Genomic DNA, 527776 nt, shown 5'->3' with positions numbered 1-527776 from the left:
AAGAACATCTGGCATGAAACAAGATAAAACAAAAAAGAAAAATAGCAGTGTTCAAATGCTAGTATGGAAAAAGATGCAGTAAAGTACTCCTCTATTTCACCCAACGTATTTAATAATTGATTTAGGTGGGAACACTTCCTAACTACTTTGGAAACTTGTTCAAAAGTTTTAATCAGTTGCTGCCTCTCCTTCATTTTTGCTTTTGATGTATAAGCTTCAATATTTCATAAATACATTTCCTGAACTTTTAGACAGATATTTCCTTCCACTTTCAAAATTTAGAATTAATATAACTGGAATAGAAATCAAAGGATTTGAGAACGCAAAATTGCCGAGTTGGATCAGTTCATCTGTCCAATACCTTGGTTCAACACCAAACAGGTAGTAATCAGATTTTCTGTTTATAATTTGCCATCTCTAAACTGCCCAGTCTATTAGACTCAGTTTCTGTGAAAGACTTTATGTATTCCTCATGGCTATGAACCTTCCTCACTTGCAATTTCCCTTTCATCAGCTGAAACCAATAAATTCATTCCAGGGAAACATATTCTACTGGTTTATCTAACTCGTAATGTAATTCCTACCAGAGATTTCACTTCTTTTCTCTGCCTTAGTAGACATTAAAGAAGGAGGAGTACCATTCACATTTTAAAAACAATACAGGCATCCTCCCCTCACACCCCTCTGCCCCCACTTCCTCAAAGACATCCAGAATTTTTTTCCCAAAGATTTCTAAATACCTTTACAAATCTAGGCTCTCATTATATAAACAACAAATAATTGCTTTTTATTTGTTTTGGAAACAATAACACTGGTAATAACACATGCAAATTAATTAATTTGGACTATCATCATTTCTTCCTTGTGCTTCTTGGTCACTTACTGCTCTGATGTAAGCCCTGTCCTGAGGGGTCTGTGGTTCAGGCATTAGAAGAAAACCTCTTGTCTACAAAAGCTTGAGTGTTTTTTTTTCCCTTATCTAAACAAGTCAAACATCTATTTTTTTCTACTTTTAATGCTTAACAACTATAAATATACTAACAAGAACTAGTACAGCAAAACCTGCAGAAGCATGTTAAATGATTTGGCTTTTTTACTCCATTCCTGCTTTTGCTTTCTCTTATGCTACTTAGCTTCTACTTTGTGGCAGTATTTTACCTCTTACATAATTATTATGTATTCCCAAAAGGCTTTCAAAAGCACAAATAATTTCAGTCCAACTGAAGATACACAGTAAGAATTGAGGCACAGTTTGAGAGAATTATTGCAGTAGAATAATACCTTGATGGGTATTTTAACTGACTAGAACTGACAAACTTAAGCCTTGATTTCAACTGGAGTACTTTTATCTTCCAACCTCACTGAAAAACTCTTTTCCTGCTAAAATCTGCCAGAAATTAACATAATGCAGGAGTAATATAAAGCTACAATGGACCAAATCTATAAGGGAACTGTAGAATTAGTGTAATGTTCTGAAACATTCCCTTTCCTTCCTTCTCTGTAAACCTGCCTGGCAGATCCCAGACACTTCCATTACAACTAATGACAAATCACCAGAAGTGATTACTCTGCAAATTGTGTTGCAAAACCAAGTCATCAACACAGCTAGGCTTATAAGAGAGTCAAATTAAAGACCAATCTTCATTTCTTAATTAGATACTAGAAGCTTATAATATGTTTAGTCATGTTAAGTACTTTATTTCCTAGAAGTTTTCATACAGCACATCCTGATGAGTCAGTTTTTATTAAAAAAACCCCACATAATGTATAGTCACAGTTTTTTCAAAATTTAAATATATTATAATTTAAAAATGTTACTATTTTGGAGTATGTTTATTTTCAGTCAGCTTTTAGCTTCTAGAGAAAAACATGTTATCAAAAGTCGGCAAGAAACCATTTTGGCATCACTATCAGCTACATTTTAAAAGCTGACATGTATTTAATATTTTACACCAAAAAAAGAGAGACTTTCAACGGACACTAAATGGAGAAAGGGATTTAGGTGTTCAAGAAAGATATTTCATTTTAAAGATAAATAATAACTCACTCTGAGTTACCACAACTTATTCTTAGCTTGCTATAAATTGTCAACAAACTGCTGAGGCTAGTCAGAGAACCTGCCTGCTCATTCAATATTTGCCAGTGCTCAACCAAAACCACTGGGGGGTGAGACTATAAGCATAGACCTGAGATCCTCTTCATGTCTCGCTCTCCTCCTAAGCTCCAGAGATGCAAATAGCAACACACAGAGGAGAGTCAAAACTTACAACTTAAGACATGTTATCCATGCTCTCCCAGAGACCTTCACATTAACACATTCCTGTTAAAACCACAAAACCCTGTTACAGGACTGTGATTATTTTCGGGATAGTTACCATGCCCTGGAGCCTCACTGGAAAGGCGAGCAGCTCCCCCAGCAGTGCCTGCCCAGCCCTTGATCAGCTGGGAGGGGAAGGGCAGCCCTGATTGCCCACACCTGGGCTCAGGTCTCAGCCTCCTGGAGCACAGCCAAGACAGAGTGCTGCCCTCCTCTCGGGTCTGCAGTTCTTCCTCCAATTCCTTACAAAAAGGCTGGGTGACCAGTTGGCATCCTGTTAGTTCAGACCTATGGCGAATATGGGTTGCCTGGAGGAAAAGAGGGGTGCCTAGGGGAAACCTGCTCAGTGGAGACACAGCTTTCTTGGGGTGGATGAGTGTTCACCATGCTTTACTGACTATGGTGTTTCATTCTGCTCTCAACAGCAGCTGTTGAACAAGTTCCAGGAAAGTGAAGACAACACCCTGTTACTGCCTCAGGCTGTGCCTGCTGGAGTCCAAGCCTTTCGGCAGGGTTAGGCTTCACCTACAGGACCCCTGGAAAGGGTTTAATGCACAGGAGTAAGAACTTCTGTGCAGGACGTTTGGTGACTGAACAAAGAGGCCTAATAACTTTTTCTACTGGTCCTACATGAATAATTTTGAAGAACTTGTCAAGACCTACCAGGAGTATCAAGAAGAGTGCGAGGCTAAACAAAACAGGTTTTGCTCGATCCATAAGCAAGTATAGGTCTCAGCTTGCTAGTGAAAAACATGACAGAGATCATAACATAGCTGAATAGGCCAAGGAGTCTCAACAGCAATGAAATGTGGCAGCCACCTGAGGAAAACTGAGTATTCAATGTCTCTACAGTGAAAAAATTATTTCAAAGAAATAATTTAAAGGCACAAAGAACCCAAAGCAGCATCCCAGCAGTGATGCTGCACCAGCACCACTGCAGCAAAGATGTGGAGGGCAAAAAATGACCTGTGGCATGTGCCCCCATAGCACCCTGCAGAGTTACTGAGGGACAGGCTCTGTACTTAGAGCCAGCCCTTCCAGGAGCCCACAGTGGCTGGTCAGGCTACACACATGTGTAGGTGGGCTCTGTGCCCTGTCACTTCCCTGCTGGGACACTCAGGGGGAAAATGAGGCTGCTGCAGCCCAGGGCAGGTGCTCTCCTGGTTGAGCCACAACATGGCAGGCAAGGGTAGAGGCTGACTGGAGGGGGCTGAATCTCAATCTCCAAGGACTCAGCCTCCACACAGAGCTGGGCTGAGACTGGGGCAGCAGCAGTGTGAGAGCCTCAGCACTGTATTGCAGGCCTTGGGAGCTGGGCTCTGCTCCCCCAGCACTCTCTGCTCTCCAGCCTCTTCTGATACTGCTCCCAGAGAAGACATGGCTGCAGGGGATCCTCACATATGCCATACACACCCTGCAGAGATTAATTTTAATGAGTGGCTCAATGTGTGTGGGTTTGGTTTGGAGATAAAGGCACATAGAGTAACAGGAGGGTTTTAAACTACTCCGGTGTCACATTACTGACTGGGATATGGTAATGCAGAGTGTATGAAAAAGGTTTGTTTAAGTAGATGAAAATATTCCACCCATCTATGTTACTAAAGCTTGAATTTTCATACTCATTCTCATTCAGCTCAGTGCTGGAAACTGGTCCCTGTTCCTGCTGTCCTGTGGCAGAAAAAAACCTTCCCTGGCTGCTGTTTTGAGCGTGATGCAAATTTATCTTCCCAGAAGGCATCAACTACCATTAAATATTCCCCTACATTACCGAAGTCAGGCTTCAAGCAGTTGAAAACTTTTTTTCTGCCCCTACACTCCCATCTCTTTCAGCTATAGGGAGAATTGCCTTTTAAAACTTCACAAGGTGTGAATGGCAAGGGACAAGTCAGGAGATCAGAAAAGAGACCATAGTGGCTGGGATTAAAGCCAATCCTGCCCTTGCTTCATTTAGCTTCTGGTGGATATGGGATTCTGCTCTTTCTTTTATTACTTGTTTAAGCAGTATGAAACTTATGCATTGTACTTATATTACATAGAGGTGATCCAGCTACTGGGAAGGCTGGTTTACCTACTAAAAGACTTCCTTTGGAAAGGTTCAAGGAGCTTGAACCCAGCAAGCAATGATCCTAGGTGAGATTTGACTTGCTTAGGAACTTTTATTTAGTGCATAAAAACTATTGACTAGGATTTTCAAATGCCTGCTACATAGTGCTGTACTTTCTTTCCCATAATTTCTATCTAGTGAGAACTATCATTTAAAATTAATGTGTCTGAAGAAGCAGTGTCTCCAGCAAAGCACTGTGTGCCAGCTACATGCTGCAGAAGGGCACTGGGTGGGAGCCAAAATCTCTATGAAGCATTTAACCTTCTGAATTTTTCACCTAAATGCAATAATACATTTATGCATTGTGAAATAGAGCAGTTTTTGTTTAAAAATACAATCAGCTTGACATAGCAAAACTCATACATATTGCAGTAAGTCGTTTTATTGTTTTCCCTTTGCATTTCCATATTCTTACTTCTTCTTTATTGTAAAATATATTTTCATCATAAAAGCTATGCAGAACCTATCACAGTTACTTATACAGGAGGAGTTGGCTGAACAGCTGCACTGAAACTCTTGCCAGCATTCCCGAGATTTATGCATTGCATTTCAGGGTTAGGTCACAGAAACAGACTCCAAAAGTCCAGGCCTCTGCAAATACTACAGCCAAAGACTCCTGTATTCGGAGCACAGTGTACTGCACTGCTACTGGATCCAAACCCAAGCAATGAGGAAGGCTGAAAATCTGGTTTATTTCCTAGCACAGACTAAAATGTGAGGTATCTTGTGGCATAGCTTCCCCTATTCCTGGCACAAAGTTTATTTCAGACAAATTGTCTGTTGAATGCAGATTGACAGTGCTTGTTTGCTGGTATATGCTGAACAAATTCAATGCAACTCAGTTTAGGCTACACCAAGAAATAGCAAAATATCAGATGACTGGACTGTAAATGTAAATAAAAACCAATTTCTACCATTTAAGCTACTGTAAAATACTATCAAAAAATTGGAGTAACAGTCAAAGTTATAATTTTTTTTTCTAAAGAAATGAAATTTAAGCAAGAAGGTTATTTCCTCAGATCTCATAATAGCTTTTGAACACAGTAGGAACATCAAGCAAACTTTTAAGATGGAAATCATTAAACCCCTGCAAAATTCACACATGTGCAGAATCACTGTTTGCATAGAGGGGGGAAAGATAAGCAGAACTGACTGTGTCAGTCGATCAAACAGGATTAACATAGTTTAGAACTACCCACCACAAGCAAGCATTTCATAGGAAAAAAAACAAGAGCGGACAAGATTTATTGTACTAGAGGATAGAGAAAGGAACAAAGAACACAAAACTGTAGGAAACTGGGCCTCCTCATTTTCATTCCTCAGAAAAGAACATATTCTGTTAAATCGAGTGGAAAATTACATATTGTCTTGTCGGTTTTCTTGGACAACTCCCAGAGTACTTAATGACAGGTTTGAAAAATGTAGACTTTGATCGTATCAGTGAACCTTTCTGCCTGCAGAGAGCCCAAAACTCCATGAAACAATGGTGTATTTTTGAGCCTACTCCTTTTCTGCTGGAGACAAGAAATTAACTAAAGTACTTAGTACTCTAATTTTATCTTTTCTACTGGAGAAATTATCTATTAGTCTGAAGGAAAAATCGACAAACGTCAGTTTTTCCTGAAATTCCTTTTGAAGTTTTTAAAAATCTCAACTGATTACATTGATTATTTTTGAAACCAGGTGAAGAGAAGAAATTAATATTAATTTTTACCTTCTTATTTTAGGCTTCAGTTATTGTTCTGTTGCATACAGATATGTGGATGTTTAAAATTTGGGTTAAAGAAAAAAAGAGAGCATTTGATCAGCTTTCATTACTTGTAGAAACACCAAATGTTCTCCCGTCAATTGCTGTATGTTCTCCCTAGAGGGAACAAACCTGGGGCAAACTCTGCAAAACACTTGGACAAGTTCTCAGAATGTGAGAATTTTTATTTTGTACTAATTTGTTGCATTGTTTCAAATACTTTTGGCGATTAGAAAGCAGGACAATGGACATAAGCTGGTCTACAAGTCTACCTACATGCTCTACTTGCTAGCACCCAAGCAGTCCTGGCTGCCTCACTAGGCTGAACTAGCTGTGGTAGGAATTACTGCACTGAGACAGCTTCAATTAAATAAAGTGGGCTTAATCTATAATTTATGTTTTATGTCCTCAGCTAGACCTTAGCATGAGGGACCTAAAATCTAGTTAGTACAGTGATTTCCTACTGGTTTTGTAGTTAAAATGGCTTTCCTTTTGTCTGCTGAATGGTTATCATAATAAGCTAAGGTCCTGATTTCCAATAATGATTGTACAGGAGGAAAACCATTTAACTACAGTAAGACAGAAGAAATATAGTCCAGATAAATAATCCAGATGCTTAGATAAAGGTCATGAAATTCAATTAGGATGATGATGTTTTTATATCAAAAGTATTATGATGATATGCATAGAAGCTATCATTGAACTACAGTTTTTTTAGGGCTGAATATGTAGAGCAAGTAGTGTGATCCAGTTAGGGGACTGGGTGTTCATTCCATGATCAACAGAAAGCTAAATTTTCCAGATCACTGTTCTACTCACTGTACGCATTCCCAATCTTTCATAGCCTTCTTCCTCAAATTCAACATCTTAATCTGACTAAGTATCTAATATCAACCTTCTTGTTGAATTTTTTGTCCTGAGCAACTTTCCTTTGACTTAGCCTCCACCACTGCTGTATAGGAGAGTTTTTCATGTGGTGTCTCCTATTTCATGATTTATCCAAGGTCATTAAAAAATCATTTCATGATTTATCCACAAATATCCTCAATATGATGGGTGACCTGCTTCTAGATACAAAATGGCACCTCTTTTTCTATATTGGTTTATCTTCATTAATTCCTTTTTCTAAAGTTGTTGATCATGTCAAACATATACATTCATTTGCCAGTTTCTACTGCACCTCCACTTGCAGTGCCATTTCTCCCTTCTGCTAAGTAACCCCGTTCTCCTCTATACATGATACCTGTCATGTCCTTAAGCAGTGTATCATCACTCATTTTTTATCTTTCAATCCAAAATCTTGTTAACTGTACCTAGAGGCACGTCTGTAGCTATGATGGAAAGAGTCACTTCCAGCTCTTAATAGTCAGTAGTAGTCAGTAATGAGCGGAAGCATGTAGGACACTTTCTTTCACCTATTATTTTGGGTAAGGAATGCAATGAAATTATCTCACCAATTTACAGTTCAGGCATTTTAATTTTTTTAATTTTGCCTTTCATATCTTGGCTCTTGGATAACATTAGTAAATGTTAACGCCCATGTCTTTCAAATATTGTCAAGACATGACTGCCAATGTAAAGGATATTCTGTATTCATCATCTATTTTATGTATAATTTTAATGCAATTTACTTTAGCTTTGTGCAGCTGATTCATTTCCCCTTTGTGAAAACACTGAGTTAGATTCCAGTCTTCTACAATGTCACAGTCCAAACAGAGAGAAAGGAAAGAATTAAATGTTTGCCTCCCTATCTTTTTAAAGAGAGTTTATGCTATGAAAACATGTTGAAAAGAGATTTAAGGAAAATTATGTTTAGTTAATAAAAACGTGAGTTCTGGGAGACAATTGTAAAGAGTGTAGGGAGTAATAATTCAGAGAATGCTTGCTTGCTCAAGGTCTTAATTTCTCCTAAAATGGTAACATGGTCTCCAGGGAAGCAGTCATAACACCAAGGCTCTCAGAGTTCAGGAAGCATTTGAGCAATGCTCTCAGGCACATGGTGTGATTCTTAGGGTATTCTGCTTAGGGCCAGGAGCTGGACTCAATGATCCTGATGGGTCCCTTCCAACTCAGCAAATTCTATGATTCTATGAAAATGTTGCAGCCTAGAGTACTTTGAGAAGTTGATTATAGAACCTGAAGTCCTATGAAAGCATTAATTTATGCAACAATTGGCAAGAAAAAATTCAAGAAAATGTTTTACTGTGATCTGTCCCCAACGTTTTCAATATCCTTATACTAAGAGCTTACATAAAATTATTTAGAAAGTAGAGTTCTTCCCAATGTCCAAGTTTCACACATTAAATGGTCAGTTTCACATATTAAATGACGTGATATTTCCATTTCATTTATGTTCAGGAAAGATGTTCAAATAACAAAATTTAAACACTCAGCAAGAGTCCTAAATTAAACTTAGAGACTTTGTGTGAACTGCCCATAGAACAGCTCATCTTTTTCTATGTGTTTACAATAAGAAAAATTATACCCTAAGGGGTCTTACTTGTTAATTTCTTTAAATAATGTACACCACCTGGGGAAAAAAAGATTAAATGTTCAATTAACAAAATTCTGATGGATTTCCCTGAGCCAGCTCACCTGGGGTGATATTACAGGAGGTTTCTGCTTTACTAAAGTAGTGTCAGGCTACTGTAGCATAGTGTAAAGAAAGAGGAAAAAAAAGTCATAAAGGGACTTTTAAATAGGGTGCTCCCATTATCATCTGGCAGTTTAGTTGCTTCTGTGCCAGAAATCTTCCCAATATCCACAGATACCAAAATATTTCAGGATATATTACCTGAAAGAGTAAATAAAACCCAGGATTTGGACTGGAGATACATCTGGTTCAACATCAAGCTTCTAGCAGTTGTTAGTCTGGCAGACTGCAGACAATGATTTAGGCAACGCTCTAAGTGTAAGCAATGGGAAATTTAATTCCCCAAGTCTGTCACTCAGGTTAATGGATGTCCTTAGATAAGGGGGTTGGTTTGTTTGTTTTAATTGAGTCTCACAGCTCCAAACAGTCTTGTACTGGACACCTTGTTCAGGGTGTGCTATCATGTTAGCTGTGGTTTGTGCACACAGACACGTCAGTCACAGGTGGGACCAGCTGCACCAAACACACAGCCAAGTGCTACAAGAGCCCTGTTCCTGCACCAGAGAGCTGATAATCTAAGCAGACTCACATGGATAACCTCATTAACTCAATTACATTTATTCTCTTCCCCCTGCCTTTCACGCTTTCGCTTTTGCATCACAGTGCAGTGAAGAGGTATTTGATGGACAAATATCAGTAACCTTCCAGAAAAAAAGAACTAGAAATAGATTCTTAATGTGGAAAGGATAGACATCCTGGCCTAGTAAAATTAGATGGTTGTTTCGTGTTTATAGCAAATATGTGTAAAGTGGGAAAAGAGAGCTCTAAATCTGTCAGTATTTTCAAATCAAAGGACAATAAGCTACACAAGAGCTCAGGCAGCACAGATCATAGGTGTCACTGACATGGGATGAATATGACATGAATTCTCAATCACAATATAGCATTATAAGGAAGTGTAGAAAAGTAAAGGAAAAATCGGAAAAGGAAAACTCAACAGATGGAAGATCTGTCTTTTCTGTAATACATCATAAGGAAGTATTGCTTTGACCTGCCCTCAAGTCTCTGATTCCTAGGTGGTTTAACTATGGGTGTAGACATGAGCTTCATATTCCCATTCCGTCCAAATACATGAAATCTCAAATTCTGAAAAAGCAAAGACAACCTTTGCTGTCTCACAGATACCAAAGTGCTGGATTTCTCCTGCACAATTGCAGGAACACATAGTTATTCATGTGAATGTACTAAGCATTATTTTCAACCATTACTGTTACCAGTGTTACTTTTGTGGTAAGATACTGTAGCTCAATGTGAGTACACAAAAGAGATGGAAACTCATGACATGACTAATATTGACATTAGGCTTTAACATAGACCAAGGTCTCACTGTGCACTAAGCATCCTGTAAACAGGGCAGAAGACAAGGTGTGGGGTTTTGGGGAGTCTGGTTGGTGATTTTCACTGGTCATGGGTTTGGTTTATTTTACTTTTATATGTTTTTAAATTTAACTTGGGGCACAAGACAATTACCAATAAGGCAAAAATATGCAATGCTCAAAAATACACCTTATTTTAATCTTTTCAGATAAATATCTTATACCAGTCAGAAAAGCAAGAAGAAAAGAATTTGACAGGATATTTACAGATCCTGCTTTCTTTCTATTCCACTCCACTGACCTTACTGTTATTCACTCCATTAGGGACTATTCATGACACAATTGTTTTTCTTCCATCATCATGTCAATATCTGATTAGACACAAATGGGCTTCTTCTGTTCCTTTTAGTTTGGTGCTAATAAAAATACATATCATATATATAAGTGCCATAACGGGCTTCTAAGCAGTCCAAAGTTTGAAATTCAGTCTGACATCTCTCCCTCTGATGTAGAAATCCAGCTGTATCCCAGAGAAAAAAATCAGATGGCTTTCCATTAAACCACAGCTCTCAAGATTGTCTGCACAGGCAGGAGTAAGTCAATTGGAAATAGCTGTGAATAAACATCTGTTTAGCAGTATGCTGGATATATGATTTTTCTGATAATAGAAGTTGAACAATTTCCATATATATTATAATTCCTTTTAAAGATAAAAAAAGCGTAATATATATATATATATATATATATTTTAAATTCAACTCCTATAGTTCTCAGAACAGTTACAGTTCCATAAACTGGCATTAGCCCAAATCATGTATTTATAGGGCTGCTTATGTTGCCAATTAAAGCCCTAACTGCATGGAAGATTTCAGGGAGACCTTAAGGCAAACCCACACCAAAGCCATCTTTATTTATAAATATACATGTATCTTGACACAGCTGCCTTGATCCCTCAATTAGGTCTGCTCCAGCTGTGTTGTAGAACTCTTGGTACTCCTGTTGTTGTAGTTTGGATGAATAGATTCTACCCACTGTTCTCTGGGGGAGGCATGCATATAAAAGACAGAAATACCTTGTTCATGACCTAGAAAACCATTTCTTACTCAAATATTAACATGCAGTATAACTTATATTTCAAAGAGATAGAATGCCATGTTACTTAAAAATTCCTCTAATAATAGTGGTTGCTGTGAGTTATTCTGTTTTGATTATGTTTCATTCCACATTCTCTTCTGATTCTATCCTAAAAATTAGTGCAGAGAAGAGAGTATTGAAATATTTATAATGAGCATATGTAAAGGCAGCTTTAGAGAACACAAATTTAAACTTTCATTGAAATGTAGCCTGTATATAAACTGTAACTACTCTGTGTTACAGAGTATAACATTTAAGAAAGTCATGAAGTTCGGACAGAAAAGATCCTAAAGGCTCAGGCTGTTGCGTGAAGCAGAGAAACCTCCAGATTGGAATGTAATGATTAAAGCATTGGAAAGAAACTGAGTTTTCTTATGTACAATTGTGAAGACATCATAAGGAACTTAGCATTGGTAAGGATTACAATTTTGAACACGTAAATATTTTTTACTTCAGATATTCATATGGAATAAAAAATTATTTTCTTATGCTGAAAAATTAATTTAATAAATAAAAAGAAGTTTGATCCAGGTCAGGGATGTATGTACACATAAATAACAAAAATCATGTATGTTCAGTATGATGATAAACTTGGAAAACTGCTGGGTTTTGGGGGATTTTTAGTTGTTTTCATCTGATGACTCAGACTGATGAAGAGAAATCTTACAGATATTTTGTAAACACCAAGAATTTCAGTAACTGGAATTGATTACAAGACTGTTTCAGATCTATCTAAAATAAGTTTTCACTACTTAAATGTCCTTTTACCTGGCACATCTAGATTTTTCTGTTATAGAACCATTTGTATAAAAACTACATGAAAGACCATTGTCTCACTTTTTTCTGTTAAAAAAATTCTCAATAAAACTTCAAAATGAGATGCTTTTCAATTCTTCTGTACTCTTGAATGCAACTGGTTTCTACAGGCACACAGATGTAACTTTGATTATGTGGTATTAGTTACTTCAGCAGTTTGTGGCTTTTTGCACATATTTTACACTGTTTCTTCTTCTAAAGAAATATCCACAGAAACTGGGTTTGTACTGCCACCTCATTTATCATCTCAAACCAGATAAAACAGTTCTGATGTACTAAGCCACCTACTCGGTTGGTTATTTTTAAGCACTGGGGGTATAGTTTTTGTCTGTGGTAAGATTTCCCCCTGCTTCTCCCTCAGCATCTCTAGACAGCTCATAACTTTCTATCAGTTAAAAATGGTAAGATAATGATGACAATACAGCTTAGGGAAAACACTTGCAGATCTTGGAAGATTGAACATGAGCTGCTCTAAAGCATCATTATCTGCTAGTTATTTATTTAACACACTCATCATGTTTATCTTTGAGGATTTATTTTTAAATCAAAATCCACATCCAGCATAGATAGGATGAAGGATGAGCACAAACAGTCTGACACTACACCAAGGCTATTTTAGAAATATTATTCTCCTTTGTCGAAGTAATTGACACCTATTTTTCCTAGTTTACTCCATCATACCTCCTTTGGAGGCATGTAGCAAAGAACTTTTTTCATTAAAGAAAATGATAAAAAAACCCCCAAGAAATCCATTCATTCAATCAGGTAGCCTGGGTCACATAAATGTAAGTTAGTGCAGTCTTATGTGGGCAGGCTGAAGACCCTGTCATGAAGTTACACAGGAAAAGAAGTGCTGTCCTGCCAAAGCAGCAAACCTCCTCTGCAGTGCAGCTGCTTCTCTCTCATCTCCTACTTGTGCACATGCTGTAAGCAGGATGCAGAGCAAAGAGAAAAGAAACAAAGCACAAAGGACTACAGCTGTTATGGTGTGAAGCTACTGCTTGCTTCCATGCAGCCAGGTACAGGCAAACAGTATGGGGTAACAACAGGAGAAGGTAGGTGGAGACTGGGGAGAAAGAATTAATTACTCTTCCCTGTTTCTCCTTTCAGTAAAGTATTATCTCAACATACACTCTAATGATCTGCATTGGCCATCCAGTGTTTAGTCTTATAAAAGGCTTATTGCTAAATGACAGATCAAGTTTAGAGAACTCATCTGAGCCTGTAGTTATGATCAACCTTTTTACAACAACTAAAAAACATTTTCTCTTTTGGACTGTGAACTTCATAGGCAGTCAGGAGTTCAGTTACAGATCTTCTGCTATGCTTTTAGACCTTCCAATTCTCTGAAACTGTGTGCATATGTCAAGTCTTATGTCCTAAATATATTTAGTGACACCAACACCTCTGGAGGGAAAAACAAGTGCAATTCTGTAGCTGCTCCTAGTCCAGCCATCTTTGACTGGTTCAGTTTTCTGTCTTTGATATTGTCACCCATGTGACACTCCAAATAAATCTCATTCACATGTGCACAGATTTCAGTTTCTATCTCCCAGTCTTTAGGTCTAAAAATGCCCTTTACCCTTATGCACAGCTGGTTGCTGCGTGGCATTCCTTCTACTTAAAAGGTGGAAAACCTCTTAAGAGCCTAAGGCTGTTCTGAACTGGTCCCTGAAGTGGCTATAAGCTAAAACCCCAAATTCAGCCTTCTATCCTGTGAGATAATTCCAATATAATCCCAGAAGAGTTTCAGATACTGCCAGCAACATGTGAGCCACTTAGCCTTGTGTCCAGCCAGAATCCTTATTTAGATCGTTGTGCTTTTCTTCAGCTCTTAGACCATTTATTTCCCAAACACACCTTAATTAAAGGTAATAATGGTAATAAAGTGTTCATAATGAAGCCTTACCTTGTTTTCTGTCAAAATGTATTCTGATGTGAACTCAGCAACCTCTACTTCTGCTCAGAGAAACATTTCCACACAGACTATACTTATACGAGAGTCAGAACGTCTGGCTTTTTTGCTCTGGGCACCATTTCCAGTCACATGAACTGGGAACAGTTTGATTCAGATGTTAACAGCCACTGACATTTGCAGGAATGTTAAAAAAATAATAAATCATAAACGCCTTAAGAAATTTCACTGCTTAAAAGACTTAGCACAAAAGTTATTGAAAATGTGGTATGTGTTTTTTTTGGAGGAACATAGGTGTTCATAGTAATATGCCACATAACTATCTGTTATGTTATGGAGAAAATCATATTGAATAAAGTTTTCTTCCCAACTTTTATATCTTTAAGTCTCACTGAAGTACAACTTGTGTGTAAAAAAGGGAAGGATCTGACATTTAATTTTAAATGGATATTGGAGTTTGAGAAATTAACATACTGACAAAAGTAGTGGATTTGAATAAACCTGTGATTGGCACCTAAGCTTCCAGTAAGCTCCCTTCCCTCCCTTTATTTATTTTAAGCACAGTTTTTAATTCTGCAAAGTGATTTATTTTTATTGTTGTAATTTTAAGGAGCTCTGCATCAGGGGGAGGGGGAAGATGACAGATTTGTGGTTTACATTTCATAGGACTGTGGTAAGGGAGACACTCAGAATACAGCTCTCTGTTCCAATTCATTTCATGCTCTGAGGAAGTCTCATGCTCAGAAGGTGACCTTCAAGGGGCATTGCTCTGTCCCTGAATCACTGTATTACAGGATAAGTCTTAGCTGACAGACTCTCATTCCTCTCAGAGTAAATGAAGTTACATGGATTATTTTAAGCCTTCCTCCCACCTGAGATACTTTCTTCCTGCACTCTCTGGCTTTTTAATGTGACCAAAAAAAAAAAAAAAAAAGAGCAAAGAACCTCATGAAGCCTACAAGGAGTGTTCAGAAATTTTGAAAACTTTTCTCTTTAAGGTCAGTGAGAGAGGAAGAAATAACTCCAAGGCAGCTAAATGCCACATGTTTCTGGGAGCAGAATATTGGTATTTTTCTAAGAAGAACAAATGGAAAATAAGTACTATATTTCCTCTTTCTCCATGGTTCCCACAGCTCTTGCATCTTCATTAAAGAGGTAACCAAATGGTTGGCAAACCAAGATCCTGTGCTGTGTACAGGAGGAAAAAATAAATTGGTAAATGTGCAGTGACAAATTGTTCTAACTGGTAAACTCCTGCTGTCCAGTGCAAGTTTTGCAGGAAAAGCCTATACATATTTTGTGGCCATCAGACTTCCTAAATAGGCCCAGATCACCTGAATCATACTCGGATGGACATGGAGTCCATCCAACATTTGTCAGAAAGGGGATTTTTTTGTCAGATTTTTTGTGTTTGTATTAGCAAAAGACAGAAGCAAAGAGTATCCCTTTGTAAATGACATTTTTTCGTCGTTCAGAAGCTAATGGTAATCTAAATGATCACATCCCTCAAAGATGAAGTACTGACAGGAAACTGCCTCTTCCATAAGAATTTGGGAGATGAGCAGCCTGTTGTACTGAATAAGAATGAGCTACACAGCCAGTGCTGCTGTTCCACAGAAATGGCTGGGGTGTGGTGTTTCAGTAAGAGCTACTGTCATTTTGGTGTGGCATGCACCCTGGAAAATCCATTTGATGTCTGCAAGTAACTGAGAATAGATATGATAATGTAATTTTTTGAAAGTTCTCCTGAAAGATATACAATTCCTGAGAATCACCCTGCATGTACATGTCAAAAGTTAAATGTAATGAGGCAGTGAGTAGAACAGTTGTTCAATTTAGTTTGAAAGCATAAGGTGTTACTATTCATTTGCCATATTTTCAGTCTAGATTACAGCTAAAGTGTTACTTTAAAACAATATAGACTTTAATTAAAAAGTGGGAAATTTCCATACTCTAGAATAAAGAATCCCAGCAACCTTCAAACACAGCCATGTGAACATCACAGTATTCCTGCTTCACAAGATTTCTTCCCCAATCTGAGATTTAAAGGACTAGATCTAAAGGATATTAATGAGCTCACTATTTTCTCCACCCTCACATTGACTGCATCATCATTATTAAGACACAGAATTAGACCAATAAGACATCATGACCATCAGAAAACTCCACAATTCAAAACAGGGGTAATTATCCTGCCAGAGTGGGTTATCCAGAGTAAACTAGCAAGATTATCATGAAGATATCATTTGAGACTATTTCATGAAGATAGCTTATGAAGCAAAGAAATTGAGAAGAAGGAGGATAGCATAAACAATATAAGATGCTACAGGACAGTCAGAAAAATAATAAAATATATTTTGTTTAAAAAAACCTGAACACCTTCCACCGCCCCAAAAAAACTGCAAACCAAAACAGCAAAATGACACCCACAAATCATGGCAAGATTGCTTTAGAAATTGAATGGGAGCATTTCCTTTTGACTTCATTTTTTCTATAGAGCTGTCACAACAAATTAAGCAGATACTGAATATGCTCCATCTCACCAGCCTACAGAGCTCCCTCCACTTCAATTCTAAGACTTTGTGTGGGATCCCCTGAACTTATAATCCTGGTTTCAACTCTCCATGGAGGGCTGTGTGCTGATCATTTACTGAGTCACATGTGGGTGGTTTCTGTATCTTTGGCACTACATGAAGTAATTTTACTTCAGGTGCAAGTCAAAGAAATTGCTCCTGAACCTATTTTCCTCTAATTATGAAATGATTCTATCTTAATGTTTAGACAAATATGATGAGAACTAATGCCCTACAAGAAAAGCACCTGTATGGAGGTGTTGTGTTTTGTCTCACAGTGTTAAAGTCAAGAGAAGAAAGTGGATTTTGGTTTTTCCTATCTGTCAGGAAAAAAAAATAATAGAGTGAAGTTGCCATATTTAGTAACATTGTCTAGAAAATCACAGCAGTGGGAGACAGAGAACATAGGATATAGGACTTTGGTTTTTTGATTTAGTTTTTTTCTTGGTTGGTTGGTTGGTTATGAGTTTTTGTTTGTTTTTTGTTGGGGTTTTTTTGGTCCCTTTCTTGTTTGTTTGTTTTGGGGTTTTTTTGTAACCTTGGTGAAATATAAGTAGAAGGCAGTATGCATTAATATTGTTGCCCTGCCAAAAGTCATGCCTAGGATAGCAGTACTGGAATGATTTTCCACTGCCCAAAGCAGGACTTAGAGCGAGATGAAATGGGAATAGTTGCCCTTTCCCTCCATAGGCTGTTGAAGACAAGCTACAAATGTTATTTCTTGGAAATTGAGTCACTAAGCACCATAGCTTTTTTGAAGAAGAATCTTGCAGAGGTTTTCAGTATTAAGAAATCAGAACTCAGATTTTTATATGTAATACAATCTTCCCAGAGGAGAAGATCCCATGTGCTGGAAATGAAATGTTACATTAGATTTTGAAGGATCACAGGGGACTTTACTGTGACAAGTTCTAATCCTACACCCATTATCAAAATGGAGCTTTAAGACTGAAAGCCACACATGTGACTTAAGAACTGTAACTGGGAACACATCACTCCAATGTTTTAGAAGTGCAAAACAGCAAACAGATGAGTTTTAATATAAGGAAATATGTTCAGTAAGAACACTTCCCTTTATTTGAAAGTTCAGCACTGGGCAAGACCTTTCACTGCTCTCAAATCCTGTGATAGCATATTTGATTTGATTTCTTGCTTCTGTTAGATGTGTGATGTACCAGTACTTGTGAAGGTCTAGGCACTGAAATTCTTGCATACAGAAGTACTCAGCATTTTAAATTGAGTTGTTGATCAAGATAGAAGAGGCTCACACCTCAGTGAAGGCACGCCAAGGACACAAGAAAAAAACAGATTATGGAGAAACATAAAGGTCTGCACTGTCATTAAAACTGCCCAGAAGTATATCTTTACACATACAGGGGAAGAAAGAGAAAATCTCCTAATATCCTTTTTTTGTTTGTTTGTTTTTCTGGCTATTTTGCCAGATGAACATCTTCTCTAACACAGAAACCCATAAAAGATTATGTGATAAATCACTATAAATTTGTCTTTAATTTTCAGTCTTTATTTTACTTTCTGGTCATTATTTCAAACCCATTTATGTAAATACTGCTGAATATACTGTTTTGTCAGAGCTGCTGCAGAGTAACTTAAGGCAGTTATTTCGAATAAGCAGTTTTTCATGTGATATAAAACATCCTCAGAACACCAGATGGATATTATTAAATTTTATGATAGCCCATACAGAGATAACACTCATTTTATGGAGACAGAAAGAGTCATAAACCAATTACAGTATCAGCTCAGTCTTTACATTATGTTCTGCATTTTGAAGGCAGAGGCAGAATTCCCAGTAAAGTCCCATCAGAGAGCACAAATGGCCAGAAATAGTACAGAATATGTCTACAATAACTGAACTATTGAAAAACACGTAACTCTTGCCCTCAGCCAGAAACAGCAACTTCATTGCTCTACTAGCTGCAGTCAGCTGCAGGGCAAAGCACCAGGCAGGGGGTTCTGAGGAGAATCATAATCCCACTATATGGGATAATACCCTATTACCTCAGAAATTAGGTTCATGCCAGTGAATATGCTCCAAATTTTAACACTGTGCCTACTGGGTCTTTCATGCATCTTCTAAAGAAGAATTTGTGTAATGGGAGAGAAAGACAGCAAGAAGATAAAGAGAAGATGAAAGCTGATAATTAAGAAAATAAAGCTGTTGACTTTGTTTATAGGAAACCAGAGAGTTTCTTTCTGAAAATTCCAAGGATTGGGAAAAGGTTTCACAGTTGAAACTGAAACTTAATTCTAGTGACTGTCATTGTTTTCTTGGCAGATCCTGGGTAATTCACACAGCTGAACTTGTATGTAATGCTCTACACACTTGGCAAACAAATCAGGAGAGACCCAGCAACAGCAATCTCACTGACACCTCAGCATTGTCTTGGTCCTTTTACAAGCATGGACAGACAATGCACCTTGCCAAAACCTGTTGAACAATTAAGCAACAGAACTGCCTTGAGCTCAAGGCCTGTGTCCTAGTCACTGAAGACCACAGTCCTTACAAAAAGCCTTAACTGAAGCTGTATCCCTGTTTTGGGTCTCCAGCTGGGCCCTCAGACTCAGAAAGGTCTAAAGCTGTACCTGCAAGGTAGTGCCAGTTGCACCAGACAAGAGAGACACAGTTTAGGGACAGAGGAAGACTGGGCTGCAGATGCATCTCCTTTTGAGTGTTTCTCAGGAAAGAGATGGCAATGCCATGTGCCAGTGGCCACACAGATTTATGTTCTCTAATGTTTGTTACAAAAGCAGATCCTGCCTAAAACTGATGTGACAAGTGCTGTGATGGATTTTCTCACATTACTTTCCAAACTCACCCACCAGCCCGAAGTTTTCACTGAGAAAAGCACATCATTTTGATGTACAGGTTGTATATCTTATATGCCACTTCCTCACTCTTCAATTATTTTTCCTTCATTTAGTGCTCAGTTCCTTGTTTAAAAAAAAACCCAACCAGATTCACTTATAAACACTTCCTCCCTCCATAGCAAGCTCTGAATATTTTAAGATATTTGCATCAATGAAGTTTTCCATAAGATTCCTGAACTTGATGACCTTCCTGTGTTTTAGCTTGAAATAAAGCAAGTTATGTTTTGCTACCAGTTAAAAGGTTCCTACCCTTAAGATGTAAAGCATGGGCTGTATACACATTTTTAAAAAGTCATAATTATTTCTGTTTGCAAAAGGCTTCTTACAAGACATCTTCATGGGGTAAATATAACTTTTACAGACATGATATTGCCTAAAAATTATAAAAGATGTAAAAGTACCTCCAGCAAACATTAAAAAAATCTGATTTTAATAAATATATAAAGGTACATTTCCTGAGATAGTATCTTAAGACCCAGTAAAAATCCAAGGAATTCACTGAAATGACAGCAAATCTTACCTTAAGAAGGATCAGCAGAGGCTCTAGTTTTTCTCCTACCTCACATTCAATCAAATGCTTATGGCAAGACTTAATGTTGGCTCCTTCCACCTCTCTAGTGGTCAAAGAACAGATAGCCAGAATCTAAGCTCTCCTATAGGTTTGTCAAACTGAATGGGAGTAACATCTGGCTTTCTGCCTGAAATTAATTGGAGAAAAGTATTACAGGCTGTGTACTTATCATCAGCTGCCAAGAAGCATTTAGATAATGCTTCTTTACAGGAGGAGAAAGGAAGATTTTTCATTTCATTTCCAGAGAGATGCATGCACACTGTCAGGCAGATAGCAATTAAGGACTGACTGGTGAATATCAGAGAAAAAAAAAAAAGTGGCATAATTTAGTTTTTCCTTTAAAAAAATGCAATAGCAAGTGTGGAATAGGGCACTTACATTTTCCTACTGATTTCAGGATGAAGAGCCCAGCTGATAAACTTTCAGTTTTAAGGTGCTTTGCCTATGTGCCTTGTTTAAGCGCTGAAAGTCAGGCTTACTTCTCCCTCTTTTGATAAATCATCAGAAATGACCATTTCTTCAGGGCTGTGAAATTGCACGTGTGACTCTTTACCACCTCTCCTGACTCTGCCACAGGTGTCACAGTGCCCGGGTCAGGGCTGCATTACTGTTTCAGCAAAGGATATTCCAGCAGCTTTCTCTGTGGGCTCTATTAAGATCCTACAGGGAGGAACCAGAAAACGATAAAAGCTGAAAAATATGGGCAAAGGGGAAAAGCAGAGCTCCCTGAAGAGCATAAGTTGAAAGACTTTCCTGCTAATAGGCCATTAGCATTACAATGTGTATGGTACACAAACATCATAGTAATCTCTGTTTATTATTAGTACTATTTATTATTATATCTTATTTTTATTATTATTGCTCTTAAGTGAGCAACTTAAATGAGGCATACATTTGGATGAAGATGGATGAATATTGTGGCAGAGAATAGAGTTGGAAAAAGGAGAAAATAACAGAAATTAAACAGCATAAAAAATTAAGCAGGAAAGAAAGCAATGAGAATAGGACATAGAAAGAGTTTGGGTAGAAAAAATATGGCACAAATTTTTTTTATTCCCTTTGCTTCGTGGATCACAGCACATGTTAGGAAAGGCCTGGAATGGTAGGCATTCCTTAAGAGCTTACCCATCAGCCTGGCTGCCTTGCAAGGAGGGTCCCAGCAGGATGCTTTGGACTATGGCTGCAGGAGGGTCTCCCCAGCCCAGGATCAGCTGTGTGCCCACTGTGACTGGTGGGGGATCAGGGCTTAGCCAGGCACACAAGGAGACTCAGCATTGCTAAATGAAGTGCCGTGGGCTGCACAAACCACCAGACTCTTTCAGGCAGGAGGGAGAATGTTGAATATCTTCCATAAGATTGGCAGTCCTGCTGGCAGAGCAGGAGGGTTTTCTGCTTCCTCACTGGTAGCAGATCCTCTCTGCTCTGCCTGCATGGTGAAATGCAAAAATGTGAGGGCTGGCACTGAATTCTCCTGGATCTGTTTTAGGCAGAACAGATGCAGCATGGCTTTACAGTGCAGAGCCATTCACTGTAGGCTGGCAAGGCAATTGGAATGGTAGCTGTATGATTCCCAGTCCTTTGGCATTAACATCAATGAGCAACACCAGCTTTCCCCACATATAAAAAATCTTTTAAATCAACCCTGCAAATTTACCTTTAGCTAGTCTAAAAAAATAGAGAAAAGTTTGTTTTGTGCAAGTAACAGTGCAAGTTCTGAAGCACGAGAGTTCTGCTTGGTGAGGCTCAGTAAATTCACAGCTATGAAACAGGGAAGGTGCTGCTCACACAGGGAGCTGGATGCAGGTAGAATAATAAAGAGAGGAGATAGCTGTGGTACAGCACAGTAATTGGAATATAAATCAAGATTAATCTCCATGAAAATATTTTTATTTGGGTCCTGACAAATACTTAATTTCTAATCCTAATTAAAAAAGTCCTACAGATTATCAAATTATTCCCAAATTAATTTCTGCAAAGGTTGCACTGTACTACCGATTTAATAATTCCATATATTTGTTCCAAAACATGTTATAAATGAGCACACACGTAGCAGAAATTTACGCCTGCATAAAGCTGACTTTCCTATCACTTAACCAGAAACATTAACTCAGCCATGAGAGTAAAGATGATGGCCCCAGTATGAGAATATATATATCAGCTCTTATACTTAACTTTTAATCAAATAAGGTCTATATATTGGTATAAAGGCAGGCATGTGGATGTTTGAACAGAAAAATGATGTAGGTTCATATCTCTGATTATGCTTCTACCAGCTACACTTTCATCAGGAAGTCATTATAATACTAAGCATGCCTGTTTCATTTGCTTTCATATGCATTTTTTAGGCTTTTCTGCATAGTTTGATTAGCAGAATAGCATAATGGAAAAATAAACAGTCCACAGGCATGTGTTGTCTTTTACATTTATTGATACAGCAAAGTAATTAAGTGGAGCTAGGCTTAGCCACCAAATTAAAAATCTAATGCTGAAATTGGGAATCAATCTCCCTGTTAGTATTGCCAGTGATGTCAGCAGACAGCACTTAGGAAAGGTTATATTGGTCTTATTAATGTTAACATTATGTTCTTTTTTTCTGCATCTAAATAAATAAATACAGCTAAGCTAGCAATCTATTTGAAGAATTGCTATTATTCAAATATAGCTTATAGATTTTGAATCACTTTTCTCTCCCCTAAACCACACAAATAGGAAATTTCATGTAACTATCCAACTCCAGACAGTGCAGCATTAGGAAAACACTGCAGCATAACACGAAACTGATGGAAGGTTCAGTTCTGCAGCTTTTAGAAATCCCTGTATTTCTCTGTCCCCCAGTTTTCCCTTTCCTAGATTCCTTTTCTGATGCTTTTTTTTATACCCTAAAGATGCTCTCTTTTCCTAGGCCCTAGATCTTTGTTCTTCCACTTTGGCTCTTACTAAAAGAGTTATCTTTTTCTGTTAAAATTATATGAAAAAATTCATACCTGGAAATAAATGTGAGAAACTCCAGATATGATGGTGGAGCTGTTATGAAGTTACAGTGTCTTTCTTTGTCGTTGGGGTTTAACAGGGAAAGCAGGCTGAAAAACTGACAGTCGTTTACTGGCAGGGCAGAAGGAAAGATTATATATAGTCTAGAGGCTATTAGTTCTTGGGTTAGTTAATCTTGAAGGAAGCAATATACTAAGTTAAACACTTTTAAAATTAAAGTATTTTTACTAGCAGGAAAAAAAAAATCTTTCTTGATGTCAGTGGCCCACATAAATATGCAAAGCTTTAGAGCTTGTTGTGAGGTGAAGGCTGCTGAAAATCATAATTTATTATCCTATAATATTAAAAAAAAGCTGCCTAAACCAAACAAGCAGAAAACCCAGAGCCTGAGAAAATATCTCAACAGTTCTTCATTTTTGAGATAGATGTATCCATGTGCATGGTGTTCAGAATTTCACGTCCCCCCCAAAGAACAGCTTTCTAACCAAAGTGGGCATGCCCTTGTGTACAGACGTGAGTTAGCAGTGGTACAGTGCTTTTGCAGAGCAGGAATTGGCTAAGCAGGTAGGAAACATGGTAAAGGTCAGGCTCCCAGTCAATATGGCCAGGGAAACTCACTGGCCACCAGCCAGAGAAGGGCAGGAGCTGGGAGAGGTAGGAGACAGCTCCTGCCCACCTGCTGAGCCTGGGGCACAGCCAGTCTGGCCTGGGAGGGAAGGAAGTCCAGCACAGGGGACTCTGGCTTGCCCCAGCATGGCTAAAGGTGACCCTCTCCTTCCAGTCCTTTCTTCGATGAGTCTGCTTGTGCATTGGTTTACGCGGCCTCTAGAAAGAGACATTCTTGGAAGAGGTGTGCAGATCACCCTGCTCAGGCCCATGGCTCAGATACTCTCTTTCATTGGCACCTGGAGAGCTGGCAATAGGGTGTAGGATGCAGCAGTAAGATTCATGTATTTTGCTTAGAGTGAAAAGATGGCACTGACCCCTCATGATTAACTCTTGGTTTTTCTGCCTTTGAAGAAAACACCAGAGGAACAATATTAAGTAGTTCTGTTACAAGTTTTCTTTTCCTTTGTGGCATGTAATATTCACTTTTGAATCAAGAACTACAATCAAGGACTGTTTTACCAGAGAGATACCTTCTTGGTTTTTATTTGTCCAAAAGATAGAACTTAGGAATAAATACATTCAACATTGCATACTCTGTTATTTGGAGAGTGTATATAGTATAGGTGTGTACAGATATATAGATACACATACTCATATAGCTATAGATTTTATGTTAGAGACTTCAAGTGAATTTAATAGAACATATATAATCAATTTTTAACATGCTAAATTAAAAAAAAATCAGATATTAACTATCTTGATATATTTTCATGTTTTCTATCCTTTCTTACAATATGTTTTTTCTCTCAAATGATCATGCAGTGCCACCTAGTCATTGCTGCTGAGGTTTGCAGCACTTAACTGAAAACTACTGCTTCTCTAAAGGGTTATTAAAGAACTGATTTTCTTCAACTCTTGGGAGGAAGGGTGGTTATGTTGCTCTCTCCTACCCTCCCTGAACAGTATTCTAACATCATTTTTTTATAGAATATTTTAAAATGTTACTTTTATGTCATTTTTTACATTTTAGAATGCTCATGTTTGTTACTATGGCATACAAAACATGTTTGTCTGAACATACAAAGTTACCAAACTTCCAAAAGACAATTAAGAATTGATGCTTGAGAGGAGCAGTTACAACAAACATGAATGACCACAGAATAATGATTTCCCTCTACATGCTACATGTGGAGGTAGGAGCAAGAGGTAGCTGACATTGCAGCTACAGGAAAATGTGAGTGTTGGCATGAACACCTGGCAGTAACACAGCTAATCCTTAGGGCTGATCCTGCACTTAATAGAAGGACACCCCTCAGCCCAAGCATCAGCAGCAATATGGTCAGCCTCAACTTAAATGTGCAGGTATAATGCAATCACAAGAGGAGCTTGAATGGTTGCTTTTCAGGTCTTGAAATGAGGGTGTGTCTTGTCATAGTTGTATGAAAGCTTTTCTGGTTTTCTGTGGAACTGCATCTCAAATACTTATGTGGCAGTCAGCATCTTCCTGTAAGCAATCAAAAGGCAAACCAAACGAAAATTAGTAGGATTCCAGCATGTAACAGCTACAGAACACAATTTGGAAACACAGACATCAAAGGCTTAAACCTGAAGTGTAAAAAAAAAATAATTTTGCTTCCTTTAAATATAAATATACATAGCTATTTTTAAAAGTCCCTAACTCTGGGAGTACTAATGCATGACTTTTCCATTTGTAGTGTGGAAACTGGTTGTATATCCTGGATCAAAATATTTTTCCTTCAGAGAGATGGTGAATTAACAGATTTTTGCAGAGTCATTTTGTACAGGTTTTTGGGTGCCCTCTAGAGTATGTAACAGATTGAAAGAGTAATGCATGATACTAGTTCAAATTCAGGTCCTTTGATAAATGAATAAGGGCTAATATTTCATAACCAGTATTGTCCATTCCATCTGACTTTTAGACTTTTTCTTGATATCGGATTTTTGAAAGGTGAGTATAAGCGAGTGTCTAACTAACACAGAACAGCTTCCTGCAAAAGCTGAGGAACTCCATGCAGATATAAGAAACTAATCCATTAAAAATATAACCACACCACAAAATAGTCTTTTTTCTTTATTATTTGTTGATCTGCTCAAGAGGATCCTCTTCTTTTAAGCAAAAATCCTTAAAATGCTTTCAGTATCAGCTGTTGGTTTAGAACATCTTGAAGAATATCTGTGTGAAAACATACAAAAAATCAGTGGATGGCACTGTTGGCTTGCATGTAGAGAATCATCTCCTAAATTATAAAACTTATATGGATTTTAAGGTTAGCTGTATATATATGGATTTCTGTTTGCCTAGTACTTTACAGATTTTGATTATTTGAGCAAATCCATTTTTTACAAAGTTTATTATCATTCTAAATCCTTCAAAACTAATAGTTATTTAATTCTGAAATTTGTGGCTAACTTTAATCAGAAAGTATTTGGACTAAGTATTGGAGTGAACAAATCCTCCCTTACAATCACTGCAAGGAACATACTAGGTCTTGCAACACTGAAAAATGACTGATTTTACCTCTTTAGTCTATAAGCACAAAGCATGAAAATTCAGTTTATTGAAATCTTGTACAAAACTCCACTTTTTCTGACTTATAGAGTACCTTAGGAACTTACTCATTCAGGCTCTGCTCACTTCATCTTCACTGATCACAAGTTCCCTTAGAGCCCTCGAGCACTTTGAAACAAGGAAAGACAGAGAAAATGATATTGCTGGAAAAGCATCACGTGGTTGGTGTGGAGAGGCAGCACAAACCTGGTGACAAAGCAATTGCCTTCCCCAGAGCACAGGGCTCTGAGGTCATTTGATGCTTGGCAGCATTTATTCTGTGCTGCAGCTCAAGCCTTGCATGTCATAGGGAGGGGGAAATCTGCAAATCTTTCTGCTGTGGATCATATGGGTAGGCAAAGGGAAAAGGAACTGCCAGGCTCCTCTGCTGTGGATATAGAGGCTCAGGCTTCCATCATTCACAATGGAGTTTATTCCACTGAAAATAAGCACACCTGAAAATTGCACCTTGGCTTTGAATGCAAACCAAACCACAGCCTCAGTGTCAGCCTTAGTTTGAACCTACACCATGGATGCAGTGTTGTACGCTCTGTTTGAGAGCCTGCTCACAGGGGAGGGATAAAAATGCTCCTCTCTGTGTGATGGATGGACCAGGAAAATGAGGTGTATTGTGTCTGTGCTTTGGCTTTACAGCAGGATTTACAATCAGGTCAGCCAAGTGTTCTCCTGCTGGGTGAGACCCACATAATATGGAAATGGCACCAAAAGTTTGGAAGTAGCCCAAAACTTACCTCCTTGTTCTGTTGGTGTGGCACTTACCTGCAGGGGTCCTAACCTAAGATGCGCATGAGGCTACACGGAACCAAATCAGGAAACCTGCTAAGGGTCCCAGAAGCTTGGAACACTTCAGAATGCCTGCATGATGATTCCAGCTTTAAGGGAATACAGCTTAAGGGCCTGAACCAGTAAGAACTGAACACAAGAGAAAGATTCCCACTGAAATTAAAGTGGTCCCTTTGTCCTCAGTCCTAAAGTCCAGCTGGATGGATATCTAGTTAGGAGCAGAGGGAACAGACCTTCCTTCCCTCCTTCCTATTAGGGTTTTTGCAAAGATATTTGTGTTGTTACATTTTATTGAAACTGAGATTTTAAAACTATTTGTTATTTTAAGATGGAAAGAAACATTTTCCTTTTATTTTTTAAACTGAGTGCTGTAACTCTAATGTACCAGTAAAGGCCCTAGAAAGTGGAAAGCAGATAGGGATTGAGTAAAGGTTTGGGGATTATTTTCCATTCACTTGCTGTGGAGCTTACCCTGCCTCTCTTACATAGAAAATAATATGAGTTAAAACACCCTCTAAGGGACTTTTGTTTTGTGACTCAAAGGTCTCGAAGGAGTCTTTTATCATGTCAGATAACGCATTTCTGGCATGTCTGTTGCATCGCCACACTTTTCATCTAGGCACCCACGGTTGTCATGGCTACAGTATCCCTACTCTGAAAAATAATAAATAAATAAAATCCCCTTGATCAGAGTAGAGGAAAAGAATATTTTTTTCTGAGTACATGAAAAACAGTTTTCTGCACTGCACTTATTTTAAGATTACAATTTCAAATTATCAGAATTGTGTTGCAAATTCAGTTTTATGCCCCCAGTTGTGAAGATGGAATGTACATGGGTGCATCTAGTCAACAACTGAGCTCACAGCTGGGCACTGCTGGAATAACAAGAAACACTGAACCTTGAAATAGATCATGAACAGTATCTGTTTGCATTATCCCATGAAGAGAATTCTCCCCCAGAAATTTGGTAGGGTTTTTTATGCAGATGGGACCAAGATTCCTTAATCACAAAGATCAAATATTTCAAGATGCAGGTAGGCAGCAAAAGATTTCTTCAATGTCAGTAACATGGGAAGTGGGGCAGAGTCTGTGGTGCAACCCCATTAAAAATGGAGGGATTCAGCTTCAGGAGTACAATTCAAATGACATGTTTCCAAAAGTAACCTCAGAATAATTCTGCTAACCAGTAGATGACTCTACTTTTAGCCAAATCTTCTAGCCTCAGGGATTGAAAAAAATGTCACAGAGATTTAATTTACTATGGAGTTTTGTAAAGCTATAACTACTACAGACTGACAAGAGCATTATTTTGATCTAAGTTTACATAAGGCATTGTGCCTTATCAGACAAGGCAGACAGTCCCTGCTGCCTCTCTCACTCAGGGCTGTTGGGAGGCTTTTGTGAAACTCAGCACACTCTCTTTGTCACGCCATCCTTTCCCTGTGGCTGCTTGCAGAGGTCTCCACTTGAGTCCCACAGCCAAATTCTAACCTCAGTTGTGTTGTTAACAAGCAAATGCCTTCACTGTGGTGCATAAGATTAGCTGCAGATAGGGTGTGCAAATTGCACAGCTTGCCCTTGCTTGGTGCCATTCTTCCCAAAATGTTCAGAGGAAGCCTGTTTACATTACTGGCTGTCAGAATGTTTCTGTAAGGTCAGACCCTGGCTGCCATGACGCTTGTGTAGATTTCTTCCTTATTGAAATGGAATGGCTTCTCTGCCCTGTCAAATATAAACAATTCTGCCCTGGATATTGTCATAGGTGTCTGATTCTGAAAGATTTCATTTCTTGTTGGCAATAGCAAACCTACTTGCTAATACAATTTAGTGGAGTTTTAATCAGCACCAGGCTGCTCACAGAGCAGCTCCCAGACATCTGCCATACATTTCCCATATCTGACAGGACTTTTCCCAAGGCACATGCCATTTATCAAGGAAGGCATGTGATGCTGTCTCTTACCAAAACCTGCTCTCCTAATGCATGTGTAATGAGGTGGCTAATGCTTTGTCAGTAGGAGTGCCCAGCCTTAATAAATACTGACATGCACTAAATGATGTCTTAGACTTAGGAGTTATCCTGCAAAAAAACCAAACCAAAGCAAAACATCCCTCACATATGTATTTGCATGCAAAAAGAAGTTTTCAAATATGATTAAAAAACTGAATATTTTTTGTTTAAATTTTTTTGCTGCTCTCTGTTAATCATATGAAAACAAAACAGCAATTACAGTCTCTTGCTGTTGTAGTAATATTAACAGAAAGAAGTCCACAACACCTATGCCCAAAGAATGCATTATAACTAAACATTGTAAAGCTAAAAGTAAACATTTACACAAAGGAAGGAATATTTAAACACAATGTATAAGTTTAGGGGGAAGGACATGCATGCTTATCTGGCCAACAGCCTTCTTCAGCTCTATACTGCAGACAGCAATTTCTGATGGACTTCTGATTTTTGTGTGTTCTGAGAGAACTACAAGTTCTTGCCTTCTGCTATAAGCAAGAGTCTAATACCAAAAATGTTTTTAAAGGTAGTCTTTCATCTTCTCTCTGATAATCAGTACACATTTCCTTTGCTTTCTTTCTGTTAGAAGGTCATACCACTGACTCTCCACCTTTACTGTGCAACATTTCTGCAAGCTAAAGCTGCCCCAAGTCCAAAAGCCCATTATACCAAGCACTGCCTTCTCCAGTTCCATGGCTAAAAGCTCTGCATTTCTCCAGAACCACATCCTGTGATTTCCTATTTTGTTCTGGGGTTTTTCTACAGCTATTGACCACAGGCTGCTTGGTATGGACAGCTACAGACCCCCTCAGTGATTTTAACAGTAGGAAGTCCAACATCGTTTTGGCCAGAAAGTTTCTTCCTGGGAAAAACTACTCCACCCCCACACAATTTTGTCCAGCTAGGGCTAGGGTCTCTTATTCCCTTCTTCACACAACACTTATTGTACAAAACCCCAAGAGCCACAGCATGTGCCTTATGGGGCTCTCCCTGAGACGGCATGCAGGGCTACAGCCACCAGCTTGGTTTAGGACCCTGGACAAGCTGCTTCCCTTCTGTGAGTTGTTATCTGTAAAACTGGAACAGTCTTTGAGATTTCATAGCTGTCTAACACTCCCTCCACAAATACAACCATGTTAGCAATTAACTGATCTGTATGTTTATGGGATTAAGGGATCAGGTTTCTCTTACTAGGTCAGTTTACTCTGCTGTAATTAGCCTTATCCTCTTCTTACAATTAGTGTCACACCAAAGCCTCAGAGCTTAACATGGGCCAAACTTTGGGAGTGATCAAATTCGTATCTCAGAGGTGTAATTGAAAAGAGAGTTTGTAATCTTGTATAACTCTGTATGTTCTACCTGAGCACATAAAAGACACTTTTTAAAATGGTAATTTAGGGTTGACTGTAAGAGAATTACCCAACACAGGGATGCTGAAAATTTCCAGAGAAACCTGTGTGAAGCATTACAACAGGGAAGCACACAACCCACTGCTGATGACCTACCTTCACTTCACCAAAGCAAGCTGGCTAGATGTGAGCAAGATCTGATTTGAAAGCAAGTAAGTATACCACCAGCAGGGCTTATGGATGTGCTGGAGAAATCAATGCTTCTAATGCCAATTTCTACTGATGCTATCTTCAACACTGTCTGGAGCTTCACAACCTTTGCTCTGTGATTGTCTTGAATGATTTATCACTTACCTCCTCTCTTTGGCTAATTCTTGACTCCAGTATTACATGTCCCACAAAATCTAGACCACAAGTAGCAAACTGCTTAGCAGTGATATTCATTCTAAAGCATCTAAGAAGAGTTGCAACTGTTGTGCTCTCTGAGTAAGAAGGTGCCAACAGAGTGTGGTCTATCACCAGGTGTTGGACACATTTATCAGTCATGACATTATCTGTGTTCCTCCTTATGACAGAATAATAGGTCTGTCCTGTCTTTATACACAATCAGGGATGATGCCCATGTATGGCATATAATCCTCCTCCCACCTGATACACTTGTGGCTGATGGCAAAAAGTGCCAACATAACCCAGTCCCTTCCTTGCAAGGGCATGGGCTCAGCAGAGGAGCCAGACCTCTTGGTGCTTCGTGTGACACCTGAGCTGGCAGGCATTCCCTCTGTAGCAAAGCATCACGGCTTCTGATTCTTGGGCTTTAATTTTACCTTGCCCATTTGGAGTCACTGTCCTAGCTTGAAAGCAGCTTCAGAATCTAATCTCTCAAGGATCTCCCTCATGTATCAGGAAAGAAGTCAAAACTTTTCAGTATTGGACCATTCCAGTAAACTTTAATTTCTCTCACCTCTCTCAACTTTTGGCTATCCTGTCTTCAGCTCAGTTAGCTCAAAATATTCCAAGTTTTTTGCCCTGTTTCTGTAACTTTATAAAAATAGTAGATGAACTGATGGCAAATTTAACTTACCCCAAATTTGTCTAATCCATTGCTTTAAACATTCTATGGTGAAGTACTAGGTTGTTGTTAATAGATAACAATAGATAACAACCTGGAAGCCAGCTTGTACAATTCAATATTATGTTGTTAAAATGGTGAATATCTGCAATATGAAGGAATTCTTGAAGAAAACGATCACATGTAGATTAGATGATCTGCCAGTCAGGTAGCTCTAAATAAGTCCTCTGACAAAAAACTACCAGCAACTGGTAATCAGCCATTGTCAGACCACTCACTGAGCCTCATGGGTACATGCACTGCTCTGCAGCAGCTGAGAGACTGACCTATGGATGAAGGATGCTCTTCACAGCAGGGAAGGTTTATCTGTCTGATGCTTTTGCAGCTCCTTTCCTTTTTGGTCTCCTCTGAAAAAGGCATTCAAAACAAGGTTAGCAACACCCCATATTGACAGACAGAGAATTCAAACCACTCAAAAAATTATGAGAATGATCAGAAGACTGAAGATATTTTCTCTTGCTTTCTATAACAGAACCAGTCTGTAGCATCATAGACTTGGTCTCCATATACACTTTCTATATTTTTGCAGTTAATTTTTATTACAATTAAAAAGTTCTTACCATTGGAGATATTCCATCTCAACTAACCATCTGCTATCTATTCATTCTACTAATTTTCCTAAACAGACTAGATGTGAAAGGCTGGGCATTTTATATGTTCTATTACTGTTGCAAATCACTCAAGCAAAATATATTCCTATTCAGGAGGGATCAGACTTTGGCTTGAAAATTAGGAAAAATTAATTTCATTATATTTTAAGTCAAAAGATAGCTGCTGAATCTGATACTATTTTTTAAAATGAAACCCATGAAAGTCCCAGATTATTTTCTTCCATACACCATCCTTTCTTCTTTTCCTCCTTCCCTCCAGTTCAACAAAATACTGGTGTTTATTCTCACAAGGAAAGATGCTGGCAGAGAGTGCAGAGCTTCAAAAGCAAGGCAGTGGGCTCAGACGCATTTTTGTACTATACAGATACAACAATTCTGAATAATAAAAAACATAATAAAATCATAAGTATACATACAACTGCAGTTGCTCCATATCATCCTTCTCTCTGCACTCAGTAGATCTCTCTTGTTAACAGTTATTGCCACTTTTCATTTTTCCATGTTTTCCACTAAGTTTCCACAGGGAACACTGCTATGGTCAAAGCAATGCACAGAACTTTTGCCTGTATGGATTGGATCTGTTTTTGGGGAGTCCTGTCCTGCCCTCAGTCCTCATGCATATCAAGAGGAAAAGATATTTGGCAAAATCTTCACAGCTTGGTACATGCAGTGAAGAAAAAATACATGCTGTTTCCACAGCATCTGTAGACTTTTATTAATATAGACAGGGGAAGCAAGAGGCAATTATTTCCCCATTTTTAAAATCTTTTGATCACATAATTAATAAATCCAAGGGACTCTTGCAATTGTTCTCATATTCTGTTCAAATAATCCAAAAGCAAGGCACATTCATACTGTGCAAAATCCCTTCTAGCTTGTTTTGTGTAGAACTGCCATTAAGGTAATTATCTTGCAGACTTGCTACAATTGAGATGACAAATCTTTAAAACTGCAAAAGAGCACAGAAAATAAAATGGAGGGCTTTTTATCTGCATCATATTAACTGGAGATTTTTGTGCTGCTCTTTCTTTGTATCCCCAGTGGATATTTTTTTGGGGGAAAAAATCCCATCTTTTCTTCAAGTTAAGCACATTTTAATTTAAGCCATGTAAACATCCACTTAGTAGCCATAATTCATAGCTACAAAAAGATACCTATCCAACATATTTCAGAGCAGCAAGTCTATTTAATTAATGATAATGCAAATCCTTTCTGAAGGAACTGCAAAAAATTGTGTGGTAACTTTGGGAAACAGACTAATGTACTCTCAGGATCTGTTTGAGCAGCATTAGGAACTGTATTACTTTTTTTTTTACTTCAGCTGAATGGAAGTAATAAAATATTGCTGTTAAACATTTTCAATAAATCAACTTCCCATGCTTCCCTGCTGACTTACTACTTCATGGCAGGATAAACAGCTTCAGAGAAGATACAAACAACTCACTAGAATTCACATCTAGTTGCATTAAGTAGCACAGCCAAAAATCTGTGAAGAGTTGCATCAGCTGTCTGACATAAGTACTGAAAAAGCACAGCATATGGATATTTGCACAATGAAGCAGAAGTAAATTTCCATTTTGAAAGCATCATCAGGAAACAGCTTGCTGGCTAGAGGAAAGTGAAATGTGATTTTACATTTTCTTATTGCAGCGACCAGATGTATTTAGCTGCAATAATGGCAGCTATAACTGGTTACAGGACATATTTTACTGTTTTATTTGACAAAGCACCCTGAATGATACTTAAAATGAGAACAGCACAGAGTTCTTTGCATTAAGGAGAAGATTGAGGATGTACAGAGAATTAGGAATGAATAACTTCATAAGGGCTATTATCTGGGCTTCTGGACAGGAGTTGGACTTTGCAACTTCAAGCTACCTGCATCAGGAGCTTACTTTGATCCAAATCCAGTTTCTTTAGAAATGCTTAAAAGCACCTTTGAAACTTTAATCCAGGATTTTAATCTATAACTGCTTTAGGCTTACTTGAAGCAACTGACCTTTGAATACAGCAACAAGACTTTTCAAGACAGGTCTTTCCTGAGCATCCCAATAGCCAGGCCTTCCTTTAGATTGTGCCAAGAAAACTTACCAGCCCATTCCAGCCACACAGGATACTGCAAGAAAATCCCAACTCCCATTTTCCTTCTTTCCCCTCTTTATTTCATCTCTTACAACATAAATAGGTCAGATTGTATCAGCTGTTAAGGCACTCCTATTCTGGGTGCAGTGTTACCCCTTTCAGCTGTAACTGGGAGTGTGTGTTGCTGCTCATCTCCCTCCTGAGCCTGGCACAAGCAGCTCACTGTAGATCAGCTGGCTGGGTCTGGAAGAGTGGCACCCTCAGCTGCTCACTGCATCCAGCTGTGCTCCAGCTGCTTGAGTTATTCTGTGATCACAGTTCACACAATTCCTGATAGGATGACCATAAATCTACTCCATCCTGCAACAAAAGGAAGGAAAATGGACAGGTGAAATTTGATAGTGATGAAAAAGAAAGCCTCATGGCCCAAGCAGATGCCAAATGACATATAACAATAAAATAATCAACTTTTGCAGTAACTATAAAAAGCAAACAGATCCATTTTGCAACACTAATTTCCCTTTTTTATTATGTGTGGTCAATGTCCAGGGCCTTGCCTTTGTCTTTTTGTATTTTAGCTATTTCCTCTAGCACGTTATTGCAGAGAACATCATATAAAGTTACATTTATTGTTTCTATCTCCCTTTACACTTATATTCCTCAGATCAGCAAGGAGAAAAAGAGGTTGAATATCTGGAGGAAACCCCTCCAGTTAAGTTCATTCCTCCCATGCCCTTTCTATTATAGTGGCTGTTGATATGAAACTTAAATGTCTGTAGATGATTGCATTTCTAGTAACTAGATGATTGCATTTCATAGTAACTAGTGATAAATGAAACATACATTTTGCACACTGTTACACACCTGGCCTTTGGGCTGGACCAAGGAAAAAGCTGGAATTGTGCAACCATTCCAAATGGCTGTGAATTTGTAGGAACATCCCATAGTGTACAAGGTGAGGAAAGTAATTAAGACCTCTACAGGTTGTGCTTGTGGAGGAAAGTTCTAAAGCCTTTCCTTCAACGTGGAAGGAAACTGGAGAAGTACTATTTTACTGAATGAAATCTCAACAGTGGGGCTGATACTTTAAGGTGCTCTGCAGCTTTGACCCACATCCATTGTTGTAAGAGGTCTGAATGCCCCACACTTCAGAGAGCCTGAAATGACACATGGTATGATGTAGAAACCATCAGTTAAAAAGTAAAACCAAACTTTGTAGGAAAAGAGGAGGAGTTCTGACTTTTTGCTCCCCTTCACTTTCTGATGTCCTCTTGGCATGATGGACTGAAGTGGCAATCCCTTTCCAGGGCTTCTGCAAAGTGTATCCCCAAGTTCTCACAGCTGTAACAGCTCCTGTATTCACCAAGAACTGGAAGACATATAGTTAAGAACTCAGTACACACTGATTTAGTAAAGAACAGAATTAAAAGTATTAAAATAATGTACTGGACATAAATGACAGCTGTGACAGGAAAATGAGAACAACTTTCATGTTTTTATTGCTGCCTTAGAAGCAATTGATAAACAGTACACTTCATATATAAATGAGCACGTGTCAATATATGACAACAAAAATAAATTACAGTGACATAGTATTTAACTTTACAAGGTTGTACAAAATTTCCAAATATGAATAGATTTCAACTTAAAAATTTGAAATAAGTTAAAACTTCAACTATTCTGAAGACTTAAAAATATACATACAGTTTCACTCAATCACATCATTTACAGTATGATTTTTTAAGCTGTTTATTGTTATACACCCATATATTTTTGACTGTATTAGTGGAATATATCCTGCTATATGCAGCTTTGCTGCAGTGGGACAAAGGGGTTCCCTGAGGGCACAGAACAGGCTTTGAGTGTTTATATTTTAAATAATTTGATTACATATATTAGCTAGAAATATAAACCTAAAGTGTTATTTATCTGTCATATAATGAGAGACTGATTTATCTGCTCTTTCTAGAATTTCCATTGATGCTAATGAGAATTTTGAAGAGAGCTTAACAGGAGGATTGAACTAAACTAAGTCTATTTAGCCAGGATGAATTAGGTCAAATTATTTAATGAAGTATTTGAAGAATATCTGTTTAGTATTAGATGCCATTATAGACTACATAGCTAGTCCTGGCTATGCACTGGCATATTTGCTTCCACAACTAATAGGAAAATATATTTGATATGGTACTTTGAAGTAATGGGATGGATTATGGATTGGCATTTTTAACACCTCAATTGTATGCACATGATTACTTATTAAATGTTATGAAGATTAAGAGCATTTACCAAAACTTCTTGGCTGTTGAGTATGTGATAATTGAGAATTCCAAGGGTCTAATTCAATCTGTAAAATAAGGTAAGGTGGAGGAAATTCAATACTGTGGCTGGATCACTCCTGATAACTTAAACTAAGGCTGGTGCAAACAGACTCTGTGCACCAGCAAAAAGGCAAAGGCTTGTCAATTCAGAAACCATTTGTAAGAAGACAGATAAAGAAAGAAATTTGAAGAAACTGGCACGTGAGAAAATTGCTCAATTGTCAAATATACAGGAAGACACTTGTGCAGACGTGGGTCTTAAACTGCCTGCGATTAATTTGGTAAGAAATAAAAAAAAAATCCAAGATGTCTATTTGTGAGACTGAATTTTCTCTTCTCTGAATATGTTAAAATATCTATCAGAATGCTGCACCAGTAATCCACAATCTTTCCTCCAAACTAATAAATGTTCTGTGTACATCATTTAAATGAGAAAGGAAGGAGTCATAAACAGGCCAGAGCTGTGCAATTCCTCATTTCCATTTTTCTCTAATGATATTGGTAATAAAGATCACTGCAGTCTACAATTCAGCTGGAAATTATTTTAGAAGCCACTGTTTTTGTTGTGTGAATATGCTGTCATTGGGCAGCAGGAAGGAGGAAGGGAACTGGAAGGAGGTATACATACATACATACATACATATATATGTGTGTATATATATATATATATATACACACACATATGTATATATACACACATATATATATACACATATATATACACACACACACACACACACATACACACACATATATATATATATATGTAGGTATGAAAATGGCTGGGGGTGGTTTGCTCTGTTTGCTCTATGTTTTCCCTGGGTCATGCCCAGAGAGTGCAAGGTGAGGGCACAAAAGGGGAGATATGTTATGCTGGTGGGAGGCCACACAGTCCAGCGCCACACTATGGTGCAGGGGCCTGGCTGCCTCCTGCTTTTCTGGGGAAAAATGTTTATTTCTGAAGCACAGAGGGAACCTTTCCCTCTGGAAAAGCTAGCTGGAGCTGGGCTTGGATCAGCCCCCAGAAAAGGCTGTTTTTCATGGTCGCTAGGAGAGCACAGAGCAATTTCACTGAGCAACAGATTAGGTCATTAAGTGAATTAATAGCAGTCAAAGAATATTGTAGCATATGACTGGAGACAAAATTTCCTTCTACAAATCCACACCTAAGGGGAGTCCTCCCACACCGAAGGGAAGGACAGTTTCCCCAAAGGAAAACATCTACATGATGAAGACTTCAAAACACTTTCTAGATTGTTTACCCTTCTTACAACTTGTAATCTCAAGTTACTTCAATCAAAACAATTACATTTCTCTTAATTGATTGTTCTGTGTTCTGCCCCTGTTTTGGCTCCTGAGAGGAAAAAATAACATGGAAATATATCTCAAAAGTTCAAGCAACATCTAGCAGTTATGTAAACCTTACCTCACCGACTGCTTGGCACACAGTGTATTACTGTACAATCAGATATGTCTTTTATATCCCATAATTTGTTTTTATCTTAACTAGCAAGCCACTCTATGAGCAGCAACTAAAGAAATGAGTTTATCTACTTATATTAATGTAATTGTTATCAGGGGCATACAGGGTAAAAATAATTTGTAGATTAGAGTAATGTATTTACAAGGAAATTTCCACACGGGAAGGTGCCACCTGATTAGTTTTCTGTGGAGAGGAAAAAAAAAAAAAAAAAAAAAAAAGTGTTAAAGTGTTAAAGCATCTTGGCAGGAGAAAATCTCTTAAGAGCACAATGTTCCACCGTGATAGTTCAGTGGGAGCCCAGTTTTGACAGCACATTTTGGGCTGAGACCCATGTGGTGAAAGGAGAAATGTGAGCTCTTGTGGGACACTTGACCTGGACCAATGTATTGATTTTTCTACCAACACACAGCCATCCACCTCCTGCCCTCAGGACTGAAATGGTGGCAGTCATCCCAGAGGGGAGAATAACACATTTGAGTCTCTCTCAGTACATCTTCTCTTACTCTCATTTTTATCAGCTGCAAAAGGGAAGGTTCCTCTAAAACACTGAAGCCGAGGAAAATGGTTGCTCGTCATCATTATCTGCCTCTACTCCTCCAATTATTGTGCTACTGTTTTGCAAACTGCTGTCAATATGAGCTAGGGCAAATTATTCTTTCTGAGTGTTTACCAAGACATAGAATTTAATTAGATGGCAGAAAAAATATTGCACAGCAAGGTAGGTGTTAGCAAAAAAAGATCAACTTGGCCAATAATTTAAAAAATGCTAATATTCTGTCTAGGACCTGAATGAGTAGCTATGACTAGATCAATAGACACCAGATTTTGAGTGAATGCTCAAGCACTGTCTTTTTACACAACAGAAGTTGAGGGGCTCTTTCTACTGTTTCCTGTCATTTTATGAGTTTACAGTACATTCAGCTCCACTGGTTTTGATGAAGAAAATCAGTTTTATAAGGCATAAAATTCAAATTTTTTTCAGGAGATCTATTTATGAGATGCTTAATTACTGCATGAAATTTCTTCATATATTTCAAAATCAGAAAGCAACAGGCAAAAGTCAATTTATTTAAAATTTTCAAGCCTTAAAATATGTATTCAGATATTGTGTCTGGGACTTGTTTTGCTCCATAACCAGCAGAACAGAAAGCTTTCAAGTAATAGGAACACATCAGGAAACACATAAAATATGTTCATCAGATTCCTGCAATGTTATCTCTATTTCTATCACAAAAATACCCGCTATCTCCAAACAGAAGCAGGAAGCTTATGGCTCTTTCTTGTAACAGCTTGACTGGTGTGGCCCACACCCTTCCTGCTGTGGGGTGGCAGGGGCAGGAGCTCAGTTCCAGCTTCCTTTGAGGCAAAAGTCCCATGACTGCTGGTGAGCTTTGAGGCAGGAGGAGTTGGGTTAAGAGGCAACTGGGTGATGGGACACCTCCAGAAACCCAGGGATGATTCATTTAAAAAAATGACATCTTCACTGACATCTTCTAACATTTACAGCTTACAAATGGAAAACCTCACATTATATTAATAATTTTTTTACTTCTTTTGGAAAGCAATGAATTGCAATTCAGGCTTTTTAGAGCTTTAACTAAGACCTCTTGTGTGCACTTAGTACATGGACTTTGATGATCCATCCCTATGCAGCTTGCTTTTGAGAACAGCTGTCCATCCTTAGTCTTTATATTACTCTGATGATGGATTAGAGTAAGACTAAAAACCAAAATCAAACAAAACCAAAAGTGGCACCTGTGCACATTAGTTTAAGTCTCTTGGCATTTTTCATGCTGATCCTTCCTGTCTCACAGCAGGAGAAATATGCAACTACGTAATGTAGCTGCACTGTTTTGAACAGAAAGGACATGAAAGGACCTTCCATCATATTTGGTGAAGGGCAGGAGCAGAGCAGGAGATAAATACTGCTCTATCCTTCACACAGAGGATTTTGTTCAGATTACACTATGGCCAAGAAATCACATTCATTTTGAATAAAGGAACAAAACATTTACTTATATATACTTTTACAGCCTGAAACGTGGAAAATTTTGGTCCTAATATCACTTGTAAAATAAACATCATTAATGGACATATGAGGCAAGAAAATGGAATGTATTTCTGAATCAGAAAAATTCATGCCAATGGAGGATAAAAGCTGCCTAACTCCAGTTACATCTGATTTCATATAGTTTTGCAGATGCAAAGAAATGACATCTTTATATATTGATGGCAGAGGGTATTCAATAGGTATATTCAATAAATGTCTGTGATAGGTGTGTTCAATAGGAGGGGAGTGATCTGTGGGAAGGATAAAAGTAATGAGTGGAGAAAAGCACTGAGCATCAGGAAATACAGCACAGGCCTATTTCTTGTGATGTATCTGCATAAGCAGAGTGCAGCACTGTGTAGGGTTCAAAGTAAATTGGCTCATTTCTTTTGCCCCATGGTGTTAATTAGTCTGTGCCACAATGGTAATCATAATTCTTAATGTGGACACATTAAGCAGAAATTAAGGAAGGCTATTTGGCCATTTCCTCATCCCTTTGGTTTCTCTAGAGTAGGTAGTATTTCAGGAATGACTACGGTTGCTTTGTTACCCAAAGATTTTAATACAGAAGAAAAATAGGCTCAAGAAGACTGGATGTTTTGAAACTACATAAGGAATCAGATTCTTGTCCAGAGACTTTATTTCCATGATAGTGTAAAAATTTTCAGATCTTTTGAGTATTTTCAGTAAATTAACTATGCCTGTATGAATGAATTGAAAAATAAATTTAAGTTCTCTTGCCACAATAATATCCTGTGCTTCTCTGATTGTTAGGCATGGTTGAGTGATGATTACCACCAATCACTTCAAGAGTGCTTTCATTCCAGAAAGTACACTAAATAACTTTGGTCCAGGAGTGAGAAAGAATCTCCTATCAAATTCCTGGAAAATGCATATGCACCCAGACAAACAAGCCCTGCTTACATATTAAGGCCTTATTGTTTAGTCCTAGAGTGCTATAAGAAGGACCTCTTCATGGAGGCCTGAGTGGGGTGCCAGGGTGCTCTGCCAACAGCCTAGCTGATGGTGACGTGTGCTCTTGGCTTACAGAGTCATTCATACACTGAACTTTTTTGGGCACTGTTTACATGTGTTTATTCACCCTTATGCAAGGAGGATGTGCACATCTATAAAGTCTTTAAATGTCTTGGGTTTTTTTCCACACTTTCTGCCAAGTTACATAAATTTTATAGCTTCACTAGCTTGTGAAAAAAAGTTACCTCTCCTCATCACCATTAAATTGAATGGTTTTATAGTAATTTTTCATAAGACCCTCCCTTAAGCCAGAATCACACAGTCAAGGATTTATTGTTTGAAAACTCAGAAGGAGGTGAATGACCTAGATATAGTGGGTATTTCCTAGTCTTACCAGGCAAATGAGGTTTCTAAAGCCTGAAAAATTTCACCCATGAGACTGGCAAATCAAAAGCATTATACTATGCAAAAGAAAGGGTAGAGCAACAGGATGGGATGAGGGAGATGGTAATTTATTTCCCCTCTAATTTCTAATGGATGGAGTGCTGTTATTACCTCAAAGAATTTGCAGTGATGACTTGCTGTGTTTGTGACATTTGCCTCCAACTGTTTTAATAGTGACTGGATTTCTCTTTCAACTTTGAGAAACTGGCAGTGATGTTCACATGGACATAGAAGTTTCTCTTACATGAACCTAGATAGAATCTAGTCTGAGAGGCCTTTTTTTCTTATTTGAAAAAAGGCAGTGTGAGTTTGAGTAATGTAATGGAGTTAAACCTAGTGCAGCCTTGATGCAATAGCTCAGTAAGTGAAATATGTTCATGCATTTCTAAATTTTGGGTAATGTCTAAAAAGCCAGCTCAATACACTGAAAACACCATATCCAGAAATAAGGACAATGCAATTGTAAAAAATATGCACTAAGGAAAGAAAGATGTGGAAACATTTCTTGCAGATAAGCAGAGGAGACTTAAGCACAGTTCCACTGTCCAGTTACAACTGATGAGCCATCAAAGGCAATGTTTACTGTGGCTGACAATTTAGCATAAGTTTGCACATACATCTGTAAACATTGCTCTAGATGTGGTACACCTCTCTGTATGTGCATGCACAGTAGAGTCACACACACCCTTCTGAGACATACACAGTGCATGGAGATGTATAGGTACAATACACACAGCATACAATGCATGTTGGAATAGGCCATGAAATAAGTAGCACTTATATTAATGTTTTCCCATGTTACCTGAGCTCCCTCCATTATACAAGATCCTGACAGGGATTGGCTCTCTTGAGCTGTCTTGATATCTAAAATTAAGCAAAACATCCTCAAGCACATCTAGGAATGCATCTGGAAATGACTACAATGATATTTCTTGAGGGAAAAAAAGTACAATCTGTGTTATACTTCGAATGTGCAGTGTGAGTGGTGAAGAGAAGTCAAAGTCCCAAATGCCAGTACAGCATAGGTCATGAGTTTGCCAGTTAAGATTGTGAAGCACTGTCAGTGACCTCAAATACTGTAATGCTCAATCTCAGCCAAGTTGCAGCGCCATGGTGTATGAAATGAAATAAACATAGTGTAGAATTCTCATTCACACTCAATTTGTTTTCAACAAATAGCACAACTGCATTATCTCTGCCTTACTTTAAAAGCTGAAGTACAAAAATTCCCAAGTATCAGACATTAAAAATTAGCATTTTGCCCGATATCTTTCTGGCAGCTCAAAAATGTGGAAGTAGAAAAGTGCAGATGCTATAAATGATCTATGCCTGCTCGAAGGCTACAAGGAAGAATATCCTAATTAAATGAAGTTTTTAATTCCATGAAAATGTGAATGTCATGCATGCTTTAGCTAAGCTTCCAAACAGAAGTGTCTGGGTATCATGGGAGTGCAGTGCATGAGTCAGAAAAGACAGCCATCATTTGAACACCTCAGCTCCACCAGACATCTCTGCATACCCTTGGGGCTAACCAGAAGCAACCTACGAATATGTATCACTTTGACCTGCTCCCAGAAGCCAGTGCAGTGGTATTTGAATGGGCAAATACATAAAAGATATAAAGAATATATAAAATAGAAAATCGCAGAGGGTGGAACTACCACAATGAATATATTTTTTTTTAATTCCCAAATGCATTAAAATACATGATGATTCATGAACTGTGTGAAGTTCAAGCTAGTGGTGGTTTGGGAGAACATCACTAGGGACAGGTCATCCCCTGGTCAGACTTGGTGAACAGACCATTTATGGCACAGACCAAAAATTTTTGCCAATAAGGAGCTGGCAAATGTGAAGCCTTCTCCAGTTGTTTTTGATATGCTTTATACATCTTTAGAAAATAAAGTATCAGACCTCAACACTTGACAACTCCTAAAATTAGTAAAGTGTCTTTTGATAATGTAAGATCAGATAATTTTGCATAGAGGGACTGCAAAAGGAAAAGAAAAAACACCTGATAACAAGACAAACTTGTAGAGCATATTTTAGCACAAGAATCTAGGACCCACCTGGAGGAAAATGAGGGTTTACAATCTCGAATACAAATTTGAATCGTGATGCATAATCAGATGGGTAAAGGGTAGGTGAACAGGAGTTTATAAATAGTATGACACTGCTTGACCATCCCTACTGTATATAGGGTCACATGATGATAACTCTTTTTAAAATTATTGATGCTGCTGATTAGGGAAAAAAAGTTTAAAATTTCCTTTTGCTTCGATGTTTGCATTCTGTAGAGGCAAACCAAGTGTACTTTGGGATCGCTACTCGTTTTTTAGATATATAAAGTTGATAATGAACCAAGACTTTTCAGAATATTCTTGCAGAATAAGTAAAGAAATACAATAATCAAGACAGCAAAGTAAGAAAATGAAGCTGCACATAATTGAGAAAATCACCAACTCTCTCAGAATATCTGTGTGCATATTCCTACTGCCAGAACCCTGTAGGCTATTTATTGTTTAGGTTACACAAATCCACCAGTTTAGATCCTGGGAACTACTCAGGACTTTCCTATATTTGTTTAGCTTTAATCAGTACCAGGCTGATCTGCAGTTTACTTTTGTTGAAAGTGTGTTATGCAGGAGTAGGAAAAATGCTTCATGCACCATGGCCCCTGCCCTCAGATCTTCAGATCAGACATCTCTCACTGCCTATACCAGTACAGAAGTAATAAACTTCAATCACAATTTTACACTGAAAAAGCCAAACATATAATGTATTTTGCTGCCTGTTCAGAGATGGACAGTGATTGGGTCTGTTCTACAAAGCTTTCTCCAGACTACCCATTGGCTCCTGTCTGGCTATCTCTTCTGACTTTTTGGTCCTTTTCATATGGAGTCTAATCCTGTATTATTGCCATTAACGGAGACTGGTCTCTGAAAAGCCAGCTTTCAGAGCTGTGAGGAGAGTTAATGGGACTGAGCTGTTTGTCTGCCACAGAATGACGCTTTCTACTGTCTTTCTGACTTAATTTTCCTCAAAACAGATGAAATATTACACCAGTGTACTTCCTAAAAGTCATTCTGTGTCATTGGTCTTGCACTGTTCTTCTTCTGCAACCTATTATGTGCGCCTGTATTCATAAATAATATATCCACTAGTGCATACAGCTAAAATTTTTCTGTGTGCATGGGTTTAAAGCAAATACAGCAACATATAAAATACAAATTAAATTAATGCTCACTGTACTTGTAACACAGCCAAATTCTTAATATTTTATAGTGCATATTCTATTAAATAAATAATAACTAAATTGATCTATGCTACAATATGTGTATACATATACATTTTATGATACCTGTAAATAACATTTTAAAGCCTGTTCACACATCAAAAGACAGGTTGTTTATTTCTCTGTTAGAACAATCCAAGAATTTAACTCTTCCTATTATGTAAACAGTGGTGACAGACGCTTTCAAGGAAGCTTAACTTCAATAAAAATAATAGTTTCCCATTTTAAAATCAATACTAATATACCATAAATCCCCCAATGAACTCTGGCTTCCTTGCATGCTCTCACATTTTGTGTATTAGGGGCACAGCACTACTCTAGATATCAGAATATAATAATATGGCAATATATATAGATATAGATATATATTTAAATGTTAAAACATTTTTAGGTCAACTTGAGTAATGAATAAATTTCAATTATATGCTTCTTTCTATAAATAAAGGTAATTAATTTTCTTTGCAACATGGGTGCCTTTGTACGTGGGTAGCAAACCAGCAAAACAATTCCGGTATCTTTAGTTCAAAATGCAATTGTGACATAGATGAAGCTTTAACTTTTTTCTTTTTTGTACTAAAATTGTACTTGTGGTAGAGTTCAATATAATTTATGAGATTACTTTAGGGTAGACATTTTAAGCAACTCATACAAAAGAGAATTTTTTAATGACAAGAAAGCAAGGTATAGTCTATTCATTTCTCAAGCAGACCTTTATGAATCACTTTAAAAGGACACTACAGCTGAAGACTGAAGAGCAATATTTATCAACATTAAATAAAACATTCGGTGAAATATGTATAAATATTTCTTTATATGAACATAACACAAAATTAAATAGTTTAGATACACAGACACCATTTAATATATTTCCACTGTTGTCAAAATCATCTGTAAACACCATCTCACACTGAATACAAAAGCAGCTTTAACATCAGTTCTGTATTCACAACACTGATGCCCCTTTGTAAAATAAGATACTTGTTTTATTTTCAGCAAAATAAGAGTCTAAGCAACAAAAAAAAAAGTTTTGGTCAGCTCAAAGGAGAATACAAAATAATCTTTCAACATGTAACTAAATCAGATATCAGATTTAGAGCAACAGTTTTAAGTACAATCCTTTCCCCAGGGGACCTCTGACATTTATAAATCATGTTTGGTGCAGACCACCTCACAAATACCAGAAAATACTGGTCATGTCTAAACTATAAATATTAAAGCCCTTTTAAAATTGTCTTTATCAAAAATTGCCAGGTTACAAATTGGCAATATCACATTTTTCACACCACTGAATAACCTGGTATCAAACGGATTTAGGTGCACTTCTTCTGCTGATTTTTAAAACAGGTTGTGAAAAACAAACACTTTTTAGTGAGCATCCTTCACATGCAAAAATAAAGCATTTCTTTGAAACAAATCATGGGCATCTGAAGATCACCTGGGCAGACAATGCAAGCAGCAGGGCTCCACCAACTTTTATCAGAAAGTTACAACTTGAACTTTCATCGGAAGCCGTAGAGATACTGCACACAGGATCTGAGCTGGCTCTGAGAAGGGTGGTGCATCCCCACGGTGCAGCGCAGGACAAGGTGTTGCAGGAGCCATGTGTGCTTTGACAGCAGCACGGCCTCCCCAGCAGGACATGGGCCTGCTGCTGATGGTTGCACCTACCTGGCTCCTGAGCAGCTCCCTTTGAGCACTGGTACCGTGCAGCCCAGATCTGGGTTCTCATTATCCTATGCCCTGCCAAGACAGCTTCCTGCTCTTCCCTGAATGTAGCCATCAATTCCTTTCCTCTTTGTATCGTTTAATGATCACTTTGAGGAGAGACTCTGAGCTCAAGATTAAGATTTTACTGGGAAAATACCCAATTATAAAACTCTGTAAACTCACAGGCTATGTTTTGGTTTTCTCAGTTTGAAATGTGAACACTATGTTTTGGTTCCAGAGATAAACTTGAATTTCAGGTGGCAAATAATGAGCTATATACTTATAACATGATTTTCGGACTTTTAAAAAGTTTCAATCACATGTAATCACGATGGGGGGCCCTGTAAAAGCTAGAACAAATAGGTCACCTCTTTCCTGGTATGTGTGCATTTCAGAGGTGTGAATGTGTGCTATGCATACATACACACTCACACACACATATATAACATCAGCTGCACACAGAGATACTCAGAAATCAGGAATATGGGGTACAATTAACAATATATCAGAAGAGAAGTAGACAGGAAGCTGCACCAGGACAACAATTGCCTGGTGCAATTGTTTTTCAACCTATACAGCGTCTCAATTTAATAATCCTGTTTCACTAGCTTGCTACATCTGTATGTAACTTGAATTGAAAGTTGTTGGATTCCTTGGAAAAAGAAAAGTTGGGCTGGCTAGATGTGCTTACCTGAGATCCCAGAGCTGATTATAATCAAAGAGCTGGGCACATCAGTAATGAGTTTATAATTGCTATACAGCTTCTCACAAATTCATAGGAAAACTTTATTAAATCCTACACTCCTTAGTAAAAATGTTGAAGTTCCTTAGTTTTTGCTGAATGTGGATTGACTTTTATATTAAACTGGATTTATTGAAAGGATAAATAAGCCTGGCAGCTGCTTTCATGCCTAAATCATAGAATCAGCACCCTGGACCCACCTTCCCTCCCCAACCCACCCTGTCTCATCCCTTACTACCTTGCCAATCCTGCCCTGTCCCATGCCATCCTGTTCTGTCCTATCTCACCCCATCCCATCCTATCCCATCACATCCCTGCTTCGTTATTTTTCTATTTGTTTAAAAAATACTATTCTATGAAGCCTCTCTAGGGATCCGCTTATGAAAAATGACGGACTGCCTTTGCTGATACTGCTGTTTGCGTCGTTTTCGTTTGTCACACTGGCACAGCAGCAGCATCTTAAAAGTGTTTCTGAATGTTTTGTTACACAGTGCATAGCACATGGGGTTCACTGTGCTGTTGATGTAGCAAAGCCAATACCCCAGGTGCCAGAAAGTTTTGGGTATACAGCTGCAAAAGGTGTTCACCAGAACCATTATATTATATGGGGTCCAGGTAATGATGAAGGCAAACAAAATGGCACTGAGTGTCTGTGCTGCTTTCTTTTCTTTGATAAGTGACATTCGTTTTCGTTTTGTGATCTGACTTCTGGTCTTCAAGGCAAACTTTTTTGCCAGGGTTGCTTCCTTAAAGGACAAGGGCAGGGCTGTCGATGTCTTGGTGACTGATGAGATGCCATCAGAAGCTGTGGTTGTCTCTTCTGATTCTGGTTCAACTGGAAGCTTGGTAAAGCTCTTTTGGAAATTTCCACCATCCTGAACACCTTTGGGAGGGTGCAATTTTTTAGGTTTCTTTTCCTTCGATTCTGTGTCGGATTTCTGCAGTTCATCCCCTGACTCGTGCAAATCTTCTGAGGAGGGTAGTTTTGTGGAATTGAGGATAGCACTGTGACCAGGAAGCTTCAGCACAATTGAATAGATGGCTCTGGTCTCTGCAGCAATGTCTTCTTCATCAGAGGAGGCTGAATTTTCAAGGGAGGCAGCAGCATCATTGTTGTTCCAGCTGTCACTGCTGCTATGCTCTTGGTCCCCCTGATCTGTGCTCGGTTCCCAGCTCTTCATTGTCAGCCAGAAGTGGCAGCGTCTGTATTTCTTTCGGGCGGAGCGTTTCATGTTCTGCCGCTGCAGCTCGTAGCTGCTGCAGCTCCGGGAGCTGCCTGTCTGGTGCACGAAGCGCGCTGCCTCCGCTTCGCTGCCCGAAGCCTGGAGCCCTGCTAACTCTTTGGTGCGTTTCTCCGTCTCCTTGTAGATCCTCCAATACAAAATACTCATAATGGTGACTGGCAAATAAAAGGCAGCTATGGCAGTGCCAAAAGTGATGATAGGTTCACTTAGAAACTGGATGAAACATTCATCAGGAGGCACAGTCCTCTCCCCAACAAAATACTGCCAAAACAAGATGGCAGGGGCCCAAAGAACAAAAGAGACGATCCATGCTAAACCAATCATTACCCCAGCCCTTTTGGTTGTTCGTTTGGCTCTGTATGTCAGTGGCCTAGTGATGGAAAAATACCTGTCAAAACTTATCACGAGGAGGTTCATGACAGAGGCATTACTGGCGACGTAGTCAATGGAGAGCCAAAGATCACAGGCCAAGCTTCCCAAAGCCCAGTGGTCCATGATGATGTATGTGGTATAAAGATTCATGGAAAGAACACCGATGATCAAATCTGCACAAGCAAGGCTCAACAAGAAGTAGTTGTTGACTGTTTTCAGTTGTTTGTTAACCTTAAATGCAACAATCACTAAGATGTTTCCTATGATGGTCACCAGTGCAAGGATCCCAGTGAGGAAAGCAATCAAAACTACTTGCCAGATAGTGTGTCCACCCAGAGGGTCTTTGCTTGTGGCATTGAGGGTCATGTTTGTTGATTCCACAGTGGAGAAAGGAAAACTCTCTGTGGTCTGAGGGAAGTCATAGCTGCCAATGAGTGATGCTGCTTCATCAAGGAGTCCCGGTCCATGTGAATCTCTCTTCCAGAAGGAGCTCACATTCGGTAAAAGGAGCGAGGATGAACTGTTATTATGCATGATCATTGTGGCTCTCTGACATAGTCTGTAGCAGAGAAAAACCAAACAAAAATCAAGTGAACAGGTGAAGCTGTTAAATAATCATCCTCATACTTGTACATAAAATCACTTTAGCACTTTGAAAGATGTCTTTAAAAAGCCAAGCTGCCTGTGACACATTTCAAGTCAAACCTGTATGTGATATCCAGATTGTGATTAGTCTGAACTCTTTACAGTGATCACATTGTGTTTGCTTATAAACATTCAATTACAGAGGAACCAAAATCCCAGGAGAATTTGAATGTACAGTAGTATTAAAATGCCCCCAAACTCTAACTCTGAATTAAAACACACCCTGCAGGATCTGTCCTGAACTCAAAATCTCAAAAATCCTGGAGCCTTTAAAAATTAAGTTCCAATCATATGAAGCCACAAATCTTCCACGTTCCAATCAACACTGGTTCCCAGTGCTATCCTGGCTCTAACAAAACAGAGCCACAGCCTCTCTGCTGTCTCCAGCTATAGCTGATGGCAAACAAAAATATTGTTCTGTCTTTCCTGAAACTATGGTGATACAAGCCAGCAAAATTTCACTGTGCCAAGCTACTCTAATCTGTGAGGCTGCAAAACTCTTCCCGTTTTCATCTACCTTTCAGCTATCTGATAAAAGTAGTAAAAGTTCTCATTAGCATTTTTTGCACATGCCACTATTCATTTTTTTCATGCACGTTTTTATACTTGGACTAAGGATTTTGCACATCTAATGACTTCAAAATTTCTTTGGGGGCAACACATGGTAAAAGTTCCTTTGAAATTATGGTTTCTACAGTCAGAAAAAAAAACCTTTGACAGATGTATGTCAAAGCAATCACTAAACACTTTAGGAAAATAGCAGAAAAAAGCATGAAAGGAATTCATAATTAAGCTTTAATCATTTCCCCCTGTACGAACATAAAATGAAAGCATGCTCAGACTAGGAACTTGCAATCCTCTTATTTCTTAGCTTCTCTAGTCATCTGACTGGATCCCTGGTAGTAAATTAATTATATCATCAAGAAGAAAAAATTCAGATGAAAAAGTCCATCATTGACTGTAAGCATTGAGCAAAATGTGCTGTCACTGTTTGTTTGTTTTCTAAATGTGAATCCTTCCAGAGTCAATATATAATGGCATGAGAAAATAATGAGTATCACAATACACTCATTTTACATAAAAATATTTAACCAAAAGAGGAGGGTTTGGTTATGTTTTTCTAAATAATTTCTAAATTCAGCTTTCCCTTGAAATGTACTTGGTTTTGTTATGAAGCCATAAGACACTGAGGGGTTTTAAGTGGGGCAGTTTCTTTGACATATGCAGTAAATAGATCATCAATTCCCTTCCTTTGCTCATGTAGGATAACTAACACAAACCTCTCACCTATTTCGATATCTAGTGTAAATGAGGTTTTGTTAGGTTACAATGAAGATGCCATATATTATCTAATTCAGACCACTTTTAATGCATTCATCATTGTATAACTCAGAATATGAACACAATAATAATGAATAAATATTGCTCTGGTAAATCACACAGTTAAATTCCATGTCTTTTGCCTGATAGAATGATTGAAAACTCAGAGCAGCTCAACTTCTAAAAAGAAAAATGGTAAGACAGGACTGCTGGAAACCATTCTTCTTGCAATGTTTTATTTAGGAAGCAGGCATTTTTTCCAGAGCTGTCAGACAGGATGAGGTCAAAACCAGAATAGTATGAGAGAGATCTCGAATAATGATATTTGCTAAATATATGCCAGAAATTATTAATGTTATAGGGTGCAGACCTTTCTTGACTCACACTGGGGATGGAGAGCAGAGGATGAAAGCCAGAAAGCATCCGCTCTGCAGCCATAAATTTCTGAAACCTCTGTAGGGCAACAGCCAATCCAGTCCAGTATTGGTTGAGAACTCTGACAAGTACATTTAGATGGCAATGATATCATTATGCTGCTTTTTCATTAAAAAAAGACAAGTTGGTATCTTCTAGCACACGAGAAAAGATCAGGAAGAATATATCAATAAAGGAGATCAAACTTCCATTAAAAGGTAGGAAAAAAAACCACTTAGAAGTGATGTTAAAAAATAACGGTATTACAAGAAATAAAAATAATTAACAGATAGGTAGTAGTTCCCATTTTCATTGTATAACACAACCATGAACTAATCTGAGTGTTAGCCTTGGAAGTCCAAAACAAATACCATAAGAGATAAGAGATACATTAAGAGATAAATTAATATGCAAATGCCACACTATCTATCAGTAACTCCATTAACCAATTGTGAATTCTATTTAACTGTAGACTTTGAAATGGAGTTCCAATGGAAATGTAATGATAAATCCTTTCAGAAATGCCATGATTCAAAAGGCTCATGATGAGGAATCCTGAGATCATCATAATTCAGCTGCAGTCTTTCACACACTGAAGAAGTGTCAGAACCAATACTTTCTTTCTTTCTTTCTCAGGTCAGTTCTTTCACATCTGGACTTCAAAGTAGCTTCTCTAAGTCATTGTTTCAATGGAAACCTGAACAGTCCTTAGCAGTCCAGTAACTGAGGAAAAGGAGAAACTGAGAACAACCCACCATCTGTCTCCTGCTGTTCAGTGCAATCCTGCACCTGTAATTTGGCTTTTTTAAACTCCACAGGGATTAGAGGGAACCCTAAACTCACAATGGCTGCACTATTTGATAAAATGGAAGTGCCAGTGGGATGATTAGTATGGTCTTTTGTTATTCTGCCTCTTCTACAAGCTCCTGTAATTGAACCATTTAATTCAATAAAAAAATGTATTAACCATATGTCCATCTGCACAGAAAAAAGAAAATATCACTACCACCACCACCGCAACATACCAGATCAGCACAACTGGATTTTCTTGCCTTTAGGAAACCAAGGCAAGCTATATTATCCATCATTTTCCAAAGCTGCCATGCAGTTTCTGCTTTCTGTACAAGTGCTGCAGGGATAGAGTGTCCTGGGTTTGACAAGATGACAGCAGGATTCGCAGTGCAGCCACCAGCACCTGCCCAGCAAGCCAAGCTCTGACAGAATGATGTGTGACCAAGTGGGAAAGCAGCCACACATACCTCAGTAAAACAAACAGTGCAGCACTGCCCGAGTGAGGCAAACATATCAAACTGTGAAATGATTATAGGTTTACATGCCATGATAAGAATTTACAAATCATTGGTATGATACACTACATTACAATTTCAAGGCAGGGAGTAGCAAAGAAAACTTCTTTTAGCCTAAGAATATATAATGACTTACCTAAGATCATAGTAATGGCAATTCCTGTGGGTTTGAGTCTTTTTGTTCTTGTTTTTGCTTTTATGAAGGGCACAGGCCAGAGATCATCAGACACAGTGTACACTTCCCAGAATTACTCAGGATAAGTGTAGGCCCAGTACAGGCAATGGCTATATAGACTTTCATACACATCCATCCAGCACATCCCTGCTCTCTGCCCTGCCAGAGGGAGTGAGATTTTTGATATCCCACTAAGACTGACTGGAAGGGTGGGAGAAAGCATCTACAAAAATGGTCAATTATTTCAATGAATGGGTATAATCCAGATTTAAAAGCCTGAAATTTTGACTAGTTTAATTTATTGCACATTGCTGTAAATAGAATGCAAAATAGAATAAATAGTAGTAATAGTTCTGTCACATATTTTCAGTACATTTAATTTCTCTCTTCTTATTTCAGAATTAAATGCTTTTGTGAATACTCCACATTTTATCCATTTTTTTTCTTTAAACCTTCATATTCAAGAAGTCTATTTTTCATGCTGTCTTTAAAGAGCTCTAAGAAGCATTTTCTGGGAAGTGAGATGGCAATCTAAGAGCTTGGCTCAAAACTAGCAAGCCTTTATGGCTGAAGAATTTCACAATGCATCTGTTTACACAGACAAGAAAATTGCTTACCTTATTTTTCCATTTTCTTCTGCACTGCTCTTATATACACATTAGCCTAAACAGCAGAGAGCTCCATGCAGTGATTTATAAAAGTCTTTTCTAACACAGAGAAAGGAAGCCCTCAGAATGCTTAATACAGTTTTCTAAACTAGCACATATACTTTGTTCCAAAACTATTATTTGGTAAAATAAAAATATGTATTTGAATTAAAAGGTTTTCCTAAGATTATTGGCAAGATTATGTATAACAATTTTTCAAAACACACAGCGGGTTTTTTTCTGTTTGGTTTTTTTTCATCAAAATACAGTGTATTTTTTCAAAATACAATAGAGCATTTTAAAAGCTTGTAATAGAAGATGAAAGCATTCAGAGTTCTACATTTATAGTAGCTCATATCAACTGAAGCTAGTGTTGAAGCTGGCACAAAGTAAACGATTCCATATGAATGTTTATGTGGCCACAGGAAGCGCAGTGTAATTATCAGTGAACACAACCTCAGATTTACCATGACTAAATTACACTTATATTAAATACTTTACACTAAATATAGTTTGGCTTCTTTGAAGAATGAGAATACAGAACCATAGAAATCAAGCACACCAGGAAAAATCCTGGCCACTGTCATGCACATTCACAGTAGATAAAAACAGATTGTCAAATACTTATATACATATGTACATATACACATAAGTATATCTACATACAAATGTATAATCAGGTATAATGTGACGAGTATATGTATATAGAGCTGCAGATGAAAGTATATGTGTGTATATATGTATATATACAAAATATATGTATATATATGTATATATACACGTCTATACACACACATATATCTGCAGCTATATATACACATAATTTTGTCACATTATTCCAAATATTGTAAAAAGGGAAGACTATATCTTTCACTAATTAGCTATCAATTTGATAGCTATCAACTTGATACAGATAATGTTCAGTCAAACATATCCCAGTAACACTTCAACCCAAATTCCTCCATTTTGCATCCATAAATACATTTTGTTTTCTAAATTCACCCAAATGAAATGCCAGTGCTTTAAAATTAATGAATTAGATTTGCTCATTGTTTGTTTACTCTATTTGTGCTGCTAGTGTGAAGTCTAGCCTGAGCAAATTAGGAACTCATTTCTCTAATCATATGGATCCTTTTCACTACATTGAGGAGTGTATAGAGAACCCAATGCATGGCACCGAGCTACCTGATCCATCTCCCTTACAGCCCTGCAGTCAGAGGAAAGGAGCATCCCTCCTGGGGGGCAGAGGCGAGGGGATGCTACCTCAAGAGTTCCTGCTGGGACATCTAAGGATGGCAGACTGGGAGTGACTGAGTCTGTGTACCTGGCACACCCAGGAAATACACTCTAAAGCTGGGCCATGGCAAGAGCCTCTTCTGTGCCTTAATGTGCCAGTTAGCTTTGGCTAAACATCTACCATCTTCTTTACTAGGACTGAGAGACTTATGCTCATATTGCCCAGCTGTGCCTGCCACATCCTCTGGGAATGTGATTGCTTAAACTGTGTTTGCTTTTATGGAATTTGCTCTTCCAAACACCTTACTTCTTGTATTATGAACCCTTCACTGAGGGTTTTCATATCATGATAGAAATATAACCTTGAATAATTATGTATTTTAATGGCCAGTGACTTCAGTGGAAACATCTGCTTATTTACATGGTCTCAAAAATAAGTACTTTGTTGCCAGTCGGCCAGAGAAGAAAAATCTCAGATGTTGCATCTTTGCAAAAATCCAGATATGCATTTCTGATCTCTTTCATTTAAGACTTCCATCAAAGACTGAATTTATTATACAACCTGCATAATTTTCTGCATAATTTTTTTTACAGATATGCCATCTATAACAAACATACATCCTTGTTGGCATAGTCAAAGGACAGTGATTTTCACAGATTTACTGAATAAGTATTTCTGTGCTATTTATTATTTATTTACTCCATGTCCCAATACTCATTCACACCATGAATTTCAGTTTCAAAATAATCCTATCTTGAAATCCTCTAAAATGATTCCCAGAAGTTTCAGAAATGAGCTACGGATCTCACCTGTGACAAGCCTCAGGGCAGTGCAGGTTTCTCACATGTAGCAGCAGCAGACTTGCCAAAGGAAAGGCACTTGTCTTTCTTGGACAAGTGCACTTATTGGTTATTGTCTAAACAATTCATACAGAACAAGGCGAAATATTCAAAAGCCTGAGTCTGGACATGTCTAGAGTTTTCAAATGCCTGAAAACAAGAGCAAATCAAGTCTTGCCTAATTAAGATTACAGTAAATATTGACTATCAGCTCAGTTAAATCTATGAGGTACAATTCTATAAAGAGAGGAAATTATATAAATTCCGGGCAGTTTCAATGAGCTTTTTTAGAATTACACCCCATCTGTCTAATTGACATTGGAGGAAACAGACAGGCAGCCTGAAGTTAGTAAGAATTACAAATACTAAGAGTTTTACTCACTTTGAGCAAACCACTGCAAAGTGACTTTGCAGGTATGTGGGGACAGGAAAGTTTGGAAAAAGGATTTATTACTACACTGAATATAAATAAGGAGTGCATATTTTCCCTTTGAATAAAACCTTCATCTTAAAGATTTCGTTTCAGTCTTTTATTATGCATGCACTTTTTAACCCAGGATTGATTAATATTTTGTTCATTAGTATAATGTTGGATCAGAGTTGTGATCTAGATTTTCAGCTCTCTTTATGAAATACTGTCCACTGACTCCATAGATAATCCTCCCAATGAGGTATTTAAAATCAAATTAAAATTTTCACTATGCGAAATAAAGTAATGGGAACTCTTAGGCTTAATTATATCATTTTCCCAGATGTTGTTAAATGCCAGAATGCCTTGAATCAACATGGAAAAATAGTGTCTAAAGAGAAAAAAAAAAAAATCAAGCCTTGTAATGATTTCTCCTCTTTTACTGAAATGGCATCGTCCTTTATAAAAATAATCATGTTTGAGCCTATTGATATTGAGAAGAGCTTGGTATCATATCTAGATAAGGCAAAAAAAAAATGCTGTTATATTTCCAGTCCTGCCCTACTTTTAGTAATACTTGCATGCATTTAAATTCCATATTTAATGTGAATACTAGCCATTAAGAACCTTCACAGGGAACAACAAACCTCAGAGGCAAACCTCTTTACTGTCTTAAATGCTACTGCTTTAAAATGAAGTAATCAACTGATTATGCCTTAAAAAGAAAGAAACTTCTGCTTTTTGTTTGCTCAATACACAATACACCTCCAGAGAAAACAAAAACACTGTACAAACACTTTTCAAGTATCAAAAAATTCAGAGAGCCTGGAAACTGAGCACTAAAGAAGTTCACCTGACACCTGACACAATCTTTTCAATTTCATTTGTCTGCAAGAAAATGAAATGACAAAATGTCTGTCAAGCCCTGAAACTAGAAAATGGAAAATTTTTTTTCTGGAAATCTTTCTCATAGTGGGAAAAGAAATAGCCCAAACAACAACAACAGAACTATAAAAAAAGCCCCCTCAAACCACAACTTTCTGCTTTTCCAAATATGTTTTTTACCTTCAGAAAGTAATTTCATTTTCTCTCAGCTTAGAGCTGAATCTCAGACATTTTGTAACAAAAAGTGTTGAAAGAAGATGAGCTCCATTCCATTGTTCATTGAGTGAAAATTATAAAAATGTTTGTGTTTCCATCAAGGTCTGGCATAGCGCTATCCAAGTCTCTGGATACAATGTCATGTTTACCTGGTGTCAGGTCCTGTTATACAAAAGATCTCTAACATGCATCATTTAAATGTGTTAAAAAACATGAATTTGAACTTCCCTGGAGTGTCAGAGAATCTGAATGTTTCTAAATTGGACTATTGCTGACCACTGGGTTTTCTAGTGTAAGTATGGCACTGCATGCAAGTATTAAAAGAGCAAACTATCTACTTTGGCTTTTGTTGATGATGGATAGTGTGGCAACTTAACATAAGATGCAGGAAAGTGACTTGAAAAATGCTAGGAAATTCTCTATTAAGGGAATTTTACTGTTATCGGCTCTGGTGATTGAAATATTACTGCTATCTACTGTGGCAAACCCAATACTCCCACACAGGACAGATGGTTTACTTAAAAAGTGAAAGAAAAAAAAAACATCACAACCCTGTTGAGAGGTTTCAGCTAGAGAAGAGAAATCACTAAGAAAAAGCTACTGGCTAATGAAGTCTACATATCTTTTTGGACACAAACTATTTCTATGGAAAAGGAAATTTATGAGAAACTTTGTGTCAGAATGCTATGATTTTAACATAAAACACTGCTTATTATTTTGTCTAAATAATGCCTTAAAGCATACAATCATAATAACCTGCCAAGTTATCACAGTTGGTCAGAAAATAACATTTTCAGTGTATTTATTTGTTTTACAGAATGGAAATTCTTATAATCTGAAATTTGGGGATATCTTTTCACACTGATAAGCTTATGAACTGTGCTAGTAATTTATTGGAATAGATTTATTGCTGGGGAAGTAAAGAGTTCTGTATGCATCCTTTTTATGTATTAAATTTCTTTAATACACTTGCAAACAAAATGCTATTTTATGGCTGAAACATAAATAGCCATAAATGCTATTTTATGGCTGAAACAGTGAAACACCTTGGTAAAAAAATGAAGAAAAAAGGGTAGATACTTTTTGTTGCAACTTTTTCCTCAAAATATTTTAATAAATTGTTTCTTTATTCACCAGTATGTTTAAAGTCAATCTTTCCATCTATTTAAAAGTGCAGTTTAACCCTCACTAGGTGGCACAATAGTTATGCAGAAGCAAAAGTCTGGACTTAGCAACAAAATCTTAACCAGTCTCTCATAAAGCCTTTGTCTTATACATAGAAATTATAGAAATTACAAACCAAATTATATCTATTCCTTGATAAGGACAGCAGATAAAGTAAATGCATGTCATTCAAGTACTGGTCTCAATCAAACTAGGAGCCAATTTGCAGAAAACTGTGTTCCCTGATGTAGTTTAACTTAAATTATTTTTTTCTTCCCCATTGGAATAGACACATCTGCAAGTCCTAGTGGAATTCTGTAGATTAATCAAAATTGCCCATTCCAAACTTCAACCCCCTTTATGCATGCTGCCAGGAATTTGTAAAGTCTTTGGGAAATCAATAGTGGCAGGCACTGTGGATTTTAATGCATGTAAGCAATTGTTCTTTAGTGAGATACAGACAAGTAATCAAATAATGCTCCAATGCTGTGCTCCTTCTTTAGGCTTTGTTTGCAGGGCTTGTGGGTTTCTTGTGGTTGTTCATTCTTTTGAGTTAACAGAGGAAAGATGTGCCCAAGTGGGCATGTCACTAAATGGAGACATCTCCAATGAGAGTAGACTGACAGAGAGGGAGGAGGCACTAAGGAAAAAACAAATTTTAGCTATTCTACATAAATGCCTGTTGGTAGCCCTCATGACAGGGTCCTCTTCCTACTAAGATTTAACTGGGTTTGCTTGACTATCTCCTTTTCTGCTCATTTGAGATGTATCCCTATAATTTGAAGGTTTTGAACTACAGTTTTAAAAAAATCAGTGCTAGTATAGAGAATACACATTCACAAGGCAGTGATTTTATTCTGTGTGCAAAATGGATCTGCTCCAGCAATTCACTGCAGTTACACCATAGAGTATTGATTTCTTTAAGACCCTCTTGTCTGATGGTTTTAGGAGTTTTGTAGTAAAAGAGGCATAAGGCTGAGGAGGGAAAATGAAGGACTCAAGGTTAAGAAAGTTAAATGTCGAAGTCAATGTATTCCTAATTCTGTCTCAGGATCTCTATACAATATAGGAGGAGTGATGCATGCAGATCTTTAAAATAACATCACCTTCCCTTCAAGGGGTACTGCAAAGCTGAATTTAGTAAATCACAGGCATTCCTCAACTTTTGTATATGCAATTTTGTAAAATGAAGGATCTTGAACTATATCTTTGAAGGGCTTTGTCTACACAATTCTAAAATTTTAGGATCACTCCATCAACAACAACAACAAAAAATTTTAAATCCAGCAATGTTTTCATCTATTACACTACAAGTTTTCTATTCACTATCTAGCTAACACAGTCATGGTACTCTGCAGTCTCTCTTTGTTTCTGTTTCTGAGGATCTGGGCATTCTGTACATGGCAAATAGAAAGACATGGAGATATAATTACATTAGTTGTAAAGGTTGCTATCTAAGTAACAGGATTTTGCTTCTAAAATAAGAAGGTTGAGTGGACTCATGATTGTTTGCATTTTTTCTTTCAAGCCTATAAAGCCTGCATTTTGTAAACCCATTACAGTCCAGGAGAAGCAAAAAAAAAGACTTAAAATCAGGAGTCCTACATAAATTAGAAGGAAAATATTTCTCCTAGCTTTGACAGGGTTGCTCAAATGGCAAATATAATATGCTATTTTCAGAAACAAAGAAGAAAGCTAGAAGAAAGAGAATCTGTACCTGGAAAAAATATCTCCTGCTCTACAAGGTCAGAAGTATTTTCATGCTTGAACTAAGAGTAGGGATACATGCTGCACATCTTTTCACAAAGTCTCATTGCTTCAAAAAAGGAGCAATAATGAAGCATTATTTCCTTCCATTCATCTGAATCTTCCAGCTGCCCCACTTTTATGCTTTGATTTGCCAGGGAGCTCTACTTCTAGGCTGCTGTGGGTCTAGCCGACCAATTATTTTTTAGAATCAGAAAAGAATTCTCTATTTGGTTGCCACTCAGGAGGGTATTTTGTTTGTTGTTCCTTTAATCTTTCTTGGCAGTCCTACAGGGACAGATCTGGGTAAAAGCTCCTAGGACTGAGTAGTCTTAATTAGGCAAGTATCTGCAGCAATCCATGGACTGACTCCAGAGAAGATAAAATGGTTTTGGATTTCTACTGTTGGACATCAGAGAAGAGGACAAATTTAAACCTCACTTGCTGCTATTGGTACCTTCTTGCTACATTTCTTGCAGAAATAAAGATTTGCTATAAAAAGACCAGTGCAGGCTTTGTCTTTTGTTTTCCTGCACGAACTGAGTAACAGCTCTCAGAGGTGTTTCAAACTCAGTTTGCAGGACTTGTGAGCTGGATCCTTGTGTTCAGCAAGAAGCATGTACTGCAGTCTCACTATTTTCTTAAAAAACTGTCCTGTGGGCCAGGGCATGTCCTTTGGAGAGAATGAGTAGGGGCTAGGGTTTGCAACCAGGGCAGGGGTACCAGGTGAAGAGTGGAATGGTCACCACTAACTGCACATGCTTGTGAATGCTTGTGTGCTAAAAGCTCCTGCATGAAATTTCACTGCACAAGCAAAACCAGTCTAGATAAAGATAAAAGGGACACAAATTATAAAATACAATACAAAGATATGTGATAGTGCAATGTTGTAACTCCTTATGGGAACCTGAAGTCAGCAGGTAAAGCAGGGGGGGCATGCAGGCAATCCTTCCTTTGGGATAACGATTCTCGTAACTGAAAGTAGCAACAGAATTACTGGAAGGAAAAAGGCATTTCCATTAGCTGGAGCAGCAATTCTCTGTCATCAGTTCTCCTTCCTATGGTGCTCTCATGGCTATAAGAAAGGTTATTACAACCACATGTAGTCAGGAGAGGAGTCCAGGTATAATGGACTGAACAGGTTAAGGACAGCTGGGGCTTGTAACCCTCTTTCACAGAAGAAAGCCTCTTCAGCAATGAATTGCTCAAGAGAAAGAATTGCTTTAAAATGGCTGGAAAAATGCCACTTCCCTAAGAATTGAAATTTTTTGTTTGTCATGGCAGAAATACAGATTCGAAGAGTAGGAAGAGAAGATGAAAGGTTCTGTTAATATCAGAATTTTATATCAGAACAAGACAAGCGCATGGAGTTGTTTTGGCATATATTATAAACAAATCAATGTCTTATTTCTCCTATGTCTGACAACAAAAGTGCTAGTGATGATCTTAGTGAAGAGAAGGAAGAAGCCACACTGCCGCCCAGGCTTTCAGGAAACCCACGCTTATGTATTTATTTGTTAAATAAATACATAAATCCCTCACCCACTTACATCACTTCTATACCATTTCAGCTGAGACGTGAGATCTGATCGCAGATGCTTGGTATGGTAGCATGAGGAACTGAGCTAAAATGAGAATCAGGTTTCCAAAGAGACAGGCATTTTGGCAAAGCCAGTGAAGCTGTGAGCCAGAGCCAGGTGATGACAGATAAATACATGGACTTCTGAGTCAAGTCTTGCTTTCTGCCACCCAAGCTGCTGCAGACAAAGCTAATCCACCATGCTTGCTCCTGAAGAAGTCATTGCACGGGACCTCTCTGATTCAGTATCATTTTATGAGAGAAAGGAGGCAAGGAGACCTGAATCTCAATAAAGCAGTCAGACATTAAAAGTGACAGATGAGAAAAAGAACTCATTTCCCAGGCTTAAACTCACATCAGTCAATGGTGTTAGCTGGGAGCCTCAAATTCTCCTTGCTACCAGTGGTTGCTGGAGGAGGAGGAGCTTATGGTATTTCAGCAAACCCACGGGCACAAGGAAAATACACTGGATTTATCTGTGTCACCTGAAATACAGAGGCAGAGGGCATCTGGAAGGAAAAAAGCTGGCTGCTCAAGTGGCTCCATGCTGAAATACCACAAGAGACCTGGAGTCCACATCCCAGATGGCTTCTTTATATTTTTTCCTTGGAAGTGATATTGATATTTTATTGAGAACTAAAGGCAAGGGATATAGCAATATTATTAGGAAAGTGAACATGTTAATATTGTGTTAACATTTGGAAAACCTGGATCTTCAGGAGGTCAAACACTTGCAATGTAGTACTGGTAGCACTAGACGGGCAACTTTGAGCAGTGTAGGAATGCACCTGAGCTGCTATATTTATGCACATCATCAATACAGAACACAGCAGGATTTTCTAGATTTTTTTGCTGTACTGTGGATTTATCATCAAAATCGTGAAGGATTTCCCTGACATTCTCAATACTGTGTGCCAAATTTTCTAACTGAATAATTAATGAAAATTAAAGCATTGGTATACTTATCCATCACTGAAAAGTGCCTGTTGACTTTGAACAGGCATTTAGCACCCAGTGTCTCCAGCTTTTTCAAAAATCCAAAAATCCTTCCTCAGCAAATGTGGCCCAATTTCAGAGATTAAGAATATCTGCATTTCTGCTGAAGTTATGGATAAATTATAAATTAATAAAATTAATAAAGGGATTCAAAGATTTTGAAAGAAGTAATATTAACTACTGACACTTCAGAATATTAATTGTTGCCAGAATACTGGTAAGACTCAAAAGGCAAAATGTATTCATGAGGGACTGTGTTGAATCACAGTTGCTTGGATATGTATTAATGTTTGCCTGAGCTTTTGAAATAGAGAGTAACACTTAAATCTCACTGTAGCCTCTTTTGACCTGAGCTCGCTTTTCCAAATGTCTCCGTGTCCCCATCAATCCCTTTCACTAATCCTTGCTGTTGCTTCACAATTTTTCTAGCTGAAAATGTATCCATGCAGGCAGTATCCTCCAAGCTCTACATTATTGGTGAATACAAATAAGCTGTGACTCTTTAGGATTCATGTAAACCTATCAATATTCCCATGCTGGCTGTGCTTTCAACTGCAAGAGAAACACTCCACACCACCAGCTGCAGCATACTAAAAATCAAAAATGAGGGTTTTGATGGCACTTGCACATTTCTGCCCTTTCATCTATTCTCTATCACTCATTTACTCACAGGAGAAAATGACTTTTCCTGCCAAGGTAGAGGTAAAATGTGTCAGACAAGGGCAAAAAAAAAATCATTAGTGCACCAGAGGAAAAAATTTCTGAGATACAAAGTGTCAGCAGAAATGAGTTTGTACTGTTGCATTCCTGTGACCTTCTTCAAAAAGGTATACCACCTATTTTTAATTACTAGAAATAATTTTCAAATCATAGTACCTAGATGAATCAGTGTTTTCCTAGGGTATTCTACTTATCAATACTTGTCTTTTCTTTCACAAAAATGAGGAAAAGCTTTTCTGAGAAGTTGAAATAAAAATGTGTGCTTACTTGTAAAAATCTGAGAGTTGGGAAATAATAAATGCCAGTGTAATTGGAAATATCATCCCTAATTCCAATGCTGCAAGATTCCACACTGAGTTTATTTCAACATACTCTATTTGCAATATAAACTTTTTGTCTATTTGAGTTATTTAAGCACATTTGCAAAGTTTCTAATTTCTCTCAGTTGGAAGGAAGGAAGGAAGGAAGGAAGGAAGGAAGGAAGGAAGGAAGGAAGGAAGGAAGGAAGGAAGGAAGGAAGGAAGGAAGGAAGGAAGGAAGGAAGGAAGGAAGGAAGGAAGGAAGGAAGGAAGGAAGGAAGGAAGGAAGGATGGAAGGATGAAAGAAAGAAAGAAAGAAAGAAAGAAAGAAAGAAAGAAAGAAAGAAAGAAAGAAAGAAAGAAAGAAAGAAAGAAAGAAAGAAAGAAAGAAAGAAAGAAAGAAAGAAAGAAAGAAAGAAAGAAAGAAAGAAAGAAAGAAAGAAAGAAAGAAAGAAAGAAAGAAAGAAAGAAAGAAAGAAAGAAAACCAGTATAATCAAGCCTTACTATTACTTAGGACTAAAAAATTTGGCCATTAGAAGAAGGTGAACTGGAGCCATGAATATGGAGATTTGCTGGCAATGAGAAGGTCATATGGAAATGGGGGGCCCAAGAAGAAATGGAAGAAGAAAGAGAAATACTTGTATCAGAAGAGGGAAATGGAAGACATTTACAGCTCCAGCCATATTACAGTCTCCAGTACATGAGAGTTTTAAGGAATGATGGGGATGTGGCTTACAGGAGCTCACGTTCAGAGACAGCACACAAAATCTCTAGGGCTACTGCCTCATTTGCAAGCCCTCCTTACCCCAAGGAGATGAAAGGCTGGGATTTTATTCTGTGTGTGCCAAAAAAAAACCCCAGGTATGGGGAGCCAGTGCAGCAGGGTCTCAGTTTTGTGACCTGAGTGCCTGGCTCCCAAGTGCTGACGTTACTGTGCTTTCCACTGGCTGCAGTCCTTCCAGGTGCACTGCTGGGTTGGGATCCTGTGCAGGAAAATCACAATGTAACTTCCCACTGACAGCCCCCACAACACAGCAGCTCAGAGTTCACTTGAGACTGCCAGTATTTGCTAGGCTTTTTCATTTATTCACTGAAACATCTGTCCAGAAATCAAGCCAATCAGAACGAGAGATCAAATCTGGAAGCCGTGTTTACCTGACTAAATAAATCACAGATGATTACACTTACGGTGCCTTCCTCTGGCCTAGTCAAAGGCAGGGAGCACCAGTCATAACCTAAACACATAAGTGGAGAGAAAAACAACATTGCTAACAAAATATTTGGGGATAACTGAGACACAGGAACACTGGGCAGGAGTTTGGGATGCCTCATTTAGTAGCTATTCAGGAAGGAATTCACAGGGCTTTCACTTTACTATATATATACACATATATATATATTTCTCATTCATTTTGCTGGCTGCATCATGTACTTTTTCCTTCCACAGTCTGATACACATCAATATAACAGAACTCATAACTGTTTTTCAAAAAATCTACATCAGTATTAAATAGGAATGTCTTTTTGCAAAATCAGGAAGTTATAAAAGATAGAAGGTTACTTCAAGGCAGATTTTGCCATTAAATAATTTCACTGCAGTGTATACTTGAATTGATAGAAGTGAAATGCAAGCAAATTCAGAGAACTTAATTCTCTAAGAACAGTATATTAAAAGTGGATGGCAATGAGGTTTTTCTTTCTTTAGAAAGATACTTTTTTTTTCTTCTACCATATAAAGAATTTTCCAAACAGCCAACATTTTTGTTTTCTTGATGTTGTAAAAACCAGTCCATAAACAATACTTTCCAGTAAAAGGACCCATTCAAAGATCTTCCCCTGTATATACTTAAGCATAGAGTCCTTGTGCATGAATAATCACATGGTTAGAGAAGTCAACAGGTTACACTCAGCTCCATTCTCAAAAGGAGACACTGGTGTGCCACTCTGTAAATCACTTTAATCCCTTATTTTTATAAATGGGTATAAAATCCATTTATGTACCTAATCACTATGTCCAAGTCCCAGCTGAATTATTCTGCAAGACATATACATGCCTTTGGAAGAAAAGTCCTTAAAGCTAATAGGAAACAGCTAATAGCTATTTAATTTGACCTTTTCCTTAAAGCCAGGTAAATATCAAACCCTAGTTTGCATGTCTAAATGGCATTTGATTTGAGAAACCCAAGTGGAATAATGATACTTTTCCCAGGTCTTGTTATTGCACCTAATTAGGACAGCCACTCAACAGGACCCTGATTCTGCTCCCTTTGCTCATCTTCAGGAGTGGACATAGTGCAAGAAAATCTAGTAAAGAGGGGAAATTCAGATCCCTCAGCATTGCAGAGGATTGCCATGAACTGGATTAATAAATCTGCACTTTTTAAACTGGACTTTGCAGGTTTCCCTCTGTGTATTTGTCTCGTGCTAACCAATGAAGCCTGAAACTTAACCTCCAGGGGAGGTGCATGGGAGACTCACCCTGGTTCTGGAAGCAGCCTGTTCCATGCACTCAAGAGCTTCTCTGAGTGACCCTTCTGTCCTGACAAGGCTTCTGTTAGACCACTCATGTTCCTCACTTCCAGGCTGCTGTGCACTATCATGCTCTTAATAGACTTTGATATAGCCTTTTAGATAACAAACAGTCCTGATTTCTTTTTCGTTATTTTATTCTTCTGTTTGCCATAAGATCTTCACCTGAACCTGTTCTAAATATACCCAAATGTCAGAGTTTCTTTTTATCTGTGCTAATATTTCTTTTCTAAAAATTTTTATTGACTTCTTATTTTTCATTCAGTTCACTTTCATCCACACAAAATGGGAATAAAGCCCTACTGTTCTTATTTATGATGTATTTTAATAACTCATAGAGGAAAATAAGTTCAGAAAGTATAAAAGAGTGAAGAAGGATTCTTTTTCAAGTATTTGTTTTTTGAAAAAACAGTATTAAGTCTGGATGATAGTAAATGATGGACAGCATTTATGTTTTCCCTCAAAATGCTCTCAAGAGGAAGAAGCAACTTCCAAATATGTATGTCTGTAAAAAGGTCTTTGTTCCCCTACAAGTTTAGACCTGCAGCTTATAGAATGGATTCTAAAAAATTAATTACTAAACTGAATTAAAATTGCATAAAACATATAAAGTACCAAAATGGTTTTCTGTATTTTCCACATTTTTACTACACAGAAAGAAAATTATCTCTCTACTTTCTATATGCTTGGGTGATATTTGATATTATAGGTAAGCCAAGATCAGAGCAAATGTTGAAAATACACAACAAACAACTTTTTTGTTTTTCCATTAAAAGAACTGGTAGCATATATCCACTAGATTATTATTTTTTTCCGTCAGAGAATGATGAGGACAATTAATTCTGTAGCAATTCACCACTGGAAAAACAGAGATGGTTTAATTCTGAACTATGTGTCAGAGTCAGGTATTAGATGGGTGACACGAGTGTGGGGAAACACCTGGATCACAGGGAAACCTTTAGCTCCTCAGTGCTGTGCAGCTCAGCCCTACAAAAACCCCCTGTGCTGGCCTGTGTTCTTCATGCATGCATGTTCTTAAATCTGGTTAAATCTACTATGGATTTAATGTGCCTAAGTCTACTTTATCAGGAGAGAGCATGTTACCAGTAGAGACCACACACCTATTCATGACTGATAAGCCTGAAAAACAAAGCAACCTGAATATAATGCTATGCAATTTAAAAAAAAAACCCAAAATATAATCTGATTCATGTGCTGTTTTTATGCAGGTGCTTTTAAGATTCCAAGGAAATAAATTCTGCTGAAGCTATTTTCTACAAGTGACATTCATCTGAGTGTTTTATGAAATGTTGCAAATTTATTATATAAAGCTCCCAACAGTAAGTGCAACATATTGATTATTTCTCTGACTAAATTAACACTCTATCCCCCAAACTCAAACAGTAAAAAACCCCATGATGAGCTCCACTCCTAACCTAGCACATTTCCACCAGCCTGCGGCATAACTGATCCTAATCTCATTCAATAGATACTTATTTGGTTTTTAGGATTGTGTGTGGTAGGTTTTTGCTGCTATTATTTTGGGGCTTTAATCCTTTAACCTCCTGTAGTTCGTTAAGGACTAGAGAAGCATACTACAAGGAAAACATAGTTGTTAAGCAAAAAATTGAAAAAGTTAATTCTTCTTGTTGAGGACCAAACTTTGAGCATTTACCAGCCCTGACAACAAATATGGTCTGTGGATCACTTTGCCCTTTCAGCATCAGCCTCTGTGAATGTCCAGCCAACATTTACATGTTAAGGAGCCATTCCACTGTGCCACATCCTCTCCTGACAATGTGATGGCACTTTCCTTAAAACAGCAAATGGAAGGAGATCTCCTGAACCAAGCACAGCTGCTTCTTACACAAACACTGCACAAATCCTGGTGAGGGTCCCTTGATCTCCTTAGCCATTGCATGGTTAACCAGATACAGTAATTCCAGACTGAGAATTCAACAAATCATAGCAAATCAATAACTGCTTTTTCAAATTCTGTGAAAACCTCTCCTCATAATTTTAGTAGTTTATCTGAAAGGTATTGGTCCGACATCTCTAATGCAATTGATGTCTCCAATGAAATAAATGCCTTGAACTTACAGGAAGTCCAGCTGCTTCCAGATCACAGCATGGAAAACATATTTCTCTCTGACTGTGTATTACCTATTTCTACTGAAGCTTTTGAATTCTACAATCTAATTTAAATATAATTTTGTGATTGATGACAGAGCTTCAAAATAGTGCTCTATGAACTATGGAAAAATACTGGCTACATCTAAAGATAGTTGTAATTTTCTTAGTTCAGTGAAACTAAATTTGGTTTCTAGGTATTCCTGAGGCAATAATTAATGCATGCCTTCAAGCAAAGGGAGGGTAAAGTGCCCCTGGACTTCTAAAACTATAGTTTGAGAAACAGCTTTCCAAGTGCAGAGTTTTTCCTGGTATTCTTAATGAAACTGGAAAAATTATATGGATTTATCAGTGTAAAAATGGTAGAAAACCCTGTGACTTTGAGCAGAGAAACCTTTAAAAATACTAATCCAACAGAATGTTTGGAACAGCTCAGGACAAGCCATGAATAAAACTGGGCATGTGAAAATTCCTTTTTGCTCAGAAGAAATGTGCCTTTTTCTTAATTTTTTTCTTGGAATGGAAAGGCAAATTCAGACAGGTTTGAGACTTTTCAAAATTTTATTTTATTTGGAATCCAAGCAGGTTTTTGTATCGACAATGTAGTAAAACTATTTTAGTGTCAAAAGACTTTACTGTCACAATATCATCACGTGTTTTAAATATTTAAATTTAAAAATATCAGAAGTCAATTAATCATTAGTCTTCATAATGCATTTACATCCTTTTACATCCAAAAGATGTAAATAGAATTGCTAGATTCCAGAGAAAGTCTTCCATTTCCTGAATAATGCCTTTAGCAGAGGAAATTTCCTTACCTGAGGCTTTCTGGCTAGGTCTCTTTGTGAGGCTTATAAATGTGAAGTTATTTCTTCCTCTGGTGAGGTGCAGGCATGATCTTATTAGAAATTGTTCAAAGTAGAGTTTTTCTATATCTCTGTTTTAAAAGGCTTGTATCAAGCATCAGATTTTGTTTCCATCAAGCACTACTGCAGTACTGACCTAAAAGGCCCATAGGAGATTCAGGAGAACAGACTGAGTTACAAGAGAGTGTGTTTCCCTTGGTCCTCTAAAATATATCCATGCCCAAAGTGAAAAGTTGGACCAATAGCCCCCTTTTTTCATCCACCTGAAGAATCAGAAAAACTGCCACCAAAGGAATTAAAGCATCAATGCCCCAAAGATATGACATAAATCTCTGTCTTGATGTACAGAAGAAAACCACTAGAGACAATATGGGAATACTGTCCAGTGGCAGAATCAGACATGAGGTTATGCTAATTACACTGGTATGTTTTTAGAAACCTTTAACATGTGGTATATGGCATTCAAGTGTTGTCCCATAACTACATCTCATACTCACTCATATCATTCTCATTTGGAGAATTATAGTTAAAATCAAAACTTTCAAACTTCAGCAAACTCGATGGAGCTGAGGTTTTTCCAAAGTCCCAGGGTTTTGGGGGATCATTTCATCAACTTCTAAGGAAAAAGAGGGTAGGTAATAATTTTAGGGCTAAACTCCCAAATCCTCCAACACGGAGATTCTGCCACACAGCCTTTTGAGAAGGCAGTGCTCCCATCTGACGTGGGTCAGACCTGATGAGAGCTAGGTCAACCATTTTGTTTAGTAGTCAAAATTTTTTTCTAGTTCTTACAGTGACTATATGACTTTGAAGCTAAGTTTCTCATTATATAATTTCCAATGGTGCTAGCAAAGCTTTTCACCCTAAGCTATTGATTTGTGTGTATGGAAAGTACAGAAGATTAAAAATGGCTCAAGGTGAATGTCAAAATGCAGACATGTAAACTTTATGATCTTGGCTTTTAACTGCTTTGTGCCTCAGTTGCTCTATTCAAGTAGAAAAAAACCCCAACAAATGTATTTAATTGTCAAGACTATAGCTAATTATTTACAAAACCACTGAGTCTATATAATTAATTTTTCATTTCCTCAACTCTCAAAGAATTGCTAATTTGTCTTGAATTTTTTATTATCTCTAAACATCTCAAACTACTCTGTCCAAGCAAACATAAAATATAGTTTCATATGGATTGAAAATCTTAATATAGAATCCAGCAGAGTTATAACAAGTACCACAACAGAAGTCATGGATCATGTTTTTCAATAAAGCAAAGCATTAGATGGCTAACCTTTTAAAGAAAATTAATGCTGCAAATATTGCAGAAGGGATTTTTTTTCTTTCTGACAGAACACATTTCCTATCAAGGGCAATAGCCCAGGTCCTTGAATTACCAGATCATCTGTACTTGGCAACCTTGCCAGCTCTATACCTCATGGTGTTAGAGCTCTGCTTTACATCCAGGAGGAAACCTTTTCCTCAGAGTGACATATTCCTGTTACCCCACTACTGCAAGGCAGCCCTACCGTGGTATCTGGCCAAACATAATTTTTCACTTTTCCAGTCTAGCAGCAATCATGTACCAAACAGATCACTACTTTGATTTTTGCCAGGGATTAATATATTGTGCATTTTTGCATTTATACAAACACATACAGTCTAGCTTACTGAAATGAAGAGGTTTTGGAAAGTTGAAAGTACATCGTAACAGGAAGGAAGAGAGGACAGCTTCATATATTGATTATAGGAGTTATTACAACTAATATCACTAAAATGCATGTGTGTATTTACAGAGACTGCTGGCAAGATTGTCTCTTTTCTCTCAGACCACATCTTTAACTTCTTCTAACAACAATTATCAGAGACAGGTTTATCAAAGTTGTGCAATACAGTCATGAGTGAAGATATACATGTGAGAATATGTGTATTCATATGCAAACACATATACCTTTCTATTAGAATGTTTTCTCAGGGATTATGGGATATTCATGAAACAAGAACAGAATGGTTATCAACTTTTCTTATGGCTCCCCCAGTTTTCCTGTACTATTTATACACACCAGATTTTGCTTTTTTCACAGTCTATCTATCTATATCATCTATTTCTATATCTATATCATTTATATCTATATCTATATTTATTTATTTATAATCTATATCTGTATTTATGTATCTAATCTATATCTTTATCATTCATATCTATATCTACACCTATCTATATCTTTCATTGAGCTTCTACTGCAGCATTCCTTCATTTTCTGTGTGCTTAAATGAGAGGAATAAATTCTCTATAGCATGAGTGCTTGCCTGTAGCACACAGTTCGCTTTCTCTCCTCCTGAGGAGGCAGGCTGCACTGAGATTTCTTACTGGCTCTCTGGCACAAGAGGTACACTGCCTGCTAAGAAACAACAGCGTTTGCTCAACTTGCTACTCTCCAGGAGACTGGTACCTCTCTCTGCACTGGTATCACACACATCTCACTCAGGGAGAGCAGCAGCTGGAACTGTATCTCTGCACAAACAGGGAGACAGCAGCTTTTTGCAGTTTCTGTCCTTCCTGTGTTGAATGCCTGTACAAGATTAGCAATAACACAACCTTGAGTAAGATTTCAGCAACTCTGAGGAAGAAGCAATTTGCATCCCCAAATTGGTCCTTCACACTTAGGATTGCAGTTGCCCAAGGTGCCTAATTTTCTTGCATCAGCTGTAGCATACTAAGCAGAACCGGTAATCCCCAAATACCTACAATTTTGAATAAATTTAGAAATTAGGCTGGGGTAGATTTCTTTCATGGATGTTAACTGAGCTGATAAGGATTTTCTGGGTGGTAATGGAGATCCTGTACACAAAGGCTAGGAGATTCCTGTTCCTTTTAGAGAGTGCCAAATGATAAGGATGTTAACTGGAAATGAACATATAAACCAAGCTCCAACAGAAGTCCTGAGGGTGGTCAGTCCCCTTCATTTGAACACTCCTTTTGGTTTACTGCCAATTTCTCATTTACTTTTTCCTCTGCTTCTGTATTTCCCTCTGAGATCCCCAAGGGCACTTCAGCAGAATCCCTGAAGCTTCTTAGATCTTTTCCAGACATGCAGGGCTGCACATAGGATTCCCTGGCACGAAATGGAACAAGCCATATGTAGCAGGTTTGGCTGTTTTTTTCCTGATAACAACAAATGTCAGACTGCAATGTACAGGTATGTGCAATGGTTGGTTGGGAGTTAAAATGGTTACTGAAACTACAAAATTCTAGGACAAAGTTCAATCAACACATACTTTATATTTCTATTACAGCAGCTTATATGACTTATTTTTGCCTGCAAATTAATTTTGTAGCAAGCAGTATTAATTAAACAACCAGACATCAGTGAAATGTGAACTCTCTCTTCCTGAAGGAATTTCTGACATGCTGGCCCATCTTCAGTGGACTGCAATGGCTTTCAGTATGCTGCATCTGTATCACAGACAATAAAGCCATGCAGTGTTTTCTAGTTCCATTTTTGTTTTCTGGCTAGTGCAGCTGCCTCAATATTCAGAGGCAAGAAAATTCCAGGGCCTACTGAGTCCAGATGAAAATGAATCAAGTTACCACCTATAGAGTAAAATCTACCTGAAAAATTGAAAAAAATATTGTCTTCTAGGTTTCCAATGAGTCAGAATACAACCCTAGATGTTAAGTATTTGAGTTAGAAAACTCTTCATATCAAAAAAGTATTTCTGCATATTTCATATATAAAACATACATACTTGTAACAAAACTACTTTGACAGATGTTTGGAACTGAATTTCATTAGAAAAACTATTTGACTAGAAATATTAAGGTTCTTTTCTCCTATTTGTTAATGAATCAGAATCCTAAATGCCAGGCAACAAGTAAATTGTGGGCAAGGGCTAAAATAATGGAAAGAAAATGGATACTCAGTCATTGCTAATGGATACTGCATTAACTTTACTATATCAGTGCAGGAACAATGGATAGGCCCTCTGCACTACCAAAATGCTTCCCAGTAGCATCTTTTGGAAAACCCACTGGTCCTGATCAGAAAAAAATACTACACAAATATCTGTACAATTACCAATGTGAAAAAAAATTGTCTATGCTATTGACTTTGACTTCCATAATGGAATATCAGTTACAAATCTGAGACTACAGAATCAGAGTATATATAAAAAGAAAATTAGTGCGAAATGAGAGAATTAAAAACATCTTTCTTCTGAGAAATTGTTTTTTACAACTTTTCTATACTTAATAGTCATATTAATTTAAAATATTAACTATCCAAATTAACATGGTAATTCATAATATTTATCCTGGAATTTGGAATAACAAAAAAATACTTTGGGAAAACATCAACTTTTGATGTATTTATTTTTATTTAAATTATTCTTATTTTAGTAATTTTTTAACAGGTGAACTCAAAACATCTCAAGAAGGAATAGACTTCAAGGTAAGAGTTTCAAATTGATTCTGCAGAACCTGATACCCTTAACACTTTAAGCCAACATGGGAGCTATTTGCCTCACTCTACTTCAGCAGTAGTAATAAAACATATTGCAGTTAAGGGAGAAAGCTTTTTCGAGGTTCTGAAGTTTTGACATATGAACAAAAGAAAAAAAAATTACATGACTTATTTTTAATCAAAACAAGATTTTACCTTTCAGTTATACATTAATTTCAGTTTTCCTTAGACATCTTCACGACCCACAGCCTTATGTGAATTTCTATGATACTTCATACTGAGAAGACTGAAAGGTTGCAAGATACATCTGGTCTTACCACAGTGTAATAGAAAGTTTTGTTCCAGCCAACTTAATCTGTACAAGATACTTACAAAATAACTAAAGATTAAATTAAAAAAAGAAAATAGAAAAGTTTGAGGAGTAGAAGTCCTTGAGTTATGGGAAGAGAGTGATGAAACATTGTTTAAACAAAATGAGAAGAACGGGAGAAATATTTAAAGTGTAGAAGGGCACCAAGTAATTTTGGAAATTGTAACAGAATAAGTGAAACATATTCTCACAGGTTGTGTCAACGTGTTCAAAAAGAAATTATTCACAGCAATGAAGCGCAAGTGTCTCAAAAATAATGAAGAGGCTGACAGCAGGGGCAAAACCCCCAACAGTGCAGCTCCAAGGAAGGCAGGATTTTATTTAGTGTTATAAGGAGGGTACTCAATTATATCTGAGCAAAGTGAAGATTATTTTCTGGTGTCCTGGTTTCAGCTGGGGGTTATACAATGACATCTAGCTGTTGAAGAACTATCGAACTATTAGTTTTTAGGTTACATTTGAAGTTCCAGAGAAAGGTCTTAAAATGCCAAAATGGCAAACAACTCAAACAGACTAAACTGGCAAGTGAGAAGTACTATAAGAAAGAAACTCATTAGCAAAGGGATGGACTAGAGAGTCCAATGAGTTTTAGCTGTCTAAAGTATTTTCAAGTGTAGAAAAATGTATAGTTTTTAATTTTATTTTGAGAGAAAGACATATTTGTCACCTAAATATTTTGCAATGGAAGAATCCAATACTAGAGGAATTAAAGACTTGTTCTCTGCTATTATAGACTCTGAGAACATATTTACCTTGCCAGATTAAATGTTATTTGTATCAGGAACAACTTTAAGGAAATTTCTTATTTCACGACATTCACAACTGAAATTTAATAAAAATGTGATCATAGGTTTTTAAGTTTTCATCTTCTGAAGGTCTCTTACCTACAATAAAAAAGGTTTACAACAACTTTTGAGAGGAATCAATTTTTTGTGCCCTTTTGTGCTTGTAGGAGCCTGTCAGTTAATTTCTGATGAAAAATACTTTTATTCCTTTAGGGCTTTTTTTAGTCAATTATGGTTTGCTTGCATTCATGCAAAAAGTACTAATAACAGTAATTTGAATAATTGTTCCCACCAATGAACACTTAGACTATATCCAGCATTAAAAAAAAAATCCTGTGGCTTTGAAATCTACAGATGCAGCCTGTGCTATAGGACAGCCAGGCTGAGACATGAAGATCTACTGAAATAAGAGCTGAACAATGATGACAATGAGAGCTCAACCACTTCTGCACTAGGAGTAGGGACATCATTTTGGAGTATATCCACTGATGAAGATCAGTGTTTAATAATTTCTTAATCCCACACTTCCTCAAATTTTTAATTCTGAGTCTGTTCTTTTCTCTCAGCTGGAGCTGAAATTGCTGTGAAAACCTCAGGAGTGCAATCAGAGAAGATATATAATTTTATTTGACTGGTGGAAGTAAGGAGTTATTGAAAACCTGTCTCTGTCACAGCTTAATAACGAGGAGAGAGTGAGAGGTGAAGATGTCAGCTCAGAAAGGCAGAGACACTTTTCATCTTCCTCAGGTGAAGTGAAAGAGTGTGAATGGAAGTGTCACAGAGCTGTGGGGGGTGTGTCACTGCTCCCCTGCTGTTAGGGGAACACATCAGCTGACCAGTCAGCAGGAGATTCCAGAGAGCTCTGCTTTTGCATCAGCCCAGTCCAACAACAGCCCTCAAGCATCACAGTCACACATAAACAGCAGGAATCCTGGGAAATGCAGCTCTCTTGTCTCCTGGGAATAGGAGAAATCCAGATTGCATGGATAGGACCTACATCAGAGATATGAGTCAGGGTCTGGAAACAAGCTGGTGGAACAATCCAATAACACCAGGTGTTCTTACCCTGAGTTATACTTCAATTAGTCTGTGGAGACAAAGGTTTAGACCACAGACTAATTTTAATTACGAGGTTTTGAGGGTTCATATTTTGAGAGGAGTTATTTAAATAACCTTTGCAAATTCAATGAAGTAAGTAAAGGATGATCAATAAAAGAAACTAAAAGGCAATTCTGAAACTCCAGTCATATCAGTACTATTTCATACAGCTTATCTTTAAAAATAAAGCAAGGCAATACTGAAGACAGCTAGTAAAATACACTTTCATCAATAGAACTACTGCATTAATGAGAACTTTATAAACTATGCTCTGTGTTGTAAATGACTTTGGAATACAGATATTACTGAGTGCAGCAAGTCAATACAAAGTTTTATTGAGTTCATACTGGCTTCACAAAAGAAAACAGTTTATTTATAGGAATTATCTCTAACTGCTGATAGTACTCTTGTATGTAAACACTAGCACAGCTATATTTGGAAACTAAATAGGAAATGTACTGGGTGTCCAGGTAAAGCCTAGATTGTGCTTTATATGTGAAAGTTGATCGAAGTAGAATAATGCAGTAATAAATAATTTTAAGCAAAATATATTCATCCTTTAAAAATGTTATGAATAAAAGCTTTCCTTTATTAGCATGCCCACAGACAAAATGCTCAGCACCTGGTAAGTTTTGCTGCCCCTTCACTCCTACTTGCCTTCCCACCAGTACTAGAAATGTGTCATCACAGTGTATAATTGTATTTTTAACTGTGGTTCTTCATAGAAAAATAACAGATATCAACAACAAAAACATTTCATCCTAGTTTTGGCACTGCATTTCTTCTCAGTATATTTAAACCAGAAATTATGAACATATCTTTACTTTAGAGTCTGTGTACTTAGGGCTTTAGATTTATGACCAAATTTTTATAAAGATTTTCTTCACTGCAAAGAGATTTTTTTTTCATTTGTGACAAGATTTCTTGTTAGTTTTGTTAAAAACTTTGATCTCAGACATCCTTAACACATTTTCTTCACAATCTAAAAATTGATTCATTCTACTGAAAGTGGCATGCTTCTTTTATGCCAGCATATGAACAGACTGCTGGTCTAATTGGAAATATCCTTTAAAAAAGAAGTTTGAGATACAAAATCCCTGCAGGGATCAATTACAAGAACAAGCTATTCCCAAAGAGAAGAAAAATAAAACCTGAAAGACCCTGCTGCAAATAATAATGGCTGAGAACAGTAGAATAGTCACAAAATGTCCAATGACTTTACATTTGTAATGCTATCTGTTTAAGCAACTATTTCAATAATATTTTTTATTTATTTTGTGAAACAAAAAAAGAGAATGTAGCTTGTTAGCTACCAATACTCTAGGGTGTTAAACTGCAGATTAGTTATGTCCATATTTTTTAAATGGCAAAAGTGAAAAAAGTGGTAGTCTATTACTTTTAAGATATCAACTGACATTGTCATATAGTAGCCTAACCTGGAGCAGATGATGAGTAGCCTGACTAGATGATATTTATTTCCAGAGATTTACTAGGAGATGAGATGTGATGTAAACTTGATGTGAACACTGACTGACCTCTAGCTAAGGACTGTGGCTGATTCTATGTGAGTTCAAATGCAATCCATGTGATTTGGATCTGCAACATTTCCTAAAGTATGGTCAACACCTTTACTGGATTTTTTGAAAGAAAAGCTGGAAATCAGTGATCCCTCACATCAGGAGTGGCTCTCTTTCCTGTGACTGCTGCACATAACAACCGGTTTCACTGATTAGAAATGGTAAAATACTTACTGTAAAATGCTACTTATTGCTGACACAGTCATTAGAAGATTTTAAGTGTGTGAATTCTCTCAGGAAGGTTTCAGAAAGGCAAGAAGAGCCCTACAGGATATGAAATACATTAGGAAACAACTCACAACGTGAGCTGGAGGGTCTATTTCACTGCATCTCATCGTCTCATGTGAACATACTGCATGATTTTTATAGCTTTGGACATTCATGAACAATTGTCTCCCATTTTGTCCTGCAGTCCTCTGCACTCAACAAACCATGCAGAGTGTGGCAAAGCCAGGCCTGAACATCAGCTAAAAGCACTTGAAGAAAGCTCTCTGCTTTTTCCTCAGGGCTGACAGCTCTCCCTACACCTAGTCTGCTACTGTGAGCCACAGCTGGATACTGTGTGTTAGAAGCCCACAACACCTCAGAATAAGACAAATCCATGTATCCAACAGATACTCAATTACCTTTCAAATGGATGTGGTATCTGCACAAATTTTACCACACTGCACAGAGCAAATGACAATTTTCCATCTGTGAATGGGGTTGATAAAGCAGCAATCAGCCCCTCATCCAGATCCAGTGCTACATTGTGGCTACCAAAACGCAACAAAAATTGAAGAAAAGAGATGTCTCTTTAATCAGCTTCAGGAATTCTGGCCATTTACAGAGTATCCAGCCAGTCTCACACACCCACGTCCTGCACTGACCCATATTGACTTGGCCATATATAAATCCATAATATCAGAACACAAACAGCATAACAGCATAACACTCTTTGGGTGTCACTGGCATCTTATACACAAAAGTTGTCAAAAGCACAGGAGGTGCGGAATTATTGGATTCCATGACAGAATTTAATGAAAAATCTGAAATATCAGTAGACATATGTTTTATCAGTCTTTGATGGGTTTTTCAGGAAGAGAAGAAATATAAGAAGGATCGAGAGAGAGGTTTGTGAGTGAAAGCAAGCCAAGTGAAAAGTTGTTCTAGTCGTAATGAAACAGGATTTGTTTAGTAAATATATTCAAGGTATTCAGTTCTGTACATTGTACTAAGAACTATATTAAAAACTGGGCTAAAGGCTTTTCATTTGTGTAAGCAGAATGAATTTATGAGGAGAATGCTGCTGGGGATAAGAGCCAGAAAGAGTTCAATTTTAATGTGCTGTGCAAGATTTCTCTGCCTTTCTCCCTTCAAGCTAATTTCACCTCAGCAGGGACCCAGGGGTTTTTCCTATAGATTTGAGCTAATAATCATGTTGAACAAGGCTGAGACTCGACCACAAGGTATGGGCTAGCTTAAACTTTCCCCTACTTTCCCCAATAGGTAACATAGGCACCATAGTGGGGAGTTGCCAGGGGCTGCTCCCCCAGGCTGAGTGGAGGTGGGCATCTCCCTGCACAGTGCGCTATTAGGAAGTGGAGGGCGTTTGAGAAGATAAAGAAGGAAGACACTTCTGCATCAAGCCACCTTTAAATCTAAATCTGTATATTGAGAAGTCAAGGAGGAAAGGATGGCTAAGGAGACTTGTAGATATGTCTAAAATACCCCAGGCAGCAAGCAAGAATTAATTCATGACCTATGGAGAGCAGAGCTGGGGAAGGGAGTGTCTCAGTTTAAGGCAACCCAATGCCTGTGGTGCTCTTTCAGCACAGTGCCTCCTTAGGAGGCTGTAGAGCCTGAAGCAATAAGGAACAGACCTCCAGCAGACCCAGAACATATTTTTTTTGCAAAAAGTGGAAATGGATAGCAGCCAAATGATATTCCTTAAGTCTTAGTGTCGGTCCCAAAAGAGTAAATCTAATAACTGTAAAGGAAAATAATAACTGTATAAGGAAATTTTAACAGCAGCTCAGGTATTAAAAATCCTGTACTTGATACATATAAGGTTGTCCTTGCAAAGAATGCACTATAGAGGTTTTGTATACACAATGATTTTTCCACACCTCAGGGATTTCTCCACTTCTCGACTTTAAAACACAAACTAAAAACAGAAATAGAGACGTTTAATTTTAAACTCCCTCCAGTTTCAAAATCAATTTCAGAACTCAAGATCTTTATGCTATGTTTTCAAAATGGAAAATGTGCTCATGCAAAAAGGTAGCAAAAAGTTTATGCAGCCAATAAGCTCCCAGTATGACTTAAATTTTTTGCCTAAAGCTGTATTAGTCTTCTCAATAGAGTTTTATTTCTTCCTAAATGAATGCTTTAATTGACTAATGGAAGTGAATGTGTATTAACAAAAATGCAGTTTCTCTACAAAAATACTGAAAGAGTACTAAAACATTACTGGTTTTTACAAAACAGATTTTATCTCTATAAACTGCCTTCATCTTATACACTATTTAAGCAGCTTATGTATGTCTGTGAAGCATATTAAGTTTCTAAGAAAAAAACATCCAAATAAGAGTATAACATCTGTATTAGGGCTGTTACATACATGGGATGATAAAAGTACTGTTTTGCATTTATTATATTTTCTAAAGATATTCAAACTACCTATAATTATCACCTCATCAAAGATGAAATAAATTTAAAAAAAAATCAAAAATCACCAAGCCTACTCAGCCTTCAAATAATTTATCATACATTAATGAAAGGTAATTGGAAATTTATTAATAAAATTAGAAAAACAGAACTGTGATAGCTAAAATTAATTATAATTTTTAGGTGCAATTACAATTATAATTAATTATAATTTTAAAGTCATTTAAATTACAACATGAATACATCCACAAGTTCTGAATTTTGTTTCTTGAAAATGTAGTTATAAATTCCTTTAAGTGACAAGGTTGGCATATTCAGCCAGGCTTGCTTGGAACATCACAGCTTCATTTTGCTAGTCCTGAGTTTTTCTGCAGGATTTTCTTTATTTACATTAAAATATAGGCAAAATTGTGCAATGGCAATCTTAGAAACACTGGGAACAGTTGTGACTAATGGTGCTGTTACATTAGGCTTTCTGACATCGAACTGGGTGGTAGTGAGAGACCATTCCTTCATTCCCTGTTTGTACAGTAGCCCCCTGCAGTGATGGTCCACCCTCCACCCTGTGACTGCCTCTGCAATAACTCCAGGCACGGCTGTGCCTTCAGTCTACAACTGACCTAACGCTTCCAGCCAAAGGAAAAAAGCTCCCTGAATCTTCATGGTGCTTCTCTAACATGTGGAAGGTGGTAAAACCTGTCATCTCTGCTTTTGTCTCAAATGAAGAGAAGGCATAGTTACACATTTCAGAGTTCAGTTTTCAGATGTGGAATGACAAGTCTTCTGAGCTGTGATTAAAACTGATTAATCAGTTTAACCTCCTGAGAAACAATATTTCACCTCTTGCTGCCCACATCCTCCCTCCCCCTCCTCCCTTGGAGATTCCCATGCCTCTACAGAAGGAAGAGCACATTAAGAAAACCCAATCAGTTTTCTAAAAAACTTTTAAAATGCTTATGTTCTGGCTACCTTTCCTGTGATTATAATTAGTAACTGCAACTGCATTTAAGTCTTGCTCTAAATCAAAAATAGGAAGTACACATTTTGTTCTAACAGCTCTCCTGTTGTTATTTTTCTGCTATTAGCAGTAAGTGCTAAATAAGTTCTTTTACTATTATTAAACATTAAATTTTACTTTGCAAGCATAAAATGATCCTATAATACACCAACTCATTTAAAACATCACTTAAATTTAATTGCCACAATCAAAATACACAGTTCTTACTCATGACACAAAGACATTTTTCATTAAAACAAAGAACTAGTTTGTTCTCATATGGAAAAATTATGTTTTCTATATACCACCAATAAGTATGCAAGGAATACAGTGATAAAATTGAAGTTGTGCCTGATGGGAAAACCACACCAAATGATTCAACTATTTTCTGTTTTTTACCACTATCTGTTGAACTGATTGCCTGCTTTCAGAGGAATTTAGGAATAGGCTGACAAAACCACAGGTTATTTTACTACAAAGTGAAGTCTGATAAGCAGTATTTCTTAGTACCTGATTGCTGAAACTGAAATAACATGGCTGAAATGGTGACTCTAAAAACAATGTAGCAATAAAAAACTAAATAAAAAACAATTAATTTCTAAACTGAGATTAAATCACCTTCAAGGAAAGGCAAAAAGCCTTTATTTTAACATTCACATTAATTGCTCTGAATTGCATTATAAATTTCAGGGTAGTGGCAAGACAAGCTCTGGGATATTGAAAAAAAAATTTAAGACATGCAATCTTACGAGTCAATTTTTTTTCTGATTTGTATCACTGTAAATTTAGAGCAATCTTACTAGGAAGTCAGGAGTCACTCCAAGCTTAAGTTGATGTCACCTAAAGTAAAATCTAGTCTCATTAATCTTTCCTTTCCTTGATTTGTCCTATAAAAAAGCAGCAAAGACTAGAGGAAATCAAAGTTATTCAGTGTATTTCATTTCCAGAGGGCTCTGCAAATATGCCATTTTCAAAAGAAAAATGAGCTGCCATTAATTTTCTGCCCTGCTTAGAGGTAACTGGGAAGATGGGTGGTGGGAGCTGAAGAATAATCATTCTCCTATGATCAACCCTTGAAATCCCAAGATGAGCATGAATAATCACAGCTAAGGACATATGAGTAAACATACAGCTGTTGATGTATCCTCTAATATGTGACTTTGGAAGATGGGCTAAAAGACTGTAATCCATTTCAGCATTACCTGGTTTGATGTTTGTGTTGGTAAGACACCTGTTTGTATCTTCCTTACAAATATTGCAACTTAAACCAGCTCCGATTTAATTTAAATTTTCAAAACATTGCTCCCTCCAGTCTAAATTAATTTTCATCAATGTCAAGCCTTGTTTACATCATCAAAACTATATTTTACAGTTGCCATCACAAACCGATAATGTTTTGTTTCATTATCAGAATTATTCATCAGTGATTTACTAAGGTGCAACTTCTGCCTACAGATCCACCCCTCTAACCACATCCTAAACTGTATCCTGCCAGACATTATGCTAAAATTTGCTTTCCAGACTAGGAGTCATACTCCTAATTCCTACATATCTGATTGTGCAGTTTCCATTTAACTGATTTGGAAGGAAGGACACTCATATAAAACCTGCTGCCTTCTGCATATACTCTTTTCTTCCTTTCCCCTTCTCTCTCACAGTTCTATTAAATTTCCTGTGAAGACAAAATTTTAAAGCTCCATTTGGAGGTGAATATATTTTTGTCGTATGCTTATGCAAACATTTTTTAAAACATATACTTTGAACCAATACAGCATTTCTTTCCTAATTTCACTAAGTCATCCAATCACCATGGAAAAACATAAAAGAAGCACATGACTGCTGACTGTAGACAACAAGCAGGAATAAGGACTTGGACTGTGGATCTTCCTCTCATTTCTAAAACTATCCACTCCCAGCTCTGGTGATAAAGAAGAGCTGATTGGCACTAACATTTCCCTTTTCTGTCTGCAAAGAGAACCAGGCAGTGTATGCTGGATATTTCTGTGGATATACAGACCCTGTCATTGTGTAGCATTCATAACATAAACTCTGACAGCTATTACTACAGGTTGGCAGAACAAACAAGATTGGTTATAGCAACACTAATTGGGGTTTGTAAAGAAACTTTGTGGAGTGTTTTTCAAATAAAGAAAGGTCCTATGGTTATTTGCACTGACTTGTTCCAGGAATAAGTTTTATTTTTTTCCTTTTAGTTATGAATTCTCCTAGGAAACACAATAGAAAAACTGGTGGGTTTTTTCCTTATTTCCATAAGAGTTGTGCAAAATTGAGAATGACAGCCCAGACTTTTATATAATTTCCTTTCATTAAATGCAAAAGCTACACACAAAGAGCCTGCCACACAGAAAATACTAATTTCATTTTCCAAACCCTAGGCAATAGAGCTTCTGGTCACAAAAAGAGACATTACAACATACTTAAAAGTTGTACTGATATATATTGATGGCCATTAAATTACCAAAGAAGTTTCCTGGCATGACACACAGAACTCTTGTCTCCTCTGGAAATGGCACTGGAGTCTTCAGTATGCTCCTGGAAGCAAGTGACTTTCACTTTTTAGTGCAAATATGGGTTCTGTGCTTCAAAGACATTCAAAATCACCCTTTTGGATGACTCTGAAGTATTTCACTATGATGAAGAGATTCCTGCCTCCTAACCCCTATTTATCAGATTCCCATACGATGTCTAAGAATTCACACTTGTAGGTTAGACATGTAAATATTTTCCTTGGAATGACTCAGGAGGAGATCAGCTGAAAGATCTGCAGGCAGCACTCCTCCACTGCTGCTGCCTTGCTGCTTTTCCTGCCCTCTGCTTTCCCCAGAGCCTCCTAAGGGATTGGGAAGTTTATGACACCCTGGAAGCACTGCACTATCTGATGATAGCAGATGAAACCTGGATATGTGATATTGTGGGATCTGTCTGGTGACCCTAGAGGCAGATTATTATCTGCTATCTCTGATGCATTGATCTCAGTTTTAACTGTGTTGCCAGGTTTTCACAGTTGGCACAGTCAGAATAAATTCTGAGTTTGGGCAGAGCTCAGCTGCTTTTAAAATACCTAAATAGCAGCCAGATTTTGCTTCCACACAAATTGTATCCACACTGCTAGTTTTGCTTCAATGCTTAGATTATGTGGTTCACATGCAAATGTTGCAAAGCCCCTGTAAAGAGTAATGTTTATTTTCTGAATTGTCCTTCCTAAAAGGACAAAGGAGGAGGAGCATATGAAAGAAAGAGTTTCTTTCTCTGCTTAGCTGGAGCACTGTGTACAAAAATGGAAGGATCCTGAAGTTTGGAAGTGGGTGTGCTACAGCATGACCCTGGTAGACTGCACAGCAGATTGCAAGAGCTCCACCAGTCAGAGCTGGCTGCTCCTCTCCAGCTCTTGAAAGAGTACCTTGACAGGAGATTTTTGTTGTCTTTCAAAACAAGTTGAAAAATTAAAGCAGAACAAGAAGCAATGTGGAGAGGGCACGATGGATGATGAGGCTAGGGGTGGAAAAAGGGAATGAGAGCAGTAGAGGTGAGAAAGGCTTTAACAGTTCAAAGGAATTATTCTTGTCACCTTTTCTCCAGCTGCTCTTTGCAGTGAGGTTGTCAAGCATCAAGGCTATATATCAATATGCACAAGTCACCTCAGTTTTTGACACTTCCTATTTTTGCAGAGCTTTTGATACTGGAACACTAATAACAGACCTTTTAATATGGAGTTCTGCACATGATTCTGATTTACAGCTCTTTAAAGATCAAAAGTCCGAGTTGTTTGAAGAATTCTTTCATTAAGGATTCTTTCCTGATTTGTACATATAAAAGTATATTTACAATTATACACTGTATTTTCTGTGTAGTGCTAGTCTCAATATATATTTCATCCTTGTTAGACAAAAGACAGTCATACACTGTGATTTTAATTTAATGTAAACTTAATAACAAACTTAACTGACAGCAAATCAATAATAAATAAATAAGTAGTAGAAGGTCAAGGATCAAAAACCTTGATCAGAAACCAATGCGCAGAATACTGATTTCTGATAAACAGTTATAGCACTCAAATATTTGTCAGTCTGACATTTGGCTGAAAGTTGAGTGTTGATCATACTGAAAGGATTTCACAAGCCCTTGCTGAAACAGGCAGTTCTAATCAAAAAGAGAATGAAAACCTCTTATAGGAATTTAATCTTTTAGTGAATGAAGGATGAATGATTCTTTACAAGCTTTTAATTATTTCTAAATTATCAGCAGTCTTTTGACAACAAAGGTGATGGATTATAATGGTATGTATAAATGCAAAGGAAAAAATATTTACCATATGAAGGAAACATGCATTATTGCATGCCTGTATGGACCATGCAGAATGAAGATGTTGTTAGAAATGACAGAGCAAATTAGCCAGTTTGATAAAACATGTGACAGCTCCCTGGATTTGCTGACTACTTTACATAATTACAGTAGCTCTTCAACAATATCACTCTCAACAGATCATTTCAGTAATTTTCCCAAGGCCCATTATTTCTTGCTGCTTTTCCAATTCATTTATCTCATTCCTGTTTATTCAAGTTTACTCCTTTTTTTTCTTACTCTTGATTGTTACCTACTGTTAAATGTAAGCTAGTCCTATGAATTCATGGCAGTCATTTCAGGATAACAGAAACCACAGAACCAACTAGGTTGGAAAGGACCTTTGAGATCATCCAAGTCCGACCTATGACCAAACACCATCTTGTCAACTAGACCATGGCACTCAGTTAAACACCTTCACCAACACCCTGGGCAGTCCATTCTAATGCCCAATCACCCTTTCTGTGAAGAGCTTTTTCTTATGTCCCATCTAAACCTTCCTTGGCACAGCTAAAGACTTTGTCCTCTTGTCCTAAATGTGAGCCTCAACTTATGTAAATATGGTACACAAAGCAGCAGACCTGCTGCTGATGAGCTCCTGTTTCCTGAGGAAATAAAACTCTGTGTCAAAACTGCATGATAAACCCACACACTTAAATGTACGAGCACAAACTCAAGCGTCTGATTCTGAAACTCTGAGTCACTCCGTAATTGCTGGACCTGCCAGAGACCACAGACAGCATATGGACCCGAATTCTTCATCCAGCCAAACCAGAAAACTCTGCTGCCTTATCTGGGTGCCCAGACTACTCTGGACTCATCTTCTGCCTCTAGGGAAATGGAGGGCTGGCTCCATTTCATATAGCAGAAGAATACATCATGATAACAATGAAAATCCCCATGAATTCCCAGGAAACCTCAAGGGAATTCCTGGGGCTCCTTTGCCAGTATACCAACTTCCAACCTTGTGACAGTCATTTAACACCACGGAATCACAATCCAGAATGATTTCCTTTCAGGTTATAATTACCTTGCAATTGGCTTTGTTTCTATCTATCTCAAACAAAAGGTGACTTTTATAAAAGGAGTCATTGTTCACAGCAATACTGTGTGCTGAAAAGTTTATGGGCTCCTTCTGCTTTCCTGGCACAGTGTGCAAAACAAAAAGAGAAGCCGTGGCAGAACTCCACAGCTTGGAGGGTGTTATATACTTGGTACAAGCAAATACTGAAATCTTTTATGACCAAATGTAGTATTACTTCAAAAATAATCTCTGCACCACTTACACAGATTAATCGTCAATTCCATTTTCATTCAAATGCCCTCTTTTTCCAGTTCACAAACTATTGGCTAAACTCTTTTCCTAGTATGCAGCTATCCATGGGCTGGGAACTTAATAAAGTAAAATAATTGAATGGTCTAATTTGGAACTGACAAGCTAGCCCTATCATTCCATACATTAAATGACAGAAAGCATGGTGGCAGACAAGGACAAGAGGAAGAGTAAATAGAAATGGGTTTCCAAGAACCATCTCAGCATTCTTCTTGCACATTATCTTGGATATGATCTGGATTGTTTGGTGCCATCAGCAATGTCACCAGCTTTCCTGCCAGAAATCCCAGGGCTCAGGGATCCTGCCAGTTAAGAACTTATTATATAAACTGCTGTTTAAAAATTATCTTTATTAGAGAAACAAGATCAGTATGACAAGCTGAGAAACCACATTAAGAATGGTACATTGTAATTCTCGTCCCTGCACCCACATGGATTCAGAAATGACAACCAATGTGTGCTGCATTGAATAGTGGCTGCTATGGCTGTTCTTTGCAATGCCTCAATAAACACATGTGAGTAGGGCACATCATAGCAAAAGTTGCACCAAGTCCATTTTATCTCTGAAGTTACTATGGAGGGAATGGCATAAGGGGTTATAATTTAGAACATCATGCAATGACCTGAAAATTATGAGTTTCAAAATATTTTCCTGAACTGAATGAGTTTAGCTTCTACATTAAAAATCTGTGCAAAAACTGTGTAAAAATATGTGTCTGCAAGACTTATAAGCTGCTCATAACAGGCAATTTTGATAATCTAACATATCTATTAGAATCTGTTTTGCTTACTTTGCTGTGAAATTGTGATATTTTTCCCCTTTAAACTACAAATCATACTGACATATTTCATTCCTTTCTGTCATTTTTTCCCTATTGCTAGCTTACATAAATGATAAATACAATTATGACATGAATTTTGGTTGAACATTTCAAAACAATTTCCAAAGAATCATTCACTTCCTTGCAGTATTTCATTTTGGCTAAGGCAGTTAGTCAGCTTCAGTGACTCTGCTATCTTCAAACTAATCAGACCTTACTCAACTTTCTTCCATCAACAGTTAGAAAAATAATGGTGGCTTGATCAATAGGCACAACACCAAAATCTGGTAAAATTCTACCACTATCCACAAAAGGCTCTGAGAGGCTTCTGACTTTTAGTTGAAAAGGCACATACCTGTGCAGATCTAAAGTACTTCAACAAAAAAACAAAACAAAACAAAACATGAGATTCATTAAAAATAAAAAGATTTATATGTTAACATAATATGAATGTAACATATTTCACTATCCATATAATCATTATTGTCTTAACAACTAATTTAGCATTTTTTAAAAAAAATAGCAGAGGGTTGATTGGAAAAATAAAGGCCTCATTCTTGCAGGTATCTCAGTAAATAAGTTAAAGAAGCTGATTAAAAAAATATATTACTTTATAAAAAGAGAGCTGCTTTGAAATGGGCTTTCATTGTGTATCAAGGATTTGCTAAGGTGATCTAATGTCAGTGCACTTTGACTTTCAGCTATTCTCACTATGCTGTTTAAGCATTATAACCAGTTCTGGTCTCATAGCATGAACTGTAAACTTCAGATTTACAAGAAAATGAAATGTGGGAAAAATAAACAGGAAATAGTAACACAAAGATATCCATCTGCAGCAGGAAACTGCCTCTCAGAATATATTTGCTTAGAAATAAATAAATGGATATCACAGAACATGAGACTTAAGGTAACTTGCATTGCAAGCTAGTTAAAAAGGGAAGTAGACCCTGGGTGAATTGGTTTATATTCAAACCTTTCCTTGGAGACTTCAGTGGCTCTATGATCTAATGTTAATACAATTTTACTCAAGCATTACCCATTCTGCCTTTAGAGTGAGTTTGTACCACTTAGGCCTCAACGAATGGTCACTCACTACCAAACTAAGATACAGCTGCTGCCCAGAAGGGCAGACAGTCCTGATTAATTGTGACATTAGAAGCATGCTCATCTAGTGAAAAGGGGGCTGAGTAAACAGAAAAGATGGACAAGTGTCAGTACAATAAAATGACTGAAGGTTATCTGGAATTTTATGACCTAGTTGTCCTACAGAAAATGAGAACTGAAAGGCTGGAGGCAGGAAAAGGGTTCAGAAACTTTTGTGGCCTAAAACTGCATAGAAAAAACCAGGGTCATTCAAGGAAAAGAAGACAGTCAAGTTGATATACTTTAGTTTCAAACATTATCATTTCTTGATTTTTCAATGAGATTAGCCTTATATCTGCTTACTTTATACTACACCTTACTCCTTTGACATCAAACTTGAGACAACATCTCATGACACATTTAATCTTACAGGGTAGCAGTGTGTCTCAACATCATTTGCTCCTGGGCCCACTTTTTCAGCCTCTGCCTCCAAGAATAAACTAGTATGGGGACTGCCCAGTGGCTCCAGAGTGGTGACCTGGTGATTTACCCTTGGAACAACATGACACACTGAAAAACAAAAAGGGGCTCTGAACAGCATACTCATCTCTACAACACTTATCTCATACAATCACCCAAAATTATAAATCTGTATGATCAGAGTTAGCCTTTCTTAGTGGATGGGTTGTCCAAGACACTAGGTAGGACAGTAAGGGGCTCTCTTTATTTTTCAGGCCTCATTTCAGTCTCTGTTGTGCATGTGTTCTCATTTTGCATTCATAGGTACTGAAACTGTATGAAAATGTTCACTCTAAAATTTTAAACTGTTTTACCAAATGTCACCCCCAAAGTGTTGCTGGTCTTGACCTCTTGTATTTTACCACCTAATGTTTTTTACTGAGATAGGCAATACTTTCTTCAATATTGCAAGCATTGCAAAGATCAGAATAAAAATAAAACAAAACAAAACAAAAACCCTTTAAAAGTATCAAATATAAACTTTGCCTGAGATCATACTAATGTGTACTGTTAATGATTAAACTAATGTAGTATTTATAATCTCATTAAGTTCCTTATTAAAGTCCATTAACATTTTACTTTTAGCACTTCATCTTTTATTAGAATGGTAAGGTTTCTGGAAGATTTGACTGCTATTACCTGTATCTTAACATGTTTGGCTTTCTTACATTTATCATGGGCTTGGAACTTTCTTTCACTTACTGCCCTGCAGTTTAAGTTGCTGGTTTACATTGCCAGTTGCAACATCACCTCAATTTTACGTGTGTGTGTGTGTGTGTGTGTCTGGAAAGTTGCTGCTTTCAAACTTCAGTGGCACACTTGAAAGTTAACAATCTGTCTTGAATTAGAACACCTCAACCTATGTAAACAAAACTCAGTCAAATTTCAACTCACCAAGGCAAGATTTACAGTCTCATTCATAAAAATTTTTGGCCATGCCCTGGTGTGGCAGCCTTCAGATGTGGCTACATATTGTTGATTTTCTGGACTCTGAAGAGAGAATGTAGAACAGAGGCACTTGAAAGAACAAGCTTTCACAGTCAGAGCTGAAACAAATCCATATCAGAGCAGCACAGAAGTGGTTCTGAGATCCTGTCAAATGCTGATTGGCATCCTGTGGTGCCTATAAATAAATTGGTTAAGTCTCACTCAATTCCCAGAGCTGTAAGAGAAGCAAATTCTTTTTTCCTTCAGCTTGATCTATCAGACTTATGAGAAAACCTGATGATTGCAGTTTTCTTTTTTTTTTTTTTTTTCCCTGTCTCTCCTCCATCCTCTCCCTTCCCCTTTTAGAATTACTGTGTGGATGAAATTTGACCAACTTCTCCATTTATCTCAGCCAGCCACTAGCTGGGCAAAGCTAGTCTGGAAAACTGTGGTATACCTCTGTGGTGGTTGATAAGCACCAAATAAACAGGGGCCTGGCATGTCATTCTGGAGAATAGGCTGCATGCTGAGTCTCCAATGATTTGTCCCTGCAAGAGGAAATGTCCTGCAGAGGTGAGAAAGCTGGCTGCCAGCCAGGTGGCTGCAACCAGCTTGTCCTCAGTTGTGCAGCTCCAGAACAAGCCCCTTTACTTGAGTACATCTCATTCTGCAGCTGAGATGTCTTGGTTCCATTAGTAAAAGAACAAGCTGCTGGAGACCTTCCTCTTCATTTCCAGCCTTCTGACCTCCACCTTGTGTCTACCTGTGAGATGAATTTGTGGTTGGATTGGGTCAAAGAGCCACTGGTGGGGCCCCAGGGAAGGAGTGGAAGGGACAGCCAGGGCTAGCAGAGCAGTACTGCCCTTGCAGCTCCACCTGGCTCTGTGAACCTTGAATGCACCAATGCTCAGAAAGACTGGAGACCTGCAGGCTTCTCCATGCTGCTGATAGTTTTTTGTGTCCCAGGGATCATTGCAACAAAGAGCTTTGTGTCACTGATAGGAGTGCTACCCATCATCAGGGACTAATAACAGTGCAAGCAGTGCTTGACAGAAGACTATAGAACATAGTAGGGAATACTGTGCCTAAACAGCAAAAGCTCAAGGCTTTCAATGGATCAATCATTAATGTGATCTACCTCAAACCTTACATGCATGACATTTGCTTTAAAACAAACTGCCCTCAAGAAACATCCAGAGCAGAGGTTTGGTAAATAACCTGAAAGCATCCACCCTTTTAAAAGCTGAATAATAACAAAACAAATACCCTCTGTAAAACAAGAGTGATGAATATTTCTTTTCAAATTTTAGAGATGTTAGATATGCTACAGCAATATTTCAAAATTCAGCTACATTAGCAGACTTCCAGGCTCCTGATAGGTGAAAACTAGTAGCATAATAATTACATAGGTTAATGATATAGCACTTGAAATTCCAGTCAGAAATATCTAGAAGAGATGCATTCTATTATAACACTCTCTCTGTGGGTGTTCTATGGACTTCATAATCAGAGAATTTTAAAAGCTACGTGCTGGGACCTTCAGAGTCAGCTAAAAGGATAGCACAGTTCTGGAGTAATACAGGAGAAAAATAGCAGACTTAAAGCTAAGTCATCAAGCTGTGAGGTTAAGAATTAGAATTACTTTGGTTCTTACCTATATTTATCTTGCAACAGCTAAGTAAGGGCTGGATTCAGCTACAAAGGTGATATTAGCCTCTTCCCTGGGATGTGACTCTTCCCTATCCCACTACCCACCTACAACCACAGAGGGACCCCAGCAAGGAATGCACAGTGGGAGGATCAGAAGATCCTTCTGAAGCAATGTCATATCAACACCAATGACAACATCAAGGCAAAAAAAAATTCTAAGAGGCACATAAACAGCACACTTGTACAGTAGTTACCAACTGCACAAATAAGATATTTATGTCCTCTGAAAAATTCTTAATGTTTTGTATTTGAATTCACCCTACATTAATGCAAGCAGAAAAGCTTTTCAAGTGCTTTTGTAGGAAAAGTGGAAGTGTAAGAAACTACAATGTGCAGGACTGCAGGCCACTAAAGGACAATGGAAATCGATCTCCTTTGTTGATCTGGTTTGCAAGTTTGGGTCATGCTCTGTCTCCCCTTAAGTAGGCTCTCCATGCTGTCACAAAATTAATGACTGTATTTTTAACACACTTTAGTGTATATTTCTCTAGCTCTGAAGACACAGCAAAGAACTTGAGATATGGAAAGAGAAACCTAAAACTTGTTGAATTTGATTTTGCTTATTTTTTTTTCCCTCTATCTAGTTCTTGTCCGGTGCTTTAAGGGCTTTATCTTTATCCAGTTCTTTAGTGTGCCATTACTTCATTACCATTAATCATGCTACCCCTGCATCACAATCCATTAACTTTGATTTTTGTTGGGTTTTTTTTTTAGTTTCTAAACAATTTTCAGCCTATAATCTTAAAAAAGGGTATAATCTATTGAAGAGTTTCTAACTTTTTGATAATCTGATTCATCTTTTTTAGTTGTCTATGATCATATGTCTACGATCATATAGAAGGCCTGAGCTGTCTCAGAAGCTTTTCCAAAACTTTTTCAGTAAATCCCAAGGCCTTTGTGTTCCTCAGGAAATGGTTACAGGTCATTGCTTTAAAAATACCTTTTCGCAACCAATATATTCCCAACTCTTCCTTAATAATTAAATGGACTTAAAATCTGATCATACAAGAAGAATGTGTCAAATTAACTTCAGGAAAAGTTAAAGAAATCTTCAAAGAAACCACTTTGATTGGTACTCAGGTTAGTCAGGTTAGTCATTCATTAATTGCCTATTCACCCACCTAATTAAAACACTTTATTGAAATATTGATGAGGAAGCATTACAGGAAATTTTATTTTAGTCTTACATTTCCCTTTCAAAAATTGTCAGTGTTTCATCTTATGAAAGTTTAATAGGATAGATTCATAAAATAGTGTAATATAGAAAACTGAGCTGAGGCCATTTGATTTTTAACAGCTTCTTCCCTTGTCTCCAAGAGCTTAAACAGTCGTCTATTTCAGCTTTTTGATTACTACTTTTTCCTTTTGGAACTATCTAGGGGTTTATCGATTTTTTGAGAAATTATTTTCTGGTTTTCCATCAGGCTATAAGATTGTCAATGTCCTTATGATAAAATTCTTAACTGAGCTTTACAAATTGGTCTTGTTTCTCCTTCTTTCATTTCCCTTTACATACCTTGAGAACTTTTTCCAAAGGTTCTTTTCTCTCCAAATAACCTTGAAGTTCCTGCAATACCAGCCCTCAGAACTTATAGGATGTGACCCTATGGCAGGAGTGAATATGAGCAGGTTTTTCACCTGAAGCAGCTCCCACAAGTGGAGAGGAACCTGGATGATTTCCAGCTGCTTCAGTCAGCTCAGTCCACCTCTGGTTATTGCTGAGCCTGCATTTTCCCTAGAATGATTTATTTTAATAAATAAGTGTTATGACATGTAAGGAGAGGATTTTAAAAATTTATGGATCTTTTGGATGTCAGATGACAACTCTCACAGTAGGTACTCCTTATTGTTCAGTGCATATCAGTGACTCTCTCGGGTACCTCCTGTACAAGATCATTTCTAGGATGAAAGCAGGGTAAGAGTATTGATCAAAAAAATGGGAGAATAAAGTTCTGAGTCTGCTGAAATATTTACTACTTCTTTTGGAGTTTTCAAAATGTTCAGTTATAAGAAAATCTATGTAAAATTATGAAAGACTCTAAAATATGTGAGAAAATACGTCCTGTCCCAGGAAATCTGGGCGCCTAGTTTCAGCTAAATTGGAGAAAATCCACAGGTTGCCACCTGTGCTTCCTGCCCAGTGAGGATAGAGACCTGGCCAAGTAGAGTTGGCTGGGAGTGAAACACATGAAGAAAGGATTGTCTCTCCAAAAGACAGTACAGCTGCCACTCCTGTCTGCATTCATTCCAGACCCCTGAAGGGAATTCAGCCAGAACTTCTCCCATGGTCTTCACTGCAGTAATGGGAATCCCATAAATAAATGCCATAACGTTAAGCAATTATCTAATCCTAACTGCAGGTTAGGCAGATGTCTAAAGGAAATCGTTTACAACTCTACAACCAGACCAGTTTAAAAAAATGTGGGAATTTGAGTTGAAAGAAGTCAGCAAGCTTTCATTTTAACAGCAAACAATTCATTTAAGACATGAACTTAACAGATTTCTCTTGCTTTTTTTCTAGCACTTTTTTTTTATATGAATAAAATAACTTTTACAGTTCTTGGTGTTTTTATATTGTGTGTTGGAAAAAGTTAGAAGTATTCCGAGATGAGATTTCCTACAATTTTCTGAATGCTGTATATCTTCTGCTAGTTAAAAAAGCAGTTAAATATTGAAAATACTGTTTTTACAACTGAGGTTAAAAAAAGTGTCAGAAAATATTTAAGGGTTGTTCTAAATTGTTCTAAATATTTAAAAACTTGATGAAGCTGAAAAATTATTCATTTATAAATTAAATTTTCCCTATTTGTATTTTCCATTGGAAAAGTTAACAGGGGAGAATGAAATTCTCTATGAAAAAAATAGTTTAGCATATTACTTTATCTTTTATTTATTTGATTTTAGAGGAAGCTCCTCAGCTACCACAATCCATGAGGAGAAGGCTGTCTATTGCATGCATAATACTGCAGCTTACAAACCTGTTTAAGAAGCTGCATGCACTAAAAAATGCATCTTCTGACTTTGGCAGACATCATAAATGGTCTCTGTAGTGACAATACTAATACTTAAAACATGCAAACAGAAAGCCTCTGAACTATTTTTAAAAGTAAAGTTTCTACTCAAGTTTGATAATTATGTTGTTTCTTATACCATATATTAGTGGAGTATTTGGTGAAAGCACGATATTCGTCCTGCCTGGCACTATATAAATCAGATTCATACAAGTCTGATTGCTCCATGCTTCACTTGAAAGAAACAGAAGAATTTAAAATGATTTTTCCTTTAAGCCTTACTTCTAAGCACTCTAGGGACATTCCACAGATGCTGTGAAGCTCTAGGTTTTGACATTAACAGTAAATAAAGGTGCTGTTATATGCACATTTGCAAGATGAAGTGTCGAAACCACTCATGTACAGAGAAAATAAATGTGAATTTCCTTGCTCTACATTGATCCTAGCAATAGAAACATGAATTACAGACTCTGAAACAAAGCCCTGTGTGTCTTTTTATGACCGCTTTTCCCTTTTCTGTGTTCTTATTTATTAACCAATTATATAATCTGGGGTTGAATCTTGGCTTTTTATTTAACCACCTGCAAGTCACAGCACAAAGAGGAGCTGGTCTATGAATGCACTGAGAAATGTCACAAAGTTTCATCCTTGGTCTCCTGTGGCAGAGGCAAGAATCAACACAGGGCAGCAAACATCCAGCACAAAATATTTCCTCTACAGTGGAACCAGATCAAAGGCTCCAGGCAGACCTGGAAGAGATCCTCTCTGTCAATTCTCTTCTTTGACTAAGGAGGTTAGTCTTCTAGATCTGCAATATGCAATTCAAACAATAAATGTAAAAGATGTATACTTATTGCACTGTAGGGATGTATTTCTGATTCACAGTCTACTGATAAAAAAAAAAACAAACCAACTTCGTTTTCTTAATTTTGAGAGCAGCTGAGCTGGACAAAACTGGGCAACAAGTCACCTAAAAGCATGGTCTATTTAAAAAAAAAATCTAAAAATCTTCAAACACAGCTGACTTCCCTAGGAGCTATAGACTTTTGATAGCATGTTCCCTCATCACCTGCAGATGATGAGTTTCGCTACACCACCATATTTTGTTAGAACTGCAGCCAATTAGAAACTAATTTAAGAAACAAAACAGGGATCTAGTGGATTATTTAGTAGCCATCCTAAGAATTCCCAAGCAGTTAGAGTAAATGTTCTCATTCTTATTCTGATATAAAGAGAAACTTTCCCGATTAAAAAAACCACAAACCCCCATGCTAAGTCCAAGAATGAGATGATAGATCTGCAACATCTATACCACAATGCAGAATACTTCATAGCAATCCCCCCTCTAAAGGAATTTAATATTTGAGTGTTAGAATTAGGAAATCTGGTAAATTCATGCCCTTCAGGGCATAAAATCAAAATACTTCTCCAGTTTTTGAATTAGAAATATTTTCAGGTAGCAATCTCTCTTTTTTACACGTTTATATGGCAACTATGACTGTAGCCCCTGGACAACTTCCAGACTCTGTCTTTTGAGAGAGAGAAATGTTAATGCTCCCAGGTAGCTAGGAGGGGTGGGTTAAACCCTTGGTGATGGTTATACAGACAATTTCATAACAGAATAGGGACTTATGTGTTTAGGGCCTCCTATGGCAGTGCACCAATAAAGGCACAGATCTACACTTCTGACTACAGCACAGATTTATCCTTGGGGTTTGGCTATCAGTGCTTAATTCGGTGACCTGGGAGAAACTTGGGCCCAACTGGAAAGGCATTGCTATGAGCTTGGAGCCAAACAGTTTTTCATAATTGGCTTTGTACAGCTTCCTCATAAAGATATGATACAGTATAAGTTGCAGCATCATGAATTTTTTTATCCATACATACTATTTTCTCTTAAGGAAACCCAAAGGATGTGGCTAGCAGCATCTTTCATAAGAAGTGCTGAATTGATCACATAATGTAACAGAACAGAGACATCACTGGCTTTATGCAGGTGGGAAAATAATCCTTCTGATCCAACATTCTCTAAATAGAAGTAGAATACATTGTAATGTCTTATTTTTTGGAAAAGGTGAAAAACAATACAAATGGAGAAAAAAATACCATTAAGATATTTATGTGCTAAGGAAAGGAGGAATTTCCTTAATTGCTCCACTTTGAGCAGCTAGTATCTAAATTAGCAAAAAACATAGATTCCACACAGTTGAAACTAAATGTAATTATTCATTGCTCATCCATTCACTTTATTCTATAAGATGTCAGGCGTACCAGGGATTTTACATGTGCAAAACTTTCCCTTTCAGAAAAGACCAGACAGAACAGTTGCATTTTGATGTCATAAAGGGTGATGCTTTGCCCAAAGACATCTGTATTGGCACAGCTGCATAAGTGTTGTATGGTTGGGAAGAAGGGGAAATAAAAGTGTGCTGCAGCTACGTGATGACGTGTGGAAGCTGATAAATACACACTGCGTGCCAGAGATTAGAAAAGAAGTAAAATGGCAAAATATAATTTCCAAAGTAGAAATAAAGTGGAAAAGAAGTTGAGAGGATGGTCAAGAAAAGATGTGATATTAAACACAGGAAATATGTCCTAAACTGAAATATGATTATACTTATCCCATAGAAGAAATAGCTGTACTTTTTTTGCTGAGCAAAACACCTGTTGTGAGGCCACATCTTGAGTCCTGTATCCAGTCTGGGCACCTCACTACAAGAAGGGCATTGAGGTGCTGGAGTGAGTCCAGAGAAAGGCAACGGAGCTGGTGAAGGGTCTGGACCACAAGTCCTGTGAGAAGGAGCCAAGGGAGCTGGGGGTACTTAGTCTGGAGAAAAGGAGGCTCAGGGGGGACCTTTTTGTTCTCTAAAACTGCCTGAAAGGAGGCTGTAGCCAGGTGGGAGTTGGTCTCTTCTTGCTGGCACCAAGCTGCAAGAAAGCACAAGGGGAAATGTCCTCAAGGTGTACCAGGGGACGTTTAAACTGGATAATAGAAAAATGTCTTAATGGAAATGGCTATTAAGCCCAGAGAAGTGGTTGAGTCACCATCCCCAGGGATATTTAAATAATGTGTAGATGTGGCACTTAGGAACATGGTTTAGTGGCAGTATAAAGTTTATTATTAGACTCAATCTTAAAGGTGTTTTCTAACCCAAAATGTTCTATGATTCTACACAGTTAGCAAAAACTGGTTTGGAATATCTTATGTGGTTCTGGCCTCCTGTCTTCAAGGAGGACGAACCACAAAACACAGCAGTAGCAGAGACAGCCTGTGAGGAGAACAAAGTGGATTCACCCTAGGAGTGGAGTCATGTTGGAGACTAAGGAGTCTGACCTAGAATCATAGAATCATAAAAACATAAATGTTAGAAGAGACCTTAAAGAACAGGAAATCCAATCATCAGCCCAGCATTATGACTAAGGACTATTAGGTATGGATTTCTGACCATGAACATAGCAGCAGGTATCTTGTTCCCCCTCCCCTAAAGGGGAAAATGCATAGTACAATGTTATAAAAAACATGTAAAGGGAGTTACAGGAGTATTTGACTATAACCATACAAAGGTGAAAATATGTTTAAATTTCCTCTCCATTACACATCCCAAGACAGATTGAAAATGTGACTTAATATGTAGCTACCCTTTTTGCACAGTACATTTCACTTGAGTCTCTTGATACACATTTCACTAGATTTATACTCTTAGTTAAAGAGCCATAACTTCTTCAGAGTGAAGAAGCATCAACTGCCTACCATGAATCTGTGCAAGGATGTTCTCTTTCAAGATTAAAAGATGCATTAAATGCCCTGGAGTTGAAAGAAAAAAACCAAAAACTAGCTAGGCCATCTATTAAAATTACTGTTCTGTTTACAGATAATAGAGCAATGTAGGAGAATAAAAATAGGATTTTTCTTCCCAGAAAGTCAGAGATTGAAAAAGTCCTGTTAGTGCAATAGGAAAAGGAGTTGATATTCAGTCAAATTTTTGTCTGGAGATGCTTGTACAGGCAGCCATGTCCACAGCATGTGAGCATATAGGGGAACCTTCTGCATGCACAGTGCAGATGCAGGCACAGCCATGTGCTCTCATTCTGACATGGTCTCTGCTACCTTAAATTTCTGTTCTGTAAAATGAAATGTTTCTGAGGTGGAACACATCAACTGTTTAATGACATGCAATGATTCTCTTCAACAGCCAAGGACAAAATGTAGGAAGAAATACAATATTGTATTTAACATTTCCTAACATGGGTTTCCCTGTAGCTGTCTCTCTTGCTAAGTACAAGGATGACCAGAAGCTGCACCTTTCATCCTATTTTGCATGCATAATACTGCAGCTTACAAACCAAAACATGGCTTAATGTGTATGAATTCACAGGAAAACATACAAGGGCACAAATATACGTGGATATTTCTTCTCCTTAGGTCATATGACTGGCTGACTGTTTTCCCTCTGAGACAACCAATTAAATAACTATTGAAAAGAATGTTGTAAACCATTCCTTTCTCAGACCCCTTTCCTTAATCTCCAGAATTTCAGACATATAAAGGGGCTATAAAACTGATGAGTCAAACTAAAGTGGCTGTAACTTTGTCCTCTTTGCTAGTAAACAAAGATAAATCTGACAATTTGTAAAATGTCACCATCTAGTGAAATGAGAAAGGTCTAGTGAGGCTTGAAGCATTATAATCTCATACTTTAAAAAGTTTTGAAACCTTAATAGCTTGGAAATCAGTTAATTCCACAGCCACAAGGAAAGAGGTTACACTTCATTTAAAGCTGTAAATCCTTTTGAGGATATTTAACCATTTGAGATATTGGGCAATTTCCACTCAGGGTTCACAGTAAATTAAAAAACAAACAACCAGAAAAAAAAACCCCAAAAACAACCAAATCCCTAAACCAAACTAAAATGACAGAAATACCAAAAAAATTAGATACCTTTGGCTACCTTCTGGGGACATGAGCATGACCTCTATCATCTTGTCTCAATGCAGCATCAAGCACACAACATTAGGACAGGATACCAGTCACACAGAAATTTGTGCAAGTTTTGTGTAAAGGAATTCAGAGAAAAAAGGGGCAAAATGCCAAAAATGTTGCAAATACTGACACTAAATTATAAGGTAGTGAAGAGAACCAACTGAGAAAGAGAAATTCCACTATTTAGTTGAACAGTCAATAGCCTCTAGGCCTGCCTTTTTACAAATGCTGAGGTTCCTTTTAAAGAGTGCCTTTCATGAAAAGGAGAGTTGCAAATTAGTTTCCCTCTGAGATGGTTTGGTGTGAAAGCTAACAATGGAGGGGAGAACCCCTGAATCTTCTCTTAACCCAGAGTTACTCAGATGGAGGGCTCTGACTTGTATCCAGACCACAAGTAAACTTTGATGCAGCCAAGTTCACAGGGCTGTGATGCTTCTGCATATCTGCAGGAAATGCTGGCATTTTCCCAGTCTGTCTAAAACCAGCTGTGGCTTGTCATCAGACCTGCCAGCTATAAAAGTGGTTTGCTCTGCCTGGTTTACTCCATAGAGTCAGGGCCAGCATTCTACTTCATGCATAACAGCTCTTGGCAAAAATGCCCACCAGACTTTGCTAGAAACTGGCAAGGGAAATAGTAACAAGTCTGTTGGGTAACCTGACACTCTACCTTTCCCATTCCCCTTCAGCATACCAATTTATATCCATTTAAAATACAGCCAATAAAGACTATTGGTCTGCGTGCAAAACCGTGTACAAGAGTCTGAAAAATTGATATTCAAAGCTGAAATTCTATCACAGAAAAGCCCTGCACCCCCTATTTTCATTCAATCCTCAGCAAGAGAGAAAGCCCCAGTGAGAAGCATAGCTGATGGCCTGAAGCTTGGGTTTGGTGAAGAAGAGAAAATGGCTGCTTCTTCTCAGAGAACTTTTCTACCATCATGTTCCTTTTGTATTAGCTAAAGAGCTCCTACCTTGCCATTTTTTGCAGGTACAATTACTGCAAGGCATTGCAGTGACAGAGGCAACATTATATTATCCAGATCACAGTGGAGGCATCATTCATTAATTGAAGTTATCTCTCAGTAATTCTATCTCCTGGAAATCATGTGAAACAAATGTCATGCTCTCCCTACGAGAAACAATTTTTAATAGACAGAGACTGCTGGAGAAAAAATAATTGATGGAAGATTTTTCATTGGAAAATGTTATGTCAGACTTGAAATATTTTGCTGGAATATTTTGCTTTGATTACATCTTTGGGAACATTTCAAAACAATTTGGTTCCAATACTTTTTAATTTTGATCAAACTTGCATTCAGCCAAAGTATTGTATGTGATAAGGTGTATATGATATGTTAAACCTCTACTTTATATCAATAATTCTATATATTTTATTGGTCATTAAAATTCTATGTTAAAGTACAGCCACATTAATACCAAGAAAAACGGAATCAAACACAATATTGGATTTTTTGTCTAGAAGCCAAATATCAAAATATCACTTTCCCAGAAATAAAATTTGTCTACCAGTTCCTTTGAGAAAACAAGAGGACTCATGGGACCTCTGATGCCCCCTGGCTGAGAGCTTGAATTTCCAAAGAGGAGGACGAGTAAGAAAAAGGAGGTAGGCGTGAAACAGGGAACACCTCTCCTATGAGGAAAGTCTGAGAGAATTGGGATTGTTCAGCCTGGAAAAGAGACAGCTTTGGGGTGACCTAATTGTGGTGTTCCAGTAACAGAAGGGGCCTTGCAGAGAAGATGGAGAGAGACTTTTTACAAGAAATGTAGTGAGAGGACAAAGGGGGATTGCCTTCAAACTGAAAGAGAGTAGGTTTCGATGCCATCTTATAAAGAAATTCTTTATTGTAAAGGTGGTGAGGCACTGGAACTGACTACCCAGAGAATTTGTGGATGTCCCACCCTTGGAAGTGTTTAAGTTCAAGTTGGATAGAGTTCTGAACAACCTGGTCTAGTGAAAGGTGTCCCTGTCCACACCAGGGTGATGGAACTAGATGATCAAGGTCCTTTCCAACTCAAGCCATTCTATGATTCTGTGATTTTATGATTCTATGATTGCTACTTTAATATCTGAAATCTTTAAGGTTTAATAGCTGAAACTCACACATACCAGCCCTCAGGAGCTCTTAACCAGTGTGTATCTTGCACCCCTGCAAGGCAAGAAACTTCAGCCGTGTGAGAAGTGAGGACCAACGGGGCAGAAAGACTTTCTAAGGTAGGTCTTGATGATCCTTCTCAAACCCAGGTAAAGCAATCCAAAATAAACCTTTCCAGGTGGACTGTGTCCTAGGAAAACACCTAGGACATGTTCAGAGGTACTGCTGTTTGTATCTCTGGGGAACTGCAGATTAGACTAACACAGGACCTCCTAGAGACAGTTGGAAACATCATCAGTATCCACCAATGTGCATTCATGTTAGCAGGTAGCAACATGACTTCTGCATAGGACTGTCAAGGCTTATGTGAAACATCAGGCTGTCTTTACTCAAAATGATTGTCTTAATTATACAAACTCAGAATTTTTGTGGTAGAAAGCCAGCATTAAATTGAGGGAGCAAGTCTCCCTCAGTATTAACTTTGATTAAAATTGAGATGCAAATTTGCCTAATTCCTAAGCTCCTCTTTTTTTTTTTTTTGTCTTAGGAGTAACGAGAGCAAGCCAACAGAAGATTTGACTTCAAAAAATACCTCACTACCAGGCCTCTTCTGCACTGTGACAGAGATGTGTGTACACAACTGTGAGGAACACAGGTGACAAACAGATTTGATAGAATGGAGCAGAACTAATAACAGGGATCAGTGGATGTAAAGACCCTTGAATTTCCAGCTGAAGGAGGTGGCTTACTGCTCTGCATTGCATTGCAGCCACACCACACTGAGTAATGAGTGCAGGTCTGAGACCAAAGCCTGTGTGAAACAATGCTTTAATTGACTGGAGAGACAAAGGCATCATATAATTTCTATAATTATTCTTATTTCTGCACTTCACACTTAATAAAGACAACCAGTGGTTTTAGATTGAAAATAATTTCATAAAAATTGAGCTCCCTGTACTTGTTTTCTAGTTATATTTGAGCTAAATAATATATGTAACTCTGCAGTCATGGCACAATAATGCCTGCATCATTTAGGTGCTGTCTCCAGTTTCTCAAGGTGCTTTGGCCTCAGTTATAAACCCATATTACATTCATTTTTTTATTAAGTAGGATTCTTGGTTTTTTTTAGTCTCTTCATTGCCCTTCTCTAGAACAAAGGAAGAACAAATACATTAAGGACAGACCTGGATTTGGAAGGACCAAAGGCATTTAAGAACCGGTTTTGTTTTGTTTTGGTTTTCTTAAGTGCAGTTTCTAGCCTTGCTTCTTTGACAGACATGGCTTAAGCATAAAACTGTACTTATGTGTATGTATATGTGCTTTTTCTGTCCTCCTCTTACTTTCTGTCCTCCTCTCAAAATGCTAATTTAATTCACATTTGGTATGGAAGAGAAGACCTCAGAGGTAGGAAATGCCTACACATTTAATGAAAAATTATTATCTATTAAAAAGAGACACTGTTACATGGTAAGCAGGAGAAATAAGACTCTAAACTCTGATTGCAAAGAAGTATTAAAAGTGTTAAAAACCTATCCACTATAGGAAAAACATCAGAATCTGTATCTTATAGAATCTCATCTGAACACATATATTGACTCGATAAAAGCTTCACTCATTTCACTTCCTATATATTTTTTCTTTTTCCTGCTAATATGTATGCCATATTCACTATTTGTTAACTTGGATAGCATACAACTACAAATGAAGCGTGTATTTACCATGTGGCACCAGATCCAAATTCTCCAGAAATTTAAAATCAGACCCATATACGATAGCATGACTCATTTCAATTTGGTATTATTTGCTGCTATGCTGAGCATAACTTCAAGGAAGACAACAGTCAAGCATAAAACATTGCTTTGCATATTTAATATTTCTTTGTGCAGAGATAGTGTGAAAAGTGATCAAAAAGCATTAAAACCCTGAAGTCTTGAAGAATCAAAAGTGTTAATTTTAAAGATGGGGGAGGTAATGCAAAACACTGCTTAGCAACTCAAGAACAGATAGCAAATGTGATGGACCAAACATGGAGCTGTCAGAATAAATTTTCATACAGAGATCTGAAAAATCTCAGAAATCTGCTACAGTGGAAAAGCTGTCTCACTAGCTTAATATGATGTAGGAAGGCATACTTTGCCAATAAGAGCAAGTTTCCAGAGTTAATACCATAGTATTTCCTCAGGTGCAATATTAAATATATTAGAAGTGCCTACTTCTAACAAATAACGTAATCTGTAATTATTGCCTCCATTTCTTTTTCTCAGAAAACAGAAAATTGTCCAACTCTTCATTACTTCGTATCAGAGTAAGTGAGGATGGAATATAACAATCTCAAGAAATTAAAATGCTTTAGGTCTAGGTAATGAACAAGAGGTTATTAGCCCATGAGCCAGCTCTCTCAACCTCATTTTTTGTCCATCCTTGAATGGATGTACAACTGCCCTCTCTCAGAGTTCGCTTGGATTTTAACTTCAAGCATGTATGTAGACCCAGTAATATATTTCTATGGATGATGAGTGCCTGTATCTCTCCTTACACAACAGGAAGATCCAGGCTTTATTAGGTGAATGAATATAACAGCTATTCAGTTTGATTTTGCACAGTGTCCTGGTGCTGATTCAAGGACAGGAGAAACTGAGTTCTGAATCTTTCTCATGCCTGCATGATTTAGATCTGCATCTCCTTTAATCTGACTTCTCAAAACTCACAGCGCTTCTCTAGCACTTCTAGACACAGGTCATGAACTCTCATAAGGAAAATCATATTCTGATTACTTAGGAGTTACCTAATCAGAGATATAATATTATCAGAAAATCATCTCATTCCTCCTCTGGCTATATAAAATCAATCCTCTCACATCCTCTACTATTATTTAAAACTTTTATGATAAAGCTTTTATTATTTGTTTAAGTAGAAATTTAAACACCTTGAAGATCCCATAGCTAAAAGAATTCCTTTCCCTGTCAAATTCAAATCATTTTTGTCTATTCCATTGCATCTAGCCACATCCATCTGGAGTACTTTAATCAGTTATTTTAATGCTGACACCCATCAAATGCTTGCAGATCTTATCTTCCTCTCAGAAAGTACATTTGTGATTTGGTTGGCTATGCCCCTGAATTCCTGTGATTTTGATCAATAAATTCCACTAAAAAGCTTGCAAAAATCCACTCTGGACCACGGTAAAATATGGTATAACACACTAAAATAATGTCAAATTAAAGACAAGAAGAAAGTATACAATTCCCATAGACATATCACCTACAAGATGAGCTTTTAATCTTGCCTGTTGGGTGGAAAGAGACACTGTATCTCAGTGAAATTATTTTATTTAGGAAAAAAAACAGAACACTGAAGCTAGAGGAAAGACACACAGGCCCCCCTCCCACACTCGCCCCCCCATCTTTGAGCAAAAGTACAGCCAAGAATAATGTGTGACATTATCAGCAAATATTACTGCACTTCTCTGTAGGTTGCAAAAATAATACAAGCATTGGCAAGCCAGCAAATAAACCAAGGGCAATTTTCAAATGCTGCAATGGAAATGCCAGGACAATTAAAGAAAGGTCAGTAAAACATATACACAGCGGCAAGGATCCTAACACTTATAAAATAGCTTGAGAAAGAGAGGTTCTATTAATTCTCTGAATATACTGAATGACAATCATAAAATGATAAAGAAATGTATGAAAACATAGATAATAATTTATGCATATACCTAGTTATCACAGGAATGTTTCAAGGATCCGATTATTTTTTGCATTTTCAGAAAGAAAGGCTTTGGACATGAAGCCAGTTGTGACCTATTTTCATTTTGAAGCCCTTATATGGTCAGGGCTGGTCTGCAATCTGCCAAAGAGAAACTTAGACAAAGCTAAACTTAATAGATCCCCAATTCTCCTTTAACTGTGGATCTAAAGATGGTATTCCAAGATTTCATACCGTTTAAGTACACTTTTCTGTAGTTGGTTTTGAGTCAGATCTATCCCCTGTGTTCTCTCTCATACAGCTCACAATATATTTTTCTATCAGGGACCGACTCATTGGCCTCTTTTCCCAACAGGGATGAAGAAAAAAGACACTCAAAAAACATCTGAGTTCCCTTTGGGCATGCATTCTTCAAGAAGAAGCCAGAGGCATTTCTTTCTGCTCCTTTGGTCTCTGGCTGCTGTACCACTGCAGCCAGCTGAGGGACAGCTCCTGCATCCCACCTCCTGCATTGGGAGCTCCCTCCCTTTTCCTCACTTAATGGATGAAGCATGTCCCTCATCATCACACATATCCAAACAACCTGTCTTGGCTTAGCTTCTCTCCTTACTGCGGAGTTCCCCAGCATGCAGTAACACACAAACACCTCTTTTAATAAAGAATGGCTTCTCTCCGCTGTTTGTAAAGCCACAACAAAGTACCAAAACAAAAGAGCTCCCGTTCTAGTCATTTGATTCAGTGAGTCCTTTGGTTTATTGGTCTCATTAAAGACACAATAATAACATAAAAATATGAGTTCACATTTTGCAATACTTAAGAAGTACCCAATAAGACCACAGCTGTGAGAAAGTTAAACCGTTTTCTTTCTAATTGCTCCTCCTGAAGTTTCATATTTCCTGTAATATCCCTGTATAGAGTTGAGGCAATGCATACACTTGTGGGAAGGGTAACCTCACTAATTTTGCATATCTGACAGATGTGGTTTGAAAAACAGTTATGCAGAGTAAGAGAAGGCAGTATCCTGAATCTAAATCCATTGCTACATAAGGCACACGTGTACGGAGTAAATGTGGCACTGTGTGAATGTGCCATGTGGCACTGTAAATGAAGACACAAGAGGTTACAAAGCTTCGAGCAAAAATAACAGTTAGAAATGCTAAAGAAATAATTTTCATCAACTAAAAAAATTCTGTCAAATTATATAATAGAAATCTATGAAATCTAAATGAAATGCCAAATTTTTAAAATCCATTTCAATGTAACCAATAGTTCAAATATTTTTTTAAAAAAGATGCATTGAAAGTATGAAAATATTCAGCTATAACTTATCCCAAATAAAATGTAGTGATTCTCAATTTGGCATTACATCTGTTTTTTGATATTTGCATTACATGTTAAATTATAAACATTAGAGAATCTATCAAAATGTCAGATGATAATGCTGATAATTTCAAAGAAGATTTTATATTTACTGGGAAGTATGAAGAATTTAGACAGTCAATTCTGATAGAAAACCAAACTACAATTCAAAGCCCTCAGTATTCTTCAGAACAGGTTTTTCTGCCTTTTATATAGTAGCTGTTAATGTCACTGTATTTGGTCTGGTGTTGAATCACATAAAATTTTAGATATTCTAGTATATTTTAATATGAACTGTCTTACAGACAAACATTATTGTCAAATATATTTGAATATATTCAAAAGAAAGAACTATGAAACAGGAAAGGAAAAAAAGTAAAATTACTTAAGAGTAACAGCATTGGTGTAAATCACTGAGGGCAAAGTAGAAAACACCCAAACCAAAAATCCCAATAAATTTTATTGGAATTTTCAAAATTTTTCATTGCTAAAAGTACCAGCCTAATGTGGAATAACTCAGTATCTAGGCTAATTTTACAACTAACAAGAGCAATTAGAATAAGCATACATTAATTTTCATTGTTTCTTTAAAGCATTGCAATAGGAAAATTAAATTTACCTTTACATATTTTTTTAAAAGAGGGTGGTGCACTTGGAAATCACATTCAGTTTATACATATCTGCATACCAGATAACCTGCCAGACAGGGACAGCTGCAGCATGAGGGGGGAGAGGGGAAACAGCCTCGACATGGGAGCCCCAGCTGCTCCCCTCCTCACCACCTGGGTGCTGCAGACTGCCCAGCTACCACCAAACTTTTGCCCCCTCCCCAGTAAACTCAGTCCTGCTGTACTTGCTGTGCTTCTCTTTCTAAAAGAAAAAAAAAGAAAAAAAAAGCCTAAAAATCATAGGGCAGACACACAAAAATGCATCAATAGAAAAATTGAATTAGGGACTGCTGACAGAAAAACTAATTTCATATTACTAGCCTTACACTAAGAATTGAATCAATGCTAATATGAAGTAAGCTGCACGTGATGTACCCATTACTGAGATGTTCATAATATGGGATTAGAGCTCCAGCCTCCTATGATTTTATTTGAGATGAGAAATACAAGTACAGATTATGAGCAAGCACAACATGTTTTGAAATAGTTTGCAGAAGATGTTCAGTAAACTAACATGCATTTTTACATGCATATCAATAGTGGGAAAGGTACTACTGAAGGTAAGCACAACAATTTGGATCTGTGAATTTTAAGCCACTTGCAAAAAAAAAAATAGTGAAATAGTGACTGTACCTGCTATTAAATAAACAATAATTTATAAAATATCCAGCTTTTTCTTCAACAAATATGGGTCTTTTGATATTAAAATTACTATTTATCTAAAAAATTTAAATTTGAAAAAAGTTTAAATTTTTGTTAACGTAGCTTTTCTGCAGCTGTGATGGTGTAAGTATAGACAAGAAACAACCTGAAGGCACAGATAATCTCTTTATTTTCTAATTTTCTATCAGACAAGTTGAGATAATTAGGAAAAGCAGGTAGCTTTAAGATTCAGGCTTGCATGAAATATTTTCTTTGTCAGAGAAGCTAATGTGAAAAATATTCTAAGCCTTTGTTGCAACTCCTCAAACGCATCACTACTGAACTGTATATGGGCCACAAAAAGCATTTTATAATTGATGTTATCCAGGTTTAAAAATACCCCTGTTACAGAGAGATGGTTTCTTGTTTGTTAATGCTTTGGAGTTTTTTGGGTTTTTTTGGTTGTTGTTGTTGGGGTTTGTTTTGGTTTTTTTTGGTTTTTTTCTTGTTTGTTTTGGGTTGTTTGTTTTGGGTTGTTTGGTTTCGTTTTCTTAAATGATTCACTGACAGGGTTAAGCTGTTGTGTTAACCTCATACAAAATAATTAGATGAAGCAAAATCCTGGGTTAGAACAGCTCAGACAGAGTCCTTTGTTTAAATTACAATGTTCTTCAGTCACTTGGGTAAAACAGGCAGGTGGCACAATTAAAGGCCAGAAAAACTGATAGGCTAAGAGACTTTGTGACAGAGAAGGAGATTGTTTTTGGAAACAGAGAGTAAGAGATGTGGCAGCAGAAAGAATGTAAGTAGACATAAATCCAAGGTCTGTACTGGATCCATGATTTTTTGGTAACCTGAGTAGGCTTGAATTTCACTTCTCAGATTCATCTACTAAAAAACATTTATATGCATCTCATAGTGATGATGATTGGGTTTAACCTCAATGGAAGGTCTTTACTTGGGGAGAATCAGCCTCCAAAGTAGCAAAGTATTTTTATTCTTTTTATGTCAATTGTCTGTTGAAGTAGTCATAGCTGATGCTTTTCTAAAATTTCCAAGAGGGCACTGAATATGCAAGACATAACAGAACCACTTTGGGTTGAGCATACGCAGGATTCATGTATTGTAAACATTCTTTTATAGGAAACATGTCTACATAGATTTTGGGTCATGGCTTTGGTGGTTTAATTCACTACATAAACAATTAAGGCTTCACTGACTACTGGCAAGACCACCCTTGGCCATAGTAGATCACCTGCTTCATTCATATGAAGTCAACCACCCACCTAAAATTTATGTTGTCCTACTCCCATTACTTGTACATGAAGTATGCTTTTTCTTATAATTTTAAATTGCTTCTTAAAGCATGACTAGACATGGCTGTTGAAGAAGGATCACACAACTGGAGCCCATCAGATCTAATACTGAACTTCTGAGACACTATCAGAGCACCATGTAGTGGTGGAGAGACCAAGGCAGATCTGCACACACAGGCAGGGATGTATCCAGCAGGACAAAAACCCTGGAGTGGGAAGACAGGTGGGAAACAAAGACTTTGCTCAATTCTCATTCCTGTTAAATTGGCATGATGTATAGCTATCTGGGAAGAACTAACAAACAACAAAAGTACACATGAGCTTTAAAACCTCATTTTTAAACACAGACTTGCACTGCAGAGTGAGACTTTACAAGAGGAAGTTTTTCTTCTGGGTTATCTTTTGTTCTCAGTGTTTTCAGAACTTTTGTTCTGAAATCACTGAGAGATAATGGAGGCTCATTATACAATTTTTGAGTTACTTGCAGCACAAAACCTCACTGGAATTGGAATGGTGTCTTTAATTAGCTTCTTGATTTGCTATTTGGGATTTCTGTGAATTAGGAGAGAGATTAGGAGCTGCTAATACTCTTGCATGTGACCTTCACTCTCACGTTTTAGTGGCCTCTCTAAAAGACAGAACAAGGAGATGTGAAGTGGGTTATAACTGTATTTGTGCAGTTTCTATTTTATCTTCTGAAGTATGCTTACTCTTTCTACTTACAGTATTTATTTGCTAGCAGTTCCCCATTACAGCTGTTCTAATTTCTAGACATAATGCAACTTTATGTTAGGAAAACAGAACAAGAATGCATCTTCTAGATCACAAAGGTAATGTTAAGAAATCAAATAATGTAATTCCTCCCTCCTCTCCACCTTCAAAAGGAAGGCTACACTGGAGCTTTGCTGTCTCTCAATGGTCTTCCAGTCAAGTTCCAGCACTCTGAAAATCCCTCACATGCGCATCCCTGAAGCAGCTCCTGCTGGGCTCTTCCCCTCTGCAGAAGGACTATGGCAACATCACCCACAGGCTAGCGAACACTCCTGAACACAAAGGAACCACATTAACAAATCTGGTTCACTTTGAATCTAGAATTAATTTTAATAAAAAAAAAAAAAAAAAAAAAAGAAAATGACTGCTAATGCTATGAGGAGGCTCTGCTTCCCATGCTCTTTCATTCCATTCCCAAGGAGCTGTGGGCAGGAAAAATAGTTAAGATGGCTCAAGCAGGATAAAAGTGAAACTAATGTACCAGGGACAGCTCTGTCTTGCAGGCACAAAGCAAGTTGCTTTGTAAATACGTTATGAAAATAATACAAGGTTCAATTTTACTAATCTTAAGGTCAAGTAAACTTTGTTTGAACTTAACAAGAACAGTTTCCCTTTGAAATTCCTGCTCATTACTCAGTTGCCACATTTAGAAAACCTCATGGGTAATATGAAAATCTCCTTGCTGTCACAGCTTCCTCCATGAAGACAAACTGAGCATTTCACTAAAAGCATAATTCCACTTTTCTTATAGTAACTGGTTTATTTTTTGACTGTGCACCAATTTTTTAGACATCTTGAGACCAAACAGCTTAAATGTTCATTTTTTTCCCCTTCACAAAACAGTAACAGAGGCTTTACTAAACTCAAGCATGCTAAAAACTTAATACTGGTAGAGATAAAAACAAACCTTCAGTAATTCTACAAAATGACTCATTTCAAAGCTGTTGAAATAATACAGAATTAAAAATTCTACCATAGTTTATGGTAGATTTTTTTCTGGGGCAATGAATCACTTCCATTCTTCTCTAAGTGATTAATATTTTTCCTCTTGTAAAGGAAAAATATAAAAAATACGCTGCTAAAGAACCTGAAGTGAGCCAAACTGGCCAGACACCTCATGGAAAAAGTTGTACACTATAATTTTTGTCTTCTGTGGAGAAAATGCAAGCAAAATACAAATATTTAAAGATAAAATAAGAAAATGCAGGGACTTCACAGGCATACTTTTAATTAAATTTATCTATAAAAAATAGAATATTCTTTAAAGTTATAGATAAGGCTTTCACCTTCAGATCAGTCAAATGTCTGTGGCTTTCCAATTAAGAGAGGTGATCCTACTTCCTCCTCTCTCTAAGGATATATTAATGACTTTTTTTTTGTGAAGTGTCAAAAGCCCTGTAGAAGTTAAATTATTGGATCACTAATAATTTTAATTTTTTAAAAAAGATAGTATATTTCATATTTTTTATTCTAATGAAGCATTTGTTATTTCACTAGCCTTCATTTCTCTAAGATGATACATAATAGTTAATGTAAGATACACAATAGTTAAGGTAATGTTACATGTTTGTTTTTCTATCCTTGAACATTCACAATTTCCAGGGAACAACCTACTTCCTGTGAAATTTACTGTTTTCTAAAATATGACAATCATTCCACTATTACTATGGTGGTTAACTAAACTTTGTACTGAATTGAATACCCCCAGAATTAGCATGTTTATTCATCCCAAATAAAAATGAACATGTCCTTCACCACAGAGTAATTCAAAATTGCAAAAGGGCCAAATACATTTGTATTCCCTGTCTACTGTGAGGTGAAGCTTTTCAATATCCCTTGCTCTGAAGCAAGGCTCTGAAGCACAATGCTTCACATCAGTCAATTTCTACTTAGTCACAATTAGCCAAAACATGAGTATCCTTATTGTCAAAGTAGCATGAACAGTATATAAAGTAAAAATATAAGCACACATTTATTTAGAGGCAACTTCCCTGGTCACATTTATTGGAAGACTAACCAGTCCCTAGATCAAGTGGGATTCCTTTAAATCTGACTAAGTTCTTTAAACTTGTGTTTTTCTAAATATTTTCCTCTTTTTTCCCTAGAATATTACCAGCTCCCCAGGATTCTCTAAGAAACAGCTTAGCTTTGAGCCCTCTTGTTTTACCACACTAGACACTAAACCAGCATCTTGATGGGATGAATACAAATTAAACACAGACGGAGTTCAAAGTCTGCCCTAGAGGAGGAACTAATTTTTGACACTGAATCACCAACTGTGTGTTAAATTTAAACAAATATTTTGAAAGTAGAGCATGCAAATACCATATGGAAAACCAAAATAATACAATTAAGAACCTAAACCAGACAAACATTACTTAGTTATATATTCAGAACACTACTTGGACTAGAGAAAAGTTTTCTTCAAATTATTGCTTGAATGCTTATTTTATCATTTTTGTCATCTTAACTCATCTAATGATTATGTACCGGAACATTTTAGGTATTTAGAGTGATACTTTGTCTCCTCTGGAATGTGCAGGTAGGAACTAAAACTTTAGACAGGTCATTTATCTGCTAAACCAAGGTTCAGTAGGTTTTCTTTTGTCCATACTAATTCTTTGACCCAGCAATGCAGATTTCTAGTGTATTATATTTCATACATCTACCATAATGTACAGCATTGCTCCTGCTAGTACTTACTTTCAATGAATACTCTTTAGGCTGAGATTTCAGCCCTTTCAAGGCATAGAAATAGGTGTAACATACACATAATCACTTGTTAAATTCCTGTTTCAGAAATATCTTACTTTAATATTTCCATAAAACAATAGCTGCCCTTGCATAGGGATTTTCAATTTAGAAAAAAAAACCCTCTATTTTTTCATATGCTAGTATATGTGCTTTTAACCAGAAAAACACATTAAAATGTTTAAAAAAAGAAAGGGGTTTAATTTGTGAGGTAGTGCAAGAAAGTTCTCCAAGTACCTGGGACAGGAAGAAGAGACTGCTTTATTGAACACACAATGCAGAGGAGGAAGGAACTCTTTTTTGCAGAAGACTTACATGTAAATCAGCAGTAAGATGCACCACCCCTTTTCAAGTGGAGAGTAAGCAATAATTTAAAGTAAACAAAGAGGATTCCTGAGCAGAATATTTTCATCCTGTCTGTACAGTGTAATACATGAACTGTCCCACCCAGTCCTCAGCCACTCACAGTTTCAGTACAAAAATCCTTTGAAAGCAAAGCTCTGCATGGACTGTCGGGGTCTTAGATCAGAGACAGCATCTACAATACTGAGCAGAGATCATGAGGGTGATGTTTTAACATGATCTTCTTTCTTCATATGCACCTAATTGTATTTCACTACATAAATGTGGTCCTAACGAATACATTTTTTTCAAGCATAATATCTTTATAAAATTATACTGATTTTGATCCTCTAGGGCAGACTTCTAGTCATATTTACTGAATGGGAGGTTTGGGTTTTTAAGAGAATTAAAGTAATACCTTATTAAAATCCCTACACCTTGCTAGAGTTTTAGCATCAGCCCCTTTTTCCTGATCTGATGTAGATTAGTGTAATTAATTTTCATTTGATTCTCACTATGGTTCTAAAAGAGAGTTTGTTTAAAATCAATTTCATACTTGCAAATGCACAGAATATTAGGACAAAGTACAAGCCCTATGATAAGAGATGAAGGAAATGTGAAGACTCTGTCAGGAATTGTGATGCTTAGGCTGGGCTTTCCCCAAACTGCTGCTCTACATGGCGTTTGCATGGTGTGAGTGAAAGGGAGAAGGGCTGTGGGACCAAGCCTGCATGCCAGCAGAGCCCCTCGTGTGAGCTGTGGCAAAACCCAGCAGTGCTGCTCCCCCTGTTTAGTCCCCAGGGCTTTCAGTCCTCTAACTGCTCAGGTTTACTGGCAGGAGACCATGATTTACATCTCTATGGCTTTTACATCCTTGAAAGCAAACCACTGGTTAAACATGAACACAAATGTGCACATTGCCATCAGATGTACTCTCCACAGATGAATTCCATACTGCTTGCCCATCAGCAGAGGATCCCATACAGAATTGAGCTCTTTAAGTAGTTTTGAGCTCCACTGCCGCGCTGGTGACCAAAAGAGGCACTCAGCAGAGGCAATTATGGAAGGTTGGACTTGACAGCTGTATGAGGAGTTGCAGCACAATCTCAATTGTACAAACAGCAATCTCAAACACATTCCTTCTGTGATGGTAAATGAGGCTGTGTGTCCTGATTCATATGAATGAGGGGTATAAAACATCCAGAGTATTCCAGGTCATCATGTTGAAGTAAGACAACCTATAGCAACTACAAATATGGAACAGTGAGACATTGGGTTTTGATACTGCTGTTTCCAAGACTTGCTTGGAACATTTCACTGGTTCATGACTATAGCTCCTGACTCCTTTTAAGTGCAGAAAAATGAACTAGCATTTTAGTAGACATTCCACTACCAGTTGAATATCCTCCTCAAATGGACAAAACTGTAACTAAAGTAACCACAGTGATGGCAGTTCTTGTGCTCTGACCCCAGTTCCAGCTGCCCACAGGTTGGGCAGCAGCAAATCTGCAACATACAGCAGCAAAAGAAAAGTATGCTGGATCTGGTTGCCCTTTCAAGCTGTTGGGTTCACAGGCCTGCACACAATTAAGCTGTGTCACAGCATGTCACTTTTCCACAGTGTTCAGATGTAAGCAGGAAAAATTTTAGATGCTAGTCCAGACCTGTGGGGATTTTTTCACATTTTTTTGAATTGATTCAGAGAAGGAACAGTGATGCATAAAAAGAAGAAAAATCGCCTGAGTAACTGCAGTGGCTAACCCTTGCAATCCCTCCTGGTGTCATTTGCAGGGCATCTTTAGCCAATCTCATTAGAGCTCTCAGAAGAGTTTCATTCCTATTGACTGAGGAAACTTTCTAAAGACAATTGATTAGGAAAACCTGTTAAAGAACATCTCCTGTAGAAGTGGAGTTATTTCTACTGTGCATTTCTAAGCCCATTTTTCATTACTAGTAGGTAGCACTTTGATACCTATGCCCAGGTAGCTGAGATGACGAGAGGTGATACAGATGAGACTCCAGACATTATTTGTGGGCTGGATGACAGAAATCACACACTTTTTCACTACTTCTTCAGTGAGTGACTGCAGCTGCTGAAAGGCTCAGATTTTCCAGGATGGTATGGCAAGTTTAGACTGTTGTTTTTCCTTCCCTAAAGGCTGACCACACAGTCACTCAGTAACAGTCTTTCAGCAAGCTTCCTTCCTTGATTTCTTATAAATAATACTATTTATAACATATTATATAATAATTGTTTTATTGTGTTCACCTTCAGTATAACAAACAAGTTAAAATAGGCTGTACTAGAAAACAAACAATATGTCTGAAAGGCAGTATGACGCAGCCTTGACACTAGTAGACATAAATGCTGTCCTACTTCAAAGTCTTCTGCTTGCCAAGTTTCTTTTCTAATATCTCCAAGAATTCAGTCAGGCCAGCTCAGTGCCTGCGTTCAAGCCACTGCTGCTATGTGGGTACTTTCCCAGTGTGAACCACACTGACAGAAATAATGCAGAAAAAAACCTCACATTGCTTTTTCATCATTCAAACCTTTTAATATACAGACCACTAGTTCTATTGAAACCAGTGGTGTGAACAATGTTTTTTTAAAGGTCATCAATTCTACCTAATACTACTAAGTTCTCCAAAATACTCACTCAGATTTGATATCTCTCCTGATGGAGGAGAACGTAGTAAAGACACCACATTTCAATGTCACTCTAGCCAATATATTTATAAATAAATCACCCAGCAGATACTGCTTTTCTTGAAGGCTGGCAGATATTATAACCTTCTTTTGTGCCCAAATGGAAATAACAGCTTGACTCCCAGCATGGTTTGACTATTCTCAGCAACTGGAAACTCATAATTTTTCCAAAGCATCCTCCTTCCACATTGTGTAATAGTGATCAGAATACCCAAGAAATAGCAAAGTACTTAATAAAAGATTCAGAAGTTATGCTTCTCTGCCCCTCTCTTTGTGCCCAAGTCCAGATACCTGTAGGACCCCTGTGGTGCTCTTAAGGGTTATTTTCTCTCTCTTATATACATGAAAAACTGTACAAGGTTCAATTTGCCAAGGCCATGGTTACCTCCTATGTTCTGAACTCTTCTTTCTGGACTTAGGTAAACTAAATATTAAAAAGGATCTGGGGAAATGTCTACAGATCACCTCAAAACTACTTGAATTGAGAGCATTTGCCAGAGCAAGTCCCTTGTTTAAACTGCCTGAACACATGGGTGTGAGACACCAAGAGGAGTAACATTGTCTACCTGTCAGTATATGCCAGATGCTGTAACCAAGGAAAGTTGTGACCTTCCAATCAGATGGGCCTATGATTAAAAAAAACCAAACAGGTATGAAGCAGAAAACAACAGGAAACATAAGGGATCTTTCTTCATCTAATAAAGTGAAATGATGACATTCATGTGTACAGCATTGAATCATGAAGGAGACAGTGTTATAAGAGAAAAGGAAAGAATTCATATTTGGTTTCATCTTTCAGATTTTAAAAGCTCTTGTGCTACTGCTTAATGTAGGATACAGGTTTTTATCTGTGATTTCTCTTTGTCTGTGTTTGTAACATCACATAAACTATTCCACTGATGGAAAACCTTCATTTTATTACTACCAACTATCCTAGAGCTGAAAAGCAACTTTATAGATACAGTGTAGTATAGTATGATATAATGCAGTATATACAGTATAGAGACCATTGACTGTCAGTGTCTCAAATACAAACTAATAGGACAACTACAGTTATCTAACAATCAGAGAAACATAGAATGTCCTGGCTTGGAAGGGACCTTAAAGATCATCTAGTTCTAACCCCCTTGCCATGGGCAGGGACACCTTCCACTAGACCAGGTGGCTCAAAACTCCATCCAACCTGGCCTTGACAACTTCCAGGGATAGGGCATCCACAACCTCCCTGGGCAAACTCTTCCAGTGCCTCACCACCTACAATAAAAAATTTGTTTCTTATTTCTAACAGAAACCTACCCTCTTTCCATTTGAATCTCTTCCCCCTTCTTGTGTCACAACATGCCCTTGTAAGAAGTACTTTTCATCTTCATTGTAGACTCCCTTCAGATATGGGAAGGCTGCAATTAAGTCACCCTGAAGCCTTTTCTTTTCCAGGCTGAAAAATTCCAATTCTCCAACTTTCCTCATTGGAGAGGTGCTCCATCCCTCTAATCAACTTTGTAACTCTCCTCTGCACTCCAACATGTCCTTCCTGTGTTGGGCACCCCAGAGCTGGATGCAGCACTGCAGGTGAGGTCAGAGCACAGCACAGAAGAGCAGAGTAGAGCACAGCAGAGGGGCAGAATTCCCTCCCTTGTCCCTGCTGCTCACACTGCTTTGGATGCAGCCCAGGACACATTTGATTTCTGGGCTGTGAGCACACACTGCTGGGTCATGTCCAGCCTCTCATCCACCAGTCCTACCCCCAAGTCCCTCTCAGCAGGGCAGCTCTCTCTGTTCATCTCCCACTTCTGGGGGTTGCTGTGACCCAGGTGCAGCACCTTGCACTTGTTTAATCTACCTTGTTAAACCTTTCTCATGGGCCTTTTTCTCAAGCTTGTCCATGTCACTAATTCTCACAAGCAGTATCTACATCTAGGTTGTATAAGAAAAAAATGTTGAAAAATCATGGTTTTAATCTCAAATGAATGTTACCTTACCTTTTAGCACGTACAACTTAGCAAGACCTGTCAGTCCAGCTTTCCCTCCTAAATGGGCATCACCCAGACTGTTGCAGTCAGATTATTTGTGAGAGTGCCAACATGTGATGTTTGGAATGAATGGTGCACAACCAAGGCTGTCCAATTCAACGTTGGAATGAATGGTGCTGAGCAGATATTCTGGTAATTAAAGGGAGACATAACACTTTGTGGGAGGAGGCACCTGAGTGAGGCCTGGGAGTGACCTCATTGTATAGAAAGAGTAGATTTATAGTGCTGAATGTCAGACAGATTCCATTCTCACTTTAAAGTAAACCTAAGATGGCTTACGTTAAGCTAATTGTGACACAGTTAATGAAAAATGGCCTAAGAGCGGATCTGGGTAACTAAGTTTTTGAAGCTTAGGCTTTATAAAACCAATGAACTCTTTCTGACTTCAACTTTTGCAGCACTCAGAAAATGTAAGAAAAGGAATTCTGTGCTGTACAGAGATCACCTTATGAGCCATTCTCTTTAGTAGCTGCATCTGTTTGCCACTCTCTTGTTTATAACACTTGCAAGGGGAACAACAAGCAAGAATTATGCAATTAACTGTTTGCTTAGGTGTAAATTTCCATCCTTTTTGCCAAAGAGATGGTTCTATGAAATGAAGTTCATATTTCTTAATTAGAACTACTCAACTGAGGGCAATTTGAAGAAGAAAAACAGAATCAATTTTGAAAAAAAAAAAGGAAGACTGAAGTAATGGTACTCTTGGGTTAACCTGGCAGTTGGAAGTTGTGAATGTAAACTCTTAAGACATCAGGAGTTACATAAAATAAATAAAAAAAAAAACAAACCATAAAATCTCATTGAATTAAGGAACAGAAAGAGGTTGCAGAAGCCTTGTTTCTAAAACCATATATACGTGACTATGGACTGTACCTAGTAATAGAAAGAGATGCTCTAGAATGCCCAAAGGAATAAATAGTTTATGGGGGTTGTAAAAGCAGAGAGAATAAAGATAACTAGGATGATGACAGACTGAACCTGAGCTTTATTTCAATTTAAGAATACAAGACTTCCTGTTGAATTCGAGGTGAATGCAAGGCAAGATTTGTTCCATCCTTAGAATACATTCTGAGTTCTCAGTTCCTTAGGGTATATTCCCATTCCAATGATCAGTAAGGGCTGTAGCAAACAGGTATTAGTGTAATACAATAAGCTCTGGCTGCACATCCACTGCTGTTATCTGCTTACAAATATGAAAATTGATAAAAAGCCCAGAGATCCTCTATCCATATTGATTTAGCTTTGAACTTCTGGAAAGTGAAACAGCTTGCAAACCAATGTCCTGTTGCCTCTGCTCCCCAAACTGCACAGCACAGGATCAGAAATAGCTTTGTGTGTTCTTTTATGAATTTTTCCACTCTATTTAACCTTTCACATAATGCTAATGTTACTGACGATGATTCTTGTAAAGGATTTACATATGCCTCAATTTCAAACAACTATTAGAAGTAATAAAGTAAAAAATACAAGAGATTAGAAGCAATTCCTCTTACTTCAAAGCACATATTCCAAGTATGTCAGCAAAAAAAAAATTCACCTATAGCAAAGACAGAAATTGCCAAAACTGTCATGAATTTCAGCTGTGGTCAGGAAAAATATAATCCGTTGAACATAACAGAAAACAGTGTCTCTTCAGGAGATGAAACTGCAGGAACATATGAACTTTATAAAAGGAGGTGCACAGTTAGGCTTGGTCCTCTGAAGATAATGAGAATAAGAATCTCATCAAAAGTGTTATGATGGAACAGAAGGAAAATTGGACTTGATGTGGATTGCAGACAGAAGAGATGATTTGAGCTCAGAAAGAAAGAAAAGACTGCTCAGCATCAAGATGCTTTAAAAAAGGGCAAAATGAATTTATCAGTTGCATGGAGATAATCATGTAAGAGATTATTTTTATAGTAAAAACCAAGTCATTTTTTCATGTGGGAAATTAGAATGTCAGAGGGAAAATACAGCTAAATTATTTCAGTTTCTTTTCTCTTATTTTCCTCCTATATTCACTTTGAATGCATTTCTTTTGTATACCACACAGGAAAAAAACAACAGAAAAGCAAAACAAAAAATATTTCTGTTTGTAAGCATGTTGCATGCAGTGTGCCTGCTTCAGTGAGGTCAAGGTAGAACACAGGCATAAAATAACATAGAGGAAGACAGAATTTTAAACAAAATTTTTGCAAGAAAGCCCACAACACCTAAGAGAAGGGTATAAACTGTGTTATGCAAGTTTCCTGTTGTAATCACTTAGATCAGTATTATGATCTTGCTCTGCTCAGCTGGCATAAACCTCTTGCATTAGTCTTTGGTAGTCCCTTCTGTCTGCAGGTACCTTAGTCACTTGCTCTCCATAGAATCCACAAGTTAAACAAAACCCTATTCCAGTGCCTTTCAGGGATTTGTCTTTAGTAACAATAAAAACAAGGTAAACTTCAGCCTAAAAGTTCTGTTGATGCCGTTTCATTTCATTGAGCCTGTTGCTAAAATGACAAATTTGGGACTTTTAAGCCCACACCCTAGATTCTATCTTCTCAGGCAGCTACTTCCCCCTCTTACATCCAGAAGTCATGAGTCATCTGCATCACTGTGCCAACAAATGTCTCTTAGCCTTTTTCAGGCCTGAGACAATAAAAGCAGAAGGAGATCTTCACGCAGATTCTAATAACCTTTAAAATCAGAATAACTGTGTGGGACAAAATTTGGTCTTAAAGGTCTTTCAGAAAACACACGTTAGAAAGTAAATGCTAATTAATATGTCATTTCAGATAGCATGTCATACTGAAACACTATCTAATATCTACCAAGGAGAACAGTTTCCAATGTGTCTAAACCAAGCTAAACAGAGTGAGGGTTCTTAAGCACTGGTGGCAGTGATTTATTCTTGCATGCTAAAACTTCATTATAATTTTGCATTCAGAGTGTGATCTTACATTCCTCTTCCATAAATAAAGTCAAATCGCTCACCCTGCAGAAGCTGTGAAGCCAAATTAAGGCTTTTAAATTTTAAATTTCCTGAAATGCCTTTATTCTAACTTGCAGAAGTTTAGGACATTTCTCATAGCCATGTTACTGCTGCTGCAGGAAGCAAGAGATGCCTTAAGCTGTTCTGTGAGCAGCCAGCTGTGGGCTCACAAAAGCATCACAGGCAGGTCCTTTTTCAGGAGACCTGACTGTCAGGATGCCTGGACAGATGGAAAACAGTAGAATGATGGACAGATATTTACAGTCTGCACTAGAAAGAGTGCAGAAGTATGACAGAAGGCAGGGAAATTTCTATCACCCCACAATACGATACACACCTATGAGAGTAAGAGAATGTTGTCTTCCCACTGAGCATAAAACAGAGCTTAAGAAGAAAAGGATATCAAGCAAGAAAAGCAATATCAAGCAAAGGATATAAACCATGGTCTAATCAGCAAGACAGCTATGATACATTTTTTAAAGGAAGCATATTCAGCCAATAGATCTATCTGGCAGAAAGGTATATTATCCTTTTGAGAAAACATAAAAATATAACAGCAAGCATGTCAGCTGGAGAGGAATATGATAGACTAGCGTTAGGAAAGCTTAACTGCCAATTTGCTTTCTTACATAGGAATATCCTGACCACTACAGTTATCTTATGTAACTGTAAAATGCCTGTGAAGTATTTAATGCTAATTTTATCCCCTTGTTAACACAAAATATCACACCAAAACTACTGAATAATCAGAGAGGCTCTTTTTACCACAATAATTATTATGTTCTAGTGATGCCTACAGAATGTTAATCCCTCAAATTCTATAATGTGCTTGTCCTGGGTGGGACCAATTAAGTAACCTGAACACTGCAGCTGTGTCTGTGATGCTCCATAATCTTGTTTTCCTACACCTGTCACTTGGTGTGATTGATGGCATGTTTGCAAATCTGTCATGATATCCAAAGGCAGGAGTGAGAGGCTATGGGCCTCTTGCATTTCAGCTCACGGCATTTTCCATTTCAGAACACTTTCACAAGATATCAAACAATTTAATTTTTATTGCACTATTGCAATGGAAAATAACTGGGAAGAGATTTTCTACCTTGATTCCATCACAATTCTGAGAGCAAAGTTCTGACTACCTGTTTTGAAAGGGGCAACAAAGCTATCTCCTTTCTTGGTCTTTCCCCACACATTCTTTATCTTCTACCTTTTAGAGGATTTATTCCCAGAAAAGCAGAGACACAATTCCCTGCTGTCAAAGAAATCCATAGCACAAGTTTTGTACTTTTTCACAGTGCTTCACATTGTTGGTATTTTAAAGGCTAGAATACAATCTGATGTTTTACTTAATGTGTCCTGACAATCAATAAAGGTAACCACTGTCAAAAAAAATTAACTGAATGATCTGCAACATTTAAATACAAATGCAAACAATAACAGGCTGCAAGCGTGCAAATGCCTGTAAATTTCATAGCCTTTAAATTGAAGTTATTAATCTTATGTGTCAAAGTTAAGCATAGGGAGTATTTAAAAACGTACAGGATAAGGTGTTTAGACTACTGAACATTTCAAAGCATGTTTTTTTTTTTCTAACAGTTAAAGCATTAGACCAAGAGTGAAGATACACAGGTTGCTTTTTGTAAGCCAGTAGCCATCTGCATTACCTGGGGAAAATATTTGCATCTACTCTTCAGGTGCCTTATCAATGACATTAGAGCCAAGGACATTCTTCAGCCTTGCAAACAGACATAAAATAGTTAAAACCATAGATATTTATGGGTTTTTAGCTTATTTGTACAAGACAAACAAGCTTCAATAATAACTTCAGAGTGAAAAGATATTTTTTCCTAACTAAACTTATGCGAAGAATGTATTTAAGCAACTACAAATAGATTAGGATAATAGAACATACCTAAATGTTCATTAATGGGAATCCAGTGAGATTGTTTATGTCTGGCTTTCAGCCCTAGGAGGAAATGGCTCAGAGACAAAACCTTCCTTTAGAAAGTTATTCACCCCACATGCCTTCATTACCATGCCTTGCTGGATGAGCCACCCGTTCTGCAAGAACTTCTCTCTAGGATGTCCACATCTGGGACAAGATGAGACCTTTCACAAGGGAAAATACCAGGAACATAAATTCTAGACTAAACGTCTGTCAGAACAATCATGATACAAATATCTTGGGTATATCTACCATTTTTCAGGCCACCTACATTTATCTTCTTATGTGTATTAGCTATAGAACACAATTGAACTCCCTAAGGCAATTTTAAGGGAGTTCTAGATGACATTTTATAAATATTCTTTCTCCCACATAACCTGAAACAAGATTTTAACTTTTCTCCCTACATTTTAAATAAATTAAATAAGGAATAATGCAAGAATCTTAGAGCAGCTATAAAGTTAACACATAGTTTTAAGGTTTCATTTCAATTTTAAGTACCCTATTAAAAATAGCAAAGCTTAACTGTCTTTATTTACCTGTATATACTGTACACATGTTGTCAGTCTGAAAATCACTGCATCATCTTATTTTTGTCATTTATGGAAAACTTCAAAAGTCTAGATTTTTAATTGAGTTTGGAAAAGCAAATCTGTGATTTCTGCTTCAGGAGTGGGTAGCATATCCATCAGTAAGATCTTCACAACTGGTCTGGTTGGTTGGCTGAACGTCAGCAGGAAAACTGCATCAATTCTCACACATTTTAGACATGACAATTGTGCTGCAGTCCACAGGCTTTTCTTTTTAGATACGAATTGTTTTTTTCTTAGTGAAGTCATGATTTCAACTGGACCAACAACACCACAAGCAGCCCTTTGTACCAGTATTCTGAGTAGACTTGCACATGTAATACACACAACATATACAGATCTATATTAAGGACAGAAATTTATTTTCAAGCTTTCATGCTTGGTCTTTGATATTTAGAAAACACTTGTGAGGTAAGGTGAGTCATTTGCTTTGTGTGCTTAAAGAGTTGAATAAAGATGGGATTTTTGATAAATATTAACTTCAGCATTTTCATTAGAACAACATGGCAGCATAATTCAGTTTAAAGGAAATTAATAATTTCCCTACTCTTCCCAAAAAGAAACCCCAACAAACTAGTACAAGAAGTGAGTTCTGTAATGGCTTGCAGCAAGAAACTACAACCATGTTGTTTTAAAAATACAAAAAATGAACACGTGAGACTACCATGACACAAGAGGAACACTCACACAGGGAACAGCTATACCTAGGACTGTTAGTAGAGCACATCAAAGGTTACCAAGACTCAGGGCACCCCGTAGCATTCAGAGAAGTAGACAGGTGTGGGTAATATGGCAATGATGTAGCGCATAAATTCTGCTTCTTTGTTCAATAAGCAGCACATGCAGCTACTGAGCTATCTCCAAAGGGAGCCATACCAGCTCCTTTATAGTTCAGCTGTGATTAGCTGAAGCTAATTTCACCATAACTTAGAGCACAAAGATGTGCCACATCGCAGTGGGGTCTCTGTGAGCCCACAGCTCTTCAGTACCTTGCAAAGGAACATTGAAATTTTTTTTTCTAGCTAGCATTAACAGTTCTTAAGGTTCCTGGAGTCAGTTTAGTACCCTGATAGATGAGATCCTCAAGTACTTGGGATAGCATTAAAGAAATTATAAAAACACTCTGGCTTAGGCTCCTTAAAATGTCTCCCTTTAGTTTTCCACCACAATGACAACTTCCAAAAACACCAGGCAATGTACATAGATTGTGCATCTGCATAGGCATAGGGAGTAGTTTTTCATCGTTTCCCTAACACAATTCTAAGCCCATGGGACAGCTCATCTTCCTTATATTTTCAGTATTTTTACTGTGTCTTCACAAGAAAGCTCTTTGACAAGCTGTTGAGACTGCCAAAAGAGAAGGCAAGTGAAGTGAATGTGCAGAAGTGAAAGCCATCCAACCAGAACAAGAAAAGTGGCCTGTGCTCTGGGCCTGTTCTGACTCCTGGATGGTGGCTAATGCCCAATGCAGGTGGCTGCAGCAATGGCAGAATTGACAAGGCAGGGGTAGACCCACCTCGGCTGCTGCATTGTGGCCCGATACCACTGCAGGGGTAGAAAATGTGACCCTGAAGGGACATGACACAGATGCCCAAAACTTGAGCCGCTGAAGAACACTGAAATAACCAACAGGAAGGTAAGGCTGGCAAAATGGAAACAGCTCAGACAGACTTAGACTGGGAGCAGAAGTAGGAGCTGTTTGTAGCCTGATGGCTCTGTGAGACATCAGGACATCTAGAAAGAGACACAACACACACAGATGTGCTTGTGATCGAGGGGTGGGTGTTGATTTCATCCAGTGCTCTGGCTACAGTCAGAAGTGTTGGCACAGCATCAGAGCTGTCTCTCCAACATTCCACTTCCCATCTGGTGGCTGGATATGAGAAAGTCCTGGGAAGGGACACACCTTGCTGACCCAAACTGACCAAGGGGATATTCCATGGAGGGGCATTCCTTACTTACAATGTTTGCCTTCCCGAGAAACCACTACACATGCTTTCTCTTCCCAGGTAGTGGACAAATATTGTCTGATCATGGGGAAATACAGAGTATTTTTTTTTCTCTTTGCTTGTGCATGCACAACCCTTTGCTTTAGCAAACTGCCTTGTCTCAACCTATGAGTTGTCTTCCATCTTATTTTCTCTGCTCTCTTGCATTTCCCCCTGTCCAACTGAGAAAGGGGAAGGGTAGAGCAGTTTGGGGGATACTTGGCATCCAGCCAAGGTCAATCCAGCAAACATTGTAGGAATACTAATAATTAAATAACATTCCAATGGCCAGACAAGATATTCCACCTGATTCAGGGGCAATCTAATGAAATTCAGTGAGGTCAAACTAGTTGGATTCACTTGGTTTAAAATAGCTAGGATATAGATCAGTGTTAAAATTTCAGCCCAGGAAAAAATTAGAATACTAAACTATTTTGCAGAGGGATATCTACAGCTACAGTTGACAAAATACAAAGTACAATCAGTAGCTGTGTGAAGAAGTAATTTCCCTTTATGGTACAGTTATAAAGCAAGTACATTACAGTTGTTGTTAGATCATTAATCATTTTTACTACAGTAGTGCCTAAAACCATGCAAAAGATGAACCTCATAGGATTTTGTAGTACGCAGACACACAGCAAAAGACCACAGCTATCCTGAAGAATTTATAGACTAGGCAAACAATATAGGTACCTGAGGAGAAAGTGATGCAAAAAATGAGCAGTGTGAAAAATGCAATCCCAGAAAATGTTAGGTTTGCAATGGGAATGAGCACACAAGATGCTGAGAAGAGATAGGGGGAACAAGGGGGCACTAAGAAGCTCAAGCAAAAAAGACAAAGAAATGTAGGTGAGAGGACCAGGATGGATACACCTGGGACAGAAGTGAAGTAAAACTGAGGTTAAGGGTGCTGGCAGAGATTCAGAACAAACATTCACTAAATGGAGGGGCAGAAGCAAGCCTGTCAGAAGTGCAGAGATAGCTCTAGACTGTAGGTAGCCTGCAACAGCAGCTGGGTGAACTCTCTGGACTCTCTGTTTTCCCACATAGTTGCCCTAGAGCTGGTGGGAGTTCCTCAGTAGGTCAAGAGGTATTTGGAAACTCGATGTATTTGAGACAGATGATGCACTGATTTGTTCTTGTATATGCTCTTACATAATTGTGTTTATATATACCACACCAGAGAAAATAATTTATTTACCATTTTGGACCACAGAACTATAAAAATAAAGCACATATGACACCTGCCTTAAAAATTATACTAGCTGTCACTCTTTGATTGAAACAAATCAGCTTTGTAACCAAAACAAAGTGAAATTAGGATCTTTATTCTTGAACAGATATTACCAGTGTATCTCAAAGGATTAGGATAACTGTCAGTCATAATACAGTTTTGCTCTTCAATATTTACTGATATATTTTCTCTGCCCTAAGCACAGAGTGAGAAGGCAGGAAAAATCAGACTGAAATGAAATCTTTTCAGCAAATAGGAATTACAACTGACGGTGCAAAATTAACAAGAACATTGGAAATACTGTGGGTTGGTTTCTTTCCTCTCTTTGGTGTCACCAGATGTGTTACACAGCAGAGAAGCAAAAGGGCATATTAAATATAATACTGCATGCAAATTCATGGTAAAGCACACATGGATACAATTTCCTAGGAAAAAGCCTATTCCTGTGATCAGCTCCATAAAGTGAAATCTCTGATTCCACAGAAGTCTGTGGAACTCCTCTGGTGGGGCATTGGTCTGGAAGGCTCTGGTTTCATGACCTCCATGAAAAATTATTTGAAAGGTGTTCTTTATCTACTGAGCACGGACCCAGCCTAGAAATAGTGAACATAAAGACCTCTTGGTTCAAGAGATGTTCCTAGAGCAATCCTTTCATAAAGGAATATAGGATCAATAAAGTATATCAATAAGGGATGTGGTTGCACAGATGTATAGGGAGGAAATAATCTCTGTGGCTAAAATTGAGAAAACATAAGAAAAAAATCCATTCTGGTGGTAATGTTGTAAAAAGAAACAGAAAATTAAGAGTAGCTGCAGAATACAGATTTTTTTTTTAAACCCCTGAACTTTCTCTACCTTACTCAAAAGAAAACAGATCCTTAATCTATTTAGTGTATACATTCTATCAAAAAGAGAAAATACTAAAGCAATCTTCATTCTGTCAGCACTGGAGTTAGTGACCTGGAGCTGAAATAAATATCTGAAAACAAGCAAAATGCACACATTGTCACGGAGCATGGTCATCCACTACAAAATCCATCAAAATAAGCAACGAATCCTCTGTCACTTGATGTCTTATTCATAATTGAGAAGGTCAATCTTTAATTTAAAGCATTTTAGATCAACACAAGAATAACTTGGTGAAATGTATTGATTCCTGGATGTTCTGAATGTTTTCTTAACAAAAATATCTGTACTAGGTGCAAAAAAAATTAAAAAAAAAAAAAGAGACTGATGTACATCAGGAATTACTTCTCCCACAGCTGGGGAAAGTTCTGCTTTCTTGCAGCAATTTCCATGATACTTCCCAGCTTTTTACTGACCTTCCCTTTCAGTTCATCCACTACAATTTTTTCTTTTCTTTTAGCTCCTTTAAGGAAGATTCTTCTAATATGACTGGCATACAAGCATTTAACAATCTCAGCAAACTGTAGCTGAAGCTGAGGAGTCTTTTCTGATTGTGATTTCTGCCATTCCTTTGACTGTTTTGGTAAAAGACATTTCTCCTATGTACATAGCAAGAGTGTTTCTTTCTCTGCATCTTTATTCTTTGTTACCAATAGCTACATGGCCATCTTCAAATTTACTTTCCTCTATTGAGGCTGAGTGCAAAGCCAAGCTGAACAAAAAAACCACTGCAGAGTTATGAAAATATATTGTATTTTCTGATTTCAGTGCCAGCTTCTGCATGTTTGCAATCACAGCAAACTGCTAGCAAACTAAATTTTTCAGGTTTTCGGTTAGAGAAAGAAAAACAATGAAGCTACTTAGGAGCACCCAAGCAACTAAAAAATGCAATCAAGTAGCCCACCCAGGAAAAACTCTCAGGTCCTGTCCTGCCCACGACACAACTGCCAAGGCAGAGAACAGAGAGATGAGGGAATATCAAACCTTTGAGGTCTTTGGGAAAGGGGTGGAGACAGAAGTGTAATGAACAGTTCAGAGTTTCCAGGGCAATGATCACAAAAACTGTCAGCTTGACCAGGGATAATACAAGGAACCTGAAAGCAGGAAAGGTCTTTTCTGCTTATCAGATATGGAACTAACAAACATAGGGGAAATCTTCATTCTTTTTTTACCAGCTTTTATGAATAAGTCACATGCACAAAGTCCTATTGTCGTGTGACCTTCTGCTTGAGTTTGAAGGTTAAGTAATAAGTAATGAATTATGAATAATTCATAATTAATGAATAAGTAATGATCCTTTTCAGAGTGACTGGGACTGACTTGCTGATAGCAGTGTTTCAGAAAGAAAAAGCTTACAGTGAAAACAGGATCACTCTATTCAAAGAACGTGAAGAAAAGATAGCTGGATAAAGGCTCTACATAAAACTCTTAACAGAGAGGTGGAGGAAGCCAGGTTTATTTCTAGGAACTGTTTTAGAAGCATCTCTGTGGGAATAGGGGATTAGGTATAATTCCAACTTCTAAACTAAAAAGCAAGTTCTTAAGTATGAAGAGAGAGAAACTCTGTTCCTGTTTTCTTGCAGAGCCTTCAAAAAAGGGAGCTTGCTAAGAATACACGGAGGGAGTACTGAACAGAGGCAGGTCCCAGTGTGCCAGCAGTGTATAAGCCTGTGTAGGCTTAGCAACGCCTCAGGCTGGCTACACAGGAATGGTACTCAACATCACTGTTCACAGGTTTTGTGGAGATAAAATGCTTATCTCCAAAAACAACACTAGAAAGGTGATTGACTGCTTTGTATCAATGGTGTAAGGCTAAAGGAAATGCCACTAAACAAACTTCCTCTTCAAGATCAAGGAACTAGGCATTCTTAGGCCAGATAAATGAGAAATACATTATCAACATAAAATATTTCTTCTATCTACTCTGTTCTCTTCCCACTAATTTCTCCCACCCCAACAGCTCTCCTGTATCCCTAGCTCCTATATTGCGCTCCCTATTACAGCTCTGACCATGCCCACTACCCTTTTTTTGCAATAATCACCTGAATTTTTCATTTAGTTGAAAACACATGCCATTTGCTCCTCCAATGGACTGAGATACATTGCTTATCCCACAGACAGGCAGAATGCACTGATGTTCTGGGTAGAAGAGGCTTACACCTATTGGAAGGAGCGCTCTTCTATCCAGGCTTTGGAGAAGACTCGAGACAAACCCTGCAGCCACTCCCCACTGATGAACTTTACATCACACCAGTGGGCTAAGAAGCACTCTGCTCTTCACTGCAGGTGGGTAAAAACAGGCACAGGCATGAGTTTCATCTAGGGAAAAAAAAACAAAACAACAGTCTGCATTTCTGTAACAGGCATGAGGAAAAGTCCTGGGAGAGAACTTAAGCTTAAAACATGCCTGATTTCCTCCCTGTATTAGTTCTGTCAGTGTTAAAGAATTAGGATTTTGAAACACAAATTGAGGTGAGTTAGGAAAGGAATAACACTTCTGTAAACTCATGTAACTATATGCATATTTACTTATCTTACTAACAGTCTTGCCCAGTATCATGAAAACTTGTAGTTATGAAGCTTTGCCTGAACAGCAGCTCATTGAAGTTGGAGATATTTTGCTCTCCTTGCAGTTCTTCTGCTGCTGAATTCACTTCCCCTTATTTTTCCATGTGCTGAATGTCACCAGGATGTATACTGGGTAGTTTGAGAAGCAAGTCACTCTGTAATGGGCTTTAGGAAAAATCCACAACCTCACATTTGATTTGATAGACCTAAACATGAACTCATGACATATGAAAAATGACAAATAGGTCATGTAGTTAACTGTGAAACAAACTCCATTGAGTATAGTTTGAGCAAAACATCTGCCATGTATAAAAAAGGTTCTGTGATGAGTTTATTTATACTTTTCTTAGAGAAAAGCACACTTTGTCCAACTTACAAATTGTATGAATTTATTTCACACGTGATTTTAATTTTGGATTTACAGATTGCATCAATTTATCGCATTTTCTTCACATCAAACAAGGAAAATGAAATATGTATTATGCTAACATGAAAGATGTTTCCCTCAAAGCACTTTTTCCCTTCCACAGTAATTAGGGTAGCAGCACCATTATTGTTTGCTCTTCCCACCGCTTCTATTTTCATATTGAAATCTAAATTTGTTTTTGCTGTTGACTCAATTACTCAAAATAAGTTTATTTGAAACTTACTTGCAAAAGACATTCTTAAAAACAGAGCCAGAGTAATTTTCATTTCCCTGCAGGTGCTAATTCAAAGCATTTTTTCAATATATCATAATGTGGAGGCATTTTCCCAATTTCATTTTTTTGGTCAGTAAATTTTATGTACTTTAATATTTTGAGAAGAATCAAATATCAATCAAATATCACTAACTTTTCTCTAGTAACACAAACAAAAAGGTAAATTTTAATGTAATTGTCAAGTCTGGATTCCAAACTTTAATAGAAACAGCATTTTATCTTAGCCAAATACTACAAGTGCATGTAAATATTTACACATATGTATGTGCACATACACATTTATACATTCGTATATACGAATGCACACAAAACACAGAAATTGACTAATCTGCCTATTTATACTTAATTGTAACCCCAATACCAACCAGTAGCACAACCTTGCTAAGAATCTTTTTGTGATCTAAATGTACAGGCTTAGCAAGAAAAAGCAGGATCTAAAACAAGAGTAAAGGGTAAGAGAAGAGGCTCTCTTGGGATATTAAAAACTCCTTTTATTAGAAGTATAACTAAAGAGATATTAAGTATGATCTCTGTGCTGCACATAAAAATATTTCATTCCCTTTTTCAAAACAAATTCTAAAGCTATATCATTAAACATGATTATCTCAAATCACCAATTCAGAATACAACAGTGTCCATAACTTCGATATTTCATTAATCAACAATGATCAACAAAGAAATGCATAAAAGATGCAATAAATGAATCTTCAAAAAGTTATGTTCACTGTATGATAAAAACCTAGTTTTTATTTTTCATAAATTCTTATGTATAGGATTTGTCTATTTTGGCTCCAAATCCATATATTTTGGCAGTGTACCTTTACATAATCCAGGTAACACAAGGCCAGCACTCAGAATTAACCTTGTTTTTTTTTTCTATACAGATACACAAAAAAGAGTTTTCACATTATTTGATCGTTTTATTAGAGACTATGAGCACAAAATAATCTCCTCTCCCCCTACCAATAGTACTGCATGCACATCTGGCACACCAGTCCATGCCGAGAGGGAAGCAGTGATGCCTTCCCCATATCAACATCCCAGACTCCTGGAAGCACGAAGGGTGCCACACATCTATCACAGGCCTTTCACTGCACAGTTAGATATGATGGCCATCACCTCTCAGGGCTGTCATTAAGGTCTGCACGTGTTTACTGATTTCTTTTGCCATCATGTGCATAGTAAGTGCTAAAATGCCATCACTGCAGGCTTTGCCCTCTGGCACTTACTTTCTATATTTCAGATGTATTTCCTTGTCTCATGAGTGCCTTCTGTCCCTGGGTAAAAGTGCTGAGGATGTGTGTCTCATCCTCTTGCCTGACAGAGCCCAAAGACACCAATCCTTCTTTCAGAAATACATCAGTAATTCTTACACAGTAAAACTGCATTAGTCTCACAAACTGTGTTTCACAAAGTGGTGCTGAGCTCACAGGGTGGGGTACATAGGAAAGCAGAAGCTCATTTTATCAAGGAGATGTCAGCTGAAACATATGACTACAACCAAAGAAATGTGTAAAAAGGGTTTTGGAATTGATCCCACCATTTTCCTGTTTTATTACTGCTTCAATGCAATTCAGCAAGTAACAATCCAGCATAAAACCACAGTAAATATGGTTAATTGACATCTACTTCACTCTTCTAATATAGTGTGCTTCTGTATCTTAAGGAAGCTTCTCAATGATGAATGATTTTTTTGCCCTCTCTCAGACTAACAGATGTAGGGCATTTTACTTCCTGAAGCTCTAAATGATACTGCATGCCATACCATAACTGATACTACCCATGACACTCCTCACAGAAGAGATACATCTTTCTCAAAATGTCACATATATTTTGGAAGATGTTCTAAAATTATTTCCATATAGGAAGTATATTTCAGATATTGTCCTAAGTGTTTTTATCACTCTAAAGAAGGGCAAAATTGTCATACAAGCATCTCTCTTAATAACTCAGTATTTTGGGAGGGTGTTTGGTCTGCTTCACCTGGAATTACCTCATCAGTTTTATGCAGGGTGTTTAATAAAACAAGAAATAAAGTCACACATCAGTAGACAAACTTAATTCACTTGAGACACTCAATTCACTTTAGACACTGACAGAGAATTTCACACAGTAAGAGCTGAAGAGGGGGAGATAACCCACAGAGAACACCCCCACACTAAGCAAAAAGTGTACTGTGATTAGATAAAAAAATAAGGTAAAATTTCTTCACTGACTATGTCAGAGAAAAGCATCTAGTGCAATTTCCACCCTGTCCTCTTCTGAATGTGAGTCTCGCATTTTAATAGATATTGGTCTCAGGGCTGGAAGCTCCTGAATTGATCTATATGACACTAATTTAAAACATGTTTATCTTAGAAAATATATAGAAGAAATATTCGTCAATCTAAAAATTCTGAAGAGATTTTAAAAGAAGACAGAAGGAATTGAAGAACCCAAATTTCAAAAACTTTTACATTCTTGGAAAGAGCTTACACCAAGAGGGTTGTGAGCTGTGTGGGATTTTACTTCCTCCTACTTCCTCACGATAGGAGACCAGAATATCCCTAATAAGAGTGATATAATTAGCAATCTGTGCTGTTTAGTCATTCTTCCTCTGATCTGGTGACTGTCACACAGCTTACATAAAAAACCAAAAAAAATCAGATTTCTCCCATATTCCAAACTCCAGTAGATATTTCTGTACTTCTAATATGTTAACTGTAGATATTATGTGCATTCTTTTTCTTCTTAACTCTGCCTAGACATCGTGTTTTCATCTGAAGTTTCAAAAATAATTAATAGAAGCACAAATAACAGTTAAACCTACTGAAATGTAAGGTACTTCCAATCATATTGAACTGAGGAAAACAACAAAGCAATTGCCAATGACTGAAAACCCTTTTCAGAACTCCTTTGGCTACAGAATACTCATTTTTTCTTAATAATTGATTGAAAGCCCTCAAAATTGTTGCTGTTCTAATTTTGATGTTATTTAATTCTCAACTGAAGGCAATGGATAAACTGATAAATGATAAACGATAAACTGAACTGAATTTACTCTTACTTCCATAGGAGCCAAAATGGTCTATTAGAAAAGAATGATGAATCCAGAACTTAATAAAAAAAAGCTGCTTTGCTTTTTGGTGTGTTAGTATGTCCATACTTCAAAAATGATTAAAATATCTTTATTATTAGGAATTTTACATAAAGAAACCATTGAAAACTAACTTCATTTTTATTTTAGTATTTCACAAGTAAAAGAAAAGAATAATAATTAATATGTTTAAAATATTTTTCATCTGTTCTTGCATTTTTCTGCTAAAAGCTGAAAGCATTTTGCAAATACTAAGTATACCTCTAAGGTGACTCTTTCTATTATTGACATATTTAGAAGAATTGAAGCAAGAAAAGTACAAGAAACTGCTGCAAGTTAGAATGAATGGCAAAAAAGAGTATTTCAAATTCTAAAGTCCTGATTACCCACCCACACAGTCTTCATCACACAATGATGCTCCTCTTTCTCTGTGAAGACAAGATGATTTACCACTGCCTTCTCAATAATTGGAATATTCATAAGCAATTATAGCTGTGTTCATAGAATGTTCTTGGACTTAAGCTCTTGAATAAGACCATTACCAAGGAATAAAAAAAAAAATCACATTTTCACAGAAAATAGCACATGTTCACTTTACCAGGGTGTTTCAACGCTATTCATGAAATTCATGAAGTTGTACAGCAAATTTACTACATCTTCTGCACTTTTAGAGAACTGAAGTCTGGTAATACCCATGACAACTTGGATTCCAAATAAGAATTAAAGTCATTGTGACCCCGTTGATGCAGAGCCACAAACCTAATTAACTACCAAAATATATTTCCAGTTTTAACATACAAATCCTCCAATAAGCATCAGGGAAAAAAAAAACAACAAAAAACCCCCTTGAAATTTGCCAGAGGAAATGTAAACAATTCACAATACCAGAGTAAGTATAAAGAGTCATTACTTAGAAAGCTGGCAACTTTTCAACTTCAAAAGTTATACTTTTAAAAAAGCTGTATTTTGTCAGTGCCTCCTCTGGAAAAGCAAGATCTTACTTATTTTACTTCATTCTGTATGCACAGAACCTCCAAAGGGGTTTCACCAAGTTTCAAACAGGCCCCTGGATATCTATAATGGAAAACTGAAACAAGTACAGTTGCTGCCATGATATCTCTTCTCAGTGCAAACCAGGCTGCTTTGTATGGCACAGCTGATCCGAGCACCATCCTGCACGGGCACAGAGCTTGGAGCTCCCTTTGCTGCACTGAGTGCTTCATCTCAGGCAGAGAAGGAAATAGCAGGGCAGCTGTGTGCCAATTCCACACTCCAGCCCTGGAGCTGTTAAGTGAACACCCAGTCCCTGAGTGTCTGACAGCGTCTGGGTGAAAGCAGGGGCACAGGGCAGCGCTTCTGCAGCCCCCTGCCAGCACAGCTTTTCCAAGCAGCCCAGCTGCTCTGCAGCAAAGGGAAGCAGCAGCCACCAATGAACAGTTGCTTTCCATATCCAGAGATTGCAGCCTTTATACAATTAATATGCTTTAAAATTCCACCCACACAAACCTGGCTCTAAAGCAAACCTGGAAGACTTTGTGCCAGTGATCCTCAGGCTGAAAGGATTTGTTTTAAAACTCAGTTGCACACACTCAGCCTGGAAGCTGTCACAAGACATCTCCCTCCCTGCCAGGTGGCTGGGCAGTGCAGTACCCTCACAGCATTCCCTAAAACATGCTGGTGACACCCAGTGAAGTGTGGACATCAAGGTCTCCTGGGGACAGAGCCAGAGGGATGTGGGCAGCACAGTTTCTGGCAAGCCTGGAAGCAGCCACTCACTGGGATGCAGAACTCGGAAAAGGCTGATGCTAAGACCTGGGAGCACAGCAAATTCACTGAAAAGTGAAACAAAGGGTGACATTCCAGCTTCAAAGAATAAGTGTCAAAACCCATAAGGAATATCTCTAAAGTCTCCTTACTTTAAGAAAACAAGAGATGTGCTGCTTACAAGCAAATTAAATTGAGCTAAACTTTTATACTATCATAAAAGTGAACTTTTTGTGTCCTGAGGTGGACACATACTGATCAACTTTACTATGAAATAAATACCAGTAACTTTGCAGAAGGCAAAAAAAAATTACAAGACAAAAGAAAATTACAAGACAACTATATATACACACAGATTCTTAAATTTGCATGGATTCTTCCGAAGAAGTGGATGGTGTCTTTTCTCTATTGAATAAAAATGATGCATTCTTTAAAACTAACTTTAAGGACTTCTAAGTGGTAGAATCTGAAAAAAAAGGACTACTAGTAGGTTGTTTCTCCAGGTATGTTTATTCTCAGGCAGTTTTAAGAAAAATCAGATTTCCTATGTGGATTTATTTCAGATGTTTAGAATAATCTGACTTACTGAAAGTATTTCAGATGGGAAATAGAACTTCCTGGTACCTGCTTAATGAAGCAATAGAATTTCTGCTTTCAGTGTCTAAATGTAATAATGGGCTTATTTCTCAATAAGCTTGAGAACTTGCTCTTAAAAATGAAGTGGATAATGGCAGCCACTGAAAGCCATGAAATCCAAATTTAAACCTAAGTTCAATATACTTTCCATGTGAATATGCTGTATTTCACCCAGAATCACATTTAAAAATCTACAGGTAAATAAAGTGCTTATCTTAGTTTTGAAAAATCATTGTGATTTATTTCTGGCAAAGAATATAATTTTTTTTTGATCTATGTGATTTGTGTTTTCCCCTGCAAGCACTGTGTATCCATCATTCTACACATTCTGGAGCATGATGCACTGGAGTAAAGCATCTGCTGTACAAGAGCCCCTAAGCTGGCAGCTGTGTTTTGCTGACAGACCTTGGGAGTTAGATGTTTATTGAGTTCTTGCTGGTGGATGGGAGCATGGTTCACAATAATGCAGTATAATCTCTGTGGACTCAACTTTTGCAATAAAGCAAGATTGACTCTGGCTGCAAGTTGTAAGAAAAATGACAAGTATAGACCCTTCCTAAAATTTCATCATAATGAAACCATTGGAAGGGGAAGGTACTGGATGCATTATGAGATATTATATTTTACTTCACTGCATTTCAGTTTTAGGAATTTATGATCCTCAGTTTTTCCTTTAGAGCTGGATGAGAATAAATAAACACAACCAACATAAACTGAAAGGGTGTAGAGACAAATTCTTCCAATTTCAACAGAAATATGGGAAGCCCACCTTTCAACTTTTGTCTTGTAAAGTTACTGTCTCAGAAAACAAATAATCAAATGCAATCAAATAGAGAATTGCTCCAGATTTGGTGGTAATTTGTTGCTATATAAGAAGCAGTGAAGCAATAAATATAATTCAAAGGAAAAAGCTAAACTCTTAGCCCAAGAGAAGATCTCGGGCTACTGAAGAACTGAAAGAAAACTGTCTATGGGGCTACTAAAGAATTCAGCTGCTAATTTTCTCCACACATCAAGGTTTCATTTCCACAGTTAAAATTGCTAAAATCACCTTTGAAACCAATGGAAACAGTCTTTGGCACTACTCACAGCATGTACATTGTTAACCTCCAATTTCTCCATCATCAGCAGAGTCCATTTGCTGAAGAACTGGTCCAATATGTAGTTAAGTCACAGTTAAGTACAATATATGCACAGAAAGTTATGTAAGAGGATATCCAAGGCAAAGCAGAGATACAAAAGAATTCCACATGTAATAATTATAACTGCATAAGGTGATGAGTGCTTCTACAGCATTGTTCTTCCTATTTGTTCAATGCATTTGTTCTTCATTGCCTTGTATTTAAGCAATATGTAAAGTGACTCAGCCCTAAGGAGTTCAGTTTTGGGGAAATGACACACACATGCAACCCTGAGAAAAGATAATGAAGAATGAGTCCCAAGAGATTGAAAATTCAAATGCAGTTTCATTGGAAAAGTTAAAAAAACAGGGGAAAACATTTTTTTCCAATTATTTCAGCTTCTGCTATAAACAAAGATGAATGTTTCTCAAGTTTTTGCCATTAATATTGTTGCTGTAAAGCTCAAGTATGCAAAACAAAATTAAATAAACAGGACTGATTCATCATTACACTCCAGTTGTTTTGCAGTGCTCTGGTGAAGCAGTGAATGCAGAAAAAAACATATTGTTAGACAAACTTTATGGCTGTTCTGCATCACCAAAGTGGCACAGAGCAACTTATCACAGACAAGTAGCACAAAACAATTTGAAAACCCCTTTCTTATTCTTCCTGTCTCTGTCCTCTCTCACCTTTCCCTAAGAAAACAAGTTGTCCTCCTGCTCTTTTGATCCCTTCTGTACTTAAAGCCATACAGAATTACTTCCATGTTGCTACTCACCCCCTCAACACAAAGCTGGTGAGCACTGCAGATGATGGCTAACCCTGACTCTGGTTCTACAACTGTGCCTGCCTGCAGCCCAGCACAGAGCTGGGCAGGACTGGGATCACTGAATATAAGCTGTACAAACAGATGAACAATTCTAACAATGTGTCACTAAGAGCTTTAACTAAACAGCAGGGAAAAAAAAAACCCAAAACCTAAAACTGAAAGGCAAAACCACTGGAAAACAAGTGTGCCTATGATGCACACCTGCAATTTGTAAGACACTGCTCAGCAAAGCACTTACACTGCCATGGCTGAAGTTGAGCTTCCTGAAGCACTTCAACACACTTCACTTTTGGTTGAAAACTCTTACAGCCAATGACAATTCCTAGGTGGGGAGAAAGGGGCATCCACTTCTGCACTAAGCACCAAGAAGATAGGGAAAGCAGAACATGCAGCAAAGGTGGCAGGGACATAGCAAAGGTACTAAATGCACCTTAGGCCTGTCTTGTGTGAGAAAAACTGATTCACAGCTCCTCAGTTGCAGGGATGCAGTTTCCCCTGATATACCTGTCTGGCTGAGTGCCAGCCCATTTCTGAGGTAGGAAGTGAGAGTGAACCTCCTACCCATTTATTTTCTTTAGAACAGTGAAAGAACTTATCACCTGTTGTCCAGGCCAGGAGGTAACAAGGCGACCTTTCCAGCTACAACCCTGCACTCTCACTACTCTCACCTTCACATTCTCAGCCTCACTGTGGCTCTCTACTTTGGAACTTGTATCCATGGTCATACCCACAGCAGAAACACAAAGCCCACATTTCCTTACACTGGGATGATTTTTTTTTAAGTTCAAATCCAATTAAATCCATGTCACCAGCTGAATGAAAAATCATATTTTCCTGACATCTAGAGAATAGAAAAAAGTGCTTTGTATATCCTTTATCCCCTTTATTAAAAAAAACAAAACCCAGCAGGAATGTTCCATTCTTTGAAAGTCCAGGGGAGATTAAAAGCCATGGAAAAATATGTAGCTCAAGAATGTTCACCTACAGCTTCAGCAGGAATAATACACAGCAAGATTTAGATGCAAAAATGATTGTCTAGAACCTCACATAAAGAGTTTAAATCTACTGGTATACAGACAAGGGAGACATCCACAATGATCTCTCAGTGAATGACTTTCAAAACCATGTTGGATATACTTACCAGCTAACACTTAGAAGATGGCAACCCTTGACATTTACCATCTAATATTAGACTACAACACTCCAATGCTTTACACCTGCAGGATAAACTACAGGCTGGAGAACGAAGACAGGTACAGGAGGTACATAAGGAGGCTGATACTGAAAAATTTTTGAAAAAAATTTCCATCTCTCACTTACATCACCAAAGTTTGCATTACATGTGCTTGATGCTCCTGGGGATTTGTCTGAGTGTTCCCAGTCCCAGGTTGTACCCACTCAGGTAAGACTTCCATTAGATTAAATTATAGTTTGATATTGGTATAACCAAGTTATACTCTAAGATACTGATCTGTTCAGTCACTGGCAGCATTTTCAGCTCAACTGGTAGATAAATCTACAGCATTTAGAAATCTGAAAAGCATTTATTTGGTTTTCAAGAAAATTAAGCACACACATGCTGACTCATTCCCTCCTGACATCTTTTCATTGGCTGTGATCACACTCCTTTGAAATGAGAAAAAAATCACAACTGTGCATACATGATTAACTTTAATTAGCAAGCACCTACAAATCAATTATTAGATTGTCACCTAATTAGCTGGAATAGTAAACTGTAAGCATCTGACAGAAATTTCAGAGAGGAATGAGAAAACAAACAGTGCCAAGCACACATGAATTCAGAGCCAAGTTCAGCACCGCTGAAGAGCAACTGAGATGGGGTCTAGGAAGCTCTGACTTGTCTTCCAGTTCAAATAATGAGGACATTAAATAATTTCTGTAAAACTACACAGGTCCTCACTCTGAGCACAAGAACCAGCAAACAGAGCTGTACCTAGATGTTGTGTTACAGCACTTTTCTGCTCTACAGGACACAAGGTGAGGACTTAGGTGATTTTATTGCCTATGTAGTTTAAAAATGTTACATTATCTGAAATATTATTTTAGCCATATTTTACTAGGCTGCAGAAACAGGAACATGTTTTGCCATCCTGACCTCTATTTTTCCCTATTACATCTCCCATCTAAGTCTTGGCTCAGATACAGAAATATCAAGAGGATTTGGTGGGCAGGGCAGCCGGGCTATTGACACAATTGCAGTTTCTTTTGTTGAAATGGATGGGGTCCTTGAAAGAATTCCTATGATCACAATTTTGGCTGTAATAACATAATTCATAGGCAATATAATAAAGATGCTCTGAGCCACTTCATTGTGACCACAGTTTTTTAACATAGAGAATGCACATCATAAATCATTCTAGTCTAGGATGAAAAAATTGTACAGAATTTGCGTTTCCTGACAAGGTTATTGCATGAGCATATGCATCATATGCTACTCAGGGCAGAGTATAGATGCTGATTTTGGAACAGGGTAGTTGAATGCAGGTACCATTCAGGTGATTTGGTCCTGACAGCAAGTATGCTGCTCAGTTTCTGGAAGAAAAAAATCCCAGATCACCCCTTGGTGGATTGGGTAGAAAAGGAATTGAACTTACATCTTGGTTTTGAAATAGTTTACTCTAGTAAAGAACTAATGAAGAAGAAAAAAAAAAAATCAACCAAACCACTGAACCACCAAATACATTTCCTTTTCTTTCCTTTTTCCTTCCTCAAATGAAATACCTTACAGAAGGATCTTTATTAATCTTTTTTTCCAATAATGCGATTTAAAACATTTTCTTTATAAAAAATGGAAAAGCACTACTCATGTAAGTGGGAGTTCTAAAAATTCCAGAATGTGGTTGCTCTTTATATGAAAAATCATTTATTCTTTTAATATGCAGTGCATAGAACAATTCCATTAAGTATTAGTGCTTCTGACTTGATATGAATTTGGCTTTCTTCCTCTCTCCTCTGTTTTTCTCATCTAACAAAATTGTATCAGCACAAATGGCATTATGTAATGTACCTTATAATGCTCCTAATGTAAAAGCCTCTCTTAGTCTGCTTTCACTGGAGATTTCTGTCTATGCTTTAACAAAGGTAAATGAAAGAAAAATTTGGAGCATTTGAAACTATTTGTGACATGCTTAATATGGCATATCTTTATAACAGGGAAAAGCGAAAATACATTTTTAGGAAGTGAGTAGTTAAGAATGCTTTGCCTGAAGTACAAGTTTTAAACCAGACCCAAAGCCTGACAGCCATTATTATGAAAACCATCAGGCAGTGAAGACAGCCATGGAAATGGCTGGGGTTGTAGGTGGAAATTTCAGCATCACTTAGGCTTTCTCCTTGCTGAACTGTACATCAAACCTGGCTTTCAGGTAGAAGAAAACATTTTTTTTTTAATTTATGATCAAGGATTTCTGTGAAAACTACTGAAGAATTTGCCATATGATCTGCATTTCCCATGCTACAGAGAAGATAAAAAAATAGGATCTGTAAAAGGAAGTGCTCTCAGTCTTGTAGTATAAACTAGTGCCCTTTGATCTGAGAGAGGCTATCACCAGAACAGAACATTTATGCAAACTGTACGCTAAGTTCTGAAACCCATCCTTGACATAAATACATGGCAAGGTATATGATAAGAAGATCTTTAATGCAAAAGCCAGTTCATTAACTGACTGCCTCAGTCTTTAGCTGTAAAGGATTGCTCTGTGAATTTCCTGGATGATTCAATGTTTATTTAAGAGCTTATGTTTATGCTGTTTTCTACAAGTTGATTTTGCTTATGAAATGATGTTTCTTACTGAGGACAGAATTTTCTTTTTTCACAGTATGAGAATGATTCATAACAATATTTTTGCCTTGATCAGAATTTATTATTTTTCTTGATGTATCTTGCACCAGACTGATAGGTCAGCCAGACAGAATGCCTATCATGCTAGAAAAAAAAATACACCCTCCTGTTATATTGACAATACAACTGTTCATTAACAGAACTCATGAGCTAGATAAACTAAAGCAGGTGGAGAAAAGATTTTTTGCTAAAACAAGCAGCTGAAATCCCTTTAAGGCTTATCAGCTTGAATTGAGGATTATCTGCTCCTCGTGCAACACCAAATATGATAAAGGAAAACATACTGTCTGTTTCAGCATTCACAGTGAGAGAAAATGCTTCTCTTTGAGCTGAAATAAAAGCACCAAGAACATACTGCTGCTGCTAAGTACTTTGTACAGGCAAAACCCCTTGATACAAGGAATAAACAGTTTTGCCACATTAGATTATTACATTCCCAGAACTGTAACAGATTTCAAGAAGAACTTGTCACAAATTTCCTTCTGGATTTAAGAACAGTGCAGTGAGAATAGCATGTTATCTGCACAAAACTAATGTGATGCCATGACAGGCCCACACAGCTGCTCCTTCAAAGCCTTCATAAACTGAGAATGAAAACAGAGCTTATCCCCTAATTCCACATAACAGATTACATTTTTAATACACAGAAAGCATTTCCCTCTCTTACCTTTGACAGGCATGTGCTGAAAGGATGCCCCAAGATATTTTTCAGGATGCTGGTTATAGAGGAATCCCTGATTTACATAGGTCAGCTGCCATAGAACAATACTAAAAATGTCAGACAAAGCAGTCAGAATTACCCAGTGGCTTGATAAAGATAAGCTTACTTGGGATCTAATCTAGAGACTGCATACTGATGGGTATGTGTTAGAGAAATGGCAAATATGACAGGTACAAAAGGACAACTGAGGAACAAACCATGGACCTAGACTGCTATGCCTATTAACTTGAGTAGTATAGAAATGCAATCTTATTGTTCCTGAGCCTTGCAAAGGAGTACTGTGAAATTTATCACATCCAGAGTTCTTCTTTCAGCAATTCTGCATAGTATTTATGCAAATACAATTACAATTATTTTGAAAGGACTAGCATAACTTCCTAAACTGTCTCTCCAGAGAGGAATCTCCCAAATGAGCTTTAGGTTCTCAATGTGAAAATAAAATTCTATTTACAATCTCTTAAATTCACTAAAATAATGAAAACACCATCCAAGAAAACAGAATTCAAGAAACACCTCCATAATATAGCCTGTGGATCAATGAAAAATACAACATCCCTAAGGAATAAACAGTGAAATTTTTCAGAAGACTGAATAATCCAGAAAAAGTCTCAAGAAGGTTTTGAACACATAGAAGTATGTATATTATCAAGCAAGTCAGGGAGCCCTATTTTCTGCACCTTCCTGCAAAGCCATGAGGCTTCTGCTGCTGAATGTAGCCATGCCTCATTTGACCTTTTGGACAGTTCCCTTTTTAAGCTGCAGCATTTTGCACCTGCTATTTCATTTGGAAAGTGTTTGCATTTTAGGATCCATTAATACTGCTCTAGTAGAAAAAGATAGCAAATATTACCTTCATATCCTTTTGCTGCAATCAGCAACAGTGGGACAATTGTTACTTTTTTCTATTATATTAACTACATTATCTACAAGTCAGCAAAAAGTAACCCCAGGAAAAGAGATGGTTTTAGGCTTTTTTAAAAGAAGTTATGATGAACAGTACTTCACAAAATTAAAATTAAGCTTCTGGGTATACAACCATAGGATTTTAGTCTCAACACCTATGGAAATATTACACAAAAATTCTGCCATCATCTCATAAGAAATAAAGTTTAGCAAAAAAAAAAGCACACATTGCAATACAGCTAAATAATTTGTCATGTTTGCATAAATTAAAAGGAAGCAAATTATTATTGTAAGTTCTAATGTGCAGCAGTAAAATAAAGATTATCCGGGCACTGGTGTAGGCACAAGCGATTCTATGTCTGCTCTTTATTACCACTTGTAGCACTGCTAACATCAGTGATTAGGGATAAATAGATACATTTGCCTTTATTTAAGAAGTAATCCCTCTGCTAAGTATGAGGAATAAATTCAGAACACAGCAAATACCATGATAAAACGTTTCATTAAGTGGGCTCTTCCTGGAACAGCTGGAAGGTCATGAAAGATTGAACTTCTTTCTGCCAACCTGAATACAACTAAAAATCCAAACAGCATAAACTATCTAAATTCTCAGCCATATGCAAATGTGGGTACTACTGCACACAACTGTGAATTTGTGGTAAAAAGACAATCACTTCCTTGGCAGAGACAAAATGAAGGAATATCCTTCCATGGTCTCTACTGAGAAATCTGGACAATACTCAGTCTTTATAGTTTTTTATTAATAATCTTATAGCACACTGTAGTTCTGCAGATACTTACTAACCCACAAAAATATGCTGATGAAGTCCTGTTTTGGCACTAAGTCTTCTTTGAAATTGAATATGAAGACAATTTAAATCCTGCCACAGATTTTGTATATACAAGTCAGGCTCCAAATCTAATCCAGAAGACTGAAGAATTATATGCATTCACAGAAATATATAAATACTCTGAACCTAGTGACACAGCCATGTGCAATGTAGGTACCACCCCTTTTACTCTATATTCAGCTGCAAACTAATGTTTGTCTCTGGGCTCCATGCAATGATAAAATTTCTTGTGAAAGCCCAGATAAATGGTCAACCCAGAGCTTCATTCATTCATTAATTCATTCAAGCCCAGTAGTCAGGATTTATCAGAAAGGATATCAGAAAGGATCCTTTCTGGAGTGTGAAAAGAAATGGTGGCACATCAGTTCATTGCTATGATGTGCAACATGTCCTGTGCAAGGGATATCTACCTCTGCTTCTAGGAAAAAAAAGACAAGGGATAAAGGATGTCGCATAACTTTGAATCTTGGAAATCAGGAAATAGAAGTGGAACTTCTCTTTGGTGGCAGATTAGCTGGTCTGTCAGCTTTCTCCAGGTTCAGAATATAAATTTTTAGCGTAGTTTAGCAGTTACAATTCATTTAAATCAAGGATACCATGGGCTTCTGCTTCCTCAAGTCACTAACCTCTGTCACTGGAGCATCACTGACCTGTGGACCAGAGGAGTGAACTGGAAACTAATCAGTATTTGTAGGATTGCACTGTCCCTACTTGAATGTAAAAGGATTCCCAGCCTACTGTTGGATGTTGGCATTAAACATAGTGTAAGCCTTAAAGAGTTGATCTTCAATTGCATTTCAGGGAAAAAATACCAGGGCCACAGGCTCACACAGAACGGCTGAATGCAGAGGGACTGTGAAAGCAGCACCCTCCTGAAGAAGAAATGGGACATGCTCCTCAAGTTGGAAGAGTAAGACAAATCTACCAATCTACCATGAGGAATGCACCCCAAGCTCTCAACCTGACACCTCAATCATCAATTATTCATGGCAGATTTTAGGGCAGTTTAAGAAGTAGCCCTTGCCCAGTCATGAAAACACTGTGAGCAACTAAAAGTTACTTAAATGAAAGAAATAACAACTTAAACATACTGCAAAAATGTAAATTTAGATACAATCTCTAGGAAAAGGAAAGCTTCAGATTTTATAACCCAGTTTAGGGAGCACAAGAAGGTGGAAGTGTAGTGCCAACAGCACAACTGTATTCAAATTAATTCCTTGTGCAGAAAGGATCAAGAAGGGTCTTTGAGAAACACAAATGTGAGAGGAGAGGAACGGCACTTTCAGGAGGGTACCTAGAGTAGAAGTAGCCCCAAACATGGAGCAGTTTAATTGAAGCAAAGGTTGCTGCAGTCCCCCAGCCCTGAAGCAATTAATATTGAGCCTGGTCAGCCCCTTGCAGCCTCCTGTGCTCTCACACAAGGGGGGTGCAAGAGCAGGGAGACAGCACAGGGCTGAGCTGCGGCAGAGGTGCTGCTCAGCTGAAAGCTGCCAGGGCAGAGCACCTCTGGGCATGCCCTCACCACATTCACATGCCATCTATGGCAAATAACAAGGAGGCTTTGATTTTGCACAGATAATACCATTTTTGGTGAAACTTGCTGAGAGCAGTTGCAGTCTAACCTGAGAGGTTGGAGGCACATTATACCTCAAGAAGAAAGTATTTATCATAAATAGTGTGCAGGACAAAATCCTTACAACTTGGAGCAAACCTAGGTTGCTCAGAAAAAAAGATGCATCTCTAAACAAGCCATGAGTGTAAATAACTGAAAAGGTCAAGTCCCAGCATATAAAGAGATCTCTCTCAGGTGTGAGCTAAAGCCCTTCTGCCACAGGCAAGTGGATGGAGTCAGAATTAATTTCTGAAATGCTCCCTGGGGATTTGACAGGCTAAAGTATCATCAATCTTAAAAGTCTGCAGAAACAACAGACTTTTTTTAGAGAAGCCAAATAAGTGAAATATTGATCATTCCCTAAACAAAACTTCCACCCTATTTACTGAGATTTCAAGTTAAGTTTAGATATAATTTATTGAAGGAATTCAAACTCATTTATTGTGAAGCCTTAATCACAAGATTTTAGTCTACATCTTTCAGCCCTGTCTCATTTGTTATGCTGCTGTCACTCCCACTCCTCTTCCTTCTCTAGATCAACAATATTGTAGAAGAATAATCAGGTCATTTGAAAAGACCTTAATTTTTACTGAGAGCTGACAAAACCCCTTTGAGTGCATCAAAAAAGTAGAAAACACTGATATTTGAAAATGAAAAGCTTTCAAAAAGAAAAAAAATCCTCAAGGAAAAATAAAACCTATAAATTTTTCTCCTGAAGACCTCAGAGGATAAAATCCTTTAAATCCATTAATATTTTGGCATCAGTTTGCAGTTATTAAAATCATGCTCGACTTCTAAAATAACACTGAGTACAAAGACACTACACAGGGTTCAGTAACTTTGCTTGATTATGTGCTACTGAGTTCAAAATGATCCCCTAAAATAAAGGAAAACCCAAACCCACAACTCCCCTCAGAAACATAAAATTGCCCCCTAAAAATCCCGGCCTTCAAAACATGTAAAGAGGGAGAAGCACAGAGCCCTTTCTTTGGCTTTCTCTGACACCTTTCCCTGGGGTCAGGATTTCAGAGGAGTCACCAAGACAGACACAGAATAAACCAGGTGATACAAACTGCAGATCTTTTCGTTTACATGAAAATATTGAAGTTATCCAGGAAAGAGGGGAGCCCCTTGCTCTCTGAAGGCCGGGATGCTTTAGATCTGCAAGCACTGCTGAGCATTGGGGCTTTATTAATGCAGGGCTCTGCTGGCAGCACTGCTGGGGAAAACCCAACAATCATGCTTCAGACCTGTGCTGGGACACTCTTTGGGAGCAGGAACAATGTGTTGTCTTCAAGCAAAAGATTTTCCTCAAACCTGCATTGAAAAGATAGTTTTTTCCTCCAACTACAGTGAGTGCCAAAGGCTGCAGACTGAACATAGCAGGAAATGCCCGAGTGAAGATGATGTTTCCCTTTATCCTGCATGAGAGAAGCGCTACAGACCCCACCTCCCTACTCAGCATGTTCTGTGGTTCTTTCAGGGAGAATCTCACACACTGCGATGGCCTTTTAGGTGCCATTTCCCATATATTGCAGAAGGTGCTAGGTTTACAGCTTAAGCTCTCCTAAGAAAGTATAGCAGCCAAAAATGTAACTTTCCAATAGTCAGTGTCTTGCAGGAATAGCTGGTTAAGACTTGACATGTCTAGGGCTTATGGTCTTGCCAAAAGATTATAAAAGAGCCTGAATTAGAAGTCAAAAGCAACTATTTTATATAATTTTAACTTTGAGGCAGGAAGTGTTGTCTTATATATCAAGATTTCTATTTTCATTATAGTGCAAGGATTCCATATGGCCAGAGTTTCATACCTCCTCAATGTCTCTTGTAGGTAGCTCCTCTAACCACTAACTGCCCCTAGTCCTTGCAATAACCATGTGACTCCAGATCCTACCAATCCTCTCTTTTATACCACTTGTTCTTATTGGCTACAGGTGTGGCCTGTTAACATCAGGCATGCTCCTAATCTTTAGTGATTGGTCCAGCTGCAACTCGTTGGGGGATAAGATCACATTCTACACCACCTTCATTTACCTATACTGTATCCCCCTACAAGGAAATATTTTGTATACATATATTTGATATATTTTACTTAGTGGAATCATAAAACATGCAACATTATTTGATTATTATGGCCTTTAAAATTATTCAATGATTATGAAATAGTTGGTCAGACAATAATTTGGTCCTGATAATTACATCTTTTCCACCTCTGTGATTGAAACTAAAAAATACAGAACTAACTATGAATGATCCATGAATAAGTTACCATCAAAAACAGGTATCTGGAAATATATATATATATATGGATCTAAATCAGTTTATCTGTAACTGAAAGAACACCAATAGATACAGTTTGAGGGCTTTAAGATTAATTGTAGCATCTGGAACATATTAAATATAACTTGATAAGCCCTGAGATTAGGGAATTTTAAACTTTCTTATTACAGTTAATATATAAGTTCATGAGCTACATTCTGGCTTTCTCGTTGTCCATATAAAGCAATACATTTCAGTTTCAGTGAAATAAGCTTTCAATATAAGCATAAGTATTACTTGAGAAACTTACCATAGATTAGTATTATTGCTTATACTCACTTATATAATCATGTCCTGAATGTTCTAGGCAAAGGAAAAGATGAATTTTCCACACTAGGTAAGATGAATTATTTAAAAAATAGAAATTTGAGATTGTTGATTACATTGTTAATTCCTTGCCCTTTGCACTTTAAGGACCCTTCACCCACAAAAAAAAAAAAAAAAAAAAAGTAAGACTATAAAACTAATTATCATAAATAAGAGTAGTGAGAGATAATACTATTTGCAAGCTCTGCACTGATTACAAAACCAAATAAATAAAAAAGAGCTATTGTAAACAGCTCATGGAACACCCTATAAAGTAGTTTCAACATGTTTGCCATGCCATGCAAAATCTAGGAAAATATAATTTTGTGTCTTGAAACACTTTCTGATGGTGAGTTCTCCAGGCACATCACATATTTTTGTATTATCTTTTTGTAATATCTATCTTTTTAATATTTCTTTGTTTTTAATCAAGAGCAGATTATTTTGAATGATATCTAAGGAATGGAAACATGCTGGATTCTTGCACAAGTGCGGATGCAGCAAAATAATGATGTACCAGCCCCATCCTGCAGAAAAGTATGTTTTGCACAATGTGTTCATGCCCAGTGCCCTGCTGACACTCACTACTGACATCTGAGTCTGTTTCTTATTCATCCCAGAGCTGTTTGCTGCCTCCTGACGCTTGTTAGCTAAAATAACAGAATAACTTAGATGTGTTTATATAATATCAGCACACAGTAAGCCCTAACAAACAAAATCAAACAACCAAAATAAAAAATGTACTCCAAAAGCAACATTTAGGCCAAGCTTAACTTTCATCAAAGTTCGGCAAAACAATGGTTTAGTTTTGGGGGTTTTTAAGTTTTAAAATGTTGTAATTTTATATGAATACATATGGGTTACTGAATTTTTAATTTGTAATTTGAGATGAAAGAGCAAGAAAGATCAGTAGAAAGAGGATTATTTTACATATCAGTTTTGTTTTGAGATCGCAGATTTCCCTTATTTGCACCCAGGAAGAAATATACAAGGGTTTTATTCCCGTTTAATGAGAGTAAAAGAAGTAATATGTTCCTCTGAAGCGGAATTTGTAAAGCAAGAGGTTATTTGGTATCAACAAAGGCAGAAGATAGGCTGTCTTGATGACACATATGAAAAATGTGAATCTTGAGATAAGTGTGTTTGAGAATTCTTTAAGAACCCCGAAATATCTCAAAGAATAAAAACAAAAGGCCAAATAAATCCCATATAGATCCTCTTCTAATTTGAGAAGGCCCATGCAGGAGCTCTCCTTTATGCTGAAGCCAAGGTCAGCACATATTTTATTATGAATTTCTGCTTATATTGTATCATGAGATTATGAGAGGAATTCACAAAGAATTTTCCCATTTGACTGTTGTAAAGAACTGCATTTATCACAAAGGCAGAGATGCTTCCAAAGGGCACTAAGTGATGATATAAAGTTGCAACTTGTGCACACCAACCAGGTACCAAACTGCAGTCCTCATGAGCCAGAGAGAAAAGCAACCAGCATGCACACAGAGATCAAAAAGTAGGAAATGTCTCTGGAAGTGTGTAAGACCACAGAGTAACTTCCTGCTGCAACACAGTTCTGAATTGTGTCAGTGGGCAAAGCATGTCTGCCATTGCTGCTTAGCGGATTAACTGCAAAAACCTAACCTGTGAAGCTTGAAAACTCCAGAAGAGCCATATTTTATTCAGTCTGGCCTTCCTACTGAAACAACTCAGACTTTCTGTACAGAGACTACTATGTAGTCTTTTGTAGTTGAAGGTTGAAGACCCTAAATAAAGATGCATTCTGGATGTGCTCAGAATGTAGATGTATTGTATGAAAAATTAACATGAGGTTTTAGTACATTCCCTGGTCTTGGTTTTTCAGTGCCAAAGACAGCCTAAGAGATGCCTGAAAATACTCCCATGCATTGAGGCATTGCAGAGTAATCGGCATAATTCAAAATCTAATGTGACCAATGTTAGAACGGTTTGCAGAGCACACTGATTTAAATTCAAAGGAATCCAGTGTATTACCATACTAAAGACTCTTAAGGGATGTTTATTCATCTTGCACCTACCTTTAAGCATAGCTATAAAGTTTGATATTAAAGAAGAAATGCAGAAATATTTTATTATCATTCTCAGTTCTAATGTCTAAACTGTCTGATTCCATTTGGTTAAAAATCCATTGGTGTGATGGCGAGTGCACAAGCCACTTAAAATCAATGCAAAGACTGTTGCTGATGGTCCATTTCAAATTCCCTGTTCAACTGGAACACTGGAAGCTTTAACATTTCCACGGGCATAGAGGCTTTAGTATGATGCTCTGTAGGTTAATGACGCCTGCAGTGACATGAGGCCCAAGGTCAGTTAACACACTGACTGCACAGCCTGCCTGAGAAGTTTGGTAGATATGGATGTGGGCTGCTAACTTGAACTGAACACTAATTATCCCAGACCCAGCAATTCTAAGTGAGCTGTGAGGTGTTTATATGAGGCACATTATCTCGAGTGATTACACTGTAGCTATAGCCATCAGTTCATCACAGTCTGGTGGAAAAATACTCCATGGCCTATTTTGAAAACAGACCAATATACATTTTGCAGGACCTTTCACGATGCCACTGTGTTCTTTTCACCTTCCTAACGGAAAGCTAAGAAGGAAAAACTGGTAATTAAAATTTTAAATTTATCTTTGAGATGAAATACACAGAAGATAAAATATTCCTAAATTGCTAGTGTTGCATCGCAGTTTCATTTTATCAGAACTTAATCTGCAGGTTTTTTTAAAACAGCTTTTGCATTTATTATGTTGGTTTATAATGTCGTGGACTTGAAAATACCAGGTTAATGGTTGGACTTGATGATCTTAGAGGCCTTTTCCAATCTAAACAATTCTCTGATCCTATATAATGATTTTTTAAATGCTCTGGTTCTCCTTACCTTAAGTACCAATGGTGTAGAGCAAGAAGTTTAGCAAAATGGAACCAACTAATGAGAATGGAGTTTAGCAAAATGGAACCAACCAACCAAAGAGACCTAAGGATTTCCTGCTGTTTGGTTTTAGCAAACTGTCTTCTACTCACACCTTTTGTACATGGCACTTTCACAGTATCACTGTAGACACAGATGCGTGCTGAAGATTTCTCTGCAATATACAGTGCAGAAAGCAATAAAGGTATTTGTGAGCTGTAAAACTGAGAAATGTCGATGATATGGGCAAAATTTGATTGTTTGTGATTTTTTAGCCTACATAAGAGACTGGAATTTTTATCAGACTAAAATTTTTCTTTTTTGCTCTTTGCTAGGCTGACAGCCCAACCTTGTTATTATCCCTTTGAAAATATTAATCTCTAGGACAGCACCACAGTCCAAAATTACAAGTATAGAGACTTACTTTCTTTTGGAAGAAAAACCTTACCAGCTTCAGTTATTTTATAGTCCTCATTATGATGTCTTTAAAAGTCAGGAACATCTGTACCCAATTTTTTTTAGGTGTATGGTCATGTCAATAAACAAGTTGCACTCATTCCTACAATAATTTCAGTTTATTCACTGAACATGGCTGACTGTAATCATCAAAAAGTAATAGCTACTATTTACTGAGAGGGTAGCCACTTGTTTCCAGTGCTGCCGCCAAGGATCTCACAACTGCTTTCATTCCTCCAAGGAGCTTCATACAAAGAGCACCACAGGGAATGACTGATTACATGAACTCTGCTAAGAAAAGGCTAAAATCAATACTAAGTACCAGAGATTCAAAGAAGCCCTTGAAAATGCAAGCTGGCATTAGGCACTTTACCAGTAGATGCTGCCCCTTACTCTTCTCCTTCCAGACTTGACAATGCTGCAGGACTTGATGCCCCTCTTGTGATATGTTTGCATGTAGCAAAAGGGGAGAATTACTTTTCCCTCAGTGAAAGACACCAAAAAAGTATTCAGAGGCAGAACTGCAGTAAAATGATAACAGTAGCCAGTTTTCCCAGTTTCTTTACAGATAAAAATTCACAGTTTACTCTTATGAAATGTTACAGATTAGTGTAACTTTTACCTATTTTATGGATTTTAAGGAAAAAAATAAACACCACAAAATTTATAATGGTTGCTTTCTCTAAATGATAATTCAACAGGAAATGGAGCTTTACTACAGAGAACTGAACAGCCACTTACACAAAAGAATTATTAATAAGGAACACAAAATATGCTGTGCTGGTTAAGACTAGTAGGCATCAAACTGGGCCTTTTTCACTCTGGGAAAAACCCCCTAGATATCTGTAAACTATGCTACTCCAGTTTGCAGCAAGGTGTCATTTAGTTTCCTCAATGGCTTTGTAGAGTAGATCTTAAGACATCTTTTGAGTTTCACGTATAAGATACAATTAGTCCAAAAATCTCACAATAGATCTAACCAGAGTAATAAAACTTTCATCTGAAATCCCAAGCAGAAGCATCACAAACCAAGTTTTGTACTGGAATTTGGTCTATAAAATAAATCTGCTCCTGCTAGCAACAGATATCAATGCTGTCACATATTATTTCTTCCCATTCTTTCCCACTGAAAGCTACTGGTATTCAAATTTAAAAATGCTGCTGACTAACAAATTACAATAAAAGCAGTGGAACATGGGCATAAGGAAAAAATAAATAGTGACTGGCAGCAAACCAAAGAGATAGCCCAAGAAATCAAAAAGATATGGAAGAGATTGAACCTTTATTTTCCCTGATAGCATACATCACTGCCATTATAAACCAAGGACTTATTTATACTTGCCTGTTTATACTAACTGTCCCTGCTGCCCACCACATGGAGACCTAGCTCCCACTAAAGTTTTCCTTGCTGCTACATTTCAGTATAGACCCTCAAAGGTATTAAAGCAGCAAATTCCTGTAGAGGTTGGTGGCAGAAAGGAGAACCCAAGGCAATCATGTTCATGAGGCCCAAAAAGAAATGTAAATGCTCATTGCTAAGAGACAAAAAATGGTTGGAATAGTAGGTACTGGCTTTGAGAAGGAAACCTTTGTGAGGTTTGTTTGTTTTTTTCTGGAGTAAAATATGTATCAAACCTAGAATTTATGATCCAGTTTTCTTAATTTCTGCAATACCAGGAAGAGATTACATTTACCATAGTATGAGATCATTGATGCTTTTGACACCTGCTTATGCTACATAAGGAGAAATCAAGACAGTTCCCCACCTTCTTTTGTATTCTTCCAAAGTCAGTCCACCTCTGGATCAGTCCTTGGCTCAGTACTTTGATTCCATGCTGGCATAATGTATTATTTAGGGGAAAAAAAGTCTTAGTTATGAATCAGAAGGTCTGAAAACATAATTTGTTATCTAAGCCAGATTCAAATCACGCAGGAAATTAATCTGGAAATAAATCTATGTGTGATAGGCTAATCTAAACACTGGTGTAACTAGTTTAAATTGTGGTTAAATAGAGATATGGTCTTTTGGAAAATGTCCTCTTGTTCCTGGAATAGTTCTGGATGCATAGAAAAATACAGAATCTGACTTTCCAAATAGCTCTAGACGTATTGTGAAGAAAAAAGTCTGCAAGAAAAAGAGTCAGAGGCACACATCTTCACAGTCACATGGATTAGAACATTAGAAAAACAATGTTTAGAGTATTACAGTATCTCAACCTAATGACAAAAACAAAAAAAGCTAAATACCTTTTAGATTTTTCTAAAACTCATCTGCTTTTTTTGACCCCATCTCACACAGACAATGCAAATTAGGATACATTACTATATATGAGATTTAAAAAAAAAACAACTGGGTCTTTGCTTGAGAATAAGAGAGCAATTATTTAATTAACTGTATTTCTATGCAGCTGACAGAACTGAAAAGATGGAAAATAAGGCTGAAAACATGAGCTACACCAGGATATCAAGATTGCTTATAGAAACAGTGAGATGAGTTAGATTCTCAAATGAGAATTTGATTTGTAGTGAGTACACGATAATTCATTAAGCATGTCTGCATTAATGTGATAAAAGAAAAAAATTAGGAACAGGAATAGAAGAGTGAAGAAGTGCTAAAATGCTGCAACTTGGAAAGGCAGACAGTGTTTTTCTCTAGAGTAACAGGAAGAGCTGTGCTTTACATGGACATAACAATACAGTCTTAAAACTTTATCTTCTGCCCTCAGCTGAAATTTTTTGGAGAAAAATGAAGGTCGTGGTCTCAAAACCTTGCCAGTTAGGAGGGTTTGGCACATTATATATGTGCAGCACCTTTGGTCTATGAGGAAAGTCTGAAAATGGCTCACACAGGCACTTTTTAGATACTGTTTCATTCTCAAGGGATGTGAAGCCAGAATTAGCATTTTTCTTATTTAAAAGGTGACCTTGCTCCAACAGAATAGAACTGATATGCATGGAAAATATCCCTTGTTTAATAACTTGTTTTTTACAAATATTATGTATCTTCATCTCATCAAAGGTTAAAATCTAGTGGAAGATGGGCTTCTGATGGCTGAATGAATGGCAACATCATTTATAGTATATCAGAGATTTTTCCTAGACATATAAGAAATATTGAGTAGAGTGGAGTTTTCTGATCCCTCTCCATGCGTGAAAATCAAGCAATTTTCTCCTTCATTCAAGGTTTGTCCCTCCTGAATGCTTACGAGCAGCAAATGACCTCAGTGAGAGATATCTATTTGCTTACCATTTTTTCCTGAAGCTCTTCCAAGGCTTCCACTATGACAAATTTACTTGTCCCTGTTCAGACTGACTAGGAGGTGACAAAAAGCATGGCAGAAGCTTTGTTTTTGAAGGAAAGCAATTTACTGGGAAAACATCATGCAAAATAAAAATAGGATTTCGCTGTTACGTGGCATGTAATTGTGACAAGAATACTGATTAATATTTTCATCTGCACAGCAAAAATGTCGTAAACACTAATGGCAGTATCATTTAGCGGACAGGTCCCTAAATGTGATTACATTTTGGCAATGCACTGTTCAGGCTGATCCATCTGGGAGTAATATTTCAAGTTGTCCTCTAGGGACTTGGGCTTTTTACAAACATGTGACTTTACTTTGTTGGGAAAATAGAAAATTTCTATGGAGACACTGATTACATGGAAATTAGAGTAAATTTTCCTAGAAATTAGCCAGAACATGAGGAATGAATTCCCACAGAAACAAAGGACGAGCACAGTCTTGCCTCAACACTTTTTATTGTACTTATCAGTGTGACTGCTTCAGGTAACACCTTCCACAATGGAACACAATACCATGTGTGTTTCTTTGTGTATGTGATAACTAATCAATCTTCATCCAAAAGATATAACAATACTGCTGTGGGGAGGACAGCATTGAAAGAGATGGAGAACAACATCTAGGAAACAATCACTATGTCTTGTGTAAAGCAAGAGGTGGTTGTGTTTCCAAATCCTATTGCTTATTAGATAAGAGAGTGTATTTTGGTCCAAATTTTTAAAAGTTTCTAAAAAACTCTGGATTAAGAGGTTTGAGTTATGTTCTATTGTTTTACAGTTTCAGTCTCTATAACAGAAAATAGTCTATTAAAAAAAAAAAAGAAATCATACATTTAGAATGACCAATCCTGACTGTAGACATTGGGAAGAACCCTGGATACAGTATCATTACTGCATATTTTTTCCAGTGGCCTTTGGAGACCATTACACTTGAATTCACTTTTCAACTATTAAAACAGAATCATGAAATCATAGTGACATTAAACAGCTGTACTTCTGTGCAATTTTTGTGCTACAGTAACCTTAGCCCTTGTGTTACTTGTCAGTTTGTTCTATGTCACACTTTGAACAGAACACACAACATGTTGATTTTGTAGAATTGTTTTCCTCGCAATGCTGATCTGTGTTAATTCTTTAACCTCCTCTAAAATCATACTGAAGCTTAGACCATACCCACTCCAGCCCACTTGTTACAGCCCTCTGTGGAGGGCTAAGCATAGCAACAAATACAGAATCTGCACCTGTGAATAAATATGAGAGTGCTGTGGTTGCTGGCAGACAATGATGTTCTCTAGTCCTTGCTACCAAGATCCCATCGGAGCTGGCAGCCTCCAACAGTCTATCCATGTGTCCTATCCAGCCACTATCAGAAGTTGCAGATTAAAGTCTCCTGTGCTGTTTTGAGATTAGCAGTATCATAGAAATGTTCTGCTTTTTGAGATTAGCAGTATCATAGAAACATTCTGCTTCCTTGATCTAGTACATTTGTGAGAGACACATATGAGCCCATTCAGTCACTGCTGGCCAAGATGCACATGCTCTTCCAAGAGATGTGTTTACACATATACAAAGATTGATTTGGCTTGGGTTTTCTTTCTGATGAAAAATAGATACAGTGGACTATCCTAACCACCCCACTTTTCATATGTCTGCACAGGGGTGGGAAATGAAATAATGCACAGCTTTTCCCAGTGCAATACTGTTGCTGCTGCTTTTCAGCTCCCTGTAAATGGGGCAGAAAAATCCTGGGTTCATGTCCCTCCCACTAGCACAAAGCTCAGACATCACGTGCTTCTCCTCACTGACCTAATCCTCACTCACAACTGAGTTTGATATTCTGGGTCAGGAAACTGTCAAAAACATATAGTTGCTCTCAAAAAAAAAAATCTTGTTGAAAACTTCCCTTAGATGCTTTCAGATTGAAAAAATAAATAGAATTTTAAAACAGAAAATACTGATGAAAAAACATTTGAAATTTCTGATTACCTTCAACTTTAAAAAAATCACTTTTTGATTATTAAAATGAAATATTAAAATAGGTGCTATTCCATTGAACCATACATTTCAAGAAAAATTATGTTTTCATTCATGTAAGGTTCATATGATACTATTACTGCAAATCTGAATACAAAGTCCAGCTTTTTTTAATCATTAAGTTTTAATAACAGACCAAGAACAGTCACCTGCTTTTCTGTATTTCCATTATCATATGTTTATTCAAGCCCCATAAAAAATGGAACATCAGAATTCCAGAGTTTTTAGTTATGAGAGCAAATAACCAAGTGCATGTTTACATAAATAGGTAAATAAAGGAATCCCTTTTGATTAATCTTCAGGGAACTTTGTACATCTGATATAAAAGAAATATATTTCCTTACATTTTGGGATCTTTATACCACAAACTGATCTAGAAAGTAAATCCAAATAAATGTATTATTTTTTCACGTGAAAATTGTCCTAAATGAAAAAGCATTGAGAAAGAAGAAACCAACCAAGAGTAGTTCGTGTTTTTCTCAAACACCTGATTCTTGATCTTCTAGTTCCCTACACTGAAATAATGGAAGCTCTTCACTGTCTCATGGAGATACATTCAATTTGCACACAAGACTTTAAAGTAATGATTTAGAGGGATTTTTAGCCACAGAAAGCAGCTTTGAGATCTAATCACTAATGTAGCAAAACCTAGACTCCCTGGAAGCTGAGGCTCAAATTCTGGCTGGCTCATCTCAACCTTTCATCTTTCAAAGGTAGATTAAATTCCATGTAGCTTAGCATATACCTCCAAAGGACTTAAAAAAGGTGAAGTCCTATCTCCTCTAAGTGTTGTTAAATATAACATCTTTTCTCTTTTTTTCCCTCCTTAGAAATGAGTACTAACAAATCCTTGAAATCATTTTTCTAAGTACATTTCTCTTTTACAGATGGCTCCCCACCTCCTTGTCTTGAAGGTCAGCAGCTTTATTTCTTTGGTTATTTATTTTAGCATAACAGACCCTCTTCTTTAGAATTGTTCTGTTCTATGGGCAGCATTAGTAGAATCAGGGCCCAAAGAAACACAAGCATTTCTTCTCAGTTTAAGATGTCCTCTTTTAATTTCTTTAAACTGCAAAAAGCTCATCAGACACACTGAAAATATTGAAATAAAATTTAAAACTATATTTATAAAGAGGAAGAAACCTCAGCAAATATCAAAATTACTGTTGACCACCTCCTACAAATCCCTATGTATCCCTGTCCCTACTGAGAAAAAGTCATAGGAAATTAATGACAGTGGCTACTACAGCTTAAGCTGAAATTTTTAGAGCTAAAACTGTTGATACATATTACAAGAATCAGCGATTGTTCATGTGTGCACTAGGGACTTAATTTAAGCATTTAATGACAACTAATGCATTATACAACCTCATAAATTTTGGTAGATACTTGGTACAGTTTGTCCCAAAGGCTTCTTCAGCAATTACAAAGAACTGAAAAATTGCTAATAGAATCTGTGAATACATACAATATCTTGGCAAGAGAAAAAGCGGGATTTGTGAATTCTTAGTCCTTAGGTTTTTGATTTTTTCCCAATTAAATAAAAAGAGTAATAAGGAAATTAAATTATCAGTAATTTAAATCTCTTAATCTTGACTGGGGTTTAGGCATGTAATCCAGATAGTCCCCAAAAGAAAGAAGCCTAAAGAAAATAGATAATAATGATTAAACAACCTTGGCTGCTCTTTGGAAAAAAAGAATCCTAGGAGTGCATGCATGGGAGGAAAATAAAACTGCAGTTCATCAAAGAGGCATTGGCTTACACAAACAAAATCAGAAACTTGAGAGTCTATATCCTCTCCCCAAGAAGCCGTATGGAATACTTTGGTATACAATGCAACTTATTTTCTGTCAAGAGAGAAGTAAAACAATATAGTATATCACAGCCAGTCTTGGTGTTCCCAATATGAAATACCTTTTGTTTCTTTCCTCTGGGTCCTTCCAGTATACCTAGCTCTTATTAACCATGCAATGTCTGCTATTATTTCAGAAGGGAAGAATACACACTTCTTAAATTATTCAAAGCAACACAGCCTAAGGATCTGGCTCAATGCTTTTGAAGATGCATATTATTACAAGTGTTGCTGACAAATTTTGTATTAAAAAGTTGCTTCTCAAGCTTTGTTTAACAAGTTGTTCAAGCTAGTAAATGCCAGCCAATGACATGTTTATCAGCCCTCTCAAGCCTCCAGCTGTTCAAATCCCTTTGCACAATCCCACTTGGGCTGCAAGAATCTTAGATTAAGTGGTACAGCAGCGGTGCCTAAAGTGCACCTCAAAATCAGACCGCAGGATGAGAAGTTCCCACTTGCAAGCTGTGTTGACTGCAGCTCTGTCACCCAGAGTTTGCAAAGGGAATGGTCCACAATTACATGCAAGAGACCCTGGACATCAGAAGAATGTTGTAGAAGTTACAGAGCAGTGGAAAAATCACAGAACCACAGAAGTGCTAGGGTTGGAAGGGATCTCTGGAGATCACCTAGTCCCATGCCACTACCATGGCAGGGTCATCCAGAGGAGGTTACACAGGAATGCATCCAGGCTGGTTTTGAATGTCTCCAGAGGGGACACTCCACAACTTCCCTGGGATGTTCTGTGCTCTGACACCCTCAGTGTAAAGGAGCTTGAACTATGAGGCAAATGCTAAAAAGTGTGCACAGAGAAAAACTGAAACAAATCTTGAAAATGCTTTGGCAGACTGCCATTTACAAGTAAAAGCAAAGGGTATTTGGGTTACCAAGTCTGAGTTCTTGCTCCATTGCCACAGAACACCCTGCTCTCCATTGAAGAAATTCTCTATTGATCTTTCCCAAGTCCTGCAAAACCTTGTCTTGGGCATATCCTGGGCCACTGTGCGGCAACACAAAATTGATGTGGTGTTCTTGAAAATACTTTTCACTTCACTTTAAATGAATCAAATAATATAAGCATCAAAGTAATAACAACAACCCTTTCAATTAATTACATTAATAATTTAAATAATTTTGAGAAAGGTTTCAAATTCAAGAATCATCACACATCAACTATTTTACACCTAGAACACAACCATTCTTAAGTTCTGCTCCTTAGTCTCAGTCTGTCAACACAGGCAACCTGTTAATATAAATTAATACAAGGTATGGAATATTCCCAACTAAAATAAATGTAGAGGCATGCTATTAATTTCTTCTCTTCTATCAATCACTAGGGTAAGTCTTGCAAAGCTCTCCAACAAAGTAGTTACAGTGAATGAGAGTCTAAGTCTTTGCTCATGCACAGTGTACCAGTGCATGTCTAAGACAGTGTACCTGCTTAATCTCCTCTCAAACCATGAGCTTCAGTCACAGCCACCTATTCAAAACCTTCACTAAAAAGATATTTTAAAACATTTTGAACATATAGAATATTTTTTTCCTATGCAAACAATTGTATTAAGTTAACTTTAAATCAGTATAGAAACAGATGTTGAGAGTCACTTTACCTTAGGGTATGATCATTTCTGCAAGAGGGTCCAATGACATTCAGGTATTTTTTCATAAGATGTGCAATGGCATGAAAGCATAAGCTTTGTAATTCCCCCAGCACCAGGCAAATCAGCAATGACCATCTTGCTAGAGTCACCTGTGAACCTTGCTAGCTTTCATGCACAAATGATGCACTGTGCCCAGGAAGGGAGTATAGATCTCAATTTTATAATGGTGTCTACAATGGAAAAAAGCTTGAAAAATCCAAGAGAAACAGTACAAATGCAGCCTCTTTGTCTGGGCCATTTCCTTTCTTCCTGCATTCTCTGCTTCAAAGCAACATTGATTATTGACTGTAGCTGGACTGACACCTCCAATGTGATATCTGCTAATATTTATATTTTGATAGCAGCCACTAACACATCACACACAATGCATTCCCCAAAAAACTCATAGGATAAAAAAGAAACCAACAGAGAGATGGCAAGCCTCTATAATATACTACATACTACATACAAGTGTAGTGTGTTTTACATTGCATCTTTACACATTTACATTACTTAATGCACCCTGAAGTACTTCTGACTTTAATGCTGCAGTATTTCATCTTCAATTGCTCATCACAGTGTTTAAAAGGATAAAAAAAAAAAAAGGGGTATGATTTGAGGGGATATTTCAAGACAGTGCTATAAAATCATGAGAGGCAATATGAAAAGCACAAATATGAGATGAGAGCAGTCATTAAAAAAAATGTAACTAGAAAAACAGACCGGCAAGGTGTTGCCACACATACAGAGGATTGAAAATATTTTGTTCTGAAACTCTTGAACATTTTGGAATTAAAATATTTTCCATTCCACATTAATTTTCCATTTGAAATCTGACTTTAAATTACAGTGAAACAACAGATTCAGTGGACTTACAACTTTGTTTGCCTATGACTTGTTTTTGAATAAATTTTATAACAATCCATCTACTGCCTTGCTGTTATTCAGAGCATGGGTTGGTGGCTGGGTGGCAGTGCATATGAAGTCAGACTGCATAATTAAGCGCTCAACTAGTCAAGTGAACAAATTTGCAAATTCCAAAAAAGTCCTCACTTCAAAGTTCCTCATTAAAGGAATTCCACAGCTCCTCATTGCTTTGGCTATGTACCTCTATGACAACAATATAAATATTTCAGTGAAATCCTAAGGTTATATCACTATGATAATGACTGTAAGTTCCTCTCTAGGTCCTTGCACATGAAGATTTACAAGGAGATCTTGACTGTCACCTTGTGCACTGTTGGTCTGGAGAGGGGCAGGCAATGGAAGGGGAATGCAGCTACAATGAGAGCTGGGAGAAGGGACAAAAAGACTGCTGCCCTCCCACACCATGTCTTCAATCTTTACTGTCAACCTGAATTTCTCCAAGGACTTTTGTTTCTTTGTTATAGTCAAGCAATCAGCCCTTGGAGTATGGCCTGAACCATCTCAGTCTGTTGAGTTTATTGGAGATTCAAACATACATATACCTACAGAAATATGGACCCTGTTGCACAGGTTTCCAATTTTTAATGAGGAACTACCTTTTTATTTAGCCTACCACAAACCATCCCAACTAGAGAACAGAACAAAATATGTGGTGATATGTGCAACATAAATGCATCTTAAACTTACTAAAATAATAAAAATATACATTTGTTAAAAAATAAAATTATTATCTATTTACGGTAAAGTTGGTCAAAAGGGATAGGAGACAAGAAATGGGAAAAAAAAGTACGGTGAGGTTAATTGCCTAATAAAAATTATTTTTAATATCTTTCATAGAATCATAGAATAATGTGTTGAAAGGGAACTTTAAAAGTCATCTAATCCAACAGCCCCTGAAATCAGCATGCACATCTTCTGATTGATCAGGTTGCTGAAGCTCTCATCTAGTCTGGTCTTGATGACTGACTTCTAGAGATGTGTCATGTACAGCTTCTCAGGGCAATGTGTTCCAGTGTTTCACTACCCTCATCATAAAAAAAAGAAAAAATCATCCTTATATCTAAGTCTGAATCTACTCACTTTCAGTTTAAAACCATTAACCCTTGTCCTATCTCAAGGCCATGATAAAAAGTCCATCCCCATCTTTCTTGTAGGTCCCTTATAAGTAATGAAAATCTGCAATAAAGTGTCCCTGGAGTGTTCCCCAGGCTGAACAAACCCAACTCTCTCAGCTTTTCCACAGAGAAAAGGAACTCCAGCCCTTATTATTTTCAGGTTCATGTCTTCCCTGTACTGAGGTCTGCACAGCTGAATGCAACACTCCAGGTGGGGTTTTACCAGAGTGGAGGAGAGGAGCAAAATCCCCTCCGTTGCCCTGCTGGCCACGTTGCTTTGAATGCACTCCAGGATATGGTTGGCTCTCTTGGATGCAAGAGCACATGCTGGGCCATATCCAGCTTTTCATCCACCAGTATGCCCAATTTTGGAGAAAGTTAAAAAATAATAAAGAAAAACTCCCATTTTCCCCAGTACAGTAATTTCGGTATTTCATTGGGGTTCATTACCTGTATTGTTTAACCACCTGGCAACCATTTACAGTAGGAAGAAAAGCTATTTTTGAACTGCAAACAAATAGTATTGGAGGGAAAAAATTATGTAAAGCAGAAAGGAAAAAGAAATATTTCCTTAGTATATAAAACAAAACTGTAATCTTATTTAAATGTTAATGAAAAAACTTAGAAATTTACGAAAGAATTTTTTTGTTTAGATTTTTGTGACTAAGTCTCTTTACTTTTTTCATAAAACTTAAGTTCTGCATCAACAGAAAACATGTCTAAGTTTTGATATTTTGTACTACCTTTTTTCCTCAAGGTTTAGCTAGTCTACTTAAAAGTCTCAGGTCAACAAAGCTTTTATTCAATCCAGCATTAGTTTCAATTACTACTGCTTTTTAAGAGCTTTTAAAATATATATATATAAATTAGGGAAAAATATGTGCATGGCCTCTTTTTATATATTTCAATAGTCTTAATATCTAGCTGTAAACATTTATTTTCCTATGTAAAAATTGTTCTAATAACTTGAAATTAGGTGATATGAAACAAAAATCACATTTTAGACTTAAGTAGGGATTAATTTGAAGTTAATGGCTTTTTTAAAGTTGACTCTAACGTGGAAATAAGTGTTGTATATGGGATTGGCCTTCTTCTATTATACAATCTGCTTCAGCTCCTGTAAGCTTATATGTGCTTAGACTATCTCTACAGAAACCCATACTGCAAAGCTGTCAATATTAGAGACCTTGGCAGTACAGATTTACTGCCCTCCTTGCTCTTAGGAATGACAGCCTGATTTGGTTCTGCCTGTAAAGTCTCGTCATGGGGTGAAAAAGGAAGGCAGAATAAATCACTCTTACAACTAGATAGCTCACTAAGCTTTTCCAATAGTTTCCTCTCCTAGAAGACATATTATCTTCATATCCTATCAGGCTCCCTTGCCTGCAAGTTATCTTTATGGAGTAGGGAGACTAATGGATTCTGTTGCTTGTGTTGCAGTCCCTGCTCAACAGTTACCCATGCAAGCACCCTGGAAAGAGCAAGCAGCACAGTCTGGATGAGCAGACTCTAAAATATTCCTACAGAAGAAAGCTTCACCCCCTCCACTGTTTTGATACAAAACCTCAGGCTGAGCTGAGAGACTCAGTTCCAGTAGGGGTTTGATAAAGCTGAACATTTGTGACACAGCAATGGTAATCTTCTATCACAGCCTGATCCTCAGAGTGTTAGTCACTCCTAATAAAGCACTGAGAAATGAAGGAAGGCAGGCAAATAAAACTAAAATGAGCTACTGAACACAGGGGCTTGGAACACAAGATGGGAAACAAGTTGCAATGACAATACTTTTAATTATATATTGTCAATGAAAAATAAACTATTAGAGAGAGAATAAAATACTTCCAATTAATGCAAGTAATGTAATGTTCAAACTTAAATGAAGTATTTTTCTCTTGGGGGTTTTGCGGTACTATTTTATTTAGCTTAATGTAATTTAAATTATAAACAGAATGGTTTTGTAAGCCCCCAGAGAAATGTACTTTATTTATAATGTATTTCCTTTGAAGTGGTTATGGAAATCATGCTCTTCCTGAAGTCTGTATTTCACATACCACCTACAGCTGCAAGCTACACAGTCTTCACAAGTTAAATATGATCTGTCTGGTGAAGTGCATTACAAAAAAACCTGAGATTTTTCTTAAATGCCAGAGGAAATAAAAATTTGTAATTCTGCCAACTAATAGTCTTCCTTTCAAAAAAAGTTATTGGAAGATCTTTGTTGATAAAAGTTATGTTTTTTTCAGAGGGAATGGAACTCAGACATAGTCACTTGAGTTTTTAAGGCACATAATGAAAGAATTATTGTTTATACTATACCCTAGAGAGAGTTTCAGCTGGGAAAAATTATATGTTGTATACTTAAGTTTAAACACATAAATATTTCCATCTTTCATTTAAATAAAAAATCTTTATAAATTTAATTGTAGTACAAAGGGCAGGAGGAAAATTACAAATGCCTAGTTTGTGTCACCTTTTATCCCCCAAGTAATTAAAATTATCTATTTACACATAAATAAGCAGCTATGAATGAATAAACGGAGCCCCAGTCTATGTGCTCTCCTCACCATCAATAGCTACTACATCGAGTTGGTGAAATAACTAGACACAAAGAGGAAATTGTCTCTAGAAAATTAATTTTGGCTATTATTCATCTTTATAAAGCATAATAGTACCTTACCCTCATGGATGAACTGTTAGCTTAACATGCCAGCACAGATACACAACAGTCTAAGCTGTGATGCTTCTCCTGAAATAACATCATCCTAAGTCACTTCAAAGGGAATAGACAATTAAACACTGCAACTGCTTACAGTCACAGATTACATGTGCTTCGTCAAGCTACTCTTCTGCTCTAACCTACTACCAAAGTGGATAAATAAATAACTAGAGAAATAAATTAAAATACAAGTTTTCATTAGTCTTGGATTAAGAGCTTGAATAATTTTTCAAGGGGTAATATATAGGAGCAAATGTTTCTTTTTAACCACTCTGTAAAACAGACTTCAGTGCTCTGGTGTCAATTTCTGATTGAGTTGGTAGATTTTATCAATATCAAAAAGTTTCAGGCAGATATTTGAATCCATTAAAACGTTTACAATCAAATTTATGAACAAATATGAATTAATTTTCACTGTTGTGGAAATGAGTGATGCAGAGACCCCAGGCAGGTGCACAGGAGTGCTTTTTATTGCCAAAACCCCAGCCTTTTGAAGGAGTTAGCAGGTTATCAGTTCACACAGTTTGGAGGCAGAAGCCCAAGTGAGCCACGCACCATACACCATGATGTGGACATGCAGCAGTCACATAGCACATCTCTCACTCCTCCTATTCCAGCTGAGTCTCTCCTATCCCAGCCGAGTCCATCTCTCTGTATTCCTATTCCAGCTGAGTTACTCTCCCATAGCTCCCCTCTACTTAGCCTAAGTAAGAGGCTGGAGCTATGGTTCAAGGCCTTCCCTTTATAAAGCCTTACCTATTGGTGACATTTTAAAAATTGGGTTTCTTAAAATAATCTTCCTCCATATACTACTGTACAAACCTTTTAAGAGTAAACATAAAGATGAGAGCAACTAGTCCTGTGGCTCAGGTCAGGATGGTTTGTTCTATTAGGAGGGTAACACAATGGGACTCTCTCTTTTCCCCTTCTCTCATGGAAATGTATGTTTGTTCTCTCTTTGTGTAACTTCTCAATCTAAAATAAAAATCACCCCAAACAGAATTCATGTTTCCATCATTGCTTGGAGAAGACCTGGCCTTTTAGTTGGATCAGGCTTGTGCAGGCAGTGCTGCTGGATCAGGCTGTGTCACCTGAGGAAAGACTCCTTTGGAAATACCCCTGGATGAGAACTGTGCAGTTTGGTGTTTGGTTCCACTTTCCCAGACCCTGCTCTTCTTAGATCAGACATTATCTAGTTCGCTCTTGAAAGTTACACCAATTGCGTTAGAAATTGCACTTGGTTTTAGAGATCCAAGATGTACCACAACCTTTGCAAACATCCGTGCTCTGCTAAAAGCTACTCAAGCACAAGTGCTACATGCATTACATGAAAAATGCACATCAGAATGTCCATTATCCTTGCATTTGAGGTGAGATTTTAAGATTCTGCCAGCCCAGTCTATCTAATGTATCTGTGCTAAGCAAGATAATGCTGTTACTCTTGATGAATGTAACATGTTCAGCACAACTGACAAATTCTGTTTACTGCTCTGCACACTTGTGGGTAATAAAGACCATTATTTTATTATTTCTTTTTAGATATGATCCCTTAAGGGGTAAATGACAGCACAGTGTAAATCTAAAGTAAACCATTAGATTTATTAAAAGCATTAATGGCTTTGTTGCCATTAAATTATTATCAAGAAAAAACATAAAGAACAGATATCAATCCCTGGCTTTTCTGGAAATAGATTATGTGGCTTGGTACTTTTACACGTCTTGTTTGGCTCACTGTTTCCACATGGTCACATCAGAGTCTAAGTGAAAAATATTACATGTCTATACAGGAAAGGAGATGTGGACAGTAACAAAATGTACAGAAGTTAACTATATGAGTTTAGATACCTTCTTTATTACTTTCCTTTCAGACTAAACTGAGCACGCTTCCAGTTTCTTTCAGGTATCCTGAAATTTTGCATCAATTATACAATTTTTTGCAATGGAACAGTTATGCCACTGACACCTAAAAAAAAAGATATTCTCTCATTCTCTTCAGACTTGATATCCTCTCCAGCATAACAAATGTCTTTTGGGGTTGCTTCCCTACCCATCAGTTACAATTAGGAAAGATTTTGGATTCCCAAAACAGAAAATATTAATATTTTTTCTATTCTAGAGATAGCAAGACATTTATGAATTATGATCACTTAAATTTAATTTTAACCACTAAGCCAGAAAAATATGTTTTCAGTATTTATTAAAAAAATACTGCCATGCTAGGAAAATAAAAGAAAATAAAGAAGGAATCCCAAACTACAACCTTTCACTTTTTGCAAAATACCTGAAAAACATCTGATAAAATCTGGAATGCTCAATACAACATGAAAGGCAGCTGTGTATGTAACAGCATGCAATATACCGTGTCATAATTTCAGGATAAAAAAACAGGTATAAACATTGTTACATGATTCAGCTGAGGCACCTGTTGTTAAAACTGAAGCCATAAAAAATTCAGCCAGTACATTCTGAAGATGCTTTACTGAGATGACTTAAAAACTTTTTCCAGACAGAACTGAGTGACTGAAATCTCAAGATGCTCCAGAAACAATCACAATAAACTTTCAGTGTCACAATTCCAAAAGAGAATGTGAGGAGAGCTGTTTGTTATGTGCAGAGATTGTGCCAGCACGTGTAAATACAGGCTGTCTAAACCACTGCTACACACCCAAGTTTACAGCTAATTCTACAAAATTAGAAATGCAAACCAAGGTAGAGCTTTTACAGTGTAAGGAATGTAAAAGAAACACCAATTACAATGTAGACATAAACTCTGCAGCTTACCAATTCATGTGAATTATTTTAAGTACCACTGAAACTGAGACATAAAACAGCATAGCATACAAGGAAGAAAGCAGTCAAGAGACAATAAATGCTGGCAATTTAATCAGAACAATTTAGTCCTTTGCCTAGGTCTGCTAGCTCAGAGGGAGGTGACTTGTTGAAATTAAATGCAACCAGCATATCAAAACAAAAAGGAAAAATACACTTTCAAAGAAATTGAATACAAATCATCGGATTCACAGCTCTTCTATAGCAAAACTGAATTATTCATGCATGTAAACCTGTTCAGCCTAGCTCTTACCTGGCTAGCTCTTATTCTGGTAGCTGTGTGGCTGTAGCAACAAGAAGCTCAAGGTTTACTAGCTGCTCCAAAACTCATTCACTTTCTCTGCTGGGTTTTCTGTCTAAGCTGAAATTTTCACCACTGCAGCTGCTAAATTACCCTGCAGGAATGATGGGTATCACCTGTTGTCAGCACCTGCAAGTACTTAAAACAGATGTAGCAAGAAGACCAAACACATTGTGACAAATGACAGTCTATTTTTGTGCTTCTGTTGACAATAAAACTCATCAAAAAGTTGCAGGGTCGTAATGTTATAAGAGTCCATAAATTCCAAAAGACCTCGACTCCACAATGTGAGCACTGTTGCCAAAACCCAGATGTTTTCCAATATGCTGAATACTTTTACAGATATAGTGTGGATATAAATAGGGTTTATTGAATTTTACCTACATGGTCCAGTGAGGATCATCAGAGCAGCTAGTTGGATCAGACACTGTAATTCTGTGAACTCCTCTTTTGGAAACAAAACTGGTACTGTGTCAGCATGTAGGCTGTGAACAAAGCAAAAGATGGAACAATTATTAAAACAGATTATAGAAACATGGGGAAAGCACAGCCATATAAGCTAAAAGGCCTAATTTGGAGAAAGACAAGACAAAAGTATTTAATATTTTTTATTGCCAAATAATACTGGTTTTGTTTTTTTGTTTTGTTTTTGTTTTGTTTTCTTTTTCTTTCACAAACTGAGACACCTAGTTGGAAATAGAACAACTCAAGCACAAATTTATCACACAGAGATGTGGAGCAGTGGTAATAACATGGTACTGACAGGCCTTTGGGCTGCTCACTCCTATCTCCAAAGGGCTATGTATCACATTATGTTCAGATGATTTTGTTTTTCAAATCTGGTGACCAAACTGGAGTAAAGACAACAGTTTCTCCAATATAGTATGAACAGTCACAGAATCACAGAATACAAGGTTGGACCTTTCTTAGCAAAAGCACAATCTTGATAAGATAACACAACAAACTGTCCAGCTGAATCTTAAAATTATCAGTTCTGGGGGATCCACCACTTTCCTAGGGAGCTTCTTAATTTTAAGGCTGCAGCTGCAGCAGCAAGCAAACTTGTGTAGCTTGTGTCTGAAAATGGACACCTCCAGCAGGTGAAGAATGATGAGCCCATTCAGACCAAGGAACAGGTCACCCCAAAAGTAGCATTAAGAACCAGGGTCTCCTTTTCTTCCCCAAATTATGCAACCTTTCAAGCTAACCACTTTAGAAAGTTGGTCTGGAATCTAATTTTTCATGTAAAAATGTAACAGAAGAAGCAAAAATACTAATAATTAAAACCCAAATAAAACATTTTCCTCTGCAGAAGTTGTAAATTCCTGAATTCAGAAGCATAGGAGAAAGATTGACTGACCACCATTTCATTACATATAATTAGGGCCAAGTAGAACCATGTGCCATTATTATCCAATTTATTACATGCCATTGTAATCTAAGGCTTCCAGACCCCTTTGAATAACTTAAAAGAGTGAATCTAATCAAGATGTTTCACAGTTTCTTAGTGTCTCAGCCTTTACCAGAATGCCAAGGGATTTTACTCCCAAGTGTTATAAAAAGGAGGCAACAGACCAGAAACGGAATATATTCGCTATGCTGCACGTTCAGTTTCTCAGGAAAAAAACCCAAAACCACCACTAAAACTCAACAGCAACAGTAAGGGTGAGGGTACTAACAAATCTGAGACTATATTCCATCTAATTTTCCGAAGGGAAGAAAACACACGTTTACCGCCATTCTACATTGCTGTATGCCAGCCCAGCACTTGTAACACAGCTCTGATATGCTTTTAACCACAAAGGTCTCCCCCTCCTCTGGTAAAACACTCTCCTGGAAGAAAGCTGTTCCCTCCATTAACCCTGTGCTGTCAAGAAGTGCAATGAGTTGAAGTGGAAGCCAATCTGAACACCTCCTTAAACCAAATGAACACGTAGGGGCTGTATTTGAATGAATGAACAGAAAGGAAACAAATCAGATTAAATATGTCCAGAACTTCCATCGTTTGTCTTACAAGGAGTGCAAAGCAATTCCTAGCTGACATGTCAGTGTGACAACCCTTTTGTAAGAGCGGGTGTGGTGGTTTGACAGGAAATATGTTTTCTGGGATGCTGGGGTTAGGCCAATGGATGTTCAGATTTTAATATTGGCACCTAATGTGGCCATTGGGACATTGGATCCGCCTCTGGAACACGGGGTTAAAGCAGGGCTCTCCCCTGGGAGGCTCCCTTGGGTTCCGGTCTGGGAAAGGTTCAGATCTCCCCTGGTCAGTGAAAGGTTCAGAGCTCCCCTGCCCGGCTGCGGGCTGGGTGGGGCAGGGGCAGCCATGGGGCCGGGTGAGGTAGGCCGGGCCTGGACAGAAGGGAGGGGAAGGCCCCTGCAGGATGGAAGGGTGGAGGAGGAGCCCTGAGAGGCATCGGGCAGCCACCCCCGCCCCAGGAGAGACAGAGAGAGAGCCTGTGCCTGTGCTTGGCCGGCCGAGAAGGAGAAGGGGGGGAGATGCGAGAAGGTGCCCGGCAGGGCAGCCATGGGAGTTCTGGACAGACAGAGCCTCAGATTTTTAACCCTTTTCTTGGTGATGGAAATCTTACAAATGCTAATCCTCCTGGAGTTGAATGAGAAGAGAGATATAGAGGAGATAAGAGGAAATGGGTCACGAGAGAAATAGAGAGGAACTCAGGTGGAAGAGATGATGGAGTAGCTTATGCTGGACTCTTTTTGTGTAGCCATGGACAGAGCCATGTTTCCTTGTGATACAGGGACTGCATTCTAGGGGGAGGCAATGCCTCAGGACCAAGAGGGTTCAGTGTGGGTACCCCTCGGCCCCAGGGGGTGAAAAATATGGGGGGACAGATGTCCCAAAGTTGAGACTGTGCCTTTTTGGAGTGGGATGAAGCATCCTTAAAAGTCGACCCTAGAAGCAGCTCTGGTCCGTGTTCAGTGGTGAGAGCGCTGGACATGAAAGGAAGAGGTCACCATTGGCACAAGAAGGACTCCTTCTCCTCTTGATGAACTGAGGATTGAGTATTCTGAAGGGTGGTGCCGGACTGGGAGTCGATGATTTGGAGGATGTATTCTGTTGGGAATTTGGTGGGGAGGAGGAGGAGATGTATTTGTGAAGTTTTCATTTTCCTTGTGTGTTTCTTTTTCTCTCCCTTTTCCTTGTAGTTTAGTTATAATAAATTCTTTTTTTTCCTAAGTAGGAGCCTGCTTTGCTTATTCCTGGTCACATCTCACAGCAGAAACCAGGGAGAGGGTATACTCATGGGGGCACTGGCATTGTCCCAGTGTCAAACCATGACAGCAGGCTTTCAGAAGGACCCTCTCAGCCCAGGATCTATGTTTAGATGAGAGACTAGCACTCCAAACACACTTCCGGAAATGTTTCTTTCCCTAGGCATTTCTTGGCCTAGCCATTGCACCACTAAAATGCTCTGTTCCCACCACTGCTCCCAGGCTGACCATGCACAGGGAGCACAGCACAAGGAAGTGTGTCTGCACCGAGGGTCACATGGCAAAGACAGCAAAACGCTCAGACAGAGGCAAAGAGCAGCCAGGGAGATCATGTTCATCATCAACCTCCTCCCACCTGAGAGGGTTTGCACGCTGTAAAGCTCTGGAAGGATCTCATGGAGCCTTTGGTGCTAAAGCTCAATCTTTTGGCTCAGGAAGGAAGGTTCCAGACTTCTCAAGACAGCAATTCTGATTTAAGTACTTCATTCCAGCAATGCAGCTGTAATAATTCATTCATGTAGTATAACTAAAATTTGCATGGCACATGCCAAATTTTGTTTAATTGAGGTCCCTAGAGATCCTTAGTGGAATGTTTACAGTGTCAACAATGTGAAACAACAATGCGAATTGCTCTTAAAAAACCTCAATGTTTAAAAATTGATCCATTTTTTTTTAATTCACAAAGTATAAATGTTGAAAAAAACTTCTTATTTACACTATCAATGCAGAAAAATAACTTAAACTGCTACATGATGAAAGTCAGTTTTAAATAACTTGCAAACTTTTAAGACTGCAAAACAATTGAAAAGAGAAGCCTTTTTTTTATTAGCTGAGTCTCCTTTTAGTTGAGGAAATTAAGTTTCTGGCAATTAAAATCTGAATTTTGATGATCCCCCTCTTATCAATTTATTATGCTTTTAGTTAGAAAAAACTAATTTATTATTAAATTAGCTTCTCAAGCTATTTTCAGTTTTAAAAAAACCCATCCCAATATTTTTAGTTTTATGCCATTACTACCAAGATTACATTTTTACCCTCCTAATAATGCAGGCTGTGACTCAGAGCTTTGGAATTCATTGCCTTAATTTTCAATAAACTAAGTGGTCTCAAGTTAGCTTGTGCTGTTTGTATATTCAGCTACAAAGCTAATACACTCTACTCTTTGTAGAACAGTGATGAGGCCCATTGACAATCCAGCTTGTGCAGAGCATCAAGCTCCAGTTAAACAATCCTGTCAACAAAGCCCCATGCTAGATATCAGGATGAACCCTGGACTTATTGAAAACACCATCAGCCACCTCTAATTTCATGTACTATGTCTGTGCTAGAAAATTTAATTTGAGGGGTGCTTCTAGGCATTGGACCCAAACTCTGCCACAAAAGTGTGAGCAGGGCTTTAGCTTGAGGGTGGGTCTGGGAGGCAGCACTGCCAAGGAATTTGTGTTAAACTCTGCACACATGGGCAGACTATGAAGAGGACAGCACCAAAATTTGTGACACCACAAACACAGCTGCGATTTCAATACCAAAAAAAACCAAACTGTGATCAGGATCCAGAGGCACCCAGTGTTCCAGGTACAGAACTGAAAATCACATTTTACAACTTGTACAATTCCTTTCCTATATTCATGAGAATCCCTACTTAAAACAAGAAGAGATTCTGGGTGCTGCTTTTACCTTCTCATTTGTCTTTGATAAAATCTCACTTGAGACTAGAATGTCAGAAAGGCCTCTAAATAAGAGAAGTACATTTGTTAAAAGCAAAACTATGGATGTAGTGATTTCTGTCCTGTTTACTTGAGAAGACAAATTTTCATGCATTGACTCTTCACTGAGAAAACTAGTTTCAGTGTTTAACCAAGAAGGTTCCTCTCTATTAAAAATAAAATTCACAGACTGGTAAAACTTCATAGATGATAAGGTAAGTATTTCATATGAGCGTGTTTCAAGTGAGATAAAGTAATCTCACGTGTTGCAATCTTTTAAATGAATTATGTACAATTTTTGCCTTGTTGTGAGGACAAGAAAAAGTCTCAAAAACTTGAGCTTGTTACATATTTTTATTTTCTTGCTGAAATAACCTATTAAAAATCAATAAAATCAACTTTTACACATCACATTTTTTTCAAGCTCAAAAACGCCTACAGAGGTACCTAAATAGATAAAAAGCATTTTAATACTTGAATGACTATGAATAATAATGAATATGATCCTGATGCCAAAAAATAAAGTCAGAAAAAAGGCAGTTTCTGTTTCCAATGGACTTTAAAGAGCAAAAAATATTTTAATTCTTAAGCTTCAGACATAAAAATTCTGCAAGATGGAAGAAGCATCTCTGCCTTGTGCTTCTTTCAGTGGATCTCATTAGACAGAGGTTAGGATCATTCTGGACCAAGACAATATCAAAGACAAATGGTAAAAGATTGCAACTGCAATATTTGTACACTTGAAAAGTGCCTCCCCAGTGATATGACAGAAAAATGTGCAACACGTAGGTCATAACAGAATTTCTTTGCAGGGACGAATTCAATATCACAAATTCATCCAACTTGTTCTACTTTTATTTATTCAGGATGGCTAAAACCAATCATTTTATTCATTCAGTTTAACAGAGGTAAAAACTAATGATTAACAACATGATTTAGGACAATGTTACTTATGAAGGCACATCAATTCACAGTACTGTCTTAGCCAACTCTTTCAGCTGCTGAAGAACTAGAAGGCTTTATTTTAGTTTGAAATTCTGAGGAGTACGGTCAAACAAAATCCAAATATTTCAGATATTATTTTAGTTTGGTAGTCTCATAGCTCAAAAATTGTTCAATCTAGACATATCACATTTGTTTCACTCTAGAATAGTGTTTTATTGACAAAGCTGAGTGCCTATTATGGAAATAGTTAGGACTGCTCATCATAAAGATGTTCAACTCAATTCAGTTCACATACAAAGCATCTCAGAAGTGCCCTACAGTGTCTGAATAATCAGTAGAACAAGCAACTAGGAAAAAGGAAAACATCAGGAGAAATACACTAGAAGAATACTTCAACATAACTGCTCTATTACTTATATTTTCTACATAGCTGGCATATAACCCCAAAAGCTTTTTAAAATTTGCAAAGTGATTAGACTCTCTTTGATTGTTGTTCCTTCAGGTGCTTACTGATACCCGACTACTAGTGTCTCTGACAAAGTTTATAATTTTACACTGAAATCTTTTAAATGTCATGTATAATTTTATATGACACTAAGAGATAATAATAGTTAAACAGACCAAAAAAGGAAGCTCACTATTTAGTATACAGTTATCAGCATTAATAATTTAGTAAGTGATTACCCTTAACTTTAGATATCTTTGAAGTCACAGGCATCTACCCCTGAGCTGTACAGGCTGCACAGTCAACACAAGAAAAGCTACCACACCCACGAACCATTCAACAGAGTTGATGTGTCTTAGTTGCTGCCCCCAGGATGAGATGAAGTGAGCTTTAGGAGGATCTCATGCTAACCATCCATTATGCAGCACATCTAAATCTGTTTTGATTAATCCCTTCCTGAGTGTTCATTTCTCATGATCACATATTGGTATCCTTAATTGTTTTTACCAATCCCTTCCATCCACTGTTTATTCTAGAAATATTCTGATCCATCCAGCCACTTAGAGTGAGATTAGGCTCCACTACACACATGGAAAAAGAAACCCTACCCCTTCTTGTGGAAGACAGCCTTATCTGAAAAAAGATGTTCCAAGCAAACATATGGCTCCATTTCTTTCTCACAGTTTTAATTTAAGAGTTATTTAGAAGTTTCAAGATATTCATGAATCCCATATTGATGGCCTTTTCTCCACCCATCTCTGCAACTAATAAGCCCCCGCAATGTGGTTTTTACTGTAACTGATTACTCTAAACACACAAAAAAAGTCTAACAAAACAGTAGACTTTTCAATATTTTAGAAAATATTTGGGTGTTACTTATGTACACATGATACATCTGGTGTGTTAAATCAGAGAAAGTGGGAAAGCGTAAGTAAAATTTTGAATTATCATGAGGCAGCTGAATGCGCAGTGAGTAATATGCTGCTTTATCAGTTGGAAGCAGATGGACTTTCCTGAAAAGGGATTGTAAGTCTGTTAATGGAAATGTGCAGCTTGCTCACTGGAATACCCAGGTAGGAAATGTCCCATAATTTGGCTTTTCCTAACTGCGCCTGCCAGGCAGTACAGGAAAATCCAAGTAATGATGGATTTCTTTCTAAACTCCATTTTGTATCACGGATACACAAAACTACCCAAAAAAAATGTCTTAATGAAACATCTGACGAGAAATTATGGGATTAATGATGTTTATAAGCAAAAAGAAGAGACAAGCTGTTGACAAGAGTTGCATTAATCTCGGATACTCACCTACCAAAATCCCGTCTTTCACATCCACAGTGCAGCCAACACCCTGGCATGGGGTCACCTGCTCTCCTCCAGCCTCACATGGAGCTCTTGTGGAGCAGGTGCCTTACCCTACCTGGGGGCAGGACCCTGGGACACTGTGATGGAGATGTCCACACCATCTCCTGGGGCGATTCTCAGGCACCTAGAGGGTCCCTAGGAAGGGAAGGAAGACAGCCCTGCATGCCCTAGGGACAGCAGCAAACATAGCAGTGCTGACACAATCTCCAGGGTGAATGTCACTTGAAACAGTAGAACAGAATCAACTAAGAAGCCTTGGATTCACCTCTGCTCTGGGCATCCTTGTCCATACTGCAGGGCCCTCTGCCAAGGAGGCAGGGGATGCCTCATGCCAGGTGCAACCTGTTCCAGCTGGCTCCAAGGAAACCAGCCCAGGATATGGATCAGCCCCACAGCTGCACTGGCAGTGCCCTGTGGCCCATTCAATACACATCCCTGTGGCCCATGGAGAGCCCAGGCTGGAGCAGGCTCATCCTGAAGGACAGCAGCCTGTGGATGCCTCCGGCTGGAACAGGGAGCAGCATGAGAAAGGAGCAGCAGAGAGGAGCTACCATCAACTGACCACAACCCCATCCCTGTCCCCCTGTGCCACCTGAAGGAGCAAAAAATAAGAGAAAGCTTCACTGTGGGGAACAGTCCTGACCCTCTCTGAGAGAATATTGTAAGCATGTTTTGGGACTGTAACATGTTAACCTCTTAAAAACGTCTTATCCTCTTATGATCAATAGCAGAATGATTCTCTGTGCAGCTGAAGTTAAAGATCTGTTGTTAATTTTGTATTGAATTAGTATACAGAACTTCAGTACTGGAAAAAGCAGCTCAATAATTTATTTATCTCTTAATATATTGATTTGTTTGTTTGTTTTTACAGAATAAAAAGCTAAACAGCTTTTGCCTCGTGGGGAGAAGGGATGAGAAAGGAAAAAAAAAAAAAAAAGGAATTATATGTGGAAAGATAAAACCCCTGACACGAGGCTTTTGTGTCAAGCCACATTCTTTCATTAAATTCACAACTTAAACAACAAATCACAAAATATACTGTATCATCCCAATGCTTTACTAAAACTAGACAGCCCAGGGAAAATAAGCCAGTGGCTTTGCTATCACAGTTTAACTCTTCTGCTCAGATAATACAGGTTTGGCTTTGCTCAGGATTTATTTAATTCTGAGTATTAGGAAAAGCTTGGAACCGATTACTACCGAGGGCAGTAGTAATCAACATCTGTTGTTGATATACATTTATTCAGATGAGTTAATATGAGTAAAACACTGTAAACAACTCAGAAGTATATAAACTTGGTGGCACAGGAGATGAGGCTCTAATGGTATGCATCTATGAAACAGGGGAATGACCTATACCCTAACCAGGACAGAGGATCAGGGCAGACCATGTGCTCTGTGTGCTTTGACTTCCACAGGCAGTGTCACAGGAGCAGGCACTTCTGACTGATTCCCTGTAATCACTCCTGCCATGCTGCTCCACTTTGCTATCCTGGGATTTCACAGGTCATTATAGCAGTGGAAGTGCTGTCACCTAGACAAAATGTGAAAGCACACATTTCTCTTGAGAACTGATGGCAACCCCAGCAATATTTTCTACCTGGAATTAATGTGGGTTTTGCCTATACATGTTTCCTTCTACATTTCAATTTAATCACCTTCTGAATTTCAATTCAATGAAATAGAAAGTGTTGTTTTTATACATTCACAGTAGAAGTGACGCTCCCTAAAGCACAATGATTCTGTTTTCACAGTGTTGCTTTGTAATGCAAAGAAAATGATGGCCTTTTTCTGATAGATTATATGACTGGAGGTGACTTAAGTTTTCTAAATATTTCAGAAAAATTAGACGCCTTAGAAACTGGGGAGAGGGATCATACCTGTTATCTTTCTGTTGCAGGCTGAAGTATGGAAATGGAAAACCATTTTCATCTTCAAGGAAAGCTTAACCATACCAGACTAATCCCAAACTGATATGAACCAATGCTACCTACCAGCAATACTAAAATTTTCAGGTACCTAGCTAGATTCTGTAAAAAACTAAACGAAACTAGCTTGAAGCCAATAGCCAAATCTGAAGGTAAGATGAAAAGTAGTCGGGTTAGATTGGCAGGAACTGCTGTGTTTGGCTTTATTATTGCCTCTCCCTGGACTATGAAAAGCAGTGTTTTTTCCCACAAATAATGTTTTACATAACATCTTATCGACATCTACAGGCACTTAAGCTATTGGCAATAGCCTTCATTTCTTACACTCTCTCTCTGAAGTATCCTGTAATTGTGGCTTTTGACCCTTTAAGTTACATATTCAGTGGCCACAAGGAACATATCAGTAAAATGTTTTATGAACCTTTCGATCTAGAAACTTTCTGAATAATTGCAATGCTGGGGAACAATCCTTAAAACCACAGGTACTTCCATTCCTATGGTACACAATCACATTAACTTTATGTTTCTGCTGAAGTAATGCAATTCAAGGCTTAATAACAACATTAAATTGCATAATTAATTTAGAGGCATTAAAGAACACCAGGATGTATTGAGACAATTAAGATCTTTAGCAGCATTACCTTATGATATTTTCTGCCTCTGGAAGGCAACATAATACTAGCACACCATCAACCCAAGAAAAGCTCTCACTGGGATAAGATTTTAAATTACTTAATAAAGACTTTAACAGACAAAAATTCTGTGGTCATCTCATGAAGTTCATAAGTCAAGTAAGGTCCTGATTTATTACAAGCTAACAGTTGTAATTACAGAAATTAGGCATCTTGCTGACATTACAGAAAATGAGACAGAAAGCTCAGCTATTTTTCTAAGTGCAGCAAAAGGAAAGTCAAAGAGAGAGTGAAAACCCTCAAGGCTGAGCTCAGTCTTACATTAGTATAACAAAATACCAATGCAGAATAACCAACATAACTCATTGTGCTTTGTGTTCTTCTTGCCAAAAGTGTCTCAGTATGGGTAACTTTTGAATTACCTGCATTCAGGAGGAATAAAACCACTTGAATGATACAACAATGAAAAGTGCATCAAAAAAAAAAACCACTCAATTTTTTTACATCAGAACTATTCCTATGGCTAACCGTCCCAGAAATGTAAGGAATGCTCTGAAGAGGGCTGTTGATACCATGTAACTTAACTATTTTTTTCATTCTGATGTGAATCATTCTTTGCAGGAGCCTCTCCCCAGGATCACAGGAGCAAGCCCACTGACTAATTTAGATTAAACATCCAGTACCTAGACAGGCAACTTTAGGCAAGTTTGATTCTACCCAAAATGAAGCCAAAAGTCTTAATAAAAATCTATCCCTTTACTTCTTATAAAGCAGTGATACCCTCAAGGTCTGAAGATATTTCAAGCCAGAAAATATCATCCTCTTCCCCACCATCTGAAAATAGTCTGAAATCCACTGATTGCTAAGCTAAATTTCTAAGTCATCAACGTAACTAAATTCCCTCATTAATTCCTGTATTTCTACCTGATTTGTTTTGCTGTTGTTTGATTAGCAGCATTCATGAACAAAATCTAAGCATTAAGAATGTCTAATGAGGAAATGAGTCAGATGTATATAACTCTGTAACAGGTAATATTAGATAGAGAGGAAATCATACCACCAGTCTTTGTAAACCTATATCAATGGAGAAATCTGTTGGCTTCAGGATGCATAGCTAAACTGGTTTTGGACAAGAACTCTACCAAGGATGGCATGTTGTTGGACTGAGCCCTGAAGCAGGGAGGAGAGCCAGGTGTCACTCTGTATGTCTGTTCCCAATATAATGTATCCCTTAACCACATCTATCCACAGGAAAGAGACTGTCCTTGCATTGTCCGGATTATTCTGAGAACTCGAGGCTACAATATCACCCTTTAGGCACCACTCTTGCCACCCTTCTTTCAGCACAGGTTCTCTGACCTCCAGATATCTTCCTTGGTAAAGGTAGGTAGCTTCAACCAGCTTTAAGGTAGTACTTCATGCCCTCCTATTTTTTAAAACAGTGCTGGCAGCCAAGCAAATATGTTTGTTAGAGACAGGAACAGCAGCTCAGCAGCTGATTTTACTCTGAATGTTATGGTATTCTTTCTGTCTTTCTTTTTGGTTTTTTTTTTTTTAAGAAAAAAAAAATTGTATATCCTTGTTTACAGTCCAGGAATAAGGTAATAATCTTCCTCTACATTAAGTCAATGAAAGAAATCCAGTGTCAACACCCATGAAGAAAAAAAACAATGTAAAAAGAGAAGCAAGCATTCCTAATTGCTCAATATTAGTACTATTCTGGAACACTGTTTGGCAAAGCACTGCTGAAAACTGTTTCAGGACTTTAAATAGTACAGTTTACTTATGGGGAGCTAATATAATAGCAATATCAGTTCAAATCATAGAGTGGTTCTTTAGTAGCTGGTAATTTTCAAGGAGAGCCTTTAGACCTTGCAGCAAATAAACAAATTCCACCTTCAAAACTTTTTTTCCCTACTATATAACTTCAAACAAGTAAACTTTTCAAGGTTCTGCTATTTGTAAAAAATAGCCCTTTCTCAGCCCAGCAAATGAAAGGAACAATTGGCAAAATTTTAATAAGACTGTAAATCCAAAAGGCAGTATGAAATCATAAAAAGTGTGTTGATGACTCTAACACTGTCCTATATGCATAAGACGTAAAAATGCCATTTGTTTAAAAGCCTACCACTCTGAAAGAGACAAAAAAATGTAAGGAAACTGGTGATGGGTAATAGTAAGGGTCCAGCAGTGCAAGTTCCCAGGTGGGGCTTATAAAATTTCAACCAGGTGGAATAATCTTATTTCAGGCAGAGAGAGAGTAGCTGTTGGTTGTTTAGTTGCAAATATAACTGAGGTGAATTTCAAACCAAAGTTAGTTGAGACAGAGATTTTTTTACTCATGCAGAGAACAGAATTTTATAGCGGACATGACTTTGACAATTACTTTTACTTAAAAGAAGCCTTTTTTACAACAGCATTCAAATGACTTTGTAAACTCACGATACTCTCTCCAGCAAACTGATGTGCAATCACATCAATTGACACGACCTTTTCCCTAGGATTTTATACTTCAGTGAAGAAGCATGCACCTTGTTTGGGGGAAGGGGGGAAACTCCACTCAGCAGAAATCTTCCACAGCTTGTTTCTGGTTGTTTTAACAGTGCAACAGTACTTAGCAGATGATAGAGCAGACTTGCTGGGCTTTACTGTAGTTTGCTTCTCACAAGCCTAAGATTATTAAAAACCCCACAACCCACAGTAGATTACAGAAAAAAAGCTCACCATCAACATAGTCTGCTGCTCTGAAGTGGTTGATGCCCATATCCTCACCTCATAATAATCTCTCGTAGTTAATATGCTGCTGCAACCTAAATACTCAAGCCAAAGGTCACCTCAAAAGGAAGAGGTACAAGAAAAGCTCACTTTTCCACTTCTAAATGTACTGTGCTCAAGATGAAGAATGAAGGTAACTGCTTCTTAAAATATTATTTTGATGAAATTTATGCTTATTCACTCCTAGATGCAAAAGCTTTTAGTGAAAGGAAAAAATCTAAACAATTCATCCAAACCCCAAACAAATACTGCAGAAGCAGAGAGCTTAGGTGATTTGTATTATAATGTTGAAAGGAATTTTTAGGTTTTGCTACAATATTTCTGCTGCACTGAGCACCCTACAAGCCTTAATGCCAACCCATTTGTACGGCACAGTAGTTCTGGTGGGCACTTTACAAACAATTGAGTTTTAAGCCAGGATTAGCTCCAGAGTTCACAGAGTAAACACACACGTGCTCCAAAACAAAGCCTCACAGAGAAATTTCCAGCTACACTTTTCTTTATTTCCCTTTCTTTGACTTTCTTCAACATAGGACAGTTTCCCCCAGCTTACAGTGCATGATCTACCAACTCCTCAATGCACCTCTATCTCTTGATTTAGGTATTTTGCTGAATTCTCCTAAAAGAATTGGGAAGATGGCAAGATTGTTACATGTTTTGCAGTAGCATATTCCAGAACATTTTCCTGCAAGTCATATCTGAAAATAAGTTGAACTGTAACTCATTCACTACAAGGAAATTAAATTTTTCTTCTGTCAGGGAACCACTGAAGTTTCTTATGTCCAGATTAATTGTATCTACTAACTTTAATTTCCAGACACAGGATAAGAAGGTTAGCTGCTTGGCAATTCTCTATCTGTAAAGATACAAGTCAAAAACCAAAAAACCTCTTTAAGGACATATATAATATCAATACTAAAATATAGATACAAATAAAGCAATCAATAAAAAAAAAGAAAAGAAGGGAAAGAAGTTTAATCTCTACATAATATCTCAGCTGATTCTGAGGAGTGTTTTGTCTATTTGACTAGAGAAATATCCGACTGAAATATTTTAAGGGTTTTAATGATGAAAAGCCTTTTTTGTTACTAAACAGAAGTTCTACTTGTTCAGAAGTGACAAAAAAAGCAAATTCCTACCTCAGGTTTACACGCCTTTAAATGCTAACATTATAGCAAGAAAAGGAAAAAGGACAATTAGAAAATGGTCGCATTCCTCCTAATGTATTCTGGGATTTGATTTTTTTCACTTGCATCAATAAAAAACAAAAGTTCCTCTTTAAAAGAAAGCATTCTAACTCATTGTACTGTTAGTGTTTGGAAGATTAAAGTTCTTTTTATTGCTAAAGGAATTCAATGAATCCAGCCATATGAAGTCTTTTCAATTAAGGTTATTTCTTCAAATAGAACTCAAGCAGATATAAAAATATTACAATTTTAGGTGCTTATTGAAAGTGAAATTTTTTTTGAGCTTTACAGTTTTTAGCTATAATCAGGTTTGATTTATGCATAAAAATGTTTCATTTTGAAAAAAAAAGAAAATAATCTTAGAAAATAGTCATTCAATGAGATGTAGTTTGGGGTTTATCCCTATACTTTTTCAATGTTTTGTTTTAAATGTGATTGCTAAACTTCTTCAAGTCTCATCTTTATTTTTTCTTTTCTGTTTTTTTTTTTGTCAAATATTTATCAAGACAACAATCTTGATTATCTAGTACAATGATCAGTGACAAAAACCAGAAAGCAATTATTTACAAGTAACTGTCAAGTTCACTTGTGGTTAGGCAGCAACAATTTAATTTTATTGACAAAAAGAGATGCTTTCTATATTTAGGTTTCCTATTACCAAAGTTAAGACAACAGCCCCTGAGACTGGCTCGGTTTGTTAGAGTTGGGTGCTAATAACAAAAAGACTCTGAGTTCAATTCCCTTATGGACCAGTCACTTAAAAATTGGACTTGATGATCCTTGTGGGTGTTTTTAAACACAAAATATTCTGTGACCCGTGATTTAATACTAGGCTGGCACATGTTTTGCAGTCCTGAATATTAAGCATGACATTGACTTGTAGCTGAATTTCCATACCAGGAAAAAAAAAAAAGTAGTTGAGTTGTACTTACAGATAAACCGTCTCATTCAGGCTGCCTGAAATCTCACTAGGCTACAAAGCACCCCTGGTGGTGTGCTTGCAATACAGAACTACAGCCCAAGAATGCACACCAAAAAAAGAAAAATTAACGTACAGACAAAACTCACATATAAAGCAACTACTCAGTTCCAACTTAAAAGTGTCTAAGCCTTCTCTTTCTTGCTTCTACTTTGAGCCATGTTATTCCAATAATTTGTGAAATTATTTGCTACAACTCATGTGTTTGAGGTTTTCACATGCTGATGTGAAACACATCAGCCATCACAACAGTGACTCAACTGTCCATATGACTTGTCCATATGACTTGGAGCATATTCAAATTACACCAAACATTTCCACCTCCCAGCTGTAAAACAATCTGCATCTTTGGGCTCTCTGGCAATACATAGCATGCAGATCATTTCACTTCCAAAGGGCACTTGGACAGAATACATGTAAAAGGCCAAAAAGTCACTTCGTTATGAGGACAGCTCAGAAGTTCTTCCAGCAAGACAAGCCCAGCTGCCTAAGGAGTCCATCAAGAGCCAGATGTCAGAAAACATCTTTCAAGAGCTTTCCATTTGCATCCTGTGATTGCCATCCAAGAAGGAAAAAAAGGTGGACAAAGCATCTGATGGGACAGGATGGCTGGCAATCCCAGCAGAGTTGTACCCTGATCAGAAGATTTACAAGACTGAAATAAGAGATTAAAATTAATGAATAGCTAATGATGGACAGCATATTTGCACCTAAACCTAGATATTTATTAGCAAGAAAAATACATTTGTTTTGTTCTATTAATTTTTTTTAATCTTGCCAATTAGTTACGTATTTTTACAATAACATAAACCTAACTTATTGACACAGCTAAATTCTGGGGTATTTTGAATACCTGGAATGATAAATGTGATGAGAGTGCTTTCTTTATTCTTTGCATTAGTTTTGTGTTTGAATGTACAAAATTAACAAGGGGTTTTTTCTTTCACTTGAGCCTGGGGACCTAAACTGTGAACAAGATCAGTATCAGGCTTAGAAGCAGGTAATAAACAAATAGTGAAATGGACAGATTACCAACATATTTGAAAGTTCTACATAGATGTTTGTTCAGAAATAGCACCTATAAATGTGTAGATATATTTAAAAAGAGACTTAAATGATGCTGTCTTTAGCTTTTGCATACTTCATAAGATTGGTTGAAGCCTAATTAAAGTATGTATTTTTCTAGGGAACTGCAACTTAATTCTACAGTTCATAGACCCAAAATAAGCAGTTTGTGTAACCTTTAAATTTACAAACAGAAGAAGAATGTTGTCTTCGGGAATTTGTCTTGTTATAAGTTCCTAGAGATATACACAGAGTTCAGATGAAGAGACAGTCCATAACCCATGTTCTGTCCTTGAACCAGCATTTCCATCAATGCTGTACTACTTATTGCTAAAAATATCAGATAACTTTCCCTTTTAATTGTGACTTCAAAGCACTCAAAGTTTTGGATAGGAAAAAGTTTTCTGATTACATACTTAATCTAATAAAAAGTACTGTACAGGACTATTTAAAAAGTATTTTCCTACAAAGGATGACAACTTCTTTGGAATCTTTCTTGTTCCAAGCAACCCTGGGATCATCATTAAACACTGGCAGCTTAAAGATTATCTCTATGTATTTACCATATCTTTGTCCAGCTCTGAAGAGATAAGATGAAAGAATAGTGTTACTAGCCAGGATCAAGAGCTATGGCAGTCTAAAATGCAGAGCACTTTGCACAATGACAGGATTTTTTAAAAATAGAATTTCAAGTGGGTTTCTTGTTCTTTTGTTCTTTGTGGTTTTTGGTCAGCTTGGATTTTTGTTTTGGTTTTTTCCCCCCTAAAGTAGGATAAGAAGTCATAAAACAACATAAGTAAATGGAAAGGAACACCATTTTCTAAAGAGACAGCTGAAGTAGTCCAGTAGCTATATAATGTAAAGGAATATTATAAAATGCATAGGAGGGGAAAAATAAAAAAACACACTCTAATTTTTGTACAAGAGTCAAGGCAAAACATAGGTTACTTCTACATACGTTGTAATTGAGGGAATTTGATTTCAGAGCCAACATTTTCTTTGTGCAATTCTCTGGTTATGTTTTTTAGCACACTTGATCAACAGTGTTTCACCCATGACCAACCCAGCTGCTGCCTAGGCCACTGTTGTAAGGCAAAGTGGCAACAACACTCATTTTTCCCTCACAAAATTAAGTAGGATATATTTTCAAAGAACACTTTGCCTTACACCTCTGTAAACAAAATTTCAATCTCTTAACTTACTTTTTCTTGATTTGCAGCATTTTTTGTGGATGTTGCCCTTTAAGCCTCTAAATAATTTTTGTTAATTTCATGTCTTTCCCTTCTGTCTTTACCTGTTACTGAGATGTTCTCTGTTCCTCCTCATTCTTCTCACTAGATCTCAGTCCTCTGAGCCATTTCTCTCCTTTAGCAATTTCTTGATAGTCTTTTAATGGTCTTTTTTTCAGCAACAAGGAGCACCTGAACTGCTGCATCAGTGCCACAGCAGTTTTGAAACTAAACATGTTTTAAAGGGATGTTAGAAAAACTTCTTTCACAGACTATTTTATTATTTATACTTTTAACTTTTGTATTTGATTGGGACTTTTCACAGGGATTTTGAAAGAAAGGAAAGATGGAAGGAGAGGCACAAAAACATCACAAAAGTGCTGGAGACGGTTTGCAAACAGGAATCTCAAAACAAGGAAAAACTAAACATATTTATTTTATCACCAGACATTTTTCACTGTCAGGTGCCCTCAGAAGGCCAAGAAGTGCCTTGTAACCCAGTCATGCCATGAAGATCCACCCCCATTGTTCCTAACAGAACAAGAGCACAGCTAAGCCTTCATTTACCTTCAAGTAGGGAGAAGAAAGGACACAAGATTTGGACATATTTCAAAAAGTTGCCCTAACTGCCATGGAGAGAGAAATGAGCTAATGCATTACCTCTGTTCTAATTTACCTTTTCAGTATATATGCCATCTATTTACTTCTGCATGTGTCCCTTATAAAGTATGACAAGGAGGACATAAACCTGGAGATGAGGCACACTGTAAATTGTGAAATGTGAGTGTGAAACCTGTAGAGAAAAATCCTGGGAATCTGTGTTGATATAAGCATAGGAAAGAGAAAAGCAAGCCCAATAAAGTTATTCACGGATATTTACAGATTAATAATATTTTATAACACTTGAACAGATAACTAGTTACGCTATTTGCTTTCATAAACCTGTTTTAAAAAATGAAGGAAAAAACCCACAAAAACCAAAACCAACCTTTCTCAGCAGAAAATTAGTAATAAAGGCAAGAGGGTATAGTTTGAGTTATAGAGAATACATCTGCTTCCTCAGATGATAATATGATAAATCTTGACAAGATATTTAAATTTGCACAAGTTCTCATATATTCACAGAAAAATTGAGATGTAGGAATTAGTATGCCTTGCAAAGGAAAGGCTCTTGAATAAAAGCAAAGCACCAAAGTGGATCAGAAAGAACTACTAAGTGTCATTAAAATGGTTGAGGAGACTTCTACAGAAAGTTGTAAAAATCACGAGTCAGTCCGGCAAAAGAACTTGCTGAAGAATAAGAAAACAGTAGAAAGCTGTGAAAAAGCCAATCACCTAGCCAACATTTTTTTTTGAGTCTTCTCACATTTCTCTTCCTGTTTCAGTCAATTTCATTGATTGCATGCAATTGAATCCCTTACAAGAAATAAAAACATCTCTTCCCAACCACATCTAGTGTAAGCAGCAAGGCAAGTCCTGTGCAAAAATGCTTGCTGTTCACATTTATCTCCATTACTAATTTCAGGAAAAGATTGACATCCAAACACTGATATTTCTAACTAATTTTAAATTAATACACTTCAAGAATACAAGATTTATGTGTAAGAAATTTTGTTTTGATGTAAGCAAGTTCACTTCTAATATCAATGGACTGAATGTTTTGCATCTAAAGTAGATTAAAGCACTTTACAAAAAGATACTAGTAGCTAGTAAAAAGTTACTAGTATAAACTAAAAATTTATATACTGCTATTGATAATTTGATAGTCAGTTGACACTATTGCTTTGATTGATTTTATATAGATTAATTTTTAGTTCCTTGCATCAGATTTTCAATCCATTTCAAATATAAATAAAGATTTATTCCTCCTGTGCCTGAATGCCTCCTATTAAATCTGGTTTTTGTTCCACAGCACTGTGCATATCAAAGAGCATGCTAGAAATATACCATCTTCATTTTCTAAAAATTCTGTAGACCTAAAATACTTGCTCTGTTACAGACACTTACAGAATGCACCATTTGGTCTCTTATTTCAGTTCTCCAGGATGGTGAAAATAACTACAGGTAGCAGCTTCTTCATTTTTCACAGAATATCAGTATCAGTAGAATTTTGTAGGAAAAAGGCATGACTGCAACTTGCTTTCTGAAGTGGGATCAACAGGTAAATATATAGAACAGGTCATGGTAAACTATGGAAATGCCTGAGAAATACATGGGCAAGCACTGACAGAGCTTGCCTTTGCACCCAGCCTGCACTCCACAGCAGCAGCTATAAACTGCTTTTCTCTCTTACATTTCATACACCACTCTCACTCAGCACTCTCAGAGCTCCCTGTTTGATGTTGACTTTTGCTAAGCATCTGACTCTGCAAACTGTGAGATGCTCATTTCTGGGCTAGAAATGCCTTAGGCTAGTATTTTTAACCTCCTGCTTTCACTTCCATGTGTTTCTCTATTCTCCTACATGCTGGCTGTACTGTTGTGATGTATGCAATGATAAAAGGTGGTAGAAACACCTTGTAACATGGGTTGAAAATTTGAACAGAAACAAACAAAAGGGTTTTGACTCTTTGCACATATTTGTATTTATGGGTAATCCTGTAGGGTATAGATCAGTTAATATTGACTATGAAAATACAGCCTGAGATATTGAACTTAGAAAGATCTCCGTGTAATAACAGATTTTTTTTCACCTTATAAAACAAAGTGCTAATTGGTGGTACTCAGGTATTAAATTTTTTTATGAGCACTACAAAGCTTCAAAGAGTTTAATCGACTTTTACTTTTGCTGGTACTGTTCCATGTCTGAAAACAGTTTTCTGTCAGTTTTGGTTAACAGCAGCTTTAGTATCAAATGGCTGCAGCAGAGTTACTCACAATTACAGTTTTTTATCCAGAGAAATAGTTTAACAGCATTTAACCAGTTTTTAACTTCACACACTCAATTCTAGACCTAATTACAAAATGCTTCTGAATGATGTTTTAAAAATTGTAACTTACATCAGTTTGGTCAAATGGAGGTTATAACCAGCAAGCAATCTCTCTGGATGCCTACAGAAAAATTTGAAATATGGTTTGTGATAGAAAACATTAGACCATCTCTTGGTAATTTCTTCTCCTCCTTTTTCTACCTCACAAGAAAAGAAGACGAATCACTTTTCCAATCTGTTTCAGCACATAGCTGCCCAAACAGCTTTGGGATAGCACAGGGACAAAAATACCAGACTTCATGGCATGGCTTCACCTGTACTGGGAAAATCAAGACTAATACCACTTTGAAGACGTTGGCGCTGCTGAGATCACAGAGTATCTTTGCCTTTACATGGTGTTACTGGAGACAAATTAATTATTTAGAGTTCTTAAAGTTCACCTCTGCAGGAACTGAGACTGCACAATTGGGAAATAAAGCATAATCTGCTCACTGTGAAGATCTACCCCCTTTTTAGTGCAGAAGCAACTTTACTATTGGCACAGGTATTAACTATTGTTAATAACTCGTATTGACACTGCAGAGTCATCATATCCTCATAAGATGGATCTGGGAAATAGATAACAATTGCCTAATTATTGATCATGATTGAATACAACAGAGAATCCCTTTAAGAGTCATAGGCTGAGCTAGAAGCAACACCAGTTGGAAGAGAACTCTGTGTTCATAAGCTATATTTCGCCAGCATTATTAAACACCTGACCTTCTGTGGGCCTCACCAGGAATTATTTTCCCATTTATAAAATTCCACAAGAAGTATAATGAACAATTTTATAAATGGGAAAATAATTTATGAATGATGATATTTAGACCAGTCTAATGTAAATCAACTTTTCCTTGCTAACAAGATGGAAAAAGTCAATTTTCTTCTTTACATCAACAAATAACACCAACTCTGTGACTTGGCCACATGACAAAACACTTTTTGAACCAAATTGTGAAGCACTGCATTTGATACAGTGCCACTTTGAAATTTAGAAAGATAGTGTGTGAAGGCCAACGTGAACATTTATTCTGAAAATTTACATGGACTATTTATCAAGTAACCAGTGAATCTGTTTTTCATGTCTTCAGCTGAACACTCAACTTTTAGTGGTCGCTTAATGTCAGTCTTGGGTCCAGTGAATTGTAACAGCTGATTAAAATATTGAATGCCCTATGCATGCACAAAGACAAGAAACAGCCATTTTGAGAAGTTTTGAAAGCTTTTCTTTGAGTTTCATTTATATGGATGACAAGTAGGCTTGATAGCGAAAAGGGGACAAAAGTTCACCTACTCTGTTTGAAACTAATCTAAGACAAAAATCTTATTTGAAAATAACATAAACACCAATAATTATGTTAGATTGCTGTGTTAAAAGATAAATTGTTGTGTCTTGTTATTGCCAGAAGATTGGATTGCATGCATCATTTGCATGTGGAAAAACACTGGAAAAATGCTAGGAATCACATTAAAATGTACATTAAAATCTTTACATCACTTTAAATTCTATTGCCATTGTCTTTGTCTCTTACCATTTTAAAAAGATGGGAATGCAACAAAGTTACTACAGTAGTAATACCATACTATAAACTTCTTTGCCCATTCACCAGTAGAAATCTCCCAAGATGTGACTTAATGGCTGGTTGGGAAACTTCTAGTCACAGAATCATTCAGGTTGGAAAGGATCTCTAAGATCCTTGAGTCCAGCCTTTGACCCACCACCATCTTTGTCAACCACACAATGGCACTGAGTGCCACATTCAGTCATTCCTAGACTACCTCCAGGATAGTGACTCTAACTCCATGGACAGTCTGTCTCAATGTTTAACAGCCCCTTCCATGATGGAATCCCTTCTGCTGTCCAGTCTGACCCTCCCCTGGCACAGCTTGAGGCTGTGTCATCTCAGCCTGTCACTCGTCGCCTGGGAGAAAAGACCAACTCCCACCTGGCTCCACTCTCTTTACTGGTAGATGTTGAGAGGTGGTAAGGTCACCCTGAGACTCCTTTTCTCCAGGCTAAACAACCCCAGCTCCCTCAATAAAGGGACTCAAGTCCATATTTGAAACTAGCATAACTGTTACGTAAACCAGCATAAATCAGAGCAAGTCAGAAACTTGGTTTAAGATCCGACAGTTCTTGGCTGCTTCTGAGCACCGATGGAAAAGTGGATGTGCATGGAAAGTACTTCTGTACCTCCCCTCAGTGTTCCAACAAATCTTCTATATGCCTCTGAAACAGCCTTTTAAAAACATCAACTACCCGGCTTGGGCAATATTTTTGCAAGCAACATAGTTGTTATAGCAAACTTAATTTATCAAATTGTACTAGATATAGGTACTTACTAATGCAGTATTACCTTGAGAATAGCAAATATATTAGCATACACTGTCTAAGAAAGAGAATGCATTTTAAATACCTATTTCTAATACCTCGTAACAGTTACAAGAAAATTGCAGTTCAGTAAATTCCTCTTGTTCCGTTGAAGTTTTTTATATGAAAATCTAATTGAGTACTTCACTGATTATTGTTGCATTCAACAATCATTTTAACCTCTTCTTGTTCAAGCTGTGAAATGCAATATTTATTAAAGACATAACTCACACATAATCATATACTTAATAATGATGTGTTGGTAAGAAGAATGTCAGATCATAGAAATATCTTGTAACAAGAAATCTATTCTCATTTCCAATTTCCAATGCATTAAAAAAAAAAGCTAATACATGAAAACCTAACCTGCTTACATAAACTTTACTGCCTTCTATAAGGTTTTGCAAAATGAAACATATTAATTTGCACTCAGTAAATTAGCACAGGTCATTAAAACAATCTGCTAAATTCCTCAAATCCAAAAGTCATTGTTAACAGCTATTTTGCACTTGAACAAAATTAAAATTTGGGCATTCAGAGTTGCCGGCAACTTCTGTGTTGGCAAAAATATACAAGCTGAATGTGGATTGAAAACAAAGGAAAAAAGGCACTGAGAATCGCTTAGGTATTAGAGAGAGAATAACATTTAGTCACATGGCTGCATCTTGGCAAAATCCTTTGAGTCTTTTGCTGGAGTAAGACTCACATTTCTGACAAACAAAATAAAATCTACTCCATTAAACATTTGTGTGTCAGCCATGCTTAGCAAAAAATCTTTGACTGCAGCTACATTAGTGAACTTTAAGTTGTGCCATGCATCATTTCAATTAGATAAAGTTTTGAAGAATAGCTAAGCCTTTTTTGCTTTTTTCCTTGTCTATGCAATCTTGACTGGTTATTTGCTCGCTGTACCAGCAGTGGATAATAGGATTCTCTGTGAGGAAAAAAAACAAACTCTAATCTATCTGAATAGTCCAGTTTCAGTTTGCTAGCAGGAGAGTGTAGAGACAGAGAGCTCTGAGCAAGAGGTGACAGAAAATAATTCCTTAAAACTAGACCGACAATGGAATTCTCATATTTAATACAACCTGAAGGCTTAGTTTGAAAACACCTCATTATTTAGACATTCCTCTATGGGTAAAGAATTTACCAACACTATTCTTCACACTTATCTCTGACTTTCCATGTAGTGAAGCTTATATTTCAAGCTGTCACTGCTGCTCCTATATTTCTCCATGTGTAATTGTACTTCAAGGGTACATATCTCTGACAATGTGCAAATTCCCATTTGTTATGAGACCACTACAAAATATGAAGAATTTCTCAACAGTCATCTCAGCAAAGTCAGCAGAAGAAAAATCATTGCTATTCAAAATGGTCTCGAGGACAAATTCTCCATTTTGTTACAGCTGGGAAAATCCTGAAGCTGTGAAAACAAGTAAGACTTAAAAGCATCATTCTCCACCTTGATGTTATTTTGCCATGCTTCCCCAAAATCCTAAAGAAGACACCTGATTAATTACCCCATGGCTGTCAGAAGTCCCTCTGTGTCCCCCCAGTGCTCTGGTTTGGTTGCACAACAGGAAAACCAGAGAAGATCAGAAGAGCTGAGTTTGGGGAATGGCTGCAAAAGTCAATTATATATTTGAAAACACTTGAGATACACAGACAATAGCATGTGAGATTACCCTTTTGATAGGATATACACACTGTGCTCTCAGCACATCTCTGGACTGAAGTATTTCTTTGAAATGACAGCTTTTCCTATCTTTTTGAACTTTAGATGAACCAAAGCAGCAAAGTCATATATTTCATATCTCTTCTTTAAAGTACACACACAGGATGTAAGATACCATAAAAGTTGCAGTATAAATCAGTTGCCATCATCTGTCATCTTTAATATTGACATTGTTTCTCCAAAACAGAATAAACTTGAGAATAACAGGTGATTTTCCCTTATGGTATGACTTGCACGTACTTTGTCCCTTCCTCTTTTTTTCCCCAGTTTCACTCTAGTTTTATTACTATTGTCTAGAAAGTGCACTCTAACAAAACTTAGCCAACCTGTGCTTCATGCTGAGTCAAACTTTTAGCAAAGCACTGTAGGAGCCCCTGCAGTGAGCCAGTGGGTTAAAGAGGGTGCTGGGTAAGAAACAGCAAATTAGGAGCCCCTAGATGGGCTCCTAATTTCATTTCCATGCCCCATTTCCACTGCTGCCACACCAGAGCAAATGAATCACATGGTGACTTGGTACAGTTTATTTTTTGATCTCTTTACATCAGTAACACCTCATTGTCACTGCTGGCTACACTGAATTAACACGAAAGGCCCGTCAGTGCATATTGTATACTTAACAGTCAGATACTATATTTACTCTTACATATTAAAAAAATCTTCACTCAGAAGGCAAAAAAAGGGAATCCAAATTTGTATCAACTTCAGGGAAGTCAGTAAGTTTACATCACCTCCAGAGTTTAAAGGGAAGAGTATGGAGTCCTGCATGAGATCTTTTTGAAACAGAAATTTGCTCTGGCTAATATCAGACCAACATAAATTCTGTGGAAGCCCACTGAATAAATACATATATATATATATATATCAACCTAATACCCTAACACATAGTGGACCCTATTCCAGGATCTTCTGACACTGCCTATAGAGACACAAATGAAAATACTAACAGCTTTGCAACATAAATTAAGGGGTTTTGTAAATATCATCATTTATCATGTCATATCTAAATGTCACCTTTAGTTCATATAAATGTCACCTAATTAGTTCATATAAATGCTTTTTCTGAAATTACGTCAGTCTTAAAATTTCAGAAAGGTCAGAACTGATAAGCAGAAGCACATATATTCTCTCATAGAATATTCTCTCTTAATTCTCTGCTTAGAATTACTCTGCAAAATACCTGACAGAGAATTTTGTCTTTGGTAACTAATGTAAATAAGACAACCCTGAGACAATGTTTAACACAGATGTGTGTTCCAGACAGTCCTCAGTAGCAAGACACACATTATTCCAACTAAATTTTTGAAAAGTAAAGAGCACTGAGTTTATACTCTATATGAAGTCTTCTACTTACTCAGTAACCATCTCATTAGAAAACAGAAAAAATAAAAATGTTGCCACAGATTTTACATTGATCCTTCCTTTAAATATTTTGCTTTCTTTCTTTTCTAAATACATACCTTTTTTTTTCAAATAAAGCCAAATCATAGCCTGATCATAGGAGTAAATGATTTGCTGAATTTCATTTGCCTTTCAAGTCCTTTAATTTACATTTAATATGGTTAAGCACTTCAGTATTTACCTTGGTGCATTTTAAATCTGGAGCTTGAAAAGAAGCCCAGTGTGGAGTTCTATCCCAATAACACATCCTTAGGAAATGCTGATAAACAGGTCACCAAACATGGTAACAAATATTTCTAATCCTACATATATTATATCAAAACTCCAGTAAGAGGTTTTATAGTCTTTAATCCTGCATATATCAAAACTTTCCTAAGAGGGTTTTTTGTTTCCAAGTAGACATAGATGCTTCAAGACTGATTACAATTTTTATTTCTCTTACAACAAGGATTGAAACAACTGCTCCCATAATTTGTTTTCAAATTAAATAAATCTAAAACTTCAAGTCAATGATAATGAATAAAGAGAAAAACAGATCATTTAAGATTTCAAATTCTCTTTTTTTTTGTTGTTGGTTTCCAGAAAGCACTACACTGAAGTCCCAGAAATAAAGACTGAGAATCTTACAACTTTCAATAGTTTTCTATAGTTTATTTTAGAATACTTCCAAAGGGAAAGGCTTCATAATGGGACATTCTTAATATTAACATGAAATTAATTAATCAATAAAAAAATATTAAGAGCCCTTTGGTTTTTCATACCAAAATAAATTCTGAAGTCATTAACGGATGACTAGAAGGGTTGGAGACAGAAAAAAAGGCAATTCTCCTATCTGCTTCATTGGCATAAAAGAAAATATTGTGGAGCATTATTAAAAAAACCCTCAGAAACCAAAGGAACTCTAGGTTAATACTAATGCTTGTTGGGTTCAGATTTTTCTTTTGTCTCTTTTGGTTATTTTAATCTTTATTTCATATGCAGATAACCACCCACAAACGTTGCAAATGTGCTGCATATGACATTGGACATATTTCAGGCCAAAATGAAAGAATGTAGATGCAAGTGTTTTGTCCTTCATCACTCAGTGGAAAAATTCAAAGTCACAAGTGAAACGTTTTGAGAAAGATGTTACAGTGAATTAAAACACATGACATATACAGAATCTACAAAGTACTTATAATTTTTCCTTCTAAACTGCACTTTTCTTGCAATTTAGCTTCATCACATATTTCTACTTTGTATACAACAAAAAGGCTTTGCAATATCAAGAAAATTGCAGATGAGGAAATTTGCTCCAAAGGTGCACTGCTGAACTAAACTACAACTCTCAGTAGTTCAACTGCCAGTGAAAGGTCACAGATCATTTCTGTCAACCACCTTACTCCTACAATTATTCTGCATGAAAATGTAAACAAGATATTTCCATGTATAGCCACATTAGGCAGTTACTGTAATAGACTGTGACATTTAATATTTACTTTCAACTCTGCTGAACTACAAAGTCAAAATTTTTACTGTTATGTGACAAGAGTATCATTTGTATTTGTATAAACATATAGTTTATATCTGTATAAATGACCACTGAAATCTACCTTAGAAACAATGAGAAAAGACCAATACTCACTTCAACAGAAGACAGTTCAACTGAAACAGAATTTCCTTTTTTGGCAAGACAGCAATTTACATCCTAAGTCTTCTTTACTCCTTTCTAAAACTTGGAATCAAATGTGAAGAAAATATTTTAAGCTAAAAAGCCAACATCTCCATGTCTTTGTTTTAGAGGAGTGCATTCTTTGATCAAAAAATGGTCATGCGCCTAGGCAGGGACACCTTCCGCAAGACCAGGGTGCTCAAAGCTCCATCTAACCGAGCCCTGAGCATTTCCAAGGAAGATGTGTCCACAACTTCTCTGGGCAACCTGTTCCAATACCTCATCATGCTCAAGGTAAAGAGCTTCTGTCTTAAATCTTATCTAAACCCACCCTTTTCAGTCTGAAGCCATTCCCCTTTCTATTGTCATTACACCCCCTTGTTAAAAGTCTCTCTCCAGCTCTCTTGTAGGCTTCCCCCAGGTACTGGAAAATTTTGATTAGGACACCCCAAAGCCTGCTCTCTTCCAGGCTGAACAATCCCAATTCTCTCAGACTTTCCTCACAGGAGAGGTGCTTCACCTTTTAATCAGTTGAGTGGCCCTCCAGTGGCCTCGCTCCAACAGGCTGATGTCCTTCCTGTGCTGGGACCCCCAGAAGTGGACATAGCACTCCAGGTAGGATCTCTCCACAGTGCAGTAGAGGGAGGGGATCACCTCTCTTTCCATGCTGGCCATACTCCTTTCAATGCAGCCCAGGATGCGGCTGGCTCTCTGGGATGCAAGCACACATTGCTGACTTATGTCCATCAGCAGCACCGAGTTTGCAAGAGGCCAGACCCCCTGAATTTGTAAGAACAAACAAATCGTCTCTGGAGTCCAAAGAAAGCGTCTGCAAAAACAGGCCAATACCTCAGTCAGAACGCCAATGCTTAACAGGTTCCATGTAGAAAAACAAGTTGAACACGTTAACCGTACTTTTAAACAGTCTTAAATCTCTGTTCTTTTTTTTCTGTTCGTGCAGCAATTCATCCCTATTCCCTTATTTTTCTCTCCTGTCCTTCTTGTCTTCTACTTAAATTGTGTAGACAAGCTTGACAAGCTTAACAGAACTCTGAAGTGATGTAATTGCTATGATAGGCCAAAATGCAGTCAGCAGCCTTGCTTCAGGCCAGGAAGTCCAGTTACTGTAATACTGCTGACCATATTTCACTTATCTGTTAGAAAACCAAACTTTGAAGTCAGACCTCTCCATTCCAACCTTTCATCCCCTCCCATGTTCTTCCAAATGATTAGGACATTTGGGAGAATAATTTAGAAGTGCTGTTACAGACACTAAAAGGATAACAAGCTGATATGAACACTGTCTCTCTTTGAGAGACAATGCATTCTAATAAAATTAGTACAGACAAATAAGGAAAGGAAAATTTTAACTTTTGAATGTCAAGAAAATATTTTTATGGTTTTTCTATTCGATTCTCATATGCCATTAAGATAAATGGGGGCAGCTGCATATAAAGATGGAAAATTCCCATATGCAATCAAATCACCTTCATGATAAACAGTGATGTGATTTCTCATATAGAAAGATGATTCTAGTACAAAACTGAATTTTCTAGCTCCATACAATTTTCTTCTATGGGCCATGAGAGGAGCTCAGTGTGACTGATTAGCAAATGAGATAAAGAACAGGCTAGGCTTTTTGACGTAAGATAAGAGACCTAAGTCCTTACTTTTCTTTTACAGGCTTGAACCCCAATGTAAGACACGTACTTTAATTTTTCTTTCATCCTCTTTTTAATAATCTCCTGTCACAAAGTCATTCCTTAATATAAAGGTTATAAATTATATAACAATGTTACTCATATTTATTAAAAGTATGGCACTATAATATATATGCATGTTCTTAAAATATAAACCTTCTATTTGTATTTAAAGTAAAACCAGTATCTACACAAATTAAGTGAAAATTAAAAGCATATTGGAGAAAGTTAATAGTAAGATGCATGTATTAATGGTAAATTTTTGCAGTTTCAAGCATTTGCTAAAAAATTTCAGATTAAATATGGGGAGGTTTTTTGGGTTTGTTTGTTTGAAGATTTATATGGACACAAGTAATGGTTACCACTGCCTAATTAATATAATGTTATAAAAATATTTGGGGGTAAATAGTGCATTCAATAATTACTAGTATTTACTACATAGATGAATACATTTTCTATAGAATATGTAAGTGAATACACATATCTAAATATAAATTCTAATATAATTTTACAATTTAAGTTCAAGCACTACATGAATTCGCTGTGAAAAAAAAAAGAAAAAATATACCTAAAAACTTGTCTGTAAAAAGGATGTGGAAATGCTCACAACAAAAGCAAGAAGTCATATCAAGATCAAATATAAGGATTACTGAAGCAACCCCTCTGCAGTGCAGAGCAGCATTTCTGCAAATGAGAAAATGTACTACTGCAGGTCACACGGACTGATGGAAGCCAAAGGCTCTGTGACAACACTCACTACAAGCAGCAGATGCAACTTCAAAAGCACTGGGAAATGTCTAGATAAAAGCAGTTGTTCTGGTAAAGCAATTCTGCTTGTCCTTTGCCCTGGCATAAATAACTTTGCAATCGAACAGTACAATCTGCTCTTTCTTGTGCCCTTGCCATCTGTCCTGCTCTTTCATCAACACGATAGGCACCTCAGCAATAATCAGTGAGGCAGGGGAACTTTATCAGACAGACACGGAGAACAATATAACAAGCAAAACAGATTTTTAAAAGGAATCTAATGAAATGTTGGAAGAAAGAAACCCTGCACATTTTTTGTTTGTTTTTTCTCCAAAGAAGCACAAAGTCAAAATCACCAATATAACTCATGTGAATTATGCGCCAATGTGATAAAAGTGAATATCCAGAAAAAAACTAACCTCAAGAATTCTCGGGGATAATGAAGTTTGAAATACTCTGCTTTATAAAAAAGTCATCATTCTCTTTGCCTACTTTCAGACAGGTTTCTGTTATCTCATAATCATTTAATTGCATTTTTCTTTGCTTCTTTTCCAGTATCTATTTCTCTTTCAGTATTTATGCTGATTATACTGACTACTCCAGAGTTGAAAGATCCATTATTGAAAACAATCCTAATTTATTTTAAAGTAAATGTTTATGCTGACACAATAAAAGTCTTCTTCTCATTGTATGCATACCCTTGCTTTTAGTAGAAATCACTGTCTTTCTAGTGAACAGACAATTTTCCAAATAAAAACAATCAAAATAGCCTATTTTTAATAAAAATATAGGATGATTTCCTTCCAGGGAAAAATCACAATGAGAAGCATAGACTTTCAAAACACTTCAACAAAGTAATTTTCAGACGCTAAAAATATAAAGCAATTCACTCACTACATCTTATTAATAAGAATTTAACAAAATGCACTGAAAAATAATAAGCATATAGTCACATGTGATGATGTTTTAGTAAAGTGAACATTCTCTCAATATGCTTAGTTATCAGTGGCATTTCTACTGTAGAGTGCAATTTAAATACACATAATGAAAGTGGCAGCCCTTCCCTTGGCATGTACAAATTGTTACTAAGAAGCATCTTCTGGGTCATGGAGGGCAAAAGCCTTGAAGCTCACAGCAAACTTGCAGTCCTGTATTTGACTTTTCTAAGCTGCAAAATACAGAGTTGCTGACAATCATCCATTTATTTTTCCCCTAGATTTCCCTCCGGCCATTTGCTATGGGGACAGATGGATGCTGTTCAATAGCTCATTTACCCTCTGTCATTACACCCATGGAATAGATTATGGGTACACTGTGCTAATGAGACCCTCAGAACAAAATATTAAATGTCAGTCACCCTTGGAAACACATAGCAAATTTAAACTAATTTCATATGTACACCACCGAATTACAAATTGATTTTGACATGACCAGAGTAAGATAAAAAGCTTGTAACAGAAAGCAGGAGTATCTGGACTTTATAATTAAATAAAATACAGATGTACAGATGTTAGAAAAAAATAACCCAGGTTGGTGACTCAGCTACATCTCATGGGTACTATTACAATGAATGAAGGCAGCTCCTGGATCAGTACAAAGTTCTTAATCAGACTTTCTCCCAAATCAAATTACAAGTCAGAACAATCGTGAGGCACCTCAGAATAGACAGCAGCCTGATGAATACCAGTACTACGACAGTGAGGTGTTTTGATTTCAGTACATCCTTTCTTTCACTCTTTTCTGCCTACCCCAAAGAAGTCCACAGGGCAAGTGCATCCTTCCATCTCCTGCTGTCCTGCAAGACTCTTAAATTGGATGCCACTGGAAATGTTCAGTCAGGTTTGGTGGAGCCCTGAACGATCTGATCTATTGGAAGATGACCCTGCACATGCAGGGGATTGGCCTAGGTGGTCTTTAAAGATTCACTACATTCACTACATCAAAGGATTCTCTGGTTCCATGATCTGTGGGAAATGCTGAAGCAGGTTGCAAGGAAATCCCACCTATACCCATGTGTTGCCTGTGCTTACAAAGATCTGGCCTTTCATATGGAAGGAGAATTCACAGAGCCCATGAACAGAGCCAGTGAACTCTCTAATTAGCATCATCACAATACAACATACACAATACAACATACAATACAACATAGATGTTACAATACAATTTTAACAAAAGAGTAGGCAGGGGACTGCTTGACCAACCAAATGTGCTTGTAAAAAGCTACTCCACTACCCCAGAATTGCGCCGGTAGGACCCCACTTAAGTGAGACCGTGTTAAACAGAGTAGGGACAAAGACGGCTATCTTTACCACTCAACTAGCCTTGTCACCCTGTATTTCTTTTACAGAGCTACTGGTAGTTGATCCAAGATGAAAATTCTTTCTCATTAAGAGGCAGCAGAAACATCTGAGTCGCAAGACTCATTTTGATAGTTTAATGGGACTTGTGTGGCTTGCATGCCTTATCCTATCACTGTTGAAAAGAGCATTTCACTGGGAATGCACACGTATCACACTGTCAGACTGAGAGGTCTGGAAAAGCTGCTTCTCCTGAAATATTTTAAGCCATTTCCTCAGCCCTTCTAGTGAAGAGCAGATCACTTTTCCTGAAATGACAAAAGTATTCATGATCTTGACATACACAAAATGGGGGTTTCTTAAAAGAAGAGAAAGTAATAAAATATCAATTACTTCAAAGAGCATTCTTTAATGAGAGTTCTTCCACATGGCAGCTAAAGTGATAGAAATCAGCTATACTATTACACAAACACTATTCATGTATGATACTATTACATAAATGGACAATGTGAAAATGGTATAGTTTTGGTATCAAAGCAGGAATCGTAGTATTTCTTTTCCTGACAACACAGCTTGAAACAAGCAGACCTGAGATAAAATCATCACCTCTGGTAAACTCAGTTTTTCCTAAATTATCCACTACAAAATTATCTACTGAAATGTTTCCTAAGGATTTCAAAATGTTGCAATGAAGTGCACACAACTAGATTTGAAATACTATCTGTCAGAAATTATCTTTTCAGCATTCAAAACACCAATTTCAAAGGGCAGGGAAGATGGAGAGGGACCACAGCAGTAAACATCCTGTCTTTAGAAATTGCTGCAAAAATCTAGTTTTCAAGTATTTCCAACTACTCTTATTGAGTTAAACATGTTTCTAATTGAAACCTTCCCAGAAATCCAAAGATCACATATCCTTGAGTGAATTAGGACAAAAGGTAAAATGATTTGAAGGTATTGGTGCAGAAGCTCAACATGACCTGGTAACGTGCATTTGCATCCCAGAAAGCCAACTGCATCCTGGGCTGCATCAAAAGAAAGTCACCAGCAGGTCAAGAGAGGAGATTCTACTCCTCTACTCTGCTCTTGTGAGACCTCATCTTGAGTACTGTGCCCAGCTCTGGGATTCCTAACAAATGAGAGACTTTGACCTGCTGGAGCAAGTCCAAAGGAAGGTCATGAAGATGATCAGAGGGCTTCTCCCCTATGAGAAAAGGCTGAGAGAGTTAGGACTGTTCAGCTTGAAGAAGTGAAAGCTCCATCGAGACCTTGGCCTTCCAGTACCTAAAGGGAGCCTACAAGAGCTGGAGAGGAACTTTTTACAGGAGCACAGAGTGACAGAACAAGGAGAAATGGCTCTGAGAAGCAGAACAGAGTAGAGTCTGTTTCTTTCAGAACAGAAATAGAGTAAGCTAAATTAGCTATTAGGAAGGTATTCTTCACTGTAGAAGTGATGAAGCAACTGGAACAGGTTGCCCAGAAAAGTGGTGGATGCCCCATCCCTGGAAGTGTTCAAGGCCTGGCTGGGTGGAGCTCTGAGCAACCTGCAGGTGGTGTCCATGCTCACAGCAGGGGGTAGAACTAGGTGATCTTTTAAGATCCTTCCCAACCACAGATGTTCTATGATATGCAGATCAAAACATCAAACCACAGAATTATGATTTTTCAACTTATTTTCAGCAACCCATAATCTCTCTCCTGAGGCACATTTACCTTTCCTAGATCTTACAGTTTCAAGGTTTTCTTTACACAGCTTAAGATTCTAGAATGAAGTAGAACATTCCCAGCCTTTTATTTCTTGTCTACAGCACTGTCCAGAAGCCTGCACTCCCATTCAGAAAAGCACATGCTACTGGCTGTCCTGACAAAGACCTCTGAAATAGATCCTAAGAGGGAGCAGTTCTTTGAAAGCATCATATGTTTCAAGGTCTAAGAGAAACTTTTTTTAGGCCTGTGAATGGGGATGAACACTCGCTGTTATAAACAGAAAACTCAGCCATGAATATGGACAGTAAGGGATGTGCACTTAGGAGAACAGTTTGGGTTTAAGGAATTTTAAAAGGAAAAGAGACTCTTCCCTAGCCAGCACACATCATGCTGACTGGCTAAGAAGAGGCTCTGCAACCTAACCTAAACAAGGCATAAATCAGCATTTATGTCCCTGAGCACAAAGATTCCAATGCTTCAAACCCATAGCTTTGATTCCTGTTCTTCAAAGAGGCTGGTCTGTTACATATCTAAGTGAACATTCTCTACACTGACAGAATCAATTATTCCTTGCAAAACGCATGTAAATAACTCAATCTAGGGATATTATATGAAAGAGGAGGGATTCCCCCCACCCCATATTTCCATGATGCCATCAGAGAATCTCTTTGTAATGATAAACAATTTTTAAATCTCAGTTTAAATGTCTATTATAATTCAAAAGTCTGCTTATCTGCATTACAGTATCTCTGTATCATATAAAGCTTTTATCCTTTAAGCCGAAAATTAAAAAAGCAAGTTGGAGACAATAACCCTAATTTCCTAACCTCTTCAGGGAGATACAGTAAACTTCCTTCTCAAACAAACAAAAACCACTCAAATGAAAATGGTTTATATTACCTATTAAAAGGCTGGTGATGGCATGCAATGGAAGTAACAGAAAGCTTTCTCACATACTGCTTTACAAATTTAACAACATTCCATAAGCATCAATTCCCACAAGCAGATTCTATGAAAACTAATAGAGAATTTCTACTATGGTGTTAAGAAAACTACAAGGCATATTAAAAATCACTGTCCAGGAGAGAAAAAATGTCTGGATACAAACCCTGCTTTCAAATTCATCATTCATCCCTGAGATGCACAGGACCAGTCACGATTTAAAGCCCAGCCATCAGCACTTCCCTTCCTGATGCTCTGCAGCTAGCAGCCTCTGGAGCAGCCCAGCACAGCTGCTTGGTGTGAAGGATTGAGGAAAGGGTAAGGCAGCTGAGACAAAAGGAAGGTGGAGGGGTGTGTATGGGAAACAGCCAAATAAAGAGAGCAAGCTGAAACCTTGCTGTCTTTTGCATGCAGGATGGAGAGTTGCCCCAGTAATTCCCTACCAGGTCTCTGGTGAGATCTTGTAAGAAAAATGTGCCTAGAGAGCCTGTTGTCTCTTGCTGTTGTATCAAGTTCAATTCCATCCAAGAAAAACATAAGTTCAGTCTCAAGGCTTCAGCAAAGCTCGAAGAAATTAGGGCACATTTCTTCCAGTGACTGATTTTAAAACATGACACAGAACACTGGAAAACAAGAGCTGTAATGAAAATGAAAAAATGAGTGATACTAACCTACCTGCTTTTTGACCTGAAATGAGAGAGATGAGACTCAGTGATTGGGACTTGCCACTAAGCTCAATTTTGGCATTGTGGGCAATTTCCCTAGATAAAGTATTTTCACTATGTAAGCACTCAAAAAAGAACAAGCATCTAAAATTAAATAGTTAGCAAGATATCATCATCTGCCTTGGTCAACCTACTCTTCTAAGTTCAATTAAAAAAAAAAATATTAAGGGCCAACGTGGTTGGTTTGTTCAGTTTCTCCTTCTTAAACAATAAAAATAAAACCACCACCAAAACAGTCCCGTCATCTCAGAGTAAGCATTTAGCATAGACATGATGTGCAAGATGCTTTGCTTCCAAATGAGTTGGACAAAAAGATGCTTCACTAGTATTCACCACTAAGATTCACCACCACCAAGTTCAAAAATCAAAATTAGTTAGAACAAGGTGTAAGGAGAGTCTAAAATATTTTCTGATGCGGGTAGGGAAAATATCTCTCATTCAGCTGGAATCAGCTGATGATATCACTACAGCCAGAGGATTTGTATCATTTCAACCTTCCCTGTTGGCTTCAATCTATGAGTGATCTTCATGGTCACTTCAAATGCAAGGATATTTTATACACAAAACAGGACTTTTTATTGATTAATACATGGTTCTTCAGTCTGTGAGAAGACACCAGAATGAAATCTGGATCTGTGGAAGTTAGCAGAAAGCCTGTCCCACCTCGCTAGATAAAAGAATATTATTCTGTGCTCATTATTCTGATCTTCCAAAAATGATTTTTGGAATGACAAATGTACTGGTGAAAAAGTACACAAGAAGGTTGATTGCCAACATTAAACGACTTTAACAATTATTAGGGGTTCTTTTAATTGAAACTTCACTGTTCAGCCCAAGTAAAACTTTTAAAGCTGCAGTATTTCTCCCTGATGCTCAGACCTTTAATAAGCAATGGGTCTCTCAGCATTTTATGGGCTGTGTTAATAGTTCTCTAAGGTGTTCTGCACAGTTAAAAACCAATGTCTCTAAGCTGCATTAAGAACCCACATCAGACATGTAATACATCTCTTAATGTTCAGAAATTATGCAAGTAGACTATGGCCCTCTCTGTCCCTTTTATTTCCTGTATAATTATCCCCATGATAAATTATTAATATGATCCAGCATTTTTCTGACTCATCTGTACACTCATTTCAGGACCAGAAATGTAATACTTGAACAGTACAATGCTGTAATACATTGTCATTACCCAAAGAGAAATTTTTGGTGAATTATTTCTTATGCCATCCACACCTAGGATGATGGGGAGAAACCTCAGGTAAAAAGATGAGCATGCTTAGATATTTCTGAGATTCACTTTGCCACAGAATAAATCAACGCATTTTGTATTAGAAACAAATAGTATTTTTCTTAAAAAGAATCCTAGTGCCTATTACCAGTAAAAGGCAGAAAATATTACTGAGTTTCAATCATTAACTTTGCAGGGTCAGAAAGTACATCCTGAGTTGCTGAATGGGGTTCCTTGCTATTACATGAACTGTGTTACACAACATTTATAATCACAGTCAACTCAAGATGAGTAATTGTAAGGCCAAACCTTACCAATTATCTTTTGTATACTACTGTCAAAGCTTTTTACACTAACAAACCTAATTGCATATGTAATTAGTGACACCACAAAAGACCCAGTAAAATACTGTTTTAATGGAAGACAAAGTCAGCACGAAGTCTAGTACTTACCTGCCTAGAAAGCAATTTTAAAAATCCACAATAATACAACAGCCAATGTCCTAAATGTTTTGCGTTTTGTTTTGTTTTTTTAATTTTAAGAACTATGTAAAAATATTTAAAGAAATATCTAGGACCAATGTGTCTGGGTGTCCGAATAAATTGCCACAAAGATTGTTCTAGATCTATTCTACCAGTATACTCCCTTCAACACTTACGTGACAATAAAAATATTTGAGCTGTCTGGCAGAAGTCTACAACTATATGGAGAGAAAAATGAAAGTCAGGGACAGCATCCAGCTGAAAGTCAGCTTGGATGTCACAGTCTGCAGAAAAGTGCCTGGGCAGCACAGCAACAGTGACAAGGTTCATGGATCAGTTGAATAGACACCAGAAATCAATTCATGATCTCAATGACACGAAAGGCAAGGGCCCCGAGGAGGAAGGGGTATAAGCACAGGAAAAAGCCACTGCCCCTTTTCAAGGGCAGTTGTTTCTGAAAGACAGATATGGGGCTTGGATGCCTGGCATGGGTTTTCATCTCTGGGATTCCAGAGAGTGCCTGCTGAAGATCACAGCTAGGCTTGGAAGCAAAGTTGCACACATATACATACAGAAAAAAAAAAAAAGGAAAGGAAAATCTGGCATGGAAGAGAAGAGACTATTTGTTTCTAATACAATCTAAAAAATATGGAGCATGGAGACTGAAAAGGAGTTAAATGACAATTTTTTTCTGTTCATTTTAAATGCATATTTGCAAGACTTTGACTGATGAGAAGGACTGAAGCAGAGGTGAGGAATGGGAAAAAGATGAGAGAGAGCACCATTTGTACCCATCAGACCAGCTCTTCAGAGGTAGGAGAGGCAAGAAGCTATTGTTTTATGCTGTGAGCATGTAAAAAGCAGGATCCAGGGTTCCCTTTATTGTTTATAGCTCCCTTGACCTCTCCTGGATACCTTCAGCACATCACACCAAGCAGCTGTGCTGAGCTGCTCCTGAGTGAGGGCATCCCCAGGGCTTTGGGCAGAAGGGGCAGCAGACAGTCCAGGCCAGTGCAGGGGTGCCTGACCTACGTGGCTGCAGAGCCTCAGGACCCATGGATGAGCAGCAAACCATGGCTGGCCCAGCTTGTCTCTGAGTACAGTGGATTTCAAGCCAGAGTTTGTATCCAGATTTCCTCTCTGTCCTGCGATGACAATTTTGCATCACCCTGATAGTTTTTCTCTTGTTTTATATAGAAGTGGTCTAATAAGTTTCTCCAAATTTTCTTTTGAGAATTATTATGGAGTGTTTTTTAAATACCCAAATCAGTTTGCAAGGACAGGGACTTTTCATCTGTAGGCATTTCAACAAGCTGAACATTCCATCCTCTCTTCTTTTCACTTGTACCTAAGCATAGTGGCACCTCTCCTCCTCCATTTACTTTCCCAGAACAGACTGCAGAAGTGGTCCTGTAATTAGTTCCCAGATTCCCAGTGTTTCTTATACAGCTTCTTGCTATAACACTCCAAGCTGTAAGAGGCCTGAGCTGTTTTCTTCATTGCTTGTCACAAATGGAAAGTTCAGGCAGGAGGCTGGAGTCGTGCCATGCCTCTTTGCAGACTTGGACTGCCTCAGCTCTCCATTTCTCAGCTATCATTCACCAAGGCTTTGGGACATTTTTTTGTGCTGGATGCCCAAAGTTCTGCTCCACCTATTTTAAGTGTGATATATGAACTCAGCTCTGTGGAATGTGGATGTGCACACACGTCTATAACCAGCTAAAGTAACAATCACACACAGAGGTAAAAGCTTTGAATTCAAATATCTTGAGCAAATCTGGTTTCCATAATGCTTAGTCACGGACAATATATTATCCTGACCCCAGCTGCAGACTGCAAGATTCTCACTGAAGATAGAATGCCGTGAAAAGGGTTTAAAAGGATTCACCACTTCATCAATACTTCTGCAGCAAAAAATGACAAATTAGGATACAGAACATTTACAGGTAACTTATCAAAGGGTGAGAGACTTTCATTGAAGGTGTTATTAAACTCTAACTGGTATTACAGCTATCTCTGTAATAGAGATTTTGCCTCTCTTAGAAGTTATATGTTATGAGAAATATTACATAGATTAATAAAATTACTTCTTCCCCCCCCCAAATATTTGCTAGAGAACACACCCCAAGAATTCAGAAATTAGAATAATCTGCTGGTACATTGTTAGAAAACATTCATGCATGTTGTTTTCAGAGAGGAGTATCAATCAAAGATATAAAAACACAGAAGCCTGCAGAAAACACAGGAAATTTTGAATACCACTGCTTAATCTTATCTGTCCCTTTTGTGCTGCTGGAACAATATTATAAATGGTAAATTTATTTATGGGTGGCTGGGACAGAGATTACTTTTGATTTAGATTTTTAGTGCTGTTTCACTGAACAAAAGGAAAAGAAAAATAAATCTATTAAATAACCACAGCATAAGGACTTGAACAAGTAGAAAGTCACTTGCTCAAAGGCTAGCATTCAGTCTGACTCGCAAACTCCATGGAAATATCTCCTCACAATTGCATTTCTAGTATCACTCCAAAACAAACAAGATTTTTCTTTCCTGTCACATAAGGAAAAAGCAACAGGCCTGTAGTTATTGCTGGATGTACAATGACTGTAACCCACTGAAGTGCTCTCAGGCAAAGAAACCACGATGAGGCCCCTTACAAATTTCTGCAACTTTTATTGCCAAGTCAGGCTACTACAGCTGCTTTCTGCTAGCACTGATGGGTGGCTATAAGAGGAACACTTGCTCATACAATTTCAGAATCAATTGTTCTAAGTACAGGAGAAAGTTCATTGTGCAATTTGCTGAAAAGAGGAAACCAAATGCCCTTCCCAGGGCACCCAGTCATGAGCAGCCTCGGAACAATCTTTCCAGGACAGGCAAAAGGGGACTATGGCTATGAGCACATACTTAGGTGGCCACACAGCATCATAATCTCCTCCTACACAACTAGAGGCTTTGCCCAGTGACCACCAAGGAGGGATATCAACTAGCCAGCCCCCTTTCCTCCAAGGCACAGGCCTTTCCTTGTCATCAACCCCATCCCTCCCTGGGATCAGCATGCTTCCATGCTTTAGCCAGGAAAACCCCAGAAATGCTCCAAATAATTCAGCAAGATGCTTTCATAAGTGATTTGACAGAATGGATTGAGGCATATACAGAGCTATGAAAGGATTTAGCAGGACTTAACAGCAAATTTAGAAAACTGAAAAAAAGTGACATGAGCTAATCAAGTGGAAACACAAACTGCTTTCTGATATTATTATTTTGTGGATGCTAAGCTTCTTCAGAGGGAGCTCAGTAAAAACACATTTCAAGTCTGTCATTATGTTCCATAAAAAGAAGGCAATTGGCAACGTTCCTAATTAGTCTTATGTAGGATTATTTACACCACAAGCATCACCTTACTCTTTCTTAATAACACCTATTTAATGGTAAGAAATATTGACTATTCAAATATTAAACATCAATAAACCATGAAAAAGCTTATTATTTTCTTACACTATATAAAATCACTACTGCAGTATCATCTATCCTGAAATATCTTGTAGGGTAGGGTGTTTGAGGGTATTTCAGAGAGAAATAGATATATTTTAGAACCATTCCACAGCAAGTCACCAAGGCTTCTGACAGAGACCAGTTTTTGACTAGTGTCAGTGATAACCCACTTAACAGAGACACACAACTACCAAAGATTGACCTATGCTCTACATAGGCATATTTTATTGCAATCTTGAAAAACAGCCCTTATCACAATTTTTATGGTATTCTCTGAAGATTTCACCAGTTAGAAAGCTCTTGATCTTCATCATAATTACAGAAGATGCAAGATTTTTCCACTTTGTAAAATGCAAGCATTTCTTTCTAGTAAGGTATCAGTGTACTCATTCCAGATTTTAATCAAAGCAAACAGCACCTGCTGTTGGAATAAACCTGCTTATTTCATCTACTATTTTGCTTTCAAATCTTAAGGTAACATTTTTGTTCTGTCAGCTCTAAGGTGCACCATTCTTCCTCTCCATCTCACAGGTTTCACATGGCCCTCCACAGGCCGAAGCTGACTTGTCTGTCTACCTCCTGGAGATGCAACACCACACTGGGAACAGAAGGATGAGCAGAGGCACTGCCAGAAACCAGGGAGAGTGAGAGGCCCCACCCTTGGATATTTTCAAAACATGAGTGTGGCATTCACCTTCTCGGAAAAAATTTCTTCACCTGGGTTTTTTTTTTTCTCTGGGAAGCTGAAAGGCAGCGAGAGAGGCCTCAGAGAAAAGGAAAACAAGACTTATCTCATTTGCTTCTCCTGAGTTGTGCTCATGGGGAATGTGTTTGGAGATTGTTTACCCAAAGGTGATTTCACTGGACTCCAGTGTGAGTGTTTTGACTCAATGGTCAATCAGGGCCAAGATGTGTTGGGACTCTGGAAAGAGTCACGAGTTTTCATTATTATCTTTTTAGCATTGAGTAAGTATCCTTTCTGTATTCTTTAGTATAGTATTCTTTAATATAATATAGTATAATAAAGTAATAAATTAGCCTTCTGAGAACACGGAGTCAGATGCATCATTCTCTCGCCTTGTCGGCAGACTTGCATTTACAATACACGATGGCCAAGACTCAGGCTACAGCCCAGTCAAGCTATGAAGTTAATCCTGCCTAGAGCAGTGGACTGAAGAAGGTACCTCCAGAGGTCCTTTGCACCCACCATAAAGCAGCCTTTGCTTTGTTTTTCTTTACCCCTGAGAAGTGCAAAGGCCTGAGCATAACAGTATTAGCTCCTGCTGTTTTCTGTATACCTATGTGCCAACTTCTATTCACGCTGAGAGTAATATCTGCTAAGGACTACTTGAACAACATACAGGAATATCACCCTAGAGACATGAATGTGTTTATTTCTTACCTCCTAACCTTTAGATTTTGGCAAACACAAGTCATATATATCCATAAACAGCTTAATGTTTAATAAATACCTTTTTGAACTTTTTTCCTATTTTTCATTTTGACAACTCTTCTTCATCCAATATTTTTATTTGCAATCCAAGATAAAAATTTTTTCACAAGATCCCTGGAGCTCACTTACATTACTTTTTTTCCCATTCTTTCAGTGAAAATAAAAATAAGTAAAAAACTGTAGAAAGAAGGGATTTGATCTCTGCTTAAAAAGGGAGCAGGTGAAGAAAATAGTAATCAGTAGGCTTCAGAATTACTGTGGTAAATAGGCATGCTTGGAAAGTACATAATGCTACTGAGAACACAAAACACCACACAAAACCTACCTTAACAGTTGTTATTTCACTAGCTATAATATCTGAAGAGGCAAACTATATGCTCTGTTTATTTTCATTCACCATAAGCACTCTGCAGATGCCAGCATATGTTTTCACTAGAAACACACAACTAAACTCCCTTGGAAATAACCAATAGATGGGGGCATAAAGACATGTTGGTTCACTTGACACTAGCTGGAAGGTATCAGAACAATCTATCAGCCACAGTAGCCAGCAGAACTTAAGGGAACCAAAATATTTGACTGTATGAAGTTCAACTGAGGACTGAATAACTGTTGAGGCGAGGGGGGAAATAGTCCGCTACACAGAATAAAAACCAGCTGCACATCCTTTACAGGGAACCCTTTGCAAATCACTCTGAATTGCTAGTGTCTTTTTAGTATTATTTATAACTCTTCATTGCCACACAGTTGAGACTGCAGTATTTCTGGTTGGTTAGGTTTTATTTCTGAGTTTTTCTGAGAAAATATCCCAAACTTTATAGGCATTCAGCTGTGGCCCCCTCCCATGTTTCATTCTGCAACTTCCAGCCTCAAGCATGCCCCACTACCAGTGCTCTGTTTATACATTTTGGCATTCATATTTTTAAGCTTTACTAGTTCCATACGCCCCATTTTATTTTTGTCCTGTGCCCATAATATCATCTTCTGTCAACAAGCCAAAAGATTCTCCCCAAGAGACGTGAAAGCCACTTGCTCCTTTCCCATGCTTTACTGACAGTAAACACAATTCCTCAATCTTCCTTGTGTAGCATTTTAAATGTGCCCCTGGAGATTCCTGAGCTCTAGGGCTAAATTGTTCAGCCCAGTTGGATTGCTGAAACCCCTATTTCAACATGCCAGCACTGGCAAGCGTGAGGAAAGAAATATCCTCTGGAAAGCAATAGTTCAAAAGAGCTTCTTCAGTATGCTGTGTAACAATTTATGTAAAACTAGCTGACTGAAAAGAAGAAAAATAAAAGCTGACCAAGAGTCAGACTGGACAACTAAGAAACAGAATCAGCCGCCAAGAGTTCAGTGATCAGTAAAAAAAATTAACTACACTCTGCTAAACACCACCCTTCTGTCTCTTGGTATCTCACCCAAAGCAAAACAACAAAATTTTTATTTTAGTGAAAGCTATTAACAATAATTTAAAATGTTATCTTTCAACTATCCCCCAAACAAGACAAGTTCCCTCACAGATATTGAGAGAAAAACAGAATATGCATGAAATTAAATATTAAAGACTTATTTACCAAAGAATACTAGCCAAAATGCATGTTTGAAGTATTTCCCACTTTATGTCACTATTACCATGGGGAAAAAACCCACACAAACTGCTTTAGTGATAAGGATCCTGGAATGTCTCTGTGGTGTAAATGAGAAGAGAAGACAGACAATGGAGATCTCCCACCTGCTCCCTCTGATTCTTCAGCAGCATTAATGCAGATTAAACCACAAATAACATTTATTAGACATTAATGTGAAGGCATTTAAAGCTTTATAACAGGAAAGAAGGCTAAATTAATGCCATCTTCAACAACGTGTGAAAAAATAAGAGACTGTTCAGTGGCAGGAACAAGCTCAGACACGGTGATGAGAAAATTAACTGACCAATTCATTAGCCACAAAAATGCACCTCATTTGAATACAACTTTAAAAAGCATTGGCATTTCTTCTGTTGCCTGTATTTGGCATTGCTTCTGTTGCTCAGGAGTCCTAGCCACCCTCCATATAGCGAGATATTTTCTGCTTACTTCTGTGGCACTTCCTATAGAGCTAATCCTGGTTTTTCCTGGGCTAGAGAAGACTATACATTAAAGCAGGATGCACTGAGGGCTCAGCCCTGTAGCATGTTGAGTGCTCTGGCCCCTGGCCACCAGAGCACTTAGGCACATGTTTTATTTTAAACACATGAGCAGTCCTAGTGAAATTCAGAGAGAAAGTCACAGTACGGCCAGATTATGCCTTGGAAATGCAAAGCTATTTTAAAAATGGGCAAAGCTATTTAAAATGAATGCAATTATTTCCTTGACTCAGGAAAATCCAGGTAGACAAGATGTTCTACAACATATTAATAGGGTCAGAGAGACCTATCAGCCCCACTCATGGCTCAGGTATGCTCCCAAATTTGACAAGCATAAAAAAATTGTTTTGCAAAAAATACTGTGAGCATTCAAAGTTTAGCAATGTCATTCACTGACACCAAAACCAGAAAGAAAGGCACAAACTGAAACCTGAAGGATATCCTCAATTATTGTCCAGCTTGCAGGCTTCAGAGCCATGAAGGATGTGTGGACCCCTCACAAAATTATTCAAGTTGACACTACCTTTTAATAACTACCCAGGTCTGGCAAATTTCTTTCCTTTTCACCATTGACCTAAGCAATAAAAATGCATTAATTATTCCCTGAAAATGCTTTTAACATCTTGGTGTTAAAATTACCCTGTGTCAAGTTGCAGACAAAAGAAAAAAACTGAATAAACTGAAGGTACAATCTACAGAAAATTTCTGTAGACTTAGTGCTTTGAGGATAGGATAAAAAACAACAACAACAAAAAAAAAGAAATCAAGACCACTTTTACCTGTGTACCTAAATCTTTACATATCTTTCAGATGAAAAGAAGAAATATTATTGTCACTATTCTGATCATATTTTCTGAAATGTGAATGTTACATAATGTATCAATTTTATTTGAAAACAAACCTGGCTTTATTTTTGTTAGCGTATTTCATATCTCTTGCTCAAACATATCAGAAACAATTTAAATAACTTTGGTTACATATTGTAATCTGCACCTTGAGTGACAACCTCTGCATTGGTTTTCATCTTAGAGGCATGAGATAATAAACAACCCCCTGCATCAAGCAGTTTTTTATAATGCAAAATGTCACAGCTCTGTAAAGCAGTGTTAGAACATCTTAGCAAATTGTTGTATCAATGACATTTTAAAACTAGAGAATAGGCATTTTAAGCTAAGAGATCAACAACATTCTGTGCTTGATTTTGCAGCACATAAAAGCGTAATGTTTCCACCACTGCAGCTCTGAGCACCTTAGTTTCTTCAACTATTATTGTATTCAAAAAAAAAATTAAAAGAAAGGAAAAGTCTAATTAAAAAAGCTTTAAATTTTGAGTAACTGCTGGTATATACAATATCCCCACCTTTTCCCTCAATGAAATCCTCACTTGTTTTACCAGGTATGATGGGAAACAGTGATTGAGAAATTGGTTCAAGGCTTTGGGCTTCTTGATAAAAGGATGAAATGACATGCATTTGAGCCACAGGTCATACAGACCTCTGGTGTCTGTATGAAATCTTGCAGCTGAAAAGAAAAGCTGGGACAGGATGTTGAGAAGCAGGCTCTGGGTAACACTTCACACCAACCCTTGGGACACAGGATATCTCTCAGCTATCTACCTGGGCCCAGGGACACAGACCCACCCTCCCTGATTCTAAGGAACAGCCCAGTTTGGAAAAGACCTCTGTGGTCATGAACTCAGCACTGCCAAGTCCATCAATAAACCATATCCTTAAGTGCCATATCTGCACCTCTTTTAAATAACTCCAAGGGTGGTGACTCCACCACTTCCCTGGGCAGCCTGTTCCAAAATTTAACAACCCTTCAGTAAAGGTTACTGTAAGATTAAAAGCACTTAAAATCTGTAAGAAAATTTTTAAAATATATTTTAACATCTTCCTTTTTAGCATCTATAGCTGGTCCTTTTTTTGTTGTTTGTTTCAAGACACTTGAAATGCTTTTCAGGTGCTGAAAGATTGCCAGCCATTTCTGCCACCGTGGCAGCTGTGATTCTGTTCACTGTTCAGAAGACTGATTTCAATAGACTTGCCCAGTCCTGTGAAATCTGTTTATAACTCTTTTCTTGGCCCTACCCTGTAGTGCTTAACTCTATCAGTTCTCATGAACACAACAGATTAGATTACAAAATCCTGACAGCCTATAGAAAAATACTTAGTTTGGGACAGCACACTATCCATGCTGCTTTTCCTGATGCCTTCTGTAGGAGAGCTGGGAAGTTCTGTATTTGCTTGTTTAAGGGGGATCCCATATGGATAAATAATGCTGTTCTTACGCTGTGATTTGGCTTGGCTGACAATAAATCTGTCCTGTTACATTGCTTTGCCATCATGTCTCACTGAACTCTGATAAATTACTGAAGCAGGTACACTCTTAAAAGCCACCTATCAACCATTAATGGTACATATACAGATCTAGCTAGGGGAGCTTCAGATACTGAGGTGCTCAGCAGCAAAAGGCCATATGACTCATTTTAATAAATTCATTATTTATATTGAACATAACCTATATGCAGAGGTGGCTGCATAGTTCAATTGCACTAGTGATGATGAGATTCTCTTGTAACTCCTAAACTACACTTAGGTTGTCATCTTATTGCAGGAGTTCCCTACTGGTGTCACCTATCACAAACATTTCATACCTTCTTGGTGTTTCTCAGGGGCAGCTCCTCAGAGCACTGACTCTTTCTTCTTCACAAAGCAGCCAACTGACTCCAGTTCCCTTCTCACCCAGCCACCCCACTCCTTTATATCACTCTTCTTCTCATTGGTTACAGCTGTGGCCTGTTAAAGTCAGGCCTGCTCCTAATCTCTGATAATTGGCCCAGCTGCAACTCCTTAGGGGTAAGATGACTTTCTACACTATCTTTATTTTCTTATATTCTATCCCCCTACACATTTGTACATAATTTATAAAATTACTCTTTCATTTAATAAGTGTGGGTCTTCATGAAGGAAAAAAAAAGCCAAACCAAAAAACCCAACAAACTCACCCTAAATCATCACCACAATAAAAGCCAAAATAATCTGAAAAACAACTAGTCAAAATAAACAAAGCTAAAACCAGTTTAGATACATATATAAGTAAGGTAAAAATACAGCCTGCTATCTCTTTTCTGTATAAAAGCAGAAGCAAAGATGAAGCAGAGACTTGATAAGTTAGAACTAAGTAAATACTGAAGAGGTCCATTAAAATAACCAAAAAAAGAAGGATGACTTTCTATTCATATTGAAGCCCACTGTAAACCTCATTTGGTCATCAATTTAATCTTTATTTTGTCAAATCACCAAATACAAACAGGGAACAAACCCGAGCCCAATCAGACTTACAAAAAATACTTCAAGTAACTATTCTGCTGTTAGCACTGAATGAGCTCAGGAGCAATCAGGCCTTGATGGCAAACAGGGGCACAGGAGCTGCACTGGACAGCCGTGCTAAGTCTGCACAACACCCCCTCGGCACATCCCCCTTGCCAGCTGATATTAGCCCACGTACTTGAACTTTTCCTTTTCACATTAAAGTAAGTGATAAAATCTCCACAGTGAAGCACAAAGGCTTTGAGACAAATACCATCACGCTACACCAGACTAACAAAGCAGAGTTACTCAGAGCAGTTTGCACATTTGAGCAAGTAGTTATAAACCGCAGATAAATATATATACAGTAGAGTCAACTGCTTTGTTTATATTTTGCATGACCCACAAGATGTGTCTAGAAAAGACTCACAGCAGGAAAAACAACAGAGAGCTCAGACAGCTAATTAATACTGCTAATTTAACTTGTACCTTAACACACCACTCACTTATTGTTATCTGCACTCCATCAAGGAGTAGATGGTGACAGTTCTCAAGCACGGCTAATAAATTATTTTCATTTTGTCCTTTCCCTCATAAACAAAACATCACAGTGACAGAAGCTGCTTGACCTACTTTCTAAGAAAGAGATTTCCAAAGAAACATGCCCCCCTCCTCCCTTTATTCCTGATTTCTGCTCTACTTATACCTCAAGCATGCACAAGAGCACACAAACTAGCTGCTAAAGTGATTTGCATGCTTTTTCCACTGTGTCACTGATGTTTAAAATTAATCTCACCTATTCTTTTCCTGGATTATGTAGTTGAAGGTATCCATACACTCCATAAGTAGAGAGCAAGCCCCACAGCTGTAGTGAAAACATACACAGACATGTAACACATAATGCTAGTTTATCACTCATCCCAGTGAGACCCTTGTTTGCTCCAGATCTCAGAGATCTGCCAAACTTCTATGATGCTACAAAAGAGCTCTGACAAACTTATTGAGGATATCACAGAAGTGAAATAACCTCTTGAACAATTTGTCCTCTCTATCTTTTAAATAATTTTCTTCTTTTTTTTTTGTCTATGACCAGCTACAAGTCCTGAAGTCATAAAATGATGCTATGCCATGGGGCTTGCCATTGGAACCTCAATGTCAGCTTCTTCTGGACAGCTACCATTTCACAATGACTAGCCTTGTTTTATCTTTGCTTTTTGTTTCCTCAGATGCCTCTTCCTTCAATTTTCCTGCACCTTGAGACCCTCTGAAACAATGACAGCCTTTTCCTATCAAGCATGTGCCAGGGCACAGGAACTACTATCCTCTCAGTGGAGTCAGGGGAGTATAATCTTTGAAATGAGGTGGGTTACAGCCAACATAGAGGTGCTTACGTATTTGGAAGCAACATTCCTTTACCAAAATAGAGGCACTCTGAAGCTCTTACTTCTTATGCTTCAAACAGTTCCTGACATGATCTGGGTGGCACAGGAAGAGTCACACTGTATTAGTTAATCATGGATAATGGGTTCATTACACTGCAATCCCCACCAATACTAAATGGGTGGGGGTAAAAGTGATGGTTCATTGGTTTTTGACTGTTGTAACACAACAACCCTCTCTGGGAAAAACAGAATAATTTTACAGTTAATTTAATGGAAAAGCAGGGTGGATTTACTGTAGTGAAAAAAGCATTCACAGAATTTAACATTATTTTGGAACACTGCAAAAAATTAACATGGACATGGGAAACTTACAAGAACCTCAGTTTTCAAAAACTTCACAGCTCCTAAGAATGGGTAGAGATAGGCAAAATGTTGCTGGAGATAGTGATCTCTGCGGGGCTCAGAGAGAGGGGAGGAGGGAAATGGGGAGCACATTCAGATGCAGTATGGAATGAGCTTTTCTCAAGTCTAGAGATCCTGTGCTGTTCCTGGCTGGAACAGTCAATCACAAAAACATTTCTTTTAGTTCAGTTTTCACCTATCACATCAGGAAAATGAAAGCTTAAGTGTAAATTAGAGAATATGGAAAAAAAAATTGTAGCTCTATAGTTCATCAAGTTTGAGAAGTGATAATTTCTTCCAATAATTTAGTCCGGACCAAGTACAGGCAGCTTTCTAAGTGTTTTGTATCAACACATTCAAACTAAAGCATTCTTTGCTGCAGAATAACCAGATGATAAATTTGCACATGAACACTGGTGTCTTGCTTTGACTTTCTTCTTCTACAGGACAAATTTAAGTAAAGGGAGAGAAAAAGGAGAGGAAAAGTAAAAGAAGTTTATTTCAGTCCTTCAAACAGTTAGGAGCTTATCAGTAATCACACTCTGTATATTCATGAATTTAGTCCAAAATACATAGAACACTAGGAGCAAAAATGAAAGTCAAACATAATCAAACACCTCTGTAAATAATTATATGGTTCACAGAAATGTGATATAAAGGCAGCCGCATAAAACAGTTTACAAGCAAGGTTCACAGCTTTCTTGAACCAAATAGAGGGAGAAGTCAATGTTAGCAGTCTCATAATATTCACTGAGGTGATGGTAATATGACAGCATTATTGTACTCTGAAATAACAATGACTCTGAATTAGGTGTTATCTTATAAACTGCTCAGGATCACAGACATATTTGTAATAGAAGAGGATGCACACAGCCCCCCCATGGATAGCCCTACAGTTACATGCATCCTCTTTCTTCCACCTGTGTCACCCAAAAAAGCCTGGGAGCAATGGACCATGTCACCCCATGTGCAGCCCCCCTGTCCATCCTAAACACAGAAATTAAGTCACCCATTGTGAATCATGTCTCCCCTGGATGTAGTTCTTCTGGTTCAAAAAAAATCTGTATTAGGACTTTAACAAATATGGTGAAATTGTGGTTGAATCAGCTCAAGTATGTGCATTTGCCAAACAAAAGAAATTCAGTGAGTATTGCTGCTCCACAGCTGACTCACATTCAGAACAAAATCCTACACATGATTATTTTATGGCCTTGCTTGGAGTCAACATAAAGCTGACTTGCACTTAAATTACCTTCAAATCTCTTTTGGCAAGAACAACTTTCATAGTAACAAGAACTATTCTTCAGAGACCAGATTTTCTAACACCAACACCTGAATTCATTGCATCTTTTCAGAATCATTGCCGTCACCTGCTGTAGATGCTAATGTGTTGCTTCAGGCTGTCCTTGGAAAGTTTGATGCCTCAATTCTCACAGGATTTATCTCTTTGAGGCAGGTCCTTCACTTCCTCTCCTCTAAGTACAGTAACACCCACAAATCCTCTCTTCTCAAAAGCCTTCAGACACTCTTTCATAGCTATGTAGCTGGGCAGCACATCAAGAAATAAAATTATTTCCCTAACATAAAAAATTATTTCTTCTTTTTTAATGTTGCAAAGACAAAAAAACCAACAATTTTTCAGTCAGGAAAAGGTGGACCATGAGATATTTTAAATACTTGTGGAGTTACCTATTTCTAAGTAGAATAATTTTTTCCAAGCATTCGAAGCAAAGCCACCTGGAGGAGGGGACACAGCAGCTGCTCACCAGAACCAAGCAAAAGAACAGCTTAGAGGAAGAAGTAACAGAATGAGAGACTGAATAATTTTAATTCTTATAAAAAGGTTATAACACCAGATATAAGCTGAAATCTGGTTGATAACCAAAACTGACACAGTTTATTTTTTTAGTACCAATAGTTAACCCAAACTATTGTGTTTATCTCTCACTCAAAATGTTTCACCTTTAAAGTAAGGCATTGATTAATTAGAAGTACACAAGAAAGTCTTGTATAATGGAGTCAGACCATTAACTTCACTGGGCTGAAGGTGAGACTTGGGCTGTAAGTTTTAATTCCCAAAAAGAGCTATATATATTCTCCAGTGGGAACTAATTTCTGCACCACTAAAATGCCCACATTGCTCTGCTAAAACAGAGACTATTTAACAGAGCACCAAAACATCCATTTCACTGAGCAAAGGAAATGAAGACTATTACATATGAGTAAACATTTTCCAGTACAAGTAGAAAATGGTTCAAGAAGTCTTGCTTCTCATGAATTTTTTTTATTTATTTAAACAAACTCCTCGTTTTAATAAAGTTAACATTCTGTTTATAAATAAAAAATGCATCAGGTAGCATGCAAAATGGAAAGTGTGTAATTTGTGTGAATGTCAAACCATTGAGTTCCTGTCATTTTGAGACACCTCTTGTGTACCTAAAATGTACAATCCATTCAAACAAGTGTGGTTGCTGCAGAGATGCAATTACTGCAGCTCCAACAAAATAAAATGAACTATAGGAAGCATTGGGTTCTTCAGGCTTATCTTGGCCTTGCATTTTAAAAAAAGAAATAACAATATTGCATGCACAGACAATTACCCAGAGGGTAATATATCCCCTTCTATGATAAGTTTCTAAGACAGATGTAAGACAAGAATTGCCTTCTGCTGTTGCCTGCCTCTCCCCATGGACACCATGTGAATCCTTCCTTTATTATAAAGAACTGAGAAATAAGAGGTACACAGTAATGGCTTCAGATTTCAGATAAATTGAGCAATTAAAAAAAAAAACAATTTAAAATGAAGGTTATTTTCCAAATTTGCTTTTCTCCTTTTTTTCCCTCACCAAAACAACTTGTTTTTTAAAGTGCCTCTGTAAAATTTGAATTATTATTTCCTCTTCTTATGTATGTGCACATTTATATATATACATACACAGCATACCAAAAATACGATCAGGAAATGAAATTATGATATAACAGCATATATTAATTCTTAGAATAATGAATATCATGTCTCATCAAGACATTGATACCAAGTATTCTGAATCAGTATTCTGAAGCATCTAAATTGTTTCCATATTAGCATGGAAAAGAATGACTTTTAATACTAAATCTATTTACTGCCTCATTTAAGCAAATGATGTAGCAGAAAAATTAAACTTTCCCAAGAGAAATGCTTATACACAGAAATGTATAGCCCAAATTAGTAGCTAAAAACTGTTGTAAAATGCACTCAACTCACATAAAATAAAGTTAGAAGACATGTTTATGTAAAGCTCAAGAAAGCTGTATAATCCAAAGGGAAATAAAATGAGAGGAAAGCTAATAAGAGAAAGTATTACATAGTTTTACAAAAAGCAGTAAAGTATACCTAAATGCTTTTGTCAAAAGCAACACCGCAAAAGATACTCCTTAAAGTTATCAGGATTTGAGCTGGTTTACTCCAACTTTAATTGTCTGGTAAAAAAGTATATCAAAGGGCATTTAACTGAAACCAGTGAGTCTGAAAAGGTGATTATCAAAAACCATTAGTAATTCTGTCAGAAAGTATAACTGATATACTTGGGAAAATATGCACTGATATAGTTTTGTTCTCATTTAGATATTTCTATCCAAGCTAAAAAATTGCCAATATCTAGATGGTGAAAATTATTTGACAACAATAAAAGAAAAAAAAAAAACCAAAAACCCAACCCTTACATAAACTTCTGAATAAATTTGCTCAGATTTAATACAAACCTCATCTCAAAGCAATGAATGCAAAATTGAACTGTGGATGCCTGTTGTAACAACATGAATTAAACTTATGAATCTTATTCCTCCCCTTCTCAAGCACTTAGTTTTTGAATGGCTAGATTTTGTTTCCCTGAGATGAGAAATATAAATTGCTTATCAGAGAAATATAAATTGCTTATCAGAAGCTCTATGTTCTCACCAGTTTCCTCTTTCCACCATTTTTGCTATTGCTGATGCTGACTACAGGAATCATCAGTTAGAGGAGATATAGACATCATATGCATTTGATCAGTTGGAATTCAAAGAACTGCAGTGATTCTTACCTGTTTTCCACATTGTGCTTTGCAAAGGGACTTTTGAGACATAAGTATTAAGATATTATGCTTAATTTGGAAACACGTACTTACATCTATTCCCTGCTACTAGGTAAACTATACAACATCATTGATATATTGACAATAATTAAAATAAAATGAAAAATTAATTCTTACCTCATTATATAGGCAAATTTCAGCAGCCTATATTTTTCAATAACTACATTGTTGACCTGCTGATTGCACAAGAGGCAACAACTGAGAGTAAATTAGGGGGAGTGCTGACATAGCTGATAGCAGTGTCCCAAGCTGTGAAGATGTTTGTACTCTTGAGGTTTAAGCCAACAAAAACCTCCTACCCCGGGTGCCAAGGTGGGTTCATGTCACAGAATAACCCTCAGCATCAGCAGGGACCAGGTGTGGAAGGGATGGGCAGGAGCCCTGGCAAGGGCAGAAGCCACATCTGCCCTCATCCAGGTGGGCAATGGTCCTGGACAATAGTTTTTAAATAACTCATTATCATATTAGTTATTTTAGAATTATGCCAATATAAAAAACTATTTCCAGCATCTATATTTATATAATACACAGCTTCAAAATAATAAACCTTCAGAAAGGAACTCTACCTGCTATATATGAAAGAAAAAGTAAAAAAATTACTGATTTCTTTGAGCAGCATACTTCTTTTATTTTTTTTTCCAGAAGTCCTGATTGAATCTATTCTGTGACAAACCTGGGAATTATCAAACTCAAGTTTCTCAGAGATATTGGAAGCACCACCTGATTCCAACAGTCAATGTCCAGCATATAGGAGATGTGGATAGAATATTTAGTTTATCTTTAGAAGATACAAAGTTCCACTTTCTATACATATTTTTGGGTGACTAATCAAAGGTAATTAGATCCTCAACTTTAGATTTAGATTCTCAACTCTTCTTGTAAGAATTTAGCATATCTTCTCAAGCTAGGTATCCAGAATTAAAACTGTGTACTTCATTACACTGCAAACCTGGTTGCTGTGCAAGTCAGGAGTGCATGCAGGCAGGAGAGGTGACACAAAATGCCACGTGTCTCCTCCTGCCAGCCCAGCCACCCTGAGAAACAGGAAAGAACATCTGGCAGCAGATTTGCCTAGCATTTACACAGGCTGAAGTAAGCAAAATTCTTTGGTGAATCCCTAGAACTCATCTGTTGCCACCAAGAAGAACCCAAGAGAAGTGTTGAGGATGCAGCTGCTGGCATCTCCTGGCCTCCAGACTTGGACAGAAGTGATGTTGGCCAGGTCACCTGGGCACGTACTTCAGTTCTGTGAGTGTGCCAGTGTGAGACCACAAACCACTGAACTCAGCTACTGATTGACCAAAATAACCACCTCTCCCTTCCAAATGGTATCTGACTGGGTTAGCTGCACCAATTTCATGCAGTTCCACAAGGTTTAACCCTGAGGAGAGGAGGCAGCACTGCTTGGGCACCACAAGCAGCTCATCACTGATACAGCTCTGCTTGATCACACACCAGTTAAACACTTCCAGCTTTCCAGGATCCTCACTCCCCTATCAAACTGATAATGTGCTGGATAGTTCTGCAAGTTCTGTACCACATCTTGGTTATCCATTGGAAACTCTACCTTCATAGCAAGACTATTAAAAAAAACAAACCAAAACCAAACAAACCCAAACAGATCTTAAGCACTCATTATATTCTTGTATAATTTTTAATGAGAAGAAAACCCACAACAAACTAGATTAATATTCTAATTTAAAAAAAATAATCAGCTTACTAGTGTTTGCTTATGGGGGTTTTTTTCACCTTAACAAAATGGGCAAGCTCTTAGTTTTCTGCAGAAAATGGCTGCTGTTGCTTTTTTACAGTAGCACAGTAGAAAAGCTAAAAGTTAAATATTCATACATTGGATATATTTTCAAGCAAGCTTGCTCAAGCTTTAGACTCAGCTTTTTCTTTAAGAGCCTGCTGCAGTCAAAAGAGAATAGAATTTAAATACAACAGTAAGATTACCACAGAACCTCTTCTGATTCCAAGCAGTTTTACAAACTTACTGTGTTTTTTAAATGCAAAAATCTCACAGAAGTAGTTACTTGGTACAAATAATTAATGAATTCAGGAGAAAATTATGCTCAAAACTTTAGAAAGTGAAAATATTTTCTCCATTCAGATAAAGAAATTGCTTGAAGCAGTTCATTTAAAACCAATTCCTGTCACACTCACATTAGAAGGATGTTCTTTAAGAGAAAATAAAATGACACACTGATTCATTGACTAGCACGTTTATCAGGACATGCTGATAAAGAATCATTAATCAAGACTCCCTACTAATAGAAAATCATTAGAACAAAGCACATCAGCAGCAATGCCTCTTCAGTTATCAGGCCTTTTTTAACCAATACCTAACCTTGAGGCCAGTTTCTCAGTAGCTTTCAAAGCTTCTCTGACATAATTTATTCAAGACTCTTGACACAGTGCAGTCCTTCAGTATCACAACAACAGCTTGAAAATTAAGTACATAAAGGTGTAGGGAAACAAGGGCAAAGGGGAGTTCTTACTTTGAATGTATTGAAGCAACATGAGTTTAAATTCACCCAAACCAGACGTTTTCAAGACAAATGTTAGATTATTTCTTTGTTTCTATCACCTCAGTTCAGGATATATCTCAGTAGGATAGGGATTACTTTAATAAATAATATATGCTTCATTTTGATTTTTTAAGTGTACCTGCCATGCCATTTACTCTGTCATCCAAACAAAGCCCATGATGTGTTTGGACAGCCAGACTAGCAGGTGGCACAGATGGACCCAGGTTCACTGAATCCACAGTGTGAACTCTGATGGAGCAATGCTCTAAGCAAAATCAATGGCAGTCTAGAGAACTCTGAATATTGCCACTATAGGTAGAAAGCAATGGAAATAATAAAAACTGGTTTTAATACTTCTTAATGATGCTTTACAATTAAAATGGATCACTTCAGTTATAACACCATCTGTAAACTCTGAGGAGCCTCTGGCACCAAGAAGCTGAAACAAGAGTTCAGAAGCAGAAACAGACAAAACACAAGCTTCCATTATTCACTGATGGTACAGGAGGTTTCAATACATTATTTTTGACAGATGGTTTTGGGTTGAGAAACTGAGACACAGGGCTAGACTTTTTCCATGTTTTCTTCTCATTGCCTTTTTTTTTTTCTTATTCCCTTTTTTTTAAGTTAGGTAATAGAATGGTAATCTTACTTAGCAGCAGCTGTTATTGTTTCTTCAAGCAGCTATCTATTAAATATAACACTCAGAAAATACAGCTGAAAATATTAGGACTACCTGCTATATTTCGGTTTTTTTTAACTGAGCTTTCTAGAATTATTCAGTCTTCCAAGTAAATGAAGGCAATTCTATATTAAAAATTCCTTTGTTATTCTTATAACTTAACATATAGCCTGAAACAAAAATTGTTTGTAGATGTCCTGACCTTTAATGTTTTATACATTCTCTTTTCAATTATCATAAACATCTCCCAAATAGCACCTGGCTTCTGTTCTCTATGGCTTCTTTTTCATCCTGTGCTGACTTTGTGTATTGAATACCTTGAAAAGAATATTTTCAAAATTAAAATACCATATGAATTTTCTCAATATATAGCAGAAAATTAATATTTACATTTTTAAATTGTTGTTTGGCTTTGGTTTGGTTTTTTTTGTTTGGGGTTTGGTTCATTAGGATTTTTTTAAACCTCAGTGCTTTCCAGCAACCAAAAACCCCTACTAAAGTTGGTATCAGTTGGTCTAAAGCAGAATGAAAATCAGAAGGCACTCAACTACAGGATGATATACAATTTTGTATTTAAAGTTCTTCTTTCTTATAAGATATTCTATTTCCTATTCACACAAGTTCTCAAATCCCACTGTGCCCTCTAAAAGCCTCACTTAACTGTAATAGGACACCTGTAATAGGTTACCCTGGTCTATCTAATAGGGTCTATCTAATTGGGAACAAACTAGAAATATTGTTATCATTATTATTTTATGGATTTTAGATATATACTACTGCTTGAATATTGTTTTCTCTCTTGTAGGGTTTGAATTTGATGAGAAAAGCTTACTTATCCTCTAGATATCATTCTGCAAGCTACTGTGGTAAGGCTAAAAAATCCTCAAAGTTTCACATCCTGTGTGATGGCATTCAGTTTACTTCCTGAGGCCCACCTTAGCTTTCTTCTGGTTAGAAAGAAGCAGAGGAGTAACTTGCTGGCCGTTTTGAGAGCCTGTGTGAGCCCTGAATGGATACAGAAGTGAGAGGAGGATGAAGATGCCCTTACACAAGGTACATTCTCTTTGCTTGAAGATTTTGACTGCAAAGAGGATCAGTTCTAACAAGAATGCCAAAGCAGTGTTTTTTAAGTTTTCAGGACAATGTATTATGAATGTATGATGAATTACATTTCTTAAACAATTGAAGATGTCATGAAATAATTTTTTTTTTTCTTTTTGAAGTCTAGCCTCAAGGGAAACACTGTGGATTAGAATGGATTTTGTTCTCCTGCTGATGGGAACAGGGAATAAATGCAATAAAATGGCAGTAAAATGTAGTGGAGTAGACATCTGCAAAAGGAGACATAATCCTAGAGTATTTGCACATTTGGGATAGACAGTTTTCTCTGTTTAAAGAAGTTGGATCTTCCATGAGACTTGCCACAAAGCCCTGATTTCATGATGAACCAGTGTACACTCAGGATGTATAAACAGGCTAAGAAATGTATGGCACATTGCTAATAAGGAAAAAGAGAAAAGAACAGGTCAAGTCTTTGAAGCAAGTCTGCTAATATGGAAAATAAAAAGCTTAGTTAGAGAATGATCAGCACTCAATAAATACCCAGGGCAATGCTTCACAGAACCAAGAGGTGCTGGATAACCCATCAAACAATATCAGGTTCGTCCCCTCAAAACTTGCAGGTGGAAACAAGCAAGCTGATGCTCTTTTTGATATTTATCTGGCTCCCTGGTTTCAGAGTTGTATGGTTACTACCTGAGAGGTGGAAAATTTGAAACGCAAAGCCAGCTGAAACTGGTAACAGAGAAGCAGGCAGAAAATGCCGTCTACAGGATGAGAAAATGTGCTACATGGCTGTCCATTTCTCTGTGTAAACACCCATTTTACTGTTATTTTTGAAAAAATAACAGTAACCAGTTTTGCTAGTGAACATGTCTATCCACTTATATGGGATATTTAAACACATCCTTCTATTACCAAGTGCACTTCTAGAAACTGCATTGCTTCTATCTTAGTTCATTACAGCAATTAAGCATGTACTAAGAACAGCTTTGACTAAATGCCTTATGGCATTAGGCAAATTAATATTTGCTTCTTCTATTCTCTTTACTTTTTTCACTACTTCTGCATCCTTCTAAGAACTCTGGAATCTGGAGCAGAAAAGGAAAGATACCTTATTATATCATATTTTCTAACCCAAACACTAGACACAAATTTAGGGTAACAAACATTTACAGCCAAGTTTTAACAGTGGCTAAGCAATTATTCCAGACAATTCAGTATCATTCATAACCAATCTCTGGCATAAGAACCATATCTAAACCCTCAAAAAGGAGATTTAAACCTCAATTGCTCAATTTGATTTTTAGAGAGAAGACTGGGCTGCAGTTTCTGGTGGTTTAAGGAGTAGTGAGTGGAACATTCTGATACCCAAATTTAGTCTGTCAATGTGTTTAGCCAAATGAACAATGAGTGCTTTGGATCTCATTATTGCATGTCTAGACACAGAGCAATAATTCAGTTATAATATGAGGAGCCTTGCTTTCAATATTATTGATTATACAATACTTAACAGTGCTCAGAGATACTATAATCAGATTAATTGTCGGCACAAAACAGAGAAGCAGCACAAAAACCACAACTGACAAATTATTTCCAAATATTTTCTCCAATTAATTCCTTTACCTATGTTTTATAGTATATTTGTAACAGTTACAGTTATCTTGTTCCTAAATACATTGTGGTACGTGTCTGACCAAAAAGAACATTTGGTTGGAATCTAATTTGAACTAGACACATGAAATGAAGGTGAAGATTCTTTCAAGCTGAAGGGAAAGACACCATTTCAAGTTGTGTATCAGAATTTTTGCACGGCTCTAAAATCACCCAGAAAGAGAAAAGTTCTATACAGTTGTTTCTGAACTTAGTTTTCAGTTCTATACAGTAATATCTGAACTTAGGTTTCAGTTCCTTCTCTGAAGCATTTAATATAAATGTACAGAAGCAAAACTCACCACAGGCACGGAAGAGGAGAAGTATATACCATGTTTCAGACGGCTGTGTATCATCCAACTGGCAGTCCATTATACCATCGGCTGATGAAAGATTTTGCCATAACCATAAAGATCTTAAAAAAAAAAAATAGAGAAGTCAACAGATAATCACACACAGAAGAAGTTAAAACTGAGTGTTCCTTATTTAAAGTACAGTTTCACTGCTGTTTAAAGCATACTTTTAAAACAACAATAACAAAAGAGCCTGTTCTACGTCATTACCATCCAGCAAGAGATGGATACATATTCTCTTACCACTACTGCATTGATATTTGCTCAGATACTTCATTTCAATTATTTTAAAGATTTTTTTACATCCAGCTGGCTTCAGGATTCATATTTTTTTTCAATGCTGTTTAACAATGGCAGTTGCATGCATTGCCATTTTCTCAAGAGTATTTTTCAAGTGCTATTTGTCTTCTTGTTTCATTTATGTGGAACTCTACCACATATTTTCTACCAAAACACAAAATCCACATGCCAAAATTATCTACAAAGGTGGATGATGGAGAAGACCACTGCACAAGAGCAGGCAGTTGACAAAGCCAACACCTCTAAAACAAGACACACTACTCAACTTGGGTTAACAGCGCATGGAGAACAAGGGACACTCACCAACCCATCAACAGCAACTATTAATTCCTTGTCTCTCTTTTGCTAAACACAAAGGCCAGAGGGCTACAAAGCTTGCCTGAGGATCTAATCCCAGAATTGCATTTTTAAACATTGGTGATTGGCAGAATGATAAGAGGTGGGTTCTACACCAAGTGGCTGTATAGCACAGAAGCAAAAGCCAATGGAGTTTCACTGCAAAAATTCATATCAGCAATTTTCAGGAATCTTGTTTTCTCTTAATTAATCCTTAGTAGGTCTCCTTGAAAGAATTTTCATATAGAGCCATTTTTTCATGGTTCCTCAAAGTTGCCAGAAAGTGGCACAATTTAAACTGAAACACTGGCTCAGACCAAAAAACGTGACAAATCTGGGGTTCTTGAGTTTTGTGGCTTGTGTTTGTTTGTTGGGAGGCAGGGGTTTGTGTGTTGGTTATTAGTGGTTGATGTCTGGTTGGTGCTTTTTTTTATTTTGTTTCCTCAAAGCAAAAAGGGATGGGAGGCTTCCATCACTCCAGATATATCCTATTTCACTAGACTGAATTTAATCAGATTTAAATATTTCCTCTCAAAAGAGGCTTTCAATTTTAAATATATTTAATGTCAAATCTTAGGTTAAAAGAAAGGTAGGATTAAAGTGAAAATGTGACCCCAGCACAGTGGTTCCTCTCTCATGAAACTCCTTTAAAGTCAGACGTTCCAAACACACTTTTCATCAGACAGAGAATGAGATTTCATGAGATTTCAGGGATCTCTCTGAAGTGAGGTTTTATATTTTCCATAGAACTGCAAAGAACTTAAAAGCTAAGAAATTGATTCTCTCTTCACCTTTTAAGGGAACAACTTAGGTAAAATGAATATAATTTTCTGACATTTTTCCATGGACTATTTTTGTCTGCATCAATCACACTTTTCTTTTGACTCCCTCTTCTGCAATTTTATGTCTAAATTCTGTTGATAATTTAAGGACAGTAACATGACCCTTCCAAACATTTAACCCTCCTATTCTGCTCTCCTCCTCCAAAAACCCACTAAAAATGCTGAACAATGGGGTCAATTGAGTGTACATGAATAGAAAACATCATCACCAAAATAGAATAACCAACTCTTATTCATTTTTTTATACAAGGGAATTAAATTTCTAATTTTCCTAACCATGAGAGTATTTTATCATGGTGGCGACCAGCATAAAAGTCAAAACAAATATGGTTGGGAAAAGGCATTTTACTCACATATAATAGTTTTTGTTGTATGTGTTCTAAATATTTTTCTGTACTCATTTTCTAATTCTCTTTCACAGGACAAAATGATGTATTTTCAAGTATAGTAAGGCTTTTTTCAAACAATCAGCAACTTTTAGCACGTCCTACAACAGGCTACTTATTGCTGCTACATCTCACATTTCTGCTATCTTTTCAGCACAAATGAACAGGAGTGAGGAATTGGTCCAATACAAGGAAAATATGTGAAAAACTTGTTCTTTTTTTTAAAGGCAGGTCTATTTCCTCCCCTTAGAATACTACTGAACCCAAGATACTACTGTAATGGATGAAGTACACAGGCGTAGGCACAGAGAGAAGATAAAGTGCCTCACCTGCTACTGTTACTACTGAAATGCTTGTCAAAATGCACCTTTTGTTTTGAAAAAGTATTGTATTGGTAAAGACAGTATTTATATGAATATATTAGTATTTTAAAGCAGTATTTAATATTTACAGTTTTGCTATGTCAATGCATTAAGCACTAAAAGCTTTTAAAATTTTAGGCTTTGTAAAGACAAAATTAAATTCACATCAAATGTGAAAAATATATAACAGAATCAATACAGTTATTTAGGTTCTGCAAGCCTGCAAGAATCAAACCTATATCATAAGCTCTTTCCATAACTTATTTAGATAAAGTGATCTATTTGTTCTTTCATTCATCATTTTTAGCTGTGCACCTACGGCAAGGCACCAGCACAGCCCTGCCAAGACAGTAAGGTGGGAAATCAGATAATTAGTTTTTTCTTGAACAGACTTAGAATTCCCTGAAGGACTTCCTTCCAGGTGATGAAAGAACTAAAAAACAAAACTAAACTAAATAACCCCAAACAATAACATTAAAACTAGGCAAAAAACCTGTGAAGTTCAGCATTTAAGAAAACTGAGGAGACAATTTCCCACTCTCCTAGTTATTTCCTTTACAAAATATAAAATTAATGTGAGAAATCAGAGTCTTTTTTACATTAGCATATCTTTCCTTTACTATAAAACAGTATATTCCACAAAATTTTTGGGAACTTTGCAGATTCTTCTTCACAGTGTGAGAAGCTGTAGAGTGTAGAAAGCCATCAATATGCACAATGAACAGGGTCTGGTAAGGTAACTGCTGAAGTTGCATTATAATTTCTGAAGAACTACACTTTTGTTTAAGTAACTACCCCGTCTTAACTTGGAGGTAGATGCTGTTTAAAGTGAATGCACTCTCATGTCAGTGGACTAGCTACACAGAGATGATCAAGCACTGTGACTCAAATACAAGGGAATCGACTTACTGCTGTGAAGTGCAAAGTTATTAAAACATTTTAACAGAAGGCCCTGACCATCATTCAGTCATATGATTGAGGGTTTTTTTGTGCAGGACTAGATTCCTGAGCTGCACTTAAGGATGCTTTAGTGACCAATGTAAAAAGCTGGAAACGGTGTTTACACATTCTGATGACAGCCTTAATCTGTCAAGAAGATTTCTGCAGAGCCAAAACAATACAAGTTTTGGCTGTCCTGTGGTATTCTGACTGCCCATAAAATAAAAAGCCATAAAAAGACTTTGATGTTTTCAAATACTTTAAGAACATGAAGGAAAAAAATAAACTTTGCAAGGACTAATGTAGTCGCATTTTTTTGAGTATGCACAAAACCAAATAAGGTAATATTCCCTACAAAGAAGCTTTTTAAGGAAGCTACTAAATATTAACAAAAGTGACAAAACACCCAAAATACAAACAACTAAAAATCTGCCCACTGTAGCCTGAGTCTTAATCTGTTCCCAGCACTTAAGTGTTGCAGGTGGACAGTAAGAATTTATTTGTGACTTCTCTGCTAGGCACAAGACAGTTAGTTGAATTACAGTCTCAGAATTACATAAAAAGCAGTAGTCTCTGTGCACCAGCATTATATTGGGACCACCTGTCCCTTCAGCCAGCTCCTGCAAGATCAGCAGTGCTCCAGCACAGCTACAGGGACTGACACTAGTGCCCACCTCAGCACCAGGGGCAGGGCAGAGCAGTGCCCACCTCAGTGCCAAGGGCTTCAAGAGCAGAGCCTCTGCAGTCTGTAAAATACAAAAAGAATGAATCTAAGAATGAAGTAAAAATTCTCTCCTAGACTGACGTCTCAGAAACGTGGAAAGAGTTTCAGGCTGTGCACATCTCACTGTCATTGCCACAAAAGCCTTCCTAAAAAACAGCAATTTCCTGAGCGTCTTATGCAGCTACACAAGCACCCAGACGGAACGCAAACTAGCAATTGATTTCATTAATTAGAAAAGTTGCTTTGAAGGAACTGAACATTACTGACAGAAGCAGTTTGCAAGCATTGTTCTCTAATGAAATCTAAACTGTCATTTCAACAAAGGCAAAGGGTTTTTTTCCTAACAAGCAACATGCACTGAAAACTAATTAGAAGCCATAGGTACATAGCAGTATTTCATACTCTGTGAAAGGCTAATCTCAAATAGCCAACTGCAAATGGCTCAGCTTGTACAGATAAAATGAACAAGTCACTCGAGCACCCTTTATTGTCACCTTACACAAGGCTGTCCCAGTGCTGCTCATCTGAAGGGGCAGAGCAGAATGTGGCCATTCCCACACACTGCCTCTGTTGCGTTGCACGCACCCCACCAGACCACCATGCATGTTGGAGACATGCTTGGATGCTGGATGAATTTCCAATCCTTAAAAATGTAACACTGAGGAGAACATTTTTTGTACCAGCACCTCTAATTGTAAGCATAATTCTTGACTCCTGTACTTTTTTTCTTTCAATCAGTGAAACCAGTGGTTCCTACCTGGTATAACATAACAAAAGGGAAACACAAAAACCCAGCAGTGCTGCCAGCTACACACTGTGCAAAGCAGGATGGATACACCATGTAAATGAACACAGGTGCTAAAGAGCTTTCATGGCAAAAATAAGTAAGCTACATGTGGTTTTCAGTCATGGGCTTTATTCAAACTGATTGCTATTTATATAGTTTTCCTTATTTAAATGAAAACTTCTCATCAGGTTTAGTTCTACTAAAATTTGCATGAACAACATCCGAAATGGCAGTTGATTATTCTAACACACTGAAAAATAACTATATATTAATTATTTACAAAAAACCTGGATGAATTTGTCTCCTTTAAATAATCAAAACTGGATTTTATTCAAATGACCAAGAATTTTGGCCCCTAACAATAATACAACTTGTTTTAATCAAATGTTGTTTCATGTTATGAATATGAAACATTTTAAACTGTGGAATAGCACATTATTGCTTGAAACTCTCAAGTTTGTTTTAAGAGTGAGACCTCATAACCACAACATCTAATGAGTCCTGAGAAATGATAATGATAATGAATCCTTTGGTCTTTAAACAAACTGTACTAGCCACTGACCTATTTTCAAGGTTTAACCAATTCAGCTTGCATTTAAAAAAAATCTACTGCTCAGAGGGAAAAGAATATGATCTTCCATTAAAATACTATTTTCCAAAAAAGTGTAGGAAAAAAACTGAAAAAGCTGCATTTGAAGCACAGTCAATTAAAAACACATATGGCAGCCTGCATTTAAAAAAAAAAATCTGGTTATTAGCACCAGTATCCCACCTCCATCACAGAGAGCAGCCTGCTCCGAGGTCAGAGGTTCTAAGCTGAACGCAAAAACACTCAGACAGTATCAGAGGATGAAGTAAAAATTTAGTCCTGGATTCACTTCCCTGTGTACACAGTTTTAGATTGTACCTGTGTCTTACTGTCATTGCCACAAAGACCTTTCTAAAAATTGGCAATTTCCTGAGTGTCCTATGCAGCTATACAAGTATCCAGAAGGAATACAAATTAGCAATTTTCACAAAGAATTGGCTGATATTAACTTTCCAAACAACAGATTTTCACTCAAAGGAACAAAGGACTATTTACCTGTGATTTCTGAACAGTGAATTCCACTTGTAGCAGAGCAAGTGAAACTATGAAACATAATTTACATTTCTCTTGCATCTTTCTTTGCTTTTTTCTCACAGAGATCCCCCACCCTACTATATTCTCATTCTATGTTTGTAATTAATTGAAGGCTATTTGCCTCAACTCTTCAACACTGTGAGATACATAAAATTATTTATTATTATATTGTAATTTATTAAAAATGTCTAGTAACAAATTGGCAAAGCAAGTATTTGTATCCTCATATTATATTAACTAAAGAGTATTTTCAGGAACTAGAAAAATTCCCATGCAACCTGTTGTGCTATGTAACACTTAAATGGCCAGTTTTTCTGTACAATGATTTCTGTACAAAAATTAGCTCATTTTGCCTGTGTGAGATATGAATAAAGTAGAAAAACAAAGTATATAGTCAGAAGTGATGGCTTCAACATATATTCTAGCATTTAGCAATAATAGTTCAATACAATGTAAAAAGAGAAAAAAAAATTACTTCTTAACCAGAAATAATTGTTATCCAGGACTGATTGTGGATGAAGTTTGAAAGCAGAATCATCTTACGCCCACAAGGTAGCAATGAGGTTGTGCTTAGCATGTGCCCCCAAAGCCAATCCTTTAGGGAATTGGTGGTAGTTGACAATAAACCTCTACACAGACCAACCACATAATCACTTGTTTAAAAAACCAAACAAAACACAAACAAACAAACCCCAACCTTTAAATACTCTCTATGATATATTAATTACATTGTAATAAATCTTCTCTAGGAGAAATCAGCTTGCAACAGCTTCATGGCAGCTCCTCCTTAATGCAAGTCAACACCAGCACCGTGGATTTGGACTCAAAAGTCTGAGTGAGGGGATGAGATTGATTTTAACCTCTTCAGAAGTGATTCATCCTCCTCTACAGTAGTATGAAGAAAATCCAAAATGGTGCAGCAAATACCCACTATATACACTTTTTGTGATTACAAAATCTAGAAACAATCCTAGTTTCTTTGAAGCAAAGGGAAAATTTAAGATGTGGGGTAAAAGCAAGTAGTTAAAAACCCCCAAGGATCTTACAGATAGAGATTCAGGCTAGAAACAGAGGGGTGTTTCTCAAACGATGCAGCAGGCAACACTGGAGAGAAAACAAAATTAAAATAAAAATTAAAAACTGTTTGGGAGGCAGTTAAATATTGTTGGTACCTCACTTCACCTACTTTGTTCATGGATGACTTACTGGACATTTGAAATGTTGATTTACCTGGAAGCTTGCCTGTGATGTTTTAATTCACAGGCCACCTGTTCAGAGTGCATGTTCTGGGGAGAGAGAAGGTAAGAACCTCAAACCATGGAATACAGGAACCAAGAAAACTACTCTCTGTCTCTTGGGGAATGGAGGCAGCTGCCCATTTGGAAGAATTTTTTCTTTACAGGGACCAGAGACATATGGAATACCTGAAACAGGGTCATCAAATTTTCTCATTTCTAGAACAACTGTACTGGAAGTAGCATCCTGAAAGTAGGAGTAAAATCACAAAAGATGGAAAGAAAATGAGTTATAAAGTTATAAAGTTATATAAATGAGTTATAAAGTTTCATTACTTTTTTTTTTGAAAATACTATATTTCAAAACCACTAAGAACCAAGTAATTTTTTTTATAATTAACAAGAAATACAATATTCAAAAGAATTTGAGGTGGCAGAGAATATTCATCAGTTCAAAATACTCTTTAAATTGCTAAGCAAATTAGTTCAGAATATCAGAAGATGTCTTCTGTTACTAAGGCATAAGTACATATTGTACAAATTCCAGATGACCAACTTATATTACTGATTTCTATATGGGTAATAAAACACAATGTTTAAAAACCTATTTTTGTTACTGTTTTAGCATAATTCATATTTTAAACTAACTCCAAGCATAAAGAGAGAGAGAGAGAAAGAGAGAATAAGCAAGCTTTTTCCTCAAAATTCTAGTGCTTTCCTAAACAAGATGTTGTTAGCGAAATCTTAATATTCTGTTTCTGCATTACTACTGCTCTGTTACATTGTCTAGGAAGGTCATCTTTCAGGAAATAAGAAGGGACAGAGAATAGTTTTTCTGCTAATATGATCTAAACAAATAAGATAAAGAATTCAGATACTACAAGGACGTACCGTTCCCTGCCATGTGGTAGCTTTATTAGTAATAATTATGAGGCTAAGTTACACATAAAAATCATTCAAGAGAGATTAAAGGCTTATGCTAAACTTATAAAAGCTATGACCTAAAGGCTAACCTTCAGATATTAAAAAAAAATTTCAAAAGCCAAAGAAGAACATGCTATATATGGAAAGATAATCGCTCCATAAACTTTACGGAGATGTCTGAAACAGGCAACTGCTGAAGAGAGAGAGCATGAAACTGCAACACTTGCTATCACTTAAAAGCTAACTCATCAGAAAGGAGAATGATTTCAAGGCTGGGAGAGGCTTAAGACAGGCTATTGGGTTTTTCTCTACATTCTATTTCAAAATCCATGAAAAAAAACAACAAAACAATCAAAAACAAACAAACAAAAAAACCCCAGAATAATTCAAACAAACAAAAAAAAAAACCCCAGAATAATTCAAAAATGCTTCCATTAAAGCATGATGTTCTTCTTTGGTCACAGTTTATCCCTTATTATTCATAATCATTCACACTACCCACAGAACCATACAAGCTTGTAACTGCTTTATACAGAACAACAGGATAATTGTGTACTTAACAAACCCTACAAGAGAACAAAACTGTGATCCTGTGAGAGCACAAAACACTTTTGCAAATGGTATCAAAAGGGTAAGGGGGGAAATGAAAAGCAGCTATGACTGATAGAATACTAGAAACTGTATAATTAATTCCACTTAATAATTACAATCTGTTTATTGTCTCTCTTTCTTTTATTTTTTTTTAAATCAGATTACATGTAAAAAGAGATTTGAATTTCATTAAGACACATTCCAGAGCATGTGGTATTCTGGAACTATAACTTTAGGAAAACTTCAAAATTGTATTGTTTTGTTTGGTTTTTTTTCCTTTTCCTTAAGAGATAACCTTTATGCATGGAAGATGATTAACCATATTGTTTTATCAATTCAAATATTTTTTTAAAATAATAAAGCATTCTGAAAAACTAGCCTAAGTTTTGAACACACTCCAAAAAATTGCTGTGCTTCTTTCCAAAGGAAAAGTTACAGGGGTGGATGGGGGGGAAGTTTTTTTTTATTTAGGTTAGTGTTTGGTTAGTTTTGTCTTTAACAAAGAGTTGAGTTCTTGTTAAAAAAATCTGAATAACTAAAATTGTTCTAAGTGTTTCATTTGCATCAGTATTTCCCTGCTGCTGTCATTTTAAATAAAAAGATTATGCTATTTCTAGACCTTCTTCACCGAAAGCCTGTTAAACTCGGTGTCATTTTCAAATAAAATTAATAAAAATCAATACTATCTACACCTGTATCTGCAACAATACATGACAATTCTGACAGGGTGAGATCTATAACACAATGTCTTTTCTCTCCAAGTAGAATTAACCAGCAATTCCTCAGACACTCTGGTGACAGGGAACTGTGTTTATATTTTAGATAGTGACCATGATAAGCCAAACATTAATGACCTTCTCTTTCCAGGCAAAACAAACCATTTTTGTAACGGAGTTTGTTTCTCTCAATTACATTAATTGTAAATGTATGATTTTAATCTCATCTTGAGGAATTTGTGCTGAAGTTCACTTTGTACATCCAGCCAAACCAAAGATTTTCATGCCCTGTGAACTGAAAACATTTGATTCTCACAAATATGCTAACATTTTTCTTTATAAATCAGAATGTAAGCTACCAAAGTGAGACAGCTGAAGACTTCCTAATAAGAAATACATCCATAAATTGCAATATTATAGTTGTTTCTTCCCAAGTAAAACTTACGCTTGAGTGTCTAGTTTGTTTTTATTTGCTTTCATCATGTTTTTATTTGTGTTCATTTGCTTATTTTTCTTTGTTTAGCTCTTTGTCATGCTTGAAACAGTTTTACTGGCTTTTTAAACACATTTATTTCAGAAGCTTGTAGGGACATAAGAGAATTGTACTGCCTCTGAAAGGAGTCCAATGAGCTCAGACTGTCACTTCCAACAGTGGCCAAAAGCAAATGCTCAGGCAGTAATACAAATTATCCACAAGAATAACCCATCTACTCCCCAGCTTCCAGAAACTTGACAGAATCACTGAGCCACATATGGTGGGGGCTTCTGTGTATGGTATTATCTCCCTCTCCTAAAATCTCTCTGCAATTCTTCCAGCTTCCCTCACTATCCCAAATAAGTTTACTCCATCAGCAAACCTTGCCATTCAGCTGGTCTCCAATTAAATATATGTTCACCTGAATGAGCATTTTTAATGTCAAGTTAACTGATATTTGTAATATCAGATACAAGAAAATTATGATAATACAAGATGAAGAAACATCCTCATTACAAGGTAATTTGTTATTTGTTTTCTGAGTTCTCAGAAAAACCACACCAAAAATGGAATTTATATATGAGTCTAGTATCTAACTTGTGAGGTTTCTACAAGTTTCAGGATTAATAGGTAGTGGAAGCAGACAGCAGTAATGAAATAAGGCTATTAAAAGTGGGCAAGAAACACTAAGTATTAATCTGCTTTGCCTTGCATCCATTCCATCTGCTGGCATCAGCACTATCTGCAGATCTGTCCCTTCCAAATCAGTTCTACCCAGAGAGAGAATGATAGGGAAATTTATATGACATAAGACAGGAAAAAATTAACAACTAATAATGTTTAGTTATTTTCTTTGCTTATAGAACAAACTTTTGCAAATTCCAGGTCTAAGTGAACATCCCTATATTGGGGGGGGGGGAAATAGATGCTGTTTTATAGATAGAATAGATGCAGCAAAGAGTAAGAGCCATATTCTGGCAATGGTTCAACTTCCTGTGCATATGAGAAAGGAAAGAGAAAGCAATAGAGCTTAGAAAACACTTTTTTTCTTCTATAAGAAAACATGTCACAAAGGGAAAGCTCCATTGCTGTGAAAAATTGTCAGTTATTATTTTCCTAAAGACAGAGACTTTCTTGACTGGATGGTAGATACTTAGAGAGGCAAAGATGCAGGTCTACACTGAGGTCTGCCCAAAACTAAGTGCACCCGGGGTTGGAAGAATGACTTGGAATATGCTCTTCATCTTATCCATCACAGGAATCTTGTCAGTCCCCATCACCAAGTTAAACAAAGCATCCAGTAGCATGCCTGGTGAGGAGCTTGTCTATACAAAAGACTTTTCAAGCCCAATGAACTTTTGCACCTGCCTAGTGAAATCTAGAGGAGGTCTTTATTCCCAGGAAAGACAGAAAGGCTGCAAGGAAATGTCCTGCAGGAGCAGAGAAACACAGGGGAAAGAGTAAGATTCACTAGGGGTGTCAGATAGCAAAAGCCTGTATTCACACCTGGTAAGTCGCTTTCACCTTTATTCTACCTTAATATTCCAAGGTTTTCAGAGCAAGATAACTTTTTAAAAATCAGAACATTATGACAACACAAAGAAAAACACCTTAAACTTGACTCAATGGGACATTCGTTGCTTTCTTGCACTGTTGGGAAGTCCTCAAATGACATTTTCAAAGTCTTGGGTACAACCTGTATGGTGGCCAATTGTGCCAGAAATTAAGTAATATGCCATTGGCGGGGTTCAGGAAAACAATGAGGCAGTTGTGTTACTGGGACTGCTCCTTGGACCTCCCCAAATACTACTGAATACACAGCTCACTACAGCTGCTCCCTGTGTGTGCCCATAAATATGCAGGAAGTGTTAGAGAAATACAAAGAGGAAAATACCAAATCCCCAGCCAGGATTCTGTTACATAACTGAAATTCATGGACACCTCCCTAAGCTAAAGGATCTTAAAGACCCCTTAAAGCAAGCTGAGGAATGTATCTTGAGATACAGAGCAAGAATGGATTTAAAGGGCCAGGAAGCATTCTTGTGGTAAGAGGGGAAGAAACCTAACCAAGTGAAAAGCCATGAACAATAATCATATTTTAGGGGCTCATCATAACAACTCTGTAAATTAAGGAAAGTAAAAATCAGTGCACATTCCAGCTGCTGCTGAGCAGGTACCTGCACACCAACTGAATGTCCAATTTCTATACTCGATGTAGGGAAAAAATTTGTCACCTTGCCCCCCTGCTGGCAAATGTTGAGAGCAAAAAGCACAGCAGAAGGAAGGCAGAAACAACTTAATAATCTCTCAGTATCAACAGCTTGGTACTTGTATAGTACTTACAGGGGAATGCTGCCACGACATTGACCTCCAACAAAGCCTACAGTGTGTGAATCAGTGAGGTTCAGCACAATCCCCTCAAAAAATGTGGTGGTGAGTCACTGTCACAAACAGTTTCCTGCTTGTTTTGCAAATGGGAAGAGGCAGAAAAAGGATGAATGAAGAAATGAATAAATGGTTTGTGTATTTCTTTTCTCTGAAATGCTGGCTTTGAAGAGGACCCAGGTGAAGAGAAAGCAGCAGCAGCAGTTGCTCAAGGCTATCACACATGAAAAATGGTAAAGGCCCAGAGAAGATGTAAGATATGGTTCCAGATAAAAAGATTAATGTCTTCTTAAGAGAGTCTGATTCTCAGACATATCATCAGCATAAACATTGCTTAACAGTTTTGGGCCTGAATGAACAACGTCATATCTTCTCCGTTGTGGAGCTTTTAAAATCTTTCTTGCCTGAAAGACAATCATAAAATAGTTTGGGCTGGAAGGGACCTTTAGAGGTCATCTAGTCCAATCCCCCTACAATTAGAAGAGACACCTTCAACAAGCCCAGGCTGCTCAGAGTCCTGTCCAAGCTGACCTTGAATGTTTCCGGGGATGGGGCATCCATCACCTCTCTGGGCAGACTGTTCCAGTCTTTAAACACCTTCATCATAAAAAAAAAATGACTTATATCTAATCTAAATTGAACCCCTTTCCCTTTAAAACCATTACCCCTCATCCTGTTACTACAGGCCCTACTAAAATGTTCCTCTCCAGTTTTCTTTTAGACCCCCTTTGAGTACTGAAAGGCCACAGTAAGGTCTTCCCAAAGCCTCCTTGTCTCCAGGCTGAACAGCCCCACCTCTCAGTTCTTCCACAGAGGAGAAGTACTTCAGACCCATCATCCTCCTCATGGCCCTTTTCTGAACCCACTCTAAGTATGCACTCTCTTAGATCTAGTATGTCTTTCTTCAGTTACTAAAACTATTCTGGGTTTCCAGATAAATATATTTAAATAACCCTGCATATCATAAACAGTTTTATTAAGTTATGACTGGAAAAAACTCCAGTTGTACATACCCATATATCAACAAATAAAAAAATATAATCTGTGTTTCCTAAAGGCAAAGAATCAGAGGATATGTAAAATGCTTTAAATTTTCATTTTAAGGCATTGAAAGGACCTACTACATACAAAGCCACCTTCAATGTCATGAGAAAATAAGTATTTTAAAGGACTATTTTTTCCCTATGAAGAAGTAAAAGGCAGAATTTCCCTTACAGCTTGTGCCAGGTAGCAAGCTGTAATTGTACATTTTTCTATGAAATCTGCTAACATCTCACTCGTAACTTACTAATTTTTCAGTTCATTGCTTGGCTAGAGATACCTAAATTAAATTTGGACACGTCATGTCCTTGGAGTCACCTGTTTGTACTGGGAGAGTGTCAGGAAGAGATCTGCTTTCAAAGACAGCAGTGTCAGCAGATGCTGCTGTAATTAGGGTACCAGACTGACTTTCATCAGTAAGATGATCCATTCCTTGCTTCAAAATACCATTTCTGCAAGGCCTTGAGAAAGTCTCTTAACCACATACACATGCCACCTTCAAAAATGAGTCAGGTTATAGAAATGACACCAAGAACCCAGGTTAATCAGGATATACCTGGAATCAAATTAATCAAATCTCCTAAAAGGGATTCCCATTTCTTAAATGTGTATATTTGTTTCTGAAAAAGGTGAAAATTTAAATACATATTTTTAACTGCTTTAAATACATATTTTTAAACTGCTTTAAGCATGCTAAGCAACTCTGAAACACTTGAAATGCTTTGGCATCTAGTCAAATAATATGAAAAATGAAAATTAATTTCCATCATTTTCCTTTTTCTATCGTCAAAATGCAAGTTTTCTCTGGTTTGTCATCTTCCGGGAACGGCCAGTTTTACTAATCACAGAAAGCTCATTTGGCTATTTACAATCCTCTTGTGCTCCATAAAAGGCAATTAAAACAAAACTTCACGTTAAGATGTCTTTATCTCATCAGATGCATGGATGATTCAATTCTGCTTAATTACTTTGATGTCCAGCTGGAATAAATTTGGTTTAGGATAGCAGAAAAAAAATTAAGGAAACAAACCAAAAAGAATGGCCAAATGAAGGGAGTCAAGGTACCCAATACTTTTATCTCAGAAATGCAAATGCCTGTTAGAGCTACAGAAAGCCTTTACATATCAAATCATCATTAACTTTGCAATTTTTTTGTCAGAAATTCAGGGAGGAGGCCTCAACTACGGGAACAGAAAGCTAAGAAAACATAAAACAACCCCACTCCATTCCAGTGCATTAACTTATGGTGCCTCCAGGTGGCTTTTCACAACTATGCTGATTTCTATTGGAGGAGCTGAAGTCACAGTCAAGAAGTCAGAGACTAAAACTGAGAGTAAAGCACTTATTTTGCAATCAAAAGCAATTTTTTCAAAAAAGATTTTTCAGTGAATCTGTGTGTCTGTCTACCAAGGCAGAGAGGTGCTCCAAGGCATGTATATTCCTTCAGATTTGTGCCAGTGGAAGTGATGTGACATTCCAGAATTTTTTTTTAAATGCATATAAAAAAGAAGAATGGTTTCAAACAATTGAAGGAAAATAAAAACCTAAAGATATTTCTCATTTGCAACAAATCCCATATACCATATTCAATGTTGCATTATCAGACAAGTGTTTCTACTATTTCTCTGTACTCAGTTATTTGTAAAGTAGTAATCAAACATTGTGAACAAGTTTTCACTCATTCTTGAATACATCCAGAAGCAACAACATTTCATATACAGTTATTGGCAGTTCACAACACAGGGGGCTCTACCTTAAAATCACAGAATAACAGATGAAGCTTTGGAGCTTTCTGTATTTTTACTGTTTAAAGCTGCATTTCATACCTATTCCAGTTTTAATCATCTCACTTTTTAGAAAGCTTTTCTTTTATTCCTGTCAATTTCCCCTCCCCTTTTCCATTACATGCAATACAGTATGACTCATTCTGCACAGCAGACTTTTCTCCATGCTGCAGGAATGGTAGTTATAGGAAAAGAATCGAAATTTGTGACAGGTATAAATCAAATTACACCACAATCACCAACACTTGTTTTAAAATCTCTAATCAGTAATGGGACAACATCAAATTACTTGTTCCCTAGAAGTTATAGCCTGACGTCAGAAAGCAGGATTTCCCTTTAGAAGAGATCTATAAATTACATTGTACTTCCTGAAAATCTTCAGGAGTGAACGAGTGAATGAGCGATCTCAGGCAGAGAATGAGGAACTTCCAATTAACTTCCTTCAAATCACCTTACCAGCTTGTGTCTGAGGTAGGGACACAAATAATTTTTTCTCTCACTATGGTGCTTATCAGGTAGAATTCAGTGATCTGTTTTTTAAATTCTTCCACATTTTGTATTTTCTTGTCATAGCAGATGTTTTTGAGGCATGGAGTAACCACAAGACTAAAAAAAAGACACTGTCACAACACACTGTGCAGCTTACACATCAAACAGAAGCCTCAGGATTACTACAATTAATTGTTACTGTACCACTCAGAACTGGTACATTTAGTTTTTAATTCAGAAGAAGAGTGGTGTGTGGGAAGAGCATACCAGTACTGTTTGTAGTGGAGGGATTGATAGAAGGGAAAAGCCCTCTAAGTCACTCCTGCCCAAACCAAATCTTCAGACAAGAGCTCTAGGTGCATGGTCTCTCTGTGGGTAAGAGCCTGCCTTGGACTTCCAAAATGCAACTCATTCCAGGCTCACTTTGGCCTTAGGGAACATACACCATGGCACTGCAGCAGCAGATTGAGGGGTGACACCTTTCTGCAGGCAAGAGCAAGGCACACAGCACTAAAAAACACCCAAAGAGGAATCATTTGTTTTGTAGGGTCTTCCCCAGGATGACAAACTGCCCACAGCCACACAGGAAGGCATGACAGCCTTTGTCATCCCAGCTCTGTAGGACATCACCATCCTCATACCTGGCCACCCTGCCACCTCATTGCCCAGCTAAGGGACTGCTCAGAAAACTTTGTCCTTAGGCCTGATCACTTAGGGAAAAGAAAGAGAAGAGAAAGGATGCAACTAGGGCAACTCATGGACCCAAGAACAAACAACTTCTCCCAGGTTGTACAGCACAAGGCTATGTCTGTGCTACAAGCAAATACTCAGACTAGGTCTACTTGGAAAGAAAACTGGAGCAGCCATCTAACAGGGAGAAAAGAAGAAGCCTGAGTAAAGGACTGCTTTAACAATAGCCACGTGGTGCCTCTGTGACACAGGGAAGGCCAGCTGGCCATAGAGACGGGATATTGTCACAAAATACATTTAGTAAAGCACGTTGATACGGCACAGCTATAATGGGAAAAACAGAACCACCATGCTGTAGACAAAAAGGAGCCAGTCAGAAATCTCTCAGAGATGTCTGAGAGACATTAAGACATTTGTGAAGGAAAGAGAGATAAGCATGTGATCTTTATTGAAATAAAGGATGCTTCCCTTCTGGCATAAGCCACAAGAGGTAAGAGCCCTAAAAGCATAAGCTACAAAATCAGCCATTGCCCAAAGACTTACTCATGTGCTAGAAAATGCCACCACTCAGCAGAGAGCAGACTGGCTGGAACAACCCCTTGCCAGTGACATTTCACCATCACTTTACAGCAGCTGAAGCATAACAGATGCACAGAGCACTGCTACAGAGAGGCTGCCCTGGTGACAAGGTGATCCTTACATTAGATGTCCTTTCTGAAAAAACACTATGGACGTTTTCCATCTCCTTCCCAAAACAAACTGTAATTTATTTGTTTATGAACATCACCTGTCAAACACACTGTTGTAATCTATTTGGAAAACCTAGTTTTATTTTATTTTTGATTGATTTTGTAAGATGGGTATAACATCCCAAAATGCACTTGAATTTGCTTGTTTTATACTACCAGACCAGCTCAGTCTGTCGAATGTGTTAAAGTCATGCCCCCTCTTGCTTTGGTAACTGGGGAAGGCTTCTAAGTGCTTCTTCTGCCCAAAGTGCAGCAAGCAGTAGAAGAGAAGAAAAAGACAGGCATAAGTACAAAAAAAAAAAAAAAAAAGAAAGAAAAAAAAAAAAAAGAAAAACAAACAACCCCCCCCCCAAAAAAAAATTCCTAAAAAGCAACAACAAACAAATACCACACTCAAGCCCAGTAATTCCCAGCAAAATCATCTTTATAATGACATTTTCTTTTCTTGACATAGATATTTGTCTACTAGGAACTTTAAGAAGGCTCTGAAATTTGTAATTCACATAAGCCACAAATTACACCAATATAACACAGATCAGAACAGGAAGCACACGACTTAACATAACACTAAGGCTAAGAGGAAATTTTGAACTCTTACATTCTTCACTGGAAAGCCTCCCCGTGCTCATATTTTCATGAAAAATGTTTCTCAAAAGATCAAGTACATAGGTTTGTAAAGCAGGAAAGAGTGAGAGCCACCACACAAAACCCAGAAAAATGATTTAACTGAAGCTGGGTGTGCCCACCAGCACCCTACATCCCCCTGCACAGATACAGGGGAGAAGGTGAAAGTACATCCATCTACTCTTCTATTAAGACAAAATGGAGACTCCTCAATTTTTGTTTCCTCATGGGAACAAAACCACAAATTTCAAAGTGCTTTCTAAAAAGCAATATTTTGGTTTTCAACAAGCACTTGCAATAATCCACTACATCAAGTGTCAGCTCCAAGCATTGGAAAACTGTAGATCACATCAGACATCTGCTTTTAAAAGGCAAATTGCTGACTCATTTCTGATCCACCATGGTTGACATTCACATCCTCCTTTAATGACAGCCCAACCCTTTCATTTCTTCCCTGCACTTTCTTAAATAAGCTTAAATTAATTGCCCATTAGATATAATCAGTGTTGAGAATAATACGGCAGCATATTTCAATTCCTTCCATAAATCAAAGATGCTTGTAATATTTTCTTAAAGGATTTATTTTATGCCTGTATTATCATTTTGCTTCTACAATTACCCTACCAATTAATTTTGAAGTTTACCTATACATTTTAACTAATCAAAAACTAATTTTAAAAAAGTGCTGTTTCTGAACCAGTATAAATTGAAACCTTAGCTTCCAATTCTCAAAAGACACAGGCAGAAAAAAATTAATTTTCCTTTAGAACAGTTTTAAACAACCCACTAACTATTTATGCACGCTTTTTAAAGATTAAAAAGTTTAAAAATTAAAATTTGGCTTTACCACTGTGAATTTTAGATGAACCTTATTCTCTTTACAAGTGCTTCCCACAAAGAGGCACTACCTCAAAACTCAACAATAGGAAATTGTTAAAAATTAAAAAAAAAAAAACACTAAAATTGCCAAACATGACAAAGCCATTAAAATAAAATATTAATTTAAAAGTAAACTACTAAGAGGGGGAGAAAGAAAATTATGAAGCACAAGGCTTTATGTTTTCTGTTTTATCTGCCTTAAAAATGATTATAAGCTTGAGATAAAGTTTCAAACAATTTTTTAATCGAAGTAATGTAATCTCCCCATGTAGAAAAGACATCAGGATAAACTCCACTGATGCGGATCTGAAATGGGATTTTTGGTATAATTTCCTCTGAGAAGGCAGGTCATGATTGTCAAAACTATGAAACAAAGCAACATACAGCAAGTGGGGACCCACAGGGGCTTTGAGTTATAAGCACACCATTGATCAGAAAAACACTAATGCATATGCAACCAATGAGGGATAAAATATTGGAGCACAACAAAATTATTTTTTCATTAGAAGACAAAAGCTGAAGCCATGGAAGCAGCCATGGATATACTTTTGTTCCTTAAAGAAATTGGTTTACACAGACTTAAACGAGCTTAATTATTAATTTTGCTTTAGTTACATTTGAAGAGGGGCTAGAGGTATGAAACCGTGTCCTCTGCTTTCAAACTATAAACCACTTTTTTGTGCAGTGGAGAAAACTGAAAATACCATTAAACAAATCCTGCTGCACAACTATATTTGTGGAAGGGAAAAGGTATGGACCCAAAAGCAGACCTCTCAATGACAAAAAAAAAAATATCCAAGAGTCATTAGCAATTCAATTTTTATTTTATTCATTAAAAATATTTTATAAAAATTTATTTTATTTAAAAATATTTTAATATATACATATTACCTGGAAGAGACAATTTTTAGCATTTAACCTGTTACTAGATTTGATCAATGTAGAATTATGTGATCAAGGAATCTGCCTGGTATAACTAAAGAACAGCATCTAAAATTACTATTGGTCAATGCACCTAAGCAGCCAGATTTCTAAGATACCTGGGCGCCCTAGAGCTGCCTTGACTCTCAGTAAAGTTGCTAGTTACTAAATAAGTTTTCAAACATAACCAATTACTTTAAGCCAACTTATTTTGCAAAACCCAAATATTGTTCCTCGGGGGGGAAAAAAATTAAAAGCAGAGTTGACACAGAATGTGGCTTAAACAATTTAGTCCCAAGGAAGTTGGCTTTGAACACTCCCACTGGGAAATAATATTCAACATCAAAGTTGTGTGTGGATGATTTGCCCCATCCTTCCAACTTGTTTTCCTCTAACTTTATTAAGTCCTTTAAGCTTTGTCAACCTGCTGCAATTGCTGTTTCACAAAATTGATAATATTGTGCCTAGCGCTCAACTTTCACTTTATTAATCAGAACAAAGCACTCTCCTGTTAACCTCCACAACACTTAACCTTTGTGATTTAATGATCTTTGTTCGTTCTCCAACAATTAAAGGATTGTCTTGTTTTGGTATACAGGTCTTCTAGAACCTGTCTAGTTTATATTTCATAGAGAATGGGTTTAACTGAATGCATAGGGTAGATTCTTGGAAAATAAATTATTCCTAGTTCCCCTGGCACATGAACAATTGCTGTCCTTCTAAGTATACGTCAAGATTTATGAAACCTCTTTGTCTGAATTGCCATTTGCAATAAAGGGTAATTACCAAGCCTTTCAAAGTAGCTATATTAATTCAAGCAAAATAAATGCTAAACACTAAACAGTATTACTACAGGATTTTACTATATCAAAAAGATGGAAAACATTGCACACGTAAAAGTCTAATAGTTAGCATTCTTTTAAAAATAAATGTTATTTTAAACACAGAAGAGCCTCTTAAAAGTAGTTATGTAGGAATAAAAAAGTACTGCTTCATTGGACAAATTGATATAAACATAACAAGAAATATTTTTCCTGTTTTTCCTTCTACTCCCTTTAAAATAATTTCACCACCATCTCATGATTCTTCAATTGTCTCTCAAGTGTGCATATAACACAGATCCTACTATCTACCATGGCACAGGAACCAAAGAATCTTTCACATGAGAACTTTATTTTCATTCCTGTGATAAATATTAGTTAACATATATTAAACCAAAACAAAACAACACAACAAAAACTGCCAACCAGTACTTTTTGACACTGAATAGCTTTAGAGATTAACTATCTCTATGAAAATTTTATTTTGAAGAGGCATTCTCACACTGGCCCAGTCCTTGCTGTGCTGATCAAGGAAAGCATTATGTGACAAAGGCAGCACTAAAGCTAAACTTTACTTCACCAGGACTGAATTCAAGGTGAAGCCTGCTAAACTACATCCAGTAGTCAATGCCAAGCCTGATTTTAAACATCACTTTCTCCTCATTGAGCATCTCAGCAGCTTTAGACCTTTTAATACTAAATACTTGCATCTTCAGTAAATAAATTATTTCAAGAATTTTCCCGCACCCTCCAAAAGAAATAAATTACAGAAAGAAATCCATAAGTTGTCCAAATGGTAGTCTTTACAGGAACTGTTCTTCTCTGAAGAGCGATAATAATTTCATTCTCTAGTGTAAGACAAACCAGTTTCCACAGCCCTTCCCATCCACACTGCCCTTACTCTTAATATTAACCTAAATATCTGCATTAGTGAATTAAGATAAAAATATTTTTTACTTACATATAGATAGCCTCCAAATCATTGCTCATTCTTCTTATACTCAGCCAACTAGCTTAATTGAATGGTTAGCCATTACAAAGGTAAAAAAGTCAGTGAGATTCAGCAGAAATACAGAAATGTATTTTACAGAACAGCAGTAAAGTAGAAGGGTGATATAAGAGATGATCCTAAGCAAGGGGTTTTGGCATGAAAACATTTTCTCCTGCTAATGATATAATTCAGATTATCTGGCTGCATCAAAGAGAGGCAGAAGCTAGTGTCTAAAGTGATGAAGCTACTGAAACTGTAATAAAGACTTGCATTTATGAGCAGAACCATTAGATAATGCTGCATGCCACAAATTAGCGTGCCAATAACACAGCATTTGGAAAGACAGACTTATGATCTACCGTTCTTTTATGGTCTGGCTTAAGCTATTAGGGTCTTCACCATGTACCTTCCCAGAGGATGAGCTCCAAGTACTGTTATTGGGCCTCCCCTACATCCAGAGCACAGCTGAGTTATCATGGATTCTCCCAGACAAACTCTAGGATGAAGGGTTCTTTCCTATGAGCACAGGTGTGATCACACCTCTCTTTTAGGAAAATAATTATCTTGTTTTAAGTCTCTCTTTTACTCCTTGTTGCTGTCAAGCCTGAATATATGGCTCTCACTCCTCAGTACATCAAAGACACACCTGAGGTAGCTTTTTGTTAATATCTCCAGTTTACCTAACCCATGGTTTTGCACCACATTCAGAAGTTGCCCTTTGCACACTAAAATGCTGTAATACAAAATATCAGCAGATTTCCTCTGCTCCTCCAAGGAGCCTGTCCCTGAACAACTTTGGACCATGACAGACAATTAAATTCTGAGAAAAAAGAGTTCTCTGACCCTGCAATTTAACAACATATGAAGATGATGATCTTATAGGACTTAATCATAATTCCCCCATGCTGACAAGTGATTTTTAGACAACCTACACTGTCTCAGCCAGAAACCATTTGTGGGGGATATCCTGCTAATTACCATGTGTAGGATGCCATTTCAGCACATGGCTTAGTTAAGGAGGGATCTTTTTCACTACTTTAACATCAGATTATCAGGTAGGTAAATCCTCAGCTGCATCACTGCATCAAATCCTGCTAGCTGGAACTGTCCAGTAATTTTTCTTAACATTAAGGGCTAAAACTAATTGCAAATTTTGAGAAAGGAAAAATGGGTTGGTTTCTCTGAAGCTATGGCTACAAGGCAAGTCTGATTGAACCAAAATCACATAAAAGAATCTTGAAATAATTGATTTCACATCTGTACAGAAATACAGCTATAGCAAGTTCCTGAACCATGAAGACAAATATAGAAAAGGAAAAAAAAAAATCCCTCAGCTTTTTAGTCTATTTTTCTAAGGAAGCTGGCACAAAGCCATGTAAAATATAAATTATGTTTATGTTTTCACAGTGTTGTGGATCTTCTTAAGGAAGACAGTTTTAGTCTTTGCTCAGGTTCTAGATCCTAAATTCAGAATTTAAAGAACATATTAAAAATTACATAGAATAACAAAGTATTGTAGCTTTATAGAGGCAAAAATATAAAAACATATTTTCCAGAAGATATAGTATGTAAAACTATAAATTTGACTCTCTTTTGTTATTTTTACCAGATGAAGAAATCTCCTTAGACTCACAGCCCTTCAGCTGTTTCTCACTCTGGTCAAAAAGACACATTTAAAATCAGGATTGGAAGAAGATAGAAAGAAATACAAAATAAGAAAACCTGGAAAGGTATAATTACTAAGGGGGAAGGGCGTTGTTTCTTTGTTTTACTTTCAGGCGTGCAGTACTGTTGCATTTTTCAAAAATCCAGCTATGCATATGTGCATGCTATTAATGACATAAAAAATTCAGAGAACATAATGCTCAACTTTTTTTCTCACAGAATAATGACTAGAAAATATCCTGAACTGTATGGGCATCCAAAGGTGGAAATTCACAGAAACTGAGCTGAATGAAAAGTGCAAGGTCACGGATGTGAAGAAAGGCAGTTTAGTTAATATTAGCACAACTCTCCAATTAGCCCTGCTGAGAGGCAGCATTTAACCTGAGCAGAACTCACATCTGACAAGGCACTGCTTATTCCAAGTTAGCTCAATTATTTCCATTTGGCAGAACACAGTGCACACAGATGTACCAGGAATGCTGCTGAAAAATCATCTCTCACAGAGGACCCTAACAGTGGTTTTTTACTCCCTGCCTTTGAGAAACCCAGGTACCACATCCCATAACTAAGCAGGTATTGTAAATTACTCTTTTCCTCAGTCCTGATATTTAAGAGACAATCAAATCAACAGATATCCAGAATGAATATATACATAGGAAAAATGCCATTTGCTGGCACTTTCCTGAACCAAGGGACTCATTTGTGAAGAACACCGATCTATTCTGATACACAGAAACTGTAAGAATGAAATTCAGCCAGCTGTAACTCCTTCTGGAAGGAGACCTTGCTATGGTTTGAAGAATTCGAGGACTAAATTGATATTTTGCCACTGCTTTAGGATGGTATTAACAATTGATCCCAGAGGGATTACACAAATGGTGCTTTCAGGAATATGGGCTCAAAGCCAAGTACTAATCTTTATTCACCAGTGTTCACTTCTCTCTTCTGTTTTATGCTGAAGTTGCTTTGCATATATAAAATCAGACCTTTTGAGTTACTTGAGTTATCTGCTGTGAAGGACCAGGAAATCAGAACTGTCAGTGGATTTCTCATCAGTTTAATGGTATTTCTGGAGAACCAGGAATGAGGAGCTAGAAATAGTGCCCGTTTTCCCTGTCTTTTTTATTATTAACTATTCAATAATAAAATTATGTCCTTTTCCCCAATTCTTTTTTTTTCCCCAAAAAACTTTTTTTCGTTCTGAAGAACACCACAGCTCCTGATAATGCCAGGTTCTTGTCAGACTCCTGCCTTCAAACTGGCCAAGATCTCTCAACTCAGATATTTAAAACAAGATATTTAGCCTCAGTCAATTTCTTATTTCAAGATATATTTTTGTTTGCTTTCAGAAAATTTCTAACCAGCTTTTAACAGTGTGCATATCTATATACTGAGCTTCTCAGAAACTATAGAACTTCAGCATGATCTGAAGTTCTAAATAATAATAACACAAAATTAAGCAGTAGATTAAAGCCAGGAAGACATATTAGCATGAAAGGTAAAGAAGAAATGTGTTTTCAAGTCATATTTGGAAAGAAATTTCACTAGGAAATTGAATTCATGAAGCACTACACATAAAATTAGTAGATTGGAGCAGACACATTTGCTGTAAACAAAAACACAGAGAAGCACAAAAGTACTGGAAAAAAGTTTCTTAAGGCAAACTTAAAGAACCCTACTATGCAGAGGCAGAAGTACTATTTTCAGGATATAAACAGGATAACTGTTTATACATTTCTGCTCCACAGGAGAGGGCTGGCAACTACATTTTATGCATACTGGAACAGAAAGTTTTGAACTCTTGCAGGAAATGCTGCCAGGCCACCAGTTCCCTCCCACTTCCCCAGCTCCCAGCAGAGTAGCAGGTACAGATTTCAGGCTATCTCCCTGAGGAATGGCCACTTCACAGGCACTGACTGGGCAGCAGGCTGCTGCTTCTCCAGATGGAGACAGGACAAAGCTCACTGGTCATAATTCAGCACATGGCACCACTTCTCACAAATTTTCTTTCAAATAGCTCACAGTTACACAGTCCATGGATATGTGCTAGAAAATTGCAATGAAGCAAGCCATTTTTTTTAGTAAAGAGAAAAGACAACACACTAAAACAAAAACCAGAGAGAGTCTTATCTAAGAATTTGAACCAGAACTACCAAACTGAATTTGGAAATCATCTTGTTTAGAGAATTTTTTTTTCCTTATCATTTAATTTAAAAAATGAATATATAGGTAACTTGTACGAAAGTAACAGAAATCTAGGCAGAACTAAATATCATCTGAATAAATTACATAACTTTGTCAAGTTTGGAGATAAATAAAACTGAGTCAAAAGCCTCTTTCAGAAATGTATCTAGAAAAAAAACTTTTGCAAATCATGAAGTCGATGCACAGTAAGACTGAAATTACATCATATGTTTTACAGAGTGCATCACACAATAGTGTAATCTTTACTCACACATATGCCCCATCTTGCAAATGAAATTCTGCTAGACTGATGTGCTAAGGTACTGAGTGTAATCCCAGAAGGGAAACAGAAGGTAAACCAACCCCTTTTAGTTTGTGTCATGCCTTTCTACAGCGCTCCAAGACAGAACTATAAGGGAGTCCAAGTCCTTCTAACCAGAACTATGGGATTTTTGGCATAGATATTTAGCAAAAATGTTTCCATGTTTCCAATACTTTCTCCAAGGTAAGTTTCTCAGAAATTGTACAATCTCCAGTCTCTTTGGTAGCCAGAATGAGAGACTGTCACACCTGCCAGAAGTTTAACAGTGGGTGTACATTCTCCCCATCTCCTCCCCCTGAAGTATGAGCCTCAGCATCACTGCTAAAGCACTAGAAAAGCAGAGCCAGGCATGAGTTTGGGCATCACTTGATCTGGCGGTAGGAAATTTTTTTTTTGGAGGGGGGAGGGGAGAGAGGAGAAGGGGCAGGGACCAAAACAAAACCAAACCAAACCAAACCCAAAAACAAAACAACAACAACAACAACAACAAAAACAAACAAACAAAAAAAAACCACTACCCAAAAAAACCAACTATTCAAAGTGAAAAATTTGTTTGGACACAATAATGTAGAAACTAGTTCAAAGGGATAAGATAATATTGGATGGACTTAGGGTGAAATGAAATAGCCATTAGCCCTCTTCCTGCAAAAGCAAATGTCACACATCTGATCAGAAAAAACTAACAGAGAAGGAAAAAAGGTGTTCACAGTAGCTACTAAGACTCTAAATAAGAGCTGCAGTGTCTTTTAATACTTAGCATTTATTTCTGTGGGTGGTTAAAATTTGTCTTTTAAGGGAAAATGCAAATAAGCACCAAATCAGCACAGCCTCCTGATCCAGTTGCATTCTCAAAGAAAAACAAATAATGCTTGCTTTGAAAATACATCTAAGAACTAACATTTTCTGAAATAAGTCCCTTGAAAAGCAGAATGCTGACAGTGTAGGTGAAACCCTATGTCAAGCCCAGCCTCTTCATATGCAATGTGCACAAAGTAAGAAAGCGCAAATGATTCACGTGTCTACATTCAGATTTAACTCACAGTTTCTGCTAATACCATAATACCTCTGACCTAACTTCATTTTCACAAGTCTTTACAGCATCATAACAGCCAAAAATGGTTAGATGCATTATCATATCTGCACCTGATTTCACATTCACCCTTACAGAATGGTCCAGATGCATGCATTTAAATCCAGCATGGATTATCACACACATCTCTTACTGATGATAATTCTTAATGATGACACAATTAATTCTGGCATTATACATAAATATTCTACTAATTATGGTATAATTTGTACACTAAAAATACAGCTTGAAGTAAGTAAAAGAAAACAATTTGACCAGGGTGGCAAAAAATTTGGATTTCCAATTTTCTGGGAGAAGAGAAATTAACTGTTCCCATTTTTGGCTGTGGTATCTCAGAATTAAAAATTGTGTCTGTCCCAGCTGTCTAAAGGAATGTATCCACACACTGCAGTCCAAATTTATATTACTGTAGTCTAAATAGCATTTTTTTTTCTATTTTTTCCTCTATCCCTTCTTCCTAAGTTTCTGACAATCATTTTCCATTAATCATTTGGCCATTTTTCCTAGGCATTGTCTATTGCAGTGACATTGCCACAAGAATTCTGAAACTGCAGATCTGAACTTAGATTTTGTAATCATTTACTTTAAATACAATAACAACAATACTACTATTACAACTAATAATAACAACAAAACCAATTCAGGGTACATGCTCATCAAAGAATAATTTTCTCAATTTAAAGGCAAGATGAATTAATCTATGTGGTTTTCAGAAAATCCCTGTCATACATAACACTGGACTCTCAGGTGCTCCAAACCCCACAATATTTAGTGACCCTGCAGTGTCCCTACCTCAACAGAGCACAAGGGAGCTGCAGTGTTTCACTCATGGAGGTGTTTATTGCCAAATCACAGCCCTGCAATGAGTGTTATTTGTTAAGATTGAGACATCCAGTTATTGTCTTTAAAAAACCAACTTTGGAATGCAGTCCTGCCTTTGAACACCTTTAAATCAGACTCCATGTGTAACTTCTGTGACCTGAAAAGCACTGGCTTTCTCCAGGCAGGGGCAGGGACACAGAGATCACCTGCAGGTGTGCCCACTGGATAAGGAACAGGCATGCTGCCAGCCCTGCCAATACTAGGGCTTGTCAGGAACCAAAAAACCAGCAGCCAAAAATCTGAACCCAAGCTAGAATTATAACCAAGAAGCTCTCTGAATGGGAAATTATCATTCCAAAACAATGTGGTAGGAGGGTGATGGGATGTCACACGATGTGACCATGCAGCGTGGTCATACGGTGGCAGGAACCAAAGAGGGGCTGCCTGCCAAGCCCCTGAACACCTCTGCTGTAACTTTTGTCTGACACCAGGAAAGAAGGATAAAAATTGGCTTTCTTTGAACATCTAGTCTCCGTTAGCCATCACAGGAGACAAGAAACACCTGCTCAAACATGCCTGGAACTGCTCCTCCCACTTGTATATCCAGAAAACCGTTTTTTTCCTCCTCCAACCTTTGCAAAAAAGGGCATAAAAAAGGAAACAGTATGACCTAGAGAAATTAAGAGGACTGCCATCTGTAATCAGCCTTTCAAAACTTCTAAATATCCTATAGCCTTGCAGTCACTGCACTGTCCCAGGGAGGAAATACCTTTCAGGCAGAGGAAGGAACCAAGCCCAAGTTACAGAATTATTTTATTAAAAGATGACAATTACTTAATCTGCGGTAGTTTTCTTAACACATCCTTCCTTTTCTGTTGCTTTTTTTGTAACCAAATAACCAGTTCTTCACAGTAGCTTTATAAAAGCTCTTCTAAAATATCAGTGGCTTCCTTAAAGAGACAAGGGCTTGGTTGTGGATAGGAGAGAGGAAAAGGGTCAATTGCATGGCACACATTGGGTCCAGCTTCTTCATGGCTTCACATTAGGATAACCAATGCACATTTAAAATACAGTCCACATCTGTGGGTTTTTTTCTGATCCACTCTATCATAACATATTCCACATACTTACATAAATGACCATAATGCCCTTTTATTAAAATAAACAAGAAGAGTTATTTAGTCAAAAGTTACCTGTTCTAAGACAAGGTAAGTTAAAATAACAATGACAGCAGCCAACTTATCTATTAATATCAATATTTTTCTTCAAATTAAAAGCAAAATCAGGAAGGAAATAAACAGTTAAAAGTTTTTTTTAATAAAAGGTTAAGGTTGCCAGCCACAGTTTCAAATACCTCATTAAGTGGTAAGAGGAAAATATATCCACAACAAAGTTTACAACCAGAAAACCATTTAACACTACTTTTCTTGAGCAATACTCTCACAATGACCACCTAAAGTCATCCATTTCGATTATTCTTTTGATGTTGCAGGACCTTTGTCAAAGAAATATATTTGTTACTCAGTAGATTTCATTGTGGAGAAAATCCACGTTTAATTTCTATTAGTCATATAAGTACACCTATTTGGTTATTTGGTGTAAAAAAAGGATAATTTGGGACCTAAAAGGAACAAAAATCTTTAGTTGCTTATAGCACAGAGGAAATCAAATAGTATTTTACTTTAGAGATGCTGGAATTTCTGAATCACATGGGCAAAGCTTATGGAATTTACAAGGGAAAAAAAAATCTAATTCCTTTCTCCAAAAAAAACCCCAAATGCACACTACAAACAGAAGATGGAGTGGCATGAAAAGTCAAGGACTCTAGCCCATCTGAGTGAGAGGGGAAGTCAGGTGGGCTGAAAAAAAGCAGGGCTCAGGAGCTAAATACATGCAAGAATGAACCCCTGACTAGATGCTGCCACCTGAGATAAAACAGAGGAGCTATTAAAAGCGTGTCCTCTGCACAGGTGTCACTTCCTTCCTGTGTATTTTTACTGGGAAGACAAGTGATGCAATTTACTCTGTCACACTGTTTATAACACTTCCTCCTTTAGTAATCAGCTCATATGTGGGAGTGGGAATCAGCGTCTCTTACAGAGTGGATCTGGAAAATGCCATCTACCCCTCAACTCTTTATTTTCTCTCTTTGTAAATTATTCCTAAGCACTTGCCTCTGTTATATGAGCGTTACCAAGACTTTGATGTCTTCAACATTAACAACTGCAGCTGGCTTCAGCATTTTCTGGTACCTATAATCATACTTTACATCATTAGAAAACAGTAACTACAGTATGAAAGCATCAGAATTAGTCACCAACAAATAAAGAGATTGATCTGCTTTCTTTGTGAGTTCAGATAACACAAGCCATGCTTAACTGGTTCATTACATGGAAGTGCATAATAAAGCTGCAGAACTAAATGAATTGCCAATACAGACTAATCATTTCACATTTACCCAAGATGATGGTATCCAAACTACTGCATTCCAAAGCAGATTCCTTAATTAATGTTAAGTTCCTTATGTCATGTTATAAGAAGGTATCTTCATTTTATACTTAAGTCCAGAATAAGATGAGCATTGTGAAACAGTACAGTCATTACCAGGCTATATAAGGACCAAAATGAGCTACCAAGTTTAACATTATAGTTTAAGGATCCAGTCCAAAAATGGGAAAGCATAGGAACCAAGAAAAGGTCAATGAATATGCTGTTTTTCATGGTTCTGGGGATTTATATGATAGCAAAAAATGATGATGATTTGTGACTGTATTTTTCCTCACAAAGATTTTAGCCTAATGTTTCTTTTTCACTTTAAATGTTCTCAAGAAATATATTAAGACAAGTTTAATGTGATAAGACAAAGGGTGGTGATGTGCTGAGCAAGCTTTTACATACTTCAACATTGACCTGCAGTATCTCTGACACAAACCAAGTGAAGCAGAAAAGGGCACTTATTCTAAATTATGCTTTTAATGGGACAGAAAGTCAAGGGGAAAAAATACTAAATCTACCAAAATTATTTTAATTCCACCTTGCAATGGACTTTAAAGTAGGTTTTAAAGACAGGAGATTCAGTACCTGGATATACTCTTTCAGCAAAACTTCCAAATGGCAACAAAAGGGACAATGACAGAGGTATTAGAATTCCAAATACAAATAAGAACTGTATAGTTAATATGTAAGCAAGAGAATTTGGTTTAGAACATCTTGTGAATTGAGGACAGGCACTCAGAAAGGGAAAAGATTGTTATAAAAGCAATTTAATTTCATTTATTGATTATTCACAGTAGAAACAAATCTACTGAAAAGAATCTAGCAGAAATCCATACTGAAATGAGAGGGCATGGAATGGCATGATGGAATGGCATGAATTAGAGAAACAGGAAAGAACTATATTCAAATCTGAAGAAGGAAAATGAAGAAATGCAAGGAAAGATACATTGATACTCAGACATCAAAAACCCTGGAAAGACAGTTAAAGGCCAGCACATGGAACTGAATATTTTTAGCTCAAGAAAACTCCGAAGCACTTCGCAGAAATACAACATGAAAGGTTACATTACACAGCAGCAGGCTTATTTCTCAGAACACACTTTTTAAAAGGTATGTGACTATCTGGTTATATGTATAAAAACATGTCTGTATTTATCAGAAATGTTGTGCAAGAAGCCAAGTTGATCAAAAAATAGATTTTTCCATTCTTCCACAAAATTTAGACCTAACTTCAACTACTTAAGGAGGAAATAGACAACAATAAGTTGGTGTATTTATGAGTTAATGAAATATACTGGGAAAAATATCTGTTATGATTTGTTCCTAAAAAATCTGTGAAATGCTATAAAAAGAATACATTAAAATGATAAAATAATTATTACCATCTTGCCTTCATGCACATGTGAAAGAGCATTGTTCTGTCTTATTTTAAGAGTAAAACTAATTCTACTGACAAGGATCAAATGTAATCAAATAGTTTATTTATAATTGAAAAAAAAAAAATCTTTCCAGTGATGGGCTACTTCTCCAAGAAGTATTTAGATATTGTAAATATATACTGAAAGACCTGTGAATGTCAAGACTGTCATGACCCAGGATTCCATACAATGCAGAAGAAACATAAAACAACTTTAACAAAATATTAGCATTTTAACAAGCACGAATAGACAAATGGCATAAGTTACCAATATGCAGTTCAAATCTAGGCAATATTTATTTAATCTGTATCTGCTAGTATGGTAGTATGTAAGTAGAATACTAAGCAGCAGCTACAGTACTTTTCATCAGCAAATTCAAACTGCTATTAGAAAAAAAATTATAAGATATGGCTAAGAAGTGCTCTGTCCCTTGAACTGCCAGTTGGAATTCAGCAACACATCCAGAAGACTGAAAGAAAGCTATGCTAGAAACATTTAACAAGATTAATTCACAAGCAGAAAATACCTAAAGGAATTATGAATCAGTCAGACAACAGAAACAGTATTAATAATCAAAAGCAGTAATGGAACTTTACATACGTACTGATTACTCAATATAGGTTTTTGGAACATTAGTTTTGTAAAGTTTATATTTAGAAGATTATAGGCTTGGTTAAGTTTGTTATGATCATAAATTTGTTTTTATTAAGATCTGGTACAACACAGTATCACAGTTAAGTAACTAATACAATATAAAAAACAGTACAACTTTCACTGAATTGTTTAAAAAACATGAATTCTGAAAATACCCTGCAATTAGTCCTAGCAGGTATTCATTTCTTTGTTCTGTCTTTTCCAGTTTGTTCAGTCAATTTAAGACAATACCAGCCAGGGTTGTACCACTTGCTTAAGAGCTAAAGAGGAAAAAAAATAGAGCTTATAAAATGATAATTCTTGATGACACAGTTTTTGATTTCAAAAGTATTCATCTCTTGAAATTGGTTTTAAGCACCTATCATTGATTAAAATTACTTACTCTTCTTTTTTTTTTACAATGGTCTCCATAATTTACATCCAGGTTGCAAATACAGTCAGGATTTCTGACCTCCCAGTAACATTGTGATAATAAACTCATTAAAGACTAGAAGTGGACCAGTGGTTACAAAAACACTTTAGATTAATCACCTTTTATTCTCATATTAAAGGAAGTGAATGTTTCCTTTTCTAAATACAAATATTGTGTCTATGCTATACTGGCCAACTTACTGCGGCAGCCTTAATGGAATGTAAAATAAAAGTCAGGCATTCCTTCATTCTTAAGAACTTCTAACAGACCTTGCTGAAACAGAAAATTGAAAATATTAAGAATATTTTCAAATGACTCATTGGATTCTGAATGATAACATTATATAGGTTGTATGCTAAACAAGGAAAGGAAAAACATACTTTACACCAGAATATGCTTGTGTCTCCTCCAAATGTTAACAAGTTTCTAAAAAGCTTCTAAAAATTCTGGAATACTATTTAAAAACTCCAAACTTCTATATAATTGGAAATAATGCCATTTGTAGGACATTTAACTGTAGTTAGAATTTAGACATCTCTTCAGTCAAGGATGCATAGACACTAAGAATATTTCACTCTCCCAGTTCAAGAAGCATTTCTTCAATACTTTATACAACACTTAACTCAGCATGATGAAATTTTCAAGTAATTCCAGAAGGCTTAGCATGCACAAAATACAGGTCAATGTTGAATACCTTGCTCATTTATTGTAACTTAACCCTATTGTGCCAGAGATACCTATAAAAGAGAGCCTAAAATTAGTTGTCCTTATAACTAAAGAAATTTAAATGTTACTCTGCAACTTCCAAATCTGAGCTGCTGAGATATAGCTATTGTTAATTCAGTAGGTTTATTACTTATGCCTTATTTAAAAGAGCTGTTAACAAAGCAAGAATCTAATTTTTTTTCTAGACTGGGAGAAAATAATATTGCTTAAAAAAAAATAGGCTGATCACAATTGACAAAGTGCAGAGCTCTGAAAGTAAGACATCTGGTTTCTGAGACTGGCCCACTCTCTGAGATTAAAAATAAAGAGAAGATTATGAAAAATCTAGTCCCTGATTCAATAAGTACTCAATTTTGTCTAGCTTTACATATTTAAGTTATCCAACTAAAACTAATGAAATTATTTTCTTAAAAAATAATCTCTATGCTCATTGACAATGCTGGAGGAGAGAGTGAAAGTAACTTCAGGGAGAAAAAGTAAGGCAAAGGATTTTGGGGTCAGGCTGCACCTAGCACTGTGCAGAAACTCCCCTGTCCCAGAAAAGGCAAGGATTTGGCTTTGCTGTTTTCAGATAAGCAATGAAGCCCATCCATGCAATGATCACTTCCAGTATCACCTCACACATGTTCCAAGCAGCCTTGCTGAGGGATAAACAGCAGCAGAGTTTTGAAACAGAACATCTGGGAAAAGGAGCTGTTTAGCAACTCCATGAATTCTTCCCTTGGCAAGATCGAGTTGCAGACACGAATTTTCTGTATTTTTCAGGATACGTGAAAACCAAGATTTACTAACAATGGATACTTCTAGCACAGCTTCTTCTCCTTAGTGACAATAAAACATGCACGTGAGCAACTCAGGGAAGCATTAAGGCATTACCAGCTGCTAAGGCAAAATTAAATGCACTGAAGAAATCTGTTAAAAGCAGCTTACTAGGAAAATAAAAAAATAAAAAGGAAATTGGCCAGGTTTTCATTGTAAAATGACTAATGGTTGCAGAGTGGATTGTTACTATTCCTGTTTCAACTGTGGTAACATTCTATAGGTTGAAAAAAAATTACAACAGAAATGACATCCATAAGAAATACTTAAACAATCTGAATTCTTTCACTGAAATAATAAATATTCCTTGATATTCCAGATGACTTCTTTCTTCTTTTCCATTTGTTAAACTAACTGAAAATTAAGTTCAAGAGCAGCTGCTGTTGACAATTAATTTAAAGATCAAGCTACATTCTCTTATGGAAAATGCAGTTATAGGAAGTTGAATTGAATCTCAAGAAACCAGCATCAAACGTTGTTGAACTATAAGAAACTTTTGTGGTCAGAGAAGGATGTGTCTTGAATTAGGTGAGGCTGATTCTAATTTTCTCTTTTTCATCTATATCTTTCAGCAAAGTTGAACTGGAACATTTAGCCATAAATTGTTTCAGTGGAAACAATTAAGCAGCTCTCAAAAGAGCATGAAGGCAGGAAAAACAACAACAAAAGGAAAAAAACAAAACAAAAAAACCCCCAAAAAACTTCTTAAGGAAAACAAGGAGTTGTCTTAAACTATTTTTGACCACTGAAATGAAATTATCCGAAATGACTCATCAAACTCATGTCAAGCAAGGCCATCACTTTCAATTCCCTTAATCTACACAGAGAACCTTCAGTAATTCAAATGTTGCTATTTTCCTGATTTTGTTCATTTTAATATAATTTGCAGCTAACAGATAATGTAAGCATAGGAAATCTCTCCTCTTTGGATATGCAGTTTGTTCAGCTGTTGCTGTCTTCTACTGCTACAAAGCAGAATTATAATAGGTATTGAAGCAATACAAATGAATTATCTCCCAGATTCCAGCTCAAGAATGTCCCATTTTATAAATCTGTTGGTTTTATAAAGTTATTTTTAAATAAGATTGGGGAAAAAAAATCTTTTTGCCAATCAAACTTGCTTACTTGGGTACCTATAAACCTAGGAGTCCCTCAGTACCTAGCTCCTATGTAGCCTAAGTAGTAGTCCAAAAATAATTGGTGAAATTTCTGATTTTCTTCAGTTTAACACCTGTGCTCCCTTTCTTCTCCAAATAGGCATGCATATCTTCTGCCTGTTTCTAAACTTCTTGCAACAAAATAAATAATCCATTTTTTCTCCTTACACAGCTCATCATAAAAAAACCCCAAAATTTTTCCTAAGGTTTATCATTAATAAAGTTAAGAGAAAAAAATCACCAAAAGGACTGAAATGAAAGCACCAAATATCAGTAAGTAGCAACTATGCTGTGCCAGCCTGCTTGTTGATAGTTATTAAAATGACACAAATGTTTTCTACCAGTCAAGATAAATGAAAGAACAGATTCATTGAAAGGAGGTAAAAAAAAAAGAGTCATAAGTATATTTATCCATAGGAAGGAAGAAATACAAGTGAGTATTTAGCTTTTTCTTTTCACAATTGATACTAAATATCATAAAAATTTCTGAAGTGACAGAACTTGTCACTCTGATCTTCTCAGAGTGCTATCTCATTTAGTAGTAAAAGACCAAGTCAATAAACTTACTAGCACTGTCTACCCTAATCAAATATTAACCAACCCTCTTCAAGCTATAAACCATGATGGATATATACTGCAAAGGATTTAGTTTAATAAAATGGGAGGACGAGACTTGGTAAATAAAAGATGATTTGGAAGAAGATCTTCCTGCCTCACACCTTTCTCTGCTGTTTTTTAAGAGAATCTTCTATTTCCTTGAATGTACTAATGAAAATGAATTCACATTTTTCTCTGTTGAAAACTTGTTTACAATTGCAGCTTTAATGTCATCCAAATATCATGGAAATGTGTATTCAGGATTACATTCACTACAGCTTTTCCTCTTCAAATTACATATTGAAATTCCCAGTAACTATGTGCTGGGAGATCTGCACATGCTGCCCCTCACTCCCCAGTAATCTGAGAGTCAAAAGTAATCAGGTTAACACTGAACCAGAACCTTCTGATTCCACATTTTTCCACCTTTTTGCACAGAGCTTTTTTTTTTCAATAATTATTTTGTCTAAACAAGCACAATGATGTTTAAAAAAATCACTCACATATGTTTTTCAGATTCAAAGGAGAGATTCTTGTGTCATAATCCCTGATATCAAAACCAGCTCCTCAGGGTTTACCTAAATACCAAAGGTTTCTTGAACTTTATGCAATCATGCTAACAATATTAGCCTGATTGGCTTCTTTCACCTACAAATCTAAGGGAAGACTTAATTTTTGTTTTCCTTTTTTTAATAAATTTGGTTTGGGTTTGTCTTTTTTTTTTTTTAATTTATGTTCCATATTTTAATCTGACAGAATAATAAACTTAGGTACATGATGTTTATATTGTCAGCAAGTATTTGTGAGTAGAAGAATAGAGAACTACACATTTTCAGAAAAAAAAATTAAGTCAGAAGAGGCTTCCAGGGATTGTCTAATCCAACACAGCTGCTCAAGAAAGGTCACTTAAGGTAGACAGTCCAAGTTCACGTCCAGTAAGGTCTCAAATACCTTCAAGGATGAAGCTCCAAAGCTTCTGTGGGCACCCTGCACCAGTGTTTTGTCACCCTCAAAGTATTAAGATATTTCTTGATGTTCAGACAGAAGTCCTGTGGTTTAGCTTATGCTCATTGTCTCTTGGTCTGTCACAGGACACCATGGATAAGTCTGTCTCCCTCCTCTTGAGTCCCTCCCTTCAGGTATTCCTTCACACTGATGAGCTCCCCTGAGTCTTTCCCTCTCCAGGCTGAAGTCTCAGCTTTCTCAGCCTCTCCTCAGAGAGAAGATGCTCCAGGTCCCTAATCCCATTTGAGGCCCTGTGCTGGACTTGCTTCACTATGTCCACATCTCTCATACTGGGAAGCTGAGCCCAGCACCGCTGCTGTGCCCTCAGCAGTGCAGAAGGGAAGGCAAGGATCACCTCCCTGAACGTGCAGGCAACACTTGTCCAATGCAACCCAGTCCCTGTGTTCATTTCAGTTCAAACTGTAACTGAAGGTCTCATGGTTCCTTGAGGAACACACAAGGGCACAAAAATTTTACAGATAAAACAAGTTAAAAGAGTAACATTTTTTCTCCATGAAGAACCATGCAGATCTTGGCGCTTGACCTACTCAAGTATCTTTTGGCTAATCATTCCCTCCTGCACTTGAATTAGACATGGTCCAATTATACCCTTTGGAAAATTATATGCCAGTGTGAAAATATCTAATACTCCAGGATAATTGGAACTGTCTCTTGTGTATAAATTGTATGTAAATGGAGGAAGGGAAGAGTTATGAGAAAATGCAACTCTCTAGCCTGGTGGAAAGATTAGTCTCTTGGGAAATGAGACATCTGGTTCCAATTCCTGCTCCCCTGAGTGTTTAATTTTGTATACAGAGCAGCACAACAAACCTTATTTTTGAGTTATTTCTAGTCTGGTTATCAGAGCACTTTCTTCAGAGAGGGAAGGTGCACGTTCAAGTGTGCTTAGGCAAAAATAGTGAGTTGAATCTGAGTTTACCACACATAACATGACCACCTTCATCACCAGGCTGATATTTTGGTGCACTATCAAAAGCAGAACCAAGCCACTTTGTTCTTTCCCTGTTTCATCACTTTTATAATACAAATTATTTATAAAATTTATAAATGAAATAAACAAATAATACACACATACAAAAAACCAAACCAAAACAAAACAAAAAAACCCAACAACTTCCAAAAAAACACATACAAAAAGTCAGAAAATACCTAATATTAATTGTTCTGCTTCAGGTCATATTTGACACGTTTTTTTCCAGTAGCAATTTTGAAATTTTACTTCTTCCACACTGGAAGGGTTTGATTTATTAAGCGAAGAATTGTCATTATACAGCTTTAGTATTTACCTATTCACCTATTCATTATGTTGAATCACCAGCAGACTTCTAAGAAAGGATAAGGGACTCTGCTCCCCACCAACCTAGGTGACTGGTACACACCTTACCTCTTCATGCCATCTGCAGCCTTGGATTAAGGCTGATTGAGTCTGTTGATGTTGCAAGGTCAGACTAGGACCCCGTTACCAAGGCCTATCTTACAGCTTGACCTGTTTACACAGGTCATAGCAATGAAGAGGAGCTTTCTTCCCAGCAACCTGCAATTTCCTTTAATGTAAATAAATTTTAAAAAAAAAGTAATGTCTGGATTGTATGTTATCATATTACATCAAATATTTAGGTTAAATGCTTGAACCTAATATTACTTGAAGCATGAGATATAAAAATAATACACCAGTGCACTTGATACCATTAAAAAAATTTAAAAAGCAATATGAACTGACCAGATATGCCAACAGAAAAAATTTTGAAAAGACTGGTATATAAAACACAACATCAACTTTCAGAATTACATGATTATGTATTTTATAGAGAAAATTTGCCCCCAGTCAAGTCTGATTCCTTCAGCTTCAAAAACCAGACCAATGAAAACCCACTTTCCTTTAGTCAATAAAAGATGAGCATTTTTAGAAAATCTCTTTCCCAAGAAACAGTCAATCACAGCTTAAAATTTTAGAAGTGGCCTAAGAAATTCTGGCAGCCAAATTCCATTAAAATTTATGGTAATTTGCCACTTAACTCTGACGCATCCCATCTGTAACTGCAGGAACGGCAGCAGCCCCATGGCCTCAAGGGCACTGGGAAGCAGGATGCCAGCAGTGCAGCCACCCACAGCTCCTCTCAGCACTTTGTGGATGATTGCACCCACATGCAAAATCCTCCTGAAAACTGTTTCACATGATCAGTTGTGGAGAAATGGGAAGGTGACTTTTTACAAACAATAAGAAATAAAAATATCTAGGTGAACTGTCTAGCCTAATGCTGACAGCGGTGATTCACAAAGCATCTAGACAAGAAGAAAGTTTCTTAGGAAACCAGACATATATTGAAAGATAAACTCTGTATTTTGAATAACAGAATCCTCTAAAGAATTTGAATTATGTTCAATTTTAATGCACACTTATTTTTTCAACTAAATATTCTGCTGTTCACATCATAATGCAAACATCAACATGTGTGGTATCAATTAAATTAAATACTTCCATATTCTTGTGCAACAGCAAAAGGCAATGCTATGAAACCCAGTTATTTCTTAACAATAAAGTCTTCAAGGTATTTGTGATTTAGATATGAAAGAAACTACAGCAATTGCAAAAAACATGGTCTTTGTGCCCAGGCATCTTAGAGATTTGAACAGCTCCCCATTGACATTTTGTGTTCCCTACACAGGACTAAGGTCTGTTTTCCTGCTTTTCATTTCTAACACTACCAGGCCTTTCTCACCCGATGGTCTCCATAACAAGCTAGTATACAGGGAGAAGGGAAAAAGCAACATTAGTAAGTAACATAATTTCCTGGAGGAAATTAATTTGAAATTATCTTGAATTTTATAAAGGAGTACTACAGAAAAGACAATACAATTTTAAGCTATGTAAGAATGTGATAAAATACAAAGACAAGCTGAAGCTTGTCTCTATCAGACACATGACTGGAAAACTGCTTCAGATAGATCAGAGCAGCAGAAATGAGCAAAATTATGGGAGAATTTACTTTGACAAAAACATAGCAAACATGCAGAAAAATATGCCCAATTCACATGAATGGACACATATTCCAAAGCCTCGCAATGCTTTGGAGAAAAGAAAAAAATTTAGTGTGAGTGCATATGTTTAGTACTAATAACAAAGAGATTAAATGAAGTCATGAAAAGTTATGAGTTTTTTCTTTTGATTTTTCTGAAAAGATAAAATCATAAGCTTAGCAGAAAATGAAAAGAAACTTTATACATGTATATGTCAAAGTAAAGTAGCTAAAAGGGATGCTCACCAAAGTGGGAGATTCACATTCAGAAACACTGACAGCAGATGTGATCTTATGAATTGTGTTTTAAGAAAAAGTAGGGTGACATTGCCTTATGCTATAATGAAAAACATCAAGCTCCTAGTAGAAGGTTCACCTTGAGATTATAGATGTCCATCTTATTTAACAGACCTACAACACTCATATTTAGGTGTGTTAAATAAGATGAACATTTAAGAGCCATTTCTGTTTCTTAGTCATAGGTACCTCGATTAGGCAAGTGAGGCACTTCACAGGGCTTCAGGAGACAACCCAGACCACAGGCAGCTCTGAACCTTGCTAGGAATCCATGGTCAGACTTAAGACAGACAAGTTCAATAACAGAAAGCTTATTTGTCTTTCAAAGTATTCTACTCTTCCATGTTTGTCAGATTCACAACATTTTGTAAGCATCATCTGATAAATGCATAAAGTATTCTGCTTTCAGTTTGGTTTTCTACTGAGAGAGAAAGCACAGAGAAGGCTGGAAGTAACAATTTATATTTGAATTACAGCTTGCAGTGCTACAGACACATTACACAAATCATTTCAGCTCACCTTTGCCAGAAATCACAAAATATTACTATTTTCTAATGAAACATCAAACCAGCAGCAGTTGCTGTCAAATACCTTGTAATTTCTAAGCTAAGTCATTGTGTCCAGCTCAGATGCTAAAATGTAGGGCTTTTTTCTCAATTACACATCATTTCTTACTCCTTATTTGCTGACTGGTTCTTTCTTTTGGTCTATTGTTTTACCATTTTTAATTACATAAGAGCCTTTATAAAAACTAGAAAATGTTTCATTTAAAACCATGTCACAGGACTACAACTTTGTTAAGTAATCAAAAGAAATATCATATTTCTACAATGCTTTCAGAAAAAGGAAAGAAACTATTAGAGCACATTTCAGGAATTTCTAAGATTTCTTGTAAACTTGTTTATTTCTCAATTGCAAATTCTTTGCAAATTTTTGTTCCATTGAAACATAATGGGAGGCTCATTCTGGAAAATAAACTCCATGAAATCAGAATTTGAGTATTACCTAGAATACAGAGCTGAAAAAAATAGTTTAAAGGATTGTGAGTTTATTGCCCCACTCAACTGCTCAAGGAAAAGAACAAGAGAAAAAAATAAAAATAAGAAAATGAAAAAATGTAAGTAAATAGTTAACCAGATAAAGGCTAACATTTTCACAGTGATCTGCTCAAGGCCACAAGTAGTAGCTCCCACTGCCCAATTATTTTAAATTATAGTAATATCTAGAGTTTTTTCCAAATACCAATACTTAGTTTCATTGTGAACTAGTCCCACCACCTGCTGTGCTCAACAAGCCTTAAACCAAACCTCAGCAGTGGAGGAAATTTTTTGGAAACAGACTGAACAGCTACAGCTCACAGGACATCGGAACTAATGGCATCACACCACATACGCACAAAAACCAAGCTATAACCAAGAAACTTGTCCAGCCAGAAGAACACAGAAACCTAAGTGTGGATGACAGCACATTCAACTGAGCACAGCAGAGATGAGGTGTCCTTTGTGTTCTAGGTGCTCTGAAAATAAACTTATGAATGCTTAATGCCTTCATGGTATCCAGGTATGTACCTCTGTCTGCAAGGGAGGGAGCTTCTGCAAATGAAAGAGCTGCATTACTTACATGTATCTTTAAAACTTTTGCAGATAAGTAACTAAAATCCTCTAAATGTTTAAGCTAGAGAGTTTGTAACTTCACATTATATTGAACGTGGTGGCTCATATTGCTTGATGGCATGTGCCCTCATAGAGGACACTTTGCCATACGGTGTCCTGGACAGGGAGTCAGATGTTTGCAAGAGGAACATCCTTCTTCTTCCAACAGCCAGGCTGAAAGCTCCTAATGAATAAAACCTGCATCAAGCTGAGCAACCAAAAGTGATGAAGTTTACAAACAGAATAGGCTACCCTGTGTTTTGTCAAACAGCTTTTAGTGGAAAAGCGTAAGAGGTATTTCAAATTAATTCTACCGTCTCTCTCTTCATATGAAATGAAATAATACTTGACACTTCTTTTTAAAGGAACAGTGTTAACAGAAGGAGTCGTACCTGCATCATGCCAGAAGGATGCACCTCATGAAAATGTTGTATAAAATGCTGGACTATGACATTTTACAGCCTTTGTACCTGGAGTGCAGACAACATCTGCTCCTTTATGTAAACAGAAATACTTCTTCCCTGCCCTCACCTCCAGATTTACCAGCCCTACAAATTATCCTGAGACTGGAAGTTCAGGCTCAGTGTTTCTTTCACAGCTTATCTATCACCACCAATATTACAGCCCAAGTCATTCACTCAACTGCACCTGTTCAGCTCAACCAAACCTGAAGCATTCACTGACTTCTGGAAGAGTAAGTTTGCAGAACATAAAAAAAAAAAACAATCAAACAGTCAGAGCTTTATGTGTGATTCTATCAGATCTTTTATTTATTTAATTTGGTGGCAGCTCATCTGTTATTGCAGGGTAGGAATATATTTTAAGGAGTTATTCAATACTGTTTGCAAGAACAATGAATTCTAAACACAATATTTAATATTTGCCCATCCTCTAAGTATAGGAACAAGAAGATAAGACTGACTTTCATCTGATGTTAGATTTGATGCTGCCCAGAAAATTTAATGCAAGCACTTCAGGCAAATATATTTTAAAATATTGTTTTTCAGTTTGTAAGGAGAAAGTAAATCATACTGTCATGAAATCCCTTAATTTATCTGTAGAGCAGAATTGTAAATGCAGCAGAAAGCAGTTTACTGAAATGTAAATAAAGCTTTGCATGCAGTGCTAACAGGGAAAGTTTATTTAATATAATATATTACAAAGTCCTCATTGCTACCTTTCAGTTTATACTTCTATGGTAACAAACTTAAAATAAACAGAACCCTTGTCTTAAAATCCAATGCAAAGTATCAACACTAATCCTTTTCAAACCTTAGAGACCATTTAGCTCTTCACTTTTTAGTTTTAGCTATTAGAATTAGTTCAGTTATTGAAAGTAATAGTTTACCTACATGAATAGTCTAATTATTTTCATAAATAGTACTCCAAGTTTAAATTTAATTATTACTCTTGAACACTGAGTAGCTGTCAAATTTAGTTAAATTTGACCAACTTTATGGGATGTGGTAACAGAAAAATAGTTTTATTTATATCCCGAACGAAGAAAACAATAATGCTCAATACATGTTCAGATATTAACTGTATTCTACAGTTAATCTTGATTCTGACAGTGTTGTATTCTGCATGTTAGAAAAAGAACACACTGAATACTTACCTTATGTTGGTAAGTATTCACACACTTACAGCACTGAATAGCAGGTAAATTTATTTACCTTTATTTAAAGCCCATGTAGAGTATGGGTATGTCAGCACTAGAAGTACCAATGTACCAAGGCATTTGGACTCCAAAAATTGTGGATGTTTATAATTTTCTGCTTTAGGTCCTCATTTCTAAAACTGGAACAATGGAAGAGTCACTGAAGAAACTTACCAGCCTACACCAGCTCTTGTTATAACTTAAAAAATAAAAAAAAGAAAACTAGCTAAATTCTTGAATTCTTGGATAAGAAGTGCAAGAGAATTGATAGTGCAACCTGATGTTAAATGGGCTCCAAGAATGCAGGATATTGGAGCAGCTGGTACAATAATGACTGCATAATTATTATAATCAGCAACTCCCTTGGCACCCTGTAATATTGCATTTTGGTGTCTAGGCCTCCGAAACTAGCAGATACTTGTGCATAGGTTCTCAATACACAACTGAAAGAAAAAGTATTTCTTCCTTCCCTCTAAACAACAGGAATACTATCACAACTCTTTGGAAACACTCTACGGCACAGATAATTGATAAAGCAGAAAATGAGGAAAAAAAAAAAGCCCCAGAGGACAAGGCATAAGGATACACTGTTGCTTATTGCTCACCTCACAGGGGATGACTGTGTACCTGCACAGACTCTGCAAATATTAGGTTAAGAATTTTTTTAAGTAGCACTGCTTTAAGTATGCAAAAAAAAAAAAACAGGAAAAAGAAAAATAGAAGAAAAGGACAGAGAGCAAGAAAAAGCACATGGCCAATGGGATTATAATGTGAGAAGGGGAAAAAAAAAAGCTATCCAGCTGTTTTCCATTCAAGTACATAGGGCTCTTCTTGGGATTTATTATTCAAAGCCCCAAGACTCCAGTTCTCAAACAACAGAGCTGCAGAGAGCATTTTGGGTTGGCTCTGCTGCCTCTAAAAGGGAAGCCTCTTAACCTTCCAATGTGGAGGAAGAGCTGCCAGACATACAATGACTTGTAGACACAGAGCAATGGCAGGGGTGAATAGTATCCAGTAAAAAGATATTTCAAAACTATTGAGTTTGTTTCTTTCCTGCTCCTTCTGGAAGTTCTTGCAGCTCAGAGTATTTTCTCCTGCCCTGCTGGGCTTCCTCTTGCACACCTCAGAGAAAAGCCCACCAGGGCCAGGCCCTGTTCAGAGCACCAAGACATCAGCAAAGAAGCAAACAGCACTTTGTTGTGCTTTCAAGCCATCCCAGCAGGAGAGGCAGCTGCTGCACATGCCCTGCCTGGGGACTGGGAAGGCTGAGCTGGTGGGGCAGGACTGGAACTGGAGGTGTCAGGAGGCTGCCCTGCCATCTGCTGCTGGAGAGGAACCACCAACCACCTGCCCTGCCCAGCCTGCTTAGCAAACACACCTTGGGTGAGATCAGTGCTGAACACAGCCCTGTTCTGCACATACAGACACACCACCCAGCAACTCCCAACAAAGGAGCCTTCACAGACCGGCTCAGCCACAAGGGAGGTTTTTCAGGAACCAGAGTGACTGCTACAATCCAACAGACCCTGAAGTGAATAAAATGCCCAAATCCTTCAACTCTAGGTACTACTTCTAAATTTCTAGCTCTTGAGACCAAGAACAACCAATACAGTGCCATGCAGAGTGGTGTTTCCCTGCCTCCCACCTTTCCCATTAGCCAAGCTTTTCCAAGGCCTTTCCACCTCAGCAGGTTGGATTCACTCTACTCCGGATGTGCCTGAAGGCAGTTCCAGGAGATTATGACACGACTGATAGTAGCCTGGGGTGGATGGGGAAAAAGTACGCTGTCCAAACAGCGGAGAATAACTCCAGCACCCTTTGGTTATAGGAGACACAGGCAACTAATCAAAGCCACGGCAATGTTTGGCTAGTAAAGATCATGTTTGCAATAGAGGTGGGCAAAAGGAGAAATGGACCATCTGCCTCCTGGGTTTCACCTTGCCCCAGACTCTCCCTGCTGCCCAGACATCCTGCAGCAGTCTGCAAGCAGGGCTGAGCCCAAGGACTAGACAGACAACTAGTTTGCAAGCAAGATCAGTGCCCCAGCCTTCTCCTGCTGGGGGCTTTCAGAAAGGAATGAAATCTTCCCCTGCCAACATTTACATCTTTTCCCAATCCATATTTTACCTGAACAGTAGCATACCTTCCAAATATTATTTCACAAATAGCATAACAGAGTCAATTATCTTGTTTATGTTTATTCTCTAAAAAAGCTATCCCCCTTGAAAGCAGCATATAACATTTTTGTAGGAGGAACTTATGGTTTGTACATGCCTGGGTACTGCATGCAGCCTGTTCCTTAAAGTCAGACAGGTTTGTTTTGGAGTTCTCCTTAAATATTTTTTTTCTCCACAAAGTATTTCTTCACATAACTGCAAAATTTTAGTCAATGATCAGACAAAAATAGTGGCCTCTTTCTCATAAACAGGAAACAAATACACTTCCCCTAATTTTATAGTGTATTTATGGAAAGTGCTCACTAACAAATTAAAGATAGTTGTACTACCAACTGTATCCTGTCTCTTCTGTTGTACAGTATGTACAGGACAGATTACTTTGTTTTTTCTTAGGGAAACAATCCAGGACACAAATGATCCCTACATTTCTCAGTACAGCTCTCTCCCTCACTCTGAAGGCATTAACACTGGAGAGAGGAATCAGTGTGGGAGAAAAACGGTGACAAAGGAAAAGTTTACCTCAGTCATGAATGTGAGCCTTGGAGCTATGGAAAAATGGCTAGGCCCTATTGAGCTTAAGAGTAAAAAGAATTACATAAAACTCTAAATTCTTCTGGGCAACTTTGAACCAGAAAAGTTCACCAGCTGCTTCAGAGAGGTAAATGAAAATCAGGTGCTGTGGTACAACTTCAGCTTGCAGCACCCAGGTCAATCAATGCTAGGGCTGGCCTTTACTCCAGAAAAGGTTTGTATGGAACAAGTAGGCTGCTTTTCCCATATCGTTCAGTGCAGGCAAACACCACTCATATCACAGGATAGTAAGGAATGGTCATAGCAATGCTTTACTTTAAGCTTCTCAAAACCCACACAGGTGCAGCCAAGACCAGAGGTGACCATTACACAGAGCAGGAGCTACCAGTCCCTCATGGCTTTGGTCCCATGTGGTGGCCCAGCTCTACCACAGCCCACTAAACACAGCTCAACAGCACCCATTAGGAATAGTCTGGGACATTTCAATAAACAGATTTTAAAATTTATTATTTCACAGTGTGTTTCATAGTACCTCAATACACATTTGTATTTCTGTATCCTTAAAAATGAACATTCCAGTGTTATTGTTAGCACACAGTCATGAAAACTAGAAAAAAATTCATTTAGGTCTAGTATTTCAATCTTTACAAAAATAGTGAAACTTGCAAGAGAAACTGTGACTAAAGGCTAATTAGAGATACAGACCAACACGATGACATAGAATAAATTAGCTCCTGAGCTTGTCAGTGTCCAAAAGCATTCCCTAGTATACAGTCACCATGTTTGTATAAAAAGATGTTTTCCTTAGGAGGCAAATCAAGGAGCCCTGGATACTTCTCACAGAGAACAAATTATCCTACTCTCTCATACCCATACAAACATGGACTGAGTTTTTAGAGAAATAACAGAGCTGTAGTACTTTTGCCCTCTTTCCAAAAGTTTCAACAAGAAAAGAGAAGCACATAAATTTTGATTAAAATTACGGTCCCAAGTAAGCAAGTTTCTCAGCAATAGGAGCTCTAGCAGCACATTTCAGAAAAGAAAACTACTAAAAAGACACTTTTCAAGAATAAAAAAGACAATTAATTGTGAGGTGGATTTTTTTCCTTTTTTTTTTCTTTTCTTCTTTTTACTCATGTTTACCTGCCAGTTGTTTTCATCCATTTATCAGAAATCTATTCTGGGGATAGGACCTAGTATCTGGACATGAACCTAAACTATCAGGTGTTTGCCAAGGTCTTGAGAACATTTTACAGATGCTGTGGTAAATAATTTTTTGACGTGCAGTTTAAAATCAAGGTACACTAACCCAAAATGTCACAAAAAGGTAGGACAGGAGTTGGACATTTACTCTGATAGAAAAAATGTTTTTTGTTAAAAAACCCTCTAGAATTAAGAGGAACTTTTGCCACTTTGCTACCACATAAAAGTCTTAAATTTCCCAAAAACATATTTGTGCTAAATATTTAGGAAAATAGACAGCTGAAACATAGAACTACAAAGTTATTACTCCTGCAAAGGCTGCGATACATCCACAGCCTTGCTTCTTATCAACACTCCAGGAACACAGGGAGAAAGCAGAATATTGAGCACATCCCTTTTCTAACCACTAACAAGCTCTTCCTTCCCTCCCTGAAAGCCCAAAGGCTGCTTTAAACAGGGTCTGTGAAAGAGAGCACAGCACCCGTGGCTGTTGCCTCTATTACAGAGGTCCCATGATGATTCCTTTCTGGGAAGGATCAAAGCCACCCTTCCTGCTGTGCTCCCCTTTTCTCCTTGCCAGGGGTTTGGCATTAAATGAGCACCATTTCAGCACTGCCTACCTCAATTTACACTGTAAGTCCAACAAGATCACCTAACCAAGTGATTCACAGAAACACAAGTAAAAAGTAAAGGCTGCACCTAAATAATTCTTCCAAAATCAGAGAATCAATGCAATACACTTTGTGACCAGACCTCAACCGTCAATTTCCGTTTAAGCGAAACAAGAACACCAAACAGGAGTTAAAGCTGTAACAAATCCTTACACTAGTTTGCTAGAAGGCAACCACCCAGACCTGTGACAGATCACTTATACAGCTTTTCAGAGTGTCAAGAATTTACTTTTATCACCAAAGTGACCACACATACTTTGTTTAAAGCCGTACCACAAAGCCATTGCCATGAATACAAGGCAATTAATTACACAGATGGTTTTAAAGTGGTCTTCATTGCCAGGCTGAGCTTTCAAAGTCCCTTAAAAATGTGTGCCTTTTCACTTATTCAAATACATAATAAAATATAACCATGATGTAAGATCAACTAAAACTCTGCTCCCTAAAATGAACAGCAAGGTTCCAATTGGCTACAGTTGGTCCCACCCATCTTGCCTGCTACAGCATGAAGGAAAGAAGGCTGTTACTGGAAACAGGAAAAACAGGAAAACACAGTCTTAATAGGATGCAAAACCATACTTTTGAGATTAATGTGAAGATTTTGTTATTAGCTTTGCATTTTCTGCCCTTCTTTTTTTCTATGTTTACAACACAAAAGGAAAGACTCCTCTGCTATATTAGATTAAGGTACTGACTTGGGAATCATCATTCCCAAATTGTAGTTCCAGCTCCAATACTCACATACTGCAGCAGGGCAATTCAATTAACCTTCCTCTCTATTTGCTTACCTTCCTGTGTAATGGGGATAAGACCTCCAGAAAAGGTCCCTATAAAGCTTAATCTTTATAAAATTTTTAAGATGAAATAGAAATATGCCACACTACATAAAATGTACACAAATAAAAAGTGCATAGCTACTAATAAAAATAACTACTGTATACTAGAGCAAGTTGGAAAAAACTACAACTAAACAATTATCCACCACAGAATGCTGCTTTATTGAAATCGAAACACTGCACACAATTCATATCCATTGTGCTGACATTTAATATCAAAAGATTTCTTCTGCTAGTTTTTGAAGCATGTGTGTGGGTTCATTTGGAATACTACTAATAAAATATTTTTTTTAAATAATAAAGTGTTCCATAGAATGGCGGTTATTTTTTCAGTAACTTTATTTTAAAACTGCTGATATGCACTACATACTTTGGAAATTTTATGTCAAAAAAATTTTAACTGTGCTTTAATACACTTTTCTTTTCAAAATTGACATTTTAATAAAGTTCTTTGTAAACTGAATATATCATATATGAAAAACTCAATCCGTAGTTGCAGTGTTAACCACAAAATTTTTATTACATGCTAGCATACCTTCCTGTGACTCTTGTAAAGTGAGTCTGTATCCTTATATTTGATTAAAACTATTCTTAATAGGAATTAAATTTTATTTTTTATATTCAAGCAATTATTTATTAAATTTATTACACAGATCCATAAAGCAAACATCATGGTGAATTAAGCCCCATTCCTCAGGTTATTTTACTGTCTTAAAAGACTACATAATCTGAAATATTGTTAAGTACTGAAAGGGGTTTTTCTGCCTTTGTAAAGGTTCAATTTTTGTTTTCATTAATTATGTATGAAAAACCACTACAATAGTAAGTTTTGCTGAATTATTTTCCCCTCAGTTAATTTTATCTATAGTTACAAATGGAAGTGGCGGTTAAGAAGGACAGATACTGTAGGCCTAAGAAGTCCTTAGCAACTTTATACAGTTATTACCTCAGACTTCCTCAATCCATTATATCTTTTTACTGAAAGAAGCATGATTATTGCACCCTGAAGCACACTTTAAATGTCATAATATATTGGTTTGCATTAGAGTTCATCTACAGGGGATACGTGGTTTAAGTAAAATGATTAAAACAATCCTTTTTTTCCTGTCATTTAGGAAAGATTTTTATCCTCTGTGCTTTGAGGTAGGTTAGAAGTTCAGGTATCTATGTAGGAAGCAGAAGCCTTCAAATATCCTGCTGAGCCCCTATGGGATTCAGGTTTTCACAAACATCCTTAAATGCCCAACCTCTGATTTCATACTGGCCTTAGTGGTCCAACAATTATAAAGCAACAACGTACTTAACTCCTCACACATCTTCAAACTGTCCACCAAACTGAGCCCTCCCCTACCTTACAAGCATTTTCATGTTTCCTTTGATTAACAAAAGAAGGAGGGGCTGTGGGAGAAGAGAGCTGGTAAGGTGATACCATATGCACTGCCCCTTAAGCAATAGTTACCTGACCAGAGGAATTCCTTGCTTATCCATCAGGGTCCCTCAGGAAAGGATGGGTACCAAGGTGCCCCCTTCTCCCATAGGCAAGCTCTCCAGAGTTCCACCAAATGCTTGCCTATTCCTGACCATGGAAGTCTTCCTCTCAAAATTTCAATGGTTTCCATTACGGTGTAGAATGTAAAGGTTTTTGTTTGGGGTTTTTTTGGTTTTAATTTTAGCTTCACAATTTGAAGACTACAAAAACTGCAAACATTACTTATAACACAAAGAACTACCCATTTGCAAGAAGCTATCTGCTGCCTGCATGCCAAAAACACATCAGCATTCAAATCCTTTTCACTGAAAATACAAATTAGATATGAATCCAATTTGTAGAATAACCTGCATACACCCATATGTGCATGGTTTAAGATTATATTTATTCTAAAAAGAAGCATTTTAAGCTATACAAAATAAATTTTAAAGATTAAAAATTTCAATCTTAAACAAGAGTTTCTTTACAGACAGAAGTCATTGCAACTATTTGAGTCAAGTACACAAGGCTTTATTTTATAATTATTCAAGATCAGTGATTCAAGAGATCAACATGCTCTCCAGGGTAGATACACTGTGTGGCAGAGTTGAAAAAAAAATATTTGCAGTCAGATGTGTTTGGATAGTGATTGAAAAGTCCTCTGACATAAATTTACCTTCTCGTGACTTACGCAGATGTTCCACGTCAGGTAACCTACAATCATCAACCACATCCATGACTTCAGTTCCTTGCAAAAGAGGTCAAAATGCAGCTCAGATGAACTACAGTAACCCCTCAAGGCAAAGTATTTAAGCCAATGTTTGGGTCCTAAAAAAAGAAGTCTAGAAAGACCTATTTTGTAAACACAAAATTGTGTGTTTAATTAACATTGTTATTCTGTCATCGGTTCAATCAGATCAGAAGACCAAGAGGAAAATAAAGTTCCTCACTCTAGCCAGGAAGTATGACTGGCTTTAAAGGTTTAAGGAGATGAAATCACCAATAGTAGTGAATTAATCCATATCCTTCAAAGTAGTTTTAAAATCAATATTAAATAAAAGTCATGTGTTAGACAAAAAAAAACAGAAGTTGTTGATACACTCTGGAGTCTTTCTTTTAAGCCAATTCTTGATTTTGTCACTTTATTTGGAAAGGAGAATGTGCACATACATCAAAAAGCTAGGAAGCTTTACAGAAGCCCCAGTAGTTACCATGCACAAACTGAGGTTAAAAAAAAATTATTTCCCTTTCCTTTAAAAAGGTTAAAATAAGATCAATATTAAAAATTCTGATTTATCATCAGCAGGAAAATAATGGCTGTTTAGGTCATAAGAAAAAAATATTTGGATATTTTAATCAACTTAACATTATTGGTGAAAGTCTGGCAATATGGCAAAGCTTCCAGCTCTCCTGTAAGAGAAGAACTATTCTCAGTTTCACATAGCTGGTACTTCTGCCCTTCACACCATTGGAGCTGTACCTCAGCCTTTACCACAGAGTTTACAGGCACATTGCTTGTCACAGAAATTGCATTGGTGGCAGCTTGGTGACTAACAAAGACAAGTGTCAGGCTGCACTTTTCCTAGGTACTGCCAGAGATAAATGCCATGATGGAGCCCCTGGAAGGAATCTGCAATGTTCCTGCTGTCAAACCAACACACACAAGACTACAAACCAAAGGAAGGAGGGAAAGGCTCTGTGCATGCTGCTGATGACCCAGCCTCCAAACAGCCTCACCACAGCAGCACGGTAGGGACCAGCTTTAGAAAACATCAGGTCCAAAAAAAACCCAAATCCAAACAGTGACCTTATGTGGACCTCCTCCTGAATGCTTTAACACCCCTGCTACAGCATTCACATTTAGCTTCACACTAAAGCTGAAGTTATTTTATACCTTTTCTGCTTGGCTGCCCTTTCATCCCCCCATCCCATCTAAGGCTTCTAGCGTTCTTTTTCACCATTTGTAGCTATGAAGGTTTAACTGATGTAGTCTCAAGTCACGGTATATTTACTGGTTTATTTTTCTCTGTGGTGCAATGTCCTTGTGTCATTTTTGTTTTGTTTGATTTTAAATTTAGTTTTACATAAAAACATTTACTTGCACAATCAAATGTCACTGGGAAACAAAGGAGGCTCCTGATGTGCTCTCCAGAATTACACTTAAATGGCTTTCAGCCTTCAAGGATAAAGATTTCATTTTAGCTACTAGAGTACCTCATGAAAATACTTTTTTGTTCAGCTCTGTCAACTTTAGCTACCAAAAAAATCATGTTTCAGTGTCAAGTATATAAGCAACACCAATGTTCCATCATGCTCAAGGAAATTACTCCAAATAGGGGATGTAGTAGTTTATTAAACAAATCATTTTCCAGGATATGTGTACTTATGTTTCTTTATTAGGTACATTATGTTCTTTTCTGCTCAGTTTTGTGAAAAGCATAACCATTCTATAAATGCAGTCTCCCTGTCCAAAGTGAAAATAATGCTTATGCCAGTAGCAGGCCTCTCTGCCCCATGCTTCACACTGCTCATGCCAGGTAAACTGTGTGCATTTTGGAGATTGCTCTGAAATCTTTTTCATTTGACTTTCTTCAGTTTGTTTCTTTAGCCTAGATGCTACGCAAGTTTTTCATTGAAAGTTAAATAATGCCATTTTATGAGAATTTATTATTGCTGTCAAAAAATCTGAAATATTCTTACTGTATTTTTCCCACAAAATGGAAAGTCATATTTTTTTATTTTTTTTTTTTTACAGAATAGTTCTCAGATAGAATTAAGTATACAGGTATCACTAAATGCTTTGCAATCCTATTTTTTATCAGCTAATAAAATTAAACAGGTCTTTGAGCTTTTATATGAAGCTAACAGCATAAATATTTTGAGTGCTACGTTGATCATAATTCTGTAATAAACCGACAGCTGATTTTTTTTCTTTTCTGATTGCACACTAGCAAACAATTACTTTCTTAACAAAACACAAAGCTTCCAGCACATCTTTCTTTTCACTAATTCTAATTCTCTTTACACAACAGCATATGGCAGAAAGCACAAAGGGATCAAGAATTAAAAATTAAGTTTAAAAAACTACTTTTATTTTACTAAACTTCATTACTAATCTGTTTTATAAACAGAATCCTCCATTTTTTTCAGTATGTTACTATTACTATAAAACCTTTAATATAGTAAGTAGCACAAAGAGGTAGATGTGCTCAAAAAGTTCTGATAACAAAATGTGTAATGCACAGGGGTCAGGAGCACTGCTTCCGTTTTTACAGTTTTCCCAAGAAACATCCATTCCTCACTATCCATGTTCATGGAGTGGATCAGGCAGAGAAGAATGTATCTTTTAGATCTCTCTCTCTGCCTCCAGTGGTCATGGAGAAGCTAAAAGAGGAATGGAACACAGAGCTAGCTGAGCCATGGACTGCTGAAGATGCTCACAGCTAACTGCTAGCATGGGATTTAGTGTTTTCCTTGACAACCTTCCTGCCCACACTTTCCTGTGCCACTGCTTGTGACACTCTATGGCCACAGGACAATGGCAGGCCCAGCACCGCAGCTCCTGAGTTATTCATCTCCAAAGCAAAACCCTGCCCTACTAAGGAAGTCAGATATTAACAGATACCGCTGAATATGTATTTGGCACATTTGTGCCCAAAGTTTTATGAGATCAAAGCAAGCTAAACAGCTGAGATTTGATGCCTGTTTCAAACACTCACTTCAATGATTAAGTATAGCATCAGTTAAATATATACAAAATGCTTGTTACATCAACATTAAAAATGAGACCAGGGGTTTTGGTCAGCAGGGACTGTGAGCTGCCCAGAACAAACAGTCTTTCACAGAGGAAATACAAGAGCACCCAGTCTCCTGGCTCCCAACCCATCCCAATTTCAATTTACCAAAAGCTTTTATCCTAAGAAGGAAGAAGTGAGTTGCCTTTTTTTTTCCCTTTTTAAATGACAGTATGTCAACACAGACAAGTGACAGCATAACAATCAGGCTAAAAATGTTTTTTTTTCCTTATTTTTTTCTGATTTTTTTTTAAACTGTCTACAGAATAAATAAGAAAGAAATGTCCACCAGCCAAAAACAGAAGTGCAAAAAAAGCAGAGAAAAAAAGGGTTGATAAAAGCCAAGCCATACCACAGACCTAAGGATTTTGAAGCCACAAATACTTGGAAGACTTACTGAGATGGAGTCCAGTTATCTGTACTTGACTAAGAATTTCATTGGAGAAAAAAAATGTTTGGGAGACTGGAGTAGCCTGCTGTTTAAAGCACCTTCACAGAAGTCAATTGGAAACTTTTAGTTTGAGAGCTGTTTATCCTTGCAACAACAAAGCATCCTTGAGAGACAATTCTGAGATTTTGATGTTTTACCTTTAACTACCACAACAATCCCTGATAATACAATGATTTACTCAGCATTTCACCGTACAAAAAGAACTTAAATTTATGGTACAGACAGTAGAAAGTCAAACATCAAGATAAAAAGCACATAAAAGACCTAAGAAAGGGATCAGCAGGTAATGATTTAACCGTTGAACAGAAAATAATGCAAAAAAACCTTCTTTGTTCACTTGCTTACTGACCTCAGGAAATGCATTGCATGTGAGGTAGAAGCGAAAAAAATGAATGATAAACTTCAAAATCCTATGGAATGCTGCTGTCAATAAATACACACACTGTCTCCTGGACTAGAAACAAAACTCCTCCAGAGATTAATAGCTTAGTGATTAATAGCATAACAATTGAGCAAGCCATAAGATACACACTAGCACACAGGCCTTACATTCCCTTTATCTTCCTTCAACAAGGTGAGAGTCTAAAAAGAAGAGTACCAATAATACTATTGCATGATCAGTACTGGAAGTTAAGAGCCTAAATATTCTTTCCTTTATTTTAACAGGATTCTTAGTATATTAACATATCCAAAACAGCTGCTGAATTAATTTTGTATTCCTTACATTTCTTTTAAATTACTTGAATGATATACTGGAGAAGAAGCTGACAGGTAGCTGCTTTTTGACATTTTTGATTGCTCAGGGGCTACCCATCTATTCAGAGATACTGAATGAGAACTGATGAAAGAAAAGAAAACAGGCTTTCTTCTTCAAGAAGTCCATCTCCTTGATCAGGCAAATTGTAAGGAAGTGGCCATTCCCTGCCTCTTTAGAGTTGAATGAAGATTTGGTGCAGCAGGGGAAAAACAGCATAATTTTTGTGGGCACAGACCAAAAGAGATCTATCGCCACTCTGCTGCTCCCTTTTAGGGTTGTTGTCATAAGATGCAACAGTAGTGGTTTGGGAAGTTTTAAACAAGAAAAACAACAAAAACCCAAAACAACTACCACTAGGTTAATAACTAACCCTAGTGAAAGATTCTTTAGGTAAGTAGTTTACTGCTGATGTAATATCAGAAGCAACTGAAAAATCAGCATTTTTAATTAACTCTCATTAAACTTTAAAAATACTTTTCTGGTCTATAAGCACAGGGGATTTTTTTTACTTAATCTTCTTTAAGTGAATAGAAATTATTAACACTCCAATTAATCATTGTTTCATGGAAGGAAACTGTAATTTAAACATCTTCTGGTTATTAGCACAAGATCAAAGAATTATTCCCTTATTGTTTCCTCCAAACAAATAGCACACTGAGGCTAATGTGCTATTATCTTCAATTCTTCTGAGCCATCACAATAAAAGTTAAGACTACGATCTTCATTAGGTCTTCCTTTGTTTTACCATTAAATGAGAAACTAAATGTTATGAAGAGCTATTGGCACTACACAATTTGTTAAAGCAGAAGCAAGGAGATACACAGATTTGGGATTATGCATTTTATTAGTTTTGGTTTTTATTTAAAAAAAAATTTCCCTGCTGTAAATAGAGCTTTCCAGATTTCTGTTCTAATAGCTGAAGTTAGAGCTTCAACACAAAACCAAAATACACTGCTAAGTAAACTCTGAGAGCTTTATCTCCACAAGAATATATTACTTTAGAAGAAATTTTAAGTAGTCCTCTTTAGCAGTACTCAAAGACTTAAAAATATTAAATGCCTGTAATATCACTTTTTAGAAACATCTCAATAGAGACACTATGCAAGGGCAAAAAACTCCAAGTTTTATCCTTTTTGAAAACTTAAAAAAAATGGTCAAAGATGAGGATTTTTTTTTATCATTTTCAAGGTATAAAACCAAGGCAAAAGAAAGAATCAGACTTAAATGGAATCAAAGTTTTTTGGAAGACTGTCTCTTTTCTTCCCATTTTATTTTGAGGTAATGGTAACAGCTGTTCTAGAAGATTAACTAAATCCTGTGTCATGAGGACACAACCAGAAAATAAGTGCTCTGTGGTCAGACAGAGATACTGTAGGCACCAAGAGAACACGTCCAATAGTGATACTAACCGATGCAATGCAACTAAATTATTTTTTAACCAAAACCACGTCATAAGCAAGGCAATCGTACAATTCCTGCATAGACAAATTAATCATCAAATAATTTGGGCTGGAAGGGTCATATATTGGGCTTTAAAGGTCATATATTCCAGCTCTCTACTATGAGCAGGTACAGTTTCAACTACATTGAACACCAACCTGCTCAGAGCCCATCTGACCTGACCTTAAAGTATCTCCAGGGATGTGGCATCTTATCACCTCTCCAGGAAAAGTGTTCCAGTATTTCACCATCCTCACTATAAGAAAATCCCTCCTTAAATCTAGTCTGAATCTAACTTCTTAAAACCATTACCCATTCTACTGTACAACAGCAGCCAGTAGTCAATTTAACTGTAAAACATCAAGAACAGTCCTCTGAGGTATAAGAGCATTTAACTAAATTTAAGGACAGAAGATATATCTAAAAACAAAGATTTTTTTTTTTTTTGCTGATCTCCTTTTTGTTGCAAATCTCACTTCAGTCATTTAATATGCTGTATTTAGGTCTGCTCATGCTAGCTCGACAGAGAAGGCTTGTCAGCACAGCACAGAGGTGTGATGAAGGACTGCTGGGGTCTGGAGAACCTCCACCAATTCTGGTAATTTGTCTCTTCTGAGGCTAAAATCTGGACCTTGCTCTCAGTCATCCTGCATCTAATCACAGCATTAGACAGGAAAATGCTTTAATACCTGGCTTTTGTTTTCAGAATTCCTCTGTGCCATTATTGTGTTAACTTCCAATTTTTGATTTTGTTAGGAAACTTAGCTGGGAACTTCTGCTTTGTTGTTTGTTTCTGGTTTGTTGCTTGTTTGGGTTTTTTGTTTTGTTTTGCTTTGGTTTTTTTCCCCTAGAGACATTTATCCTAAGTTCTCGAACATTTGCTTTTCTCAATGTTTTCCTCCTCATTCACAGATCTCAACTATGTTTTTTACATATATATATATACAAACACATAGGTGTACATATATTTCTATATATACAGATGCATATTCTTATACAGACACATATATATATATGTATGTGTACATAGATCATGAATAAATATTACAAATATCACAATCTTTTTTTTTCTACAGCACCACCTAGGGGACAAGGACCCTTTCAAAGTCCAAGTGTTTTAGACTGCAATTTAGCCTTATGACTGGGGTCTGATTACCCCAGGTTTAAAAACTGGCTGCTTCAACTGTGAAACTCTGATTTCACCATCATAGCTGTTTACTGTTTTGATAAAATGTGTAGACAGCATAATTGTCAATGATTTCATCTTTGTTTCTAGATCATTAACAAAAATTATTTCAGGCTCTGAAGAGACAGAGGCATCTTTTTGAAGAGACACTTTTGAGATGGCATCCTTAATTTAGCATATGCTTCATCGGTAATGTAGTTAGTGCAATAAAGTGATGAGCACATTCACAACTTCCATTCTTTGCTTGTGGGACTACTAACTCATTTTATATTAGGACTCACCAGAAATAACATATAACCTGTCCTGGAAGCAAGGAACAAAAGCTGCTCTACCCTCCCCAGCAAGCACCAACAGACTACAAAAGCTGTGCTGCTTCTACTGCCTTCCAGTCCATACACATAAGACACCTCCCCTCAAAGGAATAACTTTCAGCATTGTGTGCAGTTCCAGAAGTCTGATCTTACATCATCTTCCTCTAGCAGGTGAATGGGTCCTCAGACTCTTCACATGTTTTCCCTCTGTGTGACCTTCCTTCCTTTCTTGGCTGCACAGGCTGGGCTGACTTCCCAGCACCAGTCCCAGCCAGCTCTTTTTAAGCCCTCACCAGGGCAGTCAAGAATCTTCGAGGAGACTGGGCCACCTAAAGCTTCAGAATGTCTGCAGGAGTCAAGGGAAGAAAAGCTCTCCAATACACAGAGAAAGGCCAACACAGAGAAAGCTCCCTAGTGCTTCTATTTTTTTTTTCCAGGCTGCATTCATGCACTGCAGGCAACATTAAATTTTTATCCCTCCCTTTCCCAAATCACTTAGCAAAGACTTCCACACACTATTTCACTTTTCATTGTATTGTGACAGAAACATTAGAGCACCAAGACATTTTTTAACTATCACTTAACAAGCAAGGTATCAATTTCTTTAGCCAGAAATTCCTGAATTGTGAGCTGCGCTTAAGGTGCTCATTTCTTCTGTTGCATAGAGACTAAAAACACTAGAATAAAGCAGAATTATTCAAAGGAACAGTAAAATAAAAATACACTGAAAGGGGAGGTCTGCATCCTGCCAGAGCTGAAAGCGAAGCCACTTGACTGACAAACTCCGCAGTAGTGGCCCTCCGATACTCTTCATAAGCACAATGTGGCTTAATTGAACAGATCAAAGTTCGCTTCACTTCCAGGATGAATTTAAAAAAAAACAAATGAAGAAGAACTAACTTTTGTAAAATTAGCAGTTTTTAGAAAACAGCAGATACATTTTACTTGGGTCAGCTTTAATTTCTAAACAAGCCAGGACCCAACTGTCTGGTACAACACATTAAGAACTTCCATGCTTTATACAGATAAAAGCCAATATGTGAGACAGTGCAGCAGCCCTCATGATATACCATAGTTACTCAGACAGAGATTAAAATGTCAGTCTCAATTAAACTGACCTCATTTATTTTCATGTTTCCTGAGTAAACATGCCTATTCCTTTCCCTACAAAATTTCAGAATGAGTTTTAAATTTCATTTATTCCAAGAGATATTTCAGACCACGAAAGTTCATTAAATTTACATTAGACCATAAACAGAATTGGAAGAACTAAAAGAAACAGAGGAAAACCTGCAAATACCTCCTTTGCCTTCTAAGCATCACATGAAACATCTCCTAAATGTATCTTTATAGATGATCCATAAACTCAAAGTACCACTTTAAAATTACTTCTATGAACACTAAATATCAACATAATTTCAAATGAACAAAACATACAACCACCTTTGGAGGTCGTTATAGATGTTGGCCATAGTCTTAGTTGAAGGCTTAGATTTCAATCAGTATTTTTCAAGTTTTCCCATGAATATCTGAAAGCAGCATTTATTATTTTGCATTAAATTAATCCAACAACATAAAAGCATAAGCTAAAAAAAAATCAGATTTATTTTTCTAACTGAAAGTAAATAAACCCCACCTGTCTTTTCAATTTACTATATTTTATTTCTCAAAAATTATGTTCATTATTTGTGTACGTGGGTACTTATTTTAAAGGAAATATGGAGTTTGAAACTAAGCAATTTTTCAAGGAAAAACACTGGAAATTAAGAGCAAGTCACATTAATAGTTAAAGATGCATACATTGACTATTATTACACAGCGATGTAACCTTTCCTTGTGCTTTCAGTAGAATAGATAAAAGAGTCTACTTTAGCCAAGGAGGAAAAACAGTGGTACTCATGTCAAGTAAAAAAATATTTTTTAGCAAAACCAGCTATCAATACTAATACATAGCAACAAAATAAGAGAGATATATATGAGTAGGGAAATGCTGAAGCAAAGTCTCCAGCTCTTTTCTAACATGTATTAACAAAGGACACCACACATGTGAGAACAGTTTCATCTAGTCCTAAGGACAACAGCATACATAAATTGGAGAGAAGTATCTCATTGAGTTTACAATATCTCACCTGTGAAGTAGTTTTAAGCTAGCACTTTTTAAAGACATGTAGGAAAGCTTGAGTGCTTTCATAGCATTTCACAATGTTTAAAAATTCCTATATTGGTGAAGCACAATTATGGAAACCATAATACAAAATAAACTAGCTAGTTCACAGCATGCAAAAAAGTGTGACAAATTCTCATGTCATATACAAAAGCTTAGGTAGGAAAACAAAACACCCACATTTTGCATTAGGTAAATATTTAAGGGGAAGAGCACCAAGCAGTGCACATGAAATGGTCTCTTTATGGAAGCTGTGATTATGGATGTCAGTACTGCAATAAAAACCCAAAAGCCTCTTAGTGAGACCCATCACAGAGGTGGAAACTTTTCAATTATACTTTTAATACCAAATCTATGTTCATTTGTAACCAGATATCTGATGACCTTCACAGAGATAAGCCTTAAACTTGACCTAGCAACAAAATTTCAATTTAGGAAACTGTATCATGCCTGCAGTTTAAATGCATCCCCACCTTTCCTGACTGGCATATGGCATTTGTGAGAGGTTTACATGTCCTGTGTGTGGCTTCAGGCTGCTATGCTTCAGGAGCAAGTGTGATCATCCTTGTAGATTTCCAAGGCCCAGCTGTACCAGAAAGCTTTGTGCTTCAACCATTCCCACAACAACAGCATCCCTCCTGCATGCTACCGTTTCATCTCCTCAACACCCATGGGTATCACTACACTAGCATAATTATGATTATAGTAATATTTATTCCAGTTTGGAAACTAGAATGAGGTAATACTATGGTTCCATATCTGAGCCATATTTCACAGAAAAACCTTATTGCAATGATAATGGTATCAGTAATTTCACAAGTACATGTCAGAATGGGCTATTAAAACATAATATTTGACAGTATCTGTTGATACATCTTCAGCAGAATAAGTATATTGCTCACATTACACCTTATTTCCTACTTGCTCCAACTCAAAATGAGTTCTGCTAAAAATAAAAACATACATTGTTTAATCCAGCTATGCAACACAAAAGAATTTAAGCCAAAAAATCTTTAGCTCACCTAGCACAGGTTTTCACTTTTCCAAGAATTTTAAGAAATGGGAAAATTAAAGAGAAAAGGTCCATGATAGAAAATTCAAACCATGTTGAAGTGGGAGTGTCATCAAAAAACTGAATGTTTTTATTCAGGCTCCCTAGTACTGGTTGTATAGTCCTAGGCTCAAAATATTATATGAACTTTATTCTAGGTATTCTGCTTTTCAGTCCATCATGCTTTCAGGGTTGAAAGCTGCACAGTAAAAATATGATTTTAGAAAAGACAAACACTTCTCTCAGACTGAGTAAAATGATGCTAAGCATGAAAACACAAGAGACCACAAAAACCACAACATTCTATTTCACATTTTACATAAATGCTGTAAACCTGAAAGATGTAAGCAATTGAAACTGCACTAACAATGCTAATATGCCTGCACAGTTACAGCTACTAGCTTTTCCTCTTAAGGTTTTTTTATATTAATATCAAGAAAAAAATTTAAGTCCAACATACTAAACCAAATTGGACCCTCTTTCTATAGAGATGACTTGATTAATTTATTTTGGCTCTTACAGAGGAAGAATTCAGTGCACATCTCCCTCAAGCATGTTTCTGGGAAAGGACTGGGCACAACATTTGTATCAATTCCAGCATCATTCATCTCAATTAAGCATCTGATGATCAAAATTATATTCAACTTATTGCTTACAGATCTACACTAGCACCCCAGAAAAGGCTATTCAGTATCCAAAGTGACAAATTGGGATCATTACGAGCTCTGTATGGTTATTTTATGACTCTCATACCATGGATTAGCATCCCTATTTGGCTGTTACCTCTATAGCAGAGCAGCATACTAAACATGACATGCAATTGCAAGCACCCTCAGCTTAAATGCAAATCAAAAACAGGAATTCAGAAGAGGCACATCAGTACAACTTCTGTCTTGACAGTGGGTAATACAAGACAAGATCCTGCAAAAATCTGAGGATACAAACAAAACTGATTTTTTGTAGCACCTAAAGACCACTTTTGGCAGGACCAGAGTTCTTTTAGATTCAATGTTCAAAGCACTTAGAAAAGACCAAAAATAGGTGAAGATGAGGAAAAAACCAGCAGACGGTCAGAGATTTTAGGTAAATGCTTTCTTCATTAGATGATTCCCACTAAAGAAGCCAACAGAGATTTCAAATGGATGAGTGAAGGTCTCCAGCTCCTCAGTCTTCTCAGACAAGTATCTTCTCCCTCCTGCTACCTCAGGGAAATGCTAACAGTGTTTTGCGGTCATGTAAAACCATGCATCTGTAAGAAGCAATGAAGCTACAGTGAAGTCTTACAAAAGCAGCTTATAGCCCCAAAATTTGAACTTAAACTTGAAAGCTAAGTTTATATTTCAACTCTTTGTTTCACCCATGAAAGTTTCCACTTGTTGCTTAAAATAGCAGATGGAACATTTTTGTTTACTTCCACCCAAGAACAAAATTCCCTGAGACATCAAGGCAATGAAGAATATATGTACATGAGAGAATGGAACAGCTTCTGTGGCCAAATTAGTCAAGTACTTTGTGTATAGAATTAAGTATACCAGGAAGAGCTTTCTGATGTTAATTTTTTGCCTAGTGATAGAAAGTTATTATTGAATGCAGGTTTTGAGTTCTTGAAAACCTTCACATAAAAAGAATAAGAAAATTATCTAAGAAATGCAATTACCTATACTAACCTCTCAGTATGCATAGATGCCCAGATAACTTAGCCTTGACTCATTCATCATTTTAAATGTAATTATATAGGACTCAGTGAACAGAGCTCTTTTCTTCCTACTCCCACTTGCTCATCACTGCAAGTTATCTGGTCCTATGAGCAAAAAAAACCTCACTCATAACTGTACATGATGACAAGAAGGGAATTTTGAGCTTCTAAAGGCATATTACATCTATGTAATTGTAATGAAAACTGAAGAGTAGCTATCATGTATGGAAGGTCCTGCCAGGCTCCTGCAATATGAACAAGTAGGGGTCTCAGAACTGTGCTTATACACACATGTATTTAGTCATTATTCCTGAAAGAAGGTGCCAGCAAACAACTTCAACAGTATAACCTCTACCACAATTATGCATAAAGGGGTTTGCATTGTTGGTTTGGGTTTTTTAAAATATTTTTTGCTGTGAATGTTGTCAACAAATAATTTGCTTTGCTTTATGACAACTTTTAATCCTTTCATGCAGTTTTTTTTTAATATAACCACACAAACTCATAGTATGAAATCTTTTGTCTTTTAAGTGAAACTGTAAAGTAAATAGATTCCATTTTGCAATCAATTGGTTTCAACCCAAATTACTATTTTTCAAGATTTTTAATGGCAAAACAGAGACCAAACTGAATCATCTTCTGTCAAATAAATATGTTACACTCAACCAGCAGGGAAAAGGCATGTAAATAAAGACACATACCTGAAAGAAAAGCCCATGCACAGAGTTTACAGTTATCAGTCAAGCCAAACAGTATCCTCAGAGGCAGCAGAGAATTGAACCCATGGGTTCAAGTGTTCATTTCTGACTTCCCAAGGACACAGCTGAGACTTTACTTCTCTCCTCTGCAGGGCTTTTCTCCAAAGGCTTTGAATCATGAACAGGAACAAGATACACACAGAGACTGCCAGCCCCAGCTGTGCTCCTGTTCTTGCTGCCCAGACAGCCCAGCTACTCCTGAGGCAGCACCAGGGTTTCTGCCTTTTATAGCTTTCAGGCAAAGCAGTGATTACTTGAAAAGCCCAAGACGAAGCCTTGGAAAGCTGCTCAGTGGTCAGTGTAGTGATAGCAGGGGATGCAGCTACAGGGCAGCCACCCCCCAAATCCCTCACATGCAACTCTCACCTTCATGAGACACAGGCACTGAACCTTCCTGTTGAAGCTATAACCATGTGATATGAAATGCATGGAGGAAGAAAACATGCAACTTACAATTAAGACAGAAAGAGGGATGCTTGCTAAGAACCAAAGAGGAATGTGACAGCAAGGCTGCAGTTCTTGCTCAGGTATGTGCCAGCTGGTTACAAAAAGTATAACCATGATCTACAAGCAATGTAAACCAGAAAAGTTGTATGAGGCATATGACTTCCTTTTGAGGAAGCCTCTAGGAAAAGGAGAAATTTGGAAAACTCCTGAGTCAAATCACCTGCTGCTACCTTGTATGGCAAATGAATGATCTGTCCTAAGCTCATGATTCTCCCTTCTTATCCAGTGATGGATTTTATCATCATTTTATGCAGGTATTGAGCTAGACTGCTTCTAAGAATTCCTCGTCCAAACTTTTCTCCCAAGAACACATTTTTTGACTGATCAACTCATACCTTGACCTGCAAAGATATCCCACTCAGCCCTAGTGACAAAGAGCAAATCTACCCAATCCAATAAAATTTTTCTGCTTTACTTCTTCAGAAATGAAAACAACCACCTTTTCTGTTACCTTTTCAGTATTCAACCTAACTGCTTTCTACAGTTAAGAGTAATCCCATAGCAGAAGCTCTTCCATTTACCCCAAAAGGTGATTAGGACTTCTTGGAATCATTTTCAAAATAAACAACTTCCTGTGTTTCAACAACGATTGTTTAAGCTATGGAGTCAAAATGACTCAGAGGAATTGTACTTGTCATTGTATAATTTTCAGCATGATCTACAATGTGACCAGGCAGCAATGACCTGTATTAATCATGGGCCAAAGTATAATCTAGGTAAAATTAATGTACTATGACGGTCTGGCAATTGCTGCCCATGTCCTCACCCCTTCTGCTGGCTTGCCAGACTACTGCGCTTCTGGTGGAGAGGTGGGCTGCAGCTAAGGAACATGCTTTACACAGAGAAGACTCAAACAGATAATGATAAAATAATAAAATTAAAAAAAAAAATAAGGGAATCAATTTGTCAGAACATAGAGAGGAAATTCCTTACACCCTGATTCCAGCAAAAGCAATAGGGCAGAAGAGCACTGCTAAATAAATCTACCCAGTTCCCTGTAAAAGAGTTTCCAAATGCCTTAATCCACAACCACCCTTGTGGTGCTTACTCTTTTTCCTCCAACAAACAGTTTGCTCCTCTCTGGTGACATGCTTATGGTTCTGTTTGAAGCTGACATTAATGGTGAAACACACCTGCTATACTGACACACAGTACTGGCTTACATTTGTCACCTGAGGGTTTTTCAGCAGCCCAGCTTGTGGAAATGTTTGACTACTACAGCCTTATAGTTTAGCAAGAAATATACAACAGCCTCAGAAATAACAAACAGTTTCAAGAAAGAAAGCTGTAACAGGTGGCTGGGAAACACACTTCCAAACTACTTCCTCAAGCTAAACACCCAGAAAAAAAAAATCCACAAAGATATGATCCACATCAAAGTCAATGTTTCATTGGATTAGCTGTCACAGAATTATAGCAGATTTTTGGGAGGAGGGGAGTTTTTTGTTGAAGTAGATTACCAGCTCCACTTTTTAGGGGACAAAAAAGTTAAATCCTTGAAGATTTATTAGTAATGAGCAGTTTACAAACTCCCAAGTACTTTGGGATACAGCTGCATCCTACCATGATAGAGTCATGTTAAAATTATATACAAAGACTTCCGGGAGCCAAATCTTGACATTTCTCCCTCATTGAGAAGTGCCTTTGTGAATGCTTACACATTTCCAAGGCAGGGATACATGCTAGGGAACTACTTAAACATCACTTCCCATTATCTCATGCCTGCCATTACCCCCAGGTATTACTACCAGACAACCTCACTTTCAGACAAGTTGCACTGTCTTGTGGAAACTAAAATATCTGGATTTAAGGCATAAGGGTAATGACAAAGTTTGAAAGCATTGGACTTCAGATCTATGAATGACAGAACTTCCCCAGTTCCTTCTCAATGACTAGAGTCATTACAAACTTTAAACTCTCTTGGGTGGCCAGCCTGTCTCTGCAATAAGATAACTGTCCTCAGCTCCTTTCTCTGAATGTTAATTAAACCTAAAGGATTAACAGGAACAGCAAAGGGGAAATCCCATAGCACTAAATCAGTGAAAAATAGACAGTATCATGTCCATCTGCTGTGTAAGCTAGAGAGTTTAAAAGTTTCCTGAGGTAGTAATAACACAGTTGTTGTGGAACTGCAGAGATTCACAGGTCATGCCCAAAAAATCAGGTAAGTTCCCTTGACTGTAGTTAGTCAAGTAATTTTTACAGTCTTTGTCAGAAAAGTAAACAAATTCCTCAGGCCAGACTTATTTCTTTCACATTTCCTTTTGAAGTTGGTAAGTAATAAAGTTACTTTGTAGCATTCAAAATTTAGAGTATTTCAGCTCAACTGTTATTACAGCAATTTCAAGGAACCCCTGAAACACAGGATTGGTAGTCAAAGCATTTAAATATAAACAGGGGAATTCTCAATTCGCTACTTACACACTTGCTTTTCCAGTATGGGAACTGCAACACTCAGCTGACATTTTCAGTGACTTCCATCTCAGAAAGATCAACAAACATACAGAAAGAACCAAAAAGTGTATAACACCAAGGGTGTGCGAAAGGAAAACAAAGCAGCTGGTACACAGGTCTGTTTACAGTGTGCCTTTTTTTTCCCCCCCTCTAGAAGCCTTAAGAGCTTCAGCTGTAGTTATTTAGAATTCTCAGGGGTGGTAGAAGCTGAGTGCACAGAGTTGGTATTCTGTAGATGATTTCAGAGGAGCTAAAAATTGATATTAGTAACTCTGAACTAACAGGACATGGCTAATTCATAACCACTCTGATGATAGCACACATTTTTTTAAATTAAGCTCCTCAAGATAAAATGTCAAAATATACTTCTATGGCTTTTTGCACATGATATTTACAAATACAGAAATAAAACCAGACTTTCAGTCAAACATACTGTGTACATTCAATTTTGTATTATCTTGTGGTGACAGTATAGACTCAGGAACATAACTTCCTTATTTCAATCACCTTTTCTTTGCTCATGTCAGAAATTTTTGTTAGCTTTATATGATCATCAATTTAGGTAAAGTTCAGATGGTAGCAAACACTCAATAACTATTTTGAACAAAACTTTAAGATAGTAATTTTAAAGAATTCTGCACTACATTTCTGCTGAAGCTATTTCCACATATTTACACAATATTCCAGTGGACATAACATTTCACTAAATCCAGTAAGAATTCAGAAGCAAGGTAAAGCTTTGCTACTAAATAATGCAGTCAAATAACCTATTAATATAATTGAAACAAAACTCCAAGCAGTTTTCAACAGCCTACTGATAAGAGTCACTAGCTGCTCATCTTTTTGTTCTATGTATTACTCAGCTCTCAGTCAGCTCTCTCAGCTCTGTCCAAATATTGCTGGAATGATAAAATGCCAAAACAAAACAAACCCATCTTTAATTCTACTACTAATACAGCTATACTGTATCAAGGATCTCTCACTCTTACAGGCTGATTCAGAATATTACTTTCCTACCTTCACATGCACAATGCAATACAACAGGGATTCCTTCCACAGAACCTCAAATTTATTTCTTGTGTGACATTTCTCTCAAGTTTCTCCAATGGTTCGTGGTTTTTTCCACATTTGACATCTATTAACATGCAGACACAAAACCAACACTTCCTACCCAAGGTTTTATGAACAAAAACCTCTATTCTTATGATTTTGTGCATAATTACCTATTTAGAATGCTTATTCCAGTTCCCTGATTCTCACTAGTCTTAAGATATATATATATGGATCACTGCATCAGAAATAAACTTGCAAATAACATATAAACGAGAATATTTTTAAAAATTACATACAGCTAAGGAACAGAAGGAAATAAAAAGACAAGAACACAAATTCAAAAGAGAAGTTATAATCCTCAAATGAAAGCTTCTGGTCTGGTTCCTTACTCTGAACTAGGATCAGTGGAAGAATATTGCTTAAGCTTATCTTCATATGGAAATAGCTACACATATTATAGCTTTAATTTCATTTAAATTAATATAATTTAACAGCTGCAAATAGTTTGAGGATATTTATTTCAATTTCTTTTTCTTAAGTTGATTAGGACCGGCCTTGAAGTATATTTTGCACACGTGCACTCCAAGCACATTATTATCTAAAACAAGACCAACTGGCCAAACACTTCTAACATTCACATTTCTTTTCCAATTTAACTAAGAGAGAGTACTATCTTTGGTAGAAAAAATGGAATACTCAAAAACAATTATAAAGGAACACACAAGTAAAACTGAGCAGAAAAAAACCCTACACTTTCCCTTGTCTGAGCTTAAAAAAAAAGTAAAAGAAAGTAAAAGAAAGTGAAATATAGGCTAAAGTGAAACCTTGATTTGTCCAAATCCAAAACAGAAAGAAAACCCAACCTTTGGCTTAACAGTGTTTGGTGCCACCCCACATTTTTAAGTAAGATAGAAACAGTCAGATGGTGCATACATACAATGGCCAAATGTAAGAATGCTCCTATAGGGTTTCCTCTTTACGTTGTACCTGTTAAGTTTAACCTTCTGCATGAGCTAGTCAAACATGACTAGTGAATCTTTCCTGCATTTATTCATTGCTCTTAATCACTAATAATCCAGGGCACTTGGGATTAAAGATTGGGAGAGGGAGAGAAGGAGAGAAACAGGAGGGTAAAGGGGAAGAGAGTTTTCTAGTAAACAAATTCAGGCCCAAGCACAACCTATCACGTTATTCATTAGAATTCTCAAAAGCCCTACAGAAATGTTTCTTTTTAGTACTTCTGCAAAGCCAGCATGGTAATTATCTTACATTCCCTAAACTGACAATGTTAATCTGCAACTGGCCATGACTTAGGTGCAAAACATTTTCACAATCCATGCAAAAGTAAAATTAATAATTTAACTAATTTACCAATGAGTCCACAAAGCCTTGAATTTGGGTACTCTCAGGTCAGGAGCAGCAGCATTACCAGTTGAAAAACCAAGTGAAAGCCATCAAATGTTATTTTTACAGTACTAAAAAATAAATATATAATGGAAAATACCTGCTCAGGCTAAAAAGAAACACATCTGCATGTCCAAACACATGGTAAATTAAAAAAAAAAATTAAAATTAAAAAAAGAGTAATTCAAAGGACCAGTCTGGAAATCCAGTGTTTCAGTATGCCCAGCATTAAGATTCAGAAACCCTCTCCTTAATGACATTCCAACACCAAATGCCAACTAGAATCAGAAAGCAGAATCAGTCATACAAGTGATACAGCCACAAAAGACTGCAGCCCAAGTGTCCTCAGGATTCTAGTGTTCTTGTTACAAAAATCAATATATAATGCAAATAAATTATTTTTTAAAGGAACCTTTGCTCTCCTTACCTTCTATAAAAACACTACAACAGCAAAATTTAAGAGAAGCAGAATCAAGACTGCACAGCTGTTGTAAAAGGGATGCATTATTCCTAGAAACAAACCAATCCACCAAGCAACAACATATCAAATGAAAAAAGTTGATCATATCTGACACAGAAAAGGATACTGATCACCTGCATGACTCACTGTACCATGGAAAGTTTCCAGCAGATGTAATGAGGATAAAACCTCTGCATGCCAATACTAGCAGGTTGCTAGGTATTAGACACTTAGCAACATTAAAAAGCAATCAGTACATTAAAATTGTTTCAATTCCAATATTTTCTTCTTGGAAACAACATACCTCATCATAATTATATTTGAAATTCCATTTTCTTAGCTTGCAAATATGACAACAAGTTAAAATTGTGTAAATATGCCAAAACTGTAGGAAGGAAATTAGCTGAGATGAGCTTTTCTATGTCCCATTTTATTTCAGGTTAATTTGAGATCATTTTTGTTTTGTCTCCTTATTGCTGCTGTTAGCCTACAAGACTCACATAAACATAATTCTTCCATTTCAGGCATTTAAAAGTTTGATTTTACCATAACCATAATTCAAGAGCTGATCCTGGCAGATAACAGCAGCAGCAGATTTCAGTGCCCTGAAAAGCTTCAGCATGTAAAGCTTCAGCCTACTGCTGTATTTATAAACCTTTTGTTGACCCTGGCTGGACACCAGATGTCCAAAAAGCTGCTCTATCACTCCCCTCCTAAACTGAACAGGGCAAAGAAAATACAGCAAAAGACTCGAGGGTTAAGATAAGGGCAGTGAGAGATCACTCACTGACAGACATCATGGGCAAAAGAAAGTCCACTTTGGTAGTAAGTTGTAAAATATTCCCTGTCAGAATTGGAGTAGGATAATGAGGATTAAACCCAAATCTTAAAAACACTTTTCTCCTTTAGTTAGGGGAAACTCACAGTTCATCACACATTACCTCTAATGCACCTTCCTCCTTACCCTGTTCCAGCATGGGCTCCCTCTCACAGAAGACAGTCCTTCACCAACTTCTACAAGCTGAGTCTGTCTCACAGACTGCACTTCTTCATGAACTACCCCAGCTGTCCCCTGCAAGGTCACAAGCAAACCTGATCCAGGCTTTTGTGACAGAAAACCTGCTCCAGCATGGGCCCACAGATGCTGCCAGAAGCCTGCTCTAGCACGAGCTACACAGAGCCGGAATCTCCTCTGAGCATCCACCATAGGCGTCCTGCACGGGCTGCAGGTGGGTATCTGCTCCATCATGGATCTCCAGGGCTGCAGGGGGACAGCTGCTTCACCATGGGCTGCTGGGGAATCTCTGCCCTCGCCCTCCTTCTTCACTGAGCTTGGATCTGCACAGTAACATTTTCCCTTCTTGAATATGTTCTCTCAGAGGTGCCACCACCATAACTGATGGGCTCAGCCTTGGCCAGCAGTGGGAATACCTTTGAGCTGCCTGACACTGGCTTCATCTAACATAGGAGAAATTTCTAGCAGCTTCACAAAGAGCCTGCCCCTGCATCCCCCCTGCCACCAAAATCCAGCCACATTAACCCAATAAACCTTTTTTCAATCTTGCTTGCCTTTTTTTTTGCCTCTTTAGCATTCCCTTTGGCAAACAAACACAGCTTTCATTGAGCTGAGTGAGAAAGAAAATTACTGACTCAGTAGTGAACAGTATAAACACCGTCTGCTGCTTCTGAAAAGTACAGTTCATCTTCACCTTCCATATACTTGCTTTCACAAAACAACCAATTTTTTTTTGAATGGAGATATGGAACAGGAGGAAAACTAACAGTCACTCATATTTTTATTTGAAAGTCTCAGTAGGCTTGATGTTTTTCCAGTGAAAGCTGCATGTGGGACTGAAAAGGAAAAGCCTGACAATCCAAGGCACATACCTATGACTGTCCATCAACAGGAAAGTCAGACACTGCCTTCAGACTTGTTGATGCTTCCCCATATCACACTGCAAATAAACACCAAGAAAAAGGAAAACCAGTACCAATGTGCCTAACACATCATCACCAGTAACTGTAGAACTGCAGTTTCCAGAAACGGGAGCTACAAATTATTCTCATTGCTCTTCTATTTGTATGAGTTCCCTTGGCATTCTATAGCAGTATTTTTAGCAGCTATTTTCGACAGCACAATCATTTACCCCTTGAGTTGTAGCTATACAAGTTTCTCTTTGACACATATTTGCTTCAATGTAGACCTTTCACCAGTGTTTACTCTGAAGTTGTTCTTTATTAGCTTTTTTAATACTGTATCCAGACACAAGTGATCAATTTCTTGCCTCTTCTAGAGGAAAATCTTTTTTTTTTTTAAGAGTGATTGTCTTTCATCTCTTTCCACAGAAAATACAAGACAGTTTTATACAAAACAATTATCAGAAAAATAATACAAAGACATTTGAAATCCAGAAGTCTCCCCTGCCAGCCTCCAAACTAGATTTCAGTTTTCTTGAATTTACCTCAGCAGACTCCAAGCCTAAGATAGGACTCCAGTCCTTTTTATCCATCTCTTCTTAAGAGATGCTGCTAAACTGACTTTGCCCAGATCCTATCTGAGCTACTAGAAGCTTTCTGCAGGAGATATTTAGAACAATATTCACATGAATAAATAGTCCAGGGATCATTTTTCTTCCAAGAATCCTGGAAGTAAGACACATAACTTCTTCACTGCTGTCTTTTGTAATGCTCTTTTAACCTTTATTTCAGAATTTTCTTTAAGATTTCCTAGTTAAAAAAGCCACACCTGTATGCTAATAAAAGGAAAAACCAAGAGATATAACTTGAACAACTTGTATTTAAAACTTGGCTTGAAAATGCAAACTTTGGCACTATTGCAGAGGGCTTGGAGGGGATCTCCAAGAAGAGGTGCTCTGACAAGAGAAAGTTGTGGAGGTGTGGCCTTGCATGCCATTGCATTTTCAGTATTTATTTCCTCCCAGTTATTGTCTGCAAAGCAAACAGTCTGGCCAGGGTAACCACAGATGGTCTGCTGGTTGGTGAGGGAACTGCTAGTAAAGAGAAATACTTTGATAATACACAGAAGAAGCAAAGCCTTGGTAGCAAAGCACCATTATGAGGCCACCCACTTCATGAGGTGAAAGAAGAATCCACAAAACAACCCTTACTCCCCAGAAAACCACCATGTCCTTTCCAGGATGTCCACCAAAGGAACATTCTCCTCTCAGCACCTAGAGTCACATTGCTTCATCTTTTTCTGGGTCTTTCACTGTTCCTCTTTCTTTTTTTGGTCCTGTGTGTATGCAAGAGTCACAGGCTCTCAGTCACAGACACCCTTCAGACTTCCCTCTTACAAGCACTGCCCCTCCTTTGATAAAACCAGAAATTAAGAAAATGAAGAGGGTAGTCATTCTTACCCTTCACCTGTCCTTATACCTTCTTCTCACACAACCTTTTTTCAATGCAATCAGCATCCTAGGAAGCATGGCTCCCCCTAAAGATTTATAAGCTTTCACTGCCTCAAGATCTATCACAGGTAATAACATCAATCATAGACTTTCAGTGCTAGACCTTTCCCTTTTTTACCAGTGTTCCTCAGGTATTTCTCACTTCCACACCCCTTATGCCTCCTGATTTTTGTGTGCGCCTATAATATGCAACCTCCCTTGTGTGCCTGTTATCAAGAGAGATGACAAGGTAAAATGCAAATAGCAATCCACTCCGATGAAAAAGATGCTTCAACAGGTGAAAAAGCAAAGATAAAGCACCATCTAATTCTGACTTCATAAATTTGGATTATTTGCTGTCCAGCTAATCCTGAAACCTACTTAGGGTTTTCCTGCACATGCACTGTCAGGGCTGAAGAACAACCATACTTTGAGAGAGGGTGCAGCAGTTTATGTCAAATCATTACTATCAGAGATAAAAATCTCAGTAGTATTCCAGAGAGTGATGCATTTTTTCTCTGAGGAGACACAGTGTGCTGTAATATACTTTGTTCAAAGCAACTATGCACCTTTGTACAGCAATTGGAGATGATTAATAAAAAGAGAATGCTGGAAATTTTCAAGTTCTGTTCTTTCATGACAGTTTTGAGTATTTGCATTACTCCCCTTCTTTTTAAAAAGAAAGTTCCTTAATCCTTCCAATAGTTCTTACAATTGTGCTTATTACATATTGAGATTGAATTCTCTTACCAGTTGTCTGTGGTGAAGTTCAAAAGGATTTGTTGCTATAGCAATACTTCGTGTTGATTCAGAAATTAATGATAAAAGAAGTGGCAATTAGCACTATTAATTTTTACTAGAGAAACATGGGGAAGGGCTAAAAGGCTTTTGGCCTCCAGAAGAAAATAAAAAAAAGGCAGTAAGATTTTGCATAGGTGACCATTATAGAGCTTGCAGCTATAAAAGCAAGCATAATGGATATTTCATGCTTCAGTACATGCAGCAAGAATATTGCTGCCTTAATAGCTCGAGACAGACTCAGCCTCTGCTGTGTTTCAGGAATTCCCAGAAGACCGCAGGGATGTGTCTCCTTTCAGTCATAACGGAACCCTGTGGGACAAGCTCCTCTACAATAGTATCAGGAAAGGAAATTGAACACTTTTCTCTGCAGATTTGACACTGTTCTTTTAGTGTTTTGCAGGGACCTTTCTTTGGCATTTTTAGTGAATGAAAGTATGTTGCTTCAAGGTAATGACCTGTTTATTCTCATCCTTGATTAACAGCCATGAAGCAGACAAGTGTTTTCCAGGTCATACGAAAATAAAAGAGGTAAAAATTTTCTGCACCAAGACTGCTTATCTCTAATTATCTCACCAAATTGTTTGGTTTTGTGGTAGCCCAGGACCTTCTACAAGGTATTTAAGGTTTTAAGTTTTTTAAAGGCTTGGCTTGTTATTTCAATCCTATAAAGGATATAGTGCGGCTCTACATGACTGTAGTACAAGGCAGAAGAAAATGGAACGCTTTGCTTCTTCAGTATGTATTTAGTGAGGTTTTTCTTAATGTATGATTTGACAGCCTTAATAATGTATTTCCCACTATTAGAATCCCACATAATTACTGAACTCAAATTTCCTTATTTCATAATGAAATAATGGAGGCTTTTTATAAATCCTTATGGATGATAGATAGCATTTTCCCCCTTCAAAACTGTCAGGTTTATTTCCTTTAGGTGCTAAAGCTGATACCTCATACCTTCATGCAGGAATGTTGGGAGGCTTTCTTAAAACCCATTAATCCTAGATGCTGGAAGGGTCTTCTCCTGCTTATGAGAAGGACAGACAAGAATAATGAGCCTGCAGGACAATGTATGTTGTCACAACTTTGTACATTTCACCTGAAAAGTTGTCCCTCCATACTTCACATGAAGCCTTAAAGGTCCTCAGCATCTGGCTCCAGTACACCTAATGCTGTCAAATAAGGTAGTAATGGACAAAATGTTACACACAAACACAGCTAGAGCTCAGCAGGTAACCAATGTTGTACAAAGCCCCTTGGCCAACCCCTGGCACCAAGTTGAGATTGTTTTCTTTAAGAGAAGCGATGTACACACAGAGACATGTCCTAGTAGCTTCAAACATATTTTTAAATCTCTTCCTTCCAAATTTCTCAGTCATCTATGAACTTATCTGTAAGAGGTAAACTTTTGACTTTTTTTACTACAAAGCTTTGTAGGCCATAATTAATCTTCTTCCCATGGGAATGAAGAAGGACAGAGTATCATCCAAATGAGGTGAGAGGTTGGCCTTACACATCATCATCACACAGCTTTCCTATCCAGAGAGGAAAAGGAAAAATAGAGAAATATGTATCATCATAGAGCAAAAGTCCATCAACTTGTTGAATGTAACTCAACAATCTTGGAAGCCCCCAGTCACATTCCCTACCCCGACAAGAGCTCTCTACAAACTAGCAGAGCAGCCACAACCTCCTGGAGACCAAGACTGGGCCTAATGCCCACAAAAGAGAATAGACAGTTTATCAGATGTTTGGTGTGCATGGAATTCTGATACTGTGGCTAAAATGCTGTAATGCATTGTGCTAAATGAATGAAACTTTGAATTTGCTTGCAGGAAATTGTTCTAAATTAAAAAGGTTTTGTTTACTCCATCTTAACCAAGAAAGCACAGAAAACAGAGAAGGAAAGGTAATGGCATTGACAAGTATCTGTATTTTCAAATTATACCCAGGAAAACATTTTCTGATAATCCATACTGAAGGTGTACTATTAATTATTTCTCTGTAACTATCTCCATCAGGATTAATTTAGACAAGTATGAAACTACCTCCAGCCCTCATTGCAGCAACCAATTACTTATCATTTGTAATATAACTGGCCTCTTTTTTTTTCCAAAGATTTTCCAACCACAGAAAAGACTCTGTCTTCAGTTTGCAAACATTTTATAATGAAACTCACTTAAGCCTTCCCTCCTTTGCACCAATAGATGCCTCCAGCACGAAACTGACTACATACTTAGAATATGCGAGGGGATTCATCGCTCATCGTCACCTATTTTACAGCCAGTAATTTCAATATTTTACATTCCCAAGAGTGGATTCTGTCTTTGCCCTCACTGAATCTCCTCGACAGGAGTACAATGGACAAGGTTGCATTCTGCTGGCACTCAACCAAGGCATAAGAAATACAAACCATTGCAGTCTTATCCTCTCTTAAAACAAAAATAAGACATAAATAACACCTTAGCATGAAGTCTTAATCTAATCATGGCACACAAAGCTTATAGTAAATTTATATGTCTTTTGCACTCCAACACCATCAGGAACATAGCCTGGTATATGCTGCAACTCTGTGGGGTGGACTGGGAGGCACAATTTTTGCTTGTAGAGGTGATGGACACTCTCCCAGCACCTCTGACAGTTTTACACATACAGCAACCATGCAGCCCAGCAGAACTGATATTCTTCAATAGAAAAAGACACAGAAAGTCACAAAGAAAGTAGCAACATTGTTGAATGGATATGTGAAACAGACAACTTTTGGTGTTACCAGGCTCTTTCGTTTTATTTCAAGCTTAGAGATTGAATGTATCTGTCACCTATTCACAAACTATGGTACTTAAATACAAATAAGGATACTGAGATGTCATTGCATATCATCCCCCACATAATCCTATAGATACTGCTCCTTATTTTAAAAATTAATTATATATCTTCATTAAATAAGAATCTGCCATTACAGCAAAAGATACCATTAGTATTAGTAAACCCTTCAATCATATTTCATACTAAACTAAGCAGCCATGGGTTGACATGCACTGAGCAGAGCTTTCATTGCCTTCAGATATTGCACAGATACTTTGCCTCCTCCTCGGAACACCATCTCCTCTTAATGGCAAACAAGACGTAATAGGATAATGAACAATATTAATTAAGGTCATTAATAGATCACTTCAAACGTTTTCCTGGTGTCAAGCACCTTTTGCACCCCTTCCTTTTTGAGTCACATAACACTGCGTAAGCACACTAATTGCTGGCACAAAGTACACAATTAGGCTGTCTGCTACAACGAAGTCTGAGGGAGAATGGAAGATATGAACATAAGAACCATAACACTGTAGTATTCATGGGGAAGAAATTTCCACATTAGTCATCACAAGATTTTCTTTAGCATTTCAGGATTTGACCCTGAAAACACTCATGGCATTAAGACTAAAACCCAAATACTAGTTCAATAAAGGGAGGTTGGATAGTTTTAGAGCAGCTACTATAGGTTTAGAATGAAGAGCGGAGTAAGTGTGACAATTTTTTAGACCAGCTTACAAATTAACCAACACACTTTACTCCTTAACACTAATACCTAAAACTGTAATTTAAGGCACCATTGAGCACTGTGTTTATGATGTTTCATATGGTCATGGTTGGTTTTCACTGTGAAAACCTACCACTGAGACTGCTGCTCTAAAAATACTTTAATAAGCTGTTGGATGCAGACTATATTGCTATGAGTAAGATTTTTTTTTCAGTAACAGAAAGAAAAATGCACTGCACTTAACAATATACGGATATATGATATAACATATGCAATCAGCTCCCTCCAGAAAGTTACCGTTCATCTACTCGAAAATGAGAGGAATTTACACCTCACAACAGTTTCTGTAATAAATAATGTTAGGTTCTATTTCTTTTGAAATAAACACGAAAATGTACAAAACTAAATTTCTGGTTTTGATGGCATAGTGTATCTGGTAGAAGATGAGAACTTTCAACATGTTTTCCTATAGGTGCCAGTAAGTCAGATGAATTTCATACTGGATTATCCCTGGAGCATTTCATCTCTTTGTTACTAAAATCCAGCAAAACTGCTACATCCAAAACAGTCCAAGAGAATTGTTTTCAGTGTTTCAGCTCAAGTCAACAGATTCTTGTTCCCTGTTGCTGGAGTTACCCTGTTAACATGCACATGACACTGAAATAAAAACACTTTGAATGAGATTCAGCACTGGTCTTCATATTGCTCTACAGGACAATAATGTTCACATAAAAGCTTCTCATAATAACAGAGCTATTTAAAAGCAAACAACCCAATGTATTTGTTTATTTAAAAAAAGAGAACACAAAACACAGAACATCAGAAAACCCTACAATACTTCTTCCATGCCGTGGAAAATTGCTACTGTATGAGCAACGTGCTTGCTTCCAAGCTGAGGCACGTTTCCGAAAGCCATCAAACCAGGCTTCCATTCCAGAAAAAGCAGCATTCCCTACTGCAGTCCTGGTCCAACACAAGTAAGCAAACCAAACAATGCCAGATTAAAAAGAGGCAGACAAAATCAAATCAATATATCATTCACTAACTGTGAGGTACATAGGCAGGTAAACAAACAAACAAAAGGTAGAAATAATTCAATCAATATAGGATGCAAACACTGGAAAATATATCTCTTGGACAAAAACATCCTCAGGAGAAATCCCAGCTTTTGCTTGCTGTTTTTAAAGTTTCTCGACCTGTGTCAGCAATATTGAAGTTATAGTACTTCTGTCTGTGACTACTTCTATATATGGTCAGCACAGATATTAGCTGGGATTTGCGTTTTTCCAAAGTAATCCCAAGCAACCAGAAGGCACTTAATCAGTATGAAAACCCACACGAGCCGATCCATAGCCCTGCACACGAGTTCATTTGGGTTTTTCTGCCCCGAGACTTACACAGAGAAGGGAATACGGCTAGTTCTCGTTTTAAGTAAACACTTGGGCTCTGCTTCAGACACTCCTGTGGGTGCGCTACCCACCGCTGCCTTCCCAAACTCCAGCCGCACACCAGCCCGCACTCCGGCGCGCAGTCCCGAGGAATCCCGTTTGCTCCACAGCGGAGCGGGCACCGCACAGCCGCGGGGACGATCAGCCACCTGCCCGGGGCAGGCCGAGCACCGCCGCGCACTCCTGGCTGCCCCAGCGGCACTAGCCCGACACCCGCCGGCACGTCGAGCCCAGCTCCGGGCTGCGGGGCGAGCCGCCACAGGTCGGCATTCCGCACCGTGCGGCCGCGATCCCGACCCCGCCGAGCCGGGGGCGCACGGCGGGCGGGCGGCACCGCTCGAGGGGCGCAGCAGCCCCGGGAGCGGCGGCTCCGCCGGGTCCCCCCGGGAGCGGAGCAGCCCCGCCGCGGTACGCGGAGCCCTCCGGCGGCCGCCGCTGCTGCCACAGCCTTAGCCCCCCGCCCCGGCTGGACAGAGGGTTCCGCGTTTCCTCAGCCGCTTCGAAGCGGGGACCGTCCGCACAACTTTCCCCGCGGCGAGCCCGGCTGCGCTGCCAGCTCGGGGTGCGCCGCACGCCGCTCCCCGCCGCTGACACCCGCACACGCTAGGGAGGGCAAACACACAAAAAGCTCCTGAGACCCGCCCGAACCGGCATTTCTCCTCCGTCCTACCTGCCCGGTTCCCGGAGACCCCACACCGCCCGCTCCGCGCCGAGCGCTCCCTGCGACGCCCAGGTGGCGTTAGGAGCGCGCTTCCCACGGGCGGCGCGCCCCCGGCGGCCGGAACATCCCCCGCCGGGCGCCGCCGGGAGGAGGGCGCTCCGCACCCGCCCGCGACGCGGACACCGCCGCACCTGTGCTGGGCGGGCAGCGGCGCCGCCCCTTCAGTCCCGGCCCGAGCGGGGGCGGGGGCGCGCCGGGACCACTCGCCCCGCGCCCGCCGCCGCCGCCGCCCTCCCCAGGCAGCCGCCGCACGAGGGGGACCCCCCCCCCCCCCCCCATCGCCGCCGCTCTGTGCGCTCATTGGCCCGGCCGCCGTGACCTCACGGCGCTCGCCCCGCCCCGCCCGCCGACCCCGGCCCGGGGCAGCGCTGCCGGGCGGCGGCGGCCCCCGTGAGGTGCGAGGCTGGGCTCCGAGCTGCTGGGACACTGCGGCCGGCGGGGAGGAGAGAGAGCGAGTCTGCCCGCAGCCCCCGCCCCGGGGTGCACGGAGTTAAAAGCGCAGGGTTGCCAAAGCCTCCCTCGCCCTTGCCAACAACCTGCGAAGTAGCAAGGACTCACAGACTAGGCTATGTGGGAAAGCCTTCCGTCAGTCTGCGATGGTTTCCTCTCTCTCTTTTTTTTTTTCCTCCTCCCTCCGCAAATTTTTCTAATCTATTTTTATTGGTTTTAATTGAGACGTGTGAGCAGCTATTGCTTGAAAATTGTGGTCCATTTGTGGAGAGTAAATCATTCTCTGTTGCATATTAAATATGCCTCTTAATGAGACATCAAATCACATACCCTCATGTAGCTCTTTAATATATATTAATATGTTATTTATTCATTACTATCAACTTTTCAAAAGGTCTGCTTAAAATATTCTCCCCTCTCAGCTAATCACGGTATGCTACACACTCATAGGAAGACAAATAATTTATTAATATATGTTTATACTCAATTAAAACATGAAGAATGTAAGAAATCTACATTTTAAAAGATCTTGTAGATCACAAGTATGTGATAACTTACTGTGTCAAATTGAGGTGTTGCACACTGCCATGTTTCTTCTGTCATAAAATATTAATAAATTTAACTTCAAACTCTTCAACACAAAAGAAGTTCAGCATTTAGCAGTTGTTTTTGTGGGCAGCGTTGCTGGCTGCCAAGTTGCTATGGCATAGGGCAGCAGGGTGTGTTCTGCTTGCCTGTTTGTGTATTTCTTGGCTAGGTGGAAAAGTTATACAGTAGGGCTCTGGAGAACAGAAAACAGCAGTGTATCCTTTCGAGGGCACCAATTCTCTGTTAATCTTATAAGTAATATTTTTTAGATTACCTACTACCTTCAGAACAAAATTTTAGAAACTTGGGGTCAACCTTGCACTTTATGCGTTCAGGGAGGAAGAATCACCCGTGCCCCTTGTCCTTATGCTGGGGTTTTCACAGAACGTGCTACAGGATCTGTCATGATGGATGACCATGCCCAGAGCCTGTGAAAAAATGTGTAAAATTCCAGGTATCAATTTTCAACACTTAGAAAGAAAATTTGTTAATCTGCTGGTTTTAATTTAATGCAATGGTAATTCATGACACTCTAAAAAAAAAATACCTGTGGGATGAAAAAGCAAAAACTAAAAATTACTTACATACGAAAAAACGAAGATCTCTTCTTGCTGTGCAAAGATTCCCCTGCTTTTGAGCTCTGGGTATGTTGCTTTACTGCCTGCCAGTGCTTTTCTTTTTACCTTGCATCTCAAAATAGCGGCAGAAAAAGCTCTATCCCATGTAATAGGAAGCTGGGGTTTCAGCACAGCTGCGAGCCCCTCTGGGTCATCTCAGGTGACTCTGCACAGTGCGACTGTCCTTGGTGTTTCCGCACCACAGCTGCCGAGGGCTCAGCACCCCCACATGTTGGAGATGAGATCTCAGGACGCACCCCTGGCTTTTAAGATTATTTTAGAAATAGTGCATTTATTTTTGTGCCACTGAAGGTGCAGCTGAAAATTCGACCATCTTTTCCCTTTTGTCACTTGTATTAGCTGTTAAATTTGTGTAAGGGCTTCCCAGCTGTATGCACACTAAATATAGATAAGGTAATCTCAGGTTGAGATCTTTGTAATGCATAGAGGATTCATAAGGGGGAGGAAAACCACTCCAGTTAGTAAATTATGTTATGATTAGACCAGTGTCAAAAAATGCATAGCTTTGTATCTACCACAGCTTCATTAATTTCTGAGGTTGTGGGTAAAGTCATCTATGTACATAATGCAGAATGTATTTTAGAAATCAGTTTTAAGATTCAAAGCAAGCTGAGATCAGCTTGGCTTTGAATTTGCCATGTTTTAAGACACATATCAATACTTTATAAATCAGGGCTCTGTTGCCTAGTTTAATTGTGTAACATAAATATATTTAACCTTGGGTCATGCAAAGTGAGCCTTTGAAGCAAGTGTATACACACTAAAATCAATGATCCTAGAGAAGCTGTATAGGACAATGTCTGTATAAAGAAGTCTCAAGGCAGTCAATGAACTGGTTAGGGATGCCTAAGGTATGGGAATAAATTTTGCAATAATACTGCTGAATAATACTCTTTACAGAAAATATCCATTGATTTTAACAAGCTCTTTAGCTGAGCAGAGACCAGAGGTTTAAACCTGCACAGTACAGCTCCTAGGTATAAATCAGGTCTTTACATTATATTCCTAAGAAGGCACACGGATGGAGATGGCTGTTGGGGATTGTGTTGGGTTTTGGTTTTGTTTGTTTATTTTTGCTTGGTTTTTTTTAAACAAGGAAATCTTACTTGGGTACTACTGTGCTGTTTGTGCCTGTGTTCATGACATTGCTGTTCCCAGAAATTGGGCATTCATTCTCTGGATACTCTGTGGTCATGTATTTGCAGATAAGATACAAAAAACCTCATTAAGAAATCAATTGAACACTCCTTGAAGTTATCCTTGAAGGACCTTCTTGAGTGACATCACTTCCTCGTCTGTGGCTTCATTCATTACATGGAATCAGGAATCATGTTGTTTCATTCAGAAGATCAGAGGATAAAGATCATCTTTTACTTTTTGCTCCTGCCCATTTTGTTCTTCTGGAACAGCAGATTCTCACATCTATAATAGTTAGGAACTTCTAATTTTAAGCTTTAATTTATTTCTGAGTACTTTATTCCCATTCGTCTTGCCTGATGATACTAGCCTGACTTGAGCTAGCTCACCATTCTCCTGTGTTTTAATGTCTTTATAATAACCCCTCCATACTTTTGCTCTTCTAAAACTGTGCTTTCATAGGCTTATTGTGTAAATGGGGTCCCTCTCTTTTCTGCTAATCCACGCTGCAGTTTTGTATCAACTTTTTGTTAAGTTTTTTTTTGTTTGTTTTTTGGGTTGAGTTTCCTTCAATACAGGTGAAATTACATACCAGTTTTGGACAAGGTGCTAAATACACCCAGTTAGAAGGAGCTCAGAGTGGTGAGAGTGCCCTAGACTGTAAGCCAGTGCCCATCCTGCTGCTTCCACAGCTCAATCACGTTGCTGGCTAATAGGTACCTTCTGGACAAATAGTATTGACAAAGATTTCTTTTGCTTCTTTTGTTTCCAAATGATAGTGCCCAGCTCACAACAGAAATTCCTGCATTTAGCTTCCATGTGAACTCTGTGTACTTTCTGTTTTGCCTCACTGTCTTTCTCACTTTGTGCCTTACTGCAACGTTATGAGCACTCTGTTTTTTCGGGGTTTTTTTTGGTCCAATCACCAGATACTCATCAGTCGCCCCTGGCAGCACCTCTAAACTTTGTCTCACCAAGACCCTCAGCTGGCAGATGCCTCACTTTGGCCAAGGCCAAGCAACTGCTGCTCTGTAAGGAATTTCACCAGCAGTGCATCTAGCCTGCTGATCTGTCAACACAACACACCCCATTGTCTCCTCCTTGTCCAGTGCCTTACTGTATTGACATTCTTTTACTAATCCTCATCCTCTTCAGCTTAACTAACAGTTTCCCATGTGTCACTGTGCCAAACGCTTTACTGAGTGCCAAGTAGATCAAGTCCGCAGAATTCCCCTTGTCAAGAAAATTATCTTGCATAAAGAAAAGGATGAAGTTAGGCACAATCTACTAAAACTGCCTTTTATCCGATTTTCATCGTGTAAATCAGTGCAAACCACACTCCATCACTCATGTGATCATGCATATCACTCCATAAACTCATGTGATCCTTGAATTTAGGCAAAATAAAAGTCATGCTAATGGCTGATGATCAGGATCACTAAAGCCAGCAACTAAGCATAGCTGAAACAATAAGACACATTTCGTGCTGTTTTCTTAATACATCCAATAAATATGGTTTCATTCACCTTTCATAATGGTTTCAGAAAATGTCCAACAAACATGACAGTAGTCCACAATTTTCCAAATGGATAATTTCCTAACATTGTTGAATATAAGATCTTACAGTTTGTGAGAAAACCAAATACAAGCAGAAAAGCATGTTCAGATGGGGCCTTGTCTGTATAAAGCTAGTATACTCAAGACAGCAATTCAAGTTCTAGACCAAATATTCACTAAAATACTAATTTGATTTTTGTAACACTTTGATTTCACATAATGGGAAACATATCCAAAACAATAATTAATATTTTGAAGACATTTGTAAGCTTTATATCATTATTTCTTAATTGTGAAATGCATGCAGTAGCAATAGCAGAGGTGACAATGAGGTAAATAGAAATGAAGGGCTTTTTCTTAACTTGATACAAAAAAAATACATTTATCGCCTTCCTCTCCTGACACCTGTTAATGCCCAGCAGAAGTATGAATTGAGTGTGTGCTCATTTTAGCAGCATTTCTTCCCTTTAGAAGCAGCTTTTCTGTAACTCATTTTCAGTATTATGATTTCTCATACTCTTTACCTTTCTTTAAGCGTCCACCTCTTTCTGTGCTGGGAAGAGACTCTTAAGGATTCCCCACTTCAGTCTGAGCAGAGCACTTTGTGCAGGATGGGTGAGAGGGAACTGCATGAGGTGAGACTCCAGTGGCTTGATGGGGGAATTGGATTGTAGAGCTGAAAGGGTAGAAGTCTGTGGCACCCTTGCCCACACAGATAAATTTCTGTCCTCAGCCAGGCTATGCTGACGAAATACAACCAGCTCTGCATGGAGCCTGACAGCTTTGTGATAGGATCCAGCATTTCTTTCCTTCTTTATATGTGGGTTATTGTGTTTTTTTTCTCCTAGACTTTGTATTTTCTGCTATTTATTTTTCATTTCTCATAATGAGACCGATATCCCTGCAGATGCCATAGCTCCAGTCCATAATCATTGTTCAGGGTCAAAAAAAGAGAGAAGAAAAAGAAACAAGTGTGAAGAGGAGGATTGTGCAGTCGTACTTGAGAAAAGGTATTCTGACTGTTTTCAACAGCAAGTAGAAGCATTTGCAGTTATGGTGAGGGAAGAGTTTGCAATCAAAGTAGTGAGAAACTGGAAAGTAATTTTGGTAGAAACACTTTTCGAGGGCTTGTATTTCCATATTCTCTCAGGTAATGTGATCCAGAATGTTTTCAGTACTTAAAAATATTTTAGGTTAGGTGGGGGAAATAAAAACACTTTGTTATTTAACTTGAATACAAAACTAAATTTGTGAAATACTAGCAATTTTATCTTCTAGGCAACTTTTCAGAGTTACTAAAATCACTAATAAGGTATATATCAACCCCTAGATTGCACAAAACACTGAAGCACACAAAATAAAACAAATTTAATGAGGTAGGAAGGCTCTCAGTGTCAATGAAGAAATTAAAAAAATAGATCAGCATTGGAGTCTCAAATCATCTCCTTTTGCAAAGTGAGTACGCACAGGCTGCTTAGAAAATAAATGATACACTCAAAGCTGGTAGAGGAATGCAAAACACTTATTCCCAAGCAAAACACTTCTTTTTAGCCTGTAATCCCACCATGGCACTTCTCTGCTGCACACACTGTAAAAGGTACAGATCTGATATGTCATTATGCAGTTGCAGCACGCTTAAACATTTCTGGTTACTGCAGACTGAGAGCTATTTAATACTACAGAATAAAAAAATATAGAGTTGAAAAAATAGAATGTCACTGTAGTAAAAGACAGATCAGTAACTCTGTTATGACTCAGTAGCTCACAATAAATTATTTAAACAACTTGAGCTCAAGAATGACCTTTCAGCCATTGCAAGGCAGGAAAAATATTTTCCTTTCTTAACCTCCACAATTCAAATTCCACTTCTTCCATCAAAATCAGAGGACCAAGATGTGGGAACTTGGTGATTAATCTCAGACTGTGAAGCCCTGAAGTGCCATCAATCAGGTGTAGATGGTGACTTGGTAATGGACGCATTGGGAGAGGGTCTGCTGGGCAGAAACCAGAGGCACATCATATTGCTTATAATAAATTTTGAAGCATTTATGACAGAATATTTAAAATTGATAAATTCTTCAGTAGTTTTGAACAACTCAGGTCTTGAAGCACATATTTTAATCAATTCTAAGTTGTAAAAGTAAACTTTAGGTACATATTATTGCAGTGCATTTTACAGACATCCAACATTGGAAATTTATAGGTCAAGCTCCATTAGCTCAGACTATCAAGACATCTGCATCCCTTTGAAATCTGACCTACTTCACGTGCTTTTAAGAATAGGCTGTGCACTTGTGTCAAACCATGGTTTAGGAGTCTCCTTACCTCTACTGCCAGGTGCAGGTGGTGAGGTGCCGGCAGGGAGGAGCCGCAGGAGTTCCTGTGCAGGGCTGCAGGGGCTGCCCCAGCTGCACACAGCGTGTTCCAGCCGGGCACAGCCCATTCCAGCTGGGCACAGCCCATTCCAGCCGGGCACAGCCCGTTCCAGCCGGGCACAGCCTGTTCCAGCCGGGCACAGCCCATTCCAGCCAGCTCCAAGGTGCCACCCCAGGGTTTGCCTGAGCTCTGCCACCATGTTCCGGCTGCTTTCAGGAAAGCGTGCTTCAGAATGGGCCAAACACAATTTTTTTAAATGATGAAAAATCTCAGGATCATTTGCTGGTCGCCGTGACCCCGAGAAATTTTAAAAGTCTTTTCCCAGCCAGAGCCCTTGAAGAATGAGTCGGAGCTCTTCAGTTCTCTGTCTCAAGGTTGTTTCTTGCATCTTATCTATAAAAATTTTTCTCCTGCCCTGCCAAAGTCTGTCCAGCAGGACAGTTCCAGGCACACTGCCTGCCCCCAGAGTGGTGTTATGTCTTTATACTAAAAACTACGTATACAATGTTTACAATTACTTTCCAATACCTATCACCTATGTTAGACAGTGAGCTTCTACTCTAAACCAATCTAAAAGTGCCAACATCACAGCAGAAGATGGAGGCCAAGAAGAAGAAGAAGGACAAAGGTTGGACACGGCCAGATCCCTCCATCTTGCCCCCTGGGCCCCCATTCTAGAAACCCCAAAATATACTTTTTCACCCCATGATAACATCAGTATTATTCTACTTAAACTGTTGTGGCTGGCTGATCTTCATATAAGGTTGGTAATTTGATCCATGGGTCATAATCAAAACCACAGGTGTTTTGGTCTCTGTGCCAGGGCTTCTGAGCCCCCTGGCAGGGGTCCTGGCCATCCTGGACAGCCAGAGGGATGTCTTGGATTCCAACAGGAAAACAGCAAAATGAACAGCAAGGAGGGAGTAGCAGGACATGGGGGAAGTTGCTCCAGACACCAGAGTGTGGTTTCCCTGCAGCCCCTGGGGAGGGTGAGCAGTGAGCAGTGCAAAGGGGATGGAGCAGCACAGGAGAGGTGCAGCACACCGACCACGATCCCTGTCCTGACCCTCTGTGCTGCCTGGGACTGGGGAAAGGGAGTGGAGCTAGAAATGAAGGAATGAAGTTGAGCCTGGGGGAAAAAAAGTGAGAGGTGGTGGGAAGGTGTTTCAGTTTCTGCCCTTTATTTCTCACCATCCAGCACTGTTGCTAATTGGCAATAAGCTAAATTAATACTTGACAAGTCAAGTGTGTATTGCCCATGAGGATACGCAGTGAGTGGTCTCTCTGTTGTGACCTGCAAGCTTTCCATTTTATTTGCTCCTCCCTTCCTGTCAAGGAGGGGATTTAGGAGAGAGCTGCTGCAACTGTCTGGGAGCTGTGCAAGGTTAAGCCACCATGTCCCTGCAGCTGAATTTGAAATGCTGCTGGGGGTTCTATGTGGACAGCCACAATGGTGTATTCACTATATGGGGAAAAGCCAACACATCTAGTGGCTTATTTGGTGCTGTTTTGAAGAATACCTTGGAAAAATGAAGTTCAGTAGTTTTGGGGGAGCAAAAATTAATTCTAGTGTCATACAAATATCAATTCATTTATCCCTAGTATCTCCACATTTGAGCTCTGTTTAAGCAAAGAAGATTCTAATGTTTGACAGGTTTAAGAAAATTACATGCTGTTTCTGTGAGTTAAAAAATTGTTGGGTTTTTTTGTTGTTGTTTTCTGTTTGGTTGGTTGGGTTTTTTCCCCCATAGATAGTTTTCCCACTAATGGAAATTGATTGAGTTCAATTCTCATATTGAGAACATACTGAGGAATTTCTTCAGTGAAGTATCAAATGAGCTTGAGATACTTCTTCACATTGCAACAAATCAGCACTCTGCCAATTCATGCAACTCCGCCTTTCGGGTGTAGATACTATTTCTTGATCACTGACCTGGAAATTTTTCTAAAACTGTGTGTTTGCTACTCCTTATTTTAAATAATTCACTTTCTTTTATTTTTGCTAGAAACAATGAAAAAAACCCCATAGGAGTATTTTGAAAGTGTAATGGTTTGCACAGAAATTGTGAGAAGGAGAAAAAGGCTTTAGAGGAATCAGTATGGAATGTGTACTAAAGTAGGTATACACATAGAAAATATGTGGTTATGTGACTGCAACTTTAGCCAGGACCTTAGCACATCAGCATAATATTTTGTGATAACAGCAGATATCAAAACATGGGAACTCTTCACATTGGTACCTAAAACATGATATATGAAACCCAATAAATAAAATAAAAAATGTGATTCATTTCAAGAGCCTTAAGGTTGGAGGATGTAGATTTGAAAGGTGTATAATTTTGATAACAATGCATAATATGGACTATTTAATACTCATTCACATCTTCTATTTCCATGGTATCAAAATAGTGCAATATGGCTAACTGGGAATGGTTATGCTGGATCCTGAAGGGAGCTGAAATTGTACAAGCTTTAGCAAATGCTGTCTGTATCTGCAAATGATAGTGAGAATGAGAAACAACATAGAAAAGTACAAACCCATTTTATTCTGTGTATCCACAGAGTAGAAGATGATGGGAATGATGACACCAAGCTGTGTGGCTTGGTTGACACACCTGAAGGACAGGATGCCATCCAGAGGGACCTGGACAGACACAAGTGGTCCAACAGGCATCACATGAGGTTTAACCAGACCAAGTGCAAGCACTGGGATTGGGGCAACCTCCAGCATCAATAAAGGCTGAGGCATAAACAGATGGAGAGCAGCCCTGAGGAGAAGCACTTGGGGGTGGGGGTGGTTGGGAGGCTGGACATGACCCAGCAGTGTGTGCTCACAGCCCAGAAACCAAACATGTTCTGAGCTGCTTCCAAAGCAGTGTGGGCAGCAGGGCCAGGGAGGAGATTCTGTCCCTCTGCTCTGCTCTGCTCTGCTGAGACCCCACCTGCAGGGCTGCATCAGCTCTGGGGTGCCCAGCACAGGAAGGACATGGAACTGTTGGAGAGATTCCAGAGGAGGCCACCAAGTGGATTAGAAAGATGAAACAACTCTCCTGTGAGGAAAGGCAAAGAGAATTGGGGTTGTTCAGCCTGGGGAAGAGAAGGCTTCGGGGCTTAATTTCAGCCTTCCAGTACCTGAAGGGAGCCCACAAGAAATATGGAGAGAGACTATTTACAAGGGCATATAGTGACAGGAAAAGGGGAAATGACTTCACATTGGAAAAGGGTAGGTTTAGATTAGATATTAGGAAGAATTTTGATTCTATGACTCTATAAAAGTTCCTTGTATATACTTCCAAAGTTTGAAGGCAAACTCTGGCAAAACAGAGAAAATATTAATTGGTTTCTAATGTTCATTGCTTGCACATTCCAATCTTCAATCATCTTGTGCAGTATCCTTTTCATCTGAGTGAGGCTAATGCAGATATCTGGGAATCTGGAGCTTGAGAGAAGTTTATTTCTTCTAAAATGAGTACCACTGAATACATGAGATGAATTCATACAACATCAAGAAATATTAATGGAACACATTTGGCACTGTTCCTTAGCTTCTCCAAAAGCAAACATTCAAGGAAGGGAAATGTGCCACCTGACCACCTGAAATTCCTGTTTTCTTTCTTTCACACAAAGCAATTTACAGAAAAGGGAGACAGAAATCCAGCTCTGGAGACGCCTCCTTTTTTACCCCTCAGAGATTTTTCTGTGGGTTTCTCTGTTTTGCCTGCCCCTGCCTAGGAGCATACAAGTGAGTTCACAGTGACTGGAGCCTGTATGCTGTGCTGTCACTGTGCACCAGCTTCCTGTTATTCAAGGAATGTTGTAAAACATCTCAGTGAGTCTGTGACTAACACAATTTCAGTAAGGATCCAGACAGAGGCACTAGAGCAGGAGTTAATTAGCAGCCACCCAGCAGCACCAAAGTGAAATGGAAAGAGTCTGTGTTTAAAACCCCACCACCCCTCCAATCCACATAATTCACATTCATCACTCACTGTACAAAAGCAGCCACTTAACTCTTTGATTCTCTAAGCGCAAAACCAAAGCAAGGCAAATCTTTTCATATGCTTTGTAGTACCAGCTGCTGTACTGTCCTTTTACAGCTAATTAAAACCACATGATTTTCCAATTCACTCAGTACAGAAAAATGTGTGTTTTGGTGCTATATCATTTCAAAAGAGCACGTCTTGCTGCAGATTAGAGAGCAATAACTTGAGATCTGAAAGAAGAGCGAACAATTATGGTTGGCCTTCATCCTCAGGAGCCTTAACAAATTCTCATAAAAGTCCCTGAGGTATAGTTAGATTCCATCTATGCAGCAAAATCCCTGCGGCTGAGCAGGATAGGAATAGGATTTGGCAGCTTCCCTGAGATATGTATATTCAAGTGGAAATTATTCAGAGGGAAAGCTTTGTCTCTATGGCTGAAGTTATTTCCAAGTGGGCCAGCAACATGCTGGTTCCAGGACTGAGGCAGCAAGGAGAAACAGCTCTTGAAAGGAAAGATAGAAAGAGCAGGAAGACCATTTTTTTTTCATTAGTTCATGGGTTAATAAATCAGTGGTTGTGAACTATTTTGAGGGCTCTGAATAATAAAAGGCAACCTTTAAGTGCTGAAATCCCACTCTTCCGAATTTGCAGTATAATTAAATTTGTGAGAATTATGCAGTCAAAAGGTTCACAAATCAAGTTGTTGGGGTTTTTTAAACAACTTTCAGTTTGAGGCTAATTAGCTGCTTCAGAGTCAGTAATGGATTTTTCATACATTTTCTATGTTCATATGTATATTCAAAAGCCATGCCCATAAAATAATGTACTCTTCTGGGGCATGCCAGCAGAAATTTTAATCAGTTAGGAAAGTTGATTAAGAAACTAACAGATTTGAAAAGCACTTTGCACTAATGCAGATTAAGATTTAGGCAGAGGATGTGCCACAGTTTATATTAAAAAAAACCCCAAACAAATAAAGATGGAACTTTTTCCTTATTATTCCTTTTCTTTTTTTTTCTGTTTGCTGTGCTTGTTGTAATTTGACTGATCATAAATTCCAAATGCCCACATATTTCATTTTTGCTCATAACAAACTCTTCCCAAAGTTTGGTGGATAAATTTTTCTATAAAATATTTTTAATGAGGGTAACACATCTGAAAGAGAAGATTGACAATTTCCTTTTTCTGAATCCTGAGAATTTTAAAAAGTGCAAGCAAATGGTTATGCCAACACAGAGATGGATTTATTACATGCTAGTGTTAAGCATGAATCACACTAATAAATGTAGGATTCTATTGTGTATATTTTGTAAATATTTGGTTTAATTATTTGTGAAGCCAAGGCCTAAAATGTACATAGTTATACCGATAAGCATGTATATGTTCACAGGGATCATGGTGAGTTAAAACATAGGAAAAGAACTACTCCAAATTTACATATTAGTAGACAGGGACTGCTAGAAATAGAATGTTAATAGAAATAAGACAAAATATGGACTTATCAGATTAACTGCTCTGATTAACTTCCTTCTTTATTATATTCAGAATTATTACAGAAAGGAAACATAGACCCTTTCAGAGGCCTTTTAGGGAGCCCTTAGGAAAGCAAACCCTGGATTCTGAGGCAGTAGCAGAAGTAATGAAATGTTATAGTCTGTATAAATATTTTTTCCAAGAACTGCCTTTAGTTGTGCCATAGTAATATTATGGCCTTAAGTGTAAATGTAAAAATAATGCTTTAGTGTAAAATGCTCTGTTATCTTTTGGCACAGCAAGAGTATTGAGTATTCACTCGAGTGAAGAATGGCTGGAAAACCTCTGATTTTGAAGCACATCTGAAGAGTTTCTGTCAGGACAAGTTATACAACACAAAGACAAATAAATATGATCTGAGAGCAGGAGATAAATTCTGTAGGTCACACACTGTGTAGTTCCACAGGCCTGTGAAAGTCGTTCTGAAGAACTGTGAGCCTGCCAGAGATGAAGGTGCAAATACTACAGAAAACATAAAAGCAACAAGTAAAAAAAGGATGAGCCTATGAAGGTCAGCATTTTTTTGTATCAACTCCCTTAACGCAGAGTTTCCTGAGCAGATGATCAGAGCAGGCTGCATTTGCTGTGTTTGTTCCTGCTATGCTTCTGCTGCTACCCTTTTATTCAATGCCCGATCACTTAGTCAGTCTATAGGTGTTAAATAGTATAGGACTATATAAGAACAGTAAAAAATATCCCTCAGTGAGAATACAATATCAGTAAAAGCTTAACAAATGTCAGGAACAATGATAAGCAGCATGCATTTGACTTCATTTTTGTTTTGGTAACAGGAAATTATGTGATAGGGAACCTTCAAACCAGAAATGTTTCAGAAGCAAAAAATCAGCCAGGACAAAGGTCACAAAGGTTGTTTAGGGATCTTATCTTTATATGCATATGGTTATTTTTTTATATTAGAGATTTAATTACTATAAAAAGATTAATTTTATGTTAATAGAAAATAAATACTTATTCACAAATGGTGTTATTCTGATCTTGAAGCTATGTTCAAACTGAGATTTTCCATCTGTGCATCCCCCCAAACCTTTAAGAGGCTGTTCACGTTATCTCTCAGTCCTGCTGGTGCAGGGCATGGGCTGGGGAGATGGTTCTGGAGCACGTTTATTGGTTAGGAAGTAGCCAAGGAAGTTCAGAGATGTTGCACAGCCTTTACATGACTACCTGTAACAAGTTAACAAGCATTATGAAGGACTGCTTTTCAAAATTCACTATCATCCATTTCAGGGCTAAACTCAAACTGAAACATTCTCATGTGTTCAAAAATCTTGAGTAACTAATTACGGATAAGTAAGTCTATTTTGTAGATTTAGAAATAATGCCTTTGCCTAAAAAGTTTACTTTTTCTATTATCTAAATAATGACTTAAATCAGAAAAAGATTAACTAAAAGGCTAGTCACGTTTATAATAAATATTTTCCTAAAGAACATGTGATTCATTTTGTTTGCAGCTATCAAAGGTAACCTTTGAAGGAAAATAAATAAAAAGTATTTTAAAAGCTATCAGCACAGGCCTTTGCTATTTCTAACAAACTTAATTGCTCTAGATTAGTTAATTTACATAGATTACATAGAGTTGTTAAAGATTTATCCTATTCTCCAGTAATTTAATCTTTCGGAAATACTTTCTGCTTTCCTATGTTTATATCGTCCCAAAATAAGTACAAAATATTAAATTAGAAAAGCAACAATTCATAAACACCTATACATGGCTGCACAAGACAGACAGAGAACAAGCTCACAGTCATCGAGGATTTTTCTTCATGAGAGAGGCGTAACTGCCCATCTGTGGCCATGACATAGGAGTTTATTTAGTCTGGACTCTACAGAAGCAATAATGAGCACAATGAGATAACAAGCAGATGAGTTTTAAACCTCTAAAAACTGCTGGGTAATACAATGCTACATTAAGAAGCTAGCTCCTTACTTCTTCTGAATCATTTTTCAACTTGAAGAAAGAATAGGGAAGAAAAGGCAGGATTTTTGTGGGGGAACTGTGAGGCCTTTGAACTGTGGCTGGGAAGTTCTGGATGATGCTTGGTCATGACAGACTACACTGCTTAATCTGTGTTGCTGAACTACAGTTCAAATTTATCACTACAAAAGCTGTAGTTCAAGCCAGACAGCCAGGTCACGAAACTAGGCAATCATTTGTCTGGCTTTCACCTGGACAAACCTTTGTCTGATTACACCTGGAATCAGTCTCTTGACTTGATAATTAAGCCATATATTCAGAAAAATTAAGGAAGATTAGTAGGGGAGATTACAAGCCCAGAGCAGAACACCTTGTTTCAAGCAGGCACTGATCAATTCCTTATAAGCAAATTTAACTATCCCTCATCATATCCACTTACCTGTACATGACTACACAAGTCAGGCAGGAATCAAGTTCACAGTCATCTAGGATTTTTTTCTGCACAAGAAAGGTGTAACTCAGCTATGCCCATAAGAGTTTATTTAGGTTGGATTCATTAGAAGAAATAATGAGCATAAAAAGATAATAAGCACGTTATCTTAGAGGTGCTATAAATGACTATCCATGCTTTATTTGTTTACCAAGGGTGTAAAGGGAGAGTCAAAGCAGTGAACTCTCCCTCTCCTGTCTGGCTCAAAAACTAACTTAAGTCTCACTGAAGCCAGGAAAATATTAGGGGAACCTCAATTTTGGCTGTGTCAAAAACAAACCAGCTGCTGAAAACTACAGACATCTTCAGGAGGGATGTATGAACAGTTAGCACCAAAAAACAGCTCTTCATTAGTAAAACAAAATAAACTCATTGCCATGAGAATCTCCAGGTAGCCAGAAAGTAAAAGGCCCACAGAATTAGCTTTGAAGCAGAAAAAAATGTGTAAGGAAACTGAGAAGTCAGTCACATTTTGTTGACTTCATCAGGAAATGAGGGAGTAAGGAAGACATTTCAGAGAGACTCTTTGGAAATCCTATGAACGTTGTGTTCTGTTCACCAGCTTTCAGAGTTTCCTCCTTACTTATGACTATGACATTGTAGCCACTTTTATGTTCTTTATTGGTGAAGGACCCCACCTCAGGCTGTGGAGATCTGCTGTCTATGTCGTGCATGCCTTTTGCTCCAAGCTGTGCCAATTAACTCTGTAAACTGTGGAGTGTTCATCACATCTATATCAGATGTGTATCATTACATGTGCTGCAGTTTGAATGAATCCAGAACTAATCCTATCTTGTCAGCTGAGCAGACAGTCTTGTCACTACCCTGCCAGTTTATACATGAGGAAGTGGGAGCTGTGTGAGAAAGCACTGAACAATCATTTGGACTAATTACAAGCAAAGTGATTGAAATAAATGAATGGCATTGAAGGAATTGTGTTGAGTTGTTGCTGAGAGAAAATTGTTTTGAGTGTATATTCTTAGGAGGTTTGTCATGGATGCATCCAAGGGTATGGCATGCTGCTGGTCAGAGGCTGGTGGGAGATGGAGGGCACCCTCAGCAGGGAGCTGGTCATGCGGTAGCTCTGTGTCTTTCAGTCCTGGTCAGCTGAAAGCCACATCCTTCTGGGCACTGAAAGCTCTGGTTTCATGATAGAGAGATGAGTAGGCATGTACTGATGTTGGTTGGCCTAATTTGCCCTGTGTTTTTCTAGTAGAACTTAATTTTAACGGGAAAATGAGTTTCATGACAAAAACACTTTTTTTTTTTTTTCCAGAAAGTGATAGCATTCCTTGAAAATCCTTGATGACAATGCAAAGGAAGAATTCTTTTGGAACTTCTAACTTTTTCTTTAACTATTCAGGTTTTTTATTACTCAACATGTTTGGAAATTCTGTGATTTTTTTGTCTCCAGTGTAAACAAAACAAAACAAAAGGAAAAAAAAAAAACCAAACCAGTGGAAGGCATCTTTTAATAGGCATTTTCTGCAAGTAAACGACCACATCATTATACCAACCCTACAGAGACATCAAGAAATGTCAGAGATGTCAAGCTCCTGTTGCAAGTCAAGTGTAGAACTGGAATAAAATTCCTACCTATCTGTCTATTACTTTAAATATGGGCTATTCATTTCCTGGTGCTCTGAAATATTTCCTTCTCTCTATGTGTCATTCTTTAACTTCAAGTCCTGTTCTGAATCCATCAAATATACTCTGATCCATTTTTTTTGTTAACTCAGGTAATTTATCTTCACCATTCATCAAAGTCTATGGTATGATTTTCATAGTATGTGTCTCCTCTGGTGATTACGACTTTGCTGAAGAAATTCTGCCTTGTAATTTTTGCCATATTTGTATTAAATCATATGAAAATCATAGAATCTTTTATTCATCTCAATATGTTTAAGATGCTCCTCAGGATCTGAATTCTGTGTTTGTGTTGCAATGCACAAAAGCTTACTTGTTTTACTGAGGATAGGGAAGTTATACTTGAAGATGTTATTTTATGAAATCTGAGCATGACAAAATAAACTTCCTTGTATTACTGCTATTGTGGAAGAATGTAATTCTTTGTAAACATTGAGTGCATGTGAGTATTTGAGGTCACAAACCCCTGCATATGTCTGTTATATAATGGGCTTTTGGAGCCATTTATCATTAATGACCATTCTTTTTAATTAATATGTTGTATTTGTCTAGAGAAGTCCTTATGTTTTGTGTTAGAGCAATGATTCCTGAGAATTTGAACATATACTGTCCCATGGCAGCCAGGAATTAGTGTTTTGGCATTTGTGGGAAGACTGTTGACAATATCACTCACCTGCTATTCCTAAAGTAGCAATATCACAAGAAAGCAATAAAGAAGAGGGAAAAGAAAGTAGTCATTGTTTGCTTAACTGGCATGAAAGCAAAGTGAGCTGCATGGAGAGAGGCCAGGAATGGTTCCTCACAAGAGATATGGCAGAGAACGGCTGCACGCTGGCAGCAGCACGCCAGAGCCAGGCCCTGCAGAGGGGCACACATGCTGCCAGATCCAGACATGGAACCAGGGCCCAAGTCCAGCCTGCCACACATATTAGAGAAAGATTAGAACTTCTAATCACTCATCTGAATGAAGAAAGAACAGGAACATTTTTTTTCATGGAAGAAAGAGTACTCCTAGACATGGGGGAGAGAAGGAAAAAGGGAGGGGAATATAGAAAAAGGGAGGCTTTCCTCCCAACCTCTGGCTAATACGCCTTACTAGGATGACATGAAAGCTTTCAAAAGTGTTTTAGCTGCACTTTAAAGCAAACAGAAAATCAGGAATCTTCCTGGTATAACAAAAACTCAATAAACGAGTTGTCATCATAAATCAAGGCATTGTTCATTTGTAGAATACTTCTTCCAGAGGAAAATTCTAATAGTAGATATACATCTTAAAGCTGGAAGTATTTCAAAGATTTCAGGTTTTTTTGTTTGTTTGTTTTGTCCAGCTATTGACACAGGTCCTTCTTTTCTCTGAAATGTGGAAAAATAAATAGCTTACATCCTGATGGTGATGAATTGGTATGCTCCTTAAAATTGTCTCAGATTTGTCTTAGAAAAGACCTAAACCCTGATCTTCCCAAAGAAGCAAGGTACTAATTTCTCTCTGTTTCTTTTTTCCTGTTTTTCACCCATGCAGAATAGGTAAAAATTCTTCTTACAAGTTCGTATGCTTTTAAAGCTCCAGATACACAGTACCCAAGAGGAACAGCAGTTATTGAATTTTGCCTTTAAAGCTCTATGGTTTGCTAACAGTAGGTAAAAATTAGGTCAAAAGGATATCTATCAGGGCCTGGATCAATAAATTGCTTTTCATACTGAGGGTAACTTAATTCATGCTCAGAGTGTCTTTGCTCAGACAGAGTGTCTGTTGTAGAGACCCAGCTGAACAGATAATGTTTGTTGCAGACTCTGCTGGGGAGCAGGGAACAGCACTAGGTGCAGGCTTTCCCCTTCACAGATGCACACATGTACGTCAACCATAAATGAAGGTACAGTGTAACAGTGCTGCAATTGTATTTTACCAACACTGCCCTTAATAGGACAAATGGGGAAATTGTTCCAGTCTTAAAGATTTCTCTGAAGTACAGAGCAGGTGCCAGGACAGTGACATGGGGAAACCCAGACCACTACCCAGGATTGATGCACCATCCAATCTGACCATCTGATCACAAGAGAAAAAAAAAATTAATTTCAAACAGTCATTATTTGGTATCCTTCCAAATGTAGTAAAGTCTCTAAAAATTGCTAAGTCAGTGCAAAATGGAGAAGCTAGCTCCTTACTTCTTCTGTACCATTAATTTTTTGTTCTGAAGAAAAAGAGAATAGGAAGCAAGAAGCAGGATTTTTTGGGCTGGGATTGTAAAGGAGTCCATCAGCCCAGGTCTGAACATCTTGTTTCAGGCAGACACCCATTATCCCTTGTAAGAAAATTTAGGTACCTAAGGCATTGTAATGAAAGTCTTGAAGTCATTTATTTTTTGAGAATGAGCTATATATCTCATGATGAATATCTGTTTATTGCATCTTTAATGACTCAAATCTCCATTGGCTGATCTATTTATCTCTTATAAGGAGTTTTTGTTAATCTTGTTCTGATTAGGAGTTTTTGATGCACAAATATATACTTGGAAGTCATAAGGAAGTTATATTTAAATTATCCTGAATTAAATGAGAAGTAATAATATTCTGGGGAAAAAAAAAGGAATTCTAGAATTTCACTAGTGAATAATTTTTAGATTGCACTATAATTTAAGATACTATTTTAAAATGGCACACCCAGAAAGCCAATGCTTTCCCTCTCTTTTGTATATGTTTGAAAGACATAGAGAAACCATGAAAACTTAACTTTTATTCCTCTTATAAGTGTTAAAAATTTTTCTGTTGAAAAAATATATTTAAAAATGGTCAGGTGGTAGCTTTAAGTAGTTACATGATGTACATGTCTGATGCCTGAAAAGAATCAACAGCAGTGAGAAGGGCAAAGAAGCAAATCCAGAAAGTCACAGCTAAGGTAGTGTGACTACCAAGTCCATTGGCACAAGTCCAATGTCAAAGGTATGGTGAGTGAAAATCTAATTTGTCTCATGAGTCAGGGAGTCATGCACAACATCTAGACAATGTCTAAGATTGGGGATAGCTTATCTGGATTTGTGTTTTTGAAGCCTCTTCTTTCCAGGTATCTGTATGTTTTTCTCAAATCCACCTGACAGGTGGATTAACAGGTATTATGCTTATTTTACACTGCACGGAACAGATGAGATGTTGAGTAATTTCCTCTGAACTCACTGGAATTCACAATGGGCATTATTGTAGCAAAAAATATTAGTTTCAGAAAATTTAGTAGGGTCCATAGAAGGGTCACAAAGATGACCAAAGGACAGGAAAATATGTCACTTGAGAAAAGTCTGAGAAAACTGCATTTGTTCAGTCTTGGGAAAAGAAGGCTTAGGGGACATTTTACCACCATGTTTCAGGAGTGGGGACAGCAAAAATGTGGATTTCAGGGTGTTGGATGTTTCTGATTCAGCTAGACAGGATTCTGGGTCACCTTGTCTAGATTGTGTTTTTGGCAAAAAAGTTCAGATTAGATGATCCCTGAGGTCCCTTCCAATCCAGTATTCTATAATTCTTGTCATGCAGTTATTTTCTCCCTGAAAGTATTAACTTTTAGAAGGTATGGCTTTGATTGTAGCCTTTACATTAACATACATAATCCAGTGGAATGCAACACAAAGGAAGATACATCTCTGAGTTTGAGAATTTCACTACTACATCCTAACCACAAAGCCATCTTCTTTTTTAACTGAAGTTATGGCATAATATGTCTTCTGTATTCTAATTCTTGCTAAAATCACATTCATTGTCATTTAGAAGAAGTATATTTGGCTATAATTTGAAGATCTTCTGTAGGTTAAAGATGATATGAACAAGAAAATGCTCAAAGCTCCCATCACACCATAAGAAGCTAGTCCTGTAGTAGTCCTGGTACCTTGTTTCTTAGCTCTGTTCAATCTGGTTTTCCACAGTGCATCAGGAATCTGGTCTGAAATAAAATCTTCTATACAGATAGCATTTCAAATTAAATTTAATTTAAAAAAGAATGCACATGAAAGTCTCTCACCCACTACTGCACAAACAACATTTTTTTGCTTATGCTTTTACCCAGCAAAGTGCTTTGAAAACATTTCAAACTTGTTTGTTCAAGATCCTGGAACTATATACAGTAAATATCCATCTGCGTATTAGTCTTAAAAACATTTTGACAGAATTAAAGAAGGCACAAACAGTAAAATAGTCTGCATTCACATATACCAGTGGGCTAGGCTATCTCTTTATGCCTGATAAGATTCAGGAAAGAAATTTAGGGAAATTGCAGACTGCATGAATACCTCAGTGTATCAGAAATTTTGATTTTGAGAGCAATGGTAGACATAGGCCAAGAAGGGTGCAGGCTTTACATTATCAGTAAAAGGCACTTCTGCCTCTATAAAATTAAAGGCAGCTGAGTATAATCAAAGCATTTCTTGCAAGCAATTTTTGTAGCAATAAACAAAAGAGAAAAACTACCCTTCAGTAAATCTCACAGTGACAGAACCAGAGGGCTGCCACTACAGCAGCCCAAGCTCCAGGTTGCATTTTGATAGAAGTGTATAGGTCTGTGACTGCCCCTGTGCAGGACTGCCTCTGGAACAGCACCAGATGAAGAGCACTGGGATGGAGCCATTAACCAAAGACTGTTTATTTATAACCAGTGTTCTTGCTGATTACACAGATAATTATATCTGTCTGCTGGCAAGAATTCTGTTTCCTATATATTTCATACTTAGGAATATTAATATTTATTTTAAAAAGTTATAAATCTCCAGACTTCCCATAGTCAGATTTAGTTTGATTTAACAAAACATGAATTTTACCAGAAAAGAAAAACTCTCAGTGATACATTCATGTATCTCTTTCAGTAATGAGCTGAGTTATACTATTTGCAAAAGATGTTTTCCTTTGGTGAAGACTTGCTAACTTTCCTAAATGTTAAACAGAAATTATGCAAGCTTTGATTAGACCTATCAGCTTTCTAAAGGGACTATCAAAAGATAATTACGCACAAGAATGATGATCATAGGAAGTAGTGCATGTTGTTCAAAGAAAATGTTTTCTGAAATCTGCAATTATATATGTTGCTGGAAATATTCCCAAGTAAACTTCATTTTGTAGCTCATCCTCAAGAGATGTCATTAACATAACGATACATTTGTACCAATTATCAAGGGAATGTCTGAATTTATTTTTACGCTGGGTAAATAAGCAGCACATTCCCAGGAACAGTTGTATGACTAAGTTCATATTTGTTTTATTATATTGATACATTATTTGTCAAACAGCACTTAGAGTAACAGCTGTAAGAATAGCTATTTTATAAACTCAAGTGATTTTTCTCTATTTCAGACACCTTTGATGGAAGTAATTGAGCTGGTTAGTTGGATAGACACGTGACAAATAAGCATACCAGCCTATCTACCGTGGCTTTGGTATGTTCTGCTGATCTGCTTCTGCTGCTCTGACATTACTGAAAATTTGCTTCAGTCAATTATTGTGTAAGTATTCTGGAGAGATTTAGCTCTGTCTCATAAAATTATTACCATGGCTTTAACTACACTGCTTTCATTAAGGTCAAAGGAAATTATGAGTTATTCTTCTAATAAGACTTGGCACAGGAACCTGTGTCCCCAGCCTGGGAAATTTTCAGATGATCTCAGTGCTTTTTTTTCAGACTACCTGAGAAGAAATCCCTTGATTTTTCAGGAATCAAGAAGAAATAGCATTTCCATAATGGAAAGAATGCTCCTCAGCTTTGGCTTATACATGCGTACAGAGTAACGTCTGAGCATGTTCCTTCAGTTATGCATTCTGAATATAGGAAAATAGTCTAAAATAATCTGTTTGCTCTGACAGAGCATCCAGTGCTTCCTCAGTGTATACAAACTTAACTAAATGAGACTGGAATGTAGTTTAACTTTCATTGTATTGGTTGCTGTGATTGTACCTTCCCTGTCATGGAAACCTCTTAAGTGTGATTAGACACGCCTATTTCTCAGGCAGGAATGAATCATGTCACTATACTGAAGTAGGAAATCTGACACCCTGACAGTCTTAAAAACTCCTTTTGTAATTTTTTTTATCAGTTAGTTATCCTATAAAAGAAAATTAAAAATTGAAGAAGTCTGAATCAGATGAAACTCCCAAAACATGAAGAAAAAAGTGGGTTCATGTATGCTCATCCTGACCAGAGTTTTATTTGAGTATAAATTACCTTTTCTCCATACTGTTAAGTGAAATTACCCTCCCTGGAAGTCTTCTTCATTTAATTTGACCATCGTGAGTGTATTAATAAATCTACAGAGAATCTGTCACGAATTTTTCAGTGAATAGTTTTTATAATTAAAGTATGTTGAAATTAGAAAAGTACCTTCTTAAATGCTCTGAAAGCACAACTATTTTACAAAATTACTTTTGAAGTGGCATTGTGGATTCCACTTATCATTTTCTCTCAAAGACTGGAAGATGAAATTCTTGTTCCAATTTACATGGAGAAAGTACTCTTCTTTCCGAACACCCTGCTCAACAAGCCCCAAATAAACACTGAAATTGGACTGAGATCCTTCTGACTCCCTGCTCTCCAGCCACAACTTCTTCAGTGCGACCCGAAGAAGGAATGAGGAAGGACTGCAGTGGTAGCTGAGATACAGCTGAGACCCAGATATGCTTTCTGGCATTTTTGGTACACTGCCCTTCCAAAAGGACAACCAATCCCCACTCCTGCTAGGTGCCTGATATTTAACTGGCTGCTTTTAGGCACTTGATCTTCTGAACAGAAATGAAACTAATTTACAGGTACACTTTCAGACTAAATCAATTTCAAATGATGGCTTTTCCTTCACTGAAGTCATCATTTTGGAGTGAGCATTTAATGTATTTAGGACTGAAAATGTGAGTCAAACCCACTGCAAAGTAGGGTCTGCTGTGAGTCTTGCATTTGCTGTTTGTGCAGGCATCAGGTTTCCTGATTAAGTTTGCAGGATGCCTCTTTTTAAGGGTAGAGGAAGTTAAAATACAGAACTGAAATAAACATCACAAACAAAATCCAGGGACAGGCATGGTATTGAAAGTGTTTAAACATTTCAGGATCACTGGTGAAGAAAGATTTTCAGGAGAATTATGGAAATTTGGGAGTAAAGAATAGTATTCAGGATTCAACCTTGACTATGTGACATGGTGTGCAGCCTGAGCTGTATATGTGCTTAGGGCAACCCAAAGGGTGGAATTTAAGTTCATGCAAATTCACATGAGCCTGAGCAGGAAATTTGTTCTTCCCAAACAATTTAGATTCCATTTTCAATTAAAGCCAGAAATGTTTTTAGTAACCGTGTATTATATCGAGTTTAAACATCTTCAAATAGTTTGGTCATTTATGTTTCACAAAGCAAACAAGCTTCATTGTACAAACTAAACATTGCCTTATTATGTTGAAATTGTATAATCCTTATATGCATATATGTTTTTTGAGCTCCTTGTGCTTTTCAGCAACACTAAGCATGACCTGGAGAAAATATAAAATGTCCTTATCAGAAAAAGTAGTAAATTACACAGAACCAGGTAACTTTCTATGTGTTGCCAAAGACAAAGCAGTTACGCAGGTTTAGCAGAGAGAAATGCCTTTTGGCATATCTAAATAAAAGTCAGACATCTAGGAGCCAAATATTTTCCATGCAAATTCCCATTGCACCGTTGAAGCCACAAAGGTCAACTCAGTCCTTGGAAGTTTGAGCTGAGAATTGCCAGGAAAGGATGGGAAAGTAACAGTCCTTTGTCACCACAGTGAGGCTCCTACAGAGCAGGGGCACATCTGATTCTTCTCACACTTTGGAAAAGGATGCTGAAAGATAGATAAGAAAAGTTCAGGAAAGACCTACGAGCTTTATTTGAGGTCTAGAGAGAATTAAGGGACTCAGGGTAGTTAATTAGTCAAACATGTGATGTGATCATGGCCTTCAGAAGTACTTCAGTGGAGAGAAGACTTCCTATAATGACTTCTTTAATTTAGTAAAATAAGGATAATGAAATCCAATGCCTGGAAATTAAATTTAGACAAATTCAGAATAGAAATTATATGCAATTTAGAAGCAAGAGTAAAAAACACTGTACTAATTTGCCTAGAAAAATACAGGATTCTCCATTCTTTAAAACTTACTCTCCAAAAGATAGTCTGTCTAAAATATATGCTGCAGATTAAGTAGAAGTTTCAATCTGTATGTGCAAATTATAAGGGAACTTCTCTAGCCCTTATTATTCAGACTAGTGGATGTTCTGCAATAAAAATCAAAAAAGCTGGGAAGAATTCTTCTAAACTCATCTTGTTTTTTGAGCTGTATTTGCCCTTGTGTATGTGGGTAAACAGAAGGAGGGTTTATGCACTTGCCTGGCTTACTCTGGCTTCATATATATCTGCTGCACAGGAAGCACCCTGTGGTGAAAAATACTGAGTTACTCCTTATATTATTTTTTTTTTGTTTTGTTTCTGCTTTGCCTTTATATATTTTAAAAGTAAAAAAATCAGATACAAGGAGGTGTTTTGGGATGACTAGCCTAGACCCACAGGCACAGAGCTTGACAGAGTCCCATATGGTGAATTGTTTTATTTTTAATTATTTTTGCAAAGTTGGCTGTATTGTACTAATTTATTTCAGGAGTGTGGATTTGGTGCTTAAATTTTAGTGGTGTGGATATTTTTAATTGTTTTTTAGCATGACAGCCTGATGACCTGTAGAGGTGAATATGAGAGTTTCACCCACTCTTGGTCAAAAGAATAAATGTATGAAATTATGTGTAAAAGGCTACTGCTGGGGACTTGCTGTGTTTGTATGAAAGATTGAAAGTGGGCAAAAGTGACAGAAGTAGCCAATTAAGCACTGTCATCAGCAGACAGGAGTCAATGATGTCCAATAAGTCAGCAAGAAATATAATGAAAATGGTGTTCCTTTTAAGAAAGTACTTCCTGTACACTTCTGAATCTGAAATGTGGCATCCTTACACTCTGATTCTGAAACTTTCAGGTTCTATGAGATTCTGTTATGCAGAAGATATTCATAATTAATTTTTTTTTCTTTTTTTCCTTAGTTTAGTTTGGTGGTTTTTTATTTCTCTATTTGTTGGATACCATAGTACCCAGTTTCCAGATAGCAAGCCCCCAAACTACATCATTAGCCTCCATGGAAGATACCAAACTCAGATCCAAAAAACTTTCTTTGGTTAAGTAAAAGAACACCTGGAGCTTTACAAAAAATACATTAAACCCCCTGGTTCAGGGATTCATGAAAGCACTGCTGCCAACAGGTACCAAGTCTCAGTGGTGACTAATGTCCTGAGAACTGCTATTTCCATGGATGGAACAATGACCCCAAACCTACAGTGACCTGGAGGAGGATTGCTGGAAAAAAAGTTATTTTCAGTTTTTTCAGTCCCTGAACTCAATGCCTGAACAACTAAAACACAAGATGATATGGACTGAAGTTTGATTCATTTGTCATCCTCAAGTGTCCAAGCAACATAGCCTAATTTGAAGAGGATTTTTACATACGCTAAAAGCTTCATTTGATCAAGAGTGCACCTTCAAAGCAAATGTCCTAATCAGTTTTCGCTATGTTTTGGTTGCAGTGTGGAACAGCCTGGAAGCACAGGTGTCCTTCTGGGCAAAACTAAGACAAAGAACATCTGCCAGGAGCTTATTAACTGCGCTGTAACCATTGCCAGGCACTCAGTGCGAGTCACAGGCTTTGTAGTGGGTCATATTAGTCCCCAAAATGGGACTGCAGCCCAGTGAAGAAAGCAATGAAAGATTCCAGAGGCAGTGAAAGATTCACAGTGGTAAACCCACAAAACATAAGAAGGAATACAGCCGTGCAAACCCATAGACTTGGCTGCACTAGTTGCAGATCAGAAGTAGTTCTGGGAGTGGCTGCCAAGATTTTTTCTTTAGAAATTATTTTAAAATCCATACCTAGCTCCTGAGAACTTCTCCCAATGTGAACTTCTTCCTAAATGTGAATTCATGGATCCATGTTCCCTCTTTAGCCATCCCTTCTAGCATGGGTAGCGATTGTGTCCCACTCCTTGTTGACAAGGGCATTGAGCTGATACCTGATCATGACTTCAGCAGCTTCTAGCTCTGATTACGGCCATCATCATTTTCTGGACACATTTTGCATTTAAGAACATCTTTTTTGGGTATTAACTGCGATATTTTCAAATGCCGCTTTAGCATGCAATTACATAATCTATAGAAAAGTATGGCTTATTCCTTCCCTATTTTGGAAATATGGAAGATAAGGGCAAAGAGAGAGAGAGAGAGACTTCCAATAGCTCATTCTTTTTAAGCATTTATAAACATACCTCAATAATTTGATGATAAAATCTCGATATTTCATAAAAGATTACTTCTGTTATCCCAGCACTGTCTTTAAAACCCATCCTTTAAACTCCTAGCTATTTATAGACCATCATGCTTTTGCCAAGGTATATACATTTGGGACATGTTTTGTTTCATTTTATCCTCTTATTTTTTTCCAGTTTGCCAATACCTTTCTTTATAAAGCAAGCACAGAGCTGTCAACAAGTGAGAACAACAAAACCAGTTCTCAAAAACTTAAGGAGGAAATGAGTCAATGTGAATGGGGGATATGGAGAGGTCTCTCCTGTGCCCCATGTTTCCGAATTTACTATGAAAACCTGAGGTCTCAGATCCCAATCCCAGAACAAACAACGTGGCATAACAGGGTAAGGGGAAGCCAACACTTGGTAAGTCCTCAGTTCTTTCAAATCTTAATCTGCCTTCTAGGTAAAAGACCTGCTTATTTTCTTTCTAACGTTCATAGAAATTGAATTGTGTTAAGTAGGTAAACTGAACAAAATGAGATTGGGTGGGTAAAAGAGCTGATGGGGAGCTTTCTTTCCATGTTTGCCTTATCATTTATTGAACACAGCCTATTCCAGGAGCTGTAGTATATAGTGGAGAACTGTGGCAGCTGTATCATCTAAATGTGACCTGTGGATTGACATGAGCAATCAGAAATCTGTGGCACCAACTATGTACATGTAAACATCAGCCTTCCCTTGAGCTCTGAAATACCCCTTACAGTTCTGTGCATCCCCATCCGGGAGTCTCTTGCTTCAGATGCAAGACAAACTCAGCTCCTTGACCTTAGGAACACTGGCTCAGCAAGGAAGACTTGAACCCAGGCTCTCCAGGGGGTACCACTTGGAGGTAAAGATTAGATGGGAGCACAAGGACTTAAAATCTTAAGTTGTTTCTAATGCTATTATATTCCCTTCCATATCAACCAAAAGCTGCTACCTCTCCATTTCTGAGGGGCAATATGTAAAAAGAATTCCTAAGGCCTGAAAGAGAAGAAACCTCTACACTCTTTCAGCCCTCCTTTTAGGCAGTACCTGTCAGCAGCAGTAGGAGTTACTTGCCTGCCTGAAGCAGGAGACACAGGGCAGCAATAATGTGAAATGCTATTAGCAGGCACAGTACATTAGGCTCCCATTGTGACAGTGAAGGAATAAAAATGGCCATGGATGAGTCCATGAAATTAGACTAACTGTGTAACAGGAATAGGATTTTTTTTTTTTTTCAATCTAGAAATATTTATTCTGGAGAAAGCATACTAGGTGATTACAAGTGCAGATGCTCTCCTGGTCAATATTTGACTAAAGAACACAATCAGTTCTTCTAATTGCAGCAAGAAAATAATATCATGAGGAACAATGAGTACATTAAAAAAACCCAAAAAACTTTAAATTAAACTAAACTTTTAAACAACTTAGTTATTTAAGAGCAACATTTGAATGTTACCAACAGATTTGAAAACATACTATAATGAAACAAATGCATATGACAACTTTCTTATCTTTTAATAGCAAAAAATCATTTGACAATAGGACAGTGAATTTAGTAATGTGGCCAGACTGCTTTAGAGTTCTTAACTTTAATTAAAATTATTGTGTCTTCCAACTCAGAATTCATCACTTCCATCAGTTCAGTCTGGCAGGTAATATAATGCAATTATTATTTTTGCCCTACATGTGCAGCATCTTTGTCAAAATAATAGAATCTAAATTGAAATTAGAAATCTCATGCTGGATTGGATCCAATTAACTGGACAAAACCATTATGTGAGCATAATTTTTTTTCTCATTCTGCATACATATGCTGTCTCCAAAGACAGAAAGCAGACATCCTACAGACTATAACTCTTCCACTTGAAAGGCAACACTTCCCTCTTAAAACAACTCAGAATATTCTATGCAGCCTTTAGTAATGCTTATCAGGGGATGGTATTGCAAATGTCATCAAACCTACATTTATGTGTCTGCAGCCAGAACAGGGACCTACTGTTCAATATTTCTCTTAGTAAATGGAAAGTGATCTACACAGAAGAAAGACTATCATCACATTGCATGTTGAACAGCTTCCATTAGCCAGCAGAAAGCACTGATGAGTGGAGTGTGACTGACATACTGCTTTTTTAAAATGTAGAGACATTTAAAAGAAACCTTCATGCCTTTGAAACATAAGTTTTTTCTCCTGAAAACTTGTCTCTTTTCTCTTTAGTGTCATCAGTACAGAAAACACTGTGATCCTAATGCAGAATTAACTGGTAACAAAGGTGTACAAGTAAAGTATAAGCTGCCTGTATCATCTCATTGCAATCAATACAATCATATCAAACTTTTTAAAAATTAGTTTTAAAGTTTTGTGTGTCAAGAACTGTTGCATAATATGAAAACCCCTGATAGTCTGGAAGATTTATTCTCACCTATTCCAAATTCTTTCTGTCCTTTAAATAATTTTCCATGAAAAATTACTTTGAGAATTCTCCATCTAGAAATGCTTGATTACACTGAACACCTGTCTGTGCCCGTACTAACATTTTTGGATATGTTTTCTTGTGTTAGCTACAGAGATGACTTCATACATTGCTTCAATTTTCACTGTGGCAGGGGAAAATCATCAGCTTTTCAGTAGAAACACCATCATCATCTCATCACAGCCTTTGGAGACACAGCAAGTGCTTAATTTCCTCTCTTGTGAAATTTGAAGTGACAAATGCTAGATTGGTACAACCCATGTTCCAGAAGGGGATCAAAGTGAAAGAAACATTAAAAAACTTGAGCTGTATTGCTCAGTGGCACATGTTAGCATCCTGGTGGCTTCCAAGGAGACATGGCTTGGACACCTTCACTGGTAGGTATTTTCTAGTCCAAATAATTTTGACAGAGAAGAGTTAAGGAGTGAAAGGAACACAGTTTTAACACTTTCATTGTGTAGGACTGAGGAGATAGTTCATTAGGTGATGTCAGTGTGTTGTTCAGCTGGAGGTGGTCATGTCACCATCATCAGGGCTGAGCTTCAGGCACAGCAGGACATAGGTCTGGGAAAGAGTCACTCTGTCCTGAACACAGTGTAAGAAAAGAAAGCACTTGGAAAATTCCTCACTTACTCAGAGGGATTTTTTTATAGTAATCAGAAGAAAAAAATTAAAATCCAGAGCTGGTGTGAATTTCAAGCAATCAAGCAAGACAGACTGTATTTTCCACTTTGCAAAACACACTCTTAATAAAGAAGAGGTGTAGTGGGATTGAATTCATTACTTATTCCTTGGCCCAGAAGGAACTATTAAGAGTTGAATTTCTGCTGAACTCACAAAATTAAACTCCTTTATGAAGTTTTTTGGAGACCACAGGGAAATAATTATTTTTCTAAGGAGAATAATGAAAAGAGCACTAGCAAACAAAATGAATAATTCTTCATTTTCTCTCTGAAAGCTTATCAAACTGGGTAGCTAGTGGCTCTGCATGGGGACAAAGACAAAGATTTAAGCTTAGCTTTGAGCTGTGTGTGATTTGCCTGATTTTGAACAAACAGCAGAAGAATTTAAGACAGAATGGATTCTAGAATGGTGTTATTAGTCATGGACCCTGGAAGGAGTTCTTCAGCATCCTAGGGGGCAGAGTTCTGCTGTTCAATCAAGAAGTGTGAAATATAAATTGCCACACGTTAGGTCCCTTTGTTTTAGAAGAAGAAGAATTTTCTTACTGCTGAATTAGAAGCAAAGTACCAATTTTTATTTTTAAATTGTTAATAACTTACTTTCTGAAAAGCTTATTCCACCAGTTCAGCAGGGTCAAATGAGCTGGCAATAGTAGAGAAATGAGCGTCACAACAGTACAGAAAAAATTATGATCAAGTATGCCTCCCTCCAAAACTCCCTGCAGGCTTTCCTCCTATCAGAAATTCAGGTTGAGGATAGTTAACAGCACTGTAGCCCACATTAGCTTTCCATGTAAAGACTGCCCCAAAAGCTCACTCCTTCCTCCCCCCCTTAAGTAATAAACACCAAATCCCAAATTCTTTCAGGTTAAGGCTGAAGAAGAATATGCTGTGATATTCATCCTTCCATGTGAGTGGGAAGAAGATTTGACATAGCAAAATGGCAAAGGAGACAGGACAAACCATTTATCTGACTACTTGCTTTGATAAATTGTATAATTAATAATTTGGTAGGAGGAAGTTAGTGGTCAGCCAGCCAAAAGCACTAATGCTTCGGAAGAAACTATACATCTAAAATGAAAAGTGCATTTCATCTAGAGGATGATCCAAGATTAAGGCCACAAACAAAGATTTTTCTTGTGTTTTTAGCTGAAAAATGTAGCCGTTTTAAAAGGCATTATTATGGTTAATTCCTGGACAGCAGCTGGGTCCTGCACAGCCATTTGCTTACTCCCCTCCAATGGAATGGGAGAGTGAACAGAAGGGTAAAAGTGAGAAAACCTGTTGGTTGAGATAAAGACAGTTTAATCAGTAAAGCAAAAGCCTTGTACACAAGCACAGCAAAACAAGGACTTCATCCACCACTTCCCACAGGCAGGCAGATGCTCAGTATTCCCAGGGAAGCAGGGCTCTGTCACAAATCGTGGTTACCTGGAGAGACAAATATTGTCCCTCTAAATATATCCCTCTTCCTTCTTCTACCTCCAGCTTTATGTGCTGAGCATGATGCTACATGGTCTGAAATATCCCTTGGGTCTGCTGGGGTCAGCTGTCCTGGTTGAGTCCCTCCCAGCTTCTTGTCCACCCCCACACCCCACTCCATCTTCTCACTGGTGGGGTGGGCTGGGAAGGAGAAAGGCTCTGATGCTGTGCAAGCCCTGATCAGCAATACCTAAAAAAATCCCTGTGTTATCAACACAGTTTCCACAAGTGCCAAACACAGCCTTGTACCAGCTACCATGAGGAAAGTTACTTGATTCGAGCCAAAACAAGCACTCAGACTCGTCACAGCCTCCTTTGCCTGATTTCCATTACCGCTCCTGAGTTATCGTCATCACCAATCGTGTACAAAGAAAAGCTTCAATTGAGGAGAGTTGTTCTGACCCTTCAGTGGGTGTAAAAATTACCTGGAGGATGCAAATTGAAAATTTGAAGGCAAGTACAATCAAAAACAGCACCGTGTAATAAATGAGGCTGACTGAAGAGTGATGAAAATCCTACAGCACGATGCAGTAATGTGTGGGACAAAGCTCTTGCAGCTGTAGGAAATCTTCAAGTTGAGTCAAGAATGGGCAAACATAAGTTGCCCAAAAGGTCAAGAGAAACTGATGTAATTTCAAGTTTCTTTTACTCGTATACTTAACAGTAAAAAACCCCAACAGGTTCATCAGTGAAAGATTTTGTTTTGGTTTGTTTTTCCAGGCCAAATATGCCTGTACCTAGTGACTGGGGCAAAGAGCACAAACCAGAAAGATGGTGGGCACACAACTATGTTTTGTTGAAGTAATCTATATGTTTTCTTCATTGCAATCTTGGTCATCACATCAGAGCAACAGAGGAGAGAAAAATGTTTAAAGTAAGGCTGATGCAAGTGAAAAATCTGACTGAAGGGCTGCAACAGAGCTAAGGCAAATTAAGACAGTAAAAATAATTTAAGAGGTGAAAGGAGCTGGTTGGTTCACCTTCCCCATGAGCTTTATTGTTTGCACTAGTCTGGAAAATGATGATTCCTTCTTACACCACAGCAAGCAGCAGCCATTAGGATTTTTGTGTCACATACTGTTCTGGGTGAAGTTTTCAGTAGTTCTTGCCAAAGTGAAAGGTAGTTTTGCAAATATTTTGAAAATATTCATAAAATTCCTTGGTAGCGTCATGGTGTGGGCTGTCATGTAGGAAGAGGACATTTTTACACCACACCATATTTTAATAACTGCATATGAAGGAAGCTCTTGAACAGGACTAGATGTTTCAGTAGGCTGATTAAAAATAGTATGTAATTTTTTGTGTGCAGCATCCAATTTAACTCTAGATTAAGCTAGTCAAGAGTGCAAGACAGATCTTTGAAATGTATCATGCATAGCCATAATCTGTCAGTGGGGGGTTTGCTACATTTCAGCAAGGTGTAAGGACACAGCCTTCGCAGAAGTAAGAGAAAGAGGAGATATGACCAGCATTAGTCAGGGAAAGTACTTCTTTGCTTGGGAGTTTCAGCGTGAATATGTTTTCACAGGTAGGTCATTGTCAAGAGCTATTTCTGCAGCAATTGATTCTGTGGGGACTTTTCAATGTTTTGCCTCAATGTGATGCCACAAAGGTGAAAAAGACGGAGATAGCTTATCAGAAAGAATGCCTGTGTAAATAAACAGCTTCTAGTGGCCCACATTAATCGAAACCCATGGCCACAGTCAAGACTTGCAAGATAAGCATGAAAAATTGCTTCTCCTTGCACCCCTGTGGGTGATCCATGCAGTCTGAGGCTGACACACACCAATTCAATGTTGTGCCACCACTTCCTATGTTGTTCCCTTTATGAAGACTGCAGGTTTTTAATCACCCATCCCTAGGAAGCCTCTCGGTTCAAGATGCTCATTTACATTTTGATGACCCTCTTGGTGGGACCCTTGTAGCCTGTTAAATAAGGTTTAAATAATGTTGCTGGCAGACAGCTGGCATTATTGATTTATTACTCAGGCATAAGGATTGAACTCCTGAAAATCATGATGTGGCTGATCTCACTTCTTTACCTTTACTGGAGTGTGGTCTGCGGCATACTCTGAGTGATACAGTGATGCACTGACACTATAACCTGGGAAAAGAGAAGAGAAAATATTTTCCCTTTCCAATAACACAATGTATAAGATGTGAAATGAATGCTATGGTTGATGAGGCACAGCAGGCAGTAGATTTGACACAACACACCGGATTTCACTGGAATCACTGTGTGTCACCTTCTCCAGACTGACATAAATGACTTGAAAGAGTGAATCTTGACTTAAAAAAGGAAAAAAAAAAAAAAAAAAGAAATTGCTGCAGTTTGGCAGATGCTAGAAATTTGATGTTAACAGGCAGTTTGCAGAAAGTGTGCATTTTTTCCACTGAATATATAAATTGTTTACAATAGTTTGGAAGACTTCTTCTAACCTTATATGTCCAAAATCTCAATCTTGAATAGTTATTCTATGAAATTAATAATTATGAAATAGTTATTTCATGAAAATAAGACAGTAGTTTTCATTAATGTAAGAGGATACATCACTTTTTCATCCTTTTAAATAAAGCAGATACTTTGTTCTAAAACCACAGTCATGGTATCTGCATTGTATTTTCAAATAGCTGAAAATAAATGAAAAGTGACCACAAAATCCCAGCATACAAAATGCACTGTGTGCAATCCATCTGTTTTTGTTAGGGGATTTTTTGCTAGGAAAATAAGTGCCTGAGGTTATTTTTTTAACTTTAGCAGCTTAGTTAAATAGACAACTGGATGGAAAGGTGCATGAGAGGAAAACAAAATCTCCAGTCGCAAACCCTAAATGAGGTGCTCCACTGGTGTGGGTACACAGAAATCATAGTGTCCCCTCTCAGAAACACCATCACATGAGTCCAGTGCAGACCTCTAACTTTAAAAGTAATTAGCTGGAAAAATGGGAAAATAATTATCCAAATGACATGAACTGAAAATCTAGCAACACATTATCTAAAGCTTATAGGAAAATGAACTCAAGCAACTTTTCCTTGCTGAATTTCTCGGACCCCTGGTGCTCTGCTGCCTGCATGGGAGTTCGCAGCCACACCCATGATTTCTCCATGGGAGGAAAGAGCCATGGGGCTCCCCCTCTGCTCTACCCTGGCACTGAAGGTCTTGGTTGTCAAAACTGTTTTCTGCTTCCTAGTTCCATGGGATCCATTCCTCTTCCATGTAATAGCTTTGCTGTAAAGCCTGAAAAAATCTCTTCTGCTGACATGAGAATGATAGTAACCTACTTTATGCAATACATTTGTTTTCATGCTGCAATGTCTGTCTACAAGTATGTATGTAAAATAAATAGTGAAATAAGGAATTGTTGTTTTCATTTCCACTCTCTTTCAAATGTGTTTCCAGTTCTAATATTACAAAAACATTATTTTAAAAAGAAACTCAGTATTTAGATTTTGAATTGTTTAGAAAAATTCAAAATTGTTTTCAAACTTCTAAGTCATGTCTCTTATTTCATTGTCTTTCACTGTCAGAAACTGCAGTCACTAGCATAATGTTAGTTCTTGTTAATGCAGTTAGGATGTTCCACTTCAATTTCATTAACGTGGCTAAAGAGAGCTGCTATCCCATGGAAACAGTTCTCTTATTTTTTCAGAGCAAGCACATCCTTTTTCTCCACTTGTATATTTCAGTGTTCAGTATTCAGTTTTAGTGGCAATGCAAACACAAATTACTTTTATATTTAGGAGAAAATTAGGTACCAGAAGAGAAAAGAGTACTAGTAAGTAGTCTTACTTAGTAAGTATTTTACTAGTCAGTTATTATGACCTTTCAAAGAGGACAGAAAATTTATGTTACATTTAATTTTTTCAAGAAAATTAATCTTTGATTTAGACAAAATTAGCATGATTATTTCAAAATATGTTTTGATAAAAAATTCACAGCCATCTCTGTATGGTAAACACCTACTAATACTGCAAACACTTAGTCATTTTTACTGTTTCTACAAATTGCATCACAGCAAGGTGTCTTCTTTCAAAATTATTATTTCTAATTATATTATTTTGCTGCTCTTGTACTGCCTTATTTTTAAAAGCCTGGAAAAATCACATTCCTGCAGAATTTAATTCTATTATTTATTCCTCTGCAATTATTTCCTGAACTAATCTTAATTGTGTAAAAGATATGATGTGACAGGAAAGTGTGCTTGTGGGTGAGGCAGGACCACAACACTGCCCTTCCCCCATCCCATACCCTGAGTGCTGTGCTTTAAATGTTCTACCACAGCCAGGAAAACCAACACAGGAGGTTTGGAGCAGCATTAGTCTTGCTCTTAATGGAGACCTCCACAGCCATTCTCAGTGCACTTGGTGCAAATATGCTACTCTTTGAATGTGCTGCAATCACATTACCCAGGACATTTTAATTCGCTTAATTTCCTTTATTTTTCACCCTTAGTGAGGATGCACATATGCATTTTAGACAGCCATGCACTGGTACATACATACATATATATACATAGCAAACAAGGCAGACACACCCTGCATCTCTCCAGCTTTCTTCCAATTACTACGGAATTATAATTGTATTTGCTGGCAGTGGGTGGTCTGCAGGATAAACACAGAATATATCTGCATATAAAATGCCTTTGAGTAATTGATCTCTATGAGTCATTTAACTGAGAGGTGCACCAGCACCTAAATGTAGGCAACACTTTACAACAAACATATCTAATATATTTATGCACTTATAAAACTCAGCTCTGTAAGGAAAATGACAACAGAATAGCCCTTGAATATAAGCAGAAAATGATAGACTTGTAAGCAACAAGCAGCATAAATTTTCCCTGATTTCTTCTAAGGGAATTTTAGAAATCCTACCTGGAGAAAAGCCAGCAAGAGTTCTACTGTGAAACAATTGAAAAGGCAGTGGATGCAATGACTTGCAAAAGGCTACAGGAAAGCATTGCTAATTGTGTTAGCTGTGTGAACTTTTTGAATGAAAAAGTCTTGGGGGAGCAAAAGGCTCAAGTGGTTGTACAAATAAAAAGGGTGAGCTCTTCTTGGGGTGACACCTGCAGGAGTGCTTATGCCAAGATCAGGACACTGTCTGGACCGAGGTCAGCAGGAGTGATGGAGGGGACAGGGTGGAGGCCTGGTCCCCTTCCCCAGACACTTGTATCTCCCTGCGGGGGGAGGCGAGAGCTGAGGATGAGATGCCGAGGGCTACCGAGGATGAGAGGCTGCAGAAACGAGAAGGGAAGTAAGGGGGGGAAAGAGAGGAGCAGCACCTCATTAGACAAGCATTGACACCTCAAGAGAAGGCTTGGCTAGGTGCCAGGGAAAGCTGTAGGTGGCTTCGTGGTAGGAAGATATGTGCGAGACAGGCGCATAGGTTTTCCCTTGGCATAGCTACTGTCAGTCTCTGGGGTAAGGGCTTCTAGATTAAGGGGAAGGAGGAGACTAATTTGAGAGTACTGTTTTCAAAAATTGTCTTTTATTATCAACTATAAATAATATTTTGAGTCTTTCAGAACATTTGATGGCATGTTCTCTCTCCTTCTCACAGCTGGTTAGTAAAATGAATTTGAGCTGATGTATTTGCATCCCCCCAGAGAGTTACAATGGAAAGTGAACCTGAAATCCCACATCCTTGCTTTTCTGAGTGTTTGGGTTTTTTAAAAAATTATTTTTGTAAAGTTATGAAATGTGACTCACTGTATGGGAGTTGAGGGGAGAAAGGAGAATTTTATGCATCTTGTGATGCAGGATGGACTACTTCAGCATGGAAATTTGAGGAGCAAACATTTGAGCTGTAAATAATTAGAGAAAGCTCTGAACACCTTCACAGAGGTCAGAATGCTTGGAGGAAGGGTATACAGCTCACAGTTAGTTGAATGATTGAAAAAATCATTCATGTTGTACAATTGAAAGGAAATTTAAGCTGCTTGTGTCTTCTGCTTTAATAATTGTTCAAGTCCAAAACATTGCTTGTAAGAACAAGATGTGAAAAATAAGCAAAACAGCACAAAGAAACTGATACTGTCATTAGGAAGATCAATTATAGATTCTTCTTCAGAATATTTGGCTCACTTCTTATCTTTCTATCTCAGAAAAGGTTGTGACAGCATTAAAAGCTTCACAAACAGAAAAGAAGTGTTATCAAAAAGGCTACTCTATGGAAGGAAATTGAAATATTGTCTCATTTAGAGAGAGAATGACTAAGAAGAGACATCCTAGAAAGATATGCTATAAAGTAAATGTAGAGGGGAACAAATAATATAAAGGGTGGAATTGTTCTATTGCTTTCCTATTGAGCAGGAAAGCCACTAAGCAACTAAAGCAACTAAATCTGATTAAGCTAGAAAACAAGCAAAAAACCCACTGCAAATGAATCTAAAAATTAATTCTGATTTAGACCTTGGTATCAGCAGGTCAGCAAGATTTTAGTGTACACTTTCTTCCACTTAGTTTCTTTTAAATTCTTCAGATGTTTTTCTAAAATCACTTTATTATAACATTAGCTACATTTCCAGTTTCAGCTCCTGTATTTCCTTTTTCTTAAGAGTCCTATTCTTTCACATGTTCTTATTCTTTCTTGTACTCATTTTTCCAACTGCTGCCATTCGTATAGGAGACTGTTGATCCAAGTAAAGGACAAGACCCCAGAAAAGCCCATGGTCATAGCAAATATGCTTTGTAACTTATTTTGACGTGGGGAACATAATAAAACTTGAGATATTTGTGCTTATATGCTGCATATATGTCACTATTCATTTTGAATTGATAAACTAAACAATTGTTGCTTACCTCCTCTCCCCCTTCTCTTTTCTTTCCAGGGAATTTATTTTTAGAGGAGGCATTCCTGTGAATGAATTCCAGGAATAGAGACACTTTGCCTTCTACCACACTGTGAACTTCCCCTCTCCATTTGAGTTGCAGACACAGAGCTAAAAGCATGAAGAGTTGATGTACAGAAATGTCACAAGTGATTAAAATTTCAATCTTCAATCTGTACACAAAGATCTTTGGTATCAACTTTCAGCAAATGAACGTATTCTATAAATATAACATTTATATATCTATATCTATGTCTTTCAGCATTACAGGAATGCATCCTGACTCTTGGTTTATCCATTACAATATTTTTTATAATCTCTTTAATTTTTTTTCCCACATCATTTTTTTGATCATATGAACTGAACCTAGTCATGTCAGCATAACTTTAAATGTGACCCTTGACCAAGGACTAAGCAATTAGGTTGACCTCACTGTTAATTTCTCCAGGGAGAACTTGGTAATTTATATCTAGGGTTGGATATTTAGGTTGTTGTATACAAAGATACTGCTTTATTTTCTGCACCTAATAATTTTGCCTCATCAGGTGGTGTTTCAATGCCACTTCTGCTTGATGTCCTTTCTGAGCACAGATGGCCAGGATCCAGTCCCAGGTGGAGATGCACAGGCCCTATAAGGAAAGTTACTGAACTCACAGTCTATGGGCTTCTTCTGTGCCTCAAAGCCAGCAGACACGCAGAGCTGAAAATACACCTCATATTTTGAGGTTTTCTTATATGACTTGGGCAGTAGCAATGATGGTTTCTTCATTAATATTTCATGGATTGTTCCACATGGAAACCAACTTCTGTATTTCTATTCAGAAAAAAAATCAGTGTTGCTGTGCCAGTGACACTGTCCTTCAGTCTCTTCCTCTCTGCTTTGCAAATCTCTTTGTGCTTTCTTCCAGGGTGTTTCTTACATATTGAATACTCTCCTCTCTAATTGGTCCAAATGGGTCCCTGTCCTTTAAATCTCTCTTTGAGAGGGATTAGATGTGGCCTTTCTTCCCATTCCTATGGTGACCTTAGGTACCTCACCCACAGTTAGGCTTTCAGAGTGCTGCATATGGCACTAATTCTGGCACAGGGAACTTCTAAGCTGTAGCTCAGCTGAGAGCTTTGACTGGTAGCAGCAGAGCCTTTAGTGGCATTTTATGGTGCAATCATTGTGCCACACTTGTACATAACTCTACACAATCCAGACTCTGGTGAACACAATGGACAATCCATGGGGCAACTGAAATCTGGTGCATCTGGGGCACTGAGGTTTTTACATTCATCTTTTAGGAAATTTTTCAAAATGTCTCTCATGCTGAAGCAATTACTTTCTCCCTGGAGATTTAACTCCAGTTGCAATTTGTTTCCCTTCTGTAAGCAGCTCATGTAGCTCTGCATTTAATGAAAAACAGTCTCAGATTGCTCTGTAAGGCAAATTATTTACCCTTCCACCACTTGCTCGGGAAAGAACTGTAAATGCATGGTACAAATGGTGAATACTGCACATGGGATTTGCTAATGGCTTTCACTGCAAGTATCTGATCAGCTGTCTGTAAGAAATATGAAGCTTTTTGGAACTACAGCTTGATTTATTTCAAGATAGTTAATTATACAAATAAATAATTTGAAATATTGATCTCTCTTTCTTTCCTAGTAAAGTCACATTTTCTACTGCTTTCACTGAGAGTGCTAGAGGGGCTGGAACAAGAAAAAAGTCTTACAGTTACTCCTCCAAACTATAAGGATTTCAAAGTTAAGTCACTTTCACACACCTTGTTTCTTGACATGAAATTAAAAAGATAATAAATAAGAAACATTTTTTTTTATGAAACAGTTAAGTAAGCAAGAAGATCATTTATCATCCAAAACAATCAAAAAGTATCATTTCATTGATTTATGTATTTTGAGTTAAAGTCAGGGTTTAACTAAGGGATTTTAACAGTCTGTAGAAGTATTTCAGGAAGGCACAAGTTAACACATGTAACAATCTCCTCATTTCAGTCCTGATAAAGGCACTTCATCATAACTTGCACAACTGCCTGGAGGCTGTCTCAATTACATACCCAGGGCTGCTACAGCTTGTCAGCTGGTCCTTAATGAATGCAATGACTATTGAAATGTACATGATACTGGTTTAAGTTTGCAGGAAATTTAAGCCTCAGCAAAGTACAATAAATTTATCTTCAATGATTGTGTGTAAAAATAATGAAATGCTTTGTCCTTTACAGATCTGAGTACATCCAGATCTGTCCAGCAGCAGTTCTAAATATTTTTCATAATATTTTTGGTCTCTGTGTTTGTCTGAAATAAGTGTTTTTATTTCAAGTTCTCTAAATGTTGGTTATTATTTTCCCTGTCAGACCTGTGTCCATGGCATTAAGAATCTGAAGCACACCAGCATCCCAGTCTTCTCCCAAGCCTTTTTCACAGCCATCATCATCAGGTCAACTCCCCAAGCTCTGGGGGGCAGTGGCCAGCACAGCATTCACCTGCAGTTACTGCCCTTCTCAGCTCATGTATGACAGGCTTTGGGTTATTCCCCAAAAGGAAATGCAGACTGCTACTCAAGGAAACAGCTGCAATGAAAAAAATCAGTGAATGTCAAATTTGAACTTCTATCTCCAGATAATTTGGATCTTTCACTTGTGCTTCCACTTTTTTCTTGCTATATTGGACAAACATTGATTTTCTAGCTAAGTAGTGTAGTGGGCACACTGAATTTTGTGGAAATTTTTTGGCTTTGACCTTCACTGATTGCTTTGATTTCATTTTTTTGCATGTGAACAGAAAGAATATCCTCTACACGGTTGCCAATAAAATAGGGGAAAGATAGATATTATAGTTAAGCTATGACAGAGATCATTAGGAGATAAACTTTAAAATTTTTTGTGTGGTTTCTTACACCTACTTAGTTTGATTTTCCATATACAGGCACATAAGTCTGCTAGCCAGACAGTTGGTATTAGGAATTGTTTGTGTGGAAATACAAATAGATTCTGTTCAATTCATTCTGCATGTTTATTTTCCTTTGATCTCCTACTGTGTGTTATTTTATGTCAGTCACCACTCCAGCCACTTTGGCTACAACCATTGTAGGAGTATCATGTGTGTTTAAGTTTCTATAACCTGTATAAGAAAAATACACGATGAAAAAATGAACTGTGCCATAAAATAATAAAATGAAAGGCAAAATAACCAACACTCAGTGCAGCTCTTGGAGCAAAATATTTAAAAGCTAATGAATAAAGATACATTAGAAGAGATGCTAGTACCAAAATCACAACAAAGGATAGAAAAATTTGTATTTGATTGGGCATTATAAAGGCTATGTGATATTGAATACCAAGACAGCAGATAAAAGACTGATTCAGAGTCAGATCCCACCAAAGCACAGACATTATTATGTCTGAGAACAGAGGCTTAAATAAAAAGAAGACTAAGACAACTTAGACTATTTGACTTTTTTGGGGATAATTCTGGTCCCCCTTTTGCAGCAAGAACAAAGGCAATGACATATAGATGGAAGGAAGAAGAGCACCAAGATATAAAACATAGGAAGAAAAAATTACCATGGTAAAGGCTGTAATTTAAGACTTATTTTTATATCACCCAACTGAATGTATGTCTTGAGGAATGAGTTTCAGAGATAAGAGGAGAACTGCAGTGACACTGCAGTGTGTGGGAAAGAGCAGTCTCTATTCCTGATTAGCATCTCAGCATCCCACTGTCCCACTTTATTGTTGTGTCTCCGAACAAATGAGTCACAGAACAATCTCTGATGAGAATGTTACTTTATTGGAAAACTTGCTCCTTTCTTCCCACTCTGCATCCTTTCCTTCTGTTCTCCTCCATCAGTCTCTTTGATCTTTCGGTTACAAAAAAAATAAATTTTGAAAATTTGTAGTATTTAACTGCAACTTAAAAGAAAGAAATTTTTTTTTTTCAAATGGGTAAAAAAAGCAGATGTCTTAGTCAGGCATTATTATCTGCAACCTTGCACTAGAAGGAAGGCTGAAAGAAGAGGAAAACTTTGTTATTGAAAAAAAATTATTTTTGCTTTTCCTCTGTTTTCCACCTGGGACACATGTATGATGCAGAGTGCATACACACACACTGTGGGAGGTGACAACAATCATTATTTTGTTCTTAAAATCAGCAGTATAAAAATCATGAAATATATGTAAGTAATACATTTATGCTCCCAAGGCATGCTTTTTAATCTAGAGAGAACCAAATGCTAATTAAATGGAAGTACAGCTATTTCTTTGTTTCTCAACTTGCTAATGGTCTTACAAAATTTGTTGCTGCCCTCCCTGGCTTAAAGATTACATCAAGAATGGAAAAAATTCACAGTGCTACCATGACTTTATCACTCATAGCTGCTGACTCTTTTATCAATATTTTATCCAGGAAAAGATAAATTGCTGAATTAACCCATGATACAGGAACTTAAGTGCATTAAAAAAGACATTGAATATCCAAAATCTTCAGTTATGTTGATTTTTAATGTGATGTCATTTAATGAGATTATTTGACATTGATAAATATAGCTACTATTAGCATACAAAATTACTTTAAGATGAACTAATGTTTTTAAATAACAAAATTGGTGAAAACTCAAATTTTCAGCATTTCGATTCTTATTTTCAAGCCCCCATCCAAAAAGTACTTATCCATGTATAACCTGCCAAGCAGCAATTAAAACCCTGGTGTGTTATCAACACTGATTTGGTCACAAATCTGGAACAGCATCACATGAGCTCCTATGAAGGAAATCAACTCTATCCCAGTGAAAACCAGTATATATGTATACATATAGGTTTTCTGCATAATTTGGTTCCCTAATATATCTCTGCTTATAATCTATCAGGATTTCAGTTTTCTTTTCCCTAGTGGCAGTCATCCCAATAATCTCTTCACTTCGCAGAGTCCTGCTCTGGGATGTCTTTACAGAGGAGCATAGTACAGCAGACAAAGCTAGATAATGTTAATGTATTATCAGTTCAGGTTTCTCTGTTTCTCTGAAGATCAAGAAAAGTAATATCTAACCAAACTGTAGCTCTAATCCTTTTCCAGCAATTAGCCTCTTCCTTTCACCCCAAGAGGAGCAATAGCAATACCAAGGACATGAGTGCTTCTAAGGGCCAATGTGTGCCTCAGCTCACACACTCGGCACTTTACATGGTTGTTGCTACTTTGATTCATGTGGAGCTTCATTTGATAAATCTGATCAATGGAAAACTGTTCTTAAATGCAAATTCCCCTTTGCTTACCCAGGCAGTCTGCTGGAGGGAGGAAGTTTGTGCTGCCCATAAGGGAACTATCCTGGCTGGGAACCTCTGGAAAAGAACAGTGTCCCCAGCCACAAAGGGGACATGGCTGGGGCTGGGGAGGAGCGTACACTCTGAATTACAGCTGAGCTGCCTCGTGAATGTCTTCTTTTAGCTGCCTTCTGCTAGTAACATAATGGAGAAGCAAAGCAACAAAAAGGCAATTTCTTGTCTTTCTGTAAAGTATTTTTCCCACAGGGGTGGGTGTGGAGTGACTTGAAGAGTCTCATGAGAAAATGTGTGTGTCCAGGATGATGTGAGGGACACCACACCAGAACAACAAAAACCTCTTCACTTGGAGGGTGAATTTTTTAATTTGCTTGTTCTGTTCCAGAAATACACTCAAATTTACATTATTAGGTTTTCCATCTACATATAGGCTGTGTGGCTCCCCTTCCACAATTTCATGTAGAGGTTTTTGATTGGTGAGCATAGTAAATTACAGCAATACAGAGCAGAGAGTGGATGCATTCCCATTCTTCAGGGGACTGAAATAGCAAATGCCAGCTCTGGTTACAAAAGGTGCAGATATATCCAGACCTCTTGTTAAAGACACATGAAATCATTCCAAGAGGTAAGGAAGATTTTTAATGAGATAGCAAGTTGCTGCAAGGTTGCAATTAAAAACAATGAGGGATCCGGACTTGCCAGTTCCTAATACCCCTGATTAGATTACTGTTGCTGATAAATTTTGAAACATTTAAGGACAAGTTCCTCAGGGTTGGATTGTTATTGTTGTTTTTGTAATTGCTGTGCATGGGTTTTTTTAAAAGCTTTACAATATGAAATTATGTAATAGAGTGATTGAAAGCATTCCACAAGGAGAGAAGAGAAATAGAGAAATGAGGCTCATCTTTTTACACTACTTAACCAAGAAGGGCTGTAACATATGTATGAAAATCAGGGAGTGATGTAAATTCATACCAATATTGAAAACACTTCAGTCCAAAAAACTAGACACTTAGAAGTGGAATATGTCCTTTGTTTTGCACTCTTCGATGCTACTAACCAGGTAGCAATGGATAAATTCTTCGATGCTACTAACCAGGTAGCAATGGATCTGGAAAATCTTAAACCAAACAATGTAAGTATTTCTTCTGAATTCAATGTGACCGGTCTCCTATGGTGATGGTTTGTTCTAGGACATCTAGAACAAAGATTTAGGGAAGTGAATAATACCATAGCACATAGAAATAAGAGATGAAATACTAAAAGAAATATGGGTGAATCTATGGTTGCAGAGCCTGCTAAAAATAACTTCCTCTCCCTGACTTGTAATCTTACTGTGTGACAATAACCTTACTTTTTTTATCTATTTCTGTGAGACAGAGTAACTCTAATGCCCTATTAGAACACCAAGTGACTGTAGTGTAGAGTGTGGATTAATTATGTTTTCTGAATCTTTTCCAGGGCAAATGGATTTTTCTTAGAGTCAGCCCATACTGCATATTGATCCAACATGCACGACAAAATGCAGAGATGTGTATTTGCAGAGGTATTAGGGCTTGGAAAATAGATATAAATAATAGCCTCCAAGGGATCAGGTAAATCATATGTTGTCTCACTATATATTGAATTCCATCACTGCCTAATGAATTAGGAGCTATTAGGCATTGTTGTTTTAAATGGACAGGATGCTGATACTGCAAAAAATAATTACTTTTCCACCCTAGTTTTTTAATTTCCAAAAATATACACTGAGTAAGACTTGCACATTTTTTGTGTGATTTATAAAATACCTTACAAAGATTTATAGTTCTGTTTGATTCATAAATTTGGCTTCTAATTCTCTACAAAGTGACTCTTCTCATTAGATAAAACATGTCTAGCAGAAAATATTTTGATAGCTATATGGAGTTATTATTAGGAATGGCCCTGCTCACAAAGGGCAGCAGGTTTTCTAGTAATGCCTTGCATGTCTAAGTTTTGGGATGAACTGCAAAGAACTGGAGATGCATTTGGAACATCAGCTTATTAAAAATACTCCTCAACATTCTCTATCCTTTGTGGCATCCCACTGTGGGCACTAAGCCAACACAGTGCAAATCTATCAACCTCAATAACAGAGTGCATTAAATATACTCAGATTTTGTTGTCCTCATGTTTACCTTGTTGCTTTTCTAGTGTTAGATTTAATGTGTTTATAACAGGATTTAGTATATTTGAGGATCTTGTGGAAGAGGTGCTGATGAATTCCAGGATTTCTTTTGTTCTGTAATCCTCCCATGGATATTTTATTTATAACAAAACAGTGTACAGAACATACACAGTTTCATGATTATGTTGAGATACTCTAGAACTACAAAAAATGAGATAGTCTTATAGAAAATACATCATTAGAGATACCAAATTTGAAAAGATGATGTCTTTTAGTTGTCAGGACACTTTTTTTTGTTTTTCTTACAGACAAAAATATTAAACATGGGCTCTGTTGTTGGGAAGAGGCATAATATAAGACCTATATGTTTTCTTAGTTGAGGACACTGGAAGAATTTTGAGATACATATGGAAATTGGCAGAGGATATATGGAAGAACAGTTTTCTGAATGAACCAAAGAGATTCTGTTTTGATTTAATGCAGAATATGTTGGAGGGAGTTCATGCATCTATTATTCTGCATTGGGATACCACACCTAGTATTTTACCCCAAGCAAATTTACCCTTGAGAATGAATTATCTAATCACTGCTGCAAAGTTTAGGGGGGGGCTCAATGTTTTTTTCCCAGATGTATGCTGAAGATAGAGTATGAGTTAAAGCCCAGTAATCATGGTGGGAATACCCTGGGGATTTTCTGCCCCAATTAGCCAGGACACTTCCACTGCAGCTGCCCTCTCTTGCAGGCAGTGCAACAGTAACACATTTCTGCGAAACTAAAAAAAAAACTCACCTCCATTTACAGACCTTCTTAAAAAAATAATAGAAATGTTTATTCAGAATTCACTGAAGCTGTGCTGGAAGCTTTTGCTTTTCTGGTAGTAGCTGGGTGACAGAGAAGATGAGGGGATATGACCATGTGTAGGCAACTAGCCCACTCCCTGTATGCCCAAGAGGTTGGTGGCTTTGGGGTTGTAGGGCTGGAGTTTGTGAGGTGCCTACATGATGGATCTGGCAAATTAATCTGTCTGCAAACACACAAGTTTATTATACTAGGCCTCAGCCTATTTAATTTGTGAAATCTTACTGAATCACAAACCCAGACAGTGTGACAAAATTCATAGCACTACATTCATTTCTGGCATTATTTTTTTTATTGCTTTTTATTGTGACTGATTGCTATTTTCTGCATGACTGTAACCATATATGAAGATATATGAAGTTACTTTCACTCATGAATACATCTCCATTGTGTGTTGGCTCATTGCAAGCAAAACAACTGCAAAAAAAAGTTATTCCTTGGCATAGAAGATCCATTTAGCAAAGATCTATCTGGAAAGAAGATCCCTGTGTGATATTTTTTGCCAGTTAACAAACATGAGCTCAGATGGATTTCCCATAGCATGGAGTTAAGTAGGAGGCATTTTGTGACAGGGATGGGTAGTACAATGCTTGCATTTTTCTTCTTGCTACTATTTCTCATTTTCCTCCCCTTGATTCATCATTCCAAATGTTCCCTTATGTGCAATTTTCTAGTCATGCTAACAAAACCTGTAAGTTTCAGTATTTTATACTATGGATAATAAAACACAGTTCATTTGAATTGTCAGAAAACTTCCAGTTGTTGTAAGCCTAGACACATCTTTATCTAGTCCTTGTAGTCTTCTTTGATTGTTTAATCATGCTGTTTGAACTCTCTGGTTTCACTATTATGTATCTACTTGCTTTGTTTCTTGAGAGACCTATAGGTTTTTTTCCCCCTAGAGGTGTACTCTGAAAATTAAGTTTAGTAAATATATCTGTTAGGTACAAATGCAATTTGATAATTCCTTATGAAAACTTCAAACCTTTAGTGGGTTTTTGTGCTCAGAAATGAACCTCTGAAACATTAAGAGACTGACAAGTATTATAAAAGGAGAGCTTCAGCTAAAAAGAGAAACAATCTTGTTCCTCTCTAAATATTTGACTTACTGCATGAAGTGTAAAGAAAGCTACAGATGAATCAAATTAATATTCTCACTCAGTTCAGGGCAGTGAAACCAGTTCTGCAAAAATTTCTTCTTTTTTTTTTAAGTGGCATTAAGTCAGATACGATTTCCTTTTTATTCATACAAAACAGAAGACATGGCAAGACTAGAAGGGTCAAGTTTAAAAACAAAAATGTCAATGGACTATTGCTTAAATTGAAAAGATCTTTAAATGTTTTGCCAATTTGATGAAAAAAAGAATTTCAAGATGGTGGAAGACTGTTAGCTAAGTGCAATTAAATGTATTCCAGATACTCTTCCTTAGGACCTATTCTATTTATTTAGGCTGTATTAAGAAAAAGGGAGTTGTATTTACTTTCCATCCATAATCTACTCACTGTCTAGTAAATGATTTTCATAAAAATCTATTATACATTTCAAAGTGAGTATAATATTTTTAACATTGCATTAAAAATAGGGTATGCTGAAGACCACATGGTACCTTTTGGACATGATACCTGAATAGTGTTTTTCACTGCAATATTTTTGAAAAGTAAGGCATTCATTCAATATCCTATTGTTCTGCCTTGATTTTCACCTGCACTTTGTGGTGGAAAGGGGAAGCATTGCCAAGAGCTGTTGATAGTTTACATTTATATAAAACATAATGTGTGGCTGTGCACCCATACCAGTGCACCACGTACACATTATGTACAGTATCCAGTTCTGTCCTTCTTGCTCACAACTATTATCTTACTGCCTAATCATTATTCAGGAATTAATGGAAATTCTCCTGTTGAACCTAGGAAAGGCAGCAATCCTGTCCTTACTCAGCAAGAGGTCCTATTGAATTCACTCAAATCACTTACAGGTCATGATACCACTCAGTGTGCATCAGCATGATAGGATAAAGCCACAGGTAAGGGAGCATAATGAAGTGCAGAAAACAAGTTATGTCCTCAGGCTCTGTAGATACCAAATCCATTTATATTCTGGATGCCCAGCATTTCACCGTGAAAAGTGCAAATTTCTCATATTTTCACTGTGAAATATATTTTCACTAGTATAATATATTAATACTTTTAATCAACAAATCCCACATCAGCTGTGGGAAAAATACTGCCTGTTCCTACATCAAACTTAAGTCATACACACATGGCACAAGGTTATTGCCTATTGTGGTTACTCTTCATATGTGTGCTCACATCTTTTATTTATTTTATGTTTTGATTCTATTTATGAAATATGTTCTTCATTACTTATGCTCTCATTCACCTCTTGACACTATATGCTTTCCTACTTCCAGCTCTTTGAAATCTTTTAATTTGCTTTCCAATTCTTCAATGACATTCTTAATTCCCAGTCTTTATACTGTTACCTTTTCTTACTCTTGTTTCCTCTCCCTTCGTGACTTTGTTTGATGAATAATTCTCCTACACCTTCTTAAACAACATTTCTTTTCTGATTCTGTACTCTGAGAAAACAGACTTCTTTTTAATGATTACTTTTTCCATCTCAGTTCCTGCACCTTTAAATTTGCTGCAATTCCTCAGGTTCTATTAAGATTTATCTGCTTAACTTTTCACTCCACTTCCAGCTGTCCACTTCTTTTCCCCCTCTTCCCATTTAATCTATTCTAGCTTTTGCCCATGGTCTACTTTATTCTGACTTATTCTGCACTTTCATTACTACTTTATTTCACTTGATCTTCTGTTGACTAGCTCTGTTTCACAGAAGAACGTGAAAGGTGAACCTGTCATTAAAATGGCACAATAGAGGCAGATGAGAATTGGATAATTCTGTCCCACATTCCTTCCATTCTGCTGTCTCTGAGAAGTGGGACAGAAAGGTGGGAAGATACAAAATTACATTTTAAATTGTCATCATCAGTGTGCTTCAGACTACATAGTTATTGCAGTCTTGATTGCTCCTCTAATATGGAAGCAGAACTCTCTAACAGAGAGATTTGAGCTGATAGTTTTTCTTGAAATTCTAGCCAAGACTAAAATTCATGTTTGGCTACTATGAGAACATGCACACACATAATATGACTCTTATTCCAAATAATTTTCAATTAGAAGGAAAAAAAAATGCCTAAAACACTGAACTAAAAGTCTGGAGAATAAAACAGACATAAGAGTTGAATAATTTTTGCATTATGTTCTTATCCAGATGTTAGCAATTATAATTGCTAAAGCTTATTATTTCATGACTTTTCACTGTGAAAATTTGTTAAACAAATTTTATAATTTTAAGAGACCCTTGTAGATTATACGCCAGTGACTGAGTTTTGGATAATTAAACAGGTTGGATGAAAATAGTAATGGTTTCAAAATTCTCCCTCATTGGTAGATAAGTTTTTGGTAGAGTTTCTACAAAGATGATCAAGTTGAAGCAGACTAAGGTCATGCAAAACAGTGTTGCAAGCACAGCTGTGGAACAGAAAGAAAAATTTTCCGTTGAAAACCAGGGCCACTAATAGATTCTTTATTCACCTGAGCAACTAAATTCATGGGAGATGTCAGTGGTGACCACTGGGTATCCTAGTTCAGAAAAAGAAGTAATCTGAAAGCCAGCTCTTTGCTCTCTTACATGTCAGAAGTAGTTTTGTCACTCCAGATGAAAATACGAGGCTTCTCTCTTAGCCCTGAGCCCACATTTCAATACAGCTCATGCATCATGAAGCCCTCTTGAAAATGTCAGCTGGGGAACTGATATATCTGCTAAGGCTATAATCCTTGCATGCCATAGCTGCTGAAAGCCACCATTTGTGATAACATGCCAATTATTTTCCAGGTGCCATGGCAACAAAGTAGGAGAGCAGCCCACTCTTCTTTGAGCTGGCAATCGCTGAAGGCAGCATCCCCAGGCTTCCTTGGGGCTAGCCTGGGAGATCCAAGCAAAATGCAAATGTGCTGAAGCAAACTACACTCTAAGAAGCAGCAGGGAAAAGGAATACTATCTTCTATGACTTACACATCCAAAGCTTGACTTTGGCATAGAGTTCTTTGCTCAATTTAGGCACAAATTGGTGCTCTGGACGCTTAAATGTTACTGTGTTTACTTTTTGCTGCAAGAACACAACATAGTCCATCCATTATGTGTTACTTTGTAGCATGTTTAATTTCTGCAGCTGTACCAATCAAATTCCTTACAGAATTATTTTATTATCCAGGAAAAAATACCTGCTTAGGACTTTATTTGTGCATCAAGAATGCATTGGTGTATTAAAGCTGCTTTAATTAGCTGGCTAAACGTGATTTATTGTTCATTGGTTTATCTCTGGATTCTCCCTAATACCAACACGTGTAGTCAAAACATAAAACATTTTTCAGAAATGCAGATTTTCTATGGGCAGGAGCTGTTAATTTGCCTCTCCTGATTGTTTACAACTGGCTGCAGAATCTCCCTGTGCTGACTCTCTGGCTTGAGCTTGGGAATTGTTTGCAAATAAAAAAAAAAATCATGAATTCTGGGAAGGCTGGAAAGGTAAATCCATCACCATATCATGCAGCAAATCAAATGAATGAGTCTTTCACTTCTTGAGACGTAATGTAAGCTTTTATTCTGATGTACAAAATACACCATATTTATATGTTTATTAATTAATGGGGAGAATGACATGGAAGTTTTGCAGGCAGGCTGGCCTGCAAGTTTCATGACCTCTGGATTTAGCATGCCATTGCCTTTAACTGAGCAAAGGCAAAGGAGCAAACTTAAAAAGATGTTTCAGGCAGCTCACATATGAACAATATGTGTTTTATAGGAGTGAGGCTAACTTTGTAGGATGAAAATCTTTTTCTAGGCCAATACAATGTTTCTGGCCAGAACTCTACGAACTAATTTTTCAGATCAGCAGTGGAATTGAGGGAAAATAAAAATTAGTACCAGGCTGAGAATCATTCTTTTGTCCTACTCCCTAGTAGGATATACACCAGTCTTCATTAACATGGGCAATGTGAGTGCAGTGTACATCCTCAGGTGGATTGATTTCCTCTTTCTTTCTCTTTTATAAGGCTAAATGGTTTAGTTTATTTTATAGCCAAAATAATAATGCAGAATAACAGTTTATGAAATATTACCAAATATTGTAAGAAATCTGAATTTAATCTTCTTAGGAGACCCTGCATAGATTGGGGTCTTTGAACTCTGACATGTTTTCCTCTGACCTTTAATAAATATGATTTTCTGCTGCTCAGTAACATTTTTTATTTTTCAGGTGGTGGTTTCATACCAGTTAAACAGGTAGCCTGCTGCATACTTGACATCACTTGGTTGCTGTTGTTTTGCTCCCGCATCAAGGAAGCATCCTCCCAGGCTGGAGTGTTGTGCTTGCAGGATATGGATCATCTGAAAGTTCTCACAACTTCTTAGTACAATAGCACTGGTGAAACCAGCACAGAAATAATAAATAAAAACAAAACCAGTGAAGGTGAAAGGGGACAAGACCATAAACACCCAACTGTTGATTTAGTTTCCATATATCTGAATACAAGTGATTTACAAATGTGGGTTATGCTTTGGTTTTTGGTTGGATTTTTCCTGTCCCACTCCCCTTACCTTTATGGTGTATGGTGAATGGAAACTCTAATGAAAGAAAATTATTAGGGTTAAGATTATCTTGCTGATTCTGTCACCCACTTGGACTGTAAGAGGAATCTTGTGGTTCATTGGGTAACCCGCTGTGCATTCAGATATCCCCTGGTAGCACTTATGTATTCCACATATTGACCAGGGAGAGATATCTACTTTCAGATATGTCTTCTGGTAATTTTAAAATAGTGCAAAATCTCTTTTGTTTCCATCTTTTGCCCCACACCATTTCCAGTATAGCCCCTATTTAACTTGGGAATGCAAAAATCCATGGAGGGTTTTGGAGGTAGACATGACAGTGCCAGCAAAATGGTCTAATTTAGGGTCTTTCAGCTAGAGTATTCAGCCCTGGATAAAAGCAGCTTTTAAATGGTTCATGCAATAGTTCAGTTTAATTTGCATGATCAGGAGTCCCTGAGCAGGCTGAAAATTGAAGCCTGCAAGATGTAGTGTTTGAGAAAATGCCACTTCTATTGCTTAGTACGTCATTATTTCAGTGCTCTAAGGTCTTTTTTGAAAGGAGAAAAGGGTCTTCCTAAGAATATTTTCTCAGCTTGCATATTTGATCAAACTCTGAATTCTAGAATATTCTCACTCTGTAAAAAACTGAAAATTTTCTCCATAAAAAAACTGAAAATTTCTTGATTTTGGACCTTGCTAAATCTGTAATATGTGTTCCATCAGGATAAGGTTTTTGCAACACATCTGCCTTCCCACATGTACTTTTGTATCCCAAGTTTTGTTACCTTTCTATGCTCAGAAGGTATTCCATAAGAATTCACTTACAAAAAAGCAAATTTACACTTTTCTATTACTCACCAGTTTTATGCCATTAATCTATTCCAGGAGAAACACAGCCTGGCAGATTTAAGCTCCACCTGAATATTAGAAAAACAGACGATTCTAAGGAAATAGAAACCTACTTGAATTCTGCAAACCAAGATTGGTTCACTGTCCCTCATCTTGAAAGAAAAATCTGTATAAAATTTTTATGTTTTAATTGTGAAAGCTGTGAATAATTTTTAATTTTCATCTTGTTTATAAGTATTAAATTTCCTACATTCTTCATTTTCTTTTTCAATCTATGTTTTAGATGCCAGTCTTCCCTTGTGAAATCTAGAGATTCAAAATAAAAACAAAATAATGAGCACATGGTTCTAAAGTTGTGGTCATGATATGAATGGAAATGCAAATATCTGGAAATGTGAAATCAGAATGTTTTGGAATGCTTCTATTTTGGTGGGGATTTTTTTGTTGTTGTTTTGGGTGTTTTTGTGGGGGTTTTTTGGTGTTTCTTTTTCTTTTTCCTCTTTTTTCTTTTTCTTTTCCTTTTTCTTTTCCTTTTTTCTTTTCCTTTTTCTGTTGAAAGAAAGAAGTAAATTCTGGTTGGATGTCTTATTTAATTTGATATATACCTTCCTCTTATTTCATTGCTACATGCACTGCAGTGGTGTAATTACTCATTTTTTCCCACTGGGAAAAGAAACCTGTTTCATTGCAGAAGGTGCTAGATTTGCAGTAAATCACACTTTCTTCATTTAGACCAATGAATATTTAGTTTATTGATGTAAAGTAAATCATCCTCAATAAAAGAAACTAAAGGAGAGGTAAAAAATCTACCAAATTAACTCTGAGTGGGTCTATTGAATAAATTGAATGATTAATTTTGTAACAGATGAGATGAGGTTTCTAGGTCTCATTGAGCCCCCTTTTCTCAGACTAAACAACCCCAGCTCCTTCACCCGCTACTTCTAAGACTTTTGCTCCAGATCCTTCTCTCTTCTTCAGCTTTGTTGCCCTTCTTTGGGCACTTGTTTGGTACATGTGTGACACATGGAGAAAAAAATGCACGCATGCTTGCAGAAATTTTTGTATTATTTTAGATGAAAAGTTTTCTGCCAGGCTATATCTGTCCAGGTCAAATTTTAAAATAGATGTAGTGACTGATTCTGCCACTTGCATTTTACCAGAGCTTATATTTGATAATATTCGGCATCACTTTTTCTTCATAAAAAGGTGCGGCTTTTCTGGAGAACACTATATTATATTTACCACATCAGAAAACTGTGCTCAATGTTTTAAAATTGAGAGTTTTATAGTATGCTGTACTACTGTTCATAATATGTCCATATTTTAAATCATTAGTATAATGAAAAATATGGTAATTCTTGTAACAATTAAAAACTTTTCTGATCATGAGTATTATCAGTAGGCATCTAGACAATTCAGCAGTCTGGTTCCCTGCGATAAGGAAACCTTCATCACACAGTAGTGAGGCAGTCATTTCTGAAGTGGAAAACCAGCCAGTTTAAAGAACCTAGCAGCAATGGAGAAACTCTCCAGAAAGGCATAGCAACAAATCCTCCCCTTACAGAAAATATCACACTATTTTCACACAGTTATTGAGGGAGATATAGTTTTTAGGATGGCACATGGAAATCCAAAAACAACACAGTGCATGCTGCTCAATTATTCCATTGAAGTAGAAAAAATTCACTACACATTCAAGCAGCTAAAAAGAAAAAAACCCTCATATCTGATATTTAAACTTCATTAGCTCAATGTCAAAGTTGGAATTTGAACCATTACTTGTGAATAACAGAGAAAGGAAAAAATATAGTTTGAGTGGTTTTGGTTTTTTTGGTGAAGGAAATTATTATAGTAAAAAAGGTGAAAATGGCTTAGCTGTGAAAAGTGCCTTCTCTCATGTTTTCTTCAGCCAAATTAGGCTCTGCAGAAGCCATGACAGGGTCCAGGAACACATGCCAAATGCAGCACATAGGTCCTGATGCTTTCTTAACCTTTGTTCAGAATTAGATATACAGTTAAGGGAGAGAGGGGGGAAAGAAATTAAATAAAGTAGGAAAAAAGTCACCATATAGTTGCTGTGGTGCAATTAAGCAGTTTCCAGATGAGATTATCTTAATTTCATTTCATATGCAATACAATATGTCCATAATGACTGGACGGGACATCACATTCTCATTGTTCTGTACATTTATCTTAGAATTCATTGTTATTGATAACACCAACTGATCCCTTGGTATTATGAGAGCTAAAGTCTATAAAGTCTCTTCAAGCATCCATCTGGTTTTGAATCTTAGTTCATCAGATGTTAAACATTATAAAACAGTTCAAGATTGTTCCCACCTTAAAGTCCAACACTCTTCTTTATGCATATGACGAAATAGGTAATTTTATTCTTGTTTCTTGTTAAGCAAAATAAAAATTCTCTTTTACATCCAACAGACTCTTTTTGTGATGGTCTCCTCATTCCTCTGATGATGGCAGTTTTCCCAATGGGAAAAATCGGTGGGTAGGATCCAGCTCATCTGATATCGGTCCAGATTTTCTGTCATGGTCCATTGCTGGATAATTTATTTTTGATTTTGCAGTTCAAAGATTATGGTTGGTAGATCCCTACAGCTGCTGCATATTCAAGGCTCTTATTTTAATTCAAACACCAATTATATTCAAATAGAACTCCCAATGCATCTTAGTCCTATCTAGGAACAAAGACCTATGAACCCCGGATTTCAGAATCTTTGGTGTGAAAAGTAGGCAGGCCAGCAATAACCCAGTAAACTGAAAGGTCAGGTGTTTCTAGTATATGAAACTAAAGTTTACCTTTTGACTCATTTTTAAGATAAAGATCTATATCACCAAGACCTCACATTTCATTTAGAAACTCAAAGCTTATACAATTTTAGTAATGAACTTCTTACGCACAAAGTTAATGAGACATTAAGCTCCCTACCTTCTTAGCAAACACTACAAATACCTGTCACCAAATAAATATTTATACAAGTTTTTAAAGTAAATAATTTTTCCAGTTACTGAAAGAGTTTTCTTTGTTAACTAGGATTATCTTATTTCTTAGTTAACTAGCAGGATCTTCTTTCTCTGTATCAAACATGGCTAAAAATTTCAGTGTGGAGTACAAAAACTCTTTTCTTGGATTTTGAAGGAGGAAGCCAAAAGATATATTTTAGCTGGAGCCAACCTTCTAAATAGTGGCTAACGACAACATTCTCACCTCCTTTCAGCAAGGCCTTCCTGAACCAACTTTATACTGACCTGGCAAAAAAAAAAAAAAAAAAAAAAGAATGCTAAAATGCTCTCAGGTTTCAGCTGAATAAAAGTCTTCCAGCAGAATACCTTTATTTTTTTCACTGGCCTTTTGAGCTAGGGCACCTCTGTATAAATTATACAGAAAGATTTAAGGGCTTTTTGGATGTAGGCAGAGATGCAGGTTTTGCCAGTCTCTAGGTATACATAGTAAGATTTACAGAAGAGGATAAATTTTGCTCTGGGGTTTATTACATCCCCTGTTGGCAGCAGGCAGCAAAAAAGGCGGTAGAACTTAGACTTGTTTTTGAAATATAGCAAATCAGTTTGGAGAGAGGTGGGGAGTTTTGGAAGCAGTTTTTTGCAGTAAGGCCCAATATACTGCAGAAGGAATCTAGTGTGTTTTAGCTCTTACCCTGCACAGGGCTCCTCCAAGTACACTTCTTTCAAGCCTGACAAAAAATTAAGTTATGTAGACTCTTGTGTTTTCAAAGTTATGCCTTGTAGAATGATTTTTCCCTCATGCTTTTAGAAGACAATAATTGTTTTCTCAAGTAATTCTTTCTCTGTAAACATCTGTAGGAGGAACATGCTGACATCAATAATTTAATTTCTCACATACTTTTGTGTAGTCTGTAGAGTCTAGTTACACAGTAGACCATGAAATTAAGTTACCACTAGACACAAAAGGAAGAACTGTCTGCACCATTATTACAGGATAATGAAAGATATCACATCACCTTTTTGCCTCTCTGAACCTGAACTTCATCACAATATAGCGAGGTTGTATTTTCTTGTATCTGTACATGGTTGTAACTAATGCAACACCTGCATTTCATAGGCGCCTATAAATCAGATTCTAGAACTGAATACAACATCTATAGTAATAAAAGTCGCATGTTGTCACAGCCTGAGATGTGAAATACCAATTACTATAAGGATTGTTTAAAGTGCTTTTTAAGGCATTTTATACACATATTAGTGTACTGAAGGGGAGAAAGAAGCAAAAATACAAAGTGGTTTATGCATAAATGCATTTTATCAACATGCTACAAATAGAACAAGTAATTAAAAAAATAGTTTTTTCCCTTAAACCCATTCATTCTCTGTAGTGTTCTGCAACTTTTCAGCAGTTAAAGAACTATTAGTAGTAAGTAGGAAGAATAACTATGGGAAAATAAAGGACAAAGCAAAGAGCAGTACTACAGTTCACAGCAGACAGCATCAGAAGAAGATAAAGAAAAGATTAAAAAGATAAAAAGCAAAACAAGAAAAGAAAGGACATTTATTTAATTGTTTTTTTTCCAAACCCAAAGTGTATGAACAAAATCTTCCCACAGGAAATCTTGCAGAGAAAATGTGAATATCCTCTAGAAATTATTTATTTTCTTCAATATCCAATATCTCAAGAATAATTTTCATAGACAACTCCATATAGTTCATTTTGCCATTTAATCTCAATATGTGTCTTTGTAAATTTTTTGTTGTGGCATCAACATAAGTCTGCAGGAAGCACATTAGGATCACTTCTCAGTAAATTACTGGAAGAGATTTACTAACACTGTGGATCTGTGTAAATCAATTTACATTATCTGATAATCAAAGATAAATCTTTCAAAGAACGTACAACCTATATACCTGTGGGGTTTTATTTTTATGATTTCATGCAACCACAGAACTAAATTATATTCTAAAAGAAAACTCTAGAATGAGAAGATGCATCAGCCCTTGCTGAGTGGGTGTAAGAAAATTGAACAACAGAAAGGAAAAAACACAGGTAAATGAGAACAGATTGCTAACAATGAAACTTATGGGCGACTATTCTTCAGCACTTTTCCAGGCCTTTTTTTGCCTGGCTTAACCAGACAGATGAGTAAGAATCTGTTCATACACTGATAAAGACAGAAAGAGGCTGCTTTTATATAGGAGTAAGAAAACCTTGTCAAATTTCTGTAACTGAAGTCAAAGAAAGTCTGTATTTTGAAGTGCAGTGAAAGATAATGAATGTTTGCATTTTGTTTGCTTTTAATTGCATACCATTATTTTTAAAAAAGGCAGGAAACATTTTTACCCATATTTTTGAAATATGTGTTGAAACTGAATAAAATGAAAAATGCTGAAATCAGTTTTCAGGGCAGGGGAGGACAGCAGCTACTTCTGGGCAGTGGATTTGTGTAACCATGTCAGCAGCGCATTCAAAGAGTCTGGGTCTATGTGTATTTATTCCCTTCAATTCTCCTTCTACAACAACAGACGTGTGACTGAGGCAATAGGCAAATGTTTGATCATATATCCATATGAAAATTCCATAGTCTTATGTAGGCCTCTCTCAGTGAACTTCTTTGTAATTTCCACATTTGAGAGATAAATAGGAGATTTTTTTTTTTTCCAAATCAAATAGCAATGATTTTTACCCAGCTTCAGACATCATAATTATTTTCCATGAGAATCAAAGACATCTGACTGAGAAATGGGAGGGGGCTGGGAAGAACCACTTTCCTGCTAGACTGGCCTGTCTGGGATGCAGGGAGGTATGGGATGCTCACAGGAACCTGAGATCAAGCACTTCTTTCTGCTGGATGGATTTGAAATGTGCAGCTGTGCAGCAAACAAGAGCTATGCTCACCTCTGCCAGATCCAGGGATGTGTTCAGAACCAGTATGGATTTGCTGATTTAATTGGATGTGACTCAGGCATTTATCATGTTGCGTTTCACTGGACTTTAATTTTTGCAGGAGTTTTGCTCATGAAGCTTAGAACAACTTAGAGCAACTTTTTTGTATGGGACCATGCACTTTTCAATGACAAAGTTCAAAATCTTTTCCTATGCCAGCAAAAGTAAAATTTCTTCACCAGCAACTAAGTTCATATGTTTGTTCGCAGATGAGAAAAAGAAAGTAATAAACCAATTTGTCATTACCAATGAGTTCTATGGTAACAAAAACACATAACAATTGTAAAAGTTTGGCTTCATTTGATGTCTTTGAGCTTTATTGAATCTCTCTTATCTTTTCAAAAGAACAGTCTGATTCTTGGATTCAAATTGTTCTTTAACATAGACTTCTTAATATCCTGCTGTTTTGGAACCATACTTTATCAGCAACATTATTGACTTGTAGATCCACATAACTGAAAATCAATCTGAATACAAATATTAGTCCTCAGCAACCTAAAATGGTGAAAAACAAATTCCTAACTCAGTTTTTCAATTTTCCATAGAGTTCAATAAAGAGCTGTGGAAAACCCCAAATCTCCATGTTTATCAGTTATAGTAATTAAAAGAGGAGGAGCTGAGGATGAAATGGTTTAAAAAAGTTTAAGTAAAAGCAGCACAGTAGAAAACAGTGTTGAGAATCTGTAACAAAATTCCCCAATTTTTAACATTCGCATTCTGGCTTAGATGTGATGCTGCTCCGTAGACAACTCTATTGTGTGTTATATAAATTTAGAGCAGAGGAAAATTTATTTTCTTGGGATATCTTCCTAAACCTCAAGGAGAACAAAAAAGGTATGAGATGGTAAATGATCCTGTCTTATTCATCTTAGTGAAAATTTCATTTTTAACCCCAAATTTGTCTGTTTTAATATAGTTGGAACTACAGAGAGAAGTGGAATGAGTAAGAAATTAGGCTTAGCTTAACAATATTAGAATTGCAATTTTTTCCCTATATTTACAGCCTCCTTGCTCTGCAGTTACTTAAGCTTTTTGTTGTGTTACATTATCCCTAGCTGAAAAACTTTCATACTATCTATAGCGATCTTTTCTAGGACTGTGTCTCTGGTTTTGTCCTAAAGGTGAACAAAGTTAGAGACATTTTGTTTTATCTGCTTGGGAACTCTCTGGTGCATTACCAGCTCCCAGCAGAACAAACTTGATCTTAGCATCTTATGAGGCACTGAGGGGGCTCACTAATACATTTACACAACCATGGCTACAGATATGACTTTCATTTTTCAGCATGGATGAGATACTTCAAGCAAATGATGAGTTTCATCAGAGATCACCTGCTTTTCATCTATGGAAGATTAACTCTGTTCCTTTGCCAACTAGGATTAAAAACAGAAGTTTGTATGAAAGACAAGTCAGTGTGCAAAAGCTGCAGAAATTAATCAGTGTTTCTGCTTTTATTTAGCTAGTATATTGGACACTTGAGTATTGCAATAACAGTGGCAAGGTTACTTTACACACATGAATTACAACATGGCATTTTGCAATAGGACTGTACAACTATAACAGCACTAACCATCTTTGATATGTAAGTAAAATTGCCTGTTGATATGGTTAGTTGGGGCAACTGAAATTAATTGGACAATTCCAATGGACAGCAGTATTTTACTGTCGGAAGAAAATTCTGGCAAGGATGTTTGCTTCTAGATAACTTAACTGTCCAACAGTGAAAGTTTGTGGCTTTTTAAGAAAACCTCTCCTCTCCTCTCCTCTCCTCTCCTCTCCTCTCCTCTCCTCTCCTCTCCTCTCCTCTCCTCTCCTCTCCTCTCCTCTCCTCTCCTCTCCTCTCCTCTCCTCTCCTCTCCTCTCCTCTCCTCTCCTCTCCTCTCCTCTCCTCTCCTCTCCTCTCCTCTCCTCTCCTCTCCTCTCCTCTCCTCTCCTCTCCTCTCCTCTCCTCTCCTCTTTTTGTCACATGACTTATGACAGATGTTAAGTCTAAGAAGAGAGCTCAGGGAGCACAAAAAGTATTCCTGGCAAATGGTTGGAACTTAAAGGTCAAGTAGTATCAAGATCAATAGAAAAAAAAAAAAGAGAAGAATTAAAAATTACAAAAGAGAGTGTAAAGTTCTGGAAGCTGAGGAGTAAACGAGCAGAAGGAACAAGTGAAAGATAAACCCCAAACATATGCTTAAAATCAGCTTTTTTTTTCTGCAAACTGGTGGTGGATACAAAGAGAAAGAATAGTAGATGGAAATAAAAGGATAAATTGAAGCTGAGACACAGCTGAGTTAGAAGCAGAAATCAAAGGCTAAGTCTGCTCTGCAGAGGAAAAGCAAACATGAGGTGCACCATATGTTCAAGATGTCCATTTCCTTTGTAACACCTGTATGTCCTATCCTGCTGTCAAGCAAATAAATAGATTTTGTTCAGATAAGCCATACCCAGACCTGCCAGTTTTTTGTCCTGAAGAGGTGGTCATATATCTGTCGCTTCGGCTTCCGCTTCTTAGTTTATCAGTTAGTTGAATGCAAATTGTTTAAAATATAAGCAAAAGAAGAGGAAGTACCAAAATGCTGACATTACATGGCAGCCTGCTCATCTGGCTATTCCAGAACAATGAAACCTATCCATGCACAGCAGGAGAGAACCATGAGCCCCCAGATGTCCCAATTGCAGTGTTACAGATAAACAGTGTTTATCTATTTAATATTTTCTATACAACTCTCCTGATTAAAAAAAAAAAAAGGTGTGTATTAGGCATCCAAACAATGTCTGTATGATTTAGCATTAAGATCCTGAGTAAAACAAAGCACACTGTATTTTAAGCAAGATGAGGCATTAGGTGAATTCTGCTTTGTGTTGCGGTACTTGCCCTGTGGATGATGCACACTGGAGTCTGGGCAGTGGCCTGGGACAGGGAGCACACATGTTGCAGAGTGCTGTTTCATACAGAATTCCCATCATCCAGTGCCTAGCAGCAACCTGAGTATCATAAAGGATACAAGATACAGGGTTTTCACATAAATCCCCCTTGCCTGCTGTCAGGCATAAACCCAAGTGTGATACAACAGAACTCTCATTGTCATTGCTGAAAAGTACTGATGTGAAAACTAATCAACTGGTCTGCCTTTGGAAAGAGCACATATTTGTTTGGGCTAGAAATTTTAGTTCTTCTAGCCTGTACCCATTGGATGTGCTAAGAAATTTTACAAAAAAGGGGTTTCGTTTTGTCTTGCCAATAGATCTGTTAGATTCAAATGGCAATGTAAAAAAAAACCAAACAAAACAACAAGCCTGTTATCTTCTGTCATTCAGCAGTTCATCCCCCTCCTGTTTGTTTCTGTACATGTTATTTCAGTATCTCTTATCAAAATACAAAACATGCTGTTTCTTCATCTACATCGCAAGCAAGATCATCTTTTCAAATTTTAGCCATTCTAAATAGATTACAGTTGGTTTCAAGATTCTAAAGATCTTTTCTAACCTAGATGATTCTGTGATTCTCACAGGCATCAAGGCCATAATTCTCAGTGATAGGACATACTGGGGTTTTGCAATTGTTTATATCATACAGCTTATTTAAGTAGCTACTTACAGCCTAAAACTCTCCATTTTTATGGCTGAGGTGTTTGAGTCTGTGAAAAACTGCTTTGTCTTTATGATGATTTCTTTCAGCAGTTTTCACAAGAGTGACCACAAGCTAAGCACCAGCCCTCACAAACCCAGCAGCTGATAAAGCAATGTGGTAATAACTTCATCACCAAACTGACCCTAACAGGCAGAGGGTTCTTTTCCTCTGAGGGTTTGTACTAATTAGAAAATACTTGTGGTTTTAATATCAATTTGATGAAAAATGCAGGCCAAATAGACTTGGTTCCATCAAAATTTTTATACCTTTTTGGTATATTTAGCAGACACCTTAGCAAACAACAGTAGGGAAAGCACCAGTTACACCTGTGGTTGCCTGCTGCCTGTGTGTCTTGCTGGATGTCTGTCGTGCTCTTTTTCTACGCAGCAAATCTACTGGCAATTAAGAGCTACATGGAGTTCATTAATGAGTAACAGATCCAGACTTGTGATCTTTCAGAGGAAAACTTCAATTTCCTCTCAGCTTCCTCCCTCACACAACATATTGATATTAGATGCAAGAGAAAGAAAAAACAGTGCTTTTATAGGTATTTCTCATCATACTTGCGTAAACTATGTGAAGGTGAATGTGCTATAGTTTTCACAGTAACAAAAAGCAGTTGCAGCAATGTTTAGCTTCCTTTGCACCCGGGCAAGAACCTGTTATATCAGGACCTATGACTATTCTTTCACTTAATGAAATACTATATGAAATATAAATGCATTCTCAGAAGAAGCACCATTTCCAGATGAGCCTTACTCTGGCAAACATGACCATACATGAGGAATTCCCATTTCTATGCAATCCTTGCTTCTGTTTCTGCTCCTGGCGTGCCTAGGCTCTGTGATGCTCAAGGACAAAAGAGACTGAAGAGCCTGTGCAGTTGTGGCAGCTTTGCACCAAAGAGTTGCTGGTGGTCTGTTGTTTGCTCACTGTCATGGCAAAACAGTGCCGACTTATGAAGGGTTGCTGTGAGTTTGTGTCTTAAGTACAAACAAGGAGTAGGAGGAAAAATAACGCCTTGTTGAGACATGCCAGTTCTTCCTTAAGGACATTTTCTTCTGCTGTGCTTCTTGTAGGCGGCCAGAAGCATAGCATAGCCCAGATCAGATGTGTGTGGGTCAGTATTAATGACAACCAGAAAAGCTTGATATGCCCATCAGATATTTTAGGACGGCCTGAGGTTTTTAAACTTAAACAAAACCCTTCTATATAAACCTCTTACACAAACTCTCAACAACAAAAATTATCAGAACATACATTTCACACAATTTTCGGTGTTTTGAAAGTCAAAATTGTACCTGAAAATATTTTTTTTTCTACCTTAATAATGCAGTAGCCTAGAATCTTCAGCAGTTAGGAAAATACCTGAATACAGTTTTCTTCTGTAATTTACTTTGGTCGTTTGTCCTTACTTCCAGTAAAGACATTTGAGCTTTTGAGTTACTCCATTTTAGTCAATCAAGTTCTGTTTGCTAAAATTCATTTAGTCAGAGGAGTTGCTACTGAGGTCTGTTAGGAAATGAAAGAACAGTAGTCCTGTCTAAGAAGAGCAACACACCTTTCCCATAATTAATAGCTCTTAAAAGGCTCTATCTTTTGAGACCATTACCCAGATAAAGAGATGAAGGACTTCGACTCATGACTAACCTAATTTGACATCATTTGGCAATTGTGATCACATATTTACATCCACATATGATAATGTGCAGAAAAAAAAAAGGAAATTGGAAAAAGATTTGTAGAATGTATTGTTTAAGGGAGTGTGACACTGTAAAATTTTTGTAATAGTGAGATATTTTAGTGGTGCAGCAGAAAAGAAAAAGTCAAAAAGGATGCGTGAAGAGAATAAACTTTACTACATCATTAGCATTTATCCCTTACTATACCACTGAGATAGATACAAAATGGCTTTCCTGTTGCTCTTCCAAGTTAAGCATGTGAAACTAATTGGTTTCTTTAGCTGGTTGATTGGTGTTTGGCTGGCAATATTTCAACTCAGGTCAAAACCAAGAAAAAGCCAACTTTTTGAAAATTCAAAGGTGTTACTTTTTATTTAATTAAGTTTTATTAAAAGTCTTTACATTAAAATGGAAGGAAATTTCATCAAAACGTGAAAAGAAAATATTATAACACCAAAATGAATGATCTGTTAAAATTAAAATGAATTAACTAATTTTCCATGTCATTGACTCTAAGACTCATCAAAAAAACTGTTTAGTTAAAATAATTTTCCTTAAACAGTTCAAAGTGAGAAATAATTTCTTAGGCATATTAAGATGCTTGGCTCCTCAGTTCACATCTGCACATCCACTTTCCACACTGCATACAGAGCCCAGAAAACTTTTGTGTTTAACTGACTGTGAAGCTTCTCTTTCTGTATAAAACTCCCTTTAATAATTTCTGTATATTATGTTATAAAATTAACAATGTTTGAAAATAAATAAAATCTGTAAAAGCATGGTGCTTGCATCAGCTCTTTAAATGCATTTTTCTTTTAAAGATGACGATGCATAGGGAATCTTTCTTTTCTTATATGGATGAGAAAACTGATTGGTCTCATCTTTATTCTCCTCAGTGCTTTGGAAATATGTCCTCACATGCTCCAATTAAATAGCAGATACTATTGAAATAGGAAGCACTAGGTTTTTGATACTTTATTCTTTCTGTCTATCTTTTCCATCTCTAAAGTAATATGGATCATTTATTGGAGAATCTCAGTGTTTTGGTGCCTGGTCCAAGCAGGCTCCCTTCAATTCCCTGTATAACTTGATTGCACAATCAAGCATGGTAGACAAAATACTGCTCACCAACAGGATCCTAAGGATTTTAGTTTCATCATTAAAAGAAAAAGACACATAAAAAACATGCTGACAAAAGTCAAGTGTCAATATTTAAATTATTTCATGTTTTAGTTACTTTGCTGCCAAACAGCATTGTACTTGATATTTCTTGGTTTACAGTATGTGTGAGTCAGCTGTCATCAGGAACTCATGCAAATCTGCAAACAAAAGTAGACAATCTGCTAACAAAACAGAATGGATATGTAGATTGAAAATTATTTCTCTATCATTTAAGGCCAAATTGGCTAAAGACAGCCTCCAAAATTTGAGACACATCAGTCAACAATATCTCTCATCATCATTTATTAATTTGGGCCTTGATTATTCTATCAGAGTCAATCTGGCAGTGCATCTATGGTTACACATATACAGTGCTCATAATAAATCACAGTGACTTGTCATTTAGTTTAAATAGCTATTTACATAATAATTAATTGATATAATCTGAAAAATTAACAATACTGACATAGGACTGCCAAATATTCTCCTGCAGAACTTTTTTTCCTTCTCTTATCATTCTCTAAGGAAAGAAGTCTCCAGGTCTTCTTGATTTTACTCTCTTCATAACTACAAAAACTCTCTTTTTGCTGCTTTATTGAAGAAGACATCTTTTTACAACCTTGAATTTAGTCTTACAACCTGGTTTTTCTGTAACTCTCACATCTTTCAGAGAGTAAAATTCTTCCTAAGGAAAATGACAGAGCCTGACATGATCTTATCAAATCCACAGTAATTTCTCCTTAGGCAGAGGCTATTTTTCTTTTATATCATAGTTGCAGAATTTTCTCAACCTATTTTCACACCTCACATTTTCATTTGGACAAGAAGTCATATCTTTGCAACTTTTGAATGCTCATCCCCAGGCTTTCTCACATGGAGATGTGAGAAGGTTGAACTTCACTCCCGAGCATCTTCACCTGTTTCAGAGGAGCCACCTCAGTAAGGCTGCCTTTCCCATTCCCTTCATTTGCAAGCTCTCATCTTTATGCTCTGTCCTGTTCTGAGGGAAAATGAGTCTTTTCAATTAATGCAACTGCCAAGGGCTGCTTAAGCAAGCCCATGTGTGGGACACAGAATGTCACTTGTTTGGAGATGCTGGAAAAAGACGCTGGCAATGGAAAACCTGGCAAGGAATGGAAAGACAGAGGGTGGTGTGAAGCTGTTCAGGCTCTTCTCTTTGGAAGAAATCATTCATCTATCTCGTGCTGAAACAATATTAAAAATCCTGCCCTCTTCCAGCCTCATGATGGGCCACCAGCACCCTGCAGCTTGTGAACTCTCTGCAAGACACATCTTCAGCTGCTGGAAACAGCTTCTTTCTGACTATTGCTGGGCAAAGGAAATGGTGCTTTTCTCTTAGTGTTTATTTGAGGAACATGGGAAAAGAATTGAAAGCAGCTTGGCCTATAACCCCTGAGAAGTGGGATAAGTCTGTTCTGGGAATAGGGAAAGGTGAAAAAAGTCCCCTCTTCCTTCTAGGGTTTAGAAGAAGATCACCTCACAAGGTCTCCTCTCTTCACTTCCCAGTTCTCGCTCTACTGAGCAGCAGAAACCATTCCCACAGGACATTCACTAATTTCTTGTAATTTTCCCTTTTCTTTTCCTGCTTGCCACTTTTAACTTTAGTTTTACAGATCTGGGAGAAAGATAGCTGTTGTTGTATTTCAAGTATTGAAGAATCAATCAAGGTATTGCTTGCAATATCCCTAAGTCAGTTTAGGTAATAAAAAAAAGAAAATATTTTGCTTTGAGCCTCAAGCTGAAGGAGATCTTTGGCAGCTTGAGATCATATATCAAATATATATTTTAAGTAAGACCTCTCATAATATCTTGCAAAAGCAGGTAGAAATTCTTTGTGATGGGAAATTTGGTTATTGTTGATGCATGCAAAAAAAGTATGGGGGGTGTGACTGAATGGGTGGAGAAAAGGTTTTGTTGGTCCTGTGTATTAAATACAGCCCCCTTGTTCTCTTTTTAAAGCCTTATTTTTTTTTCATCAATGTCTAAAACCCGCCTGGAACATATGCATCTCAGGTTGAGTTGTAAAACATCTGGAGAAAAATGATTTTTGTATCTTTAAGACAGGTTCTGCAGGCGGAAGGAAGGGCTTCTGAGCATTGAGGAGAATAGACCCAATAATCACTTTGCAGTTAACCAACAAGATACTTTTCCAGTCTGCTGGTAATTTTCTGTAAGGAAACACTATAATCATGAGGCCAGATATTAGTAACTCCTTTGCAGTGATGAGCTATCATTTTTATAAATGTGTCCTCATTCTGGCCTTCACATGTCTGTAACAGAAAGCTAATATTCATAAGATTTCTATGGTCTTTGGAAAAATGAATTACAAGTCTAAAGTACAATTATATTGCATTATCTGGAGAGGTCAGAGATCTGTTTCAGAAAAATTTCTCCCAATCACTAAATATTCCTTTATAGACATAAATATGTCCCCCTGAATCTAGAAAATTCACTGAGCTAGGACGGTTCAGAAATTTCTCTCAACTTTTCAGAACGGAATTAATAAAATGGTGAGCACTGTAACTGCTTGATTTCCTGACATCTCACTGTGCAGCATATATAAAGGCAGTAGTGGGAGGTAGGACATGAGTTATCCAGGCAAAGAAGTGAACTTGCTATCAAAGGACAGACTTAATTAACTGGGGAGATGTACTGATTTTTGTAAGAAGAATATATTATAATCAGCATACTACTGTTGATGATTTTGCCTCTTCAAATCATCATTTTCTAGTAGAAGACTATTTCCTTGAAAAATTTATGATTAGCTAATTAGGAAAAAACCAGTTTCACTTGTTCCTTATGAAAGCTTAATAGCTTTGTAATTATTAAACGACTGCCAAGTATACCTTAAGCATGACTTTTTAAGAAGCTTGAGGTAGACAAAGGAATGTTACTTGAAAATGCAAACCTTGAACCAGTTTTTACTGCCTTTTCCCTTGTGCTCTTTAAATTTAGCTTAAAGACAGCTTAATTATTTCTCTCTGAATCTGGAAGTAATATTGGATTAAAATTGCATGTCAAACTAATTTTGTGGAATTGAAATTGTAGAAGTATAAAAAAAGACTGACTGATTTCAATTGTAACTATAGAGAGGCTATCCATTATTGTCCAAATGGAGGAATAATTACTTGAACTGTTTCCTGTGCTCAGCCAAAGCTCAAACACAAAGGAGAGTGGGTGAAGGAGCAAACACTGAAAGTGTAGAAGCAAATGTTAACGCATTCTGAAAACAAATAGCGGTGCTGCAAAGCCTTCACTATTAATGGCTGTGCCATGTACAATTTATTAAGAGGAAAGATTGTTTCTGTTAGATAAGGTGTTATGGAAGTGCAGACATATGTCTCTGTTAATGGGCTCTTTGTAGGAGTGTGATAGGGAAATCAATGTGCCACGCTCAGAGTGAAGCTCTGGCACAGGGAGACACCATTGGGAAAAGGAGCTTGCTGGGTAGGGATCAGACACAGCAAAGGTGAAGCTGCTGGGGCATGGGGGGAAGGAATGGGTGCTGGGAGAGGCATGGGGGGCACGGCAAATTCCCGGATGGAGGAATGCTCTGGGTTAAAGCTCACACGTGGGAGCTTGCAGTGTGAAAAGATGTCCCTGGAGGCAATTTACAAAAAAAGGGTGAAACAGTTTAATGGGGGTGTCCTGAGGCTGGAGATCTCAGGAATGTGTTTGAGGTTCTGTAGAAGATACCGAAGGGCTGGACTACCCCTTCCAAAAGCCTGTCAACGCCCCTGAGCTTGGCAGTGTTTGAAGTTGATACAATTCCTAAACCAGCCAGAGTCTGATCCAACTACTGTGGGTAGTGAAAAACCTGGGATGAAGGAAGTGAGAGGGGACTGCAAAGAGATTACTGCCATTGCTGCTGCTGCTGCTGCTGCTGCTGCTGCTGCTGCTGCTGCTGCTGCTGCTGCTGCTGGTGAGATTACTGCATGGCAGGAACTGATCCTGGCTCTCCATCCATGCTTGTCTTTCAGTGCTTAGAAGAGCCTTGCAGGCTGGTGCTTCTTCCTCTCCTCAAATACAGAGAAATCTCACAGCTTCCCACCCCTGCTGTTTGTGGGTGTGTGCCTAACAGAGCATAGGACAGGCTGGCCAGGATGCCCAAGAAACAGGCATTAAAGGGAGACCCCACTATGCTTTGATTTGGTAGATATTTCTGCATTAGGAATGGTTTAAGTGTGGTTTATCCTTTCTTGCAGATGGAAGAGAGAGTGTCATATACTAACTCCACCCTGATATTTTCTGTAATTTCTGTTACTGGGAAACATCCATACTGTCATAGGCCCAAGGAATACAAGCAGTTTCCTCAGTTCATTTGTCAGTAGCAGCAGGTGATGAGATGCTCAGTCCTGCATCACATCACTGGAAGCTTCCCAGGCTTTTAAAATTTCTTTCACCCTGCTAAGCTTCGGAAATGTGTTGTGTTTTCTAACTGATATGACTGAGTTAAGACAAATGAACAGTGGCTTTGACTTTTAAGAGCATGGCCTCTTGGCAGCAGTAGCTGGAGAGGATGAGGTCTCTGGAATATCTCTTGACCAAATTATTTACCTCTCAAGCAAGTCCTCTGAGCAGTGCTCCCTGATTCACATGTGTGGGTTGCTCTTTCCCTTTATACTGGTTTGGAAGTGGTCAGAGACGCTTCCTGATCATTCTCAGCAGTGTCTGTAGAGTAATTAGTGTCTGTAGCTTAGAGTAATTTATCCCAAGGAATGACCTGAACTGGGAGAAAAATCATGAGTTGCCATGGCAAAGTCTGCTTCTCACAGGTAAATATATTTTTCAAAACACTGAAGATTGTGAAAATAAATTTCAGTTGGCTGTTCTTTTCTTTGATGTCACATAATCATACAAGTTCTGGTCATGCTGGTAAACATTATATCTAATAATCAGACAAAATTTTGTTTCATATTTGCTGTGTCATTTAGGTAAATACTGAGTTCCTGTTTGCTAGGGAAAGATTTGATACTGAATTAAGTATACAACACTGGAGGTAGCTGAGTGTTTATACTGTGGCTCCTTTAGAAACAACCAGTAAAACAGGTTATCTTTTCCACATATAACCTTCTAAGAATAAAGAAAGATTAACCATTTTGCCACTGTTTTGCTACCATCATTTGCTTTGCTGGTGCTACACATCTCTCTTTGAAATTACACCAATCAAATACTAGCTAGCAGTAGCTACACTGTTATTTTTTGTCTGATGCATAAAGGCAGCTCTGGAGAGGAATGAAATTATGACACAGATCTTATTGACTCAAATTTTTTTCTGTAGGTTTGATGATTATTCTTAGTCAGTAAAAAGAAATATGTTGAGTTCTACACATGTGCTCTATGACTCCACATCTTTTTTTAGGTAGATAGGCTACAGACAATGCAGAATAGATAACCTCTCTCTCCTACACAACAATGATATTTAAAATAATTTTTAAATTCTTATTCAAAGATTTTAGAAACCATTATGTCAATAATATGAAAAAATTATCTCAGGATACAGGAAGGACATGAGCCAGAGTTTCCCTTGTCCTGAAGAGTAACATGACTACTTACTCCTTGGATATTTTCTGTACAACTTGTTCACTTATTTTCCCTTTCATTTAATTGGAATTCTAAACTGAATCTTTCCCAGGAAAAGCTTTATTGAATTAAAAATTACTTAATTGAAAAATTCCTAACAAGCTTTTCTGAGCAGAACTGGCAACGTAACACAGGTCATATGATTTGACCTTCAATACAGCTCTTAATTTCAAATTAATTGCAAACCACAAAATCTCAGTATTATGTGCAATGAAAAAAAATAGTATTACTATTCTAATTTAAAAGATGTTAGTGATTTCTTCATTTTCGGAAGAAAAAAAATTAACAAAGTACAAAATAAATCAATTTTAAAAGATTAAAGGGTTATGTTAGTTTTACACTAATTCCTATTTTTGTCTTACTGCAGTGAAATTTGTAGCTACTTCTAGGATCAGCTAAAAAGTATATGCCATTCTTATCTCTTAAGTGACCTGTTTGTTACTCACATGGTGGACACTTGTGTTACCTTCAGGTGCTCCTTTTAAAGTTCAAAGACCCCAGAAATGTGGGTAATTGTGACACACAGAAAAATTCAATCTCAGGAACCCGTCAGGTGTCTTTCTCTCAGCAGCTCCAGAATACAAAGAAACAGAAGCTGAATTATACCATACACACCCTACAGTGAAAACAGACATCCAAAGGATTTCACTTTCCATGTTTGCACAAATGTCAAAAGATGGACAGGAGCTTGCTTTACTTCTGCATTATAAATGCTTGGACTTGATCCGGCTGCTGACATGAATGAAGCCTGTGCTCTGTGTGACCCTGCCTCAGGGCTGCAGGTTTTGGACCAGAGCTGGCCTGTGCCTGGACACACCTGAGAGCAGAGAGATGGATCAGGACCTCTCTACAACCCTCCTTGCTATCAGCAGGGTGACTGGCAGTGACAAAGGACAAGACACAGTGATTTTCACCATCTTCACTTTCTTAGGCTGTCTTATTGCAGCATCTAAGATAGTATGGACCTAACTTCTAGTATTAGACATAGTACCATGTCATTTACTGTATAATTTAACATATCCTTACAAGAAATTATCTTCTTAAAAATAATCCTTATTCATGTAGTTACTTACTGTTCTCAAAGACATTTTGTGCTGGGAACTTCTTTTTTAAAAAGTTCCAATTCCCTCCATTTTATTTATTCATAATCTGCAAGCCGTTTTTTTATAGAGGAAAAAGATATCAGCGATTATCCTTCGAAACCCCAGTTTTAGTGGAAGTCAATGATACTCTTCATATAGCAGTGAATTACTCTGAGTCTGATTATACTGGTGGCAATTCTTTATCTCAGAGATTTTAATAAAAATGTGTTTAGTACAGCAGCCCCTTTCTCCCAATCTTGCATTAATTAAGTGGTGCAATGGCAGAAAGCAGACTTTGGCCCTGCAATGATTGCTGAGCTCATCTGCTCTGCATCCAACCACCAATGCATCCCTCCAGGCAGAAAGGTGGCACATGGAGCTCTCCATGAAAGAGGCTTAAGCTCCTCAGAGCCATGTATGGGGTGGCTCTAGCAAGAAGGGAAGGTGGGCAGGGAGAACACTTCCTGAAAGAACCCTGCAGCAGCAAGCTTCCCCCAAGCCCCTTTCTACTGAATGCCGCTCTCAAGCCACAGGGAGAGAACAAAGTTTGGAAAGGCACACAAGCCCATATGTTGATGGGCTTGACAGAGCCTGGCCAAACAAGGACCAAGAATTAATGTGCCATTTTCCAAAATCCAGAATCACTTCACTGTTTTAAGAACTTTAATTTCTAGAAAAGGAGGGAAAAATTTTTATCTTGTGTTGTGTCAGAATCTTTTCATATCTCTAGAACTGATTACATATGTTTTCTTTGCTGTGTTTTTCTCTTCACTCAGGAAATTTTTTTCCTTTTCAATGCACAAGTCTTTTGTCCCTGCATATATGTTTAAAGAGATACTTCCAAGTATTTAGACATCACACTTCAGCTCACTGGAACAAGTACATCTATATTTAAAGCAAATATCTATCATTGTCTTCCCAAAATAAAATAAGTAATAGCAAAACCATTAGGCACTGTTAAAACCTTGACATGCAACACTGCAGCAGAGGTATTCCTTGAGATACTGCAGGAGCTATGCCACTGGTGAGGAGTAATAGTTCTGATTTCAACAGCAAAAAGCATAAAAGGCACCCCTTCCAGACCAGCATTTAATGCTGTAGATGAACAGAGAAGAGGATCATATAAAGAGCTCATGCTTCACCTGACAGGTTTTAGATAGATCCTTAACATAAGTCTCAGAATTTATCAACCATATGATACAGCTTGTCCCCTAGAATTTAATTTAATTATTGACCTAAGAAATTGTCCTTGTCATGCAAGGTCTGTATCTCAATTGCATTCAGGCCAGAGTAAAATGCATCTGGGACATGAACTGCATGTAGGTGTTGTGCTTGCCTTTTTCAAGGGAAGGCGGTAAGGGTGGGTTACCATATGCATCACTTTTCAGTGCAGCTGTGACCCCTGAGTGCCACTCTGGCTGTGCACTTCACAGACTGTCACGGATGACTATGATGAAGCTCTGTTTTTAATGATTCCAGAAAGTTTTTGTGGTGCAAAATAAAAGAAGGCTGAGGACAACTGTTGTACTGGACCTATGTCTTTCTGATCTCAATGTTAGCTTTTTCTCCAGTTGTCCTGCAGAGTGACATCACCTAGCTCTCTCCAAATAGAGTCTGAAAGTAGCTCACTCCAAGGATGGATTCTAAATGACAACATTCCCAAGACTGAATGCTGGTTTGGCTTCCTGAAGTCCTGTGACACATCTCCAGAAACCTTTGTACCCTCCTATCCCTTCATGCCAGATCCCAGGGCATGCAACACAAAGCTTCAAGTTCCTGCTCCAGGAACAAGATTTTGGTGGGCTTCAACACCACTTTCAACATCTTAAAATCTAAAATTATTTCTGTTTAAGGAACATAGAGTACCAGAGGAGATCCAGCAGCAAGATGAAGAAGCAGTCTAGTCTGGATGGAGCTAATCTTAGGCAGTGTGTGTCTCTTGACAGGTAGACAGTAACTTCCACTTCTCATATTTAGCAGAATAAGAGAGCAGATACTCCCATCTGTAAAAGCATTCTGGGCAGATCAACCCTGAAGTTTTTAGATTATAGGCAATATAATTTACATTATAGCTATGGAAGCAAATGTTAGCTTTAGGGCTGATTTTCCATTATTAATATTTCTTTTTAGAACATGAAAAACATGTTAAAAACATTTAAAAAGTCCTTAAGAGTCTTTAGCATTCTTTGTTTTCCTGTTCTCAACCAAATCGGCATAATGTTTACGAGTAGAGTTTCAGATGCTGTTAATTCAGTTATCATGGATGACAAACAAGGTGCTTTCTGTTAATTTGAAAATATTTTACTTGAGAATTTGGCTAACCCTACTGATCCAGTAACTTCTTATCTTTGAATTGCTTGAAACCATTTTCTTAAATCTGCCCATTAATATGTTTGTTTCTTCATGCAAGGGAGCCAAAAGTTTAGAGATATTTCAGATATAACAGAGTACAATTTTCTAGCTATTTCAATGGAAGAAGGTATTTGTCTGATATTTTCCCAATATTTTAGACACTGAACAGTGATCTCATGAACAAGTTTTATCACAAAATTAAGCAAGTAAGATCCACAGAGCTTTAGTATTGGTCCCTGCATACCAAGTCAGCATATACATTGACACAGAAACTAATACATAAGGTCTCTCTATGGAGATCAGCTTTTTCAAATCTAGTCACTTGCCTAACATCTGAAATAAAAATCTGCTTTTCAGAAACAGGCCCAAACATTAAATACACATCAGATTTTCAGCAGGATTCTGTTAGTGGAGTTGGAGAATACTCTCTTCGTGCGCTGCCCGTTTGACATAATGGATCCCTCCCTCACCTTGCCTTACATTTCCTTGCCTTGCCATCACATCATGTCACCTTGCCTGGCAAAGAGTCCCTCAACCAGTAATATTTTATCACTATTATTGCCAGAAAATGGAACTTATATTCTTTTTAAAGTGTTTTATATCAAGGACTAAGAAATGCTCTGCAAGATATAGCCATTACTGTTATTACACTTTGCAATAGCTAAGGTTTTAGTTTGCTGTCTGAACAGAAAAATACTTTAGGTTAAACACAATGCTTATTAGTTCTGCAAGAAAAAAAGAGCTACATTGTCTTTTACTGTTTTAAATTTCTTTAAACTTTACTTTGCAGGAACTTATTGAAATCTCTTTGCAAATCTAATGCCTTTACAAAGATTCTTTGTGTCATTTTGAGCTTTGTACTGAAATAGAAATCATGATATAGATCTACTTCAAAAAAAATTAGATGTTTCAAAAAATCATAATCCAAGAGTTAGGCCCATGAATAAGACTGGATAAAATTATAAGATGTAATATTTCACCACAAAATTAACTACTAAAACTTTAAATACTGAGATTTATTTTGTCAAAATATTGTGAATTCTTTTTGTGATAAAACCTTAGCACAATATTCAGTCTAGAAATCTATTTATTTTATTAACAGTCTTTTAAATAAAACTGAAATATTGTGTTTAATGTGGCTTTTTTTGACCAAACAAACTTTTGTCTCTGAAAAGATATTTTTCCGTGTTTTGACACCCATATAATCTAAAGACCCATTTATACAGCTGTGTTCAAGCAGATGTGTTTCTGAACTGAGTGCTTTGACCAAGTGGTAGTCCTTTATACCAAATTGTATGCAAACAATTTATGTGCATACCATAGTTGAATGTTAAAAAAATTTATCTCCATATAGGTAGTTGAAGCAAACCTGAAAAATGTCATGCGAGGAAGTGAGTGCTGGGGCTAAAAGAAGAGTAAAACTTGATGGCATTGCCACCTGCTTCAGCTGTACATAGTAAAGGGCCCAAACCTCTTTTCAGTAGATAAAAAAATGCATTTAAGGGTCACAGAGCCTGGCCAGGAGGTTTTACTTCTACACTATAGGAAGGTTTTACTTCTACACTTACAGTTGTCATGAAATAGTGTAAAGCTGAGAAGCAATGATGTGCCAGAAGGTGAAAGAGCTGTGAGAGTGCCCTGGGCACCCACTGGGAAGTTGACATGTTGTGGAACGGAGATGACTGGGTAGAAGAAGGTGCAGGCAGAAGAGAAAGCCCCTACTTTTGAAGAGCTATATGTGGGTGTAAATGCTGGCATGAAGGTGACTGTCACCATGGGAATGCCAGGCAGGAATTCTGGGTTCCCTCACCTGAGGCATTTTCAAGCATCTGTAGCAAAATAAGCATGATCTGCCAGTTCCTCTCATTGTCTGTATGAGAGGCCGACTGCCATCTAAATTCATTCTACTTTGTTGGAGTTTTGCCTCTGAAATGTGCAGGTGCTTTGCTTGTATCTTGACTGAAGAGGTAATGTTAGCATGCAGGAATTCAAGGTTTTCAAAACACCACCTCTTTAAATTTGCAGAAGACAGAAGACTAATCTTTGGCCAAAAAAAAAGAAAAAATAATAACAAGGAAATTACTTTTGTCTACTACACATATACTCAATTGAATTTTTGTTTAGAAGCCTTTTCTTGTGAAAATCTGAACATTAGCACATGGGAACCATCACCTAATCTATACCCATCAAAAGAAAATAAGACAATCTTATGACTTTTCTAAACCTTTGCTGGATTATGACCATGGAAGTAGAAAAGAAAAAGGTCAAGAAAACAGAATTTATTCTATAGAGTGACATTACTGCCAGCAGAGTTCTGGCTTTAAGAACAGAGACTTGTCTTTGAAGTCTTACATTTGATGGGATTGACCTTTGTTTGTGTGTTCTCCTGTTCCCATTAACCCCTTGCCAGGGAGTGTGGGCAGGCAGGATTGTGCAGACCCATTGAAGCCAGAGCAGAGCTCTACCCACGGGCACAAAGGGCTGGGCTTTCAGCCTGTGAAAGGCAAATAGAGAAGGCTGGTGAGAGGCAATGTGCCAAAGCATCGAGCAAATTTTTATGGACTCAGGTTCAAGGTCTGTCCTTGGCTTTCTGGGTGAACCACTTTCAATTTCTGGCTTCTGCTTGCATCAAACAGGCACACTGCTGCCTATGAACACTGTGCCAGAAGGATTTGAACAAAAGGTTTTGATTATTTTCCAAAATTGCCTCAGAGATTAAATAAAAATTGTTAAATGCTTTTATTTTTAATTTTTATGAAGAAACACACAGATATCAATACATTAGAGAACATTAAGTAGCCCAGTGCAAGTGCCTGGGCAGAGTAAAGAAGAGGAGATATTTTGGTGCAGTCCTGTATTTTAAATAAATTATTAGAGCAACCAAGTATTCCAGCATAGTTTCTTTTATTTTGATCTTCTTGCACTGAAAAAGAGCTGTAGAGCTAACCCTGTTAAGTGTTTGTGGATATAAATAGGAAAAACATTATGTGAATACCTTAGTTTAGGACCTTTATGAGTTCATAAAAAACTTTCCAACGTGGTGAAAATAGACAGAGTTGAGAGACTTCACTCTATCCACCACCACCTCTGTCTGTCAGTAGTGTCAGTGGCTGTACTGGATGATAGCTGAGAACAAGCTCTGTTGTGAGCATGTAAAATCTTTGGGTAACTCCCTAACCACATCTTCCAGCTTGCAGTCCTAACACATTTCACACAGTTTTCACAAAATTTTGCAAAAATCATTATCTCTCCAAAACCCAAACTCATGGAATCATAGTGTTTCCAGAAAATGTCAGCTTTTGGTTGTACTTGTCATGAGCAATTTGTTACTTGAGGTTTCTGGGACAGCCTTTAAAAATTGTTTTGAGCCTAATGCTCAGGCTGAACAGACAGGAGACAGTTAAATGGAGAATCTTGGGCACATATCTCCAGGACAGTGCATCTTTGGGTTTCTGGCCCAGGAGAAAAGGGGGACAGAAGTCACTTGTGAGGTGCTCTCCTGGACGTGACTCTGTGGTTCCTGAGGCAGCCTCTCACACATTTTAGGGTAGCTTACCAACATTTCTCCAGTTTTCAAAAGGTTAAAATCAGTGGGTTATGCCAATAGCATATCTACACGAGTTTTTCCCCTTAATTTCTCTGTGTGTTCAAATAAGAGACCAAGAGGGTTCACAGTTGTCACAGCTGTAGCTGGAGAGCAGACGTGTGTGAAATCATCCCATCAAGAACTCACTGAATGATGCACAGGCAAGACAGGAACACCAATCTCTACCGACCTCTGTGTCTTATTACATTAAAATGAATAGAGTAAAATTTGATAAACCAGTCATGACGCTTGAGGTTAACTCACATTCTTGAGCTCTTTCAATTTTGAAAATGAATATTTCTTTTCAGTCTTGGTTTGGAAAAACGGCAAGGTTTTGTTAAGAAGTAATTTGATACACAGAAGAAGTAACTGGCTTATTGCTGCAATATCAGAGGGATTTATTCTGACCATATTTCAGATATCACTGATTTGCAATACTGCTGTGTTGACAACATAAGTTTTCATATTTTTATCATCTTCTTGCAATTATACTTTTTCATTGTTGTTGCATAAGGAGGTCTTAAATATTTTGTGGTTGGAATATTTTTTTTTACTTTAGTTATTTTCCTGAAGTGATGGTTGTGGTAAGGGTCATAGTTCTTTGGTTTTTTGGGTTTTTTTTTTTTTTTGAATGAAAATATTTTCCAAAGAGGCAAAATTCAGCATGAAAATGCCAAAACTTCAAAGGAAAAAAGAAAAGAGAGGAGTCACAACCCCCTCCTCTCAGCTTGGACTTTTCAACTCCCTGGATAATGAATGGTTACTTCTCACTCTGATGTACCTCTGAGGCTTCAAATCAGAAACAAATCACACACCTGCTATGTTTCAAAGGATTTTAATTGTGCTATGACTCTTTTAAGTGACAGAGCCTTAAAGACTGTGACTCTCAGACCAGTTTTCAGGAAGTACTTATGAGTCTCAGGTGGTCATGGGGAAGTCAGGACTTTCAGAGCTGAATGTCCATCTCAGACAGCTGCTGTGCTGCTGTTGGTGCTTCAGTGGCACTGTCAAGGTGCCCTGAGCATCTTGACCATGGCTCAAAGAGAGGATCCCCAGCCAAATGTTTAAAATAAAGGCTATAACATTCTTTCTCACTACTTTTTTTTGTGAATAAGCCTCCTAAAGGGAAAGGGTGATGTTTTCCTTGTTGGCTTGTGCTCGGAACAGAATTTGGGGTGGGACAGATTCTGGCCATGCTCCCCTCACCCCAGATGCCTCTGGATTTCCCTTGCAATAATCCGCAGTGTCTCCTTGACATGGAAGGAGGCTAGGCACCAGATGCATGATCCTACTCAGAGAGCATTAAAAGTGACCTATACAGAGCCCGAATTTGTAGCCAGAGACTTTTCCTGCTTGCATCTTCTATCCTGCACTGTGTAAGCATGCTGCAGCACAGCATGCACTTTGGAAGATTTTTTTGCAATAAGAGAAGGTTAGAATGCAGTGATTCAATTGTAAAGAACTAGGAGAATTCAAGAAAAAAAATGCAGCAGTGCAAACTACAAACCTCAATGTAGTGCTTTATCAGTGCTGGCAACTCCTACCTGCTTTATTGGTTTAAAGAACAACATTCAGTCACAGGGCATTGTTTCAGCAGCTGGACCATGTGTTGAAGTGAAACTCTAAGGAAGTGTAGCAATATTACAGGGAGAACTAGGAAGCAGACTATCAGAAAAGGATAAGGAGTTGCCTTTTATAAAGGAAATTATGAAAGGGTCATGCAAGGGATTGACCAAAAGAAATTCAGATCGTATTAACCTGATTCCTCATGCAGAATGTGTCAAAAAAAAAAAAAAAAAAGAGAAAAAGAAAGAACTTAACATTTCAACTTGAAAAAGAGGGAACCAGAATATTAAAATGCAAACCAATAGCTGTCATGGGCAGCTAAAGGACATTTAAAGCAAAAAATGGACTCTAAAAGGCATTGTTTAGACCTAGTAATGGACTTAAGAATGAACAAGCAAACAGTTGGGATTGTCACAAATGAAACAAGACTACAAGATGAGGTTGCCAGAGTGATTTTATTAGCAGAGAACAGGGGGTTAAACTGCAAGAATGAAAGGGAAATGGAAAAATCCAATCATGAAAGGAAACAGTATGAAACTCTGAGCACTCAGGGAGCTTTGAAGACAGAATTTTAAGTGCGAAGAAAAGAGAGAAATCACAAAACACAGAGCTACACTATAAAGGCTTGTCATCAACATCTTGTTTCAGAGAGAGAAGTAGATGTGGGGGCACAGGATACTCAGGAGGGCAAAGAGGAGGCTGAGTCCCCTGCTTGCTTATGCTGCATCAGCGACTGCCTGGGGATGTGTGCCCCACTTGGTCCCCACACAGCTCAGGGCTTGGATGGGCATGGCACAGTCCCTAGTGGCAGGGCAAAAAGGAAGATGGAGAAACCCTGAACCTTTGGAACAAGATGCTGCAATCAAGGAAACCTTTGGGTCAAGAGAAATGAACATAGGTGGATATTCAAATGAAAAATAGCTGGTATTGTTCTCCAAAGACACAGTGTTGAGCAAAGCCTTCTTAACTGCATGTAACAAGCAGTGTGGGCTGTTCAAGATCCAGCAATGTACAAGCCTGTTAATGTAGGATATCTGAGCTGCCTACTTTAAAACTTGTTTTAAAATACCTCCTTGTGCTGTCCTTGACCAACCTAAGAATAAACCCCAAACTTTCTATCCAAAGGCAAAAAAAAAGCTCTAACAGTTCTTACAGTTATTTGTATAACCTTTTCAGAAGTGCTTTGTTTTCTTTGTCTTTACCTTTCATTTACTTTGAGGTTTGTAGGGTTTTTTTCATCATTGGTAACTTTGAAATTTAACAATAAAGTAATTTTTAAGAAGCAAGCATGAAGTGTTTTACACTTTTGAAGAGTAAGTTGTTAAAGCAAGCTTTTATTCAAACAACATGAAGGGCTAGCTCTTGTTAACAAAAGGTCAGCTGTGATGAAGATTTAAATGTCACAGGGCCAGAGCTTGTGCTTGGTGTGAACCCAGGTTTCACGCTTTTGGTTTTGCAGGAGGATGCAAGTGTTTGTACATGAGGAAGAGACCATGGCTAAAGCTGTGGGCTAAATCCCAAGGAGGGATCATTAGCCCATTCACCATACTGTTACCATGCATATTTTCACTGCAGCAGTGAGAAAACTACAGAAAATTCAAGAACTTAAAATGTATGTAAATTTTGTTTCATAAAACTTTTGCCTGTCAGATAGGTCTGACTGATGCTAAGGTGACAGATGTCCATTATGGGAAAGGAATGAGCAAGCATCATGCTCATCTGATGTCTGAAAAAACTCATATTCTTGTGCAATCAAACATGAGAAGTGAGAAAATGTAAATTTGGGACAAGACATTGTTAAAAAGAAATTAACTTAAACCCACCTTTCCCCCCCTAGCTCGTATTTTGGAATGTATTTAGTAGCTGAAAATATATTTTTCATTTTCCGAATGAAATTTCTGCATCAGTCCAATAACATCCATTACTTTGAAAATTCAAATGATAAAAGGGAAGTTGCTCTGCAGAGCCCTTCTACTGAGGTGCTTAATAAACAACTGCCCAGTTCATGGTATATGAGAGAATTTGAAAATTAAATCCAAAACAAAGAACAGATTTAAAAAAAACAAAGAAAATATAAAAAAAGGGACCTGCTCACTAAAGCCTGGACTTTTCAACCTGGGTGAAATTTCAGTATTTTGAACCTTCTGTTTTGAGTGGGATTGAGGACTGTCAATATCTACATTCAACTCAGCATATTCTGGGATTCTATGATTCTCTGTCTCTCTGATGGGTCCTGAATGCCTTTGCACTTCCAATCCTGTGAGCAGGGACACCCTCCACCACACCGAATATTATCCAAACATCAGGCAAGGAAATGCTAGGGTGTTATAGAAACTCTATGAAATATTTTTGTGCACCAAAACATGAACATTTTTCTTTTCTGTCTTCCTACTTTTGCAAAAACACAGTCATATGAAAAGTGGGATCACTATTATTTTGCAATAATTTTGCAATATTTACAGTATAATAATAATCTTGGTGATTCAGTTATGACTATCTCAACCAGCTTCTCTCCTGACCAGACTGCCAGCAGACGCTGCCTAGTCCATTGGTGCTAACTCAGAATTTAATGCTCGGTTAACTCTGCTCTTGTGGATTGTAGATTATAGCCAGGGAACTTATTGCTCTTAAAAACCAAAATTTGAATTTCAGTTTTAATCTCTTTCCCAGGTGGGACATTAATCTACTTTTCAAAATATACACTCAATGAACCATGTCAGTGTGTAATACTGATTTTTGACATGTAAATAGGTTGTGCATGTGAAATCCCATTTTTCTGATAGACTGGAAAGCAACATATTTTTGTTTTGCTGGTACATTTATAAATGTGCAGGAAGCTTCCATTAAAAAGTTCTGAAGTGCAATCATTCAACTCAAAATTATTACCCATGGCATCCTCCCTTTCAAACTAGTAAACTGCAATGGTACAATTTTAACATCCTCTGAAAGTGAATATTCTGAAAGCGAATAAAAATAAAATTATAATTCCAGTGAATAGCTGAGCAGTGTATCTCAGTGTCTAGTATTTTCCTATCTTTGTTTTATACCAATTCATTGTACTAAACAGAGGGTGTCTACTTATATGCATTAGCTACTGCTGCTTTTCCATGCCTTTTTCATAGTTTACTTTTTGATGTTTGCAATTTATGGTTGTACTGTCTTTATAATATTTTGCTATTCAGTATCTGTTGAATAATACATTTTACCTTTCATATTTATTTTAATAGCCCTTATTGCAATCTGCCTTTTTTTCAGGTTTTCATTTGGGGATATTACATGTAGAACTTGTAGAACTAAGCATTAAAATTGCTGTTTGTAATCAAAGGCATATAATAATCTTTTCAAGACAGAGTCTAATCACAACTGTTCAACAGCATTGATGTGCAAAAGTTGGATTGCCTACCCATTAATATTTCATTCCTGGGATAAATAGTGTAAAATTGTTAAGGACATGGTACAGAGAGTTAGAATTGTTTCAATTCTGAAATGCTAGAAGAGAGCCTGTGTAAATGTGAGGGGATGGAATGTAAGAGACTCGAGATAGTGCAGAAGGCAATCTCACCCCTGAGGAGTTGCAGCTGTACTAATTACCAAGGATTAGGAACAGGCCTGCCCTTAACAGGCCGCAGCTATGTCCAAAAAGGATGCGTGCTGTAAAAGAGTGGGTTAGCTGGTTGAGAGGAGAGCTGGAGTTTGTTGGCTGTAGTGTGAGGAGGAAGGAGTCAGTGCTGTGTGGAGCTGCCTGTGAGAACTCACCAAGAAGGTGTGCAAGTTTTGCAATGAGATAACAACGTGTAAAAACTGGTTTGGAATGAACTTTAAAACGGTGAAAGTCTTGATGGTGATAGCCTTGTGATCCTGAAAAACAGAAATCCATGTTTGTGTTCTGAGGATCACAGAGTGGGGTCATTCAGCACAGACAAGGTCCAGAAAGAGGAGGAAGTTCAGCCTCCTCTCTCCTAGTCCATATCACAGCAATGGTTATTAGGATGCAGCTCTGGCTTTTTAATCATGTTGTAGCCAAGGAGCAAACAAATACAAAACTCAGCTGAATTTCTAGTCTGTCCTGGAGTTTTGTTCCTGTCTGTTCCCTGAGCCACTCTCAGCCACTTGGGAAATGGTCCTAGCGTGTTTTTTCAGGACTGAGTTCAACAATGAATTTCTCCCATAACTGTGGTCTTTTTGGCCATGTGGACATGAAACAGCTTAGTCAAATGCCAAATATAGGGAAATAACTCTTGGCCCTGTTTTCTTTTCTCCCTAAATTTGGGCACAATACAGCTTTGAGAGAATTGTTGCAGCTGGGACTAGAGTGGGATTAAACCCCATCAACAGATTATCTCTTAGATGACTTCAAGTCGGACACCTAGCTTTATGCATGGAGAAGCATACAGAACTCTCCTATAGCTTTCCCTGAGTCTAGTTTCCTAGGAATGACTTTCTGGGAAACTGCAAAGATCAGGATATGATGCAGTATTCTGTTAGAAAAAAATCCCTCAGTGCTGCATCTGTAATTGGCATGACATATCTCATCTAAAATTTGAAGTACACAGATTAATACATGGTACAAGTTTAAAATCTAGCCCAAGGCACTAGTAATTTTAATTTTGTGTTTAAGGAGGTTTCTTCTGAGAATCATTTGGCCACTGTGGTAACATACACTGTTTTTCATGGTTCTGATTTAGTTCCTCCAACTTCAGTGATTCCACTTTTGTATTCCTTTTCATCCTTCAATCATGACTGCAGTTTCATGGTGGCAGCTTCACTGAGTGAAAAGAAATAATCTAAATTAATATCTTAATTTAGATATATGCATTATGATAGAAGATGTGAAAGAATTTATTCTTAGGAGTTGCAAGAGTGATGCTTCCCCTCTCCTGTATTTTCACACTTCTGCTCCAAGCAAGAGTTCTATTCAAGTATCATCATTAATTTGAAATAAGGGATTTAACTGGCAGGGTGTATCTACCACACATAGCTATTCCCTGTCCTGCTAGCCAGTATTGCATCTCAACTTTGGAATACTTAGCTCAAGTGAGGTTTTACATATGGGCTCATGTACATTTCCTCCAGATGGCTTTAAGAAGTTGTCTCCTTTGGCTGCTTTTCCTTCTCTCCACTGAAAGATGCACATGGTGTAAGCACTCTAACATGAAGCAATAGATCCTTTACCAGATATGTTGCTAGCAATTGGTTGGCAGAAGATAGAAAAACCTACAGACCATACTTCTATGTGATTCTGTTGGCCCTGCCTGTCTCACAGAATTGCACCCCCCAAACCGTATGCAAGGAGATAATGATCAGTCCATAAGAAGGGCGTGTAAAGTCAAACTTCCACTTTCTGCCAGTGTATGAGATGGAGAGTTTGGACAGCTTGATTTTAGTAAGTTTGCCAGTAAATGTAGCTAGGGTAGAATTGTAATGACCAAACACAAGGAAAAAAACCCATTAAAATATTTTTCTGGGCATTGTTGTGCTTACTATTGGATAGGCAGGCTGGTTTCCAGCTTGTAGAGTCTTCTGTACTGTGCAGGAGAGGGAAAATGTTAGACAACTGCTCCCACTGTCATTTCATTCTTTTCTGAACTTTCTGCAGCATATGAAAGTTACATAAAGTGTCCTGCAAAGTTGGGCACAGTATGTGTGCTTGTAGATAGACGCCTACACTTCACACACAGGCAGATGTCCTGTTAGGATTTTTCTGAAGGCAGTTGCAATTACTTGCCTTGCATTTGTGATACAAAATATATCTGACATTACTCTCCCTGAGCTTCAATGTCTGGCTTTGAAATGCCACTACTTTATCAATAAGGAGCAAAAAAATTGACATAAGAAAAATGTGCTGCTTCCTTCTATGCTGATCATAATAGACCTTTCATAGAAACTGCTTCTTCATGAGAGCAATCTCGCTGCTCACAATAACACCCATCTTTAATTAGGGGCTTTTACCAAACAATTGGTAGGAAGGTGTTGGATTAAAAAGTAAACAAGCAGGCAAACAAAGCCCCTGTTCTCTTCAGAAGGCTATTTTAAATTGAACTGACTAGTGTACTCAAGTTCAGGCAATTTCCCTTGGGTTTGATCTCAGACAAATGGAGTTTCAATTACACCTTGTATACTATAGGCAATATTCAAAAGGTTTTCAGGGCTCAGGATGGATTGTTTGCTAATTTAAAAACGGAAAGCTTCTTCGCTTCTACACACACTGCCTATTCCCCACAGATGAATGGCTACATGCTTTGGATGTGAAATTCAAACATTTAGCATTCATTTTTGTTGGACTTCTTTGTGTATATATAAATACATGTAATTTCTTTGCTAACAAGGGAAAACTCTTCCTATCTTTTGCTAGTGCTGTATAAACAGTTTGAAGACAAATATGCTGTGTTGCTTTAGTGAGTATCCATGCATATGTATCTTCATATCAAACTCTGTGAACTAGTCAGACTTATATAAACTCAGTCCCACACAGTGTTATATTACTTACATACCTTTCGGCACCGTACCACACTGTGGTATAAAAAGCACCATGAAGTCAGTCTGAATGTCCCTCACCTGCTCTGATGGGTGTTGGAGTTTACACATGGCAATGGACTGCTCCTACACAAAATCTTGTCATTGCATAATGCTGTCCCCTTGTTTATCTGTTAGTAAGGAAGCAAGTGGGTCATTGAGAAACTAGAAAACCTGATTACTACATCAAGATATTAATTGAGCAGGTATTTATTGAAAGTAATTATATATTTCTATGATTTTGGAAAGGACAATTTAGTAGTGTGATGTGTCAGGGATTTAATAAACTAAGTCAAGCCAGTTTAAGTACCTGTAGATTAAAATAACTTAGTTGGGGATAAGTAAGGCAAAAACATGTTTAGGAGATATCATTTCTAGTAATCATGGGCAAAAATTGGTAAATTTTAGCATAGTCACTAAACTCTTATGAAGGTCAGTAGAGTTTAGAAAATGAGAACTAAAATATGAGAAAAGAACTGAATAACATGGAAAGTAATGGATTTTTTTTTCATTGCAAGCACCAACTTAATTAACTGAAATAATATTTAGATGACTCCCTGTGGATAAATATTTAAAACAGTCACTAGGGGAGCCCTCATGTTGACCAGATTTCCTAATGAAATCCCAAGGAAAAGGGCTTCCAAAGAAAAACAAATGCTCTTCCTTGATTAAAAGTCACTTTCAAGATTGACATCCAAATGTAGTATGGTGAACTTTTGTATACATATTCAACTACTCTTAGATAAATTAGTTTTACTTTGCTTTCAAGAGCATTTCCCAAAGGTTTTTCCTGCAGAGCATACACAGGGAAAGTAGAAGAATTAGAGACCGGTAGTAAGTAGCTGCAATAAGAAGTAAATGAAAGTATAAGATATGTGGTAGCTCAGAAAAGGACATATTTTGGTATAGGTAAGAAGGAGGTGGGTACATGAGTCTTTAATTCTCTTGTAAGCAAAGTCTCATATTTTATGACACAATTTCTTTTGTGAATAGTCAGCCTGCTCTGGCTCAAAAAACTTTCAAAATAGAATTTAGAGCTCTTCCTTATAATGATAGATAACTGTGAAACTCAGTGCTTTGAAATCACAAGTAGCAGATCTCAGTTAAAAAAATACACTAGAGCCAATAAAACAGTGTAACTGTATGCTTTAATGGAGACTAAAGTTAAATGAAATTTTGCAAACATGTAACTTTATCCTCTAAACAAAGCATCCAGATCTGAGCCAGACGTGAATGGGAAGCTGTGTAACTAAGGTTAACCCAATCTAATAAAATCTACTGGAAAGGAAAAGACTATTAGCATTGGCTTAGCACCATTTAAACAAAAACACATGGCTTGTGGCCAATATGGACCATGGGAAAGCTGTGAAACACCTAAAAGAAGCCTGGAAAAGTAACCTCATGGTGGGGAATTTCATAAGTGGGTTCATGGAAATTCTGATTTATGAGCAGAAGACACATACAGGACAAATGGGAGATCTATCTGATTCTTGCTTGTTTCCTTTGGAGTAAGCTGCAGACTTTGACAGTGCATCATAATGAACTGTTGGGACAGGAGAAGACACTATCTGTACAGGCAGCTTTCTAAATGACAGAGATCATAGCAAGCAGTCCCAACTGCTATCACCCATACATCCAGAAAAATAGCCATTCATAACTTCATAACATTCATAACTTCATAACAATACATGCATAACTTCTCTACCAGAACTTCTATCTTCTTAAAGACAAAGCAAGGAATGAAAATTAAACAGTGGTTCCTGCATTATATTTTCTAAAAGTTGTCCTGTGAACTTCCTTGCCTTTGACTATTGATATATTTTTGATGATTATGGAATTTCTGTTACAGAAATATTCATAAACAGAAAAGTTATTTTATGTCAAAAAATTCCGTTAATATTTTCTAACATTTGGAAAAAAATATTTATATTATTGCATTAGGTCAGTGTTTGACATAATTTCTAAATGCTTCTTGACAAGATGATGGCTTCTGGTTCCTATCAACTGGCCTTGCATGGCAGGAAAAGCCATTATGTTATGCCACCTAGAGGTATTCTTGCTATGCTGGTGTATTATCTCAGTTATGCATTATTCCTATATTACTCTGCTGTATTTTCCTGGTGATGCCTTGTCTGTAGGGCAAACTGGATTACACTTCAACCATATGAAATTTAGCTGAGAGATAAAAAACAGTGCAGAAAAAGTTAATACTTCTGTTTGCTGTGTGTGGTGTATAGGCTGAGAAGAAAGACTACATCATTGTTCCATATATCATCTTAACAAAATGGACAGCACCTCCAAGAACAGTCATCCCAAAACATGTTAACCCAAATCAGAGAAGCCATGCTGGAAAAGGAGAAAATAAGAATTGTCTTCCTCTCTGAAATGACACCAGGTATATGGTTCACAAAGGGAACAAAAGTTTTTCAAAGCACCCTTCAGTCAACAGGAAAGGGAATTTTATGGTGGTTTTATAACCATTTCATAATCCCTGAACTTTAAATTTAATGATCTTTATTATTCAGCATTTATATAGAGTTTGTGTTCTCTTTTAAGTAAAAAAAACCTCTTTAAATGTCAAAAGTTTATTATAAGAAAGGAACTATATTCTTCTAAGAAGAACATTCTAGAGGATAATAGTATTTAAAATTTAACTAAGGTTTTCTGAATAGCTGCAGAAGCAAAGAGCTGTGTCAAGAGATAAATAGAGATACTCATCCAAGCATGACTTTTATGAGTTAAGGAACATCTATTTCCTCCATTTTGGTATTCAGGAAATGCCAACTACTTTTTAGAATTAGGAGACAGTGAGAACATGTTAGTGGCCTTGGGAAAAAAAATGCAGAGCACTGTTCGTTGCACGGAAGAGGGGCAAGAGTACAAAACATTGTTTTTATTTTCAGTGTCAAAAATCTTTGCATCACAGCAAATCATGTTTCAAGCCTGAAAGTCAACAACCTGCTTACCTTTTGTCCTGGCAGCTGCCACTTCTATGTTGGTCACCAATTCCGTGGCAGACTCAGTTAAATTTAAGCTGCTGTGATCCTGCACAAAAATTTCAGAATTGAAAATGTGTAATTTCAGAATTGAAAATGTGTAATTTCATTTACAAAATGATTTTGTAAAAAGGGGAAAAAATCAACCTGCTACAGTATTAGTTACTTTTTCCTGGTGTGGTGTTTACATTTGATATTGGATGGAGATGTGGAAACACTACAAGTATTCTGCTCTGCCACTTAGCCTTGCTTCTTTTATAGTCCACTAAAGAGGAAAGAAAATCTAAATCTAGCAGCTCAGAGATCTGTTTTTAGCTAGTGTTTGAGAAAAAAAGAGTTTTAAAATATGTCAGATTATGGTAACAATTTCACCTGTTTCTCTTCACAGGAAGAGTATGTGAGCATTATAACATAAATACTTCTGCCTACTTTCTAAATATGCCTTTTTTTTAATGCCATTATGAGAAGATTGTTCCCAGGGCCTTCTATGAATATGCATTCAGATAGAACCAAGACAATATTCACCTCAAGTGTATGGTCTGAGATGAAAGGATCAGCCATGACGAAGTCCAAGCTGGGAGCAAGAGTGTCCTATAATACAGAAGCAAGTTCTTAAATGTGTCTAAATATTCTCTTGGTTATTTTTTAAACTCTAAGTTCTTTCTTTTCATAAGGAGCTTTTACCATATAATAAATGTTTGTTTGCATGTTTTTATCAGATATATATATATATATCTAGATAATTATTTTCAACCAAAGCTTAATTTTACTTTGCTGTTTCACTGTGTGCTGCTGGTTTTATCAATCCTTTTGATTGCACAAACATCACATGGTCAGCTTTTGTTGTTTGTCATGGATACGAAGGTAAACAAAATTTGTCATAAAGATCAGGCTTCTGAAGCCTACATGACACCAGGAAAAGATCAGGTGTTGGTAGGAGCTGGCTAGTGCTGCTCCTTGAGGTTCCTGTGCTGAACACTAATGACTGAAGTCCATCAGCTGATGAAGCATTTCCTTCCTCCAAATCTCCACGTAAAATGTTACAAAGTTTCAGCAAATCACAGGTTTCCTTAGGTTCTCATTCCTGGATGGTGCTCTGTACTAGCCGTCCTCTACACCCACCAGCCACAGCCTTGTCTCTTGCTGTTGGTGGCTTATTGCTCCTTGGGGAGCCACAGTGTGATGTGCAGGGTGTCCCTGCAGCAACATCAGTGCTGATGTGCATGGATGTGCACCCTGTGGGTGCTGTTGGGGCTACAAAAGCCCAGAGGAGGCATCAGGAAGGACTGGCACATGAGAGAGCAGGTTGGTCACTGGGAGTCCTGTGAAAGGCTCTGAAATGGTCAGAGTGTCCTGCAGAGCTAGCCAGGATGCCTACCTACAGAGCAGGGTCTATTTGGAGTAAGCGAATGCAAAATCTGCAGCTCAGGGACAGTCCATGTAGTACCAGAGAGATAGAAATTGCCTTGTTAAGGCCCACTTTCCAAGCTAACTGCCATCCATAAGGTTTTTTTTGAGCTTTATTGTTCAAGGCCAAAGAACTTTACTGATGATGTCACCAGTCAAACACGGGTGGCTAAACAAAACCCTTCAGCAAAATATGGGAGGAGCACACTGTAAGCCAGAACAAAGTGTGATCTGGTTCACTGCAGTCTATGTACTCCTTGAGTACATCTAATGAATACATCCTTTTCCTGTAAGGAAGTTAAAAATCATTAATTATGCATGTATGGTTTAAAAAAAAAAAAAAAACAACAAAAAACTGTAAAAATTGATGTGTACCACCCCTGGATATCAAAAGTGTCTTTTCAAGGCTGGGGTTTTTTTTCTTTTTTTTTTTTTTTTTTTATTTTGCTAGTGAGATATTAATCTGTGTGTTTACTGGCTGTTTGGCTGCCAGCAACCACTCAGGTAATAAATCAGATGGAGATTAGAAAGCTGTTTGCATTTCTGAAACAAACTGCAAGGTTTCCTGTGGGCTATCAATGGCTTAACCAAGTTGCTTGAAACAAAAAAGAAAAGAATTTTCAAGACAAAACTAAAGTGAGAGCTGGTTTGTAGTCCAGCTTGTAAAATCCCCTTGTAAAACTTTTTTTTTGCCACGTCTGCAATTGTGGTTAAGGCTTTGTGAAGGAACCCTTAGAGACATCATTTGTTTGGCACTGGAACCAGGTTGGATTGGCCAGAGACCAGAAGTGAAAGGTACTGTCAGTACTAAGAGCAAGTTTGTTCCTGAGATTTGCAGATGCTGGAGTATAATTGCTTCAGATTACCAATATTTTTCATATTGAGCCAGCATTTAAACTTTGAATAGTCTTCCACTTGCCAGTAGCATGTTATAATTCTGTTCTGATTTAAAAAAAAATACTATAAACTTTCCATCCCCTATAACTGTTCAGGGTTAAACAATTTGAGACTGGTGTGAAGGCTAGAATTCTTTGTATCAGTATGCCTTTTTTTCAACTATATGACACTATTAGCTTTGTGCCTCATTGATTGCACTTGACTGGAAGTTTTCTCCAAAATAAAAAATTTAGTAAATAGCTTTAAAATATTACCATTTTACAATTTTTGAACACCATTGAATTACTAATTTGTCTTCTGAGTTTTGTATTTTAGACTTGGTACAATGTTTTGACCCACAAATAAATATAGGAGTTGCATCCTTTTTTCCCTTTAAAAAATCATTCCTGGTAATTATAAAAATATTGGCTGTGAATGAGACATACCAGGCCTTCTACCAGAAAGATGAAGGAATGAATGGGGACACCATATTCTGTGGGTTTTCTGGGGTGGCAAAATTTTCAGCCCATAAAGGGGGTTTGTAAGAAAACAACCACTGATCCTTTAAGTTCTGTGTGCTAATAAGGATGATTTATTAAAAGGTTAAAAGTGTATTAACAGTAATCTTATTGTCTCTTTATGTGTGATTGAGCTCTCTGTTTCCTGTAGTCTTGTTATTAAAAGAACTATTTCCTTAATAGATTGCATTAGGTTGTACAGCAAAGGTAAATTATGATTTATATGCACTTGAACAGCATGCTAAGACAAATGTGGTTCTACTTAGTGTTATATTTATTTAAAACTTCTGAATGTAAACAATTCTGTAGAAATAATTATTCATGAAGAGGTTTCCTGCTATTCTGAATGTGTCAAAAGGCTGGTTTCAGCTTCACTGGCAGTTTTCCAGATAGGACTAACACCAAACTAGCTACAGGCACTTAATGCTTAACACAGACCGTGGACGCTAAGTACATGAAATGCTGATTCCCAGCTTGAATTCTTAAGGCAATTTGTTCATAGTGAATTAAAATATTAATTACCTCACATCTTCTTTTAAACAACAAGTTTTTGAAAGATTTAAATGTAAATTAAAAGCATCAGGGAGAATTCATAACTGGGAATGACTTGGGCCCTGATTTATTAATATCACCTCGCACATGTCTTGGAAACTCCATTGGTGCATAAACCTTTTGTAAGCCCTAGAGTTTAAAAAAAGGTGATGCTAGAAGAGAGACAGGAGCATTCTGACAGAATTGGAGTAAAACCCAAATTTTGTGAATGCCCTGTTACAGCTGGAGCAACAGAGTGGAAATTAGCCTTCTGCAGCATACCCTAGACAGAAGGAATAAATTCGTTCCAGGATGATCCATATGGATAATGGAAGAATTAATGAGCTGGAATTTGTACTTATTTTGCCAGCCAGATACAAAGAGTCTGGAAAGGTCATCTTTTTCAAAAGAGAATTGTTTTTGTAGGAGTCATCTTATTTGCAGAATAAGACATACTGACTCTCAGCAGATTTGCTGAAGAAGAATAAGATATGAACCATGCAGGAAATGCATCAATTTTGAGCAAATATTGGGGATAAAATTATCTGCTGCTATAAACAGAATCTGTTAATTTTTATGTGAATTTGAACAGTTGTGCCAGGAAAATAATGTGTCTTTATATTTGCTCAATTCTGCCTAGGAAATAATCTGAAAATAAACATTAGCTTTTCCTAAACCCAAGTCAAATGAAGAAGGAGCTGGTATAAAATTTACATTTGGCAATCCCACTTTTTCTCATATTCCCTTACTAGTGTGTGTTGTGTAATTATTTCTCCTCAAACTTGAAAATTCTTATTTGTGATTATATTAAGCCAGAGACAGACAGATGCATTTGACAAATATATATTACCTATTTAGAAGCAGTGCTTCTGATGTAATTGCTTAAATGGAGGTTAAGCCTAAATGTCAGTATAACATTCACTATGTATTTGTCTGATCTATTCTCAGTGTGTCATCCAGTAAGTTCTTTCAAGGTCAATTTATTTCCATAATAGTGAAGATTTGTGTTTTCCTGACATGGACTATAAATGATTTTTTTTTTTAATGTATCATTCTAGTGAGCAAGTGAACACACACTTTTAACCGATTCGGCCATTTTCAAGTTTGAAATTCCGGAAATGCTTCATGAAAAGGTAATTGTATCAGGCTTTACACCACCAGAATTTTGAATAGGGAAATGTCTTTGCCTGCCTTGCAGTTCTGCAGCTGAATATCACTTGCCCAGTCAGGGAAATGCAAAATCCTCTGCCTTGTTCTGCCTTTCCAGATCTTGAGATTTCTTCATTTGCTGCAGAAGAACTTTAAAGACATTAGTATGGCTGAGATTCCCCTCACCACCTTTCACTGTGCACTGACTGACATCCTTTCAAGAAGATAAAGTAAATTGTTTCAGTCAACCAGCAGGTTGATGCATCACTATGTGTTACTGAGGAACTCCTGAAAATAGCAGCATGTAGAGCATCTGTAATCAATCAGTCCTCTCTTCTTCTGACTACAGTGAGTAAATGATAAAGATAGATAAATCTCTTAGAACTTTTTAGCTTAGGAGTTTTGCCATTAATCAATAGCAAAAAAAATTAAGGTCTAAAAAAACATGATGAAAACTGTCTGGTAAACTTTTGTTTAGAGAAATTAGAAAATTGTATTTTTCATGAAAATATGAATCCAAAGCAATATGATTTTACTGTCAAAATAGATTATGTTCAATAAAATGTAATAGGACTTAAGCCGTGTCCATGAAGAAACCCAGAAGTTCTGCTAACAGAGATGGGGTTAGATACTGATATGGATGGATTGAAGCAGAGTGTTTGTATGAGAGAGAAACATCAGAGACAGAAAAACCCAGCAGCAAAAAGCAGTGGGAAGCCAAAAGAACACATTAAGCATAACCTGAAATGAAGTTCAAACAGAGTCTTTGCATATTACTTGTTATAAAATACTGATATAGGGAGGAAAAACTTTCTCTTCTGTTTGATTCCTGTTGCTTTCAGAAGGATCAGACTTTGACCTAATAATTTATATTTACAAAGAACGTGTGCAAACAAATACATATCCCTGCTATTAAGCTCTCTCAATACAGAAAGAACACCACAAAATTAGCTTTGATGAACTAGTCTAGTGGAATGGGGTAACAAAGCACTACTAACATACCAAATAACAAGTTCAAAAGGTGTAAAGGAAGTTAGTTTTAATGTGCAACAGGATGCTGCATGCAAAGAACCTCAACAATTTTTGGAAGAGGATATGGACATTTCTGAGAAGTAAATGTTTCTGCTCACATTTGTGAGTGAGTTCCACTGAAAAGGCAACCAACTGCTTACCTCATATTTTTATATTTTTAATGCTCATTATATGCTCATATGTTATCAGCTATTCCTAACAATGTTCCCATGACAAAATCAGAAGTCGTGCATAAAATCACATTTTTATTTTTATTTTAAAAGAAGACTGTGGGAAAAAGTTATTTACAAATGTCCCAAATATCCTCTGGCTTCTGTGGAATACAGTGATCAAGATCAGTGTGCAAAGATTTCAAACCAGACTCTTTCTTATCTCCTTTTCTCCAGTTAGGACAGTTTGTAGTGAATAAGTGCATTTCAATAAGCCTGCTGTGATTTTTTTACACAGAGCCAGAATTTGACTTTGACATACACTGAAGCAGCCCAGAAACTTCTCCAGAGTCTTTATGGACTCCATGTCAGTGGAGAACAAGTACATGTCCTCTTTCTTATTCTTTTGCCTTCTTAGCAGCCTCTTCCGACAGCTTTGAGACACAAGCATGCAGAGCAGGGCACAAACAGGGAATTCCTGCCTGACAGTAAAATATCTGGTTACAGGTTTACAGCAGGATTACAGAGCTCTTCATACTGCAAGAGCACTGAGAAATGACCTGTATAATAGATGATGTCCTTCACTTGGTGCTGTGCTTATACACGAGGGTCATATTTGTGAACTAAAGAGAACTTTACTATAAAGTGAGGAGTAACTCTAAGGTAGAGCAGCACTGTTGCTTTATGGGCATTTCAGATGTCTTATAACTGCTTGCTTAACAAAAGACTGAAAGGACTTGTTGACCAACTGAATTATTATTGGCACAAATTTTACAATTCAAAGTTTTGATAAAATTAATTATTCTATGAAACCATTGGCCTAAGAATGCACATTATTATAACACATTAATATTAAATAATTTAGCAGTTTTACAAGGCAACCACATTTCTTGCCTAGCAAGTAATACTACTGTTAAAATTTAAAAACTTGCTGTAGCACAGTCAAACTAAACATTTAGGATCTTGCTTTGCACCAAGATGACAATAAAAAAGAAAATTTCAGTGTAGGAAAGTAGTAAATTTATTCCATTATGGTAGCTGAAAGAGAAAATGGAAGATGCTAAACTAACTTCATTGAAGTCATGGGAGTTGCTATAGGAAATTTAAAATCACTGGCTTTAGTAGGGCCAGGCTGACACTAAATAGAAAATCATTTTCCAAGATGTAGAGCCTAGAAAACATTCAGAAATTATGAAAGAAATACCAAAACAATATTAATTATATTAAAAGCTACTCAGTATCCTCTTTACACAAACAAGCCAGTCAAGCATTAGAACACCTCTATGTTCTGATCTTATGGGATTTATGAGTTTTGAGAAGATACAAAACGATAAGCTTTAACCTTTACAATTCTGCAGCTATTCAGAAAAGAAGTATTTCAGTGAATCTATATTAATTTTGTCAAAAGCTCCACTCCTGTGACAACAGGAGGCTATGGATTCATTTAGAATAGTCTAATAAAGAAAATCTAACTAAATAATTTGGACCAGGGGCTTTAATTTAATTCTTTCACATCTCAGTGGCTTGCATAGTTAGAATGCTGTTGTCTGCTCCACAGTGAGTGTCTCAATATTTGCTTTGGAAATAGGTTACTTTCTGTCTGTCTCTCTGTCTCATTATTTTTCACATGGATACTGGGATTGGACCATACCTTTAAAAGTAGAAGTATGGGGTGGCCTGCACCCCAGCTTATGCCATAACCACCAGTGGAGATTGTGGTGGCTGCATCCACCTTACTCTGTACTTTGGGGGACAGATGACAACCTCAAAGCTGGGCTGCAAGGGTGATCCAGGCATCATGCAAATATTGCAAATATCACTATAATCAATCATCTTACTCCATAAATGGTGGTCATGGGGCCATTGAGCTCTCATGCACTACAGCAGGTGGCACATCAGGATATTCCCAAGTAAGGACACCTCTTAAGATTACTCCTCAAGGCTGAGAGAATCCTTATGGTGTCAGATATTCGACAAGTGATTAATAGCATGTTAAACTTTGAAATCTTAGCTATGTGATCTAGAGGATTAATTACACATATATAATCCTTTAGGTATTAACCCTTGACCAAGTCTGGAGCCAGGAGTGGATCCAATCACACTTTCAGTCCTCTCTGAGAAGGAATTTGGAAAGCAAGCGTGTCCTTTCTGAACAACAATGGGAGGGTCTTCTTGGCAGTTCTGTCTGGTCCTGTCTTCTTTGCAGTAAGAAGCATTTTGAAGCATTTACCACAGAGTTATGTTGTATCAATAAAATAGATTGTTGCTTCTTTCCTGTGACTGAAGGGCACAATTCCAACTGTGAGAAATTCCTGTGGACTAGGTAATGGAAAAATCATGATCATTTAGTTCCTTAATTTGTCATGCACACTTGAGGTGCTTCTTCCAAAAGTTCTGAAATTGCTCAATATCAGTCTGCATATTTCTTCCTTTAAACACACACCACATATATATGAAAGTTAATTTAAAAAATAAAAATGAGGCTTGCGTGATGCACAGGGACATTTCAGATAAAATTGTGCAGAGAAATAAAATCTGTTTCCCATCACTGCATTACCAAGGGTCTTAATTGCTATCTAAAGGTTGTTACAGTATTATCTGCTTGTAGTTGCTCAGTATTTCAAGGTATTCTTTTTTTCCATCTTAGCAGTCTACACTCTAACAATTCCTCTGTCATGACTTGCATGTTCTGAACCTTTCTTTTTCTCCCTACATAATTTCTGTCCTTTTTCTCCAAATCCCATCCTTTTCAAGACCATGTAGGTGGAATCTGAGCCAAAAATTCATAATTCCCTTTTCAAACTGGGACTGTCTCCTACACTAATTTGATGATTCAGAAAGACATATGTATATAATTAGTCTGCAGTAACAGTGTGAGTGCTCTGTGAAATATGCTCTGAGAAGGACAAATATTAGAGCATTAACCTGTGTGTGAGGGGTTGTGTAGCCCTGGAGTACAAGAGTGATCAAGAGCAATTGATGCTGTCAGGGATTCTTGTGACATTATTTTCAAATTTAGCTGCGTACCCTTTACATTCAAGAAAAGTACAATAACATCACACTTAACATGTCATCATATTATTTACTAAAATTGCCACTATAAAAAAAGAAAGTGTAGTTGCCATGAGGAAATCCAATTCTTGATTTTCCTAATTATTCTGAAACAATATTTTTGATAAGATTTTTCTATAATATCTGAGATAAACCATGAGAGAAACAGGAAACCATAAGGAATGCTATGCGTTGTGTATAATTTATGCTGATTCAGGGGACAGAGGTATTACACAGTAGAAAAAATAGATTCACAATTTAAGATTAAAATATGCTGGTATTGCTTATTATTGTTCAAAACAGCAGTCTGTTTTCACCATAGGACAGAGATTCCTGACCATTGAATAGAAAGTAGGTGTCTGTTGGGGTCCACAGTATTTTATTCAGCCTCTGCCAGGGATGATCTCTGTAATGACAGTATACAGAGGAGATTCAGGGCCATCTTTGCAGGACAGTTCAAATCACTTGAATCTCAGTGTTCATGGGTTTATGTTCAACATTAAAATCCTTATTTTCAGCCCAATGAATGCCTATCCAATTTTATTAGTCATAAATACAACATTGTCTGTAGCTCATTGTCCGTGATAGAAAAGCCCTAATACTAATACCTCCTGTTTACCTTAGGATAAAAAGAATGATTGCAAGCAACTAAACTATTGCTTTCTGGATAAGCCATCAAAGCTGGTTGTAACCATGGTCATAGCACATTACATGTGCTGAATAAAATGAGTTTGCTTGCATCAAAAAAATAACTCACTCAGCAAAGGCATTCTGCACTATAAATACAATAACAGGATACAACTTATTCATGTGACTCAGTTGGAACTGTTGATCTTAAAGCTGCAGGAGATGGAGTACATTTATGAAACTGAAATCTGCTGTAAATCATTAATGGCATTTAACCTGGATTTTTTTTTTTGCATTCATTTCGCAGCTACTGCATGTAGACATACATGAGCACATGTATGAGCAACTATTTGTGTGTAATAATAAAAAGGTATTCCAGTGGATAATATTCTTGTTCATTTTATATCTTATTAAAATATTGATAGTAACTCATTCTTAAATGTAAACATGTTTAAACTTACTGATTTTTTTTAATTTTTTGTTTAATAAAGTCAGTTACTGAAGTTTTCAGTAGTAACTGTGCAGTACCTGCCAATAGTTAGATAACAATTAAGATAACATTATAATCAGCAGTAATCTCTGGTTTTGAATTTTAAGTTTCTGGCAGATCTTATTAGCTTTTATACCTTAAAATAAATATTAGAATTCAAGAAGGAAGTACAGAAGATAAGAAAGTTAAAATAGAACAAAAGGGATCAGAAAGGAGAATGGATGGGTGGGTTAAACCTAAGAACAATGAAAGGGTGGGCTTGTCCCTGTGGATCTAGCAAAGATTTTCTTTAAAATTAAGAAAGGAAAAGCAATCATGTTTTCAATGCCAATTTTAGATCCAATGTAGATATATCTGGATTCCCTAATGTCAAAAAAACAGATTTCCATCGGGTTCAAATTTTCTCCGCTCTACATCATCAGGATGAGCCAAAGCAGGTTCTGTCTTAAAAGTTAACATATCTAGAAAGAGAGTTTTAGAACATTGCTGATGTCATGTTACTGCATTAACATCAGTATACATGTTTTCATGTGTTTTGGAAATCAACAGCAGGGGTTTTTTAAAAATATTTTACATAACAAAGGGAATAGGTTTCTTTCTTATGCAAAAGTAGTGAAAAATCACACAGAACAGGTTTGAGTAAGAACCTGACCAGATGGTTCCTAAGCCACCAGGTTCTTGTTTAATTTATTTGATATTACAAAGCTATCATCAGGATATTCTGCAACATTCCCTTTCCATGCTTGGACTTCATCATCTTTACTATCAAAGATTTTTTCCACTCCAAAAGCATCTGAAAGTTCTGTAATTCAAGCCTATATTTTTTTGCCTGTGGCAAGAGGGTTAATTTCCTTCCTCTGTAGATATTTTTTACATGTTAAAATACTAACTGTGTCTTTCTCTCTCTCTCTCTCTCTTTCTCTCTTTAGTATGCTGAATAACTCTATTTTTCCTCTTTGAAGGCTACTTTTTCTAAGCTAATGACAACTTTTTTGGTTTGGACCCTGTCTTCAGTGGTCAGCACTATATATAAGACCATGGGTTGAAGTTGACCTGTGGAGTACAGCTGAGTAAAGCTAGAGGATTTCTTCAAATCTTTGCCTTCTTTACATATCTGTGAGATGCTTTTCTTTCTTTTCCAGAACAAGCATCATTGTTGATACACATTTTATTTGTAAACCACAATGAACTGCTTAGTTTCCATGCAGAACTTGGTTGCCTGGCCTGAATATAATAAACTATGTTCATCTCTATAAATAAAATCTATTTCAAACTAATTTGAATATGCTTTGAATTGTAGTCTTTTTCAGGAATGTGCAGCTAAATATTAATGTGTGGATAGGAACAAAGGTGAGGCATACAGTGACCTGTTTAAGGAAAGTGGACTCTAACAATACTACGGTGGCAGCATCCTTTGGTGCTCATTTCATCTGAAGATGAAAAGGAATGGGATTATTCAGCTTCCAGCACAATAAATTAAAGTCTTGACTTTAGTCAGTCCATGAGCACAGGCTCCTACTGACAACTACTCCCTTAACACTGATTTCCACCTGTGTTCCACCTGCTTTCCATTCTTGTCCACCTTGCCCTGGGGACTCACAGGAAAGTGTCAGCTATTAATGAAGATACATGATATGAACTTGCAGAGTTCTCAGAGATGAGTCAGCCTAATGACACAGAGTGCCTATCAAACAGTGATATTTTAATTTTTTGAAGTTTTTTTTCCCTCTCTAGGCTTTTCTTACAGTTGACACAGAAGTTGTGGTTAAGAGGTCTGTGCAGGAGTATTAGCCTTTGTGTTCATAGGTTCCGAAGCCAGGGGTAATCAATCTAAGAAGGAAATAGGTTTGGACTGTGTCCCAGTTACTAGATATATTTGCTATATCTGTATATTAATAATCTCTTCACAAACCGCAAATATTATTGTACATTTATGATTCATAATTATTTGAGGAATCACTGGCATCATCAGTTTAGACAAATATAATGTAATATGTGAATATCAAACCACTCTGTATGTATTTTTAGAGAAAGATCCCATTATTTCATTTGGATTATTCCAGAACTATTGCAACTGCTCAGATATTTTACATGAATAATGAGGAAACCTTCCAGTTCTGCTGTTCATTGAGCATGGGGGTTGTGAGGCCTTCAACAACACTAGTGTGAAACTCAGCGGGTTTCACTAAAATATTCAGAATTCCCCTTATGCTGTATTCATTCTGCTCTGTTCCCAGATGGATGTGGTGTGTGCAGTGCCATCCACAGAGCTGCTGTCTGCGTCATCTGCTCTTCCAGACACAAATGCTATTTATGATTACAGCTCTGTTAGCAGTGCTGGGTCTGCATCAAGGCACCCTTTGCATGCACTGCAATTACAGATGAGAAATGTAGGAAGATTTACAAATAGAAGATGCAGTAGAGAGGTGGGCAATGGCCATTTTTCACATGCATTAGCAATGTAAGCTTCCTGTGGTGAGACAAAATTATTTTGTCCTCAGTGAAACTGTGTAATGTCCTCCATAAATGTTATTTTCCACTGCTGTAGGTTGGCAACCCAACTTAGAAATCATAATCAGGGAATGACTGTTTCAGTTTGGTAAAGAAACCTTTCTGCTTTTTTTTATGCTGAAAGTTTCCAGCATATTCAAAATGAATCTTTCAGGAAACATTTCTACTCTTTAAGTGATAATGAAAATATGGACCTTATTTAAGACAAATAATTCTCTCTGTTATCCTTAGATCTCATCAGTTGATATGCCATTTGGATATCAAGGCTAAAGTGCCATTAAAGTTATCACCAAAAAATTCATCCAGCACAAATATTTGTACCTTTTCAAAAACAAGATAACAATCATACCTGAGACACTAACTACCAATTTGGGAGCAGACAGGAACTATGATTATAACGTGTGATTTACCATAATGTTAACAGAGAGTTCAGAAAGTAATGACAACCTGCCTGAGATCTCTTGGGAGTACATGCAAATGCTAAAATCTACCTTCAGTGTAAAGTCAATATGCTATAATGATTGCAATTTTCATGAAATCAAGGTGTTTTCATAAACTGAATAATTACAGAAATTATGATGACATTTTTTCTTTTTTTATCAGACATTTTGAGAACCACCAATACTCTCGGTATTTAAAGGAAAAGCAACAATTCAAAAAGCAAAAAGAATGTTTGGAAATTTCAAAAACTCTTCCCTTTTTCACAGCAGTAATACATAACACACCTTTTAGGTTTGTGGTTTACTTGCAATCCTGAATCCCATCTCAAAAAGAATATAATAATTTTATGAAGTGTAAATGGAGAGTTACAAATATGACCAAAGTAACAGTCTTCACTCAGGGAGGTATTGAATAGATGTCTGCATTTCAGAATGAAAGAGGCAGTAAATAGACATCTTTCACAGGATTAAAGTGAAAGAACTTTCTTGCCATGAAATGTTGAGGACATCAAGAGGCTATTAAACTCAGAGGTCTACTTCTGGCACATTAAATCCCTACACTGTAGTTTATCCTGTTCTGATATCTTATTCAGTCATCCACTCTTCACTGCTATGAGAGAAGTCAAGACAATTTAGATCCTAAGCCACCATGCTGTTTTTCTCATCTGCAAACAAGAGCTATGAGGTCCAGAATGTTCCTTGACTCTGCTCTGCATTCAAAGGTTGATCTTGTTCTTCATATTTTATAGGAAGTGAGAGTTTAATCTTATCTCCTCTAGTGGAAAGGAATAACTTTCTCTTCTGTGCTTCTTAGGGACAGAGTTAATTTTTGTTCCAGTGGTTAATATGGAGCTATGTTTTGTATTTGTGCTGAATACAGGGTTGATAATATGGAGCTATTTTTGTTATTGGTGAGCTGGATTTACACACAGATTTTCTGCTTCTTGCAGTGCCATTCTGGCAAGGAGTCTGGGGATGTATGGAAAATTGAGAGAAGATGCAGCTTGGAGAGGAGACTCCAACTGACCAAAGAGATAATCTAGAAAATATGACACCATGCTCAGTACAAAAAGTGGGGGAAGAAGGTGGAAGGGGGGAATGCTCAAAGTGATGATGTTTGTCTTCACAAATAACCATTGCATGTGATTCTGCCCTGCCCTCCTGGAGGCAGCTGAGCCCTCTCACGTCCATGGGAAGCAGTGAACTAATTCCTTATTTTGCTTTGCTTGTGTGTGCAGCTTTTGCTTTCCTTATTAAACTGTCTTTATCTCAACCCATGTGTTTTACACCTTTTACCCTTCTGATTCTCTCCCTGATTCTGCTGGTGGGAGAGTGAGTGACCGACTGTGTGAGGCTTGGCTGCTGGCTGGGTTAAACCATAACACCTTCCAAGAAAGCCCTGCACATATCTGAGCTGTTGCTTAGAGTCAGGTGGGAAAGACAGATTCACTGAAATTTGTTCAGAGAAATGCACAGAATGTAGCATCCATTCTTAACAAATTGAAGGTTTTGTTAAGCTGTGTCTGAGAATAAGCTTAGATGTGTTTGATGTAGTTATGATAATTTGGTCTGATCATTATTATGCAGGTAGATATAATAAAAGATGTAAAGCTAGAACCTGGGTCAAGAGACCTGCACTAACTTTTCAGATTTCATTGGAAGTGGCTTTAAAAAAAGGAAAAATGTGTAGATATAGTATTTTGCATTATTTTCTTCATGTTTGATTTAAGATTGACTCAAAATCCTAAACCTTTCTCCACAGTCCTCCTGCACAAAAGCCTCCAGAAATATGTATAAGAATTAAACTGAGATTCTCATGTAGTTTTAAGAGCTTGTTAAAGGGTCATAAATGAGAAGCAGAACTTGATTATATAAACTGAGATGCTTTAAAATAAAAGGTTGTCCTGAAATGTGAGACCTTTACACCTAGTAGTGATGTGTTGAGCATATATAGCACATCGGATGCATTCAGACCAAATAACTCATTTTTTGTGACAGGCTGATGATTTCTTATTTGGTGTTGGGTTTTTTTTTGTTGTTGTTGTTTTGGGATTTTGTGGGGGGGGGGTTGGGTTTTTTGGGCTTTTTGGGCTTTTTTTGAGAGAAAGAGGAGCAATGATTTTAGATATTTGAAGAAAATATAAGGTGATTCTTTGGGCACAGAAAATATCTAGGGAATATTTTTAGAAGATATATGACTTGTCACCTATATATGCATTCCACAGAATTATTTTTAAAACAATGGAACAAAATTTCACATTTAAAAATGTGTGGTTGCTGACAATTCTAAGAAAACTTTAACTCAAATTTTAAATCATAGTGAGAGCTGGTCTGCTAAATGATTCTGTGTCACTTGGCACACAGCATTTGAGAGTAAAGGACTATTGTTTCTTTTTGCACAAGGGATATTTCCTTAAGGTTATTTAATTCTGCCTGAATAAAGGAAATCTAGGAAATCGTTATTGCCTGAATGTTTTTTCCATTGAAAACAAATTTTACCTCTGTCTCTCCTTGAAGGTTGATAAATTCCTTCTGTACAGAGTGATATCTTCACCATTTCACCTGCAAAGTGAGGCTTTGTGCCACTGTAAATTCTTTACGGTTCATCTCTGCTGGGGCACAAAGGGAAAATGGAATGGTGACAAATGAATTCAAGTTGGCTACCAATTCCAACTTCCAAAAGTTAACATGAGAAGCATTTCCTTGAATATTCTTGTCTCTCCATGAACTCTATATTTGCATTTTGAAGAAGTCGGCTGTCTTTTGTTTTGCCTCAGTTAGTGTCACTGTGAAAACACTGACATGAGGATCTTCACTAGGAGTTTCCAGGTCACTAGTCCCCTTCCGTGGAGATGCTGTGCAGCTACTTGAGGGTTGCCTGCCAATGTCAAATAGATAGACTCATAAAGGGACTTTGGTGTTCAGTTTTATCCTGGACTAAATAGTAATTTATTATAACATAAGCAAACAGAAATATGGCAACAACTGGTAGTGCTGTATCTTGCCTAATATGTTAATGTAAGCATGGTTCCTGCCTACAGTAACATATTAGCTGCTTGTGAGCAAAGACAGAACAGAGACCTTATTCAAAGCAGCTAGTTAAGACCAGCTGCCACTTCCTATAAAACAGTGTCCAGTTAATTTAATGAGTCTAGACATTCATCTATCCATGTGTCTTTATGTGAGACAAAAATTCCTAAATCTAGAAGCTAGTGCTTTTTGTTGTTTTTCTTGAGTGCTGCGTGATGAGCCTGGGGACAGAAAGTCCTAAAGAGGAGTGTCCAAATGCTGAAAGTGAAACATATGTGAGTTGTTAATAGCACAGTCTTGATTAATTACTTCATTCTTCCCAAAGACTTTTCTTTGGCAGCACTCTCCAAGCATTATCTTGGATTCTAATAATTCTTGTGTTCATGCAATCATCTGGTTGTGTAGTTACATGGCCTTCATTTGGGCCAGCATATGCATGAATCCAGTAACACCAGCAAAGACCTGAAATTGGCAAAGAATCCAGGTATTTTCCCCAGTCCACTTTGGGTAAGCAAATGACATGGGAGCACATGTAATGCTAGGCTCTGTTTAAACATTTCAGTGAGAGTGAGGAAAGCCTTTAGATTTCAAGCTTTAAGTGTGTAAACTGCTTTCACTATTTATGAGTGAGTTAGAGAACAGTACTACCACATTGGTGAAGCAGAGAATTCAAAATTTGTGAGGTGGAGGGTATGAATGCTTTCTCTGACACATGCCACTGTTTATATTTCCTGACTGGATGCCACAAGTATATGAAATGTGAAATCAAAGAACATCAACCAGACATTTATGACATTTATTGAATTTATTAACCTTTTTTAGATGTGGTTTGGAACAGAGAACAGCCTAGCCACATGAGAAATAGGTATTATCTCAATATTAAGATAGGAAAATAGTTCAAAATTCATTTTTGTATCCTCTCACTCAGGGAAATTTAGTTCAGATTAACACAGTCAGTCTGCTACTAACACACATTCTAAGGAATATGGAGTTGTATTATAAGGGTACAGCATCTTGAAAATTTAAGTTGAAGGTGTGGAGGGGATTTTGAGCATTATTCTTTTAGTCTTTTGCTTATGTTTCATTTGAAATATAAATATTTTGCTTTATATTTAGCACCAGAGGTTTGAAGGATTATGATGCTTTTATAGTGTGTTTCCATGTCTGGTTATCAATGCAGTTATGAATGCAAAGAGTGATATAGTCATGATATATCCTTAGATTGGAAAGGACACAAAAGGATCCTTTTAGTCAGACTCCTGGCCCTGCACAGCACAGCCCCCAAAATCACACCATGTGCCTGAGAGGATTGTTCAAACTCTTCTAGAACTCTCTCTCAGGCTTGGTGCTGTGACTTCTTCCCCGGGTAGCCAGTTCCAGTGCCCAACAACCCTCTGGGTAAAAAACTCTTTCCTAATATCCAAACTAAACTTGTCCTGACACAGCTTCATGGTGTTCCTTCAGATCCCATCCCTGGTCACCAGAGAGAGGAAAGTGGTGGTGCCTGTCCCTCCCCTTCCCCTCACAAGGAAGTTGTAACTGCAATGCAGTTCCCCCTCAGTCTCCTCTTCTCCAGGGGGGACAGACCAGGTGACCTCAGCCACCTCTCTTGTGCCTTCCCTCAAGGCCCTTCACCATCCTTCTGGCCATCCTTTGAACTCTCCCTGATAGCTTAATGTCTTTTTTATGTTGTTTTGCCCAAAACTGCACACAGGAGTTGAGGTGTGGCTACACCAGTGCAAAGAAAATCAGGGCAATCACCTCCCTCAATTGGCTGTGCTGATAGACCCCAGGACACAGCCGGCCCTCCTGGATGTGAGGGCACACAGGTGGAGTCTAGCTTGTTTGTTTTCTTCATCATTATGACACTTTGAACTCAGATATTATTGATGACTGTCCAAGATTGGGTTTTTTTCACTTTTATCTATTAGTATTCCTTATTGGTAAACAGAGACTGTTGGAAACCTTAAAGGGAGGCAACTCATTCCAGTATTCTCCTTTAAATTGTCTCAAACCAAGACAATGAGCTAAACTATAAAATGTCTTAGAGAATCCATTCTGTCATCTTATTTCATTTTTAAAATTATTTTTCTGCCCTAGTATAAGATGTACTTTTCTTCATCATAATTGTTAAAGGAAATATGATGTTCTTAAACGAGTTAAATATGTACCCTGCAAAGTATTTTTTATCTTGTATAAAAGCCAGTAAAGGAGAAATTGCAAAATAAGCTTGAGAGCTTTTTCATAAAAAGGCTTATTTTCATATATTATGCAAATATGGAATAAAACAGAAGTATAAAAAAACTCCTGAAAAATGTATGGAAAAGTGGCTTAAGGTGATAATTCTGTATTTGGACTGACTTGCCATTTTCAATGCAGACGTTGTAATGCACAGAGTCCTGCGGGGAAGGAGTGAGTTTTGCCTTATTTGGTTTAGGTATATGAGTCAGAAAGGCTTTCCTTTATGGAGTATGCATTCTAATTTCTTTTTTTTAAAGCAGAAGTTTTCTGGATATAAAAAAAAATTGCTGAAATTAGGGCACATTATTCAGATACATGCTGGAGGAAATCAGGAGTTCATAAGGCAGATAATGTTATCATATTCTTGTTGTCATGGACACATGGCCAAGATTGCTAAAACTGAAGAAAGACTTTAGCTTTTTCTTTTAAAATTCTTGTTTTCCAGAACCCTGAACATATTTTTGGAATCTATCTTGCTATTTATGGGATGAATAATACAGACAAACTCTTAAATAAAGAGAAGATACCTTAAATCTAATATACGTCTCCAGTCTTAATGTTTAATCATGTTTGTGTGCCTTTGTTTGCAATGCTATATCCTCCTTTACAACTTTTTGTGAACAGACTTTAAGTGATTGCCCAGCATCACATAGACCATGCCCATGCTGTATATCAAAGTGGAGCCTTAATGTTACCCATATTGAATTAATTTCCTTTCTCACTTTCTTTCAGTTATTGTTATTATTATATTACAGTTATTGTTATCAATAAATAAAGATTGATTTATTAAAATTTTGAAATTTTTTTCGCTGTACAGATTTCCCAGGGACTGGATCTCCCCTGCAAACTCTCCAGAACCAGGGTAGGCCATACTGCCCCTTTTTTCATTTGCCATTAATGACCTCTGAATCACCCATATCCCCAGCTTTCAACCCTCTTAGGCTCCTCAGTACCATGACAAATGCTTGCCCCACAGGAGCATCCCATGTCAGCTCTGGACACCCTCCTGTTGGAGCTGACCCACAAGGGAGCACACTTGCTAACCCAGAGCAGGGGTAACAAACAGCCATCCTTGGAGCTGGCTGCTGGGGGACCTTGTCTCAGGTGACACATTCTGCATGGCTGACATACACATCTCAAATGAAACTTATCAACAGTGAAAGGACTCCATTGGGTCTCCACTCCAGGGCTGATATCTAGTAGGTCTCTGATGGACGTGGTAACCGATGAGTTTTTGTGCGAGGTGCTGCTGAAAGACTGGTTTTTTTGCATGCCAAACAGGAGGGTATGAGAATGGGTTAACACTGTGTGGCAGCCCATATAAACAGACATCAGACTTCCTCCTATCTTTGCATGGGAGTAGCTGCTGCTCTCCATTACCTTGTACCATTGTGCTCTAAGTTTTATGTCATGTCTTTTGTATCTTAATCTTCCTTTTGTTAGCCTTAGTTCATGTCCACAGCCTTTTGTGGCCACAAATAAATGACTTAGTTAAGTGCTCCTACAGTCTTTCCTCTATGCCAAAACCTCCTCTTTTTGCTCTTCTGTAGCTTTCTCTATTTTCAAATCTCTTCCATACTTTTATACGACATGCCAACAAAAATAAGCACAATGCTCTGAAAGATGAATCTTCATCTAAATTAGTTGTTTATATTTTAGCTTTACTGGTATTAAAAAAAAACACTTTTAGAAATGGGCAAGAAATTTCACTTTACTGTTCCTTAAATGCGTACAGTGCTATCATTACTCACAGCAACCCAATTGTGTCAGAAATCCCGCCCACAAGGAAAAACTGCATTTCTTGATTCCTTTGACATGCATTAGAGGCTGAAGTTTGGCTTGGTTTATAAGTTGGATTAGGTATACCTAAATCCAAAACCTATTGAACCTGGAGGTCCAGTGGTCTGGATCCGCAAGTAGATGGAAATTGTCATGAAAAAGTTAAGCACAGGACAGCAGACTGAGTTTGACTTCTCTGATACATGCAATACAAAAGAAAGGCAAAACCACAGAGCATTACATTGTTCTAAATGGATTCATATTTCAGCTCTTGGCTTCTGCAGAAGTTTTGTGTAATGTGTCTACCATTCTCTGCTAGTTCTCAGCTTTACTGCATACCTCCTTGTGAAAAAAAAACCAAACCCAAAAGTGTGATGAAACAGACATGCTATCCAAAAGATTACAAGTGAGTCAACACTGCATTGTCACTACTTCTTTAGTAAAGGCAGTTTGTTAGTTTGTTTTGATTATATTGTGTTTCTTCCTTAACATAAGAACAATCCTCTCTCAGATGCAGATGAGAGCAGTTGCCTCTTTCTGACTCAGTCAGTCACTTCTTCCACCAACAAGCAGGAATATCTCAGCACACCTACTTTCCTGAATCATATGACAGACACCTGGTGTCAAGGCAGGATTGACAGACACCTGGTGTCAAGGCAGGTTTGACAGACACCTGGTGCCATGGCAGGATAAACAGAAATCTTTCCCCTAAGAATTTTTTGACAGGAACTAAAGGTAACTCAGAAATATTTAAAAAAAGCATTTCTTCCAGATATTTCCTTTGTGCAGTTGAGGGAAGATCTGAAGTTGATCTTAGCAACATGACTACTGTGCTAATATTCTGACTCTGAAATGACTCCCCATTGTGGTTTATATGGCAAAGAAAATATTAGTTAATAGAGCTCTTGTGTTACTCTGCCTGCAGGATGTCAGAGTCTTAGGATTAGCATTTGAGATTTTCATCTTTTACAGAAGAGGACATAACACTGTGTACAAGTGTTTTTAAAATATCCTCATGAAAACATTGCTTTTAATCTAAGTTTATGAATCTGCAGTTCAGCATCACAGGGACATAAAAAAATCAATTTGTTGACTGTGAGAAGCCATACAGCTTTCATCCACTCTTTTCTGCTCTCCACTATAAGCTCTAAAACTTGGTTCTTGACAGTAAGGTAAATTTAATGCCTTACTCTGGGAGTGGTTGCAATAAATCACAGTGATGACAGCATAATGCAAGCAAACTCTCTTCTGGCACTGCCTGGGCTCTATAGGACTCTTGTCTGCACTCAGATCCAATACTAATGGAAGAATAGGACAAGAAAATGGAGTATGACTGAAATGTAGATTAACTGGATAGGAATCTGCAGAAGGAAAGTGAAAATAGAAGCATACTGACAAAATGCAGGAGAGTTGCTTCCACTGGCAAAGGCTGTTGCACTTGGCTTTGCTTCATTCAGCAAACGATTATTTTACTGGCTAACTTCATTATGAAAGGAGGGTGAGGAGGAAGACCTGGATTTAATTTATTATAGAAATTTTTGTAAACAAGGTTATTGTTGGTACCAATTTGTGTAAAAATTTTGAAAAATTATTCCTTTTGACTTTGATTTAAATAAGCACTTATGGTGCTTCTATTTTCTTCTTTTTTTTTTTTTTAATTTGTGTGGGAAGGAAATTTGCATTCAAAACCCTAGTTCGAGATAATTTAAAAAGCAGGTTTCTCTCTTATACACACTTAAATACACAATGTACCTTTTCTTACTGGGAAATTGAGAGGCTGCAATAAACTGATCTCCAGATTTCATTTAGAAGGAAGTGACACATGCAAGAGAAAAAAACCACTTGAACTATTTTTTCTATATTGTTACAATATGATTATTTTAATCCAGAAAAAAGAAATATCACATGAAAGAGAGATGTTATCCATCAATATTGCATAACTTTCCCCCCCCGTTTATTGCAAAGTAATGAAACAGAACATGTACATTTGTTATCATACATGGTTATCATTCAGGTGTTCAATTTATGCTATAAAATATTCTGTTGAGCCTTGCTGAAGTGTTTTTCAGAAGAAAAATAACAGCTGGGGAAATGGAGTTAGATGGGAAACTTTTAGTTCTGCTCCATTTATGATAAGTTTATTTTTTGATGAATGTAACAATAGTAATTGAAAAATGTGGATTTTTACGTCATTCCTTTCAGCTGCAGAACCTGCCACTCAGAAATGCATTAACTACATTAAATTTGTATGGTTCTTTACTTTAAAAGACTTTTTATTACCTAACAGGGATTTTTAATCTGTGTAATATTAAAAAAAAAAGAAAATAATTTTGCCATGTGATAGTTAATTAAAACAAGATATACCTTTTTTTAAACCCAGAGGTAGTAAACACTGAAATATTAAATATATTTCTGACACTTAAGATATATGTAGAAATTGGAATACTCAATGACTTGCATACAAGGACACACTGCAAATTGCACGAAACAAAATTATCAGCAGAAAATATATAATCTATAGGAATAATATGAGATCTTATATGTCTGATTTCTTAAGAAAATAAAAAATAACTATAAGTTTAAAGACATCATGAGGTAGCAGAAGAAAACATTTTTTTAGACTGAAAAACATAATGGTTGCTTTCTTAGAGCTACAAAAGTTCATGTCTTTCAGGTATAAATAGCTAACAGTTGTCAAAGACAAAATTCAGAATAAACCATTTGGGTGTGGAAATTGCACTGCAGAAAACCAAGATCTCAGGCTTTCCTGGAAAATATCAACATGTTCAAAAAAATATATACAGGCTTTGATTGCTTTTGGAAGCATCCTTTGGCATTTTTTAGGAATGTATTAATATTATAGACAGGCAAGTCTGTTTCTCAACATGTGTTCTGAGCTGAAAATGTTCTTCCCATGGACTCCAGAAGGGAAATATAGGCCAATCTGAAACATCAAAATGTTATACTTGAAGAAACATAAGGCACTTTATTGCAAAATACAGGCCAGTCCTGGTGATTGCTCCATAGAAGAAGCATTTTATTTTTCCATGGTGCTGCTCTGCAGGCTCTGCATGGATAATGTAAATCAATGTGTATTAACAGAGGATTTTCTTGCAAAATTTCCTCTGTTTCCCAAGTGTGTTTGTTTGTATCCTGCCCCTTATAATGTCAAGTGTTTCAAGTGAAAGATACAAGATGAACCCTGCAGTTTCTGCTGAATCTGAAGTATTTCAGCAAAATGCAGTTTTCTCCTTTTTTGGTTTCCAGATATTTGTGGATTCAGGGCTTGTGCAGACAGCAGATAAAGAGGATGCTGAGCCCTCAAAGTACTGCTAGGGAAGAAAGAGACTGGCTCACGGAGTTACTTTAGGTGGCCTATTTCTTTGCAATATAGATTATTGCTTTCTGAGGCAGGAAATGTTCTTGACACACAATTAGGAATAGCTCTGCTAAGACAGAAACCAGCAGTAATAAAACCTGATAGCTGGCACACACAAGACAATAGTCAGCTCTTTGTCAGGGTCACCCTGTTTGTCTCGATGTTGATTTCTTGCTGGTGATAGGGGAAAGAAAGACTGATGCTGAAGAACATTTTAGTGATGAATTTTCAGCAGTAAGCATTTTGCAGTTACCCAGACAGCTGCTAGAGCAGGCCAAGGAGCAGCAGGGTGCTTAGCTCCTGCCTCTCACTTTGGCAGTCACACATCGTGAAATGTACCTGGGGCCCACATTGGGAAGGGAGGCATTTAAAGCTCCCTGCAAGAAAAAGGTGGAAAAGCCCTCAATGGGCATGCCAGCAGGTGAGCCTGGAGGCACAGCAAAAGGGTACACTAGTCCTCTTCTTCACAGGGGACACAGTAGAGGTCCTTCCAGGTCCTCTCCATCCTGGTTCTGAGCCTACCATAAGAGTAGTGTTTGTAGCTTTACCCATGATCAAGGAAGAGAGGAGCTCTCCCTGTCACCCCCCAGAGACTGGTGGCAAGGAGGGGAAGCCCTGGCAGAGGTGACTTTCCCTTCCTGCTTCTCCCTCCTGGATATTCTCTCCTGCCCCAGCTTGGCCAACCATCTGCAGGTAAAAGGGAAAGTAACCTCTCCCACTGCCCAGATGGCAGCAGAGCTAACTGAAGTCTGATGGGGTATTAGTTCAAGAACTTGAGGAGCAAAGAGGAAGAGGAATAGCTGGATAACTTAAGAAAAGAAGCATAATTTTTAATGTCTTCACATTGCCAGTGTAGAAATTGAGCATCTCGTTCCACAAATTAAGAAACAAAATTCTTTTAAATTATCCTTAAATTGTGGCTAATAACAAATATGGATGGTATGAAACAAACTATGAGATGTATCATGCTTATGTTGAGTCATATTCTCAGGTAAGCCAAAAAGTCACATTATAAGGGGAAGTTATCTTATTCATAAAATATCAGTTACACTGATATCAGTAACATTGATATTTTACCAGGTTTTTTTAATGTAGGCATCTCTGATGGTTTTTTGAAGATGATGCAGTAATCAGTGCCTAGAAAGCTTTTGATAGAATATGGAAACATATGTAAACTAGATATTCAGAAGAAATAATGAGTGATTATTTCTCACCGCAGGCTGAGATTGCATCAATGCATAATTGTGGGAATCCGTAAAATCAGAGGGTTTTGGGAAAGCTGCAAAAGGCAAGCCTCAGAGACAGCAGAACTGTGATTAGAGCTAAGCAGTAGCCATAAGATTGGTCAGCAGAAAAATTATTTAAGAAGTAGAAAAGTAAGGACAAATAGAACAATGGTCTGGGTATTAACGCTTGTCTAGAATAACTCCCTAAGCTGCAGAAAAGTTTATCTAGCAAGATATTAGGAAGTTCTAAGTTTAATAATGGAGCTCTGTGCATGGTGTTTTAAGGTTACAAGCAGGCATTCTATTTGAAATAAGCAGGCATTGTTTCAACCAAAGGTATGTGTGCTTATAGTGGTTGGATGGAACTACTGTCAATATACTTCTGTTTTGTGTGATTGGTCAAAAAACTTATAAAGTAAGTTGTAACATTAAGTTCTTCGTCTGCTGCCTGGGATGTGAGCTGATGGCATCTTCCCATTGTCATAACCATGTAATGAGACTGATGCTGAAAAATAGAACAGCTCAAGACGCGTTCCTAGCAGTCCTGTCCCGCTCATGATTTGTACATAGGCCCCCGCTGGTGATACATATTCAGAGAAATATTAATTTTATAAGATATACTGCTGAACTTACGTGTTGCTAATGGTGTTACCATGCAGCTCTACAATATGGTATTGCCACTGTTAGCAATTGCACTGAAAAAGTGTTCTGAGTTTGCAAAGCCTATGGTCTGAGGATTTTCATGCCTGCTCTGCCTGAACTTTTATTGACCTGCCAGCAGCTTTACTTTAATGCAGTTTCGCTGTAACAACATATTTCCTAATTGCAGATTGTCTGCAGCTAATTTGTTTTCCTTTGTTCTGATGACTCTTACATGATGATGTCACATATAGAATCCCAGGTTGGTGAGACAGCAGCTGGGAGAAGTGGAGACACTAAACATAGCTGACTGGTGAGACAGGGAAGAGGCTGGTGCTAGAGACTCCATTAACTGCTCAGGCATGGTTGGTCAAAGAAATGCACACCTGGGTGTCAAAAGGAGAACAAAGAAAAAGTATCCAGAGTGGAAAAAACACCGTAGGCAGTAAGTTTAGGCATAACATGGAGCAGCAGACCAAAGAGGAAAGAATGAGGTGTGAAAACGTGATAGCAAACATAGAAAAAGGAGGCCAAGTGAGGCGAAACCATGAACATGACAATGGTGTTCCAACTCCAGATACTCAGAGTTTGCCTTAGACCTCCCACTGCTAGAACAGCGAAAGGGGGAGCATTACCCTCAGAAAAGTGATAGAAATTAAGATGTGTGTGCATACCAGTGCTATTCTATTCTTCTTTCTTTTTTCTCAACAATTAGATTTGGATGAAAAACTGTTATGCTTTTTCAATTTTGATTATGTGAGCAATAAACTTTTGTCTTTATATACATAAGGCATGTTTGCTCTGAGGCCACAAATAAGGTGTGAATGTAATTGTAAGCATTGACTTTCAAAAATTTCCTCTCCTCATTTCTTTCTCCTTCATATATATTAAACTTGGTCATAAATAGGGTGTGTGATATTACATTGTGTTCATCCTTAGTTTTCAGCATGACTGTCTGGTCTGTAATATTTCACTGTGATTGAAATTGATTAGCACTGCCTCCTCCAAAGGTCAGCAACTGCCTCTAAATAATAAAAAGCATAGAAGCCATTTAACATATACCCAGAATTAGCACTGACACCTTTGGCACTATCAGTTCCATTTGTGAGGTGCTGCACAAATATGAGTGAACACAATCCTAGCCCTCAGTTCACAGTTACTGTAAAGAAACATGCTTCCTATGAACTAATACTATTTCACCAAGTAAGTCAAGCTAATTTCTGGCCTGAAGTTATTAAGGCAATCATGTAGTTTCTGGGCCTTAAGGACATTGTTAGTCTGTCCTTCTCCAATGTTTCTCATTTCAGCTACTGCAATGATTGCCACTGGCTGATCCAGCCATGGAGCTGTGACGTGTGCCACATCTCTGTTACTGGGATACAAATATCTCTTTTTTCTTTTTCTAAATATAGCTGCAGCTACAAATGGCCAGCCATTAGTAAACAGAATATTCAACAATTTCAATTAAATTAATTGTAACTATACTTCAGTTTTTACTAAGCCTATCTGTGGTATCAGAAACACAGAATGGATTGCACGTCTCTTCCAAAGGTTGAGCTATATTTTCAAATCCCAAAAGTGTATGTGTTTGCCATTAAAAATAATAAATAAAGCTTAAAAAGTCACTGCATGCTTAGAACCATCATAAGATTAGAACCTATGATTCTACAAAAGAGCAATTCTTTAAACAGTCTGCTGTGATCCCTAAAATTATAGGAGGTTTGAAAGGGTCTATTGATTCTATGGCAGAACAATAGATGTCCTGTAGTTAACTCCTTAATTGATTTTAATGATCCTGATGGATACCAGCCAAAGAGTTGGAACAAGTTGTAAGGTCAAACCAAATTATTCCTTTTGAACATTTCCGCAATCAAATCTTCTTATGTTATAAATTAATTTGAAAAGGAAAATGGTCAATTATAGCACTTCATAATTAGAAACCCACATGCAGAAAAGCTAATGAGATGTATCTGAGATTTTCCATGCTCCATGGAGGCTTGCAGTAGAAGAAACTGAAAAATTGTTTTGTGCCATATTGCACACATAATTTCACTCGGTGTGAAAAGAAAATACACTCAGGTCCATTACAGGGGGGATTTTTTTGGTCAGAGTATGATTAAATGTTTTTTACACAACAGTTTTAGGAAAGAAAAACAATTTTATACTTCAAACCAATTTTAACATTTAAGAGTATGGACTATTAAAGGTTAATATTTTACCTGATAATCAGCTCATCTGCAATATGTCTCTGTGGCTAGGCAGACTTAAACCAAGAAAAATGTGACAAAATTCAGATTATAATATCTCTATTCCACGGTGAGATAACTATTTCACTATTCCAGGCAAGTTGTTTATCTTTCCTTCTCTGTCCCAAACCCTGATGTTTTCTGGTCTGACCTCCTCTATTCTGAAAGGTTGTGGTAAACTCAGGGGAGACTGTATTTGAGTCAGTGCACCCTTCAAGCCACATGTTGGGGACAAATGTACCCCTGCGCTGTACAGGTAGAGCTACAAGGTAATCTGTGGGGCAGCTGAGGTCTCAGTAACCTTCTACTCATGATGGAGGTCTCTGATCACGCATCAGGACACTCTTGGCTTGAGTACAATTTCAAATTAAGCTGTGCTTCAGATGAAGTTTGGAAACATTTCTGCTTCGCTTTTCTTCCCCCCTCCCCATTCCTCTGTCCCTTCCCATTAATTGTCCCTCCCCAGTCCCTCCTTATAATACTTTTATCAATACTTAAAATATTTATAGTGAAATGCAAACAATGAAGTTAAATCAACAGGAACCTTTGTGCCAATAGTACACCTTCATGAGTCACCTTGGTTCAGGCACATTTTACAACACAGAGACTTTGCAAACAAGCTGGGCACAGCACAGAAAGCACAGCAGTTATTTACAGGGGGCAGTGCATGCAGTAGATGGCCAAGACCAACACAGTTACAGGCTAAACACTAATATGGACAAAACCATTCTGCAGGCAGCTCTCTTTTGGGGATGAATTGGAGAGTCTTAGCTTGCAGAGAAGGCTGAGCCTTGGTCTTACTGTGTTACCCACCACTGGCTCCCCCTGATCCCTTTTCCCCTTTCTTTTTTTTTTTTCTTCACTTATTCCTATCTGGTGTTTTGAGTCCTGGAGCTGCTAGATGTTATACAGCATCTGTGGCTGTGGGACATCTTATCTCTTACCTGCCATTTGGTTGCTCCAGCCCCAGCACCTTCTCACACCAGTGCAGCCACATTGAGCCCAGGTCATGCACCAGGGCTGCACAGACACCAGGCTTTGAGTCAGAATGGCTGCACCCTTGGATTCAACACGTATCTAATGGTTTGTTCACCTTCTTATTCAACCTGCCTTATAAAGCATGGAAGCCAAAATAAGTTTTAGAATTGATCCTTTCCTAGAGGAAATTTAAATTGGTTTTGCTCCTCCTAGATGGAGGGTACACCTTGGGAGGAAGCCCAGTTGATCAGGAAGGTATCTGTACATCTTGCCAGTCCATACTTGACCTTTGTGACAGGCAGGATCCCTTGAAGAGCCACAGGTAGATTATTGTCTGTTGTCATTGGGAACTGTATTGCTGCCTTTTGGGGGTGGAAAAATAGAGCAGCAGCATCCCCTGTAACTGAAGAACCTGCAAATTATTTCAATGAGTTCCTGTTGCTGGTGACCCCATGAACTATAAAATTCTGTGAGAAAAGATCTTGTCATAGCCACTTTTATTTATGTGGCAAGATACAAGGAAAAAAGCACCAGTTGCCAAGCTGATGTAACTCCAAAGGTTTGCTGGTGCCACAACAATCTATATCAGCTCAAAGCTCTAAATCTAATAAATCAAGTATTTTAAAAAGTTTTGTTAAAGTTAGATGAAATGAATTGGGTGCACGACCTTGCTAACAAGAATAAAACGGAAGTGCTTGTATTTCAGCAACAAATCTTGACCTTTTCCTGCAGTTCATTTTCTCTGGTTTAACAATTTCAGAGCTATTATTTTCACTTGTAACTCTTTGAAAAACTTAGAGGCTGTAAAAAAGTTGGCAAACTTTCATATTCTTATCTTTCTCCAATCTGCTGCTTAAAACAAATCACCAGAGTCCTGTGAGTTGACAATCACTTGCAAATGAGGTACCAGTTTCTGCATGTCAGAAAACTCTTTTCTACAAATAAGCATGGACCAGAAATCATACAACAGATTTTTATTTATTTATTTATTGGGAAGTGCATGTAGTGGTTATGGAAGAGTAGTTGCAGTAAAAACAAACTCAGGAGACATTGATATTTCATTTATATAAGATAGATATGGATAGATTTAAAGTGAGATAACTATTTTAAAATACTAAAATGTAAGCAAGTAAGGACCAAGTGAAAAGATTGGGTGACCAAACTATGGCAAATAGTTAACATAAAGCTGCACAGTCCCAACTAAAAAATAATCTTGAGTCTTTTTGAGCCTCAAAATAATTTTAGGAGTTCCAATTAATTTTATTGTGAAAATTTTATAAATCTCTCAATAAGATAGAGCAGCAGTTCATGTAGGCTCAAAAAGTTTAGTTTTTATGTAAAGGTAGAAGCCCTGTTAAGGAAGGTCACTTTGGTGGCCATTGAAGGCCTTTTATTCATAGGCATTTGTTTCTTACACTATTTTTATTTGCAGAAGGTATACTTTTACATCTGCCTTTTCTCTGAGAAGACACATTTATATTTTATATCTTCCCTCTCAGTCAGCTGTGGATTTCCTTTATGGTGACCTGATGGGGCAAAGAGCCAGGCTGGTGGCACAGACCCTGCCCAACAGGGCTGACCCCACTCCACACTGCAGCACAAAAGCCTCATGGCAGATACCAGTCTGGTGGGAACTTAGAGGTATTTTGTTTCCTTTAAGCATATGAAAACAAAGCTCAGCTTTTAAGTTGTGATATTCATACAAATTTATGCAGACTATTGCAGAAGAAGCAATTCTGTCTTCTGGAGTATAGTGTTTGTACAGTTTTTGCACAGGAAGAAGTTAAGCAGAATCTGTCATTGCTGAACAAAAAACAATTCTCCTATTTTCATTTCGGAAAATAGAAAAAGAATATTATTTGAAGTCAATTTCATCTATATATTACCTTTGAAACGATGCTACAATATGTAAAAATCAATGCAAATACTCAAAGTTCTGGTGAAATTAAGATGTACTTGGGAAGTGAGTGTCATAGTGAGAAAAACCTAAGAACCACATGGACTGCATGCTCCACATGATTGGCTGCTACCTAGTGGTCTCTGGAAGTACCATAACCACAGCTATGTGTGAAAATTAACATTAGCTCTTTGATCTTCATACCACTGGGGTCTTGCAGAAGGGTAAAGACTTCCTTAACAGCATGAAGAACACATCAGGTTGATCTGAGAACGATAAAAATTTTCATTGAAGTGAACCATTCAGGTATGGTGAGCTTTCAAAAAATTTTGGGTAGTTTTTTCCTAATTATTACTTTTATTTTACTTTATAACAGATATTTTCATAGGGAATGCTGTATTTTTGAAAACTTCCATGACTCTTAGTGAGATAAAGGAAGTTTTTAGCACTCAAAAAAATCTTTTTCATAGGTCACAGAAGTTGTTCTTTCCAACAGAGCTGAACTGCAAACATCAAAGTTGGAGAATAGAAAAAGGAAGTTAAAAACCAGATAGAAAGCATGAAATAGGAACGTGATTTGATAAATATATTCTTTGTCTCTATTCATATCTCAAACACAGGATCTGCTGCTAATTATTGAAAAAAAAGTAATTGAGGTTGGAAGAGAGCGATGGAACTGGTCAGATCCAACTTCAGCCCAAAATGGGATCAAACTAAAAGTTATTAGGAGCTGGTCATATCTTTTCCCAGTTGAGCTGACAATCTCTCCAAAGTGGGAGGTTCCAGAAAAACATCTGGGTAAATGGTTTGACCAACACTGAGAATATTTTTTGTTTAAAACTAATTAAAATCTTCGTTGATTAAATAGGTGCCTGTTACCTCTCAGACTTTCAGGGTGGAGCTTCTGTCAATGTCTCCTTGCTCTCTAACTACAGCTTAGGTAGTAGAAGGAAGCAAAAAGACCCCTTCCTCTCTCATCCCTTTTCCACATTTGCCAAACCACACTCAGACTCTTCTCAAAAATCACTTGCTTCAAAATCTATAAGAGAAGATTGGGAAATGCCACAGGCAGGATATGCAGACTGCATATCAGACTCTTAATTGGGTGAGGAAAAACAGACAGATTTATAACATTTTTTCCCCACCTTTCAACAATTTTTGGGCTTCTTTGTTATCCACATAACTTCTTCAGCATACTTTCAGGGAAAAAAATATATTTCAGGAAAAAGAGTGAATGAAGAAAGTACACTCTAACAAAGAAAAGGGGGAGGCAAGAGACTATAGCAGAGTATCCTGGTTTAGGGTAAATTTGGTAGAGAATCTCCAAAGGGGCCCCTCCAGAAAGGAAACCCACACGGCCCCTCCCCCCAACCAGTTCGGGAAGGATTTCTCGGAGAGGAGTGGAAAGAACCTGTTTATTTAACAAGCACAGCACCCCCCAGCACACAAAATGAACAATACCGGATGACACCACTCTGAAAAAGATGACAAATTCAGAAAGTCTCTCTTGGGGGTGGTCGCTCTGTTCTCAGTCCCTCCGGTGCTGGGGCACCTGCAGCAGGCCACAAGGTGCAGACTCCTGGTGTTTCCCAGGTCCCAGTCTGGAGCAGGTTCGAAATGGTTGAAAAAAAGGAAAGGAGAAACAGTCCAGGAAGAAATTTGGACTGTTTAGCTAAACTAGCTAATGAGCAGAAGCAAAAACAAGCAGAAGCGAAGCAGAAGCAAGAGTGAGAGAGCAAAGCAAAAAGCAAAAGCAAAAAAAGCAAAAGCAGCACTATGTACTGCCCATCTCTGTGTCCCACCTGGCTGGTAAGAAAAACCCAAACAAAACTTTCACTCTTCAGAGCCAGTCTTAAAGGCACAGAGCATAATATCCAGCATAAACAGAACACATGAATGGGGATACAAGGATCATAACGTCACCCTAGGACACAGAGCTTCTATAGAGATTTGCTGGAGGCTAACACCAATTCTAATCCAAATACTGAGTCTGGCCCAGAGTAGAGTTCACATATCATTAGCTTTTAAATCTTTATTTAGCATGTTTCTTATTTTTAACCAAGTCTCTCTGGGCAGAAAGAAGCAAAGACTATTTTCCAGGAAAGTATTCTAAGCAGTAATTTAGTTCTAAACAGACTCTTTTAAAACTGTTTTTCCAAAAGGTCAGAAGCAAGATGAGGGGACAAAATGAATAGCATAATTAGCAAGCTGAATATGGCATTAGTCTGGCATCTGAAATGAGTGTACACTGCTTGCTGGATGAGAGATTCGCTTCAAGGCCTCTTTTGCTGTTTAGTGTGAAATGTCCTGTGAAAAGGGCATGGACTTAGAATCTCCTCCCAGGTAGAAATCACGTTGCCTCAGACCAGCAGTTCTCACCAGTTAAAGTAAAGAGTCCTCTTGAAAGGATGGCTGCCTATGACTGAACAAGAAAATCATGAAATGATTGAACCTGGAAATGTGAAGCCTGTAAAGTGAAATCTGTCCCAAGATAGCACCATTATACAAACTCTTTTTAAGGGCACATAAGTACACATAGGAGTGTGATCAGACATCAAGTTAGGGAGTGGAAATTAAGTTAAGGGGTAGAAGATGCAGGGTTGTACTGTTCTGTGGCTGACCAAATGGGTTTGAATAAATTTTGCCAGGAATGTAAATAAGTCCTTTAGACTAAAACAGTCTTAGAACCTGCATACATGATTCAGATGGAGTTTTGAAGCGTACAAAGTGCACAGTGCTTAATTGCAATAAAGTAACAAGACAGCAGTATGGCTAAGATTTCACCCAGTTTTCTTGAGTTCACCAGTTAAGGTTAGGTACCATTTGGCATGGAGATCACATGTGGGAACATCCTCCAGCAGGTCCCAGGTTTGAACTTTCACCTCCTGCACAGCGCTGCAAAGTCTTTGTTGCTGCCACCATACTCACCACTTCATCGTAGAACAGGCTGAAAACTTCACATCCTAAAGGGTCTAAGTCTTAGGCCTAGACTTTTGGAGACATTTAATGGCCTTGATCTTTAAGGAGTATTTACATAGAAGCTTGTTTACATAACTGCATGCACATGTAGGTCAGTTAACTCAAACTCCAAACATCAATGACATCTGAAATCCAAGATGGGACATGAAATCTTCCTGTTATGAACAACTGTGGATTTAGAGTAGAAATGGTCACCTATAAATAAACTGTATGAAATAGACTGAAATTAGTCAGACAGATTAACTTCAGTTTCCTAGGTACATAGCCTGGGGAAGTCATATGGAGTATGGCAACATTAATTGGTCTATGCTGTAAATTATTGCCAGCCTTAAAGCCTTTAGGCTTTACTACTACTCATTAGCTGGGTTTATTTTCATTATTCCAGTGAGGCCCACATGGTGGTTATCATCTTGACCGCCTCAAGTAGGAGAGTTTCCACACCAGGCCTGAGTACAGCTGCAGTTTCTACTCTGTTTCATTGCCAGAAAAGTGTTAAGGGCACACCATGGATCAATTCATGGCCCAGCAATAAATATGCAGACTTAAATGATATGGTCAAGCTGTAGATGCCTCTTCTTCAGTTCCACCTGGTGTGAAAAACCCAACAATGGTAGAGAATATTTCATAATTTTACCTTATCTATATACTCTTCTCATTTCCTTTACTGTGTTGTATCCCTACCTTAAAGTTCAGGTTCAGCTGATGCAGGCTCTCTGTTTCTAGAGACTCCCTGTGCTTTAACCAGCCTAAAACAGCAGGGAGAAGAAAGCTATAAAACAATGTACATCAATGTAGGTATGCAAGAATATTATTTCAGAAGTTGATATTTAGAGAAACAGAATTTTCAATTGTTTGGGATAAAAAAACCAAAATGTGTGGGGTTTTTCTTTTTATACCCAGTTTAGGAGAAACTCAGTAATAATCTTTCTTATGCTCACTAGTTTTGTAATATTTAATGAATTTGAATGAAGCACATGCAATACATATGTTCATAAGCAGAACCAGACAAGTTTTACAGTTTCAAATTGCATTTGAATCTTTCCAACAGCCAAGCCATTATTTATTCTTCCTTATCAAATGTTGACTTCTGCTGAAATCTAAATTCCACCTTCTGTTTGGAGCAAAGTGTGTATCTAGTAAATGGTAGACTCACAACAATTTTTTTTTTTGCTACCTGGATATTCATGCAGACATTTCTTTTTTCCAGGCATCATTCAAGTCTTCAAGGGAAATTCATTGGAGCTGCAACCTCTGCTCCTGTTTGCTCCTCAAAATGCCCTGTACCATCTAAACAGACTTGTTTCCCCTGTAGCAATCCATGCAGCTCTAAGCCTAACACTCCCTGACTGAAAAAAAAAATCCAATAGTCATGAAATCACACTTTGGAGTAAGTTAATATTGTTAATATCCAATATGTACAGCCCAGTAGGACTTAATGAGAGGGTATGAAAAAGTGAGAAAAGTTTTTCATGAATGCATATGAGAAGAGTACTGTACAACATAATACAGACTGCATACCAGATGAGGTTAACTAAATGAAGCTACTTAAAATATGAATGAAGAGTCAAAGTAAGACATTAAAAATAGCTTGCTAAGAAGAAGAAAGTACTTCAGGTGGAACAGGTGTTGGTTACCTGATCCTTCCAAGTCACCAGGAAAGTTAGTTAATCTGTTGCACTGTACCTTTAAGCAGCATTTTTAAAAGTTGTGAAGAAAACTTATAGCTGTCTGGAGGATTTTAGAAAAGTAACCACAGCACCAACATTCAAAACCAGAATTTGAGTACTTAGTGAAATTTATATGATGCAAAAGCAAAGGAGTAAATGTTCATGTTGCACTTCCCATCTAGCTTTGTATTAAAAAAGCCATAAACAGTAAGCTGTTAATATATTTTAAAGCATTTTGCAGTGAAGCACTTTTTTTTTGTTATATGAAATACTAACTAATTAAACATAGATATTGCAGCTATAAAGTATTTGAAATAGACAAACTTTATGGCAATACAGTTTATTTGTTCTATCAATACATACTGCCTTAAACAGGGAATGATACATCTTCCTAAAGAGTACATTGTAAAAAATGTAATAAAAGATGACCTATCAAGCTGTGGAGAGATATTACAATGACAAATACTTCTTGCAATTTTAGCACATCCATTATTATTGGAAAAAAATGAATAATAACTCCTCAATAATATTTATAAATTAAATTAAATTGTGAGGTTTTATTTGGTTTGCTTGGTAGAGTTTTGGTAGTGGAGTTTCTACAGGTGTGGCTTCTCTGAGAAGCTGTGAAGAGCTTCCACTGTGTCCAATGGGAGCAATGTCACCAGGCTCCAGCCTCAAACAGCAATTGAGGTAAGAGACTTAAGAAAGGGAAAAAAAAATGCTGCACAACAGCAGGTGAAGGAGAGAAGAGTTAGAATATGTGAGAGAAATATCTCTGCAGCCAGAAGTGTCAGTGGTCCTCCAGGTGCCAGAGCAGAGATTCCTAGGCAATCTGTGATGAGGACCACGGTGGTGAAGACCATGGTGAATCAAATGTGTCCTTGCAGGCCATGGAGGTCCACAGAGGAGCAGAGATCCAGCTGCAGCCCAGGGACAACCCAATGCCAGAACAAGCGAATGCTCAGAGACTGTGACCCTGTGGGAAGACTTTGCTGTATCAGGCTCCTGGCAGACCAGTGAAGAGAGGATATCACTCTGGAGCAGGTTTGCTGACAAGGCTTGTGACCCCATGGGGATCCACGCTAGAGCAGCCTGCTCCTGAAGGACTACATTCCATGGGAGTGACCCACAATGGAGCAACTAGTGAAGAATTTCAGCCCATAGGAAGGACCCACCCCAGAGAAGCTAGTAGAGGACTATCTCCTATGGAAGAAACCCCATGCTTGAGCAGGAGAAGAGTGTGAGGATCCTCCCACTGTGGGGGAAGCAGTGGCAGAGAAAATGTGAGATGAACTGACTATAACTTCTGTGGATACTGACAGCCTGGTCAGAGAGAGAAAGCTAGATAAACTTTCCCAGGAATTGTTCTAGGGAGTTTGGAGAAGGCTGAGAGAAGGAATGAAAACAATCTTGCAGCTGATATTTTAAATGGTTGTTTTCTCCTGAGATGGTTTACCAAAGGGTGGTTCCTAATGGGTGACAGGTGTTATTAAGAACTAACCAGGTTCTGGGTGAACAAGGTTGGTTATAAATATTTGGAGATTGTAATAAAGTAAGCTTTTATGCCTTCTCAAAATGCATGGAGTGTGTCACTTGTGTCTGTTCCTTACTCAACAGTGACATCGCCTTCATTTCCCATCTACCTGTGCTGCCATGGCAAGAGGTAGAGAATTCTACCTCCTTGTAAAGAAAAGGCCAGGAAGAAGACTGTGGTGCAGGGAGGGTATTCTTAAGATTTAGGTGTATTTCTCATTATCCTACTTTGATTTGATCAGTAATAAATAAAACTAATCTCTTCAAGTTTTGTCCATGACAGTAATTGGTAAGTGATCTCCCCATCTCTACCTTGACTCATGAGCCTTTGTTTTGTTTGCTTTCCCCTGCACAGTTGAGGAGGGGAGTGACAGAGTGACTTTGTTGGGCACCTGGCATCCAGCCAGGGTCACCCTACCAAAGACTTAAAATTATAAAACGTCAAGGACAGAACAAAAAATCTGGGGTGATTTGAAATTCAGCCAAATATGTCTCGATAAGTATTGAAGAATATTATTTTACTATGGAACAAAATATCAAAAGAGATTTTAGTGAAAGGTGAATTGAAAAGTTAAGCAAAAATATAAATATAATTCTGTGATAATACAAGGGAGAATGAAGTGCAAATTGCCATTGAGGGCACAAACTGCTGCAAATTGCTGCAAACTGGTTGGAGGACATATACAATTTCAGTTCCATGTGTGAAATTATGTTAAGAGATCAGCTTGGTAATATTGCTTGGTAAACATTGAGATACTGTTTTCTGTTCTGAACATAACAGATAAAAAACCCCAAAGTCATAATTTCTGGTATTCAAGATAGAGCAGAGAATAAAATAGCAGTAGGGGTTTTTTTGAGGTCAGAAACAGTATTTTGTGCAGCTTGAAATAGTTACACAGAATTTAATGCATGAGAAGGAATCTGCAGTGGACATCTTGGCAAAGTGCATCTTCAGCACTGAGGAAAAGCCCCAGAAATTAGGGAATTTAGTTGATATACAACCTTCTTAAATAGATTTGGAAGCAAAGCAGATTAAGATATTAAACATTTTATGCTAAAACATATACAGTTGTGACTAATCTCAGCTGAATCTGGATGGGTACAGGTTTAAACAAGGGAAAGTTTTGTCTCATCTTGTTTTTAAGAGTGTGAAACTTGGAGCATTGAGCTAGACCTAGTATTTTGTAAGCTCATTTTTATACAAGTGTTTCCTAAGCAATGTTTGGTTGTGTCTTTTGGTAGCTCTTTAGCATTTTGTTGTATTCAACTTGTCCTGCTGTTCTTCCATTGAGAATTCCATTTAAAACCCTGTATTCTTTTTCTCTCTTTGCCTTTTGGGATAAAACTGCGCTTCTTACAGCTGCTTCATAGCTGTCTAAACCTTTTTCTGTCCTTTGCTGGGAAAGTCAGTGAAATTATTTTGAGCTTTTTTTGTGTCTTCCTCTTTCTGAGCAAAATTTAACAATTTCCACTATGAACAGACTCAATATTTTCACTGATTTGGATCACTGATGCTTCTGTGATAGACAACAGTAGGTATTTGACAAAGTAAATGCAAAATTTAGCAAATAAAATTCAGAAAATAAATATGTTGCTGAATTGCTGACTCCTATGGACAGCATGTCTGTGATAATGCCTTGTCAACCTCTTGAAACAACTTCTTAAAAAGCATTTGGTCTTGTAACTGGCAACATCATATTTCTTAGAATAACTTATCCTGGGGCTCACATAACAAACAGAGGCAATCAGAGACCTGCCTCTCTGCAGTAAGGGGTACTGTACAATCTGAGCCAAAAGCAAGATGCACTCAGTACTCATTTGATGCCTTACTACAAATTTAGAAGGTGGTGCAAAACACCTGTGAGAATAATTTGGGTATAAACTGGGTACCAGAGTGGTCATGCCCCAAACAACTGTGCTTGAAGCGCTAGACAGGACGTATTGATATGTAGCCAAGAAGTGTGAAACAAATGTTGACTTGCTTAAAATGTCAGCAACAAACTCTCTCCAATTTCAAGAAGAAACAATTTCACCTCTGGCTTATTCATAGCTCTGGCAAGAACATCTTGTTCAAAGTTTAAGTAATGACATCTCTGAGTTCCTAGCCACAATCAAACGAATACAATAACAATTTCTAATCTTTGTATATGTGCTTCTGCTTTATAAATGCCAAGAGCCAAATTTTTAATATAGTCTAAATAGATTTGGTATAGTAAAAAAAAAATCTTAATTAAAATTAAGACATTTCCAGTACTGTTATTTTTATTAAAAAGAACCTACTACTATATGCATGTTTTTACAAAATGTAAGTTCATTAGTAATATACAGAATGTAGACAATAGGAATCAAATAGATTACATATTGTCCTAAAGACTTATGAATAATAGAATATAATATGTTTGCGTATAATGATTTCTCTAAAAATAAGATTTATATGCAGTGTCCAGAAACTTCACACAAATTTATTATAAGGCTTCAAAGTGTAATTTTAATCATATTTTTAACTGGATTTTTTGCTTCAATGATGACTGATAAAAATGCAACTCCTTGTTCTTACCCCCTTTTCACAGAAAACACTTTCACAATAGCACTATGTGTAACTTCAATTTTTCAGAAGTGTTTTTGTCTCTTGATTTTTACAGTTTGAAAACAAAAGAGAGCTAAAAAACTAGTCCTGTTTGTGTGCTCATTTCAAAAGGATGAATGAACTTCAACATACTTGTTATAACAAGTTTTGTGATCAAGATGGATTAAAGGTATGGTGTCTGTAACTATGATTTTATTTGCTTCCAAAAGTAGGTTCTGAGCTTTTGCCTATTCTGTTTCAATCTTCAGAGATAATCAATTTAGCCATCTCACATAGTTTGACAGACTTTCTGAAGCAGAAAATAGATACAAGAATTTATATTTTAGCATCAAAGGATCATAGGATGGTTTGAGTTGAAAGGGACCTTAAAGATCATCTAGTTCCAACAACCTGCCTTGGGCAGAGGTACTTTTCACTAGACCTGATTACTCAGAGCCCCATCCAGCCTGCTCTTGAGCACTGCCAGGGATGGAGCATCCACAATTTCTTTGGGCAACCCATTCCAGTGCCCTACTATTCTCACAGTATTTTCTTCCTAATACCTAATATAAACCTACTCTCTTTCAGCTTGAAGCCATTCCTCCTTGTCCTGTCACTACATGTCCTTGTCAAGAGTCTTTCTCCATCTTTCTTGTAGTCTTCCTTTAGGTACTGAAAGTCCACAATTAGGTTGTCCGAAAGCCTTCCCTCTCCAGGCTGAGCAATCCATTAAATGAATTCTCTTAGCCTTTCCTAAGAGGTGCTCCAGCCTCTCCTATGATGGAGAGGCTTCCTTAGGTGGGAATTCAATCATAAAAAGCTTTGATATACCTTGTAAGCAAAAGACTACAAAATAAAGACTATGGTGTTACCACAAGGCCCAGGAGAAGTCATAGTGCTTTCACAGTTCCAGAGTGTTCTGTATCATAAGAGATACATTCACCATGAAAGCACACCTGTGAAGATAAAATGTAACACTGCCAATAGGGACAACTAATAACCTTGTAACTGAGCCCTATGGGCAATTAAACAAACAAATACTATTTCTGTGCTATCATAGAATAGACCTTTTGTATGGATTTAATATTACTTCTAGTGCTAGCTAGCCTTACAGCCATCATTGTATTTCCAGTAAATCCCTCCTGACATTCACAAACCTGAGAAAATTTAATTCAAACATACAATGTTTAAGTAGCCAAAGGGAAAACCAGCTCATGAGTTTTCCTGTTTTCAGATATCTCAAGTACTCTTCTCCATCTCAAAATCTCCCTATGTTTATAATTTTACATGTCTTTGAGACTGGCAGGACTAAAGGTATTTTTTAATATATAACATTGTAGAGTCACCTGTAGAGTTAGGGTGGCTATTATGATAAAGCAGTGCATTATTTTCATAACTAAAAGCAAAATGGAATTCATCTGTAGTGTAATATTTCCTTAATTCTATCATGCTTATCAGTCCCACACATAGATAAAGGGTCTGATACTCCAAGACACCCAAACTCTTCAATTAGCACTTAATTTTAAGCATGGATAATAAACAGGCTCTGTATTAAATAAATAAGCTCTGTAAATCAGCTACTTACAGGATCGCTCTTCAGATGACTTCATTTCATGTTACTATGAGGACAGGTTCTGTATTTTATCTACCCCGCTCAAGACTGTTAAAGTAAGGTTACTGAAAAGACCCTATATTTTCTATCTGGTTCTATTCTAAGAAAACACCACTCAGAGGAAGAGATTATATGGGTCCCAGGACAGATTTGCATTTTGTACTTTCAGTCTTCCCTGACAGTGAAGACAAATGAAAGAAGACAAGCAAGGATCCAGCACCTGCTTCCTTGGGTCTGTGTAGCCATGGCTGGCTCTGGACACTGTGAGTGCTCAGGTTTGCCTAGAACTCACCCCAAGACTGACCAGAGATGAGGTGAAATAAACTGCCTGGGTCAGCAAGCCTGTGGCACAGCACAGACAGCCTCAAAAGCTGCCTGCATCCTATCAGCTCATCCCTTATTTTCCCTGTGAACCTCTGACAGCCCTGAGCCACAGTGCCAGTTGTCATCTGAGAGAAACATCCCGAGTCAGAGGTCCCCAGCAAGGCTAGCAAATAACCCCAGGAGGTCATATCTCTGTTTTCTTCAGTTCCCTCAGTGGAATGGGAGCACTTCTGTTTTGTAAATATTGATTTTTTAGGGTTCTTTATGTGATTTTGTCCTCTTTTTCCCATTGGTCATGATATCCAAATCAATCGGTGGCTTTTCCTCACTGTTGCAACCCCTGGACAATGAAGTTATCAGTGAGGGGTCATTGACTAAGAAGAGCTTGAAAAGAGTAACTTGTGCTCAGTGAGGTTATCTCAGTAGTTAGTCACTCTTAATTATCCTTAATTGCTCAGCATTGCTCATGGAAGAAGTCACAGAGGGAGACAAGGGCTATGGCAACTTTTTTGACTCTGGCAGAAGAGCATGCTGTGATCAGTGCTGGCACAGGACAGAAACTTCTGGGAAGACATGAAAGGTACAGTGAGCAGCAGAAGAATTATCTAGACAAAACAAGAATTTCTGACATATCCATTCTACAAGATTATAAAGGTATTTGTTTATTGTGCAATATCATCTCTAAGGACAGTAATTTAGGACAGTAAGGTAGTGTCACTTTCTGGTAATATCAACCATTAAAAATGTCAGTTTACACAAATGCACACTTATTTTTGAGATTGCAATGTAATAAACACTTATAGCACAGACAGCCTTATGCAGCATGCAAATAAGGCCTCCAATTTCCTTTCAATACTCTGAACTTTTGACAAAAGATAAACCAATAAAGACTAAATATTACTTATGATCACTACTGGTGTATGATATTCTCTCCTTTTGTATAAGTGTATCATACAGCCATTATTCTGAGAAAATTCCTCTTTGGAAACAATGAATCTCTTACATAAGGAAGGGGATAGTGCACTTCCTATAGAGGTAATTGCTTTACATAACTTGCTGCTAATTAAATATTTACTTTGCTCTCTGAAAGCCCACTTCATTGTAACTTTGAAAAATAAAAGCCACAAACCAGTTTTTCTGGTTGAAGAATTTTGTTTCCTGGGTAAATAAAATTAAATTATGCCAATAAAGTTGACACTGCAATTTGCCAGGGAGAACTATGTAGTCAACTATAACACAGCAGAAAATTATTGGTCTGGGAAAGGATAATTTTTTTTAGAGGCTGATCAGGGATGGAGAAATGCTAGATTAGCTGATGAAATATGTGAATGATCATAATATACAAGCTGAGGCCTGTACCAGGCTGGTTTAGCCCTTTGCTTACCCATTTATGTTTATTATGTGTGAATTTGTGATGCTACAGAGCTGAAATGCCCCTAAAAGTCTGCCAGAGTTACCTGTGAGAGAAGTGAAACACAAAGTGAAAGTAATAGATCACCACTTTATTTTCTGGGTTTTAGGAGGATAACACCATAACTGCATTAAAAATTAGTATGTCCAGAACACATGGGTTGGCACTGAGACTGACAGGTATGGGACAGCCCATATCTTTCCCATGAAATGCCCTTTTCCTCCAGGACAGGGCAGTCCCCTTCTGCCTCTGTTCTTGGACCAGGCTGACATCCAGATTGCTCCAGGGACAGACAGGGGAACAGTTTGACAATAGAGATTATTGATTTTTACTGCCCAAGAAATCTTCACCGGCAATGGTAATGTAGGTATATCCAGAATGACTGGACAAATTATTTCTAAAACACTAATTTTCAAAGCACTTAAACTAATAGACTGATAGAGAAAATAGGGATAGTTCATTAAATGATTCACTAATTTAAGGTGTATCAAATTTTGTAAACTGAGATTTGTCAAAGTCACTTCCTGCTGCTCCCTTACAAATTTGAGATTTTCTTTGCCCCTTAGTTGCCAGAATCCTTTGCATTGACTACTTTTTTTTTGTTTTGTTTTAATTTTTCCATTTCTAGTGGTCCAACAAGAGTCTAGGAGAAAAGAGCCAGTGAGGCAAAGCTAGAGAAAGCAGTATGGAAACAGCATATATACCTTCATATATCAGATATCCAAAAATGGGCCTAACTTAAAGTTTTATATCCTATCCTTTAAGTTTTATATCCTATCCTTGTCTCAGGAGGCAAGAAATAAAAGGGACGTTGCTTATCTGTTTAGTCTTGAGACTGTTTCCCATCTATTGATTAACTTTTTTTGATTTTCCTGTGTATTTTGTGACAAAATCAAATCATTAGTGGGTTATGGGAATTCTCTTCTGTGATGGATCTTATAAGAAGATCTATCAGTCTGGTAGAAGTTATTGCTGTATTTACCATGTAAATACCATGTAAATAATAAACTTGCACAAAAATTCTTAGTAAAAGAAAGGTTTAATAATTGCCATTAGCATGCCACGGTGTATAAATGGGTAAAAATGTCTGCAAAAAGAGAAACCTGCTTAACAACTTCAGCTTGGTTTGCAGTAGTTTTTTGTTGTTGTTCATACAAGACAAACACAATTTTGGACAGAATTCTGGACAGGAACAAAGGGAAGCCAAGGCTTTTGTAATGGCTTGGAGCAAATATTAAGAAGACAAAATCATGAGGGAAAACTTGAGGCTGCAATTTAACTGAGTCAAAAATTACCTTTATTTAAAAAAAATTTTAAATAAGCATGTTGTATCCATTTATGTTAAGATCAATATGACATAAAAACAACACTTAGGCTAATAGATTAATCCAGGACAAGATGACTTTTCTAACTTTTCTGAAGCCTTTCAGGGCTGAGCACACCATGAAATAATTGAAAAGCGGTACTTGAGTTAGTAGTATATGAGTATAATCAACAGCTCTTGTGAAAATGCTTTTTCATCAGCAGATTTGTAGGAGGATTTATGAGAGGGTAAACCGTTAGAATTGTCTGAAACTCATATTTGCTGATCAACATGCAGCTCCTCCTTAGATTCCATAAGGCTGGCTTGCCTGGGGGGCAACCTCAGCATAAAATTGGCAGCATGTTCTCAGGAGAGAAGATCCCAAATACTGAAGTGAGCACAGTTTGTACCCTATTTTATGTACCAAAGTTGATTCTTTATGTATTTTATGTCAAGCCTGCTGGTTGCTGCTGTGTTTTTGGGTTTCTTTATTGATCTCTGTCTAATGCCATGGTTGCTTTAGTCTGCTGGCTTCTGAACAAATTCATATGAGATTCAGCAGCCGTGCAGGTAAATTGTTATAATGTCTTTCTGATTTTGAGGGGTCCTAAAGGGTGTGAAAGCCATAAGCCATCTAGTTCATCTTTCATTCTCTTGGGGAAAAATGATTTATAGGTGTGTGTGCAAATGAGCTGTCTTCTGTTCCTGGGCTTCCACTTATACATGGACTTTAAAAATTACCAAATAATAAGATAAGAAAAGGACCTATAATAGCAGCACATTACTTCCAAGCTGATTGATTGTTTTTCTTCAGAAAATAAAGGTAGCCTATGCTGCTCTATTTATTCATGAGTTTCCAGAAAGCCAGTGGTTGGGAAGCAAATTGACTGAGTTTCTCTAATGGACTGCAGCAGTTAGAGTAAGGGGGGACGTGGGAATTTGAGAGCTAACAGGACATTTCAAGTTCTAGCTACCCATCAAGAAGAGATTGCTACATCTGAGCTGTCCTTTCCCTGAACCTAGTAATCTAGGTAGTACACTGCCCAGTAGTCAGAGTTTTACCAAGAGAGACCATCGCTGCACTGCCTGGTTTGGTAACAGGTCTGCAATCCCCTAAGGCAGCCAAATGGTGATTTTGCAAAACAGCTTTCATGCAGATTTTGAAAATGGTGAAGAGGAGAGAACAGTAACTCCTTCAATAATTTTTAGCAGTTGAAGCTGAAGATAGGCTGTTTAGGCAGTTACTTAATAGGGTAGGTATAAGCTTTACTTTGCAAAGCAAAAATATTGTCTTCCTGTGATTTACAAGGGCTTTGTCTTTTTAGGGAAATAGCGGTTCCAGCTCACTCAGCTTCACCATACAAGTAGATGATGGGGTGATCTCTGAACAATGTCCTCCTGAGGACATGCACCCTTTCTAGCATTCTGCAAAAGAATGTACTTAACTTGTTGTGATAGCAACCTGAGGAGGAGGAGGTGGAATTTGGGGCTGATGGGTGCTGGCTTCCTAGATAATGTGGAAAAAAGTTTTATCTATTGGGAACACACTCAGAGAACATCAAAACAGAAGAGTTAGATAAAATCTGTTTGGATAACACAATCTAAATCTGAAAATAAAACAAAAAGCAAACATCAGAATTCAATGTCTGAAGATCCTGGGAGAAAACCAACAGTGACCTGATTACGATGTTGGTGTAGTAGGGTAAAACAACATTGATACAGCTCAGCCCTGACCTGGCAATTTTTCTGGGGAGAAAAACAACCACCAACCAACAACAAACAAACAAAACTAACAAAAAGAACAAAGCAAAACAAACAAACCACCACCACAAAAAAAAAAAAAAAAGACAAAACAATCCCTCAAACAGCCCCCCCCCCCCCCCCCCCAATTAAAAATATCCCTAGTCCATTATTTCCCAGGATCAATTTTTAGTTCCCTAGAAAATACTCATTCTGTTTGGGAGCATTTGATGAATGAAGTTAAGCCCGTGTGCTCCTGTAGCTCCTGTCAGGGTCATGCAGTGTTCTGTGCAAACAGACTGAGAGACAGTCACTGCCTTCAGGGGTTTGCTTGTCTTTTGAAGGCAAAGTGTGGAGATTTGGGTTAGCAAACAAGTAAAAGGAGGAGGAAATACTGAAGGATGATGGCAGCACTGGAGAACTAATGTGTCAGCAAGGTAAAATTGGTTAACATCTATGAGAGATGTAAAAACTCTCTCATAAGTCTGTGAAATCAGAAGGAACCATGATGGACACCTGTTTTGTTTCCCTTCTTCACAAATGCCATTTCTCTCTGATCCTGCACAGTAAGAAAATACTATTTCTTGCTGTATTAATCACTGTTGCAGTTGTTAACTTCAAGACTTGGATTAGTTACTTTGCTTAATATTTCCTTGGAGGATTTCTGTCAAAATCTCCTTTTAGACTAAGTATTTGAATTTTAACACCTCCACCATGTGGAGAATGTTTAAAACCTCATCCTGGGTAAAACCCTGAAAGTATTCATTTCCTTAAGCTCTTGTAGCTGCACTTGTGCTTAGTGGACACCAGAAGTTTAGTCGTGTTAAGCACTCATATTGGTTCGAATCTCTGTACAATCCAAAATTATTTCCTGTGTACAAAGTGCATTCTACAAAAATATTTTTCAAGTAGTGTCCTTTGGAAAGTGCAGCCTATGTCTTAGTTTTTATTGAAGCAAGTTTCTATTTTTAGATTATGCAAGAAATATTCCAAGAGTCTGAAAGCTCTTTGAAAGAAACTCCAACAGACTCTTCAGACACGCCTAGTTGGACATAAGTGACAGAGAATAAGAAACTTTCAGTTTGTTCAAAAGTTTCAAGTTACATGCAGTATTTAGGGAGTCATTGAGTGAGAAGCAGAAAACTAGGAATATTATTGAGCTATGATGAAGAAGGGTCTCTTGGAAGCATATCTCTCAACATGAGAGTTAAGTGGAGATGAACCTATTACTTTCTTAGCTAATCTTTGGTTAGGTTGCATTTACTACATAAGTATTGTACAACAATTACAGGATAAAACTTCCTTTTAAACAGTACAGAGTGTGGATATATGATTTGGTGTTGTGTTTTATTGTCTTTGTGAAGAAATCTGAAGAGCATTGCTACCCCTTTGTGGTTTTTTTCCCAGCTGAGAAAACAGGACCTGTGTGAGCAGGTGCAGATTTGGTACAACACAGGGGGAAGCTACTAGCATGTTTTCTGAGAGAGTTGAGATCCTAGAATTAATTTCTTTCCTTGGTCTGGACCAGACAAAAACTACTGATAAAAGTGTGCAAGTTTTCCTCAGGAATTTGAAAAAACAAATGGGGAAGAGCTTTTGTCCTACATGTACTATCACATTTTCCCCAGAATTCTTAATTCACACTGCAACACCTTAGAAGAAAAGATATAGTTGGACTGCTGACTATACTGGGAACAATGGTAAGTGTGCTGTGCACAGCTTTGCTCTTTTCAAAGCAGAATTCTGGTGCTTGTTGTCTTAGTCCAGAAAAATGGAACTCCAAATCTCTTGTTGGTTTTGCCCTATACAACTTCATTTTGTATCATAACAATGTTCTGATGCAGCCATTGGAAGTATTTCAGGTGAGAGTGGATGTTAATAATTTACCCTTTGAAAGGTACCTGTTCTCAGACTGAGGGGCTCTGGGGAAGTGGGGGCTGATTTTCCCCCACCTGCACTGTAGATGAGCAGGCAGCCTGTACAAAATGCAGGCTCACACCACGTAGGCAGGTTTCTCACAGCAGGATGCAAACAAGCATCTGAAAGGCAGTGTCTGCAGGCTATCCTCACAGGTGCAGTAATGATTGCTCTGGCAATATTATCCTTCCCTGTGCAAAAGCCTTCTTTAACCTCTGCTTTCAAATGGCTTTAAGCTGCTGCCACATGTCAAGCACATAGCAGCTAACACGTTGTTATAAGCACACACGCTAAAGCCATTCAGCTCTGACAGCTTGAGCAATAAATGCTGTACTTTGGAAGGGAGAGTGATGCTGCTTACTCGTCCTTGCAGACCTCATTATCCATAATATGCTTGTGGCAGAAGTGTTCTGTGGGTGATTACCAGAAAAGAAAAAAGCGCTGCCTAATTTTTTTCTATAATTGTATTATAAAAGGGTTGCAAAGATAAGGTGATGTTTAGACTCTGTAGACAGAGATTTGCTATAGAAATTTGAAGTGCCTCTTAAACCTTCAGAAATAAATTTCTTTTCTTTTTTATGGCTATGATGGTGTTTTGTAGAAATTAATGGTCAGTGAGTGTCAATTCCCAGAGAATATAAGGATGACTAGGATAACTCCTTCAAAACAAAAGGAAAACCTACCTAATCCTCATACATCACTTTGCTCCCTATAGAAAATAGGTTTGAAGAGTTTATGAAGTTTCATTTGATAGCAAAGACTCTTTGAAAGGCAGCCATTTAAATGACAGAAAATGTATCATCAGAAGGTTCTGTAGGTATAGGGAAAACCTTGTCATATACTTTTTAATGTTAGAAAATATAAAATGCTATAATGTTACATATGTGTGACTATTTCCATCAAAAATATAAAAAATATGACGTTGGTAGTGTTATTTTAAAACCAAACTATGTCCAATTACAAGTCAGGACTTTATTCTATTTAAAGATCATATCAATCTCTATTATTTTTTATAAAACCTATCTTATTCTTTAACAAAGACTCCTTTTCCTGAAATCAGAGTCAGGTGTTTTGATTTTTCAGTAGGGAAAATGAGTTTTCTTGTGTATGTTTGTTGAAGCTTATTCATATGAAAATTTCAAATTAGCATCACTGTGATTTACCTTTGGCTTTAGGTATATCTTAATTATATTGCAAGGTCATAAACAGTTGAATGTTTAGACATAAAACCACTTGAAATGAGATATGAAATCTTCTTCCCAGCTGACAGTTTTTATCCTTGGTGCTATAGACTTCACAAATAACAGATTTTTTCCAAGTTTCCCTTTATATTATGCCTGATTATCAGTACAAATAATTATCCTGGCCAGATTTACACAAGTTTCATTTTAACTTTGAGTTCTATATTCACTCAAATATCCCACATTTGATCTTACAAGGTTAAAAAAAAGAAGTGATTTTTTTTTTTTTTTGGTAGCTGAGTGGAGTTTGGCAGTTTCAGGAATTCAGGTCTTAAGAAAAAAAGAATATGACAAAATAAAATATGTGTGAAAGGTTGAATTTCAGGCTACAGATACAAGGTCTTTTCATATAAGAATAGTGAGATCCAGATAGTCAGTATATAAGGTATATAAGAGATTGAGAGAGGTGACTTCAGTAACAAGGATGATGAAATATGTTGTATTTTTTAATCTTTACTTTCTTGAATTTGACTGAAAATAAATCCAATTACATAAAGGATATTTTTTGAGAACAAATGGAACATTCAAGCTTCCTCTGAAGTTAATCCAGGATTTTTGTCTCTGAACATACAATTCTCAGCATCCCTGTAATTCTACCACTAACACATTCTTGCAGACAAGCAAGATGGACATAAGCTCTCATCCTCAATAAAGAAAAATAATTGCCTGTTATTTCCCTAGCTCTTATGGAGGTACTTGCAACACTCGCATCTCTTCAGATCTCACATGAAATTTTCCATCATTTCACTACCTTCTTCTGTTAATCATTAAAATTTCTAATTTTAATTTCAGCCTAAAAGAGATCAAAATGTACCAGAATAACTACTAGGAATGACTAGTTTTCTTCAGAACTAACTCTTGTGAGCAGGACTATTCCTGGCAAAGGGAAATTTGATTAACTGTGTTTGCATAATATTGTAGTGATATTGGAAGTTTAATTCTAGACACCTACACTAAATGTCTAGGTACATCACTTTTTCTGGAAAGCTAGTGCAGAGACAGTTTACTGTAGAGCCCAGTAGCATAGGAACTTTGACTCTCTTGCTCTGGAGCATATGGAAGGAAAGCTGTTTAAGTCAATGAGTTGAATCTGGTTGGAAGGCCTGATGCTTGGCACTGTAGGTGTGGGCAAAAGTGGCATTTTCATAACCCAGCTGAGTTCTTGGGAGCAGCCAAAAGACAGACAGTTCTTGGGATGTCCCCAAAAGACAGACTGCAAGTAGTCTGTCTTGTCCACTTCACCCTGCAACACAAAGCTGCACAGTACAAAACTCTCCTTTCCAAGCAGTGGGCCAGAGTCTGGGAAGCAGCTCCTGAAACAGACGAAGCGATGGAGATAAAAGGGAAATCAGAAAAAAGAAGACACCTTGCAAGCAAGAGCTACCTGCTTTTACCAAGAATTCATATTTGCTTCCACCTCTGAGAAGCATTCCACAAGTCCTTCTCCCACTCATCCTGCTGACTCACTTAAGCCATGGAGTGTTTTGCAGAGTAAATATTAACCTGTCCACTGAAAATGCATCCTCTTAATAGTCTCACTTTCTTAATTAATGCTATTGGCAGCTAATTTAGTGCATTATTTAGTCAAAGCCACCTTCAACAGAACCTTTAGCATATTTTGAGACAATAAATTTCAAAATATAATTTTTATTTTTTGATTCCCAGCATTGGGAAATGCCTCTGACTTTGCCTTTTAAAGCAATCTCCATGAAACCTATTAGCAACCTGTAAGAAACTCCATTGAAATGAAAATAAATAGTCCTTTTACATACTGAAGGGCATACATCACCATTTAGTAGCCCTGGTAAGAATGCAGATAAGTCGATGGAGCTGCTCTGCTTATGTAGGAAACCCAAATTCAAATACATGAATAGGCTGATAATGCTTAAAAACCTCCTTTTCAGTCATGGTCACTCCATGACTGAGGATATTGTAACTCGAAGATAGTCTTTAATCCAGGTTAAGTGGTTGCTTACATTTTCGTTTATGTAAGTGGCTTACGTAAGGAAAGGGGAAGTCTGATTTCCAATCATTCTGCTTCTGATTAGCTCTGCAAAGTCAACAGAAGCCTTGTATTTCTCAACAAAAAAGATGCAGGAATACTTTATCACAGTCATGACCTTTTCACATTATTTTTCACTGCTGTCTCAGTGAAGTTGACATTCCAGTTCTAGCACTGGCTACTTGTTCACAGAGTTACACAACACCTGGTTTTGTGGACTGGAAGGGGGAAGGGTGGAAAGAGAAGAGATAAAAACCACAAGCCATGGCAAAATAAACAATATATGCATTTTTCCTCACTAAATAATATTTTAAAAAAATATGTTGGAGTGATTTTTGGGAAAAAAAAAGGGTGCCAAAAGGCTTGAGATGTTTATTGTGGACAGGAAAAGGTGGCAGGAGCACAGAATGATACCAAAGGAAGGGGAAGAAGGAATGGGACAGTGTTTTGCAGTGGTTTTTTCACCTTACTAGGGTGAAGCACCTTTGGGCTTGAGCACGTACTCTACTGTCTCTTTGTACTGTGAAGGTGGAAATATATTGTCCCTGATTTCTGTTCCATGGTAGCAACCCTGACTCTGGCACCTGAGTCATCTCCTCCATGCCAGCTATTTCTGCAACGAACCCACAGGATTCACAACCACGAGGTCTGAGGTGAGCTCAGTATGATATTATCATGACTCTTGTGGCAGCTGGTGTTTTCCTTTCAGCCACAAGTCCTGAGTCTATGCCAGTCTTAACTTTCAGCTAAGAGAAAAATTTGCCTGTAGTTGCAGAGAAGAGCCTAAAAACGTAACCTTAGTGAATTTCACAGGTTTCACATGAAGAAAATAAAAATACAAAAGAAAACAGCTTTTTAGCCAATAATTTTTGTGTATTTGTTTATTTAGATTGCTTTTACTTGTAAGTCCATTTCCTTTTTGATGGATATTAAGGAGAATTTGTTGTGAAGAGTGTAACAGTACAGCATAATACACACCACGTGGGTTTTTTTGCATGACTATCCCATGCATTTAACATCTCTCATTTTGATTTTCAAAAGGAAGGACTGCAACTGTGTTTTTGGATGAGGAGATATATTGTCAGAATTACCCAGAATGACAGAGAGCAAATTCCCGTTGTGTGGCAATCTCCACTGACCTCATAAGTAAAATTCTGTAATTACCTTGTTAAAAAAATACTCTTGCACAGTCTCTGCTCACCTGATGATGTAAAGCATGTTTTCATGAAGAACCTCAAGCTTTACATAAAGTGGTAGAAATTGCTGACAATAGGACTATTTAGAGACAATAGGACTAAAGAAAATTCACCGCATCAGGAAAAAAAATTCTGTTTACTTAGGAGTGGAGAAAATCTTTCTATAGTTCTGGATTGCTGTTAGTGACCTGATTTCAGATTTTTTATGTTGAAAAAGTGCTCCCTTGAGGAACTACATGGGATAGTCACATACACATAGTCACAAAACAGGCTGACTCTCCTCCACCAATTGGAACAGTTAAATAACTGGCCTTTTGTTTTCTGCCTTCTGGAAAACATCCGTAACCTTGTCTCCTGGTACACATTTCTAACCTAAACTGTGTATTCACTAGTTATTGCAGCAATTGTTAACTTCCTCTAACATTGAAATTGTTGTGAGGAATTCACCTGCTCTTGCATGAGAGCCAGCTGTCATGGACAATATCCAAAGGTTTATTTATACACCAGCTGCACGCATTGACTTTTCTTCTTTCTCTCTTTAAAAAATTTAGGAGAGGCAATGCCTATAAAGGCCTAAGCAGGCATTAAGGGATAGTTCCTTTGCCTGCCTCCTTTAAATACCATGCTGACATTTCCCTAAGCAAATAAGTAAAACTGCACTTGTCAAAGTTAGTTTTCATTTCAATCAATACTAGTGTGAAATATGAGAGGAAAATGACTTGTTATTTAGTTCCAAAGATATTATTTCAGATAGGGATTGTAAAACTAACAAGGCTCAGTATTTTTAAGATAAGCTCCAGATTCAGGAATCATTCATTCTTTCTGTGGAAAAGGATAGATTATGAAATTAATGCCATCTTATAATACCTAGTCAAGATCACTGACTTTGACCTTAATAGAGGTTTCTTTGTTTCCTGTGAGTAGTGGGGTTTATTATCCAATGGTCAGAGCTAGAAATCTTTTCCTCACCAAAAAACCTCATTCCCAAAGCCTAAAATTTTCTGTGGCAGAAATCTGGCTGGGTGCCATACCTTCTTAATATTTGGATATATGGACCTCAAGAGCCTGTAGGGATGCAAAAAGCTAGCACTGGGCAGAGTCAATGCCACAGAGCGTTGTCATTTCCTTGATGTTTATTGCAATTCAGCTGTACAGGTGTTGGTAATTGTGAGATTGGACCATGTGTCTGTGAGAGAGTTAAACTCAGGTGCAATTTCAAAACCTTGCCCTGGTGATGTTGGGCAGGAGGAAACAAATGATACCCTGTGGCGCTGGTGGCGCCCGCTTGCACGCATGCAGAGGTGGAAGTCGGTGTCTGATTCTGAGACAATGAATATAACATTTCACACAGGAATGTGTTGCCTTTTTTATCTTCTTCCTTACTTAGTCTCCTATGTTCAGTCTAGCCTCAGTCTTCAGTGAGATACTGCAGCCTACCAGCAGTCTGTGTTCAGAAGAGAGACAGTGCTTCATTATTTGAAATGTGATTGTGCTTTTCTGTAATCAAAGCTAATAGAAGTAGCAGTCTTGTAGAAGAAATAAAAATGGCTTTGTAAGACAGAAAGACAATTATTGGCAATTTTTTAACAGTTTATGATTTCCAAAAGATATGCAATTTAATAATATTTCACCATCCTCTTCTTTTGGCCACCTTGACTACTTTGAAGTCATGCCCATGAGTAGATCTGGGGGAGGATAAGTCTGCAGCATTTTGTAGCTACATCATAAAAAGACTGCAGACTGCAAGTTCTGAATCTTACCATTATGCAATTGGTCAGAGGAAACACTTCTTGCATTTTAGACAATTCATCATTTCATTTTTTGTCATTTTCCTTACAAATTGTTATCAGAACTTCATGTGAGCTTTCTGATAATTACTATGTAGGTGTGCGTGTTTTTGTGTGTTTGTGTTTCAAAGATGTATATAAGATGTACATAAGGAGAGAAATTCCAATTTTTTCGTCATGTCAGGACATTGAAGTATTTTGGCTCTGATTTTATCTTCCAGCTTTAATGTACCCATTTCAGAGTAGAATTTCAAGTTTTTGTGAGAACTCCTAGAGGTCAGGTCACCCGTAGACCAAAGATTTTTGTGTCAGAAAGAATAAAGCTGCCCTCAAACATCCACCATCACTCTTTCACGCTCCACCAACATTTCAGCCAAGGTGCAGTCACTTTGGTTCACCATTTAGCTCTTTCCAGAGACATTCAGTTTTAAGAGAAATTAGACATAAGCTTCACAAGACCTCTTTAAACTTTACCATTTACTTAAGTGATAAAGCCTAAAAGGACTGTTTAATTTTGAGTAAAGCATCCAACCTGAACACCTGAACACAACCATCCTTGGCTAATCTTTGCTTACTGACATTTAGCATAGTGCTATCTCTCATTCAGCATCTCCAGCAGCTCCCTGTAGTTTGCAACCATCAGGAAAAAGTTCTGACATCAAGCCATTCCCTGTCCTTTAACATGCCATTATTAATGTTGGTGTCTGTTCCTGATCCTTTTCTGAAATACAAATAAGTTCTTCTGGCTATAAACTATCTAGAATCACAATTCTCTGTGTGTTCCAGTGCAATAGAAAATATTCAGAGAAATCAAGAGAGACAAAAGCTATTTAAGCATTTGGAAATTAGTTTGAGGTCTAACAGAAAAAGTTTCTAATATTAGAGAAATCAGAAGCCTATTCTCCAGATTTTCACAATTTTTTCCTGATTTTTTGCAGCTGGGTGTTGGCTGCTGGATGACAGCCAGAAAAAAGGAGGAACAAAAGAGCAGAGAGACCATTGTATTGTGAGGTGATCTACTAATGTATATTCTGTTGGTGACTTAGTATTTTCAAAAGATAGTGTCTTTCTAAGATGAAAAATAGGTCAGATATTAATTGGGAAAAAGCATAAAAGGCATGACATTTTAGCATAAAGATTTTTACTCTATGCTTGCAATCTTTGTTAGAAATGCATGTTTTGGAAAGTACTCTCAGGAAAGATGAAGAACTGTGATGCCTAATCAGATTCCTGGTGTGTATTGATTTGCCTTCAAGTAACTGAATCTCAGTGTTGTTAATGTTTTTTTCCTATCAAGAAATAGAGATGCATAGACATGATCTAATACAGTATAAATATTGTCTAATAAAATTATTTCTGCTGTTAAAAGGGACTAAAAGGTGCTTATCTTAATTTATGCCTCTCCTTTTATTTTCCTCTGCTTGATTTTCCTTGTATCTGGGGTACAGGATTCAGCAGATTCAACAGATTCTGGCTGCATCAGCAACTTATTGCTGTAACCAGCAAAAGCCTTAAATCATGTCTACACTAGCAAGAGGAATGTTCTAAAAGGAGAGGCTCTGTAGAGCCAGACAGATTGCGTTAAGAACTTTGCACTGCAGTCACTTTCCTCCAGACCAATTTAGTATGACCCCATGAGATGATTGCTAATTAGCAGCTAAAATATATTAAATGTGATCCCAGATTGCAGCTTTCGCTTTAGTGCTACCTAAAGGGAACGGAGTTTGTGCCCCATGCTATGCAAACCAAGGTGCAGTGAGAGAACTGTTGCAGAATTCACTTGGAAATCATCTTCCTGAGCCAAATTAAAACAATTTTGTGGGTTCATGCTTAAATACCTATGCTGAAGTTCCAAACTTTGCCCTCCAGAAGGATGTACACAACTTTGCTTTGTCTGTCTAGGGGTCTGAACAGAGATTTTTTGATCTGCTTACTTCTCCTAATGTAAGATTAACTGTATTTTTCCTGGTATTTTCCAGCTTGCTTCTTGTAAAGATGTCCAAAAATTTAGACTTATCACTTCCCACATAATCTATTCTAGTTTGTTCCCTCTTGGATATTACTTGCTTTACAAACACTTCTAATAAAGATTAAGCTGAGACTTCCTTCACATTGTTAAATCCACTTCTGCTCATCAAATCCACAACAGACACAGATTGTCCTGTTCCTTTTTGGAATAAGCTTCAATAGCCTTGAAGAGTATACATTGCCTAGAGGAAATTTAATTTATATATATGTATATATTCATATATTTTTAGATCAAACAAGAAACATAGAATTTAAGAGCAGTCCCATTCATCCAAGCAAAGATATGGAAAATGGGAATTATTTTATCCCTTGATAAAATAACTCATATGATAAAATGTCTCATAAATTTCAGTTACATATTGAACCATCAACTCTATCATTTCTTTCTGTGTTCATAAGTTTTCTATTGTGGGACTCCTTTTTTTCAAAAGAGCATATATGTTTTTTTTTAATAAAAAGATGTTTTGCTTTTGTTGTTTTGATTTTGTTTGTTTTTGGTTTCTTTTTCTTTAATCTGGTCTAGAACCTATCAGACATGACAAAAGCAATATACTGGCTTCTCAGCAACATAACTAACCTCATTTTCAACTTTCTTCATACCAGTGTAGGCACTGGTATCTGAACATTTTGATCTTTCTAGTACATTACTCAGAAAATTGCTCCTCCAGCAATGTGGGCTAGGGTACAGAGATGAGCTTAGGATGTTCTTCTGGTATAAGAATATAAGTCTTGGCAAATTTTGTGTGTATCAATGGTAGGCAGAAAGCCTGAAGTTACTGGTTGCATCCGTGGGAATAAATGAACAGAGGACTCCGTGTTCAGCCCTTTGCTTCCTTTAATTCGTATATCTGAAAGAGAAAGGGGTTTGATGTTGGTTTTAATACTTTAGCCTGTGGGCTGTTGAAATAATTTTTAATTTACTACAAGATGATTCAATAAGTCAGTGTATTATTGACCAGATTTAGTATTTTATATTGTACCTCTAATGTCTCTTAATGAAATTAATTTGGTTTTTTCTGGTCTCTGCCAGGAAATGAAGACAAGGGATGAAAAATATTCTATTTGAAATTTGAATAATGAAAGGAAGATAATTTAGTGAGATGTTCAATTTTTTACATAGTTTGTTGCAAGGAAAGGGAATCCAAAAAATGTCCAGCATAAGGAGACTTTATTGAAGGATTTAGTTTAATCTATAATCCTCATATTTTTCTAGGCTATTATATGCAATTAGTCCAACTATAGCAATTAGTCCAACTATAGCAATTTCCCAACTGACTTAATTTTTATTTAACTGAATTGCAGACTATACCATGAACTCATATTCCTCAAAACTAATAAGATTTTTTATTTAATACCAAGCCTTACAGAGTTAAGACACTTCACAGATGGCTAAATAACTGGCTAAACCTGCATTATAATTCTGTGCCAAGTGATAACATTAATAAGAGGAAATCCAGTAAGTTGCAGCTGATAATAATTATGGCAGCTAGGAGACCAAGTATTTCCTTATAGCAGGGCTGCTACAAATCTAATACGCCTCTAGCCTCTCTCATGGAAACAAATGTATTGGGATGAGAAACTGGTGTTTTGTGCTGTTGCATTATACTGCAATATCTAAATTTCTGGTGGCAAGAGACCAGTTAACTTAGGAAAGCAAATAGAGGTTGTTAAAAAAAATGCAACTTTCTTCTCAGTATATGCAATATGGGTATTTCCTTCTCCATTTCCTTTGTCAGGTTCCTGTCAGAAACAAAATAGTCAGAGTCATTATTGGAATATGTGTAGTCTCATACAAGAATGAGAGAAACTGCTAAATTCAGTGCTACTGCATATGTTGTGATTCATGATAACTTCAGCCAATGCATCTTGCCAGTTCCATCAGAGCTGCTGGATTGAATTCTGCAATGAATGGATTCCTGGATTATGAAATTTTTAGAAACCTTTCATAATTTAGATCACATTGCATTCACACAGCCATTCAACAATCTTCATACTGAAGTGTACAACTGTGGGTGTAACAATCTTCATTTGACAATGAAATTTTCAGGTTTTTGTTCAGGTGTAAACAAGAGAATTTGACTGACTTCTGAAACATGAATTCGTCATTTCAAAATTAGAAATTTTATGACACTTTTTTTCCACTGGATATAAAAAAATAATCTGAGGAACCCTGGTATAGAGCCATAATTGTCAAATTAAGCTCATGTACTAGATACTCTTACTGGTTTTCACCCCACATATTGCTACTTCTGAGAACCTGTTTTCCAAACATGTTTTTGAGATATGAAGGTGATAGAAAAAATCCAAACTCTTTTGGGGGGACAGACACTACTTCTGGGAAGACAATCAAAGAAAATTATCACATTTTCATGTTTTATATCTCTTTTTTATATCAGACATTAAAATAATTTTGATAAAATCAGGAGAAAACTGGAAATGTTCATAGTGGCTCTTGAATTTTTTGTGTCTTCCTATGAAAATCCAGTTTCTTGGCATCCTTGCATTACTGGGGACAAATATAAAGTGTTATTCTTCATCCCCTGTCTGTCTGGAAGGTCTTGTTCATATTATCAATTAAGTAAATGAAGGAAAGCACTAATGTAAACTGTCCTTTTTGGCAAAAGGACAAGATGTTTCTGATTTCCTAGTTCTAAATGGATTACTACCACTTTTTTAAGCCTTTGATCAGTAGAGGTCTCTGAAGGAGGTTATGATGGAAGGAAAATGGCATATGTGTTCATAAGCAAAGACTCCTTAATTCAGAGAAAAGAAATCTTCACTTACCATTATATTTTTCCACTGTGTGAGGGATGGACTATGAACACTGAGCAGTTAATCTTCATGTACCTTTTTATTTTCTCTCGTCCTTACTTTGAATTAGTAGCTCAGTCATATATCCCCTTCAGTGATCACAAAACTTCCAGACAAACATACCTAACATATTCTTTCAGTATTGTAAATATTCTTGCTGAAATACCTCATTTACTAGCGGATCACAATTTTATTTTTCCAGATAAATGGATCTGGATTCCATCCTTGGACTAAAAATTGAAGAACAGAAAGATTTTTCCTCTCTCAATTACTGCTTCTTGTTTTAATTAACAGAATTTTAAAGTCTGTTTTAAACAAAAACAAAACTTTAAAGTCTCTAAAGTCTCATTCATCTGTTCTCTAAGACTTTGGGAAGAGTAATAATTTATATGCATGGGAAAAGTTTTCATTCCACACTAATTGTGGCCTGTATTCTGACAGGCAGACTTGGCTTATTTCTTTTGAGCAGTCCATGATCCCCTTAAATATAAAAAAAACTCTACATAATTTTCAGTATTAAAATTTTGAATTTAAAAATATGACATAAATACAAAGAGATAAGTTATGTAGAAGAAAATGAGATTGAAGTGGAAACCTGGTGAGGATAACATCAGGGAGCCATCAAAGTCAGAGATGGGGAAAAATTCATTAGGTCATTTTTCTTAGCAAGGCACAGCATGAGATCCTGGCACAAAGGGCAGGGAGAGACTGTTCACTGACTTCAGTGCATTCACAGCATATTCTTACTTGGACTGGTTTATTTTTTAATGCACAGAAACAGCAGTGTGTGTGGGCTTACTAAGTGTGTTCCCCAAGTATAGGTATAAGTGTCAGCCCAGGAATACTAACAAAATGAATGATTCAGTTTGTGTACCATATCTGCTCACCACACTGCTGAGCAGCTTCTCCCAGCACACTACTGGAGAAAAAAGAGAGAGTGCTTTCCTCCTGAAAGGAGAAGAAAGAAAAAAATCTCAGGGGTTCAGCTGATAATACCGTTGCTTTTGGCAGGACTGACCTGACTCACCACGTCTTCTTTTGAGCTACTCTTGAAGAAATGCTGCACTGGCTTGACAAATAATGTTCTGCTTTTCATATATGACTTAGAATCCTGACATGCAAACAAGGGAATGCTTACTGGCAATGTGGAGTTTTAGGGTTTATGAGAAGCATTAGCTACAAATTGATATCAGTTTTGAGCAAATTCAGAGCAATTCATAGGAGTTCACCAGCCATTCCAAACACACTCCTAACAATGGAGGTGGGATTTCCTATTGCACTTTTACCAGAGGTAAGGGTGCCCACGTGAGTTTGCTCCAGAGTATGTAAACTTCCAAATATTGTACCTTAGTTTCCATCCCTGTAACACCTGGGTGTATTTCTGATTAACAGGCCAGGGACATTACTTTTATGAACACTGTTGAACATTTGTCATGTCTCCATGTCACAAGGGCACATTAGGATGTTCTCTTTCACCCAATTTTCTGAAACTGAAAATAATTAGCAGCTGAAACATACTAACAGATGTAGGGGCTGCATGTCGCCTGACCTCTCATGGTATAGCCCAGAAGTAAAAACACCTAATTTGGTGTTTTGGAATAATGGAATAATGAAATCCTGTAGTCATACAAGAAGCACAACTTATTTGAACAATACAGTCCGCTAATATTCATTAATGTAATTTTCCTTGGTAATATTAGTACCTCATTGAATGTAACTGTGTGTTTGTTCAAGGCAGCTGCATCTAGGTAAGAAATAAATTTTAAAAGAACAAAGTGCAGTGACTCTGTATCGTGTTTTCTCATTACAAATATTTTGCAAGAAAATAAATTGAACTTTTGAAGGTTTTTCCTGGATTGTGATACTGCCCCCTAAGGGGAAAAGCAGCATCCTTTTCCCTTTTTTTAATGGCTGTGAAAAGTCTTCCACTGCAGCAGAGGTAGTGTTGCCACTAGGATAATGTATATGCTGTGCCACATGCAGGCAGCTGTCACCACCAGCCTGAAAACTACCAGAGATCTAATTAACACAGTAATGGGTTTTCCACTCTTATACTCTCCGAGTGACAGTTTAATAAGGAACTCCACAGTGATCCTGTAAATCAGAACCAAACTTCATCTTAACAAGGTACAGCTAAAGTGTTCCAAAAATTAATTCTGAGGAATTCAGTATGTAGTGTGTCCAGTGTATAAACATTGCCATTTATTAACATTAACTAATTTTATTATTTATATTTGAAAATCCACAAGTATGTGTTGGCAGTTTCAGAAAGATGCATGTCTTTATGAACTAAATGTTAGGTGAAAATAATTGAATCTCTATAGAGATTCAATAATTTATGGAACTGTCTAATAACAGGAAACTCTTCCACAAATACAGCTTTGCACTGCAGACAGCTATAGAACCAAAACCATAGGTATTTGACCATAGGTATTCTTCAATTTGGCCTCAATTTCATACTTAATATGTAAATTTAATATCTCTAAAACAGCTCTATTGGAATTAATTATATCCTGTGCTTAAAATGAAGTAACTTGAAAGTAAGTAACAAAACATGAGCTTTTTGACTTTTGATAAGGTCCATTTATGTTTTTGAGTGAATTAGGACCTGATCCAATAAAGCAATTTTGAGCATGCTTTGTAGTAGAGCAGGTGTTTAAAAGCTTCATTGAATCATGATTTTAAGGGCACAGGGGATTAAAAGTTATAGTTTGCTTTTAATGAAGATTTAAATTATAATTCCTAGGTACTCTAATTCCAAAATAGAAAAACATTATATTTTTCTCAGTCCTTTGCATCTTTGATATGTTTTATTTTTATTTGTCTCTCATGGGTAAGATGCTTAAATGCAAGACTTATAGGAAACATGAGCCAAAGCAAATCAAACTGTCTCAGTCCAATTCCAAAAGCTCTAAAGAAAAGGAAAGACATAACCAAAGATATATGGTAAGGAAAAAGCAAAATTAAATCCTTTTAAAAATTGAATGTTGAACTGATTAATCAATAGGAGTTTCTGAAATTGTCTCAGTTTATATATTGCAAAGATAAATTTTTCATTATTTCCATAACACGGAATATTTGAAGCTTTTAAGAGGTGGTTGCAGTCACCACCCTGTTCCCAAGGATCTGCCAGTTGTTCCTAAAGGTTTTTAAATCTTCATATTATAGGCGGCTTAGTTGACATTTTTAATTCTAGAAGTCAAACATTGCTTTGTCTGTTATTAATTTGCCTCCTAATGCAAAATCATTCAATATTCGAGCAAGTGCAGGCCTGGACACGTATATACACACAGACAGAGATTCACTGTGCTGGACAAGTAGTTAGAGGCAAGATGGTAAACAGGAAAACAAAGGAATTAGGTAGAAATAAGTGTATTGTAAAAGGATATAAGAGTTACAGGGATGATTATTTCAAAAGATTGAATTCTCAGCTGTATCTGAGGCTCATATCTGGCCCTAAAATAGAAAATCAAAGATATTGAAATAAAAGATGTTCAAGTCGCAAAGTGTCACAAAATATAGAACTAGCCACTGAAAAATCTCAAACAGAAATATTTCCTGCAAGTGTAAACCACAGTAGGTAATGTAATTTTGATCATTTAAAACCCTGAAAAGAGTAATTATCACTTGAAATTTTAATAACAAACAGAAACAAGGACATGGCTAGACCCTGACTGCCGTGCAAGTTCTTCCAATTAGTAACAAAGCTATAGGACATATGGAGAAAATCTACATATTGTTTCAACCATGAGGGAAGAATTATGAGGCCATCAGATTAAAAGCTACCTTTGGTATGGGTGAAGATAGCGCTGTAATTTGATAACCCTAACAGAGTTCACAGAAAAGGCCAGAATGAAAATATCAGCTTTCAGAAAGGTAGACTTCAATGACACCAGAAAATTAGAAGGAAAGAACTTTTAAATTGCTTGTATTAGTAGAATGTGTAAAAGAGATTAGTAATTTACAAGAATATCAAGGGCACAGAGCTGAGAAACTGTAATCTCATTGTCATTTTAATCACAAAGTGAACAGCATAGAAAACAGATCCCAGGTCAAACTTCTGAGGATGGGTGCAAAAATGCAGCATTACAATTAAACTTTGGGTTAGAAAAACAAAGTCAGAAGAGGAAAATGGTGGAGAAAATTAATTCCGACAGAAACCAGTTACAAATAAGTACTCCAGGAGAAGGATGAAAAAAAAGAGAGATCATTAGTCTCCTTCTGCAGAGACTGAAAGTGATTGGCATGCGATGCTGAAAATTTCTGAGCACTTAATGACTTTTTCCACTCTCACTAAAAAGCTTATTTGCTATCATGGTTAATAACAGGCGTGAAGGATCAAGATTCCAGCCTGGTATAGCAAGGAACAAATTGATGCTTGACTTAATCAGATGTTTTCAAACTGCCTTCATCTGATTTTTTTTTTCTCAGAGCGCTGAAAGTATTAATGAATAAAAGCTCAGTGTTTGGTTGCACCTGAGAAGTTATGACAGATGGATATGAAAAAAATAGCAAAAGGCAAATATGGTGCATTGCTTTATAAAGGAGGTTCTTGAAAATTGCAGATATCCTAACTTGCTGCTTAAAAAAATGTAGCCAATAAGCAAGAAATGTGTGAACACACTGAGAAAACAGAGGAATGAATAGCCACCAACCTTAGTGTCTCTGAAATGAATCATCCCTCAGTAGCTTCACTTCCTCCTACAAAAGGTAAAGGCCTTATGCATACAGGAGGAACATCACAGGTCTAATTGCAGTTCCAGTAAGGTTTTCAACACAGGTGCCTTTCCAGGAAGAAATATGGAAAAACATTGTTTAGATAAACATACCCCATGTAAATGGAAAAATCAGCAGTTTCCAAAAGCTTTCTGCAGGATATAAAACTATAAAATATTTGTATTAATTGCCTAGAGAAGTGAACAGAAGGTATGCTTATTAGGTACAAAGGGTCACAAAGTCAAGAAAATTATAATTGTCATCATGAAATTCAAAGAAATCTTGTTAGATTTTGGATGGGATCAGAAAAAAAAATGCTATTTTTCTAGTGCAAGTTGTTACATACAGGCAGGAATAAGCAGGATAGGGTATTGACTGAAAAAATACCTGCAAAATTACCTGACTTATAAAGAGAACAAGGATGAGTAACCTTTTTCCTCTTGAAGAATGGGAGAGTGTGGAGAGGGAAAAAAGCAATTTCCATGCAGAAATTTGTGCCTATGGCATTTAAAGTAGATTTTCTCTGATGTCTATGTTACAGTGATAAGGTCTCAGCTGGAATATTACAGCCATCCTTAGATGTTACAGGAAAAAATCTTTGCTCAAATGAATCTCGTTTGGGATGAGCACAGATGTAGAAAGCATGACAGGTAAGTACAAGAATACTGGCTTTGTTAACTTGGAGAAGGCAAAAGCAAAATGAAATGTGCCTTGCTTCATGTATAAGAAAAAAAATTAAAATAGGAAAACAATTCTATTCTATTTCTCTGTGGCAGATGGCATTAAAATATTTGGTTTAATTTACAGCTTGTAAATAAAAAAATGCTTTTAAAATTATTAGACTGCATGAATACATTGATTAAAGTGATTGTTACAGTCTCTGTCACTGGAGGTCAGACTATCTTCTACATCAATGGATAAACTGGGGGGGAGTCTCCACACCCACCTTCAGATGCCTGTCTAGGCCATTTAGATTCCACTTTCTGCACTCAACAAAATATAATGGAAAAATTTAATTACAAATTAATCTGGTCTGCTGCAGACCTTTACTTTAGAATAGGATTGATTTCTCCCCAGGATTGTTCTACTGACACTTAGGAGACTGTAGACAATGAGACAGATGCAAATATCTGAGCTCCAAATATTGAGAAATGATGAATTCCTCTTCAGATTTTTACAAGACTTGTCAGTTTGCATGGCTCTGGTACACCCACCATGCAGGTCCACTAGGGTGCTAGGAGCATTAATGAAAAATTTAGCCTACAGCTTGAGTGCCAGCCATGCTGTGGCTGTTTCATGGTGCTCTGTATCATCCCATCGTGCACCATTACTGCAGCCAGAAAGGGGAGAGCATATGCTTTTGCTCTCATTTGCAGTGCAAGATTCAAAAGTATTATTAATGTAGACATTACACATTACTCAGACATTACTCAGTCAATAATAAGTCAAAATTCTATACCTAAAAGGAGAAAGAAAAAATGCAATGTAAAAATAAAATCTATTCTGTTGATCTGACTTTTTTCCTTCTTTTTGATTTATCTAGGCCTTAATAATTCCATTTATATCGATGAAGATTGAGATAAAAACCTCAAAAATCAAATAACTTCCTTTTTTATGGCTGTACTTCAGTAAGTCTTAAATACATTCACGTTCTTAATTTTTGTCATTTTATTTTACTAAAGTTTGATTGAACATCTATGTATTTGGTTTCAGTAGACTATAAATTTTGGCATATTCAAAGACAATTTTAAAAAAATTCAAGTTAATTAAAAAAAAATTGCTATTCAAACTTTCAGACTCTTCATAGATTTCTTATCACTTTTTATCAAGTATTTAATGTTTTCTTTGTAGTCTCCCTCCAAATACCCCTTAAATTATAGAGCTTATTCTATTGAATCGTGCAAATAATTCTCATAGCACCAGTGGGAATTACACATGCAGATCAAAGGAACATAATTTTTATTTGCCTAAGAAAATTAGAGAAGCTGTTTAGAAATGTAAACTTAGGACTCTGTCTTGAACATGTTTTTCTCTCCTCAATGAGACTATAAGATGTCTCTCATTTGTTGTCTTTTTCATTTTTAAGGGCAGTTTAAAAGGCTCTCATTCAGAGGAATAGCATACAATGCTATTCATGTATATATATAGATATATATCTATATATATATATATATGTATACATACTAGCATTCCTCAGCTCTCCTGAGAGATACAGACTAAACTGCCCAAGGGTGCATAAGGCACAAAGGAGTTGTGGCCAGAAATTAAGCTATATTGTGACCTACACTGTAATCCTAGTCCTAAATTTTGGATTTGTGGAGAAGTGAGGTAGTTGGACTGCAAAAATCCATAGAGTCAAGCTGTACATTCTTGCACAGCTTGAATCCCTAAGTCAAAAGCGTTTAGTTTCGCTTGTGCTTTAACACACGGTAGGAGTCATAGTTGACTCCTTGAGTGAGTTAGGCACAGTGCTTCTGCATGTTCCTTTGACATGTTCTGGTGACACAACCCTTTATTCCTTTTCCCTCATGAAGACATTCATGCCCTTAGTGTAGGTACCCACATTTGGTGTAGTTCAGAGCACAGAAAGTTAGAGGTCTTGCTTTCTAAGCTCTCAGTGGAATAATTAAAGTAGCTGTGACAAATTTTCCCCCAAGGCAGATGACAGGAGCACAGTGTATAGTCAGTGCCTGCAAAGGTACAATACCTCCATTAGGCACCTGAATATATAGGGTAATTCTATCCTTGCTCCCAGGTTGTTGTCTCTTAACAAAATTCCACCTTAGAAATTATCCATAGTGTGCTCTGAATTTCATCCCCAAGCCAGCTCTTCTGCCTTCCAGCTGGAGAATATCTCTGAAAACCTGGGCAGCTAATGGACTCTCAAAATACAAGATTATTCTCAGCAATACTTGTGCAGCTGTTTATGGCATATAACCTCTGGTGATAGTAAGAGCCTCTGTATCAAACCTGTGAGCTGAATCACAATCAGCTGCACTAACACAGCTGTTCTAGCTTTAGAGAAATTAGTGGCCTAATTTCCTTTTGTATAAAATATATTTTAAATGAAAGTATATTATAATAACCTTTAAAACAAGGAAAGGAAAAAATGCTATAGTCCTTGCTAATTGTTTGTTATTATTATAACTCTTGTCATTGAAAAATTATATCTTTTTATTTCTTTAGTCTGAACTCTTTTACACTAATTTGCAACCACGGGACATCTACTCCTCACTATCAAATTCCTATTTCCTCATTAGGCACATATGACAATTTATCAACTAAGACAAATATTTGTTAAGATTTTACAATCAATGAATGACTTCTCAAATTCTAAAGCATCTTTCCAGTCTGTTGGCTGTTCTTGTGGCTTGTCCATGAAATCTTCTCAATTTACCAGTGAACTCTTTAATCAATAATTTCTGGCCTATGCAAAGAATTCTTATGTGAGATGGAAACACTGACAAATACAGGTACTGACTGCCTCTATCTCCACAAATTGTACATGCATTCATACTATTAAAACCTCTTCTCAATAATGCTTTTTCCTCCCTGAAAATTTAACCATTACAAGAAACCTACTGAGAATAGTCCCAGGCTCCTTCCTCACCTGAGGGAAGGCTGAGGAAAACAGAAAGTAAAGGAAAATAAAAGGAAGAAAATAAAGGAGGTTGAGGAAAATAGAAGTAAAGTAGATAGAATATTTTAACAGTTACTCCTTTGATCTGACTGCTCCAGAGGTATCTCCTGTTCAGGTGGGCATCCTGCATTCATCAGGCTAACAACTTCCTACAACCCATATGAGGCCTCAGCCTTAGTCTGTATACACAGCTTGCTGCTTGCCTTTTTTTTTTTTCCTATAGATAATTTGGTTTATTTTCAGCAATATTAAGGTGTAAGGCTGGTTTGAAAAGATCTGCCTTCCATAAACTTATGCCTACTGGCATCAAGTACATTACTTGCCTTTACATTTTTATTAAGAAATTCATATTATCGTTTGGTCCACACATTACTTCAGGGCTTATGATAAGCTGACAGACATAATTACTCTGATCATCCCAGTTGTCTTTTTTCAATATTGGCTATTCTATGAGCCATTGAAAATCAACATTAGCTAATGAGGGATTCTTCCTGAAGTATGTAAGTTCTCCAATTATACGAGAAATCCTCATATAAATGTCTCCCTCTTGTAACTGCTATTAAAACCTCTCAAAGTTACTGACGCCACAGAAAATACTTCATCATATGGTATGAATGAAGTACTCTTCTGACATCTTTTATCATAACATCTATTTCTGAATGCTTTAGCCTGTCATGTAATTCAAATGAAAGGGTAGAGTTTGCCAAATCTCATTGATCAGCTAGATTTGATTTATCAGTCAAAAGATGAACCTCATAATCAAGAAAAAGTGTGATCAATATAACATACTCCAGTTTCTTTTCTCATGCTCTTTGAAATATATTTTATCCTTAAATCTCTCTGTAGATCTCCTTATGCTTTTCTAGAAAGTTTATAGGTTTCCTGAGTTCCTAGCTTTAGTTTATTGCTATAAACACCCTCTTCCTTTTCTTTGTATTTCTCCTTTAAATTTTGTTATAGCTGGCTTTGCTTCCAATTTATTCTTGGTATACTGTGACATTATTGGATGTCTGTAAAATGTTCTAAATGCAATTAAAATGTTAATCTTTAAGTACATCCCTCAAATAATTTGGCCCAGGATTTACCATTTATTGAAATTTGCCTTTTTAAAGAAAGAAAAAAAAATTAATTTTATATTTCTTTCCATATAACAAAACAAAACATATTATGACCTTTTGTACCTCAGCATCAGCCCAATATAAGGTCGGCTGAAGGACTCTCCTTATTCCAGATGCCACTTTGTGATTAAACTCTTGTTTTCCAGGTATTGCATAAAAGTTTCTGAGAATCCCTGAGGTTGAGTGTTGATGTAAGTGCACATCAAGCAAACTGAAGTTCTTCACAATGACATTTAATATAGGAATTGTACAAATAAAGCCTCAGTTTGAAAGTTGCATCTGGCTTCTTGTCTATTCTTTTATTTGCTTTTTAAATAAATTTGATTATTTTAAAATAAGCCTAAAGTAGAAGATAAAAACCATTTTAGCATGTGCAATTTTATTTTCCAATTTTCTGTTATCAGAAAATCTACCAGAATCGTTAAAATTCATTCAGCCACCAACTTCAAGAAAGTGAATTTTCAAATGTACCCATTCATAATGTATTTATGACCTTGAAGTCATAGTAATGCTTCTTTGTGTAAAGCAAAACTTTTTTGCTATTTGGAATGAAAGAGCATTATTCACATATTGAGGTGTTAATTAGCAGTTTCCATGGATATTGTGGGTTATTTAAAAAATTTACCTGTTGAACAGAGAGATGAATGCAATAGTAACAGTACAGTTCTCACAGTAAAACTCTGATTATGCTCCAGAGGAAAATAATGTTTAAACGTTATTATGTTTCCTACAGTCAAAGAAAACTAAAAATTATCGTGTATGATGGGGATGGAAAATAATTTATCTTACAAAAGGAGCATAAAACTTTGCTCCCAATCAGGCAGATACTTGGACTATACTGGTCAGGCTTCTTGGCTGCCTCCCACGCTGAGCCTCCTGCTTTACCCAGTAAAAATGCACAGTTTTAAGATAGATTAATGTTCTGTCCTTGGATGGAAACTGGCATTAAAAATGTTAGTGGATGATTGCCCTCATTTCCCTTCCAGTACCTCTGTAAGGTGAGCAGACAGAACTGTGTCCCAGCCTGGTGAGGCACTAGGAAGGTGTTCTGGGACACCCATGATGAGGAAGCTTCCATGGGAAAGAAGTAACATCCACCTTCAGGAGATGTCCATGAGCAGAGTGGAGGGTGAACTCAGAGGCCGGCTGAAGCAGCAATTCCCTGTGGCTCTGCCTGTGGAGCTCTGCTGATGCCCACCAGGAATGGCCAGCAGGGCTCTGCCTTGGTCTGACAGTGGTAAATGCAGACAGACAGTTTCACTTGATCAGTCAACTCCCTGCTAAATCTAATTGCATTTAAAGGTTGTAGTGTTCTGCCTCTGAGAAAGAGCAACTTCTATCAGCATGTATAGATTCCATAATTGCAACTTCTATCAGCATATATAGATTCCATAATTACAAGTATGATTCGTCTGTGTGAGACAGAGTGCGAACTAGAGATCCATTAGTAAAGAGTGTGTTTTGGGTACACACTTTCTATTTTCTCTCTAAACCATGCAAGTGTGAATAATTCTGTGAAGTGTCAGCAGTATCATTGTTACTGTAAGTAATTCTGTAATAGCAAAACCACACACTGCTGTAATAGAGGAAATTTTGAATGGCTTTTTTTTTCCTAAATTGATTATTTTTCACCACTAATCCATGAGGAAGAGTGTGAGATTTAAAAATAGTTTGGGTTTGCAAACAGTAGTCAACACAATTATAAAAAGCTACAATACATTATATTTGCAACTGTATATAAAGAATATATCAGAATATGTTTGGAAGTGTCAGAAGGTTTATATTAAGTAATTTGCTTTATCAGTCTTTGGCACTATCCTGCCACCTACTAATCCCACACAACTGCAATCCTGTCTTTCACGGGAATCTGTGGATACAAGTTTACAGGAAGACAAAGGTGATAGAAACCTGCAGGTGCAATTTATCACTGCTCAAACAGCAGTAAAAGACAAAAGTGTGCAATAATATGATCAGCAGGAGTGAACTGAAAAACTCACCCCCAGCAAGAGTGTCGCTAGCTCTTGTCTCTCTGGGGATGTTGCTCTTCTGCAGAAGGAGCTGGTGTGGGGTCATGCTGGGGACACCTGCCATCAAACAAGTCCCTTCTACTCTTGCTCTTGCATCTGCAACTTGAGTGGCCAGCTTGGACTAAGGACTTCCCCAGGGGCTTCCATCTGCAAAGCAATGGTTACTCAGCACTAATATTATCTTTTATAGATTCTTCAGGGCTACCAATGTGCAGAACAAAGGAAGAGAGAAAGTATCAATAGGTTAATTTTGTCACTCTTTTTTTTGAGAAGTGGGTTAGCATTATAGCTGTCAGGCTTTGATTTTAAAGAACGCCGAGCCTGGAGTCATTGTTACCCACCTCCAGTTATTCTCACGGCATTCCAGCCAGGACTGATGGACTCTGAGGGATGTGCCAGCCCTGCTCATTTTCAGGATTAGAACAGCTCTTAAAATGCTGGCTCCCTGAGAACTTTGTCAGAGCTAGTTCAAAGAGCTCAAACACTTTCACTTGTCTACTATACAGTAGGGCAGACATAAGACATAAACCACTCTCAATATGTCAGTAGTCTTTATTCCTCTATCTCCAGTCATATTAGGAAAAGGGATTCATAAATTGGATTCTTCTTTTGAAACACCTAGGATAAATAAAGTAAATCTATAGCTTTAAAAATATTTGTCTGTAGCTTCTATAATATTTTCTGTAGATGTCTATAAAACAGAACTGGTTTATAGACATTCTATAAAGCAGAACAAAAATGAGTATTTCTATAAATTCCACACTAATAATTGTGAAGAAAAGTCTTCAATAACATATAGATTTGCTTAGGTTCAGAAAAAGACATCAGTAAGGGGAAATTATTTGTAATTTTCTTGCAGATATCTTATGAATAACAAAAAAGATAATTTAGTTACCTTTTATTTTCTGTCAAGCAGTAAATGAGATATTTCAGATTAGAAATGAGTTAGAATGGATTAGAAAATAGGATAAACATATTTGCAAAGGTTTTCAATGTTTTTTCCAGTCATTTCCACTATAACTGTGGATTCTTGAATTGCAATAAAATTTTGATAATTCCCAATTCCATAATTTTACTGAAAAATAATTGTCTCTCCAGCACAAGAAATTAAGAGAGGTACAAATAAAAGCAGGATAATAAGGATTCTTGTAGTTGGATTCTGATAGTTGCTTTTAAGGACACTGCTGATATGTGCCTGAAGAATCATCTGCAGTGAAGAAGTTGCAGTAATTTCTAATTTATTTATGAGTGAACAGAGTAAACACTTTGATATGAAATTGAAGCCTGTTAAATCCAGAAGTAAGTCACAGAACTATAATCATTACACAAAATTTAAAAGGAGTCAGGCATACCTAATCATTAGCATCTTATTGTAAAACTTCCATACCTTCTCAGGGATTGCTTACGGGCAGCTCCTCACAGCACAACCAACAAGCTCCACCCCTCTCCTCACCCAGCTAACCCACTCTTTTGTAGCACTCATCTTCTTATTGGACACAGCTGTGGCCTATTAAGGGCAGGCCTGTTCCTAATGTTTGGTGATTGGTACAGCTGCAACTCCTCAGGTGTGAGACTACCTTCTGCACTATCCTTTCTTACATTCTATCCCACCACACCTAATGACATTTAAAAAGTTTTATTCACTAATATCTGAGTATGAAAATAATTATTATACTTGAAGTCTACTGAAGAATGAAAAATACGGTATTATCTTTTCATTCCTGTTGCTCATTACCCTCATGCATGCTTTTTAACCTCTTTGCTTTAAACGTCCCTCAGGAAAATAGTATTTGAACTACCATGAAATTCAGGAATTACACACAAAGATATTTATTGCCAGACTTGAAGTATGATATTTGACTACAAAACTGCACTTGTGTTAGGAGCATGTACAGAGCCATCAGCAGTACAAGTTCTATTTCAGTCAGACACGTTACTGGGTTTGCTGTGTATGGTGGCATAAAGTGTAATGACCATGCTATAGTTGTTACGCAGAATATGGAATGCTCCTAAATATAAAAATTTGGATTATGTCTTAGATTCCAATTTTGAATAAATTTTCAAGTTCCTGGCCTTGATGCTTTGTGATGAGGATACTTTTGCTATTGTATTTTTCATATGATAATACATGAAATTCTCATGAAAACTGATAAATACAGGAGCTAAAAATTACTTATACTTTGAAATTATGTTTCTAACATAGAAAGCTAGCTCTTCTTTTTAAGGGAGTGTTACATGGAGTCCTTCATTGCTGTGATACTAAATGCACAACACTTCAGACTTAAGAACTGAGGATATTTTCTTCTCTACAACATAAATTTAGGTTTTATCTAAAATACTAAACAACAACTAATAATGCCCAGAACTTCAAAACTATCAGGTGAGTTTACTTCAACAACAGTGGAAAAGCTATTTGCCAAATTAAACACACTGAAAACAGTCTTTATTAGTGTCTAGCAGGTTACAAAAACTGGCAAATAATTGATGTATGTAGTGAAAAAAAAAAAAACAGGAGAAATCTTGTGGCTTTTGCCACAGTTATAAGCAGGTGAAATTATAAATGTGAAGTGAATTGAAAGTGAAGAGAACAGAGTCAGATGCAAAAGACAGGGCACTTTTAAAATTAAATCAGTGCAAGATGTCATATGTGCTTCATGAACAAGTCTATCCCTAGAAACTTTGGCAATGAACTTGGTGAGAAAGAAAAAACTCCTGATCTAATTCTCACTTCAGGTGAAACTGTTGAGTCCAGCTGTTAAACACAGATTAAGAGTGACATCAAAATTCAAAATTCTGATGAATGGTGGAGTATTTGATTCTGTAATTTACCACGCAAAATAATTTAAGAAATTCCATTTTTATAATGCAGTTAAAATTTCAAAGATTTTTTTTTTTTATGACTTTAGGGAGGGTATTGTGGGACAGAGGTAAACACCTAAGTGTTACTTTAAGTCTAAAGGTCATAACAACAGACTGTTTTGAAGAATTATTAATATTCCCATGCAGCTCCAGGTCAGATCCAGGAGTATTACCTTAAAAACTCATGGATATACAGACTCTGTCTAGTTGCCTCATTTCCTCACATTAATTTGTCTCTAATTCCATTCTCTACCTCTTATTCTCCTTCACTTTAGACTCTCACTTTCTTACATATTCTCACATATGCATAGTACATAGATGCATTGAGTGTAACACAGGAAGTTCAAATGAAGTTCTGTAGCTGACAAATGGAAGCTATTTTCTCAAGTGCCTGAATTTGTTTATAAGGTAAATGTGAAAAATTGAAAATTAATTTACGTTACATGTGGAACTGCATATGACAGTAGCAGCGGCATAGAATTTATGGAAATAATCTGTTTGATTAAACTTTCAAGTAACGGTGGAAATCAATTTGAAATATGTACTACCTTTTCATACCATTCAACTCAATTTTTATGATGTATTTTAAAAATAATTACTTTTTGAGAGAATATTTATATTAATTTCTCATCGTTCCAACCCATACTTTTCTCACTTTCCCAGACACAAAGACCTCTAAGCTAAGTTACTAGTTAAGGAATGAGTTGGAAAACACAAAAGAACCTTTTTGGTATAATAAATGTCAAATGATACAAACTCCGAGCTTGCAGACTTAAGTTCAATAGAGAAAGCAATTCTTGGTAGGTGTCAAGGGCATGAAACCTTCATGACAAACCAGTCACAAATCTACTAGGGAGGTCAAACACAATGATTGAAAAACTCGTGTTCCCTGAGATCAGAAAGACTTGTGACACGAAAAATTTTTTTATCTACTTTTAGTTACTAAGTCAAATAATCCTGAAACATAAGATGATTATATTAAATGCTTAAATCTGTTCTGTTGTAATTCTTGTAAGTACAACCCTTCAGTAATTAAAATAATCAATTCAGAATTCCAGTTGGACCATCCAACTAAAGAGTAAAGTTTAATCTATTATTTCATAGGGATTTGTGGTTAGATTATAATCTACATATTTCCATATATATCCAATCATATGCTGTTGTATCAACTAAAGCACTAATATTTTGTATATCAAACTCAAAGGCTATGAATTTGAAAATCTAGAGGAAGATGTTTTAATTCTATAAACTAAGAACTTTATCTGCTAATACTAAAAGAGAAAATTTCAAATGGAAGTTTTCTGAGTCCAAGGTCTAATTTGAAGATGTAACGTTTACACTTTTTCCTTACTTCCAAATCTATAGAAATATCTTTTTAGCGGAACCAATACAACAGTCCAATCTGATTACAAAAAAAATTTCAATTGCGTTAAACAATGTTTAAGAGAAGACCTAATCTGGTCATGATGGTTTGGACAAGGACAGTGAAAGATGAAAGACATTTAAATTGCTCTTTTCACAGAGACAGCTAAAATGTAGCTGAAAAAACAACCCCAGAATTAAGTGAATCAACTTGGTGACATGTTCCTAAATGTGTAAGATTTCCAGACTAATCAAATGCAGCTGGCCATTATTAGCCAGTCTTTAATAATAATGAAATACATTCCACTGCAAACTGTCTTTTCAGCTTCATACATCTTAAACTGTCGGTAACAATTTTTGAGGTTTAATTGTGATCGTAATTATAGTGAACAGAATAATGAGCACACAATACATCATTTGATGACAATTCCTTTGTAAAAATGCCTAACAGCCCGAGTTCAGGAAAAGCAAAAAGCCTTGATTGTCATTGTTCTATTGCACCTGTAAAGCTCTAATATTTTAAAAATATTCCTTAACAAATTACCTTATTAAAAACTGTGTATAAGTTGCCAGTACAAGTTCTTTTATTCCACTAATGCAGTAAGCAGACAGATGGGACTTTTACCATTGAAAATGAGCTGGAGGTATAGAAAAGCATATAGTTATTAACTCTTCTAATGAATCTAGACTACCAATTAACATTTCATTCATATACAAGCTGCAGTCTATCAACATGTGTGCTTACTATGGCTTTTAAGTACTACAAAGATCATGACAGTGACTGAACCATTGAGATTTCATTGCAATTCCTAGATCTGCAGGAGAGTGACAGGGTTTCTGGATGTGCTTCCCCTGCTTTGTATTTATCTACATGCACCCAGAAGCAAATAATAACTGCAGTCTTTATAAAAGTCCTTCTTTGTCTATTTATTGTTTCTCTCTTGGGGTGGCATATAGGAAAGAAGCACAAAAGAGACAGGAACATAACTTGAGGGATGTCCATTGTCAACCGAGGAATCTTAAAAAACTTTAAGTCCATGCTTTAAGTAGTTTGCATTGCAATAACCTCCCTGTCCCTTTAACATAAATACAAGAATAAAAGGCAGCAGAATCTGAGCATTTATGAAGGACAGATCAGACAGCTCTAAGGTTCTTGATTAGCTTTGTGTTAAATGACAAGATAAGTCTGGGCTGTCACCTGGTTGAGAGAGGTGCTTTTTGCCTTTTACTCAGCACTGGAGAGGCCACAGCTGGAGTTCTGTGCTGAGTTTGGGCTCATCAGCACAAGAGAGATATGAAGCTACATGAAAGATCCAACAGAGGGCCATGAATGTGATTAAGGGACTGGAGAATCTCTCCTATAAGGAAAGAGAGATGGGGCTTTTCAGCCTGGAGAGAAGGCTCAAAGGAAATCTTGTGTGTGGTATTCAAACACCTGAAGGGAAGCAATAAAGAGGATAGAGCCAGGCACTTTCCAGTGGAGCCCAGTGGCAGATGAAGAGGCAGTGGGCAAAAACTGAAACACAGAAGGCTCCATTTAAACTTCAGGAAACCCAGGCTGCTAGGAGGGTGACTGGACACTAGCACAGGTTGCCCAGAGAGATTGCAGAGGTCTCCAGACTTGGCGATATTCAAAAGATATCTGGACATGGCCATGGGCAACCAGACCTAGGTGACCCTGCTTGAGCAGGGGAGGTGGAAAATGTGAACTTCAGGAGTCCCATCCAACCTCAAACATAGTCTGAGGCAGGCACAGGCCAACACTTAGTTTGTACAGCAATTTCTGCCAAAGCCAACTTGCGGCATCATGTAAACTTCTTCTCACATGAAGACACCAAAAGGATTTGTGGAATCCATCAGAAAGGCATTAAAGAGTATTATCCTCTCTGTTCTAGTAGTCTTTCAAACAGCTGGTTGCATCTAATACAAATAGAATATGTATTATGCTATTAAGACATCTCTTTTTCTGCATTAAACACATTGTGCATGCATGTAATTTAGTAAAATAAAAGTAATTTCCTTGCACAGGATGAGATTAGACTGCTTATTTTTCCTTTTTAATATCAACAGAACAATGGCTCTTCAAAAAACTAATTGAAATCAGCATAAAAACACTATAATCACTATTCATTTTGCAGAAAAAAAAGAGGTTCTGCAAAGCAACTCATCTACCTTAGCACTTTCTATAGCATCTGTGTAGTGTATAAGAAAAGGGACATGAATATTCAATAAAATTTTTTCCTAAGATTTATATACAGGGAAAATAAACTCTCTCCTCTTAAGGTGCTTGCAGTCCATCTGTGTGTGGTAACAAGCGATTTAAATCAACATCAGCAACCTTAAAGGAAATATAAGCTTTTATACATTTCACATTTCATATGACTATAAACAAGAAAGCAACAATTTTCTCTTTGGTGCTGAGGTTTTTCTGGAGCAGCATTAGGGAAATTTCCCTGGCTGCATACCTTAAAACAGCTACCACCCAAGCATCTGGCCACTTGCTGGTGACACAGAGAGGCTCAGAGGAGTTGCAGTGTGTCTTTGCTGTGGGACCTGTATCTGGCCCACTTCATTTCACTTGAATGAATGCACCTCCCTAGCTCAGGCACCTCTGGTTTTATTCATCTGTAGTGGAGGCAGCTGCATGCTGAGAAGCAAGGTCAGTAATTACTGCAGCATGGGGAAGCACTTTGAGCCATGCTGATTTCAGGGCAGGATCTCTTCTGTTTGCTTTTTTTCCCATTCAGTCACTTTTTTGGTTTTTCCTTAAACTCAGCTTCTGATTCACTGATCTGCTGCCCATCACTTTCCTGGAAGGAAAACATACTCCAGAAAACATCCCAGCATTACCACCCAAAAGGAAACAATTTAATTTTTTTTTTCTCTGTCATCTGGCCTAGAGTCCTTTATAAAGCTCCAAAGAAATGGCTGTTAGGTTTCCCTCTTTTCTTCCTATGTTTTAAGAAAAAGCAAACAGGCACATTTTAGTATATAAACAACCTCAGAGAAGCATTATAGTAGGAATTTATGTTTCTGAAGGTGTTTTCTAGATCTGGTAAATTCAGGGTAGCTTGCTCCTTGATGTGACAACCTACCTGCATTTTTATAGGGCTGGCCAATGAAATCCTCTGGCTGAATTTTTTGAAGTAAGAGGTATGCTGCAAATTAATCTTCAAGCTGTCTTTGCTGTAACTTTTCTTATCAATGCCCTCTGTTCTGTCTTTTTTCTGATTTTTTCAGTCTTGGCTTCTTGCCTTTTTGGCTCACCTACCTGAAAGTTTTAAGTGACACAAGTGGAGTTTTTTTTTTTTCTGAAGGCGCCTTATCCTTCTATTCTTCTCTTCTATATATTCTGACAACAGTTTTCCTTCAAGTCCGTTAGTAACCAATGTTTTCTATGTGGTATAATGGGGTGAATATAATTTTAAAATTGGTAAATATGGTAATCAATTTTATTTTACAAATTAATAAAATGAATGAATTGGTTGATTGATTATTTGGAGGTAAGAAAAATCAAACCAAACCATAACCGTCCTCTCCCTTCAGCCAAGAATTTGAGAGGTAAATATACATTGAGTTTAGGAAAGATTTTATTCCATGAGTACCCATGTGTTAAGGAAGACTAATTTTGCTTAAAGATATGCAATTTATAACTAAAAATGGTGCTTACTTTTTCTGCATTTTTTCTCCTGAATAAAGACAGCTAAAAATGGGAATTTAGTTTAAAGTTGTCTACAGATCCTGCCTAATTAAAGGAAAGAGGGAGGCATTTCTAAACTGGCATACTCATTGCTCACTGGGAAGCTCTGAGTGCCAGATCAATCCCACCAAGAGCTGCTTTCCCCAGGTTGTTCACGTAGGAAGCATACAGGATGATTCATTTGGTTTATCTTGCCTGACTCATAGACCCCTTATGAATCCTGCTCAAAGTACATACGATTTTGGGTGAAAACTGAGATTATTGGGGAGGGGGTCTTTTGGTTTACTCTAATGTGTATAATATTTAACCTCTTAATCAATCTGAGTCCAAATATTTAAAGTCATCTTTCTTTTATAAATATAGCAGAAAGGAATGGAAAATTTTAATTGATCTTTGTAATCTCTAAATCCATATATCAGTGCAGAAGACCAGTAAGGATGTTTATCAAATGACTAAATGAAAAATTAGACTTATCATATTTGTCAGTATGGCACAGCTAAGAACACCTGAATTTACAGCATTTGGAGTTTGTTTCTTTAACCAACAGAGTTTTCTTCTACTAAGACAGAAAACTAAGATATGAAAGACAACTTTGAAGAAATCATCTGTGACATACCATCAAAATAGATCATAATTTGCATTTGCTTATGAAATAGTCCCATATGCATTAATCACTTGGAGTCTTTGGCAAGGGGTCCTCATATCTTTGTTTCATGGAAGATCAGTTCTTGGCAGCTCTGTCTAGGTTCACAGAAATAGCTGATTTGAAAAGTAAAACCCTAGAATATAGAAAAGAAACAGTGAAAAGAATCTGTATCTCTGCTATTTTCCCTTCACCCCATATTATTTCTTAGACTTTACTATGAGAACTTCTTTAAAATATCATTTTCAATGGGAAGAGGTAGAAATAGATGCAGAAAATATTAGTTACCAATTTTCATCTTTTTTGCTGTGTATTATTATTGCTTCCAGCTTTACATATGGTTAGTGGCTAGTGGCATTACCACTCCAGTTTCAGTCTGTCAGGCAATGGAAATGAGCCAGATCATTTATAGCTTCATCTGTAGTACAGAAAGGAAGAGGCAAAGCAATGTTCAAGAAGACAAGCCCATGCTCAGTTTTGAAGTGAGACCTATTTATCACTTCAAGAAATGATCTGATACAAGTAGAAAACACACACAAGAAGGCACAATGTAGATTAACACTGAAGAGAAACAGTAGTACATGGCATGATGCTACTGCAAAAGAGCAGATCCTCTCAGAAGCTTAAACTCAGGTAAATTTGTCAGACAGGTTTGAAAGAAACCATATGGGGAATTGTGTTTTGTGTGTTCACAGCTGCCACACTATCAGGTGGGCTACACATGGCAAGTGAAGGCCACTCGTCCATACACCCAACCCAGCCAAGCAGTGACATCTCCACCACTACCATCACCTCATTTCCTGTAAGGATTTTGTAATTTACCTCCTAATGTGCTTTCTGGTAGACGGGTCACTCCACCAAGAAAACCAGGTCAGATCATAGGTGTAGCAAGCCATTTGTCTGGGAGTGTCTGCTAACGTAAGATTAGAGGATGAGAACAGATAATGGAAATATTTAGCTCATTTGATCTTCCCAGCAATCAGTAGGAAGATTTCTAGAAATTTCCTGACCTAGAATTCAAATTCAAGTCATGATGTACAATAGCCACAGCTGAAAAACTACTTTATGCTTGATGTATTTAAAAACTTTGTGTGAAAATAGTCTCTTTTGTGGGAAAAGAAAGGCTTCCTTTTGATTTCAGTCTGGTCCCAATAATAGCACTCAGTTTACAAGAAACAATAAATAATCTATTTTACCTACATTTACCATAACATTCAGAGCTGTGTAATTTCATATATCTCCCTCCAGCTAACCTTTTTTTCCAAGCAGTAATTTCAAATGAATCATCCTTAATATAGAAGCATTCCCACACCATATCTATGTGTTAATCTTATTACTCATAATTATACTTTTTCATATTTTACTATACATATTGATTTTGAGAAATCTCTGTGGAAAAATGAAAACATGAAATCTATAAATTTTTATTGATAGATAGAGCAGCCTCCAAGAAACAGCATCCATTGAAGTAATTTTCTGGTGCCAGATATTGATCATACTTGAGGTAACTAGAACATTTGTTCAAATAACAGGTATGACTAATATAACTAAGATCTGTAAGAGATACATGATTCCCTAGAATAGTGGTTAAATATTGCAATGCAATATCTAAGTTAATTCATTCAACATTTTGAATTATTTAATCTACTTGAGTTTGTCTGAGTGATCTCTACCCTTGAAAAAAATCTGTTTAAAGACAGGGTATTTGAACTTAAAATTTTCTGACAGCTCCAGTGACCAGTTTTCCAAAAAACAACATTATCACTGATTACTCTTGCACAGAACTTTTCAAAAAATAACTTTTATTCAATTTTCGCAGTCTGCAGTTTTCTAGATGAGAAACAAGGTAGAAGTTAGTCATTGCTTCAGGAAATATAAGACAATCACATGTGAAAACTGCCAATGTGTACATTAGAGAGTAACAAAGGAAAACTATATACAGAATACCTTAAATGTGACAGTACCCATCTAGGTATTTATTATGACAAAATATAAACTCATAAAAAATCAAAATAACTATTATTTGGGATTAATTTTGCATACACATTTTTGATTTCTGAGAAGAAAAATCATAAAAGTAAATTAGAAATGGGAAAAGGGTTTTGTAAAAAAATAAAGGAAAACCACTTAATTCTTCTTAGATGCTTATGACAGCACAATGAAATTTGAGCAATATTTCCCTCTGGCAAACATATATTCTTCTGTTGCTTCAATGTTCACTCCTTACTACTGCAATAATAAATATATTGGAGTAGGTTACCTGCAAAGAATAGAATTTCTATCGGGTTCCTTTTTATTATTTTTAATTTAATGTTCTCTTTTTTTAACTAAGAAGTAATTAATTCACATCCATTTTTTCAGTATTTATACCTCATGAATGGCAGTTTTTCAGGTGTTAAGAAATCAGATGTGAGAAAGTCTGTTTTTCAAGTGAGTCAGCCCTGACAAAGGGCTAAAATTTATAATTGATATGTATGAAGAAAAGTAACAAAATAGGATCCAATAATATTTTGACTATTTTTCTAATTTCCTGGATTCAGTCCTTTGGAACAAGAGCTTCATAGTTTATATGCTTTTTCTCATTTCCATATTATCAGTATGGTATTTTATATAGCTATCACTGAAGTGAAAAGCCTTTTTCTGTTCTATTCCGTCTCTCTTTAAGCACTAAGGCTATTTCATTTCATTTGCATAGGAAAACAAGTCAAGGATGTGGAAATTTTTGTGTCTAGGTATTCCTGATTGAACACCAAATTCTTAAATATCACTAAATGGTGAGTTACTTTATTAACAGATCAGCTTCATATTCTCACAGCACTGCTTACTTGGCTTTTTTTGGAATAAGAATATTTTTAAGAAAAAATTTGGTTGATTGAAAATCAATCATAAAAAGACCTTATATGATCACTCAACCTGACTTATCTTAAGTTTGGTCTTGGTATTCAACCTTGCAGTTCTACTGAGTCCAGTAGCTTGTGATTTGATTGATAAAATCATTCTTTTTGAGTGAATGATCCAGTAGAATTTACCTGAATTTCACATGAACTGCTATGACTAGTGTACAGAATTCACCTGTTTCCTTGGTGACTATAGAGATCCATTCTTCATTACATGATGACCAAATCCTAATATGCTTAGAAAATTCTACTAATGTCCCATTTGTTTTGTTAGATTTTTCTTGTTTCTATGAAATATCCTTTCCTTGTAAAATCTTTCTTTTCAGTACCATATAACGTTTTTGCCCTTATCATAACAAGGAGAGATATATATATATACACACATATATTTATATCTATATCAATCTCCTTATATGTATATCTATAATATTTTGTGTAACTCATGAAAACAAAGGACAAAACAAAACAGAAAATAAAGTGGAGATAGAAGATGACACAGGAATTATTAAGACATATTTGTAAAGACTAGAGAACTGAAAAGAATTTTATCATTGACTATCAAAATGATTTACAGATTAAATTTAAATAGATATTCTTTACCAAAAAATTAATACCTTAACATTTAAAAATATTAAATTTACCCAAGTGATCTTGAAAGCTCTTTACATTCAGTAGTTCTTACAATGTGAATGAAAAACAGGGTACTTAGTCAGAATCAAGTTAAAAGGATACAGCTGCTTTGATGGGAAAGTTTCCAGAATAATTTTTCAGTACTTCTTAGGAACAAGCATATTTAAGCATGAAGTCTTCCGGTTTTCTTGGCCAGACAGAAGCAAAACTTCCCTTTCTTTTTTTTTTTTTCCTTTCCCCAAATGCTAATGTAATTAATTAGGGAGGAAGAGTTGGGTCACTGTGATATTAATTTCTGGAATAAAAGTCCCACTGTCTTCAACCAAGCCTGTATTTAACTCCTTGCATTTTGCTTTTAATTTCCCAGTGGATTAAATCAGTAGCCCACTGATGAAAACCAAGAAAATAACCAGGAAAATGTCTGGAAAAAACTTTCACAAAAACCAAACAACACAGTTTCAATTTTTTTTAATCTGACAATACAATTGGCCTCACTTACCTAAACTCAAAACTCAAATTTCAGCCAGTTCTTCCAGGAAATTTGATCCTGTGACATTTCATTATTTCCAATTCTAATAAAAGTGGCACGATGTAAAAATTCTTCTGAAAGCTATAAATAATCAGCTACTGTGAGTTTATGGTGTAGGTTCAACTTCAGTGTAAGAAAAATCTGCATGTTTGTATAAATTCAACTGCCTGAAAAAATCTCCACTCAAACCTAATCTTACTTAGGTGACTTGTTAACAGTTAAAAGAACTGAATTTGGCTGTATATTTTGGGCAGATTAGTTCCATAGGATGAGTGATAGAAAGCAGCACAATGAGAAAACACATAAAAAATAAAACAAAATGGTAACCTAGCTTTAAAAGTTTCAGTGTTGAATGGCTTTTCTTACTTCAGGGAAAACTCAGATGATATATCCAGTGGAAGGGGGAGCAAGATGTCTTTAGATCAAAGAGGCAAAACAGACATTCTCTGATCTGAATTCCTGATAGGATATTTAGTGTCTTGGTTTTAAATTTGGTTTTTAAACAATAACAAATCTTTTTGTTTTTTTCTTGACAAGCTAGTGCTCAAGCCTAACACCTCTACCTTTTGTTGATCTTAAATCCACCAAGTCTTCAGCTTTTCTCTGCATATCTGCCTTTGAGAGCTCTTCTCTTCAAGAGTTCTTGGCTGTTTTCTTGCCATATAACCTCATGTGCATATCACCAAAGGCAGTACTGACCCAAGAGTTTGTTCAGGGGATTATACACATCTGCTGAAGAGTCCTACCAGAATGATGCAGAACTGTGGACTTCTGCTTGATCATGGAGTAAGGGTCCTCTCTCTTGCTGCATCTCCCACAGAGTGGGAGTTAATATATGGCATCCTAATTAATTTTTATTTTCTCCCTAAAAAGGAAGTTTAGTTTGCGTCCTTTAGGCCTTTGCTACACTTTTCTGTGTTGACAAAGATAATGTCAGAAACAGAAGCACTCACCTCTATAGAACTGTTATAAACCCAATTGCAAAATAACAAAGAAACTAACAGCCCTGATTTTTAGTTTGCAACTTTAATCATGATGTTTTAATAATCTCTTTTCATGTAATTAGCTTATATAACAAATGTATACCCCAGGTGGATACTCATAGAGCTGATCTTTTGAATCGCATGATATTAAGGTCACAAGTTCTTGTATTTTCCTTGATCTGAATGGATGCCTGATACAGTCAGAAACTATATAACCCCATCAGCAGAGGGAATTTTACAACCTGGCTTTCCTAGAGAATCAAACCCAGAATTTCAGACAATTTGAAAGTTTTTCCCCATGTGTCAGCCTTACAAGCATTGTGAGAATATACTTTTCCTACATTTCAGAAGTACCCATTAGTAGAAATAGAAATATCTCTTGTTTAGACCTCCTGTAATCATAATCAATCAAATGATTAAGAGAGGAAAAATATGTACACAACTACAAACTATGGAAATTCACTCTCAATTTCTTGTCTTAGATACCTCAACATTCTCAAATATATTTTAGTCATTGACCAAATGAGTACTGGATTGTTTTATAATTTTTTAGTGTGTCTTTCAGAAAATAATCTCCTTCCTTTCTTTGCCAAGATCCCCTCTTTTCTCATTCTGACATTCTCATAGAAGCACTTCATTCTTTCCCCTTACTGTTTAGCCAGTAAAGGATAGTAGTAAGAAGGGATTATGATTAAGATATTCTTTCTTGCACTAAAGATTTTCTCTTATTCCACTATTAGCAATTAAGCATTGTGCTACATAATTTTCTTTTTCTACAGCCTTATAATCCTTGTTGGGAGTCTGTAATACTGACATTTTATTCCATAGTTCATGATGGAGAGAAAGCAGTTAATACTGCTAAAAACAGCAGAAAATCAGAATGTTTATTTATTCCTTGTTTTTGTGAAGCACAAAACATTTGATTTATAGTAGAGGCTTTTGATTTTGATGGCATTGTTTAGCAAAAATTCAAGGTCTGAGAACATCTTGTTGTTAAACCTCTTTTCAGTGAATATCCATTGAGCAGTCTCAAGTAATATTCCTTTGCTTTTCTGTCTTTAAGTTTAAATGCTATCCATGTGAAATGTTTTTTATAATATTTATTAATTACTATTTCATTATCAGGAATCAAAATACTATTGAAACTGGAAAAAAACAGCAGAAAAAAAATTAATTCAGGAATTTATTAATTAGGTTAATATGAGAAGTTTGGAAAAAAAGATCTTGAGAAAAGCTGCTGAATTTCCTGTTGTTTTTTGCCACTTGATTTTCTTGTTTTGTCATTGTTTTTCTTTATTATTATTCTTCATTCTTTATTGTTATTCTTTCTCTTTATTTTCTTCTGAAACTGATTTATTATATTTGTTGCTTCAGCAATCTTTGTTAGTTCACATAGTTTTATCTCTTTATCTACAGTGTCAGGTAATTTTATTTATTCTTGGTTTTAAAAACAGAAAATAAAGCAAATTATGGAAGGAAGTGAAGAATCTCATATAAAATAACAGCCAGAATGGAACATAACCTTGAAATTCAACAGGATAATAATGTATTTTAGTAGGTATTGTGAAATGAAACAGATTCATTCAAGAACTTCTTCAATTCAAATAAAGTTTCTCTGTTTGTTTGCTTAAGTGCCAGACTTCAGTTTCCAGACTCTTTTCTGGTGTTTAGGCTTCATTTTACAGGTAATTGAGCTGGGCCACTAATGATGGTCTAGGAGATATTATGCTGTACTCTTTGTACCATGTTGCCTAAGCTGTGTTTGGAGCACACAAAGATTTTGTTATTACAATGCCCATCTTATTGTTCTGAACAGAAGTGATAGAATAGTCTTTGAATTTGTAGGGATTGCTATGCAGCTAAATCCTCTTTCAAAATTTCAAATCTAGAGATTTTAATTCAGGAACTTTAAAATGCAAAAAAAAAAAACCCTCCCCAAAACACTGCAAGTAACTCTTCCTTACCCACAGATGTGTCTGAGGCCCTTCAATGCATCCTTCCCTCTACAAGTAATAGTCTTTGACTTTTTGCCTACAAATGCTGCATATAGTCTTCCCTTGAATTGCATGCCTTTGCTTTCTTGGTGGGTAAAGTACAGACACAGGACTCTTGCTTCATCTTCATCTTCTTCAGCCCAGGAATACCTTATTTGTATGAATGACCCACAATCAATTCCTCGCGTTCTGCTTCCTTGTACATAAATATCAGACAAAATGACCATGGCACCTCTGACTCCTGGAGGTTAGTTAAAGTACAGACAACATGCCAGGTTGCTGACTGGTGACAAAATGCTTCTCTTTGTGGGAATAAAAAGGGTTTACCAATGATTATTTGAATTAAGCAGTTAGGGAAAAACTAAATGTTAAAGACTGTCTTACTTTCACACAAGAGCCTGAGTTTTCAACTCTTCCCTCTCTCCTTGAATTACATGAAAACTGATGGTTTTGACAGAGCACAAAACACAAGAGAAAGATAAGGACCTTTATTTCAAAAACAGCTTACTCAAACCTAAGTCTTGATTAGTCTGTCCTCATGCCTGTCATGGCATCAGGGTTCCTGTTTATTTAGAATTTTTTCTTTAATTTTTTTTTTCTTTTAACACTAATCAGACTTATATAGACTTATCAGCAAATTTACCTGGCTGATAATTGCTTTTCTGGAAGATGCAATAACCTCTTTTTAGCATTTCTTTTTGAAATTAAATGTATCTGAGAATCTTTCATTCCTAATCTTTTTCTCTCAGATTTAGAATTACTCACCCACTGATAGTTATCACAATACAAGGACCAGATTAATACAGAAAATATAACTGTCTGAAGGTGACTTCTCTCAGTTCTCAAAAAAAAGAGCACTTTTATTTTATAACACAAGCTCCCCTTATCCATTTGAAGACCTTTACTATCCTGGACTTGCATACAACACAAGTAGGAAGACTTGTTCAAAGATTTTACAGAGAAAAGTGAGTTACTTTCATTATTTGCTCAGCAAGATAAGTGGAAATACAACATCATACCACTTTTCATAGAGTATAAAGCACTACCTGTTGCAATTCTTTCATCAAATCACCCCACAATTTTCTGAAATGGCATCTCTGTCATTGCAAGGAAGCATTTGCTCTATAAAGACAACTACAGTAAGAACTGCAGGTAGGCAAAAGCAATGAATATTACTCCAAAAGACTGTAATTCTAATGTTTCATCTTTTGGGAAGAAAAAGGCAAAATGTTATGGCATGTGAAATTTTTCTTTACTTTCCTTTAATGTTAACACAAGATTAAGGAATTAATGGCAGATTCTGAATCTAATGAAATGACATAAATTGCAATTTAGGGGAAAAAGTAATTACTCAGTGAAACAACTTACATGCTTGTAGTATTGCTATCTTCCTGTTTTGATGGGGTACTGTACTTTTATGAGGAGCCAGGAATCTCCCATTTTTGACAAATGTCAGAGACTTGCTCAGACAGATAAACTAATGTGTCTAAAGTGAAGTTGAAGAATGGTGCTGTATTTTTAGAGTCTCTACTACTAATCAAGTCTGGATAGCAGAGACCCATTACTAGGTAGTTGCCAGCCTTCAAGCTGACCAGCTGGTTTCTAGTCATCTCAGGGAAAAAAAAAAAAAAAAAAAAAGTCCCCCACAGTAGTTTCCCTCGTGATCTGTCTGGTCTTCGCTGAGGTACCACTAATGAAAACTTTGCAATGATTATTCAGTTGCAATAAGATAGAAGTCAAAGTTGATATATTCTCTATTCAACAGCCCTAATAGGAACTGAAAGCTTGTTTTAGCCCCAGATGTGGTAAATAATACAGATAAGTGAAGTATTCTGAAGTCTGGCTTCTGGTTGTGCTTATTCATGTCTCTTGTAGAAAAAAAACAGATCATCCATAGTCTCTTCAGAATTCCCATCCCTCCAGAGATCTCTGGGAGGGGCTTTGGTTAGCCACTAGATTTATGGCCTTCCCCCACCAGAAATTTTCTCACTCTCACTGATTAATAGATTCACCCATTATCATGCTGAGCAGCCATCATGATCAACAAGAGCATCCTCTCTAAAAACATTAAGAATGTTGGATTGGCTCCATCAAATCATAGCTGCATCTTATTTTGACACAAGTACACTTTGACAAAGTGAAATGTGGTGGATAATATTGTAAGGATTAAGATTTGAAGATCTTTGAATCTGTTTTCCTTTCTTGGGGTGGGAGAAATAAACGTTCAAAAATATTTTTATAACCCTCACTTTAGGTTTTATTAGTTTTCGTTTGAAGCTGAAGAGCTTTCTTATCTAAACAAGCTAATTTTTTAAAAGAATGAAGAAGCCCCTAACCTTTTACATGGATAATTATTATTTACATTGTAAGTGGATACATGATATCTGCTTTCAGTTTTTCAGTTCAAGTCTAAAGTGAGTGAGAAAAAATTAAAAAGTGTTGTTATCTTCTGAAAGCTGTATATTGGCAGATGTGAAATGAGCTTTCAGCCTAAAAGCAGGAGTGGTTGCATTTGCATTTAGGTATTATGAGTGAAAATAGCAACAAAGATTCAGCAACACAGACAGCTAAAGTGTTAACCCAGAGTGCTTATCAGGATTTTCCAAGCTGCAATAAGATCATGAAGCCATGAAAGCACCTTCTATATAATGATATATATGAGTGCTTGTGGTAAAACATATTTCAGAGAAGATGTATTTAGGGAAAGTATTTTCAGGATTTAACAATACCAAAACAAGATGGTAGAATCTGAGCGTCAAAGAAGAGGAGATAATTCATGTTCTTAAGTTGTAGGACATGTCCCTGTCTCATTAACAGCAGTTTTCCTTAACTTATTGTCACTGAAGATTTCTCTAAGGAATAAAATCTGAGATTGTGTGGGACCTCCCCTCTATATATTTCAAAAGGATCCCACGGGAAAAGAAAAAGAAATAGCAACTAGAAAAAATGTTTGACAAACACTATCTACATCTAAAATTTAAATGCTGGACTTTGAGTCACATCTCTTTATATTTCTAATGACTTTTTCAGGGGAAAGAATCTTCCAGCTAGAGCCAGGAAGCTCTCCCCATTTCTTCGCATAAACAGTTATGTTTGCCAGAAACATGTTCCTATCCATTTTTAAGTCAGTTAAGAGAAGTTCAGAGAAAATGAAAAAATATGATCCAAATGTAGATTACCATTTGGAATGAGAAATCTGCTTGAAATACAAGAGGTCTCAGATTAATTATTTAAATATTCTGCTTTCCAAAATGAAGGCAGGGAATGCCACCACTATATCAGAGGTTTTAGATATTTATTTTCCCTTTCTTGAGTATGACTACCCCACCACAAAATGTTTGATTAAACAGAATTTCTTCCATTCAGCAAGGTAAAAATGAACAAGAATGATTGCGTATTTAAATTAAATTGTATTGTGTGAATCTGAATGTATATTTAGGGAAAATTAGTTTAGGATACACATGCAAAAATATTTAGAATGACCCCTTACAAACTACTTTTTATGAAAATTGAAACTGACTTGTTGATAAAGAAAAAGACCATGACTAAAGGTAGAGGCAACGAAACTGGACTTTTCATGAATAATAAATGGCTTTGGGGCTATTTTAGTGAATGGGGGAGTATATACATATATATGAGCACACATGTGACAGTGACTCACAGAAACAAGCTGGCATCTAACAGGGTCCTGGAGTCTTGCTGGGCTGTGAGCACAGGCACTACCAAGGGCTGACACTGCCCACGCTCCCTTTCTTTAAAGCTCTTGTCTCTGCATTTCTTGAGGTGTTTTGTTCCTTCTTTCTGCCCATGGAACCACAAATTTATGGCAGAAGGAGGTATCTAAACCCACATTACTCCCAGCTCGCTTTCACATTTCTTACGCCAGGCTGTTGCCATGCTTCCTAACCCCAGAATAGCATGTAGGGCTTGGGTAAGGTGAGATTGGCCAGAGCAGAGCTGCAGACTGTGGTTTCCTTTTCTGCTCTTACTTTCTGCAAGAAACTTTATGGACTTGTGACTTATACAAGGTCTGCTCCCAGATGGTTTCAAGTTGACTCAAATTTGGTCAGTTCATCTGCTGCTTTACTCCTTCTACCCAAAAGTCTCCCTTTCTGGATATGAAGACCTTAAGACCATGGGAAATCTACTCCACTGCACAATTTTTCCAGTGATTAACCATACTCACTGTTTAAAACTACACATTTCAGTTGCTCTGGGCTAGTACTGCAGCTACTAAACCTTGCACCTCCTCTCTCTCCTGCATTAGTGAGCGCTCCACTTTCTAGTGTTTTCTCCCTTTAAACAGGCTTATATCCATCATTCAACTAACTTCTCAGACTTGTTTTTGAAAGTTCAAACAAAATAAGCTCTAAGTACCTTCCTAAAAGAGACCTCCTAAGTCCCTGAACTCATTCCTACATCTGTTTTGACACCTCTTCAGATTTTTAACAAGTTTTTAAAAATGTTGGTAATAACTCTACATTACTTCCCAGTACAGAAGCAAAATCACTTCTTTGCTTCTATTCAATCTTTTTCTTTGTATTTATCTAGGGATTGCATTAGGCCTTTTTGGCCCAGCATTATAATGTCACTTCCAACTGAGTTGTCTATCCAGTGTGAATCCCTACATCACTTTCTCTGAGACATTCTTTTCCAAGACACCTATTTTCCTGCCCTATTTGTATGCTTTCCTTTCTTTCTTTTCTTCAATTATGCAAAACTTCTCATTTGGCTGTATTACACATTTTCATTCAAATAAGCAGGGTTTATCACACGATTCAGACTGTTCTACTAAACAATATAAACCCCACCAGTGCCGCAATGCAGTAAGCCATCATATGGTGTTAGATAAGGCCTCTCCAGAGAAACTTCCCTCGGGATGGGCTGGAAAAGCTGTCTTGCTACCATACTTTTAGACTGGTCCTACGGCCCCACTAAGAGAATAATTAAAATAGAGCATGCAAACAGTGAGATGAAACAAGCACTTGCCACTTAGTCATTCATCAATTTCTGCATAGTTTTTTTCTCTTACATGACATTTCCTTATTTGTCTTCTAAGTTTGAGACAAATGCCTAGAGCAACAACAAAAACAACAAGCTTCAATCAATTCTTAGAAAAAAAGAGCCTCAAGCTGAGGATGTAGGTAAATAGTTACTAATTTTTAAAATATATATACCATTTCTGAAGAAATCTAACAAAACTTTGGATATCCACAAGAAGGCACAACCCAGGAACAAAGGCACCTGAATACTCATAACTAAATTGTATATATTGTATATAAACAGAAGATTACTGTCCACAACAATTTAGACTTTTTTTTTCTAACAATATATTTTACATGTATGTATATGTGTATATATTTTATATATATACTGGTGGTATGTGCTTTTATACATAGGACATATTTAAGAGGGCTAACAAAACACTTGCTCTGGACAGCTTTTCTTTTCACAGTTTTGCCAAAATCCAGAAAAAGCAAATTTCCTATGAAGTGGTCAAATTTTACCTGCTTCTATGAACAACCCCCCAAGTGCCATGCATTTCTACAGTTCTACATTTGCATCTTAGGATTTAGAATTGTAAAGTGTAATTGCAATTTTGGTATGCATATTTAAATTAGGAATAACTGCAATAAGCCACAATGATTTTAAAATGGTGCACTAAAATAAAGCATGAAAAAGTTCATTTTAAGTTAGCTTCTCAGTCCTGAATGACAACAAGCCTTTGACCTCTAGAAAGTCAGATGTTCACAGTACTATTTCTGAATAGAGAGTAAGACTTGGTAGAGAACAGCTGTTCTGGATCACTCATGATATCAGATATCTTTACTCATGAGTAAATTTGCTTCATTCTAGCCTGGATTCATACTCACAGTAAAATTCACACACCCTTCTTTAACTGAAATTATCTTCCAAAGTCAGGAAAGCCTTTATCCTTAGCAAGCCTTCTGGTCCCAGATTTCGTCCACATGGAAACTTCTTATTTTCATTCCTGTTATAGCACATTTAAGGGATCAATTTAGACAATTTTCAGAAAGAGTATGTCAAAATGTGAGATGACAAAATTATAACCTGTCCCAATATGTTTCAGAAATCTGAGAATTTGAATCTGAGTTTGGAATGGACTGGGAGATGAAAGAAGCAAGAGAAGAGAAGAGAAGCTTAGAAGTAGCTGAAATACACGAGAGGATGATACATAATTCATGTTTCAACACTGTTCTGTGTTTGCTTTGAACTTCTTTTCAGATATGAGTTTGAAATATCAAGGATCTCCAGATCATGTGTAAAGCATCACCTTTGTAAATCTTTCAGCTCAAGCCTTAGGAAGACCTTGCCCCCAGGGCATATTGAGTCCACCTAAGACCTCAAAGTTTCCCCATAGCCCTGTCAAGGTGAGACTGTGAACCACTCTGAAACGAGACTCTGTAAGTGCTTTAATAGGAATCAGAGGACCAATGGCTTAACTACTCACCCACGGCCCTAACAAGTAAATAATTCTGTGCTTCGTAGCTCTAACTTCAACTTTTTCCTTCCAGTGATACCTCAGGTTCATTTCTGACACAGGAGAAAACAAAAGAAGGTAGCAGTGGAGAAAGTACTGTCAGAAAAAATTTTTGCAGAGTTCTGAATCCTAAGATACAGGTTAGTATTTGCCTTATTCAATCATTCATTCTCACTTGAAGCTTGGGTATATTTTTTCTGCTTTCTACTAGGAAATTAAATATTATTTTCCCATAAAATTCTGTTAGTATCTTGCTCTCTTTCAGATCTTAAGTTTCAATATTATTTGGGTTTATGCACACCCCTCTCATGAAGTAATAGAGTATTTTTATGGTTTTATTATTTTTTTATATTTCTACAGAACATATATCCTGAATAAAATTACAGTGAATTTTAGGGTGAAGTATATGTAAATATACGTGTGACATTTGTCATTACTTATGACAATGGCCCAGAAGAGTTCGCATCAAAGGCTTTGTCTATGCTCTGAGTTAGAAAATGCTACTACAAAATATAGCAGTGAAACGAAAACATCAAATGTGTGACTGTAGCATTTATGACTCATTATGTTGCATCCATGTATCTGTAGAAAGCAAGGTGAATGTTTTAACTTATTTGAAAAAAAAGAGATTTTAATCAGGATTCTCTTTCAGCACAGTTGTCATCTTAATGAATTTCTCCAGGACAAATTTGGTTTTCCATATATTTATTTCAAACATACACTTCCATAATGTAACTGTTACAAGATAAAATCTGTTTATGTTTCTTTTATGTGTTTCCTGTTGTTCAGGAAATCAAACAAGTAATTTTTAAGAAGCATATACTTGTTATCTTTCATTATGGAAAAATGTTATCTTTTATCTTTGAAATATTGTATGCCTGGAATAGTTTACTTAGAAATTTAAATATTATCCTATTTTTGTGGCTTTGTGCTATTATTCGTGTGCATCATATATGTTGTTATAATATCAAAAGAATAAAAACTATGAGCCTAAATTTTTTTTTTTTGGTCAGCAGCAGTAAACTGACTTGCTTAATAATATAAGAGAAATTTTGGAGATCAGGTAGTGCTTAATTTTGCATCAAAACCAAGTTTAATACTATTAAATTTTGATACACGGTTTTGACCTGCATTTCAAAGAAAAAAACAAGTCTCTGCTGTCCATGATATTTTGTAGACTTCTTCATCTGTCAATCCAAGACAAATATACTTTAGAAAAAAAAAAAAAACAGAGCTAATAATAAATATATTTTTTTCAAGAAATAAAATTAAAGGGAACTATAGAAATCCTTGTATTTCTTCTTTTTTACCATTTGCACATAACTGTGCTTTACTGGGTTTTTTAATATATCTTGAATCTTAATGTTTCTAAACAATTTTCAAGAAGGAGATTGACATTTATTTGCCAATTGTGCTTATACTGACTTTTGTAATTGTAAAGATTCAATCAAAATTTTAAAAAGCATTTAGAGGAGAAAATAACATTTTTCTTCTTTATGATTAAGCTATACCCTTGTGGGATTTTTTTAATGCTCTTTAAATATGTTTTTTATAATTTCTTAATCAGTTTTGCTGTTTCCCATTACTAGAACTTTTTAAGGAAAAATTAAACCTGCATAGCTGGATTAGTGAAAATCCACACAGAAGTATACCTTATTCTTCTACACCCAAGATTAATGAGCCATCATGCCTGATCTCAAGGATATTCACTTTCCTCAGTTCATGTCTCTAATTAAAAAAATAATAAACAGAACTAAGTTTCATCCTTTTGTGGCAATGCATATAATTAGTTTTTGGAATAAATAAAGATAGGCTATGAATAGCATGGGACAGGAGATGAAATTGAAGAACAGTGGCTAGTTGCATAAGAGTAAATATATGGATTAAATGGAAAGTTTTGTGCAAGAGTAACCTGAGGATAGGACTTCAGTAAATTATGGATCTATTTTAACAGCCATGTGTAAAGGGAAAAGACAGTTGTGCGAAAGAGAAGAATAGGATTAAAACTTTGATTAGTGCTGGCAAAAAGGGAGAAGGCTGCTGCAATGATAGATATACTCAGATGTGTCTCTCTCCCCTTAGAGGTGTCATCATTTTGAAAGCAACTACAAGAAAGCTGATATCCTGAGGTATGATATAGACCAAAGGAATTGTTACCATAAGCCCTTGCTGGTGAAAAGCCTTTGCTCCTTTTCTGTGGAGTGAGACCAGCACAGAAATATTAAAGAGTGAATTATATGGAGAGGTTTCCCCTGAGCCAGTGTGCAGTATTACACAAGATTTTGTGCCTCCTTAGAAGGTTTGCTGATAACAAAGAGTTAGGAGGAGGGACCAGTACCCCAGAGGGCTGTGCAGCCCCCTAGAAGGACCTGGGCAGGGAGGGGAGCTGGGCAGAGAAGAGCTGACTGAAATTTATCAAAGGCACGAGCAGGGTCCTGCACGTGGGGAGGAAAAGCCCCTGCACCAGCACAGGCTGGGGGCTGAGCTGCTGGAAAGCAGCTCTGTGGAGAAGGACCTGGGGGTCCTGGTGGACAACAAGCTGTCCAAGAGCCAGCAGTGCGTCCTCGTGGCCAAGAAGGCCAAAGGTGTCCTGGGATGGATTAGGAAGAGCATTGTCAGCAGGTTGAGGGAGGTGATCCCACCCCTCTACTCAGCTCTGGTGAGGCCACATCTGGAATGCTGGGTCCAGTTCTGGGATTCTCAGTACAAGAGAGACATGAAATTCCAGGTCCAGAGGAGGACTACAAAGATAATTAAGAGACTGGAGTATCCCTCTTACAAGGGAAAGCTTAGAGACTTTAGTCTGCTCAGCTTCGAGCAGACATGACTGAGAAGGGACCTCATCAATGTCTATCAGTATCTAAAGGGAAGATGCCAAGAGGATGGAGCCAGGCTCCTTTCAGTGGGGCTGAGCAATAATTCAAGAGGCAACAGGCAGAAACTGATGCACAGGAAATTCCACCTGAATATGAGAAAGAACTTTACTGTGTTGGTGACCAAGCACTAGAAAAGGCTGTTCAGTCAGGTTATGGAGTCTCATTCAGTGAAGATTTTCAAGAGCCACCTGAATGCAACCCTGTGCCAGGTGCTCTCAGATAACCCTGCTTGAGCAGGGAGGTCAGACCATATGACCAGCTCTGGTCCCTTTCAATCTTACTCAGTCAGGGATTCTGTGATTTTTATGGTCTAATTTTGGAATTCACTTCTGAGTCTGCAATATGTTTAGCGGAGCTTGAGGAGAATCTAAACACATATTTGGAAGAGGGATATACAATGGGCTTGTAGCCAACCGTATGAGTCCCAGGAAAGCCTGGGAAGAGAAAGACAGGGGATGTATAACATTTCCTTTTCCTTCCTTAGCTACTTCAGAGGCAATATGGGCTTTGTGAACTCTTAATGATATCTCTCCAAATGAGCAACTCCAATTATTTGCTCCAAAAATGGTTATATTCTTTGGCTTGATAGGTTATTGTCAAAATAACTCTTCCACAGAAGTGCACTGTATCAAACTCCAGAAGTATAGGCAACAAATTACACAAAGCCACTGTATTTTGTTGACCATAGTGTAATTTTTTAAATTTCTTTGTCTTTAGGGCACATAACTTCAGTTTCACCTCTGATGTGTGCTTGAAGAAGACAGACTCCTACTACTATCATCATAGCTGTCATCCTGACCTAAAATATGTGGAACAATATTTTTGGAACTAATTTTATTGCCACACTTGATAAAATGCTTGAAAGATGTGTTTTATATTCATAAATATTCCTTTTAATAATAAACTGAAAGCTAATCTGTATACAGTGAGTCTTTGAAGGTAAGAAGTTAGTAATGTCATATCCTTTGAGACACATCAGACTTTTCTCATGTAATAAATAATTGCCTGGGCTATTCAATTCCAGTATTCTTTTAATATGCTCACAGCTACAGAATGAGGCTGAGATTGTCTTCTTTTGAAACTTGTTAGCATAATATTGATTTTAATATAGAAAATTTTTTCATGTGTAAAGAGTATGTTTTTGTTTGTAATGTTTAATAACAATGATTTCTTTCATTTGCAATAATATTTGTGCTCTGACAATGAATATTGCAGTGTTCTGCATTGACATTTATTATTCCATGGCTGAAATAGCAGAAAGTAAATATAATAAAACCAAGCACTGTATATAGGAGTATCTGTTACACATTTGTTTTTCAAAATGATCCATGACTTTTTATTTTCTGTTGGATAAAGAATGCATGAGGGTATCCTGAAATCTGCCCAAGAAATCACACCAACCTGCATTAAATTACAGCTACTGTAAGCCTCAAGCATTTTTGTAAATGTCAGAATAGTCTGTGCTTCTAGGTTGAGCCTGGAAAGAGGAAACACTCTGCACCATGACCTGGAATCGGTATGGGATTTCCTTTTGCCTTCAGAGACATGGAGGTGGCAGATAAAGGAAAGTAAGCATGAGAGATTATGAGAATTTGATGTTTCTGTGACCTAGGATAACAATGAAGGAATTGGTAGGATATAGGGACTTCTGAGACCAGGCTAACTAGAGAAGAATTTTGAACATTCCTCCCACTCACAAGCATATCTGCATATGTTAACAATGGAGCATGTTTATGTTTCAGTAGAAACATGTTTAAATTTTGTTTACTTTGCTGTTTTATAAATATTAAACAAAAAATTGAGGACTTTTTAAATATCAAAGTCAAAGCCAAAACCACACATTTAATTAATTTTCCTTATAAGAAGTTGATGTGGCACAATCTTAAGCATTTCAATAACTATTTTCATTATTCCACATACATATTCCACAATCACAAATTCCTGTTATAAGCACTGCCTAAAATCTCTAGCATTTATTCCATGATGAGAAATTCATAGCTTTATTTTGGCTTCCCCATTCAACACATCTTTCATATCTGAACCATCATCTAAATTTTGTTTAGATTTCTAATCTATTAGATTAATTCTGACAATTATACAATGGGATTTTATGGCACTCATCTGAGCAAATGATGATGGGATGCACACACAGCTCTATATTTCCCAACATCCATGGGATGTGAAGAGGCTTTTATCCCTCATGAGGGTTTGGAGATTAATTACAGAGAAATAAAGTATGCTGTCCAAGAAGAGAATACTTAGCCAACCACCTTGAAAGGTTTATTGTTGGTGTGCATCCTTAATTTTCTGCATAGAGCAAGACACAGCTGACACTTGTTTCACAACGAGCACTCTTGATCCAAAGGCAGTGTGACCACATGACACCTGAACTCTAAATCCTTTGCAGCTCCAGGACATAGCACAGCCAGCAGTTGGACTCTTGGAAAATGCAGCTGGAAAGCTTAAGAAAGATTATCTGACTATTAGAATTAAAATTCTTCAGGTAATCAGAAGTCTCAAGTTGGCTAGAATTCTCTCTTGCATACAAGTATGCAAATGTAGAATCAGCAGGATTCTGACCTAACCTGTGTGCAAGCTGGCCCTAACTTACTGCCTCTGGATATAGGCGGCTGACAGAATACACATCAATGATTTTCCAAAATTGACGGCAGATTTGGGTGACTTGTATCATTATTTGAAGGCTAACATTTCAGTTAGCTTCAGGCACTCACTTGCTGAAAAAAATCCGCATTAAAGTACGAAAAATCTCCAGCCAGCCTTGCTGGAGCTCAGACTAGTAAACATTCACAGGTAGTAGCACTGCTGAAGTATCACTGTTCAGTCCTGGGGAAAGAGCGAAAAGCTTTGTAATGAAAACACTCTGCAACTCAACCTAAATGCCTGTCTTAGCTCTCTGCAGGGAGACAGCTGGTCACACTGACATGGCAACACATTTCACATTCATTTCTGAGTGAACACACTGCTGTGACAGCCCTCAGACACAGATCCTTGAAGGCTGGATCTGGCAACAGGCACTTTGTTGAGGCTGCTGTTGTCAAATAGTCCAGGTTTGTATGCTGTTGGCTGTGAAATCCCAGCTGGCTTCTGCTGCGTGAGTTCCCAGCTTTATGTGCTGCTATGAAATGATGGAGTTTTTTCACAGGAATTTTGCAGATTCACAACTAGTAATAATTTGATTTGTACTATGTGATCTACAGATGATATCCATTTATGTGGCACTTTCCCGTATATTCTTGTTTCATTAAAGAAAATTAAGGAATATTCATAAACATAAGTTTACCAGTGGTTTACCTCCATTGTAACGTTCTTTACTTCTGCAGCACCCCAGTATTCTATCACAATTCAGCTTGTATAAGTCAGGTTATCCTGGAAATTTATGCAGTCACATCAAGAAACAAAATCTGGTGAAATACCAGCAAACCCCAACTGCAGCCCAAAAAAATTTGGAACAATTTCTTTTGTGTGTTGTATGGTGCAAATATGTAATATTAACAGTTGATGAAAGAAATCCAAAGATGACAAATGTATGGAAAACTTTACTCTGACAGAAGCAGCCAACAGGAAATGCTTGTGCACCACTAGCACAGGACATGGATTTTACTTCGGAGATTACAGGAGCTCCTGCTCCCAGCATAGAGTTTATAGAAAGGCAAGAAGCAAAGGACATGTAGAAGCAAAAGTAATTCCAAATTAGACACAGTGTCTGGTGAAGCAATGAACCAAGAGACAAACACCCACACAGACATTTCAGATGGTAAAAGTGCATCTTGGGCTCTATGGAAACGTCCTGTCACGCTGCTAAACCCTGCAGTGATGGGAGAGCTCTGCTGAAGCACACAGGCAACAGGGTGAGCTCATCACATCCAGCAAGCACGCAGCAATCACTACCCTGAATGTGCACCAGACCACAACTATTTTGCAAACTAATATCTTGAGGAAAATAGTTACTGATTGTGATTGCCCTACGAAATTACACTCATCATCGGCAGACAATGGTTAGCGTTCATTTTTCAGCTTATTTGAAAATTAGTGGCAGACAATGCTTCATGCTAATTTCCTAGGAGGATGGGGAACGTTTTGCATGACCTCTTGCCACAACTGTCTACGTGAGCCAAGAAATAGATGTTACACACTCGGTGTTTTATTCATTGCTGAATTTTATATTAGCATTGTCTTTTGGATTTTGCATATAGATTTTAAACTCCAGGTCTTGGATTAAAACTAAAAATCAATTACCCCTATTTCAACCAACTATAGGAGCTGCAGTTTGCTAAGCTCCAAATCAGTGCTACACTGACGTGAGATAATGTGATTCCAGTCCAAAAACTTTGCTCTATGCAAAACCCTAAAAACAAACCTGGACATGCCATGCCCTCCCCACATGGTTGATGGATGTTTACAAGTACAGAGGAAAGCTCTCTCACAAATAATAGAATTTCATCAGACAGAGAATAAATAAAGGCATTTGTTATTCCCATTAAGTTGCAAATCTCACCCACACATTTTATATAGATATGAGACTCCATCAGAATAGTGCACCTAGATGACTGTGTGGCAATGGAAGATTTTTCTTAACAAAATGTACTGTTCTCTGGGTCATAGACTGATTTCAAATAAAAATGTTCCAAAAAGAACTTTTAAGAATAATAACCTACCTTACCAAAGAACATAGTTTTTGTCTAATAATTCTGACAGCCATAATCACAGAAATGTTATTTTTTCAAAGTGTTTTGTTTGTGGATTTTCTAATTCTATGATGATATTTTTGTCCCGTACAAAAGTGAGATGCTGAATGAAGTCCTTAGCTCTGTGTTTTCCAGTGTGGGTGAGGTCAAACTACATCACGTATGTGGGTGACCTGCATCACCTTCATCTCCAACATTTGGTACTTCACTGATCCAATTTACACTAGCATTCATATTAAACAAGTAGGAAATTTGCTTCTTTGCACCAATACATTTGCAGGTAATGATCTTATTCCCTCAAAGCATCTCTGGACACGATCTCAGTAGTGTGGATTTGACTTGATTTTGGGTGATCTGAGGAAAGAAATTCTCACCACAAACCTCATTTTGATTCAATTTTGATGGTAATCTGTTACTCAGCAGGAGTAACGACTGCAGAATTTATCCTATAGCAACCTTAATGAAGAAAATGTTATGTACAGGAGTTTTTATCTTCACAGAACAGTGAGACAGTTACATGAGGTCTCTTGATTTCCCCCAGTATTAAGGCAGCATCTCACATTGCCTTGAGGTGCCTAACGAGCATTTTGTACTTGTAGGTCCACAAGCTCTTCTGTGAAGATAGTGCTCTAAGGTAAACTCACAATATAATGTACCTGTTTTCAAAGTGACAATCTCCTTGTGGGATCCTTCAGTGTCTGGGAGATTTCATATACCTTGAAGTGCACTATCTAGAACTGCCAAAACATATGCAGTCATTTTCTGCCTTTCAGACACATAGCTGAGTACAAAAAAAAATAGGAGATTTACCCAAAAGAATGCAAATCTACTTTGTTTTTAACCCCAACCAGAGTATGTGCTTATTGTGATTTGGGATGGGAGTTTTTTTGGTTTTGTTTGTTTGTGGTTTTTTTTGGGGGGGGGAGGTGTATTTTTTTTTTTTTAAATCTTACCTATGTTCTACTGTGAACGAATCAAACTGTACATGGCAAAATTGTGAGGTTTAGGGGTTTAAACAAAATTTAGGGGTTTAAACCTTTTTGTTCTAAAACACTTTACTATGACAGAACTGTAGATCTTAGTCCTTTAAAACAAACTTTACTATTTAATAACTCCTTTAATGACTACTAATTATTTGAAATAGCTAATATCGTTAAAATATTTATCTTGACCTTTTATTCTTGGCAGAATTTTATTGTGGCAGAATTAGAACATTCTGATGATTCATTCTTATTCATCTGCAGTGGATAATTCAACTGCACCTACTTCCTTCAAAATATTATCTGCACAATTGTATTCATTATTATTTCAGCTGGTGTCATAGGTTTCAAAAGAGCTTGCTATTCTGCATATTGCCCATATTATCCCAAGCCTGTTTCTCATCTTGAGAATGAATGATAATTTGAAATCATAAAACCAACAAAAAAAATGAGCAGAGCAGAGTCCATTCTTTAGTAAGATTTGAACTTGCTGCACTGCACATTTCTTTTCAGTATTGTTATAGGCAAAACTGATTCATTCACTCATGTGCATTTCATTGGTTTGCAAACAGTGAAGTAGCAAAAAGGCAAAGGTAGCAGAAGAAACAGCATGAAATGGAATCAGAGAATTGTTTGGTATGGAAGGGACCTCTGGAGATCAGCCAGTCCAAATGTCCTGCGAAGGCAGGGTCACCTGGAGCAGGTGACACAGGAACGCAACCAGGTGGATTTTGAATGTCTCCAGACAAAGAGACTCCACAACATTCCTGGGAAGCTTGTGCTAGTGCTCCACCACCCTCAGAAGTTCTTCCTCATTTTCTTTGGTTTTAGTTTATGGCCACTGCTCCCTGTCTTGTCCCAGGGCACTGCTGAAAAGAGTCTGGCATCATCCTCTTGAAATCCACTTTTATTTATATACATTAATGAGATCTCCTCTCAGCCTTCCCTTCTCCAGTCTAAGCAGGCCCAGCTCTCACAGTCTCTCCTCCTAAGAGATACTCCAGACACCAAATCATCTTTGTGGCTTCCACTGGACTCTCTCCAGGAGCTCCTTGTCTTGTACTGAGGAGCCCAGAGCTGGACACAGTGCTCCAGATGCGGCCTCTGTAGGGTGGAGTAGAGGGGCAGGATCAGGTCCCTCAGCCTGCTGCCCACACTCTTCCAAGGCACCCCAGGTTACCATTGGCCCTCTTGGCTGCCAGGACGCTGCCAACTCAGCTTTCAGGTGGTCAGCTTTAAACCACCTACACTCCCAGGTCCTTCTCTGCCAAGCTGCTCTCTAGTAGATCAGCCCTCAGCCTGTGCTGGTACTTGGGATTATTCTTCCCAGGTGCAGGAACCTGCACTGGCCCTTGTTGAACCTCATTAGGTTTCTCTCTGCCCAATTCTCCAGCCTATCAAGGTCCCATTGCATGGCAGCACAGACTTTAGGTGTATCAGCCACTCTACCCAGTTTTGTATCAGCAGCAAACTTGCTGAGCGTGCATTGTGTTCCTTTGCCCAGGTCATTGATAAACAAGTTGAATAAGGCAGGATCCAGCACTGATCTCTGGGGAATGCCTCTGATTACAGGTCTCCAACTGGATTCTACTCTGCTGATCGTGATCCTCTGAACTCTGCCTTTCAAACTGTTCTTGACCCTGCCCACTGTCCCTTCACCTAACTCACATTTCCTGACCCTACCTAAAATAACCAAAGAACACAGAAGTCAGAGAGGTAGCAGCTGGAATTATAAGAAAAAATGAGAAATAACATTTGTTGTTCCATCTGAAAAGTATTGATTCTTTTTTCTCTTCTACCTCACAACCATATAAAATGTTTATATTTGTAATTTTCTTTTATCTTCTTGCCTATTTAATTTGCTGTTCTATTCCCTTTGTTTTTCCTTCATTCTCTCTCTGGTGGTAATAAACATCAATGTAATTCCAGTAACCATCGGTGTCATTATTTCTATAATTTATAGTCTTTCCATTTCTTTGTGCTTCATCATAGCCGCACAGCTATGTAATGAAGGGGTCAGAAAAAATTCCCTAGCATCAGATTCCTTGTCACTCCTGTCTTTCAGATCTCAGGAATAAGGACTGCTCCACACTAGGTAAGTCACCAATTGAAGTCACTCTCTCAGTAAAATTGTGACCATGGTCACAGGGGTTTTCAGGTGAAGGAAGAGACGAGAATGTTGACTCCATGATCAGAAGGCTTGATTTATTATTTTATGATATATATATATTACATTATCACTATACTAAAAAGAAATGGAAAGGACAGGTTTTCTCAGAAGCTAACTAAGCTAAGAATAGAAAAGAAGAATGATAACAAAGGCAGCTCTCTCAGGACTCTGTCCGAGATAGCTCGGTGCTTGATTAGCCATTAATTATAAACATCCAAGATGAGCCAATCACAGGTGGACCTGTTGCATTCCACAGCAGCAGATCAGCATTGTTTACATTCTGTCTCTGAGGCCTCTTAGCTTCTCAGAAGGAAAAATCGTAAAGAAAGGATTTTTAGTGAAAAGATGTCTGCGACATAAAATTTACAATTAAGTCACTGCTGTTTGCTGATCTGTATGAGAAGTGACCCTAGTCCACATCAAATCTCTGGTGTCTGAGGCTATTTATTAGCACCTTAATTACTCCTGACATTGTCAGCCTCACAGCTAGCAAGAAATTAAAATATCATAGAAACTGAGCTATCTTCCCACCTAAACAGAGAGATGGTTTATTTGCTCTTTTCCCACACAAGTATTGAAGCACACCTGATGGAATATTATTTGCAAACTAAGGAGTGGAATATTCATTATTCAGTTCAGAGAATACTGGATTCATGATTGGATAATACAATCAGGATTCTGACCCCTACTTGCTTATAAAGTGAAAAATTCTGCTGCTTTTCTGCAAACATCAGTCACTTAAATGTCCAGAATGCTGTTTACCTTTTTTTTTTTTACGGTCACTGAATTAATTTTTGAGAGTGCAAAGGCTAAAATTGAAGCCCCTTTTTTGTTCGGTTGGGACTTTTTAAACCAAGAATTAAAGTGTGGGGATGTGCTTGTGCACATTATTTCAATTCACAGTATCTTGCTGAACTTGAGTTTTTTCCACTGAAATTGAGAATCAAGTGTGGCTGTAATAGCAGAAAAAAGCCAAAACAACATGACTTTTCCTCTTTGTCTAGCTCTGTAGTGGATCATATCACATTTCTCTTTAGCAGTCAGTAACGTTTTATGAATCCAATCTCACCCCATCCTTCCCTGAGGATTTCTGAGAGGATGTAGCCTTTAGATAAATCTTCAGTAATGAACCTAATAAATACTGCCAAGGCAAAAAACAGCACCCTTCCTCTTACTCCCTTTTCATTCTAGCAAAATCCTATTGCTAGCACAGTAAAATTCTGAAATGTAAGAAGGAAACATGATATGGTGAAAGAATATTAGTTTTAAGCTATCATGCAGGGACTGACAAATCCATGATTTCTCATAATGGCAGTGCATCTTTTACTATGAAAACAAGATATGGTGACTGCTCTGAAGAACAAAACCACTGTAACTTTCCTTTTACTTTAATTTCAGAGGTGATACATTAAATACAGAAAATATACTCATCAGCAAAGTACCTACTGGCACAGGTGGTGCCCAATGCAGTCTTCATTCTCACCACTTTGGAGGAGCTCAACTTTCTGTGGGTAGAAGGCCATGACTTTGTTTTGTCAGAAGTTTTGTCAGTCTTTAGATAATAAATGCATAAAGAACTTCTGCATTGAAAAAAAGTAGTAACTCACCTTTAACTATGAAAGATGTATATAAGAAATATGGTTGTTAATAGCAGAAAAGATCAGAAGCTGCATCATGATTTCCCTCTTGCACAATCAGTAATAGTTTCAACTCCATGTGGTGTTAGCAATCTGACTTGTTAACAGTAACATTCCATGAAATAGGAAGAGTAAAGGATTTTTCTGAATCAGATTTTTTTTTTCTTCAAGTTTACAAAGCTAAAGCACATATACTCTTTAAATTCTGAATCATAACTCAGGGCAAAGAGTTTACTTTGATAGAGTTTCTGTTTCTAGATAGTGCAAATACTCATTGCAAAAAACCCAGTTCTTCTACAAAAGGAAAATAACCTCAATAGCCTGCTAGGAGGTGATAGATACCAGAGTCTCTCTTTCTCTTTCAAAGACTTCTCTGACCACTGTCTTACAGATGTCAGTGGTAGAATACAATGCAATTAATTTTTTTGTACATATCCCAAACTTATGTTTTAGCCATGCTCTTAAAATAACTCCAGGAGTGTCCTGTTTAGAGAATGCCTATTCTTGAAAAGCCAGCCTGAATGTGAAATGCACCCCAAGCTCTCCAGTGTTATCTCAACTATAGCAAGTTGGAGGGGCACATAGAAAAACAAAACAGTTCTCACAGCCTTCAAATCTAGGCATTGACAGAGCATCTGAGAGGGAAATTTTCAGCCCTGCTGCTCCTAAATGAAGCAAAATCTCACATTTGAACCTTGTCCTATGTGACCATCTAGTAGGTCACAGATGCATTTATCATGAAGACAGAAACACAACAATAATTGTATTTCTGAACTTTTTGTGGGACCCAAGCTATTTTTTTGTGCTGTAAGCATTCACCAAGACATATTTCTTTGTCTTAATGACTGTTGATTATTTATCCCTCCTAATAAGTAATAAACTCGTTTTTCAAAGCTATAACTGAAAGGCCAAGGGCAAAAGGGCATTTGGCATTTCTGTGGTATTTTCTTTTATTCTAGAAATAAAAGAAAATACCACAGAAATGCCAAATGCCTAGAAATAAATATGGTACAAGTCATTCCCATGGAAGCAATAGAGAACTGGAATATTCCTCAGGCAAAATGTGTAAGAATTGGAAATTACTTACTCTAAAAGTCAAAACCACAGTACTAAAGGAATAACAATGGAATAAAAAAGCTTTGCCCATATCAAGAAATCCAAAACAGACTGGCATAAAATTTAACATTTTCAAATAGTGTTTCTATCACTGTCCTGTTTAAAAGCATGTAGAGCATTTTGGATATCTCCATTTCTGCTATGACATGATCTATGACCAATGTAGGCTGGCAGCATAAAACTACCTGAGCTTGTGATAAGTAAGTAAAAAAGTTCAACATGATATTCTGCAGAGAGCTATCATAAGATACAGGTGGAATGCAACGTTTCTACTTCATAGAGTTTGTGTAATTTTAGCACAAGGTGAAGACAAAATGGAGAGCTCTGACAGGTTAACTCAAGTGCTCAGAAAAAGACAAGAGAACCAGAGTTAACATAGAAACATTATGAGAGCTAAACTCGTTCTAAATAATGAGGTTAAAAATGAAATTTTTACATTTAAGAGGGCAAAGGAAAGAACCTAAGAATAAAACCTGATATAGGAATCCATCATCATTTGCAAAAGAAAAAGAAAGCTTAATGTCTTATATTTTTGCACCCAAAACTGCCCCCAGCACTTGAGGTGAGGCTGCCCCAGTGCAGAGCAGAGAGGGACAATCCCCTCCCTTGTCTGGATGGCCATGCTGTGCCTGATGCCCCCCAGAACATGAAATGGGAAACAAATGAAATAAGTAAAATGTTAAACTGTAATTTTATACACTGTGTCAGATGTTTTCACCCTTTGATTTGCCTGTGAGTACCACACCATCACATTAACTCTATAGGGGTGAGAAAGTAGACTATGGAGCAAGGCACACATTTTCTAACATAGCTTCCCTTTTGTCTTTAACTGATGCTAGGATTTTAAGGTGATTAATGTCTGATAAAACACAAAAGAAAAAGCCATAGCTTTCATCATAGGTAAACCCATATGAGTTTATAGGGTTCAGTGGAAGACATGACACAGTAAAATCAGATAAATACTAAAATTAGAAAAGTTTTACTTAAAACCAGAAGCAAAAAGCATATTATTGTACCATTAACATTTTTAATATGTGAGGTTTAACTTTCAGTTAAAGAAACACTTTTTTCAGGTTTTTGAAGAATGCATGTTTTGTTTCTGAAACAGTTACTGAGCTATCAAGAGAAAGTCAGCAGCTCCTAACAACTTACACAATGAGTGATATTCTTGCAACATACATATCTTTTGGTCAATATAGTAAAATATATGAAGAAGAAAGGTACAACACTCTGATAATGGTTCTTCCCCAAGATGCATCACACATCTCTAAATGAGAGGGAGAAGCAATTAAAAATAAGTGAATATTAAGACCCCAAAATTAAATTCACAGACAACACAATAACTTTCTAGGGAATCTGACCCCTGGTCTCTTCTAACTATTAAATAGTTAGCAAGTTGTCACATAATAACTTAATACACTAACTAAATTAAATATATTTGCTTACCTAAAAATGAGAGAAATTAATCTAGAAATGTTTTTAAGCAACACATTAGGCACCACATTAGTGCATGACACTTCATGCTCTTCAGTTTCCATTTTCTAGCTCATTGGAACATATGAAATTGCTTCAAGACATTTGTAGGCAGTAAAAAGGAAGTGTTATCTCAACCTCCTTCACTTTTGTCTTGCACCTTAAGGGTAAGTTGTTAAGTAGTTGCTGAACCATTCTGTGAACTCCAATCCTCTTTCTGGTCATTGAGCTCCTGAACTTTTTATTGAAAGTGTAAATTTTCCCACAGCTGCCACATGTACTTTGAACAGGACTGAGGTAAAGTGACTAAAGTGACTTATAAAAATACTCCAGTAAATTGCAAGTGTGTAAATCCTGTGGCAAAATTTTGTTGAATATGCACATATTTATAAATATACTTATCAATTTGAAATTTAAAGATCAACAAAACACAAAGAAAGCCCTACGTGATGCCTGTCTTCTGCCATAACTTTTTTTTTCAAATGAGTGGACACAAGAGACACTTAGTTTGCAGTTTGCTCAGAATGTCTTTTAGTTATAAAATTTATTTCTATATAAAATCACTTCTTAAAAATTGCATAATAGTTTTTGATTGCCTTTTGCATGACTGTCTATGCCTGACAGGGAAACGCCATTTACATTATTCAATTAAAGCGTCTTTTTAGAATATTTTGGAAAAAAAAGCCCCATAATTTTTGAAAACATGTCAGTTAAGGGAAAGCAAAAATACAAACAGAACTAAACAATAAAATAAATCAAAATAAGCGCCACTGAAAACAGAAAGTCATTGTCACTATGTACAAATACAAGTTCAAATTATGCAGAGGCTTTCAAGTATCAATTTGTATTTTGAGTGATATTTAACAAGCAAGTTCAGTGAACAAATCCTCAAAATACTACATTTTGCTTGAAGCCATATTTATAACACATTTGCTTTCTCATGACAGTAAAATAACACATCTCAAATACCATTTCTGTAAGCATATTTGCAGGTTGTCAGGAAAAATAACATCAGATCAGAACAACTCTTTATTGTAAATTCATACCTATTTTTGACTAGCAAATCATTGACTACCCGGAAAAACCACAACTGAGTAGTTCAGTGGCATCAATACAAATTCTTACACTGGTTTGCCTCATTCATCTTAAGTAGGAACTGTAAGTTATCACAGGAGTGAGAATGAACTGTAGCTCTCCTGGATCTGAAAGTCTCCTTTTTTCAGTACTCTCTAGAAATACCTTAGTCATACACAGAGCACAAAATTTACCTTCATTGTAAGACTGATGCGTGGAGTTACTCCAAATCTAAAGTGAGGTTTTTGTAACAGCTTAGAAGGGAGTTTCAAACACCTCTGTGTAACCTTCCTGAAAAAAAACACAGTCTCTATCAGGATATTACAGTCAGTGGGGGTCCTTTTCCGGAAGGTGATTTATTGAGCCACTGCTAAAAAACACTCCTCGAGAAGGGTGAGGTCTGGAGTAATCATGTCACATCAGCTCATGATGAAGCATGGATGATGTTATACATGTTCCTTTTCAGATGCTTTTCTGACACCCTGAACATTAAGGACCTACGCAAACCTACTGTCTAATTTTTCCTCCTCATAGTGAATAAAGAAGGGAGAAATGCTATCAATCACATCACCCCCTTTAAGCTCTCATGCATGCTCATTAGATTGAGGAAGGCGAAATTCTCCTTTTGTTATAGGAGTCTGTTAGGGGCAGCTAGAAGGACTTGTCCTTTGTATGATTTTTAAATTTTTTTAACCATTACATGCAAACTTTCCAGTCAGAGCCTGCTAAAATTTGATCAGAGGGAGCATAAATAACTGTTAGAATGGAAATGCATGGGGGCATGAATTATCAGTTAACACACTAATCCAAGACAGAAATTTTGATTAATATATTTTTTTAAAATTCAAGTAACATTACTCAATTATTTGCATTTTAATCTTTTAATACTAAGTATGTGATTAGCTACTAATTGATTCACTTGAATCAAAGCTATGCTGTAAAAAGATTGTCTGCCTTTTCTTTTCACTCTGAAGTAGATAAGAGGTCTTTGTTATTTTTTTATCTGATTTACCGTGTGAAGGCTCAGCTCTCACTTTGCACAGAAAACTGGTATACTTGGCACATTAAGAAAGCTTTTCCCTTCCTTCTGAAGTGCTCTGCTTTCAGCTTGAAGGACCATGAGTGGGTGGGTGATGTCTTCTGTGGTTTGACCATCATATTGAGGCTGTTCAGGCTGTCAGCAGTAGAGCTAGATATCAAAACTGCATGTGAAAACCAAAAAAGATCCTAACAAAATTATTTGACACCCAAATCCAAATGGAAAGCAAAGATCCCACAGTAGCTGTACCTTCTCTTGATCTCCTATGCCTCTCATGTCATTTCCATATCAGACACTAGAAGTCAAGGCATCTTTCCAACAGACACAGTAGGGAATACAGTGCAGAAGTAACAGCACTACAAGCCTAGGTTTAGCTTTTACTCCTTCTTAGGTTTTAATACTGTCATGTCCTCAAACAAGCAAGGAATTTGAGAGCAGAATAGCAGGGCGTCAGGGAACATAAAACATCTTTACATTAATTTTGATCTCTCTCGCTTCTTTTTTGTTCCTAAGATCATCCATCTTTAGTTGCTTGGGGGCAAATGATATATATAGAAGTCAGTAAAGGATCTCATGAAAACAAGAAGTAGGGATAAGAGAAGAAAAAGCCTCTGTAATGCCTGACCACAATTTAAAGGCTGTGTTTCCTCAAACCATAAAGCTTCCAAGACCCTCAGACAGACAGAATATACATTACTTACAACTCCCGGCCAGCCATCCTTTCCTAACCTTGCGTTCTCTTCTATATGCAAAGTCCACAGATATCAGAGCTCTCAGATTAAAAAACATTACTTTCTCTACATTATGTTCTACAGAAAAGCTTTTGGAAATGAAATATGAGGAAAGATAGTTATCAAAACAAGCAAGTTGGATTTGAACTGTTATCCAGCTTTATTTTCTGGTTAGCTTTTCAAGTAAGGAAAGAAGTGGATAAACTGTTTGGGGACATATATGTTGTCATTATATTGCAAAGGTTCCATATTGTTGTCTCCTTATTGCAAGAGTTTCATACCTGCTTGATGTTTCTCATAGGCATCTCCTCTAAGCACTGACCTTTCCTTCCCACAGAAGGCAACCAACTGCAGTTCCCCCTCAGCCAACCAATCCACTCTTTTATAACACTCTTCTTCCTATTGGTTACAGCTGCGGCCTGTAAAAGTCATGCCTGCTCCTTATCTTTAATAATTAGCCCAGCTGCAACTCCTTAGGGGTAAGATTACTTTCTATACTACCTTTATTTTCTTATATTCTCTCCCCCAGACACATATAATAATTCACAGGGAAAAAAAATATTAGAGGGACTCAGAAGTGTAATTTTTCCTAAAGTAGTCATGAAATATAAACTTATAATGCAGGACAATTACATGTAGGGTTTTGAGGGAGGTGACAGAAATACATATTCAAACCTGCAAGTGCTGTAGCTTGTTATGGCAAGAGCTGATGCACAATTCCATGGTGTGTAAGGTTTTGTTTGAGAATATAAAACACTACCTCCCTAAGCAAATTATCACTATTTCACCAGTGAGATTATTGCCCGGTCAGGTATGCTAGCATCATCGCACATATTCCCTTCTGCAATGTGCTGCTCTCAAATGAACTTAGTGGGAAAAGACAAAAAAAAAAAAGCAGAAATCTCCCTCTTTAAAGAATGCAGACTCACCCAGACATCTTAGATGAAATGAAGGTGGAGGCACTGTCACACACAGTTTTGCCAGTGGTTGTGAGGATGCCGGGACTCCTAGCAAGAAGAAGGATGTGCTCAGGGTGCAGGTAAGTGCAGTAGCATCTTCTTCTGCTGCAACACAACTGCAACCAGAAATCCTCTGTGAACTCTGCTAAAGTGGCACCATCAGAGTGCTTAGAAAGGAAGTCAATAGCTTTTGCATCAGCTTCATGGTCTGTGATACTAGAAACCTGTTCTGGTGCTTGGGCATGGATAAAGGGCACTGGAGGGGAGTTGATGCAGATAAGAATGAGGTCACTTTGCACAGCAAACTCACACCACTCAGAGCATGCAAGTACATGCCTTTCCATCTAGAGCTCATAATGTTTGCTATATTTTCTGTGGAGGATAGAGACTTGCAGGTCAGCACTAGTAAATGACATTGTTTTTTATTTCTCCGCTCCAATCGAGAGGGAAGTGCTTTGTCCATAGGGAGCTTTTTTTGTGATCCAGGGCTTTTCCATCGAAAACGTGGGTCACTGCAGTGCAACATTATAAAGTGTGAAATGGAAAACTGGGCAAATGGTGGAAACTGCTTGATACATGAAGTTTAGTGGAAAAACTGGACAGGTCCATGGTCTTCAATTGCTACTGATTTCTGATCACCAGATTTTTGGGTGGCATGCAGGAATATTCACTGTGAGTGTCATACTGCTTTGAAAAGCCTTATCTTCTTTTAGACAATCTTCTTCTATTGTCATCTTAAGAAGGCTGCAGAACCAAATTAATGAGGAAATTACTAGCTGTTGAGAATTAGGACAGCAGCTAAAACATCTTAAAATCTGACCTGAAAGTGAAGAACTGTAAAACAGGCTACAAGAAAGGCGGAGAGATTTGTTTGAGAGTGCCTACTACTTTGATTACATCTATGAAATGTTGACTTAGGTGACATTATAATTATAAAAATATGCAGTTAATTTATATAGTGCATGTAAAACACTAGAAAATTAAATAACAGAGAAAATGACCTCAGGTTGTCACAGAGGAGGTTTGGATTGGATATTAGGAAAAATTTCTTCATGTAAGGAATTGGATTAGGCTGCTTAGGGAAGTGATGGAATAACAGTCCCTGGAAGTGTTCAGAAACCATGTAGATGTGGCACTTCAAGACATGGTTTAGTGGTGAACATGGTGGTGGCGCTAGGTTAACAGGTGGACTTGGAGATTTTAAAGGTCTTTTCTGACCTTGAAAATTCTATGATTGTCTGAAATTTTGTTCTTAAATATCCTTAAGAAAATGATTTTATTATTACAATAATTTTCCATTGAAGTGACATTATTCTTCTAATATTGCCTCCTAAAAATAGATAAAATACACACATGGATGTACTGGTTTTAAAATGCTAGTTATTGAAGTATGAATATTTTAATTTTGTTTAGGAAACATTTAATATTTTAGCCTGTAGATATGTCTAACGTATTAATATATGTCACAAACTGTACAGCAGGTTATTGAATTTGATCATTGGTGATTAATCTTAAAATGTCTTTCAGGTCTTAAATTCATTATGTATTCCTAATCTGTCTGGGATATTCAATCTGGGATTTAATTTGGGAATACTTGTTATCTCAGACTATACCCACCATCATTCAGCATAACCTTTTCCTTCAAGTCCAGAAACCACACCTTGGGCAGACAATTAAGGATTTGTCCAGAGGCATATAATAATGGTGATTTCCAGGGCATGGACTTAAAGGAAAGAAGAAGAAGCAGTAAGATGGGTATGTGTTGGTTTGCTATGCAGTCCAACCAAATCACACTAAAATAATTCTGTGTCCCTCAGATTGTATTCTTTTAGGTGCAAGTGTCAAAAAAATTTTAAATAAAATTGTTTTGAGAAATGTGAGTCTAATAAATGTAACACAGAGACAGCAAGACAAACAGACATTTCAGTGCACAATGCTTACCTCTATTAGCACAAACAGGTATTCCACCTTCCTCTCAGGTGTCTGTGTACACAAGGGATGTTCCTCCATTTCATCAGTGTGTACTTTATCTATGTTTCCACAAAATCATTGGTGCTCAATTAATGATGCATAAGCTTTTGGTTCCTAACCCCTTTTTTCTAAGTTAGATTAAAAAAGACAACAGCCAATAACAAAACAAAAAAATGAATATTTCCCCTTGTTGATATATGTTGAGGATTTGTATGCTATATTTAATACAATGTTACATTTCATTAGTTTTTTAAGAAAACACTGCATCTGTTTCTAATGTTCCTTGTATGCCTATGTGGTCTAAGTGAAACAAAGAGTTAGAAATCATAACATTTTCCCTTTCTACTAGCATTATTAAACAGAATTATTTTACTTTTACCACCAAGTCTCACAAAAATTTTCTGTGCCCTAATTGCTAATACACTTGGAGATGTCAAAGAGGGACATGTCTTCTGGTGTAAATCTAATAGATACATAGTGCTGATGAGTTTCTATTGTATTCTAATTAGGTCTAATAAGGAAACATCTGTTCTTGTATATCCAGATCAAGTGGATGACTTTGCTTTATTCTGTAGTGATGGTTGATGATTTCCATCTCCCTTAGGATCTGTTCCATAATGATGTTATCCAGGTTTTTAAGGAATCTTCTGGCCTGGGTTGTACCAGCTGTGTAATGCTCCCAGTTAATTTCTGGCAACTTGAAGTCCCCCATAAGAACAAGGGCAACTGATTTGGAAGCATCCCCTAGTTCCACAAAGAATAAATCACCCTGGCTAGGAGGTCTGTGATAGACTCCCAGGATGATATCTGCATTATTTTTTTGCCCCTTAATTCTTACCCAGAGGCTCTGAACTGAGCCACTGCCAGCTGTGAGCTCCGTACATTCTAACACTTCTATTACATACAGTGCCACCCCTCTGCCTCTTCTGCCCTGCCTACCCTTCCTAAAGAGCCTGCAACCATCTGACAGGGCACTCCAGTCACAGGACTCATCCGACCCAGGTTCACCTACAGCTATTCATGCCTTGGAGTGGCTACCTAAAACAGAGGGTAGACAGTTAAGAGAATAAAGTGAGTATTTATTAAAGGCCTTCAATAGATACATCTTGGGCAGTCAAAAGCCTTCCAGAGGCTACACCCAAGATGGATGATGGTCATGAGGTTCTCAGACAGGAGTAAGTTTGGTCTGTTTGCAAATCAGGGGTTACTTCTCCAATTACAGCTTCAGCTAATGAAATCATATTCCTCCAGTTTTCCCCACCCGATTCACTTTTGTTTCTACTTTTCAGAGTCTGAGACTGTGAGAGTGACCTTGGTTCTCAGGCCTGGAAGGATTATTGTGTCTGACCAAACTGTGAAGAGAGCTTACTGATACTCTATATGGAGTTCAGAGTTATACACTAATGTAGTATAGAATGTGAAAAATATAAAAACTAAAACCATAAGGAGTCACAATGATGTTAAATCTCTGGGACTGGGACAAAGACTCAAGCTCCTCTTGTTTTTTCCTCACGCTGCATGCACCAGTGTAGAAACTGAAGAGGTGACTGAAATGGTGCCGCTTGTGAAGCTCATTTTTTTTTCCTGCTCAAATAACAATACCTTTTCTTTTTATTGTATATGAATTCATATTTCATTTGTATGCCATTTTCCCGCAGTGTTATTCACTAATATAAATTCAAAAAGGACTAGATGTGTTCATAATTTGCACACTCTTTACAGAATTTCTGAAGTACAGATACCATATATTCTGGAAATTGCACACTCTCTCATTTCTTATGCTTTTTCTAGATTATTCACAGTAATGAACACCTGACCTTTGTGCACATAGTTTATCTTTCCAAAAACACTATTTTTAAATCCTCAGAATCTTTTCATTGCAGGAGCATGAAGTGAAAGAGAAGCAAAAAAATGAAATAAAATTCTCTTCATTGGTATGTAATGTAGTTTCTAAACTAGTTTTTTTTTTTGCCTTTTTTTGTTGATGGAACTTTCATTTCATAAAAATTTAAATGGCTATAGTTCTGTGTTAAACATTTCTGTGCCACAGCTGAACATTAGTCCTAAGTCAGAGGTAAGATTATTCATTTTTTGTTATTTGGAAAGGTATGACTCAAGTAGTAGAGTGTTTGGTACTAGCAGGTAGTAGACTAATCTTCAGACTACTTATCAGACTAGTTTTTCCAGTTTCCAGAAAAACTAGTCATCAGTCACAACACGGTGTTTTTAGCTTTTCTGCGTTTTTCTTCATTCTTCTAGGAAAGCATCAGTGATATCATGAACTTTTCATTTGCTTTTCTTCAGATTCTTCATGCAGCAAGTTCCTCAAACACATTTAGTAACAGTTGAAAACTTTATTTCATTTTATTTATTTTAAATTTAAAAAATGGTTTTTCACTTGAGATTAATAATAGTCAATATTGGAAGACCAAGGCTGGCAAAGCTAAAATGCTCCCTAAGTAATATTTATGATTTGATGAAGTTACTTTTAGGCTGATAGGATCAAAGAAAGCACAGTATGGGGTGTACAAGTCAATCTAACTTAACTAACATATTGTAGCAGGGCAAACATGATTAAGCATTTGGAAGTAAAACATATTGATTGATGAAAAAGGAAGACTCAGAGTATGTAGTCAGATCCAAAGAAAAAATTTCAGTAATTAGGTTATCTACCTTGATTTGAACTAATTAAACCTCATTCTCCATTTATTTCTGTCCCACTGCATTTTTCCCTTCTCTTCCTTTGTTATCCAGGATTGCTCCTACTACCACCTCATTTTATGCTACTTGCCTCCAATGTTTTCCTAATGCACCTTCTCTATAATGGACCAACCATCTGATTGTACATAACTCCTGTCTCAAAGCAGTTGCTGCTTCTAATTCTCCAATGACCCATTTTCGTTTCTCAGTAAAGAAAACCTCATTTTAACTACCCATCACACTTCCATGTTACTCACATATCTGACAAGTGAAATATTCTCTTAGAGGTACATAATGTCCTCAATTTTTCCGTTCCTGACACTATTTTAATGAAAACTGTTCAGAGTTATTCTGTTCATGACCTCCACATGTAAAATGAGCTTTGCTCTGATTGACTGTGTCTGAGGAACTGAGCAGTGTCAGCCAATGTATGAGGCCCATGAGACAAGCACATATGCTGTGCATGCCCACTCAAGCCTTGTAGTTATCACTCATGACATATTGGCCACAAAATAGGAGAATCCTGACCTCTTTACTCTCTCCTTGTGATTGCTGCCAGCTCTCCAAAAGCCAACAGCCTGCTGCTGAAGTCTGCTGTGGACTTGCAGCCTTGCGATGTTATCTGGCCATTTAAGAATTAGACCTTGTTCTTTGCCCAGAGTATTCAGGTAAAATGAAACCAGCTAAAAGGTACTGCAGGCAAAGAAATGCTGAGAGGGCAGAAGATTATCAAAAGAAAAAAATTGAGTAGCTAGTGTAAAAATAAAAATGTGTCAGAGCCATGAAGTCAGTGGTCTGACAGATGATTTGAACTTCCCTTGCCCTCCATCTCATCAGAGTGTATTCAAAAATGAAGAAAGCAAACTGCAGAATATTTCAACAGCATAAACAGCTTCCACTTTCAGGACTTGTCTATATTAGAGAAAGCATCATTTGAGCAATCTAGATCACAAAAACAATTCTGAAGAGACTTCATACACAAAGGCATTCTATGCTCCATTAAACTTCTTGCTCATATTTTTTTCATTTTAAAACTGAAATGAAATGCTTGACATAAACTGCAAGTCAAGTCTTGCAAGTGAGGAAATAAAAATGCAAAGATGCGATAATTCTCTTGTTTTTTATATTTTGTTTCAGGAATCTAACATTAATAGCAGCAAACTGTTTTATTTCAGTCAATAACTGAAAGGGCTTCCAAAATGCCAGGACCAGTATGCAATAGAGGGAAAGCCAAAAGGAGATGAGGGGAGAGGAAGGTAAAATGTTCTCTCTTATATTTGTGTAAAATTTCTCTATATTCATACATATCAATTACAGTTCTTACAATGTTCTTAGTTCCAGATATATATTCTCACTCTACCTCTGGTGATATTTTCCTTACAGAACTTTCTAAAAATTAGCAAAAAATACAGAATTCACGGAAGATTTTAATCTTTTGAACAATTGAATATTGATTTTCCTGCAGGCAAAGGAACAAATTTGGGCTTCATTTGTTAACCTCAGATAAGCTAAAAACTCTCAAGATGCCTAACTGATATATTTCCACTGCTGCAGAATCTGTCAGCATTACTATTCCCTCTCTAGGTAAGAGTTCTACCTGTGGGAGGCAATTGACAGCTGTCACCTGAATATAGGCCATCATAAGCCTATCTCTCTTGTGATCTCTGTGTTTTCTCCAAGAATCCCTCAGCTGCAACTGAAGATCTATCTTCTAAACCTCCTTCCTTTGCCCCAGTCACACCTGTAGAAGCACTGCTCCATTCCTAAGATTCATTAGATTTTTGCAGCCTTCGTTTTTTTCCTGTGAAGAGAATCCTTGAGGTGACATGCAATGAGGAGAATCTTTAAGTTCCAAGCTTTCTAATTGCATGTTTGAGCTGAGTTTGAAAGTAGAAGTAAAATTGGAAGGTGTCAACGGTAAAAAAAAAAAAACAGTAAACCAACCTAAAATATTGAATTATATTTCAGACAAGAGAAACTACCACAGTTTTGCAGGACAAGCAATGCCACCTGTATAAAAACTTCTCTGCCAATTTTAATAGTATTTTTATATCCTAATTTTCATTTTTTTAAGCTTTAGAAAAAGTAAGTAAAAATTCATAACTACACTGGTAGAGATGAGTATAATTTTGTATTACAAACCCTTATGACTTACCAGATCATCCAACAGTTCATGTTTTACAGTTCAGTGTATGGTCTGTTTATAGGTCTCAGCAAGACCAGAATAAAGAAATCAATTACTTACATTAGAGTGCCTAATCTGTCCTTCAATATCACCACACAAATAATCCAAAATAAAGCATGAAATGAATGCAGGAAGCTGCTCACATTCAGAGTAACGCTTCCTAACAGTTATAAGGATTTCACTCCCATTTCATAAATCAGAAAACTTCATTGAGGAAGACTAAGGAAGACCTTGAACTCAGAGCTGATCAAGGAGAACCTGACCCCAGGTCCTTTTTCTCACCAGGCTTGGTTATATTAATTCTGTCAGATCAAGCTCAGATCAAGCCAGACCACAAGGTGGTTGTCTCATGGTTGACATCTGGCTTTTTTTTTTTGGCAGTCCCCTCTGCAGTGTCTGAAATGTTTAGTCTAATGGCTATTTTCTGCACTAATTCTGGCAAAGCTACTGTAATTATGGCTGGGTACAGAGCCAGTCTATGTCCCTACCTGGTTCCTGGTGGCTGCAACTCAGGGAGCAGAAGCATCTCTACCCCATAGAGGCTGCAATCTCTTCCCTCCAGGAGAGCAGGGAGAGAGGGACAAAGTCAAAATCTGAGACCTCATTTATCAGTGGGATTTAGTGTCCTATTTAGTTGCTCACAGCTGGTATGGCAGTGGAACATATGTGCATACAGCCAACATTTGTGCTTTCTTGTTCTTTTACACATTATTGTAAATTGTGTCTTAATGATTTATTATGCTACCAAAAAAAATAGACACATACTTCACAGAAAAATAGGAACATTTAGCACATCTGACTAATATAAAAGTTCCCTGCTAAGCCACAGAGTTCATTTAACGCTCAGAGACAGCTAATAGAAATGGTTCTCATAGGAATGGTTTTGCTATAGAATTTGTACATAAAAACCCCAGAGAAATGGCTCATAACTATAATAAAAAATATTTATATATTAAATGAAAATCTTGGAAGTTTTAAAATCTGTGACTTAATTATCATTGTTGGTGTAATCTATTTTTCAGTTCAAGAAAAAATGAGTTTCTTTTCCAGCCTCCAAAATTACTCTACTTCTAATGTATATGACTGTGAATGTACATGATAATTTATAGTCTGATTTAAAAACTATGATTTTTTTCTATATTTTTGCATATGGGAAATAATTTTAAAATAATATTATGAAAGTGATACACGTTGCATGTAACAGCCCTCTTTGTTATAGTATTCAGTGTTTTATATCTAAGGATCTTAATATGTAAGTAAAATGTTATCTCAGTTTTACAGGTCAGGAAGTGAACAAAAGGAGGTCAAACAAGCCAATGTCACCATCAAGATTGGAAGTCATGGGCCTTGGACTGTGTGTTAATGATCAAACTTTCCTGCATGTGATTTTCATCTCCCAGTTTTCTCAAATCTTTGTAATTGTCTGAAGAAAGAGAAGGTAATATTGGCAACTGAGCACTTTGAATTGCCCAGCACCAGCTATGTGAGGTAAAATGTCTAATACAGCAATGACAGAACTGCACCTGTCAAGCAGACGACTGAGCGTGGTCACTTTTCCTTGATAAATAATAGTACACTGTTAATAGCAATGGCAGCAACTAAAACCTTTTCCTTCTACTCTTGTATCTTTGTGTTCCAATTTTATTAAAATATACTGGTATGTAAGTACTGTGTTATGCATTATGTTATTCTTTTCCTTAAATACTGTTCCCTTGAAAGATACCATTTAAGAGGAAATGCTGGACTAAATGCACCCACCTCTACATTTTCCTGTCTGGAATTAAAATACTCTGGGTTAATGGTGTTATTTAGTTGAGTGTTAGGAAACTGAGAGCAGTGCAAAACAAGAGGGAATTCAGCTGGAGGCAGTAACTAGGAGGCTATGCATCACTGCAGTGTGTCCTGGCTGCAGAGGGGGTGAAGATTAGCACCCTCTGGGCACAGCTAATTGCTCTTCTAGACCATGCACATCATTGTGCATTTCTGGGGGGAAGGAAAAATGATCACACCCCTGAAAATGTGTCATTTTGCCTCTCTCTCCACTAGGAAGGTTGTCAGGATCAGCCCTACAGACCCTGCCCTCACCATCCATCCTTTACCCTGAGCTGCGGCTCCAAGCCACGGTGCTGAACTGCAGAGGAACAGGGAATTGACGGAACTGACGTGGTGCTCAAAGATGGTGATGGTGCGAGAGAATAAATACCACAGGGAATCCAGGCAGCGGAGAAGCCCAGTGCAGCTGAGCTGAAGGGAGCCAAGTGGAGCTGAGCAGAGTCAGGTGGAGCAGGCCTGAGCAGTCCAAGCAGTGGTGCTGGTAGGAGCCACATGGGATCGAGTCCAGCATCCAAAAATGACAGCACAGAGCCAAAATGGCAGGGTACCCAAGCCCTGCACAACAGAGCAGTGGTGCAGTGTGGCACAGACAAAGCAGCTTTAGCAGTCTGATATTGTTTTCTGTTGTGTTAGGCTCAGGGATGGGAGCAGGTGGCAGCAAGGAGCAGCCTCCACCCTGTCTTTGACCCAGGGGATCACCTGGACACAACCTATGGGGAGAATCTGCCATCTTGTCTTTGTCCCAGTGGCCATGCAGAACCACACTGAGGTGGTAAACACCTTTTGTGTGTAAAGCACCTTCCCTTCTTCTATACCTTTGTTATTATATTGCTGCTGTTACTGTGCTTTTTTTAGTCCACTGATTTTTTTGCTTTCAGTAAGTTGAAAAAAGGAAAAAAATAAGATTAATAAATTTCCAGTATCCTTCCCTTTGCGTCTAATTAAAAAAAACCCCAACAACAACAAAAAAACCCCTAATTCTGCATAGCCAATATAATTGATAAGAAAATAATTGGATGTAGAAAAAGCATGAGATATGTTCAGGATGAACATAGACAGGGGCAGAAGCAGTAATGATAGAGTTATGCCCATAAGGCTTGGCTGGGCATGATCATTCATTCTCAGTCAATAATAGAGTGCTACTTCTAGGTGTCAATCAATTGAGAAACAAAATTTTCCAGTTTTAGACAAAAATCGTGACTGTCAAAGTAACTGAAAAGACAGTCTCCAGTGTTTTAATAGTTCAGCCTTGCCACAGAGCCAAACACAGAAGTTCTAATCTCACTGAAATTTTTTGAGGTTTCCTTCAAAGCAAAATGCACATTTTCCATTGTTAATTACATGGTAGTTCCTCTTATTCAAACTGTTTATGGCTTTCCACCTTGTTCTCTATTATTTTCTTCAGCTGGCAACCATAAACTCTTTACCAGGAACTTTAATCTCTCTTTTGGAATGCTTCATAAATTATGTCTCACCTCTGCCTCCAATAATGATTGATATGCATCTTACTGTCACAGGAAAGGATAATTTTTAGCATAGAACAAATATAAGCAGAGATGTGCTGTCATAGTCAACATAGAAACTTTATTCCTATTGTCCCATCCCATCTTTGCTGAAAGACTAATTTTTGCATCAGGGTGAAAATTGGGTTTCTATGAAAAAAAAACCAACTCTCCATCTCCAACCTCTTTCTTAGAGCTTTAGCTCTCTGCAAACAACAGGGAAATATAAAGACTCCTTAAATCATGGAAGGACGAGATTTGCAAGATTATGCATCAATTGCCAAAAATTGCTAACGTCTGCATCTCTCAATCTATTAGGTTCCAATCATAATCTTATCAATTAGGTGCAATCTTAGGGTCTCAACATTGTTTAAGGAAGTACCTCAGACTCAGATAAATTATGGATATTTCCAATAGTAAATGTATGACACATCTTGTTGCCAAAGTCAGTGCTATGAATTTTTTCTTTTATCTGTTTTCACCTATATGCTTTTGAATGTGTGAATACAAGGATATGCTGTAGCTTCCTTCTCCCTAAGAGATGTAGAAAAACAAAAAAGAATTACTCAAATACCTATTTACTCATATGTAAGCTGATCAATGAGGAAGAAGTAATGGAAGTGAGTCTGCAAGTGTATCGAACAACTACAGTCCCTAAGTAAGACCACTTCTGCAGATGCTCTTCAAATTCTTTTCTTTGTCTCTAACATATCTAGACAGCTAGATTCAGAAGGTTTGGAAGGCTGCTCACAGAGAAAAAGAAAAGGGCATTCACCTGGGAAAACTGCTGCTCAGCTACAGTGGATAATTGTTATAAAATATTTAAACATGTTCTGACACCTAAATAAGTGCTCTAACCCTTGTGCAGGCCTTTTGTTCTTTCTTCTTGGTCCAATTAATATTCAATTATTTCAATTAGAGTGGAAGACTTTTTACTCCCTTTAGTCAGAGGAAGAAATTAAACCTTTTTTACACATTCTGGCTGTGTGTGTTAACCACAGAAAAGATTGCTTACCATAGGCTGTTCCTCAGGCTGTGCTGCATAAATAGGATCTGAGGACCAGTCCTGGACAATGTTTCAGGTTGAAAATCCCAGTTGGGAAGTATTAATTCTGGCTCTCTGAAACAGCTGAATTACAAGATCTTCTTCATAATTTCTTTCTCATAAACTGTCTGGGGATTCCTCTAGAGCCTAGATTTCTAATTAAAGGCTGGATTTAGAGATGTAGCATGGCTGAGAAGAAAATGATTTAACTCTGGATGCTTTCTTGCCCACAGCCTTTCATGGACCTCCTCCTTGGTGTGATAATGTTTTCCTGGGAGTGAGATCTGGACCCTTGACCTCCAAGGAAGCACCCCTGGCTGCATATGTGGCACGCATGAGCCAGTGGGTGCCACAATTCCTCCAGCCCATAAGGAAGTTTCTGCCTCGTATGACAACCCAGTTGAGCAACTGTGGAGAAAAGGCCTCTCAACAGAATCTCTTAGACTGAGATCCTATTCTAAGCATTCCCCATTGAGGATGTTGGCATGACAAGTGAAGAGTAAAAAAGGAACATTGACAAGAGTTTATGGAAATCCAGCACAGACCTGTCTTCAAGTGCAATTTGTGTCCTACTGCTACAAGCACATGAAGGAAAGTAGTTTGAGGAAGGAGAAATGGCCCAGAGGTGTAAGGGCAGTCAAGACAGACAAACACTGGTAGATCTGTTCCCACTCTTCCCACCACAGTGGTCTTCAACACAAATGAATAGCAGCACACACATACCTGTCTAGGTCATAAAAAACTTTCTAAAACTCTAAGGTGTGCAAATACATGGCAGTAGAAGTAGTAGAAGTCTTGGGTAATGAGTGCATCAGAGGCCAGCTTGTCACACAGCACGGGACAGTGACTAATCAAGGGGTGTCCTTAGGCATTCAGGCTAGCACTCATCTTAGGTATGGTACAGACAGTCAGCAGATGAACTAATGATCTATCCTGTGGTGTAAAAATAAATTTTTCCACAATAAAAGTGTCATCATGTAACAGAGGCTGGCATAAACTGAAATGAAAGAAACATAAATAAAAGGGAAATAAGAAAGAAAGCATGTTACATGATTTATTCATGTGCTGTAAAAAGTGAGAGATCAGAGAAGACAATAAAGGCATAGGTTACCATTTCTCCTTTCAGTAATTTCACAGAACTTTATTTTGAAATTCTATATATGTAAACTAGTTTCTGTAATAAAAACACTTGGTAACTCTGTTTTCTAAATAACAGCACATAATGAACTCTGCACTGAAGACAAAATGTGAAGAGGGCATATGTTCAAACTTTAATGAATTTCAAATAGGCAAGAACATGAGAAAGCTGATAAAGATTACATAGACTATACATTACAGACAAAACATTTTATGCCTCTGTCTATTAGCAAACCTGTTACTACACATATTGTCAGTTTTCAGATTTCTTTTGATTAACACTAAAATTTGCATCTCTTTAGCCAGTTATATTGGACAGATCAGAGCAACTGGATTCAGGCCCTATATTGGATTTCTTTAGTCTTATTTTCATTTTTGTAACTAGACAAACTTGATAAATAGGTGCATTTACCATGAAAGAGGTTTTTCCATTGTATGGTAGTAGAAGCTGTCAGTTTTTAGGGTAAGTCCTTTATCTCTCAATGTTCACTTCAACATTTCCTGTAATGAAAAAGTCTGAATTGTTATTACCTGACACCATTTGACAAGAAAGTACAAACACGGATTACTGAAACACCATTCAAAGTATCCCATTTCTTCAACTTTATCACACACCACTTTCTTATATTTCTGTACCCCTCACTCCCATTATCTGAGTGTTGGAGTAGGAAAATGACAACTGACAAGTTTTATGGAGGATTTTAAAACGGAATATTTTCATGGAGTATTATAAAATATGAAGTGGAAGAACAGAATAAAGAAATGTTATAATTTGTTTATGTAATGAAAACTGGTGGTAATCTGGGTTAAGACAAACCAAGACTCAGTTTCCTTCCTGTGACTCATACAAGCATAGTGGAGGTGACCTAAAATTTACTGGTTCTCCTGCAGTTTAAAACAAAATCAATGTTCCAAAGGCTGACAGCACTGTTCAAAGGCTGAGATACAAGGAAAGTAGTTTGAGAGGGGCCATAATATGAGAGAGGGGCCATAAATATTCACAGTCACTTACAGAAGAGATCTGAACTGAGCTGAGGAGGATTTGAGAGTCAAAGATATTTGGGAAAACCACTTCTCCTTCTGTTTAGATGAACTCTCATATACATCAGCATTGGAGGCAGACACCTATGCCTGGCTTTCTTCAGTGTCTTTCTCCAGACCCTTTCCCTGGAGAACATGAAGTCACCCAGTCTCTTATTAAGTTCCTGTAAAGTGTTATAGCCCTGTGAAGTAGTCAGTCTTGTTTCAAGCTTCTTTGCACGAGTATATTCACAATATAGGGATGAAAGATCCTAGTTTGCCTAGGTTTTCAGGATGAGAGGATGTAAGGACTCTCTCAGAATAAACAGAGACAGAGAGAAGATCTAAGAAAATTATTAAATCATATGTAAAGCAAGTAATCACTAGGAGAAGATGAGCATTCCTTAAATCTGAGATGCTTATAGAAAACCTCATACCTCAAGTTGAGTGGTATGAAAATCAGCAGAAACTTTATCAAAACCATTCAGAAGAAATTTTTTTACCATGGGTACTTTAGGGGGGAAGACCCCTGATCAGAACACAAACTCTTGAAAAAAAATGAAAAAGCTGTAATTTAATAAATGATAGAAAGGTTTAACAACTGAGGCACTACAAATACAGATCAAATGGATATTGTCAAAAGATACAGCTAATATAAGCCAATGCTGAAAAGAAGAGCACTTTTTCATGGTGAAGCTTTTGATAATAGCCTATTCTTCAGTTCTGTTCATCTCCCACATCTCTTCTTGGTTTTAATCTAGCTTAGAAGGACTTGAAGCTTTCTCATTCTCAGGAAGATAAGTTATAAATGTGCATTGCTATAAACTGAGAATCAAGGAGCAATACAAAGGTGAGAGGCAGGAAAAAATGTAATTTTTGCCAGACAATGATCATCAATGAAACAAGTCTGGTAGGAGAGATCCAGATACATGGGAGGATCTGTTTTCTTAGCATAATAATCAATTGGGTTCATGATCCAGTTTTTTAACACCAACAGTTTATCAAATTTTAAATAATCATGCATAAGATAATGTTGGAGTCTATAGTAAGAGCAGTTAAGACTCACAGGGATCATGAAAGTAATGTCCTTGAAGAAACAGGAATATCATTGATGGAGGGTATATGCTTATTTGAAAAACTAACAAGACCAAAGGACACTGTGAACTTAGTCCTAGGAATGAAGCCAGGTAAAATAAGTAATATTAAACCTGGCTGGAATTCAGAATCCGATCTGTATTATCAAACTAAAAGTCCTCTGGAGTGTTTAATGGAAGGTATCATTTATAAGACATTTTAAAAGCAGGCTCATATGAAGTTGGTTCAGGGGTTTGGATGCAAAAATTTTGAAAGCATGTGGAACTTTTCAAAACCACAGGTTGGTGCTCCCACATTTTGTACAAAATTCACAGCTGAGTAATGATCTGCAGAAATCATTAATCCATGTAGCTCTGATCAATGGGAGGTCATACCATCCACCAAACCACTGTTCTGCCTATCATGCACAGAAAAATATTGTTTAAAAGTATTCCATCACATGAAATGGTGGAAAATAAAGAATGGAAAAAACACAGGAAAGTGTCTGTCACTGTACAAAGACAAGAATTTAATGGATCAGTTTACACACTCCCATGCAGTGTATTAACAATCTGACATTGAGAAAATGGGCGTAAGCATTTTCCTGCTTGTGTTGAGTAGGTGTCTTAAAAGTTTTTTTGAGTTCTTGATGTTGTAAAACTGATTTTGAAATGTTTATGCGCAACTTTGCATATAAAACATGTTTTTTAACAGCAGAGTGAACCCGCCTATGAATCTTATTGGCAGCTGGCTTCTTGGGTGCTGTATCTGCATCATGGTCTCTTGCAAATTAATTTCTCTCATTTTCTCTTCTATGCTCTGAAAAATTAGTCACCTATTAAAATGAAGTTTGGAAGAGTGCCTTATTTTTGCACAGTGTTTCTTCTGTGGTTATTTAAACAATAAAAAACATTTTTAAAAAATGATAAGTAGTTATAGAAATGTGAATTATAGCAAAATTTATTTTCATAAGCACAGGAATATATGAAGATATTGATTTTAAAACTTGTACTTGTGATGTCTGTTCAATTAATAACTTAGAAAGATATTACCAACCATACTTTGGAAGCTAAATACAAACAAGGTTTGCAAATATGATCATATGTGATGAAAATAAATGGCTTTTTAGAATTGTGTTAAAATTATAAATCCAATTTTTAAGAACCCAGAATTTAAGAACCCAATCTCCTTGAGCTGTCACCACATGGCAGATGTTCAGGAGATCAACAATATAAAAATTTTCTAAAATAAGATTGGATAGTAGAGGTAGGAATTCAAGGCATGAAATTTGAGAAATAGATACTTTTTGAATAAAATTTATAAAATTTTCATCATGTTTTACTTTTTTACCAGGGTATTTGGAGTGTTTAATTTATATTAACAGTACCATTTTTGATGCAGTGATCTGTGATTGGCATGAGGGTATAGTTTAACTTCACCTGGTAATTTTTCAGATTGAAACAGATCTTCATGAGAAAACCCCTTTGTAAAGCAAGTTTTTGTTTGCTTTACCTAGGTTTTTATTAAAAAGCTAGTGGCAGGCAGATGACTATGCAGCTGCACAAAAACATTTAGACTCTTGGTTACAGTCAATTATTTGCTTTAAGGAAATCTGAAGAATGGGAGATATTAATGTGATAATTTGAAAATGGATATACTATGATCATGCCAGTGAAGATTTAGAGTCAAATGCATCTAATAAGATAACAGAGCTAAACCAAGTGTGACTAAGTGGGATTGAACATAGAATGACAACCTAATAACTTTTGAAAGTCATAAAAGCTATGATTAACAGAGCAATCAGCCAAATAATAAATAAGAACAACCAATAAACATTCTTCTAACCAGAATGTAATGAGATTTTTTTTTTTTGAGTGGGAATTCTATTGGATATGACTGAAGTGAATGAGAAACTGGTCAGAGTAAGTTGATCAAACGCTGTGCTCTTGATGTAAGGTTATTGCTACAAAGAACATATTTTCTTGTTTTGCACACTATATCAAAATTAAAGTGTAACTGGTATTAAGAGTTATTTACCCAAATATTTCTTTCTCAATACCCCTTCATCTGTTCTTTTTTTCGATATTTTAGTCTTTCCTGAATTTGGAGCATTGCTCAGTAATCCTCATCTTGGACCCATGTTCAAGGGTTGAAGGTAATCCTGCTCTACTCCTGGATCTAATTAATGTGTAGTTGAAGATCTGATCTGATTTTATGGAGAAAGGAAAGCAACCACCCAGGTAAAACTCTGATCTAACTGTAAACTATTTGCTCCATAGTTCTTCCCAATATTACAAGTACATTTTCAAACCAGGAGAAAAATATGAGTAAGAAACAAAACAGAAGATAAGAATACATACATAGATACGACAATGATGAAGATCAAAGAGGTAAAAAGTGTTACCTCTGATATAGCTTCATCCTCCAAGAAGTTAAGGAAACATGGTATGATCAAGATAATATGATAATTTAGAGTCATCTTGTTCACCAGCCTTTTGCTATAGGAAACTTGTAGTAATTTGCCACTGGCACACGGGGAAGGTGAGACAGAAGAGACTACTTTTATGACTAGTGGAGAAGTCTAAAATGAAATCTGACCAGGATAAACTGGGAGTAAACTGCCTAGTTACTGCAGAACTGGGAAGTAATTCTGCTCCTATTCAGGTGGTCAAGATCTCCTTCTGTGATTGAAGACTTTTTTTTAAGTTAATGTATCTGTGGGCAAAGGAAAATAATGTCTGAGTCATAATAGTTATTTTTCAAAGCAGAGGGATGCTCTCAACAAAAAAGTAGCTTTTCTTTGACTTAGGACAGAGGTTGAAAATTTTAGCTTTCTTGGATTGTAAAAGATGGGAGTATGGGCAACTGTGCTATAGTAGGAACTTTCAGGAGTCAGGAAAGAAGTGTGAACCATATTTACTGAAACTAATAACTTAGGGATACTTTGAGCAACATCTCAATGTATTTAGCATAATAAACATAATAAGAAAAGGAGTTTGGTTTCAAAGACAAGAAATATCTGAAGCCAGGCTGCTGTTTTTACTAGTACTCCATCCCAATGAGTTAGAGAAAAAAGAATAGATAGATGTCAATTTTATTGTGTTTGAGATATAACAGTGGTTCTATTTCCAAATTGTGCCAAGGATCAATAAGGGAGACACTTTGTTTATTGGACTTAGATTTTGAGATTGGTCTTCAAGTGCTCGCATGGAACCAGAGGAGCAGCTAGTTTGTGGATCTAAATGAATAACTGAATTTCAAGGTGGTGTACAGATCCATAACACCAAAAGCACAGCTAATGATAGAAGTTAATGTTCATGCATTCTGAAAAATAGGAGCGTGTTGTCTTTTTTTTTTTTTGGTGACCTATTTTTGAGGGCAGGATATTTCGGTATAAAGTGGATTCTACCTCTTAATTTTCTTCATAGTCTTTTATGAGCAACTGTTGATCATAATAAGGAAGGGGGAATGAGAGAATAAGACCTTAAAGTTCATTGCTTTCTGGTGTCTCTATAATATTGAAGTCTATTAGATCATGTTCCATCTATCTTTTCTTTCTCCTAAGAAACTCCATGCAATTTTTCTTCCTTTTTTTCTGTCTTAATTGTAAACCAAATCTGATTGATAATGTGTTTCCTGTAAGTGATAAAAAGCGTTAAGGAAATTTGTGAGTAGCTTTATCTGCTGTCTTTCTCCTAGAGCATTTCTTATGATGGTTTGTTTTAGCAGTCATATCCATTGATGGGTAACTAACAGAATGTGGGGAAAAAGTAAATTGTCTTAATCTTCTGTTTTCATGGGGGATGGAAATTACTTTTGCTATGTGCGTCTTCTTCTGAAAGAAGGGAATAATGAGTGTAAGGCAGACACTAAGTGAATGATGTCTTTTATACTTATTGCTGCTGTGAGGTATGGTGCAGTTGCTTTATCCCTGTTGCTTCCATACAGCATTCCACTGTTTTGCAGATGTTCCTTCTTGCTTTTTGGAAAGGTAAGTCCTAATTTGTTTTCTGAGCTAAATCAAATTTAAGCTTTTCCTGAGTAAAAAAGTGCGGATGTTATAGAGAATAACTTTCATGCTCATTTTTGGGCTATTATCTTTTAGCAAAGCTCTTTTTGTTTCATTTCAGAGTCATTGTGGGGTGGAGATATTTTCAGCCCCCTCAAGAAAAATACATAATGCCATGTAAGCCTAGGATATATATGGTCTCATCTGGCAGAGGCACCAAGTATGGATTGAAAGGCATGTTTGCAGACATGTATTCATGGAGAAAGTGAATGAAAAAACTCAAGGCAATAAAGCTAAGACTACCTATATATTAGCTACAAATTTACCACTAACCGGGTTACATGCAATACATGGATCGTCCTCACCTTACTGTATTTTCCTGCCATTTGATAAATTTCTAATTTAATCACTGCAAATTAGCAGAGAAAAAGAAAATTTCATCTTTCTGGTTGATCTATTCTTTAGGGAGATTTCTGTCTTTTGCTAATTAGTCTCACAGGATGCCATGGTCTATGAAAAAAATTGTAGCAGCACTTCTAATTGCACAAATTTTTTCCTGATTTGTCAAGATGGAAAAATACCAGAATCCACCCCCTGGATTTTCATTCCTTGAAACTGTTATGTGTTTGCAGGATAGATGGACCCAAGCCCAAGCCAGGGCTCTAAGCCCAAACTCCTGCCCAAGGCTTCAGCCCCATGGGTAGACACACAAGTTTAATTGACTCAAATGCTGAGCTCTCCTGTGTGTGTATGGCCATCTTGAGACCTGACATTTCTGGCCTCTCACCTTGGCCAGAGAAAGCCAAAGCAGGACCATGTTGGGCAGGGACTGTCTTCAGGGAGCCTTTGCTTTTGAGATTTTCTACATGGTGCTGCTTTTTGGGGTTAAAAGGAGTGACTAGGACTGGTCTTGTGTTTACTTCAGAGCTGGTACTGATCTACCCTCAAAAATACAAATGCTGATGGCCCCATATTTCCTATGTGAACTTCTTTCAGGAGTCCTTAACTCTGAGACAATCTTAAAGCAAAGTCCTGCTGCCAGGACTCCGAGGGTATTTGCAGGCGTTCCTGTCCCTACATAGCCTCACAGCTATGACCACGGCTGCTCACAGCCCAGCACCCCATGTCAGCCCCCCAGAACCATCAGCACC

At 37.3% G+C, this 527776-nt stretch overlaps 1 protein-coding gene and 1 long non-coding RNA gene across 2 annotated transcripts; both read right to left on the bottom strand.

The window, feature by feature from the left end:
* Positions 1–24146: 24146 nt before the first annotated feature.
* LOC136553910 (uncharacterized) lies at positions 24147–31839 on the bottom strand. Its single transcript, XR_010783252.1, has 2 exons — positions 31758–31839; positions 24147–25139 (listed from the first exon to the last, which is right to left on the bottom strand). It is a non-coding gene; the product is annotated as an uncharacterized lncRNA (long non-coding RNA).
* Positions 31840–44842: 13003 nt separating this feature from the next.
* CHRM3 (cholinergic receptor muscarinic 3) lies at positions 44843–308481 on the bottom strand. The gene is made up of 4 exons (XM_066545672.1): positions 308401–308481; positions 228998–229110; positions 169424–169524; positions 44843–49376 (listed from the first exon to the last, which is right to left on the bottom strand). The coding sequence occupies exon 4, from the start codon at positions 49355–49357 to the stop codon at positions 47555–47557; it is 1803 nt and encodes a 600-aa protein (XP_066401769.1). The 5' UTR covers positions 49358–49376; positions 169424–169524; positions 228998–229110; positions 308401–308481; the 3' UTR covers positions 44843–47554.
* Positions 308482–527776: the final 219295 nt, after the last annotated feature.

The sequence above is a fragment of the Molothrus aeneus genome, chromosome 3, assembly GCF_037042795.1.
Source record: "Molothrus aeneus isolate 106 chromosome 3, BPBGC_Maene_1.0, whole genome shotgun sequence".
Classification (NCBI taxonomy): domain Eukaryota; kingdom Metazoa; phylum Chordata; class Aves; order Passeriformes; family Icteridae; genus Molothrus; species Molothrus aeneus.
Note: the sequence above shows the minus strand (reverse complement) of the source record. Positions and strands in the feature narration are given on the sequence as shown.

Bases quoted from the DNA above. Each gene is read 5' to 3' on its own strand.
- CHRM3 (XM_066545672.1), bottom strand. From the start codon at position 49,357: ATGATCATGCATAATAACAGTTCATCCTCGCTCCTTTTACCGAATGTG.